The 576,716-nt window shown below is 42.2% G+C and overlaps 2 protein-coding genes and 10 non-coding genes across 14 annotated transcripts; 4 read left to right on the plus strand and 8 right to left on the minus strand.

Annotated features, from left to right (window-relative positions):
* Positions 1-944: 944 nt before the first annotated feature.
* On the minus strand, positions 945-253,870 carry LOC126248053 (protein transport protein Sec16A-like). 3 transcript variants are annotated; one of them, XM_049948688.1, is made up of 29 exons: positions 253,689-253,870; positions 230,173-230,301; positions 204,949-205,367; positions 202,984-204,649; positions 189,924-190,272; positions 159,578-159,743; positions 154,571-154,816; positions 154,300-154,470; positions 148,215-148,331; positions 148,056-148,129; positions 107,042-107,255; positions 102,868-102,942; positions 90,817-90,914; positions 89,936-90,077; positions 89,703-89,841; positions 87,528-87,741; positions 78,784-78,953; positions 69,665-69,782; positions 69,344-69,561; positions 63,909-64,163; positions 49,055-49,165; positions 48,852-48,972; positions 34,591-34,736; positions 10,862-10,882; positions 9,635-9,799; positions 8,573-8,738; positions 6,040-6,165; positions 5,821-5,906; positions 945-3,099 (listed from the first exon to the last, which is right to left on the minus strand). In XM_049948688.1, exons 2-29 carry the CDS (start codon positions 230,290-230,292, stop codon positions 2,968-2,970), a joined length of 6,045 nt encoding a protein of 2,014 aa, XP_049804645.1. In that variant the 5' UTR covers positions 230,293-230,301; positions 253,689-253,870; the 3' UTR covers positions 945-2,967. The 3 variants fall into 3 exon arrangements, with proteins under 3 accessions (XP_049804645.1, XP_049804647.1, XP_049804646.1); XM_049948690.1 differs by lacking the exon at positions 102,868-102,942; XM_049948689.1 differs by lacking the exon at positions 10,862-10,882.
* Positions 15,338-15,410, minus strand: Trnaa-cgc (transfer RNA alanine (anticodon CGC)). The gene has a single exon. It is a non-coding gene; the product is annotated as a tRNA-Ala (tRNA).
* Positions 77,072-77,146, minus strand: Trnaa-cgc (transfer RNA alanine (anticodon CGC)). The gene has a single exon. It is a non-coding gene; the product is annotated as a tRNA-Ala (tRNA).
* Trnaa-cgc (transfer RNA alanine (anticodon CGC)) lies at positions 77,373-77,447 on the minus strand. Its single transcript has one exon. It is a non-coding gene; the product is annotated as a tRNA-Ala (tRNA).
* Positions 101,701-101,775, minus strand: Trnas-uga (transfer RNA serine (anticodon UGA)). The gene has a single exon. It is a non-coding gene; the product is annotated as a tRNA-Ser (tRNA).
* Positions 171,677-171,751, plus strand: Trnas-uga (transfer RNA serine (anticodon UGA)). The gene has a single exon. It is a non-coding gene; the product is annotated as a tRNA-Ser (tRNA).
* An 88,393-nt stretch (positions 253,871-342,263) lies between the features above and the next one.
* On the minus strand, positions 342,264-421,237 carry LOC126249092 (uncharacterized). The gene is made up of 5 exons (XM_049950743.1): positions 421,159-421,237; positions 403,199-403,270; positions 403,031-403,084; positions 397,122-397,639; positions 342,264-342,317 (listed from the first exon to the last, which is right to left on the minus strand). Exons 1-5 carry the CDS (start codon positions 421,235-421,237, stop codon positions 342,264-342,266), a joined length of 777 nt encoding a protein of 258 aa, XP_049806700.1.
* A 115,514-nt stretch (positions 421,238-536,751) lies between these two features.
* Trnat-ugu (transfer RNA threonine (anticodon UGU)) lies at positions 536,752-536,826 on the minus strand. Its single transcript has one exon. It is a non-coding gene; the product is annotated as a tRNA-Thr (tRNA).
* Positions 536,827-537,192: 366 nt separating this feature from the next.
* Positions 537,193-537,267, minus strand: Trnat-ugu (transfer RNA threonine (anticodon UGU)). Its single transcript has one exon. It is a non-coding gene; the product is annotated as a tRNA-Thr (tRNA).
* A 307-nt stretch (positions 537,268-537,574) lies between these two features.
* Trnat-ugu (transfer RNA threonine (anticodon UGU)) lies at positions 537,575-537,649 on the plus strand. Its single transcript has one exon. It is a non-coding gene; the product is annotated as a tRNA-Thr (tRNA).
* A 366-nt stretch (positions 537,650-538,015) lies between these two features.
* On the plus strand, positions 538,016-538,090 carry Trnat-ugu (transfer RNA threonine (anticodon UGU)). Its single transcript has one exon. It is a non-coding gene; the product is annotated as a tRNA-Thr (tRNA).
* A 366-nt stretch (positions 538,091-538,456) lies between these two features.
* Positions 538,457-538,531, plus strand: Trnat-ugu (transfer RNA threonine (anticodon UGU)). Its single transcript has one exon. It is a non-coding gene; the product is annotated as a tRNA-Thr (tRNA).
* The last annotated feature ends 38,185 nt before the right edge of the window (positions 538,532-576,716 follow it).

The following is a 576,716-nucleotide window of genomic DNA, read 5'->3' on the forward strand; positions in this document are numbered from 1 at the left end:
CACTTGCCCGCGAAAGGCAAAGGTCCCGAGTTCGAGTCTTGGTCCGGCACACAGTTTTAATCTGCCAGGAAGTTTCAAAATGAATATGCTGTCACACAGCAAGTATCACTTTTAAAATGTGAACATAAGACTTTCATTTTGAAAAAATAAAAATTGATCTTCGCATGAACTTTCCAGAACTATACAATACATCTAATTATCACAGAATAGAAATAAATCACTACATTTAACTCAAATGTTAGTCTAAACATCCACTACAAGGAAGAAGACACAACTATCACGTAAATTATATTTTGTTCCTCGAATATTCTTTTACCAGTCTCCCATGACAAGACTCTTGAGATTTCACAAAAATGGATTTCTGACTCCTCACAGAATTTGAAGTACAAATAATAATAATAATAATAATAATAATAATAATAATAATAATGATAACAATAATAATAATAATATCTTAGTATGCACCCTGTTTCTCACATACACATAACAGCTTAACCCCCATTATGGAACTGCAGTTCGCCCATCAGCAATAGGTACATATGTATAGGTACATATGTAGCAAGTTACACCCTTTACACCTGCTAAACAAGAACCACTCAGGATCTGATATTGGAAGGCAATAATTTAAAGAAAGACTGTGGTCATCAGCTCCAGTGCACTTAGTTTCAAAGACATGAATGTCCATCACTGAAAAGAAATTGTAAAGAATGGACACAAACAGATGACAGACACAGAAAATGAGAGAATTTTCATAGAAATATTCCTAATAAGTCCATAAAAATCCAAAATCAACCACTATCTGTGCTTTACATTCCATTGGGCCTGCAGCATAGTATATGTCAGTTTAAGACATAATGGAAATGAATTCTCCAAACCCAGCTGTAGTAAGGTAACATATATATATATATATATATATATATATATATATATATATATATATATATATATATATATATATATTTTAATATTCTACATGACAGACCGGATTCGGCCTACTGTCAAGTATGAAGTGACCTGTGAAATTAACATTGGTATGATTATCTATACGTCAGTTGTGATTGTTTTATGTTTACATTTGTATTGGTACTTGCGTCTAGTTAGAAGTGATGACTATATTGCATTTATAGTAATTTTTTTTCTGTCGTTTCTTGGTAAGTATAATACTTTTTGTTGTTATGAAATGTAAAATATATGTTTTTGTCAGATGTTCAGACAATTCAAGTTTACAGTTCTTTACTACGATGTTATATGTTTACAAAGTATATACAACTTATCAGAGATGATGTTACATTGCACTGTCCTTACTTTCCTTTAAATTTTATCTATGGTCTGTGTAAGTTTTGTTAACCATATTACTATTTCATTTTGCATTCTATTAGGTCAATGAAGGTTTTGAGATAGTATTTATGTTTAAAATCTGTGTGTTCATTTAGAATTTTGTGCAGATATTTCCTTGTATGAATACAAATCTTCAGTTCTTTGAGAATGTTCACAGTAAGTCCTTTCAGTATTTTGTGTAACTGTATATACTTTGAAAACACATAGCATCATAGTAAAGAACTGTGAAACTTAAACTGTCAAAATATCTGACAAACATGTATATTTTATGTTTCCTAACAATAAAAGTATTATACTTATCAGGAAATAACCAAATATATATAAAACACACACACACACACACACACACACACACACACACACACACACACACACACTATAGATGTAATATGGGCATCACTTCCAATTAAATGTAAGTACCAATGCAAATGTAAACATAAAACAGCCATGATTTATTTATAGATAATCTTAGCAATGTTATCTTTGCAGGTCAAGTGATAATGGCAATAAGCCGAGAGAGGCCTGTTGTGTAATATATTAAAAATATATTACCTTATTGTAGCTAGTTTTGGAGCATTCATTCTCATTATCTGTGCATTAACACTTTAAACTCAAGAGCAGTTGAGATCCACAGTCATCATGCCACTTGTCTTCTGTTCCATTCACACCCCTGATCCAGTTTGAGACGATCACTGACATCTAAAACTGTGAAACATCCGACATACCATTCGCCCTCTTTTCCTTCTCATATATAGTTTTCCAGCATTTTCCTTATACACTAAAGTCAATTTGTTATCAGCTTTGATATGTTACCGCCATCTCTTCACAACTTTCTAATGTGTTTGGCAACCATCTTATATTGCTATTATCTGTAACACACATAGCTTTTAGTTAAAAACATTTAAATATATCACACTGCAGGTCCAGCAAACCTGAAGGATTTGTAGCTACATCATTTCATCTTCACTTTTTTCCCCCATCAATCCATCAAATTTATTTCAGCTCTCTCTCTCTCTCTCTCTCTCTCTCTCTCTCTCTCTCTCTCCACACACACACACACACACACACACACACACACACACACACACACACACACACACACACAGAGAGAGAGAGAGAGAGAGAGAGAGAGAGAGAGAGAGAGAGAGAGAATATTGTATCCACGACACCATTAATACAGCACCATTCTTTGACTTTTAATTAAAATAGCTAATTCGTGTATATTGTTTTCAAATGAAATTGTCGCAAAAATTTCTTAGTGAAATAATCGTAAAACACGCAAAAATGAATGAACTTATAAACTTCAAGCACATACTCAAAAATATTTCAGAAATATTACATTATAGTGAACTTTAACAGGCAATTGAATACTTCACTTATGGATATTGTACTATACATTTTTTATCACAGAACATCCATTGACATAACAAAACAACATTTATATGGAAAAAAAGATAAAAACCAGTAAAACAGAACACTCATGTACACATGGATAAACAAATCCAAAATCATTTAAAAAGTAGAACAGAGAGAGAGAGAACTTTAAGAAACTAATGAATACCAAAAGGATTTTTTTACAGAAACCATATAGACAACAGATAAATAATCAAGTGGAAGAGGCCAGCACAGTCAATTAGGATATAAGATTCTAGCTGCTGTTGCTGCTGCTGCTGTCGTCGTCGATGTTACTGCCGCAGCTGGGTAGTTTGGGCTGTTGGGATCGTACATTGGCGGAATGCTGTAGTTGTTTCCTGTTGCAGCCTGTAAAAAATTTCACATAAATACAAATAATTACAAAAATCTCTGATTACAAAGTACAAAATAATTACAGACTGTGGAACACCTGTTTAATGGTGTTGGTAAATACAGCACATTTTCTGCTTAGATTGCCATCTTCCTGAAAAAGCCATATTCAGTTTTGTGCCTACAATACATATAGTATAATGAAACTAGGAAAGGAAGAAAGTTTTGCCAAACATTTTGTACAATACAAATATTTTTCAGGGTTTAGCTTACACACAAGATACGTTATACATAACGAGACTGTGAACTTGACAAATTATTTGTGTATCAGCTTCATGTATCACCTTCAAAGTGCCAGAGTCTCTCTTTCTGAAGGGGAGGAAGACAATGCATGTTCAGATGGTTATCAAAGTGTCACTATACCAGTCATATAAGGAGGGTCAGAGTATTAATGAACACTTAGCTATCTAACTTTATTCGACATGGCACCAACTGGACTGTGCTAAAGGTGAAATAAAAAAATGGTAATAATTGTAAGCCATGTTATAAAAAAGTCAGGAAAGGTATTCGCAGCAAATGTTGTAAACGGTGGTTTTGTGAAAATTGTTGCAAAATAAACATAAAATTTGTAACAGTGGACTACTTGTGGTCATGTAATACCTACGTAATGGAAATGCGTGAAAAAAGTATCTAAACATTATCAGAGACAAGGATTCAATAATTCGAGTGTTGCAAAGTGATACTGAAGTGTTACAAATAAAATATGCTGCTTTAGAACACAGATGCAAAATTCTGAGGAACAGCAACAGCCTGGAAGTGGGTGGAAATAAGTTTTTCGAAACACTTTTCTCACATATACACAAAAAATGTAATGCATCTACAAAATAAAATAGAAAAAAATGTGTACGAATAGTAGAGACAGAACAATGTTCTACACAAATTCAAAATTTAACCAATAAATAAATTTTACGTTTAAGAATGTAGAAGACCACACTGTTGTGTTAAGCTCCATGTGTAAAAATACGAAATCTGAATAGAAGAGTTCTCCCACCACAAAACATACATGCCTCATGAACTTAAAGTCAAAATATTTGGAGACAGTCATGCACGCAATGTTTCAAACTTTGTATCAAACTCTCCTACATAAATTGTCAGTGTCTCAGCTGCGTGTTAGGCCTGGAGTGAAGTTTGGATACACGTTCAACAATGTTGAGAAGGAATGTGACAATTCCACTAAAAGAGATTGTGTTGATCTCAGTGGGATCAAACAATGTTTACTGCGACAAGACCAGTGAATTAAAAAAAAAAGTCATTATCTCGCAGCTACTGCAGACTACAAATGTGCTTGTGACAAAACTACCTATGAGATTTGATCTGGTGGACTGGTCTTGTGTGAATAATGAAAATCGATGAACGAATCAAAAACTAAAACACTTCTGCTTGAAATTCAAAACTTAAGCCTTTTTGTCATCAATAATTATGAAAAATTTAGTTTCACAATGCATGGATGACAACTGAATTGATCTCGTAAGAAGAGACTTGCATCAGATATAAATGAAACTGTTGATAAAAATGATGTCACAAAAACAGCTGCAAAAACAAAGAAGTCCTCTCCCTATGTGCTGACAGGTAGGGAAACTAGTGAAAGGGGCCAATTCTATCCAGATTTGGCCTAACACAAATAACCCAGAAGTATTCAATACACAGGTGGAAGTTCCTTTACCTTGTAATCACATCAGTTTTAATGATGCTTTGGTTGGCTGGTTGGTTGGTTTGGCGTATAAAGGGATCAAACCACAGGGTCATCAGTCCCTTTTTCTACAGGCAAACAAGATTAAAGGTAAAACAATTCCAAAAAGGAGATGGGAGAGTAAGAGGGTGTGAAACTAATGGGAAACCACACTGAAAGAGAAAACAAAAGAAGCGAACCAAAATGGGAAAATATAGACTAAAAGGAAAAGCAGAGGAATGTATTAAAATCATATAACAGATGGCCTGGGATCGCTGATCACAAGAATAAAAAAAAGGATGAGCCAGCCACTCTGAACAACACTGAAATCTCCAGCCTAAAAGACAAGACACACACAGGGAGTGACAAAGAGGTAAAATGGAGGGAGGGTGGAGGCCTGGAAGAGAAGGCCAGACGTCCACCCTTAGATCGTATGATAAAAAACCCCCTCACGAATAAAACGTAAAACTACATCAGCCATTGAGGCATTGTCACCCACCACCATAGGTAGTCTGCCGAGGCCCTGCAAGTGGCTCGCATGGATGACCGCCACACATTTGTTGTCTCCTTGACAACACAGAGTTTATTTGGTGTACTCAAGGTGCGCCATTCCGTATCCCAGATCGTGAAAACTTTACAGCGGAAGACCACCTGGAAATCAGTCTCCGGCAGACCAATCTCCAGAGCTGGTTTACTAGTAGCCTGTTTGGCCAGGCTGTCTGCAACTTCATTTCCTGGGATCCCGACGTGTCCTAGGGTCCAAATGAAGATCACTGAACGGCTACTGTTACCGAGGGCATAAAGAATTCCTGGATCGTCATTACCAAAGGATGTCGAGAGAAGCACTGGTCGTGAGCTTGTAGGCTGCTTAGGGAGTCACTAGAGATGACAAAGTTCTTTGATTGTTTCCGACATTGTACATCTTTATTAAAAACATAATTCTGCATTATACTAGCCAGAGCTACAAATACATTAGGTTCAGTATCACTGTCTTAATGTAAAATACTCACTACAGATGATGATTCTTGGGTGAGATCACCCTCTGCATCTACACTTGATGCAGAAGTGAGAAAGTCCGTCGGTGCATTTTCATCAGCTGTAAATAGAAAGTGTGTGGTTTAACAAGTGATAAATTCTCGATATGTATAGATCAGAAAATAAATAAGTAAGTAAGAAAATGACAAAGATAATGCAAATGATTTTGTAAAACAACTGCTAAACCTCCTTACCTGGAGCAGGGATGAAGTAAGTAGTGGATGCTTGTGTTGAGCTGACTGAAGGGAATAAGTCTGATTTTATTGTTTGATTGGGAGTTTTGCTACTGCCTAGAACATCCACATAGTTTGCACGCAGACCTAACAGAAACAAGTCAATCCCTTGAAAATCACTTTACAAGAAAATAATAAATAAACTACACTCCTGGAAATGGAAAAAAGAACACATTGACACCGGTGTGTCAGACCCACCATACTTGCTCCGGACACTGCGAGAGGGCTGTACAAGCAATGATCACACGCACGGCACAGCAGACACACCAGGACCCGTGGTGTTGGCCGTCAAATGGCGCTAGCTGCGCAGCATTTGTGCACCGCCGCCGTCAGTGTCAGCCAGTTTGCCGTGGCATACGGAGCTCCATCGCAGTCTTTAACACTGGTAGCATGCCGCGACAGCGTGGACGTGAACCGTATGTGCAGTTGACGGACTTTGAGCGAGGGCGTATAGTGGGCATGCGGGAGGCCGGGTGGACGTACCGCCGAATTGCTCAACACGTGGGGCATGAGGTCTCCACAGTACATCGATGTTGTCGCCAGTGGTCGGCGGAAGGTGCACGTGCCCGTCGACCTGGGACCGGACCGCAGCGACGCACGGATGCACGCCAAGACCGTAGGATCCTACGCAGTGCCGTAGGGGACCACACCGCCACTTCCCAGTAAATTAGGGACACTGTTGCTCCTGGGGTATCGCCGAGGACCATTCGCAACCGTCTCCATGAAGCTGGGCTACGGTCCTGTACACCGTTAGGCCATCTTCCGCTCACGCCCCAACATCGTGCAGCCCGCCTCCAGTGGTGTCGCGACAGGCGTGAATGGAGGGACGAATGGAGACGTGTCGTCTTCAGCGATGAGAGTCGCTTCTGCCTTGGTGCCAATGATGGTCGTATGCGTGTTTGGCGCCGTGCAGGTGAGCGCCACAATCAGGACTGCATACGACCGAGGCACACAGGGCCAACACCCGGCATCATGGTGTGGGGAGCGATCTCCTACACTGGCCGTACACCACTGGTGATCGTCGAGGGGACACTGAATAGTGCACGGTACATCCAAACCGTCATCGAACCCATCGTTCTACCATTCCTAGACCGGCAAGGGAACTTGCTGTTCCAACAGGACAATGCACGTCCGCATGTATCCCGTGCCACCCAACGTGCTCTAGAAGGTGTAAGTCAACTACCCTGGCCAGCAAGATCTCCGGATCTGTCCCCCATTGAGCATGTTTGGGACTGGATGAAGCGTCGTCTCACGCGGTCTGCACGTCCAGCACGAACGCTGGTCCAACTGAGGCGCCAGGTGGAAATGGCATGGCAAGCCGTTCCACAGGACTACATCCAGCATCTCTACGATCGTCTCCATGGGAGAATAGCAGCCTGCATTGCTGCGAAAGGTGGATATACACTGTACTAGTGCCGACATTGTGCATGCTCTGTTGCCTGTGTCTATGTGCCTGTGGTTCTGTCAGTGTGATCAAGTGATGTATCTGACCCCAGGAATGTGTCAATAAAGTTTCCCCTTCCTGGGACAATGAATTCACGGTGTTCTTATTTCAATTTCCAGGAGTGTATTTATATACATCATATACCACGATAATGTATGAAGATACACAAGTGTAGGTGAAATAACTATCTTCAAAGAGGCAGGCAAACACATTCAGATGAAAACAATAGTAATCCGTATGGACCTAGAAATATAAATGAAGCAACTAAATTGGTTAATGAGAGTAAAGGAGATAAAGAAGTCTTTAGGACAAATAATTTACAATAGAAAAATTTCTTGAAGTGCTTCTGTAAAGTTTGGTAGGTAGGAGACGAGATACTGGCAGAAGTAAAGCTGTGAGGACGGGGCGTGAGTCGTACTTGGGTAGCTCAGTTGGTAGAGCACTTGCCCGCCAAAGGCAAAGGTCCCGAGTTCGAGTCTTGGTCCGGCACACAGTTTTAATCTGCCAGGAAGTTTTGAAAAATTTCTTGTTAGTACAATGATTTTTGAGTTACCAAATTGGAAATTCTTAGGTGAAAATTACTGACACTGCAAGAGGAAGGTATATGTCGATATGACATGGGTATCCAAATGAAGTAGAAGTCAATCAGAAGGTCTCACGAAGAAATAAGTAACAGGAAACAATACATTAATGAAACTTAATGTTTAAAAATAAAACAAGGGAGAAGAAAATAAAAGAAAAAATATAAACAAAACCCCAATTATTGTCTACAGAGGAGAACTGTTCTCTTCATCAAACAACAGGTGTAAGTAGATGAACACTACCTTTGTTACTACCTTTGTTTACCATATTTAGAACAATCTATAATGCTTTTCAGTAAAACACAATGGAAAATTTAACAATAATTATAGGAGAGAATCTGTGTAACTGTTCTTGTGAAAAACAGTAAGCTATGCACCACAGCATTTTTCACATTTTCAAGGATAGTTTGATGCCCATATGGCATTGTAATGAAATGTGGTCAGCAGATGGAAAAAAACAAGTACGTACTTCTCCCTCTGTTCATCTTGTATTTGTTTGGTGGTTCTTGAACATTAGTTAAGGGGGTAGGTGTTCTGTTCATTTCCATCTTTGGAGGAGGAGGAACATCAGAACCAGCATCATCATCATCGGCATCTAAATTAGTCCATCTATTTTTTTCTGGGTTCCAAACAATCTGCAACATCAGGAAAAAATCAGTTATCCAACAAACCACTTAACTAATCATTCATAATAGTTTGTTTCTACAGGATTGTAGCTTTTAGAATGATTTATGATAGTGGTGAAAGTGGTAGTGTTAATAATGGCAGTAGCAAATTTGGTCATTCACACCAGTCATAATTTAATGTAACAAATATCATAGACTGTTTCTGTCAATACTTATATATATTATGGACCATTGGCCAGGGAATTAAAAATTCATGTCCAGCTCATTCAGTTGATTACTTTTCAAAGATTCTTCCCACTTCTAAGTAACATGTGACATTACACATTAAAGAAATATTACTATTTACTCACTGAAAATATACACCAGCAGTATGTCCAAATGATAACAACTCTAACATTTTCTCAAATGCAGTATTTTGGTTTTTGACATCAGTGCACTCAAACTACACAAAAAAGAAATCTTACGAACTAAATCATTCAGTGAAATGATTTTCTTCTGAATTTCCAGTGGAATTCTTTCCATTACAGGGAAGAGTCTGCACTTCCTCAGTGATCAAAATTGGACAATTATGTAAATATGTCAAAAGCGTTTATGTGGAAATACAGCCCATATTAACCAAAAATTTAAAAGGGGAAGGATTGGACAGGATATTGGGGGGGGGGGGGGGGGGGGGAGAGGGAGAGGGAGGAGACAGGGGTTAGGGATGTGGTGGAATGGATAGTGAAGAGGGTCAGGAAGAGGAAAGGAGGGGAGGGGAGGGGAGGGGAGTATGAATCGCGCAGATGTTCTAAGGAACGTCAACAACTCCACAATACTTAACGCAATACCAGCTATTTTGCATGATTCAAAGTAAAATATGTTCCTCAAGAAAATTAATACTTATTTTGCTTTTAAGAATAGCTTACTGATGGATTCTTGTCATCTGGAAGCTTCATTTGATTCTTCGGCCGAAGGCTCAGTTTGTTCCATAAACCTCCAAACCATGAACTGCTTGCTACTGGTTTTGTTGGTTCCTCCTTCAGCTTGGCCTTGGCAGAAGGAGATGATGCAGGACTTCCAGGTTCAGTTTTCTACACATATTGGAATAAATGGCCAAGCCGACAGTTACTCTCAAAATGTTACAACAGTTTACAGTAAATGTATAAAACTGAGAGCAATAATTTATTGCTCATGGAAGTCTTACAAACAATCAATAAGTCCATTTGCTGGTCACAGAATGTAATTATTCACTATTTTAGACAAAAATAGTGTTAACTTAGTACTTTTTAACATTTAATGTGAAATCAAAATTATACCAATGACAAAAAAATATTTGACATAAATTACAACATGTAAAGCATTGACAAAATATCAGAAATTAATGTAAGTGTGAAAGTTACAACACATCATATTATAACAAAATGTCAAGACAATCAACACTCTTTGTTGTTTCTGAAAGGAACATCAGTTTCAAAAGTTTGCTGCGGGCTTGAAATCATAGGAAAGCCCTTTCCTAATGGCATATCAATAGGAAATGTTCCTCCAAATACTATTGGTTTAGTCCCACTGCGACCACATACTTTGCTTTCGTCACTACTGCCGAACAAACTCTGTTTAATATTTAAAAAAAGGTTTCCACTTTTCATTTTGCTCCAGGAGTCCACAGTATCACAGATGATATCTGCCTTTCTCCAAACACCATTGCATTGACAGCCACTTAACACTGCACACTTATCAGAGGACATATATTTGCAATGAGAAATGTGTAAATGATTATCTCCCTGTTCCTGCATAGGTTTCTTTGAAGGAATGACTGATGATGGGTAAAGGCCTGAAGTCAGCCTGCTCATCAGATGCTTATCTTTTGATGATTTTACTCGCATCCTGCAACAATCTTGAAGAAATGAATCACTTGAAAACTTGATGTGCTGATTTGGTTTCCTGCATTCAATTTTTTCCCCATTTGAAATGTCATGATGGAAGAGGGAGCAGCTTTTCAATGAAACGGAACTTTTATCTTTATAGAGTGGATTTTCTACTTCTTGGTCCAAGTCAGATTTTAGTTCAATTAGTCTATCTGTATCAATATTTGAATTAATGACAGTTACATGATGCTGTTGTTTATTACTGTAAGCAGGGCACAGTGTACTTACAGACTCAGATGCCACTGATTGCTAAGTAATCCATATGAGGCACAACAAAAGCAGAGAACACACATTATCAGTACGAAGTAGTATCTCAATATGTCATACAATTATATGTCTTTAATTTAAAGTTAAAAGAGGGATCAATACAAACAACACTGTCAAGAATTTGGGGACTTGCACAAACAAGTGAGCATAAAAGGCATTGTTATTCCTGTATAAAATATGACTATGAAGGTACACACAAGTCTTTTTTTCCGTATTCAACATTATATATCGAAATGTCCAGTTAAGTATATGGAAGTTCCAGAATATATTTATATGGAAGCTCATTTTCTACACAGGACTAATATTTTCATGAAACAGAGCATGTCTGCAAAGAGCTAACTGCGACTAAAAGAACGTTCAAAGCATTATATAATAATTAACGAGGAATTATTTTAGTAGTGTGCAGTTAATTTCCTTCTATATTTTTGTTTTGAATTTTTGAAATGACGAAGATATTTGCATTAGTTTGGTCACTGCAAACCACAGAAAGTCTCCTGAACAATAAAATGAATAAAAATACTTCATGGTTTCACTCTCACTATTACACAGTAGATTGGGGGTGGGGGTTAAACATTATAACATATGTTACTTTGTGACTTAATAATAATGAGAGATAAAAGTTAAATGAAGATGCAGACTTATTTTTGCAGGAAATACCTTAATCTAGCACCCATTACATTAAAGATTTCAGAGGAGACTAGTGGGAGAAAAATTTCACTTCACTTGACATAAGACAAATTTAAGTAATTACTCTTGGCCGATATTAATGAATAATATTTCATACAAACTAATCATTATCTTATTTTATAATTTGTTACAACAACAGCCAGCCCTTCCAAGTTAATAAGGGGATTCTTTGACATCATTAAACAACTAATGAAAGACAGTGCTCTATTACACCCCCTTGATTTTACACAAAAGAGTATTGATTAAGTTCATATGTAGCCCACGCATTATCATTACTTATAAAATATTTCTAATTACACAATCAATACATGACACATCAGACATGAGTGAACATTAAATTCTGACTGTAACACATTAACAGGCAGTACCCACCCAGAAAGAGGCCCCATGTGCTAACAATAAAATTTTAACCCATTCCTTTGGGTATCTGTTTCAATTGCTCGATAAATCTCCAAATGATCTCAAAAAGAGCCCTTGCTCTGATAAAATACCCAAGCTGCTTCACATCTGGAAACAATAAGGATGGTCTCACTCACAATTAGTTTCAAAGCAACAAACATGGAAACCCAGTTGCAACAACTCTTTGAAAAGGGACAGTACAGAAGAGAGGAAGATTGAGAAAGGATTAATATGTTCCTGGTGTAAATATAGTAAAAAGCAATGCGATAGCTTGGGGAAATTATGGGTGGCTGCAAACTGATTACAAATTACTGGAAAATTTGATAAGGTTGTAATGAAACCAACACTAAAATACATAGTCTTACTACTATCTCTGAGGGGTAAGTTTGAAGTTCTGGTACTGAAATTTGATTGCATAACCAATTAACAAAAAAAAAAAGTGTAAATTTTTCTTGTAGAACCAATTATCACTGGTATGATCATGAATACACAACAAATGATAATTTTGTGGTTTAGAGAGCAAGTTTGATTTCAAGCTCCGCTTGTAGTGTCAATCTGAATTCTGTGACAAATGATTTCTGTAAAATAGAAAATGAATGTGCTGGAACATCAAAAGTAACTGAAGAGACAATGTAAAATGTGTGCTGATATTTTCTATCTAGTACAGACAAATCAATGGATACAGCCAGCTAGGAATAGACTGAATTTGATACAAATTAAATGGAAAAAAAACTTAAATTGCAGCATAATTATGCTAGGATGAATTAATGGCTCTGAGGGCTTTTCATGAAAAATAGAAATGAGTGATCCAATGATATTTTTTCTGAGACTTAGTGAAGAATCAAGAAACAATGCAGCAATTACATCAAATTTTACAGCCCATTTTGAGATGTGTGCGTTTCATTTTTCTTTGTCACTAAAACTATCAGCTAAATTTACAGGCCAAGACATGTTGGGAAATTGCATAATGCAACACTTCATGGCTTGATAGAATGTCCATTGTACTGGCCACTTTCTGTTGATGACCTTTGCTTTGATTGCGCACTATGTATGGACTTTCAATATTTGCCAGATATCTCCTGTACATGTGACATCGAGCTTACATGTTACTGTCATTACTGTGCAGTTTTATGGTGTCGATGTAAAAATCCAAATAAATTGTGCTCGTAACTACAGATTTCTACAATGGTGACGTGTCTCTTCAAATGCTCAGTGCATTGATATATTGGAGAATATGGATGTGGGCTGTAGGAAACAGTGACTCCAACAACAGCGACATATAATTACTTCTTGATTGGACATTACTGAAACAACAGCAACAGAAGTTGGCCTTACAACAGCAACATATAATGACAGTGTCTATCAGGGGCTAGATGGCTCTGACAGTTCCACTCTTCCCTTAATTTCTGGACAGCATTGATCACTGGGAAATGTACTTACAATACCTCTGCCATCACTTCAATGCCTTCAAGATAACCAATTCAAATTGGTAGCAGTCATTTTTTCTTTCGTGGTCTTTGCATAGTGTGTTGGGTTTGCTCTGCAAGTTGTCCCCAATGAAACATCCTGATAGTTTCCTTTTGCTTAATTTCGTAATCTGCTGTAAGATCATTATGGGAGTCAATCCTGTCTGGTATTAGGTAGACTGAAATTTTACCGACATTATAAACAAGTCAGAAACCTACAAAGGGTGGGTACTGACTTTCAGGGTCCTAGTTGCTGGTGTGCTTTTTTGTGCTTAGAAGAATCATGTCACTGATCGTATACTGCTTCATTGATTCAGGATTTGCTTCTCCAAAATTTACCCGAAAACAAGTTGGCTCCCAGATTTTAAGGCATGCGGATCTGTTCTTAGACAACGTCCTTAAAACTGCTCACACTTGCAAATTCACACAGGAAATTAAAAGCCAGTGGGAGGTTCAGTTCACTGTGTCCACCGTCACCACCAATGCAACAGTAAACACTTCCCGAAATTGTGTCAGCCACTCCTGTAAACACGTTATGCCGTGCCAGCACAATAGCCTTGAGGCACACAAAAACAGGCTCGCAACACTTCCAGTGTCTCCGTATGTCGTCTCCCTCATAACTCTATCAGAATCTTTTTCGGGTTCACTGTCTCAACATAACTTCAATCCACACAGTCTACCTTCTTCTCCTCAGTGTTTCAACCGATGCTCCCACTCCCTCCGCCCACGTTGATCAGCTACTTATTTTTCTTACAGCATTAGTCGACACATTGGTTGTCTGACACTGGAACCATGGGTATAATGTGGAGTCTGGTTCTCCCACCTCTTCCCTTGCGGAATCTCATCATAGCTCTCTTACTGAAGCAGTGTACTCCATTGAAATGCTGGCTCATCCTGCTATGGGTCAAACTGGTAATCATGTTATGAGTGAATGGTTTGGAAGTCCCTCTTCAGGTGGATACTGGTGCAGCCTCTTCTCTTATGAGTAGTACTACCTATGCTGCATTTGGTTCTCCTCTGCTACAGCCTTATCATCAGAGAGTAACTGCCTATGATAACCATAACATACACATGAAAGGTTAAAAATTCATTTAAAACATTCGCTGCAACTCAGCCCAACATGTGTCCCAATGCAATTCTTTCCACCCAATGGGTGTGAATTTCAGCAAATTCCTGAGACTGAGGAAGTGATTATTACGTCAAATTCTAAGCTGCAGAAGGCTAAAAGGTATTATTTATTTACCACGAGATAAATAATTCAAATATGTTATTGCTTCCATTTGGCCCACTGGCAACCTGATAACACTTTTTTGTGCTACTTTTCAATTGTTCAGGTCACCCTGTGCCCCAATTGCTGTGCTGCATTCTTTTAGTACCAAATGCTACAGAAAACAGATCACTTATTGCTGTACATTAAAATACACACACCATCATTTGTTAGTGTTTGCAAGCAAGAGAAACTGCTTTAAAATACACACACCATCATTTGTTAGTGCGAGCCACGAAGAATAGCTGCTTTAAGGTCTATAGTGAAATATTGTTTACGTTTATGAGATGACTGTTTATCTTCTATAATAATTACAGTTGGCCACCGGTTGTAATGATGTTTCACTGCATGTTTAGCTAGAAAAGGATCCATCTACTTCTGGACTGTCAGTAACAAGGAAATGAAGATGTAGTACACCATTAGATGAACAGGGACTAGACTACTGGTGGTGGTGGTTGTTAGTGTTTAACGTCCCGTCGACAACGAGGTCATTTGAGACGGAGCGCAAGCTCGGGTTAGGGAAGGATTGGGAAGGAAATCGGCCGTGCCCTTTCAAAGGAACCATCCCGGCATTTGCCTGAAACAATTTAGGGAAATCACGGAAAACCTAAATCAGGATGGCCGGAGACGGGATTGAACCATCGTCCTCCCGAATGCGAGTCCAGTGTGCTAACCACTGCACCACCTCGCTCGGTGACTAGACTACTATCTGAACTACTACAAAAATAAAAGTGACCTCAGTGACTATGATGTCTCTCCTGAATCTAATGATGATCCAGCTTAAAATTCCCAAGATTCATGATCCTCTTCGGATTTAAATGTAAGTGATGATGACTCCATCTCTGATGAGGTTCATGATAATGTATGTAACTCTGATAATGGTAATGAAAATGATATCCCAATTCAGGGACCAACTGGACAAAATATAACATGAGTAATTTTTAATCGGGAATCAGAAGTTCATACTTCCATCAGTTTTGACATCCCTTCTGATCTTTACAAAATGCTGGTAACACAAGACATATTTAATAATTTTGTATTGGAAACAAACATATGCAACACAAAAACTGTCCAAAATGCCAGAAAAGAAATTTTCGACTTTCCAATAGGGTTGATGCTTCTGAGGAATAAATAGGCAAGTTTATGGGCATAATGTTAATTATGGGGTTAAACGAGGTCCCAGAAATTTCACTTGATTGGTCAAAGAATCCATTGTATGAAAATAAAGTTATAAAAGCCACCATGCCTTGTGACTGATTTCTGGTGTTACCATCTTGCTGGCATTTTGTCGATAATGATGCCCCTAGATGCGTAAGCGATAGGACTTACAATGTACAGTTGTTAGTTGAACGTCTGTAGAGTAACTTTCAAAATGCCCTAAGCCCTGGAAGAAATGTGGTAACTGATGAATCCAGGGTTCCTTGGAGAGGAAGACTGATTTTTGGGCAGTATATTCCCAAAATGTCTCACAAATATGGTGTAAAACTGTGCTAAATCTGTACAGAGGAGGGCCTCACTTTTGCCTCATGTACCTATCAAGAGAAAGACAATGACTGCAAGGTGTGTGAGCCTCTTTTTGGACATGGTCGCATTCTTTATGCTGACAATTTCTATACAAGCATTTCTCTAGCGCATAGGTTGTTAGTTAACAATATGCTTCTCTGTGGAACGATTTGCCCAAATGCAGCAAAACTTCCCAAGGACATTTTGGAGAAGAATCTTAAAAAGAGGGAAATACGCGGAGCAGAGAACAATAATGGAGTTAAAATTTTTATCGGGTGGATAAAAGGAGAGTTCTAATGATTTCAATGATTCCTGGACATACTGATCTTTTAGAGAACACCAAGAAAAAGAACAGAAAAGGAGATGTTATAATCAAACCAAAGGCTATGCTGGAGTGCAACAAGATAAAAAAAAGGCATTAATCTCAATGACTAGATGTCTTCATATTATTCACCATTGAGAAAGGGGGGGGGGGGTGAAATGGTGGAGAAAAGTTGCAATGGAACTTCTCCTATGGACCTCTATAGCAAATCCTTGGATTCTGCATAATAAAAAGAGCACTTCGATGAGAAGAATGTCAGTTTGAATTTTCTAAGAGTCCAATGCCTAGCACTTATGTGGTTATGCAACCTCTGCCACTCCTCCATCAAGAAAGAAAGCTCATACTTTGGGCAAAATTGAGGGACCAGCAAGAAAATTTCAGTGATGCTGCACATTGTGCTACAAAAGGATTTTCACTCAGGAAGGGAAAACAGCAGCAGACAACAAAACCAAGAAAATTATAACCTTCTGCAATGACTGCCCAGGACAATCTAATTTGTGCATCAGTTATTTCAATGAAAACCACAGCTATCTTTTTAAGATTGCAGTGTTTAAACAGTGCAAATTTTTTGTATTGTTTGTATAAGCTGTTTATGTGTTTTGCAAATAAATTAGGAATGGCCTTCAAAAATGAAGAATGACTTTTTATGACTGCAAATGTTAAAGAGTGCAAAGTTTATGTGAAAACAATATTTTTGTATTGTTTCATGTAATATACATATTTACTAAATAATGCAGTACAGTAAAAATGTCCAACAAAAAAACATTGTTTCGGGATATAGCTGGCCACTACTGCAGCAGTTTATGCAATGATATGTCCCCTTTTGTTATGGACAGCCCAGTTAGCACCTATATGGTGAAGTGACGTCATCCCGAGGTATAACTACACTCGTAGCGTTCAGCACGCCCGTGACCCGAGTTGCATTTCAGCGAAGTCTTCGTCAGGTCACCAGTGAGCTGACAAGCAATACAGGTGAGATGTCAAATCTTCCTTCAAAGGAAACGTGTTAAAACCCAGGTCCTTACCACACTGTTAAGCTGAAACTGGATATACTGGAGGCCCTCAAAGTGATTATTCCTGTGTCATAGAGCTAATGGGGCTTCACCCCTTGTAATTGTGAAAAAGTCGGATGGCTCTCTCCATTTATCTGGTGATTTCGAGATCGTTAACGTCCAGCTCATCATTGATACTGTTCCAAATCCCTGCCTAGAAGACCTGTCTTGCAAGTTACAAAATGGTGCCTGTTATACTAAGGTTGAGTTGTTGGAGGCATACTTACAGTTGCCAGTGCATCTGGAACCTCAAGATCTCACACCTCATGGAAGAGGAGTGTAGTAACAGACTGTGACAGTGACATGGATCTGTCGCAGCTGTTGGAGATTGAGCCCTACCTCCAGAGCTTACCGCCTGTCGTGCTACAGTCTACACGCTGTCTCCGCAAAAGGGTGCTCTGCTAAGAGGGGACAACCCTGGAGCTCACTTCACATCAACCGGTGGGACCCCGTGACCGCCAATTGGCTAGAACTGTGTGCCTGCCGTGCAGAGAACTCATTCTCTTGTGCACTCATTTGATGGATGTACCGGCTGCTATCTACTGTGAACCTTTGATTTGATTTCAGACTATGTATTGACTTTAATACTGGCAGGCTATCTTTTGTCTGTATGAATCAAACTTATATGTACGGTTATTACTGTGTGTTTCCATACTGTGTCATTGTAATAAGCCAAATAAATTGTGCTCATAATTGCAGACTTCTACAAAGAGGAGAAAGGGAAAAGGAATTTATTTTCCAATCAGATGAATCCTCACACTGGAACTCAAATATCCAGACGTGCTTCATTTGAGACCTCCCAGGATGAACTGATTGTGGTTCAGCCACAACAGAAAGTGCTACTGAGAAGCTTATACCAAGTTTGTTTGGGACAGTCCTGCAAGACTGGAACTTCCACTTGGACTGCTGTCCTATAACACATGGTGGTGATAATTCACTCCGAGTGCATTTAAGGGTCATGGAAAAATGTCAAACTTCTCTCTTTGAGATAGCAGAAGACCAGTACTTGTAAGAATTCAGCCTAATGACATTGACGAATAATTTGTAAGCCTCCACATAAAATAAAACCGACACAAATTGTCCAGGCTAAGAAATGAAAACCATGGCTCCTTTTGTTTAAATGTTATGAAATATGTAACAGTACAGCAGTAAAATATATATATTTCACTAACTATTGGGCCTTCAGAGGTGACTTTTCTTGCACTAATAGCTGCAAAAAAAAAAACAAAAAAAAAAAAAAACACTACAACGAAAAAGTAATGCAAGTAAGGATTACAATACTATGAATTCCAAGTGTATGAGGTAAAGGTTGAAATTTTAGGTCAGATACCAGAGGTTGCTTCAAAAAAATTACAACAATACATAACACACAATTAACTATGAAACTTTAAGACAATACAAATTACAGGTAATTAAAGTAGTGTATTGAGAAATAGCAATAGCATGCAACAAATTTCCACTGATTCCCCAACAACCTATTGTGGAACAAACACGCCCCAATGATTGTCAAAGTGTTATACTGTCCCTATCCCAAGTCGTTTTTCAGTCTGGTGGCAGAGGTATGTACAGTTGATTGATAGGAGCCTTGTGACATAGTGACAGGGGCAGTTAGCAGCTCGAGTATGTAGTGAGCCATGTGCCTTTGTGTATGGTAAGTGGACCACTGTGCCTTGACATTGTTCAATGTTGTGGTATTCCATTTGCACCATGACATTAGCATGTGACCACTCAACAGTCAGTATGACTGAAGAACTCTGGCACAGAATTGAAGCAGCATGGAATGATGTAGTTGTATCTGTCATCCAATCTCTCAGTTCATCAACAAATTTAATAATGTATTCTTCCTACATTATAGGCAAATATGCAATTAAAAGATTAACTGTACCAATATAATTTAGTGATGTGTGATTATTTTTATTTTTGTGTCAGGCTAAATTTCTAAGAGCTTACTGAATAAACATTACTGACTGGACATAAATTTTGGCCTTACATCATAAACTGAACTCAGTTCAAAAAACCGCTTTATCATGTAACACTGAACTTGGACCCAATGAACAAGGTACAGTGTCAATCTAAATGAGCATAAAACACATTTGGCAGCACCACTTAAATCAGCTACTGACATGTTATTGTTCTCTGACCACAGATCTTAATTGTAAATCACAGATAAAGGCTATTTGTTATCGAAGATATCATGTTGTATGTGTGAGAGAAAGTAAGTGGAAAAAGGTGTAATCCCCAGCCAAAAAGATTTATTGCTAGAAATCGCATTTGGTCAGTATAAAGACACAACAGAAGGCAAAAAACTAATACAGCCAACAAAGGAAAGGAATGAAAGGCACAGAAAGTAGTAGTTGTTGACTTTAATTTACAGAACATAGAAACAAACTGTGACTACAAAAGTTTGAAAATGTGTTATAGCAATATTAAGAAAAGGACCAAGAAAGCATTTGTCTATCAGATATAATTTTAATATGCCCTTTACAATTATTACATTTCATCTTTATGCAATTATGTGCTGTGTAAACTGGAGCATAACAGTGTCAAAACTTTTCAAGGATGCAAGGCATACAACTGGAGGCAGTAATTTCCATCAAGCCCACTATTAGAGAAAGTAAACAGAAAGGAGTTTCAGCCCCGAAGCCACAATTTATTCCTATTTCCAACCCCTATAATGATTGTACAAATTTTCATCCTGAAGTTATATGCTGTGGTTTGTACACATTTAAAAGGCTTGAATAATTTTTTTGAAACAAATTTGCTGCATTTATATTATTAATTGTTATATTCTTGTCCTTTTCTTGTTCTGATACAGATTTAAACAACACTTAAGGTGGCAGTTCATTCACAACATTAGTGCGTTAAGAGACTACTTTAACTTCATATTGAAATATTGTTCGCTTCATTGATGAGCATGAAAAAGAAAGACTAAGGAGACAATATTTAAGTTGAGCTGGTAAGAATGATAGTGTAAGTTAACTGTGTCAGCAATACAATGCATATTTTGAACTAAAAACAGCCTCTAATTACAAGCAGATGTGCAATACATAAGCCATGATTCTACTATAGAACTTGTAGTGTAAGAATGTCATCCTCTCCTCCATAAAAAGTAATAATAATAACAACAATAATAAAGCTCTCTCAATTAAATGGCAGTTTTACAAAAGAAGATTAGAGTGCCTCAATTGTGAACGTAAAAGTACAGTGCAGTTATTTGATTGTGACCCTGTTAGTTTAATTTTCTGGAATTTCTTCATAGGCTCTTCTAACATCAATTTCAGGCTCCTCAACCAATGCCCTGATAGCTATACTGTATTGTGCATGTCAAATGCTACAGCTATAACAACTGCTGCATGATTTAGTTTTACTCCAAGTCCTAAAACAGCTTGGCATTTTGTGCATCAACAAACACTGCCAGAGGAAAAAGAAATGCCAAGTGGGGAAAGAAAAAGGATGGGAAGGAAAAAGGAAACTGAGGTGCTCGTGACACATAATGGTAAGCCACATTAACCCTAGCACCACTAAGCTTTGATCTGTCATACGGATGTCTGGGGGAGGGGGGCAAAATTGCCCTAACATTCTTTTCACTTTTTAACATCTTTTTGTTTGTTTCTTTTGTTGATTATTTAATGAACTAGGAATGTATTTAACAGGTTGCAACACACTTTTCATAGTCATCAGGAACATTATAACATTTACAAATACAATAAATAAAGTAATGAGTCTGAGAAATATAATAATACTTTTATCATGAAACTAACACTTTCATATACATCAGACTTATATTAAGAAATTATAAAAGAACGTACAATAGCAAACCACAAATAAGAAAACAGAAAATCAAAATCAGAAATTACAACTGAATTTTTCCTTCCTACTCACTTTCAGCTTCAATTTCACAACCTTTGCATATGATTGTTTTTGCAGAATGAGTGGAACACACATACTTGTAACACCTGCAACAACAAACTATAGACACTTTTGTCATCTTGTCTTTTTCCTTTTTAGAGTTTTTACACTTCAAACGGGTGTGACATCTTCCTCTTGAATAAAATTCAACAGATTGAACAGTTGCAGTAATTCTGGGCAGCGCTTTCCCTAGAACACTTTCCATTGCAGAGATGATATGCTTTTGTAAACCCATGATATTCTTTGCTCTCTCCTCCACAGCTGGCATAATGAGCTGTTGACCTAATTCTAACAGATACAGCTTTCTTACATTATGCTTCTTCTTATTCCAGTTTGGGTTGTTTATCGTGAAAACTGTTACAGCATTAAGACAGGCAATATCTATCAAGGTGAAAAAGAGCGATAACGGCCACCTTTCGTCCCTCATTTTACTGAACGATGTCATGACATTTGATCAATGTTGTCTATGCCCCCTTTGGTTTCATTCTAGTACAGACTGATGTTTGCCCCCCCCCCCCCCCCCCCTTTTTTTTTCTCTCTGTCCACTCATCCACTTGTTATTATTGTGTTGTGTGGAAAGAAGTAGGAGATTTTTAGTAAGCTTCAGTTTGGAGATGTATGAAAGCAAAGTAACTGGTGCATTGCCTGTTTTTGGATCTGTGAATAAGAACTTAGAAGAATATAGCTCTGGACCCTGCATCTTCTTTAGCTGTTCTGGTATGTGTTTTCTGTTACTCTTCAATGTTCCCACAAAAGTTAACTTGTCATCACTGTAAAGCTCCTCCGCTAAGTCCATGGATGTATAATAACAATATGTTGTTATATTTTTCCACTTTCTGCCAGCGGATTCACTAGGCATCTAACAACCTGCCTTTGCACTCCGTTCCTCAGCATGTAGTTCATCCTTCCCTGCATAGACCTCCATTTTTAAAATGTACCGGGTGTGTGCATCTGATAACATCCTAATCAATATGCCAAAGGGACATCTTCCTTGAAACAGGGAGAGCATTTCATCGATCATTAGATCCGCACTTGGTATCTAGTATTTCACAAGCATTCTGACAATTTTGTTGAAAACTTCACGAAGGGGGCAAAACTTATCCTGCTATCGTCTTTCAGTTCTTGTTTCTTTCATCATCAAATCTAATCAGGGACAGAAGTTCTCCACATTGAATACGACTCATTGTAGGTATGTAGATATTCTTTCCCAGTACTTCCCCCCATAAGTCCTCAAGAGAGAGTCTAGTGTCATTATTTGTGCCCATGAGTATCAAAATACCTATGAGGGTGTACATTTCTTCTATGGTTGTAAGTTTTAAGTTCTTATTAAGAGCTTCTTGGTTCTTATAGTCCACAATAATCTTCATTATTTCATGAGTTATAAACTTTTTGAAAGATTCTGACACACTAGAGGTCAAGCCTTCACGAGTTGAACTTTCACGAAAATTCGCTATACTTTGTACTGACCTGCATATTCGCCTTGGAGGCGCAGTAATATATTCCCTACCACTTTTTGCTGTAACAATGATGCTGGAAGCAGCTGCATGCTGTTGATCAGAGGATGAACTCCGTGAACTTGACTAATTTTAAATTTCTATGTCACTATCATATGTCACAACTGTATCATCTTCTTCTGGACCACTTTCACCCTGTGAGAAACCTCTGATACTGACGAGACATTTTATTAGAAATGTGAGTAAGGTACAACTGTTCGAACAACAAAGGAGATTAATTTCAAAACAACAATGGCAACACAATACAATGGTACCAACAGTCAGAAACTGCATTTCTTTCTGCCATATTGAGAAACGTTTTAATGAGAAAAGTTGTCTCACTGATGTCCCGGGGGGGGGGGGGGCCAAAAACTGTCCGCATTTAAATTAAATATAATAGGAAGATTTAAATAAGTCACAAAAAATTATAAAACCATGACAGCACATACTCTAGATATTTTTCTAAAACTATTATATAAATTCTTGCTTCTTCACTCCAAAATAAATGAAGATTCTGTAACTTACCAAACGAAAGCATTGGTACATTGAAAGAGACAATAACAAACACAAACACACACACAAATTTCACGCTTTCACAACCCACGGTTGCTTCATCAGGAAAGAGGAAAGGAGAGGTAAAGACGAAAGGATGTGGGTTTTAAGGGAGAGGGTAAGGAGTCATTCCAATCCCGGGAGCGGAAAGACTTACCTTGGGGGTAAAAAGGGACAGGTATACACTCGCGCGCGCGCGCACACACACACACACACACACACACACACACACACACACACACACACACATATATCCATCCGCACATATACAGACACAAGCAGACATATGTAAAAGAGTTTGGGTAGAGATGTCAGTCGAGGCAGAAGTACAGAGGCAAAGATGTTGTTGAATGACAGGTGAGGTATGAGCGGCGGCAACTTGAATTGAAATTAGCGAAGGTTGCGGCCTGGTGGGTAGTGGGAAGAGAGGATATATCGAAGGGCGAGTTCCCATCTGCGGAGTTCTGATAGGTTGGTGTCAGTGGGAAGTATCCAGATAACCCGGACAGTGTAACACTGTGCCAAGATGTGTTGGCCATGCACCAAGGCATGTTCAGCCGCAGGGTGATCCTCATTACCAACAAACACTGTCTGCCTGTGTCCGTTCATGCGAATTGACAGTTTGTTGCTGGTCATTCCCACATAGAAAGCTTCACAGTGTAGGCAGGTCAGTTGGTAAATCACGTGGGTGCTGTCACACGTGGCCCTGCCTTTGATCGTGTACACCTTCCGGGTTACAGGACTGGAGTAGGTGGTGGTGGGAGGGTGCATGGGACAGGTTTTGCACTGGGGGCGGTTACAAGGGTGGGAGCCAGAGGGTAGGGAAGGTGGTTTGGGGATTTCATAGGGATGAACCAAGAGGTTACGAAGGTTAGGTGGACGGCGGAAAGACACTCTTGGTGGAGTGGGGAGGATTTCGTGAAGGATGGATCTCATTTCAGGGCAGGATTTGAGGAAGTCGTATCCCTGCTGGAGAGCCACATTCAGAGTCTGATCCAGTCCCAGAAAGTATCCTGTCACAAGTGGGGCACTTTTGGGGTTCTTCTGTGGGAGGTTCTGGGTTTGAGGGGATGAGGAAGTGGGTCTGGTTATTTGCTTGTGTACCAGGTCGGGAGGGTAGTTGCGGGATGCGAAAGCTGTTTTCAGGTTGTTGGTTTAATTGTTCAGGGATTCAGGACTGGAGCAGATTCGTTTGCCACGAAGACCTAGGCTGTAGGGAAGGGACCGTTTGATATGGAATGGGTGGCAGCTGTCATAATGGAAGTACTGTTGCTTGTTGGTGGGTTTAATGTGGACGGATGTGTGAAGCTGGCCATTGGACAGATGGAGGTCAATGTCGAGGAAAGTGGCATGGGATTTGGAGTAGGACCACGTGAATCATATGGAACCAAAGCGTCTCCAAACCTTCCAGGAATTTCTCACTTCCAGCCTTGCCTCTCAATCCTTCTTGAAAAACATTAATCGTACTCCCAACATCACCACAGCTGAAGCCCAGGCTATGCGTAATCTGAAGGCTGACCGATCCATCGTCATTCTTCCGGTGGACAAGGGTTCTACGACCGTGGTACTTGATCGTCGGGAGTATGTGGCTGAGGGACTGTGTCAGCTTTCAGACAACACTACATACAAAGTTTGCCAAGGTAATCCCATTCCTGATGTCCAGGCGGAGCTTCAAGGAATCCTCAGAACCTAGGCCCCCTACAAAACCTTTCACCTGACTCTATCAACCTCCTGACCCCACCAACACCCCGCACTTCTACCTACTTCCTAAAATTCACAAACCCAATCATCCCGGCCGCCCCATTGTAGCTGGTTACCAAGCCCCCACAGAACGTATCTCTGCCTACGTAGATCAACACCTTCAACCCATTACATGCAGTCTCCCATCCTTCATCAAAGACACCAACCACATTGTCGAATGCCTGGAATCCTTACCCAATCTGTTACCCCCAGAAACCATCCTTGTAACCATTGATGCCACTTCCTTATACACAAATATCCCGCACGTCCAGGGCCTCGCTGCAATGGAGCACTTCCTTTCACACCGATCACCTGCCACCCTACCTAAAACCTCCTTCCTCATTACCTTAGCCAGCTTCATTCTAACTCACAACTTCTTCACTTTCGAACGCCAGACATACCAACAATTAAAGGGAGCAGCCATGGGTACCAGGATGGCCCCCTCGTACGCCAACCTGTTTATGGGTTACTTAGAGGAAGCCTTCTTGGTCAGCCAGGCCTGCCAACCCAAAGTTTGGTACAGATTTATTGATGACATCTTCATGATCTGGACTCACAGTGAAGAAGAACTCCAGATTTTCCTCTTCAACCTCAACTCCTTTGGTTCCATCAGATTCACCTGGTCCTACTCCAGATCTCATGCCACTTTCCTCGACGTTGACCTCCATCTGTCTAATGGCCAGCTTCACACTTCTGTCCACATCAAACCCACCAACAAGCAACAGTAACTCCATTATGACAGCTGCCACCCATTCCATATCAAACGGTCCCTTCCCTACAGCCTAGGTCTTCGTGGCAAACAAATCTGCTCCAGTCCTGAATCCCTGAACAATTAAACCAACAACCTGAAAACAGCTTTCGCATCCCGCAACTACCCTCCCGACCTGGTACACAAGCAAATAACCAGACCCACTTCCTCATCCCCTCAAACCCAGAACCTCCCACAGAAGAACCCCAAAAGTGCCCCACTTGTGACAGGATACTTTCCGGGACTGGATTAGACTCTGAATGTGGCTCTCCAGCAGGGATACGACTTCCTCAAATCCTGCCCTGAAATGAGATCCATCCTTCACGAAATCCTCCCCACTCCACCAAGAGTGTCTTTCCGCCGTCCACCTAACCTTCGTAACCTCTTGGTTCATCCCTATGAAATCCCCAAACCACCTTCCCTACCCTCTGGCTCCCACCCTTGTAACCGCCCCCAGTGCAAAACCTGTCCCATGCACCCTCCCACCACCACCTACTCCAGTCCTGTAACCCGGAAGGTGTACACGATCAAAGGCAGAGTCACGTGTGACAGCACCCACATGATTTACCAACTGACCTGCCTACACTGTGAAGCTTTCTATGTGGGAATGACCAACAACAAACTGTCAATTCGCATGAACGGACACAGGCAGACAGTGTTTGATGGTAATGAGGATCACCCTGCGGCTAAACATGCCTTGGTGCACGGCCAGCACATCTTGGCACAGTGTTACACTGTCCGGGTTATCTGGATACTTCCCAGTGACACCAACCTGTCAGAACTCCAGAGATGGGAACTTGCCCTTCAATATATCCTTTCATCCCGTTACCCACCAGGCCTCAACCTCCGCTAATTTCAAGTTGCCGCCGCTCTTACCTCACCTGTCATTCAATAACATCTTTGCCTCTGTACTTCCGCCTTGACTGACATCTCTACCCAAACTCTTTGCCTTTACATATGTGTGTATGTGTGAGTGTATACCTGTCCCTTTTTCCCCCCAAGGTAAGTCTTTCCGCTCCCGGGATTGGAATGACTCCTTACCCTCTCCCTTAAAACCCACATCCTTTTGTCTTTCCCTCTCCTTTCCTCTTTCCTGATGAAGCAACCGTGGGTTGCGAAAGCTTGAAATTTGTGTGTGTGTGTTTGTGTTTGTTATTGTTTCTATCAACATACCAACGCTTTCGTCTGGTAAGTTACAGAATCTTTGTTATATCACAAATAAAACAAATACTGTGGCAGTTTTCGCCGCCCCCCCCCCCCCTCCCCCATTCCCTAGTGGTGCTAGCGTTAAGTAAATTTTACACGAGACATGAGCGAAGGTTCAAAAATATTCATAAATCAGGTCATAGATATAAGAAGTATGTTTATTGTATTATAAGGTATGAATAACCTTAAGGTAATCTTGTCACATGAAATAGAACATTTTTAATTACTGTAAGTAGTGAAAACAATATCAAGTACAAGGAACATATATAATTTTGTGGCTTGTCATTGTATATCACCGAAGTTTCATAGCCAACATTTGGCTTTACTGGTTTAAATTCATGTTGCTCTCAGCATAATCTAAAATGATGTTGTTGTCGTCATCAGTCCAGAGACTGGCTTGATGCAGCTCTCCATGCTACTCTATCCTGTGCAAGTTTCTTCATCTTCAAGTTCCTACAGTAACCTACATCTTTCTGAATCTACTTAGTGTATTCATTCATTCTAAAATACAGCTATCAATTAATTCAGATTCATCAACCTGCTCTATCGCTTCATACTGAGTTACAGATCAATGATGTCCATGAGGTACCTCAGGTAATAGGGAAGCAGGTCACGGACAACAGACAGTTTCTTATGCTGTACAGAAATAGGCCTATGATATTTCAGTGTTAAGGTCATAATCCACATTGTCAGTGTAGGTTGCCATACTTCTTGCCACTAATTTCACAGGCGACTTTGTGAACAGTATGTGTCAGGAAAACTCAATCAATTTGAATACTATAGCTACTGAAAAGTTAATAGGATGCTTATCCATTACTATATTTCCTTTTTGTTATGTTAGGAGTTAAATCTTCCTCCTTACTAAAGACAAAAATGCAACAGTTACTAATAGCATGAACCTACAAAACTAAACTGAACAGTACAGCAATTTAAAAACTATATAATGGCAAGCCACAATAACCCCTTCAGTAAGCACCTAGTGGTGTACATTATAACTACTGTTTACAGCCAATGGGCTCGAGATAAACATCTTAGAAATTGTCCCACAGTTATCGTTTCATTACATATTATCATTATTTGGAGTTCTACATGTACAGCACTGTCATGACAAGCCACATAATCACATGCTATAATATGGCATGCCACAATCACATATTATTGACGCCTACCTCAGATGATGCGACATCACAATGATTTGGCTGATTATACAATCTACAACACTGTCACTGCATTCTCAAAACAAACGGTTCCCTTATTGGTTGCACAATGGATTTTTTCATCTGAATAAGTCACACTGTTTCCTCTGCAAGACACCATCTTGCTGTGGCTTACCATACTAAAGTACAAAAGTGACGTGCTCTGTCTTGGTGCAATACATAATGACAGAGTGATATTGTTATTTGAGCCTAGAGAACATTTTTGTAAGAGGTGATCAGTCATTATTGGCTGCTGTTAAACTTCATGAACTTAACTTTTACTACAAACAGTTCAAATTTCCCTTTCTTACTTAGTTGTTAAGTGTGTACAAATTGCCTTAAACTAATCAAAATAATTACTGAATACGACTTGGCCCACGAAATTTTGCCTGTCAAATATGACCTTGGTTGACAGGGACATAATCCGACATCAATGTTTATACAACATCACCAATTTTGAAGTTCAGCTTGATCTGAAGCCATCTTCTGTGTTAATGTATGGTCAACTGCTATATACAATCAGTCCTATGCATATTAAGCTAAGCATGACATCCTACAGAACACTACACTGAGCTAATATGACATTAAAGTGTGTGCTGAATGTAACTCATTAGTACCCCTGGTATGAAAGTGACAAAATATGAGGATAGAAATAACATGAAAATGTATTATTCTGCACAAAAAAAAAAAAAAAAAAAAAAAAAAAAAATTATCTCAGTCCACAGTTAAGAAACAAAGAACTTGCTCTGAGAATGACGACATACATAAATAAAATAAACATCCCAGCACCAATACACGCAAGACCTCGGCATTCGTCGCTTGTTGACTGTTTATGGCAATAACAATCCATTTTTCATTCCTCAGTTTTAGGTAACAACCTTTTGATCAAACTCACCTCAACTGATAAATTCCTATTTCATAAACTGTACAAAATGGCACATGTTCAAAGAACTGCAAGTGGTACTCGTATTTGTTAAGGATGATGAAATACTTTAAAACATATACCAACTATTGTATTGCAACAGCAGAAGATTATTTTAAACATCAAGTACTCAAGCTGAAGATACTTGAAGTTTTCTCCTTTATTTGCAGTCAGTGTGTACTATTTAACACCTAAATGTGCACAGAGAAGTGTGTGAATGAATGAAATTCCATTTTTGCACTTAGCTTTTCGTACTCCCCATTTTCCTCAAGTGCAACAGAACTGGAGAAATCTGCATAGAAGTGCTCCATCACCATACTTTATTTCAACCCAAACAGAAATGGTTTTTTGGTATATGATCAGTAAGTTTCCTTTTCTTTGTTCAGGTTAATCAATAACATTTCAAGTTAGCCAAATCACAGCTCTTTCGTTTCCATATGCCCAGTTTATTGAACCACAAGCTGGTTAATGAAAGTGCCAAGAAGGTGTATTAGTACCTTTCAGGATCAGGAATATATGAGGGGGAGGGAGGAGAGGGGGAGGGAGAGAAGGGGGAGGGAGAGGAGGGAGAGGAGGGAGAGGAGGGGGATAAGGGGGGAGGGAGAGGAGGGGGAGAAGGGGGGTGGGAGAGGGAGAAGGGGGAGGGGGAGAAGGGGGGTGGGAGACAGGGTGGTGAGGGGATACATATGTAGCATAGCAATATAAGAAATGATTTTGGGCTGTTGGAAGCATAGATATGGTAGGGGAACTAGCAGGGTTAGGTTAATAAAGTTAGGAATTTGTGAAAAGGTTAGCAAGATAACTGATTATTTTTCAGTTAAATCCAGAGGAATGGCAGAAGTGCAATGAGTTATAAACCAATCATGATGTAAAATTTGTGAACAACAAAACGACACCAAAAATAAACAGGAGAATACTGCAACAAAAATCCTGACAAGGGAATAACCAACAACTGATCATCACTTTTTGTATTTCCTTCCATCCAAAAAAAGGTATCTATTTTTCCTGTTTCCCTCCCAAAATTCTAATAACAAATGTTTCCATTAATATTAAATATGAAACACTTCCTAATGTTCTACAAATCATATTTACTTGGTCATGAACTAGCTTTCAGTTTCTTAGGCCTACGAAGCTGAAAGATGGCTCATGACCAAATAAATATAATTAGCAGAATATTAGGAAGAGTTTCCTATTTAGTACTATTAACACGTTCTGCCAAGCACTGGCAAAAAATTCAGTAAATATTCTATATATAAAAAAAAGAAGTGACTCAATTGTGATTCAACAGCAAGTACAACATTCTTGTTGTGTTATAACTTTTTAATACTAAGTATTTTAATGATAATCAGAAACAACAATACCGCCAATCTCAATCTTTTTTAATTATGTGGAGCACCGTATAAATGTAGCACCTGTATCACAATGCAGTATTTTATTAAATATACGTCCTAGCAAATCTGCTAATTACAATGTGAGGAATCAAATTTAGAAGAAAGTACAAATGCACAAGATGGACTGTTCAGAATTTCACTTAGGTCACTGGCACTTTTTGCTGAGGTTGAATTGTACTAGATTTGTTTTAAGTGAAGCAGCAACAGCTGCTTCTAATATACATATACTGGACAGAAAAACAGTGACACATCTACGTTTTGAATATTCAGCCGGACAAATACACTGCATTATTACTTACATTTATTTCCAACACTTACATGCAGAAAATTGCTTTGATAAATGCAAATGCAACTTCAAATAAAAATGGAGTAATAATTGGCACGACATATAGCATCAATCACACACATCTGTTATAGAATGAGAAATGATGGTAGTGCCCTAAGAATTCTTAAAAATCCCTCAGCAGAAATACTGTAACTATAATAAAGCTATCAACAATGTTTACTTTAACTGAAGGTATGAATAGCCTTTCAGTTTTGCAATTATGCTTCTCAAAGTAACAAGTCAACAACAAAAGAATAAAACAAAAGTCCAGTAGCCTATACTGTGACTGTCAAAATTAATAATGAACAAAGGTACTAATGTAATAAATTCATGTAATTAAATACACACATCAAAAAAGGTTTTGCATCACCTCAGCTCCGAGAGTTCGAGAATCTGTACAGTAAATTGGAATAGAGATCAACATAAACATCATTTCCGCCCTTTTAATGCACATGAAAACCACACATTGCAGGTTGTACCAACATACAGAGAGACCTTGAGAGGTGGTGGTCCAGATTGCTGTACACACCGGTACCTCTAACACCCGGTAGTACGTCCTCTTGCATTGATGCACGCCTGTATTCATCGTGGCATACTATCCACAAGTTCATCAAGGCACTGTTGGTCCAGATTGTCCCACTCCTCAACAGCGATTCAGCATAGATCCGTCAGAGTGATTGGTGGGTCACATCGTCTATAAACAGCCCTTTCCAATCTAACCAAGGCATGTTCGATAGGGTTCATGTCTGGTGAACATGCTGGGCACTCTAGTCAAGCGATGTCGTTATCCTGAAGGCAATCATTCACAACACATGCACGATGGGGGCACAAATTGTCATCCATAAAGACTAATGCCTCACCAATATGCTGCCGATATGGGTGCACTATGAGTCGGAGGATGGCATTCACATCTCGTACAGCAGTTACGGCACCTTCCATGAGCACCAGAGGTGTACGATGGTCCCACATAATGCCACCCCAAAACATCAGGGAACCTCCACCTTGCTGCACTCAGTGGACAGTGTGTCTGAACGGGTTGCCTCCAAACACGTCTCAGACGATTGTCTGGTTGAAAGCATATGCAATACTCATCGGTGAAGAGAACGTGATGCCAATCCTCAGCGGACCACGCGGCATGTTGTTGGGCCCATCTGTACCACACTGCATGGTGTCAAGGTTGCAAAGATGGACCTCACCATGGATGTTGGGAGCGAAGTTGCGCGTCATGCAGCCTATTGCACACAGTTTGAGTCTTAACACGACGTCCAGTGGCTGCACAAAAAGCATTATTCCACATGGTGGTGTTACTGTCTGAGCCATAATCCGTAGGTAGTGGTCATCCACTGCAGCAGTAGCCCTCGGGTGGCCTGAGCGAGGCATGTCATCAACAGTTCCTGTCTCTCTCTACCTCCTCCATGTCTGAACAACATTGCTTTGGTTCACTCCGAGACATCTGGACACTTCCCTTCTTGAGAGCCCTTCCTGGCACAAAGTAACAATGCGGATGCAATCGAACCACGGTATTGACCACCTAGGCATGGTTGAACTATAGACAACACAAGCTGTGTACCTCCTTCCTGGTGGAATGACTGGAAGTGATGGCTATCAGACCCCCTCCATCGAATAGGCACTGCTCATGCATGGTTGTTTACATCTATGGGTGGGTTTAGCGACATCTCTGAACAGTCAAAGGGACTGTGTCTGTGATACAATATTCACAGTCAATGTCTATCTTCAGGAGTTCTGGGAACCGGGTTACAAAACAGAAAAAGCACTGAGCAGTACAATAAGTGAATAACCAAGGCACTGAACTTTGGAAGATCATTGACTTACACAATCGAAAGTCGAGCTATTTGTGTGCCTATGCACTAGTACATTCTTTTTATAAATAGTAAATGCTAGACTATTCTTTTTGTTGTGACTCGCCGATCTTTCAAAGCGCCGCCGTGCAGTTACGCGCGTCCTCTACATGCAGCGCTGTCTGCCAGCCATGCAGCAGCAGCGCCACCTAAGCGGCCAGCCAGCCAGTGGCCGCTAGACTCGGACTCAGTTATGATTTGACTGTTAAAGTGTACACACATCTTACTCTGTTTACTTGATCTGTGACTTTCATGTATTGCGTCTTCCTTGAAATATATTTGTTCAACTTGAAGTTATAACACTTTTGTTATTTTTGCTGTAGTCCTGAGTTTGAAGACAGGTTTGATAAAGCTCTCTAAGCTGGTCTATATCTTAGTTTATGCTCTTCATCTTTGTGTAACTACTGCAACCTACATCCATTTAAACTTACTTACTGTGGCCATGCCTTTAAGTCACTCTCCCCGATTTGATTTATTATCCCTTTATTACTTATCCTATCTATGCAATTAATCTTCAACATAATTTTGTCCTGTAACACTGCATTTCAACCATTCTCAGACAATTGCTTATATTCTGTCCAAAATTTTTCACTGTTATATTGAACTAATTATTATTATTATATTATGATATTTCTTCAACTACTAAATGTCTTCCCCTGGTAGCTGAGTGGTCAGAGCAATGGAATGTCATACCTAATGGCCCGGGTTCGATTCCCGGCTGAGTCAGAGATTTTCTCTGCTCAGGGACTGGGTGTTGTGTTGTCCTTATTATCATCATTTCATTCCCATTGACATGCAAGTCGCCAAAGTGGCGTCAACTCTGAAGACTTGCACCAGGCGAATGGTCTACCAGACGGGAGGCCCTAGCCACACGGCATTTCCAGCTACTAAATGCAATGACCACATACCATGGGCCCCAGTGTTACAGCACTCAACACAATTGCTGTACATATTTTAGTACATTATTATGTGAATTTCAGTATAGAATCTGATGTGCCAAGTTTCCAATGTTCCAAAGATATCAAATTTCAGATATTTGAAAAAAGAAACGCCGTAAATGAATGCAATATTCTTCTCAACAATTTCACACAGTTTTGTGTAGTCTATCAAATTTATGGATGAGAGAGTAACTTCTTAGTGGGTGCACTTAGTTGCCAATACACCCAACATTTCAACCAACTACCAGGAACTCTGAATATAAAAAAAGACACTTAGCTTCACAATTTATAAAAGATTTATATAAGTAAGAAAAATGATATGCTATTACATTTGATGTTAACACCTCCACAGAACTAATCACTAGTTTTCTAATATATGATATTGGAAATGACTGAAGTTAGAAGCAGAAAAAAAGGATACTCACAAAAATACAAATAATCCTATTTTAGCTAATTATGAAGAATGAACAATTGCAGTGTCTCCCCCCTCCCCTCACGCACACATACTTACAACCTTTTAAAGCAGGAATGGGATATTATCAACTTTCTGCTCTCACTCTACTTTACATGAAGGAAACTGACACAGTAAACACAGTGCAACCCACTGGTATCTTTTATGAAACAAAATAATCATAACTATTTCATCACGTTATTGTAATGAAGGATTAAAATTTTAATTCCTCAATATGTTAACAGTAATGTTTCGTATTCTTACCTCTTTATTACTAGTTATGGGCTCCCATTCATTAGAAACTTCCTGTGTGGGAACATGTGATGTCATTACAGTCTGTGCATCTAACTGGGCTGTAGGTTCTGAAGGATGGTTCCAATATTCTGTCTGTTCTGCAGGTTTGGCTGTTTCTACATAAAATAACAAACTGAATATAAGTTCATGATGATCTATAAATGAATAAAACAAAACTGCACATATTAAAGGACAATTGATTCTAAAAACGATAATATAAAATGAATTGAACAACTATAAACCCTAATGGTACACCATTCACGTGTACAGAAAATCACATTACAATTCAATTACCATATTGTTTTTAATATCAAAGACAGGGTCTTTATTGTAGGTACAATGTTTCCAGACTGGGTTCCATAGTTTACTTAACTGTTAGTTTTTGAAGTTCTTATATTATCTCAGAGCTGTTTTAACTGCGAAAAATTTTCAGAAATCCTCTTTCATTACACTAAAAGATATTACAATTCATTCTGTGTCTTCTTCATTACAGCCCAAAAATTTTCTTTTTGTGTTAAAGACCAAGCTAGCTATCTGACTGGTGAAATGAGTGCTTATCTACAAAACTTTATGTAGCCTGTATTGAATGAATTTGCCTGTTGTCATTGGGAAGCTACTCACCAACCATCATCTGTTTCTGTAAGAAATAATACGCAAAGAATTGCAACAAACAAGACAAATGTTTTAACACATGTAAAGGGTCTTTAGGAGGGTATTGTTTGGTAAGCAACTGAAGTATGACTTTTGGATAATAACATCAACAGGGGGACTGTACTGCAGCTCAGTAGGTGCTGAATGTAGTATGTCCAGCCCCCCCCCCCCCCCAATGAACCACGGACCTTGCCGCCGCTGGTGGGGAGGCTTGCATGCCTCAGCGATACAGATAGCCGTACCGTACGTGCAACCACAACGGAAGGGTATCTGTTGAGAGGCCAGACAAACGTGTGGTTCCTGAAGAGGGGCAGCAGCCTTTTCAGTAGTTGCAGGGGCAACAGTCTGGATGATTGACTGATCTGCCCTTGACACACTAACCAAAACAGCCTTGCTGTGCTGGTACTGCGGACGGCTGAAAGCAAGGGGAAACTACAGCCGTAATTTTTCCCGAGGGCATGCAGCTTTACTGTATGATTAAATGATGATGGCGTCCTTTTGGGTAAAATATTCTGGAGGTAAAATAGTCCCCCATTCGGATCTCCGGGCGGGAACTACTCAAGAGGATGTCGTTATCAGAAGAAAGAAAACTGGCGTTCTACGGATCGGAGCATGGAATGTCAGATCCCTGAATCGGGCAGGTAGGTTAGAAAATTTAAAAAGGGAAATGGATTGGTTAAAGTTAGATATAATGGGAATTAGTGAATTTCGGTGGCAGGAGGAACAAGACTTCTGGTCAGGCGACTAGAGGGTTATAAACACAAAATCAAATAGGGGTAATGCAGGAGTAGGTTTAATAATGAATAGGAAAATAGGAATGCGGGTAAGCTACTACAAACGGCATAGTGAACACATTATTGTGGCCAAGATAGATACGAAGAAATTGAAGAAATGTATGATGAAATAAAAGAAATTATTCAGATAGTGAAGGGAGACGAAAATTTAATAGTCATGGGTGACTGGAATTCGTCAGTAGGAAAAGGGAGAGAAGGAAACATAGTAGGTGAATATGGATTGGGGGGAAGAAATGAAAGAGGAAGCTGCCTGGTAGGATTTTGCGCAGAGCACAACTTAATCATAGCTAAAACTTGGTTCAAGAATCATAAAAGAAGGTTGTATACATGGAAGAAGCCTGGAGATACTGACAGGTTTCAGATAGATTATATAATGGTAAGACAGAGATTTAGGAACCAGGTTTTAAATTGTAAGACATTTCCAGGGGCTGATGTGGATTCTGACCACAATCTATTGGTTATGAATGTAGATTAAAACTGAAGAAACTGCAAAAAGGTGGGAATTTAAGGAGATGGGACCTGGATAAACTGAAAGAACCAGAGGTTGTAGAGAGTTTCAGGGAGAGCATAAGGAAACAATTGACAGGAATGGGGGAAAGAAATACAGTAGAAGAAGAATGGGTAGCTTTGAGGGATGAAATAGTGAAGGCAGCAGAGGATCAAGTAGGTAAAAAGATGAGGGCTAGTAGAAATCCTTGGGTAACAGAAGAAATATTGAATTTAATTGATGAAAGGAGAAAACATAAAAATGCAGTAAATGAAGCAGGCAAAAAGGAATACAAACGTCTCAAAAATGAGATCGACAGAAAGTGCTAAATGGCTAAGCAGGGATGGCTAGAGGACAAATGTAAGGATGTAGAGGCTTATCTCGTAAGGGGTCAGATAGATACTGCCTGCAGGAAAATTAAAGAGACTTTTGGAGAAAAGGGAACCACTTGTATGAATATCAAGAGCTCAGATGGAAACCCAGTTCTAAGCAAAGAAGGGAAAGCAGAAAGGTGGAAGGAGTATACAGAGGGTCTATACAAGGGCGAAGTACTTGAGGACAATATTATGGACATGGAAGAGGATGTAGATGAATATGAAATGGGAGATATGATACTGCGTGAAGCATTTGACAGAGCACTGAAAGACCTGAGTCAAAACAAAGCCCCGGGAGTAGACAACATTCCATTAGAACTACTGACAGCCTTGGGAGAGCCAGTCCTGACAAAACTCTACCATCTGGTGAGCAAGATGTATGAGACAGGTGAAATACCCTCAGACTTAAAGAAGAATATAATAATTCCAATCCCAAAGAAAGCAGGTGTTGACAGATGTGAAAATTACCGAACTATCAGTTTAATAAGTCACAGCTGCAAAATACTAACGCGAATTCTTATAGATGAATGGAAAAACTAGTAGAAGCGGACCTCAGGGAAGATCAGTTTGGATTCCGTAGAAATATCGGAACACTTGAGGCAATACTGACCCTACGACTTATCTTAGAAGCTAGATTAAGGAAAGGCAAACCTACGTTTCTAGCATTTGTAGACGTAGAGAAAGTTTTTGACAATGTTGACTGGAATACTCTCTTTCAAATTCTGAAGGTTTCAGGGGTAAAATACAGGGAGCGAAAAGCTATTTACAATTTGTACAGAAACCAGATGGCAGTTATAAGAGTCGAGGGGTATGAAAGGGAAGCAGTGGTTGGGAAGGGAGTGAGACAGGGTTGTAGCCTCTCCCTGATGTTATTCAATCTGGATATTGAGCAAGCAGTGAAGGAGACAAAAGAAAAATTCGGAGTAGGTATTTCTGTCAGACACAACAAAGGACTTGGAAGAGCAGTTGAACGGAATGGATAGTGTCTTGAATGGAGGATATAAGATGAACATCAACAAAAGCAAAACGAGGATAATGGAATGTAGTCGAATTAAGTCAGGTGATGCTGAGGGAATTAGATGAAGAAATGAGACACTTAAAATAGTAAAGGAGTTTTGCTATTTGGGGAGCAAAATAGCTGATGATGGTCGAAGTAGAGAGGTTATAAAATGTAGACTGGCAATAGCAAGGAAAGCATTTCTGAAGAAGAGAAATTTGTTAACATCAAGTATAGATTTAAGTGTCAGGAAGTTGTTTATAAAAGTATTTGTATGGAGTGTAGCCATGTATGGAAGTGAAACATGGACGATAAATATTTTGTACAAGAAGAGAATAGAATCTTTCGAAATGTGGTGCTACAGAAGAATGCTGAAGATTAGATGGGTAGATCACATAACTAATGAGGAAGTGTTGAATAGGATTGGGAAGAAGAGAAGTTTGTGGCACAACTTGGCTAGAAGAAGGGATCGGTTGGTAGGACATGTTCGGAGGCATCAAGCGTTTTTTTTTTTTTTCCCCTTTCTTTCATTTTTTTTCCTTTCTTTTTTTTCTTTTGTGGGGTTTAAGGGCGCTCAACTACTGAGGTCATTAGCGCCCAGTCACTGTTGTTAGAGCACAGGGAATCTAGTAAAACTCAAGGGGAGGGGGGGACACCAGAAAGACCTAACAAAGATGTAGATAAAATAAGTGAAAAGGTTAGATGTCTTCGGACAAGCCAGTCAAAGTTATAAAACGCAGAACACGAGCGGCTGCTCGAGCGTCATCAGCTAAAATATCCGGTAAAGTAGATGGCAGGGACAGGACAACATGAGATTGACTAAAGCGGGGACACGACAATAAAACATGGCGCACTGTTAATGCCTGACCACAAGGGCACTGCGGGGCTGGGTCACGGGAGAGCAGGTGGCGGTGGCTAAACCGGCAATGCCCAATCCGCAACCTGGTCAGAAGGACCTCCTCTCGCCGAGATGGTCGGGAGGAGGTTGTCCAAGCAGTTGGGAGCGGTTTTACTGCCCGGAGCTTGTTTCCTTGGAGGGATGACCAAGCATCCCACCACAACGACACAAGCCTCGTACAAACATTCCCACGAACGTCAGATGATGGGACAAAATGGGAGGCTGGCCGAGGCAGGAGGACTGCAGCCTTGGCTGCAGCATCTGCAGCCTCATTCCCAGGCACTCCTACATGTCCGGGAACCCACAGAAAGCTGACAGGAGAACCATTATCAGCGAAAGAATGTAGGGACTGCTGTATCCGTTGAGCCAAGGGATGGACCGGATAGGGAGCTCCAATGCTCTGAAGAGCACTGAGTGAGTCAGAGCAGAGTACATACGATGAATGGCAGTGGCGGCGGGCATACTGAACGGCCTGATGGAGAGCAAAAAGCTCGGCCGTAAAGCTGGAACATTGGTCGAGGAGCCGGTATTTAAAGGTGGCGGCCCCGACGACAAAGGCACAGCCGACACCATCGTCAGTTTTGGAGCCATCGGTGTAAATAAAGGTGTGACCGGCAAGTCGAGCACGAAGTTGGACAAACCGTGAGCAATACACTGCAGCCGGAGTACCCTCCTTCGGGAGTGAGCTGAGGTCGAGATAAATATGAACCGGAGCCTGGAGCCAAGGTGGTGTCAGGCTCTCACCCTCTCTGAAGGTGGTAGGGAGGGCAAAATCCAATTGTCGAAGCAGGCGACGGAAGCAGACTCCGGGGGGCAGCAGGGCAGACACATACAACCCGTACTGTCGGTCGAGAGAATCGGCGAAGGAGGACTCGTAAGAGGGGTGGTCGGGCATAGACAACAGCCGGCAGTCATACCGACACAGCAGTACGTTGCGCCGGTAGGTCAATGGTAATTCGGCAGCTTCAGCATAAAGACTCTCGACAGGACTAGTGTAGAAGGCTCCGGTCGCGAGACGTAACCCCCGATGGTGGATGGAGTTGAGACGACGTAAGAGGGATGGCCGAGCAGACGAGTAGACGAAGCTCCCATAATCCAGGAGGAGGAAGGGTGGCCCCTGGGGCAGAGGGGGCGGGGGCCACGGGGGAGGAGGATTTGGAAGGGAGGGATTTGGGAGGCGGAGGCAGAGACCCCGGATGGGGGCAGGAGGCGGAGGGGGGACAGGATAGGGGTGAGGATACCGCGGAAGGAGTGGACACAACTGAGGCAAACGAAGTGGTCAACGGCACGGGATGGAGGCGGTCATACTTCTTCCTGGCCTCAGAATAAGAGAGTCGATCCAAAGTTTTGAGTTCTTGTATCTTCTTCTCCTGATATGCGGGGCAGTCTGAGGATCTAGGCGAGTGGATGCCAGGACAATTAACGCACCGAGGTGGTGGGGTGCACGTATGTTCCTCACGAAGAGGACGCCCACAATCGCCACAAAGGGGCTCAGCCTCACACCGTGACGACATGTGCACTAAGCGCAAACACCGAAAACAACGCATAGGAGGCGGGACGTAAGGTCGCACGTCGCACCGGTAGCACATCACCTTTACCTTCTCCGGGAGAACGTCCCGCTCGAAGGCGAGGATAAAGGCCCCAGTGTCGATGCGACGGTCTTTGGGGTCCGCGCTGGACTCGCCGGACGAAATGCACGCCTCGGCGCTCCAGGTTGGCCCTGAGCTCCTCATCAGATTGCAGCAGGAGGTCCCGATGAAAAATAACCCCCTGCGTCCTATTTAGTGCCAGATGCGGGACAATGGACACTGGGATGTCCCCTAGGTGGTCGCACGCCTGGAGCGCCGCCAACTGTGTGGCGGAGGTGGTCTTTATAAGAACGGACCCCGAACGCATCTTACTGAGAGCCTCGATTTCCCCGAAGATGTCCTCAATGTGCTGAACAAAGAACATGGGCTTGGAGGTGGCGAACGTCCCCCCATCGGTTCGAGAACATACCAAATAGCGGGGGAAGTACTTCGCCCCAAGCCGGCGGGCCTGTCCCTCCTCCCAGGGAGTGGCCAAGGGGGAAAGGGCAGGAGAACCAGAACTAGAAACAGTACCTTTCCTTTTTAAAGACTCGGCCGCAGAGCGACCTGATACGTGTTGACGTTTCATCTGCGAAACGTCCGCCCCGATACCACCCACTCCAAGCAGGGGCTCTCCCCACGAGCGCCACCCAGCCTCAGCAAGGGCCACCTGGCAGGATGACCGTTGCCGGGAGTCCTGATGCCCCAAGGAGACGGGCATCTACTCCTTGGCCGACGTGGGGAGGCTGCAGCTCAGGTATCGGCAGTACGATCCCTGTGTGGTCAGGGGGCTACAACCTAGAGGGTACATGACGACCCCACCACAACGGGCTGGCTACCGTGCTGGATTTCTGGTGCCATGGAAAGTCCATCATGATCGTAGGTGCAGATGGGGACGCACTATGGGCGTAACGTGTACAACCCATCAGGCGTTTAGGCCCAATTTGAGGAATAATGGGTATGGTTACAACACCGGTACAATGCTGAGTGCCAAGGTCTTAGTGCACTGAGGACCAGTGGTACACCACGTAAGGCGTCCTTCCCCAAAAGGCTCATACTTCTGTAGAATTTTGAAAAATGGAGGTCAAACCCCAAGGGGGACCATCACATGGAAGGCCGAAACGGTTGAAACTCCTTTTAGTCGCCTCTTACGACTGGCAGGAATACCGCGGGCCTATTCTAACCCCCGAACCCGCAGGGGGGAGGCATCAAGGGATCACCAGTTTAGTATTGGAGGGCAGTGTGGAGGGTAAAAATCGTAGAGGGAGACCAAGAGACGAATACACTAAGGAGATTCAGAAGGATTTAGGTTGCAGTAGGTACTAGGAGATGAAGAAGCTTGCACAGGATAGAGTAGCATGGAGAGCTGCATCAAACCAGTCTCAGGACTGAAGACCACAACAACAACAACAACAACAACAGTATGTCCAGGAACAAACCATTTCCACATTTATTGACAAGCAGATTGAGTTAACACTACCATAGTAATTGAGATGTGCTACAACACTGGCTGCTGCTAATGAGCACACACACACTGGAATATGGCAGATGAGTGTTCATTTGAAATTCCATGTTTCACAACTGAAGTGGAAATAATAATAAAAATGGAAAGTAAGAATAACTACAGTAAGAATGAATTAGACACACACATTCCAGTTCTGGACTGAACTGAAGTATATTCAAAGAAATACGTCACCTAAAATGAAAAACAAATCACTAAGTTGCAGACAGGCACAATTAAAAGACACTTACACAAAGCTTTCGGCCACAGCCCTCATTAGCAAATGAGAAACAAGAAAACACACCATCCATACATGCAAGCAACATCTTATGCACACAACTGCCAAACTCAGGCAGCTCGGGCCGCCTCATGCACACGATGCCAACTCTGGCAGCTCGGACCAGATGCCCAAGTGGCCAGAGTTGGCGAACACAAGTGTGTGAGGTGTGCTTCCTTGTGTGTATGACTGGTGTGTGTTTCTTTGTTTCTCTTTTGCTGATGAAGGCTGTGGCCAAAAGCTTTGTGTAAGTGTCTTAACTGTGCCTGTCTGCAACTTAACATGTCTTCTTTACAGTAGCAATCTATCTTTTCCTACATTATTCATATTTCTACATGGCATTTCCATTGTTTAAATATATCACTCTGACAGTTGTATGTTTTCTGAGAAGCGTGCAAGCAGCAAATATGATTGAGGTGGAATAGTTTGTGCACGAATAGTGTCCCTGAATAACAGTAATTTTATAATGTGAAAAAAAACCGTGTATATGACAGATTACCAAATCATTAAAATTTCCTATGAGCAGTTCATACTACTTTTTACAGGTTTCTCTACTATGTAATAGACACTGTAATAAAATGAATTAATCAAGAATATGATTTCAAGCAGGTTCACTTGCAAACAACTTCATATTGTTTTTCCCTTCATCTTAAGAATTATCAAGTGAGAAGAATGCACAGAAACTGCATTTCTAAGCAAACCAGAGTTACTTAACAGACCATAGTTTCAATTCTGGTTCTCTCTCTCTCTCTCTCTCTCTCTCTCTCTCTCTCTCTCTCTCTCTGTGTGTGTGTGTGTGTGTGTTGTGTGTGTGTGTGTGTGTGTGTGTGTGTGTGTGTGTGTGTGTGTGTGTGTAAACACTAGTACCACCATACAACCAAAGGTGACTGACACCAGAAGTTAACCCTTTGACTGCTGTTGACGAGTTTACTCATCATGCTGCGTGCCGCTCCCTGGGTGCTGATGACGAGTTAAGCCGCACCCGCTTGCTGGCCCCTGAGCGCTGATGACGAGTATAGGCGCGCCGCTACCTGAGTGCTGATGACGAGATAACTCGGACAACGGACTTCCCGTCCCATGTCTCAGTAGCCTTTCACAGTCCTGGCCGCTACCTTGTCTGTTGTGAGCCGAGTATTCGCACTACAGTTCACTGTTCATCGGAATTTACATCAGTGTTCTTAGCGTCCTGTATTTTACAAGGAAAATGGCAAGATGTCGTGGTTGCACTGAGGAAGAAATCGTGAAGATTCTTACGAGGAGCGACGGTGAGTGTGAACTACTTGATTTTGACAAAAGTGATAACTCTTCCACAGAGTCCGAAAGCTCTTTCATAAACCGTCCACATCAGCAGGGGTGTCAAAGCTGTCTCATGTTTCAACAAGAGATGTTAGTTTTTCTGAATCTGAAGAATCAGAAAGTGATAGTGTAACGCCTACGAAGAAAGCACGTCTTAGTGATATATTTGACTGGAAAGAAAATGACTTTCAGCCAGTTAATCACGCATTTGATGATACGCTGTTGGGACGTGTGTCAAATAGGGAATGAGTCAAGTATTCTGTCAGTTTTCATGTTATTCTTTACACAAGAACTGATGAAGTATATAGCTGACGAGACAAATTGGTTTTATTTATTCGTCAAGGAGAATACTCCCGAATCAGTGAATTCTCGAATATCGAAGTGGAAAGATATTGGATATGAAGAAATGTATTGTTTCGTAGCTGTTTGTCTTCTGATGCCTCGTGTGAAAAAACTGAAAATTAGTGAATACTGGACCAGAGATGTTCTTCTAAATACGCCAATTTTTAGTGAACTCATGTCAAGAGACCGCTTTTGGTTACTTATGAGAATGTTACATTTCAGTGACAACTCTGCTAATACTGGAGGAGACAGATTATTGAAAATTAGGAACATTGTCAATAAAGTTCGTACAGCTTTCTGTTGTGCATTTAATCCACATCAGAAACTCTGCATTGATGAAAGTTTGTTATTATTCAAAGGACGCTTATCTTTCAGACAATTCATTTCATCAAAACGGAGTAAATTCGGTATAAAAACATTTGTGTTATGTGACTAACACTGGCTATGTCTTTGATTTCATTGTTTATACAGGGGCATCAACAGATACTGAGTTCCACAATTTGGGGAAAAGTGGTGACATAGTGGCTACACTTATGAAGCCATATTTAGAACGTGGACATACCCTCTACGTTGATAACTGGCACTCAAGCCCAGACTTGTTTGCCTGGCTTCACAGTCATGGGACGAACGCATGTGGTACTATCCATAAGAACAGACACAACATGCCGAAACTTCAGAAGAAACTGGAACGTTCAGATATTCAATTTGTGTGTACTGATACAATGCTTGCTATAAAGTGGTGTGACAAAAGGGAAGTGTGGATGTTGACCACATGTAACACCACAGAAATGGTTGACACAGGAAAGATTGACAGGAATACTGCAGAAAAAATTAAGAAACCACAAAGCATTGTAGATTATAACTTGAATATGGGAGCAGTTGACCGTTCTGATATGCTGCTTAGCTCTGTTGGATGTATACGGAAAACAATGAGGTGGTATAAAAAGTTCTTTTTTCACGTTCTAGATCTGTGTGTTTTAAATGCTCGTGTCCTACACAGATCACTAACAGGTCGTAAAATGACGATAGCAGAGCTTCATCTGTCACTGGTAAGGGAACTTACAAAAACGTATGCGTTAGAGCGCAGAAAAGCTGACAGAGGAAGATGTTCCGATGATAATGCTCTAAGATTTGTGGGACGGCATTTTCTAGACATTATAACAAGTGAGTAATCCAAGAAAAGTTCGCTAACGCTTAGATGCATTGTTTGCTGGAAACAAAAAGTGCGTCGAGAAAGCAGGTACGAATGTAAAACTTGCAAGGTACCATTGTGTGTCGTACCCTGTTTTGAAAAATACCACACAAAACAGAGTTACTAATTGCACCATAGAACGAATACAATAATGCTATTAGAAAAAAAAAATTCAAAAATGAAAAAAAAATTATAAAAAAGGAAAAACAAAATAAAAATGTTTTTAACTTCACCAGTGCAGGTCCAAAGTCCGGATCAAAAAGAAGGATTGGAAACATATTCACAAAGTGTAAAAGTAACGCCTAAATTTACAGTTCATGACTTTGAATTTTCTCTACAAGTGAATTTAATGTGCTAACAAAAAGACAGATTTCACAGCATTCAAATGCTCACAGTAAATTCCGATAATGTTGTGCGATATGAAAGATGATCTGTATGTCGCCTTCTCCTATAAACGACATAATACAATGTTCTGAACAACAAAAATAACGTACAGTAATTTGTAATCTATAATCTATGGCTCATTTTATTCGTTCTTGAGTTAGTACGGTGAGGAATGCATAGATAAATGCAGACATTATAAATGGGTATCCAAGAAAGAACAATAAAATATTGATGTAAAGCTAGCGAATCACGTCGCTTTCGGCATAATCTACAAAAATAGTGCAAGAAAACTACAAACAAGATATCATTCTTGGTGATGGAAAATAGTTTTACCAGACAGTTTGATTCTGTAGTAATTCACCTGCAGGGGAACTACACGGTGAGAGCATTAACGAGTATTCTGTATCAGCCGTGAGAGGACACAATATTTCGCGTGGAGTCGCAGTCAAGGCAGAAATATTCAGCACAGGGCGGGTAGAGCAGCGAGGGGTGCTCCGCCCCAGGCGGCAGCTCGAGGGTCACGCACATTAGTGCAGGTAACCGGTTGACAGTGCAGGCCGCAGTGCCTCAGTGTGCCAAGCGGATCGTGCGGCTCCAGCAGTCGAAGGGTTAAAGACAGTGAAAATTCCTTAACAGTGGGTGACGTGCCTTAACTCCGAGCCTCTTTTTCTTTTTTGACCAGGATGAGAGCAAGAATCCCGGCACAATTTAAGCAAAAACTTCGCTCTCTATTTATAAGGTTACTTGCTAATTTAAAATCAACTGCTTCCTTGATAAAACTGCTCCAATTGCTAGAAGTGCATGTGGAATCTCCGTGTTAATATATTCCACGGAATGACCAGTGCCGAGACAATGTGCTGCAATTTTCAATTTGCTCGGCTGTTGTAAGCAGGGGTGACACTTATATTCAGTACACTGGACCTCCACAGTCCTGATGGTATGACCAATATACAATATGCCACAACTGCTAGGAATAGGACAGACAGCTGTCTTATGCAAACCAAGACCATCCTTAATTGAACTGAAAATAGCCCTAATCTTAGATGGAGGCTGTAAAACATATGCCACATCATATTTCCATAGAACATAACTAGTCTTCTCGGAGATGCTCCCTGCACAAGGCAGAAGGCTGTAGACCTCGGTGCCAACTCAGTATCATCATCACTCACTCGGTGCAAGTTCCATCGATAGTGCAATGCATATCTCATCTGTCCTTCGCTATATCCATTCTGACAGAAGGCGCCATCAAGAAAGGTTAACTGAGCTGACGAACACTCGGGGTTTGAAATGTTGTGGGCCCTGTGAACCACGGTACGAAGTACCCCTTCGTGCTGAGCTAGATGGTGGCAAGTATTACCCTATAGACACAAGTCAGTGTGAGTAGGCTTCCTATAAACCAAATGTCCAAAGATATCGGATTTCGGTTGTGCCACGTTCAATATGCCTGCCATCACTGGCGATGATGTTGCACAAGCGAATAGTGAAATTCTGTACGACCCACTGAAGTGTCGGAGCATCGATGCTGTCAGTGACCTCCTGAATGGCTGTTTTCAGTTCAGCAATGGTTTTGGGGTTACTGCTGCACACCTCGTCTTTCTTATTGCCCCACAAAAAGGAGTCACATGTGCTCAGATTTGAAGAACACGGCAGCCAATCGAGGCCCGTGCCAGTGGCCTCTGGGTACACCAGAGCCAGGATGCGGTCCTCACAGTGCTCCTCTAGGACATCGAGGCTTCTCCTGCTTCGATGGGGTCGAGCTCCGTATTGCACGGACGACGTCTTGTCGAAATCAGAGTCACTTAGGATAATTCAGATGAAATCGTCTTCCAAAACCTTTGTGTAGTGTTCGGCAGTTACCGTGCCGTCGAGGAATGTGGCACCAATTATTCTGTGACTGGACATCGCACACGACACAATTGCCAGTTGAGGGTGAAGAGACTTGTCAATAGTGAAATGTGGATTCGCAGTCCCCCAAATGTAAAAAATTTGCTTATTGATGAACCCATCCAAATGAAAGTGGTTTTTGTCGCCGAACAAAACCGTGCAATGGGCATACTAATTTCATCATCCCCCGCAGCCAGCTGTGCAGTCTGAATGTCCTAACGTGTACAGTTAGGAAGTGATAACAATTTCATTTCATATAGTTCAATAATTAACACCCTGTATCATCAACTGTCCACCTGACCGACAAATCCAGGGAAGGGAAGGCAGCCATCCTTTTCCACCTCCATCATGAAACAAGTATTCAGGTGGATCAAATTCAGGTGTACTAAGAAGTCATTCAAATTCTCATTGCCATGAGGCCAAACAACAAAAGTTCCATCTAATTACCCGAAGAAACATACAGGTTTCAAAGGCACCAACTCCAAGGTACATTCCTTGAAGTTTTCCATAGACAAATAATCTGTCATCATAGCATTGGTCACTAAATAAAAAGTAAGTGAAAGACAACACATGTCAAGATAGGATTGTTAATTCAACAACAAACCTAACCTCAAGTAACCGTAATGAGTCGGCAACTGATATGATGGGAAATGCATTTTCCTATCTCCATATAACATTAGAGTCCTTTTACGTTCCATTAAGGATGGTCTTAGTTTGAGTAAGGCGGGTGTCTACCATATTCCTTGCAGTTGTGCTATGTTGTATATTGGCCTGACTACCAGGACTGTGGAGGTCCAGTGTGCTGAGCATTAGCCCCCCCCCCCCTCCCCCCCCCCCCACACACACACACAGAAAGAGAGAGAGAGAGAGAGAGAGAGAGAGAGAGAGAGAGAGAGAGAGAGAGAGTGTGTGTGTGTGTGTGTGTGTGTGTGTGTGTGTGTGTGTGTGTGTTGTCTTTCCAGAGTTGCTCTGCAAACTGAAATTTTAAATTCACTTGCATACCACTTACTTGTTGCAGTTTTGCCTTGAAAATGACACAGTCGTCACCTCTCGAAATAGTGTCAGTCATGGACAACATTACAGAGCTGCATTCCCACAAGTTACTTGACCAAATGTCAGTTTGCTCATACAAAGATTTACAACAGTGAATTCTGCTCTTGTAACAGATGTGCACCACAAACACTTCAGTCTGACAGTCCAAAATTACATGTCCAAATCATCTCAAGTGACTGACTGGACAGATTCTTATTGATAATCACAAACAGTTTTTGCTGAAATTTGGTTCTAAGACCACCTGTTGAGTGCAGTGAATGTACTTTGCAAAAGAAGCAACATGTAATTTAATATTTTCTATGGTCACTGTCTCAGTTATGGGAAACAGGCAGTTCAGGCTACATTTCAACTGGTTCTTGCTTCTCACACTGTTTAGATGGGCAATAGCTAATTTTAAGGATGTAAGCCAATGCAGATTTTCTATATTCTGGTCTGCATGAATTAGAGTTCTCTTCTGTGTATGCAATAGGCTATTCTGCTTCTTATAGAAATCTAATTTTTAGGTGCTACAGCACTAAGATAAAAAGTTTCACCTTCAACACCAGTCAGTGAATTCTCGTAGGATGTTGTTTCTTGAGCCCAGTTAGGGTTCTGTGGTGCTTGGTAGACAGAATATTGTTCTTGTTGCCATCCATCCCCATAATGTGAAGATTCCTACAGGCAAACAGAGCATATGAACAAAAGAAAATTTTGGGTAAGAAAATAAATAAATAAAGTTGCAATCAATTAAAACTACCTGAATTGGCTGCATCATTTCTTCTGTTGCTTCAGCAGGCAGGTAAGTGGGTGGTAGTTGTTCCACTGAACTCATATTGGAGCCATTGTCTTCCTGATTTACATACATAACCTGTAAGGGCAAGAAACATTTTGATATTTATTCAGTTTTCTCCAAGAACTTCACTACAATGATTCATTACATATTCCGACAACAAGCTCACACTTTCCTGCATACTTCAGTTACTTTCCATCTTTCTTATCAGACCTGGTGGACATCTGTATGTGAGAGATCATAAATGGAGCAAGTATGTATCTAATGGTAAGGACTGCATACACTAGAAATCAAGTCAGTGCTATATTGGCTTCCTTCATTCCTCTTTTAGTTGTACAAGTATGACGAGTCTGAGAATGGTGGTGCTGCAGTCGCTCCCTACTCATCGACCCGTTCTGTCTTACTGAAGCATGCTAGAGTAAGACTAAGAGTGACTTAGTATGGAAGCTAAGTGCACAAATATGCTATTTTAAAGTTGCATTGCCAGGGCAAAATGCACGATTATCAGGATCGGACGGCCTCTGCTGAAGCTGTTTTTTGTGACAATGTGTAGGGTGGAAGATTAAAATTAAGTGATGCAGTGCATACAAGGTAAATGTGCTTCACTAGAGGAAGAGTGATGCCTGGAAAAAGCTCAGTGCTATAGTCCACAATTCAGAAAGAAGAAGAAGAAAAAAAAAAAAAAAAATACAAAGTTCGGGCAATCCAAACAAATTGGTTATACTCTTGTTTATGCCACCTCCACTGGGAGAAAATGTGTGACCCATCAAACAAAAGCTGGGCACAGAGCAACATCATAGCAACCTGTGTTTATGGGCTAATAGTGAGTTGTGTAACTTATCGTTCATTTCTGTAGCTTTGCTGAAGTCTGTTATAAATTTATTTTAGTAATTAACCACCACTTAGAGAATACACTTCATCCTTGTGTCCTGTTTTCTTGTACTGTCTTCATACACACATTCCTGTGTCAAAAGTGTGTGCATATCTGACACACACACACACACACACACACACACACACACACACACACAGAGAGAGAGAGAGAGAGAGAGAGAGAGAGAGAGAGAGAGAGAGAGAGCTAACTGCCCAGTCACTGTATTGGTATCTCATAACTGATGCCCAATGGTTGCCTATGTAGTGGTAATACCGCAACCCTTGGTTGTGCTTGCAAAGGCAAGCACACACTCCTTTTTACACTGGTACTCTCCACTAGTACATGACAACAGACTCATGTGAGGAGCTTCCAATTAAATGGGCTGTGGTGGAGACTCACTGGTTGAGACTCCGAGCTTACAGAAACAGTGAGTTCGCACATGACATAACGGGAATCGCACGCAAACATAAATAGCTTATTTCTGATCTGAATTGTACGTATGATTGTGAGTGTCAGTGATATTAACCATTTTTTAACATGCATGAAATGATTGCTGTCATGTTCAGGACATTATGTAAATTTTGAAGAATTTAATCTAATTTTTACTTCCATATCTTCCTTTACTTGTTGTTGCACTTACAAGGGAACCTCCCCATCGCACCCCCCTCAGATTTAGTTATAAGTTGGCACAGTGGATAGGCCTTGAAAAACTGAAGACAGAACAATTGAGAAAACAGGAAGAAGTTGTGTGGAAGTATGAAAAAAATAAGCAAAATATACAAACTGAGTAGTCCATAGCGATGATAGGCAACTTTAAGGATAGCCTTACCTCAGGAGCGCTGTGGTCCCGTGGTTAGCGTGAGCAGCTGCGGAACGAGAGGTCCTCGGTTCAAGTCTACCCTCGAGTGAAAAATGTAATTTTTTGGGAGTGATTATCACATCCACAAGAAAACCTAAATCGGGCAAGGTAGAAGAATGTTTTTTCCCATTCGCCAAGTGTACAAGTTAGGTGGGTCGACAACATATTCCTGTCATGTGACGCACATGCTGTCACCAGTGTCATATAGAATATATCAGACGTGTTTTCCTGTGGAGGAATCGGTTGACCTATGTATGACCTGGCGATCAAATGTTTTCGGTTCCCATTGGAGAGGCACGTCCTTTCGTCTACTAATCGCACGGTTTTGCGATGCGGTCGCAAAACACAGACACTAAACTTATAACAATGAACAGAGACGTCAATGAACGAACGGACAGATCATAACTTTTCGAAAGTAAAGAAAGTAAAATTTTCACTCGAGGGAAGACTTGAACCAAGCACCTCTCGTTCCGCAGCTGCTCACGCTAACCACGGGACCACGGCGCACCTGAGCTTACGTTGTCCTTGATGTTGCCTATCTTGCCCATGGACTACTCAGTTTGTATATTTTGCTTATTTTTTCCACATAACTTCTTCATGTTTTCTCAGTTGATCTGTGTTCAGTTTTGAAAGGCCTATCCACTGGGCCAACTTATAACTAAATCTGAGGCGGGTGCGATGGGGAGGTTCCCTTGTTAGTACTGCTTTGTATTTGTGTGATACAATGAATGTATACAAAATGTATCTGTCTTGTCTACAATCTATTTTCTAAGCATTAAATCTCTATTATCAGGGTTTTTGGTTGCATATGTGAGATCACATTTTTAAAGATATACAGGGAGCTCATAAACAGTCTGAAAAGCTTGTAAGGCTGCTGCACGGTAGGCTGTACTGAGAAATAACTGCCAAAAAAGAATTCAATATTTTGTACCATTTCAGAATTAATGAATATTGAAGTTAGCCAATCAGTCCACTGTGTGCACAAATTCCAGCAGCCTGCCAGATACAATTAGTGTAAGTTATTCTCATAACATAGATGATAGTGCACAAGACTGCTTAGCCTTTGGCTCAGATTCGATCCCTACCATCGTCCCACGTCCAATTTTTGTATCGCTCTCTTGTTCAGTTTTAGCAAACTGAACGAAGAACACATTAGACAAAACTGTATCTGGTAGGCTACTTGAATGTGAGTGCACAATGGCCTGATTGGCTCACTTCAATCTTAATGAACTTGGAAAAGGCACAACATACTGAATTTTTTTCTTATTGATTACTGCTCAACACAACATACCCTGCAACATCCTTACAAGCTTTTCAGACCATTTGTGACCACGTTGTATAAATGGTACAGTTGTCATCAACATGAAGAATGGTCTGAACAACATGGAAATATGCACTTTTCTTCCTCCAATCTCTGAACTGACTCTCCAGCCAGTTACAGGAGAATCTACAGTTTAAAGTGGACTCCAAACCACGGTAAAACTCAGATTTTTTTCACATTAGCATTCACTGCCAGAGGTAAAAGAAGTGAAAGTGACAGATAAAAATCTTAGGACTGACCCACAGCTGAATTCGAAACCTTTGAACTTGTAGTTTGGAACTTACATATAAGCTGTATTCTAGATATACATTTTTGTTACACAGGCCAACAAGTTGTAAAAGTAGATACAGGAAATAAGAGCAAGTCTGGGGAAATTCATGAATTTCTTGGTGTATTTCACAAGACTGTCAAGCACGTAAGCACACTTCTAACACAACATTCCACGTCAATCAGCATCTGATGACAGCAACAGGCTCACATAATTTGTGTAATGGGCCAATAGGCTAAGCCATAAACAGGTATGGCCTCCTATTCACAATGAATAGCACATGCTAAATCTGTTAGACCTGCAATGACAATCAACATGTGAGAAAAATTCATTCATTTCATCAGCAGTGCATACTGTTGGCAACAAGGAAGATAGTGTGAGCCTGGGAATATTTTACAGAGGTCCCAGAAAATAAAATGCAATGACGTATTTATTTCCAGTACATTATCTTCAAAAACTGAAATACATTGTGCATCACTCTATATTTGAAGAACCATGATATATTTTAAGGCAGTCAGACTCGTAGTTATAATTATTCAAAATGAAACACTGTACTAAATAAATAAAACTTACGCAGTCATTCACTTTAGGAGCACAAAAAGTATTAAGCTCTTAGGGTATTCTATTTTTCTTTCAATATTCTGTGGTTACAATTGTTAAGTGAATGTGTATTTGATACTGACAAGAAGTGCTCTGGGACAAAGGCAATTTGACACTGTCTGTGGACAAATTACTGTGACTGTATCACTACACAGAGAAGGCTGAAAATTTGAAATTTTAACAGAAATTAGGTCACAAATTTTAAAAACTTTTGGAAGTGGCTTCACTGTAATGATTTTATTTGCAATAAGATGGCTTTTAGTACAGGATTCAAAAATGTTCCACAAAGTTCATCATAAGTACCTCATAAGACTGGTGTGTCTTCAGCTGTTTGGAGTGATGTACAGGAAGAATATTCCTTTATTTGTGCATGTATATTCGGAACAACTGTCGTCATGGAAGATAATATAATTTATCTAAAGCAAAGCTTTGCAAGCCTCCATATGGTGTGTGGTGGTGGATACTTTCTGTGTCGCTGTTTCCAACCTAAATCTAGTTTTTTTGCACTCCTACAGAGTTAGCTTCAGTATTTCAATATACCATGTTGCTCGTTACTCCATATGAAATCAAGATTACGAATTACATCCCATTATGCACCCCAAAGCAAGCAATTACTTCAGAACTTTGTGGTTGGAAGTACAGCACATATATAGGCCGCAGATCTATCTTTTTGGTGTAAAGTTAAAAATAAAAGTAAAATCAGCAAACTAAATATATGTGATAGAAATGAAAAATTATATAGGTTTATTATGAACTTAATAAACTATGTTTTTGTGTTGTTTTATTTGGCTTTAATGACCATAAAGAAAAAACTGTTCTGTTCAGGATTTAAAAAAAAAGGGGGGGGGGGGCTTAATAAACAGAAGAAGGAATAAAACGTGTGTTTTGGTTCATCATCCAAACTACGTTTTGTTCTACGTCATTCGTTTTTGTAAGGAAACTGTTGCCCCATATTAACTTTGAGCATTGGTTCTGGCAAATATAGCAGAAATACAGTCATTTAAAGCTACATTCAGACTGCACACAACTGATGCATGCTGACTGTGAGTTTGAGCATACAGTTGAGACCATGACTGCCGGCTAGCTGATATGCAGTTAACTCCATAACTGCTGTTCTAAGGTGTAGTTCTTACATTATCAGCATATGTGCGGACGCCCTACAGTCTTATTCTCGCAACATGATCATCTCTTTTCCCGAAAGAAGGATCCTCTAGTCCTGGATGCTCGGATTTTTGCAACATGTTTTTTGTGGGCCTCACTGCTGGCTCACAATAAGTAGAATAGTCACATCTCTAAAGCTGATTGTATTTAAATTATGTAAATCCTTTTACTGGCGAGATGTTTTACCAACTGTGATGAAACAGTGGTACTGCACACTTAAAATAAATTTGTTTTGGTTATTGGGTGTATGTGCTAAAATACACTCCTGGAAATTGAAATAAGAACACCGTGAATTCATTGTCCCAGGAAGGGGAAACTTTATTGACACATTCCTGGGGTCAGATACATCACATGATCACACTGACAGAACCACAGGCACATAGACACAGGCAACAGAGCATGCACAATGTCGGCACTAGTACAGTGTATATCCACCTTTCGCAGCAATGCAGGCTGCTATTCTCCCATGGAGACGATCGTAGAGATGCTGGATGTAGTCCTGTGGAACGGCTTGCCATGCCATTTCCACCTGGCGCCTCAGTTGGACCAGCGTTCGTGCTGGACGTGCAGACCGCGTGAGACGACGCTTCATCCAGTCCCAAACATGCTCAATGGGGGACAGATCCGGAGATCTTGCTGGCCAGGGTAGTTGACTTACACCTTCTAGAGCACGTTGGGTGGCACGGGATACATGCAGACATGCACTGTCCTGTTGGAACAGCAAGTTCCCTTGCCGGTCTAGGAATGGTAGAACGATGGGTTCGATGACGGTTTGGATGTACCGTGCACTATTCAGTGTCCCCTCGACGATCACCAGTGGTGTACGGCCAGTGTAGGAGATCGCTCCCCACACCATGATGCCGGGTGTTGGCCCTGTGTGCCTCGGTCGTATGCAGTCCTGATTGTGGCGCTCACCTGCATGGCGCCAAACACGCATACGACCATCATTGGCACCAAGGCAGAAGCGACTCTCATCGCTGAAGACGACACGTCTCCATTCGTCCCTCCATTCACACCTGTCGCGACACCACTGGAGGCGGGGGTGAGCGGAAGACGGCCTAACGGTGTGCGGGACCGTAGCCCAGCTTCATGGAGACGGTTGCGAATGGTCCTCGCCGATACCCCAGGAGCAACAGTGTCCCTAATTTGCTGGGAAGTGGCGGTGCGGTCCCCTACGGCACTGCGTAGGATCCTACGGTCTTGGCGTGCATCCGTGCGTCGCTGCGGTCCGGTCCCAGGTCGACGGGCACGTGCACCTTCCGCCGACCACTGGCGACAACATCGATGTACTGTGGAGACCTCACGCCCCACGTGTTGAGCAATTCGGCAGTACGTCCACCCAGCCTCCCGCATGCCCACTATACGCCCTCGCTCAAAGTCCGTCAACTGCACATACGGTTCACGTCCACGCTGTCGCGGCATGCTACCAGTGTTAAAGACTGCGATGGAGCTCCGTATGCCACAGCAAACTGGCTGACACTGACGGCGGCGGTACACAAATGCTGCGCAGCTAGCGCCATTTGACGGCCAACACCGCGGTTCCTGGTGTGTCCGCTGTGCCGTGCGTGTGATCATTGCTTGTACAGCCCTCTCGCAGTGTCCGGAGCAAGTATGGTGGGTCTGACACACCGGTGTCAATGTGTTCTTTTTTCCATTTCCAGGAGTGTATATATTTTTCCCACGTGGAATGTTTCCCTCTATTATATTCATACCATCGGTTGCAAAAGCTAGAATTTTGTGTGTTTGTCTGTGTTTGTTTGTGTATCTATCGACCTGCCAGCGCTTTCGTTTGGTAAGTCACATCATCTTTGTTTTTATATATATATCTGAGCTGAGTACGCTTTGAGCAAACATCCATAGCCATCTAAAAGTTGTTGGAAGAAATATTGTGCAACTTTTTAAACAAATAAAAAAATATTTTTTTCTTAAACAGAAAGTAATAATATTGGTATTACCAACTTACAATTACGAAATTGTGCCTGTGCACAGTATTCATTACACAAAATGTGTTTTGGCAAATAAAGCTAGTTAAAGGATGTTTTGTGATATGGAAGTCTATGTTTAAGTTGGCAATGACAGATTGTGAGCACAAGGTCCGTGTGTAATGTTTTTGACGATAGCGAAATGGCTAGCTTACGCTATAAAGAGAGCTTTCCTGTGTCCTTTTTCCAAAATGGAATTTGTTACCTTCATTTAGCTTTCCATTCGCTCTCCAAAATCCTATCCAACAATGGAGTGACACTCCAGCTTTGGTGAGAGATGATATGCCAGGGTAAAGTGAAGAGTCTGAACTCGTGAAGTAACACACACTGTTTAATGACTGGTTCTTCAATCATTAATGTTCTGGTGTAACCAAAAGCACTGGAACGAAGAGGAAGAACGCAAGACCAGGGAAGGCAGTGCAGCAACGTCAGCCAATAGCTTCCTGACAAGGACAGCATGACGACAGGAGCGACCTCTGCAAGAGGTGAATATAAGCACCGCTACCGCCAGCCTCGTCCGGACTTTAGTGGAGTATTCGCAGAGTATTAGCACAGCCTAGCAGAAAGTGCTATGATAAACATTATTAGTTATCCACAACAGGAACATTGCATATAACTAAGGATTCTGAATTATATTGCCTGTATCCCATCGCTTGCGACAAATTGTAGTACATTCAAGTTAGGCTTTGTCAAATCTGCTTGATTGAAATAAGAGTATTAATTGTTATTTGCTTGAATTGTTGTATAGCATTCCGAGAATGCAGCACCCCTTAGGAACACTATATGAGACAAGTGGGCAAGACCCCAACATTCGGTGACGAGAATCTGCCGAAACCCGTGCCTGACTGCCACGAACTTTTCGTTTATATTGTGCTGGCGCCTTAATTTTTTATTGTCTTTCCTTTAAATGGGATTTTCTTTGCATTAACAGTTTCTTGTCGTTTTTGCTAATCCATGTTTTCAGGTGGGAATTGCAGAAAATTTCTTTGCTTTTGTAATTACTTTGTCTGTTTCGCATTTGTGTCTTCCAAAATGCCCACCCCACCTGTCACGCCCCCTGCTCAGGCGTTGCAGCTGCAAGCATTAGATGCCACACAACTAATGCCGATGTTTCAGTTTCATGTCTTCCAATTGGCCCTGATACAGACATTGACACTTCTGCTGCATCTTGTTGTCACATCGGTGCTCAGGATTCAGAATTGCTTCAATCTTTTCCGCTAAACTACTGACAACTTGCACAGCCCACGGAAGCTGATTCAGATTTCAACATTTTGCTCAACTACATTCACACATCTTGGCCTCACTCATTGAACAGCATAAAGAATGCTGTAGTGCATTGATACTTTGCACATCAGCACAGCCTCACTGTACAGAAAGGTGTTGTTCTTGTTCAGAATGACAGTGGACAGTCATGTGCATAGATCCCTAAAGTTTCACAAATAGAAGTGTCCAGTTACTTTAACAAGGACACTGGTGGATTATTTGTACAAAACAGTTAGGGCATTGACACTGTACTTTGCAGGATATAGACACCCAAATAGAACAGATGACGTCACAGTGTCATGCCTGTGTGGAAAATCAGTCTGCTCCACCACAAAAATTCTCTGCTTGGCCTAAGTCGCAATCACCATGGCAACATGCGCACACAGACTTTAAGGGACCTTTAAGGGACACCCGCGATTGATTGCAGTTGACTCATATGACAAATTTTCTTTTGCTGTGTCCACGTACTCAACAACTTCATGTAGCATAATTCAGATGTTGTCATCGATTTTTTTGCCTCGAAGGTTTACCTGAAATAATAGTGTCAGACAACAGACCTCACTTCACGTCCAATGTATTTGAAACATTCTGCGAATGCAATGGCATACAGCATCTAACTAGTGCACCATTCCACCAACAGTCAAATGGCCAAGCAGAACGTTCTGTCAGATCCTTCAAGCAGCAGATGGCCAAACTTTGCTCTGTACTCACCAGGGATCAAACATTGCAACTGTTTCTTGCCTCATATAGTTCGCACCCGTGAGATGGACCATCGTTAGCGGAATTGCTTCACTGCCGCCGCCATCGGACGCTGTTCCACCCTCCTCAGCATCTGGCGCCACAGGAAGGCTACAGATATCGCTTTGCACCACACGATATTGTTTTTTTACAGAGTTTTTAGCGGCAACAGACGATGGGTGCAAGGTGAGAGTGGCCGTCGACTTGGCACTTGCACGTATCCGATTTCAGGTTCAGACGGCTCGCAGCGCCGACATCAAAATCAACTTCGCCTCTGTCATGTACACAATGTTCTTCCAATCTCTCTTCCCCCAGATTCGTGGGTCCAGAAGGCAGTCACAGCAGCCGCCAGAGGATATCGCCACGACACCACGGTACGACCACACGGAGACGGAGCCTTCACCTCCGCCTCCACTCGTCCTACCGATGGAGCTGGACCCACCCGCACCGCAGGTGGACGTGTACCCTTCTGGTTATTTTCCAGGGGACGTTTCCGCAAGAGCGCAGGCTGGTCGGTGGGATACGGCCAGAAGCTCGGTGTCCCCTGCAGCCACAGCTTCTGGCCCAACGTTGCGCCTACACTACTGCATCTCCCATCACGGTCACACTTCTTTACACGACGACAGCCCATCACTTTGTGGGGGAGGAATGTTCTGGCGTAACCACATGTGACGGAACACAGAGGAAGACCACAAGACCAAAGAACGTGGTGCACCGACATCAGCCAATAGCCCACTGGTAAGGACCGTGCGACAATAGGAGTGACCGCTGGAAGAAATGAATATAAGCACCACTCCTGCCAGCCTCAGCCGGACTTTAGTGGAGTATTCGCAGAGTATTAGGACAGCCTAGCAGAGAGTGCTATGAGAACCGTTATTAGTGCTCCACAAACTGTGTGTCAAACTAGCAGGAACATTGCTTATAGCTAAGGACTCTGAATTATATTGCCTGTCACCCATTGCTTGCGACAACTTGTAGTACATTCAAGTTAAGTATTGTCAAATCTGCTTTACTGAAATAAAACTATTAATGTCATTTGCTTGAATTGTTGTACAGCATTCCGAGAATGCAGCATCCCTTAGGCACCCTTTACGAGACGAGTGGGCAAGACCCCACAATTAAAAGCTTTGCAATACATTTTGGAGTGAGCTTCAATTAGTGAAATACAAGTGCAATTGGTAATTTCAACAATATTATCCATCTTGCTCTGTTACCTGTGCATAAATGTGCTAACTAGAGTTCTCACAGCAGCAGTTAGATTGGTGTCAGTGCAGTTGCTCATTAGAAATTTTGCTATAATTTCTGAAGGTACACTGGTGGCAGGCTTTGCAAATGTAAACAATCTACAAAGGAGACTGCCTACGAAACATTGGATTTAGTTCCGTAGTGTGTGGGACGTGCACCAAATAGCACTGATGGGGGTTATTTAACATATTCAAAGAAGGGACTAGAATGGTCACAGGCTTGTTTTACTCGTGGGAGAGCGTCATGGAAATGCTGAAAATGCTGAACTGGAAGATGATTTAAGATATATGCCAATTATCTTACAAAAACCTACTTCAAAAGTTTTAAGAAAGAGTATTAAGTGAAGACTCTACAGATGCCCTTCAGTCACCTACGTATTATATCAGTACGGACCATGAAGACAAGGTTATGTATAAAAACTGAGCACACACAGGCATTGAAATAGTCATTCTTCCCATGCTCCATACATGATTGTAATGGGAAGAATCCTTAATAAGTGGTAAAATGTTAATTATCTTGTGGCATGCACTTCATAGTATTTTGCAGCATATGTATGTTGCTGTCGAAGGCATGTAGGTTTCAACTGAACTGTATACAAAAATATTCGATTTTGCAGACGTACTAGCCAGTGCCAGAATATTCATGATATAGGAATCAACAGTGCACCTACTCATATTATTATTGTTTTAGTAGTTATGAAACTTATGCTGTTTTGTAAGTTTCTCCCCTTCTTTAGTTGCCCTTGTGTTGTTCTAATAGTTCTCTCACCACTGTTTTTGTAGTAGTCATGTACACATGTCCATAGCTATGTGGTAGCCTGCAAATTCCTGCTTTTTCCAGTGGTTTTCAAGAAAAGTAGATCAATCTTGGCTCTTCCTCTATCTTTTGAATGGGTTTGAATACTATGGTTATATTTCATTTCCTAAGGATCTTTTGTATGCAGTCAGTCATGTATTTAGTGAATACTACGAAAACCTCTGATTTTACAGGGGCTATGCATCACTATAATTTTTATGTGGTCTTTTTATGTAAATGGAGAATAACTATTTTTCGGCAACCTACTGGTGAGATATTCCAGTATTGGGTTGAGCAGTCCAGTTCATAGATGTTTCTTGCTTTACTCGCCAACATTGAATGCTGGTGTATATACCATGCTGTATGTGTAGAATTTCCTTATATTATGTGGGTGAAGTTCTCATTTTTCTTGAAGACTAGCACACCCAGAAAATGCAATCTGCCATCTACCTCTTCATCTATACTGAATTGAATCTTTGGATTAATCTCCTTAAGGTATCGATGAAAATTCCTCTTTGCCATGTCTCCACAACACAAATTTATCAGCCACATAACAGAAATTTTGTTATTTGGCAGTACCTGTTCCTTGACTATTTCAATTAAGAAACTGGCTACCACCAAGCTTCTTAAGGGCTCCCCATAGACATGTCATCCATCTGTTCATAAAACTGGTCACTTGGTTCAAAGGATGTGGTGATGACCGGCAATGGCAAGGAAAGCGTTTCTGAAGAAGAGAAATTTGTTAACATCAAGTATAGATTTAGATGTCAGGAAGCCCTTTTTGAAAGTATTTGTAAGGAGTGTAGCCAGGAATGGAAGTGAAACGTGGACGCGAAATAGTTCAGACAAGAAGAGAATAGAAGCTTTCAAAATGTGGTGCTACAGAAGAATGCTGAAGATCAGATGGGTAGATCAAATAACTAATGAAGAGGTATTGAATAGAATTGAGAGAAGAGAAATTTGCGGCACAACTCGACTAGAAGAAGGGATCACTCGGTAGGACATATTCTGAGGCATCAAGGGATCACCAATTTAGTATTGGAGGGCAGTGTGGAGGGTAAAAATCGTAGAGGGAGACCAAGAGATGAATACACTAAACAGATTCAGAAGGATGTAGGTTGCAGTAGGTACTGGGAGATGAAGAAGCTTGCACAGGATAGAGTAGCATGGAGAGCTGCATCAAACCAGTCTCTGGACTGAAGACCACAACAACAACATGAGACATTATTTAACCAGGTCTCCAGCATTAAAATCTGATTCCATTGTGCCAACACTCCGTTAAGCAAAACCATACTAAACAGTGATTCCGTTGTTCCAACACTCCGTTAAGCAAAACCATACTAAACAGTGATACTACATCTAATCTGAACAATATATCTTCCACCTAGATAACTATGCCATCTAACTTGTTGATAAAGTATGATTAATTATTGAAGTAAAAGTCTGGTAAGCCCATACATGGTGTAAACGTGTTGCCAATAACTTGGCAGTCTGCTAGGTGGGCGAACCAACAGCAATTATTTCAGATGTTAGCTGAATGTATTATTTGTGCATTTTTGGCTATCCAAATAACCTTTGTGGCAACACAACTGAACCGAACAAGCCTGAGTACTCAGTCCAGTTGAGAACCTCTTTATCAACTGCACAACAGTTACAAAAACCTTGTTGATGGGATCCTTACTTATTCCACATATACATGTCTGCTGATCTAACTCGGTATTGTAGTTGGGCACATTCATTCATAATTACTGTTACAGGAGCATTGTTAGCAGGGAGAATGATAATACTACCATCCTCATTCAGATGTTTTATAACATTCCTCCCATTCACAGCTATATTACACATTACTGACTGCCCAGCAGTGTCACTCTGTTCACTTTATAAATGTCTGTCTGTACACTGGCTATAATCTCCCCAATGTGCACAACTCAGAGGCTAAAAGCAAAATTTCTATGCTTGGCAAGCATTGATATCTTGTAGTTACACAGTGAATGTTCGGATAAATTGATAAAAGTGCAGGAAGTGTCTAAATGCTAGGTCACATGATTAGGTTACACATTGTGAAACTATTACTTCTGTTTACTAGACATTGTCAACATATGCTTCCCCACTGCATCATGCAATCACCTGTCAATTTAATCCCAATCATAACTGCATACTTTCTTACTAATATGGAGACACATTAACTTGAATTAGTATAAAATCACTGTATACTGTATGGCATACTCTTGAACAGTGATGTACTGCTAAGTTTATGAATGAGGACAAGAATGTAATTTAGGTGATGTTATATACTGGAGTGCCTTAGAGTTCTTTGGACCTTGTGTCCACCTATCAATCAGCAGTGTTTAATTATACTGAAACAACATTGTGTTATAAATCTAACCATTCCAAATACAGTTATATTATATACCTAAAATCTAGGACAAGTTTACTAACTATAAAAAGTAACCTCAAAGTTAATTTGAGAAGGATTTAATCTGAAATTTATATAGTGTTATGTATTTGGCATCAGTTGCAAATATCTCGTGTTGGATTTGCAGCACACTAATGCCTTAATAGCTGAATATTTTCAAGTCCTAAAATACACATAGTGAGATCCACATTAATGAGTAAGTGTTCTCACTAACCACGATACACAATAAACTGCAAGAAGTAAGTAATATACACCATCCATCCAAAAAGTTCCAAGACTGGTTTTTTTCCTGGCATGTAAGGGACATCGGCACAGTAACTATGGTGGCAGCTTGAATTAACAACTGTAAACAACGGATGTGCATTCGACAGAACAGGCACCACTAAGCAGTGGGATGTGCATCTGTAGTGTGACAATGTTGTTATGTCACACATCACAACGGAGTAACATCTCTAAATCAAGTGTTAAAGACATTCATCAGAATATTTTGAAGTAGTAGTAAGTGTGTGCAAAGTTTGTCCCACACACCTTGACTCCTGAACAAAAACGTCACATTGACACAAGCTATGAATTGATTTAAATACAGAAGTGGATAATTATTTTCTGGGGGAAAAACAAAAAATTATCATTTGTGATGAGGTCTGCTGTTAACAGTATGAACCTACTACTCAACAACTAGGTGCAGAAATTCACATGAAGGGTCAACACTTTGATGAAATAACCAACATTCTTGCCAATGTGATGTGCAAGTTGAATGACAACACCAAGAAAGAATTTTCTTACTGTTCACATGATTGAATGAATATTCTGTGTGTTATACTAAATTAGATGGTGGTGAACTATGTAGAACACTCGAAGCATTAAAATCATGATTTCTCTATTTTTATCTATCTAGCCTAGAAACTTTTTGGACAGACATGGTATATCACAATGATAAATAAAAAAAATGCAGAAGTGAGTTCATTCACCCAACAGTCATTCTTCCCAGATATCATTCGATGATAGAATGGAGAAGGGGGAAAATTATGGTAGAGCAGACGTATCCTCTGCCCACAATGTAAGGTGGCATGTAGGCACAGATAAGAAAAAAAATCCAATGAAATGTGGGACTAATGAAAAGTGAGTATTACAAAAGCAATTTAAATTTACCAAAATGTAATACAGCAAACCGTGGTGTATGGGTGGGCGCATGTGCATGCTCTCTCTCTCTCTCTCTCTCTCTCTCTCTCTCTCTCTCTCTCCACACACACACACACACACACACACACACACACACACAATGCACTAATTGTTACTTACTCCATAGTTCAAGATAAATTTCTCCAACTCTTGCAACCAAGCAGGATCTCTTTCAGTGTTGTCCTCAACTCCACTAGTATAAACAGGGTCACTGTATTTCAAAAGGTTGCCTGCATCATATATTTGTTTTAAGAATGATATAGGATACTGAATGGTTGACTGCATAACTGTGTTTGCCAAAACTTCTATGTAATGTATTGCTTCTGTAACCATGCCTCTCTCAGCTAAACGAAGTGCATATAGTAATTTGTATGCCTGCAACACAAATAATATGGGTATTAGATACTAATGATTAAATCCTTAAACCAAAGCAGTTCATAAAATAATAAGCTATATCATTATGAAATGACCAATGTTATCAATATTTCATTGTAGAAAAATTACTGTATAATGTGCAATAACAAAAAACTGGCAAAGTTAACTAGAGGCTAGTTCAATTAGCAAAGACAAAGAAAGGAAGTGGCCTCCAGCAGCTTAACTGCCCCCTTTCACAATTCCCATGTTCAGTAGACTTTTCTTGTTTGTTGCTTTTAATGCCCACGTTCCTCTTACTTCAAAATAAGCCAAATACTTGAATAATACTTATTTCTTTCAATCACTGATGTGAAATTTTACACTGGTATCCGCCTCCATACCACTTTTTCATGTACTACTTTGTATAGTGAAGATACTATTTGCTCATTTAGGATTTATGGGTACAATGTGTAGGTATCCTTCAGCTAGGTAGCTTAAAAAATGTTATAACGTACAGAAAGAAAAAAAATTATAAAATTATGAGACACAAATGCTTGCCATTGCTCACCTTCAGAATGTAATATTTTTAGTACTGCCAATAAACAGAAGGAATTATCCTACCTTCTCAAACTGTTACTTCCTTCGTCAAGGAGGAGCAACAATGGATGGGTTGGGGGGGGGGGGGGGGGGGGAAAGGGCAGGTCACTCAGACTAGGATGAGGGGGAACACCTGTTGCAAGGACGAGGGGAGATATTTGTTTCACTACTTTCTGTGTATTTTCCTTTCTTCTTACATGGAATGATGCTGAGAAAAAATTGTCTATGTGAACTTTATGAGTCTCAGACAGAGTGAAAACTAAGTAATGCAGAAAAAGAACTGTCCTGCCGACAGACATCAGCTGTGGGACAGATGTGGCCCCAACAGTGAGGAAAATTAGGTTCAGTGCGCCAAGTCACATAAACTGTGAAAGCCAGTGCTAAATTTCACCAAGTAGCTAACCACAGGATCAAGACTGTACATTACAGTTTTGAGGCTAATTATGTATATGAACTTTACGTGACACTGACTGCTGAGCTGTGGGTTTAAATAAACAAATAATTTTCCTCTATTTAACAAAACTGTGCAGGGTAACAATATATTCCATATGGCATTACCGGCTGGGAGATCCCCACGGATTTGGCTCAACCACGCAATTTGATTTTTTTTTTTGGGGGGGGGGGGCAGTTACTGCGAAATTGCTTGTTGACGTTAGCAGAGTATTGTTAAAGACGTAGTTCAGGGCTGACCTCTGGCGGTATTTGATGCAACTACAGGTCAAAACACCAGCCACCTAATTTTCCATGTTAAAACAGTCTGCATTACACTATCTTTTGAGCTTTAACTAACAAACAAACATACACATTTCCTTCTTATAACATGCTAGGTCTCGTGGCTGAGTACTACGTTGCATTATGCGGCATGTAACTTAAACAAACCATCCGACCGCCCACAATGACATGGTACCAGATCATTGGGTGCACTAATACATCATTGTGTCCATACACTTTATTTTCCAAATAGGGTCTTGCACACATTATCCTACCAAACTAGGCTTCGCCAGATGATGTACAATGCTAGTAACTGTTTACATTTTCAATACTGTATGCAGAAGATAAAGCTACTTCAACCTGTCTCTGATAAACACGTCATCTGTATACAATTCGCTTTGAAACAGCATCTCTTAAGAAATTTAGCTTTTTTGCATTTTGAGGCAGAATTCACATCTATTGCAAAATGCAAATTTTTTCAGTCCGTAGTCACTGGCAAACATTACAGTTTTTATGTATTCTCCCTGAACTTTTTGATTCCTTCTCCAATATTTTCTTTGGTTTTCTTTACTGCTTGCTCAGTGTGCAGATTAAATAACATCAGGGACAGGCTACAATACTGCCCTACTCCCTTCTTATTGTTTCCCTTTCTTGCCCTTTAAGGGGGGTAGGATGTCAAACGGGCTGACTTGTAGCAGGAGAGGCACCACAGGACATTTTAATTTCCACTGTCTATACTTTTACAAGTAAATTCATATAACTTTGTCAGCATGACCAGGAAGCATTCAGGATTCACACTCTTAGCATTGGAAGTTCAAAAACATAACAAAATAATTTTTTTTACATGTGAAATTTCATCTTTTTTACTTACTATTGACTGCATTTGTTGCTATAGATACACTTTTCTTCATAAGTAAGAGAGACTGTTCGATGAATTTTGCACAGCATACAAAACATACTTACAGGTGTCTGAAACTCTAGAATCTATTTAATTTATGAAAAAATGAAAGAGCTGTTATGTTTTAAACTTTGTGTTTAGAAAAAAAATCAAATTTTGTAGTTAATTATCTCAATTTTTACCACAGCTTTTAATAGATTTGGAAAATTCTACAGTTTCATACACCTGTAAGTATGGTTTGTATGCTGTGCAAAATTCGTCAAAGAATCTCTGTTGCTTGTGAAGAAAAATTTAACTATAGCAACAAATGCAGCCAATAGTAAGTGAAAAAATGTTGAAATTTCACACGTAAAAAAATTTATTTTGTTATGTTTTTGAACTTCCACTGCTATGAGTGTGAATCCCGAATCCTTCCTGACCATGCTGACAGTTTTATGAATTCATTTGTAAAAGTATAGACAGTAGAAAATAAAATGTCCTGTGGTGCCTCTCCTGCTCCAAGTCGGCCCGTTTGACGTCCTACCCCCCTCTTAACTCCTATCACTGTTGCTTGGTTTCTGTGTAAATTGCATAATCTTTTCACTTTCCTATATTTTACCCTAGCTAAAGAGTTTATTCTAGCATCTTCTAAGATAAATTATACGGCCAGCATCACCTCACATGTTCCTGCACTTTTCCGGAGTCAAAATTTATGTTCTCCGAGGTGGGCTTCACCCACTGTAAATAATTTGTCTCGGTATTTTGCAGTTATGACTAATTCAATTGTCAGTTCAGTAATATTCACACCTGTAACCACCTGCTCTATTTGGAATTGGAATTATTACATTCTTCTCGAAGTCTGATGGTGTTTTGCCTGTTTTCTGCACGTTGCACACCAAGTGGAATAGTTCTGTCACGGCTGACTCTCCCTAGGATATTAGTAGTTCTGATGGAATGCCATCTCTCCCAGATGTCTTGTTTTGACTTACATCTTTTAGTGCTCTGTGAAATTATTTCTGTGGTATCATATCTCCCATCTCATTTTTATCTACTTCCTTTTCTATAAACTTGCCTTCGAGTTCATTTCCTTTGCATAGTTCCTCTACATATTTCTACCACATTTCTATTCTTTGCTTAGTACTGGTTTTCTTCTGAACTGGTGATATTCACACAGCTGCCTCTCTTTTTCTCTCAAGGCCTCTTAAATTTTTCTATAGGGGTATCTATCTTTCTCCTAGTTCTACCTAGCCATCCCTTCTTAGCCATTTTGCACTTTCTCTCTCTCTCTCGCTCTCTCTCTCTCTCTCTCTCTCTCTCTCTCGCTCTCTCTCTCTCTCCACATCTGTATTCTCTTTCGCCTGCTTAATTTGCTGCATATTTATATTTTCTCCTTTCATCAATAAAAGTCAGTATCTCCTGTGATATTCAAGGATTTCTATTGTCTTCGTCCTTTTACCTATTTGATCCTCTGCTGCCTTCATTATTTCATCTCTCAAAGGTGCCCATTCCACTTTTACACTATTCATTCAATCTGTGCCAAGTCAAGTGTCGCTTAATGCTCTCTCTGAAACTCTCAACAACCTCTGGTTCTCTCAACTTATCCAGGTCCCCATCTCCTTAATTTCCTATCATTTTGCATTTTTTTCAGTTTTAGTCTACAGTTTGCAGCCAATAAATTGTAGCCAGAGTCCACATCTGTCCCTGGAAAAACCCTACAATTTAAAATCTGGTTTGAACACACTGTCTTACCACTATATAATCAATCTGAAATCTTACAGTGTCACTATGTTTCTTCCATGTATACAATACAACCTTCTTTCACGATTCTTAAAACACGTATTAGTGATGATTAAATTTCTTCTGTGTAAAATTCTACCTGACAGCTACCTGTTTCATTCTGTTCTTAAAGTTCATAGTCTACTATTTTTCTCTCACTTCCATTTTCTACTATTGAATTCCAGTCACCCATCACAATTAAATTTTTCTTTCCCTTAACTGTCTGAATAATGGCATCTCATCACACATTATTTTAATCTCTTCATCATCTGTGGAGCTACTTGGCATATAAACATGTACTACTGTGATGGATGTTGGTTTCCTGCCTGTCTTGGCTATGATGATGTGTTCATTATGCTGTTCATATTATCCATACTCCTATTTTCTTATTCATTGCTGGCCCTACTCCAGCATTACTCCATTTCATTTTCTATTTATATCCCTGTAATTGCATGATGGGAAGTCCTGTTCCTCCTGCCACCAAACATCACTAATTGCCACTACATCTACCTTCAACCTATCAACTATCCTTTTCAAATTTTCTAACCTACCTGCTCAATTAAGGGATCAAACATTTCACATCCTGACCTGTGGAATGTCACTTGTTTTCCCTGATGATGACAATTTATTAATAAGAGAGATTCCTGACAATGACACACAATGAACAACATTTAACAATGAAACTCCAGGTAGGAATATCAATGTAGGAAAAGACAGACTGCTACTTACCGTAAAGTAGATACATTAAGTTCCAGACAGGTACAATTAAGACACTTTCATAAAGCTTTCAGTCACAGCCTTCATCAGTAAGAGAGAGACACACATCATTCATACACACAAGCAACCACACCTCATGCACACGTGACCGCCACTTCCAGCATCTCTATCCAGGATGCTAGAGTTGGCAGTTGTATGCATGAGGTGTGCTTGCTTGTGTGTATGAATGGTGTGCGTCTCTCTTTTACTGATGAAGGCTGTAGCTGGATGCTTTATGTAAGTGTATTAATTGTCTCTGTCTGCTACTTAACATGTCTTCTTTGCAGTACTGAACAACAATTGCAGAAAATATATCATGATGATGTTAGTACAACATATTTTAAGAAAGGCTATGGATTTGTGGCTATAGTAATAATTAGAGTATGCCTGATACTGACAGAAGTTATTGATATCCATCTTTTACTGAAGGTTTCTCCGATTAATCAATAAAATGAAAGTTTACAAAGATGAGAATAACACGTACCTCGAATTGTGGTAGTTCAAAATTTGTATTTGCTAGTTGGCATGCATATATGTATATTTCTGTCATTTGAATAGCTTCATTAGTGGCAAACTCCATGAATGGTTTTACATGGGAAGAGCCAATCAAAACAAGTTTTGAAGCTTTGTTGGAATAAATACCAAATGGGAGCTGAGCCATGAGATAACAAAAATGTGCTGCATGGAGGCAACCTCTGGCTCCTGGAAACAGTGAGAAAGCATTAGATCAAAAACATTAAACAAATCACAAAACCAAGGAACTTATTAGATATACAAGAATTGTAAATGAAGTTTCAAAGGGTACCTAAAGTGTCTCCAAGAGTAGTAATTGCTTTATGGTCGAGTTCTGGTCGTTGTGTCGAATTTGATAATATCATTGCCAAATGTGGTTTCCAGTCACCCCACTCCTCATCTGCACAGCACTGAATGGCAGATCAAAATAAAAAGTTTAATGCATCTGCATTTTAATATGAAAAATTAAATTATTCTTATAACAGTACACATAAACCTATAACTGTACACAGATTACTCAAAATCCATTGTACTTTTTCATTACTAATAACTGCATGAATTGCATGCCTATGGAAATATTATTGCTTGTGTACTACTTTCAGTTCTTAGGAAACAGGAATTTATTCACATAATGGTATATTTTTTAGTACTCTTATACTTACTTGTGTAACTTATATGCTTTTCATCAATAATGAAATAGGGTATGTGACCATCATTATTACAAAATAGCCTCTTCATTCTAAATCCAGTTATGAGGGGGAAAAGATAATCATTCCTATAAATGCTTCTACTGTTTTGAGTTGTCAGATGAGATAGCCTAGCAACCTGAACTGCACTTATGGAAGGAGACATGTTTTAAAAGTATGTGTCACGATCTGGGCTATTTCCTTTGATGTTACTTTGACAACTTCATTTTCCCAAATGACCGCTAATGAGCAAGTCACTTTTCCCAGAGAGTAGTCATCGTACAGTTCTGCGAGTGCCTCATGGTCTAATGTCTCTATTATTTCACAAACAACTGGAGCACACTGGTATCCGAAATGACACATGTACTGCAACGGCTACCAACTGTAACATGGTGGTTATGGTGACAAATGATGGGCATATCACATATGAGCACTGCTTCTTGTGCCTTGGCCATTTCACCATGTAAGTTATTCTTTCTGAGGGAATGACATCCCCTTATCTTAATGACAGCAGAAAACTTAATATATATATGTCTTAGACACTTGGACACACAGTTACATTTTTTTTCTAGGAACTGAAGTCCCCCCCCCCCCCCCCCATTTCTGAAGCCAGTCATATGGCTCCACAGTGCCTCCATCATCTACTGGTATATTTATTCTTTCCTCTCTCTTTGCATCTTTGACAGGACTCCAATGACATTGGAACTCGACTATACCAACTTAATGGTTCTTTTAAGCAAACAACTTCAGTTTCCCAATCTTCAACATTAGAGATAGCTGGTACTTTCATCTCTTATGTTTTAAACCCTGTTTTATTGCATTTGTTCTATTCTTTCTTGGAACAACCTTCCTTTCAGGTGATATGTGGAGAAAAATTGAATGAACTAACCATTGTAGTAGAAATCATGGCCCCTTTCCCCTTGGAGGAGGGGAGGGAGCATATACGGTCTCACAACATCTGCTACAGGCAAACTACCACATGCAGATTGGCATGTACAGTGGCAAGAACAGATGTTGGTTGATACATTGACAGTTTGTACTTGCAATGATACGAGGGTTGTTTTTTAAGTAAGAGCCGTTTTTATTTTTTAAAAAAAGATACAAATACTTTTGTAAAAAAACTTTTATTTTCTGATTCTACTCACTTTTACCTATTTTTCTACATAGTTGCCTTGTTTACTTAAGCACTTGTCATACCGTACAACTAAGTTTTTAATTCCCTCTTCAAAGAATTCGGCCGCCTGCTCCGACAGCCAAGAGTTCACGGCCGCTTTCACTTCATCGTCGTCATTGAAGCGCTGCCCGCCAAGCTGGTGTTTCAGGTACCGGAAAAGGTGAAAATCGCTAGGAGCAAGGTCGGGGCTGTATGGTGCATGGTCCAAAACTTCCCAGCCAAAATAATCAATCAAATCTCGAGTCTTTTGAGAGGTGTGAGGCTTAGCGTTATCGTGCAGGAGCAAAACTCCTTTTGTCAACATGCTGCGCCTTTTGTTTTGAATTGCTCTGCGGAGCTTCTTTAGAGTTGCACAGTAGGCATCTGAGTTGATTGTCGTTCCTCGTGGCATAAAGTTCACTAGCAAAACACCGCACCGGTCCCAGAACACAGTTGCCATAATCTTGCGCTTTGACAGCGTCTGTTTGGCTTTGACCTTGACGGGTGAGGCTGGGTGTCGCCATTCCATCGATTGTTGCTTGCTTTCGGGAGTGATATGGGATACCCATGTTTCATCTCCAGTGACAATTTGACTCAACATGTCATCCCCTTCTTCCTCGTAATGAGTCAAAAAGTCCAATGAAGTGGCAAATCTCTTCCCTTTGTGGTCCTCTGTGAGGAGTCTGGGTACCCATCGAGAACACAGTTGCTTGAAGTTATGTTTTCAGACACAATTTTGTACAAAACCGATCTTGAAACTTGTGGAAATTCCAAAGAAAGAGTGGAAATTGTGAATCTTCTGTCCTCACGAATCTTTGTTTTGACTGCAGCCACCAAATCATCAGTGATCACAGAGGGCCGGCCTGAGCGTTCTTCGTCATGGACATTTTGACGGCCATTTTTAAACTCTCTAACCCACTGACGCACTTTACCTTCACTCATTGCATTCAAGCCACAAACTTCTGCTAACTGACGATGACTTTCTGCAGCTGATAGGCTTCTCGCGGTCAAAAAACTTATCAATGACCGTATCTCACACGCAGCGGGCGATTCAATAATTGTAAACATTATAAAGTAGCACAGCGATGCATACACGTCAGCTACAAAGCTGCAACTTGCATCAGTGTGAACGGGAAGGATGCCGGCAAGTGGCGCGGTGGCTTGTTGCGGCGTTCGCGCGAACTACGGGACTATACGCGCGAACGGCCCTTACTTAAAAAACAACCCTCGTATTAACACTGTTTCACAATGGGAAACATTAGGTTAGAAATGATACACGCTATATGTATTTGAATTATGCTGTTACCTCATCACATAGCACCTTTTATAACTATTATTTCTTGTAGTTTCTGCTCTTTGACATAGGCTGGACGTAAGTCACCCCAAACTGAATGTTTGCCTAAACAATTACCATATATTAGCAGGGATATGCAGCCTACATCTGAGCCACAAGCTGCTTGGTCACGTGTCCTGCAAGGAACATGATCTTTACACAAAAGTGTACAGTGGACAGAATTTTGCCACTTGAAACATCATAAGTGATTTGGTAAAAACACTTGTGTGTAATTTTTGTGGGTCCATTCTTCTACCCTTGTTATCCATAGGTATCACCAGCACTTTTCTCCAGTCTCTTAGGACTTTGCACTGGGTGAGAGATTCACGATATATGCATGCTAAGTAGGGAGCTAGTGCCCGAGTGTAATCTTTGTAAAACCAAATTGGGGTTCCATCCGGGCCTGGAAAATGACTTTTTTTCAACTCTTTCAGTTGTTTCTCTACGCCAGGACTGCTTATTAGTATATTGACCCACCAAAGTCTGTTTGATGGTCAAACTACAGTATGTCTGTACGATTCTCCTGCATGAACCATTTCTTAAATGCAAAATTTAAAATTTTGACTTTCATTTTTCTATCTGCTACTGCCACACCAGACTGGTCGACAAGTGGCTGGATGGAAGCCTTAGACCCACTTAGCAATTTTACAAAGGACCACAATTTTCTTTGGTTCTTGGCCAGATCTTTTGCTGAGGTGTGACAGTGGTGGCTGATTTATTAACTTCAGTAACCATAGCTGCCATGATGACACCATGTTCACTAATCCCTGTCTTTATACTGATGCCGTCTATAACAAAAGCCTCTTTGAACCTACAAGGTCTAAGACACTTTAAATTGCACAAGGGCTGCTGAACTAGCTGCTCAAGACAATTTTTGGAAAAGATGTTCAAAAGTACATCACAGGACTGTGTCTGTACCCCTACAATGAATCCAGAGACGTCCCAGTCTATACTCGGTAGGTTAAAAGTCGCTTCCAACTAGTACCACATGAACTGGGTATTTATGCATTAATGACTGTAGACTTTTTGTTTGAATGATTCTAGAGCTATCACAGTCGAATCAGATTGCCAGTAAAAATATATAACAGTTAATTTGATTTCACTATGACCTTTTATATGGGACCAGATAACTTCACTGTCATAATTTCAACGACAATAGGAACAATATTTTTGTCAACTGCAATGGACACTTCCCCTCCTATGGGTTCTAATCTGTCTTTCCAATATACATTCCATAACTCGCTAAATATCTTCGAGATTTCTCCTTTTGGTTTCAGTCAGCTCTTGGGCCCAAGGATAGTCTGAGTGCGAGAACTACCCTGGAGGGCAGTAAATTCAGAAACTATGTTACAAATACTTGGCCAATTTACTGATAAAAGTTTGACTGTCAAAGTGTCTTTGCTACGAACATGGGATGATTTCCCTATTTGCAAATTGGCTGGTGAGTGTTCAGACTACCTTAAACTACTGCCTAGCCTAAAAAAAACACGTGCATTCCATAAGTACTCTGCCAACCAAGTAGCTGCTTCCCTTGTGTAGTGCACCCCTGACATATCAAGGGGAGTCCTAAAATTACCCATCAATAACATAGGTCCAGAAATCTGCAGCCAGGACTGTCTCTGAGTCGACAAAGTCTTTGGTTGAGAGCCTCTACTCTACTTGGTGTCAACATGAGCCACAATTTGCAAATGACTACACCTTTCACACTCAACAGTTGTAGGCGAGGCTGCCTCCACACCTCTGATGAGGACCCTCGGCAGATATACCGAGTGCACATTGGTTTTCTTTCCAGCCCTGAACATTACCTTCCTAAGGGGAACCATAATGTGCTGAACATTGGAACTCCCAGTAGCTAGCAAATCGCTAGCAAATATGCCTGCTCAGACCCTGCTGAAGGAATGGCCACCTGTTCACTCACAGGGCAAATAGGCGAGGCCAGACAGCTAGCCTCTACATTGGCCCTAAACCTCGAGCTACCCATAAGTGTTAACAACTGTCACTCACCCTGATGTGACAGCGGATCAACCGCATCAGGTACACTAGGACGTGCCTCAGCAGTAGAGCCGATGGGCTAAAAATATGACAGCTGAGACGTCCCTCATGACATTCCAGATTCTCTGGCATCACTACACATCCTCTGATACCGTAGTCTTCCTCGCCTCAAGTTCTGTTAGCCCCTGCCCCACACCCACATTCATTCATGCCCCTAAATTCATTTACCCAGCACTCACATATTCCTCTGTGTGGTCACCATTTCCTCTGTTCTGCGTCATCTCCTCAATCCACTCCCCCAGGTCACTGTGCGTTGTGTACAACTCCCTCAGCCTGCGAGCAGAATTAGCTCATCACCACATTTCTATCATGTACACCTACTGCCTCTCCCTCCCAGCCATCAGCCACTCCTCCCAATCCTTGCTATCACTCCCCACCCGTTTCTCTCCTCACCCACCACACCTGACACCAACCTTTTTAAGTCAAATTGCAGTTCTAAAATCGTGTAGCCATGCAGGTGTATATGTAGTGTACTATGGCTAATGAATGATTTGTCTGAAAGCTAGCATTGCTTTCTGGCTTGTTTATATGCCTGCTGGCAACTCAACAATAAGCTAAGTTACTCCTTACATTATTTATATCCCATAAAGTATATACTTACCTGCAAACTGAATTTTTCATCATATTAATAGAAATAGTGTTAGTGTTTCAAGAAAAATATAGTTAACTAAGAAATTCAGAGATGTACTTGTGAAGAATATACAAAGCCTTGGAGTCCAAGACTTTTGTAATATTCACTGTTAGAGCTATTTGCCACAAGATGATTTTGAGGTTAAGACTGATTGAAGTCCATACTTCAAATTACTGGAACAGGGCAATAAAGAGGCCACAGATATTAGAATGTTCCTTAACAATTTTAACAGTGAGTTATTTAGTCTGTTTGCATTTACCTTACACATTCATATGTAAATATGGCAACATGCTGACCATTTACAAGTAGTTTTTAAAAAAAAAAAAAAAAAAAAAAAAAAAAAAAAAAAAAAAAAAAAACCACTGATGTGAACTAGTGATCTCCACCCACCTCTTTTTACACATTACAAAAATATACCTTTTTCTACAGTATAGAAGGAGTTGACAAGGACAAGATTTTTCAGTTTGCTTTCAAATTTAGTTTTACCCCCTGTCAGACACTTTATAACATTTAGTAAGTGATTAAAATTTTTGGTAGCACAATTGTGAACCTCTTTTTGTGCTAAAGACGGCCTTAAAGTGGAGTAATGAATGTCATTTTTTCTTCTGGTATTGCAATTATGTACATCACTGTTCGTTTTGAACTGCAGCATAATATTTAAAACAAATTTCATTAAGGAATAAATATACTACGAAGCACTAGTCAAAATGTCTAACTCCTTAAAGAGACATCTACAAGATGATCATGGGCAAGTACCAATATTAATCTTACAGCATGTTTTTGTGCTATGGAGACTTACTTTCTTAAAACTGAGTTATCCAGAACACTATTTCACATGACACTGTTGAATGAAAATACACAAAATACGTCTACTTACTGATTTGTCTCTCCCCTAAGATTTGCAACGGTTTGAAGTATAAATGTGGTTGACCTAAGTTGTTTCAGATGTGCAGAACTGAATACGCTCTGTATCTTTGAAACAGAGTGAAACCAGTCACAGAAAACCATTCAATAATATTATACTTTTAAGAACAATATTTACCATTTCTTCTGCTGCCGTATAAATGTTTAGACTGATTACAATACTAATTTCATCTCTAAAAATAAATAATTCTGCTGCTTGTACATTAGGTAGGTCGTTACATATATGAGAAACAATAGGGGACCTAAGAATGAGACCTGTAGAACCCCATAAGTGATTTCTCCCCAGTCAGAAGAATCTCCCTTGCTTACATTGGTTGAATTTGAACCAAGTACAACTTTCTGCAATTTTTTGGTTAGATATGGCATCACCCACAGGTTGGGTATACCATCAATTTCATAAAACCTCAAGTTTATCCAAGGGAATATTCTAATTTACATTGTCAAATGCCTTAGATAATTCATAGAAAATATCAACCAGCCTTATTTTGTTTGTTAATGCTTGTAAAATTTGGTGAGTGGATGTGTAAATGGTATTCTAAAACTGAGCAATTTTTCTGAAATCAGAACTGTGATTTACTGAGGATATTACTGTTGAAACTTCCTGGCAGATTAAAACTGTGTGCCCGACCGAGACTCGAACTCGGGACCTTTGCCTTTCGCTGGCAAGTGCTCTACCAAATGAGCTACCGAAGCACGACTCACGCCCGGTACTCACAGCTTTACTTCTGCCAGTACCTCGTCTCCTACCTTCCAAACTTTACAGAAGCTCTCCTGCGAACCTTGCAGAACTAGCACTCCTGAAAGAAAGGATATTGCGGAGACATGGCTTAGCCACAGCCTGGAGGATGTTTCCAGAATGAGATTTTCACTCTGCAGCGGAGTGTGCGCTGATATGAAACTTCCTGGCAGATTAAAACTGTGTGCCCGACCGAGACTCGAACTCGGGACCTTTGCCTTGCGCGGGCAAGTGCTCTACCAACTGAGCTACCGAAGCACGACTCACGCCCGGTACTCACAGCTTTACTTCTGCCAGTACCTCGTCTCCTACCTTCCAAACTTTACAGAAGCTCTCCTGCGAACCTTGCAGAACTAGCACTCCTGAAAGAAAGGATATTGCGGAGACATGGCTTAGCCACAGCCTGGAGGATGTTTCCAGAATGAGATTTTCACTCTGCAGCGGAGTGTGCGCTGATATGAAACTTCCTGGCAGATTAAAACTGTGTGCCCGACCGAGACTCGAACTCGGGACCTTTGCCTTGCGCGGGCAAGTGCTCTACCAACTGAGCTACCGAAGCACGACTCACGCCCGGTACTCACAGCTTTACTTCTGCCAGTACCTCGTCTCCTACCTTCCAAACTTTACAGAAGCTCTCCTGCGAACCTTGCAGAACTAGCACTCCTGAAAGAAAGGATATTGCGGAGACATGGCTTAGGCACAGCCTGGAGGATGTTTCCAGAATGAGATTTTCACTCTGCAGCAAAGGTCCCGAGTTCGAGTCTCGGTCGGGCACACAGTTTTAATCTGCCAGGAAGTTTCATATCAGCGCACACTCCGCTGCAGAGTGGCCTGTTGTACTCTCACTCATTTCACTGCATTCCACACAGGTTTAAGTCTGTTACCAGAATTACTGATTTATAGCATAATGTGCATGTTTCTTGACTTTTTAATAACTTTTCTTAATAATTATGAGTACTTTTTGTAGCGTGCAACTCCAGCAGGATCTTTGCTTATTCATGCCAATAGATAAAATTTCCTTTTCCTTTCACAAGATACTTTAATCCCTTTATTGAACAATAGTTTTATACATGGACATACATAAAGCAATGTGCGGAAGCAGGTATTTTATACAAAGAGATTACAGATAAGCAGAAACCATATATTTTACACAGTGGTGAGAACAGTGTCGCTGGAGATTATATTTTGCTGCGGCCCCTGATGTTGTCTGAAGTTGCAAATAGGGGTGCACAACTAAGTTAACACCTATAGACCACTGCCATCTTATTGTGAATCAGTTGGTTTTCTGATGACAGTGGAGAATATTGCCAATCAACGAAGTCTACACCAATTTGATGTGACAATCACCGAGACCATTCTACATGACAATATCAACCACGAAAAACTTTGTGGCTGTATTGACAACAGTAACAGCTGGAACATACAGCACAGTTTACATATCTGTAGGTATCTATGGAGCTAAAAGTAAATACCCAAATTTTGCACATGGATGTACATTCTATGTTTATCTCATAGAAGTTGTACAAAATATGCTCCTGCATGAAATAAAAGGTTAAAAACAAACACATGCAGTGAAGAATATCCAACAAAAATAGCCGCTTAGTCCTTAATGTAATATGAGGACTTATTTTCATAACATAATTAGAAAAAACACCCAACTGTCTGATGGTAAAGGAGACTGCAGAAAAATTTCTATCCGGATAGGACTAAGGAAATAACAAGAAGGGGAAATTTTAACAGGACATTAGAATAGTCTGGTCCTTCCGAGACGCACTTCATCTCATAAGAAACATAATTCAAATACCACCTGGATACAGTTATCTATTCAAACTGTTTGAAATCAATTAGTTTCATAGAAATTATTAATATTTGTATACAAAGTTTATTAATACTTACTGTAACAGCAGCAGGTTGACGACCAGACATAAGCTGATATAATGTCTGTAAAGGATCATTCATCTTCAGACCATTGGCAAATCTCATCATGACCTGAGCATGTGTTCGCTTATCCATTTTTGAGGCAAGGAATAAAGCATGTCCCCAGAGACCATGCTTCATTGCCCATTCTGCAAATAATTAAGGAAAAATTCATTTAAAATTACAGATTATTCAGTGGATGAATTTACAGTGAATTAAGTGTGAATAAATAATGAGAAACAATAATTACAAAAAACATCAATGAACACATTCCTGGGGTTTGTATTTCTACAGTGTTTTTTTATTGCTCACTCTGACTGTGGATATTTTCAGTAAAGCCATTCAAGGCTGTCGGGGTACTGTTGAGTGCTAGCTGACTCCAAAAAATACTGTGGGGCCTACATACTTGTGAAATGATTACAAATTGAACAAGACATTCATTACTGAGGAAACTGGTTTACAAAAAAGCATGGCAAGATTTCACTTCTACTGCTGAAAATCTGCACCCATTAGTGTAGTGAAACATACCTATTTTACCGTCACTGGCCTCACTTTATCTATACATATATAAATTAAAGTCTCCCACAGTTTATGTCTCTGTGTTTGGGCTAATTTTAGCACCTACAGTAAGGATTTTGATATGATTTTCACTAATAGATAGACTGATTTACAAGGAACATTTTTATATATAATTCACAAATATTTCATAAAAATTGGCTGAACTATAACAAATTGAAGTCCCCACCATCATAAAGTTTCCCAGCTGCAGCGCACAGCCAGTGAGCTTCTGCAGACTTCCTGAACGACCTGCGATGTGGGATGCACAATATATTAAGCTGGTGAGAACAGATGTTTTGGTACAGAATTTATGTTTAAGATGTGTGAAGGGAAATACAGGGAACGGTCACACAGAAAAGTCTGCTTGTGCTGGAATGGTGCTGTAGTCAGTCGGCCAGGAAGTGACCATAGCTTGTACTGAACTCCACTGTGGTCGGGTGGACCACTCCGTACTGCTGCTACAGTTGGGTAACTAAAAAGTGGCTATCACTCGCACGGAACTCGCACTGTAGTTGAGCAGACTAGACAGTGTGGTAACTTGTAGCTCTCATCATTGGCATAATTAGATGTGTAACAGAAAATGTTCTTGTCTCCTGAGAACTTTCCTGACGTGTTGCTTAAGTTGTTTAAATTATATGAAACTGACAATATTCAGTTGCTTATTGTTGTTTTCCAAATTTTAAACGCAATTCTGCGCATCTGTCTGTAACCAAAATTACCACTACACCAGATAAGTCATCAGGCTGTAGCTACTTAGTGTTACCAGCATGAAGCTGAGCTATGTCACTTGTTTTCTATAATAAGATGGCAGTCTTCTTTGCCACCATTGTCACTGGGAACACACAGCTGCCATTTACCGACAGGATATTGTACATTTGAGTGCTATACAATGCTGTGATAGTGCTTTATGTCAAATTTTTCAGCAGTGTTAAGACAAATGTCCCCCCCATGAACCATGGACCTTGCCGTTGGTGGGGAGGAATGCGTGCCTCAGCGATACAGATGGTCGTACCGTAGGTGCAACCACAACGGAGGGGTATCTGTTGAGAGGCCAGACAAACATGTGGTTCCTGAAGAGGGGCAGCAGCCTTTTCAGTAGTTGCAGGGGCAACAGTCTGGATGATCGACTGATCTGGCCGTGTAACATTAACCAAAAGGGCCTTGCTGTGCTGGTACTGCGAACGGCTGAGAGCAAGGGGAAACTACAGCCGTAATTTTTCCCGAGGACATGCAGCTTTACTGTATGATTAAATGATGATGGCGTCCTCTTGGGTAAAATATTCCGGAGGTAAAATAGTCCCCCATTCGGTTCTCTGAGCGGGAACTACTCAAGAGGACGTCGTTATCAGGAGAAAGAAAACTGGCGTTCTATGGATCGGAGCGTGGAATGTCAGATCCCTGAATCGGGCAGGTAGGTTAGAAAATTTAAAAAGGGAAATGGATAGGTTAAAGTTAGATATAGTGGGAATTAGTGAAGTTCGGTGGCAGGAGGAGCAAGACTTTTGGTCAGGTGAATACAGGGTTATAAATACAAAATCAAATAGGGGTAATGCAGGAGTAGGTTTAATAATGAATAAAAAAATAGGAGTGCGGGTTAGCTACTACAAACAGCATAGTGAACGCATTATTGTGGCCAAGATAGACACAAAGCCCACGCCTACTACAGTAGTACAAGTTTATATGCCAACTAGCTCTGCAGATGATGATGAAATTGATGAAATGTATGATGAGATAAAAGAAATTATTCAGGTAGTGAAGGGAGACGAAAATTTAATAGTCATGGGTGACTGGAATTCATCAGTAGGAAAAGGGAGAGAAGGAAACATAGTAGGTGAATATGGATTGGGGGGAAGAAATGAAAGACGAAGCCGCCTTGTAGAATTTTGTACAGAGCATAACCTAATAATAGCTAACACTTGGTTCAAGAATCATAAAAGAAGGTTGTATACCTGGAAGAATCCTGGAGATACTAATAGGTATCAGATAGATTATATAATGGTAAGACAGAGATTTAGGAACCAGGTTTTAAATTGTAAGACATTTCCAGGGGCAGATGTGGATTCTGACCACAATCTATTGGTTATGATCTGCAGATTGAAACTGAAGAAACTGCAAAAAGGTGGGAATTTAAGGATATGGGACCTGGATAAACTGAAAGAACGAGAGGTTGTAGAGTGTTTCAGGGAGAGCATAAGGGAACAATTGACAGGAATGGGGGAAAGAAATACAGTAGAAGAAGAATGGGTAGCTCTGAGGGATGAAGTAGTGAAGGCAGCAGAGGATCAAGTAGGTAAAAAGACGAGGGCTAATATAAATCCTTGGGTAACAGAAGAAATATTGAATTTAATTGATGAAAGGACAAAATATAAAAATGCAGTAAATGAAGCAGGCAAAAAGGAATACAAATGTCTCAAAAATGAGATCAACAGGAAGTGCAAAATGGCTAAGCAGGGATGGCTAGAGGACAAATGTAAGGATGTAGAGGCTTGTCTCACTAGGGGTAAGATAGATACTGCCTACAGGAAAATTAAAGAGACCTTTGGAGAGAAGAGAACCACTTGTATGAATATCAAGAGCTCAGATGGCAACCCAGTTCTAAGCAAAGAAGGGTAGGCAGAAAGGTGGAAGGAGTATATAGAGGGTTTATACAAGGGCGAAGTACTTGAGGACAATATTATGGAAATGGAAGAGGATGTAGATGAAGATGAAATGGGAGATAAGATACTGCGTGAAGAGTTTGACAGAGCACTGAAAGACCTGAGTCGAAACAAGGCCCCAGGAGTAGACAACATTCCATTAGAACTACTGATGACCTGAGGAGAGCCAGTCATGACAAAACTCTACCATCTGGTGAGCAAGATGTATGAGACAGGCGAAATACCCACAGACTTAAAGAAGAATATAATAATTCCAATCCCAAAGAAAGCAGGTGTTGACAGATGTGAAAATTACCGAACCATCAGTTTAATAAGTCACAGCTGCAAAATACTAATGTGAATTCTTTACAGACTAATGGAAAAACTGGTAGAAGCGGACCTCGGGGAAGATCAGTTTGGATTCCGTAGAAATGTTGGAACACGTGAGGCAATACTAACCTTACGACTTATCTTAGAAGAAAGATTAAGAAAAGGCAAACCTATGTTTCTAGCATTTGTAGACTTAGAGAAAGCTTTTGACAATGTTAACTGGAATACTCTCTTTCAAATTCTGAAGGTGGCAGGCGTAAAATACAGGGAGCTAAAGGCTATTTACAATTTGTACAGAAACCAGATGGCAGTTGTAAGAGTCGAGGGGCATGAAATGGAAGCAGTGGTTGGGAAAGGAGTGAGACAGGGTTGTAGCCTCTCCCCGATGTTATTCAATCTGTATATTGAGCAAGCAGTAAAGGAAACAAAAGAAAAATTCAGAGTAGGCATTAAAATTCATGGAGAAGAAGTAAAAACTTTGAGGTTCGCCGATGACATTGTAATTCTGTCAGAGACAGCAAAGGACTTGGAAGAGCAGTTGAACGGAATGGACAGTGTCTTGAAAGGAGGATATAAGATGAACATCAACAAAAGCAAAACGAGGATAATGGAATGTAGTCAAAGTAAATCAGGTGATGCTGAGGGAATTAGATTAGGAAATGAGACACTTAAAGTAGTAAAGGAGTTTTGCTATTTAGGGAGTAAAATAACTGATGATGGTCGAAGTAGAGAGGATATAAAATGTAGACTGGCAATGGCAAGGAAATCGTTTCCGAAGAAGAGAAATTTGTTAACATTGAGTATAGATTTAAGTGTCAGGAAGTCGTTTATAAAAGTATTTGTATGGAGTGTAGCCATGTATGGAAGTGAAACACGGACGATAACTAGTGTGGACAAGAAGAGAATAGAAGCTTTCAAAATTTGGTGCTACAGAAGAATGCTGAAGATAAGGTGGGTAGATCACGTAACTAATGAGGAGGTATTGAATAGGATTGGGGAGAAGAGAAGTTTGTGGCACAACTTGACTAGAAGAAGGGATCGGTTGGTAGGACATGTTTTGAGGCATCAAGGGATCACAAATTTAGCATTGGAGGGTAAAAATCGTAGAGGGAGACCAAGAGATGAATACACTAAGCAGATTCAGAAGGATGTAGGTTGCAGTAGGTACTGGGAGATGATGAAGCTTGCACAGGATAGAGTAGCATGGAGAGCTGCATCAAACCAGTCTCAGGGCTGAAGACCACAACAACAACAAGACAAATGTGCAGAAGTCTAAGCAATACTATGTTAAAAATGCCTAACTGAATAGCTGCTACTTAAGAAGGCAAAATCAGTAGGATTATTTCAACATTAGTCTACAGTTAGTAACGTTTCTTGGAGAAGCAACTCACTTCAGTTTTAAAAGTTGCTTCTAGTTTACTGACAGCTTGAACAAATACAACACAGAAGAAAATTAATGCTCATCTCTCATATAAATAATTTTCACTCTTTTTTTTTTTTTTTTTGGCCACTCCTCACTACAAATAAACTACGTTTATGTCTAACTGCGATCACAAATAACTGCAAAAAATGCAATTACTTCTCCAGGCAGTACTGTCATAAAAAACTATTTCAATATTACTGTAAAACTCCATATTAATGAACCCACTTTTAATTAATATTTCTGTTGGTTCCAGTGAAATTGCCAAAAGAAAGATGTTACTTGGATTTGGTTTTAATGATCCTTTTTTAAGGGAAAGATCACTTTTAAGGAATAAGTATTAGTTTCTAAAACTGAAATCTATTCATAATGAGAGTCTTAACATTTTTGAATGAGTTGTGTTAAACTGTTCACAGAGAAAATGTCAATAACTCTCAATCTATTCTTATTGCTCACAGCTGATTCTTGTTAAAATAGACCAGTAAGTATTTCAATGCTTGTATATAGGAGCTACGTTACTTCAGTATGTGTCAAACACTTTATGGAGTGATCTTCTTCTTCTTCTTCTTCTTCTTCTTCGTTTTCTACATCACAGTTTTAGGTAGATAATTTTGAACAAGTGCCAGTTCCCTCACACACAGTTCAGATGATAGGTCATCACAGAAAATATTGCCCTTCAGTTCTAGTGTGCAAACTGATTAGTCTGTACTGACTGTCAAAGTGTTAAATACTGCAATGGAAGTTTACTGTAGTTATCGCTAGCAACATAAAAAAAGCTTTGAGAATTGGCAGAAGCTGACCATTATTCTAATGATGAGGACTATCTGAACATTAAACTCTTCAACAGGTGAAAGAAATATAATTTGAAACAGTCTTTTTTTCTGCAGGATATACTGAAAAATAAGAAGGCATTCTTGAATGCTGGAACTCTGTCTTTTGTATTTAAAAAAGTAAGAACATTCATGTTTCAACCTTCAAAATGGCCTACACACATCCAGTTTAAATGAACCATTATCCCATCATGTCAAAATTCGGACAGTTTTCTGAACTGAAGGTGTGTAGGTTATACTAAGTTTCCCTGCCAGTTCCTTGAAATCTGGCATTCTGTGCAGTTTGTATGCGACAATAAAGTTACAATGGAGAACAGAAAATGTTCAAATGTGTGTGAATTCTTAAGAGACCAAACTGCTGAGGTCATCGATCCCTAGACTCTCACACTACTTAAACTAACTTACGCGAAGAATGACACACACACACGCCCGGGGGAGAACTCAAACCTCTGGCGGGAGGGGCTGTGCAATCAGTGACATGGCGCCTTTAACCGTGCGGCTAGGAGAACAGGAAAAGGAGAGCTTTTTCTCCACACAATTGGCGTAAGAAACACATTCTACAGCCACAATTCCAGGTTAAGATTAGGTACAGTTGCCAGATGTTGTAAAATAAAGAGAGTGGCCACTTATTTGTTTATAACTAAATCACAAAAAGATACATGGCCCTTCCATATATTTATTAGAGTGTATAAAATATAAAGAACACAAAACAACATACTAATCATTTTCAGACATTCTTAACTTTAAACTAATTTTCTAGTGAAGGCTAATGCATCAGGAGCACATTCTGAACCATGCGTGAATTAGTTTGCAGATGCTGGAGAAAGCAGTGTAAATTAGTATTGCTGGTTGTTGCTACAGTTTGGAAGCTCACACATTGCCAGCATTCACAAAATTCAACATTACAGAAGAAACTACGATAAAGTCATATTTTCAAGAAGATAAATTTTAAGATTATATTTATACCATGAAATAGAGTTTATAATTGACTTACACACAAAAACGGAGAATTATTCACTCCAGGTAAAAAAATAAGGAGCAGAAGAAAATTTGGGCAAAAAAACGGAAGGTCCATTAATAACAGAGAGTTTGGTAACATTAAGTTCAGGTTACAGGTGATTGGGGAAATTGTACAATTACAGTGGCAACTGTTCATTTACCATCGCTGAAGTCCAGTCTCTTGAGCAGGTGGACAGCCTGTTTGAAATAAGCAGTAATCACGAGTAGTCGCTCAGACACGACATTACATGTAACAAACTGACTGGTTAAACACAAATTTAATTCGAGAATGTGAGGTAATTGACTCTGAAAGTACTGAACATTGGAAGATGAATATTTTGCCATGTCTGACAATGAATGTGTGCCCAGGAACATTTTCCATGCTGATGGAACTGAGATGATCTATAATTTATTAACATAAAAAAATATTCCTAGTCTGTTCAGTAGGAAAATGTCATGGAGGTTGTATGTTAACAGTGATGGCAGTTAAATGTTTCCAGCATTAACAAGGAAAAATTTTAAACTCTCAGGTGATCTAAAAATATAAAAGCAATACTGTGCACATACAATTTTACTGCAATGCCTGGATGATAGTTGAAATTTGTATGACGTTTCTTAGGAGTGTAGATGCTGAGATGGGTGGCGCAGGAAGGAAGATAATTCTTATTACAGACAGATGTCGTGCACACCCAAAGGTTGCGACATGTCTTTGGAATGTTGACGTGTTTCTACCTGTTAACTGTATATGTTAGCTGCAGCCTCCTGGACATAATTCATCCAGTGGGTGCTAAATACAGACTGGCTGTTGTGCAAAGGTCAGTTTCATTCATGGAAAGAAAGGAAGTAATAAGAGTGGATATTTTGCAGGCTATGCACATGTTTGCTGCTACCTGTAATGTCTTGAAACCTGCTGGCTGCGGCTCAGTGTCAGTTGCCATGTTCTTACATGGTAGGAAAATGTCTTGGAGGTAATTTCCCTGAATAAGGATAATTTCCCTGAATGCTGTCACACATACTTCAGCATGTATGACATTTCAAGACACTGTTGTGATGACAGACAGCCTGACTTTTGTGGTGTTCTAATAAAGAACCAAGCACAGTTGGTAAATGATGGGAGGATGAGGAAGGGGGAGAGGAGGAGAGGATGATGGTGATTCAGCTGCCTTTTGCTGCAGCTGTTAGACAGTGTTTTTCATTGGTAAGTGTAGATGAGTTGGTTTTAGCAAATACCGACCAGCTACAGTGACAATTCCTCTCAGTATGTTATGCTGGCAGGAAATAGCAAACTACACATTTTTATATTTTTTTATTCATGAAATAAATTATATATTTAAGGCTTTTTTTCCTTTTCATGTAACTGTATTTGTCTATTGCATTAGCTTAATAATATAAACAATTTATTCTTCATTACAGATGCTGCCTTTAAATCTAGATACCAACTGGTGATTTTAATGTAAACTTAAAATGCATGCCTATTAAATTAATAAATCGTGTGTAGCACAAAATAATGTATATTTTTTGTAATTTACTACGACCAAGTCATGTGCATTTGTGACTAAATAATTCTACCGATTTAGGCTAAAAACTTCCAAATTCTGATTATGGATAACTTCATTAACATACTAAGATTAAACCCCTAAACAAGGGAAATACCATTTAAGGAAAAACTATTTAAGCTCCCCAGAGATTTGTTTAAAGGAACAGGTTTACTATAGTATTAGTAATTTACTCAGCCAAAAATCATTTTACAAGTTTAATTTACTTATTAAATACATCTACAAGGTGTTTCATTATACTAACTAGACTATCAGAATTTTTTAACAGGAAGTACTACCCTAACGAGACAATCAAGCTCACTAGAGATACCAAAGATTAATAATCATCTGATACTAAATGTCACAGAGATCTGCAAACAAATTGATTCTTGATAAGATACCAAGATGTATTTACCCAGTGCTTCCTTTGTGTTGCCATATAACAAATATTCTCGAAATTGGTTTGTCACATCTTCTTCACATTTCTTATTCGTTTGCTCATCTGTACGGACCTCACATACATTCTGCTGAGGAACAACAGGATTCCCAGCAAGTGAACTTGTTGAAGATGATGATGAAGAAGAAGAGCACGAAACAAGCAGCTCTGCTATATCCGCTCCAACTACTGTCTGAAACATCATGTGAATTGTTATACATACATTATGAGTTTTAAGTTATGCTCCCATTTATTTAAGAAACCACCAAGTAATCTGTTTAATGCCTTTATTTGAATCATTAGTCATTGAAGCCAATATACAGGGTGATTCAAAAAGAAAGAACAGATTTCAATTGTTTATTGCTGACAAACTATGAAAGATAGAAACACTTTGCGCATGTCACTGGATAGAGGAAGGCTCAAAGTTGTATGTCTGCACAGACACTTTACCATACACTCAATAGGAGGACTCGCTCAAGAAACATCGAAATGGTAGCTCATTTTATTACATACACAACTGCACAGGTCCCTGTCTATTTAACTGATAGCTTCAACAATTCAATCTTTCAGCTCTTGAAGAGTAGCTGCCATAGGTTCAACATAGACTCTGTCTTATGTAACCCCACAAAAAAAAAAAAAAAAAAAAAAAATCACAAGGTATGAGGTCTGGTGACCTCAGAGACCAAAAGCAATGCACAAGATCTTGATGTCCATCTCTTCCAACCCAATGTTGTGGTATGGTGTTGTTAAGGTAATACTGCACCTCAAGAAGAAAGTGAGATGGGACGGTGTCATGCATAAAAATGAAATCATTGGAATCTTCATGAAGTTGAGGAAACAACAAATTTTGCAGCATGTCCAGCTATGAGATTCCTATCTTAGTTTTCTCCATATAAAAGAAAGGTCCTTAAATTTTGTGTTCGCAAATAGCACAAAACACACCCAGTTTCAGTGTCTCTCATGTTTGACAACTCCAGAATTTTATGCCACCAAATTCTTACGTTATGGTGGTTTACTTTACCCCTTGGATGAAATGTCGATACATCTGAAAAGACAAGTAATTTGGAAAAAGTGTCCTCTGCCATATCCTGGAAAATTTAAATGCAAAATTTGTACTTGTGTTACAGTTTCTGAGATGCAATTGCTGCAGTATCTGCTACTTGTAAGGCTTCATATGCAGGCATCATTTCAGAACATACCACACTGTTGTTTGAGGAAGTTGAAGTTCCTTACCTGCCTGTCTTGTGAACAGGTTGTGTGTGACTGCATCTCAGTTATGCTCAACATTTTCATCAGATGTGCATGGCCAATGAGTGCTCTTATCTTTGCATATGCAACAAACTTCCACAAATTTTGTATGCAAGTCATAAATCTGCTGGTGCAGACGTGGATTCTTGCTGAATCGGCAGCAGAATGCAAGCTGCACTTAAACAATGGACTGACTACATGAGAATTCCAACATACAACTTATTTCTTTTGGGGTGTAGTCACTGTGTCAAAACTTACAATCTTCCTCTATCCAGTGACATGCGCAATGTGTTTCTCTTTTGTAGTTTGTAATAAAAACTTGAAATCTGTTCTTTGTTTTTGAATCACCAAGTACAGCTAAGTAGAAGTAACCTCTTCACCCCTTAAAGACTTATTTCTCATACATCAGTTAATACATTGGCTACAAAACACACACTTCTCAATTTTTGGGGAAAAAAATCCTGCTTTGTCTGAATATGCTACCTAAGTTCTAGCAGGCAACATAATCTTGATTTTTCTATTAATCATGTTTTTTATGACTTTGTAAAACACCATTTTGAAACTGCCCTTTAACATCAATGACATATGCACATCTCTGCAAGACATTATCACAGTGAAAAGTGAACTGCACCAGATAAGGTTTATGTATGTTAGTTCTCATTGTCTCTAAAAATAAAATACCACCAAACCTTAAGTTCTTTTGTTCATGTAAGATTTATATTAAAAAGACAGTATCATTGTGTCATTTGTGCACAGCACATACAGAATAAATTAGCCACCATTTACAGTAAACATCGATATAGTTTAAGATTAAAATACAAGCACTTCACCTCATAAAATCTAAATGGTACTGATTCATGAAAGCAAACAAACACTGATAGAAGCATTGCTGACTTATAAACTCACCCCATTTTGCCTTAACAAGAGTATCAGAAGTCGCCACAGTAATATAACTGAGCCTCGATCATACAAGTTGGGATCACGTTCTGCCTTTTTGATCTTACGTGAGCAGAATGAAATTAATGAATTTTTATGTGTAACATCCCTGAAAACAATAAATATCTTTGTAGGTCATGCATTCACTACATATTTAACCAATAAAATTTCAAACGCAAAATAGAAATAACATATTCATATACCTAATAAGTGGGCCAGGATAATCTTCTAAATCGCTGTCAGGGATCATATGAGAAATATCACATATCTCTATGACAGCAGGCTGCCCTTCTAGGGGGCACTGAGGCAGAATTTTCAACATTCGACCTCTTGTGGTCCACACTCCTGAAATGAATTGATGATCTACATATTTATGGAGTACTAAGGAAAAGAAAATTTCTGAACATTGAGAGTTGTGTGTATAGTGTACTGATGTAATGTAAACCACGTGAAACAGTAAGATTTTTTAAGCATTTTGCTGTGTGAGCACATACAAAACAGTAATATTTTTTAAGCATTACACTGTGTGAGCACATACAATGTGATTATAATGATGCCTTCACAACACATCAGTATACAGTCTCCAAAATGACATGTAGCATTTGAAAAATGAAATTTAAATTGTAAAAAAAGAACATTAGGGTTTACTGTCCCAATGGCAAAAAGATTTTTACAGATGGAACTTATGCTCAAGTTTGACCTCCTTTGTGGGGGAGGGAGGGGGGGGGGAGGGAGGGAGGGAGGGAGGGTGGTGGAGGAGGATACTGGAGGTGGAAGGAAGAGATGGAGGAGAGGAGGATACTGGAGGTGGAAGGAAGAGATGGAGGAGAGGAGGAGATGGAGGTACGAAATTGGACATGGCCTTTTCAAAGAAGCCATTCTGACATTTGGATTTTCAATTTCTATTTAGGGAAGCAATACAATATCTATTTTTCAATGGGTACATGTAAATTTGGAACCCAATGGCACCAAATGCATGTATGGAGGCTTAAAAAAGCGACACTTTCTTCAAAAAATACTTTCACAATCTACAAAATTAAAAATAAATACACATTCTACAACTTTAAATTTCTTTCTTCTCTACCTTTGACATGAGCGGCCATAAATTTCACAGGTGTTAGACGCTGGGGAGTGGTACTTGCTGTTCCTTCCAGTACTGAAGGTTCAGATTGCTCACGTGGCCTGCAAGATTTAAAAAAAATAAAAAAAAAAAAAAATGTTATCAATTTAATTTTCACACTATCAAAAGTCAGTGGCAAAGGTTTGGATTAGGAATCTGAAAACTGCAACTCTGCTTATATTGCAATATGAAATCAAACTGAATACCTTTGTGAATGGAGTGTACTCTATTAATGGAGGAGTACAAATCTTATTTTTAAATAGTCAAGTGTGTAATGCTTTCTATGTTACTATTCCTGTTACTATTCTTGTCCTTGATAATAATTTTGAGATATTAAATAATTTTATGAATTTAATAGTCCACCTATTTCACAGTTGTATGTACAAACAGTTTGCACTGGTATTGCAAAAGTATATTTCTAGAACTTTTTAACATCTGCTTGAAGAGTAAACGTAAAAACTATACTGAAAGGTCACTTTTTTAAACTTAAACAAACCTGACGTTACCAGTAACATTAACATCACAAAATCTAACTTGAAACTGTTAACAGAAAACAGAAAATAAATGTCTAACCAGCTGTGAAAAATAAAGAGGCTTTACCGTCACCACCACAGAGTCTATAAATCAAATATTCCTGTTAAAGTTTAGCACAAAGAAACTCAATATAATGCACTTTCCTCTCATGATGCTATCTGGTTATTCTGAATAAGCTAAATTATTTTATTTGATTATTACAGTCTAGCAAAATCACAGAATGCAGAGCTTGATCCACAGTAATATGAATATTGTTGAAGCAAATCAAAATTACTTTCTGGATCACCAGTAGCAAACATACAGAACATTTCCACAGTATAAAAGAAAGGAGAAGAGAAACATATCAAAATCAATTTTGTTGTTATAGTTTCTCAGCATATCCATTTATAACAATATAAAATCTATATAACTAATGAGTATATCTAGAGTGACATTAAATTTAGATAACCAAAAATGTGATACACTACTTTTACACACTTTTACACACACGAATAAATGTACTCAGATCATGCCAAGGCTTTTAATTACCATTTTTCTAACAGTACACAAGAAAACATACTGTTCTGGTGTAACCACAAGCACCAGAACAAAGATGAAGAATGTAAGAGAAGAGAAGGCAGTGAAACAACATCAGCCAAGGACGCACTTATTAAGACCGCACCATGATAGGAGCGGCCTCTACAAGAGGAGAATATAAGCACCGCTCTTGCCACCCTCAGCCGCTCGGTATTCGGACAGTATCCGCACAGTTGTATACCGGCACTCGCAGAACAGTTATTAGTGATAGATATCCACTGCTTGTTCCAACATTGTCTATAGCGATGAACACTAGTTTCCATGTCGCCCACTGCCTGTTAAACTTGATGTAAATACAAATACAAGTTAAGTATTGTCATTCTTCTTATTTGTAATAAAAACTATTAATGTGATTTTGCTTTAATTGTCGTATAGCACTCTGAGAATGCAGCATCCTTTAGGCACCCTATATGAGACGAGTAGGCAGGACCCCACATTTGGCAAAGAGTATCCGCCGAACCCAGTGCCTGGTGGCCACAGAATTGTCATTTCTGTTTTTTTGTGCTAGCGCCTTAATTCTCTCTTTGCAGGGGTGCTCACTGCTTTAATAGTTTCTTGTCGTTTTTGCTAATTTGTGTTTTCAGATGGGAGTTGCAGAAATTGTCTTTGCTTGTGTCTTAATGTTACTTGCTTGCCTTTGCTTTTTTTTTCCTGCATTTGAATCTTCCAACATGCCCACCCCACCTATCCCATCCCCTGCTCAGGTGCCACAGCTGCACACGTTAGATGCCACACAGCTAATGCATAATGCAAATGTTTCAGTTCCAGACTTAACAAATCTCCACATTACTCAACACAGTGCAGCAACGGCTGGCCAACACTGCGTGCCTGATGGAAGAAGCACCGCCTACTACAGCTGCTACACCACCTTTTCGACAGTTTTGTGAACGAGAAGAAGAATGGCTGGAGTGGTTGTCACAATTTGAAGCCCACGTCATCACCCATAATGTACCAGGTACTGTAAAACTTCCCTGTGTACTATCAACAGTAAGAAGTGCAGTGTTTGGACTCCTACAAAAACTGTTCCCTAACGCCACTCCGAGTGAACTTGCTTACGACGATGTGGTAGCGTCCCTAACTAACCGACAAGTGAGTGTGGTAGCAGCTAGGTATCAATTCTTTATTGGAAAAAAAAAAAAAAAAAAAACTGTCATAACAAACTTATCACGAATCGATAACAGATTTGCAAGGTATGACAAGGAAATGCAAATTCAAATGTGCTTGTGGTGCTTTATATTCAGATGTTATGCTGCTTGATGCAATCGTGTACAATGTACATGATGTCAAACTCAGAGAAAAAATTTGGAAACAGTCCGATCCATCATTTCATCAGGTAGTGCAAATACTAGGTCAGTAAGATTCTGGTGCCTTGTCGGCTCATACATTTGAGCAGCCAGCTATTTGCCAGGTCGAGTCCCTTGCTGGCGCTCACCCCATTCCGCACTGGCAGCATGTGCTTGCCATGTGGAGTAAACAACGTTCCACACCAAGTAAACAATGTTCCACGCCGCATAAACAGTTCGCAACTCAGACGGCTACATAGGCAAATAGAATTAAGTCTTGCCCTCAATGTTATTCGCGGCACAAATGCCAAGACTGCCCCTCCCGACAAGCTCAGTATTATGCCTATGGTATGAAAGGACACATGCAATCCGTATGTTTGCAATGGAACAAACATAAGAATCTGGCCCATTCGCAAAAATCTAGTCACAAGGACCATGTCATAAATGCAGTATATTCAATGTCTGCAATGGGTTTTAGCAAAAACAGCATGCGTGCAGTTTCTACAGTGATACACCAGTCAAACAAACTTTTTGTTCATTTACTCATTTGTGGCAAATGTGTGAAATTTCAGTTAGACACAGGTACCTCTGTCACATTGCTAGATCGTCACACATATGAACTGTGAGGCTCCTCATGCCTGTCTAAAATTAGCACGCAACTGACGGCTTGTAATGGACATGACATTCCCAGTCTCAGAACATGCACTTTGCCCGGCATGTATCACTTGCATATGCGAACAGTGACTTTTACAGCACTACAATCACGTGAGTTTGTGAACATATTTGGTCTTCATTCTTTTGACTTGTTTGGGTTTAACATTCAGGACAATGTGTTGTCAGTGTCTGCATTTGATGCAAAAGACAGTGTAGCTAGTGTGCTAAAATAATTCCCAGAACTTTTTTCTGGAAGTTTAGGCATGGCTAATAATTTTGTTGCACGTATTATTCTGAAAGACGATGCTCAGCCAAAATTTTGCCAGGCTAGAGCTTTTCCCATTGTATTATGGGACAAAGTCACTGCTGAACTTAAAGAATTGCAAGATGGCAGAATTATTGCACCCACATCAGTTAGTCAATGGACAAGTCCACTGGTTTTGCTTCCCACACCTTCAGGTGGTATTCACTTCCGTGTTGACATCAAGTCTAATGTCAACCCACAAACTGTGATTGAAACTTATCCATTGCCACGCCCAGAGGATCTTATGGACAAATTAGGCACTGGATGCTACTTTTCAAAAAATTGATTTGTGTGACACGTATCTTCAAATACCGCTCGATGAAGAATCTCAAAAAGTGTGTGTGGTCAATACTCGTTTGGGTTTGTTTAAATATTGGTGTTTGCCTTTTGGCAGTGCTTCCGCACTCCCTACACAACAACGGTCCATCACTTGGGGGGGGGGAATGTTAAATGGTGCGCTGATTAGGGCGATGCCATGACAGGAGCGGCCTCTACAAGAGGAGAATATAAGCACCGCTCTTGCCAGTCTCGGCTGATTGGTATTCGCTCAGTATTTGGACAGTATTGGCACAGTTTTAGACCAGCACTGGCAGAACGGTTAGTGATCAATATCCATTGCTTGTTGAATATTGTCCTTAGCAAAGAACATTACTGTTTCCATGTCGTCCACTGCTTGTGACACTTGTTGTAAATACATGTTAAGTACTGTCATTCTTCTTATTTGTAATAAAAACTATTAATGTGATTGTGCTTGTATTGCTGTATACCATTCTAAGAATGCAGCATCCTTTAGGCACCCTATACTAGATGAGTAGGCCCCCCACACATACGATGAGGCACAATGGCACATTATGTTTTTGAAGTTTTATTGTAAATCCTCAACACTTTAACTATTAGTCAAACAATCAGACCATTATCAAAACAGCCCTCTAAAGACATTTCTCCACCCAGACATAACCTAGTTGTTTTTATCACACAAATACGATAATGAACTTTTTCTGTATTGTGTTATAGTTCTTGTTGCTGGAAGATACAAAGGGAACCAGCCACATTTTCCACTATGAGGTTCTGTGTGCAAATTCCACACCTTGCTTGTTTTAATGTCCATACATGCACTGCAGCCACAAGGCTGATCTTTTCCTATAAGTTTAGTTGTAATTCTTAATCAGAACTGAGCAGTTTCAGAGAGCATAAGAAGAAGATTGCAACTATTTTGCAGCACAGTCTTTCTTGAGTGTTTAACTCTGTGAGAAGACTGGAGGAACTTCTTTGAGTCATTAAAGATGTTCTGCACTGAGACCAATATTATCCTTCGACCAGTGAAAAAGTAACTGCAGGAAATTACAGACGATGATTATCACGTATCATGACACTATAACGATGATTCCTTTGCGCTGTATTGAGCAGTACAGAGCAAGTTAAAGTCAGTAAATTTCAGTTTTTTACTGGTATCAGCAGATAATACATCATACACTGCAACACAATAAATGCTCCAAGAATTTAAATTGCTATGCTATTTGCATCATTATAGCCAAAACCCCAATTTTTCTTATATAGGAAGATCTAGAATGGTGTCCACTTGGCCTTGTGAGACCAAATGAGGAACTGCTTGAATAAAGAAGCAGCTGCATAACAGGATTCATCTACTGGCAATAATGGCTGGAGGGATCAGTGACAAGCTGATCACATGCCCCACAATCATACACTGTTCCCCATACTGCCTTCTGGGTCATTCCATGTCAATTCAACCAATTTGAGAAAATGTTCCAGCTGATAGTCTCAGATTTGGCTTAAATTTAGCACACCAATGTTACCAAGTGTGGAACACTCATGTACAAATTTTAAGTTCCAGAATTATGGCTTTGTGGAAGAAGGTGGCATGACCCGGAAATTGCAACCTGCATCTGGCAATCTATCTTCAGACCCAACTTCAGGTCTTAACAACTTTGGAACTATTCCACACAGTCCAGTGAAATTTTTACAACCCAGTAACATCCATTTAGAGAACAAACTCCATAAATCAGAACACCAACTACATATTTCTGAGGGAAAATAAAAAAATTCCAAAATGTGATAAAAAAATGTAATACGTTAAAAGGTACATATTGTAGGTGCCATCTATGCCAAATATAATTCACTCAAAAAGGGTATAAATTTTTTTGTGCTACACTTAATGTGGCCTAAACACACACAGAACTCATCATGCCCATATCAGTCACAAAAACTGAGTTACATGCACACAAAAATACAAAAATTTGAAATATTACCTGAAAAACATGGATTTTCAAAGTGTGGTAGCACAAAAGGGACAAATCATATCCAAGCCAAACTTCAAACACTGCATAAGTACACCATAATATAATATGTGGCAAAATTTCAACTTGTTATTGCAAGGCATTTGTGTACAATAAAAGTTGACAGAGATGTATTTGGTTACGTTTCTTTTAACAGGATTTAGCAAGTAATAGTGATGATGCAGACAGTTTGTTTCAGATAAAGCTGCAGCAATTGTTGGGAACCATAAGGCGACAGAAAGTTAAACAATTGTAGTTTTCAGGGACAGAATGAGTCATTGTTAGGCAGGAACAACAAAGGAAACAGGCAACAATTACAGGTTACTCATGCTCTTAAGATTCTAGTTCAGAGTGGTCAGTACTGTTGTGGAAAGTCAGCATGGAGGCAGAAGAGTGTACTAGTGGTGCTTTTGTTCAAACAAGTTGCAGTATTGGTAAAGCACAAGCATCTGAATGCCATAAAACAACACATGTAACAAAATGTGGCATTCACTTTGTACTGTATGATCTGGATGAATCGGACCAAGATTTGTTGCTATGGAGATTCGGGATACACCCTGTGGGCACAAGAAGTACAGTTCGAGGAAACTTTAGTGTTTGTTATCACCATATGAAAGTGTTTCTGGATAAGTATTCTTTCCTACAAAGAAGTTGTTTTGATCCATTTCGGATTTATAAGAAGACAGTGAAGTGTAGCCTCAGAGAAATTGATATAAAATCAGTATTGAAAGTGAATCAGTGCATGGGACTTAACATGAAACCAGGACAAAAATTATGTTCCAGGTGTGTTACAATGCTAAAACATGAAGAATATTCTGATAATTTACATGACAGTGACGAAGAGTATCAGCCGCCTACAACCACAGTGTATGAGCAATTAAATACTTCAGTGACTGCTCTTGGTTTGTCTCCCATGAAGACACACAAAGATGGGAAAAGAGACAGGCCCAGCTATGGCAGAAGAAAACTACAAGAAGCTCAAATGGAATTAAAACATGAATGGTGGAAGAGGAAGAACTATCTGCTCCAAAGGAACAGAAATCATGCCAGAAGTGCTCTGATTTGGACAAAATTGTGCATGATTTGAAAGAAAAATGTGCCGTATCCACACACCAGAAAAAAGTAGCTCTTCTTACCCTTGCACCTTCCAGCTGATCTATTGACTACACTGCAAAGGAAGTCAATGTTTCTACATATATGGTAAAGCAAGCAACCCAAGGAGTGCTTCCACAACTGCAGCAGGCTCAAGGTAAGCAACTGAGTTCAGAAATAAAGGTGCTAGTGTCGGAGTTTTATGAAAATAATGACTACAGCCAAATAATGCCTGGAAAAAAAAAAAAGACTATGTAACGGTGAAAATGGGAAATGTAAATGTACAGATGCAAAAAAGACTGTTGCTATGCAACATATTAGAACTATATGTAGAATTCAAGGAAAAGTATCCCAATTCCAAAGTAGGTTTATCATCTTTTTTCAATCTTCAGCCAAAATGGATTGTGCCTGTAAGTGCAAGGGGCACATACAATGTTTGTGTATGTGAGACCCATCAAAATGCTAAGCTGATGTTTGCTGCTATAAAGGATTCTGGTCTGGATTACAAAGGTGCAATGAAGCTGCTAGTGTGTGACATCAGTTCCTACCAGTGCACGATACACAGGTGTGAAAAGTGTCCTGGTAAGGCAAATCTTGCAGAACACATGAATAACAAACTGTATGGTGAGCTCCTTATGGCTGACGATGAACTTGTTCCTTATAAACAATGGACACACATGGATCGCACAAGTCTTGAAACAAAGCAAAGTACAGTGGAAGATTTTCTTGAAATGTGTTGTCAAAAAATGGACAAACTGACAACACACAGCTTCACAGCAACAGCACAATCGGCTTATCTCCAGTTTTGTAAGGATAATTTGAAACAAGATGAAATTATAGTAATACTAGACTTTTCTGAAAATTATGCATTTATAGTTCCAGATGCCATCCAAGGATATCATTGGGACAACAGTCAAGCAACTCTCCAGCCATTTGCGATTTACTATAGAGGTGAATCAGGTGATGTGTCCGTCATGAACCTGTGCGTTTTTAGTGACTGTTTAATTCATGATGCCATTGCAGTTCATGCCCACGTTCGCACTGTCATGGCATATGTGAAAAACAAGCTGCCTCACATACATTTTGCAAAATACTTCAGTGATGGGGCATCTAGTCAGTACAAAAACTGTAAAAATCTCAAAAATTTATGCATGCATTACCATGATTTTCAGATTCATGCAGAATGGAATTTTTTCGCAACAAGTCATGGTAAAAATGTATGTGATGGTATTGGTGCTACCATTAAGCGCATGGCATCAGGAGCTAGTCTGCAGCACCCTACGGAAGGTCACATTCTAACACCTCTTCAATTATTTACCTGGGTACAGAAAAATGTGTCTGGCATACAATCATTATAGTTTTCAAAAGATGATGTGAAATCAGTTGAAGAGTTGCTAAAAAGCAGACTAAAACATGTTAAAACTGTTGCAGGCACAAGGAGCCATCATCGCTTCTCTCCAGCAGACTCTGACAATGTGCAGATGAGCAGACTGTCCGGTTATAACTATAGGTTCATGCACAACATGTGTCTTCACAGTGTCTCTGACTCAGGATTCAGAAGCAAAAACAGCAACATACAACCAGGTTGCTATGTTATTGCTGTTTGTGATGACAAATGGTACTTAGGATGTGTTGCAGAGTGCTGTGAAGCAGAAGGTGATGTATTTCTGAACTTCATGGCACCAGCAGGACCAGCAAGATCATTTCATTGGCCATGTTTGGCAGACAGGTGTTGGATTCCTTTTGAAGATATTCTTATGACAGTTCCAATTCCTACCACAGTGTCAGGAAGACAGTACAATTTGCCACTCAATGTACAGAGCACAGTAGCTAAAGTGTGGGAGAACTTCTGTTCGAAGCACAATCGACTGATTTTTAGCAGTTAACGTGCAGTAAACATTAATGATAGGTTGTGTTAATATGTCTATATGTTGTTGCTTAGTGATTAAACAGTTGTGGGAGAGGATAAGAAGAGGCAGAACAGTTTAGGATGTGTTTTTACAAAATTGTGTTGTGGAACAATGGCCACATCACCACCAAATACATCTGTCAACTTCAATTGTACACAAATGTCTTGCAATAGCATGCTGAAATTTTGAGATATATATCATTATGGTCTACAGTGTGTGAAATTTGGCTTGGATACCACTTGACCCTTTTGTGCTACCACACTTCGAAAATCCATGTTTTTCAGGTAATATTTCAAATTTTTGTATTTTTGTGTGCATGTAACTCAGTTTTTGTGACTGATATGGGCATGATGAGTTCTGTGTGTGTTTAGGCCACATTAAGCTTAGCACAAAAAAATTTATACCCTTTTTGAGTGAATTATATTTGGCATAGATGGCACCTACAATATGTACCTTTTAACGTATTACATTTTTTTGATCACATTTTGGAATTTTTTTATTTTCCCTCAGAAATATGTAGTTGGTGTTCTGATTCATGGAGTTTGTTCTCTAAATGGATGTTACTGGGTTGTAAAAATTTCACTGGACTGTGTGGAATAGTTCCAAAGTTATTAAGACCTGAAGTTGGGTCTGAAGATAGATAGCCAGATGTGGGTTGCAATTTCCGGATCACGCCACCTTCTTTCACAAGTCATAATTCTGGAAGTAATTGGCAGGGGAACTAATACTTTTTTACACGAGTTTTCCACACATGGTAGAATTAGTGTACTGAATTTCAGTCAAATATGAGACTATGAGCTGGAGCCCCTGGTTGAACTGACATGGAATGACCCTTCTAGGCAGCAGTCGGCCAGTCAGAATGGGCCTCAGATGTAATCCATGAGTGGTGCTTATGTTTGCATTTACTGCTTCCGCTCACTGATATGCTATTGCAACCAAGTTGGAAAACAGGGAATGGTTTGACCAAAGATCAACAGACACTTGCTTTTTATGTGGAGTGCTGAAATGTGAAGTATGGAATAGTGCATACCTCAGCTGACAAAGGCACTTCAATTCTTTCTAGATTCAAATTTGATTGATTGTTGTTCTGTGATAACATTCTAGTAGCTGTCATAATATTTTAGTGACTATCTATGTCCCATAAACTTTGAAGTTTTCGACTACTGCTCCTGATGTCCTAATCCTACCCCATGTAACAGATATTTTCATAAATGGAGACTTAGCTGGAATAACGACAATTCTCATGTAAGATGAGCTCTTGTAACATAAAATAAACACACAGTATAGCAAAACTTGCCCGATGCCAACTGTATTTTTCTTTAGTACTCTCGTACAGAAATTACAGCATTAAAATGACAATTAAGTGATTACATGAAGGTCAATAACATAATACTTTCTCCAGTCAGCAATCTCTGCATCGACAACTGTTACTGCAGATGGTGTGTACTAAGAATGAATGTAGGTATGCTTCTGCCTAAGCCTAAATTTCTATAATTTTCCTGCCAAAGTAATTCAGTGTTTAGTGTGTAATTTTTTAACTATTATTTGACATTCACTCTCAAAATTGTGAGGGTCAGCCTTACTGTGATGACACACAATCCTCCTTGCAATGCTTCCCTAGGATTTTGTCAATTTTGTTTATTGCCATGTTATGATGATGAAACACACACACATTTCCATTAAAAAAGAAAAAAAGACATACATTAACAGTGAATTGGCAAAGAATATCAGCTATGACAGCTTTTGATGAAAAATCAATCTCTCTCTCTCTCTCTCTCTCTCTCTCTCTCTCTCTCTCTCTCTCTCTCTCTCCCTCCCCCCCCCCCCCCTTTCACTCTGAACTGACTGACTGACTTCATTCTGTTGTAGCATGACCTGTACAGGATTGTTCATAATGTCACACCATGTTCGCGGAAGGAGAAATCACATTGCACCAAAACATGTAAAGGTGGGTGACCTACAGGATATAAACAAGAGCAATTCAGCATGAAAGTGAATAAAAAAATTTCACCCATTTCATCTTTTAATAAGTTTTCTTTTCTTATTTGATTCTTATTAACAGCTTGGGTATTTGAAATATATTTGCACAGCTTCACAAATATGAGGACAATTGCCATTTACATAGACACTTTGCAAGATGAGAGTTTCACTCTGCAGCAGAGTGTGCGCTGATATGAAACTTCCTGGCAGATTAAAACTGTGTGCCGGACCGAGACTCGAACTCGGGACCTTTGCCTTTCACGGGCAAGTGCTCTACCAACTGAGCTACCCCAGCACGACTCATGCCCTGTCCTCACAGCTGGCGGAAGTAAAGCTGTGAGGACGGGGCGTGAGTTGTGCTTGGGTAGCTCAGTTGGTAGAGCACTTACCCGTGAAAGGCAAAGGTCCCGAGTTCGAGTCTCGGTCCGGCACACAGTTTTAATCTGCCAGGAAGTTTCACTCTGCAAGATATCCAAGACAAATTCTGTGTCTGTGATTCAACAGTAGTTTTTCTTTCAAAATCACAATGAGAAATACTTTTAATAGTTAATTCCAAAGACACCATCACCACAAACAAAAGTCAATGGTGTTAATATTTGTGATATTCAATTCTAATCTCTATGTGTGAGTTATAGGGGGTAATCTTAAGACATAATTCAATTTCTTCTGCAATAATGCACCTGTCACATGTTATGATAGTGACTTTTCATCATATATACAATTAACTGTAACACCAAAACAACTTATCCCTTGTTACAATGGAAATATTAATACATATCTGGAAAAATAGTTTAGTTAATAAGATTGTACATAAATCATTATGTACTTCAAAATGAGTTATGAAGTTTACTACTTCCGTAAGCATATTTCCCAACACTTCTGTCAACAGTACACCAAATGAGCAAGCTGTATCTTAATTACAACCAATAATGGAAAAATTATGAGGAGGTGTTCCACAATTCTGGGAAATACTTATTACAACTCACATTACAAATAAACCACCAACAGGAGACTAAAGCACAATGTGTCTTTCACAGTCACAAAAGAAGGAAAATGCCTATGCCACCACTCTTAGCCTTAAAGATAGAATTCATTGATTAGAAGCTACAGAAATAATCAAGCAGTAGTGAATGTTATAGTCATTAGTTGTCCTTTTAGCCTTAAACTGAATAACAATCTGTTTCCTTAAAACTGTACTCACAGTTTACGTAATGGTTCCAAATATCCAAAGAATATCTAAACACGTGAAATGTACCAGCTAGTGAAATACAGGTTTGCAACAAATGAATACGACAAATTACACCAACAAGACATCTATTAACATCTCAACATAGGAAATACATCAGCTACAGAAGATCAAAAACTGATGAGTTCAAAATTCACCTCACCTCCTAGCACCATAGTCAGAGAGAATAGATGATGACCGGTAGTAATCATGATGATGATACTGTCCTGTTCTGTATCTGCAAGAGCATGGTCTACATCAATTAATGCAATGTAAATGCAAAGAAATATATCAGCAACAGTATTATCTTATGTTAAAGACAATAAAATGAGCATGTCATCATCTGCTGCTGAAGAAATAACTATAAGTGCAATGGACAACTGGTACCCATGTGTGTATTCTTATAATGACTGGACTACAACACTGACTTGCAAAGGCTTTTCATTATAGAAAGAGTACATCCATTAATCAAATCTGTGATACCATGATGCACTGTGTAACAAGTACTTCACAATATTTTGTACCCATAAAATCAATACTAAATCATCTAACAATTTTAATTTACTCAAAATGTGCAGGATCCTCGGGTCTTGAGACCCTGGTCATAGAACTTTTCAAATAAAAATCACTTGTAATTTCTTTTTACACAAATAAACAAATAGTAGAAATACAAAATATTATAACATTAATTCAAATACAGCTTCCATAATATATTACACTAATTACCAGAAGGTGGTAACTGTGAGCTTAAGAATGAAACATAGTCAGCACTCTCCTGAAACAGTTTAATCAAGTCACAGAAAACAAATCACAATGACCAAGTTAGATAACAAATCGGTATCCTCGGTCATTTACCGATAGGTGGCGACAATGGTAAGTAGCGGTCGAAAGAAACAGATCGCAGACATCAGGCAGTTAGCTTGGACCTCAGTCAACATAACCTCATTCAAACATTAGTCAATTTGTATCTGCATCATAAAGTTGTTCCTGATTGAAAATCTCAGTTTAAAAGCCTAATTATCATCATTTGTGGGAGGTGTTACTGTTTTGTTTCAATATGAAGAAGACAGCGGCTGTGTCTCAACAAATGCTCTCAAGTACGTATGGTAAGGACGCTATTAGTGAAAGAGCGTGTTGCAAATGGTTTCAATGCTTCAAGAACGGTGATTTTAACGTCGTAGACCGGCACTGTGGTGGAAGAGAGAATGTTTTCGAAGATGCAGAATTGGAGACATTGCTGAGTGAAGACTTGTGTCATACTCAAGAAGAATTGGCACGATTAGCGTGAGTGACACATGCCATTCAAAACGTCTCAAGGCTACGGTCATGATTCAGGAAGAAGGAACTTGGGTCTTGTGTGAGCTGAAACCAAGAGACGTTGAACAGCGTTTGTGTGTTTGTGAACAGTTGATTCAGAGGCAAAAACGGAAGGGTTTTTTGCATCACATTGTGACGGGGGATGAAAAATGGGTTCATTATGATAACACTATACGCAAAAAATCATGGGGATATCCCGTCCATGCTTCCACATCGGCGGTCAAACCAAATATTCACAGCTCCAAAATCATGCTCTGCATTTGGTGGGGCCAGCTCTGCATTGTGTACTATGAGGTGTTAAAACTGAGTGAAACAATCACAGGTACCGATTATCGAATGCAATTCATGTGTTTGAGCAGAGCATTAAAAGACAAACGGCCGCAATACAGCGAGAGGCACGATAAAGTGATTTTGCAGCATGGCAACGCTTGACCCCACGTTGCAAAATAGGTCAAAACATACTTCGAAAAGTTAAAATGGGAAGTCCTATCCCACCCACTAGATTCTCCAGACATTGCTCCCTCTGACTATCACGTGTTTAAATCAGTGGCACATGGCCTGGCTGACCAACACTTCCGATCTCATGAAGAAGTCACAAATTGGATCAATTCGTAGATCACTTCAAAAGATGAACAATTTTTTTGACGCGGGATTCATACACTGCCCGAAAGATGGGAAAAAGTAGTGGCAAGCGATGGAAAATATTTTGAATGATACATATGTAACCAATTTGTTTCATTATAGCCTCAAATATAGGGGAAAAAATGGCATAAACGAAGTTGTACACCTTATACATTTACTTACTGCATTGCAACAAAATGAACAAATATATTGTCACTCATGTGAACTGTCACACTTAAGTAAAATTTTATATTTGAGGTATTTATTCACACATATACAACAGTAACTTTTATGCATGTTAAACTACTTGCACTGCTTCTCTCTCTCTCTCTCTCTCTCTCTCTCTCTCTCTCTCTCTCTCACACACACACACACACACAAATTTATTTCTTGGCAATATTAGGACATACACCCTATGAAACAATCACTGAGTGTCGTAAAATAGAAATTAGGATGCCACACATGCTGCTATTTTATAACAAAAATATATGTTAACAATTGCACTAAAATACCCTAAATAATTTCAGAATTGCTTAATGCATACCACAATAAAACTTCTAGTATACATGTGTAACTTCAGACACAAGCTAACAGCTTAAAAACAAATAACAGTGATTTAGGATTTTTGGAATAAAATATAGGAAATTTGTGTTTCCACCTAATAAATTTCTTTGTGGAGATTATGTACAAGGCGTGTTCAAAAAATAACACGGATTTTCAAGCTTCACATGTTATGTTAGTCCAATTCACATGATTTCACTTGTTATTGTGTGGAAAACATAAATGAAAAGCATCTGCACAATCTCAGGAATATCGAATACTTGGCCTATTGCCAGCTGTCCAAAAGGTTACTTGTATTTTGGTAGAATTGGCAATTACTTATTTCATACAAAAATGGATCAGAGAATTTGTATAAAATTTTTCTATGGAGAAAATGGAACAAAGTTTTACAGCTGTTAAATATTGCATTTGGCGAGTCTGCTATGAGTAACATAAGAGTTAAAGAGTATATAAGCTTTTTGAATAAGGCTTTGGAGACATTTAAAATGATGAACAACCTGGACATTCCAGCACAATGACAATCAGAGAAGTCACTTATCATATTGGCATACCAACTGGCGCACACCATAAATTTTTTTTCCCCAATGCTTCGGGTGTAAAATGTGCGACAGAAAAATTTGTTGAATTTTGAACAAAAACAGTGACAAATGCAGATTGCTCAGCAGTCACTAGATGAAGTCAGCAATGATGCACAGCTACTGAAATGTGTAATAAAACAAGATGGAACATGCTTTTTTGGATATGAAAATGAAATTAAAACTCAGTGAATCCCAGTGGATGCATCTCCGAAACCAAAAGAGCTCGGCAATTGGACTCAAGAGTGAAAGTTATGTTCACTGGGATCTTCAATTTTAATGGCACATTGCAACATGACTTCCTGCCATAAGGTTGAAAAATCAATAAGTCCTGCTAACAAGTTCAATGCTGTTTGTGAGAAGAAATCCACAGGAGTAGGGCAGAGGAGGGATACCATCCAGATCTGTGCCTAAACAATTCAGAGGTTTTGCACCATCATAATATGCCTGTTTGAACTTTGTTGCTTGTTCTGAATTTCTGGTCAAAAATAATACTTTAATGATGACCCAGAAGCCATATTCACCACACATGGCCCCACGTGTCTTCCTTCCGTTTCCAAGAATAATGAAAACCTTAAAGGGCTGTTATTTTACAAGCATGGAAAGATTAAAATCACATTGCTGAGAGAGCTAAAAGCTATTCCACAAATAAGTGTTCCATAAGTGTTTTGAGAATTAGAAGAAGTGCTGGCATAAAAGTCTAATAACTAATGAGGACGAATTTGAAGGGGATAACATTGATGTAGATGAATAAATAAAATTATTTTTTAAAACAGAAAAATCCCCATTATTCTTTGAACACACAGTATGAAATACAACATTGTACACTTTCACATATCAAGCACGTGATGGTATCTTCACTTATTCTTAGTTTTTAGAACTGAAACCCAGACTCTTGCTTTTTGTGGGTGATGTTCTAACTGACCAAGCTATCCAGGCCTGGTTTTTCAGCTGGTCAGAGCACTGCCTACAAAAGCCAAGTTTCTGAGTTCGTGTCCTGGTCAACCGCACAGTTTTAGTACTTAACAGATTTTTTTCCACTAAATTGTGTAAAACTTTATTTTATTACTACTGATGTACATCTTGATTTGATTTTTTTTTTTTTTTTTTGGGGGGGGGGAGGGGGGGGAGGGGGTGCAGCGGGAGAGTGACCAATTTAATGTTAAGATACATCACAAAATGCTCTTGATTACATTCTACAAAGAATATAAACCATATCTATTTTAGACAACACAAAGCTGCTGGTAGAATATACATATATACCTGTCATCATTTTCAGAGCTGCGACCAGAATGAACACTGCCTCTGTCTTCAGAGTATACACCTTGTTGATACTGATGCTGATCCCCATAATACTTTGCATACCAATCAGCATATGCAGCTGGGTTTGTTCTCCTGAGGTTTTCATAATATTTATAACTATAGTATGCCTCATAATGATAACGATCCAAAGCAGGTCGTCCATAATAACCATAACCTAGAAATGTAATAAGCACATGTTACTATCTTAATTACAGAGAGCAGGGAGATGATTGGGAATGGATGCACAGCCAGCATACTAGAGCTAGTCAGTGGATCATGTTAACTGGTCAGTAAGTCCGAGTTTTCAACTAGTGTGCCACCATCTATTAGCTCCAGTACTACCATATGAGATGACAAACAAATCTGAGACTGGCTGGAGCAAATGGAGGGTGTGACCATTGCACTGAAATAGTGTGTTACTGAAAGTGTGCTTCAAATGAGTATTTTCAGCAGTGTCGTAGGAGGCTATGAGAAAATGGAGGAGGTGCTCATTTGATTAAAAAAGACCCTGTGTGGTGTGGTATACTACGTCAGCTATTGCCTATGATTTGTTAATATGGAAAATTTCAAGCTGAACTGTGATATTGAGCCTAGGTAACACTGCAGGCCCTTCTTTAACTGGCTAGGTAAAGTCAATTTTAAGGGTAGAAGAAGGAAATGGCATCCTGCCTTCAACACGACCAAGTCACAACAAGTTCAATATTAAAAATATTTTTTCTTTTAAAATAACTGGCCACAATCACTAATTGCTTTCTTGTCACATACAAAAAGATGTATTTCATTGTCCTCCGGTTTTTCCTCCTTTCAGTGACAAAATTTACAATGTTTCTATTACTTTAAATTGAAATGCAATCTTCAAATCTTTCCTCACCATACTAACAACTTTGTCCTCATAAAACTTATTCCATTGAATGACAGACTGATTAGAGTGGCAATCAGTTTTCACAATTATACTGCATTTACCCAAGTGTAAGATGACCTTGAACATAAGACAACCCCCCTTTAAAAAGAGGCTCTTTGAGACAAATTTGTTTTTTACATATTCTGTCTAACCAAAATACCAAACTTTTATTGACTTAAGTGACTTGCCTAAAATGTTAACATTACACCTATTCTAAATTTATGCCACTTATTGATTGTCTATATTTTGATAATACGAGGAGGAATAAAAGAAACAAAAAGGAATTTTTTACAATAATTTTTATCTTCATTGCCTTTTTTCTGTAGTTAGCCAGTCGTCTGTGGTATCACTATTTTTAATCATCATCATCATCATCATCATATCATCGTCATCCTAATAAAACAGCTGTGAGACTTAACATCTCTGTTTTCACAAATATACGGCTATTTCTTCCAAATATGTTGGGATTTTTGAGTCTGTGGTTACTATGGGACTTGAGAACATAACTGTTTTTTCTGAACACTTGGTGGATTTAACTTCTATACCGATGTGAGATGTTACAATATCTCTTGTTTCCAAACACATTGTCTGCCCACTGCTCTCACATTGGCTAGGATCAACAGCTGACACATCCCAATCATTCCCGTCATATCTCATGGTGTGCATCGACAACAGTGCTGCATGAAACACGTAAGCACACCATTGGTCTCAACTTAGACCTTTTGCACCTCCCGCAGACATGTACACTATGCGATCTCAAGTATCCAGGCACCTGGCTGATTGGTTGGTTTAAGGGGTTAAGGAGAGGGGGGGTGGAGGGGGGGGGGGGACCAAACTGCGAGGTCATCAGTCCCTTGTTCCCAGTAGAACAATTACCCAAGGGAAAGAAGAAGTATGGCACAATAACAAGAGGAAGAACGACAGAAGGACAATCAACACTACTATGGACAAAAACAGGAGAAGAAAACCACAGAGAGAGACACAAGAAACAGGGAGAAGAAGTTAAAAACAAGAAAGCAAATTACCAAGGCTGGCTGACCATGAGAATAAAAAAGGAGAAGCCAGCCACTCTGAAACATATGAAAACTTCCATCCTAAAAGTCCTAGGGTACAGGACACAGAGGGACAAAGGACATGTGCTAAAACTCATATCAAATGATAAAACCCACTCTCACGTATAAAACTTAAAACTAAAGCTGCTGTTAAGGCATTGTCACCCAACACCGAAGGTAGGGTGCTGAGAAAGTTATAAGTCCACTGCAGAGCAGCTAAAAGTGGGCAGTCTGGCAAGAGGTGGATGACTGTTATTTGGGGGCCACAGCGACAATGAGGTGGGTCCTCGTGACGGAGGAGGTAACTGTGTGCGAGCCACGCATGGCCAATGCTGAGCCGACAAAGGACAACAGATTCCCCGCGAGAAGCCCGCAGGGAAGACTTCCACACATTTGCAGTCTTCTTAATGACACACAGTTTGGTGTGCATAATGTTATGCCACTCCGTCTCCCAAAGTCGAAAAACCTTGCGGCGTAACACAGAATGCAGGTCAGTTTCAGAGATGCCCATCTCCAGGAGTGGTTTCTGCATTGCCTGTTTGGCCAGCCTGTCAGCAAGTTCATTGCCTGGGAGAATGGACCAAACTACGAGGTCATCGGTCCCTTGTTCCTAATAAAACAATGCCAGAAGTGTGAGAATAAAACAGACATAACACAAAACAGAAAGAAAGGAAAAGCCACAAGAACGAAGGGAAGGCAACGGAGATTAAAAGGAACAAAAGAGGACACGAAAACAACAGAGAGATGCTAGAAACAGAAGAGAGTAAGACATGAAAGCAGATTACAGTGGCTGGCCAACCACGAGAATAAAAACGGAAAGCCAGCCAGTGTGCAACACATTAAAACAACCACCCTAAAAGCAATAGGGTGGAGGACACACAGGGACAAAGGACGTGCTAAAACCTACATAGAAGTATAAAACCCACTCTCGCAGATAAAACATAAAACTAAAGCTGCTGTGGAGGCATTGTCGCCCAACACCCAAGGCAGGGTGCTGGAAAAGTTAAAAGTCTGCCGCAGAGCGGCTAAAAGTGGGCAGTTCAGCAAGAGGTGGACGACTGTCACTTGGGAGCCACAGCGACATTGAGGTGGGTCCTCACAACGGATTAGGTTACCATGCGTTAGCCACGTATGGCCAATGCGGAGCCGCCAGAGGACAACTGATTCCCTGTGAGAGGCCTGCATGGAAGACTTACACACACTCATAGTCTCCGTAATGGCATGCAGTTTGTTGTGCATGCTGTTCTGCCATTCCGTCTCCCTAAGCCGGAAAACCCTGCGATGTAAGACAGAATGCAGGTCAGCTTCGGAGATGCCTATCTCCAGAAGCGGTTTCCGCGTCACCTGTTTGGCCAGCCTGTCAGCAAGATCGTTGCCGGGGATTCCGACATGTCCTGGGGTCCACACAAACACCACAGAACATTGGGACTGTTCCAGGGTATAGTTGGACTCCTCAACGGACGCTACCAGAGGGTGGCGAGGGTAGCACTGGGGATAGCTTGTAGGCTACTCAATGAGTCAGTACACAGGAGAAATGACTCGTCAGGGCATGAGCGGATGTAATCAAGAGCACGAGATATGGCCGCCACCTCTGCAGTGAAGACACTGCAGCCAACTGGCAAGCAGTGCTGCTCAATATGTTCTCCATAGAAATATGTGAAGCCTACATGACCATCAGCCATTGAGCCATTGGTGTTAACCACTTCAGAGCCCCGGAACACGTCAAGAATTGAGAGGAAGTGACAGCGGAGGGTGGTGGGGTTAATGAAGTCCTTAGGACCATGCAAAAGGTCCAGACGAAGCTGCAGTGGGGGGACACCAGCCTCCACCAGTATGCTGGTCACCGGACTCGTTCTAAAAGCACCTGTCGCGAACTGAACCCCACAGTGGTGCACAGGGTCGAGTTAACGCAATACTGAAGGCGCTGTCGAGCCATAAACCACACTCCCATAGTCAGTTCGGGATTGGACAAGGGCTCTGTAGAACTGCAGCAGCGTACAGCGACCTGCACCCCAATCGGTGTTGCTCAGGCAATGGAGGGCATTGAGGTGCTGCCAGCACTTATGCTTAAGCTGATGAAGATGAGGGACCCAAGTCAATCGAGAGTCGAAAAGCAGTCCTAGGAATTGATATGTCTCCACTACAGTGAGTGGATCATCATTACGGTAAAGTGCGGGTTCCGGATGAACAGTACGATGCCAACAGAAGTGCATGACACACTTGACTTTCCAGCTGAAAACTGGAAGCCGTGGGCTAGATCCCATGATTGCGCCTTGTGGATGGCTCCCAGGAGGCGCCGCTGAGCAACAACAGTACTGGAGCAGCAGTACGAAATGCAGAAGTCGTCTGCACACAGAAAAGGTGAGACGGAGGGCCCGACAGCTGCTGCTAGACCATTAATGGCCACTAAAAATAGAGACACACTCAATACAGAGCCCTGCAGGATTCCTTTCTCCTGGGTATGGATGGAACTATGGGAGTCACCAACTTGGACATGGAAAGTACGGAGCAATAGGAGGTTTTGAATAAAAACCGGGAGTGGTCCCTAAACACCCCACTCATACAATGTGGCACGGATACGATGTCGCCAGGTTGTGTCACATGCTTTACGTAAGTCAAAAAAGACAGCAATCAGGTTTTGCCGTCTGGACACAAGATTATCAGTGGTAGAGCGACCCTGGCGGAAGCCACCCTGACATGGAGCCAGCAAGCCACATGACTCCAGGATCCAACCCAACCGCCGACATACCATATGTTCCAGCAGCTTACAAAGAACATTGGTGAGGCTGATGGGCCGACAGCTTTCCACATCAAGTGGGTTTTTATGGGGTTTGAGCATGGGAATGATGGTGCTCTCCCGCCACTGCGATAGAAAGAAGCCATCGCACCAGAGCAGGGTGAAGATGACACGAAGATGTCGCTTGTAGTCAGAGGAGAGATGTTTAATCATGTGTCTGTGGATGCGATCAGGCCCAGGAGCTGTGTCGGGGCAATGTGCAAGGGCACTGAGGAACTCCCACTCTGTAAATGGGGTGTTATACGGTTCACTGCAGCATGTAGTGAATGAGAGGACGTTCCCCTATAGCCGCCGTTTGAGTGTATGAAAGGCTGGGGGGTAATTCTCAGACGCAGAGGCTCGAGCAAAGTGCTCAGCAAAGTGCTCCACAATCGCATTTGCATCGGTACATAACTCGCCATTTATGATAACACTGGGGACAGCTGTTGGGGCCTGGTACCTGAAACGTTGTTTGATCTTTGCCCAGACTTGGGAAGGTGACGTGTGGCACCCACTGTTGGAGACTTATCTCTCCCAACATTCCTTCTTCCGTTGTTTGATAAGGTAGGGAACATCAGCACGGAGCCGTTTAAAGGCTATGAGGTTCTCCAGGGAAGGGTGCCGCTTATGCCACTGTAGAGCTTGCCAACACTCCTTAATTGCTTCAGCGACTTCTGGTGACCACCGAGGGACTGCCTTATGCCTCAGGCACCCTAAACAGCGAGGGATTGCGTTTTCTGCCACAGAAACAATTGTGCTAGTCACCTGCTCAACCACCACATCGATGTTACCATGTGGTGAAGATTCAGCGGTGACAGCAGAGGTGAAAGTTCCCCAGTCCGCCTTGTTCAAAGCCCATCTGGGCAGGTATCCGTGTGCCTGATGCTGGGGCAGTGGCATGAAGATGGGGAAGTGGTCACTACCACACAGGTCTTCATGTGCTCTCCAGTGGATAGATGGGAGAAGTCCTGGGCTGCAAATTGATAAATCAATGGCCAAGTAGCTACCATGAGCCTCACTTAAATGTGTGTATTTAATAGGCATTTAATATGTATTTATTAATGTATTAATAGGTATTTAATAGGCAGAGGTCGAATTGCGACAGTAAAGTTTCGACATCTCTGCCTCGGCCAGTAAGCATGGTACCACCCCACAAGGGGTTATGGGCATTAAAATCTCCCAGAAGAAGGAAAGGTTTAGGGAGTTGATCAATCACTGCAGCTAATACATTCAGGGGTACTGCACTATCTGGATGAAGATATACATTGCAGACAGTTATTCCCTGCGTCGCCCTTATTCTGAAAGCCACAGCTCCAAGAGGGGTTTGAAGGGGCACATGTTCACTACAGACCAAGTTTAGGACATAAATGCAAACTCGACCTGATACTCGATTATAATCGCTACGGTTCCTGTAATATCCCTTATAGCCACGGAGGGCAGGGGTCCGCAATGCTGGGAACCAGGTTCCTTGGAGGGCAATGCAGATAGCAGGTGTAAAGGTTAACAGTTGTCGTAGTTCAGCCAGGAGGTGGAAAAAAACGCTGCACGCCTCAGAGTCAACTGCTGCCACCGATTTATTGCCTGAGCAGTCTATACCCTCTGTGTCTGAGGGTCTGGTGAGATCTAGGTCCTCAGCGGATGCCAAAATCTCCACCCCATCCTCAGCCGCAGAGCTTGTAGGTAGCGGCGGTGTGGGTGACACCGCAATTTCCTTGGTCTTACGGGTTTTCTTTTTGGATTTGGATTTCTCTCGCTGCTCCTTGGGTTTCCCCAGCTGTGAGGACTTCACTGACTCAGTCTCTGGGACTGAGGATGAGCATGAAGCCCTATGACCAGCTGCTTTTCGGCTCTTCAGCCACTGATGGGTGTCGTCTTTCCCACTAGAAGAAACCTGGGAAGGGAGTAACCCAAGGGACCGGGACCCCTTCCTAGCAAAGAGAAACTGAAGAAGACTTACGCTTCTCTGGCTTAGAAGGGGAGACGGACGTCCACGATGGTTTGGGGGGGGGGGGGGGGGGAAGGTGGTGTTGCTCCCAAAGTAGGTGGTGCAGGAGCAAAAGGGAGGGAAATGCCCCCCCATCATCAAAGGGGCAGGTGTAGTCTTCTGGCTCTGAGAGGGGACCTGGGTTGGCGGAGCTGATGGTGGCAGAACAGTTGTAGTGGCGGCGTAAGACGATGTCATACGCACAGGATGCAGGGGTTCAAATTTTCTCTTAGTCTCAGTGTAAGTCATTCTGTCCAGGGTCTTGTACTCCACGATTTTCCTTTCTTTCTGGAGAATCCTGCAGTCACTTGAGCAAGGCAAATGGTGCTCTCCGCATTTGACACAGATGGGAGGCGGGGCACATGGAGTATTGGGATGTGATGGGTGTCCGCAATCTCGGCATGTGATGCTGAAAGTACACTGGGAAGACATATGGCCGAAGTTCCAGCACTTAAAGCACCGCATCGGGGAAGGAATATAGGGCTTTACATCACACCAGTAGACCATCACCTTGACCTTCTCGGGCAATGTATCACCCTCAAAGGCGAAAATGGCAACCCGATTGTCCTTCAGACCCCGGTGGACACGCCGGGTGAAATGTACACCTCGCCGCTCTAAATTGGTGTGCAGCTCATCGTCGGACTGCAAAAGAAGGTCTCTGTGAAATATGATACCCTGGAGCATATTTAAGCTCTTATGGGGCGTGATGGTTACAGAAACATCCCCCAGTTTGTCACAAGCGAGTAACTCCTGTGACAGGGAGGATGCTGGTTTGATCAAGGCTGACCCAGATCTCATTTTGGACAAGCCCTTCACCTCCCCGAACTTGTCCTCTACATGCTCAACAAAAAACTAAGGCTTCATCGTCATGAAATATTTCCCATCAGCTCTCGAACATACAAGGTAACGGGGCGAATAAGATCCGCTGCCATCCCTAGCCTGATGTTCCTCCCATGGTGTGGCCAGGGAGGGGAATGATTTGGGATCGTACTTCTGTGTGTTGAATTGAGCTCCTGATCGCTTAGAGACTGCTGATGTTTCACCACCAGCAAGAGATGATGGACTACGCTTCATCGCGTGTCATCCACCCTGATGGCACCCACTCCAACCAGGGGGCCTCCCCACATGCGCCACCCAGCCGCAGCAAAGACCACCTGGCAGGATAGCCATTGCCGGGAGTCCCGATGCCCCAGGGGGATGGGCACCTACCCCTTGGCATACATGTGGAGTTAACAGAGCAGGCATCAGCAGAGCGATCCCTGTGGGGCCAAGGGTACGTGGCAGCCCCACCACAACGGACTGGCTACCGTGCTGGATATCAATTGCAAAGAAGTCCATGATCATCGTCGATGCAGAAATCGACACTGCATAGTACATGGTGGAAAACGCACCCAGGAAGGTGTCCTCGCCCAAGAAATGGAGAATGGACAGGAATGCAATGTGACGACGAGAAATTGGGCTAAAGATCTCAATGCACGATGGACACGATGCACCTTGTAAGGCGCCCTTCCCCAATTGGCTCACTCTTCGGGAAAATTTTGAAGAATGGAGGTCGAACCCTACAGGGGACCATCACATAAAGGCCGGGACATGTGAAACTCCTTTTAGTGGACTCGTACAACATGCAGGAATACCTCGGGCCTATTCTAACCCCCAGACCCGCAGGGGGGAGTCAGAACAGAGAAGAAACAGAACAGGAACAGATGTACTGAAGTGCACGAGATATGGCCACAAGCTCTGAAGTGAAAACACTGCAGCCAGCAGGCAAGGAATGCTGTCCAATCTGGTCTCTGTGGACACAGGCAAAGCCATCATTACCATGCCATCAAGCTGTTGGAGTAAACAATTTCTGAGCCCTGGAACATGTCAAGAATAGAGAGGAAGAGATAGCGGAGAGCAGTGGGGTTAACGGAGTGCTTAGGGCCATGCAAAAGTTCCAGACAAAGCTTTGGCCAAGGTGTACACCACGGAGATGTATGTGAATGAACTTCAAGTAGAGGTTGGTAAAGGGAAGGAATCCAGTTCGGAGAGAAGGGATTGCACGAAAACTGCAATCATGAGTCCTGACCTGGGTCACCGATGAGGGAGATGAACTGCCGTGGGTGGGAAAAGGAGATGGTAATTCGGATGCTCAGGAGAACTACGAATGTGTACAACATAACTGGTGAGCAGTTGTGCATGCCGGATCTGCGATGGAAGGACTAAGGCCACCACAAGGACACTGGTCACCAGACTCATTCTAAAAGCTCCCATCGCTAGGCAAACGCCACAGTGGTGCACTGGGTTGAAAAACCGCAACACTGAGGGTGCCGCCAAACCATAAACCAGACTCCCATAGTCAAGGCGGGATTGAACAAGGGCACTGTAGAGCTGCAGCAGCGTAGAGAGATCTGCACCCCTGCACCCCAGTTGGTGTTGCTCAGGCAGCGGAGGGCATTGAGGTGCTGCCAGCACGTCCGCATAAACTGGTGAAAGTGAGGTCGCTAAGTCAATCAGGCGTTGAAAACCAGTCCTAAGAATCGATATGTCTCCACTACAGTGAGTGGATCATCATTAAGATAAAGTTCAGGTTCCGGATGAACACTACATCGCCGAAATAAGTACACGACACACGACTTCGTGGCTGAAAACTGGAAGCCGTGGGCTAGAGCCCATGACTGCGCCTTGTGAATGGCTACCTGCAGCAACACCTGTACTGGAGGAGCAATACGAAATGCAGAAGTCATCCGCATACAGAGAAGGGGAGACTGATGGCCCTATAGCTGCTGCTAGGCCATTAATGGCTACTAAAAATAGAGATACACTTAATATGGAGCCCTGCGGAATGCCATTCTCCTGAATATGGGAGAACTATGGGAGGCACCAATTTGGACATGGAAAGTATGGAGCGACAGGAAGTTTCGGATCAAAATCGGGAGCAGGCCCCGGACACCCCACCCATACAATGTGGCAAGGATATGATGTCGCCAGGTCATGTCATTTACTTTACGTAAGTCGAAAAAGATGGCAATCAAGTGTTGGCGTCTGGAAAAGGCTGTTTGGATGGCAGACTTGAGGGACACTAGATTGTCAGTGGTAGAGACAACGTGGCGGAAGCCACCCTGACATGGAGCCAGCAAGCCACATGACTCCAGGACCCAACCCAACCGCCGACATACCATATGTTCCAGCAGCTTACAAAGAACATTGGTGAGGCTGATGGGCCGATAGCTTTCCACATCAAGTGGGTTTTTACTGGGTTTGAGCATGGGAATGATGGTGCTCTCCTGCCACTGCGATAGAAAGAAGCCATTGCACCAGAGCAGGTTGAAGATGACATGAATATGTCGCTTGTAGTCAGATGAGAGATGTTTAATTATCTGGCTGTGGATGCAATCAGGCCCAGGAGCTGTGTCGGGGCAATGTGCAAGGATGCTGAGGAGTTCCCACTCTGTAAATGGGGCATTATAGGGTTCACTGTGGCGTGTAGTGAACGAGAGAGCATTCTGTTCCATCCGCATTTTTGAGGGTGCGAAAGGCTGGGGGGGGGGGGGGGGGCAGTTCTCCAACACAGAGGCTCTAGCATAGTGATCAACAAAGTGCTTGGCAATCGCATCTGTGTTGGTAGAGAGCATGCCATTGATGTTAATGCTAGGGACACCTGTTGGGGTCTAGTACCCAAAAAGACGTCGGATCTTCGTCGACACTTCAGAAGGTGACGTATGGCACCCAATGGTCGACACGTACCTCTCCGACACTCCTGTTTCCGTCTTTTATAAGCAGGCAAACGCGGCACTGAGCTGCTTAAAGGCTATTAGGTGCTCTCAGGAAGGGTGCCATTTATGTCCGACCACCAAGGTATTGTCTTTTGCCGGGGACACCATAGGGAACAGGTGATTGTGTTTTCCACTGCAGAAGCGATTGTTGTAGTGACCTGCTCAATCATAACACCGATGGCACCATTTGGGGGAGATTCAACAGTGACAGCAGAGGTGAAGGCTACCCAGTCTGCCTTGTTTAAAGAAAATTTGGGTGGGCATCCACAGGCATGACGCCAGAAGTCCTGGGCTGCAAACTGATAAATCAATGACTTAGTAACTACCATGAGCCACACTGAAATGTGTGACAGCCCCAGTATTTAAGAGGCAGAGGTCGAGTTGGGACAGTAAATTTTCAACATCTCTGCCACAGTCACTAAGCATGCTGTTACGCCACAAGGGGTTATGGCCTTTAAAATCTCCCAAAAGTAGGAAAGGTTTAGGAAGTTGATCAGTCAGTGCAGCCACTATGTTCAGGAGTACCGCACCATCTGGAGGGAGATTATGTTGCAGACAGTTATTTCCTGCATCGTCCATACCCTGACAGCCACAGCTTCAAGAGGAGTTTGAAGGGGCACAGGTTCACTACATACCGAGTTCAGGACATAAACGCAAACTCCACCTGACACACTATTATATTCGCTATGGTTCTTGTAATATCCCCTGTGGCCGCGAAGGGCAGGGGTCCGCATTGCCAGGAACCAGTTTTCCTGGAGGGCAATGCTGAAAACAGATGTACAGCTTAACAGTTCCCATAACTCAGCCACATGGTGGAGAAAACCACCGCAATTCCACTGGAGGATGACGGGATCGTAAGACTGGGAAGGCATGAAACACTCAATGAGGCAGTCTACGCCTCCGGGTCACCTGCTGCCAAACTTATTTCCTGAACAGGCTATATCCATTGTATCTGAGGGTCTGGTGAGATCTAGGTCCTCAGCGGATGCCAGATTCTTCATCTCTTCCTCAGACACATAGCTTGTAGGCAGCGGTGGTGTGGGTGCCACCACATTTCCCTTGGCCTTCAGGTCATCTTTCTGGATTTCTCTCGCTGATCCTTGGGTTTCTCTGGCTGGGAGGGCTTCACTGATTCAGTCTCCGGGACTGAGGATGACCATGAAGCCCTACGACCAGCTGCTTTTGGGCAATTCAGCCACTAGCGGGTGTCATCTTTCACACTAGCAGAAAGCTGGGAAGGGAGTGACCCAAGGGACTCCTTCCTAGCGAGAGGAGCTGAAGAAGACTTACACTTCTCCAGCTGAGAAGATGGTTGGGGGTACAGTGTTCCCAAGGTAGGTGGTGCAAGAGCAACGTGAAGGGAAGTGTCCCCACCATGAAGGGGGCAGGTGTAGTCTTACGGCTCTGTGAGCTGACTGGAATTCGCGGAACTAATGGGGCTACAACTTTTCTCATAGGGGCAGCATAAGAGGACGTCATAGTCATAGGATGCAGGCGCTCAAATTTCCTCTTGGCCTCAGTGTAGGTCAGTTGCTCCAGGGTCTTGTATTCCATGATTTTCCTTTGTTGCTGTAAAATCCTGCAGTCTGGTGAGCAAGGGAAATGATGCTTTCCACAGTTGACACAGATGGGAGGTGGGAAACATGAAGTATTGGGATGGGATTGACGTCCACAATCTCGACATGTGATGCTGGAAGTATAGTGGGAAGACATATGGCCGAACTTCCAGCACTTAAATCAGCCCATCGCGGGAGGGACATATGGCTTGACATCATGGCAGTAGACCATCACCTTGACCTTCTCGGGTAATGTGTCACCCTCGAAGGCAAAGATGAAGGCATCGGTGGCAACCTGATTATCCCTCGAACCCCGACGGACGCGCCCGATGAAATGAATGCTTAGTCGCTGTAAGTTCACACGCAGCTCATAGTCAGACTGCAAAAGAAGGTCACTGTGGAATATAATACCCCGTACCATATTTAAGCTGTTATGAGGTGTGATGGTACTGCCCAAACTTGTCCTCTAAATTCTCTACAAAAAACTGAGGCTTTATCCAGACAAAGGAGTCCCCATCAACTCTCATACATACAAGGTACCGGGGCGAATAAGGTTCGCTGCCATCCTTAGCATGGCGTTCCTCCCATGGTGTGCCCAGAGAGGGAAATGATTTAGTATCATACTTCCTTGCATTGTACTGAGACTTGGAATGCTTAGAGACTGCTGGTGTTTGATCACCAGCAATTGATGACGTGGTACACTTCCTCGCGCGTCATACGCCTTGATGTCACCCACTCCGACTGGGAGCCCTCCCCACAGGTGCCACCCAGCCATAGCAAAGGCCACCTGGCAGGATGGCCATTGCCGGGAGTCCGGATGCCCCAGGGTGACGGGCATCTACTTCTTGGCATACGTGGGGAGTTCACGGCGCAGGCATCAGAAGAGCGATCCCTGTGTTGTCAGGAGGCTACAGCCAACAGGGTACATGGGGACCCACCACAATGAACTGTCTACCGTGCTGGGTATGAGGTGCAAAGAATTCCATGGTCATTGTTGGTGCATGAAACGACACTGCATAATGGGTGGAGGAATATGCACTTCAAAGATGGAGGATAAGCGGGACTGCAATGCCACGACGAGATAGCGGGCTAAAGATCTCAATGCATGATGGACACGATGCACCACGTAAGGCACCCTTTCCCAATTGGCTCGCTCTTCAGTAAAATTTTGAGAAAAATGGAGGTCAAACCCTACAGGGGACCACCATATAAAGGCCGAATGGTGTGAGACTCCTTTTAGTCGCATCTTATGACAGGCAGGAATACCTCGGGCCTATTCTAACCTCTGGGCCTGCAGGGGGACACCTGGCTGAAAATGACTTACAAGCTCATGGTGCCCTCCACTGGTAATGCTGGAATTCAATATGGTGTTGACCAACCCTTCGCCTTGATGACGGTTTCCACTCTCACACGCATACGTTCTATCATGTGCTGGAAAGTTTCTTGGGGAATGGCAGCCCATTCTTCACCCACTGCTGCACTGAGGAGAGGTATCGATGTCGTTTGGTGAGGCCTGGCATGAAGTCTGTGTTCCAAAACATACAAAAGGTGTTCTATAGGATTCAGGTCTGGAATCTGTGCAGGACAGTCCATTACAGGGATGTTATTGTCATATAACCACTCCGCCACAGGCCCTGCATTATGAACAGGTGCTTGATCGTATTGAAAGATGCAATCGCCATCCCCAAATTGCTCGTCAACAGTGGGAAGCAAGAAGGTGCTTAAAGCATCAATGTAGGTCTGTGCTGTGATAGTGCCACGCAAAACAACAAGGGGTGCAAGCCCCCTCCATGAAAAACATGACCACACCATAACACCACCACCTCCGAATTTTACTGTTGGCACTACACACACTGGCAGATAATGTTCTTCACCAGGCGTACCCACACCCTGCCATCGAATCGTCACCTTGTGTACCATGATACGTCATTCCACACAACGTTTTTCCATTGGTCAAGCATCCAATGTTTACGCTCCTTACACCAAGTGAGGCGGCATTTGGCATTTACCAGTGTGATGTGTGGCGTACGAGTAGCCGCTCGAACATGACATCCAAGTTTTCTTAACTCCTGCCTAACTGTCATAGTACTTGCAGTGGATCCTGATGCTGTTTGGAATCCTGTGTGATAGTCTGGATAAATGTCTGCTTATTACACATTACGACCCTCTTCAACTGTCGGCAGTCTCTGTCAGTCAACAGATGAAGTTGGCCTGTACGCTTTTGTACTGTAGGTGTCCCTTCACGTTTCTGCTTCACTAGGGCATCAAAAACAGTGGACAGAGGGATGTTAAGGAGCATGGAAATCTCGTGTACAGACGTATGACACACATGACACCCAATCACTTGACCATGTTCGAAGTCCGTGAGTTCCGCGGAGTGCCCCAGTCTCCTCTCTCGTGATGTCTAATGACAACTTAAGTCACTGATATGGAGTACCTGACAGGAAGTGGCAGCACAATGCACCTAATATGAAAAACACATGTTTTTGGGGAAGTCCAGATACTGTTGATCACATAGAGTATGCTACTGTTGAATATTCATCCAATTCTGAAGTCAGTTTGATTCAGAGTGCTGATAGACACACAAAAATTGCAGTTGAAAAATGGCAGATGTTCATAAAAAGCCAACGTATGCAGTATACATTCCCATGGTACTGCTCAACATTTCCCTCTCCACACTCGTCTTAGGCCTCAGCCAAGCAACAAAAAATGAGCAACAAAAAGATGGCATAAGCACTGCTACAGAAGTGCTGAAACAATAATGTACCTGTTGGTCTGGGTTGTGGCTTAAGGTACGAGTGCACATGCAATGTGCAAGACTTGCCCCCATCTGGTCTACACAGCAGTTTCTCCCTGTCATCGTCGGATATCCGTTGTATTGCAGAATGGCACCAACCTAGTCTGGAAGTACGAGGGTCACTGAAAATGTCACGGCTACTATTTTTTGTCTTGAAAATGGCAATGAATTAAAAAATTCCGAAATATGCAAATGGAAGATTAGTTCATATGTAAACATTACTTATAAGGATATGGATGAACACACACACACACACTGCCATAAAGATATAGTATGAGAAAAAAAGACGAAGCATATTTTGTCATTTAAAATGTGCTTTACTGTCAACTGCATCTGTACACGATACTACAGGGCAGGAATGCGGACCTGTGACATCTTAAGAGTCCCTCGAAATAGTCTTCCAATGAATACATCACACACTGCCAATGCTGTGGAAGATAATGAATACCTGCGGCCTCAAAACTAGCAAATTGTAGGATCTCACACATGACTGCTGTGGCAATGTCTTCACATGTTCCAAAGTGTTTTTCACACAGCGGCTCTTTCAATTTTGGTATGAGGTCATAATCACAAGGTGATAAGTCATAAATATGAGTATTTCCCATCCCCATTGCAAGAGCAAATTCCTCACACACTCTGCCATATGGGCTTTCATGTTTTCCTGAAAAATTAATGCACTGTGTAGACGTCCAAGACATTTCTCCCGATTAGCTTCTTTTAGATGTTGTTACAGGAAAGTTCCAAAGTAGTACAAAGCATTAACAGTTTGCCCATGTGGGACAAAAATAGCACAAAATCACTCCTCTAATGTCATTGGCTATGATAAACATTAACTGTTTGGTGAACCTGGATGATGCCACTCCACAAACTGGCGTTTCAGTTCTCCAGTTCTGGCTCATAGGGCCTGGCCAAAATTCATCTATGTTGACGATTCTTGCAAGCATATTGTCTCCCTCCTCATAATGCGCTTGATGCACACGTCAAGTTTTGTAGCATGTCCACTTTTCCATTTCACTCAGTGCATGAGGCACCCATTTTGCAGCAACTTAACATGTGTATAGCTCGTCACGTAAAATTCTGTTGTCTTCTCAATAACAGTATGTTGCTGTAATTCCTGTGGCATCCATCTTCTGTCATTCTCCAAGCACAGAGTGATCTGGGCGCGAGAACAGTCCATATGTACATGGACAGGCTGCCCAGATTGGTGCATGTTGGCCACTGCAACTCTCCCTGCCTGGATGTATCTACCCACTAAGCAACCATTCGATACAGTAGAGCAGCATTTTCTACAGCTTTCACAAGCTCCTTGTGGCATTGTTGCACATTCCTTCCCTGGTGAACTGCAATCCCCATGTAAGAGTGCTGTACAAGTTGGGTACATCCATCCTGGATGTATGCTCAACTCACACTGTTGTCTTTCTTCGTGCTTTGTTCTCCTGGAAAGGACTGCCATCTAGTGTCACATCACATTAATGTGGATTCTTGGGGAGACCCCTGATGGCATGAAGTGCACATAGTTAGTAACATAGTATTGTGTGCTGTTGCAATTGACAGTAAAACACATTTGCAATGACAAACTTTTTTCATCTTTTGCCTTGTGATGTATATCTTTATGATGGTGTGTATGTTCATCCACCTGCCTACATTTAATGTTTATATATGAACTAACCTTCCATTCACATATTTCAAAAGTTTTTGATTCATTACTGTTTTTGAGACAAAAAATAGTGCCATGACTTCTGCAGTGATTCTTATATTTTGTGAAGTGATCTAACAGTGAAGTACAATGCTTCATTTGCTTTAGAAAATTAAAGTTCTGTCTGCCATTTCTATGAAATAATAGAAGAGGAAGGAAATCACGGCAACAGTAATACATTAAAACTTAACATCAACTCATTCATAGTATACAATAAGAATAGAAAGTAGCTGATATGTTGCTCGTATCTACATAATATACCTTTATTTGCTTGTAGCGCTTGAAAATGTATAAGTTAACATGAAAAATGAGGTTCTCCAAATCAGTTTTCACACTTTAGTAATAATTATCCATAATGACCAAATAGTGGTATGATCCCCAATTACAACATGAGTTTAGAGCAGAGTTTCATAAAATTAGAATCAGTAGGAGAATATGTGAGATTTTTTGTAATATTCAACCACTTTCACTCTTTGAGCAAAGCAGTGAATGGTGAATGGACGAAGTTTTCTTTTATTTGGCTATTTAATATTTTGATTCTATTTACTTTGAAACTGAGAGAGTCAACATTTTTCAATCTTTGTCTGATTGCTACATTTATTACAGGAAACCATAAGAATGAAAACCAAAAATTGGTTATTTCAGAAACCAGTTATTTTGAGCAGTTTTAACACTCAGGTTAAACTGGCTCGTCCATCTATAGTCTTTATGCAAGCAGTTATTCAGCTTGGCACTGATTGGTGGCATTGTTGGATGTCCTCCTGAGTGATATCATGGCAAATTCTGCCCAACTGGTACATCAGATCATCAAAATCCTGAGTCTGGTTGGAGGGCTCAGCCCATAATTCTCCAAGCATTCTCAGTTGGGGAGAGAACCCAGTGACCTTTCTGGCCAAGGCAGTATTTGGAAAGCACGAAGATAAGGAGTAGAAACTCTTGTTGCGTGCGGGTTGGCAATATCTTGCTAAAATGTAGGCCCAAGATGGCTTCCCACAAAGAGCAACAACTGTCAGATGAATACACGTAGGTGGTCCAGGTCATCTTACAAAAATTGAAATTGATTCTTTGACTCAGTATTATGGACTAGCAATAAGGAGAAATGTGGGAGATTTGGAGAGCATGAGATGAGCTGTTTGTTCAACATGGTTTCACAGAGTGTCAACAGTTGAAACCCCACAGCATGGTTTGTGTCCAAAAGGGGAAGATTCGTGGTGTAAGCACTGGTTGAGCAATTCTACAGGCATACAATATACCCACAAGCATTCTTGATACTAGGCAATTAGATCTATATAAAGGGATCTGGCAAATAAAAATCTACTTAGGAAATGTATGCATGGTCTCTCTCAGAAGGCAAATGAAAGCTCCAACTGCTGTATATGGGAGAGAATACCCGAAACTGTATTTGTTGGGCTGACAGTGCTGAAGATCGGTGTAATGGATGCAATAATGACATTAAATGATGGTGCAATTTCAAGGATCAATATTATGAAGAAATTGAACATCCAGACAGGAAGGAATATGGCTTCAGCTCTAACTGCTATTAAAAAGCGACAGGTAACTGAAGCAGAAGCAGCTGCTGAAGCTGCTACCAAGGAGTCAAGGATAAATAAAAGAATGAAGAGAGAGTATGGAGGATAAGGAAACAGGATGACAACTGGAGTATGCAGCTGGAATGTTCTAAATGAGCTTAGTGATAAGTTATTAAATCTGTAAATCTTCTTTTTCAATTTACTGAAAACTTGAATTTTCATCATTCAGGTACACTTTTCTCCTACATGACTGAAGTTAAACTCACAAAAATTGGTACAGATATTTAGAATGTCCTCCTCTATCTCCCTCGCCTACTATTTCCTGAAAAATCTATGACATGATGACGATGATGATGATGGTGTCGGTGATATTTGAGCTACATTTTAAAATATTTTTGCTATAGTAGAATAAATTACTTGTCATTTTCACACATCAGCATCAGGGAAGGAAATTGGTGGCACAGAACACTTATGTGAATGTTGTCTGTACTCTGACTCTTTTTCCAAGCTGTGCAGTCAGTGGTTCCAAAGAAAATGGTACTGCAGTGAAATAATGTTCCATTTTTATACTATCATAAATATTGTTGTCAATACCAAAATATAATACATATCTCAATGATTTTTTGGGAAATGCTTTGACTAATGACCCTAATTGTGTGTAAGAATTTTAACTAGAGGTTTTCCTCACACTGAAAGAATGGCTACAATGTAATTGCAAACGTTTTAGATGATGTAGTATTCATTAACCAAATGTCTGATGCACTGGAAACTAAACCATAACTTAGTATGAAAACAGTTATTATTTTTAAGTTAAATGTGAAAATCACCAATTTGTACTGCAATTTAAGAAAGCATTCAAAATGAATAACACTTTTTATTCAAATATTGTTTTATTTGTTATTTTACCCATGCCAGATATTGTGAACTCTGCGGCCATTAATGATTGTAGATGAGTAATCCAACCTGCCACAAATACTTGTAAAAAATGCTTCATTTCAGTGCCCTAAACAGGCTTCAGGCATTTGTGCCCATCTTCAGATGGCTAATTAATGTAATTGGAAATTTCAGCCTCTGAAGATGCTGGAAACTGGTTATGGCACTGAAGTAAAGCATTTTAAAAGTATTTGTGATTAGTTACCTTATTCACCAACAATTGTTTTATTTGACAAGTGACACAATATGAACATGATAAGGCAAGTAAAAAAACTATATTTTGTACAGTGGAAAAGGTATGAATAAGACTAACTCCTTTCTTCCAACATAATGTACCCGCAGGTGTTATCACTCCTCCTGGTTGATGCACCAATAACTGACCAAATTAATGAAAAACAGCTCCTTATAATATCAAGTCCTTGTACAGCTACACAAAAACTTCTTTCAGATGAATCCTCTACACATTACCAGTACAACTGTCACTACCTCCACTATAATTAATTTTAGCTTGTTTCTGCATAAGAGAATTACAAATCTCCCTTACATCCACCTGGGCTACAAAAGTTGAGCCATCATCATGAGAAACAATCCTGAAATGTGCCACATGCTAAAACAACTGTAATGACTATCCATTTTTCTTTATGAAAATCGGTTTCAACTGTACAAGATACTGTATCAATGCCAGAACATGCAATACAGCTTGATGCTGTCTGCAGACAACAGCACAGTGTGCACACTGAAAAAAGTTCATTTTCATTATTACCTTTTTCTCAAGGAATGAAATTCAGCCCTGCACAACAGCTATATAGTTATTTTGCTTTCGCAGTCTGAATTGTGCCCATGTCCACACATGCAGGTGACTAGTGCAGTTACTGCATCAAGATAAATGTAGTGTTAACACCCCTAATAAATGAGGTGGTCTTCACATGTGGAGTAATATGAACGATCTTCCTGCCTCTCCTCCAACCTTGGCATTAAAACTACCAAATAATCTTCCAAACATTTCTGTAGTCAACCAGAAACTGCTCTTAGAGCACGAAGTTTTGCACATTCTGATATTTATTACTGGCAGTAATTTTTCATTTCCATCAACATTATCACACAACAGTACAGCCAATTTTTCTTTGCTCATTCTCTCTCTCACACATATTTCCTCTTTGACAAGAAAGATTTCTGACGGAACTAACCTGTAAAAGACACAAAGCGTTTCAAACTGAAACTTGGTGGCTAGCGGAATATATATATTCTTGTATCAGCTGTAGCAAAGTATTGTTCTTCAAATATTCCACCACCTTGTCCTCTCCGCTTGAATTGGACAGTTTTTGAACTGATCTACCCAGACATTCAATGCTCTCAGTCTTCAATCCCGATTAGCAGTGTGGTACCTTGGGTATTCACTCAGAGTGTGTGTCTGTCTGATGATGTTTCCTTCCCTATTTCATACAACCATTTTAGGATAATGGAAATATTTCAATGACAATGCACAAATATGTTTAGTTTTCTGTGCAGAAGCTTCAGTATACAGAAAATCCTTTTAATAGGCCACATAGAGAAGATGATGGGAAATTGTATTTCTTTGCAATGACGGGTGGTTTAACTTTACAACTGTCTTCAACATTGTGAATAACATTCGTCTTCTGTTCAATAGCATGTTTTCTTCATTTACTCAAAAGAAAATTTCTCAAGTACACCATTTCACATTTTGATGAAGGTTTTGTATCTTATGTGTAATGTATTTTAGGAAATATTTCCCATTTTCAAAAGTATTTTTTGTTAGATTGGTTTGTGGGGGTTGAAGGGACCAGACTACAAAGGCCATCGGTCCCTTTTCCCATGATCATGAAACACCCACAAGAAATATAAAACAAGCAATGGAGATGACAAAGAACTACACAGAACAAGAAAGACACAGACAAAGACCAGACAAAAGGAAGTGAAAGCACACAGAATGGTACAGTGGCTGGCTGACCATGGAGACAAAAAAGGAAGAGCCAACCACCAAGAGACACACTAACAACCCCAATCTAAACCCGCTGGCCAAAGGCCAGACACAACACACAAAAGAAACCAACCCTCAGATTGAGCAATAAAAGCCCCCTGCTCGAATAAAACAAAACTAAGCCTGCCATGGCAGTGTTATCTGTTAAAAGTACTGGGAGCATATCACGAAGTGCAAACGTCTGCCTGAGCGCAGTTAAAAACGGACAGTCCAACAAAATGTGGACCACTGTCAATGCTGAACCACAGCGACAGAGAGGTGGGTCCTTGCAGCACAATAAATAACTGTGTGTCATCCAGGTGTGGCCAATGCACAGCTGGCAGAGTACAACAGAGTCCTTGTGAGAGGCCCGCAAGGAGGAACGCCACACACTGGTAGTCTCCTTGACAACCCGAAGTTTGTTGCAGGGGGCGCCATTCATCACCCCAGGTACCGAGGACCTTCTGCCGCAAAACTGACTGGAGATCACACTCCGAAAGGCCAATCTCCAAGGCCAGTGCACCAACAGCCTGTTTGGCCAGCGTGTCAACACGTTCATTACCCGGGATGCCGACATGACCCAGAGTCCACAAAAAGACCACAGGTCGGCCGCAACGGGCAAGAGCATGGAGGGACTCCTGGATAGCTATCACCAGACGAGAGCACGTAAAACACTGGTCGATAGCTTGTAAACCACTCAGGGAGTCACTACAGATACTGAAGGACTCACCTGAACAGCAGGGGATATATTCTGGGGCGCGAGAGATGGCAACAAGCTCTGCAGTGAAAACACTGCAGCCAGCCAGCAATAAGCATTGTTCAAAACGATCCCCAACAGTAACAGCACAATCAACTCGACCAGGAACCATCGAACTGTTGGTATAGGCCATGTCAGAGCCGTGAAACGCGGCAAGAATGGAAAGAAAGCAGCAGTGGAGTGCTTCAGGAGGGACTGAGTCCTTCTGGCCCTGTGTCAAATCCAGCTGAAGGCACGGGTGGGGCACACACCACGGGGGTATACGTACATGGCCAAGAAAAGGAGGTGGGAGAGGGAAAAACTCAAGCCCAGAGAGAAGAGCCCAGACGCGAACTGTGATCATACACCATGACCGGGGCCACCATTCTGGAAGATGGACAACCGAGTTGGGGAACAGGAGATGGTAATTTGGATGCCCGGGCAAGCTACAAACATGTGCAGCAGAAGCAGCCAGTAGACATAGGCACCGGATCCGCAATTGGGGGGGGGGGGGGGGGGAGACACCAACCTTCACAAGTATATTGTTTCCAGGGATTTTGGGGAAAGCTCCAGTTGCGAATCGGATTCCACAGTGAAGTATGGGGTCACGCAACCACAATGCGCAAAGCAATGCCAAACCGTAAGCCAGGCTCCCATAATCAAGACAGGACTGAATCAACGTCTGATACAGTCATAGAAGGGTAGACCATTGGCACCCCAGCTGGTGTGACTCAAGCAACGAAGAATGTTAAGATGGCGCCAGCAAGTTTGTTTAAGCTGCCAAATATGAGGGAGCCAAGTCAACCAGGCATCAAAAAGCAAGCCCAATAACAGATGCATCTCCACCATGTCAAGAGGTTTGCCATCAAGATAAAGCTGTGGCTCAGGGTGAACAGCGTGACACTAGCAGAAATGCATGATGCAAGTCTTGGCGGCCGAGAACTGGAAGCCGTGCACAACAGCCAAAGACTGCGCCCTGCGGGTAGCACCCTGTAGCTCCTGTTCAGCAACAGCAATGCCAGTGGAGCTATAGTACAGAAAAAAGCCATCAGCATACAAAGAAGCCGATACAGACGTTCCCACAGCGAGCCCATTGACAACAACTAAAAAGGGGCAGACACTCAAGACAGAGCCTTGTGGGACCCCATTCTCCTGGACTCGGGAGGAACTATGGGAGGAACCAACTTGCACGTGGAAGGAACAAAGCAACAGAAAATTTTGAATAAAAATCGGGAGCCGGCCCCTAAGGCTCCACCCATGAAGCATGGTGAGGATGTGATGTCACTATGTCATATTGTATGCCTTCCGCATGTCAAAAAAGATGGCAACCAGATGCTGATGGCGGGCAAATGCCATGTGGATGGCAGACTCCAAGCAGACCAGATTATCAGTGGCAAAGCAGCCCTTACGTTACCCACTCTGGGACAGAGCCAGAAGGCCCCGAGACTGAAGTAGCCAACTCACCATCTAGCTCACCATGTGTCTGAGCAAATTGCACTGCACGTTGGTGAGGCTAATGGGTGGTAGCTGTCCACCTCCAGTGGGTTCTTGCCAGGTTTCAACACAGGGATGACGATGCCTTCCCATCATTGTGATGGGAACTTACCTCCAACCCAGATACAGTTGAAAAGGTCGAGGTGGTGTCACTGGCAGTCCACCGAGAGGTGTTTGAGCATCTGATAGTGGATGCAATCCGGCCTGGGAGCCATATCAGGGCAAGCGGCTAGGGCACTTTGGAATTCCCACTCACTGAATGGAGCATTGTACAATTTGGGGTGGCACGTATAGAATGAAAGTCTCCGACGTTCGAACCACTCTTTTAGGGAGCGGAAGCCAGTGGTTAATTTGTAGAAGCGTAACTCTGAGTGTAACGCTCTGCCAAGAGTTCTGCAATCGTGTCTGATTCAGTACAAACTGCTCCATTCAGGGAAAGCCCAGGTACGCTGACGGGTGTCTGATACCCATAGAGTTGCCTAATCTTGCTCCAAACCTGCGATGGAGAGGAACAGATGCCAATGGTGGAGACATACCGTTCCCAGCACTCCTGCTTCTGTCGGCGAATAAGGCGTCAGGCTTGGTCACAGAGCCGCTTAAAGGTAATGAGGTGTTTCAGGGACGGGTGCTGCTGATGACATTGGAGGGCCCGCCTGCTATTTCTAATCGCCTCAGCGATCTCCGGTGACCACCAAGGCACGGACCTCTGCCGAGGGGACCCGGAAGAATAGAGAATTGCAGATTCTGCTGCAGAAACAATGCCAGTGGTGATCATACGAACCACTACATCAATGGCATCATGAGAAAGAGGCTCAATAGTGGCAATGGAGGTGAACGAGTCCCAGTCAGCCTTATTTAAAACCCACCTGGGGAGGCGCCCAGAAGAGTGACACTGTGGCAGTGAAAGAAAGATCGGAAAGTAGTCTCTACAGGACAAGTAGTCATGTACACTCCATTGGACAGACAGTAGAAGGCTAGGGCTGCAGACTGAAAGGTCGATGGCTGAGTACATGCCATGCGCCACACTGAAATGTGTGTGGGCACCATTATTTAAGAGGTAAAAGTCGAGCTGTACCAACACTTGCACAGCAACAGTGCCTCGGCCTGTTGCCACCAATCCACCACACAACGGTTTATGGGCATTAAAGTCGCCCAGTAACAGAAAAGGGGGCAGCAGTTGGGCTATCAGCGCAGCCAATACATGCTGTGGGACATCACCATTCGGTGGAAGATAGATACTGCAGACAGTAACAGCCTGAGGCATCCGCACCCGAACAGCGACAGCCTCTAAAGGTGTTTAAAGAGGTACACACTCGCTGTAAAGTGAGTTAAGGACATAGATGCAGACTCCAACTGATATCCTCGCATAAGCTGCCCGATTCTTATAATAACCCCAGTAGCCACGGAGGGCGAGCGTTTGCATCGCCGGAAACCAAGTTTCCTGGAGAGCAATACAGAAGAAAGAGTGAAGGCTGATAACTTGGCGGAGCTCAGCAAGGCAATGGAAAAAACCGCTGCAATTCCACTGGAGAATGACATTGTCCACAGCCGAAAAAGGTGTGAAGGGACCGAGGAGGCAGATTACGCCTCTGGGTCACCTGCTGCAACCGATTGAGTACCTGTGGGAGCGACATCCATCGTGGTTGAGGGTCCAGTGAGATCTAGGTCCTCAGTGGACGCCAGAATCTCCACCTCATCCTCAGACGCAGAGCTTGTAGGTAGTGGTGGTGTGGGTGCCACCGCAGTTTCCTTGTTCTTACAGGTCTTCGGTTTTGATTTTTCGCACTGTTCCTTCTTCAGCCACTGGCGGGTGTCTGCTTTGCCACTGGTAGGAACCTGGGAAGGGAGTGACCCAAGGGACCCCTTCCTAACGAGAGAAGCTGAGGCAACTTACGCTTCTCCTGCTTAGAAGTGGGGACTAATGTCCCCGATGGTTGTGGGGGTGCTGCTCCCAAGGTAGGTGAAGCAGGAGCAACAGGGAGGGAAGTGCTCTCCACCATCAAGGGGGCAGTGTGGTCTTACGACTCTGAAAGCTGACTGGAATTGGTGCAATGGATGAGGCTGTAACACTAGTGATAGCAGCGGCATAAGATGTTGTCATTCGCATGGGATGGAGCCTTTCAAATTTCCTTTTAGCCTCAGTGTAGGTCAGTCAGCCCATGGTCTTGTATTCCATTATTTCCCTTTCCTTCTGTAGAATCCTACAGTCTGACAAGCAAGGGGAATGGTGCTCTCCACAGTTGACACAGATGGGAGGCGGGGTACATGGAGTATTGGGATGAGATGGAAGACCACAATCTCGACATATGAGGCTGGAAGCACAGCGGGAAGACATACGGTCGAACTTCCAACACTTAAAGCACCGCATTGACATCACAGCGGTAGACCATCACCTTCACCTTCTCAAGTAATGTGTCACCCTCGAAGGCGAAGATGAAGGCACCGGTGGCAACCTGGTTATCCCTCGGACCCTGGTCGACGCGCCAGACGAAATCGACACCTCATCGCTCTAAGTTGGCGCGTAGCTCAACATCAGATTGTAAAAGAAGATCCCTTGTGGAAGATAACACCCTGGACCATATTTAAGCTTTTATAGGGCGTGATAGTAACAGGAACATCCCCCAGCTAGTCACAAGTGAGTAATGCCCCTGACTGGACAGAGGATGCTTTTTTTATCAAGACTGACCCAGACCGCATTTTAGACAAGCCCTCCACTTTTTCGTTGTTTCTGCAAGAGTGTTTTGACTCATTTTGTGTACCATGGGGGATCAGCTCCGTCGTTTGTTAATTTATTTGGTACAAATCTCTCAATTGCTGCCAATACTATTTCTTTGAATTCAAATGTTCATCTTGTGTCCTCCTTTCGGGACGCTGTCCGTTCTGTTCGCCTGCTCTCCCGGGTCCTTTGCTGTCTCTGGCAGAGTTCCAGTGTCGTCGGCGGGCCTCAGGGATTTTTTATTTCTTCTCCATGCGTTTTGATTCCTGCTCTGAGTTTTTCTTTTGTTTCCTTTGCTGCTTTCTCGGTATACAGATCGAATAACATCGGGGATAGGCTACACCCTGTCTCACTCCCTTGCCGGCCGCTGCTTCCCTTTCGTGCCTCTCGACTCTGTGTGGCTGCCATCTGGTTTCGGTACAGGTTGTGAGCGGCCTTTCGCTTCCTGTGTTTTGCCTCAGCCACCTTCAGAGTTTGGAAGGGTGTGTTCCGGTCGGCATTGTCGGGGGCTTTCTCTGGGTCTGCGGGTGCTGGAGGCGTGGGTTTGGTTTTCTTTAGCCTCCCTTCGGAGATAAGTCGTGGTGTCACGCGTGTTGCTCAAGTTTTTCAAAACTGATTGTTTGGTAATTTTCAAACCTGTCAGCACCTGCTTTCATTGTAATTGAAATTATTATGCTTCATAAATAACGTGTCATAATAACGAACATTTTTAACAACACAGTGTATAACGAATTTTCATATATGGACAGACTATGCACCATAGAAGAAACGAAAGCACGCTTTAATCACTAAAAGAAACTAAAGTACTCTTTAATCATTAAAACAACCAGAACCAGTGCAATGCACGTTTGTAGGAGGACGTATTGTACAACGTCATGTCGACCTTCATCCGCCAGAAGGGTGTTTACGCCACGGCTGGGACAGGGCGGCGTGGCACCCGACTGCAGGTAGGCACGGGGGGGGGGGGGGGGGGGGGCGGTGTACGTCGACTCTCAGGGAACAGGCAGTCAGACAGGCAGGCTGTTACCCAGTGAGCGTGAATTACTAGGCGCGACTTTTACAGATTTTAGTACGGGCACGAGTTTCGCTGGACGCAGTTTTCATTCGTGCTACTCAGCTCCCTTTTATTTGCTCCATCTTCCCGTGAACTCGGAAACTTTTCTGGTTTCATTGTTGGCAGCACGTCTTCTGAGGTCGGTCAGTCATTGGTGGGGCACATTTTCCTGGCCGTGAATCCGCAGAGGAGCAGCTAGAAAGTAGTCAGCTCTCTGTTCTTTGAGCTCTGGTGCTCTAACTCACGAAAAACAATTGGTGCTAGTGTGGAACAGGTCAATAGTAATTGTAAAACTTTTCTTTCCTAGAAGCCGAACGCAGTGTGCAGACGTATATGGAACGTTAAAAAGTTAACGTTTGTTTTATTAGTGTCACAGCAAACTTCACCTCAGATAGTTTTATCTTTGAGACAACAGTTGTATTCGACATCTTTTTCTTTTCTTTGGTTGTGACTGTGGCGTCATTTTATTGGTTGCGTGTTATTGTCAGTATTCCGATGACTCAGCGAAGGTTTGTAATGCGGTTAAAAAAGTTCTGTCTTTCGTGGCCACAATACAAGAGAAATATGGGGTGCAAACTTTCGATTTCGTTTGTGATATCTAGTCAGTGAAATCATGGGTCACCGAACTCGCGTAATGGTCTTTGTAACATGAATTTAAAAAAAACAGTAGCGCTGACTGGCCTACAGTGGATCATACTGTTAACCTTCAGCTGTCACGTCGGATGACCTTCGCTGATTAGTGTGGGACCTGCATAGCGCCTTGGTACAGCTAGCAGGGAGGTGGGCCAGTCGTGTTCTGGGCCGCTATACGATGTACGCATATGGACGCGTCTCAGTGCCGTCGACGGTGATTTGCAGCCTCTGCTGTATCTAGTAGATAGTGTCGGAAGTTGCATGCGACTTTTCGCTGATGATGCTGTAGTATACAGAGAAGTTGCAGCAGTAGAAAATTGCAGCGAAATGCAGGAAGATCTGCAGTGGATAGACACTTGGTGCTGGGAGCGGCAACTGACCCTTAACATAGACAAATGTAATGTATTGCGAATACATAGAAAGAAGGATCCTTTATTGTATGATTATATGATAGCGGAACGAATACTGGTAGCAGTTACTTCTATAAAATATCTGGGAGTATGAGTACGGAATGATTTGAAGTGGAATTATCATATAAAATTAATTGTTGGTAAGGCTGGTGCCAGGTTGAGATTCATTGGGAGAGTCCTTAGAAAATGTAGTCCATCAACAAAGGAGGTGGCTTACAAAACACTTGTTCGACCTATACCTGAGTATTGCTCATCAGTGTGGGATCTGTACCAGGTCGGGTTGACAGAGGAGATAGAGAAGATCCAAAGAAGAGCGGCACATTTCGTCACAGGGTTATTTGGTTGGTTGGTTGGTTGGTTTGAGGATTAAAGGGACCAAACTACAAAGGTCATCGGTCCCTTGTTTCACAAACACACAGAGCACAGGGAAACCATCCATAAGCATTCGAAGCAGAAGATAAAAATCCCAGGGGAAGAAAATCCCCAAGGTCAATAATAAAGAACCATGGAAAACGGAGCACAGCAACAAAAACAACATAGAGAAGAAAGGCAGAAGGAATTAAAACTGCACAGCAGAGGACTGTGGCTGGCTGATCACGAAAAGAATAGGATGAGCCAGCCACTCTGCAACACGTTAAAACCACCAGCCTAAAAGATTAGGGTGGAGTCAAATTAAAACACAAAACGAAGTAAAAGATACAGTACACAAGAGGGTGACGCAATAAAATTAGAGGGACCTATAAAAGCCACTTGCTCGAATAAAACTTAAAACACGATCTGCCATAGAGACATCATCACCCAAAAGAGATGTTAAATCACCCAGGAGGTTAAAAGATCGCCTGATGGCGGTTAAAAGAGGACAGTCCAATAATATATGGGCCACCGTCATATTTGCACCACAGCGACAATGAGGGGGGTCCTCTCGACGCAGCAGATGACCATGCGTCAGCCAAGAGTGGCCAATGCGGAGCCTACACAGAACAACAGAATCCCTGCGAGAGGCCCGCATTGAGGAACCCCACACAGTCGTTGTCTCCTTGACATGCCGCAACTTGTTGGGGGCAGACAGAGTGCGCCATTCGTCTGCCCACATCCCAAGGACCCGACGGCATAACACCGAGCGGAGATCAGTTGCCGGGAGGCCGATCTCCAACGGCAGTTTGCGGGTGGCTTCTTTAGCTAACTTGTCGGCGTGTTCGTTTCCCGCTATCCCAACGTGTCCCGGGGTCCATATGAACACCACTGAACGTCCACGCTGTTCAAGACCATGAACGGACTCCTGGATGGCAACAACAATGGGATGGCGTGGGTAGCACTGGTCAAGAGCCTGGAGACTACTGAGTGAGTCACTGCAAATGACAAAAGACTCGCCAGTGCTGGTACGAATATGCTCAAGGGCACGAAAAATGGCTGTTAGCTCTGCGGTGTAAACACTGCAGCCTTCCGGCAAGGAGCGCTGGTCTACATAGTCCGCATGAGCATAAGCGTACCCCACACGGCCATCAACCATCGAGCCATCGGTATAGAGAACCTCCGAGTCATGGAATGCGCCAAGGAGAGCAAGGAATTGGCGGCGCAAGACTGCAGGAGGAACTGAATCTTTTGGCCATCGGGAAAGTTCCAGCCGAAGCTGCGGCCGACGAAGACACCAAGGTGGTGTATGTGGGCGGACCTGAAAAGCAGATGGAAGAGGCAAAGACTCGAGTTCACTAAGGAGTGACCGAACACGGATCCCAATTGCGTGGCCTGATCGCGGCCGCCGGCGTGGAATATGGACTGCCGCATCGGCGAAAAGGAGACGGTAGTTAGGGTGACGGGGAGAACAACGGACGTGGGCAGCATAGTTGGCTAAGAGTTGTAGACGTCGAATGTGGAGCGGAGGAACCCCAGCCTCAGCAAGTAGGCTATTGACAGGACTGGTGCGGAATGCCCCTGTCGCCTGTCGAACCCCACAGTGGTGAATGGGGTCCAGCAGTTGCAACGCTGAGGGCGACGCTGAGCCATACGCCACACTCCCATAATCAAGCCGGGACAGCACAAGGGCTTTGTAGAGCTGCAGCAGCGTGTTACGATCTGCACCCCAAGCGGTGTTGCTGAGGCAGCGGAGGGCATTCAGATGCTGCCAGCACTGACGCTTGAGCTGACGAATATGTGGAAGCCAAGTAAGCCGGGCATCGAACAGCAATCCCAGAAAACGGTAAGTGTCAACAACCCTGAGCATGGCATCCTGAAGATAGAGCTGAGGGTGGGGATGGACAGTTCGACACAAAAGTGCATAACACAAGTCTTCGCAGGGGAAAACTGAAACCCATGGGCTAGGGCCCACGCCTGCGCCTTGCGTATGGCTCCCTGCAACCGACGTTCTGCAACACCAATGGTGGAGGAGCTGAAAAAGATGCAGAAATCGTCAGCATATAACGTGGGGGAGACAGACGACCCTACTGCTGCTGCAAGGCCATTAATGGCCACAAGGAAAAGGGGCACGCTCAATACAGAGCCCTGTGGAACTCCGTTCTCCTGGATATGAAGCGAACTATGGGATGTGCCAATTAAAACGCGGAATGTCCGAACAGATAAAAAATTCTGAATAAAAATGGGGAGAGAGCCCCGGAGACCCCACCCGTGCAATGTGGCGAGAATATGGTGCCGCCACGTCGTGTCATATGCTCGGGAGAGATCGAAAAAGACGGAGACGAGGTGTTGGCGCCTGGAAAAAGCAGTGCGGATTGCAGACTCAAGAAAGACCAAAGTATCGGCGGCAGAACGGCCCTGACGGAAGCCGCTCTGGCATGGAGCCAGAAGACCCCGAGACTCGAGCAGCCAACACAGCCGACGACTCACCATACGTTCCAATAGCTTGCACAGAGTATTTGTCAAGCTGATGGGCCGATAGCTATCTACATGAAGCGGGTCCTTACCAGGCTTCAGCACCGGAATGACGGTACTCTCCCGCCACTGCGACGGAAAGACACCATCGCCCCACATGCGGTTGAAGAGGGCAAGAACACACTGCTGACAGTCCGGGGAAAGGTGTTTGAGCATCTGATTGTGGATGCCATCCGGCCCAGAGGCTGTATCAGGGCACTGTGCCAGGGCGCTCTGGAGTTCCCACAAACTAAATGGGGCGTTATACGCCTCAGGGTGGCGAGAAGCGAAAGAAAGCCGTTTGCCTTCCTCTCGGCGTTTGAGCGCGCGAAACGCGGGCGGGTAATTCCCCGACGCAGAGGCCCGAACATAGTGCTGAGCGAAATGCTCGGCGATTGCATCGGCATCGGTGGATACCGCCCCGTTGATGGTAAGCCCTGCGACACCTGTAGAGTGCTGCAATCCAAAGAGGCGCCGAATCTTCATCCACACCTGGGAGGGTGAAGTACGGGAACCAATGGTGGAAACGTACCTCTCCCAGCACTCCTGTTTCCGCCTCTTGATGAGCCGCCGTGCCAGTGCACGGAGACGTTTGAAGACAATGAGGTTCTCCAAAGACGGGTGCCGCTTATGTCGCTGAAGAGCCCGTCGACGTTCTTTAATGGCGTCAGCGACCTCTGGAGACCACCAAGGCACTGACTGTCGCCGGGGGCACCCTAACGAACGAGGAATGGTACGTTCCGCAGCGGAAACAATCGCTGCAGTCAGTGTCTCAACCGCCACATCGATGGTACCATGGGGGAGAGATTCAACAGTGGCAGCAGAGGAGAACGTGTCCCAGTTTGCCTTGCTAAATGCCCATCTAGGCGAGCGTGCAAGGGAGCGACACTGTGGTAGTGAAAGGAAGATCGGAAAATGGTCACTACCACACAAGTCGTCATGGACTCTCCAGTGGACCGATGGTACAAGCCCTGGGCTGCACAACGACAGATCGATGGCCGAGAACGTGCCATGCGCCACACTGAAATGTGTGGCAGCGCCAGTGTTTAAGAGGCAGAGGTCGAGTTGGGAGATGAGATTCTCGACCTCTCTGCCTCGGCCAGTAACCTTCGTTCCACCCCACAGGGGATGGTGAGCGTTAAAATCCCCCAAGAGAAGAAAAGGCGTGGGGAGTTGGGCGACAAGTGCAGCCAAGTCGGTCAGGGAGACTGTACCACCTGGAGGGAGATAGACACTGCAGACGGTTATGTCCTGGGTAGTCCTTACACGTACAGCCACAGCTTCCAATGATGTTTGAAGGGGCACAGGAGCACTATATACAGAGGTAAGGACATACACGCAGGCACCACCTGACACACAATTGTAGGTGCTACGGTTGCAGTAATAACCCCTGTATCCACGAAGGACAGGGGTCCGCATTGCCGGGAACCAGGTTTCCTGGAGGGCAATGCAGAAAGCAGGTGTTAGGCTTAGAAGCTGTCGTAGCTCAGGGAGATGGCTAAAATAACCGCCACAATTCCACTGGAGAATCGTACAAAGCGTGTCCTGGAAGGGCATGAAGGTACAGAAAAAGCAAATTACTTCACAGAGTCACATGCTGCCACCGACTGAGTGACTGACGCCGCAACTGCCATCGTTTCTGAGACGGCGAGATTGAGGTCATCTGGGGACGCAAAGAGCTCGACCTCATCCTCAGAGGCTGAGCTGACAGGAAGCGTTGGCGCGGGAACCACTGGGTCCTTAGGCTTCTTAGAGAGCTTCCTCTTCTCTCTCTTGTCTTTGGGAGGAGGGTTGGCATGCTGGGAGGGCTTCCCTGACGCAGTATCAGGAACAGAGGAAGAGCGTGAAGCCCTTCGACCAGCAGCTGGTGGCTTCTTCAGCCACTGGCTAGTGTCTTGAGAGACACTGGGGAAGTCCTTGGAAGGGACTCCCCCAAGGGATCCCTTCCGAACGAGTGAGGCCGGAGGAGGCTGTTGCCTCCCCGGCTGAGCAGCCGGAGGAGGCGGTTGCCTCTCCAGCTGAGGAGCCGGAAGAGGCTCTTTCCTCCCCGGCTGAGCAGCCAGAGGAGGCTGGTGCCTCTCCGGCTGAGAGGTGGGGATGGATATCCCCAGTTGTCCGGGGCCCACTGCCCCCAAACCAGGTGTTTTGGGAGCAGTGCAAGAGAGTGTGGCCCCTACCAGCGGTGGGGCAGGCGTAACTGTACTGTTCTGTGGGCCAACTGAGAAGGGAGTCTTTGCAGGAACTGGTGGCGGCAGAGTTGCAGCAGCATAACTCCTCAACATAGATGTGGGGTTGAGCCGGTCTAGCTTCTTCCTGGCCTCTTGATAAGTTAAACGGTCCAGGGTCTTAATTTCTTGTATCTTCCGCTCTCTTTGGTAGACTGCACAGTCTGGCGAGCAGGGAGAATGATGCTCCCCACAGTTAACGCAGGTGGGAGGCGGAGCACATGGAGCATTAGGATGTGAAGGTCGTCCACAATCACGGCACGTGGGGCTGGCAGTGCATCTGGAGGACAGATGTCCGAACTTCCAGCACTGGAAGCATCGCATAGGGGGTGGGACATAGGGCTTGACATCGCACCGGTAGATCATGACCTTGACCTTCTCAGGCAAGCAGTCACCCTCAAAGGCCAGGATGAAGGCACCGGTAGCGACCCTATTATCCTTGGGCCCCCTAAAGACACGACGGACAAAGTGCACACCTCGTCGTGCCAGGTTCTCCCGTAGCTCGTCATCAGACTGTAGCAGAAGATCTTTATGAAAAATAATCCCCTGGACCAAATTTAAGGACTTATGGGGAGTGACATGAACGGGGATGTCACCGAGCTTCTCACAGGCGAGTAACGCTCGTGACTGTGCAGATGAAACTGCTTGTATCAAAATAGCCCCGCTCCTCATTTTGGAAACAGATGCCACTTCCCCAAACTTATCTTCAAGATGGTGAACAAAGAAGAGAGGCTTAGTCCCCAAAAACGAATCCCCATCGGTTCTGCTGCACACAAGGTATCGCGGTGAATACGGCTCCTGTCTGTCCGCAGCCCTACGTTCCTCCCATGGCGTGGCTAGGGAAGGGAACGATTTGGGGTTGTATGTCACAGCATTAAATTCAGTCTTACCGCGCTTAGAGACGTTGGCGGTCGTGCGACCACCGGATTGAGACTTCACCCGCTTCATTGCGGGGCATCCGCCCCGATGCCACCCACTCCGACCAGGGGCTCTCCCCACGGGCGCCACCCAGCCACAGCAAAGGCCACCTGGCAGGATGGCCGTTGCTGGGAGTCCTGATGCCCCAGAGAGACGAGCATCGACTCCTTGGCTTACGTGGGGAGGTGTCAGCTCAGGCATCGGCAGTACGATCCCTGTGTTGTCAGGGGGCTACAACCTAGAGGGTACATGACGACCCCACCACAACGGGCTGGCTACCGTGCTGGATTTTAGGTGCCATGGGTAGTCCATAGTGATCGTGGGTGCAGATGGTGACGCACTAAGGGCGTGACGGACACAATCCATCAGGTCTGTATGCCCAAAATGACGGATGGAGGGCGCAGTGACGACGCCAACACGATCAAGAGTGCCAAGGCCTTAGGGCACAGAGGACTGATGGTGCACCACGTAAGGTGTCCTTCCCCAAAAGGCTCGTACTTCTGTGGAATTTGGAAAAATGGAGGTCAAACCCTAATGGGGACCATCACATAAAGGTCGAAACGTTTGAGACTCCTTTTAGTCGCCTCTTACGACAGGCAGGAATACCGCGGGCCTATTCTAACCCCCGAACCCGCAGGGGGAACACGGGGTTATTTGGTAACCGTGATAGCGTTACAGAGATGTTTAGCAAACTCAAGTGGCAGACTGCAAGAGAGGCGCTCTGCATCGCGGTGTAGCTTGCTGTCTAGGTTTCGAAAGGGTGCGTTTCTGGATGAGGTATCGAATATATTGCTTCCCCATACTTATACCTCCCGAGGAGATCACGAATGTAAAATTAGAGGGATTCGAGCACGCACGGACGCTTTCCGGCAGTCGTTCTTTCCACGAACCATACCTGACTGGAACAGGAAAGGGAGGTAATGACAGTGGCACGTAAAGTGCCCTCCACCACACACCGTTGGGTGGCTTGCGGAGTATAAATGTAGATGTAGAAATTTGTCCTCTAAATGCTCTACAAAGGACTGAGGCTTCATGGACAAAAAGCATTCCCCATCAGCTCTCATACATACTAGGTACCAGGGCGAAGTAGCTTCGCTGTCATTCTTAGCCTTTTGTTCCTCCCATGGTGTGGCCATGGAGGAAAACGATTTGGGATCATACGTGTTTGCATTAAATTGAGCCCTGGAACACTTAGAGACTGCTGGCGGCTGGTCACCAGCAAGAGATGTGCCACACTTCATTGCATGTCATCCGCCCTGATGCAACCCACTCCGACCAAGGGCCCTCTCCATAGGTGCCACCCAGCCACAGCAAGGGCCACCTGACAGGATGGCCATTGCCGGGAGTCCCGATGCCCCAGGGAGATAGGTATCTACTCCTTGGCATATGTGGGGAGCTAACGGCACAGGCATCAGCAGAGCGATCCCTGTGTTGTCAGGGGGCTACAACCAACAGGGTACATGGCGTCCCCACCACAACAGACTGGCTACTGTGCTGGATATCAGGTGCAAAGAAGTTGATGGTCCTTGTTGGTGCAGAAAGCGACACAGCATAGTGGATGGCGGAAACTGCACCCAGGAATGTATCCTTGCCAAAGAGATGGAGAGTGAGCGGGACTGCAATGCCATGATGAGAAAGTAGGCTAAAGGTCTCAATGTGCAATGGACACGATACACCATGTAAGGCGCCCTTCCCCAATTGGCTCACTCTTTGGAAAAAATTTGGAAGTATAGAGGTCAAACCGTACAGGGGACCATCACATAAAGGCAGAGACATGTGAGACTCCTTTTAGTTGCCTCTTATGATAGGCAGGAATACCGCAGGCTTATTCTAACCGCTGGACCCGCAGGGGCGATTTTTTGTTATATTATGGCAAGTTAACTACATGCTTACTGTGTAAGCTGATGCATCATTATGGAAACTTGATAGTAATGTAAACACGTGAAAATTTATACTTCATCTCCAACAGATACTCGGAAATGTGAATCAAATTTTACTTTACACCAAGAAGAGAAAAAACAATAAATTTTAGCTTTTTGCATTACAATGTGGCAGTTCATCCACAGCATGAGTTACATGCAAATTGTCATAATTTAATGAGACACACACTTGATATGTGTTACACACACAAGATATAGTGAACAAAAATGATGAATAGCAGGAGCAAACAGAACTATTGCTTATACTCCAGATTTCTGCAACCATTATATAACGGAAAATGGGGCTGAGCAAAAGATACTAAAGGTCAAATGAATCCGAGATTTTCCAATACACCATTGAGCTCAACACGGTATTGAGTGCTACTCGAACAATCAAGTGACATTTGACTCGTGCAGCAAAAGTGCAAGTGATACACAAGAAACTGCAACATACCTATGTCTGCCTAAAATTTGATTTCCTCCTTATCAATTTGAACAAATTTGCAACAGGAGTTCTCCTGTAGTGTATACTGATATATAAACATTTATAGTTATTTTTAAGTAAAGTTAAAAGTCAAAAGTGAAAATATTGTCCTTAAAAATTAATACTTGACTCTAAACCAATCAGATGAAGAAATAATACTTCATTTGGCTATTGTAGTCTATAATGGGATACCAAGTGAGTTACAAATGAACATTTTGATCTCTGTTTATAAATTAGAATAATGAGTAACAAGTTTACCAACTTTTAACCATATTGGAAACAAGATGGTAAACATCCAGGTGAAACAAGGGAGAAATTTAATTAGGAACTAAATGTCTAAAAACAAAATAAATAATATTGAACAAACTATAGTTATGATTGAGAGAATAAATTACAACTGCATTACCCATTGTGGAGGTTGTACTAACAGACATTGCTAGATCATAGAACGAGCAAAAGTTTGGAAATTAGACTGAATCATGATTGTGATCATTTATGATTAATTGCTGTTCATATATATATGAGCTGCACCCAACACGGTCTGGAGTCAGTGTTTAAATAATAATGGTAATAATAATAATAATAATAATAATAACAATGTCCTATAGGAGCAGTACACAAGGAGCTGAAGATTATCTCTACATTCTTCACTTTAAACTCTGTAAGTAGGCTTTTGCGGCCTCTGCCATTATCTTTATGACGTCAAATATTTACATTTGTAAATCATTTATCTCCTTGAGCTTGGGCATGAAATACAGGTATTTCAGTGTTACCCACAAATGTAAACATGTTGGACATGTCAAAGACCTACTCTTCTCCTTCAGATCCCTACAGTGGAAACATTTCCTTGCCACCAATCCCTCCAGCCAAAGTGAACCTAATCCCAATGGAGAACCTTGCCTCTCCCAGTTCATATCACCATCCAACAGTGACCCTCTCCCCTTATCACCTCCTAGTCTGCTTCCAAGAATTCCTTACCTCCAACTTGGCCTCACCATCCTTCCCTATGTCCCTTCCTAAAGACATTAACTTTTTGGCGGAAGAAAAGACAGCCATACACAACCTGAAAACAGAACCAGACCTAATCATCTTCCCTGTAGACAAAGGCTCCACCACTGTTGTGAATAGTCGCAGTGACTACCTGACAAAATGCCAACACCAACTGATTCCTCCACCAACAAACTCTGCCTGACTGATCCCATCCCAGAAGTCCAACATAACCTCCCATCACCAATGAAATCCTAGAACCTCTCACATGAGTTCATCTCCCTCCTCACCCAAACATCATCCCACACACCTTCTACATGCTCCCCAAAATTCACAAACCAAATAATCCTGGATGCCCCACTGCAGCTGGCTACTGCACTCCCACTGAAAGAATTTCCACTCTTGCTGATCAACACCTCCAACCAAATGCCCAAAACCCAGCCTTCCACATCAAAGATACTAACCACTTCCCTTACCATCTTTCCACCATCTCCGCCCATTTACCTCGTGGATCCCTGTTCATCACTGTTGATGCCACATCAACATCTCATGCGCATGGCTTCACTGCTATCAAACACTATCTTTTCAAATGTCCCATCAGACTCCTAACTCAGTACCTCACAAACCTTACCAACTATATCCTGGCACACAATTACTTTCTTTAAAGGGAAGGTATACAAACAAATCAGTGTCACAGCCATGGACACCCACATGGCACACCCCTACAGGTATGCCAACTTATTTATGGGCCATCTAGAGGAAACCTTCCTAGCCTCACAAAACTCCCAACCCCTAGTCTGGGTCAGTGTCACTGATGATATCTTCATGATCCGGGCCAAGGGCCAAGACACCCTGTCCAAATTCCTTCACAACTGCAACACTTTTTCTCTCCCCTGCTTCACCTGGTCCTCCTTTGTCTAATGTGCCACCTTCCTGAACATTGATCCCACCTCTCTGATGGCTCTGTCCACACTGAACCCACTAACCACCAACAGTACCTGCATTTCGACAGCTGCCATCCCTTCCACACCAAAAAATGCCTCCCATACAGTCTAGCCAGTCACGGATGACACATCTGCAGTGATGAGAACTCCCTTTCCAGTACATCTACGTCCTCGCAAAGGCATTTGCAGACATGCAATGCCCCCAAACCTACTCCATAAACAGATTTCCTGTGACACACACACACACACACACACACACACACACACACACACACAAAATCCTCCTCCCACCACCACCACGAATCACCTACAGAGGAGCATCCCCCCTGTCACCAAATATCACCCTGTACTGGAACACCTGAACCATATCCTTCACCAGGGCTTTGATAATCTCTCATCCTGCCCTGAAATGAGGGACATCCTACCAAAGATCCTTCCCACCCATCCTAAAGAGGTGTTCCATTGCCCATCCACCTTGCACAGTTTCCTAGTCCACTCCTATGCCACTCCCACTCCCAGCCTCTTGCCACAGGGATGTCACAGGCTTATCCTACTGCATCAAGGCTGAGCCACCTGTGTAAGCAGCCATGTCTTATACCAACACTTCTGCAAACACTGCACAGCCATTTATATTCTTATGACTTCCAACCAGCTGTCCACCAGGATGAATGGCCACCACTAAACTGTTCTCAGGAACAGTTGTGGCACAAGATGCTCAATTTCAATGACTGCTTCACATCCCAAGCCATCTGGATCCTTCCCTCCAACACCAGCTTCTCTGAACTAAGCAGACGGGAGTTATCCTTACAATAAATCCTAGCCTCAATCTCAGGTAACCCACTGTCCTTTAACCTCCACCCGAAAGCTTCGTCTTCCTCCGTTCTGTCAGCCCCTCCCAATTCATATCACTTTCAGCATCTTCCACTTCCCACCAGCTGCTACAACTGTGCCAGCCCATACGCCTACACCCTTCCACCTGATGACCACCTTCCAAGCTGCTGGCCACTCACACCCTGTCCTTCTCCCTGCCTCCCGTTTCCTGCACCCTTTCCCCCTCCCCACCCCATCTGCAACTACCCCACCACAACCATTCCATCATCCAAAAAACCAAAAAATAGCATTGTGTGTGTGTGTGTATGTGTGTGTGTGTGTGTGTGTGTGTGTGTGTGTGTGTGTGAAGTGGAAATGACAATTATATACACTGTTTGTTCATAAAAAAAAAGGTGTCAAAATTGTTGCCCAGATTTCAATGCAATGTGTGACACAGTCATGGATCAGACATCACAGATGTCTTGAAATCTAACTGTGCAAGTAACACGCATTTTTCTTATTGTTTCAATTAGCGTCATACTTCATACTTATACAGAATTTTGGAGAGCCAAACGAGGCACCGTTTGTGGGTACGCACAAAGTCAAATCAACTGGAGAAAGTAATGGAATTCAGGGCACATGCAAATATAACTACTGTTCTTATACATGAACCATTAGGCAATTTATAATGACGTCATTGGATGTTGAGACAAAAAAGAAAAACTTGTGAAATGGTATTCACTGAAATGTATCCACCACAATTGCAGAGAGGTAAGTGGAAACATCGGAAGAGTATTAGTGCATTAAACAGACGAAGGAAGTTATCCTTTGTACACAATGCCTGCAAGGAACAGAAAATATATGTATCTGAGCTTTTCTCATGTAGTAGTCTGAATAAGAGAACTGCGCTGTGTTATGTGTATTTTGTAGAACCAACTACAGAATTAAAAATAACATGTTGAAGTAATTAATGTTTGGGTGTTCCATTTAATCAAAGTCAACAGTTCCTCTGAGGATTAGCCATTTTGAAGACAAATGACATTCAAAATTGAGATTGTGCTATCAACACAATTCAGTATTGTGCAATAACCTCCAGCTCTTGTTACACAGAGATGGCTACCTAAAAGGAAAAAGGAAAGCACAAAGTTTAGGATTCCATGCCCTATCAACGTCAAGGATGCTAGAGATGAAACACAAGCTCAGATTAGAAAAGGATGCAAAATGAATGGGGGAAAGGGTTATGGAGGGGGGGAGGAAGAGGGGGAGGAAGAGGAGGAGGAGGAACTGGGGTCTCATGTAAGAAACTGTCCTAGCATAGGAAACCACGGGAAACTTAAATACGAATGGTCAGAGAATCCTATTCATCCAGGGTATGGGTTCAGTGTTGTAACCATTAACTCATATTGTGACGTAAGAAGCTGAAGGGCAAAGAAAAATGTACAGGCAGTAATTCCTACCTACCATTTGTCAACATGGAGATGTGAAAATTTATCATTTTAAGATTGCAGATAAGGCAGAAAAAAATGCGCCAATCAAAGTCTATTGACCTAATGGTTGCAATACCTATAATATTTGTTTCAATGATTACTAAATCCTTACTATCTCATTGATTACACACAGTATAAATATTATTTTGTTTAACAAAAGGGATAGAATACATTCTTTTCAGTATTTGGAAGTGTCAAGGGGTGGAAGACTTTGTAACTGAAATATTATCACAAGGAGTTTTAAAAAACATCACACATGAGTAAAATATGGTAATATTACATTCAAAAATTGACAGTTTAGTAAAACAGTTATTGTTTGTAAATAAAGAAGTATACCATATCCGTGGTAGTCTGGTCTTCGATAATCATCATAGTCAGGTCTAGAACCGGACCTACTCGTTGGACGTGACCTGGACAGATTAAGATAGAGATAATTTCACAAAACAAAGAAAACTCTCTTTCAGAAAACAAACAAATACTACACATTTGACTTACCGATGGTTCTCCCTTTTGTATGGATCATCATCATAGTACCTTCCATAATATTCATCTCTTCCAAAATCTGTTCTGTCTCTATCATGTCGTCTCCTCTCACGCTCCCTCCCTGATGATCTGAAGGAAAAAATATATAGTAGCAATATCTACAATTTATGAATAAATCTGTGAAAAAATACGTTCAGTTCAAAAACTTAGAAGTACAAAATTTTCCACTGCCAATGCTTATAATTCTTCAATTATTGTATGTAAGCATATTGCTATTGAGACTGTTTCAGCAGTCACTTTTTGCTTTTATTTACAAAATTATCACCATTAGTGGGTCTGTAAACACACTATCCACAATACATTACATTTGGTTGCCGACAGATTAAAAATAATTTTGCTTATGAAGAAGTTACTTGCGGTTTTTAATCCGTAAGTATCAAGATGTAAGAATGTATTATGTATGGTGTATTTACATAACCACCACTGATGTGATGCTTTGTAAATAAAAGCAAACCACATCTGGTGTAACAGTCAATTGTCTCTTAAATTACAATATGCTTATGACGCGGGGGAGGGTGGATGGAGGGTGGTGGTAAGGGGGTGGGGACTTATGTTTCAGCTACTCAGGAAGAGGGTCATCAAACCAAATTTATAAATTTTGTTATTATATTTTTTAAATTTATTCCATAATCAAGAAGTTAAAAAAATATCAACAGCAACTAAGCAACAGGGCCTTTCATTAGGATACAAAAAATGAAAATCACAAATAAGGTTCAAAGCAACAAGTTTTTGGATCCCTTTTCAATGCCCAATTTTTCAACATTTCTGTTCTGCCTCTTTTTAAAAGAGACATTGGTTTGTTTCTTCTCCCTGCGCTTTAATTCCCTTTAAAAATTTATCTGTGGTTTCCTTTACTGCTCACTCAATGTACAGATTGAATAACTTAGGGATAGGCTGTTAAAACTATGTCCAATTCCCTTTGCAACTACAACTCCCCTTTAATGTCTTTTGACTCATTACCACAGTTTGGGTTCTGTACAAGTTTTAGGTAACCTTTCAGTCCTTGTATTTTATCCATACTACCTTCAAAGACTGTATTCCCAGTCAAATTGTCAAAAGCTCTGTCTTCCTATATATCTTCCTTAATTCCAATTCTTTGAACTTTGAAATTAGGCTTTCGTAGAATTTTTTGTGTGTACCTTTAAGTATCTGCCAGTTTAGGAGTTCCAGGATTTTAACGGCATTCCCACGTGGGTCAAACAAACATGTGTAACATTTATGCTCTACTTCCTTGTATAGATTCAATACCACTGTTAATTCTATTTAGTGTAGGTCCCACACATTTCAGCAATATTCTAGACTGCGTCACACAACAGTTTTGTAAGCAATTTCTTTTATAGGCTGATAGTGTCTCAGTATCCTACCAGTGGACCATAGTCTGCCTCTGCTTTACCTACTACTGAGCTCATGAGATAAATCCACTACATAACCACACTGCTAGGAGATAAATATTCAATTTTTGACATATAATACAATGGACTTCAGATGTGATGTATAGGGTGCCGAGCAAAGAGAAATGCAATTTCAGCTAAGTTCATGGTAGTGAAAAGCACATGTGAAACACTGAAAGAGACACCAATGTGTATTACAAATTGCTCCAGGTAGTGATCCACCATAGGCATTTTTGAAATTTTCTAGGCGATAGTTACTTTTACTAACAGTAGCGTTATAATGCAGCAAAACGTTATAATGACAAAGTAATTAGACACAAAAAAATGAAATGGGGATGATTAGAGTACAACAATCATTTATCAAAGTCAATCCAGAGTGAGACAGTTTGAGTAATGTAGTAAACGTAAGTCCACATGATGTCTGTTTCCTCACATCACAATCGCAGGCGCATGGGAATAAAAGGGCATGGACAAAAATTTATGGGAAGAATGCATGTATCATGAACTTTCTTGTGTCCACACATTGCCTCATTGTGCGAGCAATCTGCTATGGATCCCCTACTTTGCTTGGGAGTGTGTGCTGTGTTTATTTTGATGAAAAGATGGCAGGAAAAAAAAAAATAATAATGCAAATGCAACTGTACGTAAACAACTATTGGAGGTATGAGAAATACAAAGTGGTGACAATGTTTTGGGTGCAAGTTTTAGGAGAACTTCACAGAAAGATTTTAGATTTTATGCTTGGGAAACTGTGGTAAGGCTGGCAATAACACTTTGTTAGCTCGTAACCGGTGACTTACATACCAGTGTGAACGATTTATTTTGCATTTAAAAACAAAGCATTTTGGGCATTATTCCCAAAACTGAAAACTACTTATGGGAGGTTTGAAGTCATTATTTGAAAGTTAATTAACTTCTAATGCGTCATTCGCATTTTATTTTTAAAAAACTATTGTTTACACAATTTTAATAAGGAAAGATAGATTAATATGTAGATTAACATCCTCAGACTCGACAAACATGAGATTTTACCACTAGAATGCAGGTTGTGTTTTCCAATTCTGTATTTCTGCATCATCGGTGTCCTTTATTACTGTTTATAGTAGTTTCTTGAGGAGCTGTACATACGCCAGCATTTCTTTTGTTAAGATGTCAGGTTCCTCAGTTCATCTAGACATGGATACTCTACAAATCACACTTAAATGCCTGCCAGAGGGTTCATCAAAACACCTTCAGAATAATTCTCTCCCATTCCAACCTCGAACAGCGCATGGAAAAAATAAACACCTACATCTTTATATGCGAGTTCCAATTTTCCTTATTTTATTTTGATGACCATTTCTCCTTATGTATGGTGGCATCAACAAAATGTTTTCACATTTGGAGGAGAAAGTTAGTGATTGAAATTTCGTGAGAAGATTCCGCCACAACAAAAAACGCCTTTGTTTTAATGAAGTCCACCCCAAATCTTGTATCATGTCAGATACGTTCTCTCCGCCATTTCTTGATAATACAAAACGTGCTGTAATGTACTCCATTAATCCTGTCTGGTAAGGGTCCCACACCACGTAGCAGTACTCCAAAAGGAGATGGACAAATGTAGTGTAGGCAGTCTCTTTAGTAGATACGTTGCATCTTCTAAGTGTTCTGCCAATAAATGCAGTCTTTGGTTCGCCTTCCCCACAACATTTCCTATCTGTTCTTTCCAATTTAAGTTGTCCATAATTGTAATTCGTAGGTATTTACTTGAGTTTTTGGCCTTTAGATTTGACTGATTTATGGTGTAGCCGAAGTTTAGCGGATTCCTTTTAGCACTCGTGTATATGGCCTCACACTTTTCAGTATTTAGGCTCAACTGCCAATTTTTACACCATAAAGAATCTTTTCTAAGTTGTTTTGCAATATGTTTTGATCTTCTGATGATTTAACTAGATGATAAATGACAGCATCATCTGCAAATAACCTAAAATGGCTGCTCAGATTATCTTCTAAATTGTTTATATCGATAAGGAATAGCAGAGGGCCTATAACACCATGGGTAATAAAAGAAATCAGTTCTGTTTTACTCAATGACTTTCCATCTACTGCTACGACCTGTGACCTCTCTGACAGGAAATCACAAATCCAGTCATATAACTGAGATACTACCAGCCGCTGTAACATACAGTGTCAAAAGACTTCTGAAATCTAAAAATACGGAATCAATCTGAAATTCCTTGTCAATAGCACTCAATACTTTGTGTGAGTAAAGAGCTTGTCGTGTTTCCCAAGAACAATGTTTTCTAAATCCGTTTTGAATGTGTGTCACTAGACCGTTCTGTTCGAAGTAATACATTATGTTCAAAAATTCTGCTGCATATCAATGTTAATGATATGGACGTAATTTAGTCGATTCCTCCTACTGCCTCTCTTGAATATTGGTGTGACCTGTGCAATTTTCCAGTCTTTGTGTACAGATCTTTCGTCGAGCAAGTGGTTGTACGAGAGTGTTAAGAACAGAACAACTGCATCGGCATACTCTGAAAGGAACCTAACTGGTATACAGTCTGGACCAGAAGACTTGCCTTTATTAAGTGATTTAAGTTGCTTCACTACTCCGAGGATATCTACTTCTAAGTTAAGTTGCTGTGCTATTAAGTCACCACAGAATCAATATTCATCCACAGCTTTCATATACACTCTTCATAAATTTGTGGCTTATTCTTCTCCGTTTTCCTATTTCGAAATTTACTGTATCTTATTCATTTCAGTAACACGAATGGAGACCCTTTATCTGATACCTGATGCTAGGGGGATCACATTTCAGTTTTTTTTTATTCGAGTAATCTTTAGAAGTGGCATTCTATATGACTTTTCTTTGGCTGTAATCATCTATAAATTTAAGCATGCTTCCTTTGGTGTCAGAGATTATCGCACATAACCTGGTTCATAGCATAAATTCAACACTACACAACGAAACACACATGGGCCCCAGCTGCCTATTGTCTGCTAAAATGCACACCTAAGATGGGAAGTAATGTGCTTAACACATGACCTCCACTTGCAGGAAATTACACATGCACATGCATAAGTGTGCTGTTGGAAATTTATGAGTACATGCAAAGCTGAACACAAAAAAAGCATCATGTGAACACACTTTAATAAAGTAGAGGGAAACTATATCCCAGAACTGTGTTAGAAGAAATAAATACACCTGAAAGAGCAGCCTGTAACAAAGAACAGCTCTTCCAGATGAATTCAGAGAGGCTCAGGAAAATGCCAACAGACAGAGAGTGCATATCTAGACACATACCTCATGTCCTCTTAAGTGGTTAACTCTGAAACATCTAATGCCATCTTCAATGTGCTATTTTCTGTATTCCGATGATAAACTGGATACGTTTTGTTTTACGAACACTTACAAATAGCTGCAGCAAAATACAGTATCTACTCATTTATTGAGAAACCTGAAACCTTTTTAGATATCTCATAGATATGCCGTACATACACCTATATTTTTATATCATGTTACTGTATGCAAGAATTGGGACTGTACTAATGTTGCTCCAGTAATTACAAACTTTTCAATACTTGCTTCTCTATGCTGATGCTGAGGCTCTTGAACTGAAGTAAAATGCTTTCATTAAACTTAATTATACAATTTGCTTTCTTGCAAAATTAAATATTTTTGTCTTCCTCGATCACAATGCATGTTCTCCGACTGCGAATTATTACAGCATTTTTCTTAATTCATTGCAAAACTGTTCACTATGGTCCTACAATAACACCATCCATCAACATATAAATGTTACTTTCCAGTGAACAATTACCAGTCCAGCAATGAAATTTTCCATCGCCATCATGCCTTTCATATCAAATCGTATGTGGGGAACAGATATTAAAAAACCTATGTCCACAGCTTTCAGACATTGTTTTTTAAACATTGAAGGGTGACGTGTCAATACAGAAACAAACAAAATCAAAACCCCTAGGCATGCCCGAAGAAACATTATCTTTGTATTTTTGTGTTCACCATCAAGAGTGAGCCATTTTCAGTCCCCTTAGTAACACTTTATCTCACATTCTGGACATTACTTTACCACCACAATAACCTATCCATGCCAGTGCTGTGTTAAGAAGTGCAACCAACAAGTACTGCACATTGCTGCTTGGTCGAAAGTTTCCTCACAAAGTTCTGTCATTCAACACACAACTCATTTACATAAAATAGGCAATAACTATAGGTTCACTCACAAGATGAAGTAACTAAGGCTTTTAAAAAGTTGCTGGTTTTACATTACTGAAATTTACTAGTCCCTTTAAAATTCACATTTAGTCTTCAGTCTCAGTCATCCCCTCTTAGTTATTTTCTTGCATTTTGCATTATCACCTTCCCAGATCCAGGTACCATCCTAACCAGAAGCAAAACCCACCAAAACTGTCAACTTTATTGGTATTAATACATAATAAAATACTATTCCATTTCCCAAACTGTAACTAAAAATTAGAGGACCACATTTAAGTATGACAATATTCCATGGATATCTCCCACATAAAATAAAAAATACAAATAGTTACACACACACACACACACACACACACACACACACACACACACACAGATTACTAGCTGGGTTCATCACTATGACAGCAGGAATGGTCAATACCTGTGATCTACATGTTCCCTATGTCGCTTTTCCTGTCCTTCCCTTTCATCTCTCTCTCTGTCCCCACGTCTTCTATACCTCTCATACCCTTCTCGTGGTACAGGTCTTTCACGTCTATCACGGTCACTTAAACAATCTTCTGTGTCTGCATCATCTTCTGATCTTTCATAGCTGAAACAATGATTAAAATATTTTTATTCACTCATTTAACCTACACAAGTCATTAAAAACAACATAATTTTAAACTCGGTAAAAGTTACATGCATAGTACCTTCCTCTACGACGTCCTCCACGCTCATCCTCCCGTGATCGACGACGATAATGCCCTCTGTCTTCGGATTCGTGAGGTCTATCATGTTCATATGATCGCCTCGGTTCCCTTTCATCACGATAACGCCCGGGTGACTGGCTGTGAGAGTCGTAATATTCGTGCCTGCGGAGTTCTCTATCTTGCACATCTTGATCATCTGCCACACGTCGTTCACGCTCTTTGGTGCTGGCCTCTCTCCGTATGTTACTGGAACAGTCACAGTAAAACAAAATATACTATGGCGACGATGTTATTCTCAAATATACAATAATGTAACACTTTGCCAGGTTTAAAGACAATATAACTCAGAACTTTAGATAAATACAAAAGATACAGAAGAAGAAAATGCGAACAATGAACTGTGACAGTTAAGAATATACACAAAATACCAATACAGTACATATGTGTGAATAATGGATTATCTATGGATTCAATGTGTTGTTATGTTTCTGACTCTAAACTCATTGTTTGAATTACCCTACTACACGAGTACCAACTTATTACAGGTTATGGAAAATTAATAACCTATTTTAGTCACTATGTCACTACTTGAGAAAATTTTCACACTCAGGTACACCGACACAATACTTTTGAAAATAAATAACAAAGCTTCCAGGAAGAAGTTGTAATTTTAACTAACTGGAGTGTTCTGGACCAAACCAGTTCACCTATCAAATTTCTCCACAGCCTCAGCATTCATCTGTAAAACAAACTGCTGACTGGATACCACTACAGTGAAACACTAATTTTGATCACTGCTCTTGTCCAATGACTCCTAAGATAGTGTTAATAGCACAAAACTTTTTGTTTTGTGACCTTTCCATGAAAATGGCTTATGACTTATGCACGACAGTATCATTATTGACCAAGTAATATACTAATACTCTGGCACATTACTTTCACAGATGATGCATCTGAAAGAAGGGGGATGGTCAGAATTCAACATTCAACTGTTATCAGAATGACGTCAGACGAGTACAGGGCTATAAGTACAAAATTAAATTGGTGTAATACAGTAGACTAATAATGAATACAAAAATATGAAGATGGGTAAACTTCTATGATCAGCATAGTGAACACATTATCATAGCCAAGATATACACAAAACTAACACCCACGACGACAGTACAAGTTTATATGCCAAACGGCTCTGCAGACAGAGAGACTGAAAGAATGTATGATGAGATAAAAGAATTTATTCAGACAGTTACGTGAGGCAAAAATTTAATTGTTATAGAAGACTGGAAGTCAGGAGTGGGAAAAGAAAGAAAAGGAAAAATAATAAGATAACATGGAATGGGGGAAAGGAATGAAAGAGCAAGCCACCTGGTAGAATTCTGCACAGAGCATAACTTAATCAATACAAATATTTTGTTTAAAAATCATAAAAGAAGGTTGTATACTTGGAAGAGCCCTGGAGAGACAGGAATATTTCAAATAGATTACATAATGGAAAGAGTGAGATTTCAAAATCAGATTTTAAACTGCAAAATATTTTAAGGGGCAGAAGTGGGCCACAATTTATTGGTTATGAACTGCCGATTAAAAATGTAGAAATTGCGGAAAGGTAGTAAAAATTTAAAGATGGGATGTGGGCAAGTTGAAAGAACCAAAATTTGTTAAGAGTTTCAAAGGGAGTATTAGGCAACGACTGACAAACAGGACAAAGGGACACAATAGAAGAGCAATGTGTAACTTCACAAGATGAAATAGTGAAGGCAGCAGGCGTGAAGACAAAGTCCAGTAAAATTCATTGAATAATGCAAGACATACTGAATTCAAATGAATAAGGTGAAATTATAAATATGAAGCAAATGAAGCAGGAAAAAGGGAATACAGACAACTAAAAAATGGGACTTGTAGGAAGTGCAAAATGGTGAACCAGGAATAGCTAGACAAGAAATTCAATGATGCAGAAGCATGCATAACTAGTGGAGAGATACATACTGACTATAGGAAATTGGAGAAAAGAGAAGCAGCAGTGTGATTATCAAGAGCTTCGATGACATATCAGTGCTGACCACAGAAAGTAAAGCTAAAAGGTGGAGTAATAACGTGGATGGGTTATACAAGGGAAATGAAATTGAGGGCAATATTACAGAAAGGAGAAAAGGAGATGAAATGGGAGATACGATGCCGTGAGAAGAAACTGACAGAGCACTGAAAGAGCTATGTCAAAACAAGGCCCCTGGAGCAGATGACAATTCTTCAGAGTTATTGGCATCCTTAGGAGAGTCAACTAAGAAAAAACTATACCATCTGATGCACACTATATACGAGACAGGTGAAATACCCTCAAACTTCAAGAAGCCATTTCAAAGAAGGCAGGTGTTGACAGGTATGAACATCATCAAACTATCAGTTAAATAAGTCTTGGTTTGTAAAATACAGACATAAAGTACTTACAAGAGTACTGACTGTAGATGCCGATCTCAGCTTCCGAAGAAATGTAGGAAACATGTGAGGCAATACTGAACCTATGACTACTCTTTGAAGATAGGCCAAAGAAAGGCAAACTGACATTTATAGCACTGGTAGACTTAGAGAAAGTTTTTGGTAATGTTGATTGGAATACATACTATGAAATTCTGAAGGTAACAAGCATAAAATATAGGAAGCAAAAGATTACTTACAACTTGTGCAGAAACCAGACTGCACTTATAAGAGGTGAAGGGCACAAAACAGATGGAGTGGAAGAGAAGGGAATGAGACAGGGTTATAGCCTATTCCCAATGTTGTCCAGTCTGCATGTTGAGCAAACAGTAAAGAAACCATGGAGATATTAGGAAAGGAAACTGAAGTTCAGGAAGAAGTGTGAAAGTTTGAAGTTTGCTGATGACATTGTAATTCTATCAGAGACAGTAAAGGACTTAGAAGAGCAGCAGCTGAATGGAATGGATAGCGTCTTGAAAGGGTTGCGCAAATGTCACATTAATAGGTGTTTGACAGAAACTGTTTTTTGTACTGGTTTATTTTAATGGACTAGTTTTAGGCACTGCCCATCATTGGCAGTATCTACATTACAAAAGACACATATTTCTTATAATACATTACTTAAAGTGTATATACTCTTAGTAGTGTTTTATGCGTACATGATTTTTCATATCATTATAATGTGACTTGCCTTATACTTAATGTTTTCTAGGATGTGCCAATGACAATTTTTTGTAATAATCATGTAATAATATGATTAAATGATTTTTATATGTACATCTATGCAATCTACATAAGTTGTTTTTTAATGAAAATATAATCGGCTGCTATTTGCAATTTCTGTACAAGCAAAGATTATTTATTGTTACATATCATACAATGTATATAATGTTCTATTTTGTATAATCTCTGTTAGTGAAACAAAGAGATATGTTGTCATTAAAGAATATTAGTGAAATTTTTTATGATTTTTTTTCTTTTTTATAGATCAGTCAGACTGTCCAAAATAATGTCAGGCCTTTTTTATACAAGGGAAAATTTTTATTTCTTTCAATATATTTAGTAAGCTGCCTTATTCAGCAATATGTAGGATTGATAGGCCTCGTGTCATACCACTGGCTGTGCTGTTTTGATCTTGTAAGTGCATACTAGCTAAAGATAGGATTGTGCCGGTCACATTCAGATGTTCACTAAATCTTGTTTTGAAATTTCGTCCAGTTTGTCCTGTGTAAATTTTTGCAGTCATTGCGTATTAACTTTTAAGCTCCTGACCACACACATTTGCATAACTATTCTATGTTATGAAAACATTTTCATCACAATGTGTTGTGTGTTCAGAAGCCTGTTTGTAGGTTTGTTTTCTGCAGTGGAAGTCTTATTTTGTCTGAAAATTTTCCCCGCTATGGAATGACAGTGAATTGTGCATTTTGCTACAATTTGTCCTTGTTAATGTAATGTTGTCTTTCATTTTATTTTCATCTGTGTGTAGTTGTCTGATACAAATATTGTTGACTGTAGTGGGATTATAACCATTATTTTTTGTTATTCTTCTTACTGCCTTTAATTCAGATGTTATGTTTTCTTTAGTCATTGCATACTTTATTATTATCTCTATAAATGTTGAAAAATATGCTTCTGTGTGTGCTTTTGAACGACAAGAGATATTGTGTAATATATAGTCTGTGGCTGTCTGTTTTTGGTAGATGCTGAATTTCTGCATTAGCTTGTTTTTGTGACTTCAAGATTTAGAAAATTTACCTTATTATCCTGTTCATCTCTGACTGTAAATGTTACATTTTTATGCAGACTGTTCCATTGTGAGTGGAAATTGTCTACTTTGTTCCCTGCACATTTAAACAAAATTAATGTATCATCTATATATCTACAATAGTACAGAATTTTGTTAGGCAATTTTGGATGTTTTTTTTAAAAAGTTTCTCAATATGCCAAATTAGAGTAAATACTTTCTTTTGTATTTATTCTTTGTTAGAATATAATTTCACATTGATGCGAAGGCTGTAGGAGATAGAATACTAGATCAACTGAATTAAAGCCATGAAGTTCAGTGTGGACTTCATTGTGGTCAAATTTGTGGAACAATACTGATATTCACACAAAAGTTATTTATGGGAACCACAGACAAAAAAATCAGTATGCCGAAACAGGGTTATACATTCTGCCCCACCCAAATAAACAAGATGAAGCACGACATTTGATGGTAGCAAACTATGACAGGAAAATCACTGGTTTGTCGGTGTGGAAGTCTGAGATAATCAATGACAAGTTGTTGGTATTGCAACTGCTATATCGCCTCTAACAATGAGGTAAATGTCTCTATACTAAGTAAGTGCTAAAGTCCTTCCTGTACCCTTTAAAACCGTTTATATGAGCCTAGATACAACAACATATATGCACACAAATACAATAGTAAAATACAGTAATACATTACATTAACCTTTCTTTGTGTGTAGTCTTATGTTCTAAAGCAGTACTGACTGCTACTAAATAAAGAGGCTTCGCAAATTTATGACGAACCTCGATTCCCTTGAAGCTGAATCTGTTGTTTGCAGTGAATATGAATCAACATTATCAGAACCAATTGTTTCACTCCTCTCTGACGGTGGTTGAGTCAAACCACCAGAAGCAACAGCTGGCTCTGCAACTGAAGTGCTGGTCTCACTTGCCACTCTACTTCCAGATGCTGAAAGATGAACCACCAAAAAACTTTACACCTATGTAATTATATTATGAAGTACGTACACACACACACACACACACACACACACACACACACACACACACACACACACACAAGAGAGAGAGAGAGAGAGAGAGAGAGAGAGAGAGAGAGAGAGAGAGTGAGTTATGTGCATTCAACTTCTGAGGTTGTTATCACCATAACACAAGTTTTATAGCAGTTACAATACTTTCAAGTCCACAAATTATATCAGTCTCATCTATTAAGTACAAAATAATAATAATAATAATAATAATAATAACAAAACAGACTGTAATGTACAATGTATTTTCATAATAATAATAATAATAATAATAGTGGAACTGGAAGAGGTGGTGGGTACATAAAGGAGTCCACTATTGGAAATATAAGATCTGTTGTATTGTCAGGAATGAGAAAGAATATTAGTTATAACATTACTTGCACTGGTGTCTTAACAATATTGTCAGAATTCTGCAACCTGTAACATACATTTGCTTTCTTTTACTCTTTCTGCTGACCTCTACTGTAATATCTAATATTAAAGACTCTCTTCTATTATTTGATTCCTCATGAATAAGCCTTTACAAATTTAGCTAACTTTCTTAATTTCTCTGACTCCATAGAAAAATAGCGAAATCACGAACAAAGCAAAGTTCAGCACAGTTGTTTGTATAGCTTATGGACAACACACACAGTCAGTTTATCATACTGACAGTTTCAACGTATTGCTATGTTGTAAATAACTGCTAAGCCTTTGAATATATTGATAATTAAAATGAAAATTGAAATATATTAGAGAAAATTAATTAGCAATTAAAAGAAGACATGTCTCTTTCTGCAAGGTCATGTTTTTGTGAATTGGATGGATGAAGAATAATGCATAAAACTTTATCCAAATTAACACTGTCATCTTTATTCAGTGTTTTAGACATATCAGAAAGATATGCTTGTGCTTCTGTGTGACATCAGCTCTGGCACCCAGAACTGGTAGATGTGAATTGGATAATACTCCTCTCACAAGATAGAAGTTTCACCACACCTTCAGAGATTGTCCCTTATAACTGAAAATAAGTGCAGAGGGTAATATCAAGAATTCAAACACTGAGATTGATACGAACACATCAAATAGCAAAGATGAATAAAAGGAATGTGTCTGACGGTCCTGTAAGCAGTAAAAAGCAGTGAGACTTACAACAGCTGAAGTTCTCTGTGGCTGACATTCATCACAACACTTCTGTGTGAAACTGAACAGCAGCTCTTCATGTCTGTGTACAGTAATGCTTTTTTTCTTTACTTGTTTGTGTATTTACAAGACCTAGGCTTCCACGTTATTACATTATGCAATCTACTTGCAATTCACCATAAATGCCACTGTTTACCAATTCAAACTGCATACACAACCAGTGAACAACATGTCAGTAGTGTATCAGATCCCACAATTGGCAGTAACCGGCAGCACTACTCACACCAGTTGCAAAACATAATTTGCACAGAATGTTCCATTACTTTGCTGCACGTTTCTTCATAGAGCAGTAACTAGGTTTAGTTTGTGCTCAGTGAGGATTTTTAACATCTCCTATTTGTTTGTTTGTATTTAGCACATTTAACCTGGTTATCCTTATTCTGCAGAACAGCTGTAGTAAGCACATTACCATCTTGTTCTTTTTTCGTTTATTCACGCGTTTATGGCCGTTACCATCACCTCTCAGATCTTAGTACTGCCCACTCATGCCAGCTTTAGTCATAGTTAACGTGTTTTAGTGTTCTTCAGCAGGAAGGGTAACACAGTCTTTCAATTCTTTAAACTCTTAGGTTAGACAGCTTTAGATCTTTTAATTTTTTATATGCTTAATGAGGTCTACCTGCAGTCAGAGATGCTTATAGGTTGTATTATTGATCTGTGGATTGACAGAGGTTAGCTGTTGTATGAAAACAGCTAAAAGTTGTGTCATGTACGTATGAAACGCTTTGGGATGCTGCCCTGGGCTGCAGCTATGAAGGTGAAATTTTAGTGACAGATATGATGCATCTGGCTTCTCTGGTAGCTCTGATGGCACTGCACCTTAAGATATGTTTTAAAAGATCTTTTTTAGCCATTCTCACATAATAAAGAATTGTGTACAGTGAACTGGTCACAGATATCTGAGTGGAAGGAGTGGAAGAAAAAGGCAGGTCCTAGCAATATGGTTGTTCCTGTACACCTTAACAAGAGATACGACATGTTGCCCATTGGAGAAAGTTTATCTCAACCAACGCGGGTCACATCATCTGTTGGGATTGGGTTCAGACTTGTTCAGAGGGAGGGACTGTTTATTGTTGAATGTTCAAGTGTTGGCACCCTAGTATGTGCTCAGTATGTTTGGCAGGGTGTCTCACCCAGGATATGGATGAAGCTCTGCAGGCAGTTACTCAATGAATTGGGTAAAGCCAGGTGCAAGATATGGCTCATGCCAGCACCAATTAAAATATAGGCCACTCTCAATTCCTTTTGGCTGCTAACGGATGTGGTGAAGGCTGCTAGCCTTGCCTGTCGAATGGAAGCAGAGCTCAGAATTTGTAGGATCATCTTCAGCACCAAGTGACGTCCTCTAATTTGAATTGTGTGGGAGGCTCAAACCAGAAGCTCCATCAATTTTGTTGTTATATTTTCGATTTCTTGATCTCAACTACCGGTGGACAGTTTCATGTTTATCCAGAATATTCCAATGGTTGTGGTATATTTATTGCCATAATAAAACACCATAATTTTTAATTAGGTAAATACACAGTCATACTGTGAGATAATCCAGATGAACATAAGTGTCAAAGATTAGCAAACATACACTATGTGATCAAAAGTATCCGGACACCTGGCTGAAAATGACATACAAGTTCAGGGTGTCCTCCATCGGTAATGCTGGAATTCAATATGGTGTTGACCCACCCTTAGCCCTGATCACAGCTTCCACTCTTGCAGCCTCACGTTCAGTCAGGTGCTGGAAGGTTTCTTGGGGAATGGCAGCCCATTCTTCATGGAGTGCTGCACTGAGGGGAGGTATCGATGTCGGTCGGTGAGGCCTGGCATGAAGTCAGAGTTCCAAAATATCCCAAAGGTGTTCTATACGATTCATGTCTAGATTCTGTGCAGGCCAGTCCATCACAGGGATGTTATTGTCGTGTAACAACTCCACCACAGGCCCTGCATTATGAAAAGGTGTTTGGTCATGATGAAAGATATAATCACTGTCCCTGAATTGTTCTTCAATAGTGGGAAGCAAGCCCCCTCCATGAAAAACACGACACCACCATAAAATCACCACCTCCGAATTTTACTGTTGGCACTACACATGCTGGCAGATTACGTTCACCAGGCATTCGCTATGCCCACACCCTGCCATCGGATCACCACATTGTGTACCGTGATTCGTCATTCCACACAACGTTTTTCCATTGTTCAACTGTCCAATGTTTCTACTCCTTATACCAAGCGAGGCAGCGTCTGGCATGTAGCGGTGTGATGTGTAGCTTATGAGCAGCTGCTCAACCATGAAATACAAGTTCTCTCACTTCCCACCTAACTGTCATAGTGCTTGCAATGGATACTGATGCAGTCTGAAATTCTTGTGTGATAAGTCTGGATAGATGTCTGTCTATTACACATTACGACCCTCTTCAACTGTCGGTAGTCTCTATCAGTCAACAGACGAGGTCAGCCTGTACGATTTTGTGCCGTACGTGTCCTTTCACATTTCCATTTCACTATCACATTGGAAACAGTGGAACTAGAGATGTTTAGGAGTATGGAAATCTCACGTACAGACGTGTGACACCCAATCACCTGACCATGTTCGAAGTCCGTGAGTTCTGAGATGCGCCCCATTCTGCTCTCTCAGGATGTCTAATGACTACTGAGGACGCTGATATGGAGTACCTGGCAGTAGGTGGCAGCGCAGTGCACCTAATATGAAACTCTCATGTTTCTGGGGGGGTTGTTGTTGTTGTTGTTGTTGTTGTTGTTGTTTTTTGGGGGAAGAGACCCAACAGCGAGGTCATCAGTCTCATCGGATTAGGGAAGGATGTGGAAGGAAGTCGGCTGTGCGCTTTGTAGGGAACCATCCCGGCATTTGCCTGGAACGATTTAGAGAGATCACAGAAAACCTAAATCAGGATGGGTGGACGCGGGATTGAACCGTTGTCCTCCCAAATGCGAGTCCAGTGTGCTAACCACTGCGCCACCTCGCTCAGTTTTTGGGGGTGTCCGGATACTTTTGATCACATAGTGTAGTAAGTGGAGGTTTCCACTAGCCACATACTTTAAGTATCAGTGTTTGAAAACTCCATAGAAAGTAAGACATTAGTGCATATGATGGAAATGAACATTGTACAGTTATAATGGGATATTTCAATTTGTAAGTTACATGAGTAGTACGGGAACAGAGTTTTGTCACAGTGTTGTAATCATCTCCCACGAACGTGATCTCGAGCAAATGGTGAGACATTGCACATGTGAGAGAAACATATCAGAACTGTCAACAACAAACAGGTCCACACTGTCATTCAATGAAATAGGATGTGGGAATCTTAGACTTTAAGGCTATAACCACATCACTGATGATGAATGAAAGGGCTAAAAAGTAGTAAGATATTACTATTTAATAATTGTGGCAAGAAAATAAACACCTACTTCTTGAAACTTGAAAAACAAATATTCACCTGAAAGGATGATAGTGTGAAAGTGGAAGATAGTCAAGTATAGACAGTGCACATCGTGACTCAATAGAAACATTGCTGAGTTGTGGTGAACACAGTGTAGCATACTGATTAGCATGGCTGACTGTGTGCTGCAGATCACCAGCTCAAACCTGCCCATCAGCAGTTCTTTGATATTTAGTATGTACCATTTCTGGAAGGTTCTCAAAATTTCTTATGTTTGTAATATATGTATATTCTAGAACATTTGGTGTTTGTATAAATAGCAGCATTCTCTGCCCAGTTCAGTTCTGGCTGTACTTTGGTGTTCATAATAAACGAGCTTCCAGTGCTAAGTGTTGTATTTCACTGATGACCCATTCCAATTTGGACTCTATTGTGGTTTCAATGCAAGACTGTTGGTGGAGATGTCACATACTTCAAAATATCTACTGTGGCTCCAAATAGGCAATGTAAACACCATTGTCTACAGAGACAGGAAAGAGAATACAAGCAATACCTCATTACTGAGGTATGTATATTCAGAACACCAGTGCATTCCACAACAGCAACAAGTCAGCTGCCCATCAAGCACCTATCACTGTTTTCATCCACATCTACACGATTACTCTGCAATTCACATTTAAGTGCTCGGCAGAGGATTCATCGAACTACAATCATACTATCTCTCTACCATTCCACTCCTGAACAGCATGCGGGAAAAACGAACACCTAAACCTTTCTGTTCGAGCTCTGATTTCTCTTATTTTATTTTGATGATCATTCCTACCTATGTAGGTTGCACTCAACAAAATATTTTCGCATTCGGAAGAGAAAGTTGGTGACTGAAATTTCGTAAATAGATCTCGCCGCGACGAAAAACGTCTTTGCTTTAATGACTTCCACCCCAACTCGCGTATCATATCTGTCACACTCTCTCCCCTATTACGTGATAATACAAAATGAGCTGCCCTTTTTAGCACCCTTTCGATGTCCTCCGTCAATCCCACCTGGTAAGGATCCCACACCACGCAGCAATATTCTAACAGAGAACGAACGAGTGTAGTGTAAGCTGTCTCTTTAGTGGACTTGTTGCATCTTCTAAGTGTCCTGCCAATGAAACGCAACCTTTGGCTTGCCTTCCCCACAATATTATCTATGTGGTCTTTCCAACGGAAGTTGTTTGTAATTTTAACATCCAGGTACTTAGTTGAATTGACAGCCTTGAGAATTGTACTATTTATCGAGTAATCGAATTCCAACAGATTTCTTTTGGAACTCATGTGGATCACCTCACACTTTTCGTTATTTAGCGTCAACTGCCACCTGCCACACCATACACCAATCTTTTCTACTTCGCTTTGCAACTGATACTGGTTTTCGGATGACCTTACTAGACGGTAAATTACAGCATCATCTGTGAACAACCTAAGAGAACTGCTCAGATTGTCACCCAGGTCATTTATATAGATCAGTAACAGCAGAGGTCCCAGGACACTTCCCTGGGGAACACCTGATATCACTTCAGTTTTACTCGATGATTTGCCGTGTATTACTATGAACTGCGACCTTCCTGACAGGAAATCATGAATCCAGTCGCACAACTGAGACGATACCCCATAGGCCCGCAGCTTGATCAGAAGTCGCTCGTGAGAAACGGTGTCAAAAGCTTTCCGGAAATCTAGAAATACGGAATCAACTTGAGATCCCCTGTCGATAGGGGCCATTACTTCGTGCGAATAAAGAGCTAGCTGCGTTGCACAAGAATGATGTTTTCTGAAACCATGCTGATTACGTATCGATAGATCGTTCCCTTCGAGGTGATTCATAATGTTTGAATACAGTATATGCTCCAAAACCCTACTGCAAACCAACATCAATGATATAGGTCTGTAGTTCGATGGATTACTCCTACTACCCTTCTTAAACACTGGTGCGACCTGCACAATTTTTCAATCTGTAGGTACAGATCTATTGGTGAGCGAGCAGTTGTATATGATTGCTAAGTAGGGAGCTATTGTATCAGCGTAATCTGAAAGGAACCTAATCGGTACACAATCTGGACCTGAAGGCTTGCCCGTACCATGCGATTTGCGTTGCTTCACAACCCCTAAGGTATCTACTTCTAAGAAACTCATGCTAGCAGCTGTTCGTGTTTCAAATTCTGGAATATTCCATTCGTCTTCCCTGGTGAAGGAATTTCGGAAAACTGCGGTCAATAACTCCGATTTAGCGGCACAGTTGTCGGTAACAGTACCATCGGCATTGTGCAGCGAAGGTATTGACTGCATCTTGCCGCTTGTGTACTTTACATACGACCAGAATTTCTTCAGATTTTCTACCAAATTTCGAGACAATGTTTCATTGTGGAGCCTATTAAAGGCATCTCGCATTGAAGTCTGTGCCAAATTTCGCGCATCTGTAAATTTTAGCCAATCTTCGGGATTTCGCATTCTTCTGAACTTCGCATGCTTTTTCTGTTGCCTCTGCAACAGTGTTTGGACCTGTTTTGTGTACCATGGGGGATCAGTTCCCTCTCTTACCAATTTATGAGGTATGAATCTCTCAATTGCTGTTGCTACTATATCTCTGAATTAGAGCCACATCTCGTCTACATTTGCATTGTCAGTTCGGAAGGAATGGAGATTGTCTCTTAGGAAAGCTTCTAGTGACACTTTATCCGCTTTTTTAAATAAAATTATTTTGCGTTTGTTTCTGGTGGATTTGGAAGAAACAGTATTGAGCCTAGCTACAATGACCTTGTGATCACTAATCCCTGTATCAGTCATGATGCTCTCTATTAGCTCTGGATTGTTTGTGGCTAAGAGGTCAAGAGTGTTTTCGCAACCATTTACAATTTGCGTGTGTTCGTGGACTAACTGCTCGAAATAATTTTCGGAGAAAGTATTTAGGAAAATCTCAGAAGATGTTTTCTGCCTACCACCGGTTTTGAACAAGTATTTTTGCCAACATATTGAGGGAAAGTTGAAGTCCCCACCAACTATAATCATATGAGTGAGGTATTTATTTGTTACAAGACTCAAATTTTCTCTGAACTGTTCAGCAACTATATCATCGGAGTCTGGGGGTCAGTAGAAGGAGCCAATTATTATTAACTTAGTTCAGCTGTTAAGTATAACCTCCATCCATACCAATTCGCACGGAGTATCTACTTCGACTTCACTACAAGATAAACCACTACTGACAGACACAAACACTCTACCACCAATTCTGCCTAATCTAATTTTCCTGAACACTGTCTGAGACTTCGTAAAAATTTCTGCAGAACTTATTTCAGGCTTTAGCCAGCTTTCTGTACCTATAACGATTTCAGCTTCTGTGCTTTCTATTAGCGCTTGAAGCTCAGGGACTTTCCCAGCACAACTACAACAATTTACAACTACAATTCCGACTGTTCCTTGATCAAAGCACATCCTGTATTTTCCATGCACCCTTTGAGATTGCAGCCCACCCCGTACTTTCCCGAGGCCTTCTAACCTAAAAAACCGCCCAGTCCACGCCACAGAGCCTCCGCTACCCGTGTAGCCGCCAGCTGAGTATGGTGAACTCCTGACCTATTCAGCGGAACCCGAAACCCCACCACCCTATGGCCCAAGTCAAGGAATCTGCAGCCAACACGGTTGCAAAACCGTCTGAGCCTCTGATTCAGACCCTCCACCCGGCTCTGCACCAAAGGTCCGCAGTCGGTTCTGTCAACGATGCTGCAGATGGTGAGCTCTGCCTTCATCTCGTAAGCAAGACTGGCAGCCTTCACCAAATCAGATAGCCGTGGGAATCCAGAGAGAATTTCCTCAGATCCAAAGCGACACGCGGCATTAGTGCCGACATGTGCCACCACCTGCAGCTGGTTGCACCCTGTGCTCTTCATGGCATCCGGAAGGACCCTTTCCACATCAGGAATGACTCCACCCGGAATGCACACTGGATTTCTTCCCCTCCTTAGCCGCCATATCCCTAAGGGGACCCATTACGCGCCTAACATTGGTACTACCAATAAGCCCACCCTCTGCGATTGCCCGGACCTTGAAGGCTGAGAATCATCCTCTGAAACAGGGCAGGTAGCTGTATCTGGCTCAGCCAGAGACAGTACCTGAAACCTGTTTGTCAGACGCGCCGGGGAGGCTTTCTGATCAGCCTCCGGGGACGTCTTTCGCTGCCTGCCACGCCTTGGAATGACCTCCCAATTAACCACAGGTGAGGGCTCAGCCCCACTGCAGGCAGCAACCGGGGCAACCACAGCGGCAGACCGATCTGGGGCAGACGGGACGAGGTTGACATCCCCGTGATACCCAAGTCCAGCTCCCCACAGTGGTGTCCATTGGCAACAGCCTCCAGCTGTGCAACCGAAGTCAGCACCGCCTGCAGCTGTGAGCGAAGGGATGTCAACTCAGACCTCATCCGAACACAGCAATCACAGTCCCTGTCCATTCTAAAGAAGTGGGTCAGGACACAATGAAACGGCTGAAACAATTTGATTGAGTTGTCTAATACAACAGGTGGGATGATGTTATGTGTTTGGCACATATATACTTTTACTCTGATAACACAGTGCAGCTGTTTCAAGAACAATTAAGAGAAGCTAGACAGCTTGTATAAATTCTTGTCCAAACTGGAATAAACATTTGGCGACAATCAGCAGCAAGTCCACATAGCAGAAGAACAATAAGAATGGGGTCCAATGTTATAGGAAATGATGCAGGCTTACATAGAAAATTTGTTGGCCCTTTGACACATTGTGAATCTGAATATGACAAATGCTGACAAAATGTAACACTTGATGAAAGAAGTCACAGCACGTATGAAGCAAGCTCTTCTGTTAAAGAATGTCACAACAACTGAGAAGTTCATGAAGTAGTGCCAGTGCATCGAGGAAATGAAACAGACCAAGAGCGGGATGAAAGAGAGATGACAGACTCCCAAATGTGTTCCCTTTGGCAATTGTGAAAGATGGTAAGAGAAGAGATACAGCAGTTTATGCATGTCAGTTATGTCAGACCATGTATAGAAGAGATAGCAGCCATGAATGTTGACCCCAGACATCAGGGGCTGAATGGGAAAGTTGAAGGAGAGGTCTGCCTACCTTTAGTGTCATTCTCTGTATAACACCTTGCAGAAGAACAGACATTTTTAAGTTAGAGATCAGTATGGCAGTATGTTTTAAATGTGGATACGCTGGATATGTTGTCCAGTATTGAAGTGAAACGTGGTGAGTGTTCAGTGACTACTGGCTGCAAGATGTCAACCATCACAACAGTCCTAGTCATGACAGTCCTGTCTACGATTATAGACGACCTGTCAGATGAGGTCCATCACTGTAGTTTGGAGGAGGTTGCTCCTCAATCAGCCATAGCCATTCCTCGTCACAGTACAGATTGTGTCAGCCATTTTCCTAGCTGTCAAATTCAAGAAAACTGAGCGAGGTGACTATCTGTGGAGGTGAGGTCACCACAGATGGAAATCCTATATGGGTGAAAGTTAGCAAGATGTCAGGAAATCTCATCAGCACCATCAATGGCCAGCCTGTCCAGGTATTAGTAGACTGTCCAGATATTAGTAGATTCTGGGGATACTTTTTCTGTAATGACGAGTTCTCATCGCCGCCAGCTAAAGCAGTCTATGTTACATGATATTAAGTTCCACGACACTGAAAGTCACGAATGGGAAATATGTTCAGCATTCAGGAACATGTATTGTGAGAATAACTATCAATGGCAGAATACGGCCCTTCAGATTTGTTATTTTAATGAAATGTACTAATAATAATATTCTCAGATGGGACTTCTTGTAGGCATCACAAGCAGTCACAGATTGTGGAAGATCAGAATTTCAGACTGGCAAAGTTATTTCAACAAGCACATGAAGATTGCTCTGGGCAGTTATTTGGCATTGAAGATATTATCCTGCTGACATCAACGAGACGAGTTTCTGTCATCAACCTGGATGGTCAGTTAAACTGTGAACCCTTTGTGAATTCCAAAAAGCTATTCAGGCTCACAAATGAAATCTACATGCCAGAGATAATCATAAGTATTGCAAGTGGTCAAGGAGAACTTTGGATCACTAACTGTCATGAGCAGCCACAACTCATCCATAAAGGTATCTGTATAGGAACACCAGAATCAGTCCAGGATAACCAGCTTAGTGCCCTCAACAAAAAATATGCTCTGCTACCACTACTAACCACTACTATCAAACTGCCAATACCATGTGGCCCGACTGAGGGACAACATTGGCGAGTGTTGGCTGTTCTGTGCCAACTTTCGGATGATTTCAAGTTTAGACTGGGCAAAAGCAGCCCAAAACGCCTATCTTAAAAGACTGTATCAACACTGGGTATCAACTCTCAATAGCGTCATCGTAGCTGAATTGCTGGGACCACAATTAACGCTGGCAGGTACTGTGAGACTCTGAAAAAACTCAAATGGGCAATTCAGAACCGGAGAAGAGGAATGTTGAGCAAGGGCGTACACATTCTCCATGACAACGCTCGCCCACACATCGCTCGGCAAACCGTTGCTCTCCTGCAACAGTTTCAGGGGAACATAATCACCCACCCACCCTATAGTCCTGACTTGGCGCCCAGTGACTATCACCTGTTCCCTTGGTTAAAAGAACATTTGGCTACAAAGCGATTCAGCTACGACAAAGTAGTGAAAGAAGAGGTTAATAACTTTCTGAACAGCATGGCGGCGAGCTGGTATGACATGGGCATACAAAAACTGCCACAGCGTCTACAAAAATGCATCGACAGAAATGGTGATTATGTCGAAAAATAGCTAAATGTTCAAGCTGTAAACTGATGTAAACCATTGTAGAAATAAACAGGTCTATGTATGAGATTTTCACTCTGCAGCGGAGTGTGCGCTGATATGAAACTTCCTGGCAGATTAAAACTGTGTGCCCGACCGAGACTCGAACTCGGGACCTTTGCCTTTCGCGGGCAAGTGCTCTACCAACTGAGCTACCGAAGCACGACTCACGTCCGGTACTCACAGCTTTACTTCTTTTAATCTGCCAGGAAGTTTCATATCAGCGCACACTCCGCTGCAGAGTGAAAATCTCATTCTGGAAACATCCCCCAGGCTGTGGCTAAGCCATGTCTCCGCAATATCCTTTCTTTCAGGAGTGCTAGTTCTGCAAGGTTCGCAGGAGAGCTTCTGTAAAGTTTGGAAGGTAGGAGACGAGGTACTGGCAGAAGTAAAGCTGTGAGTACCGGACGTGAGTCGTGCTTCGGTAGCTCAGTTGGTAGAGCACTTGCCCGTGAAAGGCAAAGGTCCCGAGTTCGAGTCTCGGTCGGGCACACAGTTTTAATCTGCCAGGAAGTTTCAGGTCTATGTACTTATAAAAATATAGGAGACCTTATTTTTGTGATTACTCTTGTATAATGTTAAAAATGTGTTGCATGACACAACAGCAATGGTAACCAAGTTCTACCCACCATGAACAATATACTTTGTCAGTGTAAAGTTAATCTCGAGTTCACGTATCAACTCTCTCAAACACAATTAACTTGGCACTATCAGAATTTTTAAAAATATCATAACCAAACTCTCAACATCCACAACACCTTTATACATGAGGTTTTCACAGCACAGCTGCAGCAACCTTAGGCATGCGCCAGACATACATTCACTAAAGGTGATCTCAGTACAGTTCCCACTTTAAATTTTCACACAGCAGAAACCCATTTATCGAGGAAAGTCCAACAGACCTGACTGGCAAACATCCGTCCAATATGTGGAAGATATGGTCCCTCCTTTTAGCAAAACTTTATCGTAGGTCACTCAAACAAAAAGTATTCTGCATCGTTGGAAAGAGGCATACATCTTTACGGTCTGTAGACTCGTAGGGTGGATGTGCAATGCTACGGATCTAGCTCACTGATGTCAACTTCTTGTAAAATCAATATACAAATCTGCCCCTTCCATTTTACATATACATAAAAAATGTGTGCTTACAAAATATATGAGTATGTATGGAGCTGCAATGAGGACTTCCTTGAAAATGGAACCGAATATGTCATTCTTCGGGGTGAAACTTTTCAGAATCTAAAGTAGTGCTCTGTGTATCTAAAGGTGGTGTGACAGAATTGGTCCTGATCATAATCTTTGTAATTAGATTGGCAAGTAATGTTTGTAGCTGCTGAGGCTATTTTCAGTTGACACTGTCATACAAGTAGGTCACGTCATTAGAAGGGTGTTAGAAAATGCAAGAAAACTTGCAGGTGATCAATACTTGATGAAAAGACTGGCAACTTAACATAAATGTAAGTCAATGTAACATAATATAACCAAACAGATGTAAGACTCATGTCATTTGGCTATTTGACCAGTCTGTGAAGATAGTTACAACTGTCTAGTACCAATGATTAACCTATCAGAATGACTGAAGGCGGAATAGCCTAGCAGTGTGGAAGGCAAATAACAGACACAGATTTATTAGGAGAGATCTACAGAGGGGGTCACTTGTAACACCTTTCTTTGGACCTGGAGTACTTTTCATTAGCTGAGGACCATTGCAAAGAATGAGTAACAGAAGCGGTAGAGAAGATTCATACAACAGCTGTACGATTCATCGATAGTATGCTTAGACAGCACATGAGTATCACATAAATATTAAATGAGCTTCGGTGAACAACATTACGAGTAACATGCTGTGCATCTCACAAAGTCTTACTGGAGTTTCTGAGAGACATATACCAAAATGAGTAAAGCAAAACATTATTTCATCCGACATAAATACTGAATAATGATAATGAGGATAAAATGAAACAAATTTACACTTACATAATATATCTTAATTGTGTACCAAATGGAACAGGAAAGTGGTGGTGGTGGTGGTGGTGGTGGGGTATGACTCTGGTACTACTTATGTATCCTCTGCCACAAATTGTAATGTGGCTTGTGGAGTACAAATGCAAATGTCAAAAGAAATAGGAACTGGAGAATCTGTAATACTGATTATAGTGAATCACCAGTACAAAGTTAAAGTAATATGTCTGAAGACTTTCTACCACAAAGCCAAAATGACGAGGAAGTCTTCTAATTGACTATGGGCTCAGCCCTCAGCCTAAAATAATATGTTGAAAAACAAAATTAATTATCTGCTAGTATGTACAATGATAGAAAATCCAGGCTCAAATATAAATATATATGAGGATACAACACTTCTCACCAAACAGGTGTACTGACCAACACACAACTGTACAGGTAGGTAGGTAGGTTGGTTGGTTGGCTGGCTGGCTGGTTGCTTGGAGGTTAAAGGTTCAAGTTTAAAGATCATCAGTGTCTTAGTCACAAAACAAGTCTTTAAAGAGTACTTTCACCAGCTAGTAGTAAAGGACACCTGGCTGTACTGTTGTGACATGTAGTAGTGGTAGAATCAATGTATTTGGGGGAATAACAGTGCCTCAGCTTAAAGTGGTACAAGACATATGTTGAATTTAGGACCAGTTTGACTTTTACTGCAGGAAACAAATATAGGTCCCTCAGGGATGAGAATCAACCCAACCCCTGCTTAACCCACCCACCAACTCAATACAGTGGTGGAACAGTGACGCACTGAATTAACAGGGCTTGATATCACCAAGAAATTTGTGTGTGTGTGTGTGTGTGTGTGTGTGTGTGTGTGTGTAATATCTCCCAGTAGTGGTAGTGTGGACACTTTTTTCAATAAATTAACAGAAGTTCTAGATAAAGTCTCAAGTACAAAGGTCAACATAATTCTGTGTGGGGACATTACCATCAACATTAATACCATAAATGAATCCAGCAGCACCCTCATTCAGTAATTGACCATGTGGCCACAAACATGGACAGGGAAAAATGTGATGTACCTGTAAAAGATCTCTGACTATATTACTATAAAAGTAACTTATTAGTGGATTTTTATTAATCTCAGTCTTTCTTCCCGTGTTATTGACTCGAGTGGTCTGTTATTTGTGAGTGTGCTTATGTCGTTCATCAAGCCTCATGCCTCAGTAGTACGTTTACATTCTGCGGCGTGCACTGCATCTGTAGCGGTTATAAAGCTAAATACTGACAAACTTATTTGTGCACTGTTATGCAGTTATTAATTTTAAGAGTTTTCAGCAGTGTTTTGTGCGGTTTGTGGCGAAATAACGATTTAATAAAGTTTTGGAAACATTCACTCACTGTGTTTTTTTAGAGTTTTCTGCGCATTGAAGTCGTTTAGTAAATTTCATGCTTTTGTTTTCAGCTGATGTTTCTTACTGTTTCTAGTGAAATATTTCAGTAACATTTTCGTTGAGTGTCCTAATTTCGTTGAGTGTCCTAATTTCGTTGAGTGTCCTAATTTCGTTGAGTGTCCTAATTTCGTTGAGTGTCCTAATTTCGTTGAGTGTCCTAATTTCGTTGAGTGTCCTAATTTCGTTGAGTGTTCCAGTGGCCATTTGAATTTTTGGTTTTAGCTAACAATTTTGTAAATTTTTGTTGGTATTGGTATTAGCTGTGGAGTAGTAGTATTAATACAAGTAGTTGCTTTCTCAGCGGACAGAGAATTCGAGACCGCTATTGTTAGTTCTATAAATAGTTCTACTGGTGTAACTGAACTTTGGTAATGTAGACGTATAGTTTTTTTCAATAACTATAAAATTTTACCACAAGTGAGAAGTGTGGTCTCTGTCATAGGTTTGTGAGTAGTGGGTTACGGTGTGGGATTTCTTCAAAGTATTTTCATTGGGGGAATGCAGTGGGGAAGCCAGTGGGCATTCTAGCAAGATCCTCTCCTGGGAATGCAGAATCTGTAGTAGAAATAAGTTGATAGAGGAGCACGAGCATAAGATCTGTGCCCTTCAGGTGCAGTTACAACGCGCAAAGGAGGAACTAGATAGGTTGAGGAGGGTGAAGGGTCGTGGGGAATGGGAACTGGCAGTTAGCAAGAAGGCAGCTAGGAAGAGGAGGTATTCAGACAGTTATCTTTGCGTATATGCAATAGATTTGACCAACTGTCAGAGTTGAGTGGAGAGGAGCCTTGTGTAGCTGTAGATGTAGGGAACATGCAGCAGTCCTCAGCAGTTAGGAGGCCTAGGTCAGCTGCAAAGTCTTACAGAAGGAAGAAGGTTCTGCTGCTAGGTAGTTTGCACGGTAGAGGTGTGGACCAGCAGTTGCAGGAAGTGTTGGGGAGTGAGTACCAGGTCACCGGTTTTGTGAGGCCTAGTGCAGGGTTGGCTCAAGTAACTGACAGCATAGGGGAGTTACGTAGAAATTTTATGGAGGAGGATCAGGTAGTGATAGTGGGTGGAGCAGGGAACAGTCTTGATAGGGATGGGGAATATGATGTAGGTGGTGACCTGGTAAAGACAGCTACTCAAACTGGTGGCACTAATGTGCATTTTGTGCAACTGTTTCAGCGTCATGATTGGCCTCACCTTAGTGCGGCTGTTAGGTGCGTTAACATGGGGCTGGGGAGGGTGCTGATGGCTGAGGCCATGGGTCACATCTCAGTGGTGCCAGTTGAGTCTATCAGTAGATCGGGATTCACTAGGCATGGCCTGCACCTCAATACTTATGGGAATGGGAGGCTGGCAAAGCTTTTATGTGACAGTGTAGTGGATGGTGGTGGTGAGTTCACTTGTTGAAAAATTCCTGTAGTAGTTGGTGTTAGAGCTGCACTGTTTTTAGATTGAAGTCAGCTGATGGATATACCTGATTAAATGAAGTCCCGGTAACTAAGGGATCACCTTAAGAGGATGTAATGTTTCCAAGTAGAGAAGGAATTAGCATATTTCATCAAAATATAAGAAGTATTAGAGATAAAGTTAGTGAACTGCTTACAGATGTTGACTCTGAAATTATTGATATATCAGAGCACCACTTAAATAATTTACCAGGATACAGATTAGCTGGCCATTTTTTCAAGGCATTCCTTGTGGGGTGGGGGAGTGGCCATGTATGTAAAAAACAGTATTCCATTTCAGTCCATAGACGTATCACAGCACTGCACTCAACAGATATCTGAATGTAGTGCAGGGGCAGTTGAATTTAGTGAAACTAAACTTGTTGTTGTTGTTGCTGCTGCTGCTGCTGCTGTTGCCACACAGGATTAGCCGAGCGGTCTAAGGCGCTGCAGTCATGGACCGTGCGGCTGGTCCCGGCAGAGGTTCGAGTCCTCCTTCGGGCATGTGTGTGTGTGTGTGTGTGTGTGTGTGTGTGTGTGTGTGTGTGTGTGTGTGTGTGTGTGTGTGTGTGTGTTTGTCCTTAGGATAATTTAGGTTAAGTAGAGTGTAAGCTTAGGGACTGATGGCCTTAACAGTTAAGTCCCATAAGATTTCACACACATTTGAACATTTGTTGTTGTTGTTGTTTATAGGTCCCCTAACTCTGACTAAAGAGCATTTCTGCTCAAGCTAGAGAGGGTTCTTGATTCACTTTGTGGGAAGTACCAGAAATTAATTATGTGTGGTGACTTCAACATAAACTTTGTATATGATGGTGCAAGAGAAAGGATGTTGGTAGATCTCATAAATTCGTATGATCTGATGCAGACTGTGTTCTTTCCAACTTGGGTACAGGGGAATAGTGGCAGAGCCATTGATAAAAAAAAAAAAATTTAATTCTTCATTACTAGATGGGCATTCTGTTAGTAAAAGGTTGAATGGCCTTTCAGACCATGATACACAAATTTTAACACTAAAAGGCTTTAGTACTCAAACAAATGTCATATTTAATTACAAACTATGTAGGAAGGCTAATCCAACAACAATAGAGAGTTTTTTAAACCTTGTCAAGGAACAAGAGTGGCAGGATTCTTATAGTGCTGATAACATAGATGGTAAATATAATGCTTTCCTTAACACATTTCTCATGCTCTTTGAGAGTTGCTTTCCGTCAGAACATTCTAAATGGGGTACTAGCAGTAATAGGCAGCCTGGGTGGCTGATTAGTGGGATAAGGATATCTTGTAGAACAAAGTGGGAATTATACCAAAATGTTAGTAGTAATCACAATCAAGCTACAGTAGTCCATTACAAACAGTACTGTAAGGTGCTTAAAAATGTTATTAGGAAGGCAAAGAGTATGTGGTATGCAAATAGAATAGCTAAGTCACAGGATAAAATTAAAACCATATGGTCAGCTGTGAAGGAAGTGTCTAGTCAGCAGCACGAGATCGATGATATAAAGTCAGTTCGCAGTAAAAATATTTCTGTTACTGATAAATCAAATATGTGTACAATATATAACATCATTTTCTGAGCATTGCTGGTGAATTAAATAAAATTTTAGTTTCTATAGGGAATCATATAACTTTCTTGGCAAATGCCTTTACGAGACTGATGTCTGAAATACTCCTATGTGATACAGACAAGAGGGAGATTGAGTCAATAATTAAATCACTGAAGACTAAGGACTCTCATGGTCATGATGGAGTGCCTAGCAGAATATTAAAGCACTGTGCTGCACATGTTAGTCTTGTATTTAGCCAATTTGTAATTTTTCTTTTAGGAATGGTCAGTTTCATGAACGATTAAAGTTCTCAGTAGTAAAGCCGCTTTACGAAAGGCATAGCGAGTAGAAGAGAAAGTGTGCTGTCTCCGCTAGTTCACAGGTTCTGCAGCGAGATGTCAGTTGCTCCGCTTGTGACCCACGGAAATACATGTCATTATGCCAAACGCTGCATATGTCACCTAGTTTGGATAGTTTCTGGGCAGTCTTTGAAGTTTCTGAAGACTTCCGAATTTGTTTAATGCCAGTGAAAAACCGGCATTTCATATAATGAAGAATCAATTAGGGACCGATGCCCATCACATGATCTTCGCAGCATCCAACGTTAGATATTTCAACACTTATGTGGTCCAAACTATTGAGGCAATCATAACAAAATGTCACCTCAAACTGTCCTCGTGGAGTTTCACCGCGACTATATTTTCCACCTGCATAAGAACATTGAAGATGCTTTTCGATAGATATGTGACCAACGTCTTTTCTGTAGAAGAGCCTTAATCTGTAATAGATGTAAGTAAAGAGAATGGGATGTCGGATGAATTTCCACTTAAGAGGCACAAACACTTATGGCATTTTACGGCTTTTCTTGCTTGATGCACCACGTAACCTGCCAGATGATAAACTACACATTCCTTTCCTGTGGTGCTTTCAAGACTCTATGGAATATGTTGTGGATTGGGATAAGCCTATATGAAGTTATCTGGAACACACAGTTTTTTTTTTTAATTATGTCTTCCATATCCAGAACTCTGTCTCTGTTCTTTTGCTGCAAATGTCTGGCTAACATCCGCATTTGGCATACATATGATGTCCAAAAATTCACATTTATGTTCGCAGTTTCTGGCAGAAGATAGGGCTAGTTTTAAAGGAATGTAAACACACTGTAACGTGTGCAAGCTCAAGAAGTCTGATGGGTGATCATTGCAACTCAAGAGACCTTACGATATCGAAATGATGTTCAAGTGGGTCCTGATTAAATTTTGCAGTCAAGACATAGCTGAAACCTTTTTCCCCACAAATATTCAGATATCTCCAATGTGCTTTCAATGGTTACTCTTAGAGACTGGAGAGTTCTTTCGGAAGCAAAGCTGTTATTTTTATCAGCAGGAATGCTTTTCCATTTCATTAATGTTTTGTGAGCCTCTGAGTTTTTGTACAATGTATCCTTAGGAAACGAAGAATTAAATGTGTCCACTATGTTGTTCATACATCTAGTGAATGATTCCATTGATTCACTGCCTTCGAATCCTATAGCTTTGATTTCCCTGAAGAATTTTATGCCGTTGCTACTGAGTTACTGAATAACTGCAAGGCTAATCTTACATTCATTCATTGAAATGACATCGCTTTCAAGTGGGTGGAAATTAACTTGAGGCAAACTTTTAATCTGGCAAATCTTGATAGATTCTGCAATAAAAATTATAGTTGACGATCTCATCATTAAAAAGTACTTCAGTTTTATCACAGAAATTATTTCTTACACACTTTATTGCGTGAACAGTGTCTGAAAATTCCCAAACTCTTCTGGTTTCGTCAACAGGATTTGATATAGAGCAAGCTACTTTATTTTTTTGCCTCTAATTCCAAGACATTGCTAGACCTTTTTATTCAGTTGACTGCCATCACAAGTGAATGCAATAGTTCTTGTTCCGGCTTGTTCCAGCTGGATAATCACTTAAATTAATACCTGCAAGATGACGTCGCCTGGAGTTGCAGTGCGACTTGCATACACAGCAACAGGTTGGATCCAGTTATGCAACAGAGGAGCAAACATGAATACAAGAGCATGATTGGCACGTTTATTCTTAGTCATCCAGAGTATACACTACTAAATTGACGAAACCATCAACTTTCAGGGAATTGTTATTAAATTGCAGTCCTTCTTGGAACTTAATTTCATCAAAAATAAGCACACCTAAGCGTTTGTTTTCATCTTGTTCTTCCCGAAAATAATTCTTAATGGCCACCACAGAGTGTTATTGATTACATATGAGCATTTGAGACCCTTTACTAAATTTCGAAGATGTGTTTCAGAAGGAAGTGGCAACAAACCATTCTTCAAACAATGTCTGTATCCTTTGGGCGACTTAATTTTTAAGAGCACGCTGTCCAGAAGAAACTCATCATCATACTGCATTCCCTTAGTGCTTTTTAATTGGCATTTCTTTATCATAGTGTCTACTATCATTTTCTGTTTCTTACTCAGTTGGGAATGATCTAGGAGATTTCATTGAGCTGTCTTACGCGTTTCGTCTAAGAGCTGCTTTTGCAGTAGATTGATTTCTACATTTGCTGTTCTTAGTTTATTACGTAACCGCACAACTTCCAGCTTCTTACACTTTAATGTTCTCTTTAGTGAAATGAGCACTTCATCCAGTACCTTCTGTATATTTTCCTCAACAGATGAAACCCTGGCAAACATCATTTTCTTTACATCAGCTACTCTTTTGTGAGTGTTTTACTGGAGGTGATTTTCTTTTGTATAATATTTTTGATAGATATTTTGGTACATTTTGAAATAAATGAGGAGCTGCCCCTGATTTTAGAAACCACCTTTGTCTTGGAATTTTAACTTGTTTACCCTCGATGCTGAACACATCAGCTTTTATAATAAGTTTCTCACAGAAATGTGAATCACACACGAAACAATTGTGAGTTAGAATTCTGTCTTTCCGAGGAATTGCTCTGACCCATTTTGCAAATTCTACTTCGTCTTTCGGAGGCCTAAAGAAATGTTTACCTTTACTTTCTCGGTACCCAGATCTGCACGCTGGAACGAAACAAGTCGGCATTTTTTATCCTTCTTCAAATATGAGTAACTATATCCCTAAACACCACTTGTTCACCTGAGACTTCTACTCTGCAACGTTCACTCACAACACCATAAATTCACTCGCAAAATAAGCACAGACAATAGTGAAACACACCTTCGGATAAAGCAAAACTGCACGAACTTGAGTCTCAAGCGACAGTGCTGCTCGTAGTTCGCAGGCACACCACCCATCCTATGCTGCCTGTGTTAACGGGCGGGGAGTCAGCACACTTTCTCTTCTACTCGCTATGTAAAAAGAGAGAAAGGGATAATATAGATAATTTTAGACATATTTCTATGCCATCAGTGTTTGCTAAAGTTATGGAAGAGGCTGTGTATGTAAGGATAATTGATCATTTTATATCACACAATTTTCTATCAAATTGTACAGTTAAGCTTTCAAAGTCATTTAACAACAGAAGATGCTACATTCCCTTTTCTCTGTGAGGTATTGGATGGGTTAAACACAAGGTTTCGAATGCTATGAATATTTTTTGATTTAACTAAAGCGTTTGATTGTGTTTATCACACAATATTGGTCCACAAGTTGGACCATTATGGAATATGGGGAGTAGCTAACAATTGGTTCACCTTTTACTTTAACAACAGACAGCAAAAGGTCATTATTCACAGTGTTGAGAATGGCTGTGATGTGGGGTCTGACTGTGGTATGGTCAAATGGGTGGGGGGTGGGGGGGGGGGTACCCCAGGGATCAGTGTTGGTGACACCCCTGTTCCTTATCTATATAAATGATATGCCCTCTAGTATTATGGGTAACTCTAAAATATTTCTGTTTGCTGATGACACTAGCTTGGTATTAAAGAATATTGTGCAACATTGGCTCTGTTTCAAATAGCGCAGTTCATGACCTAATTTCATAACTTTTAGAAAATAAACTAATGCTAAATCACAGTAAGACTCAGTTTTTACAGTTTCTAACACACAATTCAACAAAACCTGACATTTTAATTTCACAGAATGGGCATATGATTAGTGAAACTGAACAGTTCAAATTTCTAGGTGTTCAGATAGATAGTAAACTGTCGTAGAAAGCCCACATTTAGGATCTGTCATTTCTTGTTAACCATATTAGCTTATTCCCAAGAATAAGCAGCTTTCACTGTCAATACGTGGCAGAAATCAAACCTACATTTGGATCGCACTTCCTTAACTTTTGTGCAGAAAGGTGTGCAGTATACTGCTGCATTTATTTTGAAGAAGCTACCACTTGAATTCAAAAATCTTGGCAGTATTCCATGTGCTTTCAAATCAAAACTGAAGAGTTTCCTCATGGGTCACTACTCCTATTCTGTCGAGGAGTTCCTTGAAAAATTAAGCTGATTCTGGTTGTATTGTTGATTGTGTTTACTTAAATTTATGGACTGACATTTTTTTGGGTTCATAAACATTTTATTTTTATCTGTTATTACTTTTATGTCATAATTTCATATGCTGACCTTGGAGATTTGCTCCCCAATTTGGTCCTATGGAACTTGACATGTAAATAAATAATTTTAAAAAAATCTCTGTCAAATAACAGTAAAAATGGGCATTGAATCATTCCCTAAACTACATGCCTACAAGCAACATCTATCAGAAACCAAAAGAAAAGATAATTCAAAAGAACTAGCAAAAGAAAACCAGGATGAATGTATAAGGAAATGAATGTGAATAGAAATTCCCTAAATTCTCCACATTATTTAAATTGAACTTTGAAAAGGCATTTCCAGAAGTAGGTATGTCTATATCAACATATCACAAGAATAGATGGATAACAGCAGGTATTAAGTAGTCCTCCCAAACACTTAAATATCTCAGTTCCATGAAAAAGATTCGCAATACTTCAGAATTCTTAAATTTCTATCATAGGTACAAAAAGATCTATAGGAAGGTGCTGATTGCTGCAAAAAAGTCATTTAATGACGAAATAATATATAATGCAGAGAATAAAAGCAAAGCAGTCTGGGATGTTACAAAAAAGGAAACAGGGAGAGGCAAACGAATGCAGAATAATATACTGCTGAGGGAGGGGGATAAGGTAATAAATGATCCACAACACTTAGGAAACTATGTAAATGAACATTTTTCAAGTATTGCAGAGAAGTTACAGCAAAAGTTTCCCAAAACAAATGTAACACCTGTAAATAATGTTGCACTAAATACAATGATATTACCTCCAATCACAGAGAATGAAGTTAATAAAACTGTTCAAAAACTAAAAAATAAAACGTCAGTAGGTGTAGATGAAGTACCAATGTGTGTACTGAAGCAATGCATAGAAATTATATAAGGCCCCTTAACAAATATAATAAATGAATCCTTCACATCAGGGACATTTCCAGAGCAGTTAAAACAGGCAAGAGTTGTACCTTTCCCTAGGAAAGATAATAAAGAAGAGACAGAATGTTACCGGCCCATTTCCCTGCTGTCATCATTCTCAAAAATAATAGAAGCAATTATGAAAGAAAGATTAATGTATTATCTGAATAAATACAATCTTTTAAGCAAATCACAGTTTGGTTTCCAATGTGGCAAAAATAAGGAGTCAGCCATATCAGAATTCGCAAAAGTTGTATTTGATGCTCTTGACAAAGATGAGTGTGTCACAGACATATTTTTGGATCTTTCTAAGGCGTTTGACACAGTCACACAAGATTCTATTTAATAAACTAGAAACATTAGGAATAAGAGGCGTAACTAATGACTGGTTTTGATCATACCTAGCAGATAGGGTACAAAGAGAAGAGATAACACATACACCAAATATAGATCTAAGCATTTAGTAAAACACTTACCAGAACCAAAATATATTAATATACGGTTTCCGCAAGGTAGCATATTAGGACCAATACCATTCCTGATATACATCAATGGCTTTCGTAGGTGTTACTCATAGTGAAAAAATTCTCTTTACTGATGACAGCAATATTATAGTCACTGAGAAAACAAGAGAACTCCTCGCAGAGCAAGCAAATGAAACTCTTAAGGAAGTTTATGATTGGTTAATAAGCAACAGAGTGACATTGAACATAAAGAAAAATGCCATGACTTTCAGTTTGAAGTGGGAATATGACGATGTTAAATTAAATGTAGATGGCACCTCTATAGACTGTGTAACAAATGCAAAATTTCTAGGAGTGAATATTGAGTCTCAGTTGAAGTGGTGTGATCACACAAAGATACTTGCCAACAGAATGTCATCAGCATGCTATGCCCTTACAATCCTATCATAAGTGTGTAACATGCAGTGTCTTTTAGTTACACTCTATTCATATGTACACTCAATTCTTAGCTATGGCATTCTTTTTTGGAGAACAAATGCACAAAATATGAACACAATTTTCAAACTCCAGAAAAGAGCCATAAGAATAATAACCAAAAACAGTAGTCGAGCTCATTGTAAAGATTTGTTCAAGAAACTGGGGACTTTAACTGCTCTGTGTGAATACATTTACCAGTCAGTTGTACACATTAAAAATAACAGAAACAAGAGCTAGACTCAACTTACATTTACCAAGGAAAAATAAATATAAAACTCAAAACAGCATTTTCTACCAAGGAATAAAACTGTACAATAAATTAGCAAAAGAGATTAAGGAAATTGCAAAAATACATTTATTTAAAAAGGCGGCTAAAAAGTACTTGTTATGCAACACATTTTGTACATTGAAGGATTACTCTGATAAAGCAGAGTAGGGATTTCGTTAAAAATGTAATATACAAATAAATGATGATAACGATTATAAAACATCCTACATTCCACATAACACCTTTGCACTGTGTTTTTTCCCTTCTTTTTTCCTTTTCTACAAAAACATACCCCTAAGCTATGCATAGCACAATACTAACACCTCCTCCTCTTTCTGAGCTCAACAAATGGGAAGTTGCAGTACAGAAAATTGCCCAGAGATCACCAGTGTGTGTGTGTGTGTGTGTGTGTGTGTGTGTGTGTGTGTGTGTGTGTGTGTAGTGAGTGAAGTGTTATAAAACAATGTGTGTACAGTGTGTGTAAAAACTGATAGCGAGATATGAGTGAACAGTGTGGAATTACATTATTTAATAAGTTATTTGTAAAAAACGTATTGTATACCAGGAGTAAATCTAATGATCGTCTCTAACTAGAAATCATAAATGTATGTATACACAAATTAGCTTACATTTAAATTCGTCTAAACTTGTAAATACTTTGACATGTCCTATATCCTAATAAAAAGAGATCTACGGATGAATAAAGCTGCTGCTGCTGCTGCTGCTGCTATGCACATGAAACACAGTCAATTTACATGAACTGTAGTTATGACTGAAAAGATGATTTTGAACAGAGAGAGACGTGTAATAAACAACGACAGTGTGCTGTGGTTGCAAGTTTTTATACTTTTCACCTACGGTGTCCATTTCATTTTCATTAAAAAGAAAAACAAGACATTGGATTGGTTAAGGAAAAAAACAGGATAGAGGTTGTGTTACCAAAATGTAGTGAACATAGAAGGCTACTTTTGTATCACACAGTCTGATGATCCCAAACAACTTTTTACAATTATTCTGCTGTCACCGTACTTTTCACTTTTGGGTATTTTATCAAGAACGCCATTTTTGTTTGACATTTCATGACAAAAGTGAGGACACGATACCTCATTAAAGAGTATTTTGACAATGAGAAAGGTTTTCACTTTTTCGAACTTTCTTGTTGCCTGAATACAAAGACCCCCCCCCCCGTGAACCATAGACCTTGCCGTTGGTGGGGAGGTTTGCGTGCCTCAGCGATACAGATAGCCGTACCATAGGTGCCGGGTATCTGTTGAGAGGCCAGACACACGTGTGGTTCCTGAAGAGGGGCAGCAGCCTTTTCAGTAGTTGCAGGGGCAACAGTCTGGCCTTGTAATACTAACCAAAACGGCCTTGCTGTGCTGGTACTGCGAACGGCTGAAAGCAAGGGGAAACTACGGCCGTAATTTTTCCCGAGGGCATGCAGCTTTACTGTATGGTTAAATGATGATGGCGTCCTCTAGGGTAAAATATTCCGGAGGTAAAATAGTCCCCCATTCGGATCTCCGGGCGGGGACTTCTCAGGAGGACATCGTTATGAGGAGAAAGAAAACTGGAGTTCTACGGATCGGAGCGTGGAATGTCAGATCCCTGAATCGGGCAGGTAGGTTAGAAAATTTAAAAAGGGAAATGGATAGGTTAAAGTAAGATATAGGGGGAATTAGCGAAGTTCGGTGGCAGGAGGAACAAGACTTATTGTCAGGTGATTACAGGGTTATAAATACAAAATCAAATAGGGGTAATGCAGGAGTAGGTTTAATAAGGAATAAAAAAAAAAAATAGGAGTGCGGGTAAGCTACTACAAACAGCATAGTGAACGCCTTATTGTGGCCAAGACAGACACGAAGCCCATGCCTACTACAGTAGTACAAGTTTATATGCCAACTAGCTCTGCAGATGACTAAGAAATTGAAGAAATGTATGATGCGATAAAAGAAATTATTCAGATAGTGAAGGGAGACGAAAATTTAATAGTCATGGGTGATTGGAATTCGGTAGTAGGAAAAGGAAGTGAAGAAAACGTAGTAGGTGAATATGGATTGGGGGTAAGAAATGAAAGAGGAAGCCGTCTGGTAGAATTTTGTCCCGAGCATAAGTTAATCATAGCTAACACTTGGTTCAAGAATCATAAAAGAAGGTTGTACACATGGAAGAAACCTGGAGATACTGACAGGTTTCAGATAATGGTAAGACAGAGATTTAGGAACCAGGTTTTAAATTGTAAGACATTTCCAGGGGCTGATGTGGACTCTGACCACAATCTATTGGTTATGAACTGTAGATTAAAACTAAAGAAACTGCAAAAAGGTGGGAATTTAAGGATATGGGACCTGGATAAACTGAGAGAACCCGAGGTTGTAGAGAGCTTCAGGGAGAGCATTAGGGAACGGTTGACAGGAATGGGGGAAAGAAATACAGTAGAAGAAGAATGGGTAGTTTTGAGGGATGAAGTAGTGAAGGCAGCAGAGGATCAAGTACGTAAAAAGACGAGGGCTAGTAGAAATCCTTGGGTGACAGAAAAAATATTGAATTTAATTGATGAAAGGAGAAAATATAAAAATGCAGTAAATGAAGCAGGCAAAAAGGAATACAAACGTCTCAAAAATGAGATCGACAGGAAATGCAAAATAGCTAAGCAGGGATGGCTAGAGGACAAATGTAAGGACGTAGAGGCTTATCTCACTAGGGGTAAGATAGATACTGCCTACAGAAAAATTAAAGAGACCTTTGGAGAAAAGAGAACCACTTGTATGAATATCAAGAGCTCAGATGGAAACTCAGTTTTAAGCAAAGAAGGGAAAGCAGAAAGGTGGAAGGAGTATACAGAGGGTCTATACAATGGCAATGTACTTTAGGGCAATATTATGGAAATGGAAGAGGATGTAGATGAAGATGAAATGGGAGATATCATACTGCGTGAAGAGTTTGACAGAGCACTGAAAGATCTAAGTCGAAACAAGGCCCCGGGAGTAGACAACATTCCATTAGAACTACTGACAGTCTTGGGAGAGCCAGTCCTGACAAAACTCTACCATCTGGTGAGCAAGATGTATGAGACAGGCAAAATACCCTCAGACTTCAAGAAGAATATAATAATTCCAATCCCGAAGAAAGCAGGTGTTGATGACATTGTAATTCTGTCAGAGACAGCAAAGGACTTGGAAGAGCAGTTGAACGGAATGGACAGTGTCTTGAAAGGCGGATATAAGAGGAACATCGACAAAAGCAAAACGAGGATCATGGAATGTAGTCTAATTAAATCGGGTGCTGCTGAGGGTATTAGATTAGGGAATGAGATGCTTAAAGTAGTAAAGGAGTTTTGCTATTTGGGAAGCAAAATAACTGATGATGGTTGAAGTAGAGAGGATATAAAATGTAGACCGGCAATGGGAAGGAAAGCGTTTCTGAAGAATAGAAATTTGTTAACATCGAGTATAGATTTAAGTGTCAGGAAGTCATTTCTGAAAGTATTTGTATGGAGTGTAACCATGTATGGAAGTGAAACATGGACGATAAATAGTTTGGACAAGAAGAGAATAGAAGCTTTTGAAATGTGGGGCTACAGAAGAATGCTTAAGATTAGATGGGTAGATCACACAACTAATGAGGAGGTATTGAATAGAATTGGGGAGAAGAGGAGTTTGTGGCACAACTTGACTAGAAGAAGGGATCGGTTGGTAGGACATGTTCTGAGGCATCAAGGGATCACCAATTTCGTATTGGAGGGCAGCGTGGAGGGTAAAAATAATAGAGGTAGACCAAGAGATGAATACACTAAGCAAATTCAGAAGGATGTAGCCTGCAGTACGTACTGGGAAATGAAGCAGCTTGCACAGGATAGAGTAGCATGGAGAGCTGCATCACACCAGTCTCAGGATTGAAGACCACAACAACAACAACGAGCACAAAGAGTTCACTAAGGAAAACAAATGAAATTGAACAGTTTCTCCACTATAGGCTATAAAAGGAAACTCACTTTTTATATTTCAGTAAAAATTTCACTTTTGTTTTGACATGATTAAACAGTGATTGCATGGATTTAATACTGCCACATGTCCCGTACAACTTCTCCACTCTGCTTACCACAATGGAAATCTAAATCCTCACCACCTGAACCAGTCGAAAACAAAACTTAACATGTAGACATTAACAGTGCAGAACATTAACAGTAAATAAATAAAGATTGTAGACAAGGTTGTGCAACTGGTGGTTCCTAGCTTATATACTTCCACGGTCAATTGATAGCATAAAATACTTTGTCAAGGGGAAACACAAAAAAGTAGGACATTTGAGCATTCCGAGAAAGACTTTCAGGACAGCACGACTTTTTGGAAAAAAACCGGACTTCCCCAAGAAAAGCCACTTCAGTCCACTGACTCAAATTATTCGATTATTTAGCAGTTATCTGGAATTTACACCTTTTCCCCTATGTTTTAGTTACATGGTACTGTTACAGCTCTATTTTCTTTGTGAAGAGTCAAAGATTTTTCATTTCCACAGCAACAGCCTGAGCATTGAGAGAAACATGCCAACTGCTTAACAAACAGAAAAGCGAAAAGGTCAGCCATGTGGTATTGTTTTCCCAGTGATGATGTACAGATGCTAATATAAAATTCAGCCATAATCAACTCTCAATAGATGCCTTACATTTACAAAACTATCCAGAAAAAAACTCTGAATCCTACCTCTCATTAGTAAAGCAGGTTACTGATGGTACTCAATTCAATGTAAGAATAAGATCAGCAATACTACAGCAAGACTTTCATACCCCACTTAGCAAACACAAATAAACACTGTGTGGCAAGTAGTTTTACCTATAACCTGTCAAGACAGGTGGTGGTGGTGGTGGTGGTGGTGGTGGTGGTGGTGGTTGTTGTTGTTGTTTTAGGGCTTTCAACAGCATGGTTATCAGCACCCTTCCTGAATATACATAGTTTGTTAAGCAGCAGAGAGCAATATTTGCACAAGAAAAGTCTTAAATTTACAAGGATTACATGCCATAAGCTACAAGAGAACTTGTGTGAACTGGTTTGGATAACAAACAGTAAAAAGATGAAAGAATACTGCAGTAGAAGGAAAGAGCAAATGTGAAAGAACTGAAATTGTCACGTTGTGCCTAGCTGGTTAAAACAGATTGTGGTGGGGATTGTGGCACTTGCAAAGTAAATACTGCTTTGTTAAATGAAAATTTGCTGGATGAAAGACACAAATTTTTCTCCAGATACATATGGCTGGCTGACAACTAATATATAAAAAAGAAAAGAGAGGGATGAGAGGGAATCAGCCACTCAGATATTGAAGTCACGATGAGAGTTAGAGAGCTATGGAACTAAGATTGTGGTTATTTCTGAAACAATGCGGTGATCAGATAAATAAGTTTTCTTTCTACAACTCAGCTTTTTAAAAAAAATCAATTTTACACTAAGATTTAGTAGGTTTAGGAGCACAGAAATATCATGTACACAAAGAAGTATTCATGAAATATTACTAAAATATAAATTTTCAGTTTTTTTTCTTTTTTTTTCTTTTAAATGTTATGTTAGTTATTTCTTGTACTGGGAAACACAATTACTGAAATACAGCTAACAATACTCCTCCATCATTACATCTAATGGGTTATATTCCCTCATGTAAATCAGGGTTTTACTCACACTGTACGGGCAACTGTAAGTTGTCATCACGAGCAACACCAGTGACAACTCTAGCCTCCGTGGCCGAGGTACTTTGCACTGAAGTGTCTGGGCTACTGCACTCCCCCGGCACCATGCGGCGGAGACCGGGAGGTGGAGCACCACCCTCTCCTGGGATCATTCTGTGCAGACCAGGTGGAGGTGTAGGAGTTTCTTCTGATAACTGTCCAGTTTCCAAGTACTGATCACGATCTGGCCCAGGTGCTCTCGATCCAGAGACTGGAGCCACCTCTTGATTCTCAGGACTGTAGTAAGTCCCGTGTGGTTGTTGTCCGTGACCCCAAGTCGAGGGGGCACGTGCTGCAGCATCCTGTCAGAAATATTTATCTTAGCATTGCTAATAACAAATGTTCAGACATGAAACTGCAGAAAAGGGACTGGTGATACTTTTAAGTATAACTAACACTCAACTGAAAGATAAGCGTGTATTTTATCTAGAAACAGAACAGCTATTACATTAAACACTTCTGAACATCGTTATGTATTGCACCTAAAGAAGTTTGAGTAATGACAGACTGAAATATCCTATTTTATATTCTTCACTGATGTACAGTTTAGGCTGTGTAGCGATTTTCAAGTGTGTGCTACAACCCATCAAATGAGCATATTTGGGTTATAGTCAAAACTTACACTAGTCAACATTACCAAAATCCAGTGGAATGGCGAGAGTTTAAAATAATCAGTGTGACACCAAGTGTCTCTTGAACAGCTGTGGTGTAATGTACCATCTGCACATACGAGAGCCTTAAGAGAGATACTAAACAATTACCTGAAAAGGTATCAAGAGGTGAAATTGAATCTTATTTGGCAAAACACGATCCAGCCACAGGAAGATACCATGCATCACATCCAGCAGAAGTGAGGTGGCATCAAGACACACTTAGGATAGGGAGATCATCTATGGTTCTTTGGAATGAGTAGCTCCTGTCTGAAAGGAGCAGCAATAAGAAATATCTAAAATTGCAGATGTTACTTGAAACACTTTACAAGATTGAGTTAAACATGCTATGTTACATAAAGTGTAGACAAGAAACAATGCATTGCTTGCAAAAAGATCACTTACCAAAAATTCAAAGCAGCATGTAAGTTTTAAGGGGAAACAAAGAGTCCCGTGATAGTGCAACAAGCAAGCTGATACCGAGACAAAGACAACCATCACAATATATTTCATATCACAGTAACTAAACACAAGGAAGTGATTACTATAGAACAAGAACATATGTGGTATGTAACGACAGGTGGTGCATCGGAGAACCGACAGCATGTGACATGGAGAACAAGAGCATAAGACTATGTTTTGGTAAAATGAACATACTGTGGGCTGATACCTAGATTCCAATGATAGTTTCCTTTCAGAATTAGATTTAATTTGAAACTTTTGTAACATAATAAGCTGTTGTTGCCAGAATGTCTCCGAACAGTAATGTCACAGTGGCTTTCTTTAGATCGGTGTAAAATAAGAATTACTACCTACCCAGCCCTCATCAACCAAAGGCATTGGTATGAAGGTGTAGTTATGCTTTTATAGCATGACATCTCTCTTAGGGCCTGGAGTTCATATCCTCTAATGTGGGACAATGACAACATTTATGCGAATAAAATCATGGCTCACAATGTCACAATTCACACAAGGATGCAAAACAAATTATCCTCCAACACAATTATGTCCTGCCATGACGAGCATGTCAAAGAGGTCAATATGCTGAGGAAAGCATCAGAATAACAGAATGATCAGTGAGGTTCTCAGCATTAAATCAACTGAACACATATGGAATTCTTTAGGCCAATGCCTACTTGGCTTGTCAATCTACACGAACCTTACAGAAACTGCTCTTGAACAGCAATGAATATAGGTGTCAACTGGAATAGTTTCTTCAACTACCAGGAATGTGTCGCACCTAACAATGACCACATTTCTTATTAGAAGGTGATTAAAATATTTTGTTACATTTATGCTGTTATCTCTTTGCTATCAGGTTCAATCTGACCCCAGTATCTTCATCAATACAATGTGTATCTAAAATGATAACTTAGTTGTAAGATAATTATGTCCACCAAAATGGATAATTTCTCTTTGTATACCCTGATTTCAACTAGTTAATTTAAGGCATGTATTACGTTACTGGACAGTTAAGAGCTCTAATGATTAAAATTCATTTGGATAATTTGTGTACAACTAAACATGGTTAGTCTGAAATTTTCAAATAATTCAGTAAATCTCTCAGGGGAAAAAAGGGGGTGTGCTTATTTCACAAGTAATGTCACATGACAGATGCTGCCACTACCTACAGGATCTTTCCTTGTGCAGTTACAAGAACATAGCTGTTCAGTACAGCATCTTTGCACACAGGTCCCCCGTTTCCTCAAGTTCCTCCTAACACCTCAATGCTGATAAATGCACAGAAATAATGAATGATATTTAGCATATCATTCTATATTTCTTTTCACTCTCCTTAATTACTAGTCCAGATAAATTGTGATTTTTGCCTGGAAAGTTTTGGAGATGGTGTCAAAATTTTTTAATTTGTGTTTTTTAGGGTGCCAATTACAATTTCAAATTTTGTCAATTCAGATTTTCAAAATAAGTATTTAAAAAATTTCAAAAATTTTAGTTTTTCTGAGTTTTTGCTCCCAACTTTAGAACGATGCATCTGTCAAGCACAATCATTCTATACAAAATTATGAGAGATTAAATTCTCTACAATTTGGATCTTAATGTATTTTTGGCCAATTGATCATTCTGCAGCAAGTGCTCATGGAAATAACAGCAGTCAGTGATCTGTCACTTAGATCTGAAAATTCTAATTTTTATCATCACTTACATTATTTATGCAATGAAAGATACTTTGTCTTACCAAACCACTTCTTTCACTGGTTTGAGTTCCAATGCACTATTACAAAAATAAATAAATGAAATTTTATGAAAGGTAATGAAGTGGTGGAAGTTGTACAGAAGTTAGATGCAAATAACATTATTTGTTACTGTTGTGAATTGGCAGGAGCCAATTCACAGGGTTTGGAGGAAGCTGAAAGGCGCGCGTTAAAGCTCACGCAGGCTGGCGTGAGGTCTGGAACAGGTAAAGTAAGTATACTATCAAGAAAAGTACGTAGCTACTGGAATACTTAACTTTAATCCATAATTGGTGAACATCGGTCTGACTGTACATGCATCCCAAGATAAATAACAAATGATAATGGCACCTTGCTAGGTCGTAGCAAATGACGTAGCTGAAGGCTATGCTAACTATCGTCTCTGCAAATGAGAGCGTAATTTGTCAGTGAACCATCGCTAGCAAAGTCGGCTGTACAACTGGGGCGAGTGCTAGGAAGTCTCTCTAGACCTGACGTGTGGCGACGCTCGGTCTGCAATCACTGACAGTGGCGACACGCGGGTCCGACGTATACTAACGGACCGCGGCCGATTTAAAGGCTACCACCTAGCAAGTGTTGTGTCTGGCGGTGACACCACAGTTACATATAAAAGACGGATGATGTAACAGAAGATTAATATTTAAATCAAAGTTGTTCATGTTTTTTATTCTTGAGGCAGCCTAGAAAATCTAGTCCTCTCCTCACCTGCAAAAGGCATAACTGTTGGCAAACATTTCTTTCAGGTCACCTCCTTTCAGTTTAAAACCTATTTATTCTACGAAAGGTTTAAAAGATGGTATCTACAGAGTCTTATGAAATTTGGAATTTCAGTATTTACTTGTGAATTTTCATATACAACAGCTGATCATATATTACTGCACATTTTCTAATGTAATTCTTCAGTCTCTTCCACTGCCTATAACAAAGCTGTGAAGAAGGTTTTATAGTAAATAGGAGAAGTGTTTATAAATGGCTGGCAACCTAAAAATGTTATTTCATAAAAGATATCTTGAGAAGCTTTCTCCAAAAACCCTTTTAACCTCAGAGCCTGTTACACCTTTGATTTTACTATAAACCCACAAGAAAAAGGAATAAGAAGTACTGAACACTAATAAATATTAAGATGATCTTTTATCTTAATTGCAGGTAATCTGATATCATCATTGTGATCAAAATGTTGTAGCTGAAAAGCTTGATAAGTTTCCACACATTGTGCTGATGGTATTTCTTTTACTTGACAAATATTCTGATTTGGAACCAATACACAACTTGGGGTGATACCCATCACATGAAATGTGTTGTACCCATCAATTAACTGAGTATTAAAATACGTATTGTCATAAATAAATTCAAAGAAATATTGCCCATGAACTTTAAAGGATAGATTCTTGATGGCTGATACTCAAAGCATAAAGCTTCACTGGAAGTTGTACGAAATTTCAACGTGAGAAGTATCTTCTGGGGGTCTTTTTCTCCTCCTCCCCCTCTTCTAATAAGTAATGAGAAACCTATCTGCAATGGCCAAAGAAATGAGTTTGGTCTTACATGACTCATTAATCTAGTGTGCAATAGTGGTTGACATTTCTTTCTTTGCCAATGTGCCCAAAATTTTTCTAAGGCAAAAGTATCAATCAAAGTGCAGGGAGTATCAGGAACAAGCTCCTGGTGTCCTTTCAGAAAATAGTCTAGTGATTGGTATAGTGCATTAGTGAAATCATGGAACTATGTCAGTTACAATTTCAGTTGCCCTCTGAATGGTTTAAAGACATCCTTCTAACTCTAAAGAAGATTTCTCCTGGTACCAAGACTTGCTGCATTCTCTTTACATATGTAGTAATCAAATTCTCATTGAGACATTGTTTCTGACATTTTTTGAGAACTGTTCCTGACATTTTTCACCTAGAAGACTAAGACTTAGAAAGCAGTGCTTTTCATATCATTATTTCAATGCGTGATTGTTCTAAGATTACATTATCAGGATCAAAATGTTAAAGAATTTAGTCCTGCTTAGTTAGTGATGAATAACGTTACTCGAAAATTGTCTTCCCAGATTGTAAGCAAAACATCAGTAAAAAATAGATTTTTTTTTTCTTTCTCATTTTTTAAATTATATCTGGGGAAAAATCAAGGAGGCAAATTTGAAATTCGTAGTTAGTCTCCCAAAAACCATAAAGGAGCAAAATTTTTACAATCTCATCAAAACTTTCCAACCAGACCCCTTTCTGATCACTGAATGACTTGTTTCTTATCCGCACAGTTTCTAGCTATACAGCTATACTCTACAAGCAATGTAGAGGAACAAGTAGATTCCATATTCCTAGAATTCTAGAAAGCAATTTCACATGGTGTCTCACAACAGACTACTAATGAAGGTCTGAGTATACAGAACTGGGTCCCAGATATAATTGTGGCTTAAAGGCTTTTCACATACTAGAACTCAGTATATTGTCCTTGACAGAGAGTGTTCATCACTGACATGAGAATCATCAACAGTGTTCCAGGGAAGTGTGATAGGACTTTTCTGTTCTCCATATACATAAATGATCTCAATATAATAGAGGGAAACATTCCACGTGGGAAAAAAATATATCTAAAAACAAAGATGATGTGACTTACCGAACGAAAGCGCTGGCAGGTCGATAGACACACAAACAAACACAAACACACACACAAAATTCAAGCTTTCGCAACAAACTGTTGCCTCATCAGGAAAGAGGGGAAGGAGAGGGAAAGACGAAAGGATGTGGGTTTTAAGGGAGAGGGTAAGGAGTCACTCCAATCCCGGGAGCGGAAAGACTTACCTTAGGGGGAAAAAAGGACAGGTATACACTCGCACACACACACATATCCATCCACACACATACAGACACAAGCAGACATACAGACATATCTATGTCTGCTTGTGTCTGTATATGTGTGGATGGATATGTGTGTGTGTGCGAGTGTATACCTGTCCTTTTTTCCCCCTAAGGTAAGTCTTTCCGCTCCCGGGATTGGAATGACTCCTTACCCTCTCCCTTAAAACCCACATCCTTACGTCTTTCCCTCTCCTTCCCTCTTTCCTGATGAGGCAACAGTTTGTTGCGAAAGCTTGAATTTTGTGTGTGTGTTTGTGTTTGTTTGTGTGTCTACCGACCTGCCAGCGCTTTCGTTCGGTAAGTCACATCATCTTTGTTTTTAGATACATAAATGATCTGACAGATAGGTTGAGCAGCAATCTGCAGCTGTTTGCTGACGATGCTGCAGTATACAGGAAAGTGTCATGGTCGAGTGACTGTATGGGGATGCAAGACAGACTCGGACACAGTTTCTAGTCGGCGTCACGAATGGCAGCTCGACCTAAATGTAGAAAAGGTACATTAATGCAGATGAGTAGGAAAAATAATCCTGTGATTTTTAAATACAGCATTAGTGGTGCTGCTCATCACGGCCACATCGATTAAATATCTAAGTGTAACACTGCAAAGTGATACAAAATGGAATGAGCGTCTATGGACAGTACAGAAGTCTAGCTCGTCAGTAAAGGAAACTGTGTACGGAACATTACTGCAACCTATTTTTAAGTACCGCTCAAGTGTTCGGGATCCTCACTAGCTTAAATTAAAGGAAGACATCGAAATTATTCAGGGGTGTGCTGGTAGATTTGTTACCAGTAGGTTAGGTTCGATCAACACGAGAGTATTACAGTGATGCTTTGTGATCTCAAATGGGAATCACCAGAGGAAAGAAAATGTTCTTTTCACAAAACACTACTGAGAAAATTTAGAGATCATCATTTGAAGTTGACTGCAAAACAATTCTGCTGCTGCCAAAATACATTTCACACAAGGAACACAAAGATGAGAGAAATTACGGCTCATACAGAAGCATATAGGCATTTTTCCCATGTTCAAAGTGGAACAGGAAAGGAAATGACTAGCAGTGGTACAGTGTACCCTCCACAATACACCACACACAGTCACTTGTATAGTACGTATGTAGATGTACATCACAGTGTGCGGTTGAGGGTACTTCTAGTAGCCCCTTTCCTGTTCCGTGCACAAATGGTGCACGGGAAGAACAATTGGCGTCAAGCATTTGTACGAACTTAAATATCTTCAATTTTTTCTCTCTTGTTCATTAAACGATACGTATATGGGAGGAAGGAATAAGTCGCCCGACTCTTTTTGGAACATCTACTATCTGTAGCTGACTAGAATCTTCACAACATTTTTGCGCCTATTAAACTAACCTGTGACCCACATCATCCCTCTGTGTCTCTTCGCTTAATCCACAGACAAATTGATCTGAGACTAATGAGCAAGACTACAGAATCAGTTGACCAAGTGTTTGGAAAGCTACTTATTATGATGGTGAATTACATTTTCTTAGGATTCTCAGCCTAGCACCTGATTTTCTTATAACTAATTTCACACGGATGGATACTCCTGAATTTTTTACAGATGTCAGTATTTCTTGGGATTTATGTCAACAGTGAAATATAGCTGTAATTTGTCTTTCTGCCTATTTATGTGCAAAACTTTACATTTATTTACACTGAGGGTCAACCGCCAATCCTTGCAACAAACAAGTGTCGATCCTCAATGGATCTTCCTAAATTTTGGTACAATTTTCTAGCATTTAACTTATCTACTTTTTTATCTCACACTTTAACTCTGTTGAAATTGATTTCTCACACTTTAACTTTGTTGAAATTGATGTGCTGAATCCTATTTGCTACAAAATCCTGAATCCTGGCACAAAACTGGTTTGAAATTCAATAAACTTGAATTTTGTTCAGTAAGCAACAGTGCAAAACTGTACTGAATGCCTTCTGGAAACAAAGGAACACAGCATCAACTTGGGCACCATTATCTACGGTCCACTGGACCGATGGATAAACAGACACAGCAGAGTTTAACAAGATTTTTGTTTGCAGAATCCTTGATAATTCCTACATAGGAGATTTTCATTCTCAGAAAAGGTCCTAACTCACAAGCAAAACATATGTTCCACAGTTTTCCATAGACTGAAATCAGCAACATAGTCCTATAATGAATACATGTCTCTGACAACACGTATTGAAAAGGTTTCAGTGTGCGCCTTTTCCCAGCGGCTGAAAACCCTCTGATGCTCCAGCATCTTGAGATACACAGCTGCTAAAAGGGGAGCAAATTCTTTCACATAACCGGGTACAAAATTGTATAGGAATATCGTTAGGTCCAGTTGCTTTTCTTCTGATAAGTGATTTTAACCGAGTTTCTAATATGCATTCACTTAACTTCACATCTGCAATTTTGAAATTGCGGTGATAATTGATTGGATTGCCCCCCATGAACCATGGACCTTGCCGTCGGTGGTGAGGCTTGCGTGCCTCAGCGATACAGATGGCCGTACCGTAGGGGCAACCTCAACGGAGGGGTATCTGTTGAGAGGCCAGACAAACATGTGGTTCCTGAAGAGGGGCAGCAGCCTTTTCAGTAGTTGTAGGGGCAACAGTCTGGATGATTGACTGATCTGGCCTTGTAACATTAACCAAAACGGCCTTGCTGTGCTGGTACTGCGAACGGCTGAAAGCAAGGGGAAACTACAGCCGTAATTTTTCCCGAGGACATGCAGCTTTACTGTATGATTAAATGATGATGGCGTCCTCATGGGTAAAATATTCCGGAGGTAAAATAGTCCCCCATTCGGATCTCCGGGTGGGGACTACTCAGGAGGACGTCGTTATCAGGAGAAAGAAAACTGGCGTTCTACGGATCGGAGCGTGGAATGTCAGATCCCTTAATCGGGCAGGTAGGTTAGAAAATTTAAAATGGGAAATGGATAGGTTAAAGTTAGATATAGTGGGAATTAGTGAAGTTCGGTGGCAGGAGGAACAAGACTTATTGTCAGGTGATTACAGGGTTATAAATACAAAATCAAATAGGGGTAATGCAGGAGTAGGTTTAGTAATGAATAAAAACAATAGGAGTGCTGGTTAGCTACTACAAACAGCATAGTGAACGCATTATTGTGGCCAAGATAGACACAAAGCCCATGCCTACTACAGTAGTACAAGTTTACATGCCAACTAGCTCTGCAGATGATGAAGAAATAGATGAAATGTATGACGAGATAAAAGAAATTATTCAGGGAGTGAAGGGAGACGAAAATTTAATAGTCATGGGTGACTGGAATTCATCAGTAGGAAAAGGGAGAGAAGGAAACATAGTAGGTGAATATGGATTGGGGGGAAGAAATGAAAGACGAAGCCGCCTTGTAGAATTTTGCACAGAGCATAACTTAGTCATAGCTAACACTTGGTTCAAGAATCATAAAAGAAGGTTGTATACATGGAAACCGAGCGAGGTGGCGCAGTGGTTAGCACACAGGACTCGCATTCGGGAGGACGACGGTTCAATCCCGTCTCCGGCCATCCTGATTTAGGTTTTCCGTGATTTCCCTAAATCGCTTCAGGCAAATGCCGGGATGGTTCCTTTGAAAGGGCACGGCCGATGTCCTTCCCCATCCTTCCCTCACCCGAGGTTGCGCTCCGTCTCTAATGACCTCGTTGTCGAAGGGACGTTAAACACTAATCTCCTCCTCCTCCTCTTATACATGGAAGAATCCTGGAGATACTAAAAGGTATCAGATAGATTATATAATGGTAAGACAGAGATTTAGGAACCAGGTTTTAAATTGTAAGACATTTCCAGGGGCAGATGTGGATTCTGACCACAATCTATTGGTTATGAACTGCCGATTGAAACTGAAGAAACTGCAAAAAGGTGGGAATTTAAGGAGATGGGAACTTGATAAACTGAAAGAACCAGACGTTGTAGATAGTTTCAGGGAGAGCATAAGGGAACAATTGACAGGAATGGGGGAAAGAAATACAGTAGAAGAAGAATGGGTAGCTCTGAGGGATGAAGTAGTGAAGGCAGCAGACGATCAAGTAGGTAAAAAGACGAGGGCTAATAGAAATCCTTGGGTAACAGAAGAAATATTGAATTTAATTGATGAAAGGAGAAAATATAAAAATGCAGTAAATGAAGCAGGCAAAAAGGAATACAAACGTCTCAAAAATGAGATCGACACAAAGTACAAAATGGCTAAGCAGGGATGGCTAGAGGACAAATGTAAGGATGTAGAGGCTTGTCTCACTAGGGGTAAGATAGATACTGCCTACAGGAAAATTATAGAGACCTTTGGAGAGAAGAGAACCACTTGTATGAATATCAAGAGCTCAGATGGCAACCCAGTTCTAAGTAAAGAAGGGAAAGCAGAAAGGTGGAAGGAGTGTATAGAGGGTTTATACATGGGCGATGTACTTGAGGACAATATTATGGAAATGGAAGAGGATGTAGATGAAGATGAAATGGGAGATAAGATACTGCGTGAAGAGTTTGACAGAGCACTGAAAGACCTGAGTCGAAACAAGGCCCCGGGAGTAGACAACATTCCAGTAGAACAACTGATGGCCTTGGGAGAGCCGGTTCTGACAAAACTCTACCATTTGGTGAGCAAGATGTATGAGACAGGCGAAATACCCTCAGACTTCAAGAAGAATATAATAATTCCAATCCCAAAGAAAGCAGGTGTTGACAGATGTGAAAATTACCGAACTATCAGTTTAATAGGTCACAGCTGCAAAATACTAACGCAAATTCTTTACAGACGAATGAAAAAACTGGTAGAAGCGGACCTCGGGGAAAATCAGTTTGGATTCCGTAGAAATGTTGGAACACGTGAGGCAATACTAACCTTACGACTTATCTTAGAAGAAAGATTAAGAAAAGACAAACCTACATTTCTAGCATTTGTAGACTTAGAGAAAGCTTTTGACAATGTTAACTGGAATACTCTCTTTCAAATTCTGAAGGTGGCAGGGGTTAAAATACAGGGAGCGAAAGGCTATTTACAATTCGTACAGAAACAAGATGGCAGTTATAAGAGTCGAGGGACATGAAAGGGAAGCAGTGGTTGGGAAGGGAGTGAGACAGGGTTGTAGCCTCTCTCCGATGTTATTCAATCTGGATATTGAGCAAGCAGTAAAGGAATTGTAATTCTGTCAGAGACAGCAAAGGATTTGGAAGAGCAGTTGAACGGAATGGACAGTGTCTTGAAAGGAGGATATAAGATGAACATCAACAAAAGCAAAACGTGGATCATGGAATGTAGTCAAATTAAATCGGGTGATTCTGAGGGAATTAGATTAGGAAATGAGACACTTAAAGTAGTAAAGGAGTTTTGCTATTTAGGGAGTAAAATAACTGATGATGGTTGAAGTAGAGAGGATATAAAATGTAGACTGGCAATGGCAAGGAAATCGTTTCTGAAGAAGAGAAATTTGTTAACATCGAGTATAGATTTAAGTGTCAGGAAGTCGTTTCTGAAAGTATTTGTATGGAGTGTAGCCATGTATGGAAGTGAAACATGGACGATAAATATTTTGGACAAGAAGAGAATAGAAGCTTTCGAAAAGTAGTGCTACAGAAGAATGCTGAAGATAAGGTGGGTAGATCACGTTACTAATGAGGAGGTATTGAATAGGATTGGGGAGAAGAGAAGATTGTGGCGTAACTTGACTAGAAGAAGGGATCGGTTAGTAGGACACGTTTTGAGGCATCAAGGGATCACAAATTTAGCATTGGAGGGCAGCGTGGAGGGTAAAAATAGTAGAGGGAGACAAAGAGATGAATACACTAAGCAGATTCAGAAGGATGTAGGTTGCAGTAGGTACTGGGAGATGAAGAAGCTTGCACAGGATAGAGTAGCATGGAGAGCTGCATCAAACCAGTCTCAGGACTGAAGACCACAACAACAACAACAACAACAACAACAACAACAACAATTGATTGGAGGAACCCCATACAAATATTCTGCAGTAAAACTGTTTCAGGAAATGGAATTCATTATATTGGTTCTCCCCGTGTCTTCTTCCACTTTGGTGCCAGAATCATCACCGATCAACTAAATTGATGGTTTTGTTCTGTATACTGACTTAATGCACCTGCTCGTTGCCACACTAACAAGCAGGTGCATTAAGTCAGTGTACAGAACAAAACCATGAATGGATTCTGCAGTGTGCTAGCTTGTAACACAGTAAATTGAGTCAGACCCACATTGGATCTGCATGGAATTTCACCAATCATGGCTTGTAAAACGGACAGCCTCAGTGTGGTTTTTATGAGGTTTCCCACACTTCTTTAGGCAAATACTCAGAAAATACAATAAACAAGAAGTTAAAATACAATCAAACACAGACCACAGTTTACGGAATTCACAGATAAGTGGCAGGAATTCACAGACAAATGGCACACACACAACTTTTCTCCATAAAGCAACCAATGACTGTGGTAACAGGACGGGCATCGGGTTACATTAAATTAAATATGCATGCATGCATGAAGGAACACTGCATCAAATTTTACAGACACTGCACTAACGTATTTCATGCCAAAACCAAGGCAGTCTGACAAGAAAACTAAATAAATCTCTCCCCATGTGGGAATCACATAACTGTGTGAGCACTATGGGAAGCAGACATGGGGACATATGGAAGTTTGGATCTGTCCATGAAATGTGCTCTGACAGCCAAAGCAGTTAAGGTGACCACTTCCAGAAAGCATGCACAAAACACGGGTTCGGGTCCCAGTCCACCAAAAATTTTCATTTGTTTTTAGTAAATTGTACTGCTGCATTGATTTCACAAAATTTTATTCCATTTTTACCACGGGTACATCTCTCCCTCAATAAAGGATTATGATATATTTACTTCATTTGGATTTCAGTCTTCAAATGTCAACTATATTTGAATAGTGACTTAGAGAACAGCTGGCCAGTTATTCAGTCTTCAAATGTCAACTATATTTGAATAGTGATTTAGAGAACAGCTGGCCAGTTATCAATCAGTAATTACGCCATGTTCACATATTTCTGTATCCTCATAAGCAGATAAGCATGCACGGGAAAGGCAAATGCTATAAACACACACACACACACACACACACACACACACACACACACACACACAGAGAGAGAGAGAGAGAGAGAGAGAGAGAGAGAGAGAGTGTACATTCAGAAAGGAGGATAAGAATGGGAATGTATGTACAATCCTGTGAGAGTAAGACATAGAAACTGCAACTGATGAGGAAAAAGATCAATTACATCAAAACTGGATACACACCTGTCCAACTGGTACAGTGTGAAGTCTTGGCATGGGAGACACCGATTTCCGTTCTAGGACAGACTGTTGCATTTCCACAAAATCTGGACGTTCTTTGTTATCAGGCACTGTCTCAAGATTGACAGTGTCCTCTGTGTCATCTACAGTTCTTCTAGTCCTGACAGCAAGACTTTTTGGATCAGTCTTACCATTTGCTTCTGAAGAACCTGCAGGTAATGTATAGCCTCTGTTTGTGGCAGCATCAACTGTCGGTTTTGACTGATATGCATTATGATGTTTGCGGTTCAGTGCTTTATTTGCAGAATAGGGATTAGTCTTCGAACCTACATTTTGTGAGACAGTTGTAACTGTCCCTTCAACATTTCCATATACTGTCCGTGATTGGAAGTCTGTTTCAGGAGGTACTATTTCCACATTCTCAACATCCCCATTGCTTTGAGTGCAGTTCACATCAGATATATCTAAAACATTTGTACCAATACTTGCAGGTGCATGACATTCTGTCTCAATCCTATTTTCATTTGCCTCCAAGTTAACAGTAGCCAAATCTGAATCAATCTGAACAATGTCCTCTTGCTTGTTATCTACTGAATTAGTATCTGAAAAACTCTTACTTCTTTCTGGCTCTAGCACAGACACAATCTTGGTTTCATCTTGAGCCAATAAAGAAGCAACATGTTCCTTTGCTTCTGCAATACTGTTTGAATTATCCTTAGAGCTTTCTCCTGTGTCTGTAATATCAGCAGGAACACTGGAATCCCTGGGCTGTATAAGACCTTCTACTCTCTGGTCGTGAACACACTCATCTGCTACTTGTACATTTGCAGAGCTGCTACCATCACACTGCTGCACATCATTTGCACACACTGTATGTTTCACACTATCTGCCATTGCTGCAACATTTTCTAAATCATTTGCCTGTGGCATAGCTTCTTTATGGTCTTGCATTTGTGTACTCCTTACTGCAATTGAATCATTACATTCACCATTTCTAATATCATTACTAATGACGTCACTCGGTTGGTCTTTTCCTCCCACATCTGTAGTCCAGCTAGATTGGCCAGAAACACTTTCTTTGTAATGGTTGTCTACAGATGACATACTATCCGGTAATTCGCTCTGCCAAATATCTGTCACTTTATCTGTACCTAACACACCTTGATGTACACTAGTAATTTGATCAGTTCTTGCATAATCTGATTTTTCTGTAACATGTGTCACATTATGATCTGTGTTGTTAACATTTGTGTCTACAAATGTATTTTTTACATCTGTATCACTTAATGAAGGTGTAACACTAGAGAAATTCGTGGCAGTACTATTATCACCACTTGTGACACTAGCAGTGCTAGGTGTTTGCTCTGCATGATAAGTACTTGCATTGTTCTTCAGATTTTCACTTCTGTTATTCACTTGAGCCAATGACTGGGACGTATCACTGAATGAACTTGTTAGTGGTAAAGCAGATGCATTTGAGGCATTACTGTCAACTTGTGTCAAACTACTCTGATACATTGATGCTCCTTCAACAGACCAATTCCAAGTATGATCTGGATTACTGTTATTGTTTCCAGGACTGCTGCTATTGCCCCTATTATTGTTCTGTGGTTCTGTATAATTAGAGGAGTCATCCCAGCCCCAGTTCCAAGGATCTTGATTGGCATCTCTGGAAAACAATATATCATACATCAAAATGCAAAATGTCAAGACAGTACACAGAGTTACATACGCATAACAACTGTTATCATATTAAGTCATTTACTATTTTGTAAATTCATAATGGAAAATATTAGCAAATTGAAAACACATTTTAAGATTTTCTTCTTCCAGAAAACATTCTACTATCTGTGTAAGTAACACAATACACTCTCAAACAATCATTTTCTCCAAATCCACACAAATGAGAAACTGTGTTTTGAGGTGTAGACCCTGACAGTAGCACCCACATTCATGAATAATACTCACTGTGAATATCCTGCATACTGGTGATACTGTTGTTGCTGATGCTGAAAACTGTGAGACTGTTGATGGTGTTGCTGATGTTCAGGATGTTGTTGGTGTTGGTGGTGGTCGTGTTGGTGGTGGTGGTGGTGCTGCTGCTGCTGCTGCTGCTGTTGGTGTTGGTGTTGGTGTTGTTGCTGCTGCTGCTGCTGCTGATGATGATGATGGTGTTGCTGTTGATGATGCTGTTGCTGCTGGTGGTGGTATGCCACTGGCTGTTGGAACTGTTGGTGGTTAATCTGTGCTCTATCCCAGTCCCAAGATGGGGGACCAGATACTTCTGAGTGGTGAGGTTGCTGACTTGTTTTTATGTTATATGGTGCTCCATATGAATTGTAGAAATTCTGTGACGGGGCCTGATACTCAGTTCTGTTCTCCCACACCTGTACAAAACACATGCACTTTATATTATTAAGAGTAGATAATTTTTGTGTGTGTACTTCTTTACTTACTTTTTTTTATTTTTGAAAGTAGACTGGCAGTCTGATAATACATATTTTATACTGTTATAACAGTGTTACGCTTGGGGTCTTCTTGCAATTCTTACTTAATATTATGAAAATATTAACTGGTACATTGAAGACTTTATTTATGCGTTCCACTGTTTTGACATTTCAAAATAAGAAACTACACATTCACAAATTACCACAACTTCATCAGATTGTACATTGTCGTCTCTGATTTTGCCAGCTTTCAACATATCTATATCTAACGTGCTCCAATTGGTGATGCAAAATGTAACACCTCTGTCTGATACAGAGGTGACCACAGAACACTTGCCATCTTGTCAGTTCTGCGACACAATATTGGGGCTTCAACTGTGATTTATTTTGCTATAGTGCACAAAAGCTATTTTTGTACTAATTTTCTACTCAGGTGTTTTGATTGTTTACTTTATTTGCTATAAGTCTTTTAGGGCCTCATCTGAAGGCACTTCAGCACAGTTGTTGAAATACTACACAGCTTCAAGATACATTTTATTTTGGTAACTACACAGAAGTGCCTGGAGATGAATCTGTAAAACGTTTAAATCAACTGCAAATAAGGTAACAATGGAAATGAGTGTATGGCATCATTGGCCGGGAGGCCCCTACTCAGGAAAGTTCAGCCGCCAAGTGCAAGTCTTATTTCATTTGATGCCACACTGGGCGACTTGCGTACCGGTGATGAGGATGAAATGATGATGAGGACTACACAACACCCAGTCATGAGCCTAGAAAATCTACATCTACATCTACATCCATACTCCGAAAGCCACCTGACGGTGTGTGGCGGAGGGTACCCTGAGTACCTCTATCGGTTCTCCCGCCTATTCCAGTCTCGTATTGTTCGTGGAAAGGAGGATTGTCTGTATGCTTCTGTGTGGGCTCTAATCTCTCTGATTTTATCCTCATGGTCTCTTCGCGAGATATATGTAGGAGGGAGCAATATACTGCTGGACTCTTCGGCGAAGGTATGTTCTCGAAACTTTAACAAAAGCCCGTACCGAGCTACTGAGTGTGTCTCCTGCAGAGTCTTCCACTGGAGTTTATCTACCATCTCCGTAATGCTTTCGCGATTACTAAATGATCCTGTAACGAAGCGCGCTGCTCTCCATTGGATCTTCTCTATCTCTTCTATCAACCCTATCTGGTACGGATCCCACACTGTTGAGCAGTATTCAAGCAGTGGACGAACAAGTGTACTGTAACCTACTTCCTTTGTTTTCGGATTGCATTTCCTTAGGATTCTTCCAATGAATCTCAGTCTGGCATCTGCTTTACTGACGATCAACTTTATATGATCATTCCATTTTAAATCACTCCTAATGCGTACTCCCAGATAATTATGGAATTAACTGCTTCCAGTTGCTGACCTGCAATTTTGTAGCTAAATGATAAGGGAACTATGTTTCTATGTATTCGCAGCACATTACACTTGTCTACATTGAGATTCAATTGCCATTCTCTGCACCATGTGTCAATTCGCTGCAGATCCTCCTGCATTTCAGTACAATTTTCCATTGTTACAACCTCTCGATACACCACAGCATCATCTGCAAAAAGCCTCAGTGAACTTCCAATGTCATCCATAAGGTCATTTATGTATATTGTGAATAGCAACGGTCCTATTACACTCCCCTGCGGCACACCTGAAATCACTCTTACTTCGGAAGACTTCTCTCCATTGAGAATGACATGCTGCGTTCTGTTATCTAGGAACTCTTCAATCCAATCACACAATTGGTCTGATAGTCCATATGCTCTTACTTTGTTCATTAAACGACTGTGGGGAACTGTATCGAACGCCTTGCGGAAGTCAAGAAACACGGCATCTACCCGTGAACCCGTGTCTATGGCTCTCTGAGTCTCGTGCACGAATAGCGCAAGCTGGGTTTCAGACGACCATCTTTTTCGAAATCTCCAACCTGGCTGGGAATCGAACCGGGGCCCACTGGCATGGGAGGCGAGCACGTTACCATCCAGCTAGCAGGCGGATACGTAAACAATAAACACAGCCGAGTGGAAAATCAGCATGAAATTTGTCTTTATGCTCCACAGCAAAACACTGCGCACAGGTAAATGGTATGTGAGCTTCACAGAACTTGACATGCAAATAAAAATTTAACAACAGACTGTGATAACTTCATAGCCTGCTTTGACGTTGGATGGAAGCACCACTCTATCAAAGGTGAGTGAAAGAGTGTGTTTGGGCACTAAGGTTGAATCTAACTTTTTCATCACCCGATGGATGGCAATGACACCCTGATCAGAGAGGTACATTTGGATTTTGGCCTCGGTCAGACCATCAAGCAGCCTAGTGTAAATAACACCATGGGAAGAATTCAGAGTTCTATGGGCCTTGACACAAACAGGATAGCCATGGAGAAGCGAAGCGGCAATCAGTTGTTGTGCTTCAGAATCAAAAGAAGTCTCCAAAAGCAAAGTGCCATTCCATAAACGAGAGCAGGATTTGACAGGGCCAGCAATTGCACCAGCACCTTTCTGAACAATAAACAGATTTATCGTTGTTCAGTCTTTCACATCTTCAGCAAGTGAAACCACGAGGAACCATGGGGCAGCTGGAAGGGTCTTTGAATTGTTAGCATCATTCTGTTTATGTTTTGTAGACATTGATAGTGAAGGTGATAGGCTCACTGTGAGAAAAAACCCCCATGATTGCCAGCATCTCTGATGGCGCACTCCTTCCAACTGGGGACCCCCTTTACAAGGGGATTCACCCGCCTTAGGTGATTGTTCACACCTCCCGAACACCTGACAGAGGTACCAATCAGCAATTTGGGAAGGTAGCAGCTCGTGTAATCACCTCTCCCTGGGACTGGCCTGTACTAAGGGGGACGTATGAACCCTACCTGTTGAACCGGGGCTGGGAATTAGGCATTACCCAGTCACATGTTACGCATCAGACGTGCGGGCTGGCCTACAGGAGCGCACAGGGAGGAAAAAGAAAAAGAGGAACCTCAAAGGCTGAAGCAGAGGAAGGAGAGGAGAAGCTAAACAATGAAAGGAAAAGGGAACAAAAAATAGTGGTGAGACTGTTCTTATGTCAGTGATGAACATTCCCAGTAACACCCAAGACATGTTCCCCAAGGGAGGGGAAAAAGAATAGCAAGAGGATAGACGCGCAGAACAGAAGGGAAAAGTAGCTGTGAAGCCTGGGGGGTGGGGGGGAGTTGCTGAAAGAGGGCATTAGGTCAGTGGGTGTAGGTGGGCTGTGATGAGGTAGATAGAGATTTAGAGATGAAAATCATGACTACAGAATACAAGTGGACCTAGACAGCAACTGCTTCCAATGTGGAATGAAGGGGAAATCCACATACTGACATCTGTATGGTCCAATGAGCAAATGCCACAGGAAGCCCTCAAAGTGCTGACGCGGTCTGGCATAATTCACAGAATCCATGAAGGATTTGCGAGTGGACATCAGTAAAATGAGATTCCTGGAGAAAGGTACAAGCTGCTGAGTAAAGGAAATAAGGGACTGCAACTCCATTAACTTATGGTAGTACCCATTACAGTTCCATTGAATAAGCAATAAGCACAGAACGGGGATCCAAATGGGAGGTGAATGAGTTGGAGCCAATCATGCTGCTGAGTCACCATCCATCACCAACAAGGACTGGATCACATCCATAAGTAGGATGTCAGACTCAGGTTGTGAGGTGGAAGACGGCACCTCCAGGGGCACCGGAGGGGCCTTTTCCTGAGACTTGTGTGTCTTCTTCTTCTTCTTCTTCTTCTTCTTCTTCTCTTTCATAGGTCCAGGAGAGCAGGGCAAGGAGAGACAGCAGGCTTTTGCAAAATCTGGACCTGAGACAGAGTGGGCGGCCTTGAGGAGCACGGACTGTAGGTCCTTTGCCCAAGCAAGTTGTTGCAGGCCTTCAACCTGGGAGACACCGGGGAGATGAGTCCTGGGTCCTGGGTCCTGGGAGGGAACTGCATCACTGGCAGGCACCAAAAGAGGAGGAGGAGGAGGAGGAGGAGGGGGGGGGTGGACACTTCTCTGGTCGGATAGGGGGAGTGACACCTAGAGGGGAGGCTGTGGGAACTGCAGGGGAGGGGGAGAGGAGAAGGGGTTGGGACTGGCTAAGGAAGAGGGAGGAGGGAGGAGGGGAAAGGACTTATAGAGGCAAAGTTACATGTCATCGACACAGGGTGAAGATGATCATATTTCTGATGAGTTTCACTATAGGATAAATGACCAAGGGACTTACACTCCTGTATCTCCTTTTCCTTCTTATAAACCAGGCAATCTGGTGAGCATGGAAAGAGATGATTGTGACAATTAACACACATGGGAAGAAAAACACAGATACTCCCCTCATGAAGCGGGTGTTCTCATTCACCACAGAGAGGATTCTCCACACAATGGCAGTGGGAAGACAAACATCGCAAAAACCTCATGGGTGCTGGAACATACGGCTTCACATCATACCGATAACACATAATCTTGACCTTCTCCAGGAGGGTATCTCCTTCAAATGACAGATTAAAGGTGCTGGTATCTATCCAACCATCCTTACGACCTTTCTGAACACACCAAACTAAATGAACACCCCATTGTTCCTGATTGGCCTGGAGTTGCTCATCAGTTTGGAGGATGAGGTCTCTATGAAATGGCTCCCTGAACCATATTCAAAGGCTGATGAGGGGTAATGGACCCCAAGATGTCACCAAGATTGTCACAAGCATGAAGGGCTGCAGATTGGGCAGCATAAGAAGTTTTGAGTAATAGCAAACCTGACTACATATTACCAAGAGACTTCACTTCACCACATACACGGTAGCAGAGAAAGTTGTTTCTCAACAAATCGGCGAGCCTGGCTCTCCTCCCCGCATGTAGCCAGGGAAGGGAACAGGGACATAAGGGACTAACCCATAGATAATACCAGAATACCCCATAGAGCATCCCAGAGTGACCCAGAGAGCATCACAGAGTGCCCCAGAGAGCATCACAGAGTGCCCCAGTGAACTAAAACACCAAGAAGAATCGCTTCTCGGCTTTTGGCAAGATCAATGTGTGGTAGTAGATGTAAGACTAAAACACCTCACGAAAGAGCCATGAGCTCCCTGGAGTCATAATATAATTTCCATCTTCACTTGTCGTTTAAGGTTATATGAAAGTACTTTCAAGCCTTATGTTACTGTTCATAATGACCTGTCTCACAATAAGTATTCTGTAGGTGCTTTATTTTGCTGAAATTGTCACAGCAATAAAGACAGAAGTATCTACAGTCAATCATCTTACAATTTTTAGTGACAACTGTGCACGACAGTTCAAAAATAAATATGTTCTGTCAAACATCTGCCATATGACATGGGAATATGGTGTAGAAATGGAGTGGTATTTCTTTGCCAGCTGTCGTGGCAAAGGAGCTCGGGATGGGACTGGTGGCAATGTACAGTGCAGTGTTTTTGGATGGCTGTGAATTCTAGAAGAATTATTGTTTCATCAGCAGATGCTTTCCACACTTACATTAAGAAGCATGTGGAAAGTACCAAAAGTATATATGCCGACAAAGTGAAAATTCTTCCAAAAGAGTTGGCATTTGAGGAAAGATGGGACCATATGTGCTTCATGCCACATACACAGGGCTGGAATCACTTCAGCTTGTACAGCTGGAAGCATTTCTTCATATCTAAAAGTATCTCAGTCAGAAGAAAAGAAAGATGGTATTTCTGCTCTGGAAGTTGAACAACTAAGTGAAAGTACAAGGCTTCACTACAACCAAGTCTATTCTGATTGTGAAGAAGAGTCAGGCAAAGTAAAGTGGGAAAGAAGAGAATGAAGGATTGTTTGTTTTAGTTCACATTGCTGCTTAAAGTAGCAAAGATAATTTTAAGAATTTAAGTAATATAAATACATTGGTGTATGCCAAAGTGCTGTGAATGAAGAAAGTGATGTGAAATTAATGTTTCTGCTATCTTGTGAATGTGATAAAACATTATTTAATCCAAAAGAAAATGATGTTTCCTACATAAAATTAAGTAATATAATGGCTAAATTACCTATGCCAAATATTAAAATGATAGGAGGAAGAGATTCTATGAGTTTTGCAAAAATATTGATGTCTCAGAAAAAGAGGTTTAATACAACTTTATTGCTCTCAGAACTTTGAAAAATGTAATTTTGTTTCTTCTAGAACACCTACTCAATAACGTTAATGTTGAAAAAATCCTCAGTTACAGTTCAGAATGTAAATGAGTCTAGAATTCATAAGGATGATGTAGTATGTAACACCCAATACATTAAATATTAAAATTACTTGCACTGCAATAAAGACTAAATCCGTTTGTTCTTTACTCGTACCTCAGAATTTTATAATCAAGACTGAAGTTCAAATCTCACAGGATTTTTAACTTCTTTGCCCTGATGTTGTTGAAGTCCACTTTAAGTAAGACCCATTAGACGACTTTCTCCACGGAAAATATGAAGCCAGTTCTACTTACTCATGTAATGTCTATTACTCGTCTTATTTTAAATGTGAACATTTTGGGCTTTTCATGCTTATAAATTTAACACCCACTACAATTGAATGCCTGTTTGATGATTTTTTTCCTGATTTTTTGCCAAGGATACGATATACCAAACCACTCCTACAAACCACAGTGCCTGCTTTTCTGGGTATTTGAAAGCTTTCAACCATTTCTGCAATAATGGCCTTATACATAAAGTGAACAATACTGCAATCACCCCCAGAGTAATACATCTCATACCTCACGGACAGGGCAGAAAACCAACACTGCATGGTATCACCTACAGACAGCACAAAAGCCTCTCACATGGAGAAAGCATAAAACCCGTCCAGCCATCCTTTCATCAAAGTGCAGAAAGGGCAGGGTTTGAAAGGGGGAGACGACAAGGATGTGGGCCAGCATCGGCAAAGCACATGGGAAGGGGGAAAGGGGGAGGGGGTTATTGCACAGAAGGAAAGGCTAAAATCATGACAAATATGATGTCGGCATAAGACAATGGACTCCTTTCAGGACAAATGGTAGGAGAATGGCCACAAAGGAGTGGGTTCATTGCTGGTATGCAGTTTGTTGGAGGAAGGTGTAGCTCCCCTGCTCCAGTTGGGATGAATCGCCAGTCTCATCTGTGCTCCCAAATCAGTGCCCAGTATCCCCATTACCAATGTTGGCCATGTGGCTGCTTTGTTGATTAAACAGTCAACTAGTTCATTGACTGGGATACCCAAATGACTCAAGATCTAGAGGAAAATGACTGAAGGCGCAATACAGCTGAGGTCACATAGAAGGTCATGGATAGCGGATACTGTCTGCTGGTAAATGTAACATAGGTCAATAGCCTGCAGACTGCTCATATAATCACAGAATTCCACAAAATGGTTGTTAGTTTTCTTCTTGATCAAATGGAGACCTCTAGCAAAAGCCACCAGTTCCACTGCAAAGCCAATACAGGACTCTGGTATAGTATTATTCCCGGCCTTTAGAACATATGAAAGCACATCAGTATTACTGATTTCAGGACCTTAGCTTTGCTGATGGATTTGATGGAAGCTAAGTCAGGAAACAATAGTGACAACTGAGATTTTAGGCACTTAAAATAGTCTAACATGGCTTGGGGAATGTGTACACACCTAAGAGGATAGTGAGGGGAGGAGAAAGGGGGGAGGGGGAGGGGGGTGGAGGCACATGGAATTACAACAAAGGTACAATGGGTCTAAAACAAAATCCACAGCGGCAAATTGGGTCTACGGTAGTTTGAAGGTAATATGGGTGCTGAGCAAAGTGCTATCATTTGGGCACTAGGCAGACAGCTGGGCAGGATGCACACATACTCAACACGAACACACTTACAAATGATTTCCAGCCATGAAAACTAAGAAATTGATAGATGACAGCAATGAGTTGACACTTTAACAGTAGCCTGGCACTGCAGGCGAATGATTACAGCAAAGTGCACCAGTACCGAACAAGACGGTCATAACATTCCTCCCCCTCTCACTATATTTTCAGTGCACATTTAGCAGTCACAAATTTAATCTAGGTCACTGACAATTATTTAGCTGGGGGTGGAGAAGATACATGCAGGTGAGCAAGGGAAGGTTAAAAGCTGTCACTGACTGCTCACTACCTATCTCATAAGCCTGTTTCGATCTTTTGGTATACCACATTTAATCCAATCTAAGCCGCACTCGAATCTAAGCCGCACCTGAAAAATGAGACTCGAAATCAAGGAAAAAAAATTTCCCCGAATCTAAGCCGCACCTGAAATTTGAGACTCGAAATTCAAGGGAGAGAAAAAGTTTTAGGCCGCACCTCCAAATCGAAACAACGTTGGTCCATTGTAATACGAGACACAATTTAGGTCGAATGAATGACAATACAGCTGCAGTAGTTTGGTTAGAGTCGTAAGCTTAGCAGTTAAGCTTTGCCAGGTAGCCTTTGCTATGCGTCAGGCACTCTGTCCGTATTTATACGGGTACCCTTCCTTTTTCACGTGCTTCGTCTGGTTCTAATCAATTGCTTATTTTTCTTAGATCTGATAAGTGCTGTTCTCTTTGTTATAGGTGTTACATCACTAAGCTGAAAATGCATTATTGTACTGTGTCACGCATTGTTTGTCGCATTCTGATAATGTCTGTTTACGACCTGTCGTCGTTCGTGGCATGGCCTGCTTTTGTGCGCGCTACCATGGCTTACGATTTAAAAAAAAAAAAAAAAAAAAAAAAAAAAAAAAAAAAAAAAAAAAAAAAAAAAAAAAAGAGAGAGAGAGAGAGAGAGAGAGAGAGAGAGAGGAATTGCCTCATTAGCGAAACAATGGCAAGAGTCTGCTATTTGTTGTTACTTACACTGCTGCTTTCTTTGATAATGATCAACAAGAACCAAATAATAGACTGTGTATGATAGAAGATGTTCTGAATGAGAGTTTAGCTAAAATTTTTCGCTGTTTGAAAATCTTTGCAGACGCCTCTTTTGTACATTACATTCTGCACAGAAATTAGAGTCATCTTAGATTTAAAAATCTAGTCAATTGCTGTGCTTCATTTCTGACTGTATCACTATTAGGCATAAGAATAATACAAATATAAAAATGACACAATATGTATATTCTTCCGCATTTGCTGTTATCTCACACTAGTTTCGTAGTTTATTACGCAGACAGGATTTAAATGAGATAGCAGCAAACACGAAAGAATACATGGCAAAATGTTTGTATTCGTATTATTCGTATGGTGAAGAGAATACTGCATGTGATTCACAATTCATGAAAGTTCCTATTAGCAACCATCTCTTCTCACAGGTAGGAAAAAATTCAGAACGTAAAGTTGGACATATTGACAAATATCCCAAACAGTCTTGCCAGTAGGATTTTCATAGTACATTGAAATGCTGCTACATTCGAAGATGAACAATACGGAATTTGTATTTACTTCGTTGGATAATGTATGAAAATGCAGTGGTCGAAACTTGGGGCAGACTGACTCAGAGGTTTTGGCACCAGTATTTATTTTTGTGCCTGCAAAGCATGCCTGTGTAGCGCTACATATGTTCGACGGCAGAAGTTAGTTGTGGCAGTACCTACCAACATTTTTCAGAACTTCCGCTTACTTTGCACTCGATTCTAAGCCGCAGGTGGTTTTTTGGATTACAAAAACCGGAAATAAAGTGCGGCTTAGATTCGAGTAAATACGGTAGTTGGCAACATCTTACACCAGAATATAATAGATAGTATAATCTCCTAGGCTATTGTTAATAATTAATAAGTACTTGCTATTTAAGTCCTTGTTCATCAGACAACAATTTCAACCTACCAGTACTTCCATTCGCCCTCACACTCATCGCTGCCTACAAACATTCTGGTTATCACCACTGCTGAATGTTTCATGAAATTTACTAATACTGGATCTCAAATCAAATACCATTTTGGACAAGTACCATTCATCATCAGGCATGTGTAGCTACTAATATGAAACACTTGAGCTGCTAACTTCAGACACTTCCGCTTCTTGCCTTCTTTGAAACGTTGAGCCCATATACCTGCCACCCCTCCGCCCTGCATTCCTAGCCAGAAAACTGCCTGCCTCCCTTTGAGCCACTAGCCATTCACCCCCATTCCCTCTCCCTCCCTCTTACCTCCCTCTCCCTCTACCCACCCCATCTGACACTAACCCACCACAATCAGAGAGAGTATGCATTTTTTACTCTTACTCGTCAAAGGATAACTCTGAAAGTTAGCAAGTTTTCTTTATTTCGTGTGCCCTTGTCGACAACTAAACACTTCTGTTTTCTGAGAGTGGTCTTCTTGAATCCAAAAGTATTTACAGATGTGTAACAAAGTAATAAAAGATCCACTGAATTGTTGTAATACAACTGAAATAAATCTGGGTCACAGTAAAATGATAAACTCCATCTTGATCAATACAATGACTTCAAAATAATTTATTTAGAAATAAAGCCATTTCCTTATCGTATGCTTTGCGACAGCTCATTTAATGAGGATTTAGTCTGAAGATATAAAGTGGTCAAAATAAATGTCGCATATTTCTTTACTGTCAATACCCTTTGATTCTTTTAAAAAAACACAATCCTTACAGAAGATTCCACAACGAACACTACAGTTTCTTCTCGCTGTCTTCTTGCATAAAACACTGTTTATGAACCAACTGGCCCTCATAACTGGAGTCACTTCTGAATGTTGTTAGGTATACTCCTTACCAAATTGTTCAGTTAAGCCTGCAGGATATTGTCCCCCTCCTCCACAGCAGCCTCTGTGAGGCCCTGTAAAGTCTCCGGTGGGACAGGGCAATTGCAAAAAGCTTATTTTGGCATGGTTCATGCACTCTAGATGCAGTTCAAATTTGGACAATATGGAGGCAGTTTCATGCAACTAATTCTATGCTCCACTAGGAAGGTGTTCACAATATTGTGATGATTGTCATCCCTCAGCATGAAACCCACTCCAATACATTCATGAATCTAGCCACAATGTGTGTAAGGATGTCATCCCAATACTTTACACCTCTCATCCTCCCATTTATTGGCACAAGGGCTGTCCTGCAGCCATATACGATTCCACCCCAAAAGATGTCTGAACTGTCTTTTGTTTCTCGATTTGTTTTAGAGCACAAAAACAAATGAGGTCATAAGTGCCCATGTCATAACCTTAGACTATCAAGCAGTTTTGTTTTGTTTTAGGGTGCAAAAACAACTAAGGTTATATGGACACTTCAGAACAGTAGAACATGAAGACGAAAAAGGAGTTAAAAGTGACTACACATTAAGATCAATTGATGGTAGGAGAGACAGCTGAAATCAAGGGCTTTCTCTTGGAGAAAGGGCCACAAAATATGCTGCAGTGACAGTGAAGGTCTCAAACCAAAGATTAAATGTCCTTCGTCATACTACTACGACATATAAAACTTAAAATGTTGTTGACAGCCCATGCACCGTTTGCTAAAATGGCCAATAACACAGATGGCAAACATACATTAGAACATGTTGTTGTTGTGGTCTTCAGTCCTGAGACTGGTTTGATGCAGCTCTCCATGCTACTCTATCCTGTGCAAGCTTCTTCATCTCCCAGTACCTACTGCAACCTACATCCTTCTGAATCTGCTTAGTATATTGATTTCTTGGTCTCCCTCTACTATTTTTACCCTCCACGCTGCCCTCCAATGCTAAATTTGTGATCCCTTGATGCCTCAAAACATGTCCTACCAACCGATCCCTTCTTCTAGTCAAGTTGTGCCACAATCTTCTCTTCTCCCCAATCCTATTCAATACCTCCTCATTAGTTACGTGATCTACCCACCTTATCTTCAGCATTCTTCTGTAGCACCACATTTCGAAAGCTTCTATTCTCTTCTTGTCCAAACTGGTTATCATCCATGTTTCACTTCCATACATGGCTACACTCCATACAAATACTTTCAGAAACGACTTCCTGACACTTAAATCTATACTCGATGTTAACAAATTTCTCTTCTTCAGAAACGATTTCCTTGCCATCGCCAGTCTACATTTTATATCCTCTCTACTTCGACCATCATCAGTTATTTTGCTCCCTAAATAGCAAAACTCCTTTACTACTTTAAGTGTCTCATTTACTAATCTAATCCCCTCAGCATCATCCGATTTAATTTGACTACATTCCATTATCCTCGTTTTGCTTTTGTTGATGTTCATCTTATATCCTCCTTTCAAGACACTGTCCATTCCGTTCAACTGCTCTTCCAAGTCCTTTGCTGTCTCTGAAAGAATTACAATGTCATCGGCGAACCTCAAAGTTTTTACTTCTTCTCCATGAATTTTAATACCTACTCCGAATTTTTCTTTTGTTTCCTTTACTGCTTGCTCAATATCCAGATTGAATAACATCGGGGAGAGGCTACAACCCTGTCTCACTCCCTTCCCAACCACTGCTTCCCTTTCATACCCCCCGACTCTTATAACTGCCATCTGGTTTCTGTACAAATTGTAAATAGCCTTTCGCTCCCTGTATTTTACCCCTGCCACCTTCAGAATTTGAAAGAGAGTATTCCAGTTAACGTTGTCAAAAGCTTTCTCTAAGTCTACAAATGCTAGAAACGTAGGTTTGCCTTTTCTTAATCTTTCTTCTAAGATAAGTCGTAAGGTTAGTATTGCCTCACGTGTTCCAACATTTCTACGGAATCCAAACTGATCTTCCCCGAGGTCCACTTCTACCAGTTTTTCCATTCGTCTGTAAAGAATTTGCGTTAGTATTTTGCAGCTGTGACTTATTAAACTGATAGTTCGGTAATTTTCACATCTGTCAACACCTGCTTTCTTTGGGATTGGAATTATTATATTCTTCCTGAAGTCTGTGGGTATTTCGCCTGTCTCATACATCTTGCTCACCAGATGGTAGAGTTTTGTCATGACTGGCTCCCCCAAGGCCATCAGTAGTTCTAATGGAATGTTGTCTACTCCTGGGGTCTTGTTTCAACTCAGGTCTTTCAGTGCTCTGGCAAACTCTTCACGCAGTGTCGTATCTCCCATTTTATCTTCATGTACATCCTCTTCCATTTCCATAATATTGTCCTCAAGTACATCGCCCTTGTATAAACCCTCTATATACTCCTTCCACCTTTCTGCCTTCCCTTCTTTGCTTAGAACTGGGTTGCCATCTGAGCTCTTGATATTCATACAAGTGGTTCTCTTCTCTCCAAAGGTCTCTTTAATTTTCCTGTAGGCAGTATCTATCTTACCCTTAGTGAGACAAGCCTCTACATCCTTACGTTTGTCCTCTAGCCATCCCTGCTTAGCCATTTTGCACTTCCTGTTGATCTCATTTCTGAGACGTTTGTATTCCTTTTTGCCTGCTTATTTACTGCATTTTTATATTTTCTCCTTTCATCAATTAAATTCAATATTTCTTCTGTTACCCAAGGATTTCTATTAGCCCTCGTCTTTTTACCTACTTGATCGTCTGCTGCCTTCACTACTTCATCCCTCAGAGCTACCCATTCTTCTTCTACTGTATTTCTTTCCCCCATTCCTGTCAATTGTTCCCTTATGCTCTCCCTGAAACTCTCTACAACCTCTGGTTCTTTCAGTTTATCCAGGTCCCATCTCCTTAAATTCCCACCTTTTTGCAGTTTCTTCAGTTTCAATCGGCAGTTCATAACCAATAGATTGTGGTCAGAATCCACATCTGCCCCTGGAAATGTCTTACAATTTAAAACCTGGTTCCTAAATCTCTGTCTTACCATTATACACTCCTGGAAATGGAAAAAAGAACACATTGACACCGGTGTGTCAGACCCACCATACTTGCTCCGGACACTGCGAGAGGGCTGTACAAGCAATGATCACACGCACGGCACAGCGGACACACCAGGAACCGCGGTGTTGGCCGTCGAATGGCGCTAGCTGCGCAGCATTTGTGCACCGCCGCCGTCAGTGTCAGCCAGTTTGCCGTGGCATACGGAGCTCCATCGCAGTCTTTAACACTGGTAGCATGCCGCGACAGCGTGGACGTGAACCGTATGTGCAGTTGACGGACTTTGAGCGAGGGCGTATAGTGGGCATGCGGGAGGCCGGGTGGACGTACCGCCGAACTGCTCAACACGTGGGGCGTGAGGTCTCCACAGTACATCGATGTTGTCGCCAGTGGTCGGCGGAAGGTGCACGTGCCCGTCGACCTGGGACCGGACCGCAGCGACGCACGGATGCACGCCACGACCGTAGGATCCTACGCAGTGCCGTAGGGGACCGCACCGCCACTTCCCAGCAAATTAGGGACACTGTTGCTCCTGGGGTATCGGCGAGGACCATTCGCAACCGTCTCCATGAAGCTGGGCTACGGTCCCGCACACCGTTAGGCCGTCGCCCGCTCACGCCCCAACATCGTGCAGCCCGCCTCCAGTGGTGTCGCGACAGGCGTGAATGGAGGGACGAATGGAGACGTGTCGTCTTCAGCGATGAGAGTCGCTTCTGCCTTGGTGCCAATGATGGTCGTATGTGTGTTTGGCGCCGTGCAGGTGAGCGCCACAATCAGGACTGCATACGACCGAGGCACACAGGGCCGACACCCGGCATCATGGTGTGGGGAGCGATCTCCTACACTGGCCGTACACCACTGGTGATCGTCGAGGGGACACTGAATAGTGCACGGTACATCCAAACCGTCATCGAACCCATCGTTCTACCATTCCTAGACCGGCAAGGGAACTTGCTGTTCCAACAGGACAATGCACGTCCGCATGTATCCCGTGCCACCCAACGTGCTCTAGAAGGTGTAAGTCAACTACCCTGGCCAGCACGATCTCCGGATCTGTCCCCCATTGAGCATGTTTGGGGCTGGATGAAGCGTCGTCTCACGCGGTCTGCACGTCCAGCACGAACGCTGGTCCAACTGAGGCGCCAGGTGGAAATGGCATGGCAAGCCGTTCCACAGGACTACATCCAGCATCTCTACGATCGTCTCCATGGGAGAATAGCAGCCTGCATTGCTGAGAAAGGTGGATATACACTGTACTAGTGCCGACATTGTGCATGCTCTGTTGCCTGTGTCTATGTGCCTGTGGTTCTGTCAGTGTGATCATGTGATGTATCTGACCCCAGGAATGTGTCAATAAAGTTTCCCCTTCCTGGGACAATGAATTCACGGTGTTCTTATTTCAATTTCCAGGAGTGTATAATCTATCTGATACCTTTTAGTATCTCCAGGATTCTTCCAGGTATACAACCTTCTTTTATGATTCTTGAACCAAGTGTTAGCTATGATTAAGTTATGCTCTGTGCAAAATTCTACAAGGCGGCTTCCTCTTTCATTTCTTCCCCCCAATCCATATTCACCTACTATGTTTCCTTCTCTCCCTTTTCCTACTGACGAATTCCAGTCACCCATGACTATTAAATTTTCGTCTCCCTTCACTACCTGAATGATTTCTTTTATCTCGTCATACATTTCATCTATTTCTTCATCATCTGCAGAGCTAGTTGGCATATAAACTTGTACTACTGTAGTAGGCGTGGGCTTTGTGTCTATCTTGGCCACAATAATGCGTTCACTATGCTGTTTGTAGTAGCTAACCCGCACTCCTATTTTTTTTATTCATTATTAAACCTACTCCTGCATTACCCCTATTTGATTTTGTATTTATAACCCTGTAATCACCTGACCAAAAGTCTTGTTCCTCCTGCCACCGAACTTCACTAACTCCCACTATATCTAACTTTAACCTATCCATTTCCCTTTTTAAATTTTCTAACCTACCTGCCCGATTAAGGGATCTGACATTCCATGCTCCGATCCGTAGAATGCCAGTTTTCTTTCTCCTGATGACGACGAACGTAAGTGGTTAAAAAAAAAAGGGCATTCAGTCAGGCAGTGGCAAACCGTCAAAAGCTGATGATAATAAGCACAAAGTGGTGATGGATCACAACTTAACACATGGCGATAGCTAAAATGACAATGTCCAATTGAAATCTGGCTAAAATGATCTCCTCACGGCAAGAGGGCCAAGAGGTGGTCAGCCAAGCCACTGGGAGAGGTTTAATTCACCGGAGCTTGTTTCCATGAAGAAAAGAAAATGGTGATGCCAAAGTAACACCACCTATTGACAATCAGCAACATGGAGACCATCTGATGGAATGGAAGAGCTAGCGGACCGTGGTAGGACTGCAACCTCGGCAGCAGCGTCGGCAGCAGCGTCGGCAGCCTCATTTCCCGAGAGGCCGACGTGACCAGGAACCCATGTAAATATCGCAGTGACTCCCACAAGCAAAAAGCCTGTGTCACTGGATGTACTGAGTGACCTGATACACAGCAAAGAGTTCTGCTGTAAATACTGAGCAGTGTTCTGAAAGCTGATACTGAAAATGGTCAATGCCAATGACAAAGGCATACCCAACACCACAGTCAGTTTAGAGCCATCAGTGTACATGAATATGCTATCACTAGAAGTCGCATGTGAAGGCCGAGAAACTTACTGCAGAAAATTGAATTCAAAGTAGTTTCCTTAGGAAGAGAACAAAGTCAAAGATGAACATAGGCCACTGCATGAAGCTAAGGTGGTGAAGGATTCACATCCATCGGGGGTGTGGCAAGCAGTGTGAAGTTAAGTTGCCGGAGTAAGAGCCGAAAGCGGACTCTGGGAGGTAACAGAGGAGAGAGAAGAGGGACATGTGCCATACTGGTGGTCAAGCGAGTCATCAAAACAGGAGGCATAGGACGGGTGGCCAGGCACAGCAGACAAATGGCACGTGTATCTGCTGAGGAGAACGTCACGCTGGTATGACACTGGTAGTTCAGCAGCTTCTGCTTAGAGACTCTCAACAAGGCTAGTATAAAAAGCTCCAGCGGCCAAACATATTCCACGATGGTGGATTTTATTAAGATGGGCAGACATGCAGACGAATGAACACCCATTGTCTAGTTTTGAATGGACAAAGGATCAGTACAAAATGAGAGAGGTCATCCAATCCGCTCCCCAGGAAGTACCACGTAGGACACTGAGGGACTGGGTGCAGCAGGCTGCCAGGCAAGACATGTGGTAAAACAAAGAATGTTTCCTATCAAGCACGAACCCCAGGAATTTTGTAGTCTCAGCGAATGGAAGAACAACAGGCCCAAGATGTAAAGATGGTGGAAGAAACCCACAGTGCCACCAGAAATTCATACAAATGGCTTTGTCAGAGGAAAAGTGAAAGCCATTGTCGATGCTCCATATGCTCCATGAATAGACACAATCGAGACATTGCTGAAGACTCTACTCAAGGAGACAAGTCTGTGGAAAATTGCAATAGACTGCAAAGTCGTCGTCGACCAAAAGGGAACTAGAAATGCCTGGTGAGAGACAGGTCGTAATAGGTTTAATGGCTATAACAAAGAGGATGATGCTCAGGATGGAGTCTTGAGGCATCCCATTCTCCAGGATAAAGGTGTCCGACTAGACTGAACCAACAAGTGCCTTAACAACTCTGTCTTTCAAAAATTCCTGGAGGAAATGGGGCAGGTGGCCTCGGAAGTTCCATGTGTGCAGAGAATGAAGGATACCAGTCCTCCAGCAGAACAGCACAAGGACAGACATGCAGCATGGAAAGCTGCAAAGGCTGGAGCCTTGTTTCGTGCCCATGCGACACTGGCACCTCTCTGAATCCAGTTTAGAGGACTATTACTGGGAGTTCTTTTGGCACTTGATCCCTGCTCATGGAGCCTATTTCATACCATTTGTGTTGACAAATGCACTCAGATATCAGTCCTGCACACATGTTCTTCAACTGATCCTACCACTAGAAATTTGTTCCAGATTCTAGAGAAATCACTGACATTCACTGCAACTTCCACCTGTCTCATTCCCTGCTCCATTAGAGTGACTATATGGAGCCTCTGATCACATGTCATTGTTGTCCAAACCATCCTTAAGCAACACAAGCCTCATAATGAGGCACAACACAGGTACTGCTACATTTACAGGTGATATGTTTGTCACAGATCCCAAATAGTGCCCTCTCCTCATGGCAAAATCCTGGACTGTTTTTGCTAGAATTACTTTACAAAGAAATCAATGTGTTGATATCTTAACTTATTTCTGGATCACAACATTCAATATAAAAGTTTCAGCAATATGCAACATTTATTTTGACCATCATCAGTAAGTTCCATTCCGGTCACACTTCGGTTAAATTGGGAAACTTTCTACCTTGACAGCAATGAGAATGAACTTTCTACCTTGACAGCAATGAGAATGTTCACTCCACATAATCATCTCTGGCAAAGGAATGGGAATGGTGCATACTGTGCTATGTCTCTGCAAGCCGCAAGGCCAGCTTATTTTGCACGTGGGAACACCTTCCCTTGGAATGCCAATACAGCAAAGCTGTTCTGTTCTCAGCAATGTCTGCCATGATGCCAGTGCCTCTTCTGGATTTGTTATGGAACTATAGCAGCTTTGGGAACTCTGGGGCAATTTGCTAACACTGAAAGGATGTGTATTGGCAGCTGCCAAGTGTTACTTTGTGATTAAAAGTTGTAGTGGATGATTTCCGAGCCACAGTTATAACAGGACATTCATCTGGGAGGAGCAGATGAGGTGGTGGGATAGAAGGAAACCAAGTGACCAATGGGAGCATATCTCTATCAAAAAAGGGAAGAGGCCAAGAATGTGTCCTGGGGCACGGGAGCAGGAAAGCAGCTGACACAGTCAGGATTAAGCTAGGGTTGGGGCTCAGAGTGAAGGGGAAGTGAGAACTGTGGTGAGAGGCATGAGGTGTGAGAATCAGTTTGAAGAGGTTGGCAGTTTGACCTGGACCAGCAAAAAGTGGATAGACACAATGGTCACTGTGAAAGGTGAAGTGCCAAAGGAAACTTCCTATAGTTTGTTTACAGGTGGTAGCAAATAATTTATTACGTAGAAGATTGGAGGACACATAACTAGCTAACAACAATGACCTGGAATGGTGTTACTGAAGCTAAATTAAACCTTATGTGTCAATATGTAAAAATATAGAAATGTTAATTAAAGGAGATGAACAGGGTGTATACGCGGACAAGGAAAAAAAATTCCCAGATTTTTCCTGGATTTCCGGGTTAAAAATATACTTTCTTCTAGGTGAAAATACACTTTTTCCGTGTTAAGTGACAGTATACTTAGCCTCAGAACTGTAAAACATATCAATCCTTTGAATAGTTATTGTTTTATACATCAGCGTAGAATTTCTCAGCACTTTAGAAAATGAAACTCAGGGGGGAAAAACACGTTTTGGAAAGATCTTTGATGTGTAGCAACATGTATGCTGTGTATTTTTGTATTACAAAAGTATAAATTCGAATTCTACCAAACACCGCATGTTACTTTCCAAAGCATTGAAATCGAAATTGTGATGCGCTTTAGTAAGCAAGTCATAGCTCATGTCACGTGACCTCGCAAGCCGATGACAGCGGATATTTAGAGCATAGGACACATGATATAGTCAGCCAATAGCAACACCACTGTTAAGTAGTGCAAACACAAACAGGGAAAGTTAATGGTTTAAATTAATATATATAGTGTTGCTACAAGAAAAGTAAAGCTTTCACATATAATATTAATCTCAAAGATTAATAAGCTGCAAGAGAATCTAAGCTTTCACATATAATGTTGATCTTTCTTGCGTGTGTTACACTTTTAAGATATATCACACAAATGTGCCAGTAAAATTTTTAATAACGATATAAATTTCTGATCTCCTACGCTCGAAATTCATCTAAATGGCTCATCATCAAAGAGTTGACTTTTCAATAAGAAATGCTCTGTAATTTAAGAAATTCATTGTACATTCTCGCACACAGTTCAACTTTCATACAAGGAAATTTACTTTGAAAGCAACGCTTTTCAAACCACCATTCACAATAATTTCTCGTTACCTGTTAGGAATAGGTTCATTTCAGCAGTCGGCAGAGAGCGTCAGATAACATGTGTCACCACACTTGCACAGCTACGATGACACAGGAAGCCCGTATGTTCGTATGTGTAAAACATTAAAAGATTTTACATTATGTCATAAAAGAAACATGAGATCAGATGATACTCCAAGAGCATTGGAATTTCGTGAACCATACTAAAATGCATAATTCGGCATAAAGTGCACATTTGTACATGTAGATTCCTGATGAAGTAGGCCTCGACCTGATATTAAGCTTTTCAGTGTGGTTTTTGGAATGTAAATTTTCTTGGAGTACCAGTACTGTATTATCTCATGTATGGTTCTTTATTATGGTATAAAGCTACAAGTGTTAGAAGATGAAAACATGTACCTGAAATGCAACGCACAGTTTAAACTAGCCAATAGTGTGGAAACAGCAAAATCACTAAATGTAAACACAGATCACGTCGAGACTACCCATCTCTCCACTATAACTCAGACTGCTCTGCACATCAGCCACACATCTACAATATTTCCAAACCGGGGCAATACTAGGTAGTGGCATCTAATCTCGCAACAATTGTAACACACAAATAAATGAGACTGTCTTGGCACAAATGGTCATTTTTTTTTAACATGACATAATATAATTCACGAAATACCAATATCAGATGCCTATTAGGCCTACTACAAGCAGAAAGCTTTATGTTAGGAAACAGTTTCACATTTCATTCGTATGCTCCAGTTTCTCAAGCACGAGATCGAATAATAGTAGTACAAAATTTTTATATAAATTTGGAATCGCCATATTCTTCCATAATTTGTGCGAGGTTCCCATTGCTTCTCCTTCCTCGTTCTAACAAACAATCTCGTCATCACTAATTCTGTAACTATTCCTGTCATTGTCAAAACTTATTCTCTGGTTAAGTTCACTAACCCTGCCGGAATCGCTGGTTTAGTTATGCCACGATTATTCTCCGGTTAGGCGGTATTACATGTTCGTACACTGCGTTTTCCACGCTGCTCCCAGAATAGAAACTTCTGCGGCTGCTAGCCAGGGACTGTACAACTGGCCCTTACTAGTGTAGCGATCTGACCAAAATTTTTCTGTCAAAATTTCATTTTCTTGGATGCACCAAGAAGATAATATGTAATCTTTCTTACTTGTTATTCCTATTAGTCGTTTATTTCCACTCTGGTAGTCTAAATCTATGGATTTCACTAGTAATTATAACAATGCTGATTATTTGCAAACCTGGTCGACTACATAGACAAACAATCATCAGCATTTATCCATTCGGCTTTATTCCACTCAGCTCGTATAGCCCCATCCCCTTTTGTCTGTAGAAAAGTTTATTTCTAGATGCTACGAGGATTCCCCTGGCAGAGACATGACATACACTACGCACGCATACAAAAATCAACTTATGATTAATTCAGAAATCAACTTAGAATGTGTTCAAAAACCAACAGGGCTGTGTTTAAAATCATATGAATAATTGAAAGACCAACGTGGTCTGGATGGTAGGTGCTTTTTGAAACAAGGTTTTTTCGCCTCAAGAACAGGAATTAGGCAACCCCCCCCCCCAAAAAAAATTGCCGCCCGAGTCAGATGCCCTGATACCCCCGCCCCCCTTGATCCCAGCCTGTTGCGCATGCATGAATCTGGCAGCTTGGGCACACCAGTAAAATTTTCCGGGTAGCATCTGTCTGCTAGCTGTTACTGCTTACACCGCCTACAGACACATTTCTGTAGCCAGAAGTGGCAGAATGTACTAGCCATACGTAACTCAACTGCACATGTGCATGAGACCAATAGTAACTGCTCTAACGAATCTAATGTAAACAGTTGTGACGTCACGCTCATCAGAGGCCATTTGTTGTTATGAAGGATTGGCATAGTCTTCCTAAAGCCTTTGACACATTTTGGAGTTGGCAGACACTTATATGAGCACTGTGTATTATTGTTGTATAAGGCGCATTTTATTTGGAATTTAAGTTTTATTTTCGTTTCTTTCTCTCATTCACGTTTTATTGCTGCAGTATTATTCCGCAGTAGCGGGATATAGTAATATCCTTTGTTAGAGTATCGGTTCTTACCAGTCAAAATTTTAAAAATTTAACTGAAAACTAAAACAATGAAAAGTTCCTGGCATTCTAAAAAATTCACGGATTTTTCCTGGTTTTCTCCCAGATGAAAAAATTCCTAGGTTTTTCCCGGATCTCCCGATTGTCCCAGGTCATACACACCCTGATGAATAAAACTGTTTCACTTTTCGTTTATATCACCATGTCCTTTTAACAATTAGTCTTTTCACCTTTAAGTGCTTTTAGTCACTGTGTCATCATTTCTTTCCCAGTGTCCGCTTTAATCTTTGTGTGTGACAATTTTAGTTTGTTTACAGTTGTCAGTCTGTCAGCACATTCAATTATCTTTATGAATGGAAGGTAGGTCTTCACAGCTATCAGAGGGGTCTTCAATTCTAATTTAAAATAAATTACTTGTCTCAGGGGGTGAAACTTTTATAGTGAGTCTGGCGACCCAATCGACGGAAGCTGTAGGGGCTGGTGGGGCGCTGAAAGAAGCAGCTTAGCATAACTAACTGTATTTATGTAGCTCATGAAGAGGTGATACATCACAGCTTGTACTTTATGTTAAAAGAAAGTAGTTTTAACCATCACTCAGATGAAAACTACTAGAGTTATTGTTTGCCTTTACACAAATAACTCAAAATTATTTACGCCCCACACAAAGGCAGTTCTTTACCAACTATTAATTTGCAATGCAACCATCAACTTACAGTAACGAAAACAATGAAATAATTAGTTTAGTAATCATCTCTCTCTCTCTCTCTCTGTGTGTGTGTGTGTGTTGTGGTGTGTTGTGTTGTGTTGTGTGTGTGTGTGTGTTAAACCTAATTTGCATGAGGTATGGCAATACTTGTTTCACAAATCTGTTTTTGAAAGGACTGTATGACATTTTGCAATGTTTATTTTCAACATTTGTTCCTAAAGAATAGTAAGTTTACTTTGAAGAATAAAGGCCATGTCTGCTGATCCTGCATGAGTGACAATAAGGTGACATCCTTTATCCACAAAAAGTTTTCACATCACCAAGCGTGTCCCTCATATTCTATCACACTGATGACATATGGTTCAGGTTTACACATATTTTGACAATGTAACAAATGCAGGTTGTTTCACATCTTAGATCTCTTGTATTATTCTACGCAGCCACTATATCACTCCTTTCCATACATAATTTCCTCCCATCTACTATTTTAAGATACCTGAAGCCCATGTCCATTAATATTTGTAATATTGAACATAATTCATATGTGAAGCTGTATTCTGTAGCAATGTATTTGGTTATATAATACATGTGGAATATTGAGTAATGGAAAACATATTTAGCAAACTCATCTAGGTTGCCTATGACTTTCTCATGATTGCATCACTTCTGTGATGATTAGTGGATAAGCATCCACTGGGTTGAAAAGATATGTTCTCTTTACTGAACATCCACTGCATGACTTTCACATCAGTCCTACATCATAAGCATCAGCTGCTCCTATCTGGCAATTTGAAGAAATTATACACTTGGAACGCTACAACTTTTTAGTGTAAAACTTGGTATTTTTCTTTCCCATCAAATACAACAAATACTACAAGGACAAATATAGCAGTCACCAAGCATGCATAAAAGTGAAAGTAACAACTGCATGTTCATAGCAAGTTCAGTTATGTATGAAAGAGGGAGAAACAGCAGAATGATGCTACTGGCTGCAGTGTCACATGATATAGTCTCTTGCTAGTGTGCATCTTCCCACCACCCACCTCCTTAGCTGCAGGGGACTAACAGTTGAAAAGCCAGTGGTGTTATCAAACCACATACCCAGCATCCGTAGTCTAGTTGCAACGACAGTGTACCATAAAAGCATACGAGGGTGGTACAATCTGTGCCTCGAGAAGTATGGTTAAGAGAGCAGAGACTACTAAGCTTTCACACACGTATGTTGTGTAACTAGTCAGTTTCTTGTTGAAGAGGAGGTCCAAACATCTGTACTGTGCGACTACCTTGAGGCAGTGGTTCTCCAAGAAGAGGTCCAGGTCTGGATGGACAATGGTGTGGCAAAGAAAATGCCTAACCAATGTTTTAGTAGCAGAAAACAGCTTCAATAGCAGCGAGCATCATGACAGTGACCATCTGTCACCTTACTGAAAAGCTTTCCTGAGAGCACAAACTTGCCTAGTTTTCAATTGATCATTATTTACAACTTACTTTTTAATGTAGGACAATTATCTGAGAAATCTATCTTCCAGGCTTGGCACATGACATCAATTCTGCAACTGTTTGGGGCAACACAGTTGTCAACTTCATGGAATAAAATGACAAAGCAAAATGAGATACAAGAGGGATAGCTAAGACATTTACAACTCTCTGCTGAGTCAGACAGGATAAGCTGCAATCTTATATTTACTGCAAAAGTTAAGTGAAAGTAAATCAAATTGTTTTGCTAGCAAAAATTGGAGGTCCACTAAATCATACGTAACAGTAGTCTTAAAGAACACTGACAAAATAATAGTATTCAAAAGCTTTCACAGAATCAGAACCCTTGCACCATTTGAGTTCGAACTTTATAGCAACATATTAAACAATCTACTGATATTCGTGAATGGACAAACACCGACCGTAAACTGTCAGCAGAAACTTAGTTACCATATACGTGTTGATCTTAAAAAATTGCTCAGAAATTAATTGCATGTCACTTGCATTAGTTCACTTTGCTGAAAGAATGAATGCTTAGTTAATTATAATTTCCCCACAATAAACTTTAGCCTAACTCACCACTGGTGGAGAGTTCGTTGTCGACGGGAAGTATGTCTGGAATGATCTATTGCTGCCTGGTTGGGACTGTGCACTGCTCTTTGGAAACCAGGACCCATTGCTTTCTGGATGTTTTGACATTGGTGTTTTCTGAAAGATGTTAACAATCTTGTTTACTTACTTCCAAGAAAGTTTTATAAACAGTGACACATATTAGAAAATGGGTATCATTATCTGAAAAATAGCACTCAGGTGTGAAACATTTCTTCCACAATGTCACAACAGCTGTTCATCATAAAATACTAAGATAGATAAAGGTTTCAGCCATTCAACAACAAAAAAAACTGTGACAAGTGTTGAGACTGTTGCACACTTTTAATATATCAAGACATTTTACAAGTGTAAAAAAGAACTTCAATATTTGCATGAGAACTACTGGAATGACACCTTTCTCTTACAGCATGTCTTCAGATTGGTTTGATGCGTTCTCTCTTTCTTTCATATCCTATCCTGTGCCCTGTGACGACATTCCCTCTCTACCTAGCCACAAAAACTAAAATAATAGTAAGGTGTGTGCAATTTTTTGTTTCAACCTTTTGTTCCTCATCCCCTTACACCTCCATTTTCACTTACGACATTCCTTTACAACTTAAATAATTCCGAACTGTTGAAAATATAATTCACCATCCGGTCTCAAGCTCTAGGGACTTTTTTCCTAGGTATTTATGATCTCATCTAAAGTACCTAAAAATTCACATCCGTCGCATCTCACCAACAAATAATGCTACTACACCTTATTGAATGGATCATCGCAATGTGTAAGTCATGATACCTCAATAAATATTGCTCTGTGGGACAGTGAAGTACTAAATATAGAGGGAGGGAAAGGTGGTGGGTGGTGGTGGTGGTGGTGGTGGTGGTGGTGGTGGTGGCGGCGGCGGCAAGATTCATTTCAAATTGTTCTACAAATGTTACAAAATTGTGCAAATTTTTTCTAAGTACATTATTAGAAAACTGTCTTTCACAGCTAGCAAGACAGTCCACTCAAAATGATAGTACCTTACTTTGTGACAAGCACCTTACTTTGTGACAACTAAATGGCCCCCAAATGGTTCACGAAATCATTCAAATATGGTGAACAAATCATTCAAATAGCTGAACTGTGGAAAGATGCATTCCTAATAAACAAATGTTTCTAAATACAGAAAAAAAGAAATCATTCTATGCAAACAAGTGTCTATTAAACTACCTATTTTGTGAGTGAACTATACTTCATTAGGTTTCTTTTCATGATTATTAGCCTAGAGTATCATCTCCCACAACTGTTTGCATGTTACCATTCCACTGTAGGTCATTTCATGTGCATACACCAAGACATTTCAAGGGCATTTGGTTTCCATTAATTGCTGCCCAATCGTGTCCTCTGACAATAATGGGTCTTTCCACTTATTTACGCACAATGCATTACATTTATTTATGTTGACAGTTAAATGCCAATCCCTGTAGAGAGAGTGGTTTAGCATTGTGTCTTCTCTACATTCAACAGTATCACCAACAAACAGCCTCATGGAGCTTTTTACTTTATCCAAGAGATAATTTACATTAAATATATGGTTAATATTAATGACCATACATTACTATCTTTGACTACTCTCAAAGTTACTTCTGTACCTGATAATTTCATGCCAGTAAAAATAATGTGCCAAGTTATGTCTACTGGAAAGTCCTCAATCCAATGCCAATGCTGGTATTATATTTGGTAAGCTCACATTTTGTTCACTTGAAGACTGTGTGGAACTGCATCAAATGTTTTAAGTCAAAGCATATAAACCTGGGCACTGTTCAATTCTGTCCTCCAGACGTCGTGAACAAACCGAGTTAGACAATGTTTAGAAGACCACTGTTTACAGAATCGATGTTGATCCTACAGAGTACAGTTCTGTTCTCAAAAAGTGTCACAACACCTAAGGATAAAAATTCTCCATGGTTCTACAATAGATTTACATCAGTGATATAGCACTGTGGTTTGTGCATCCACGCAACAATAATTGAAGACAGGAATGATCCATGCCTTTTCTAATCACTTGGAATGTACAATGCTCCAGTGACCTCCTATAATGTGGTGCTAGAAGAGGAGCTAGTTCTTTTCCATAATCTACATAAAACTGTACCGGTATCCAGCTGCCTTTCCTCTATTAAACAACTACAGTTGATTTCCTATTCTGTGTCATTTGTCTCAATACCTGTCATTTTGGAGACTGTGAAATGATTGAATGACAGAACCACCTTAAGAATTCAGGTAATTAAACAATTTCGGCCTTTTCTATGACATTTTTGTTTTTAGAACCCGAAGGATCACTGACAAGCTGTACAGATCATTCTGATTTGTTTATTGACTATGTAAAATCAAATCATCTTATGATTTTTCATCAGATCATCCAGCAAAATTTTATTTTCAAAATAAAATAATGTTTCTGCCATTGCTCACCTGATGCTCATTACAGTTTTGTTCAGCCTTTGCTTTTCAACAAGAAATCTACTTCATTTAAATGCTGAGCATGTCTTTCAAGACTGATTTTTAGCCATAAATAACAATAGTACCCTTGTTTATTTACTCATTTCTGGCACAGCTCATCATCAGAATAGAACAATAGATAAAAGAACATAATACAGAGCATTGTGTCAAATGATTTATATCTTAATATTGGTGTTCAATTGTTGAGCTTAAGCTACTTTATCCCTAAACTTAAAAATTACAAGGAGAGTATTCCAGTCAACATTGTACAGAGCTTCTGGTAAATCTAGAAATGTTGTAAATGTAGGTTTATCTATCTTCAGCCTACCTTCTACCTTCTAACATAAGCTGTAGAGTTAGTGTTATTAGTTGTATCAGTATATCCTGCATATGTGGTGGCATAAATAATTCTGAAGTAATGTAATCTACTCAGAGTGCCTTGGTTTGTAATAGCTCTCAGTGCTCTGTCAAATTCTTCTCACAGTATTGCATCACACATACAACCTTCATCCACTTTTTCTTCTCATTTCATAATACTGTCATCAATTTTCTTTCATTTATACAGCCCTTCTACATTCCTTCCATGTTTCTGCTTCTCTCTTTGCTTTGCACAGTCTTGTAATCAGAGCTATTGATATCAACACAGTTGCATCTCTCTACTATAAAGATATTTGTCATGTTCTTATAAATGGCATCTACCTTTAATATAAAGTGACAGCTTCTACAGCTATGCATTTCTCCCCTATGCATTCCTGCTTTGCCACTTTGCAGTTACGGTCAGTCTGTTTTTCTGGGTATCTATATTCCATTATACCTGTTCCATGTGCCATATTTCTGCATTTCCTTGTTTCATCTATAAATTTTAATATTCCATATGCCATTCAAAGGTTACTGCTGGGCATTGTATTTCTGCCTGGTTTTCCCCCCACTGCCTTCACTACTTCATCTCTCAAGGTTACTTGTTTCTCTTTTATGGTATTCTTTTGACCCATTTCAATTAGTCATTGCCTAATGCTCCCTTTGAAACTCTCAACAATCTTGAAATGTTTCACCTTAACCAGGACCAGTCTGATTAATTTCCTACACTACTCTGCCTTTCAAAAATATTTTGCAGTTGGAAACCTGGATTCTTAACCACTGTTTCACAATCAATTAATTTATCTGAAACCTTCATAAAGTACCATGCATGTATTCAACCTTCTACAATGACTCATAAACCTAGTGTTTGCAATTATTAAGCAGTGCTCTGTGCAAAATTATATCTTTTCACTCCTTTCTCCAATCCATGTTCTCCTATTATTTAATTCCTTCACCCAATTCTGTCTCCATACCTTGTGAAAACTCCAACATTTAACAATTAGTTACTATTTTGGGATTGTCTCATTTCATATTTGGTATCCCATTTATTGTAGTCATAGCTTTAGCATTTCTTGTTTCACTTAATCTAAAAATGCCTCAAAGGAATTAACATACATACTCTTACTACATAAGCAGCTGCTTTTGGTGTATAGTGCACTTCTGATCTAACTTAGGTGACTGTACATGTCTCTACTGTATAGTGCAGATCATGTCATCTACATGGCATAACTCTGGTTTAGAGTTTCCATTTGGCTCTTGACCTGAGGGCCATGATTTGCCCTTCAAATGTTGCTGCAAGTCACTGTTGCAGTGAGGTCTCACAAGTGAGGCTAGTGGTTTTTACCACTTTCACTGGTCTCCAGAAACAATTGTGGATGGTATCAGAAACCAGGTCATGGACGACGTTGGTTTGGACGTTAGTGACAATCTGCAGCTAGCTGCAACCTATGCTCTCAGCTGCTTCCAGGGACTGCCTCCTCCATATGGTGGACAATACCTGCCATGATATGCAGTGCATGCTCATTTGATTCATTTCCCTCCCATGACACTATTTCTGTAAGAAGGACCATCACATGTCTATCAATGGAACTGCACACAACTATAACTCCTTGTTTACCCTGTGGTTGCGGAGACCTCAACAGGGGAAAGACTGCTTCTATTGCAGAAGTGGCAAGACCCACTGCCTTTGTCTTATCATCGATAGATGCAACGCACCAAAAGCTATTCATTACAAATATGGGGCTACTCTTCAGCCATTAACTGCATATGATACTTCCTGTGAAACAGTTCTAGATCTGGGCACAACCCACCAGCCACCATCATCAAGTAATGGCTTGGTGCCAGACTGGGATTCTATGTGAATCACTTCAGCAACACGTTTGACAGCCACAGTCCCTAGCTGTAACTTCTGGTGAGCCTTCATTTTTCAAATACAAATAGAAGTAGAGGATTAAGTCCAAAAGTAGGTAGTGTTTATGTTTTTTTTTCTTTTTTTTTTTAAAGTACAACACACAATCTTCATGTTGCAGTTGCTGAGAGTATATCCCTCAACTTGTGGGAAAGACTTGGGATCTAGAGCAATAATAGGTGTTAGTAAATTATTGTTGTTTCAAACTGAATGATGCAACATTCAGATACATCACTAACTCAAATACATATAGCTCTATTACATACAAAAACAAGTACAGAAATTAAAATGCACTGAACACAAACAAAAACTATTTGCTGCTTAGTTTCAAATAGAAGCATGTAAAATAAACTAAACTATATTCAATGTACACATTTTAGGCTCTGGCTACTGGAAGTATCAATCCTAATTAGTTTTGATGCATTGGGGTATAAAGCATTACTGTCGTAGTAAAATACATGTTGATATTTTAATTCAATTTTGCCTTTTTTCACAAAACTTCTGATAACTTTGTGTCACAGCCTGACATAAACTGGGCAGGCCTAAAACCATATAGTATGTAGATACTCTGAAAGCCACTTGATCGATAGCCGAAAACACAGAAGTCAGCAGATATTATGACAGTAAGTAATGAGAGATTGAATCAGTAGCAGTGAACATATCCAGGATTGTCAAATGACATACACAATCAAAAAGAGTTGCAAATCAAAGTCTTGGATCTAGAACAGCAAAGTGACACTTATATTCATGAATGAGTATAAAGAAGGCTTCAGTAATGATATAAGAACTGGCTGAGCTGGGTATTTATTTCCTGTACTGGGCCGTTACCATGCGAATGTTGAACTGTATGACACGTAAATAATATCACTGGCTCCACATCACCTGAGTGGAGGGATACTAGACCTATTATAACCTACCTGACATTATTTAATGCTTCTTCCAACTCAACTAACATATCTTCAAATGTAAGGTTTTCACTGCATTTCCTCTAAACACAAAGCTGTATGAGGCAGTTAGGTTTAGTTACTAAAACTTTGTAACACCTATTTTTGACCTATTTTGTATCTGTATCAATATTTCTATGTCAGATTGTAGTATTGCTTATGTATAATGTTGTCATTATCAGGAGAAAGAAAACTGGCGTTCTACGGATCGGAGCGTGGAATGTCAGATCCCTTAATCGGGCAGGTAGGTTAGAAAATTTAAAAAGGGAAATGGATAGGTTAAAGTTAGATATAGTGGGAATTAGTGAAGTTCGGTGGCAGGAAGAACAAGACTTCTGGTCAGGTGACTACAGGGTTATAAACACAAAATCAAATAGGGGTAATGCAGGAGTAGGTTTAATAATGAATAAAAAAATAGGAGTGCGAGTTAGCTACTACAAACAGCATAGTGAACGCATTATTGTGGCCAAGATAGACACAAAGCCCATGCCTACTACAGTAGTACAAGTTTACATGCCAACTAGCTCTGCAGATGATGAAGAAATTGATGAAATGTATGACGAGATAAAAGAAATTATTCAGGTAGTGAAGGGAGACGAAAATTTAATAGTCATGGGTGACTGGAATTCGTCAGTAGGAAAAGGGAGAGAAGGAAACATAGTAGGTGAATACGGATTGGGGGGAAGAAATGAAAGAGGAAGCCGCCTTGTAGAATTTTGCACAGAGCATAACTTAATCATAGCTAACACTTGGTTCAAGAATCATAAAAGAAGGTTGTATACCTGGAAGAATCCTGGAGATACTAATAGGTATCAGATAGATTATATAATGGTAAGACAGAGATTTAGGAACCAGGTTTTAAATTGTAAGACATTTCCAGGGGCAGATGTGGATTCTGACCACAATCTATTGGTTATGAACTGCCGATTGAAACTGAAGAAACTGCAAAAAGGTGGGAATTTAAGGAGATGGGACCTTGATAAACTGAAAGAACCAGAGGTTGTAGAGAGTTTCAGGGAGAGCATAAGGGAACAATTGACAGGAATGGGGGAAAGAAATACAGTAGAAGAAGAATGGGTAGCTCTGAGGGATGAAGTAGTGAAGGCAGCAGACGATCAAGTAGGTAAAAAGACGAGGGCTAATAGAAATCCTTTGGTAACAGAAGAAATATTGAATTTAATTGATGAAAGGAGAAAATATAAAAATGCAGTAAATGAAGCAGGCAAAAAGGAATACAAACGTCTCAAAAATGAGATCGACACAAAGTGCAAAATGGCTAAGCAGGGATGGCTAGAGGACAAATGTAAGGATGTAGAGGCTTGTCTCACTAAGGGTAAGATAGATACTGCCTACAGGAAAATTAAAGAGACCTTTGGAGAGAAGAGAACCACTTGTATGAATATCAAGAGCTCAGATGGCAACCCAGTTCTAAGCAAAGAAGGGAAGGCAGAAAGGTGGAAGGAGTATATAGAGGGTTTATACAAGGGCGATGTACTTGAGGACAATATTATGGAAATGGAAGAGGATGTACATGAAGATGAAATGGGAGATAAGATACTGCGTGAAGAGTTTGACAGAGCACTGAAAGACCTGAGTCGAAACAAGGCCCCGGGAGTAGACAACATTCCATTACAACTACTGACAGCCTTGGGAGAGCCAGTCCTGACAAAACTCTACCATCTGGTGAGCAAGATGTATGAGACAGGCGAAATACCCTCAGTTTTTAAGAAGAATATAATAATCCCAATCCCAAAGAAAGCAGGTGCTGACAGATGTGAAAATTACCGAACTATCAGTTTAATAAGTCACGGCTGCAAAATACTAACACGAATTCTTTACAGACGAATGGAAAAACTAGTACAAGCCGACCTCGGGGAAGATCAGTTTGGATTCCGTAGAAATGTTAGAACACGTGAGGCAATACTGACCCTACAACTTATCTTAGAAGCTAGATTAAGGAAAGGCAAACCTACATTTCTAGCATTTGTAGACTTAGAGAAAGCTTTTGACAACGTTAACTGGAATACTCTCTTTCAAATTCTAAAGGTAGCAGTGGTAAAATACAGGGAGTGAAAAGCTATTTACAATTTGTACAGAAACCAGATGGCAGTTATAACAGTCGAGGGAGATGAAAGGGAAGCAGTGGTTGGGAAGGGAGTGAGACAGGGTTGTAGCCTCTCCCCGATGTTATTCAATCTGTATATTGAGCAAGCAGTGAAGGAAACAAAAGAAAAATTCGGAGTAGGTATTAAAATTCATGGAGAAGAAGTAAAAACTTTGAGGTTCACCGATGACATTGTAATTCTGTCAGAGACAGCAAAGGATTTGGAAAAGCAGTTGAACGGAATGGACAGTGTCTTGAAAGGAGGGTATAAGATGAACGTCAACAAAAGCAAAACAAGGATAATGGAATGTAGCCGAATTAAGTCGGGTGATGCTGAAGGAATTAGATTAGGAAATGAGACACTTAAAGTAGTAAAGGGGTTTTGCTATTTGGGGAGCAAAATAACTGATGATGGTTGAAGTAGAGAGGATATAAAATGTAGACTGGCAATGGCAAGGAAAGCATTTCTGAAGAAGAGAAATTTGTTAACATCAAGTATAGATTTAAGTGTCAGGAAATCGTTTCTGAAAGTATTTGTATGGAGTGTAGCCATGTACGGAAGTGAAACATGGACGATAAATAGTTTGGACAAGAAGAGAATAGAAGCATTTGAAATGTGGTGCTACAGAAGAATGCTGAAGATTAGATGGGTAGATCACACAACTAATGTGGAGGTATTGAATAGAATTGGGGAGAAGTGGAGTTTGTGGCACAACTTGACTAGAAGAAGGGATTGGTTGGTAGGACATGTTCTGAGGCGTCAAGGGATCACCAATTTAGTATTGGAGGGCAGCGTGGAGGGTAAAAATCATAGAGGGAGACCAAGAGATGAATACACTAAGCAGATTCAGAAGGATGTAGGTGGCAGTCGGTACTGGGAGATGATGAAGCTTGCATAGGATAGAGTAGCATGGAGGGCTGCATCAAACCAGTCTCAGGACTGAAGACCACCACCACCACAACAACAACAACAATAATGTTGTATGTGTCACGGAAATTCTTTGACTATGTATACATGTTTCAGTTACGTGAAACTTTTGAATGATGATGTTTAAATTATGTTTGAGGATTTAAATAACTAATGGAATGATTGTTATGTACTGTGCTGTAAATGACTAGGTCCATAGTTTGGAAACATAGGGTTGAATGTAAAAGATGTGGGGAAGCCCTGCAGCTAAGGAAGTAGCCTGGCAGAGTGGAAAAGGTGTGGTTGGGGCGCATGTGGCAACCCATCCTTGTGCTGGGTAAGGAGTCTGGGCTGAGCAGTGCTGTGGTTAACACATTGCAAGCAATAGCAGATCATTGTGGCTCAAATTCCTGGAGTTCTGAGGCAAGAAGAGCTTAAGGGCAGTATTTGTGGGCCTCAGATGCTGCATTTGGTGATAACCTTATCATGTCATGGTTCTTGGCCCTATAAAAATATAATTCCGACACCAAGAATATATGTAATGGGGCAAGGCCAACAGTACTGCCATGACTGCATTGTCACCAGGTTAACAGCCACTGCAAATTACGTCACCAGTACCACCAGCTTTCCACTAAATTGTTTATATTTGGCACTCTGTAAATGGATCACGTATTTGTGAAATTTGGTTGATTTTAATAATAATGGTGGTGTTGCTAAAAACTCTTACACCTGTGATTATCCCTAATTACAAAACCTGGACAGGAATCCTATCCTAGTAAATTTAATTCTGAGTGTCCTAATTTATTACGAGAAAGTGGTTGAACTTGAATTTAATGTTGTGTTGTCATTTGCACAGCCAATTATAATTTTGAGTAGGTCAAAAGACTGCTTACGAAAGCACATTTGTTACTTAAAGAGTTATAGTTTGTTGTGCTTTCCTTAACTGATAATTAATGATAAGAATACATACGATTTCTCATACATACTGGTGTAGTTTTGTTAATGAGTGTGCTTCTTCTAACCATGAAAGTTTAATGGCCATCATGTACTAGGCTAGTTAGTTAATGAAGCAATGCAGTTAGTTAGATTTGCATTCTGTTTATTTGCTTCAAACCAAGTTTAAGAAAGAACTGCTTACTATGTCATTTATTCTAATGCATGCTGGTTAATGCAAAGAGACCCTCTACTAAGCGTTGAAGTTATAGATTATGATCATTAGCAGACCCCCTGGTTTAAATTCAGAATCATTTCAAGATTTTCCCTGTCCAGTAATGCTGCTAGTTTCATGTGCGCTGGTAATTGGTTTTATACACTGTTGCACCTAGTTCATTTAAGGTACGTGTTGTTGAGAGGCATATGTTACTGTTCACTATTTCATTGCCTATTTGTTTGTTAGTAATGCATTTATCTGGTAGGTTAGGTTACTGTATTATAGTATGAACAGATATAAGGAAAGAGTTTAATGTGTGTGTCAAGGAAGGTTAGGCTAGCCTTAACACTGCCTTCTCCTTTATCATTTTGCTTGACACAAGAACGCCTAATTAGGCTGGTGACTGGTTTTATCATGTAATGTTACAACTCACTTATGTGCTGGGAGAATGACTGTTCCAGACCCATCATTTACTACTGTTTATACTCTAGTGGAGTGTTTCGAAAACGGTTCCCAGTTTGATTATTCTGTTTCCATTAGGTTATGTCTAAATCTACATCTACATCCATACTCCGCAAGCCACCTGACGGTGTGTGGCGGAGGGTACCCTGAGTACCTCTATCGGTTCTCCCTTCTATTCCAGTCTCGTATTGTTCGTGGAAAGAAGGATTGTCTGTATGCTTCTGTGTGGGCTCTAATCTCTCTGATTTTATCCTCATGGTCTCTTCGCGAGATATATGTAGGAGGGAGCAATATACTGCTGGACTCTTCGGTGAAGGTATGTTCTCGAAACTTTAACAAAAGCCCATACCGAGCTACTGAGCGTCTCTCCTGCAGAGTCTTCCACTGGAGTTTATCTATCATCTCCGTAACGCTTTCGCGATTACTAAATGATCCTGTAACAAAGTGCGCTGCTCTCCGTTGGATCTTCTCTATCTCTTCTATCAACCCTATCTGGTACGGATCCCACACCGCTGAGCAGTATTCAAGCAGTGGACGAACAAGTGTACTGTAACCTACTTCCTTTGTTTTCGGATTGCATTTCCTTAGGATTCTTCCAATGAATCTCAGTCTGGCATCTGCTTTACTGACGATCAACTTTATATGATCATTCCATTTTAAATCACTCCTAATGTGTACTCTCAGATAATTTATGGAATTAACTGCTTCCAGTTGCTGACCTGTGATTTTGTAGCTAAATGATAAGGGATCTATCTTTCTATGTATTAGCAGCACATTACACTTGTCTACATTGAGATTCAATTGCCATTCCCTGCACCATGCGTCAATTCGCTGCAGATCCTCCTGCATTTCAATACAATTTTCCATTGTTACAACCTCTCGATACACCACAGCATCATCTGCAAAAAGCCTCAGTGAACTTCCGATGTCATCCACCAGGTCATTTATGTATATTGTGAACAGCAACGGTCCCATGACACTCCCCTGCGGCACACCTGAAATCACTCTTACTTCGGAAGACTTCTCTCCATTGAGAATGACATGCTGCGTTTTGTTATCTAGGAACTCCTCAATCCAATCACACAATTGGTCTGATAGTCCATATGCTCTTACTTTGTTCATTAAACGACTGTGGGGAACTGTATCGAACGCCTTGCGGAAGTCAAGAAACACGGCATCTACCTGTGAACCCGTGTCTATGGCCCTCTGAGTCTTGTGGACGAATAGCGCGAGCTGGGTTTCACACGACCGTCTTTTTCGAAACCCATGCTGATTCCTACAGAGTAGATTTCTAGTCTCCAGGAAAGTCATTATACTCGAACATAATACGTGTTCCAAAATTCTACAACTGATCGACGTTAGAGATATAGGTCTATAGTTCTGCACATCTGTTCGACGTCCCTTCTTGAAAATGGGAATGACCGGTGCCCTTTTCCAATCTTTTGGAATGCTATGCTCTTCTAGAGACCTACGGTACACCGCTGCAAGAAGGGGGGCAAGTTCCTTCGCGTACTCTGTGTAAAATAGAACTGGTATCCCATCAGGTCCAGCAGCCTTTCCTCTTTTGAGCGATTTTAATTGTTTCTCTATCCCTCTGTCGTCTATTTCGATATCTACCATTTTGTCATCTGTGCGACAATCTAGAGAAGGAACTACAGTGCAGTCTTTCTCTGTGAAACAGTTTTGGAAAAAGACATTTAGTATTTCGGCCTTTAGTCTGTCATCCTCTGTTTCAGTACCATTTTGGTCACAGAGTGTCTGGACATTTTGTTTTGATCCACCTACCGCTTTGACATAAGACCAGAATTTCTTAGGATTTTCTGCCAAGTCAGTACATAGAACTTTACTTTCGAATTCATTGAACGCCTCTCGCATGGCCCTCCTCACACTACATTTCGCTTCGCGTAATTTTTGTTTGTCTGCAAGGCTTTGGCTATGTTTATGTTTGCTGTGAAGTTCCCTTTGCTTCCGCAGCAGTTTTCTAACTCGGTTGTTGTACCACGGTGGCACATTTCCATCTCTTACGATCTTGCTTGGCACATACTCATCTAACGCATATTGTACGATGGTTTTGAACTTTGTCCACTGATCCTCAACACTATGTGTACTTGAGACACGGTTACAACTTTCAAAAATTCCTCGCAGAGGTATAACGTTAGCATCATTGCCCTTTAACGTGGTCGGTGATACCATTACAACTTCACATGGCAAGATGTGGCCCAGAAGTAGCTAGGCTTGCTCCATGGCCTGAAGCCACTGAGTTCCCTAAGACCACTACTCCTAGTATTATTTCACATGAACAAGAATGCTGACATCCTAGTAACTTTTGTGTGGCAGTAGGGCCTCCCAACTAACCAACAAATTGTACACTACCACGCAGGGCCCAAGGAGTTTGTGAGAAATGCGACCACTGCTAAACCTCAGCAAGGCTATTCTCACAGTAGTCTATGTTCTTCTGAAACTCTGAGTCTAAGATCAATACAACCGGTTTGCATACTAACCATGTGCCAGAAAAGCCCTAAAAGTCAATATTGTCAGTTTAACAGTCAGTCTTTTTGTGATTTTTAATAAATCGAATCGCAGATGTTGACTTGCAAAACTGTCTGCAGTGCAGATTACTGAGCAGCTCCTCCATATTTGTTCCTCACAAAGTGACCAAATAACATGGTTGGTGACCTTGCAGGTACTAATAGCTGCACAGAGTCAACATCTGGACATTGCAATCCACAACAACTTTCCCCTTTAAATATCACAAAGATACGATTAAGCACGCCCCCTCTACAGTCCATAACAACTGCATTTTCCAACTAGGAAAATAAAATACACATATATCAAGATAATGTGCAACGGTTACTACTTCAAATATTTCACTTTTCAAATAAACCCAATGTAAGATAAATAGTATCCTCAGTAGGACTACAAAGAAAAATGATAAGACTGCTCAAATTCAGCAGCTACACAAATGACTTATGAAAGAAAGGCAGAGCTATCACAAAAAAAGGGGGAGGGCGAACACTTCCCAAATGATAGCTATGAGCGGGTAGATATCTATGGACAGCTGCATTTTGCACATGGAGAAATCTGAAAGAATAACATCTGAAATAGGAATCTTATTTCTATTCACTTCTCTTCATTCTGAGCACTGCTCGATTCAAGAACAAGGTGGGTCCCGAAAGTAAGTAATACTACGTTCTATCACCGCCACTGCAGCATTGGTATAACAGTTCTGCACATTCACACCCATCTCTCTGGTTAACTGTCTTTCCACTGAAGCCATTGCAGCTGGATTGTGTTGTGTTTCCACTTATTGGTGATAATTGAAAATGTTTAAGACAATCCCCGAGTCCACTGACAGTGAAATGCTTTCTGTAATATTGTTTCTGAATGCAAAGAACATTAAGCTAGCTAAAATCCATTGTCAACTTGTAGAGATTTGTGGTGAAAATGTAATGACTGATGGAATGGTGAGAAAGTGGGTGAGACAATTCAATGATAGATGAACCAATGTTCACAATGAAGCACAGATTGAATGGTCTCCTTTTCTCAATGATGGTTTGGTTGAGAAAGTGAATGAGAAAATTCGTGAAAACAGATGCTTCATAATAAGAATTCTTTATGATGAGTTTCCACAAATTTCAAAATCAGTTTTGCACAAGATTGTCATGTATCGCTTAAATTTTCCCAAAATGCAATATTTACACATATATTTCTGGCATTACTGTGACTATGTTCAAACAACAAAAGACAAGTAGGGATGATATTCAGAAGGTCATTTACCCACTGCTGGATCTTTTCTGTAATTTTAACTGAACTACTTATGTCACATTCATTGGCTTCTCTAAATCTCAAACAAATCAGCACCTAGCTCTCCAGCTACTCTACAGATCAATTTGTCACTACAAACTACACTATGAATTCACTATTGAACAGAAGTATCTGGACACCCCTGTGACATCATGAGAGGTGGATCTGCCTGTATCAAATGAATGGAGAGTTGCTTGTTGTCACTAGAGAAACAGTAACAGCAGAATGGGTATGTCAGGTTAGCTCAGCGACTTGGAACATCTACTTGTCAATGGATGTCACCTGAGTAATAAGCCTCCTAAAGCTACCCAAGTCAACTGTTGGTGATGTGACTTAAGTAGACGAATGAAGGAACAACTATAACTACACCAAACCCAGGCAGATCTCACATGTTGATGGGCAGGGAGCATCATCGAGCACTGTGAAGGGTGGTAGTTAAAAAATAGTGTTAAATCAGTGAAACGAATCACTTATGAGTTCCAAAATGCTACCAGCAACCATGGGAAGAGAGGCACACCACAGTGACTTATCCACAATCTCACAACTATTAAATAGAAAGACACTTTGAACATAAAAGTAAAGTGGCCTGATTGGAGGCAACAACCACTTCTCATGGATTTAAGAGTTTCTACCATACTGTGCACAAAGTTCCTTGTGTGCATAAAACAACTCCTCAAACAATGTTATGTTATCAAAATTAAAAATTCATTCTGAAAAGAGATATACATTCTGCTTGTATTATCTTACACTACTTCAGGTGGCATTTTCGCAATAATCAAATACTTTGGCTCAATATGTTCAGTTAACTGCCCAGCATCCCAATCAGGTTGCCAGGTTTGTTAATTAATAGGTATTATTTTGATTCCATGAGAATATCAGGCAATAAAGGGCAATTCAGAGTTCATAATTCCTGAGCAAGCTCAGTAATACCACAAATGGCCCAGAGAACAAATGTTGACAATTTTTTTTGTCTCAACATCAATACAGGACCTAGTTTATCTTTAAGTTTTTCATGTCTTTCATTATTGGAGAGAGTATTTCCTGCACATTCAACACTTAACTATGAAAAGAGACAAGAGTTCTCATATGACAGTTTGTCATATAGGACACAGCATAAATATAGATATACATTCAGGAACACTGATTTCGATGGTTCTATTTAACTATCTATCAAAACAATCTACCAGTGCAATATTACTTGTGAAGTAATGCCACTGACATCCCTACTGTTGCTGAAGACGACACACTCGGAATATAATATTGTCCCTGATGAAAAATTATAATACCAGGTGGTTACAATTAAACTGACGATGTTCTGAGTGCTGCAGTGCGAGCTGTTTACATCATGGGATGCTGCAATGTTATAGATACATTCATTAATCAGTCCACTCGTGGAGTATGCTCAAGAAATTAATAGTTACACTTTCTGTCACCGGGTGAAACTACAGTGCTGTAAGCAGTCAGACTGTGAAATGATCCCTGTTTTGACATCAGTATGCTGTCTGTCACTCGCGACATGTGTCGATTCCTTTTGTGGAGTGATTGTTGGTGTCAAGGGTTAAGAAGGTTGAAGTTTTCCATACAAAATGCAACAGATATTGAGATGGAAGACTGTGCATGCTGGTAACATGTTTTATCAGAATGTCAGCAATAGCAGGACTTCATTGCAGGAATGTTGCCAACAGAAACAGCTGTGAAAATGGGCTAAAGAATAGGATCAAAAAATCTGAAGAAACATGTGAATTAGGTGATGCAGCAGGGAGAAAGAGGCAGCCCATTCCCATGACAGTTGGTGATGAAGTAGCTGTATCTACAGCCAACTGTGCAGCACCTGCCTCAAACTCTGAAGCCAGTGCTTGAGTTGTGTCACAGGAATTCTCTCTCCTCTGGTCACCAGTTTAAAAGATTTTGCAGCACATTTTACATTGTTATCACTAGCAGATTTAGAAAGTGCACCAAATGAAGCCCCAACAAGATAGGCTACAAGCACGGAAATGGATGACATGTGGCCTGGGAATGTACTTTGGACGGATGAAGAACATTTTACTCTGCACAGTGACACAAGTGCACAAAATTGTCGCATATGGGGTTCTACTACACCACTAGTTGTGCAGGAACACCTTTTGTATTCAGCTAGGGGGTGTAGTTTCACACGCTCCTTTCTTTCTAGATCTGCCTCTCTTCAGGATATGACAGACCTGATGGGTGTACAGTGACATCTGTGCATTACAAGTACCTCTTGTGCAGCATGTGATTTCAGCTTTGAAGAACAAAACTGTCAGCACCACTATTATCACACAAGATGGGGTGATACCACATGTCAGGTGAAAGATTTGCTTCCAGAAACCTTCAGTAATGATTGCATCATCTCTAGGCAATTTCAAGATGTGTGGCCTTCCAGATCACCTGACCTAAATCCAACTTACCTCCGGTTGCGAGGATATCCGAAAGATCACGTCTGTCAGGGATGTATCTGGGCTTTTCCTGATCTGAAGAATAGCATATAACGACATATCACGTCAATTACATCAGATATGCTATGGATAACTGTAGACCACGCTGTGTTACAGATGCAGCACGTTGCTGAGTCAGAGGAGCATGCTGAACACATGTTGTAACTTGGGGCAAGTCCTAGTCCTAATTAATGTCAGAACCACATTTATGGTGTGTTTCATTGTTCCTCCCTTTCTCCTGCACCCACACCACATTCTGACTGCTTATGGCACCATAGTTTCACCTGGTGGCAGAAAGTTAAACTTCTCCCCCCCCCCCCCCCCCCCAACATACTACACAAGTGCACCGATTAATGAACATACCAACAATGTTTCAGCATCCTGCTATTTATACAGCCCACACTGCAGCACTCTCAACTCTCAACACTAACAGATTAATTATAACCACCCAGTATATAAATTGATTGGTGAATCAAGTAACACTTGAATGAGAGAGAGATGTCTGTAATAGACTTTCTCATGACCCACAGGTAACAACTGACAATAAACTGTACGCAACAGGGACAGATGGATAATAACACATCGAAGATATGTTTTTCTGTGGTCTTCTGTTGCCAGAAATATTTAAGGATAAAATATTTCCCTCTACAACTGTTAAAATAGTGAAAAAAGTAGATGGAATTGATCATATATTTTGTGTTATCTGTCTTTAGCCAATTACTTCTGTCTACTACAGCCACACCCAATCACATTTTTCAGAGGTGTTTCAAGAATGAACCTTTATAATGTGATGAACAAAAACTTTGAGAAAGGTGATGCTGAAGAATGTAATTGATGAGCTGCTGCAAAAGGGAAAAGTAAATACATTAGTCTTCACAGCAACATATTTTGAAACAAAGGACCAAGAAAGAAACCCTACCCCCCTGCCCCCCCCCCAAATGACTTTTCTACATATTATTTTTGACAAAATCTTAAAATGCTCTATCTCTAGAATGGTTTAAGATATTTTGTTACTTTTTATTTTATTTCAACAATGCATGTTATTGTGCTGTGTCTGTTCAATTTTAATAAAAAATTCAGTAACAGTTCTTTATTCCAGAAATTTCAATCCAATTTTTTAAATATTTTTTTACTGTTGATCAGTACCATACAGCCCTACCATTCTTTCAAAACAAGAGCTTTCATTTTTCAGTTTAACTTATTTTATAAACAATGTCCACATTCCAACTTCCATGTCTATTACTTTATTGCCGTTGTTTTATAATTTTATCATCTTAAAAGCACCCACCTCAAAAACGCTTGATAATTTCACAGCAGCTCTATATTCATGAGTAATGTATATTTTGAAAAGGAGAAAACATGACACTGGTTCTTGAATTACCCAAAACATTTTTTCTTTTAAATCAACTCTTTGACTACTGTGATAGAAGATAACATTGGTAAATTAAACAAAGCTGAAATAACTCAAATTATGACATGATTCTGATCTATCTTCAGATAAAACCTTACAAATCATCGAATGTCTTTGGGGCATTGTGTATGTGTCCAGATAATTTCAGAATGTAGCAGTACCTTCTATCACAATCTGAAGCCATTCAAATAATTCTGGTGTTTGGCGGGCAAAACCAAAGATAGCAGAACCACCCATCAGCTTTGACCCTGCGAGGTCATCAAGACAGTGGACAGCCTAGTTCAAGCTTATACAATATGGCGACCATGACATCAATCATTACCCATGTAAATAGACACAAGTAACTCAAAAACTATTTAACTGCAGAAATAACATGAAACTTTTGGGGTAACTATGGGCATTAGGAGGTTGTGGGAGGGACAGTACAAACTAAATATACCATAACCTGATAATGAAGACATACCAAAACAAATAGTAATGCAAGAAATCAAGCAAATGAAACATTCAGTAACTTAAAAAAGCTGGTATAGGAAATTTTACTCTATTTAAAACACACACATAGCTCCCAAAAAAACCAATACTTGGCCTCTATAGCACCACAGAAATCAACAACACCACAAAACCACAGACAATTCACAAAATCCTGTATATAACCATTCATTTGACCAGCATAGCTAAAATTAAGTCCGCAACACTAAAAACTAAAACTCACTCCCATAACTAATATTGGAAACCTGACCTCAGCAATGTAGAAAAACAAACTCTGCAATACCTACCTATACTAGAAAAACATAATTACTAAAAAAACAGAAAACTGCATTAAGACCAGTTTTGATATACAAGAAACACACACACCACATATAGTACAATAAAAAATAAAATGATAAAGCATATTTACCAACCAAAGTCGGCCGGCACACAAACATAGCACTCAAACGATAGCAAAAATAATGCTTTATATAAACACGACCTCTTGAATGGCCAGACAAAGACTTCTCAAACTAGGATCTTCTCCAGATGGACCACTGACAATGCCACATATACTGGTGCCTAGTCCCAGATGCAGCAACTTTGGTCAGTCTCATACCTTCTCCACAAAATCACTAGAATCTTTTCTTCCAACACTGTTCAAATTATTCAGCACAACTTTTTGGATTCTGTTCGTTATGTATGATTCAAACCAATTGTTTGTAATGCCACTAATTCCATACAATGTGAGTTTTTCTATGATGGTAACACTCTACACAGTCAAACACCTTGGTAAAAAAATATCAAGTGGTGGTATTTTATTATTTAAGGCCTGTAATATTTGGCGAGTCAATGTACACATAGCATTCTCATTCAAGCAATTCTTTTGAAATCTACATGTGAGCATTTTCTCTGTTCAAAATGCACTGACATATTATCAACAATGATCGTGGGCGGACAAGAAACGACGCAGATTTTGTGTTTGATGAGGAAGAATTACATCCCCAAATCAGTCAGCTATGGGGTTGGTGTACCTCTTGTTAAGAAACTATGGTCAGTTATGGAGTCATGAAGTGTATTCATTAAGAAATTAAATACAGAGATTTTACTGAAGCTGTAGGCAACTACACCAAATCTGACAAAAAATCAGTGGAAAATCCAGAAAATTAACCAAAAGAAGCTTGAGCAACTAGTCACGAATTTTTATCAAACATCAATTCAGATGTTGCATTATGTCCATCCTACAATGAAAATATTCAAACAGTTATCCTGGTGCCCCTTTAAAAACAAAAATACTTTGCATCACATTCTATCTCCATCTAACTACATGGTGGACAGTGCAAGAAATATGAGAACTGCAAGAGGAGTTCTTAGAAAAGTAAAGCCTTATTATGGTCATCTTTTGTGCAAAGCATACAATTAAATCACACAGTTCCTCAGGTTTTCTTGGCACGACTGATTAATGGAGAGCTTCCAGGTATTCGGCTGAGTAGTTGTTTCCATTTTATGTAGACAGTACACAACAGCAAAACTTGCAGCACTTAAGGAAGATGGTTGAGCCAGCTGTGGAAATATAGTGCATAAAATGGAAACAACTTGGTAGAGCACCTGGAACCACACCACAAATTGCACATGTAAATTTTATCTGGAACATAAATGAAACTATTCTCACCAGAGTGCCAACAAAAAAGATGATCACTACAACAGTTACAAGAGAAAATGTGGTGAAAGTGAAAAGGTATGTGACCCACACATGTGGAAGAACATTCAATATTCTACACTGGGAGATCAAAATTTTAAGCACTATGATTCCATACTCACCTCAAGGTGTGTCTTTATTTGTGTATAGTGCAAAGTTTGAACTTGTGAGTGGTAACTTTGAAGAACTAAGTTGAGCCTCGGTTGGCCATGTAAGGTTGTTAACTCTACGTGACAGAGCAAGAAACCTGTTTGCTTCAGGAAAGTGGCAACTGCCCTGTAAATGGGATACTTGCCTTACAGCAGTGTGGTGTAAAAAATATAATGGAGGGCTGTTCTGAAGTTACATAAGCAATTAATTACGAAAACTTTTTCTACAGAGACCTATATCACTGAACTTTGAAAACAGACTGTGAAAGCAGTTGGCCTAATACATCAGTATCTGAAGAAATTGTAACAATGTATTGCAGAAGCGAAGGGACTTGTTAACTCTAAAACAACTGTGTTTAGTGCTTCACTACAATTCTATGAGAACTGGTTCATGATTCTGTTGTAGGAAGTATGACGTTACGACTGGATTAATGACAAAGTTTCGGTTTTCAAGAATGAAATATTTTCAAAACATGACAAAAAGAGATGCAGTTATAAGTGACAATAGAGAACACAGCTCATCACAAGTATTGTCTCATTATTTCTAATGGTGACACTACTCACTTCAAAAATCATTACCAACTGCATGAATCCACAGAACTGCTTGCAGTAACCAAGTAGATATAAAGTATCTTTGGTACTGGGAAGGTGTAAGTGTCATCCCAACTATCTTTCCAGCCCAAAAGGAATTCTAAAGACACACATCTGGATTAAAATTAATAGATGAATGTGTCTTGCACAGACTTTAAGTAGCAAGAAAGAAGAAACTTCACTCATCCAAACAAGATTTCAGAAACAGTACACAAATATTCAGATTCAGAACAAAAAGAAATATTTATAGTCTGTGTGTATGACTGTCATTGGTGGATTGTAGAGGTTATAGACATCATCTGTGAATTGAACGGAATCCTTGCCAATTTCATGCTACCGCAAAGACTAGCTGCCAGATTTGGATTACCAGCTGCAAGGCAGCAACACATCTGCCACTTCTCACTTCCAGTACTACGTTGACTATACAAAAATTCTATTATTTGGAAACGGTATATTTTAGAATTAGTGCATATATTTCGCAAGATTTCTATATGTTTGATTTTTTAAAAAAATTCTACTGAAATAGACGGTGGAAAATATCTTTGACACACATTTCCAAACCAAGGATGTCATTTTAGTCACAGAATTGTTATTTTTAAAATAAAAAAGCAATAAAATATCATCAACTGTTCCAGAGATAAAACTTCTTAACATTTTACACATGTGACTAATGTTGTTTGTTGTCATTTTACCAACCTGTTACACCTCAGAATTAATTTTTTTGGCCAGAACAAAAAATGTGGGTTATTACTTTTCCTCAATTTGAACATATGTTAAATTCAATATTATCTGAGACTATGAAGGTAAGATTTTTTTATTTGCCTACTTGGACTGACATGGCCTGTGCCAAGTACAAACTCATATATATACATTTCCCAAGAGAGAAGTCTTACTGCTAGGTTATTCACACGAGAATCATACCACAACATAATTATCAAGCAATCAATGTCATTGCCTGTCTTGCATTAAGGACAAACAAATGATAATTACACAATTCAGAAATCATATAATCAAATACTTGTTAAAACTGATAATGCCATACACCTCATTCATGTGTGGGATGAATTCGAGGACAGTGAAGAATGGGTGTGGTGCATGTATATGTATCACGTTTCACCATGAAAAGTTATAATTTACACATATCTGAAGCAACCACCATTTATAATATTTGTTGCCTTAGATAATAATAGAACCACAGCATGTCACACCATCCATGAAGCCAGCAATGTCCCACATGGCCATTCCAGTTGCTATCAGTGAGAAATTTGACTGACCTCATAACAGCAAATAATTTTCCATTTTTTTAATTTACAAGTCCATAGGTCTCGCCACATCACAAACAACCGAATCTGCATAATTGCTTGTGATGACATAATACAACTATTGACTATATCTGACATATCCGGACACCCTTCTTCTCATAGTACACATCCAACTGTATGAAGTCACATCACATTCATTTTACTTGTGTTTAGTAGTAGTTAAAATTAAAAATAAACAGAATTGGTTGATTGGAGACCAAAAAACTGGCTGTAGCAAGGTAGTAAATTCCATTCTGTTCAATGTGAGGAACAAAAGGATGGGAAATTTATAATAAAAGGAAAGTTACATAGTTTAGCATGGCAGTGAAAGCAGGAGCTATAAGCTATGCAGTAACTGCAACATGAATGACTGTTGATGGCCAAATATCTGCAGATAATTAACAGTAGTAGGATCGAAAAAAAGCTATTTAGATGAAGGAAAAAAAAATGAATGAGAAAATTATACTCCAGTCACATCAACTGTGTAATTATACAACACCAGTTCACATAAAATATAATAACTCTAAAAGACCAAAGATGTAGAACAGGCGATTATTTACAGAACGACAAACCACATATAAAGTTATGAAATATGATGCACGAAACTGTTTCGTCTTTGTACGTACTTGATCCAAACTGAACAGAAGCATATGTGTTTTGATTAGAGATCTAACATAAACACCGAAATCTCTGTAAAACCACGAGATGAGCTACCTGATAAATGGTTATTTGTTACGATACTGATAGTAAAATGTATATTTTATTTAAGAATCACAAAAGTACGGTACTCTTGAGCAAAGAACATACAGTTGTTTGACAACAGCTATCATTCATTGGGCATTTGTTATGGTCCTTAACCATCAACCATAATACCATTCAACACCACAACAATGAGGTTCAATCAAGCGGTTGCTGACGCAACTGTCAAAACCATAGCTTCCTGTTCTTCAGCTCACTTCACTAACACTTGTTATATTCTCAACACACAACAAAGGCCCAGCTTAAGATTCGGTACCCAACGATGGCTGTCTCCTGTAGGAAAGAGGAAATTCTCTTATGAGTTTACAGTCACCGTGTGTAAACTTCCGTGAATACAGAAAGCTTCCTTTCTCAATATCGAGTGTACGTGGGCTACATTTTTGCTGACACGAAACACACAAAAGTTAGAAAAAAACAGAAATATAGTGGTACCGACAGAAATCTGTTTCCATCCTAACTTAAAACGTAAATGGTGTTCGCTTATAAACACGGAATCGACACATTAACAGACTTGACATACATCAAAACAAAACAAGCCTGAGAAAAGGACTCACAGATGTTCACTCTTCGTGGAAGTATCTTCTTTCCAATGATGTAAATTAGTGCCAGACGTGGTTACATAAACAACAATCGTGTCAATTTAGAGCTCTTTAGCTTTCGTTTAATAAACATTACAGTTCCAACGCACAGTTGAGGCCCACACACAAACTCTGTCTGACAATCTTTCACGTCATCTGGTACCTGGCCAAAGATATACATTACCACCTTCCCTTGATGGAAAGATGCGTACAGTACATCACCATAGAGTATAACCTATGTACAACACCTGAGACATATCACATCGTAGATATTGTGCCATTCTTGTCGATAATGCTGCTTGCAAGAAATTATAAAATGAGTTTCTGCTACGAACTTGTAAAAATACTGCAGTTATATGTACCCGTAGTAAACCGCTCAGGAAAGAGATTGACAAATGGAGGATTTTTCGTTCACATTCTCATTTTGTTATCAAAGATTTCCACTTGCATAGTTTCAGAAAATATTTAATAATCGTGATATATGTTATTGCATTATTTCTTTGTCCATTCAATACTCCTCTTCAAATCGATTCACACTGGGCGTCTGGAATAGAACGTCAAAGCATGCCTTTCAGATGGCACCATTCACACAACGTAACGGTGGGGAACGTGAAATTAAGGTTTCACAAGCTGCGACATCGTCGCGAAAAAACACAGTGACCCGTATATGTAATAAGTTTCCTTTAATTTACGTCCATGGTCACAATCTTTTCTGTTTAACATATTACCAGTTTCGGTCTTTAATGACCATCATCAGATCTGTCTAATAAAATCAAAGTCCTAATGCACTGCAGCCATAGTGGCATAGTCAACTGTTAAATGCGGAATCAGCAGTGCATTAGGACTTTGATTTTATGAGACAGATCTGATGATGGTCATTAAAGACCGAAACCGGTAATCTGTTAAACAGAAAAGATTGTGACCATGGACGTAAATTAAAGGAAACTTATTAGTGAAATTAAGGATTCTCGGGAAGATAGTTGTAACGTTGATGACTGTAGAGAGAGGATGGCGTTGTCTGGTAACATCGGCAGTTAATCTAATCTAGCCGTGCTCACACGAGTTGAAAGTGTGAATTTTACGTTTTTGCGTCTTCTTCATTTTTGTTTTATTGTTTCCTTTGTTTTCGTGACATTTTCCGAAAATTCGATGAGGACCTGGATATTTTTTTCCTGTGAGTGTCCTTCCACAAAAGAGACCAGATATATGAAATCGAAAAATGACTTCGGCTTTACACTACCTACACAAGGAAACAACCGAACTGTACATAAATAAACCACAAATTGATGAAACAATTTTCATTCAAAAACTTTTTGTAATATAGAAAAAGTTGGCTCTAATGTGGAGAAAAGTACAGTAGTTTTCGTCCTTATTTGTTACTTTTAAAGAAAACCAAACACAATGGTCAACATAACAATGGTGTGTGGCGAAAGGTACTTCTGGTATGACAAACTGGTCCCCCCCCCCCCCAACTCCCACCATGTTCCATAACGAATGACACTTGGGAAAGATGATTATTGTCGGTAGACTTCTGTATTGGCCCTAATTTCTCGAATTTTTTGTCGTGATTATTACGCGAGATGTATCTGGAAGGAGGTAACATGTTGCCCGATCCTTGCCGGAAAGTGCTTGCTCGAAATTTCCATAATAAACCTCTGCGTGATGCACAACGCCTCTCTTGCAACGTCTGCCAATGGGGTTTGTTAAGCATCTCAGAAGAGCTCTCGGGCCGATACAACGATCCCGTAACGATACACGACTCTCTTCGTTGGTTCTTCTCTGTCTCTTCTGGCAGTACTACCTGATAAGGATCCCATATTGATGAATAACACTCAAGAATCTGTCGAACAAGCGTCTTATAAGCCACTTCCTTCGTGAATGACTTATACTTCCTTAAGATTCTTCCTATGAATCTTAGTCTGGCATATCCTTTTCCCACTGTCTGTTTTATGTGGTCATTCCACTTAAGGTCGCTCTGAATAGTTACTCCTAGATAGTTTGTGGGTGGATACTGTTTCTAGCAGTTTCTCATCAACAGTGTAGTTGCACGGTAGCGGATTTCTTTTCCTACATATGCAAAATATTTTACATTTATTTACGATAAAGGTCCACTGCCGGAGCCTGCACCATTCATCGGTCCTCTGTGGGTCATTCCGCAAATCAAAACTATCGTCTGGGATTGCTACTATGTTACAGATAACTACATCATCTGTGAACAGTCTTAAAGGTCATCTCACGCTTTCTCCTAGATCGTTTATATACATCGTAAACAGTAACGGTCCTACCACACTTCCTTGGGTTACTCCGAAAATTACCTTTACATCTGTCGTTTTTGTTCTGTTAACAGCGACTTATTGAGTTCTCTCTGCGATGAAGTCGTAAACCCAGTCGCAAATCTGGTCTAATACTCGATTGGCTTGTATTTTTTCACTAAACGGCAGTACGGGATGGTGTCAGATGCCTTCCAAAGTCAAGGAACAGGGCATCGACCTGAACTCCGTTGTCTACAACGCTATGGATTTCATAGAGGAACAGAGCGAGCTGAGTTTCGCAAGCTCTCTGTCTGCGGAATCCACGTTGATTTTTGTAGAGGGGATCTTCCTTCTCCAAAAATTCTTGAGCATAAAAGATATTCCACAATTCTACAACAGACTGACGTTACCAATATAGATTTTCAATTGGGTGCATGTGGCCTACGGTCCTTCTTGAAAACGGGAATGACATTGCGCCTTTTCCAGTCGCTAGGAACCACTCGTTGCTACAGCTGCTGCTGGAAGGGGAGCAAGTTCTTTCACATAATCTGTGTAGAGTATTACAAGTATCTCATGTGGTCCTGATGCCTTTCCACTGCTAAGCGATTGTAGTTAGTTTTCTATTCTACGATCGGTTATCTCAACATCTGCCATTTCGATATGATTGAAAGGAGGGACTGTGTGACGATCTGCCGGCCGGGGTGGCCGAGCGGTTCTAGGTGCTACAGTCTGGAACCGCGCGACCGCTACGTCGCAGGTTCGAATCCTGCCTCGGGCATGTATGTGTGTGATGTCCTTCGGTTAGTTAGGTTTAAGTAGTTCTAAGTTCTAGGGGACTGATGACCTCAGAAGTTAAGTCCCATAGCGCTCAGGGCCATTTGAACCATTTTTTTTTTTTTTTTTTTGTGACAGTCTTCCGCAGTGAAACAATTTCGGAAGACCGAATCCAGTATTTCGGCCTTCTCTCTGTTATCTTCTGTTTCGGTGCCAGTATGGTCTTTGAGTGAATGAACAGGTGATTTCGTACCACTAACTAATTTTACATAAGACCAAAACCTCTTAGGGTTTTTACTCAAATCAGCTGACGAACTATTGCTTTCAAAGTCATTGAACTTTTCTCTCATTGATCACCTTACGCTCATTTCCACATCGTTCAGCTTTTGTTGATCAGCTAGGTGTTGACTTCTCTCGAACATGAGATGAAATTCTCTATGTTTACGGAGCAGTTTTCTAACGAGGCTATTATACCATGATGGGTCTTTCCCATCCCTTACGACCTTGCTAGGAACATATTTACCTATGATGCTTTTGAGTTTTTTCCCATTTTTGCTCCACATCTTCGTCCTTATCACTGAATATTTGATGCTGCCTACTCAGTCAGCAATTTGTATCCTGTCACTCTTGCTAAGCAAAAATACCTCCCTACCTTTCTTGACATACCTTTTAAAACCCATAGTTATATTTCCTATTGTAGTGGACTGTTAAGGTAGCCAGTCCACAGTGACGGGTAGCCGAAAGGCACACGTACACACACGCCGACTGGGGTGAAGTCTGAAACAGGATACGGGATGATAGCTATAAAGAAAAGAACGGAGCTTCTCGTACACTTAACTTTAATTTCTTGTTGTACATTGCTCTTGATAATACAAGGGAGACTCTCTCCAGATATGGTTAATGGCGCCTTGCTAGGTCGTAGCCACAGACTTAGCTGAAGGCTATTCTGTCTCTCGGCAAATGAGAGAAAGGCTTCGTACGTGTAGTCGCTAGCAATGTCGTCCGTACAACTGGGGCGAGTGCTAGTCAGTCTCTCGAGACCTGCCATGTGGTGGCGCTCGATCTGCGATCCCGACAATGGCGACACGCGGGTCCGACATGTACTAATGGACCGCGGCCGATTTAAGCTACCACCTTGCAAGTGTGGTGTCTGGCGGTGACACCACATTCCTCCCCCGCAAATCGGCGAACGGTCGTGTGATAAGGCTTCCGCCCGCCGTGGGGAGGACCCCATGTTGACGTATGGGATGAGGTGGGGAGCTTAACAACAGGCGAGGCTGTGCCACCCGCACCCGGCCATTCGGTCCGAGGGGAGCTAGGAAACGCCTGGAAACCTAGTCCAGGGTGCACGTCAACATGCGGTGTATGCGCCCGTAATGAGACAGGAGGGGCCGAAGGGTCGACCTCCATTGCGTCGGGGGATCCGACGCGCGATGACGACATCTGGGCCGGAGCGGGCAAGAGTTCCATGGCGGAGGACAGCTGGTCACGGGAAGCGATCGGCGGCGCGTGACCCAGGGAGGCGCTGGGCGGCTGCAGCGAAGCGTCCACTGCGGGCGGCGCCGGCGGGAGAACAGGCGGCGGCGGCGGCGGCATGTCGCCATGAGGCAATAGGGAAGGCAGCGTCGGTAACACCTGGGGATGAGGCGAGCCAGTAGATGGGTCCCCAGGGCGCTGACCGGACGGCACCGTCGCTGAAAGCAGACGGGGAGCGGCAGAACCCGGGCGACGACAGAGGTGCAGCTGATTGAGATGCCGACGCACCTCACTAGAGGCCCCCAAAACCAAATACATCGCGCGGCCGAGGCAGCGAAGAATGCGCCCTGCGAGCCAACGCCGTGAACCTCGATAGGTGTGATAAAAGACAACGTCGCCAGGAGCAAAAGCAGGAGTCTGCCGCTGCACAGGAACCTGATGCGGTGGATGCAGCAAAGACATCAAGGTTCGATGAGGACGACCGTGGAGCAACTCAGCCGGCGAGCGACCATCGTGGGGCTGAGAGCGATACAAAGACAAAAAGAGCAATAACGCGTCCTCCCGAGAATGCGACTCTTTCAATTTCAACATCTGTGACTTGAAAGTCCGGACCAATCGTTCAGCGGCACCATTTGACTGAGGCGAAAACGGCGCGGATGTCAGATGTCGAATACCATTGGCCTTGCAGAATGACTGAAATTCTGCGGACATGAATTGTGGGCCATTGTCGGAAACAATAGTCCGTGGAAGACCTTCAATGCAAAAAATAGCAGACAATGCTTGGATGGTGGCAGATGATGTCGTGGAAGACATCCGGACAACGAAAGGAAAATTACTGAATGAATCTACCACAACCAACCATCGAGCATTCCAGAACGGACCAGCAAAATCGACGTGCAAGCGTTGCCAAGGGGAAGTGGCATTCGGCCATGCAAAGAATTTCCGCGGCGGTGCGGATTGTTGTTCGGCACACGCCATGCAAGAAGAGCACATATTCGTAATCGCAGCATCGATTCCGAACCAAGTACAGTGCTGACGAGCAAGTTGTTTCGTGCGCACTATACCCCAATGTCCTTGGTGAAGAAGCCGTAAGACAGAGGACTGTAACGAACGTGGGACCACGACTCTGGACTGATCATTATCAGAACGCAACAACAAAACACCACGTCATACAAAAAGTCTGTCCTTGTGAGCAAAAAATCGGCGAACCAATGGATCCTCGATCCGAGACTTCGACAAGGGCCATTGCGTAGCAACAAAACGCAAAACAGTAGCAAGGACAGGGTCAGCAGCTGTGGCTGTAGCTACACGACGAAAATCAATCGGAAACGATTCGACCACGTCATCGGTTTCCAAATCAATGAACATGCAAGCAAGTTCGGAAGAATCGAATGCTTTATCCTCAGCAACAGGCAAATGGGACAACGCATCAGCGTTGCCGTGCTTAGCAGTGGACCGATACAAGATATCGTAGCGGTACTGCAAGAGAAAAATAGACCAGCGAATGAATTTCTGTGCTGTACGTGGAGGTACAGGTTTGTGCGGATGAAAAAGCGATGTCAAAGGTTTGTGGTCTGTGATGATGGTAAAGTGACGACCATACAAGAAATCGTGAAACTTCGTAACACCAAACACGAGAGCCAAAGCTTCTTTCTCTATTTGTGAATAATTCCGTTGCGCTGACGAGAGCAATTTGGACGCAAAGGCAATAGGGCGATCATGCGAACCATCTTTGTGCGCAAGCACAGCACCGATCCCGAAATCCGACGCATCTACCATCAACAAAAGCGGTTTCTGGGGATCGAATGGCGTAAGGCAAGGATTTGAAAGCAACGCCGATTTCAACTGGCGAAAGGCGCGTTCGCATTCCGCCGTCCAGACGAACGGAACACCTTTACGGCGTAAGCGATGAAGCGGGGCTGAAATGGAAGAGGCATTGCGCAGAAAGCGATGATAATAATTTATTTTACCCAGGACACTCTGTAGCTGCTTCACATTCTGTGGCAAAGGCAAGTCCTGTATGGCACGGAGGTGCTCTGGACTCGGATGTATGCCTTGGGCATTGATTACATGTCCCAAATATGGTAAGTCACGAGCAAAAAACACACATTTGTCCTTCCTCAAGCGAAGACCATTTTGCCGCAATACCTGAAATAATGTTCGTAGGTTGGCTAAATGTTCGGCTTCTGTCTTGCCAGAGATCACAATATCGTCCAGATAGTTTGCTGCAGTAGGGACCGACGCACAAACAGTTTGTAAATATTGCTGAAACAATGCAGGGGCGGATGCACACCCGAACGGCAGTCTTTTGAATCGGTACAAACCAAGATGCGTGTTAACCACCAATACTCGCTGGGATTCTTCGTCCACCGGTATTTGCAAGTACGCATCTGCTAGGTCCAACTTTGAAAAATACGTTCCCGGGCACAGTTTGTCTTGGTTCAAATGGCTCTGAGCACTATGGGACTCAACTGCTGTCGTCATAAGTCCCCTAGAACTTAGAACTACTTAAACCTAACTAACCTAAGGACAGCACACAACACCCAGCCATCACGAGGCAGAGAAAATCCCTCACCCCGCCGGGAATCGAACTCGGGAACCCGGGCGTGGGAAGCGAGAACGCTACCGCACGACCACGAGATGCGGGCCACAGTTTGTCTGATTCCAAATCGTTTAATGTTCTGGCGACCTCACCACGCAATGCGTGGGGAACATTGCGCGCTCTGAAAAATTTCGGTTGCGCGTTTACTTTTAGTTCCAAATGTGCTGCATAGTTCTTAGCGCAACCAAGGCCCGGTGCAAAAATGTCTGCAAATTCTTCACATAGACTAGAAACACTGGCTGAAGGCACAGTCTGATTCACTGATAGGACCTGATTGACTATAGACAAGTTAAACAACTGAAATAAATCTAAACCAAACAAGTTCACTGCAGAAGAAGAACGAAGAAGGTAAAATGACACAAGTTTTGTGTGTCCCTTGTATGTGGCAAGAAGGCTGCACTGTCCTAACACAGGGATATTCTGTCCTGAATAACTCGTGAGCTGAACATTTGCGGCACGCAACGGAGGTGCGCCCAGTTGTTTGTACGTGGCGTGATTGAGCAATGAAACTGCAGCTCCGGTATCGAGTTGGAACGGTATCACTTGTCCGGCAAAGTCCAAATCTACAAAAAGTTTAGTGTCCTGCTGACGACAAGAGCGACTGTTTTGTGCAACTTGAACAGACACTGGAACAGAATCACGCGCGACGTTACGAGATTTCCGGCGACGTCGACGCACACGGTGTGTGGGACGAACACAGTGACTGTTTGAGATAGTGGCCCTGGACGGGGTGGAATTAACTACATGAATCTCCATGGGCGAAGGTTCACGAGCCTGCTTGTCCTTGGTTCTATTCCGGCGCGAAGCAAAGGGCCTGGAATGGTTGTGATTGTCTGATCTGAGCTTTTTCTGGCAAACACTTTGAACATGTCCTTTCTTATGACAGTAAAAGCAAATAGCTTGGCGTGACGGGCAATTGTCATGCGAATGTCTAGTTGCACACCGCGGGCATGATTTCACTGCATTTGCTTGCTTTCGCGGGACACGTGGCAGTGCGGACGTGCGCGAGGGCAGGTTAGCGTTCCGTGCAGTGGGTCCGGGGGGCCGGTTAATGTGACACACGGCTGGCGAAGTTGCAAATGATTCCTGAGCAAAGTCAAGTGTGTCTTGCCTATCCAATATGTCTATCACTTGTTGAAGGGAGGGATTAACTAGTTTCAAAATCTGTTCCTGTATGCGAACATCAGAAACGTTCTGTGCTATTGCATCACGCACCATAGTATCTGAATAAGGGAGTCCACAGTCACATTCAAATGCACAATCCCTAGTAAGTCCTTGCAAAGTTGCAACCCACTCCCTATTAGTCTGACCGGCTGTACGTTTTGTACGAAAGAACGCATACCTTTTTGCAACGACATTTACTGTTTCCTTGAAATAGGCATCTAAAGCAGACAAAATTTCTTCGTATGACAGAGTTGCTACATCGCGTCGGGGAAACAATTTCACTATCACACGGTAGGTGGACACACCTACACACGAAAGCAAAAACGGCTGCCGCTCATTACCTTGAATTCTGTAGGCGGCGAGATGAAATCCAAATTGTCACGACCATTCTGTCCAGCTTTCGTCGTCGGGACGAAAAGCACGGAACGGCGGTGCAACTGCGGGTTGTGGCTGCGGTAGCGATGAAGCGGCGGCGGCCGCATCGTTGTGCAGCGCACGTTGACCCTGGACGAGCTGTCCAAGGGCATCCAATAACGCCTGCGTCTGCTGATTCTGCAAGCGATAAAATTCGGACAGTACATCTGGAGATTGTGGCGAAGCCGTGACACAAGCAAATTAGTGCAAATTAGAAAGAACACGTTTACACTCGTCGCCAATGTAGTGGACTGTTAAGGCAGCCAGTCCACAGTGACAGGTAGCCGAAAGGCACACGTACACACACGCCGACTGGCGTGAAGTCTGAAACAGGATACGTGATGAAAGCTATAAAGAAAAGAACGGAGCTTCTCGTATACTTAACTTTAATTTCTTGTTGTACATTGCTCTTGATAATACAAGGGAGACTCTCTCCAGATATGGTTAATGGCGCCTTGCTAGGTCGTAGCCATAGACTTAGCTGAAGGCTATTCTAACTGTCTCTCGGCAAATGAGAGAAAGGCTTCGTACGTGTAGTCACTAGCAATGTCGTCCGTACAACTGGGGCGAGTGCTAGTCAGTCTCTCGAGACCTGCCGTGTGGTGGCGCTCGATCTGCGATCCCGACAATGGCGACACGCGGGTCCGACATGTACTAATGGACCGCGGCCGATTTAAGCTACCACCTAGCAAGTGTGGTGTCTGGCTGTGACACCACACCTATCACAGCCTTATGATCACTGATGCCTTCCTCCACGTTAACTGATTCGATAAGTTCAGTTCTCTTTGTTGATAGGAAGTCTAACATGTAACCTTGACGAGTTGATTCTCGAGCTATCTGCTCCATGTAATTTCCACACAAGACATTCAGAACAATGTTACACAAACTCCTGTCTCTGGCATTAGTTTTGACGGAATGACTCGCTCATTGTATTCCTGGCAAGTTGAAGTCACCTCCCCCATTACAACAGCATGACCAGGACAATAATTAACAACATTCTGTAAGTTTTCACTGAAGCACTTTACTACTACAGTTCCTGATCCATTCGGTCTATAAAACCATGGAATTACCATTTCTGACCAACTTTTCATGCTTAACTTCACCCAGATTACTTCTCACTTGGGATCCATGATAACCTGACTAAATATTATCGAGTTCGTTACTACAACATAGTAAAGTTGCTGTTATAGTCATACCACAGCCTAAGTCGTATTCCACTAATATTTGATGCCACGTTTATAAAATACAACATCAAATAGTTTAAAATCGAACAAAATAGTTGTGTGAGCAGATGGCTGGCTGTCGTGTCAGAAAAATAATTATCAAATAAGTTTGTTTGACTGTTTTTATTACATTCTCTCTCATTTGTAGGCAACTTCGGGGAAGAATATGATGAGACAGTAATTGTTTTGTATCATGTCTATTTTCATGGTACTCTGCCATTTATTTAAGCATAAGCAAACGGTAGAAAACTTTGAGGTTATGCCTGTAGTTCTGGTTTGAAAGATACAGATCTCACTGCCTATCTCACACCTGTGAAGAATTCGTTGATCGTACCTGTACGACTTAGACGCTGATGGAAATTGCATACCAACTAAAGAGTGTTTGTTTCAATTGATCATTATGACAAAGAGAACATACAATAAGTGGAAGCAGGAGAATACGGACGCAGCTTTACTGAAATATCGGAATGGTAAATTTGGATTTAATGAAGCGTATAGATGATGTAATACACCCAAAGCCTATACTGCGTCGTCATTTGAAGGCTTAAATAAAACATAAAAATTTAGAAGACCTAATGATATGGCAGCAGAGATGCAAAATGAATGAACACAGCAAATAATTAATTTAGAATCTAGTTTCTTCAGAGTAGCTGTTACTGAATTAAGAAAACTTGCCTACCAACTATCTGCGAAATATCATCTACATCATCGATTCAATAAAGAAAAAGTAGCCAGTAAAAAAACATAATTAAAGGTTTATGAAAGATCATCCCACTTTGTCCTTGCGAGTTCCCGAAGTAATATCGATGGCACGATGGAAAAGGTTTAATAAAGAGCTTTTTTGATAAAAATGAGGAAATATTAGATAAATATAAGTTTTCTGCTGACCAAGTACGACGTGGATAAAATGGCATTACCCACCATTCACAAACGGTCTAAAGTAATTGCTCAAAAAAGCAAACAAAAAACGGTTCAAATGGCTCTGAGCACTATGGGACTTAACTGCTGCGGTCATCAGTCCCCTAGAACTTAGAAGTACTTTAACCTAAGGACATCACACACATCCATGCCCGAGGCAGGATTCGAACCTGCGACCGTAGCGGTCGCGCGGCTCCAGACTGTAGCGCCTAGAACCGCAAGGCCACTACGGCCGGCAAAAAGCAAACACCATGCAGGCGCAATGACAAACGGAGAAAGTGTTATTACAACGACATGTGTATGTTCAATGAATGCAGCAGGCGAATTCATACTTACGATGTTAATATTTAAGCGCAGCACAATGGACGAAGTCTTATAAAGGTCAGCTCTACCAAACACAGCTTTTGGATGATCAAGAAATGAATGGATAACATACTAACCGTTTGTCTGATGGCTAAAAGATTTCATAAAACGTAAAAAAGGAGAAGAAAGGGACCAGAAGCAAACTTTGGTTTTACTGGATTGACACTACAAACACATCAAGAATTTAGACGCAATTCAGATGGCTCGTGTTGTAGTAAAATCATGCTATCATTTCCTGCTCACACGACACATCATCTACAGCCATTGGACAGATCATTATTAAAAACTATAGAAACAGCTACAATGAAGCTGCGTCTTCATGGCTACGCTCAAATCCTGGCAGTGTCATAAAACAAGCTAACATTCCAGAACTCATGAGTAATGCATACCCTAGACCAGTTTGTATGGATGTAGCTGGCTTGTGGCCACGTGAAAGAAAAATCGTCAAAGAAGAGGACTTTGTAGCTACTACTGTGCATATTGTTGATAAATCAGACCAAGAACCGAACGATGGAACTGAATCGACGACACGAACATCTGGATGGCTGCCTAATGTTACAACACCACTCAGTGACCAATCTGGGCCTTCTACAGTGTCTACAGTTACCTAAATTAACACTCAACAAATAAAATCTAATTTGAACAGTTTATCTCCTATCTAGTTAGCAAGAAAAATACAAGAACTAAACCAACAATGGAATTAACATCAAGTCCTCACAGAAAGGAAGTACAAGCCAAGGAAAAGGCAAGTAAAAGAAGAAACCTGTACACAAACCAATAAAAAAGAGACAGGCAAATGAAAACTTCAAAAAGAATAAAAAGTAAAGGACAGAATGAACTAATTATGTCATATCGGTAAGAAAGATAGAGGAGAAGGCATAATTCAGTGTATGAAATGTAAAGGAGGGGTACATGACCTATGCTCTGGAATGGAAAGTAAAATTAAGAAACATTTCTATCGTATCTCTGTTCAACCCAACGGATTTTCGACACGACAATTTAAGCAGTTTAATTTTTTAAGTTTATGTAGTTCATTATATGTAACTATACAATTAACATTATACACTGAAAGCCAAAGAAACGGTCACACCTGCCTCATATTGTGTAGGGCCCCTGCAAGCACGCAGAAGTGCCGCAACACATGGCATGGACTCGACTAATGTCTGAAGTAGTACTGGAGGACATTGACACCATGAATCCTGCAGGGATGTCCATAAATCCGTAAGAGTGCGAGGAGGTGGAGATCTTTCCTGAACAGCACGTTGCAAGGCATCCAAGATATGCTCAATAAAGTTCATATCTGAGGAGTTTGGTGGCCAGCGGAAGTGTTTAAACTCAGAAGAGTGTTCCTGGAGCCACTCTGTAGCAATTCTAGACGTTTGGGGTGTCGCATTGTCCTGCTAGAATTTCCCAAGTCCGTCGGAATTCACAATGAACAGGAATGTATGCAGGTGATCAGATAGGATGCTTACATGCGTGTCACCTGTCAGACTCATATCTAGACGTATCAGGGGTCCCATATCCTGTCAACTGCAAACGCCCTACACTATTACAGAGCCTCCACCAGCTTGAACACCCCCCTACTGACATGCAGAGTCCATGGATTCATGAGATTGTCTCGAAACCCGTACACGTCCATCCCCTCGATACAATTTGAAACGAGACTCGTCCGACCAGACAACATGCTTCCAGTCATCAACAGTCCAATGTCGGGGTTGATGGGTCCACTCGTGAAAAGGTCATATGGGAAAATCCTTAATTCATCGCTACCTCAGAGATGCTGTGTCCTAGCGCTCGTGTGCTAACTATAACACTACGTTCAAAGTCACTTAAATCTTGATAATCTGCCGTTGTAGCAGCAGTTACCGATCTAAAAACTGCGCCAGACACTTGTTGTCTTATATTGGCGTTGCTGACCACAGTGCCGTATTCTGCTATTCTGCCTGTTCATATATCTCTGTATTTCAATGCGCATGCCTATACCAGTTTCTTTGAAGTATGTATATATTTTCTTGGGCTGGTAAATTCTGATGTTTTGAAATGTTAGGGTGTCACTTTTTTGTAGCCTTTCACTTCTTGATAGGGTGCAAGTTTACAATACAACCTTTGTTAAGAAATTCAGTATGAAGTTTGATTTGGTGTGAATAAACTCTATCCATACTTCCTTGATTCCAGTTCTATATTCCGACCTTTTGTATCACAGATGGTATTTCTTAACTTCAGTTTCACTGTTTGGTTCTGGACTAAGGGAAATCAAGTTCCGCTGCAGTTACGTTTAATGTGAACATATCTCTATTTAAGGTGTCATTACCTTTCATTCTGTTCTGTTAACGTCCAGTGTGAATAAAGCCTTCACACTAGATGCCACAGGAATTGGTGATCTCAGTAGTGGGACAAAGATCGTATGGGAGCATTTTGTAAGTGCAGGTTGCCTACATCAGGTGCAGGTATGCACGCAGGGGCAAACCTATTGTTCTCCTTTGACTGACAGGTACTTAACCTATTGTTCTCCTTTGATCGACAGGTACTTAACCTATTGTTCTCCTTTGATTGACAGGTACTTAACCAATTGTTCTGCTAAAAGGATCCTTCCTTTTGATTGACATGCACTTAACCTATTGTTCCTCTGCCCCCTACCCCTCACCCAAACACCCCTCCCCCTTCCCCCCTTGCTGCTATAGGTACACTTTCAGGTCTGAGTTATTGGAATAGGCCCCTCTCAATCTTATCAATTTGATGAGTACTTACAAGGGAACCTCCCCATCGCACCCCCCTCAGATTTAGTTATAAGTTGTCACAGTGGATAGGCCATGAAAAACTGAACACAGATCAATCGAGAAAACAGGAAGAAGTTGTATGGAACTATGAAAAAATAAGTAAAATATATAAACTAAGTAGTCCATGCACAAGATAGGCAACATCAAGGAGAACGTAAGCATAGGAGCGCCGTGGTCCCGTGGTTAGCGTGAGCAGCAGCGGAATGAGAGGTCCTTGGTTCAAGTCTTCCCTCTAGTGATTAGTTTACGTTCTTTATTTTCGTAAAGTTATGATCTGTCCGTTCATTCATTCACGTCTCTGTTCACTGTAATAAGTTTAGTGTCTGTGTTTTGCGACCACACCACAAAACCGTGCGATTAGTAGACAAAAGGACGTGCCTCTTCAATGGGAACCGAAAACATTTGATCGCAAGGTCATAGGTCAACCGATCCCTCCACAGGAAAAAACATATTCTATACGACACTGGTGACGGCATGTGTGTCACATGACAGGAATATGTTGTCGACCCACCTAACTTGTACACTTAGCGAATGGGTTAAAAGATTCTTCTACCTTGCCCGATTTAGGTTTTCTTGTGGATGTGATAATCACTCCCAAAAAAGTGATGAAAACATAAGAGTTTGTGACATAAAATGAAAATAAAAAATTAAATTTTTCACTCGAGGGAAGACTAGAACTCAGGACCCCTCATTCCGCATCTGCTCACGCTAACCACGGGACCACGGCGCTACTGAGCTCATCTTATCTTTGATTTTGCTTATGTTGTGCATGGACTATTCAGTTTGTATATTTTGCTTATTTTGTCATTGTTCCACACAACTTCTTCCTGTTTTCTCGATTGATCTGTGTTCAGTTTTTCAAGACCTATCCACTGTGCCAACTTATAATTAAATCTGAGGGGGGTGCGATGGGGAGGTTCCCTTGTTAGTTAAATTGATCAATTAATTAACCTCTCCACCTCTGGTAAATCCCCTCCCCCTCTCCTCCCATGCTCCACAAAATGGCAGGGAGTTCAAATTCCATCAGGACAATGCAACACACCTCTACTAACCTAAGAAAATTGCGTGAAAATAGGTCACTTGGGCTACCTCCACTAACCTAAGTTATCCGATTGACACCTCTTCCTAGGAACTGGCGGGAAGTTTGACCTCAGATAATGCCAGGAAAGAAATGGCAGTTGGGCTACCTTCACTAACCTACGTCATCCGACCACCGCCTCATCCTAGGAAATGGCGGGAAGAGGACTCGACCTGGACATAAGTCTTTAATAGCATGCACTATTTATTTAAACAATTCGAGGTAGTACCACAATTAAGTGTAGTCGCCATTGGGTCCAGAGTCCAACTGACCTAGTACACAGTAGTGCCACCAGAGGGCGCTGTCATCTGTTCCGTGATGTAATCCAAGTTGGTGGCGGGAAATGGCAGGAAACAGTGTGGTCGCCATGGGGTCCGGAGTCCAACTGACCTAGTACACAGTACCGCCACCAGAGGGTGCTGTCGTCCATTCCGTGATGTAACACAAAATGGCTGTCTGGAGGGGAAAATGACTCAGGCTGTGCTGGGCTGCTGGAGAAAGGAAGGAGTGCACTTGATTTATTTTGGAACAGTTTATTTAGGGATGGATTTTAAATAGTATATTTATCACACTGATATAAAACACACGTTCTGACATGCTTGGAGTCACGTCACACAACCTACAGACCTGTAAACTACTCGCAAATTACCGAAATAACGCTCGGCAGACACGCCAACAACTCCTAAATTACCGAAATAATTTCAGTACACAGCACAGAAACATGCAAACTCCTCCTAAATAATGCAGTACACTGATGTGCAGACACGAAATCAATTCGTAAACTGTCGAAATAACGCATAGTACATCCTACAGACCTGCTTACAAAATAATGCAAGAGACATGCCAACAACGTGTGCAGGCACTGCCCGCTGCCCCCTGTCCACTGGACCACACAGAAGGCTACCACACACGCCACCACAAGTCTGGATGCACCGGCAGCCCCCTCGAAGTGACGCGGCTGTCATCTGCCAGTCCGCGCATAGATGCCCATTTGCGTCCCTGAGTCATGAGGTGGCAGCATCCCTTTCATACTTGACATCTGAGAAATTACTCTCGAAATACATGATCACCTAGACACCGTTGCTGACATGGCTGGACCGGAACGAAGACCTATTTGCAGAGCACAGATGCTACAAGGGCGTCTGCACGTTGATGCAGCCACGAGCCGCCGCCGGACACAAGCCAGCACGAGCCATTGTTCTCACGCCATTGCTGCCTACAGCGAGCAGGTGGAAGTTGGGTCTATTTTCGGGTATACAATTAGAGTTCTTCGAGTGTTATACTGAAGTCACAGAACTCCAAGGCATGCTCACACTGGTCCCATATGCGAGACGCCTCTGGGCAGCACGTGTGTTTATCGTTGCTGACACGATACCTGTGGATTATGACGTCACAGAATAGCACAGGGTGCATTGTTCGAGCTGTGGCTGGCTGATGCATCGTGTGAAATGTTCATCCTGCTATCAATATGCATCTCAGAAACGTTAAATGTTCACACTGCTAAAAGCCTGTGCACGCACGTGAAAACACTGTTAATCATAAAACCATTCTTGTAGTTGGGAAAGAGAGCACACACAGACAGGGAAAATCAGAACAATTATGCAAACAGAATTCGAATCACTGTCTTACAGAAGAGAAAACAATGGCCGGAATTTTCGGTACCCTACAGCTACAGGTCTGGAGATGTCCCAGTGCCATAGTGGTGGATGACTGACGGCATCCTCGCCAGAAATGGATGGTCTGCTTCAACTTGTCTTTGAACACTTGCTTTCTCAGAACTTTCTGTACATACCTTGCATTTATCTTGTCCGAATCAGTCTGTAGATGTTCCTACGTCCCAGCACAAAGGATGTCTTGTGAATTAATAGAGCATTATGATTGTATTTTGTACAGAACACCATATTGCACCGGCAATTAAACCCAGCAAAGTGGCCTAGACATCGTCAAATACAGAAAGACCCTTACTTAATTACACTGCTCTCCCACTGAGGACAGGAGCTTCAATATTAGAGTGCGAAAGAGATCTCCAACCCAGCAACATATCACCGTGTACGATGTCGATGTAGTAAACATACAATTCGTATCCTGCACCGTACAAAATCAGCCATTTTACATCATTTGTACATGTACTGCGAAGACAGACAGCAACATATACACTCCTCACAGCACTATATATTTCCTAGCGAGATCGGCAGTCATCCACCCCCGATGCGTCACCAGAGCACCCTCAGCGGACCAAAGTCACTCTCAGAAATGTTCTACAAATGTCTCTGAGCACTATGGGACTTAACATCTGAGGTCGTCAGTCCCCTAGAACTTAGAACTACATAAACCTAACTAACCTAAGGACATGATACACATCCATGCCCTAGGCAGAATTCGAACCTGCGACCGTAGCGGTCGCGTGGTTCCAGACTGAAGCCCCTAGAACTGCTCGCCCACACTGGCCGGCAACTGTTCTACAAATTTGGGCTCGTTACCGCTTGGAACAAACGCGTTACTTTTTCTGCTCCAGACCTGCTTGCTTGCTTGCTTTTCTACGCCCATTTCCAGACCCTGGTATTACAAGAACACATGTATTTTTGCATGGTTTGCCATAATATTATACCGTTTTCGTGGTACTTCTGGATATCAAGCCACAGCAGTATCCTACCAATTGCTTGTGCCACCTAATTCTGAAGATATAGACTGGAAATTATTGCTCTACAAACCCGAAACTTTAGCTAGGTGGGGCGTGCTGTAAACCACTGACTAACTAGAAACTTGTCACGCCTGTGAAGACATATGCAGAAACTCGAAAAAAAATAGAGAAAACTGATATTTCCACTGACGAATACCGATGTCGATGATGTAGCAGATTCCCAATCATCCCTATAATTTACTAGGTCAACTAAGGTGTTTCTGATGTCTAGAGAACCGGCAAACGTGTCTTCTACATGCTAGATGAACACACCACAATCGATCTTCTCTCAACTAAATAAAAGCGAGGAATGTGCAGAAGCAGTCAACTGAACAATTTACATGGGAGGGAATAATGGTCCAGAATAAACACACCTCCATATTCAATCTTCTCAAATTTCCACGCGATCACGAAAGCTATCCAACACATGCTAAGTATTAGTTTGCTATTCGGTCGTCCAGATGACAACACGGTTAAGTCATCTACATTCCAACACTCCAACAGGCCTCTCCATTCAGACAGCTCCCACTGTTAACAGGAGACGTGAATAATCCCGGGATAGGTCACTGCACGTCAAGCACGCACAGGTAGAATCGTCATCCTAAGAAATCGGTCACATATATATTTTATCCCTGTACTTACAACTAAATGTTACGATCGCGGTCTCAGTTGAACGAAATTCGACAATGAGCGAAGTATCGGAAATACACCCTGTTGATGGCTGTGGCTCTGGAAATAGGAATATCAGTACCATTCTTATGACTTGACATGCTCTTCCCTTTGCTGTCACAGTACTCCACGTCAAATCCATACCTCCCTTACGAATGGACATAGCGATTTACTTTGCACATGTCGGAATACAAACACATACTTTATAAGACTGATGCCCAAGGCGAACCTATCACGCACCCCCTACTACTAAGTATAATACTTCGTCAATAACTGATCACTGGTGACACGAAATAATACCGACCGAAAATCAATTATGTGTCGACATGTCTAATAAGTTTTTCTTGCGAGTGCTACCACCGTGTCTTAAAAAGAGAGATTTAATCGTCTTACAAACCACCAGATGTTAAAAAACCCTATCCCAACAACTACTGTATGTTACTGTCACAAGCGGTCTTGGTTCTACATGTGCACACAAGTATCCATGTTAAAAGCTATACCGGCTTTATAAATCCACGTATGGCATTACCCATGAATCACGTGGTTTTTCCAGACAAATACTGAGACGGTGATCGTAGGGCTGCATATTATCAGACCAACAGTCCAGTTGCACATAGCCCATGATGCAACGTCGTCATAAAATCGCTGAATTTGGAAAGTGATTCGGCTAAGGAATGTGGTATGAAACCATTATTTGCAACCCCCTCACGCCGCCCCACTAGATATTTCTCCAGTATTTGCAACATATTCTGTGTCGATACCAAGTCAGAGGTTCGGTGATATATCCACTGAGTTATAGGCGATGACTGATTGAGAAGGATCACAAACAGTAGTAGATGGTGTGCTGATTGAGGTCATAAGAAATGTAAACTAGCTTTTCAAATCTCTATTGTTACGCTATCTGCTAGAAATGTGTTGTAACTGCGAACAGGATGGTCGCGGGGTAGCAATGACGGAAGGCGCGGCGGGACCCGCGGAGAGGTCCGCGAACAACATCACAACGGAAGAGGACGGACACGACCAACGAAGGACAGAACGAATACACCAAGACCGAACAACAAAGTCACAAGGAAACAAAGACGTCCACTAGAACACGAACCAGGAAGTAAGCAGTCTAGCGCAAAGCGAGGTGTAAACCGACGTAAGCGAGATCAGACTGACTGGCTGAGCTATTTTTTTTCCTTTATTGTATTTCGATTCAGACTTTTTAAAACGTAAGAAGAAGTTAAGAAACAATAAAAGCAGGCAATAAAACGGGGACTTAAATTGTAAAACGGTGGAAAATTGTGGAAAGTTAAAACATAAAACAAAGGGTTGGCAAAGCAAATAAAATACACAGGATGCAGACAGGTAACATAGTAGACACACAACTAAAACATGGCGACAGTCTGGTTTCTGTTCGCAAGAGACATAAAATCACACCCAGCGACAGCATGATGGCCGTTCGCAACACTTCGGAAAAGACACACAACACTGAACACTCACTGTAAACACTGCACTAAAATGTCGGCACAAAGAGGACACATCATAGCCTAGGGCCGATGGGGGTGGGGGGGGGGGGGGTGGACCTGGACAGATGAGGGGGAAAACAAGGGGGGAGGAGAGGAAAAACGAATGGGGGGAGGGAACCAAAGGAGGGGGAGGACTCATAAAGGGGGGGAAGGGGCAGGGCAGACGCGAGAGGGAATGTGAAAAGGCAGAGGAGGGAAATGCAAAAGGACTCGAGGGAGAGAAGTGTGGCAGAGAGAGGGTAGGTGGGGAAAAAAGAGGATGGAAGGGGTGGAGAGAGAGCCCAAGAAAAGGATGGAGGAAAGGAGGGGGGGTGAGGATCAGAGTTGATAGGAGGGATAAATGGAGGGAGAGAGGGCATCATCCGGAAGGGGGAGTTGATGGAAGCCACCTTGGGAAAGGAGGTGAAGGGTGTAGAGATGGAGGGTTGGGGGCTGGCTGAGCTTTTTTTTTCTTTATTGTTACACTCCTGGAAATTGAAATAAGAACACCGTGAATTCATTGTCCCAGGAAGGGGAAACTTTATTGACACATTCCTGGGGTCAGATACATCACATGATCACACTGACAGAACCACAGGCACATAGACACAGGCATCAGAGCATGCACAATGTCGGCACTAGTACAGTGTATATCCACCTTTCGCAGCAATGCAGGCTGCTATTCTCCCATGGAGACGATCGTAGAGATGCTGGATGTAGTCCTGTGGAACGGCTTGCCATGCCATTTCCACCTGGCGCCTCAGTTGGACCAGCGTTCGTGCTGGACGTGCAGACCGCGTGAGACGACGCTTCATCCAGTCCCAAACATGCTCAATGGGGGACAGATCCGGAGATCTTGCTGGCCAGGGTAGTTGACTTACACCTTCTAGAGCACGTTGGGTGGCACGGGATACATGCGGACGTGCATTGTCCTGTTGGAACAGCAAGTTCCCTTGCCGGTCTAGGAATGGTAGAACGATGGGTTCGATGACGGTTTGGATGTACCGTGCACTATTCAGTGTCCCCTCGACGATCACCAGTGGTGTACGGCCAGTGTAGGAGATCGCTCCCCACACCATGATGCCGGGTGTTGGCCCTGTGTGCCTCGATCGTATGCAGTCTTGATTGTGGCGCTCACCTGCACGGCGCCAAACACGCAAACGACCATCATTGGCACCAAGGCAGAAGCGACTCTCATCGCTGAAGACGACACGTCTCCATTCGTCCCTCCATTCACGCCTGTCGCGACACCACTGGAGGCGGGCTGCACGATGTTGGGGCGTGAGCGGAAGACGGCCTAACGGTGTGCGGGACCGTAGCCCAGCTTCATGGAGACGGTTGCGAATGGTCCTCGCCGATACCCCAGGAGCAACAGTGTCCCTAATTTGCTGGGAAGTGGCGGTGCGGTCCCCTACGGCACTGCGTAGGATCCTACGGTCTTGGCGTGCATCCGTGCGTCGCTGTGGTCCGGTCCCAGGTCGACGGGCACGTGCACCTTCCGCCGACCACTGGCGACAACATCGATGTACTGTGGAGACCTCACGCCCCACGTGTTGAGCAATTCGGCGGTACGTCCACCCGGCCTCCCGCATGCCCACTATACGCCCTCGCTCAAAGTCCGTCAACTGCACATATGGTTCACGTCCATGCTGTCGCAGCATGCTACCAGTGTTAAAGACTGCGATGGAGCTCCGTATGCCACGGCAAACTGGCTGGCACTGACGGCGGCGGTGCACAAATGCTGCGCAGCTAGCGCCATTCGACGGCCAACACCGCGGTTCCTGGTGTGTCCGCTGTGCCGTGCGTGTGATCATTGCTTGTACAGCCCTCTCGCAGTGTCCAGAGCAAGTATGGTGGGTCTGACACACCGGTGTCAATGTGTTCTTTTTTCCATTCCCAGGAGTGTATTTTTAAACCCATCCAAACAGGCAACATGCTGTCAGCAGCATGTTACACTGCTCCTCAGCCAGAGAATAGACAAAGAAACAACAGAAAGAATACACATAAGTTACATAACGGTGTGTAATAAAACAGTAGAGACGTAAAGACAAACACGGAGCCATTCACACTCGACGACAATCCACACTACAAACTGTTGACACGACGCACAAAAACTGAAGATGTCGATGGCACAGGTGAACGATGGAGTGCGACGGTGAACACTGAACACTAAACACGACGGCACACATGAGACAATGATGGCGATGATCTCCAGCGCGCGATTGTGCACATAGCGTGTGCAAGTCCGGGGACCTGCCAAGAGGGGAAGAATGGTGAGGGGGGGATAGGGGAGAACAAAGATGCCAATGGCTGAGGAGATGGGAGGAGGAGTAGAGGGACAGGGGAGGGGAAGCACAGGGGAGGAGTGGGGAGAAATGGAGGAGGGAGGGAAGGGGGAGAGAAGGGAGGGAGCGTGCCCAAAGGAGCAAACACAGGAAGAGGGAGGGAGGATCAAAGTTGGTAGGAGGGGTAGATGGAGGGTAGGAGGGCATCACCAGGGAGGGGGAACTGACAGAAGCCACCTTGGGAGAGGGTAAGGAGGGAGGAGAGATGGAGACCGGGTGGGACGTGGGAATTCAGGCGCGGCAGCAGGCGGGGGTGGGAGAGGATGGGGGAGACGAGCGGGTGAGGAGGATCGAGTTTTCGGGAGGTGTACAGGATCCGTATCCGTTCAAGGAAAAGGAGGAGGTGGGGGAGCGGAATGAGGTCGTACAGGATCAGCATGGGGGAGGGGAGACGGATGCGATAGGCGAGGCGGAGAGCATGGCGTTCAAGGATCTGAAGGGATTTGTAAAAGGTAGGGGGGGGGGGCGGAGATCCAGGCAGGATGGGCGTAACAGAGGATAGGGCGGATGAGGGATTTATAGGTGTGGAGTATGGTGGAGGGGTCCAGACCCCACGTACGGCCGGAAAGGAGCTTGAGGAGACGGAGTTGGGGGCATGCCTTGGCTCAGATTGTCCGGAGATGGGGGGTCCAGCAGAGTCGACGATCGAGGGTGACGCCAAGGTACTTAAGGGTGGGGGTGAGGGCGGTAGGACGGCCATAGATGGTGAGATAGAAATCAAGGAGGCGGAAGGAAGGGGTGGTTTTGCCTACAATGATCGCCTGGGTTTTGGAGGGATTGACCTTGAGCAACCACTGGTTGCACCAAGCGGTGAACCGGTCAAGATGGGATTGGAGAAGGTGTTGGGAACGCTGCAGGGTGGGGGCGAGGGCAAGGAAGGCGGTGTCATCAGCAAACTGGAGAAGGTGGATGGGGGGTGACGGCGGCGGCATGTCCGCTGTACACAAAAGGTACAGAAGGAGGGAGAGGACGGAGCCTTGGGGCACACCGGCGGAGGGAAAAAAGTGTAGGAATCCGTGTTATGGATGGTGCCATAGGAAGGACGGTGGGAGAGAAAGGAGCTGATCAGATGGACGTAGTTAATGGGAAGGGCGAAGGTTTGGAGCTTGAAGAGGAGACCGGAATGCCATACGCGGTCATAGGCACGTTCGAGGTGCAGGGAGAGGAAGATTGCAGAGCGACGGGAATTTAGCTGTTCGGAAAGGAGATGAGTGAGAAGGTCATCGGAAGAGCAGGATGGTCGAAAGCCACACTGGGTAACGGGAAGGAGGTGGTGCTGGCGGAGATGCTGGCGGATGCGTCGGGTGAGGATGGATTCCAGGACCTTGCTGAAGACCGAGGTAAGGCTGATGGGACGGTAGGAGGAGATGGTGGACGGCGGTTTACCGGGTTTAAGGAACATCATGATACAGGAGGTTTTCCACAGGTCGGGGTAGTAGCCGGTGGACAGGACTACATTGTAGAGCCTGGCCAGGGTGGAGAGGAAAGAGACAGGAGCTTCGCGAAGGTGGCGGTAGGTGACACGATCGTGACCAGGAGCGGTGTTGCGTTTTGTGCAGAGTGTAGCAATGAGATTGTTGTGTCTAGACAAGACAGCCTAGACACAATGAGAGGAAGCCGAAAGGCACGCGCTTAAACTCATGCAGGCTGGCGTGAGGTCTGAAACAGGATACGTAATGAAGGCTATAAAGAAAAGTACGTAGCTTCTGGAATACTTAACTTTAATCCACATTTGTAGAACATCGCTCTTGATGATACATTAATAGAATCTCAATATCAATTGAATACGGCGCCTTGCTAGGTCGTAGCAATTGTAGCTGAAGGCTATGCTAACTATTGTCTCGGCAAATGAGAGCGTATTTGTCAGTGAACCATTGCTATGAACGTCGGCTGTACAACTGGGGCGAGTGCCAGGACGTCTCTCAGACCTGCCGTGTGGTGGCGCTCGGTCTGCAATTACTGACAGTGGCGACACGCGGGTCCGACATATACTAATGGACCGCGGCCGATTTAAAAGACTACCACCTAGCAAGTGTGGTGTCTGGCGGTGACACCACAGCGATCCTGTGTGGTGATAGGGGCACTGAGTTCCGTGTGTGCAATGTTGTCCAAGTACTGGAAACCAGGTGCGAGGGGAGGGACAGAGGTGTCAGTTTGATCGCGGACTTCCGGGAAGAGGTAGTAATCGAACTGGGGATCGTCAGGGAAGGAGAAGACATCGGAAAGGTAGGAGGCAAAGTGATTGGCCTTACTAAGGGTGTCAGGGAAGGGGTGATCATCATGGAGAAGATGATAGTAGGGGGAGGGTTTAGTTCCGGTAAGGCGACGGAAGGCTGACCAGTACTTGGACGAGTTTATAGGTAGGGTAGCATTTAAACGGGTGCATGTCTGTCGCCAGTCCTGGCGTTTCTTAGCCGCGAGCAAGTTTTGGATGTGTCGCTGGAGTTGCTGTTGGTGTCGTAGTGTGTCCGGGTCACGCGTGTGGAGGAAGGCATGGTAGAGATGGTGGGATTCATGGAGGAGGAGGATGGCCTGTCGGGGTAAGGTAGGATGGTGGGTGTGGATGGCGACAGTAGGGACGTGGGCCTCCATGGCCTCAGACAAGTTCTGCTGGAGAAAGGAGGCAGCATGGGTAACATCGTCAGGGTGGTAGTAGGTGAAGGGGTGGCCTTCGACCCGGCTGGAGAGGGTATCCCGGTAGGCATTCCAGTCGGCACGGGAATAGTAATGGATGTACTTCAGGGAGGGTCATTACGAGGGTCGGGGTGGGGGCGACGACCGTCTGAAACGGTGAGGAGGACAGGGAGATGGTCGCTACCAATGGGGTCCAGGACATCCACCGCTATGCGGCCAAGGAGGTTGGGGGAGGAGAGGATGACATCGAGAGTGGAGTTGGATTTGGGGCAGGTGCTGGGGAATGGGGACGAGGTCGCTTTGGAGGGTGGAGAGGAACCGATGCCACTGCCGTTACTGGGTGGCGGAACGACTATGGATTTTGAGGTCGGCAGTGATCACGTAGGAGGAGAAGGTACGATCAATGTGGGAGAGGAAGTCGAAAGGAATAGGGGCGTTAGGGCGGACATAGATGGTGGCGCAGGTGACGGTAAGGCCAGGGAAGAAGAGACTAAGGATCAGGTGTTTGGTGGGGTCGGGATGGAGAGGTTGGAGCCGAACCGGGATCTGGCAGTGGTGACCAATGGCAACTCCCCCACGCACAATAGGGAGGGGATTATCGGAGCGGTGGAGAAGGTAGAGCGAAGTGTGGATGGTGTGGTGGGGTTGGAGGAAGGTTTCATTGAGGAGGAAGGCATCCACGCCGTGGGTTGCAAGGGTGTGCATGAAGAGGTTCTTGTTGGTGGGAAGGGAACAGATGTTGTTGAACAGGATACAGTGCTGTCGTGCCATGACAGGGATTTAGACGAGGGTGTCGAGAAGGGAGAAGGTGAAATGGGTCTGGTCGTGCGAGTAGGTGGCATACATTTTTAGGTGTAAGACGGAACGGGCGGCGAGGGATACCTGTTGGGGGGGGGGGGTGTGAGGGCGCTGGAAAGGGTGGACATTTTGCAGGACAATGGTGAGGAACCTGATGATGTCCTCAGCGGTGGGGGGGGGGGCGATGAAGGGAATTGCCAAGAGGGGTGGGGGCGTCCAGAGGACGGACAGGGACAGTGAGTTCAGGAGTCGTCGGAGGGGGTCGGGCTTTATACTTTTGGGAGTAGGTGGGATGGGGGAGATTGCAGGTATTACAGGAGGGAGGGGATTGAAGGTTAGAGCACTGCCGGAGGAAGTGCGCTTGCCTACAATGCGGGCAGGTGGGGGCTTCGCGGCACTCAGCTGTTGAGTGCGCGTTGTAGCGCAGACACCTCTGGCAGTGAAGGGATTGAGGAGGGGAACGTGAGGGGTCGACCATATAACGATGGTTGAAGAGGAGGGCACCCTCCTTCAGGAGATGGTCAATGGAGGGGGCATCCTCGGAGAAAACCCGCATAAGGCGGGTGGGGCTGGCCGAGTTAAAAATGCGGCGGACCACCCGCACCTCCAGCGAGGGATGCGCCTCGAACCGCTATTGGCCGCTGGGACCATGTGTTTCACAGTGGCGCCCCCACACTAAAAGCGGGCCAGGAGGCGTGCGCCGCCACTGCTTACGGTGCAGAGACCTGTATGGGTCTTCGATGTCCATGACGTCTGGTGCAGATTCAAATTCCGCGGCGCGCGGTACCAGAAAATGATGTCTATGATTTGTAATCAAGTCTTTCCATTCAACCACATATCTGCATTGGATCCTATGGAGAAGTCCTGTAATGATTACAGCCACAAGTGAATCATATTTCTGGCACTCTCAAATCTCAAAAAGAGTCACCTTACAGCCACAAGTGAACCATATTTCTGGCATTCTCATATCTCGAAACGAGTTACCTTTCTCGAACCTGTTTGCTACAGTAAAATTCCAAGTCTGTTTTAGTCAGTGCCTACACATCTTACTACTGCTGCCATTTCCGCAGCTTTGTGCATGTGAGCGTTCTAATTTATGTTGTAACTGGGTAGAAGTCAGAGAAAGCCATATCTGCCACTTTCTGCAACCCATGTAGAAACATAGAGACCTAAGTTAGTGCGTCAGGACTGTGTTTTGACCATTTGTTGGAAATGGGCGCATTGTGGTGCGTCCCCAAACTACATACAGATATTACAGTACGAAGCAGATCCATGCCCCTGAGGTCCCATTCACGTCTATCAGCCCAACGTGTTATCATCGTTGTTCTGTACCATCCAACAGAGAAAAATACGAAACATTAAAGCTCCACTAACTTCATCTGTTATAGAACTCGATAAGATTTTTACTGCATTTCTCTCCTCCCATATATAGAACACATACCATCTGCATCGAGCACATGTGACAATCCTATTAAATATACAGGTATTGATCAGCTGCAGAGACCAGTTTAAAGTTTCATCACCTGTACTGTAGGAGGATGACCGTATCCCACAGACTATACTGTATGTTGCAAGAGACGCTCCCTGTGACCCTGTGTCGTTGTTTGAAACATTGTTTGTTTTCCTCTGCTCTAACATGCTTGGCACACTGCCACACATTTTTTTTTCCGCCACGACTTCGAGGTCTGTGTCAGATTCTAAACTGACATTAACATGTTCTGATGTACAGCCTCTCGCGGAAACCTAGACCTCGCATAGTGACGCGATTGACGTCATTCAAGATGGCTGCTGTGAGGTCAGCTGATGACGCGAGTACCCTTACCCAAGATGGCGGGAAAGTGCCATACACCCACCAGCCAACCCCCTCTGGCGGGAAGTTTGAATTTTGGAGGGAAGATAGGTCAACTGGGCTACCTCTACATTTAAACTTATCTGTCACAGTAACGGAATATCTGATGACTCTGCGTTCTGTTTTGACTGATTCCTCATATTACACTCATGTACGCGAACACTGTTTCGGTGCTAGCCATCCCCAGAGAGTGTCACCCATCCACAAAAGTCTTACTCCAACTCAAACAAACGTTGTCAGTCAATGATTATGTAGTAACCAACAGAGTGTCAGTGGACGGATGGGATGGAAAACACACCGCCGATGTACTGACATAGTAAGTTTTAGAGTTGACAGTGTGAACAGTTTTAGCAATTTTACAGTAATTTCAACACTGACCAATGATATGACAGCATATTTCCCAATTTCAGTATCATAGCTAAACCACCCTTTCTCCACTTTGCGAGTATCACTGCGAATGTAGATAGATGACTGTGCAGTACGTCCATTAATTGTTATTTGTCGAACAGTATACCAGACATCGCTCTATACAGGATGGTCCATTGATCGTATATATCTCACGAAATAAGCGTCAAATGAAAAAACTACAAAGAACGAAAGTTGCCTTGCTTGATGGGGAAACCAGATGGCGCTATGGATGGCCCGCTAGATGGCGATGCCATAGGTCAAAGGAAATCAACTGCGTTTTTTAAATAGGAACTCCCATTTTTATTACACTACTGGTCATTAAAATTGCTACACCAAGAAGAAGTGCAGATGATAAATGGGTATTCATTGGACAAATACACTCCTGGAAATTGAAATAAGAACACCGTGAATTCATTGTCCCAGGAAGGGGAAACTTTATTGACACATTCCTGGGGTCAGATACATCACATGATCACACTGACAGAACCACAGGCACATAGACACAGGCAACAGAGCATGCACAATGTCGGCACTAGTACAGTGTATATCCACCTTTCGCAGCAATGCAGGCTGCTATTCTCCCATGGAGACGATCGTAGAGATGCTGGATGTAGTCCTGTGGAACGGCTTGCCATGCCATTTCCACCTGGCGCCTCAGTTGGACCAGCGTTCGTGCTGGACGTGCAGACCGCGTGAGACGACGCTTCATCCAGTCCCAAACATGCTCAATGGGGGACGGATCCGGAGATCTTGCTGGCCAGGGTAGTTGACTTACACCTTCTAGAGCACGCTGGGTGGCACGGGATACATGCGGACGTGCATTGTCCTGTTAGAACAGCAAGTTCCCTTGCCGGTCTAGGAATGGTAGAACGATGGGTTCGATGACGGTTTGGATGTACCGTGCACTATTCAGTGTCCCCTCGACGATCACCAGTGGTGTACGGCCAGTGTAGGAGATCGCTCCCCACACCATGATGCCGGGTGTTGGCCCTGTGTGCCTCGGTCGTATGCAGTCTTGATTGTGGCGCTCACCTGCACGGCGCCAAACACGCATACGACCATCATTGGCACCAAGGCAGAAGCGACTCTCATCGCTGAAGACGACACGTCTCCATTCGTCCCTCCATTCACGCCTGTCGCGACACCACTGGAGGCGGGCTGCATGATGTTGGGGCGTGAGCGGAAGACGGCCTAACGGTGTGCGGGACCGTAGCCCAGCTTCATGGAGACGGTTGCGAATGGTCCTCGCCGATACCCCAGGAGCAACAGTGTCCCTAATTTGCTGGGAAGTGGCGGTGCGGTCCCCTACGGCACTGCATAGGATCCTACGGTCTTGGCGTGCATCCGTGCGTCGCTGCGGTCCGGTCCCAGGTCGACGGGCACGTGCACCTTCCGCCGACCACTGGCGACAACATCGATGTACTGTGGAGACCTCACGCCCCACGTGTTGAGCAATTCGGCGGTACGTCCACCCGGCCTCCCGCATGCCCACTATACGCCCTCGCTCAAAGTCCGTCAACTGCACATACGGTTCACGTCCACGCTGTCGCGGCATGCTACCAGTGTTAAAGACTGCGATGGAGCTCCGTATGCCACGGCAAACTGGCTGACACTGACGGCGGCGGTGCACAAATGCTGCGCAGCTAGCGCCATTCGACGGCCAACACCGCGGTTCCTGGTGTGTCCGCTGTGCCGTGCGTGTGATCATTGCTTGTACAGCCCTCTCGCAGTGTCCAGAGCAAGTATGGTGGGTCTGACACACCGGTGTCAATGTGTTCTTTTTTCCATTTCCAGGAGTGTATATTATACTAAAACTGACATGTGATTACATTTCCACGCAATTTGGGTGCATAGATCCTGAGAAATCAGTAGCCAGAAAACCACCTCAGGCCGTAATAACGGCCTTGATACGCCTGGGCATTGAGTCAAACAGAGCTTGGATGGCGTGTACAGGTACAGCTGCCCATGCAACTTCAACACGATACCACAGTTCATCAAGAGTGGTGACTGGCGTATTGTGACGAGCCAGTTGCTTGGCCACCATTGACCAGACGTTTCCAATTGGTGAGAGATCTGGAGAATGTACAGGCCAGGGCAGCAGTCGAACATTTTCTGTATCCAGAAAGGCCCGTACAAGACCTGCAACATGCAGTCGTGCATTATCCTGCTGAAATGTAGGGTTTCGTAGGGATCGAATGAAGGGTAGAGCCATGGGTAGTAACACAACTGCAATGTAACGTCCACTGTTCAAAGTGCCGTCAGTGCGAACAAGAGGTGACCGAGACGTGTAACCAATGGCACCCGATACCATCACGCCGGGTGATACGCCAGTATGGCGATGACGAATACACGCTTCCAATGTGCGTTCACTGCGATGTCGCCAAACACGAATGCGACCACCATGATGCTGTAAACAGAACCTGGATTCATCCGAAAAAATGACGGTTTGCCATTCGTGCACCCAGGTTCGTCATTGAGTACACCATCGCAGGCGCTCCTGTCTGTGATGCAGAATCATGGGTAAGTGCAGCCATAGTCTCCGAGCTGATAGTCCATGCTTCTGCAAACGTCGTCTAACTGTTCGTGCAGATGGTTGTTGTCTTGCAAACGTCCCCATCTGTTGACTCAGGGATCGAGACGTGGCTGCACGATCCGTTACAGCCATGCGGATAAGATGCCTGTCATCTCGACTGCTAGTGATACGAGGCCGTTGGGATCCAGCACGACGTTCCGTATTACCCTCCTGAACCCACCGATTCCATATTCTGCTAACAGTCGAAATCGGTTGGAAACTTTCCTCATGTCAGCAGGTTGTAGGTGTCGCCACCGGCGCCAACCTTGTGTAAATGCTCTGAAAAGCTAATCATTTGCATATCACAGCATCTTGTTCCTGTCGCTTACATTTCGCGTCTGTAGCACGTCATCTTCGTGGTGGCCAGTAGTGTACATATTCGTGTAGTACGTAAGGAAATATGAATGTTTTACTTAGACCACTTTTTTCGCTTTGTGATAGATGGTGCTGTAATATTCACAAACATATGGCTCACAATTTTAGACGAACAGTTGGTAACGGGTAGATTTTTTATATTAAAATACAGAACATAGGCGCTTTTGAACATTTTATTTCGGTTGTTCCAATGTGATACATGTACCTTCGTGAACTTTTCATTTCTGAGGATGCATGGTACTACAGCGTGATTACCTGTAAATACCACATTAATTCAATAAATACTCAAAATGATTTTCCGTCAACCTCAATGCATTTGGCAATACGTGTAATGACATTCCTCTCAACAGCGAGTAGTTCGCCTTCTGTAATGATCGCACATGCATTGACAATGCGCTTACGCATGTTGTCAGGCGTTCTGGGTGGATCTCGATAGCAAATATCCTTCAAATTTCCCCACAGATAGAAATCCGGGGACGTCAGCTCCGGCGAACGTGCGGGCAATGGTATGGTGCTCTGACAACCAATCCACCTGTCATGAAATATGCGATTCAATACCGCTTCAACCGCACGCGAGCTATGTGCCGGACATCCATCATGTTGGAAGTACATCGCCATTCTGTCATGCAGTGAAACATCTTGTAGTAACATCGGTAGAACATTACATAGGAAATCAGCATACATTTCACACTTTAGATTGCTATCGATAAAATGGGGGCCAATTATCCTCCCTCCCATGCCGCACCATACATTAACCCGCCAAGGTCGCTGATGTTCCACTTGTCGCAGCCATCGTGGATTTTCCATTGCCCAATAGTGCATATTATGCCGGTTTACGCTACCACTGTTGGCGAATGACGCTTCGTCGCTGAATAGAACGCGTGCAAAAAATCTGTCATCGTCCCGTAATTTCTCTTGTGCCCTGTGGCAGAACTGTACACGACGTTCAAAGTCGTCGCCATGCAATTCCTGGTGCATAGAAATATGATACGGGTGCAATTGATGTTGATGTAGCATTCTCAATATCGGCGTTTTTGAGATTCCCGATTCTCGCGCAATCCGTCTGCTACAGATGTGCGGATTAGCCGCGACAGCAGCTAAAACACCTACTTGGGCATCATCTTTTGTTACAGGTCGTGGTTGACGTTTCACATGTGGCTGAACATTTCCTGTTTCCTTAAATAACGTAACTATCCGGCGAACGGTCTTGACACTTGGATGATGTCATCCAGGATACCGAGCAGCATACATAGCACACGCCCGTTGGGCATTTTGATCAATCACAATAACCATACATCAACACGATATCGACCTTTTCCGCAATTGGTAAACAGTCCATTTTAACACGGGTAATGTATCACGAAGCAAATATCGTCCGCACTGGCAGAATCTTACGTGGTACCACGTACGTATACGTTTGTGACTATTACAGCGCCATCTATCACAAAGCGAAAAAAGTGGTCCAACTAAAACATTCATATTTCTTTACGCACTTGACGAATATGTAATAAATGGGGGTTCCTATTAAAAAAAAAAACGCAGTTGATATCCGTTTGACCTATGGCAACGCCATCAAGCGGGCTAACCATAGCGACATCTGGTTTCCTCCTTCAGGCTAGACGAGTTTCATTCTTTGTAGTTTTTTCGTTTGATGATTATTTCGTGAGATATTTGGCCCAGTCACTATCAATGGACCACCCTGTATATTTCTAGCACCTCGAGCATAGTGCATCATCTACGATCTATCTCTATGCGGATGGGAGTCACAGAGCATTCTTGCAGTCTTAGGGTAAAATTAGAGACTAAAATGCCTCCCTGAACTGTCTTTGACCAGTCTGCCCTGCAGAAGCATTAACTGATTTAATCTGCAGCTTACTGGAACTAGACCGCTACATTCCGCGTCAGCCGGCCGCGGTGGTCTCGCGGTTCTAGGCGCGCAGTCCGGAACCGTGGGACTGCTACGGTCGCAGGTTCGAATCCTGCCTCGGGCATGGATGTGTGTGATGTCCTTAGGTTAGTTAGGTTTAAGTAGTTCTAAGTTCTAGGGGACTGATAACCACAGCAGTTGAGTCCCATAGTGCTCAGAGCCATTTGAACCATTTGAACATTCCGCGTCTCGTGAATGAATGGAGCTAGCCGAGTCCTTGCCCAGTCAAGTACACAATATTTCTCCACATGCTCCCATATCGAGGTGGTTAGTACCCCTTATCGGTGTATAGTAACAGATTTGAAAGTGTTGTGATGTAATAGCAGATGGTTAAGAAGAACAAGAAACGGGTGATTTTTATGCATGATGGAGCTCCAGAGGGATGGAGTTCGAAGCATTTTACGTAAATCAACTACGCTATCAACTCTAAAGTATGGTTCTAGAGTCTAGGATCAGTACCTGGAAGATATTGGTAAGAAAGAACATAAACAACTGCACTCCTAAGGCTACAACGTTCCGCACTTAAAACAGGCTATAGTGTTAGATCGCTTGAGTTTCCGACCCATCAGTCGCGTGGAATGCAGCGCTGTTAATATTCCAATGTAAGAAATGTATTTTCAGCGCATGACATACATACTTCTTGCAGGTTTCTCTACAATAAACTATGGTATCGAACTGTAAAACGAGAAAACTACTTGCTTAAAACAGTGGCTCTGTACGATACATACACAATATAGCTTTAGAGAGACGTATAGCGTCCACTGTCCACATCTGATCATGGTTCTGAAATTATACTATGCCCACATCAGTCCTGTATATAACGATCGTTAGTAATGGAGAATACTTCTTACAAGGAAACAGATTAATGCATAGCTGCGCTGTCCAACATGCGAAATTACAAGTCATGCATCCACTAACTCCGTAAACAGCACATCTGTCAAACAGATGTATACACAGGGGATTGCAGTGTCTCACAAAAACCTATCGCTAACTTAGTTATGAAACTGAAGTATCGATTTTACACTTAACATGTGACAGGGGAATGGAGTACATTGCATAAATTTTGGTTCGTTTAGAGGAATGTGTCACATTTCATCACCCGTGAGATGGAATTCCTCTGATGACTGAGAGGTTTACTGTTAACGAACGCAAGTAGACACTGCTCTAAGACCCACACAGAATAAGCGGTTATATATGAGTCGAACGCAGGCTATGTCACACATCTGATGCATCCTGACGGAACATCAGGGAAAAATGGTCAAATTACCTCCAGCAACTTCTCCCTCTCTCTGTCTCTCTCTCTCTTTAGAATGCATCATCAGTCTACCATTAAATCACACCTCGTTACAACTCCGTCTCAGCCGACGAATCCATCCATTCTATGTCATGCTTTAACGCAGATGCAAGTAAGTTTAGAGGCAGATGGTTTTCTGTCTTCCTGAAAAGCGTCAAATACAGTAGTCAACTCGCGTGTATCACTGTTACCTCAATAGAGATGCCATAGAATGCTGCCTCGGCGGAAAAAGTGACTGTTTCGCTGCTTCCCTTCGCTTCCATGTCGATGTTTTCTCGGATACCTCTTGCTTTCACATGCTAGTTCCCATGTACAAATTGTTCTGCACCAAGCAGAAGACACGCAAGTACTTCCTCAATTCCCCCGCATTTCAGTGTATATTCCATCAATACATACGTATTTTTCGCAATTCTATCGTTTTTTCTTATGTCATTTCTAGCCATGTGATCATGACATAACCTCTCGTTCCGTGTTCTAAAATTGCTTGTAAATGCAGTACAGTTGGCAACACCTAGCGCAAATGCGCTGATCAGGAGGTATAGTATAGCACAATAGTTGATTGTATCCAGTTGCCTCCACATGTAGAGAGTGTCTGCTATGTTTTCTGTGTGTCTGTATATGTGCATGTGTCGTGGGTGGCTCCCAGGACCCACTGTACAGCCGAGTTAGTGTTCGAGCTGCCGCTGGACACAAACCAGAGCGAGCCATCGCGCTCATGCTGCTGCTGCCTACAGCGAGCAAGTGAAACTTGGGTCTATTTTAGGGTATACAGTTAGACTTCTTCGAGTGTTATACTGATGTCACAGAACTCTGAGGCGCACTCACGCTGTTTTCATACACGAGACGCCTCTGGGAGCACATGTGTTTACTGTTGCTGATTCGATACCTGTGCAAACTGAGATCACAGAATAGCACCGGGCACATTGTTCCTAGCGATCCTAAACGGACATATGAGCTGCGTCTAGACGTGCACGCATATCCAGAGTGGCTGACACATCGAGCGAGCCCAACTGCCCTTTCTGTCCTGCCATTTTCTTAGGATAGTAGAGATAGCCCGATTGACCTATCTGCCCTCAAAAATTCAAACTTCCCGCCAATTCCTAGGAAGATGTGTCGATCGGATGGCTTAGCTTAATGGAGGTGGCCCAAGTGACCTATTTTCATGCCATTTTCTTAGGTTAGTAGAAGTGTGTTGCATTGTCCTGATGGAATTTGAACGTCCTGTCATCAGCAATCAGTGGAAATCCCATCGGTTTTTTTATTATTCTTGCAGATCCACATTTCAGCTATAAATTGCCATTTTCAGTGCTAAAATACAAGGAAATTACAGAATCAGAATTAATTTATATACAAAAATATGTAAAACTGAATACTGTAGCATCCTGACCCAACAAAAATAAACGCAAAATACATCTTAAAAAAATAAAAATTCGCTTGACACATTCTTAAGACTATGTAAGCGTAGACCAAACGTTACCCTGAGGTCGTCGCCCGATGGCACGACCCAGCGGGTACGTCTGATTTATCGAATGTCGAAAGCCATGAAAGTGAACCTATACCACGAGGTCAAATTATCGGTGCCACTTCGTCGATGCATCGTAGAGTATACTCATAAATACACTTGGGGTATGTAGAACTACTATACTGGAACCGTGGCATCATACAATATTCGTGAGAGAACTGTGTTTGCTTATCACAAAATTGAGCGAAAATCAAAACTAACAGACAGAGACTGGTGTGCGGTATAGAGGATTCTTACCTCTTTAAGAAGACCATTGCTGCAGAGTAACAGGTGAGCTTAAAATATATCTAGAAAACACAGTTTCAGCAAAAAGGGTTCCACACAGCAATTTGCACGAAAAAAACGTTTATATTAAAGCTATTTTTATTAAACCGGCTTTTAAGCCAGGTGGAAAGATCCAGACTAGCAGCAATAAGTTTAAAACTCTTAACGACAGCTGTTTCTGCTTTATTGCACTCTGAAGTAACATTTTGATTTGGTGTCCTTTTTCTAGCTATAGTAAACTGTCGTTGTCTGATTGGTACTGATTACGTCAAATTTAGTTATTATAAACGTGTGGAATACGTTTTGACATTTATCTGATCGTTTGTTTACTATGAAGTACGATTTGACATTTATTTGACATTTCGTTTGTAAACATATAACATCATACTAAACTCAAGAGGCATTATTAAAGTTTTACAGTTCACTCTCAAATGCCCGTTAGACACCCAAAATTTCACATGATATCTTCAACATCTTGATCGATTTCTTTCTTCCTCCTTGTCCAATCCGACGGTATATTCTATCTCTAATGATCTCGACATAGGCTGGACGCGAAACTGTAACATCAAGCAATACATTAAAGAACACTCTGACTCTTTTGTAGTGGTATTTCTTCGACGTTTACAACGTAAAGTCGCAGTTTTGTTACCTAGTGCAGCTTGTATTGTGCAACTTGAAATTGTGGCAAATGTTAAAACAACGCATCTATGAAAGCATTACACAAACAAATCTATTCCAAGAACCTAGCACCAAAACCCTTAAAAGTGAATAACAGGATTATGTTGATTAACTTTGAGTAGTTGTGCCGTTCTACATAGGAATTATGGCCTGGTATTCCTGTAAAAGCTGGTGCTCTGGCACTCAAGAGTCCATACTTAACTACTAAAAGATAACAATGTATGACTACTTACCATAACTCCTAACAATAATGCTATAGTGAGACTACTGTAGAATTACGAAGTCCCACGTTAAAATACGTAGTCCACTAGGTTTTAAAAGACGCCCACAGTTTGTTGACAATCCAAAATGTATAAATATTGTTTGTTAATTCATTAGTGGGGGCGATCTTTTGTGCTATAACAGGTACTTTCTGCAGCCACGAGCTTCCCGTTCAAGAAATACTGAGCTTAACAACCTTTAACTTGCCCTGAGTGCAAGTCTAATGTCCTAACTCCTATCCCAAGGAAAATAGCGCAACGTAAATCTAACTACCGTACATCAGATATACCGATCATCGATTAAATTTCACTTCATGTTGCCTAATAATTCTCTCTTACAGGATACGTGAGGTCAGCGACCGCAGGAGGAAGGATGCTTAATGGGGCAAAGCTTAATGAACTAAATTGAAACTGAGAGAACATTTATTTACAATCTGGAGCGTACTTCTGAATTGCATTAAAAGTAGAACACGTATAAAATCCTAAGTCTATGATTCTGTAAGAACAAATTGTATAAATCATTATTGTTCAGCAAGGATTGCCTGGGTCAGGGGTCGCTACATGGACGCACATACAGTGTGTTAACTGTAAGACGGCAGAGTTGTGAGGGGAGTGCGTGAAGGAGGAAGCAAGCATTGGCTGGCGAGGGGCGTGGAGCCGTTGGGGGGGGGGGGGGGGGGACAAGGCACGCCTACCAGTTGCAGTGCTGGCACTACAAATTGCGCGTCATGCTTACACGAAAGCAGACGAAAGGCTTGGAAGTAAAACACGCTTTAAATGTTGTTCGTAAACGAAACTGAAATCGTTATGTACATTAAAATCCATATACATAAAAATGAATGTACGTATGTTTGTCTATTATGCGCTCACAAACCATTCGTCCGATTGTAATGAAACTTTGTTGAGTTGTTCTCCGAACGCCCGAAAAGAGTAATGGATGTTTCAACAGTTAGGTCACTGTAACATGCGTAGCGTAATTGATAAGGTGAAGGCATGTTATGCAGCAGACCTGGGTACGATTCCCGCTGCACAGATTTTTTTTATTTCATCCTCCGCAATGTTAAACTAATAATTATAAAATTTAAATATACTTAAAAAGGTCATATAGTATAACGTAACTGTCAATCTCTATGTATAAAAATGAACGTATGTATGTCTGCCCTCTGTGTGTTCCCAAACCATTCATCCGATTGCGATGAAATTTTGGTGACTTGTTCTCCGTGCGCCCACGAAGGTTCCTAGCCGAAAAAAAAGAAATAAGACACATTCCTGAGGAGATATAACGTCATAAACAATGAGATGCCACCGCGGGAAAATACTCAGATTTATGCATCCACTATTTGAGAATCGCTACGTAATACTCGTTTCCTTCTAACCGTAGGCCTACCGGTAGGGGTTGTTGGCGACTCCCGAGATGGGCCAGCAACTGCCTCTTCACTCATTTTGATAATGTCTAGCACAACTGCACAACAAAAACACGCAGAACAGTACAACGCAAAACAATAACGAAGCAGACGACAATGGCTACTTTGTACAACACAGTCAGCTACGTAATGTTGGCAGCAGTCGAAAGTGCGTGCTTACCGAAGCCTCCCGACGTTTACCGACTTCTACCGATTCAGGACTAGGGAGAGGTATGCCATCTAAAAGTTTACACACTGTATGCTCACACGCAATGTCTGAAAACATTCACGGAGTTACCAAAGATAGTATTCACCATTTCGTCGCCAGTTTGAATTGTCGAAACTGGTTTGAATGTCGCAACAGAAAGAAAACACGAAAAGTAATCAGAATCATGATGCTTGAAGTGAACTGTGACCAGCTAAAGAGCAAGTTCTTCCCCATAGAAGTGTGTTACTGTTACAAGAATGATATGCATCACATATCCCAAATAAAATATAAGATCACAAATAAGGAAGTACCCAAAATATGTATAAAAATATGTCATATTGCAAAGTGGAGAAACGTGTTTGTGTTACACGAGAAGTAAGTGTCACAAAAAGGTGCTGCTCAACAAGGAAAAAATACGAGACCACTAACAACTTAGTACGTAAAAACACGGTCTTCGTCTGGACAAAATGTGACATAAAAATGTCTTTTTTCCTGAAAAGAAGCAAAATACACTGAAGAGCCAAACAAACTGGTATAGGCATGTGTATTCAAATTCAGAGTATGTAAAGAGGCAGAATACGGCTCTGTGGTTGGTAACGCCTATTAAGACAACAAGTGTCTGGCGCAGTTGATGAAGTGGGGATTTTCCCATATGACCTTTTCACGAGTGTACCATGAAAATCAGGAATGTGGTAAAACATCAAATCTCCAACATCGCTGCGGCCGGAAGAAATCCTGCAAGAACAGGACCAACGACGACTGAAGAGAATCGTTCAACGTTATAGAAGTGGAACCCTTCCGCAAATTGCTGCAGATTTCAATGCTGAGCAATCAACAAGTGTCAGCATGCGAACAATTCAACGAAACATCATCGATATGGGCTTTTGGAACCAAAGGCCCACTCGTGTACCCTTGATGACTGCATGACACAAAACTTTATGCCTTGCCTGGGCCTGTCATCACCGACATTGGTCTGTCGTTGACTGGAAACATGTTACCTTTTCCGACGAGTCTCATTTCAAATTGTATCAAGTGGATGGATGTGAGTAGTGGAACAAGGGCTGTGTCAGTGCATTTTGTTAGTGCAGGTTGCCTACATCAGGGGCAGGTATGCACTCAGGGGCAAACCTATAGTTCTCCTTTGATTGACAGGTACTTAACCTATTGTTCTCCTTTGATTGACAGGTACTTCACCTACTGTTCTGCTAAAAGAATCCTTGCTTTTGATTGACAGGCGCTTAACCTATTGTTGCCCAGCCCCCTCCCCTTCCCCGCTGCTCCTCAGGAAACCACCACTCTCGCTGCTACAGGTACACTTTCAGGTCTGAGTTATTGGAATAGCCCCTCCCACTCTTATCATTTTGATTGGCTACTTAATTAAATTGATCAATTAATTAACCTCTCCCCCTCTGGTAAATTCCCTTCCCTCCCACCCTCCCTCCCGGAAATTGGCAGGAAAAAGACTCAGTTCATAGATCATTTGGAGGGAATTCGGTTGCTGTGTGTGGAATATTGTTTCAACACTTTAGAGAATGTGTAGAATGTTATTTAATTATTTATGGCAGTGTATGGAATATAGATTATTTATTTAGTTGAGGAATTTGTCTGGAAATTCATTGCTGTGTGTGGAATATTGTTAAACAATTTCGGCGATTCAAGGCAGTCTATGGAATATATGGAAATTGGTGGCTCTTTGGTGGAGAGGAAGGCTCTCATGAACGGAAATTCAAGGGTATATTATTTATCTATAAAAAAATTCAGTTTGTGGGGGTTGGATTTCTCTTGCTCATCATTCTCTGCTGTTTGGAAACATGTAGGTCTTGTAAGAAGCAATTACATGCGGCAAATATGATGCATAACCTAATGTTCGGCACTGTACTCTGGGTGTCTTAACCTAATGTTCAGCCCTTTCTCTTCACTTAACCTATTGTTCTGTTAAGTGGTTTTACATGTCACCACCATTTCGTTAAACTATTGTACCGCCTATGATACCAAATTAAGTACTTAGTTATGTCCTCCCACCATTTTCTGGTGCACTTTTCGAATTTCACATGCTTTTGAACGCCATTTCTGACACATTCTTCTTTGTCACCCACCCCCTTAAACTACTGTACTGCATTTTACACAAAAATCATACAAATTAACCTAGTGTTCTGCACTTAACCTGCTGTTCTGCTCCATGTCACCCACTCACACAAATCCTCCCCTTAACTACTGTACAGCTAACACTACATTGATATAAAAAATTTATGCAAAATAATTAAATTGCTATTCTTCACATGTATAGGGTAATCTTTTTTAATTCGCAGCATCCTATTGGTAGGTGAAGTCGATGGAATATAGTTTAACCAAAGATTGCTAATAAAAAACACATCTGGACGCCCGCCGCCGACACCGCCGACTCCACACATGTCCCCACGAAGTGACGGTGCGACCGTCAGCTGCCGAGCCACACACAGGTGTCTGTTCGCGTCCCGCAAGCACGAGGCGTTGGCATCCCTTTAATACTTGACACCTGAGAAATTCCTGTCGAAATACGTATTCACCTATGCACCGTTGCTGGGGCAATGACGCAGAGCTGCAAGTCCGGCGCTGTAGAAAGCTGTTCCAATGCTTCCCAGAATAGGTCAGGGTGCATTGTTCCTAGCGATCCTAATGGGACACGTGAGATGGGTCAGCTGCACGCACGTGTTTTCCTGCCCAACGAGGCTGACACATCACCATGAGATGTGTGCATAGCGTGGCTGAAATTTTCGGTGTCCTACAGCTACTGGTCTCGAGATGTCCTGATACCACAATTTCGGATGAGGGAGAGCATCGCGCCAGAGATGGATGGATGGTCTGCTTCAACTTGTGTTTGAACACAAACAAAGAATACATCACCTTACACTCAGAACTTTCCGTAAGTAAACCCCACAAAAGTTGTCTACGGATCATCAAATACATACAAGACTCACAAGAATATTGGGAACCAGCAACATATTTACCAGTGTAACTACAACTAAGTATTACGATTGCTGCTGCAGTCTGGCACCGATCGATATACAGATAATGTCTCCTCTTGACAGCTGAGGTTCTGAGACGAATCTCAGTATCTACAGCACACATAATTTTCCACATAAAAATCTCTCTCATACCCTCGCAGTTACCGATTCGCTGAATCTATACGTCCCTCACGATAGGACACACACCCATTTTCTCTGGTCATGCCACAACTTAAGCCACAGTAACATTACACTGTAATATATACATATTTTACACAAACAGTACAGTTATCTTTTATATCTGCACAGAGCCCGAAGAAATTATGGTATGCCTACACTCACACTGGCTATATGTCTCGATTCTCCTCAGTCCTAGGAAATTATCTGACAAAGTCTTCGAATCAGCGCTTCTGGAAGGTGCTGTATCCTGCCAAGATTCTATCAAACAAGTCAGATAGAAGAACAAGGAAAACGCGAGGGGACGCTTAGGGGTGGCGATGAGGGGGCGTATTGTTACAGTGAACTGCCCGTCCTGTTTGTACTCTATAGCACGTTCCGTTCAACACTTGCATTGCTATATTGTGCAGCTCTTTATGAAATGAATCTATCATCACTTAAGTTCGGATATACTCATCAGTGTGTTGAAATCACAATTCACCGTGTCAAATCTATCCTTCCATTACGACGAGACATACGTAATTTTTTTGTTTTTACGTGAGTAGTAGTTTGATTACTTCCCACAAATGTATGTCAGAACATTAGTCATGGTACCTATACGTTCAAGCAGCAGCATAACATTTCTGACTATCAATTATAGGTGTATAAAAAAATTATAATACATCCACACTTGCACCAGCTGGATGTCGTTTTCGCACTGCAAAAAAGCCTCCCGCCATTACGTATTTGTCGATGAATAAAGGATGCACTTACAATTTTAAAAAGCCCTAGAGTCTTTTCGGTTTATCGATTTCACCACTTCCACGAAACCTTTTGGTATTTTCGATATTTGTAAATCCAGCCAACACACAGTGACGCCTTATATATATATATATATACCACCAAGCCGGGGTTTGTGTAAGTGCATTTCATACATAGCTCCCACCACTTAGGTCACACAATTTTACCCTGACTAAGAAATCATTCTGAGCCATTATGTCACTAGAAGCTTATCCCGCCTGCAAAGACCTTTACGTGAAAACTCGAAAAGAATAGCGGGAACTGATATTTCCACTCGCGAATACCGATGTCTATGATATAACAGATTCTAAACCATAATTTACAAAGTCAACTAAGGTGTTTCTCATGTCTAGAGAACCGGCAAACCTGTCCTCCATCCGTCTTTTACCTGCTAGATGCACTCGACACACACCACACTCGATCTTCTCTCAACTAAATAAAGACAGGAAATGTGAAGAAGCAGTCATTCGGACAATTTACGTGGGAGGGAATAATGGTCCAGCGCAAACACATGTCCATGTTGAATCTTCTCAAATTTCCACGCGATCGCGAAAGCTGCCCAACACATACTAAGTATGATTGTGCTATTCGGCCGTCTGGAGAACGACATGAATAAGGAAAGTACATTCCTGCGTCCCAACAGGCCTCTCCACTCGGACGGCTGCTGCAGTTGGCAGGAAGCGTGAATCATTCCCGCCACTGGCCATGGCCGCAGCCACGCATACACAGAATCGTCCCGCGAAATCAGCCACATATATATTTGACAGCTATACTTACAATTAAATGTGAAACATCCCCTACGAAAAATTATACATGACTGTCCTTAACCTGATACACAATATTTTTTTTAGCGCAACGCAATCTGACTTTCAAAATTCCCTACAAAAGAATGGCCCTGACTAACATTAAACTATACCTTTCACAACTCACTCACCTCACAAAAATCTTCGCTACTCAAGCTACTGCAATACAGCGAGCGCCACTACTGCCAGCTAAATAAAAGATTCAAACTACTGAAGGCACTAACTACTGATAGGGATAGTTAGCAAATGAAAGATATTAATAGAGAACAAACAATGTATTTACCTTGATATCATCATATATATAGCAGTTCATGACAAATTACAAAACTCCGCCATCTCTCTCCCCACATCCACCACTGCTGGCGGCTCACCTCCAACTGCGCAACGCTACGCGCTGTTCGCAGCCAGCTGCCTAACACTACCATGGCGAGTATTACAACAAAACAAAGCAGCCACAGACTGCACACGGCACAGCCAGTGATTTTCATACTGAGGTGGCGTTACCAATAAAAAAACCTAAACAGCCTACTTACATAGCCCCCATGCTACCCACAAAAAATTTTACAAAATTTTTTTGGGCACTGGCCAATACATATTTGTTAAAATTTTTCATAATCGTAATTACAATAACAAAAAAATCAAATGCACGCACTTATTGATACAATGTTGGTCAAAAGCTAAAATTTTCTCACAGTCCATAAAGACAGTCCTGATCATTCATCACATTGCAGCGTTTTTCTCAAAGTCTGAGCAGGAAAAGAAAATGCACACAGAAGTAGTGGATTTCCATGCAGTCTTGAAGAAGTAGTGTTGTCCTTCCAACGGAAAGACAGTGCTGACTCTTGACATGCTGACAGGTAATGGGCCACAACAGAGCAAACCCACAGCGGAGTCAATCGAAGTTTTGAAGAATATCGTTTGGTAGGTCATCACAGAGCAGACCCACTGCAGTCCTGGTAGAGATTACGGTATTGGTGGGCCACCAGAGGTGCAGACCCACTGCAGTCCTTGTAGAAATAATGGTACTGATGGATCATCAAAGATGTAGACCCACTGTAGTCCTTGTAGAGATTATGGTACTGGTGAGTCAGCAACGACGTAGACCCACTGTAGTCCTCGTAGAGACGGCCAGCAGCCATCCGTTGTGACTGTGCGGGTGCACAATCACAATTGAAGAGTCTTGCGGATAATATAGCAAGTCCATAACCACCACTTGTGCACTCACAAAGTTTTTGGAATTGTCCTTAGAACCAGCAATGCTGTTATCCAGTCCCTTGCTGAATTATTAACACACATACAAACACTAACAGTCCCTATACTATGACCAACAGAAACGTGTGCAGTGAAATGTAACTTACAAGTTACTTAGTTTGATAAACTGGTGTCAATTACAATTTTATAACATGAGAATACAATTACAAAGGTACAAAATACATCATTAAAAACATAATAATACAGATAACATTTGTAGTACAGGCTTTACAAAAGAATCAAAATAACATATACAACAGTGTTACAGGAATTATGACATAAGTAGATACATAAAAGATCAGAATAAATTTTGAAACATCCACTTCACACATGAGCATTAAAACAAAATAGAATAAATAAAGTCTAAGCATATTTACAAGTTAAATAACATATTATTAATGCCAATTATATTTGAGGATAACAGTATTCCTCATCATAGTGAATGTAGCTTAGTATTAGAAGAAGAAAAATTCTATGAAACTACACAGAGACAGGAAGAAAACAAATACACAAGGGTACACAAACACATAGTGGGATAACACAATGGAAAGGACAGGGTTCGTTTTCAGTGTAACTTTTGGTACTGCAGTCCAACCCAAGACTTCATTCCATAGATCTTTCATCTTATTTCCACATTTGTTTCCACCAAAAAAATCCTATTCAAGCATGCTTTCTGTATATATATGTTCACATATTTCTTACCTCATTATTTATTTTCCATTATCTTACTTCATCATTTATTTCCAAGAAAATCCTACCTAAACCTGTTGTCCCTAAACCCTACTTTTTTTGGTTCATATCCTCTTTCAAAATACTGTTTTGGCCAAACCATTTTCTTATAGATTTTCAATGTATTTCTTCCAATTCATCACAACTTGTTCTCTTATATAGTCTACCCCCCTCTTAAGCTAACTTAAATCTACTGAGCTCAGATACTAAACTAAGGAACGAGGCAATGCAGCAGCACAAATCAAGTAACACAAACATCAATGACAAAAATTTCAAGCTGGCGAAGCAAGCTACAGTAAATCTAAATTACGAAGCAATTCACATTACAACTAATATGAGGCAATGCGCAGCAAACAAGAAAAATAAATCTGGCTTAGCAGAGTAACACAAATTCAAATTCAACAACACTATGCCTGGCAAACAGCAGCAGAAAATGAAATACCTAAACATGACATAGCTCAAGCAGAAAAAATAGTACACTAAAGATAACAATGCAGACAAGGGAAATGTCTATTCACATCTTAATGTCTATGTAATTAAAGTGGTGCACCACAAGAAGTTATTCTACCAAAAAAAATTACCCAGTAGTTGAAAAGAAAATTCCGTATGCAATTCCTGTGAAGGGAAATATCTTTTTATGCTCCTTCGTTTTTTTGAATAGATCATAAAATTATTTACTGGATCTGTAGGCATAAAATATTTATATTAGTACATCTATTAAATTTTATTTTAGCCAATGCTGCAGTGCAGCTAGAAACTAGATATTAAACAAAATGAGTTAATAAATACATAAAGCAAGCCATATGGCATTTCTCTCAACTAGCACGACAATAGCCGTGAAATGTTTCTCATCGTTTCATTAGGCATTTTAGTAAATATCATAAATTAAGAACTTTACAGTGTAATCATGTTTTCAAGTTTGCACGTGTCGTATTTACGAGAATGTCAATAGTGAGGATAATGGCCTCCCTTTTTTTTTCTACCTGTGCCGCTGGAAGGCACACGCTAATGGCTTTTCTTCTCGGGCGGCTGTCGCCCATCTGGGTGCCCACGACGCATTACGTGCAGGTGGTCACTTAACTTTCTTACCGAAATATTTACAACACCAGTTTCCGCTACAGTGACAGTCTCATATAAAAATTTCATAGGTCAAGAATTTGCGTTACAAATCTGTAGAAACCAAATCGTATGAATATAACAGTGTCCAAAAAAAATATTCGTCAGCATTGTGATACAGTCACACATTTACACACATTTCATAACCTTGAAGTACGATTCTTGGTTTCCAACAACCTTTTCCACAAAGCAGAGTCCCTAATTCATTACTCCTTACCTTATTACACATATACATATTCGTCGACACTTCTTCAATATTTCCTCATAACAGACATGTAGCATAATCAAATTCCTCATATAGCATCAAATTGTTCATCATAAACAGACCTCAACAGCATAATACACATCGTCGTCGTAAAAATAACATCATAATACCTCAGTCAACTCTCAAAATCGTCGCAGCTTCCTCCAATAATTTCAAAACCTAAAACAATTCTCTGCTCATGTCAAAAGTGTCATCCGCCTCAAACGCACTTCAAAAATCATGATCCCATACCAAATACATCATTCAAAGTTCTCATAGTATCACAATGGTTCCAAAAAAATATGAACAGTTCACAAAGTACTGACAAAATGCAATTTCATAAGTGTGAAGTTATCCAACTGTGTAATTGCGTAAACATGTGTCACTGATGTAGTAAAAAAAAAGTTTATCTCTCAGTTAAATGATCAGATAGCTGTGTAATTTTGTGTTAGAGAAATATGGTACCGATGTGTAAAGTTGTATAAGCAAATACCATATTAGCTAGGGCTCCTTGTGGTTGCCACACACATGGTACACAAAGTAAGCGTGTACCCCCCTGAGGATTAATGTAATTATACCCTCAGGTGTTACAGATTACAGCAATGGAATGAAATGTATCATGGAAAACTTTCTTTGTAATTCAAAAATCTTGAAAAATAAATGGCATAAGTACAAAATTAATCTCTCAAATGCGTGTCCTGTAGCGCTAAATGTGCGTCTTGCTGTAAGATAATTCTGTGGGAGTGTCGTAGTTATCGTCCTCCGAAAGCTAAGTTCTGCAGAAGTCAATGTACTTACCTCATGATACACAAAAATGAAATGCTTTGCGAATAGATATCTTAGTTATTACGCTTATTGCCGTCATGAAGAAAGTACTGTGCTGTAACATATTGTTGTGCTACGGAAAAGGCTGTCTCATTGTAGCTATACCACAAAAGTTACTACTAAAACATGTTTTTCTTTCCAGAAGAATTCAGAAAACTGTGCAGATATAAAGCAGATACACCGCAAAAGCAACATTGTAAATTGTCACTCATTAGTAGCGTCGTGATAAAAATCGTGTAGCTGTCACATAAACTAACCTCTGTGTCATCTGGTATCTCTCAGAAAGCACTTTAAATTCAGAATGTATTTTCAAATAAACCAAAATGTTGCATTAAAATCTCATTAGCAGTACTGGTAAATGTTCTAAGTATGTGAGCCTTATAGTCGTTACGTAATCGTGCAACAAACAAGCAAGAATGCACACACACAATAACACTGTGTCGTCTGTTCACTATAACAATACATTCATAATTACTTGTCTAAGTTCCCTTGGTTCTTGACTGGATATTTAACTTCAAACATTGTTGCATGTCAACAGATTCTAAGTCTGACAAAGCATACTGGTAATGTAAAGTGAAACATTTTATAGCCAAGACTAAGTTAAAAAAACAGATTATCTTTAAATAAACGGTTTTACATGTGAAGTGTGGTGCTATCCTTTACTCTTCATAGTACTCAGTGTTTCAGCTTTAACGCAATTATCATGCAGTATACGTCAGTAAAGAATACTGGAGTTTTTCTCAAGGTTAGCGCGTATGTTATTTTTCTCGGAGCCAGCGGGCGCACGCGGCTGCCTGCTGTGCGAGTCATTGTCTTTCTCTTTGTTGGCGCGCGTCGTTATTGGGATTTGGAGACCTAACTTCTACAAATGCGCCTTGCCGAGAGGGCCCAGCTCTGTTTGAATCCCGCCAGTTCTGATGCAATTCAGGTCTGTCGTTACGATCACATCGTCTGACGTCATGTCGGTAGTTCCTGTAGTTTCTTTCTTGTCGGTTAAGTGGTGGAGAATTTCTCCCTGAATCGTAACTGCGCGCTGGACCGTTGCGTCTAAAGTTATTCTGTCTCCCGTAATAATTGTTTTGGTTCCCATATTGTCTGTTTCTATGGTTATCTCTGTCATATTCATAATTACGGAAGTGCGATCTTTCTCTGTAACTATTACTCTGCCAGTGGTTGTCATACGGGTGGTGTCTGTTTTGGTCACGATTTACGTTGTGAGAATAGCCTTGTCGCGCCCAGTTATTATTTCTTTCATCGCGGAATTGCGACGGATATGACCTGTAATTGTTGTGCTCCTGTTCCCGCGTTCCCCGATTGTCAGTGTCAATTTCCAGTTCTTGTAACAGTCCCTGAAAAGCCTCAATGTCTTCTTTGCAACGTCCTGCTAAAATAATATGTCGTAAATGTTCAGGTAATTTGATTAAGCAAATGCGGATGAGTTCTGAGGGGCTGTATGGGTTTGACAGATACTGATTCTTGTGCAACATGTCTTCAAAATATTTCACAAGACTGGAGAATTCAGATTGTTCGAAATGTTTCATCATTATGATGCCATGTTTTACTCGGTCTTGTGTGGCTTGAGACCAATATGCTGAGAGGAAGGCATGGTAAAATTCTCCTTCACTGTGGCAATCGTGAATGACCGATCGCATTCTTACAGCTGGTTCATTCTCTAAGTAGCCACACATAAATTCTAATCTGTGTTCTAACGACCAGTTGGGAGGAAAACAATGAGAGAATTGATGGAGCCATGCTTGTGGATGAATGTCGTTGCCAGAATTCTTAAATGTTTTGAATTTACGTGTAGTAATGAACAGCTTATAGTCAAAATCATCATGTCGGCAAGTCGCATGTCGGTCATTGTTACGTCGTTTCGGCGGTTCCATCTCAAAATTCGGTGTACCTTGCCAATTTCTTTCATAATTTCCGAAGTGCCCTGTGTTGTTATTTTGTGTCTGTTCCGTATTTCTATGTCCCTCTTCCCGTATTGGAGCGCGAGTGGCCTCTGAAATACGTAATTGTTGTATTACCTGAGTCAGCTGATCTTGTACATCCCGGATTTCTCTTTGGTGTTGCGTATTAATTTGATTCTGATTTTGTTTGAATTTCCTAATTTGTTCGCACTCCTCTGTGTCATTAAAGACTACCGGTTTTGTGTCATTCAGATTATCATCTACCTTTGTAGATAAGTTAGTGAACTGATCTGAAAGTTCGGCTACTTTATCCGATAGTGTACTTATTTCCTCAGTGTGTTTTTCTGAACCAAGTTTCAGAGTATCTACTGTGTCCTTTAAGTTTTCCTGAGTTTTTGCAAGTTGCGTAACCGAATCGGTAGATGCAACTGAGTCAAATTTAGCTTGCAAGGTCTCATGATTTTCATGAACAGTAGTTTGCAGTTCTTTTATGGCTGCTTCGTGATTCTGTAGTGCATTTTCATGACGCGAAAAAATAGGTTGGAAATGCTCACAAATTTGTGTTTTTACGTCATTACAGACTTTTTGACATTTCGATTCAATGTGATGTAACTCAGAAGTTAAATCCTCACGTGTTTGTTCAAGAGTTTGCTCCAATAAGTCTAACTTTTGAAGATTTTGTTCCATTGCGTCTAACTGTTGCTGTGTTTGTCTCTGGTTTTGTTCCACTGTGTCTAACTTTTGAAGCTTTTGCTGTGTTTGTCTCTGATTTTGTTCCATTGTGTCTAACTGTTGCTGTGTTTGTCTCTGATTTTGTTCCATTGTGTCTAATTTTTCAAGCTTTTGCTGTGTTTGTCTCTGATTTTGTTCCATTTGTTGCATTAATTGCAATAATAATGTATTAGTGTCCGGAATCTGTTTCTCTATGCTTTTTGGCAGTGCATTTTCACCGGCAACATTCACATTTTGACAAGCAGAAAATGTGTCTTGACTCATTTGAGAAAACGGTGAAGACCCAAAACCTAAGTCTACAGTATTTGCAATATTGTGTTCTGTCATTCCCGATTCCTGAGGCGAGCTGTTGCCGACCGATCGATCGATAATGCTTCCCTCTTCACTAATTGTTTCCCTGTCCACGCCATTGTTTGCCGCACGCTCCATTTCCCGATGCACAATTACCAAATTACTAATTTGAACATCAGTTAATTCATTACTCGGTGGCGCTAACACACTGCTTTCATTTTCACTGTCATTTCTCAGTTTACTTTGGAGCCTAGTATTACGTTTTTCACACGCCATTGTTGTCACAGTATTTCACACGACAACACAGAAAAACACAATTTGAAGAGCAAAAATAGGGGAACACAATAACATAGCACTGAAAATAATATCTAGTTAATTGCAGCTGCGAAATACTTGGTGCAAATCTACATGCATACCACAACTGTTTTACTGTACAACAATGAAAGACTGCAACTACAAAGGAAATTTTCTCTACAATTACGCGCTAGCAATAAACAAAAGCTACACTAATTACACAAACTACAAGAAAAAAATCAGAAGATCCAGTGAGGTATCCTAGGCTAAGGGTCGACATATGAAACATCCCCTATGAAAAATTATACATGACTGTCCTTAACCTGATACACAATATTTTTTTTAGCGCAACGCAATCTGACTTTCAAAATTCCCTACAAAAGAATGGCCCTGACTAACATTAAACTATACCTTTCAAAACTCACTCACCTCACAAAAATCTTCGCTACTCAAGCTACTGCAATACAGCGAGCGCCACTACTGCCAGCTAAATAAAAGATTCAAACTACTGAAGGCACTAACTACTGATAGGGATAGTTAGCAAATGAAAGATATTAATAGAGAACAAACAATGTATTTACCTTGATATCATCATATATATAGCAGTTCATGACAAATTACAAAACTCCGCCATCTCTCTCCCCACATCCACCACTGCTGGCGGCTCACCTCCAACTGCGCAACGCTACGCGCTGTTCGCAGCCAGCTGCCTAACACTACCATGGCGAGTATTACAACAATGCAAAGCAGCCACAGACTGCACACGGCACAGCCAGTGATTTTCATACTGAGGTGGCGTTACCAATAAAAAAACCTAAACAGCCTACTTACAAATGCTACGATTGGGTCTCAGTTGAAAGACATTCGACAATTAGCAAATTATCGGAAATACACCCTGCTGACGGCTGTGACTCTGGAAATAAAAATATCTGTACCATTCTTATGACTTGACATACTCTTCCCTTTGCTATCACAGTATTCCACGTCAAATCCACACCTTTCTTACGACTGGACGTAGTCATTTCCTTTGCACATATCGGAACACAAACACATACTTTATAAGACTGATGCTCAAGGCGAACCTATCGTGCATCCCCTGCTAATATGTATAATACTTCGCCAATAACTGATTGCTGGCGATACGAAATAATATTGACCGAAAATCAGCGATGGGTGGACATGTCTCATAAGTTTTTCCTGCGAGTGGTACCACTGTGTCTTAGAAAGAGAGGCGTAACCATCTTACAAACCGCCAGGTGTTAAAAAACCCGATCGCAGCGACTTCTGTATGTTACTGTAACGAGCGATCTTGGCTCTACTGGTGCATACAAGTGTACACGTTAAAAGCTATACTGGATTTATAAATCGAGGTATGGCATTACCTCCAAATGAAATGCTTTTTCCAGACAAAAACCGCGACACAGAATATAGACGGTGATCGCCAGAGTGTATATTATCAGACCAACAGTGCGGTTACACGTCTCTGATGGTGCAACCTCGTAGCAAAATTACCGAATTTAGAAAGTGATTCAACTATGGAACGTGGTATGAAACCAATATTTGCAACTCCCTCACGCCACCACTAGATATTTCTCTAGTATTTGTAAAGCATTCTGTCTCGATGCCACGTCAGAGGTTCAATGATATATTGACTGGCTTATAGGCGATGGTTGATTGAGAAGGATCACAAAAAATAGATGGTGTGCTGATTGAGGTCGTAAGAAATGTACACTAGCTTTCCAGATCTCTAGTGCTACGCTTTCCAGTAGAAACACAATCACATACCTGCGTTGGATCCTATGGAGAAGTCCTTTAATGAATACAGCCACTACTGAATCATATTCCTGGCACTCTCGTATCCTAAAACGAGTCACCTTTTTCGAACCTATCAGCTACAGTAAAATTCTAGATTTGCAACTGCAACTGCAACTGCCGCCATTTCCGCAGATTCACGTATGTGATCGTAAGCAGGAACTGAGCAGAAGGCAGAGAGAACTGTATCTACCACCTTCTGCAACCTGTGTACAAACAGAGTGACCTCAGTTAGTGCGACAGGACCGTGTTTTGACCATTCAATGGAAATGGAAACATGTTGTCGTATCTCTGCCAACAGTGTAAGATGTGTAAGGTCAGAGGCAAACAAAGCCTTCTCCTGCAACACAAGGTAGTATAAAAAACAGTACAGGATCTGGGGGGAGGACGAGGCTTTTGCTAATGCATTGTGGTGCGCCCCCAAACTACATACAAGTACTGCTGTCCGAAGCAGATCCACGTCCCTCAGGGCCCATTCACGTCTATCACCCCAACATGCTATCTTCGTTATTCTGTTCCATCCATCAGTGAAAAATTACGAACTATAAAAGCTCCACTAACTTCGTCTGATAGAGAACTCGATAAGATATTTACCACATCTCTCCCCTCCCATATATCGAAAACAAATACCGTCTCCGTGCTGGCATCGAGGACATCTGACGATCCTATTAAATATACAGCAATTGATCCATTGCACAGACCAGTGTAAAGTTGCATCACCTATATTGTAGGAGGATGACCAAACCGAGTATTGGTTTTATAATGGTTTTATATTTCTTGTTGTTCAGGCTTTTTGCGATCTTATGTACATCAGTCAAATGCAGTATTTCATGATACATTTCCCTATCATTAACTGGATAATTTATAGGTTCTTTGGTAGGTCTTAGGAAAAGAAGATTCATTAAGACAAGTGTTCTCTCAAACCATCTATCACCAATCTGTATTGTGTCATCAGTTACATTTATAGGATGCATGTCTAACTTGTACTGTCTCCCCCTGCTAATGCTGAATGTTCTATCTATCTGACCAGGGGCGTGACGGATAATGAATTCGTCAATGGCAACACTATCGTTATCGTGTGGTTTTGTTTTTGCTGAGAGCTGCCTGAGAGATTCAGCAACAGACTTAAAGGTCTTAGTCTCGGGCTGAGAGCTAGACATGCGCGCGAATTAGTCTATGGTGCTGGGTGTACTGATGTACTAACCTCTCTTGAAAGGTTATACACACAGAAACTCTTGAAAGTTTCGCCGTTACCTACCATCAGTCAGTTTTCTTATTTTATCAATAACGAGAAACCCATACTGTGAATGATTCCAGCAATCAGCACACATCTTTGCAAAATCATTGAGCGACATGTCAGTTGCTACATGTGCCTGGTAAATGTGTTTTAAATTCATATTGTCTTCTTTTAAGGCTACAATTAGGTTTGCATTATTCCTGAACAACTGTTTCGGGATTCTAGAATATGTTTGGCTTAGATAAAATACAGCAGCATCCATATGACGACCGAAACAGAAATATTTTCGAATTTGGTCTCGGTTTGCACAGCAACATCGTCAAATATGAGGACAGTGCTTGGCTTTGCTTTTTCAGGTGGGGGGATATCACTGCTTTCACTGAATTTCGCGTATGTAACACCATCTACACCACGCAATATCTCCTGTAATAGGTGATACTTGGGCTTAAACAGTGTTTTTGAGAATACACAAACATGTTCAAATCGGACTCCACTACATGCGTTAGCAGAGTCATGAGGACATTAGTCTTGCCACAATTGGATGGACCTACAATAATTGCTCGAATGTTATCAGGAAGGAGTATTCTGTTCTTCTTCTTCTTCAGGTCTCGTTTTGCATCTTCACAGGACCAGTCACCGATAATAAAGTCTTTGTGATGAAGAAGTTTCACCCACCCTGCCATGATACTGACAAGTAGTTGGCATATACAGAAAGGTACAGTAATAGTGTGTGTAGCCACTATAGCTCCATCACTTAACCTACTATATTGGATACACAGAGAAATCAGCTATATATATTTTACCAGTGAAGAGTAACTTGATCATTCATTTTGTCAATGACTGGTGAGGAGATGTATGGGGTAACTGTTTGCTGCTGCTGCTGCATCATTATAGGAGTACCACTGAAAATAACGATACTAATAGGCGTAATACTTGTACATACATTATTTATTTAGATATCATACATCGGATGCAGTATTTCTAAAAAAATTCTTTATCTCCTTCTTTGCACCTGTACAGTATTTCCCTAACAAAGCTTTATGATATGCAATAAATTCCGCGCTTATCTCCCTCAAGCCGGTGGATGCCTCACAGTACTCAGGTTTTTCACACGCGCATTTAATCTGTTTCACTTTTGGTTCAGCGTTTTTGATGGAGCTACTGCCTATGACAACTCAATTTTTTTAAATAAACACTGCATGCAAAATAAAGACTTACGTCCATCCTATCCAGTACAGGCTGAGGCCTTTTCCGCCTAATTCCAAGGAAGATGTGATGGCTAGATGACTTAGGTTAATGGAGGTAGCCCGAGTCACCTTTTTTCCGCCAAAATTTGAACTTCCAGTCAATTTATGGGGGAGGAGGAGGGAGGGGAGGGATTTAGGTTAGCGGAGGTACCTCAATTGACCTATTTTCCCGCACAAAATTTGAACTTTCCCCATGAGGTCATTGCGACTTTGACACTTCTATCGCTGTCATCTTGCATCCACCATCTTGAATAAATCTGGTAACAGTGAAACGTGAGACTGCAGCCCCGTCTACTATTACGACTCATTTGGTGACCTGCAAGCGCCAGTAGAATTACAACGATACTTCACTCACAGGAGACGTGTGTTCACCATTTTCGGCGCTATCAGGACTTTAATACACACCTCTGCGGACGTCCATGCATCATGTTTCTCTTGACGTTTACAAAGAAGAAGAAGCAGACTATATAAGGAGGAGCTTTAAACATTCCTTCATCAGTTGAGGTTCAGATGCAATGTCGTACACTTTGACGTTAAAAGAACGATAATCTGTAATGCATGCAAATTACTTCCCGCCAATTGATTTGAGCATAGGTGAATGGAATATTGCATTGACTGGACTGCAGACATACAACAGCATCCCAAATATCACTGAGACTAACAGCAAACTGTGCCTGGATATTAATGGTGAAAATGTCATTGTGGAAACATAACCGGATGCGTACGATATCGACGATTTAAACGAAGTCTTTAAACAGTCTGGAAAAGGTATTGAACTACGGGCAAACATCAACACACTTAAAACTGAAATAAGGACTGTAAACGCAATGATTGACTTTAACCAGAAAGGCTCAATAGGGCGCCTACTGGGTCTCACAAAAGGGCGGGTTTTGAAGAAGGATCGTAGTAAATTTTACAGGTCAGATCAGACTGTGGACATACTGCCCATCAGCACAATCCGAGTCGAGTGTCAGATTGCAACGAACTCCTTTCTCAATGACAGTGTCATCCATGCTATTTACGGATTCTTCCCCTCAGTTGCAACGGGGATAAGATTGCTGAGACTCCTGCCAATGCAATATACCTTCCAGTGACAGCTCTGACATTGGACTATTTGGAGCTGCGTATTGTGGACCAGAATAATCAACTTGTTGACTTTCGTGGTGAGAAAATCATTGTACGATTACATCTAAGGCGGGATGGGTGAACGGTATTAAACCAGTGTACACAATCCACAGCACACATATGCGAACAACGGGTTTTCTTAAATCAGATGACTTGAAACCTCGAAATGACGTCCTCACTCAATATAACCAGTCCAGGAGAGTCTGATGAGAGAATTATATGTCAGCAATACTTCTTGCATAAACCTTACGCCTCAACCATATTTAACAAGAACGCTGAAATTAGTATTTTCATCCAGCACCAAGACGCACTGATGCTTCCATGCAGGAGTTTCATACATATAGAGGGGTCATTCAAGAAAACCGACGGCAGTGATACATTGGGATCCAAGCTTACACGTAACACTTTAGCATTCCTGTTCCAAGAGATACGTTATGAACTCAATGGGTCTGAGATCTACTGTACACGCAATGTCGGCGTAACATCAACCCTTAAAACATACGTCTCTGTATCACCCACGGATTTGCATAGTTTACAAAATGCGGGATGGTTCATAGACGATCCAGAGGATAGAACAGTTGCAGAGCACAAGTGATTTACTGCAGGCATACCCCTAAAAAAGCTTATGTGCTACTTTGGGGACATGAGGCAGATTATTACGAATGCCAAACAGGAACTCATTCTGGTACAGAGTACGACGGATAATAACTCATACATTCAAGGATCTCAAGAGGAGTATATGATCACAATTAGCAAGATAATATGGAAAATGTCTCACATCAGTGTATCAGACGAGCAGCGTTTGAAGCTTTTAAAAGTCCCGAATTCCAGTACATTTCTGTCAATGACATTTCGCTCATGGGAGGTTTTCGAGTACCCAGTGTTACTGACTGCGAGTAGACAAACATGGGCAATTAAAACATCTTCGCAGCTAGAGACACCTAGATTCATCATACTTGCGTTTTAGACTGATAGAAGAGGGAATATAGCAAATGATTCCACTGTGTTCAACAGCTGCAAGTTAACTAATGTCAAAGTTTACGTGAATTCAGAATTCTACACATATGGCAATTTACACCTGCAGTGGGATGAAAATGTATACAGTCTATTATATGACATGTATGCAAGGTTTCGTGCTTCTTACTATGAAAGTGCTGAAGAAGAAGGAGGAGGCTGTCTGCTCAGTCCACGTAAGTTCAAGGAGCTGTCACCGATCATCGTAATAGACTGCTCGAAACAGAACGAGATAGTTAAGTCTCGTCCTATAGATTAGCGAATTGAATTTTAATCTTCGACAAATTTCCTAGAACACACTGCCGAATATGCTCTGGTTCTATATGACCGTGTGATGAACTACTGCCTGCTCACAGGTGTTGTGCAACGAGCTGTATAAATGAACAGGTGCTGCACCATACCTAGTGCATTCCATAATGGCATCTCAAGGCGTGAACGTCATTGCAGACGCTCAGGGTTTCTATGACGGTGAGCATAGACAGTTCATATTTAAAGATGTTGCACTCGTAGTGTACACGAAGATGCAGGAATAACAGAGACATTCTCAGCAAACATTGCATCACTGAGGTCTATCCAATATGTGAAGTGTGCTAAGACACGGAAGAGTGCAAAGTGTTTAACACATTTCTACCGTGAAATTCACTTGGAATGATCGGGGCATACCCTATAAAGATATGGTGACGTCGCTTCAATTATTGGACCACACGGATACCATCATCTATGTGAAGGGGAAGGAGAAGATCTCATGGATGCGTCGAATATGTAAGTTTTCAGCTATTCAAGACCTGCAATGCTACAAGTGTCCTCTCCATCAACTCAAGAAGAAGAAGATGTGTGAAAATAGTATTGCTGTGTCTGCTTATGAAAATGCAAAATTAATTTTAAGTTGGATGAGAAATAAATGAATTTTTACCCTACAACCACTGGGTTCTTTTTTTTTTTCTTTTTTCGTCCCTTTCTCGCTTTGACAGTGTACAGTTTTCACCACATGCTATGTCTGTGGTTTTCTTCAAGCACAGGAGATATAATTTTAAACATGTCTGCTATATATCTTTGGAAGCAGACACGGTCATGTGCCTCCTGCTCCAATAACCCAATTTGGGCTGCATGACAGGTGAAATTCAATGCAACCATTCTATATATTTTGTTATCTTCCAGTTAAACTTCACCTCCTTAATAGCACTCGTTTTCAGCAAAACTTATGTCATTTTTGACCTGCACAGCGTTTATATACATTTACATACATAATGCAACATGGGATATGTCTTTTTTATAAATAACAACAACAAAGACGTATGGTGACGAATTTTTTTCTTCCTTTATTCAGTTCACACAAATACTATATAGTTCTCGAAGCACATTATAATTCTTGAGGTACAATGCAGTTTTTGAGGTACAAAATAGTATACTTGAGGTACAAATGGACTCTGCTATTCAAATGCAGGGATACTTTTAACTTACTCACTACAACAGTAACATTGGTCTAAATTTTTTTTATAAATGTAAGCTAGAAAGTGATGCGGAGACCCTTTCTTTACAACAAATAAATTCCGCAGTCCGGGTAGCATAGCTTTTACAACAATTCTTATGGACTGTGCACGCTTAGAATCTAATTTCAGCAACTCCAATAGCAAAAGTTTTTTACAATGACAATTCTGATGGACTATGAGCTATACATATATGTATACACTTAACAACTATTCTGACTTGGATGGCTAACCTCAGGTGAAAAACTATAAAGCTATTCTATTTAGAATACGCGCCTGGTGCGTAGATATATATATTTACGGGCTACACATATGACGCATATGAACAAATAAATAAATACACTAATATATATTTTTGTTTATGCTTTTTAAAAACATTTTTTTCTTTCACACACGTAGTGTGCATATGCACTACTGGCCATTAAAATTGCTACACCAAGAAGAAATGCAGATGATAAACGGGTATTCATTGGACAAATATATTATACTATAACTGACGTGTGATTACATTTTCACGCAATTTGGGTGCATAGATCCTGAGAAATCAGTAACCAGAATAATCACCTCTGGCCTTGATACGCCTGGGCATTTAGTCAAACAGAGCTTGGATGGCTGCCCATGCAGCTTCAACACGATACCACAGTTCATCAAGAGTGGTGACTGGCGTATTGTGACGAGCCAGTTGCTCGGTCACCATTGACCAGGCTTTTTCAGTTGGTGAGAGATCGGGAGAATGTGCTGGCCAGGGCAGCAGTCGAACGTTTTCTGTATCCAGAAAGGCCCGTACAGGGCCTGCAACATGCGGTCGTGCACTATCCTGCTGAAATGTAGGGTTTTGCAGGGATCGAATGAATGGTAGAGCCACGGGTCGTAACACATCTGAAATTGTTCAAAGTGCCGTCAATGTGAACAAGAGGTGACTGAGACGTGTAACCAATGGCACCCCATACCATCACGCCGGGTGATACGCCAGTATGGCGATGACGAATACACGCTTCCAATGTGCGTTCACCGCGATGTCGCCAAACACGGATGCGACCATCATGATGCTGTAAACAGAACCTGGATTCATCCGAATAAATGACGTTTTGTCATTCGTGCACCCAGGTTAGTCGTTGAGTACACCATCGCAGGCGCTCCTGTCTGTGATGCAGCGTCATGGGTAACAGCAGCAATAGTCTCCGAGCTGATAGTCGATGCTGCTGCAAACATCGTCGAACTGTTCGTGCAGATGGTTGTTGTCTTGCAAACGTCCCCATCTGTTGACTTAGGGATCGAGACGTGGCTGCACGGTCCGTTACAGCCATGCGGATAAGATGCCTGTCATCTGGACTGCTAGTGATACGAGGCCGTTGGGATCCAGCACAGCGTTCCGTATTACCCTCTTGAACCCACCGATTCCATATTCTGCAGACAGTCATTGGATCTCGACCAACGCGAGCAGCAATGTCGCGATACGATAAATCGCAATCGCGATAGGCTACAATCCGACCTTTATCAAAGTCGGAAACATGATGGTACACATTTCTCCTCCTTACACGAGGCATCACACCAACGTTTCACGTCGGTCAACTGCTGTTTTGTGTATGAGAAATCGGTTGTTAACCTTCCTCATGTTAGCATGTTGTAGGTGTCGCCACCGGCGCCAACCTTGTGTGAATGCTCTGAAAAGCTAATCATTTGCATATCACAGCATCTCCTTCCTGTCGGTTAAATTTCGCGTCTGTAGCATATCATTTTCGGGGTGTAACAATTTTAATGGCCAGTAGTGTATATACATTTCTTTTCTTTTTCTTTTTTTATCCTTTTTTTCGACACAAGTTCTATGTGTATGTATATACACGCGTACCTAGTACACACAAATATTTACACAACACACACACACACACACACACACACACACACACACACACACAAAATCCCATGATTTTTTCACCTAATCCCTTGCATTCGTCTGTGGGCACCCACCGAAACTCACCAATTGGCTGTGATTCCCGCATGGAGTGCCCGTATAAGGTGTTTAGATACAGGCACATTGTGTAACTGGAATCAAGGGATGCGTTGAACTTGTCACCCACCCGCAGTGTATTTGCCTTCGCGTGCCTATGGACACATTGGCAAAGTCCTCCACGGATCCCTCACTCAAAGAAAAGAAGCAAGTCAGCATTGGTCAATAATTCAATGCTGAGAATTTTCTTGAGCATTGTTTCCCAAGACAACCAACGTGGCGTATAATAAAAGGCAGGATCCGGAGAATATGTGGACATGCATAGACTCCGGATTTTCTCGGAAACGCCCGCAAGCAAGCGCATGTCTGTGTCCATGTAAAGCCGTGGATACTCTTCTAAAGTGGGGATGTTGAGTACCCGTCAGATATTCATGACGGCATGCTCATACTTTGCATCCATTATGGCATCGCCTGTAAGGTTGCTGGAGAATGCTGTTATATCATGTAGCCTGGTTGCGTTGAGTTTCGTCATACTATCCACATACTCATATGGGGAAACCCCCTTCCTAGTCACAAGCTGAAACATTTCCTCGTCGGTAAATGCAGCTCGAGTGATATGCATATCCTCCTGAGGTAGAGTTACAATTAGTTTCTGGAGTGGCGCCTGCATAAAACGTAGCATATCAAGGAAGCGAACGGTAATTCTTGGCGTCATTCGTTTGGAGAATGAAATGTATTTCTTGACGCTCTCAGGTAGGACACTGGTCTGACCTTTCTCCAAGCCGAAATCAGCCAAGTGCTCAACTAGAAAGTGAGCGTCATACCCGCTTAAATTATGGAAGAAAACGGATATGTGCCTTGGTAGATGGTACTTCAAATTGTACGCATTTTGAGCTTTGTCACAGAACTTCCCCGTAAGATGACAGTGTTCCCTAACAGGAGTTTCCGCTTTCCTGTCTAACGGGAGCCCAGAAATATGACAATCAACTGTGTTATTATAAAAGTCTTAATTCTCCTTCAATTTGGTCATAGGAACGTTGTCGCTGTAAAGCTTAGCAACCTATCATGAAACTTTTTCGAGCTCAGTGAGCAGCCAAACTGCAGGATTATCCCAGACATAAGATTTGTAACGGTTAATACTGGAACCATAGGATGGTGCAATTTGTTACACTGTCACATATGGTACACGTGGTATGTGAGACTTTAGGGTCAGCTTCACTGTGGGTCACAGGAGTCCGTAGGCGTTCAAAGTCGCCATACACTACTAACGGGCATCGCTCCTGGTCGTGAGCATTCTTAAACATTATGAGTTTGTTTTCTCAGTAGGTATAATGACACATACCGGGTCTTGGGAAGCACAGTCTACCAGACACTCCACCAATAGCTAGTCTGAGGAGAAATAATTGAGGCACCTTAAGGAAATATGCTTTTTAGCATGTTTACATGCAGCTCAGGCTCACCAGAAAATTTTGAGAAATGGAGGGACCTGACCACAATATGCTTGTCTTGCTCATCTAGGGTTGCCAGGCTGTACGTTTTTCCCGTATTATTACGTTTTTTTACTGTTAATTTCGTCTTACGTTTTTTATTTCCCCGTACAGCACTTTCTTCCGTTTTTTTTAATATTTGGCGCTAAACTATCGCAGAACCCAACACAATTCTTCCCCTTAATATACGTATAATAAAAATTCACATTAATTTGGCTATATTTGTTATTATTACCGTTCAGATATAGATTTTAGGCTGGTCTACGTTTAAATTGGTACTTCTGACGATCACTCGATCGCATAATCGATAATGTTGTCGATATACTTATTTCCGATTCTGATGTGTACAACTACAGATGTTTGTAAACTAATAAACTTCGTTACAGTGATAATTTCTTGAATCCATACAGTGGAAAGTCTAGTTTTCTTAATTTACTTTTGTTCAAGAATTGTAATGAGTTCACCAGCGAAGAAGAAACGCGGCAAGCAACAGCAGTAGAATCAAGTGTACTTAAAGAAATGGGGAGATACTTTCGCTTGGGTTAGGCATGGTTTAACTTCAGATAAACATGTTTTTTGTACGTTGTGCAGGAAGGAATTCAGCGTTTCTCGTGGTGGACAGTTTGATCTCAAGCAACACGCTCAGTACAAAGGACATCAGTTAAAGGAGAAAGCAAGTAGTCAAACCACGAAAGTTTCCAAATATTTTGTGAACTCTAAGAAATCTGAAGCCAACGTTGTCATAGCTTGTGAGTTATGACTTTTGTATCACACAGTCAAACACAACCTAAGTTATTCAAGTTTGGGTTGTAGCAATAAATTGACGTCATGTATATTCACAGATTCAGAAACCACTGTAAAACTTTCCTGTGGCAAGACGAAGGTAGAAATGTTGGTGAAAAACGTATTAGTTTTTCTCAGTAGCAACAGACGTTTCGAATAGAGGCAACAGAAAGATGTTCCCAATTTGTATAAGATACTTTGACCCTTTAGTAGGTGTACAGAACAAACTGTTGACATTTATTGAACAGCCTGATGAAACTTCAAATGCAGTGGCAAAGTTAATTGTTGATAATCTGGAGAACCATTCACTAAATATTAATAAATTAACTGCATATAGTGCTGACAATGCTAATGTAAATTTTGGCAGGAAACAATCTGTTTGTCAATTACTGCTTTCCATAAATTCCAACTTGCAGAAAGCCAGTTGTTCAAACCACATGGTTCATAATGCGATGAAGCATGCTATGGAAGAGCTGGAAATGGATATAGAGAATCTTGTTTTGAAGATCTATAATCATTTCTCAGTATCAGCTAAAAGGCGTGAGGAACTGAAACCATTTTTTTAATTTATGGATTTTGAGTGGTCTAAGATATTAAGGCATGTGCCCACAACATGGCTATCCTTACCTCCTGCCATTAACAGATTGATTGAGTGCTGGACAGCTATAAAGAGCTATTTCAGGAGCATTGATGCCTGTCCAAAGCAACTTGCATCAGTATTTTTAGCTGAAGACCCAGTGAAAGGAATTATTCCTGAAATTTACTTGAATTTTGTGTCAAATATAGAAGGTCAAATGCAAACAGTATCCAAAGACCTGGAGAAAAGGGAGCTAAGAATCATTGAATCACAAAACAAAAAATGGCTCTGAGCACTATGGGACTCAACTGCTGAGGTCATAAGTCCCCTAGAACTTAGAACTACTTAAACCTAACTAACCTAAGGACAACACACACAGCCATGCCCGAGGCAGGATTCGAACCTGCAACCGTAGCGGTCGCGCGGTTCTAGACTGTAGCGCCAGAACCGCTCGGCCACCAGAGGCCGGCAATCACAAAACAGATGTATAAGAAGATTACACAAAGAAAGAAGGATAAATTCTATGGGAGTGAAACCAAGAAATTAATGGGAGAGATTTCATCAACATCTCTTAATAAGATTTCATGTGAATTTGATTCTTTCTATGACATATTGTTGAAATAGCTTGAAAACCATTATGACTTCTCAGCTAGTAGTAAGTATGCAAGGTTGGAACCTCTTTCTTTGAATGGGGAATTACAATATTGTGATTTTGAACTTGCAGTGGAAACACTTAATATACAAGATAGGATCAACCTGGATCAGCTATATGAAGAATTTTGTGAAGTGAAAGATAACTTTACTAACTGTATCACTAAGGATGGTGATGTTGTGTCTAAGTGGGTAAAATTCTTCACACTAGTGCCTCAACAAAAAGCGACAAATATCTCTCGGCTCATGTGTTTTATACTAAGCATACCAGGTTAAAATGCTTCCCTAGCGGCGCCCTTACAGGCGATGCGTGCCTCATCGGGCGTCGCTTTTGGGAGGAAGAAGGTCTAGTCACCACCGGTATGTGTGCCACACTGTGTTGCAGCTGTGGGGACGCCACCGCTGTAGAAGAAGAGATAAGAAAAATAGTTTAGTACATCGCTTACCGCAGCTGGTGCAGTGAAAGAAAGAATTCTGACGATCACAAGGTTATAAGCAGAGTGAGTAATTACTTTTTTTGCTCTGGCTCCAAGGCATTAACACTTCATCAGGCGTCTCCATGACACCTTCAAAGAAGTTATCGTCAGCATCATCTAATAGGGCCAGATGACAGCGCCTTTCCTCCTGCTCTAGTTCAGTGGCCCTTTGTTTGACCCATTCAGGCATGTTATCGTCCCTATCAGAATCGGCATCTGGCAATTGTTCTCTCTCTCCTACAACAACAACAACAACAACAAACAAGATATATAAACCGAAAAAACATGTATGAAAGAAGAAAATTTTGAACCGCTACTATACAAGAAGAAATTACAATGAAAATTACATTCACATGGCAATCCTGGCTGTGAACCCACCACAGGAGTCTGCCCCCTCCCGTCTCTCCTCACACTCCGAGATAAAATCCTGGAGTTGTTCTACAAGGAGACGGAATTAATAAGGCGAATTTAGCATACACACGAAAATTTACTCTTAAAATACAAATTATTTACTCACTTGGTAATCCTGTCTCCAGAACTCAACACCTCTTGCCGCTACACTCTGAATCGTTGCTGCTGCTACCTCTCTTCATATTGGGGAGAAAAAAACACATACACACAGAGATTATGGTTGTGGGTTTATATATAGACAGAGGTGACCAATGAGAGAACTTCATTTGAATTTACAACCAATTAGAAGCTTTTCCTGGATGGTCTTGATGCGACCATCCTCTTTCTTTCCAAATAACAAGAATGCTTTTATGAATAACAGTGTTTTCGCCAGTGTGCACATACATGATGAAGGTTTTCAGTGGTGAGAAGTTTACTGTTTCTGAGACATATGTTGAAAGCAGGACATTACGATTTCCGCGAAGGGTAACGTGATGCCTCGTTAGGACCATCAGGAAGAAAGCAGTCAGTGTTGTTGGGGGCTATTTTCATGAACATGTCCTGTTATGACAAGAATGTCCATGCATAGAAGCTGAGAGATCACGAAAGCTCCTACAACAAAAGCGAGAGTTAACTATTTCTGTGACACTTTATGGATTCCGAGAAGGGACTGGTATGTAACGGATGGGCTGTCCCATTAGGATCACTACGAACAATGCATCCTATGCTATTCTGGGAAGCGTTGCAAAAAATTTCTATAGCGCATCCAGAGTGAGACTTGGCTGTTATGTACAAAAACATGAGACGTCAGTATACCACTGACAATATTTTAGCTGCACTTGTCCGAGTGAGTCACTACGCAAACATCTCAAGGTGATGCATCAGCCACACTGGGCAGGTAAACATGTATGCACAGTCCGATGTGTCTCGCACATGGGAGGGGGTGTCTTGTTAGGATCACTAGGGAGAATGCACCACGTATTATTCTGGGAAGCATTGCAACAGATTTCTATAGCGCATTCAAAGGGTGACTTGGCTGTCATTTACGTAGACAAGTGACATCAACATAATATTGAGAACCTCTTAGCTGTGCCTGCAAGAGTGAGCGAGCACGGGGTCCCGGGGTCGATTCCCGGTGGGGTCAGGGATTTTCTCTGCCTCGTGATGACTGGGTGTTGTGTGATGTCCTTAGGTTAGTCAGGTTTAAGTAGTTCTAAGTTCTAGGGGACTGATGACCATAGATGTTAAGTCCCGTAGTGCTCAGAGCCATTTGAACCATTTTTTGCAAGAGTGAGCAGATATGCAAACATCTCTCGCTTCGCGCTGGACTGCAGGTACAATGCCTAGGCATCAGCAATGGTACACATGTGTTTTGAAGGAACATCTTAGATATCAAATATGAAAGAGATTCCAGTGCCTCGCTTTTGCGGGGCCCGAATGGACACCTGTGCATGGTCCGGCAGCTGCCAGCCATGTCGTTTCTTTGCAGGGCAGGCCACACCTGTGTGTGCACTCATTGGACCCCTGTATGAAGCAGTTTGCTGATATGTTGCGGTCGAGTTTCTTGAAGATAGTTCGTAAACAGTTCTATGTACAATGAGTGTTTGTGCACTGCATTATTTTCGGATGTTTAAACGTTGTGAGCGTGTTGGTAGAGTTTTATTTATCCATTATTTTCACAATTTTATGCGTAATGAACATGTCTGTACATCAGTGTACAGCATGATTTCGGTAATTTATGAGTTATTTGCGTGCCTTTACATCAGTGTACTGCATTATTTCGGTGATTTACGAGTAGTTTGCAAGTTTGTAGGCTGCGCAATGCATTGTTTCAACAGTCTACAATTAGAAAGCGTGTTTGCAGAGCACTATACATGCATTATTTTGACAATTTACGAGTTTTCTGTGTGTCTGTACATCAATGTACTGCGTTATTTCGATAATTTACGACTAGTTTGCAGGTCTGCAGGCTATTTAGTGTGACCCCAAGCATATCAGGGCGAGTGTTTTGTATCAGTGTAATAAATAAACTATGTGAAATCCGTCCCTAAATAAACTGTACCAAAATAAATAAAGTACACTCCATCATCTCTCCGACAGCTAGGCACAGACTGAGTCCTTTTCCCGCCATTTTTCCCCAGACTGCCATGGGATGACAGCGCCCTCTGCAGGCAGTACTATGTACTAGGTCAGTTGGACTCCAGACTTCATGGTGAACACACTGGATGGAGCTACTGCCTATGGCAACTCAAATTATTTAAATAAACACTGCATGCAAAATAAAGACTTGTGTCCATTCTATCCAGCAGAGGCTGAGCACTTTTCCCGCCAATTCCAAGGAAGAGGTGGTGGTCAGATGACTTAGATTAGTGGAGGTAGCCGAAGTGACCTATTTTCCCACCACTAGGTTAGTCAAGGTAGCCCAATTGATCTATTTTCCCGCCAAAATTTGAACTTGCTACCATGACATCATTGCGATGTTGCGACTTCTATCATCGCCATGTTGGATCCGACATCGTGAATAAATTTGGCAACAATGCAACATGGGGCAATACCCCTGTTGTCCCTCTACTTGCGGCTCAACTCTTCTGTGGCTCACTAACTTCTGCTCAGAATCAGTTGTCTCACCTCCGAACACAGAGACAGGAGGGGGTGACAGACCAATCAACAAGACGAACTCTTTTGTGGTAGCATGCATCTCTTCTAGTCAGAAGAAGAGAGAGCAAGGACTGTTTACTCGCCCTGAAAAATATTCCACAAGTTAAATGTCTGAAATTTGAACAAAAGCATCCCTTGCACGTGGTTCTAAGAAGACCAATCACATGAGTAACCATTACGAAAACCCGTGCATATAATGTCCAGACACATTGCCTGAGTGGCACTGCAAGCCAGTTTTGAAAGTTTAACTCAACTGCTGTTTTCAGGCCTCTGCCCCAAAGCTAGACAAATGAAGTCCATCTGAATTCACCATGTTCATTTGATGTAAAAATCACCCATGTTTAGGACAGGTGGTTACTAGCACATGGTGTTCTGTACATCAAATGTAATACAAATGAGAATATAACACTCAGTTTCGGATTCCTGTATGATCTTACTCCCTGATATGGAAAAATACGAAAAAATACTGGCCGACAAAAGACGCTCTTCCAAACTTGATGAAACCTCAAAATTATAAAACTACCAAATTAATTATATGAAAGTGGACTGATATACACATTTCATTTTTAAGATATAAAGTTGTTTGCTTTCGCTGAATGTGAGATAAACACTGTCACACATCGATGGCTCCATATCCACAGATTGGAACCTTAATAGCATCCTACACTACATTATCATCAGATTCATTAGGAGCCATCCATTTCTCCAGTAATGTTCTGGAAGAACATGGCACCAGACTCAATACCCCATCCCCTTAGTTATACTCAAAAAACCTTCACTGATTTTCCAGACATTCTTATCATTGGAAAGGTCCTGTCATGCTCTTGAGCTGGTCGTATCTGCTAGTGGTGTTTCTCCATCTACTGGAGTCCTTAGAATTTGCTGGTCCGCAATTCATAATAATTGTTTGGACTGCTTCTGACCGCTCTTACTAACTGGTGACTTCTTGTTTTTTTTTTTAATACTCAGCTAGTTTAAATTTGGATATTACATGGTCCAGCCACATTAATGTAGCGACTGTCTATGTTTCACATCAACCTGCAATAACCACTCAAGGACAGCAGATAGCAGCGTTGGGAGTGGAGGGCGTACAAAGCACGTGAGAAGATGCGGAAAACAGTGCAGTCGTTGTTGTAATGTGGAAACGGAGCAATTTATCTGATGTCCAGAAAGGCATGTGATTAGCTTTTGGGCCAAGGGTGAAAGCATTTCCAAAACGACAAAGATTGTAAACTGTCTGCATACTGCTGTCATTAAAGCATACCATGCATGGCAAAATCGCGCTATCCAAAACGGGCACCGAGACAATGATGGTGCATCACGGGCCATAACTGACAGTGGTGAACGACGGCTGTGGAGACGTGCATCCTCCGCAGCAGGCGACTACTTCAAGCACCCACACTGACTGCTGTTCATCAGCGACGAAAGCTGGAATTTGCATGCCAGTACAGCAATTGGACGTCCGCTGAGCGGCAACAGGTGGCTTTGTCAGATGAGTCACGTTTTATGCCCCATTGGACAGATGACTGTTGCAGTGTACGTCACCCAAAATCTGAAAGCAAAGGGTTCAAGGGCGGAGGAGGGAGCTTTATGGGCTGAGAAAAGATTTCGTGGCATTCCCTGTGTGATCTCATCATTCTGGAAAGCACAATAGATCATCACAAGTATGCATCTATCCCTAGGACCATTTCTACCGCTATATACATTTTCTTTTTCCTTGGCACTGTTGCATCTACCAGGAGGATAATGCCATGTATCACACAGCTTGCAGTGTATGTGCACGGTTGGAAGAGTACCAAGATAAGCTTACTGTACTCCTCTGGCTCCACAGATTCAAACTCAATCGAGAATCTATGGGACCACCTTGATTGGACTGTTCGCGCCATGAATCCTCACTCGAGAAACCTAGTGCAGCTGGCTGTGGAACTGCTGTCAACACGATTCCACATCCCCGTCAGTATCTTCCAGAACCACGGTCACTCTCTTCCTGCCTCGAAGTGGTTATTCAGACTTGACAGGTGGGCACATTAATGTGACTGGACAGCGTCTACCACTTTTCCTCATAAAGGACTGTGTCATACATACTATTTGATGTTATGTCCACTCACTCCCTACATTCAATTTATTTCTCTCATTCAAACAAAATATGCTTAGGCGTGTCTATCAATCCTCAATTGCATGTCTCGCCCTAATCTTATTAATTCAACATATATACACAAGACATGGAGAATGTCCTGTCAAAAAAGTCTTTCTTCGAAAAACAAAACTATGTGGAGCTGTGCTTCTAGCATCCCAGTCACGTTGCCATTAAGTGAACATCAGTTCCTTTAGTTACATTGCTTAGCAAAAAACGTGGAGCACGCAGAAGGTATGATGTCATTGTAACTTTGAACACATACACACCATCAGCAGGTAAGTAAATGACAAAGTTTAAAATTGTCTGTGACAATTAGAACTGCAACCAAAATGGAGTACTGTTAGTGTTTGGTATTGTCACCAAGCATGGTAAGGTATCTAAGGGGCATGAACAGCGTCAGATGTTGTATGATCACTTTGAAGGACACAGAGATGTTGTGTACTCCTGTGAGACAGCGTTAACAACACCTGATAGAGTGTGAAAGGGGCGTCATTGTGGGTCTCCATTTGGCTGACTGGTCAAATCGTGCAATATTCAAATTTGTGTGGATGCGACAGTAGCCGATGTTGGGCTGCATGTGAAAATGTGTGGGCAAGAATACCCGTCATGAAGGTTCCAGTCGAGCATGTCTGAGCATTACGAGGGAGAATCACCATATTGTGCACTAAGCACAACATAGCCCCTTCACATCTGTGCCTGCCACCCAAGAACCGTTAATGGTCTCCCTGTAACATCCTTAGTCATCCCACACCATTAGTCAGAGACTAGCAGCAGCTGAACTCTGTAATTACCATCCCATGTGCTGGTTGCCAAAGCACAAATGGTTGTATGTGGTGTGATGTCATGACTGGGTATCGTGGGCAGCTGATGAATGGCACCACATTGTGTTGAGCGATGAATCGAGATTCTACACTACCCTGGATAACCAACGCCAATGACTATGGTGATGACCTGGGGACAGATTCCAATTTTTCCAATGTTTTGGAGAGTCACGGCAGTGTTACTCCTGGGATCAGTGTGTAGGAAGGCATCGCGTATGACTTCAGGTCACAGCTAGTAGTGACTGAGGGAACTCTGAGAGCACAATGATACATCACATATCCTACATCCTCGTGGGTTTCTGTTCACTTGACAGTATTGTAGTGGCATTTTTCCACTGTGCAGTGCTCGTCCATACATGGTACGTGTCCCTTTGAACTGTCTATGTGACATTGAGGACCAGTTACATCAGTTGTAGACCAGTTGTCTTGGAGTGAATACAACAGCTTTATGACGTCCTTAACCATTAAATCAGTGCATGCATCGACGCCAGAGGGATTGCGTCATATTGGTAAACAGGCTCACACTGCAAAATTCTTTATAAATTTGACTCGCTTTTGTAATCACTGCAGTAACATCATATACCCTCTCAATCGGTAAAGTTTCATTTTGTTTACTGCTCCCCTGTGTTTCTTGTCTGTGATTTTGTGGCCAGCGCCAGTGCCAGTATTCCACTGTTAGGAGAGAGTTGTGTATATTATACCAGCTCCTAATTTCTACCACTACTATGAAACACGTATATCTTGTACAAACAGACATATAGATCAGCGTTAACTATGTGCTTCTTGGAGCCGTATTGTCCGCTACGATTTTTTTTTTAATTTTTTTTTTTTTTTTTTGAGGAACAGGTCGACTGATGGAAATAATTAAATAGCCATACTTTTCAGACGGTCACCAATGATTATTCGTTGTGATATATCAAAGAACAACTAGTCAGCGATATTTGTCGATACTCCATTTCATATTTCTGCGATTCTGAGTGGATAGTATATATCACCCAAAGACAAGTTTGCACTTACAACACATTAGATTACATGTCGACAACAATCGAAAAATTTTTTATTTCTGAGGTATGTTTGTTCATCGAATACGTATTGAATGATTTATAAAATCAGATGGGGTGACTGTGAAAAGTTCTATGAGAAGCACAAAGGTAGATGTTTCTCCTCAGATTCAGAGAGCATACCACAAACATGAGCGAGAACTGTAAATTTTCATTTAGTGCACATCTACGAAACTATAATCATAAAACAGCATCGAGGAATTCTTATAGGTACTACGCAGGGCACAGAATAGCAGATTAATGTACGTTCTAGAGGAAGCTGAAATTTACAGCGCCTTCAAAGAACAACTTCAATATGTACTCAGTCAACAAACAGACCTTATAAACAAAAATTTTCTCGACTGTTTTAGACAAGTGGTTCAAATGGCTATGAGCACTATGGGACTTAACTTCTGAGGTCATCAGTCCCCTAGAACTTAGAACTACTTAAACTTAACTAACCTAAGGATATCACACACATCTATGCCAGGGGCAGGATTCGAAGCTGCGACCGTAGCGGTCGCGCGGTTCCAGACTGTAGCGCCTAGAACCGCTCGGCCACTCCGGCCGGCTGTTTTAGACATTTAATCTAATGTATTGTAGGCACACAATTGTAGTTGTGTGATACAATTCTCTCAAAATCGCAGCGCATAAAGTGGAATATTGACTAATATCGCCGCTTCTTGTTCTTTGATGTGCAGTTGTGCATATTACGTTGTTATCTCTGCCTATATGTTAAAATCTTGTAAGTACGGTATACGAATGTTAAAAACTAAAAAGTTGGTTTTATCTACAGTTAATCCCACAGCAAATTGTTCTCATTACATTGCATTATGTTTCGTAGGTGCATTAAAAAAATGACTTACCGGCGAAATTGCAATCTCAAAATAAAATTCTAACTGCTGAAAGCTAGATGAAATCATTCAAAAGATTTAGCATAAGGCATTAATTAAATAATTATTTTGCATTATAGTATGGCCACAGAAAGGTGTTATGGAAGGTAGACCACAGATTAATAATATTTAGTGGTAACAGTATTGTAGATGAAGATCATGTCTCGCACACCATTTGCCATATTTTTCTGTTTAGTCTCCCTTCGAAATCTATTTTTGGCAGTTGATACTGTGCTACTAACTTTGATATGCTTAGCTGTAGAAGTGTTCAGTGAAAAACTTTAAAAAACCTATTTAGTTTTATACCTTTATTAATTTGAACTACACAAAATACAAATATAGTAAAACTGATAAATATTTTTAATGGGAGGGATGATACTAATGTTCTATTAGTAAATATTCAATGTTTGGCATCAGTTCAGTTAGCTTTAACCTTAAATCTGTTCAGTCAGTGATTTACAGTATCCTTTCGTTTTTGTAAGAAGACTGACAACCACACTGAAAGCCCTTTTCAAGAGGTATGAACATGGGAAAGCTATCAAAAACTTTCTTGATATAGTCCACATCACAGGCTAAGTAACAGGTATGTCTCTCTGAAGCCAGACTTGCTGATATCATTTTCTAAACTATACCTTAAATTCTTAATTAGCACTCATTCCAGCCAGTTCTTCTTGTAATATGATATCCATTTCTTCAATATCAACATAGGGACTGATAATCTACTGTGGTAGTTCCATAGTCAAAACATCCTCAAACCTACTTTAAAAGTCGATGTGAAGGACATTTAAATGCTGAACGTAAGTTGAAATGTCATCATCATGGCAGTTTGTGACAAATTGGGAAACCAGGAAAAGTCAGGTCGACAGTATTTTGCTTCATTGGTTTAATTATTGCAAGAAAAGCTGAAATGATGGGCATTGTTTTTATCTAACTTAGACTGTCCCTTCGTAACTGCAAGTTAACTTCATTAAATTTAGTAAACGATTGTTGAATTAGCAATGTCTGGTTTTCACTTGATTACACATATTGTTTTGAACGGCTTATAAACCCACGATAGGGTCAAACATGACAGGTGTTCCATCTGCTGCCACTGATATTATGTATTCCACGAAATAATTTTTCAAAAACTTCCTGGCAGATTAAAACTGTGTGCCGGACCGAGATTCGAACTCGGGACCTTTGCCTTTTGCGGGCAAGTGCTCTGCCAACTGAGCTACCCAAGCACGACTCACGCCCCGTCCTCACAGCTTTACTTCTACCAGTATCTCGTCTCCTACCTTCCAAACTTTACAGAAGCTCTCCTGCGAACCAGGAGAGCTTCTGTAAAGCTTGGAGATAGCAGATCATGTTTTACAAAAAGTCTGCACATTTTTAATTCCAATTCTGACATCTTAGCGGTATAAGTCTGATTTTTGGTTAAAAACGTTGACATGTGTCCACATTTTGATATCAAAGCCATCTGTTTAGAGTGTTGTGCACTTTTTTTGTGTCTCAGCAGTTTGGACATTGCACACACAAGCTTACAATCAAAGATTTTTCAGTAAGCTTTTGCCTCATTGATGTCAGATCTCTTCAGTCATTACGTAAAATCAGGACGCTTCGCCAAGAAGTTCAAATTTTTTTTTGCTTAGTTTTCTTTATTTAATGTTGATCTTGAAGATCCGAAGTCTTGAGGCAAAGAAGGTGCTTCGTCATTATTTTCATTATTTACTTCCATCTTTAATTATAATGACACTCAAACGTCGCTGTGTCGCTATTGTTGCGTGATGCAGATGAAAATAAACGAACTCTACAATAGTCAAATTAGAAATTGGCCGACTGAGCCAAAAACCTGATTGTTACATGTCTCAACCAGTCGCAATTCTTCAAGTCCACTTTTTTGTCTCATGGTAACCAGCGTCAGCGATTCAACAGCTCTGACATAACTGATTGCATGTTATTACAACAGCCTTATTGTAATTTCATATTCATTCCTACAAATAAGTTCCGCATTTATAGATGAGAGTCTTCATAATCTGCAGTCGCGAATCCATTTTACTAGAGTGTGTTACTTTCTCCATGTCAGCTAGTAGGTACGAGGTGCGCATGGCCATAACTTGTGTGCCTGAAAGTTAACACGAAAACATTCCCTTCTGACGTCCCGACACCAAGCAGCGACAGTTCAGCTTTTTCTCTGTACTTCACGCGCTCCACTGTGATGATCAACTTTAAGTGTGATTGCTGTAATTATAATACAACTAAATACCCTTTAATCAATGAGTGGGGAGTGCTACAAATAATAAGGTTATTATCCTAAGACCTATTTTATCCCAAATTTTCCTAAATCCCTGTCAAAATAGAATAGACCCAAACCACATATAATGTAAGACGTTTCGCCCTAAAAAAGAGAGAAATCCATTAAAGTGAATGTAGTGTTGGCAGAAGTGCCAACACCGTGTTACTATTGGAGGCCGAAATGCACGCGTTTTAGCTCACGCAGGCTGGCGTGAGGAGAGAAGAACTATACTGACGTGAGGTCTGGAACATGACAAGGAATTAGAATTCAGAAAGCGGACGTAGCTAGTTTGGTACTTAACTTCAATCCATTAATGATGAACGTCACTCTTGACGGTACATGATTCACAATATCAATATCAATAGTAACTGAACATGGCGCCTTGCTAGATCGTAGCAAATGACGTAGCTGAAGGCTATGCTAAACTGTCGTCTCTGCAAATGAGAGCGTCTGTAGTCAGTGAACCATCGCTAGCAAAGTCGGCTGTACAACTGGGCGAGTGCTAGGGAGTCTCTCTGGATTAGACCTGCCGTGTGGCGGCGCTCGGTCTGCAATCACTGATAGTGGCGACACGCGGGTCCGACGTATACTAACGGACTGCGGCTGATTTAAAGGCTACCACCTAGCAAGTGTGGTGTCTGGCGGTGACACCACAGTGAAAACACTGGAAGGAGGGCTCCCTAGCTCTAGATCGGGAGAAGTCGGTAGAAATCGATCAACTTTGGCCCGCAAATATCTTGTATCTGGCCACTGCCAACCTCAGCAATGTAACACAGAATGTTGCGTATGTACCCACTTCAAAGTGGTTCTTGTGCAGTATTGTGCTGTGTCGCAGATTAATACATCTTTTGATGACTGGCGAAGCGGTTCCTGGCTCATAATAGGCAGCGCAAGATACTCTTTCCACTTCTCGGAGAAGCAAGAGTAATACTTTAGTGAGTGGAGCTAGAAAAATAATCAATTATGGAGCTGAATGTTGGGAGCAGAAGAGCGAAAATAGAGCTGCTAAACCCTCTATTAGCTGGTGAGACGAACAGTTGCATATGTACACAGGAGCAACCGTCAGCTCTGTGACAAGAATTCTGGATTTTGCGTACTACCTGCACAAATGAGATGCACTCTCATGGACCCGAATTTACATCTAATGCAGCCTCAATTTTTGTTGTCTCTGACATGGACCCCCTGCAGGTTGGAATCGACCCCTGGGGGTCCATATAGACCATTTTGGGAATCACTGGATTAAATGAATATGCACGCATATTAAAAGTGCCAAATCCAACAATTAAGAGGCATGCTGAAAATAAAACCGAAAATGGAAGCGGAGATTAACAATTTTTGCCAAACGAAGCTGAAACAGATTGGAAGATCATATTCTTATATTTGAAGAGAGGATGTTCGGTTTTGCATGTCGACATCAGAAAACCTGCTTTCCACATTGCAGAACGAAAAAGATTGTGCCACGGTTTCAATGCAGAATAAGCCATTGTAGGCGAAAAGGGGACTAAAGCTGTCCATCCAAAAAATACCATCGCATCCTATAGAAGTGAAAGCTCCAAGCAACACTTCAAGGCCTAACCAAAGAGCCAGTGAGCTGACGAGTATCCTGCACAAAAAAGTTAACCGAAGCGAAGGAGAAGAAATTTGGAACATCAGCTTCACCTGTGAAAAGTAAGTGTTGCGGAGACACTGCAGGTAAGCGGGAGAAATGCGAGTAGTGCGGGGAAGGTCGATTTGATAAAATTGTTAGATGCATGAAACGTGAAAAGTGAATTCACGGAAACTGTGCAAGGTTGGGGAGAGGAGTAATAAAGTTATGTTGTAGTGACTGCTAATAGTTACATAAGAACTAAAATATGGGACATTTCCTTGAGATTAGGCTATACATTTCTTCAAGCTCATGGAAAAAAATGAAATGATCTTGTGGCATTGCTGGCTGGGAGGCCCCATCCAGGGAAGTTCGGCCACTGGCTGCAAGTCTTATTTCAGGTGATGCCACAATGGTCCACTTGTGCGTCCGTGATGATGAGATGATGATGGGGACAACACAACACCCAGTTCACGAGCGGAGAAAATCTCCAACCAGCGGACCCACTGCATGGTAGGCAAAAACATTACCACTCAGCTAAGCAGGCAGACCAAGCTGATGGAGATACGGGGTGAGTCAAAAAGAAATTTACAACTTTAGAATGATATAGAAATTTATTGAGATAACTTACAGAATCGGTAAGTGTATCATTTTGTAGCTAAAAAATGTTTCGAATTGCTCTAAGCACTATGGGACTTAACATCTGAGGTCAACAGTCACCTTGACTTAGAACTACTTAAACCTAACTAATGTAAGGACATCACACACATCCATGCCTGAGGCAGGATTCGAACCTGCGACCGTAGCAGCAGCGCGGTTCCGAACTGAAGCGCCTAGAACCGCTCAGCCACAGCGGCCGGCCATTTCGAAGCAAACAATCACAAGTGTGATTCACGTAGTGCATCAGTACTCCATTCCGCCACCAGGAGCGCATGCGTAGTACATAGTTAAAATAGCTACTTTCATTGGTGCAGACGTGCTCACTGTTATTTATTTATTTATTTATTTATTGTTCCGTGGGACCAAATTAAGGAGAAATCTCCATGGTCATGGAACGAGTCAATACATGAAATTATAACACGATATTAGAAACAGATAAAATGAAATATAGAAAAAAACACATATTCAGGTGACAAGTCATAAGTTTAAATGAAGACAATCAATAATGTAACACTGGAATTTGCTTAATTTTTTAGCTCTTCCAGGAGCTCCTCGACAGAATAGAAGGAGTGAGCCATGAGGAAACTCTTCAGTTTAGACTTAAAAGAGTTTGGGCTACTGCTAAGATTTTTGAGTTCTTGTGGTAGCTTATTGAAAATGGATGCAGCAGAATACTGCACTCCTTTCTGCACAAGAGTCAAGGAACTGCATTCTACATGCAGATTTGATTTCTGCCTAGTATTAACTGAGTGAAAGCTGCTAACTCTTGGGAATAGGCTAATATTGCTAACAACAAACGACATTAAAGAAAATATATACTGTGAGGGCAATGTCAGAATTCCCAGATTTTTGAATAGGGGTCGACAAGAGGTTCTCGAACTTACACCACATATAGCTCGAACAGCCCGTTTTTGAGCCAAAAATACCCTTTTTGAATCAGAAGAATTACCCCAAAAAATAATACCATACGACATAAGCGTATGAAAATATGCGAAGTAGAGTACTTTTCGTGTTGAAGTGTCACTTATTTCAGATACTGTTCTAATGGTAAATAAAGCAGCATTTAGCTTCTGAACAAGATCCTGGACATGGGCTTTCCACAACAGCTTACTATCTATCCGAACGCCTAGGAATTTGAACTGTTCAGTCTCGCTTATAATATGCCCATTCTGTCTGATCGAAACATCGGTTCTTGTTGAATTGTGAGTTAGAAACTGTAAAAACTGAGTCTTACTGTGATTTAGCATCAAATTATTTTCCACAAGCCACGAACCTATTTCATGAACTAAATTATTTGTTACTGTTTCAATATTACACACAAGATCCTTCACTATCAAGCTGGTGTCATCAGCAAACAGAAATATTTTTGAATCACCTGTAATACTAGAAGGCATATCATTTATATAAATAAGAAACAGCAGTGGCCCCAGCACCGACCCTTGGGGAACGCCCCACTTAACAGTGCCCCATTGGGACTGAACATCACTACCACTCTCAATATTGCGGAGAATTACCCTCTGCTTTCTGTTCTTAAAGTAAGAGGCGAACCAATTGTAAGCTACTCCCCTTACTCCATACTGGTCCAACTTCTGCAGTAATATTTTGTGGTCAACAAAGTCAAAAGCCTTCGTTAAATCAAAGAAAACACCTAGCGTTCGCAACCTTTTATTTAATCCGTCGAAAACCTCACAGAGAAAAGAGAATATAGCATTTTCAGTTGTTAAGCCATTTCTAAAACCAAACTGAACATTTGACAGCAAATTATGTGAATTTAAATGCTCCAGTAACCTTGTATATACAACCTTCTCGATAACTTTAGCAAACACCGATGGCATAGAAATAGGTCTAAAATTGTCAACATTATCAATGTCTCCCTTTTTATAAAGTGGCTTCACTACCGAGTATTTTAATCGATCAGGAAACCGACCACTCCTAAATGAAAAGTTACAGATATGGCTAAGTACTGGGCTAACATACATAGAACAATACTTCAGTATTCTGCTAGATACCCCGTCATATCCATGAGAGTTCTTGGTCTTTAGTGATTTAATTATTAACTCAATCTCCCTCTTGTCAGTATCATGGAGGAGCATTTCAGGTAACAGTCTCGGAACACTTTTTTCTAAGAGCGCTATATGATTCCCTGTTGGAATTAGGTTTCTATTTAGTTCACCTGCTATATTCAGAAAGTGATTATTAAATACTGTACATATATGCGACTTATCAGTAACACGGACATTCCCACTACGCACTGATTCTATATCCTAGACCTGTCTCTGCAGACCAGCAACTTCCTTTACGACTGACCATATGGTTTTAATTTTATCCTGAGACTTAGCTATTCTATCTGCATACCACATAATTTTTGCCTTCCTAATAACATTTTTAAGCACCTTACAATACTGTTTGTAATGGGCTGCTGCATTTAGATTTTGACTGTTTCTAACGTTTTGATATAATTGCCACTTTGTTCTACAAGATATTCTTATCCCTCTAGTCAGCCACCCAGGCTGCCTGTTTGTGCTAGTACCCTGTTTTGAACGTTCTAACGGAAAGCAACTTTCAAAGAGCATGAGAAAAGTCTTTAGAAAAGCATTATATTTATCGTTTACTGTCTCAGCGCTATAAACATCTTGCCACTCTTGTTCCTTTATAAGGTTTACAAAGGTCTCTACAGCAACCGGATCAGCTTTCCTGAACAGCTGATGACTATATTTAACACGTGTTGCAGCATAAAAATCTTTTAAAGTTAAAATTTGCGCATCATGATCTGAAAGGCCATTCACCTTTTTTCTAACAGAATGCCCTTCTAGTAATGAGGAATGAACAAAAATGTTGTCTATGGTTGTTCTACTGTTCCCTTGCACTCTCGTTGGAAAGAATACGGTTTGCATAAGATTATATGAATTAAAGAGGTCTACCAGCATCCTCTTCCTTGCACAATCACTTATACAATTAATATTGAAGTCACCACATATAACTAACTTTTTGTATTTCCTATAAAGTGAACCAAGAACCTCCTCTAGCTTTAGCAAAAATGCTGTGAAATCGGAGTCTGGGGATCTATAAATAACAACAGTTACAAGTTTAACTCCGTTAAATTTAACCACACCTGCACAACATTCAAACATCTTTTCAGTGCAGTACTTTGAAACATCAATTGACTCAAATGCGATGTCGTTTTTCACATACATGGCTACTCCCCCACACCGCAAAGAGCTTCTCGAAAAGCAGCCAGCCAACCTGTATCCTGGTAAAGGAAGCCTCTGAATTATCTCCTTATTTAAGAAGTGTTCAGATATACCAATAATTTCAGAGTCAACATCTATAAGCAGTTCACTAACTTTATCCCTAATACCTTGTATATTTTGATGAAATATACTAATTCCCTCATTACTCGGATACCTAAGCTTTGTCAAAAGTGATTCCCTTGTTAGAGAGACTTCCCTTAAGCAGGAATACCTATCAGCTGACTTCAATCTAAAAAAGGTGCAGCTCTAACACCCACTACTGCAGGAATTTTCCCATGAGTGATCCCACCAACCCCACCTATGCTGTCACCTATAAGCTTTGCCAACCTCCCCTTCCCATACCTGTTGAGGTGCAGGCCGTGTCTAGTGAAACCCGTCCTGCTGATAGACTCCACCGACACCACTGAAATGTGACCCATGCCTTCTGTCATCAGCGCACCCCCAAGTCTCATGTTATTACGCCTGACGGCTGTATTAAGATGAGGCCGATCGTGACGCTGAAACAGTTCCACGAAATGCACATTCGTGTTGCCAGTCTGAGTGGCTATCTTTTCCAGGTCACCATCTATGTTATACTCCCCATCCCTACCAATACTATTACCAGCCCCACCCACAATCACTACCTGATCCTCTTTAGTAAAATCCCTACATAACCCCCCTATGTTAACAGTCACCTGAGCCAACCCTGCATTAGGCTTCACAATACTGGTGACCTGGTACTCACTTCCCAGCACTTCCTGCAACTGCTGGCCTACACCTCTGCCATGAGAACTACCTAACAGCAGAACCTTCTTCTTCCTCTTCGACTTTGAAACTGTTCTAGGCACAGTAACTACTGAGGTCTGCTGCATACTTCCTACATCTACAGCTACTAGAGATTCCTCTCCACTAGACTCTGACAGTTGGTCATATCTATTGTAAACACCAATAGTAAAACTATCTGAAAATCTTCTTCTCCTTGCAGATCTCTTGCCAACAGCCAGCTCCCATTCCCCAAACCCCTTCTCCCTCCTCATCCTATCTAGCTCCTCCTGTGCGTTTTTCAACTGCACCTGAAGGGCACAGATCTTACGCTCCTGCTCCTCTATCAATTTACTCTTGCTACATAACCTGCAGTTCCAGGAGAGGATCTCACCAGAATGCCCACTGGCTTCCCCACTGCATTCCCCCCAGTGAAAATACTTCGAACAAGTGTCACACCGCAATCCACTACTCACGAACCTACGGCAAAGCCCACACTTCTCACTCATGGTAAAATTTTACTTTTTCTAAGTTCCGCTACTACAATAAGAAGATGCTAAAAACCTGACTACAATAATCACAATCTTACTCCACAAGGTAAGTAACTACTATTCTTAACAGTATTAATAAACAACAAATGTGAATATAACAAAAGACTAATACAGAAAGAGAATCAAACGTCTAATCACAGAGTAACGAGCTGTAAACAGTTCCCAAAAGGTTCTTCTGAAATTATTTCACCAGAAAACACCAAGAACACCGGTTGAAGACTACTAAAGTTCCTAAATAAATCACTATGCACAAACAATTAATTAGTACTTAGCTTTCGATGCGCCGCTACAGCTGCAACTGGTCAGCGCGGAATGTAAACACAGGCAAGAGGTTAAGTTGCTCGATACGAAACACTCACAAATATCACGTCACAACAGAAGAAAGGCAGAGCTGAATGAAGAAACCACTAATACGTCACTTATATAGTAAATATTATCACAAAAACCGTTAAAATAAGTATCTGGAACCTAAAAATATATGAAAACTTAGAGAGCGATCTCACACGCAGTCACTCGCTTATGTGTGTGTCACTCGCTGTGTGTTTTGGTTTCATGAAACGAACTTTGCAACAACTGCTTTGAGCAAATTTCCCACTGAATACGCTAAGGAACCTCCAAGCAGGCTTACAATTTACTCTTGCCACAAGAACCTTGTTTTCAGATGAGTTGTTCACTGCGACATGATAACTTACCACGTCGCCCTCATGTTGATGATTATGTCGAATAGATTAGGGAGAATTTTACCCGCTATCCACAAAAATCAACCAGATTTGCATCTCGCAAGACTGCCGTTCCACAATAAACTGTTTGGCGAGTACTGCATAGACATTTACACTTGAAAACCGACAGATTCACAATGGCACAGCACATTAGTCATGCAGATAAAGTTGATCGTGGGGAATTTTGTGCAGAAATGTTGCATCAGATAGGCGATGACAGGACATTTCTGAACACAACAATCTTCAGTGACGAGTCACCATTTCATATCAGTGGCGTGGTGAACACCCACAGCTGCAGAATATGGGGCAGAGAAAATCCACATGCAACCCTGGAACACGTTCGTGACAGCCCCCAAGTTAATGTGTTTTGTGCCCTTAGCAAACTGGAAGTGTAGAGCCGTTTCTTCCTCATGGAGAAAACTGTCACTGGAACTGTGCAGCCGGCCGTGGTGGCCGAGCGGTTCTAGGCGCTACAGTCTGGAACCGCGCGACCGCTACGGTCGCAGGTTCGAATCCTGCCTCGGGCATGGATGTTTGTGATGTCCTTAGGTTAGTTAGGTTTAAGTAGTTCTAAGTTCTAGGGGACTGATGACCTTAGAAGCTAAGTCCCATAGTGCTCAGAGCTATTTGAACCATTTTTGAACTGTGCATCCGGATATGATTAAAACTTTTTAATTCCACAGATCGATGAAGGTGACTGAGATAGGAGGGTTTACTACCAGCAAGATGGTGCACCACCTCATTTACTCATAGAAGTTAGGAGGTTTCCTCAGTAGTCGCTTCCCACGCCGGTGGATTGACCGTAAAGGGCCACTATATGGTCACCTCGCTACAATTTGTTGACATCACTGGATTGTTTTGGCTAGAGTTTCATTAAAGACCATGTGTGTGTTCCTCCCCTACCAAATAATTTAGCCGACCTGAAAAATCGAACCTACCCTGCCATTACATAAGTTACGTCCGATTTGCTGCAACGAGTGTGGGAACAAACCGGTGGGATTTTTGCCACATCACAAATGGCAGTTGCATTGAACCAAAATGACACTTGACACTTTTACGTGAAACTTGAGGTTCTTTGCTACAAAATGACATATACTGATTCTGTAAGTTATCTCAATAAAATTTTAATATTCCAAGTTGTACGTCCTTTTTGGCTCATCCTGTAGTTTGTAATGGTGTTACCGTTTATGCACCCACTGGTACAAATGAGAAAGCCAGATTCCCAATGTGTACTATTTGCAGATGTTTAGAAAATTAAGTATAGTATGTTTATTTTCCTCAGAATTTCCAATCTTTACGTCAGAAACCAAGAACAACATCCTGCAGTTGAGGATGCCCAGCGAACCCACGTGTGACTCGACATGTATTGTACCAAAAGCGCCCATCATTTTGAGCAGTCCTTCTTTGGATGTAACGCAGTTTGACTACGATACAATAATTTCGTGTCTCATACACAAGCTGAGCTGTTTAAATGGCCATTGTGATGTATTTTACCGCATAGCCGGTCAGCCCAAAAAATTTCGGGACTGGATTAATAAAAAATAGATAAAAGTTAAGACAGCGGTTTTAATGCTCCAAGTGTTCTATATAATTTCCCTCCACTTGAGTACAACGCAAAGAAAGTTCATACAACCATGTGAAATTGTCAGAAAAGTCTTTCTTTGGGATGTCGTTCAATTGGAGTGTCACATTTGCTTGAATGTCAGTTATGTAGTCGAAGCATTGACCCTTCATGTGAATTTCAGCACTGTGTCGTTTTGTGGCAGGTTCGTATTGATAACACCAAGTTTTGTCACCCATTTTGATGTTTTCCAGAAAGCAATTGGAAGGTTGGGGGCAAAAACATGGTACCCCACACTTTCTTAAGAATTGAGATATGATGACTCCAAGACTGCTCATGTGGTAAGTCTCCAGGACGTGACATTGTTCTAGCAAAAATCCAACAGATGGCAGAGTACTACCCGTTTTGCTAAGCCACAATTGCATCATCTAAAGTTCATACGTTGGTATCCCACAGACACAATGGCATACTAGAGTGGGAGTTGTTCCTCTAAAAGGTAAAGGAAAACGAGAATGCAATTGAACTTAGAAGATATTGCTGACAGGAATATGTTGTTTGAAGATCTTGGAAGTGAATATAATCCATCCAATAATGAAGAAAGCGATGAATATCATAATATCAGTAATGTAAGTATTTTGTTCAGCATACTTTTAGGTTATGTTGGTTAACATGTTTTGATTTTGGAAAGCTAATCACGTGTTTTGTGTGAATATACAAAAAGTGAAATTTAAAACATTACTAGACTATCTTTTACCCATTATCAACTGTTGAACTACTTTCTGTAACCGTCTGCATGTATTTATTTCACTTACTATGTTTTGCACTTGTGTAATGAACCCTTGCAGAGAGTTACAGTTTAGAAGCTAATATTCTAATCGCAGTGTTATTGTTGATATTTTTAGTTTCCTGGAAAATAGAGGAGAACCTAGACGATTCTTGAAAGTATGCAAACTATGACAGAACCACCTGACCTGTAGGAACGAAACGCAGAGGGTGGAAATAAAAATGTTCCTGTAAAAAAAGTAAAATTAACCAAAGGGAGGAAAAGAAATAGTAAAGGAACTCAGACCTTGAGCGCACAACAGTTAACAAAGGAATAATCTTGCAAAAACAGGAAATAGGTTATGACTGTGAGTGCTAGAAACAGAAGATCCCACAAGAACTTAGGGAAAAATATTTTCAGAGTATTCAGGTATGAAAAACTATAATCTCCAGAATTCGTATTTGCATGGGCGAACAAAGACATCCCAATAAAATGTAGATTCATGATGGAAGTAGAAGATCTAATAATGTGGTGTATACGGTTTTGAAAGATTATCTGAAAGTAGCAGTTTGTAAAGTAGCATTTCTAGACTTACATGGACTTCAAAAACCGAGGGATAAAGTTTGAGATTATTTCCAGGTCAGAGCACCCCTCCTTTGGATCAGAGAGGCCTTCATGGTACTAGAAATAATGCTTTTAGTGACGATCAGCGAAAGTATGTAATTGATCACAGACACAAAATTCTAAAATACAGAAGTCATTACACCCAGAAAGATAACCCAGAAAGGGTTTATATTGCACACAAATACTCAATTATAAATGTTTATAGTGATTATGTCAATAATTTCTGCAAAGAAATTGCACTAAAACCAGTGTTTTTCGACAAGTACAGAAAAATCTTCAGAACAATGAATATGTATTTAAAGCATCCAAAAAGTGACACATGTAAAACATGTAACACATTTTCCTTGAAAATTAAAGATTGCAAATTAAAAAATGATACCAAGGAACTCCACCATAGAAGATTACAAGCTGGATTTACAAAAATAAAACAAATATAGATTTAGCCAAAACTGAAAATGATACTTATAGATTTACATGCAATGTTCAACAAGCACTGCCTCTTCCTAAACTGAGTATTAGGAAATTGTGAAGCTACAATTTTAGTGTACACGACTGCATGTCTGGGTTAGGTTACTTCTATGTGTGGGATGAAGCAACTTCTGGCTGTGGATTGGGTGAGATCATTAGCTACTTAATGAATCATATCGAGAACTTTAATGTGAGAGGAAAGAAACTTGTTTTTAAGTGATAACTGTGACAACCAAAACAAAAATTGGTCTATGGTAGCTTTCTTATCATATCTCATTGCTTGTGGTCGCTTCGAACATGAAGAACATCGTTTCCCTGTTTCAGGTCATACAATGTTTTATTCAGAGCAAGATTTTGGTAATATAGAATTCTTTGTAAGGAGCCATGTGCATGTTATGTATGTTCCACAACAACGAGTAGAAATTATAGAAAAATCTTCTCAAAGAGAGAAGTTCATAGTAACAAAAATGATTCAGAAGGATTTTTTAAGTCTGGAGAACCTCAGGAAAAATTTAGAATAAAGACTGATGAAAAGGAACCTATCCAATTCAAAGACGCAGTCACCTTCTCCTGTTCAATGGATGACCCTATGAAATTAAAAATTAAGTACTAATATAATGGCCTAGACAAAACGGTAAACCTTTGTCCAAGGGGTCAAGTTGGATTACCAGCAAAGGCAGTCTTTCCCTTAAAGTGTAATGGGCCAAGAAGAGTAGATCCATTAAAGGTGAAAGACATGTTATCTCTGAAAGATTACATCCCAAACATCATAGAAAAATATTACAGTAAAGTGAAGATAGATCACAGAAAGAGAGTTTGATGAAGGGAACTGTTCAAATGGCTCTGAGCACTATGGGACTTAACATCTGTGGTCATCAGTCCCCTAGAACTTAGAATTACTTAAACCTAACTAACCTAAGGACATCACACACATCCATGCCCTCCCGCGGTTCCGGACTGAGCGCCTAGAACAAGGGAACTGTTCTGCAATGACTACTGAAGATACATAAATAAATCCCTATGGACTTCAGCAACAATATTCACCATATTTGTCCTACCTCTCAGTGTAAAAAGTGTCAGGATGTGTTATGGAACGACAATTCATGAAACATTATATAGACTGACTATGTTTATTATTGGAACTTAAGGTTCATATTGTGTATCAATAAGTTCTTAGAAGAGACAGATACATACACTCTTAAATATTCAATATATCTTTCATACCAGTCTTAAGATACTGTAATAAGTATATTGTTTGTGTTATGGTATAATGTTTTCAATGGATGTTACTTAATACTTATTCCTTAAGAGCTATGTGATGTTATACATACAGTCATTCTCCTATTATTAAGATTATTTTCGTATTTTTTCTGTTTCTTATTAGATAAATTTGTTTTCAGTTTATGTTTACTGAACAATGAACAAATGCTTCTATATTATTAGAAATAACTTTCGTGTTAAGAAGATTATTTCCATAAGTCAATTTGAATAAGACATTTAATGTTTTACACAGTGTGATAGAGCACAATTTTCCCAGGAATAAATAAAAATATTGGAATAACATACTTATTAATATTAAAAAAGCCTGATAACCAATATTTCAGACTAATTTTCCCACAAATATGTGGAAAGCCACATAAAAGTTTACAAAATACTGAACGAGATTATTCTAATTTGATAAATTACTTCTCTACTTGAAATTATTATCTCTCTGAATATTCCAGCTTACTATATATGATTCACATTTCAGGACAAGAAAAGTTCAATTATCTTGGAACTTGATTTGTGTGGGTTACCATGTTTTTGCCCACAGCACTTCAGTTATCCCCATTTTGCATTTCAGTCAAGTTGCAGCAGATGTCCACACACCATTGTTTTTGTTCAGGAGTCAAGGTATGTGGGACAAATTTTGCATACGCTTTTCTCTTCTTCGAAACATTTTGGAGAACGTCTTGGACGTTTGATTTGCAGTTTGTGACTCAGCAACGTTAACACACTACATTCACACATCCACTACTTAACACTGCCTGTTCCCAAATGATTGAGCAAATACATGTCTGTTGTTTACAATTGTTAGTTCTGAAACGTCCCCTTTTGAACAATTTTACCTGACTGTCCTTAACCTGACACACAATATTTTGTTAACGCAACGCAATCTGACTTTCAAAATTCTCTACAAGAGAATGGCCCTGACTAACATTAACCTGTACTTTTCAGAAATCACTTACCTCACAAAAATCTTGGTTACTCCCACTACTGCAATACAGCAAGCGCCACTACTGCCAGCTAAATAAAAGATTCAAACTATGGAAGGCACTAACTACTGATAGGGATAGTTAGCAAATGAAAGATATTAATAGAGAACAAACAATGTATTTACCTTGATATCATGACAAATTACAAAACTCCGCCATCTCTCTCCCCACATCCACCACTGCTGGCGGCTCACCTCCAACTGCCCAGCGCTACGCGCTGTTCACAGCCAGCTGCCTAACACTACAATGGCAAGTATTACAACAATGCAAAGCAGCCACAGACTGCACACGGCACAGCCGGTGATTTTCATACTGAGGTGGCGTTACCAATAAAAAAACCTAAACAGCCTACTTACAGTTCAAGCCACCACCATTGGGGCTTAAGGGTGGGTCTCAACTCAAAAAACGCAAAATCACCAAGATCACTTCCAGTGTCATGTTAGAGCTGATGCAGTTGTGCTTGTTATCTCCAAAGTCACTGGTATCAGTTTAGAGATGAGGCACTTGCATGAGTTACAGTTACGATCATCCCCATACCCCTTCCCTCCCCCTACCACCCCTCCTCTTCAAAGTCTGTACATCATAGTTAAAGGGTCACAATGTAGTGTCATCAGCAGGAACCAGCCACTGCCTCTAACCAGAATAAAAAGCAGAAAACAGATTTGAAAGTAAGTATTTGTCGATCAATGACCCTAATCATTTAACAAAAAGTACGTCACACACCTCGCTCTCCTCTCTTCAAATCATAGTCTAGTATTACTACTTCTGTATAACCTCATCTGGTCTCCGGTCAAAAGTATCCAATATACACTCCTGGAAATTGAAATAAGAACACCGTGAATTCATTGTCCCAGGAAGGGGAAACTTTATTGACACATTCCTGGGGTCAGATACATCACATGATCACACTGACAGAACCACAGGCACATAGACACAGGCAACAGAGCATGCACAATGTCGGCACTAGTACAGTGTATATCCACCTTTCGCAGCAATGCAGGCTGCTATTCTCCCATGGAGACGATCGTAGAGATGCTGGATGTAGTCCTGTGGAACGGCTTGCCATGCCATTTCCACCTGGCGCCTCAGTTGGACCAGCGTTCGTGCTGGACGTGCAGACCGCGTGAGACGACGCTTCATCCAGTCCCAAACATGCTCAATGGGGGACAGATCCGGAGATCTTGCTGGCCAGGGTAGTTGACTTACACCTTCTAGAGCACGTTGGGTGGCACGGGATACATGCGGACGTGCATTGTCCTGTTGGAACAGCAAGTTCCCTTGCCGGTCTAGGAATGGTAGAACGATGGGTTCGATGACGGTTTGGATGTACCGTGCACTATTCAGTGTCCCCTCGACGATCACCAGTGGTGTACGGCCAGTGTAGGAGATCGCTCCCCACACCATGATGCCGGGTGTTGGCCCTGTGTGCCTCGATCGTATGCAGTCTTGATTGTGGCGCTCACCTGCACGGCGCCAAACACGCGTACGACCATCATTGGCACCAAGGCAGAAGCGACTCTCATCGCTGAAGACGACACGTCTCCATTCGTCCCTCCATTCACGCCTGTCGCGACACCACTGGAGGCGGGCTGCACGATGTTGGGGCGTGAGCGGGACCGTAGCCCAGCTTCATGGAGACGGTTGCGAATGGTCCTCGCCGATACCCCAGGAGCAACAGTGTCCCTAATTTGCTGGGAAGTGGCGGTGCGGTCCCCTACGGCACTGCGTAGGATCCTATGGTCTTGGCGAGCATCCGTGCGTCGCTGCGGTCCGGTCCCAGGTCGACGGGCACGTGCACCTTCCGCCGACCACTGGCGACAACATCGATGTACTGTGGAGACCTCACGCCCCACGTGTTGAGCAATTCGGCGGTACGTCCACCCGGCCTCCCGCATGCCCACTATACGCCCTCGCTCAAAGTCCGTCAACTGCACATACGGTTCACGTCCACGCTGTCGCGGCATGCTACCAGTGTTAAAGACTGCGATGGAGCTCCGTATGCCACGGCAAACTGGCTGACACTGACGGCGGCGGTGCACAAATGCTGCGCAGCTAGCGCCATTCGACGGCCAACACCGCGGTTCCTGGTGTGTCCGCTGTGCCGTGCGTGTGATCATTGCTTGTACAGCCCTCTCGCAGTGTCCGGAGCAAGTATGGTGGGTCTGACACACCGGTATCAATGTGTTCTTTTTTCCATTTCCAGGAGTGTATTTATCACAAAATACATCAAAGTATCTGAAATGCGAAAAAATGACTAACTTTGATTGTGTTACTGGCCTCCAAAAGTCGTCTGTGGACTGGCTCAATAGTTGTACTGGTAAATTTCATTCACTGTGGAATATTGGAACAACTATACACTTTTTTAAATAATTCAAACCAAACATATGCTGATAAAACACAACTAACAAATTATTAATACATAGATGTCAAATATGAGTTTTACTTTAAGTACTATTCTGCAATCCCTGAAAAGTGGGAAATAAAATCAACAGTTGTTTTATGTCCCAGTGAATCAATGTGATCAAACAGATGGCTGCACTGTTGGGAATGCACACTGTTTGATCTTTCTACCATGAGTTTCTTACTGCTGTGAACAGATGTCTGCCACTGGTAAAAAAAATAAAAATAATTGTTTGTTCTATGCACAACACTTGGTTTCAGACACAACAGAGCCTTAAATTAGTTATTTTCCAAATCTATGATGCTTCTCAAATGTCACAATATTCTTTTCAAGTACAAAATGTCTGCAAAAATATGACTGGCCACACAAGAAAGTGCGATTTTATGCGATTATCATAATGTTATTTCCACAGACACACACAGTTGTCAAATTAGGCCTAAAGCCCTAAAGTAAGTTTTTCAGTGCTATTTCCATGCCTAATTACAGTTGACAATTTTCACCATTTATGATGCTTGTCAAGTGCCACAACATTATAAAATGTTTGAAAAAATTTGCCTGCAATGTAAAGGTAGTGCGATGTTTATGTCAAGTATCATAATGTTAATTTCGACATACATACATAGTTATCAAATTAGTGCCTAAAACTCTGGAGTTAGTACTAAGATTTTATTTAGATGCCTAATAAGGGTTGACATTTTAGAGATTATGTCTAGGGAATCGATGTAGCAAAAGTAGCCTGGCCTGGCTTATAATGGCAGAAATGTTATGCAAAGCAGGCAAACAAGCGAGGAGATTGACAATCTGAATGTAATTAATTAGGCCTACTCTTGATTTAAGTCTTGGTAAATCCTCAAATTAAATATTTCCATATTTAAATTGTCTCTAAGGACCTTTTTAGCAGGGATACAGCTAAAGCATCATGTTGTACGCTAGAAAAATATAATCCACTCACAATTATTTCTATTACTACAAATGAGACAGGCCTGCTGGAGGTTATGTACAATAACAATTTTCGATAAAGTCTACAATCTGAACTATGATGCCAAGGCTCTTTTAGAGCTTCATAGACTGCATTTCCTAAAATCAACTATTAAATAACAAAATCATCGAATAAAAATATGCGACACACACAATATAAAAGACAAGCAAACACAATATTATGAGGAAAGAAGGTGTTTCTTTTAAGAAGGCAGAAGGTTCTTTTTATTACAGTGTGTTCCTTAAACTGCACACCGACTTGTGACCAAAGACGGTAACAGACAGGGATGTGACATCTCCAAAGACAATGACAGGGTCAATTTCTCGAAATATATAAAGTTGTTTATCGTTTATTATGTTATATGCACGGTACCACACTTGGAAGCACTATGGAGCTTTAACCTCAGTATTTTCGCTCCTGAAATGACAGTATAACTTATTAAAATACACACAACATGCAAGCTTTTCTTAATATGCGAAACCTCTATGGAAATTCCAAAAAAAAAAGAGGTTGTATTATATGTAAGACGTCGCACTCTTTGGAAGCACAATGAGGCATCAAATTAAATATTTCCACACAAAAAATTGTCCGTATTACTTTAATAAATTAAAGGCCAGAGACAACAGAAGTTCGACTGCATTACATTCATCTAACTACATACAACATGTTTGCACATAGACACCTAGCCTTATTACCATCCCATCTGGTGATTTAATGTGAGTTAAGAATTTGTAAAGACTTATGATTTATGTAACTTAGTAAGTAAGGTAGCTGATTCAGGGATTTATATACACATGAAGTACAATAATCCCATCAGCATTATCCCACCGACTGTCTGAACTATACTGACTACACATTTATGTAAGGAGAAAAAACCTATATGTTTTAAAAAATTGGTTCATTCGAGTTATTAGATGTTTTGCATTTCAAATTCTTCAAAGGGGCGGATAATGTTATTCTATCCCCTCCTCGCGCTGTGTTGTGTATAATTTCAAAACGGTGCCAATATTACCATACTTAATGTTTCAAAATGGCCATCTTCAAGTTTCGTATCATAATTAACACAATTAGCAGCGAAGTACTTGACATTTTTCTGTAAGCACTCCAGCTCCAATTTCTTTTGAGTATGAGACTGTGCAGCAAATAAACTATTGTTGTCAGCAACACGTCTGCAGAATTCTTCGCTGTTGTTTTGCACTGACTTCGCCAATCCTTCTGTGTCTATCACCTTGGTAAGGTTTGCCTGGAGGAAATACTCAAGTAATTTCCTTCAAGCGGGGGCAGGAGTCACGCAGTGCACTTGACATGATGCTTTTTCCAGGCCTGATCTAGGACCAGCTGCATTCCGCACTGTACCGTCAACTCAGGCACACAGTATTTGTCTGTGACCACCACCAACACTGTGGAAGACAATCCTTCTACAAAAACAATATCTTCGGCTCGCCATCTGCAATGGCCATGTGTCTACATCATATTGTGTTAAAAACAATGACATAATTTCTCCACTTCACACCACTGTTTGCATTTTACCCAAATACCCGCATTTACATTCAAAGATATATAAGTAAATACGATTTCGTGACGTATTCCGCAAAATATAGGAAATTTTGGTCCTCTAGATGAATTGCGAGTGTGAAAGCGTAATATCCTCCAATCATGTAACGCGGTTTTTAATATTAGTGTCATTATGTCACTCATAACCAGAAGTGACGTCATGGTCCCGTTATAATACATACATTGCAGTTTGTAAGGCTCAAGATATAATTGATATCATGTGTCTGCAACCTCTGCTCACACTGTGATACTCCCTTGCAGTCATTAGTATTCTCAGCAAGTATATAACTGTAATGTTGGAAAAACGGCGATAAATATTCCCATAATTTATGAGGTAAGGCACACTGACATTATAATGTGCGGTTAAATACTATAAGTTAATGATATCGTGGCATTTTATGCAAAGTGGCAATAACAAATACGTGCCCAAGTCCACACTAAACGAATAATGCACAACCGCAAATATGAACCAAGCACACATTATCCGTACATTATCAGTGTGTGTGATGTCGCTATAAGACTGCCCCAGGTATGCTGGTAAATGAACGATGGAGAAAAAATCCAGTCACTACAAATCACTAAATTTATACTGTAAAAACAATTCCAGCATATGATGGGAGCAGGACACACAAGCACATTAAAACAAATTTAAAAAGGGGAGATGGAAGTCTACACGTAAGTATCAGTACTCAACTTATCAAAAAATGGTTCAAATGGCTCTGAGCACTATGGGACAACTTCTTAGGTCATCAGTCCCCTAGAACTTAGAATTACTTAAACCTAACCAACCTAAGGACATCACACACATCAATGCCCGAGGCAGGATTCTAACCTGCGACCGTAGCGGTCGCGCGGTTCCAGACTGTAGCGCCTAGAACCGCTCCGCCACTTCCGCCGACACTCAACTTATCTGGTAGCCAGCTGGGAAGACACTGCCGGAGTCGCTTGTTACCCATGAATTAGGCAGATGCTGGCCACTGCAGCTGTCTCTGTTACACAGTGCCTGACCGAAGAGAACCATGGTATCAGCAGTCAACAGGGCCCAATGTGCAAACACTATGCTATCAAGGTCTGCTTGCCGCAACTTGCGACTGCGCCACGTATAAAAGAGAGTCCAACACACACACACACACACACACACACACACACACACACACACACAGAGGTTACAGGTGCCGCCCGATAGGAAGTGACTGAGACGACTAACGGTAGCATGTTTCTTCTTTCTAGAGCAGCCAGTAGAGGACACAGTAGGCATTTGGTCTAAAAAATTTTATATTACACGTCTCTCTAAATATTGAGAATATTTACGGCAATGTCGAGTTATGAACACTCCCTGACCATGCCCCCAGCTGTGTGTTAAGAGACTTACTGTATGTAGCTGCAAGGAGATGGAAACTGGATCTTATCTTTAGCTCGCCAGTGGACCTCTGCGTTGGTGAGTGGAAGGTTGAATGACCTCTCACACCCACCAGAATCAATACCTTCAAGCGTACATAGGGGTTAGTTAGCTTTGACAGTTAGCATTATGTTAACAGAAGTTTTTTTTCTGGGTATTGGGAAGGGGAAGTGCGCCGTAATAAATTGGTCGGTGAAAGTTGATGCTTCACTGTGGAGTCAACGACATTAAAGGACTGGATTGTGTCATGATCATTGTTTCTGACTGAAGACAGTATTTGTAGATCTGCAAATATTTAAAAACAATGTAAATAGTTTTGGGCTGAAACAAGCAGCTGCTATTCTCGTAGATGGAAAGCAAGTCCTCACTGATGTTTCTCTCACAATAGCACAGGATGCAGCATTCAGCAGCCTTCTAGAGAAAATGCGGAAGACAACCTCTTGGTTGTCACGATATCGCTGCCATTAGAAGTGGGGGATGGATAAAGTGTAGTCACTTACTATGAGAAACACACAGTGCTAGCTGTGTAGCTGTGCAGATTACATTATAGTAACAGGTAATAAGAAAATAAATTGGTTATCATCTCTGCTAGGTGTGGAACCTGTCAAAATAGTTAACATGCAGTCTCATGATTGCCGATAACTCAAAACACTGAATAAATGTGTCAATACTCCTCAAGATCAATTATGACAATGACCAATGTAAGCGTAATGAAGATGTGGTTTTTGAAGAATAAAAGCTGTTCATAAAGTATCATTTTTTTCCTTTAACACCTGGAAACTCTGACTTCAAGTTACAAAATTGAATATAAACACCATAAGGTAATATGTTACAGTTTTGTTTTTTGGTTTATCTCTAACTGAGAATGCTATTTGTGATCTAGTAGTTGATACATACTGTAGGACTCTATTTATGCAGTACAATTTTAGGATTCAGCAGCAGACACCTAATGTCCGTTATGGCACATACATCATCTGTTCAAATGCATCTACTGGTGCACATTAATACGGGATATGTGATCCGTAGTTGTAATGTGGGTTACATTGTTGCACAGTATTTTTCAGTAGCACTCAATTATATTGAGTAACACGGTGAGTGCTTTAAACAATCACTTGATGATGCACTTCAACATTGTCACCCATACATATTGACTGTTAGGTTGAATTCTGTAAACTATCACTTGGTGATGCACTTCAACATTTCAACTACATTCCAGCCATTCGGCGTAAGGTATTATGCAATGATCACTCATACATATGATTAACATGTTGTAACGCTATAAAATAATCATGAGACCACTCTAGCAGTTCAGTACGTGTTAAAAGACAATACATGTGAAACACAGTTCAAATGAGGTAATTGTTAGTAAGCCTGAGACCCTTTCCAGATTGGATTAATAGAAGTGGGATATAACATCGTTGAACCTAATTTAAACATATGTTCTCTAAAAATTTACCCATCAGAGTTTCAGAGAACTTTTTTCTCGTTCTTTGTTACGCCTTACTCGTTACTGGGTCTTAATATAGTATTCTAACACCAGCTGGCTACAAATCCGGAAACTGATAGGATAGGCCGTAAAAATTGCCACCGCCACTTGGCTGTGCATGTGAGTAACCTGATCGGAAGTCGATGAGACACCAGTATTTAATAAGTATGTAATATTACGGCAACAGATCATACGTTTTTTATGTGGGACCTGATCGGCATAGAGAGATGACACTAGGTACCTGACAGAAACACATTAAACGTGTAAAATAAAATAGGACATACAGAAGAGCAAAAAGGAATTTAATTTTCCAGATGGGATGTGTACATCAGTGCACATATTAAATGATTGGAATTTTTCTATACTCAGTGAGCTGTATGGGTATCGGGTACAGGCAGCTGTCTATTGTTATTAATTCTAGCATCATATTGAAGAGATGTCTAAAGTTACGTCTCGTATCCCTGATGAACAGTATAGGTAGGCAATGTGTGCTGACTACTTACCTTAGTAACAAAAACTTTTAACAGGTCTAGGAGGAGCTGAAATAAACAAACATACAGCTTTAAATGGCAATACTTGGAAGACCCAAAAATATTCATTACGAAACATGAGTTAGCTTCTAAATATTATTCTTGCAGTTATTAGATATTTGGCATTTATAATGTTACAAAATGGTGGCGTCAAATACTGAAATCGGTTGGACAGGTCGTAAAATGTGTGAACTGGTAACACAGCTCATAATAAATTTGTAGGATAGGCCATAAAATTGACAAATGGCAGGGTAGGCCGTACAATTGTCAGTAAATTGGTAGGATAACCCGTAAAATAGGCACACTGGTAGGATACAACGTAAAAAGGAGCATATTAGGAGGGTGGACCAATTGTCTTATGTAAAATTAGTGTCTAGGGAGGATTTGTCATTTGTGCTCTACGAAAGGATTGTTGCGTGCGTTTCATGTCCACCATATGACGTGTTCACCACAGCATAGCTCAATGATGCTATTTTTTGTGCCGGTTTCTCACGGGGGTCTCTACACTGTACGCCGTGAGCTACCGTGGGTGGCACCCCCTAGGACACTATCCTAGACTTAATGTAGGTGGATCCACCCCTAACGGAATCCTGGACGTAATGCTGGTGGATCCACTTCTGAACCTTATTCCGAACCTACCCCGGACAGTGGAGGGTACACTCTTCAGGAATGTTGATATATTTCTCAAGTTTTCTGAATGCTCGATAATCATGATTTTGCATGTTAATTATTTCGACAGGATCCACATCCAGTAGAGATGATAACCATTTAATTTTCTCATCACTTGTTATAAAGTAATCTGCACAGATAAACAGCTCCCACTGCGTATTTCTCGCAATAACAACAATAGTGTGGCACATACTTGTTTATTGGTTAACAGTTTCGTATAAAAGCTGTGATACAGAGTCCAGAAATGAAAGTCTGAAATATATTTAGGCGTTTTGGAGATGTTCTAACTTTTGCTAAAGACAGATCTGGCGCGTATGACCAGATATGCTTTTTCGACAAGGACTTGTATTTCATACCATCTGATGTCTTTTGACATATAGACAATATTTTATACTTGAAAATGGCCTAGCGTCGAGATCGGGATCGTGTGACGATAAAATAAAAACTATTACAATCAATTGGCGGCAGCAACATTAAAAAAATGTCCTGTTTTAATTTGTTTTAAAGTGCTTGTCTGTCTTGTTCCCATCTTATGCTGGGATTTTTTCCACACTATAAATTTAGTAATATGTTATGACTGGATTTTTTCTTCATCGTTTATTTACCAGTATACTAGGCGCAGTCTTATAACGACATCACACAAGACTGATAGTGTAGGGATAATGTGTACTTGGTACATATTTGTTGCAGCGTATTATTCGTTTAATGTGGAATTGGCATGTATTTGTTATTGCCATTTTGCAGAATATGCGACGATATCATTAACTTGTAGTATTTAACCGACGCTATAATCTCAATGTCCCTTGCCTCAAAAATTATTGTAATATTTACCGCCATTTTTCCATCATTATAGCTGTATACCTGCTGAGAATACTAAAGACTGCCAGGAAGTATTGCATAGGTTGCAGACAGATGACAGCAATTATATCTTGAGCCTTACAAACCGTAATGTATGTATTATCACGTGATCATGACGTCACTTCTGGTTATGGGTGTTAAAATTTGAATACATAATGACACTCCTAATAAAAATCTCGTTATGTGATTGGAGGATATTACACTGTCACACTCACAATTCACTAGAGGACTAATTGTTTCCTATATTTTGTGGAATATGTCACGAAATCATATTGAAATAAGAGTGTTTGGGTGAAAATCGATCTAAAAATGTAATTAGTTACACGAGGTGGATAGATTATGCCATAGATTTAAACACATTATGACGTGGTCACATCGTCATTCCAGACGGCGAGCCGAAGGTGCTGTTTATGTACCAGGACTGTGATCCACAGCTGTTGGTGGTCGCAGACAAATACTGTGTGCCTGAGTTGACGATACAGTGTGGAATGCAGCTGGTCCCATATCAGCCATGGAAAAAACATCGTGTTAAGTGCATTGCGCCTCTTCTGCCTACGCTTGAAGGAAACTACTTGGGTGTTTCCTCCAGGAAACGTTACCAATGTGTTTGACACAGAAGGACCGGCAGAGGTAGTGCAAAACAACCCAGAAGAACCTGCGGACGTATTTCTCGTAGCAGAAGTTTATTTGCTGCACAGTCTCGTACAAAAAAGCAATGGCTGGTGGAGTGCTTACGGAAAAACGTCCAAACCCTTGCTGCTAATAGTGTTAATTACAAGGGCTGATCAACAAAGACTGAGACATTTTTTCCTGTAACTTCTGTGATAGTTTCCTGTCAGTAACATGGACATTTGCTAAGAGCTAGTTTTTATGTATAATGTCCATAGCCGGCAGCATTCTCGTTTCGGCGGGTTAGTAGTAATGTTCTATTCTGTGGACGCTCTTTGCATTTCGCATACAACCACACAGCCACTGGAACTCATGAAAAAGCTGCAGTAAGCGTACGGTGAAGATTTACTACCTCATGCAACAGTGAACAGTGTTTAGGTGGTTCAAGAACTTGAAAGAAGGCTGCCTTGTCTGCGTTAAGCAAAGTGGGCCTGGTGTGACTAAAGTCACTATCAAGACAGATGCTGATTGTCTGAGAGGATCGGCGGATAACACTAGGTAACCTTAGTGAAGCGTCGAGAGTACCACATGGCAGTATCTTTATGGTTAAGCATGATCACCTCCATACGACCCGTGTTGGTGTTCCGTCTGTTGACTCCCGAACAAAAGGCTATGCTAATGGAGACCAGGCGTGGGCTACTGCATCTCTTTGCTGATGGAGGACATGCGTTTCTGGAATCGATTATCACTGGTGATGAGCCTTGGCTGCATTATTATGATCCTGAAGGAAAATGAACCAACACGGTGTCGAAATCGCCAGGGTTTCCAACATCAAAAATGGTGAAAGTCTTTCCACCTGCAGGGAAAGTGATGGTTTTTTCATTTTTTTACAGTCACGGAATGATTTACCAACATGCAGTTCCGCCTCACACTACTGTTACAGCAGCATACTACACGTCAGTACAGGCTAAACTCAGGATGTACATTGCAAGGAAACGACCAGAACGTTCTCGGACTGGTGGGAGACTTCATCATGACAATGGGAGGCCTCAAGCTGCAGATGAAGTCATGCAGTTTGTGGCTCAGTTCAACATTACCTGTGTACTGCATCCACCTTGTAGCCCCAATCTTGCACCCTGTGATGTTTTTATTTCCATCATTAAGGGCAAAGCTTAGGGGCATTCGATTTGTCAACTTGTAGGAGTGTCCAAGAAAAGTAAGGCGAGTGTCAAGACCTGACAAATAATGGCCTGTACCATGTGTTCGAGGACTGGCAGAAACGCTATAAAAAGTGCATTCAAGTAGGAGGGGAGTACTTTGAAAATGGTTCTGTACACGTTAAAATGGATTAATAAGTATGTGTGAAAAAAATCAGTCTCAATCTTTATTGATCAGCCCTCATAAGATACGAAACTTGAAGGTCACCACTTTGAAGGATTAATTATGGTAATGTTGGTTATCATTTTTAAATAGGATACACCCAGTAACACAAAATTTGTGGTAGAAAGATAGAACAATGTACGTTTACAACAGTGCAACCATCTGTTGCTGACACTGCGAAACTCGTGGTATAAGGAACGAACAACTGACTTTTTCAACAGTGCAGCCATCTCTTGGTGATAGTGAGGAACTGGGACATAAAATAGCAGTTGGTTTTATTTTATGGTTTAAGGGGTTTGTAGAATAATATGTAAAGTAAATCTCATGTTTGACAACTATGTATTACTAATTTGTTAATTATATTTTATAAGTAAACACTAGTTTTTTATTTATAGAGAATATGGCATATATTCGTTTCAACATTCCATAGTGAATGGTATACAGGGTGAAAAGTATTTAAACCGACGAACTCCGGGAGGTTGTAGGGGACATCAAAACAAATATTTTTCCCTAACGTCAGTATTTCCTATGAGGAGTATTTAAACCGGCAGAGGAAGATTTCTTTGGTGACAAATTACTTAAACCTACAAAAAAGTCCAGAGGGGACATATCTGGGGATCGAGCAGGCCATGGTACAGGACCATCTCCGCCAATCCACGTTTCTGGGAATCGTCGGTCCAGGAATCGACGCACACGACGACTGAAACGTACCGGCGCCCGGTCATGTTGGAACCACATGCGTTATCTTGTAAGGAGCGGGACGTTTTCCAGCAACTCTGGCAATGCTCTGGCGAGAAAATTGTAATAGTGCCTGCCATTTAATGGCCTAGATAGCAGATACAGCCCACTTAAACAGTCCCCACACATTAACGAAGAACCGCACTTGATGAGCGCTAGCAACTGTGGCATGTGGGTTATGCGAATTGTGCATGTTGAATACTCCATCACGACCGAACGTTGCTTCATCGGTAAACAACACAGAGGGTGGAAATGTAGGATGCATTTCAGTGTCCCAGGTACCACTGCGAAAACTGTGCTCTGGGTGGATAATCAACTGGTTCCAGGTTGTGGACACGCTGTAAGTGAAATGGATGTAACAATTGCTCTCGAAGGACTGTTCTTACATTCGTCTGATTCGTCCCCATGTTATGTGCAATTGCACGAGTGTTGATTGAAGGATCCCGCTCCACATGCTGCAAGACAGCTTCCTCTAATTGCGGCGTTCTTACCGTGCGACGGCGTCCCTGTCCAGGTAATCTGCTAAGTGACCCGATCTCGCGCAGACGTTGGTACACAGCAGCAAAGGTCGTATGATGCGAGATACGGCGATTAGGATATTGTTGTTGATAAACCCGCTGTGCAGCTCGCCCGTTGTGGTGCACTACGTAGTACGCACCAAGCATGTCAGTGTACTCACTCCATGTGTATCGCTCCATTAGTAAACAGAGACAATGCACTACTACACTGGTGGACAGCAGTTGCCTACAATTGAAGAGCGTAATACGCCCTCTAACAACTGAAGATCGTAATACGGCCTCTAACAACTGAAGAGCGTAATACGGCCTCCACCGGCTTAAATACTCCTCATAGGAAAAAATGACATTAGGGAAAAATGTTTGTTTTGATGTCCCCTACAACCTCCCAGAGTTTGTCGGTTTAAACACTTTCCACCCTGTATAGCTTCGAAAAAAATTTACTAGTGTGACTTATGAGCCAGTCCATAAACGATAGGCTGTACTTGAAGATGACTCGTGCAAGTGCCTCATCTGTGACTTTTCAGATAACAAGCACAACTACTTCAGCTGTGACGTGTTACCGGAAATAACCTTGCTCAACTTGCATATTTTGAGCCCAAATCTGCCTTGTTCCCCTTCTGCCACCGTAGTTGATACGCTGACACCTCTTACATGGCAAAAATAAAATCTGAGTCTGAATTTTTTGCGCGGACTGTGTTTATTCGTAACAGGTATGTATGGTTAAATAGCGTGACAGTTTCCTGCATAATTTTTGTAAATCTCTAATCTCCGTGATACCTGCTAAAAAAATTCCGTTTTTGTCAAGAATGACACCCAAATATATGCACTTCTCACTTCTTCGAATGGAGGCACCATCTAGGTTTAATGTGAACTCTCTCACAGTTTGCCTTTAAGTAGAATATATTTTATTTTATTTATAGCTACTGTAAGCTTATGCTGTCAACACTCTGTATGAGCGAAGATAACTCCTAGGAATGAAGGCCCTCAAACCGCATCGTTAGCTTAGCTAAATCTCTGCCATCTGTTTAATATTAATCGATGAAATGGACGGCTGCATTCCAATGGCCAAATGCCAAATGCAACAGTGAAATAATAAGTGAAATAATAATTCTTGCAATCGACGCAGCTTCGATTTATTTGTTTCAAGATTGATGACGTGTGTCATACGTCGACAGCGACGTATATCTTTGCACCCAAATTATCATATTCTCCAGTCTATGTCGACAGATCTATTACCTTCTGATCACATCGTATGTAAAGTGTTTGTGTTTCTGATTTCGATTTTATTCACTTTTTATCTTACGACGTGCACGTAGTAAACCCCGAATATAAATTTCGTGACTTTTTTGTAGGATAAATAAGCTTATATGACACATTAAGAAGGAAAGATCGGATTCGAGAGGATGTGAAGGGCCACACCCACGTTAAACTTCTCTCAGGTGACGAAAAGACGAGGTCTCGTATTCGGCAGGACTGGGCCTCAAATGCAGGCCCGGTCATCCAGGTTTATATTTCCCGTGGGTTTCCTAATTCGTTTACGGAGAACCACGAGAAAATTCCTTTGAAAAGGACACGGAGCATCCACATTCCTGCCTTCCTCACCGTTGTCGTACTCCCTATACGACGACGGTGAGTCACTTTGGGGGAGAGGAATGTCACTGCGTGAAGTCAAGCGCCGGCACGGCAGTCGGGAACGAAAGAGGAGAGAGGGCTGTGAGAAGACGTCAGCCAATCGCACACTGTCTGACCCCTCTCCAGGACGACAACGCGACAGCGGCGGCCTCGATGTGAAGAGAACATAAGCGCCGCACTCGACAGACCGCGGCCCGCCGCCGTCACCCCCCGTCCACCTTCTCCAGTTTGCCGATGACACCGTCTTCCTTGCCCTTGCCCCCACCCTGCAGCGCTCCCAATACCTTCTCCAATCCCATCTTGACCGGTTCAGCGCTTGGTGCAACCAGTGGTTGCTCAAGGTCAATCCCTCCAAAACCCAGGCGATCATTGTAGGCAAAACCACCCCTTCCTTCCGCCTCCTTGATTTCTATCTCACCATCTATGGCCGTCCTATCGCCCTCACCCCCACCCTTAAGTAGCTTGGCGTCACCCTCGATCGTCGACTCTCCTGGACCCCCCCATCTCTGGACAATCCAAGCCGAGGCACGCTCCTGACTCCATCTCCTCAAGCTCTTTTCCGGCCGTACGTGGGGTCTGGACCCCTCCACCATCCTCCACACCTATAAATCCCTCATCTGCCCTATCCTTTGTTACGCCCATCCTGCCTGGATCTCCGCCCCCCTACCTTTTATAAATCCCTTCAAATCCTTGAACGCCATGCTCTCCGCCTCGCCTATCGCATCCGTCTCCCATCCCCCACGCTAATCCTGTACGATCTCATTCCGTTCCCCCACCTCCTCCTTTTCCTTGAAAGGATACGGATCCTGTACACCTCCCGCAAACTCGACCCTCCTCACCCGCTCGTCTCGCCCATCCTCTCCCGCCCCCGCCCGCTGCCGCGCCTGTATTCCCACGTCCCACCCGGTCACCATCTCTCCACCCTCCTTACCCTCTCCCAAGGTGGCTTCCGCCAGCTCCCTCTCCCTGAGGATGCCCTCCTCCCCTCCATCTACCCCTCCTACCAACTTTGATCCTCTCTCCCTCTTCCTGTGTTTGCTCCTTTGGGCACCCTCCCACCCTTCTCTCCCTCTTCTCTCCCTCTTCCCTTCCTCCTCCATTTCTCCCCACTCCTCCCCCGGGCTTCCCCTCCCCTGTCTCTCTCCTCCTCCCCCCATCTCCTCAGCCATTGGCATCTTTGTTCTCCCCTCTCCCCCACCTCACCCTTCTTCCCCTCTCGGCAGGTCCCCGGACTCGCACACGCTAAGTGGCCATTTGCGCGCCGGAGATCGTCGCCATCAGTGTCTCGTGTGTGCCGTCGTGTTTAGTGTTCAGTGTTCACCGTCGCACTCCATCGTTCACCTGTGCCATCGCCATCTTCAGTGTTAGTGCGTCGTGACAACAGTTTGTAGTGTGGATTGTCGTCGAGTGTGAACGGCTCCGTGTTTGTCTTTATGTGTCTACTGTTTTATTACCCACCGTTATGTCACATCTGTGTATTCTTTCTGTTTTTTATTTATCTACTCTATGGCTGAAGGGCGGCGTAACATGCTGCTGACAGCCTGCCTGTTTGTACGGGTTTGAAAATAACAATAAAGAAGAAAAAAAAAAACAGACCGCGGCCCAGTTCTACAGCAGCTTGAAGACTAGCAACTAGATAGAAGCGTCAAAGCTCATTACTTTCCTCGTACGTTTTACGTAGCTCAATCTAGGAATTGTTATACTGAAGAACATTGATTACTTTGTCTATTGTCCTTTGCTTGCGACACATATTTTTAACACAAAGTTAAGTATTGTATTTTTCTCCTTTTGTAATAAAACTCATTAATACGATTTGTTTGAATGTTGTCTAGCGATCCGAGAAAGCAGGTTTCCCAGACACCGCGCATTTGACGACTAGGCACGATTCAACAGACACAGTCACTGATTTCTCTGAAGGATAATCCGCAATCACTATAGGCAACTCGTCTTCCTGGGACGAACTCCAGGACGTGCTCGAAGGACGCTAGATGTCTTCTACGAGGCAAACTGGAGCTGCTCAAGTAAAACAACAGCACGAAAGAACAATCCTATGACGTCCACCTGGGCGTCTGTTCCCCCTTTATATAGTTGTTGCATGTGGCGCTACTGGCGCTCGCGATGTACGTCTGCGCTGAAAAGCTAATCACGTGCATCTCTCGTCGGCGCAAACGCATGCAGCAAATTTCAACTGATTTGGGTATTTCCTTCAGGGTGTTGCATTTTGGGTAGCCAGCAATCTAGAACAGTGTGCGAGAAAAGATAAGGCACGCGTTGTAGTCTCAGTGCCAGATCCCTAGTTACTGTCGCAAATACCTTGGGTGTAAGTCCTCCCTCCATAACTGGCTACTTATAAGTGCCCGATTACTAATTTTCCAACCAGCGAAACTATAGAAAGTAATAATCAATAAGAAATCAATAAAGAAGGAGAGATTATACTGAAATATCAGATTATTTTCCACGTACTGTATCATGTTAACTGTATCACGTAAGCGTTCTCGGAATTGTTAATTTTGTGCTAAAAAAAGAGAGAAGGTCAGAAAGAGAGAGAGAGAGAGAGTGGGGAGGGGAGGGAGAGGGGGAGGAGGGCCGTTGGATTTGTGCAGAGCGGGCGGGCCAGGCGAGGCGAAAACCAGTGTTGTTCCGTTATTCGCATATCCGGAGTCCGGACGAAAGACATGGAGCAAGTACATGACGGGATGTCCCGGTTTTGCCTTGGGCAGAGAGTGCAATCGTTACAAGATCCTTAAAGAGTTGAACACTGAACCGTGATTAATTTCTCTGTTGATCTCTTAATTAATGGGCAGCTAATATCTGCTCGATGTAGCTCACAGCTTGTTTAAAACCAGACTTCCCCTCGGAGACATTTTCACTCTCAGGAATGGCAGACATTGCGTAAATGTCTCGTTCCGAAGATAGCCCGTAACCAGTTTTGCCTCGGTAGATTGTACGCCGTCTGTGACCTTCACAGGCACGTGTACCGTCTCTGCAGCCGTGCTTTCTCTTGCCTGCGACAGCACGGTGCGTACACCACATACGAGACCTTCAGAAAGGAAGGAGAGAGAAAAATAAAACTAATATCTTTGACAGTCGTCACCTCTCATATGAAAATCAGTACCCTCTTATGGTTTTTAAAGGTGAAGCCTCTTGCAAGTTGAAGACCCCTGCAATAATTTAGTGTGAATAATGGTCAAGCAGGTAATCAAAAGATTTCGTTCCTGGAGGTCGTCTCCCTTCCGCTAGGAGGCATTTCCCTATGCTCAAACACGACAGGACCCACTCTTCCTTCACCGGAATCTATATGTGTGGAGTGTGTTTCGCCGCACTGTGAACGAGTAACACTGCTTACAAAGCCAGGGTCGGAGCTTTTGCCGTGATTGTCATGGAAAGAGGAACCGTTTCTGAACGTAGTACTGGTAACAGCCAAGCCGTTACAGAGGTCCTTGTAACATACGTGCTCGCTTACCATTAATAGTGAGGAGGCGTCGAAAGTGCAAGTCGCAAATGCGCACCCGCCAGTTTTTGATCACTCCTCTGAGGCACTGTGCCTCACTGAGCACGTGGCCGACGAGGACGCGACGTTATGAACTTAGGTAACAATCGAGAGCTACATATCTTTATACATTCATTTTGCCTCTACATACACCAAATCGAAACTCTTTTGTGTTGCAATTACGCTATAAGATATTCAAATTCCTTATAAACGAAACATCCTCTGTTCTCCAGTGTTTGGTTTGGACAAAGGATGGGAATGACCTATACTCTTCTCAACATGGAAATGCGCTTCTTCAAAGTGAACTCTGCTACCTTTCTCTCCAAGACATCTGACTTTTCGCGGGATTTAAGTAAGACTAACTCTGTCGTGTCAAACTGGATGTTGTTTGGCAGCTTCCTCCCCGACGTCAGTCACCCAGCCGGTGAAGCTACCCGAGTTCCCGCCACACCGCCCAGCGCCTTTCTCTTTCACTTGCCCCGTCTCTAGCGGCTATGGTTCGCCACAGCAGCCGCACTTCGTCACATATATTCTCAGTTGGGAATACATCATCTGTATAACGGAATGGCGACAATGGAATTTTGTGCCGGACCGGGACTCCGACTCGGATCTCCCGCTCATCGCGAGCGGTCGCCTTACCATTTGGCTATCCGAGAACTCTTCACTGCCAGACCCAAACTTCTACATGTCGTCACCCATGTGCCCACAACCTGCATTCGTACATCCGTTATGAATATTCCTGTACAGGGGAGACATTTTAATTGAATACGATATTACAGTGCCTGTGTTATTCTCAAAAAAATGGCTCTGAGCACTATGGGACTCAACTGCTGTGGTCATAAGTCCCCTAGAACTTAGAACTACTTAAACCTAACTAACCTAAGGACAGCACACAACACCCAGCCATCACGAGGCAGAGAAAATCCCTGACCCCTGTTATTCTCAATTACGATGCAAAGTTCCTTTGGACATGCATGCTTGTCCAAAGGAGCAGGCACTGCGGTGACTACAGTCGTTATGAAATACATCAAATGTTTTCACCATTGCGAATATGGACAACAATCAACCGTAGAATGGAATGACGACAGTGTAAATTTGTGCCCGACCAGGACTCGAACCCGTATTTGGTTCAAAAAATGGCTCTGAGCAATATGGGACTTAACATCTGAGGTCATCAGTCCCCTAGAACATAGAACTACTTAAACCTAACTAATCAAAGGACATCACACACATCCATGTCCGAGGCAGGATTCGAACCTGTCAGACATGGTGCATGCAGGGCGTCAAGATACGGCGCATCAGACAGTTGCGAGAGAAAAACTCCCTTAGTGTTCCATTTGGTAAGTGAGTAGAGGATACACTACCGCCGTTTAGGCGGTAGCGCTCTCCGTATCGGGCAAACGTAACTCAGGCACATTGTCGCTCTGCCGGTTTCTCTATTTGTTACCTATTCTCGGCCATTTCCTGTCTTAAACTATGCTGGACCTGCGCTAAATTTTGTCGTATCTGCTGAGCAACACCGTTTTGTAGAGATTCGGCAGCACATTGACTGACGTTACTTACAATCTCTTCCACCCTTCGCAATCGCGACGCAATACATTCCAGTTCTTTTCAGAGACGAGCACCGAGTGCAGAAACTCGCCTGCCCACCATCTACAACTATATGACTACTCTACAACTCACATTTAAGAGCTGGAAAATTTTCGGGATTGTATGGTTGTTGTCTATGCAACTTTTCCGTTCTGTCGTTTCGTCCAGAGCTGCTCTGGACATCTTCAGAGGTGCTGATGTTTCCGCTGAATCTTGCCGAGTGACGGGCCGTACGTCCGAGACGGATAGAAATACTGTGAAAAAGGGACATGTTCGAAGTTTCTTCCTCTTTTCTGTATAATACGTCCCACCGTTTTCAGTGTTAGGGATTGCATCCCAGAACCTACTTAATCTCTAGCATTAACTGTATGTTTGAATTCAATCAAATTCTTGATTGCCAGTCTTGTTAGACCTGGCTTTTCAAATTTACAGGCGAAACCTGTTCCTAAGTCATCCCATACAAATGGGCACAAACATCTGTGGTTAGTTCTTCTCATATGAGCGTTGTATCACATCACGTGCAACAAAAATGGATTTAGTTATGTTGTTGTTGTTGTGTTCTTCAGTTCTGAGACTGGTTTGATGCAGCTCTCCATGCTACTCTATCCTGTGCAAGCTTCTTCATCTCCCAGTACCTACTGCAACCTACATCCTTCTGAATCTGCTTAGTGTATTCATCTCTTGGTCTCCATCTACGATTTTTACCCTCCACGCTGCCCTCCAATGCTAAATTTGTGATCCCTTGATGCCTCAAAACATGTCCTACCAACCGATCCCTTCTTCTAGTCAAGTTGTGCCACAAACTCCTCTTCTCCCCAATCCTATTCAATACCTCCTCATTAGTTACGTGATCTACCCACCTTATCTTCAGTATTCTTCTGTAGCACCACATTTCGAAAGCTTCTATTCTCTTCTTGTCCGTACTAGTTATCGTCCATGTTTCACTTCCATACATGGCTACACTCCATACAAATACTTTCAGAAACGACTTCCTGACACTTAAATCTATACTCGATGTTAACAAATTTCTCTTCTTCAGAAACGATTTCCTTGCCATTGCCAGTCTACATTTTATATCCTCTCTACTTCGACCATCATCAGTTATTTTACTCCCTAAATAGCAAAACTCCTTTACTACTTTAAGTGTCTCATTTACTAATCTAATTCCCTCAGCATCACCCGATTTAATTTGACTACATTCCATTATCCTCGTTTTGCTTTTGTTGATGTTCATCTTATATCCTCCTTTCAAGACACTGTCCATTACGTTCAACTGCTCTTCCAAGTCCTTTGCTGTCTCTGACAGAATTACAATGTCATCGGCGAACCTCAAAGTTTTTACTTCTTCTCCATGAATTTTAATACCTACTCCGAATTTTTCTTTTGTTTCCTTTACTGCTTGCTCAATATACAGATTGAATAACATCGGGGAGAGACTACAACCCTGTCTCACTCCTTTCCCAACCACTGCTTCCCTTTCATGCCCCTCGACTCTTATAACTGCCATCTGGTTTCTGTACAAATTGTAAATAGCCTTTCGCTCCATGTATTTTACCCCTGCCACCTTTAGAATGTGAAAGAGAGTATTCCAGTCAACATTGTCAAAAGCTTTCTGTAAGTCTACAAATGCTAGAAACGTAGGCTTGCCTTTTCTTAATCTTTCTTCTAAGAAGTCGTAAGGTTAGTATTGCCTCACGTGTTCCCACATTTCTACGGAATCCAAACTGATCTTCCCCGAGGTCCACTTCTACCAGTTTTTCCATTCGTCTGTAAAGAATTCGCGTTAGTATTTTGCAGCTGTGACTTATTAAACTGATAGTTCGGTAATTTTCACATCTGTCAACACCTGCTTTCTTTGGGATTGGAATTATTATATTCTTCTTGAAGTCTGTGGGTATTTCACCTGTCTCATACATCTTGCTCACCAGATGGTAGAGTTTTGTCAGGACTGGCTCTCCCAAGGGCGTCAGTAGTTCTAATGGAATGTTGTCTACTCCCGGGGCCTTGTTTCGACTCAGGTCTTTCAGTGCTCTGTCAATCTCTTCACGCAGTATCGTATCTCCCATTTCATCTTCATCTACATCCTCTTCCATTTCCATAATATTGTCCTCAAGTACATCGCCCTTGTATAAACCCTCTATATACTCCTTCCACCTTTCTGCCTTCCCTTCTTTGCTTAGAACCGGGTTGCCATCTGAGCTCTTGATATTCATACAAGTGGTTCTCTTCTCTCCAAAGGTCTCTTTAATTTTCCTGTAGGCAGTATCTATCTTACCCCTAGTGAGACAAGCCTCTACATCCTTACATTTGTCCTCTAGCCGTCCCTGCTTAGGCATTTTGCACTTCCTGTCGATCTCATTTTTGAGACGTTTGTATTCCTTTTTGCCTGCTTCATTTACTGCATTTTTATATTTTCTCCTTTCATCAATTAAATTCAATATTTCTTCTGTTACCCAAGGATTTCTATTAGCCCTCGTCGTTTTACCTACTTGATCGTCTGCTGCTTTCACTACTTCATCCCTCAGAGCTACCCATTCTTCTTCTACTGTATTTATTTCCCCCATTCCTGTCAATTGTTCCCTTATGCTCTCCCTCAAACTCTCTACAACCTCTCGTTCTTTCAGTTTATCCAGGTCCCATCTCCTTAAATTCCCACTTTTTTGCAGTTTCTTCAGTTTCAATCTACAGTTTATAACCAAGAGATTGTGGTCAGAATCCATATCTGCCCCTGGAAATGTCTTACAATTTAAAACCTGGTTCCTAAATCTCTGTGTTACCATTATATAATCTATCTGATACCTTTTAGTATCTCCAGGATTCTTCCAGGTATACAACCTTCTTTTATGATTCTTGAACCAAGTGTTAGCTATGATTAAGTTATGCTCTGCGCAAAATTCTACAAGGCGGCTTCCTCTTTCATTTCTTCCCCCCAATCCATATTCACCTACTATGTTTCCTTCTCTCCCTTTTCCTACTGACGAATTCCAGTCACCCATGACTATTAAATTTTCGTCTCCCTTCACTACCTGAATAATTTCTTTTATCTCGTCATACATTTCATCAATTTCTTCATCATCTGCAGAGCTAGTTGGCATATAAACTTATACTACTGTAGTAGGCATGGGCTTTGTGTCTATCTTGGCCACAATAATGCGTTCACTATGCTGTTTGTAGTAGCTAACCCGCACTCCTATTTTTTTGTTCATTATTAAACCTACTCCTGCATTACCTCTATTTGATTTTGTATTTATAACCCTGTAGTCACCTGACCAGAAGTCTTGTTCCTCCTGCCACCGAACTTCACTAATTCCCACTATATCTAACTTTAACCTATCCATTTCCCTTTTTAAATTTTCTAACCTACCTGCCCGATTAAGGGATCTGACATTCCACGCTCCGATCCGTAGAACGCCAGTTTTCTTTCTCCTGATAACGACGTCCTCCTGTGTAGTCCCCACCCGGAGATCCGAATGGGGGACTATTTTACCTCCGGAATATTTTACCCAAGAGGACGCCATCATCATTTAATCATACAGTAAAGCTGCATGTCCTCAGGAAAAATTACGGCTGTAGTTTCCCCTTGCTTTCAGCCGTTCGCAGTACCAGCACAGCAAGGCCGTTTTGGTTAATGTTACAAGGCCAGATCAGTCAATCATCCAGACTGTTGCCCCTGCAACTACTGAAAAGGCTGCTGCCCCTCTTCAGGAACCACGTGTTTGTCTGGCCTCTCAACAGATACCCCTCCGTTGTGGTTGCATCTACGGTACGGCCATCTGTATCGCTGAGGCACGCAAGCCTCCCCACCAACGGCAAGATCCATGGTTCAAGGGGGGGGGGGGGGATTTAGTTATAATATCACAAAATTATATAGAGATTGTAGTTCTCGGCTGAGAATATAATGTGTCTATGCTGTGTGGTTCAGTTTTCAGAGTTCCTTTTACTTTGACCAGGTAGGATTTGCGTATTGCATCAGACTCATAGTTTTACACACGTCCAGAAAGTATTTGAAATTTGGTTCAAATGGTTCAAATGGCTCTGAGCACTATGGGGCTTAACATCTATGGTCATCAGTCCCCTAGAACTTACAACTATTTAAACCTAACTAATCTAAGGACATCACACAACACCCAGTCATATTTGAAATTTGTTTCAACTTTCATCAATAAAACTTGTATATCTCTCATCAATAAAACTTGTATATCTGCACGCTGTTCCTTTCATAAATGTGATTCTTGTAATCCTTCCGGTAACTGCGACATTTCAGCTGCTACTATGCTCTATTCTCCTTTAGCATAAATTATATGAAAACTGAGATCCTGTAGCGATAATGCACCATGTGCTAACAGTACTTCCTGCGATTTACAACTGAGTAGGAAACTCATTGTTTTATGGTCGCTGTATACAGGGTGTTCCCATAAGAGCATGCAGAAATTTAACAGGACATAGAGATAGGGAACCCGGGGTTGGAGAAGCCAGCTTAAGGAGATACTAGGAATAAAATCACATTACTGTGCACTTTTTTATTTGAATTAGTTGCAGCTAACTGCAAATACCATCACTGACACAATTAGCATACCATTTGTACTGTATATTACAAAGTGTGCTGAAACTGACGGCCATCAACCCAAATGCAAGCATGACATCGGCAAATAAGTGACTGATATATCCCCAGAGGAAGTAGTCAAGGGGATTCAGGTCATGTGACCTTGTAGGCCGTGGAACGGAACCTCTCCTTCCAATTCACGACCAGGAAATACGGCACTGAGATGGCTGAGGACATCCACACTGAAGTGAGATGGTGCACTGTCATGTTGTATCCACGTCCTCTCATGAACAGCTAAGGGTACATTCTCCAACAACTCAGGCAGAACTCTTTGGACGAACTTCTAATACAGGTGGCCATTCTAACGGCCAGGTAGAAGATGTGGCCCACTGAGATTGTCGCTTCCAATACCGGCACAGATATTTCAGCAAAGTGCTTGGCCGGCCGAAGTGGCCATGCGGTTAAAGGCGCTGCAGTCTGGAACCGCAAGACCGCTACGGTCGCAGGTTCGAATCCTGCCTCGGGCATGGATGTTTGTGATGTCCTTAGGTTAGTTAGGTTTAACTAGTTCTAAGTTCTAGGGGACTAATGACCTCAGCAGTTGAGTCCCATAGTGCTCAGAGCCATTTGAACCATTTTTGAGCAAAGTGCTTGCTACAGCGTGAGGGTTTTCCTCATCCCACACACAGCTGTTCCTGCAGTTCGAAATACCATCACGATCAAATGAGGCCTCGTAAACAAACAGCGTGATCTGGAGGAAATCTGGTCGAACAATCAATTGGTGGAGCAACCACTGACACAATACGACCCTTGGTGCAAGGTCAGTCACAAGCATTGTATGGTCTCGTTGTGGGTGATATGGGTGTAATTGTTCTACGTGGAGTACTCGCCACACGCTAGTATATGCAGTGCCCATTTCACATGAGTAGGGGGCAAGGCGTTTCTGGCGCATTTTGTTAGTGCGGGTTGCCTACATCAGGGGCAGGTATGCTCTCAGGGACAAACCTGTTAAGTGCTTTTCCATATCAGCGTATTGGTCTCCTTCGATTGACAGGTACTTAACCTATTGATCTGCTAAGTGATTTTCCGTGTCGCTGCACTCAAACTATTGTCCCCCCACCCTCTCCTCCTCCCGCAACCCCCTCCGCCCTCTCTTCTACAGATACACTTTCAGGTCTGAGTTATTGGAATAGCCCCCCTCTCACTCTCGTCAATTTGATTGACTACATAATTAAATTGATCAATTAGTTAACTTCTCTGAAAGTGCCACACCCCCCTGCCTCACCCTCCCTGAGGGGAAGTTCAAATTCCATCATGACAATGCAACTTCTACTAACCTAAGAAAATGGCGGGAAGATAGGTCACATTGACTACTTAATTAAATTGATCAATTAATTAACCTCTCTCGTGGGAAAGCGACACACTATCCTCCCCCAGCAAAATGGCGGAAAGTTCAAATTCCAAGAGGATAATGCACCACACCATGGTTATCTCTACTAAGCAAAGATAGGTCACTTGGGCTAACTCCACTAACCTAAGTCACCCGACCGCCACTTCCTCCTATGAACTGGGGCCAAGTTTTAATTTTGGCAGTAAACAAAGGTCGCTTGGTGTCTCGCTACCAACCCAAGAAAACTGTGGGAAGATAGCTCACTTGTACTAACCTACCGCCACCTCCTCCTATGAACTGGCGCCAAGTTTGAATTCCAATAGGATAATGCATTACACTGCTGTTATCTCTACTAAGCTAAGAAAATCGCGGGAAAATAGCTCACTTGGCCTACCTCCACTAACCAAAGTCACCTGACCGCCACCTCTTCCTACAAACTGGCACCAAGTTTGAATTTTGGCCGTGAACAAAAGTCGATTCACATATCTCTACTAAGCTAAGAAAATGGCGTGAAAGAAAACACACTTGTTCTAACCTCAGTCGCCAAACTGCCACCTCCTCATAAGGATTCGTGGGAAAAGGACTTGGACATAAGTGTTTATTTAAACAATTCCATGCAGGTATGTTCACCACAAGGTCAGGACTCCAACTGACTTAATATACATCACCACCACCAGAGGCCGCTCTCATCTGTGACGTAATCCAAGATGGTGACACCCAGTGTATTCACCAAGAGCTCTAGACTCCAACTGACTTAGTACACATCGCCACTGCCAGAGGGCGCTGTCGTGACGTCAGGTGATGACACAGTTACCGTTATTCATGATAGCGGCATACAATGTGTCCACCATGAGGCCTAGTACATACTGACATCACCACAGTGTGCTACTGTGGACTTGCAATAAATTATCATCACGAATGCCATACCCACCTGGACTTGGAAGGATATAGGTAAGGTTTCCACCACGGTCCTCAACCGACCGCCACGTCTCCTTACCAACTCATTTTGGCAGGCTAACATGTACTAACGTGCACTAAAGTGCACTAACGTGTACTAACGTGTATAGCGCATGATGTCATCCAAGATGGTGGGGTAAAATGGCGGGAAAACCACTCTGCCCATGCTAAACATAAGTCTTTATTATTTTGCAAGCAGTGTCTCCACCACAAGATCTAGACTTCAACTGACCTAGTACACATTACTGCCACCAGAGGGTACTGTCATCCCTCCTATGACCTAGTCCCAGATGGTGGTCTGTAGGGGGAAAATGGCGCGAAAATGACTCAGGCTGCGCTGACCTGCTAGGGAGAGTAAGGAAGGAGTGCACTCTATTTAGTTTGGAACATTTTATTTAGCAATTGAGTATATTTATCACACTAACACAAAACACTAGCCCTGATGTGCTTGGGGTCACAATACACAGTCTGCAGACACGTAAACAACTCATAATTTTCCGAAATAGTTTCAGTACAGACCTGCAAACTGCTCCTAAATAATGCAGCACAGTGATGTGTAGACACGCTCAGTACTCGTAAACTGTGCAAATAGCTCATGGCACAGCCTACGCACAGGCCCCCTCTTGCGTCCTGCAGGAATGAGATGGCGACATCTCATTCATACCTGGCACCTGAGAAATTCCTATCTAAATACTGTATGTATTCACCTAGACACAGCGGGTTCTAGGCGCTTCAGGTCGCAGGTTCGACTCCTGCCTCTGGCACGGATGTGAGTGATGTCCTTAGGTTAGTTAGGTTTAAGTAGTTCTAAGTTCTAGGGGACTGATGACCTCAGATGTCAAGTCCCATAGTGCTCAGAGCCATTTAGACACTGCGGCCGACGTGAACGCACGGGAGGGCAAACGCTCCTGGGGGCGCGGACAGCCGTGAGCCGCCTCTGAACACACGTGAAAGTTGCCTGCCTCTATTTACGTCACGCTTATACTGACGTCACATAATTCCAAGACGCACTCACACGAGACACCTCTGAGCAGAAGATGTCTTTACCGCCGATGACAGAATAGCACAAGCTGCTTTCTCCTTAGCGATTCTAATGGACCATGCGTGTCGTTTGACTGACACTTCGCCACACGTAGCTACTTACCATTGCAAGCGCATCTAGCAATGTTCTCAATGTTACACTGAAGCCACATTGCTATCTAAAATAATAACCAAGTCGAACTCTAGTAAATTGCATAGTCCCCCAGAAATACTTAACGTGTGCTTCTGTACGAGTTTTCGTGTTGTCTCAGCTTGTATGCACGGAAATTCTTGCCCTAACAGAACCTCCTTACGAAAATAACGCAGAATAACGTCGAATGCAGTCTTCCTCGCTGACCTAACGTGATACCCATCTTGCTCTCAACATATACAAACGTCCTCAACGCTATGTAGAGGCTCCTATATCCCAACACAAAGGATGTGAATGAATCGAGCATTATGATTCGCTCTTATCGAATTTACCCGCCGAATTACTGACACCGCCGATATCGAAGCACTGTCCGCCTTTTTTCCTTCTGCAGACGAGACTTTCAGCGGTTATTTTGCACAGATCGCCACATTGCACTGACAATAAAATGATACAAACTACCATACATATCGTCAAATATGGAAAGACTCGTACCATAGGACACACGGTCATCCTCTCTGGTCATGCCATAACATAAACCATACTAAATTTACAATGCAATACATACACATTTTACAAAACGTAAGCCACAGTAACTTTACAATACAATATATACGCATTTTACAGAAACAGTGCAGTTATCTTTTATATCTGTACAGCACACGAAAAAATTATGCTATGCCTACACTCACACAGGCTATATGTCACAATGCTTCCCAGTCCTAGGGAAGCACCATGTACCTTTTCTTTCTTTCTACAGACGTGACATTCAGCACCATAAAAAATCATCTCTTTTACATCAGAGCACCCTCAGCGGACCAAAGACGCTCTCAGAACTGTCCTACAAATTCGAGATCGTTTCCCCTCGGCACAAACGCGTTACTCTTACTGCTCTGAACCTGCTCGCTTTTCTAAAGACATCTCCAGACTCGGGGATTACACGAACATACTTATTTTAGCTTGGTTCACCACGATATTAGACCATTTCCGCGGTACTTCTCGATATCAAGCACTAGGAGGCCTCCTACCGATCGCTAGCGCAACATTATTCCCAAGATATAGACAGAAAATTATTTCTCTAGAAACTCCAAAGTTTAGCGAGGTGCATCGTGCTGTAAGCCACTGAGTAACTAGAAACAAATAGAGGAAACTCATATTTCCACTCTCGAATACCTAAATTGGTGATGTAACATATTCCATATCATCCCTATAATTTACAACCCAACTAAGGTCTTTCCCATGTCTAGCTTTCTTTCTACAGACGTAACATTCAGCGCCATACAAAATCATCCCTTTTACATCAGAGCACGCTCAGAACTCTTCTGCAAATTCCAGATCGTTTCCCCTCGGCACAAACAAGATACTGTTTCTGCTCCGAACCTGCTCGCTTTTCTACAGACATCTCCAGACACGAGGATTACAAGAACACACGTATTTTCGCACCGTTCGCCATAATATTAGACCATTTTCGCGGTACTTCTCGACATCAAACAATAGGCAGCATCCTATCGATAGCTAGCGCAGCGTAATTCCCAACATATAGACTGGAAATTATTTCTCTACAAACCCGAAACTTTAGCTACATGGAACGTGCTCTAGACCACTGAATAACTAGAAACAAACAGATGAAAAATGATATTTCCATCCGCGAATACCGATCTCGATGATGTAACATACTCCAAATCATCCCTATGATTTACAGGCCAACTAATGTCTTTCCCATGTCTAGAGAACAGGCAAATGTATCTTCCTCATGTCAGATGCACACACCACAATCCATCTTCTCTCAACTAAATAAAGGCGCGAAATGTGCAGAAGCAGTCAACAGAACACTTTACATGGGAGGGATTAACAGTCCATCGCAAACGCACCTCCATACATAATCTTCTCAAATTTCCACTTGATCACGAAAGCCGCCTATCTTACGATCGCGGTTTCAATTGAACGTCGTTCGACAATGTGCGAAGTATCGGAAATACACCGTGCTGTCCGCAGTGGCTCTGGATATATAAATATCACTACCTTTCTTGTGACTCAATATTCTCTTCCTGTTGCTATCACAGTACTCCAAAGCAAATCCATACCCTCCTTATGACTGGACATAGTCATTTCCTTTACACAAACACATAATTTATAAACCTGATGCTCCAATGCGATCATATCACGCATTGATTACTACTACGAAGTATAATACTTCGCCAATAGATGATTGCATGCGATACGAAATAATACTGACCGAAAATTAACGATCCGTGTGCCTGTCTCTTGGGTTTTTCTTGCGAGTCCTACCACCCTGTCCTAGAAAGAGAGACATATTCGGTGAAATGTTACAAAAAAAACCAATCACAGCAACTACCGTATGTTACTGTCACAAGCGGTCTTGGTTCTACAGGTGCACACAAGTATCCATGTTAAAAGCTATATCCGCTTTACAAATCGTGGTACGACATTACCTCTGAATGAGGTGTTTTTTTTCCAGACAACTACCGTGACGGTGATCGTAGGAATGCATATTACCAGCCCACGATGCAATCTCGTGATAAAATTACCCAATTTTGAAAGTGATTCTGCTAAGGAACGTAGTATGTAAGCGGTATTTGCCAGTCCCTCAGACCGATGATTCTATAGTACTTGTAGCTCATTCTGTCTCGATAGCATATCAGAGGTTCTGCCACATATGCACCGAGCTATAGACGATGACTGATTGAGAAGGAACACAAACAGTAGTAGCAGATGATGTGCCGATTGGGGTCGTAAGAAGAAAAATGTCCACTAGCTTCTCAGATCTCTAGTGTTACGCTTTCTGCTAGAAATGATGTCAATAATTTGGAATCAGGTCTCTCCATTCAACCACATACCTGCGTTGGATCACACCCACAAGTAAATCATATTTCTGGCACTCTCATATCTCGAAACGAGTCACCTTTCCCGAACCTAGCTGCTACAGTAAAATTACAACGTGGTTTTAGTCATCCCCTGCGCATCTTGCAACTGCTCCTATTTCTACTGCTTGCCGCATGTGTTGGTTCCAATTTAAGTCAGAACTGAGCATAAGTCGGAGAAAGACATACCCACCACCTTCTACAACCAGTGTAGAAACAGAACGACCTGAGTTAGTGCAACAGGACAGTGTCTTGACCATTCGGTGGAAATGTGCGCCATGTTGTACGTCCGCAAACTACATACAAGTACTACAGATCCACATCCATTCAAATCAATCAGCCCAACATGCTATCATCGTTATTCTATACCCCCCCCCCTCTCCAGCAGAGAAAAATTACGAACTATAAATAGGTGATCCAATTTAGAAGTCACATAGGCACCGATGCTGGTGCAATGACGCAAAGCTGCAGTGTGGTCCAGCGCGGAGAAACAGATTTCGCAATGCCTCCCCAGAATAGCAAATTGTGCAGCCCTCCAAGCGTTCCTAACGGTATACCTCGTCCCTCACCGAATTTACACCTCAAACTGCCGCTGATACTGCTGTCTGTGCGGCACGATACTATTAAATATACAGCCACCGCACAGGCCACTTTAAAGTTTGATCACCTATACTATAGGCGAATGATCGTATCCCACAGACTATACTAAGTCGCACGAGATGCTCCCCCTGGTCCTGGTTCAAACACTGTTTTCTAACACGCTTTTCTACAATACCAAACATTTCGTTCTTCTGCCACGACTTCGAGGCAAGTGTCACGTTCTAAACTGACACGAAGAAGTTCTGATCCACGACCTTTTGCAGGAAACTACACGTTGCATGGTGTAAATCATATTCTTATGGTGCTCAGCATAACACGCCACACATCCGTTGATTTTGAGTAAAAGACAATTACAACATAAGCAAAGTGGATGGGTTTCGCTGCTTTGGCGTAGGTCTCCAATCTACAGTGCTAATGTGATTCATGAGCTCTACATTTAGACTGGTCTCTCGCTCTGACGGAATAGCTGATGACTGTGCGTTCCCCTTCGACTGATTCCTCATATAGCACTCATGTACGCGGTCAGTGCTTCGGTGCTATCCTCCACAGACGTTGCTGTCCATCCACCATCATTATGTGGTAACCAGTGTACGGATGGGATGGAACAGACAACATCCATGTACTGTAATAATAAGCATCACAGTTTATAGTATGAACAATTTTACAGTAACTTCAACACCGGCCAGTGATGTGACAGCATGTGCCCCCAGTTTCAGTATCATAGCTAAACCACCCCTTCTCCACCTTGTGAGTATCAGTTCGAACATGGACAGATGACTGTGCAGTACATCCATTCAGTGTTAATTCTCGAACACATAAATCATCAAAGTATAGAAGACAGCGCTCCACATATTTCTATCACCTCGAGCATAGTGTTTAATTTATGATCTGTCTCTCAGTGTATGGGAGTCACAGAGCATTCTCATTGTCTTAGGGTAAAATTAGAGAGTGAAAGATCCTCCTTAAATTGTCATTCACCAACCCGCAATGCAACACCGTTAGTGAATTAATCTACAACCGACCAGAAGATGAGCGGTACACTCCATCTCCCGTGAATGAATGGAGCTTTCCGAGTCCTCACCCTTCTCGAGATGCGTCCATGTCGAGGATCTTAGCACTCCTTATCGATGAAGAGTAACAGATTTCAAAGTGCCGTAATATAATAGCAGACAGTTAAGATGAACGAGAAAGGAATGATTTTTATAGGCGATGGAGCTCCAGACGGATGGAGTTCGACGTGTTTTTAAGTAAATCAACCAAGCTATCAACTCTAAAGTACTGTTCTACATTCTAGGATCGGTACATAGAAGGTAACAGTAAGAGAGAACATAAACACACGCACTCCTGTGTATATGCACACCTCGCGGACAGCTCCCAGGATCCAGCCCCCTCCGCTGGTGGACTAAACTTCGAACATAGAATACGTGTCCGGGCGTAACGCGAGGTTGGCGCACCCGCAGTCGAAAGGGAACGCAGAGTCATCAGCTATTCAGTCAGTGTGAGAGACGAGTGTAAATGTAGAGCTCGTGAATCACATTCGCACTGTAATTTGGAGACCTACGTCAAAGTGGCAAAACTTTGCGTCATTACACCAGCATCGGTGCCTATGTGGCTTCTAAATTGGATGAGCTTTTATAGTTCGTAATTTTACTCTGTTAGAAGGGGGGGGGGGGTTATAGAATAACGATGATAGCATGTTGGGCTGATTGATTTGAATGGATGCGGATCTGTAGTACTTATATGTAGTTTGGGGACGTACAACATTGCGCGCATTTCCTCCGAATGGTCAAAACACTGTCCTGTTGCACTAACTCAGGTCGTTCTGTTTCTACACTGGTTGTAGAAGGTGGTGGGTATGTCTTTCTCCGACGTCTGCTCAGTTCCGACTTAAATTGAAACGATCACATTCGGAAAGCTGGAGAAATGGGGGCAGTTCTGGTTCAAATGGTTCAAATGGCTCTGAGCACTATGGGACTTAACTTCTGAGGTCATCAGTCCCCTAGAACTTAGAACTACTTAAACCTAACTAATCTAAGGACATCACACACATGCATGCCCGAGGCAGGATTCGAACCTGCGACCGTAGCGGTCGCACGGTTCCAGATTGTAGCGCCTAGAACCGCTCGGCCACCACGGCCCGCAGCAGTTCTGGAAAAGGGACTAAATTTCGCACCAACACCGACTACTATACCCATCGCAGACTTCATCAGTGCTATAGAACAAGTAATTTCCACCCTTCCCAGCGAAGAAGCAGAAGAGATAGGTCGGGAAACGTGCCGTGCGATTACCAAAGCCGCTCTACCGAGGCCGATCATCACGAAAGCATAGAAAGCTGCCATTAGAGAACTACGGAATCATCCTGAAATAGTTATTTTATCCGCGGATAAAGGAAATGCAACTTGTACTGCTTCCATTATCAAAGTACAATCACAAAATGTACGACCTACTCGAGGATCCAGCATACAGAAAACTCAAGGGAGACCCGACCAACAGGGTGAAAAAGAAGACTATTGAGCTTCTATGCCAGTGCGTGCCGGAGGAAATCAAGAAGCTCCAACCTCGAGCTGCTGCACCGCCAAGGCTCTATGGATTACCAAAGGTGCAAAAAAAGGATGTTCCTTTGCGCCCTATCGTCAGCAACATAGGCGCTCCAACGTACCAGCTAGCCAAATATTTAACGGTGGAAGTAAGCCCTCACGTCGGGAAATGTCGGCATCACATCAGGAATTCTGTACATTTCATTCAACGGTTGCAGGAGCTGCGCCTCCGTAACCAGGACCTCATGGTGAGTTTCGATGTGGTCTCACTTTTCACCAGAGTGCCGCTTGATGACTCTCTTAAGTTGATTAGGGAGAAATTCAACCCGACAATGACTAATCTCTTCGAATTTGTCCTCACATCAACATTTTTTCTCTTCGTTGGAAACTATTACGAACAAACGGATGGTGTTGCCATGGGGTGTCCCTTGTCACCGGTGGTAGCAAAATTATTTATGGAGGACAACGAAGAGAAAGCATTGGAAACTGCAGCAGTGAAGCCTATGTGCTCTTACAGATATGTTGATGGCACATTTGCGATATGGCCACATGGAAGAGAGAAACTTCAAGAGTTTCTCCAACATCTGAATTCTCTGCATCCTAACATCAAATTCACCATGGAGGTGGAAGAGAATGGTGAACTCCCGTTTCTGGACGTCCTAGTGAAACGCAAAGCGGATGGCACCTTGGGACACAGTGTATACAGGAAAGAAACCCACACTGATCTGTATCTCCACGCTACCAGCAGCCATCATCTTTGACAGCGTGAGGGTGTACTGCGAACACTGGTACACAGCGCCCGAATGAGGAAAGCCTACAAGGAGAACTTAACCACCTTAAGGACATTTTCAAGAAGAACGGATATAACGAGAGTCAAATTCGACGTGTTTTCAGGCAGAATGCACAAGCCCAGCAGAGAGAGAACGAAGAGGACGAGAAGACAATGGCGTACCTGCCTTACGCCGGCAAAGTATCCAACAAAATCGGCAGAATTCTGGCTCGGCGTAACATAAAATATGTCTTCTGCCCACCTCCGAAAACGCGTGCCCTGACAGGTACAGTAAAAGACGACCTGGGGCTCCGCAAACCGGATATTTACCGTATTCCGTTGTAAATGCGGTAAGGCATACATCGGGCAAACTGTACGGACAATCTAAGAAAGATGCCAGGAACACAGAAGGCACACTGAACTGAAGCAGCCTACAAAATCAGCGGTTGAGGAATATTACACGGATACTGGAGATATTATGGAGTACGCGAATACGGAAGTTTTGCGGCAGGCCTCGTCTTTTTGGGACTGTGTTCTGAAGGAGGCGATTGAAATACGTGAAGCTGATGGGCTGATCAACAGAGACGCCGGGTTCAACCTCAGCAAAGCCTGGGACCCAGAACTCAGCCAACTAAAAGCACAGCGCCGACCCAAAGCGACTTCCGCGTCGGACGAAGGCCACAGGACGTCTGATGGTCCACAGTTCGCATCCAGCAGCCAGCAGCCCGCCCCTCCACGCAGCGCCGCGTGCGGCAGAGCGCGGGGGAAGGGGTGGGGAGCGATCAGAGTATAAAGGGGAGGAGATTCAGCGAAGACGCTCAGTCTGCAGATATCACCTGAAGATGACGGCAAGGAACGCTGTCGAAATATCGTGGTTTGAAAACGACTGCACCCCCCTGGAGACCCATTTCTCTGCATACACAAAGTATAAACAGCACATGCAAATGGAAAGAAGACATCACAAAACACACTACATTACGTTCGATCCAAGGTATTTTGCACCTGATACCAACAATCTCCAGTTTCAAGCACGTACTGCTGCTGTGAATCTAATATTGGAGTACATATAACTGCACAACCAAAAGTTGAAATAATCTGACTATGAAATGTTATCTTTAAAGGCGTAAACTCGAACCTACAATCCTCACTACAACTGTGAAAAGAACAAGTTTCTACTTGTCGACAAAATATTTATAGTGAGAATTATTACGACAGAAGCATTCAGATTACAAGCGTATCACTGAGATGATACGTGGCATTTTGCTCAGGTTTTTTGTTGCTGGCGATTGGAGATGTTCTGTTTGAAGCTGGTGCACTACTTCAGCGATATACAAGGTACTTCGCCTCATTTCTTTAACGTAAATACTTGTATACATTTCAGTGATAAATATATGACCAGCAGCCTGCTGTGCTCAAATGTTGTACGAGTACATACTATTCATTAAGTTATCAAATCAGAACTGATAATTTTGCGTTTCAGATAATCATGATTCAAATGGAAATGACAGCATGAATAAGATTTAAAAGCTACTGACGCTGTAAAAGTTATCTTTCTAGTTTACATGTTTTCTCAGGACGTATTTCGAACACGTTACCTCTCAGCAGGGGCCTTGCATACTATTAGTGGTTTACAATGAGGAAAACCGGTTCGGACAGCAGTGGGTTTAGGTTTCACTAAACCAGCAACTCTCTGGGATTCAGACAGGACTGGAGTGAAGTGATACTGGTAAATAGTAATATTAGCACTTGCTAATCTCATTACGACTGTTAACATTAAAGGAGTAAAAATTTCTTAAATGTCAATCACAATTATCTGCAGGAGAAAAATACACTACTGGCCATTAAAATTGCTGCACCAAGAAGAAATGCAGATGATAAACGGGTAAAAAATGGCTCTGAGCACAATGGGACTCAACATCTGAGGTCATTAGTCCCCTTGACTTAGAACTACTTAAACCGAAGGACATCACACACATCCATGTCCGAAGCAGGATTCGAACCTGCGACCGTAGCAGCAGCGCGGTGCCGGAATGGAGCGCCTAGAACCGCTCGGCCACCGTGGCCGGCGATAAACGGGTATTCATTGGACAAATATATTGTACTAGAACTGACATGTGATTACATTTTCACGCAATTTGGGTGCATAGGTATTGAGAAATCATTACGCAGAATAATCACCTCTGGCCGAAATAACGGCCTTGATACGCCTGGGCATTGAGTCAAATAGAGCTTGGATGGCGTGTACAGGTACAGCTGCCCATGCAGCTTCAACACGGTACCACAGTTCATCAAGAGTAGTGACTGGCGTATTGTGACGAGCCAGTTGCCCGCCCACCATTGACCAGACGTTTTCAATTGGTGAGAGATCTGGAGAATGTGCTGGCCAGGGCAGCAGTCGAACATTTTCTGTATCCAGAAAGGCCCGTAGAGGACCTGCAACATGCGGTCGTGCATTATCCTGCTGAAATGAAGGGTTTCTCAGGGATCGAATGAAGGGTAGAGCCAGGAGTCGCAACACATCTGAAATGTAACGTCCACTGTTGAAAGTGCCGTCAATGTGAACAAGAGGAGACCGAGGCGTGTAACCAATGGCACCCCATACCATCACGCCGAGTGATACGCCAGTATGGCGATGCTGAATACACGCTTCCTATGTGCGTTCACCGCGATGTCGCCAAACACGGATGTGACCATCATGATGCTGTAAACAGAACCTGGATTCATCCGAAAAAATGACGTTTTGCCATTCGTGCGCCCAGGTTCGTCGTTGAGTACACCATTGCAGGCGCTCCTGTCTGTGATGCAGCATCAAGGGTAACCACAGCCATGGTCTCCGACCTGATAGCCCATGCTGCTGCAAATGTCATCAAACTGTTTGTGCAGATGGTTGTTGTCTTGAAAAACATCCCCATCTGTTGACTCAGGGATCGAGACGTGGCTGCACGATCTGTTACAGCCATGCGGATAAGATGCCTGTCATCTAGACTGCTAGTGATACGAGGCCGTTGGGATCCAGCACGGCGTTCCGTATTACCCTCCTGAACCCACCGATTCCATATTCTGCTAACAGTCATTGGATCTCGACCAACGCGAGATAAACTGCAATCGCGATAGGCTACAATCCGATCTTTATCAAAGTCGGAAACGTGATGGTACGCATTTCTCTTCCTTACACGAGGCATCACAATAACGTTTCACCAGGCAATGCCGCTCAACTGCTGTTTGTGTATGAGAAATCGGTTGGAAACTTTCATCATGTCAGCACATTGTAGGTGTCGCCACCGGCGGCAACCAAGTGTGAATGCTCTGAAAAGCTAATGATTTGTATATCATAGCATCTTCTTCCTGTCGGTTAAATTTCGTGTCTGTAGCACGTCATCTTCGTGGTGTAGCAATTTTAATGGCCAGTAGTGTATATATTCATCTGTAGAACAAAAAAACTTTAACCGTACTATTGATAATTTAACACACAATGTGGACAACACGTTTGAGTAATACATATTACACTTTCTCATGTGCCACATACTACTAAGTAAACTGGTCGAGAGTAATTTAGCTCTCCTCTTGATTATCAGTCATTGTTTCGCATTTAATTTTCACGCATAACAACGTTCCACACATATTGTACGCATTAGTCCCGTTTGAAATTGTTTACTGCGTCCGCCCCCGGTAGCTGAGTGGTCAGCGTGACAGAATGTCAATCCTAAGGGCACGGGTTCGATTCCCGGCTGGGTCGGAGATTTTCTCCCCTCAGGGACTGGGTGTTGTGTTGTCCTAATCATCATCATTTCATCCCCATCGACGCGCAGGTCGCCGAAGTGGCGTCAACTCGAAAGACCTGCATCAGGCGAAAGTTCTACCCGACGGGAGGCCCTAGCCACACGACATTTCATTTCATTGTTTACTGTAGTACGGAAACAGCTATAAAACACCGTGACATTAAAAAATCGGATACATTATTTTCATTACATTTGCCCGTATGTGATGTTTTCCTTTTCTTGTTTCAATTCTTTGTTTCCTATAATGATACACTTAACATTAGTAAACGAATGAGAGAACACACTTCAAGAATCTGACATTAACAACAAATCGAAACGAGAATCTGTTTTGCTGGCTTACTTCATTCATATTAATTTGTATATTTAGAACAGCTGTTCGCAAATAAGAGTATCGATACATTAAAAATTTAATCTCACATTATGAATCAATTTTCATCACAAATTTATTCAAAAAGTACTGCATGTCATTGCTACGTATTATCCTCGTCGGTGAACCAGAAATCTTACAAGTTACCTTAATGCATAGAAATTGTACTTTTTGCACTCGATCAGGCTTCTCTTGTAGACTGCCAGTTGGTTATGTTTTGATCGGCCAGATTCTTCTTATCGCGCCTCTCCCTCCAGAATGATACCTGTAAAGTTTTCCTCCCTTCTGGGATTGAGAAGTACAGCCGAAAGCGCACCACTGTGGAATTATTCAACTCGAAACTTACGAAAATACACAGTACTTCCTATGTTACACAAGGTAGGTCAAGGCCCAATGTGACGGAAAAAAATCACATGACTGGATTCAACCCAGTCACGAACTGTAGACGATGGCATCTAAATCTACATCTACATGGATACTCTGAAAATCACATTTAAGTGCCTGGCAGAGGGTTCATCGAACCACCTTCACAATTCTCTATTATTCCAATGTCGTATAGCGTGCGGAAAGAATGAACCCCTATATATTTCCGTACGAGCTCTGATTTCCCTTATTTTATCGTGGTGATCGTTCCTCTCTATGTAGGTCGATGTCAACAAAATATTTTCGCATTCGGAGGAGAAAGTTGGTGACTGGAATTTCGTGAGAAGTTTCCGTCGCAACGAAAAACGCCTTTCTTTTAATGATGTCCAGCCCAAATCCTGTATCATTTCTGTGACACTCTCTCCCATATTTCGCGATAATACAAAACGTGCTGCCTTTCTCTGAACTTTTGATGTATTCCGTCATTCTCATCTGGTAAGAATCCCACACCGCGCAGCAGTATTCTAAAAGAGGATGGACAAGCGTAGTGCAGGCACTCTCCTTAGCAGGCAAGCGGCGGGGAAAATTTTTGGGTATTGTCCTTACACTGAGCTTTAAGGAAGCATTGTCCAGTACCAAGGTGCCCGTCTCAGACTCGGCCCACGAGAAACACGGGCCTCACAACGAACTTGTGCCGTCACACTAATCGGCTTGTCCGCTGCACTTCGCGCGAATGCTCGACTACGTGTAGGGCCTGCAGGAAATCAAGCGGGGAAAATTTTGGCGTATTGTCCCTACACTGAGCTTTAAGGAAGCATTGTCCAGTACCAAGGTGCCAGTCTCAGACTCAGCCCACGAGAAACACGGGTCTCACAACAAACTTGTGACGTCACACTAATCGGCTTGTCTGCTACACTTCGCGAATGCTCGACTACGTGTAGGGCCTACGGGAAATCAATATGAAATTCAAACGGTACGCACTAGAGATCCTAGCTATGTAGTGTGCTATCGAGAGCTTGCACGCATTTAAACACGCAGTCAAGAATGATTAAACTCGTCTGAAACAGTTAGTTGCTCCCCGCGGATATGGCTTCTGGCGCTCGGAAGACGTGCAGTTTCATCCGCCACGGCCAGTCTTTCTCGTGAGCCTCGCTCTGACTAACATCACGTCGAGGGTTGAAGCGGTGGGATGGCTACATCAGTCCTACCCGCTGCTAAGCCCGACGTCTGCACTGAAGTGATATCAGGTGTTCCCAGGGAAGCGTCCTGGGACCTCTGCTGTTCCTGATCTATATAAATGACCTGGGTGACAATCTGAGCAGTTCTCTTAGGTTGTTCGCAGATGATGCTGTAATTTACCGTCTAGTAAGGTCATCCGAAGACCAGTATCAGTTGCAAAGCGATTTAGAAAAGATTGCTATATGGTGTGGCAGGTGGCAGTTGACGCTAAATAACGAAAAGTGTGAGGTGATCCGCATGAGTTCCAAAAGAAATCCGTTGGAATTCGATTACTCGATAAATAGTACAATTCTCAAGGCTGTCAATTCAACTAAGTACTTGGGTGTTAAAATCACGAACAACTTCAGTTGGAAAGACCACATAGATAATATTGTGGGGAAGGCGAGCCAAAGGTTGCGTTTCATTGGCAGGACACTTAGAAGATGCAACAAGTCCACTAAAGAGACAGCTTACACTACACTCGTTCGTCCTCTGTTAGAATATTGTTGCGCGGTGTGGGATCCTTACCAGGTAGGATTGACGGAGGACATCGAAAGGGTGCAAAAAAGGGCAGCTCGTTTTGTATTATCACGTAATAGGGGAGAGAGTGTGGCAGATGATACGCGAGTTGGGATGGAAGTCATTAAAGCAAAGACGTTTTTCGTCGCGGCGAGATCTATTTACGAAATTTCAGTCACCAACTTTCTCTTCCGAATGCGAAAATTTTTTCTTGAGCCCAACCTACATAGGTAGGAATGATCATCAAAATAAAATAAGAAAAATCAGAGTTCGAACAGAAAGGTTTAGGTGTTCGTTTTTCCCGCGTGCTGTTCAGGAGTGGAATGGTAGAGAGATAGTATGATTGTGGTTCGATGAACCCTCTGCCAAGCACTTAAATATGAACTGCAGAGTAGTCATGTAGATGTAGATGTAGATGTCCCACAGGAACTTCGTGTTGTTTTTACAAAAAACTATTGGGCACAGTACTGGATTATGCATTTGTCGTCTGGCGTTAATCCAAGTAGGTGGGGTCACGGGTGTCATGACGCCCACTCAGAATTTTAGTGAAAACTTTTATATTTTTACGTATACAAATTTCAAAATTTCTCAGCTGACTTTCGGAGAATAAAGTAACATAAAAACTAAGGGTCAGAAACCTACATGTGCATCTATGCTTCGCACGCTTCCATACGGTGTGTAGCGGAAGGGACTTCTGGTATCAATATCTTTTTCCCTCGTTCCCTGTTCTCTTCACGAATGGTGCATGAAAAGAATGATTCACGGTAAACAGGCCCTCTGACAAACTACCCTAATAATTATACAGACAAATGAAAAAATACTGATACATTTTTCAATAACTACTGTCTAAAAATATAAAGAGGAAACACTCAGTTACAGTACCGTTCACTGTACAAAAAGGTACTGTATTCTACTGATCCATGGGAATCACTTAACGGAAAAAAATATTCACAAACGTAAATTAGGATCTGTTCCTACCGCCAGAAATATAGCCAGTTCTTTTGCTACACTGAATTCTTCTTTCGAAAATCCCGAAACGCCTTGATGTTGTTGAAAGAGCAATAGCAAATCTGGCAATGATGAAAACTTGCATGGAGACTGAACTTTCGTTACCAGCTCGTTGCCTGGCTTGGCTGCCTGATCCAGAATGTAGGTGGCGTCATTCCAAGAGTTTCAGTGCCTTCAGTGGCGATACACAACTAGTAAACTCGCCACGCGGATGTTAGTGTTAATGTTCCGAAATTAGCGGTTGAAGACACTGAGGAATGCAGGATAGTATTGGGACAAACTATGTTCTACCCCCAAACTACCGTTACCCAAGATGGTGGCGATGACGCCATCTAAGATGGCGGCGATGACGTCATCCAAGATGGCAGCCATGACGTCATCCAAGATGGCGGTGTTTGGCGGGCAGTTTGAATGTTGGTGGAAGATAGGTCAATTGGGCTACCTCCACTAACCTAACACCCCCTCCCCACCACTCTCCTCAATCAGAAAAATGGCGGGAAGTTCAAATCCCAACATGATAATGCATCACCCACAGCTACCTCTATTAACATAAGAAAATCGCAGGAAGATAGGTCACTTGGGCTACCCCCACTAACCTAAGTCACCTGACTGCCAACCCCTCCTAGGGATTCGTGGAAAAAGGACTCGACTAGTGCTGGATATAAGTCTTTATTATTTTGCATGCACCAGTCTTTAGTTAGACAATTTAATGCAGTACAACCATCCAGAGTGTTCACTATGAGGTCCAGACTCCAACTGACCTATAACACACAACCATCAGCGGAGGGCACTGTCGTCCAAGATGACGTACATGACGTCAGCTGATGATGCTAGTACCGTTATCCAAGATGGCAGGAAACAGTGTGTTCACCACAAGGCCCAAGTGGTCTAGTACATAGTACCACAACCATAGTGCACTGTCGTCAGTTCCATGACATAATCAAAGATGGCAGTCTAGGGTGGGGGAAAATGGCAGGACCCAATAGGATCCCTTAATCCTGTCACGTGTTAGATTTCAACCAGTAGGATGGCAGTATCTGATTACGTCTTTGGAGAGGGTACAGGGGAGACTCAGCAGCTCTGGGACCTCAGTCAGTCAGCAGCAGCAGCAGAAGAAGAACCATGAAGCATCAACAGCAGTCACACTGCAGCACAATCAAGCAGAACAGGATTAAATGGAAAAGTAAGCATACCACATCACATCTTTCTCTCCAGTTAGCCTTGTTATTATTATTATTATTATCATTATTCATTGTTTTCGCGTCGTGGTCCATGTCTAATGTTTCCTTGTCTTTGTTCGAAAGGGTCGAGCGCCAACATGCCAAGCTCTGCTGCCACGTCCGGACCTATAGCAACCTCGACTGCCATCTTGTCGAGAGCTGCAGCAACAGCCTTCAGCGCGTCTGAACCAGTAGCGGCCACATGGGATCCGGTAGCCCATATAGCCCACTTACTGGAGCAGTACTAGTAGTTGCTGTTGTCCGTCCCACTCATCGATTTGTGTGATGATGGCACCCGATCTGCTGCCGACATATCGAATGCTGCTGCTGGCGGTGATAAACACCAAGATGGAAGTCAGTACTGGTCCCAACATATGACCTATCCCAGCAGAACATCCCTGTGATAGTGGAACCACAGAGTACAGTAGTGGATAAGGAGGCATCGAGTGTACCTATGCTTTCCGTCTCCACATACAGTTTAACTCCCAGTGGATCGAAGCGTGTGAACATTGCTATAGAAGCGCATCATGTCTGGGGCTTGCATGAGAGAATAGAGATTGAAAATGTATCCAAGTGTGTTAAAGTGCCAATTTCCGAGTTCGACTGGGACGAAATATGTCATGGAGAGCGATACATCAATCAGCATATGACTACAGAGTATTATCCAACTCGTTCTCCCCAAGATATTCGCCTTACCAGTGTGACACTTTCTATTACAACAGTGTACGATGACTGTGCATTATGTGTGAAATCGGGTGACAACTGTGATTATCTAAGACATACCTCAGTTATGAAGTTATACGATCTGGACAGTGCCATAAGTCTTGCATTGGACAGGCTGAATTGTTGGTTGCCTAGCATAGACTCTGCATACACTGATGTTGTAAACTCCCTACGTGTGCACAGTGTACATTCTGACGATCTTAAGCAGCACCTATTTCCGCACATGAACGCTGAACCTAAAGAGAAACAGATTAAATGCGTGTGTAAAAAACCTGAGTACTGCGAGGCATCTATTGGCTTGATGGAGATACCCACTGAATTTGTTGCATGTCAAAAAGCTTTATTTGGTAAATACTGTACAGGTGCGAAGAAGAATAAGATAATGATATTCCTGAAATACTACACCCCATGTATGATATTTAAATAAAAAATTATGTATATATAATCTCAAACAGTGTTTGTATTTTATTTCATACCTCTCTCATCATAATCAAAGTATTATAATTATTAATTTTTTTCAATGCTATTCGAGTTATTGAGATGATAATTGATCAAGTTACTCTTCATGGGTAAAATACATAGCTGTTTTCTCTGTGTAATCAATATAGCTCAGTTGGTTAAGTGATGGAACTATAGTGGCTACACATAATATTATTATCCTTTCCAATGTACTTTTCTATATATGTCAACTACCTGTGGGAACCTGGCGTAGTTAGTATCATGACATGGTGGGTAAAACACTCATCACAAGGACTTTGTCGTCGGTGACTGGTCCTGTGAAGATGCAAAAGAAGATCTGAAGACGAACAAGAAGAATGGAATTCTCCTTCCAGATAATATACGAGCAATTATTGTAGGTCCATCCAATTGTGGGAAGACTAATGTCCTCGTGGCTCTGCTAACACATGTAGATGGAGTCCGATTTGAACATGTTTGTGTATTTTCAAATGCCGGCCGAAGTGGCCGTGCGGTTAAAGGCGCTGCAGTCTGGAACCGCAAGACCGCTACGGTCGCAGGTTCGAATCCTGCCTCGGGCATGGATGTTTGTGATGTCCTTAGGTTAGTTAGGTTTAACTAGTTCTAAGTTCTAGGGGACTAATGACCTCAGCAGTTGAGTCCCATAGTGCTCAGAGCCATTTGAACCATGTATTTTCAAAAACGCTGTTTCAACCCAAGTATCAGCTATTGCAAGAGATATTGCGCGGTGTAGAATGTGTTACATACACGACATTCAGTGAAAGCGCTGATATACCTCCACCTGAAAAAGCAGAGCCAAACACAGTCTTCATATTTGACGATGTTGCTGTGGAAAACCAAGACCAATCATATGGGTGCTGCTGTATTTTATCTAAGCCAAATATATTCCAGCATCCCCAAACAGCTGATTAGGCATAACGCAAACCTCATTATAGCCTTCAAACAAGACAACCTGAATTTAAAATACATTTACCAGGCACATGTTGGAACGAACAGGTCGTTCAGTTATTTTGTAAAGATATGTGCAGATTGCTGGAATCATTCACAATATTGGTTTCTCGTTATTGATAAAACAAGAAAACTGAGTGATGGTAGGTACAGGCGAAACTTTCAAGAGTTTTTGCATATATAGCACGGTAAGAGAGGTTAGTACATCAGTCTACGCTACACCATGGACAAATTCGCTCGTATGTCTAGCTCTCAACCCGAGAGAATGGGTGTACACAGACAGAACATTTGCCTGTACATGGATGCGAAAATTCAGACTTTTGTGCATAAAGTTGGAGGTATGCGCAGGGGACTAGAGACATACTACCAGACTCTTTTGAGAATGGTGAATGCGTTAAATGAGTTAGTTAATGTAGTCGGTAACAAAGTAGCCGACTTAACTGAAAAGGTCGAGGCTATTGAAGGGAAAATAGATGTAGAGTTTCTTGTTGTTGAGAAGGGTGCGCAGTACATAGTAAGAGGAAGAATAAAAGACCGGATATATAAAGCCCCATGTTGCAGAGATGTCTGATCAGCATACACCGAGATGTCGACGAAGCAGAAAGTGATTCAAGCGCGGAAAGCAGTTCGTAAGAAATTACGGTTGCTGAGTTTACGGGATATGGATCGATAACAAACACTAAGAGAGACCTTTAAGCCGGTTACTGAATATCTCCGGCAGCTCTCAGCAAAAACAAAAACAGCCGATAACGAAGATGTTGCCATTGACGAATTCATTGTTCGTCACACCCCCGGTCAGATAGAACATTTGGCGTTAGCAGGGCAAGACCGTACATGTTGGGTATGCATCCTATAACTGTAACTGATGACACAATACAGATTGGTGACAGACAGTTTGAGGGAACACCCGGCTTAATGAATCTTATTTTCCTAAGACCTACCAAAAAACTTATAAATTATTCAGTTAATGATAGGGAAACATATCCTGAAATACTGCACATGACTGGTGTACACAAGATCACGAAAAGCCTGAGAAACAAGAAATGTAAAACCAATACATGAAGGCGAAAACAACAGCAGCAGCAGCAGCAGGTGATGGTATTGACGTTGAGCATAAAGCAGTGAACAATCGAATCCCTCAGCATATATATTATGACGACCCCAAGGAGCTAATAGATCGACTACGGTTGCTCATGGCATCAGCTACTGCAGGTAATACAGCTCATTCGAATGAGGTTGTTTTAATAATCTCTGAGCTTAGAGAGAGAAGTATCATCGAATAAGTATGGAGACACTAGTTCGAGAACTGCACAAACCAGCGTGCAAAACATACCCTCGTAGGCATATTAAGATTAAAGCTTTGGATGACTTGTGGCAAGCTGATCTTGTAGATATGAGGGAACATTCACATTAGAATAATGGATTCAAGTACATTTTAATGGTTATTGATACATACACCAAATTTGCCTGGGCATTACCTGTCAAAACAAAAAGCGTTCGCTACAGACAGGGAAGAACCGATGCCCAGACAACCTCCAAACCGATCACGGTGGGGAGTTCTACAATAGGTATTTCAAGACCGTGTTGCAGCGGTACGGAATACATCACTACTCAACATTCACTCATCTGAAGGCAAGTATCGTGGAGCAGCTGAACAGAGCAATAAAAGATCGAATGTGGATAGGTTTTAACCTTCGCGGTTCATACAAATGGACAGATATCCTCCCAGAAATAATTGCTCAGTATAATCGAAGCAAACATAGCACAATAAAAATGAGACCAATCCATGGTCGTGATAATGGACTGATGGATACGGTGTACTATCGCATTAAGATGCTGGATCCACGCAAGTGATTTGGTACGTATCTCAAAATACAAGAGGCATTTGAGAAATCATACCTACCGAACTGGTCAACTGAGATATTTACAGTTTCAAAGGTGCTACGAACGAATCCTAAAACTTATATATTGAAGGATAGTAAAGGTGAAGAAATTGCAGGCTGCTTCTACACCGAGGAGTTGCAGAAAAGCTCAGAACCGTACGTTTTTCTCGCGGAGAGAGTCATAAGACGTCGGAGAAATAAAGCACTAGTCAAATGGCTTGGTTTTCCTGCTACACAAAACAGCTGGATTGATGCCGACGATTTGCTATATAATGGGTGTGTATAGTCCACAATCACCACAGTAGCGTAACATGCGTGCTATGAGACGCGTTAGAGGAGGTGGTGGTAATCTAGACAAACTGCCAGTGGAATTACACATCCCTGGGTATAACTACTGTGGACCTGGGACAAAGCTTCAGAAACGCTTGGTGCGAGGTGAAAAGGGAGTTAATGTGCTCGACGAAGCGTGTATGGAACACATCATTGCATACGCTGCAAATAAACATCTATCAAGTCGTCACATTGCAGATAGGATTTTAGCTAATAAGGCTAAGGCGATAGGGAGAAGAAAGGATATTGGTATAGGTCAACGCATTGCAGCATTTGCAGTTGATAAACTATGCGTGGAAAAATTAAGTTGAGCTTAGGAGTGATGAATTTCAAGTGAGTTATGAATGCTGCACGTTGTGCGCTATACAAGAAAGACAAGGGCGCTAAGCAGAGCTCTTTCAAGAACTGTATCCTGACAGCGATGTATGCAGCTAAAAACGCACTGAAGCAGAAAGGTGCGGGAAGAAGAAGAAGAAGAAGAAGAAGAAGAAGAAGAAGATCGGTTAAAGCACCTCGAGTTCTACCAATACCCAAGACATCTGTCGGTTTTATTCCATTTCTCATCCCGGCCCTCACGCGCTCTTGGCAGTAGGTTCCTTCGCTGGTGGTGCTGCAGCTATTGCTCGAACGGTCAAGAACGCGCAAAACTCCCAAGCACAGTTAGAAGAGGCAAGAAGACATAACCGCATGATGGAAGCTGCAGCCATCGGAAAAGGACTATACATGAAACCGTACAGGGAAGGGCTTGGTCTATTCATAAATAAAAAAAATAAGCCCATTGGCGATCCTACCAGATCGACCACTCACAAATACAGATCCTCTTAAGTTTGTTAGAGGCAAATTCAAGATACCAAGATTCCGTGGCGTGTTTATGTGCGATACATTACCGAAGACTATGTGGAAAACTGGCGACTGCGGTATTGTGAATTTAGATGTTGCTGGAGGCCCCGGCACCCACTGGGTGTCATATGTTATGAAAGATGCGGGTACTATCTACTATTTCGACTCACTTGGTGAACTGTAGCCACCAGAAGAACTACAACAATACTTCACTCTACAATTATCGACGCTATCAGGACTTTAATGCACACCTCTGTGGACATCTATGCATCATGTTTCTCTTGACGTTCACAAAGAAGAAGAAGAAGAAGCACGCTATATAAGGAGGAGGTTTAAACATTCATTCATCAGTTGAGGTTCTGATGCAATTTCGTACACTTTTACGTTAAAAGAACGATCATCTGTATTGCGTGCAAATTACTTCCCGGTAATTGATTTGAGCGTTGGTGAATTAAGTATTGCGTTGATTGGACTGGAGACGTACAACAGCATCCCAAATATCACTGAGACTAACAATAAACTGCATCTGGATATTAATGGTGAAAAAGATATTGTGGAAGTAGAACCGGGTGCATATGATATCGACGATTTAAACGAAGTCTTAAAACAGTCTTGAAAAAGTATTCAACTATGTGCAAACATCAATACACTTAAATCTGAAATAAGGACTGTAAATGCAACGATTGACTTTAACCAGAAAGGTTCAATAGGGCACCTGTTGGGTTTCACAAAAGGACAGGTTTTAAAGAAGGATCCAAGTAAATTTTACAAGTCATATCAAACAGCGGACATACTCCCCATCAGCACAATCCGTGTCGAGTGTAACATTGCAACGAACTCCTATCTCAACGCCGGCCGGAGTGGCCGTGCGGTTCTAGGCGCGACAGTCTGGAGCCGAGCGACCGCTACGGTCGCAGGTTCGAATCCTGCCTCGGGCATGGATGTGTGTGATATCCTTAGGTTAGTTAGGTTTAAGTAGTTCTAAGTTCTAGGGGACTGATGACCACAGATGTTAAGTCCCATAGTGCTCAGAGCTATTTGAACCATTTGAACCAAAACCACGTTCGTGATGAACACTAACCTGTTGATGCTACGTACTGATGTGCTTGATGCTAGTACTGTAGAGCAATGAGTCGCATGTCAACACAAGCACCGAAGTCAACATTACCTTCCTTCAATTGGGCCAACTGGCGGTGAACCGAGGAAGTACAGTACATACTGACGAAACTAAAATGAGCTCTAACATGGAAATTAAGCGTTTCCGGACACATGTCCACATAACATCTTTTCTTTATTTGTGTGTGAGGACTGTTTCCTGAAAGTTTGGCCGTACCTTTTTGTAACACCCTGTATATACCGTGTATGTTATGGTCGGAGGCAGTTCGCTCCGCGCTCTTGTATGTGCAAGTCCTGAATAAACCTACGTTAAGTGAAGTTAGTGTTCGTCATTCATCTACTTACACCTTCCTCACGTGACATTATTCTGGTGGAGGCGCTGGGTATTCGAACTTGTGACAGCGCACATTATCGATGACACAGTGGCTCCCGTCAGTCCACGACAGAGCCGCCGTTTACGTGGCGAGAAACCCGAGTTCGAGCCATATTCAACAGATCGCAATCTATCGGAGACAGAAGAAGAAGAGGACGTCACGAAGACAGCAACTGTGTGCCACCACATGACATCCTTCTGGTTTCTCTGGTGACATTGGCCTAGACCCAAACAAGTGGCTGAAGGTATATGAGCGTATAGGTAAATTTAACAAATGGGATGACACCGTGTGTTTGGCTAACGTATTTTTCTACTTGGAGGGTACTGTCAAGCAATGGTATGTGAACAACGAGGAGAAGTTCACAAGCTGGGAAGTATTCCAGGCGGAACTGCGCAAGTATTTCGGCGACACACAACGGCAGAAGTGCAAAGCTGAAGATAAATTAAAGTGCAGGGTACAGCGTCCAGGAGAAACGACAGCATCCTACATTCAAGACATCTTGGAGCTGTGTAAAATAGTGGATCCTCGAATGAAGGAGGAAGATAAGGTTGCACATCTCATGAAGGGTGTTGGTGAGGACATGTATCAAGCCCTACTCCTGAAGGAGGTTTCGACGGCAGACGACTTCATGCCAGTATATCGAGACAATGCATCAAAAAAGAATTACACGGAAGAAGTTTGAACGGCTTCTGCACGTCGTATCGATGTCTGTGATGGAGGAAGAAACTGATTTCACAAGTGTTCTTCGACAGATAGTGAGAGAGGAAGTTCAGAAGGCACTTGGATTGCACGGCGAGGAAAAAAACGAGACGCTTCAAGAGGTCATAAGGGAGGAAGTGGAACAGACATTGAACCCAATTTTTCGTCCTTCATTTCCCTTTAAATCGGTAAAAAAGTCGAGACACAGACGAGGTTACGATCCTACAATGCCGTATGAGGAAGCTGTTTGGGCACCAAGGAAGACTGATATCTGGAGGACCCAGGATAACCAACCAGTATGTTTCCACTGCGGACGACCGGGACATGTGGAGTGCTATTGTCGAGAAAGGCGTCGGATGTTTGATGACGCCCGCGCCAGAAGACGGCAGACCGATCGTAGCCGACGCCAACCGCGGGACGACGAAAATGAACAAGAAGATGTGGGTGCAGGACGCCATAGGTCACCATCGCCGCAAACTAGCAGCTGGAGAGGCCGCTCCCCAAAACGCCGAGCAAGGTCTCCACCGCCGTTTAGAAGCTCCAGCCGATCACCTAGCCGCCGCAACCTGGAAAACTAAAGGGTGCGACCTTCCTTGGAGGCGAGGCCGCCGAAGGGAAAAATCCTCCGCCGTCGATCACTACAAAAATGGTAAGAAACTACGTCGATATCCTCATGGATGACCGACCAGCCCAAGCTCTTGTGGGCTATGGAGAATCATATTCAGTCATTTCGGAGAAGTATCGTTGCCAGTTGCAGAAAACCGTATTCGTCGACAACAAAACATCTCTGCTGAAGGTGGCTAATGGGAAATATGTAAAACCTACAGGAAGATGTGTCATTCGTGTTGGTATAAGTGGCCATACACAGCCCTTAGAATTCATCGTCTTACAAGAGTGTAGTCATGACGTCATTCCCGGATGGGACTTTTTGAAAGCTTCTCAAGCAATTATAGACTGTGGGCGCTCGAAGATTATGCTAGACGAGATGAGATACTGTGGACAGGAAGATGTGCATCCGCGTGTGTGGAGACTGTGTGTGTTGGATGAAGTGATCATTCCTGCAGTCAGCGCTAGAAAGGTAGTTGTCATGTGTCATGCCATGCATCAACCCACGGGTCTTGTCGTGGAATGTAAGAGAAGCATACCACTGAAGAATAACTTGGTCATCCCAGCCTCTGTCGTCTCGTTTCAGAACGGATTCGGTGAATTGTGGATAGTTAACTGTCACCGAGAACCGCAGATCCATCCAAGACGCATGTGCATAGCAAACGCTGAGCCGTTAATTGCAGAACAGCTGATCGTCATAGAAACCTCCAATGCCAAGGCTGTGCATGAAATTAGCTCTACCACTACGAGACAAGATCTTCTAACTCGACTATCACACTAAGGAACAACAGAAGTTGCCATTCTTCAAGAGTTCTCTGAATGCTTCAATCCACATGTGAAGGGCAAATTAGACAAATCGACGGTGAAGCACCAGATTAGCACTGGAGACCATAAACCAATAAACCAGAGAGCATACCGTGTGTCAGCAATGGAACGTCGAGTAATTCACGACGAGGTAGAGAAAATGATGAAGAATGACATCATTCAGCCTTCACAGAGACCATGGTCGTCACTAGTGGTTCTCGTCAGGAAGAAGGATGGCAGTTGGCGCTTTTCTGTTGATTACAGGAAGCTTAACAAGATAACTAAAAAGGACGTTTACTTTCTTCCACGAATTGACGATACACTAGATTGTCTGAAGGGGGCTAAGTTTTTCTCAACCATGGACATGTACTCGGGATACTAGCAAATCGAAGTAGATGAGGCTGATCGAGAGAAAACTGCATTCATCATCGCTGAGGGCCTGTATGAGTTGAAGGTAATGCCGTTTGGTTTGTGTAATGCACCAGCAACTTTTGAACGGATGATGGATGATCTTCTAAGGTACCTGAAGTGGACGATGTGTCTTTGTTATTTAGATGACATTATAGTGTTCTCAGAGACATTTGATGAACATATAAAAAGACTGAGGGCCGTTCCTAAGCGTCTCCAACAAGGAAGACTGAAACTTAATCCAAGAAAGTGTCTCTTTAGAGCAAAAGAAATCAAAATACTTGGGCACCTTGTGTCAAACGAAGGCGTGAGGCCAGACCCCGAAAAGGTAAGAGCTTTAACGGAATTTCATATTCCTAAACGTATTAGAGATGTGAGAAGCTTCCTCGGATTGTGTTCTTATTACCGTCGTTTTATCAAAGAGTTTTGTATCAAAGCCAGGCCACTCCAAGAGTTGTTAAAAGCCGATGTTAAATTTACCTGGGGTGGTGCTCAACAAGATTATTTCGATGTGCTGCGAAAAGCTGTGACGACTGACCCTGTACTTGGTCTGTATGATGAGAGAGCGCCTACAGAACTACACACAGATGCCAGTGGGTACAGGATCAGTGCTGCTCTGATGCAGATTTCGGATGGAAACGAGAAGGTTATAGCCTATGCTTCTAGGGCACTTACAAAAGCCGAGAGAAACTACTCAACTACAGAAAGAGAATATCTTGCTGTGATCCAGGCCATGTGCATATTTCGACAGTATCTCTATAGAAGGCGATTCACAATTGTTAGAGACCATCATTGATTTTGTTGATTGACAGGGCTTAAGGATCCAACACGACGACTCACCATGTGGGCACTATGTCTTCAAGAGTATGATATTACCATAATGTACAAAAGTGGAAGAAAACACCAAGATGCTGACTGTCTCTCAAGAAACCCTGTGGAAGACCATCAAGACTTTGATGAAGATAGTGACTGTCTCGCTGCACTCCAGGATCTCTCTGTTGAACAGAAGATGGACGCCAAGATATCTCAAATCACGCTTGCCTTAAATCGGTCAGAGGATGTGAAAGGACAATTTAAGGTAGTTATTGATTACTTTGAAGAAAAACTTTGATCTGTTTGGAAAGAGGTGGCTACCAGTGATTCCTAAACACATGCGCTTATATGTTCTACAGAAATTCCATGACACACTTGATTCCTGATATTTAGGATTTATTAAGACATACGATAGGATCTGCAAGAGATTTTTCTGGCCAGGTTTATTTAGGAGTGTGCGTCACGATGTGTTGCACTGTCTAGAGTGCCAGAGGAGAAAGGCAGTTTCTCAGAAACCACCTGGCCCACTCATACCAATTCCACCAGCCGAAACGCCTTTTCAGAGTGTTGGGATTGACTTCCTTGGACGATTTCCAACGTCTGCTAGTGGCAATGGATGGATTATTGTTTGCACTGAGTCCCTCACCTCTACTTTCGCTTCAAGTAAATAGTATGAGTATGGGAGGATTTTCACCGCATCCTCACAAATGTCTCTTTTATCGTCATGAGGAGACAATCCGACTTTAGATTGCAGCACAGCGTACACTTCGTGGCCTCACGATCGAATACTAGTTTGTCAAACGATGTGCGGAGAAACGCATTGAACGCTGCGAGCATACAGGCACTGCAAATTGTCTTCAGCCGTGAAAGCGCAAGATGCCACACATCTAACACCCTTTGCCCGCCTCTGGATGTCCCCGTCTATTGAACGATATGCATACTTTATGGACCTCAATCCCACAAACTCTACAATCGATAAACCATTCGCCTCGTCTTTGGTGAGACCGATAACCTTCTTGTTCTTAGGTACAATACTGTAAGGATTATCGACGTCATAAGAAGACGTGGCGAATTCTTTACCATGGCACCTAACTACTTCATATGGATCACAGTTCTTGATCCAGTAGACAAAGCTGTCTGTATCCATATAAAGTTACTTTGGTTCTATGAAATGAGGTCTCGCAAACTCGTAGTGGAAGTGGTACATATAGAATTTGGAGATATCCAGTATGCACATCCCCAAATAAATAGGCTTCATAAACTCTACTGCAGTCTTCGACATCTATTACTCGCGATCGCCCTCTTTTCGAAATTAATTGAATATACGATGACTAACTGACAACCTCAGCTGCCGACAGGTGTTGTTGTTATTCCTCGATATGGACAGCTGAAAATGTGTGCCCCGACCGGGACTCGAATCCGGGATCTCCTGCTTACATGGCAGACGCTCTATCCATCCAATGGATGTGCTCCGAGAAATAACGCCATTACCACCCCATATATAGTGCAGAGTTGTAGCCTCTGCATCCATCACCTGGATGTTTAGGTGAGTGATTCAACTCGCAACATGGTACTGTGCTGCATTTAATGGCGTTAAATCTCGGATCGTCTAGGACTTTGAGGAGCTCGATCTCCAAGACAAGGAGGCATGCTTCTAAAACCCGCAGGGTCGCGATACCTCCCTCCCAGATTCCCAATCCTTGTGAATGAGATGCGCCCCTCAAATGCCCTAGCAACTGCTGATTATTCTAGAGGGGTCGTTATACCGTTATTCTGATGTCCTTCACTATCAATAGGATGGGGGAGAGCACTACCACTAGACATAGAATAATCAATATTACTATTTTTTGTGACGGCCTTCGTAGCGACAACACTTCGCTGTAGAAACGGCCTACGAAGTCACCGCCACACGTTTAATAGCGGGCCGACCGGTCCGCTGGAACAGTGAACAGAAAGATGAAATCCCAAACACTCGGATTAAATGAAAGTCGGTACTTATCTTTATTAACGACGATACAGAACACAGTGGTGAACATGGTCTACAGAAATCTGTCTAGTTCGAGTCGGAGCGGCTAGGTCAGCGTCGGCTGACGACAAACAACAACTCTGCTGCGATGAACACACAACTGACTAGCAGGTACACAATTCGGTGGCGAGTATACAACTGAGCGGCGAATCCAGAACTGTCCTAGCGCTCGCGACTCCAGCGCTTAAGAAACCCAGAAGCCAGCGGTGGCGCGCGCAGACTTGCGGCGCTGGCGCTGCTTATGCGGACGGCGTCCGGACTTTGATGCTGCCAACCTTTTTGGCAGCGGGCTCGGTTGGCATTACTGGCTAGGATATAACACTCCTCCCCCCCAAATCGCCGCACCGTCGTTGAATAATGACGTGGCGAGCGTCGACGGCGGGGGAGGGGTCTGGCCGCAGACGTAGCAGAAGAGACCGGGGCGGAGACTGTTGTCGGTGGCAGTCCCCGGTCCGCACCCCAGCATTGGCTGCGCGGGGCCTCGGGAAACACCGACTGAAAACCGAGCTCAGGGTGCACGCCTGTGACCACGGGCGCAGCTTCTGGTACTGGACGCGACGGGGCGTCGGGACCCACGAAGAGAGGCAGCGTCTCCTGACGCTGCGTCGACGGCTGCTGAGTGGGCGCCGGACAAGGCGCTGCGGTGTCAGACTCCTTGGGGGTGCCCAAGGAAAGCGGCTGCAGTACAGGCTGCACAGCCACCGCTTGGGAAGGCGGCCCGGCTGAGGGGTCGACGTCCATCAGCTCCGAAGGCGGTGGCGACTGAAGAGGGACCGCAGGCGCCGGAGCGACCACCCGGGGCGCTCCCGTATGAAGCTGCGCGGGAGGCATCAACGGGACGGGCTGTCGGCGTGGTATCGGCGACAGCTGCTGCTGCTGCCTTGGGGGCGGCAGCGAAGTCGGAAGGCGCGGCTGGAACCCGCCGCGGACCAAATCTGTGGACAAAGAACGAGCGGCAGAATCCGGGTGGCCAGCGCGGCGCAACTGGTTCTGATGCCTCCTGTGCACCCCAGTAGCACCTTGAACAGTATAAAAACCGCGACCCTGGACACTTATCACGGTACCACGTTCCCAACGACGGCGACCGTGATAAACTCTGAAAAAAACGGCGTCGTTGCGCTGAAAACGCGTGCGATGCTCAGAAACGGCGGGTCGATCCGGGGGGTGCAACAACCGTAGTAGAGTGCGATGACGACGGCCGTGGAGAAGCTCCGCAGGCGAAGGGCCGTCGCGTGGCGTGGTCCGGTACGACGACAGGAACGTGATGAGGGCCTGCTGACGAGAGTGCGTAGCACGAAGGCGGTCCATATGATCCTTGAATGTGCGTACAAAACGTTCCGCTGCACCATTCGATTGAGGGTGGAACGGCGGAGTAAGAACATGGCGAATGCCATTGGCAGAACAAAAACTTTCAAATTCAGCAGAGGTAAATTGTGGACCATTGTCAGACACTAAAACTTCTGGAAGACCCTCAATACAAAAAATTGAAGTCAACGCCTGTATAGTTTGTGCAGACGTTGTAGACTGCATGGGCACAACAAACGGAAAATTACTAAATGCATCTATCACGATGAGCCAACGAGAATTCCAATATGGACCAGCGAAATCAATATGTACTCGCTGCCAGGGACCGGCAGGGCGTGCCCACTCAAAATAGCTTTGAGGCGGAGCAGCTTGGTGTTCGGCACACGTCGAACAATCTGTAGACATCTGCGTAATCTGCTTATCAATACCGATCCATGTACAATGACGGCGGGCAAGCTGCGTGGTGCGGACCACTCCCCAATGAACTTGATGCAACAAGTCGAGGACCTTGGATTGGAGCACTTGGGGAACCACTACACGAAGCTGGTCATTCTCGGTGCGTAACAGCAAAACTCCGTGCGAAACAGACAACAGATGACGTTGCGGATAATAGCGACGAACCACAGGATCCGATATGTCCTTTGCCTTGGACGGCCAACCACGTTGAACAAAACGTAATAGTAAACTCAGATGAGGATCCGTAGCTGTCTCACGTGCCACCTGACGATAATCAATCGGAAAATCCCGGAGGGATTGATGCTCATCGGCGTCAATCTGATGGCAAGAGTCGCCAAAGGAATCGAAGACATCATCCGCAGCAATCGGCAATCTAGAAAGCGCGTCAGCGTTTGCATGCTGAGCTGTAGGGCGATACAGTATCTCATACTGGTATTGTGATAACAAAAGAGCCCAACGTTGTAGTCTCTGAGCTGTCCGCTGAGGAACTGGTTTAGACGGATGAAACAGTGACGTCAGGGGCTTGTGATCTGTTACTAAATAGAATGGTCTACCATAGAGGTAGTGATGGAATTTTTTGACACCGAACACAATAGCCAACGCTTCCTTGTCCAATTGGCTATAATTACTCTGAGCTTTGTTTAGCAATTTAGATGCGAACGCAATAGGACGTTCGGTGTTACCGACTCGGTGAGACAACACAGCACCGAGGCCGAAAGAAGAAGCATCACAAGCTAACACCAGAGGCTTGTTAGGGTCGTAATGGACCAGACAACGATCATTCAATAAAGCCTCTTTCAGCTGCTGAAAGGCTGATTGGCAATCAGCTGACCACACAAACGGAACATTCTTACGGCGGAGACGATGCAACGGTGCAGCAATCTGTGATGCATTAGGTATAAACCTAATATAATATGTCAATTTGCCAAGAACTGCTTGCAATTCATGTAGATTGCGAGGGGCGGGCAAATCACGAATAGCTGCTAAATGTGACTGGGAGGGATGAATGCCCTGAGCATTAATAACATGTCCCAGATACTCCATCTCCGTAAGGAAAAATGAACATTTATCGATGTTGCAACGTAGGCCTGCCTGAGACAACACTGTAAACAAACACTCCAAATTACGGAAATGTTCAGCAGGCGTCCGACCGGACACAACAATATCGTCTAAATAGTTGCAACACGATGGCACATTAGCCAAAAGTTGGGACAAAAAACGCTGAAAAACAGCTGGAGCTGACGCACAACCAAAAGGCAAACGCAGAAAACGGAACAACCCCAACGACGTGTTTATGACAAAATACTGTTGTGATTGCTCGTCGAGGGGCAATTGCAAATATGCTTCACGGAGATCAATTTTGGAAAAGAAACGAGCTTCCCCTAACTTATCCATCAGCTCGTCCGGTCTAGGTAAAGGAAAAGAATCAATGACAGTCTGAGGATTAACTGTCGACTTAAAATCAGCACACAAACGTAACTTGCCAGACGGTTTCTTTATAATAACTAAGGGAGAAGCCCACTGGCTCGCTGAAACGGGTTGAATAACACCGTTGTTGTGCCAACGACGAAGTTCATCTTCTACAGGTGCCCGGAGGGCGTGAGGCACTGGACGAGCACGAAAAAATCGAGGCTGAGCATTATCTTTTAACGTAATATGGGCGGCAAAGTTCGCAGCACAACCGAGTTCGTCTTTAAATATGTCACTGTATCGTTTACACAAGTCGGTTATGCTGTCTTGAGGAACAACAACAGAATTAAGTTGCAACACATTGTCTTGGATAGACAGGCCGAACAAGTCAAAACAGTCTAATCCGAAAATGTTTACACTGTCTGTAGCGCGGAGCACTGTGAATGAAACTGTTTTTGTGTTGCCCCGGAATGTGGCTGGCACGCTACATACACCTAACACAGGAATGTGTTCTCCACTATAAGTAGCCAAAGAATGTTTTGCCGCTGAAAGTTTAGGGCGGCCGATAGCCGCATACGTAGCACTATTTATGAGAGTCACAGACGCACCAGTGTCTAATTGAAAATTGAAGGTCTTATCCTGGATGCGTAGCTTCACAAATAGTTTATTACACTGTCTCTGGATCGGTGCAGCGGAGGCGGAAGACACAAAATCAGCGCGTTTAGCGCGTGTTCGCTGCTTACGACAACTCGTGGGTTGGGCGGGTGGAACAACAACTCCCGCTTCACTTGCAGTCTGTACATTACTTGTTACAGCGTTTGAATTACGCTTGGGCCGCATAGCAGAGGGCTGGGCGGGTGGCTTATTGCGAACAAGTTTATTACCCACACGAACCGTGGAAGAGTCTTTAAACGCGACCTTCTGGGCGGGCTGGCTTTGAAGAACATGAATATCCATGGGCTGGGCAGCACTAGAATTGTTCTTGCGTTTACGCAAACAAACAGTCTGGATGTGTCCTTTCTTTTGACAAAAGTGACAAACCGCGTTTCGTAACGGGCAACGTTCACGAGGATGAGCAAGAACACACTTAGGGCAAGACTTAAGTCTATCATTTTGCACACGCGGCTGACGAATGTGTTTAACATGACGCGGCCGGCTAGTGTTTACAGTCTGACTCTGCCGGTGGGGCCGCGGGCGTGACATAACTTGCTTAGCACAGGCAATTTGAGAAATACATGGCTGATCTAACTCACACTCAGCATAGTCAAAAGTATCTTGGGCTTCAATAATGTTCATCACAGTCTCTAATGACGGGTCAGGCAACTTTAAGATAGCAGCACGAATACGAGAATCTGCAATGTTTTGAGAAATATCGTCTCGTAACATGACATCACTGTAGGAAGCTCCACACACACAATTAAATCGGCACTGACGGGTGAGGCCCCGTAAATCTGTTAACCACTGTTTATTAGATTGATGTGGCAGTTTCTTTAATCTGAAGAACTTGAATCTGGCCGCTGCCACATGAACTCGCGACTCGAAATACTCAGCAAGCTTGGTAACAACAACGTCATAGTCTAAAGCTTCTGGCTTGGATTCCGGGAACAACTTACAAAGTAATCTATAGACTTCCACGCCTGCAGTGGAAATTAAATAAAGCTGCCGCTCATTACCTGTGATTTTGTAGACTGACATGTGCGCCTGCAACTGCGCGAAATATTCTTGCCATTCTTCTCGTGATGCCTCAAAAGCACGAAAAGGCGGTGCTGCCTGTGCTTGTTCCTTGTGTGGTGGTGGATTAGCCGCTTGTTTGGCGATTGCTTCCACCAGACTTTGTATTTGCTGACTCTGTAACAAGATCAACTGTTGTAATTCGGCAGACATAGTGAACACAAATTAAACCAGCCCCCAAAATTTTATCTCAAGAAACAAGTTGAACCAGCCCTGCACACGAGTTCAGAAGTCCTCGTCGCCAGTTTTGTGACGGCCTTCGTAGCGACAACACTTCGCTGTAGAAACGGCCTACGAAGTCACCGCCACACGTTTAATAGCGGGCCGACCAGTCCGCTGGAACAGTGAACAGAAAGATGAAATCCCAAACACTCGGATTAAATGAAAGTCGGTACTTATCTTTATTAACGACGATACAGAACACAGTGGTGAACATGGTCTACAGAAATCTGTCTAGTTCGAGTCGGAGCGGCTAGGTCAGCGTCGGCTGACGACAAACAACAACTCTGCTGCGATGAACACACAACTGACTAGCAGGTACACAATTCGGTGGCGAGTATACAACTGAGCGGCGAATCCAGAACTGTCCTAGCGCTCGCGACTCCAGCGCTTAAGAAACCCAGAAGCCAGCGGTGGCGCGCGCAGACTTTCGGCGATTTCCTGTCTCGCTGGCGCTGCTTATGCGGACGGCGTCCGGACTTTGATGCTGCCAACCTTTTTGGCAGCGGGCTCGGTTGGCATTACTGGCTAGGATATAACACTATTACTACTACTACAACTAGGAGTCCATCCCGTCGATGACGGGGCTCGTGAGGATGCGTCAGCTGTAGGGAAAGCACACATACACCCTTCGCTGATGGTGGGGGCGAGTCTGAGGCGGCGGAGGTGGTGATGGTCGGTGGGAACAACCGGGCTGTGGCAATGGTTCCCAGGGTTTGATATACGCATTACCGACCGGTGAGGTGGGAGACAGATGCTCTTCTTCTTGTTCTTCTACTGGCTCAGTTGCCCAAGGTCGCCAGAGGGCTTGCTTCAGTGGGGGGTGGGGGGTGGGAGGGGGGGAAGTGCTGTTGCCGCCTCTCGCGCAGCAGCGATCGGCGCTATGCGCTATACACGATGCTGTGTGTCTCTGTGGTGTGCGGCCAATTCCCACCCCCACAACCACCGCTCTAGATACACGATGTACTTCGTGTGACACGCCTGTAATATAAATAAGAAAAAATAAGTTTAATGATCTAGGTGTAAAACAATAAATAATAAGACTAAATAATGGTAATTATTTGCTGTAATGATCAGGTCTCTCAGCCATTCAGGTGTATCCTCCGCCTCATCTAAAAGGGTCATACGCTTGCGCCTTCCGGATTCTTCTTCTTCTTCCGCAGCGGCCGCTATCTCGTGAGCCTAATCAGGGATTTCACCCCCACCTTGCTCTGCTTGCATGACACCCTCGGCGACTCCCTCCCTATGCATAGAATCATCTAGAAAGAAAAGAAAAGAATATGTCTCAGACAGCTCAATCTAGGCACTTAGAAAACCAATATATATTACACGAAATTATTTTATCTAAGAACTACGTGAACAAATGTACTTACATTCGCACTGTGCTCCAGCCCTCTCGACCTCTAGCTGATGGGCTAGCTCAGCCAACATGCGAGGGATGAATTCTAGAAAGACAGAAAAGATTGAGTATAATATCCAGCATGGAAAAAAAATCTGTAAAACACACACACACAATCTGTTAAAGGGCGCAGCAGTTTGTGGACTGGAGCCAAAACAGATATTTGACAAACACAGAAAACATATAACACAGATACACAATCCGTTAAATGGCGCAGCAGTCTGTGGACTGCGGTCCAAAACAGATTGACAAACACAGCAAACACATAACACAGACACAGAATGTGTTAAAGGATGCAGCAGTCTGTGTTGAGCGCGGTCCAAAACATATATAACACAGAACATTGAACACAAAGACATTGAACACACACAATCCGTTAAAGGCTGCAGTAGTCTGTGTTGACTGCGATCCAAAACAGATATAACACAGAACATAGAAAATACACACAATCCGTTAATGGACGCAGCCGTCTGTGTAGACAGTTGTCAAAAACAGATATATCACAAACAAACATTGAACATGTTGTGGATTGGCAAGACAGCCAACCCACTATGAGAGGAAGCCGAAAGGCACGCGTTTTAGCTCACACAGGCTGGCGTGAGGTCTGGAACAGGTCAAGGAAATGAGACTAACAAAAAAAGGATGTAGCTGCTGGAATACTTAACTTTAATTCATAATTGGTGAACATCGCTCTTGACGGTACATGTTTTACAGCATCAATAGTAACTGGTAATGGCACCTTGCTAGGTCGTAGCAAATGACGTAGCTGAAGGCTATGCTAACTATCGTCTCAGCAAATGAGAGCGTATTTTGTCAGTGAACCATCGCTAGCAAAGTCGGCTGTACAACTGGGGCGAGTGCTAGGAAGTCTACCACCTAGCAAGTGTGGTGTCTGGCGGTGACACCACATTCCTCCCCCGCAAATCGGCGTAGGGTTGTGTTATAAGGCTTCCGCCCTCCGTGGGGAGGACCCCATTTTGACGTATGCGACGAGGTGGGGAGCCTAACAACAGGCGAGGCTGTGCCACCCGCACCCTGCCATTCGGTCCGAGGGGAGCTAGGAAACGCCTGAAAGCCTGCTCCAGGGTGCACGCCAACATGCGGTGTATGTGCCCGCAGAGAGACAGGAGGGGCCGAAGGGTCGACCTCCATTATAACGTTGTCGCTTTAATTTGATCTGCAAGCTGTGCTGCTTTTTGAGACCATAAAAGTGGGTTAAAAGCTGTGAGCTGTCTGGGGGAGTTAACCGTGCATTACTGCGCAACTGTTTCACCAGGTATCTATTCTAGGTTTACCAATTTCCCAAACAGACTAACATTAATTATAATCTTTTAATAGTCATACAACAACCGGTAATATATATATATATATATAAAAAGAGAATTTAAATAAAAAGAAAGAAATCAGTTTATATTTGGAAATTTATTTTAAGATTGATCATTGAAATTTCAACATATTAAACTCGATTCATAACTAAGCTGGTGCCTTATTTAGGATTGTGAAAATGTGAGATTATAATCTTATGGAACACATCAAATATGGAGCCAAGATTGGGAGACTGCATACAACACTGCATTCATAAAATAACACACGAAGAACGTTGAAACATATGCAAGAGGAAATTAACCACAACCAACCGATTCAATTTTCACCCAAAGAAATTACGTTCGTAGCACAATCCTGTCCGTCATGGAATTACCACACACTAGTATACTAAATTCATACTAACTCTCTGTTAAATCTTCCCAAAAAGAATATCTGAGGGCTACTTTGATGATTACACCACATGCTTCACGTGGTCAACTTGGTTTACACAAAGCGTATAACTCCACAATAATTTTGATAATTAAAATAAATTAGATCGAAAAGCAATTTACAAAAGAAAAACCTCGAACTGGTTACTAACGTCTTACTATTAACCTGATGGGTCAAACAGTTATATAAGCACGTGGTACTGGTCTCGCAAAGTACACCCCACTTGGGTTGAACATTAAGAAAAGTTGCTATATTGAAAAATATTGTCAAGACGAGACGTTATAATCACACAATCATTCGCATTTTAGATTGATTTTAGTTAGAGTTACTGATCAACACGTGGTTCCACTTTACTCACAAAGTAGTGACAAAGCAACTACTGGAAAATAATCTGAACTTCACACGAGAATTACACTGCGCTGCAATTTAAGATAACATTAGATATTTTAGAGCTAAACCTGAAATAAAGGTGATTAAATTTTCAGTTAGGCTGAACTTAAGAAATCCATTGTCCTACGGACTTAGCAGACACGCGCTTAGCCGGAGATCTTACCACTTCAGACACTCGCCACGGACAGACTGCCTGGTCCCTTCCTGAGGGGTGGCTCACAAATACAAACGGAAGTGGCCAGAGGGGCAGCTTCCTATACCAAAATGACAACGGATGGACAGGACCATACTAAGGATAGAAATCTCTTTGCTTTTAGAAAGCGTAGCTACCTGTTCCGACTTTGGTCCTACTGTTCTCTAGCAGACAGGCTTGTCTGCTACCGTTAAGCATGCAACTAGAAATACATTTGCTCATTCATCCTCTCACACAGAAGGGAAGGGGGATGACAGTATCTTATCATATACAGTATATAAAAGAAAGCGGATGTAGGTTCCGTATGAGACTGTGTGACATGAATTACATATAAACTGTGTTTTAAAGTGTAGTAGTGTGACAGATCGTTCTTGTTTGTGTGTAAAAGTAACACGTTCCACTACTCAGTCTCCTCCCAGATAGTCAGAAACGCCACAGTAAATTTAGAAGATGAATTTATGCCGTAAATGACAACAGGTTTAAGAAATCAAACATGAAAGGAATCCTACAGAGACCTTTCACCATCAGGCGGGGACACCCAACGGGCGAAGACGACAGATGGTCCGCATCGGGCAAGAGGTCCTGTCGGAGGACAACTGGTCACGGGAAGCGATCGGCGGCGCGTGACCCAGGGAGGCGCCCGGCGGTTGCAGCGACGCGTCCACTGCGGGCGTCGCCGGCGGGAGAACAGGTGGCGGCGGCGGCGGCGGCGGCGGCGGTGCGTCGCCATGGGGTAAAATGGAAGGCAGCGTCGGTAACACCTGGGGCTGAGGCGAGCCAGTAGATGGGTCCCGAGGGCGCTGACCAGACGGCACCGTCGCTGAAAGCAGACGGGGAGCGGCAGATCCTGTGCGACGACAGAGGCGCAGCTGATTGTTATGCCGACGCACCTCACCAGAGACCCCCAAAACCAGATACATAGCGCGGCCGAGGCAGCGAAGAATGCGCCCTGCGAGCCAACGCCGTGAACCTCGGTAGTGGCGGTAGTAGACAACGTCGCCTGGGGCAAAAGCAGGTGTCTGCCGGTGCACAGGAACCTGATGCGGCGAATGTTGCAAAGACATCAAGGTTCGATGAGGGCGACCGTGGAGCAACTGTAACGTTCCCTGGCATTTTCACAATTTATTTGTAACATATACGCCGATCTGGGCAAGTTATATATATATATATATATATATCTTAATATTACTGAATGTGGTATGAAATATGTTTGTTATTTTTATTATATTTTTTTGTAACATTTCTCTGTATTTAGGATAGGAAATTTCTATATTTATTATGTGAATGTAAAAGTGTCAGTATTTGCGGTATCAGCGATATTTGCTAGAAATCGATTTACAAAGAAATGTTAATAATCGTAATAGTCGTGCCGTTGTTTATTTTTGGCATGTGGAGACTCTCTGTCGTTGTATGGACAGAGCAGCTAGTTGTGTGGACAGAGCCGCTAGAGTGAGGAAGGGTCAGTTGTGGACAGAGCAGTGTGTGTGGACAGAGCCGCTAGAGTGAGGAAGGGTCAGTTGTGGACAGAGCAGCTGAAGTGAGGAAGAAGTGAGGAAGTGTTAATCCTTGATCGCTCTAGCAGACGCGATGTGCAGCTACGCGCGCGCCCATTAGACGCGCCTGATTCATTAACCCGCATTGTGGGCACTAAAGGTTGTGTATGCATCGTGGTTATCCAGCAGAGTTAAGATGTACTTCTTTTGTATCTGTCGGGACTTTGCCGCCTTTAATCAAAGCGTACGAATTAATGTGAGTTGACTTGTTGTTTGGGCTAAATATATTAGTATTCATTAAAAGTGTGAATTATTTATGTAAATGAGCATGCCCACGTCATCTATAAATCACATGCGTAATGTAGTAGGTTTGATCAGTGATAAATGTCGGCTTGGCAATAATTAAGACATTTTCTGTTAATTAAAATATTCTTGTGTTCTATGGCTAGTGCCGGGATAAAAGTCAGTAAAAATATTTCACAAAAAGAAAAACCCACTGCATTCTGGAAAGTGTATGCCAAGGCCGAATGATTTAAGAGACTCAGTTCTTATCCAGATAGTACTATCCAATTAATATGAGTGCACGTAATAATTTCCTTTAAATGTACGTAATCCTTAAGAAAGTAAAATTTGTTTTTTTATTACCACACGTAATGAAGAGAGTGGTTCTACAACAAAGTTCGCACTAAAGCAAATTAACTTTTAAGCAAGAAATAAAATTATTATTTCCTTTTTTTATTTCTACGAAATTTCAAATCATTCATTCCAGGAATTTCGTTAAAATGGCACCCAGCGTGAGGCTCGATTCAATTCTAAGAGAATATCATTAAAATGGCGCCCAGCGTGGGGCTCGATTCAATTTTAAGAGAATATCATTAAAATGGCGCCCAGCGTGGGGCTCGAATATGCAGTGGCCACGAAATACCCTTGAGATACCTAGGGAATTAATATAGTCGAACTTTGTTGCAGGACATTTAATAATTTTGTCATGTACTGTATGTATTGCTTAACCAATATTGTGTGGTAATACCTGTGTATGATTTTTTGCATGAAAACACTATGTATCCGGAGCTGAAGCAGAGAGCTCATTATTTTGAAAAATTAATAACCTTCCATAATATCAGGGGGCAGCAGCACCCAAGATAGATCACCAAAAGGTAAAGCTACAGTGTAGTTGTCCTGTAGGTAGTAAAGTAGCCTCCGTGCAGTGTCCTCGGATCATTAGTGGTGTGCTTGTTGTTAGTACTTTGTTTTAAAATAACAGGACATTTAAGTAGTTAGTCATTGTAGTATATAGTACGTATGTATTGGGTAATGTCCATTTCTTGTGTGCTTATGTGAGTGAAACCTGAAGTGTTAGGATACTTAGTTCAGATTTTATTTCTTTTGTTTACTATGGTTAGATTGCGTAGTCAGAAAGATATCAACATGGATAATGAGCAACAGTTAGTTAATAGTGATACCGAGTTAGAAAATGGGACACAAAGTAATGTTAGTGACGTAGCTCAGGAAGTACAATGTGAGAATCTGGGGGCAGAAGGGCAAGAAATGTTGCCACTGCCACCCAGTGATTCAGTTGATAGCGTAAATAGTGAGCCATCCGCAAGCACTGGGCACGGACCAGAGAGTGGTGTGATGTCAGAAGTGCAATCATTAAAAGATATGTTTGAGCGCATGATCACTTTCCAAGCTGAATTTGTACAAATGCAAGCAGAGCGTGATAAAGAACGTGATGCCGAACAAGCAAAGCGTGACCAGAGATTGGTAGCTGAATTTGCATGTAAACAAGCAGAGCGTGATAAAGAACGTGATGCCAAACAAGCAGAGCGTGACCGACGCATGCATGAGAGGGACTTGCAGTTGATGCAAGCTTTAGAAGTTATGCAAAGTGACATTGTTAACTTGAAACAAAAATATGAAACCATGCCCAAAACGGTGCAAGCATTAAGCGAAGGACTAAATAGTATTCAAATGGCTAATGCCAATATCGTAGAGGAAGTCAGTGTCCTGACTAATAGGGTCGAACAACTAGAACTTAACACAACCCACGTAATTGAGAACAAAGTGATCGAACATGTGCACAAAGTAGAACGTAACTTCATAAAGGAATTAGATGAGAAAGTGCACGCCGCAATTGAGGCCAGAGAGATGGATTCTACTGCGGATGTGCAAGATCTTAAAAAGATAGTGCAAAAGGACATTCCGCTGTGGCAGCGGAGTGTGGACCGCCGTCTTGCCGAAATGGAGCCAAGTTTGCGGCAAGACGATGCGCTGGCGTATGTCACGCCAGCCAAGTCCAACAATGATAGGCATATAAATACAGCAGTACACAATTGTGACTGCAAGACAGGACAGGCAACCGATGTAAGCGGAACAAATAAATGTCATTCCAAAGTAGTGATTGAAGAAAGTCTGATTAGGAACCGACAGTTTCAGATCTTTACAACGGAGAAGAAATCTGTTCACCCTGTAGTGTTTATCAAGGGATTTAGAAACATTTTGCCTAGCGTTTGGAGTCATACCCAGAAAATACAGTTTGTTATGTCTTACATACAGGGAGATGCTGCGTTATGGGCAACCGAAGCAGCTGACAGTTGCGATACATATGAGCAATTCGAAAAGGCATTCTTGGCCAAATATTGGTCAACATGTATTCAGGAGAGATTACGGAAGGAAGTATATAATCCAGAGCCGTATTCTCCACGATTAGGCAATTTGCGAAAATATTTTGAGAAGTACATTAATAAGACCCGTTACTGGGACGAACAGATTTCATCTCGGGATTTGATCAGACTTTTGAAATCACACTTGCCGATAGATGTAAAGGAAAAGCTTATACACGTGCCCGAAAATGATATGGAACATTTCTTGTCTATTCTGGACGCAATTGACCTGATTCAGGAGGACATTAAGGCGGCCTCTGAACAGATTAGAAGTAACGGAAATAGTTATAGAAATGGTAGAAATAACACGCCTCTAACCAGTAATAGAAACGGCGGAGGTAATAATAGGAGACAAGGGTATACACAAAACGGAAATAGAGATAGAGACCGGAACGGAAATAGACCACCGGGGAATAATGATAGGAAAAGGAGGTTCGATGACCGGTATGAAACAGGCCCACCAAGCAGTCATAGATGGAAAAATGCCAGGGGGCCGTACAACACTAATACTTATAATGATGCAAACCGAACTTGGCCACAGAACCAGAGGCCCAGTCCGGACCGGCAAAACAGTGATAGATATGACAATAACCGACCGCCACCACAAAATGCGCCAATTGCGCAGCCGTGGCGGCCGACGCAACACAACGTGCACATAGTGGAGGTCAATGACACAGAGCAGCCACGCCCATCCACTAGCAATAATTCAACAAACTAGATGCGGCCGAGATACGCTCTCCATCGTCGGCTACGGTTTGGAGTGAGAGCAGCCCGACACAAAACAAAACACCGAAAACAATCTGTATCCTTAGGTATAATGACGGGGTACAGATGGGAGATGAATTAATAACCGAACCATCCACGTGCATAAAGGAACACAAGGACAATGTACAAGTGATAATAGAAGTTAAAATTAACAATATTGATGTGCAAGTGGTCATAGATACAGGTGCTACTGTTAGTGTTATGAGTATGGACTTATTCAAGGTACTGGGGAAGGAAAGGCGTATGCTGACTTTTCCCGTGAATAATTGTAGAGTCACTGGAGCCATAAGTGCACAGCGACAAATAATTAAGCTCCAAGTGCGGGTAGAGATGTATATAGGGGAAGAAGCCATAACGAGCTCATTCCTGGTAGTAAAGGGTTTAAAGGTAGCCTGCATTTTGGGGGTAGATTTTTTGAGAGAGAGGGACGCAATAATAGACCTTTCTCGGGGAAAATTAAGTTTGATGAATGCTGGTAGGAGAATAGAATTTTCCATGCTTAGATCTGAAGAGGTACCTGTACCTAATTGTAACGCCATAAATATAAAATGTAGGAATCAATCGATACTACAATTAGACAATTATTGTCCAGGGCAGAATCTCTATTATCCTGACGTACAAGGTGATCAATCAAAGGCGAATATGGATATATTAGTGAACAAAGTATCACAGTCCGAAAATTTAAATTCAATTCAACAGAAGGAAATAGTACAGTTATTATCTAATTATGCAGATGTATTTTCTGAACGACCAGGAGTTGTTAAGGGATATCAATACAAGATCGAGGTAAAGCCTCACAAAACTTACTGTCGAGCCTCATACTCCATTCCTTGGTCCAAGAAGGAAATAGTAGCTAAGGAAATAAGAAAACTGATCGAGTGGGGAATAATAGAACCGTCTTTGTCCCCTTATAGTAGTCCATTGGTGGCGGTAGCAAAAGCTGACGGACAGGTACGGTTAGTACTGGATGCAAGAGACATAAATGAAATCATTGTACCTGTCAGGACTCATCCGGAAAACCTTGATGAGCAACTTCGAAAATTCCATGGAGTGCAATATTTGACATCTATTGATATGAGAAGTTCTTTCTGGCAAATTCTACTTACACCCGAGTCGAGACAATATACTGCATTTATATTTGGGGGAAGAAGCTACCAATTTAGGGTACTACCTTTCGGCCTAAATGTAAGTGCAGGAGTTTTCATAACAGCCCTTGACGCGGTTTTGGGTCCGGAGTTGCTGCAAAGGGTGACAGTATATGTAGACGATCTAGTGATTGCCACTGCCACCTGGGAGGAGCACGTAGAACTACTGAGTAAAGTCTTAGAAAGGTTTAAGCAAGCAGGGGTAACAGCGAATCTTGATAAATCCAAGTTTGGACGTAATCAGATTCAATTCCTAGGTCACATAATAACACCACAAGGCATCAAACCTGACAACAAAAAACTTGATGCAATTCGTGGGTTTCCTAGTCCTAGAACTAAGAAACAGCTCAAGGCATTTATACGTCTAGCATCCTTTTTTAGACGATTTGTCCCGAACCAATTAATGAATAACGAGTCGTTATTGAGCCTGTTGCGTAAAAATGCGCACTGGGTGTGGACAGACGAATGTCAACGCGCATTTGACGCTATCAAAAACGCCTTGGTGAATGCAAACATATTGCGACACCCAGACATGACAAAAGATTTTTGTATAGCGACAGATTCGTGTTCATACGGTCTGGGTGCTTGTTTATTTCAGTGGGAAAGGAGCAACGACCCCACAACAGTAAAAATAATCGAGTTTGCCAGCCGCACACTAAGCAGCTGCGAGAGAGCATATTCTGCTACCGAATTAGAGGCTCTTGCAGTGGTCTGGGCGGTAAAGAAATTTAACTACTATATCTATGGTAAGGAAGTCAAAGTATTCAGTGACCACCAGGCTCTGAGCTATTTAATGACTTGCAAATTATACCATACCCGCTTGCTAAGGTGGAGGTTAGCATTACAGGAATATAAAATTAAAATCATGTACCTAAAGGGACAAGATAATGTTGTGGCAGACGCTTTGTCGAGGCTTCCACTAGGGCAATCCTCAATGTCAAATATTTTAGAACAATCGGAGGAATATCGAATACTCTTGGTACAAGATAAAGTACATAGGAGGGACTTTTTACACATGTGTAAGAATATGTCTATATTGCAGGAAACTGATCCGATCTGGGGAGATATAATTAGCAAAATTAAAGAAGGAACCAATCTTAAAAGTGTTCAGAATTTCAAAATAGTAGATAATATTCTGTATTATAAAACAAGTGTGTCAAATGACCACGGAGTCGTGTGTATACCACAACAGGCTATCCCAGCTGTAGTGTGGCACACGCATTTAGCATGGGGTCACGCTGGGATAGGCAAAACAATAAGGATTTTATCCAAATTCTGTTATTTTAAAGGGATAAGCCAGCAGACTCGCACCATTATCAGGACTTGTCCTCTGTGCCAAAAGGCTAAGTTTCAAAATAAGTCCACAAGGTTTGAACTGCATCCTATTGTGCCTCATCGACCACTTCAATTAGTATCTATAGACATAGCAGGACCCTACCCACGAGCCAGGGGTGGATTGAAGTACATTTTAGCGGTGTATGACCTCTTTTCAAAATATTTAAAAATATACTGCCTTAAATCAGCCACTGCTCGTGGAATAGTGAAATGGTTAGGCAAAGAATATTTTATACAAGTAGGTAAGCCTGAAGCGATAATATCGGATAATGCTTCATATTTTACAGGCCATACCTGGAAAAACTATTTATATGAACAAGATATAAAGCGTATACTAATTTCCCGCTTTCACCCACAAGCAAGTTTAGTAGAGAGAGTATTTGGAGAGTTAAATAAATTTTGCAGGTTATACATTGCATATAAGCACACAAGGTGGCCAGATATGATACATAAGTTTGTCGAAATTCACAACGCAACCCCGCATGCTTCTACGGGGTATCCACCAAATGAGATATTAATGAATAATAATCGAGCTCTGAACGAGTGGCTGGCACCCTTGCCTAAGGTCCCAGTCATTCCTGAGCCTAAGGAAGAGAAGATAAGAAAAGCGGGATGCAACCTTACCAGGTGCGCCCAGAAAAGAACGGAAAAATATAATCGACATGTAACGAATAACCAAACATTTAATGTTGGGGACTTGGTGCTCTTACGCAATCATCCTAAGTCCTCGGCATCTTTGAAACAGAATAGCAAGTGGCAATTGGTGTATAATGGACCTTTTAGAGTAGTAAGTGTGCCACATGAGTGTAGCTATCTCTTAGCAGATCCCCACTCAGGGAGAGTACGGGGACTGTATCCGCGTAAGGATGTAAAAGCATTCCTACAGTAAAAGACTAATAGTCCTATGCGGACACCGTTCCTTTGTAAACAATGAACATTAATAAGGTGTACTAGTGTAGGAGTGTATAGTTATAAGAATATGATTGACTTTTTTCATGTGTGTGGATATTTGTGTAATGTACTCTTTTAATTTGTGTTTAATTTGAGATATTTCTTGGCACAATCCTTTATATTATGTGTATCTATGTGTAGCTGTCAGATTGACAGATCTGAACCCGGAACAATATTAGTAATATAAGGCCCTGAGAACTTTATTATCTCACTAGTGTTATCACAAAATAATGCACCCAGTAGTGACCCGAGAGCACCACGGGAGGCAACCTTGTTGTAAATTTATGTAGCGTAAAGAAACTCACAAAGAAGCTTCAATTGAAGCATGTGCAGATTCAATCAATAAGAAAGAGCTAGCCAGATACGGTCCAAGTAAATTTTCGCCTACAGAGACTTCACTGTGGTTACGTACGACGTTGATTGTATGTACGTAAATCTTACACTCTGGTAAAAGGTTACGAATGTGCTGTTGCAAACAAGTTCAGCAGCGGACATTGTAAATAGAAATAAATAAACTTTAACAAAAGTGTAGTATTGTGCGGCAGAAACAGACAGTGACAGTCACTGATAAAGAACTAGCACAACACGAACAGTAAACCGATAACGGACGGTGGATAAACCTAGTGTCAAATTTTAACTTTTTGTATGTAAAGGGACGCTAGGAAAGAGCGTGTGACTAATGACAAGTCATGACGGTGGAAAATATTGTGTGCCCATAAAAGTGTACTGTGACAATGAAACCTTGTGCGAACCAGACTAGTGAAGGCCTACTGAGTAATAACTACCACTAATTGTGTGCGTTCTTTCCCACAGCAGGAAATACGGATAGTATACTGTTTGTGAACTTGTTGCATGTTTCCTGGAGCACCGCAAGAAGACGTCGCACGGGCGAGCTGGTATCCAACGCGTTCGGCTATAGCAGCTATGCAGCGGCCACAGCAGCCCGTAGCAGACCAGACAGCCACGCCCGTACGCGCCGTAGCTGTCAACGATGGGGCGGTGACCTACACGAAGTCAGCGCGCCGCGCCGAGCGCCGCACCCCACCGCTCATCAAATACATTATTGGCTTTTGAAATGTTTACATAAACTGAATAACATATTAATGACTTCATTTTGATAAACATTGAACATGTACTATGTACGTCCGTAATTGATATATCCTAGGACAAGTGACCTTGTAGTGTATCACAAGAAAAATAGTGATATTGTGTAATTGTGTAAACCAGTTTGTGACAAACTGCAAAAATACTTCAAATGAAAAACTGTTAATATGGACTATAAACCAACTGGGATGGCTGGGCTCCGGCACAGTTTTGCCCAGGTTTCCTGATTGCCTACGCCCAAATGGGGGAGCCATGTACTTATATAATCCTGGGGCTAATTACAAGAGCCATTCCATAAAACATACAGAGGTGTAAAGAACGTTACTGGCACCATTGTGTCAAAGTGTAAAACCTCTTTGCCAAATGCTGCCAGGGGGCAATGTAACGTTCCCTGGCATTTTCACAATTTATTTGTAACATATACGCCGATCTGGGCAAGTTATATATATATATATATATATCTTAATATTACTGAATGTGGTATGAAATATGTTTGTTATTTTTATTATATTTTTTTGTAACATTTCTCTGTATTTAGGATAGGAAATTTCTATATTTATTATGTGAATGTAAAAGTGTCAGTATTTGCGGTATCAGCGATATTTGCTAGAAATCGATTTACAAAGAAATGTTAATAATCGTAATAGTCGTGCCGTTGTTTATCTTTGGCATGTGGAGACTCTCTGTCGTTGTATGGACAGAGCAGCTAGTTGTGTGGACAGAGCCGCTAGAGTGAGGAAGGGTCAGTTGTGGACAGAGCAGTGTGTGTGGACAGAGCCGCTAGAGTGAGGAAGGGTCAGTTGTGGACAGAGCAGCTGAAGTGAGGAAGAAGTGAGGAAGTGTTAATCCTTGATCGCTCTAGCAGACGCGATGTGCAGCTACGCGCGCGCCCATTAGACGCGCCTGATTCATTAACCCGCATTGTGGGCACTAAAGGTTGTGTATGCATCGTGGTTATCCAGCAGAGTTAAGATGTACTTCTTTTGTATCTGTCGGGACTTTGCCGCCTTTAATCAAAGCGTACGAATTAATGTGAGTTGACTTGTTGTTTGGGCTAAATATATTAGTATTCATTAAAAGTGTGAATTATTTATGTAAATGAGCATGCCCACGTCATCTATAAATCACATGCGTAATGTAGTAGGTTTGATCAGTGATAAATGTCGGCTTGGCAATAATTAAGACATTTTCTGTTAATTAAAATATTCTTGTGTTCTATGGCTAGTGCCGGGATAAAAGTCAGTAAAAATATTTCACAAAAAGAAAAACCCACTGCATTCTGGAAAGTGTATGCCAAGGCCGAATGATTTAAGAGACTCAGTTCTTATCCAGATAGTACTATCCAATTAATATGAGTGCACGTAATAATTTCCTTTAAATGTACGTAATCCTTAAGAAAGTAAAATTTGTTTTTTTATTACCACACGTAATGAAGAGAGTGGTTCTACAACTAAGTTCGCACTAAAGCAAATTAACTTTTAAGCAAGAAATAAAATTATTATTTCCTTTTTTTATTTCTACGAAATTTCAAATCATTCATTCCAGGAATTTCGTTAAAATGGCACCCAGCGTGAGGCTCGATTCAATTCTAAGAGAATATCATTAAACAACTCAGCCGGCGAGCGACCATCTCGGGGCTGAGAGCGATACGAGGACAAAAAGAGCAATAACGCGTCCTCCCGAGAATGCGACTCTTTTAACTTCAACATCTGTGACTTGAAAGTCCGGACCAATCGTTCAGTGGCACCGTTTGACTGAGGCGAAAACGGCGCGGATGTCAGATGTTGAATTCCATTGGCCTTGCAGAATGACTGAAATTCTGCGGACATTAATCGTGGCCCATTGTCGGAAACAATAGTCTGTGGAAGACCTTCAATGCAAAAGATAGCGGATAACGCTTGGATGGAGGCAGATGACGTCGTGGAAGACATCCGGACAACAAAAGGAAAATTACTGAATGAATCTACCACAACCAACCATCGAGCATTCCAGAATGGACCAGCAAAATCGATGTGTAAGCGTTGCCAAGGGAAAGTGGCTTTTGGCCATGCAAAGAATTTCCGCGGTGGTGCTGATTGTTGTTCGGCACACACCATGCAAGAAGAGCACATATTCGTAATCGCGGCATCGATTCTGAACCAAGTACAGTGCTGACGAGCAAGTTGTTTCGTTCTCACTATACCCCAATGTCCTTGGTGGAGAAGCCGTAAGACAGAGGACTGTAACGAACGTGGGACCACGACCCTGGGCTGATCATTATCAGAATGCAACAGCAAAACACCACGTTGTACAAAAAGTCTCTCCTTGTGAGCAAAAAATCGGGAACCAACGGATCCCCGATCCGTGACTTTGACAAGGGCCATTGCGTAGCAACAAAACGCAGAACAGTAGGCAGGACAGGGTCGGCAGCTGTGGCTGTAGCTACACGACGAAAATCAATCGGAAACGAGTCGACCACGTCATCGGTTTCCGAATCAATGAACATGTAAGCAAGTTTGGAGGAATCGAATGCTCTATCCTCAGCAACAGGCAAACGGGACAACGCATCGGCGTTTCCGTGCTTAGCAGTGGACCAATACAAGATATCGTAGCGGTACTGCGAGAGGAAAATAGACCAGCGAATGAATTTCTGCGCTGTACGTGGAGGGACAGGCTTGGTCGGATGAAAAAGCGATGTCAAAGGTTTGTGGTCTGTGATGGTGGTAAAGTGACGACCATACAAGAAATCATGAAACTTAGTAACACCAAATACGAGAGCCAATGCTTCTTTTCGATCTGTGAATAATTTCTTTGTGCAGACGAGAGCAATTTGGACGCAAAGGCAATAGGGCGATCTTGCGAACCATCTTTGTGCGCAAGCACAGCACCGATCCCGAAATCCGATGCATCCACCATCAACAAAAGGGGTTTCTGGGGATCGAATGGCGTAAGGCAAGTATTGGAAAGCAACGCCGATTTCAACTGGCGAAAGGCGCGTTCTCATTCCGTCGTCCAGACGAACGGAACACCTTTACGGCGTAAGCGATGAAGCGGAGCTGAAATGGAAGAGGCGTGGCGCACATAGCGATGATAATAATTGATTTTTCCCAGCACACTCTGTACCTGCTTCAAATTCTGCGGCGAAGGCAAGTCTTGTATGGCGCGGAGGTGCTCGGGACTAGGATGTATGCCTTGGGCATTGAGTACATGTCCCAGGTATGGCAAGTCACGAGCAAAAAACACACATTTGTCCTTCTGCAAGCGAAGACCATTTTGTCGCAAGACCTGAAATAATGTTCTGAGATTGGCTAAATGTTCTTCTTCCATCGTTCCGGAGATCACAATATCGTCCAGATAGTTTGCTGCAGTAGGGACCGACGCACAAACAGTTTGCAGATATTGCTGAAACAATGCAGGGGCGGATGCACACCCGAATGGCAGTCGTTTGAATCGATACAAACCACACCACCAAAACGCGCTGGGAGTCTTCGTCCACTGGTATTTGCAAGTACGCATCTGCTAGGTCCAACTTCGAAAAATATTTACCCGGGCACAGTTTGTCAAAAAGATCTTCTGGGCAGGGTAAAGGAAAAGTTGCAGTCACTAGTTGTGGATTCACTGTTGCCTTGAAGTCCACGCAAAGTCTCAATTTTCCGGAAGGTTTTTGCAAAATTACTAAGGGTGATGCCCAGAGAGAAGCCTGCACACGTTCAAATACACCTTGTGATTCCAAATCGTGTAATGTTTTTGCGACCTCATCACGCAATGCGTGGGGAACATTGCGCGCTCTGAAAAATTTCGGTTGCGCGTTTACGTTCAGTTCCAAATGTGCTTTTTTAGTTCTTAGCGCAACCAAAGCCCGGTGCAAAAAAGTCTGCAAACTCTTCACATAGACGAGAAACACTGTCTGAAGGCACAGTCTGGTTCACTGATAGGACCTGATTTACTATAGACAAGTTAAACAACTGAAATAAATCGAAACCAAACGAGTTCACTGCAGAAGAAGAACGAAGGACGTACAATGACACAAGTTTTGTTTGTCCCTTGTATATTGCAAGAAGGCTGCACTGTCCTAACACAGGGATCGCTTGTCCTGAATAACAACTTAACATTTGCGGCATGCAACGGAGGTGTGCCCAGCTGTTTGTACATGTCATGATTGATCAGTGAAACTGGAGCTCCGGTATCGAGCTGGAATGGTATCACTTTGCCGTTAATGTCCAAATCTACAAAAAGTTTATTGTCCTGCTGACAAGAGCGACTGTCTCGTGCAACGTGAACTGACACTGGTACAAAATCACTTGTGACTTGACGTGATTTCCGGCGACGTCGACGCACACTGCTTGTGGGACGAACACAGTCACTGTTAGAGAGAGTGGCACTGGGCGGAGTGGAATGAACTACATGAATTTCCATGGGCGAAGTGTCGCAAGCCTGAGTATCCTTGGTTCGATTCCGATTCCGGCGCGAAGCAAAGGGCCTAGAACGGTTGTGAGTGTCCGATCTGAGCTTTTTCTGGCAAACACTCTGAACATGTCCTTTTTTATTACAGAAAAAGCAAATAGCTTGGCGTGACGGGCAATTCTCACACGAATGTCTAGTAGCACACCGCGGGCATGATTTTAGCACTGCATTTGCTTGCCTGCGCGGCACACGTGGCTGAGAGCCTGGTGGCAGCTGCGCCGATGGGCGCGAGGGCTGTTTACTGTTCCGTGCAGCGCGCCCGGCGGGCCAGTTAATGTGACACACTGCTGGTGAAGTTTCAAATGATTTCTGAGCAAAGTCAAGTGTGTCCTGCTGATCCAATATGTCCATCACTTGTTCAAGGGAGGGATTGACTAGTTTCAAAATCTGTTCCTATATATGAACATCAGAAACGTTCTGTGCAATTGCATCACGCACCATAGTATCTGAATAAGGGAGTCCACATTGACACTAAAAACACAATCCCTAGTAAGGCCTTGCAAGGTTGCAACCCACTCTCTATTAGTTTGACCTGCCGTACGTTTTGTACGAAAGAAGGTATACCGTTTTGCAACTACATTGACTGATTCTTTGAAATATGCATCTAATGCAGACAAAATTTCGTCGTAGGACAGAGTTGCTACGTTGCGTCGGGGAAATAATTTCACTATCACACAGTACGTTTGGACGCCTACGGAGGAAAGGAGAAAAGTCTGCTGCTCATTACCTTGAATTCTGTAGGCGGCGAGATGGAATCCAAATTGGCATGACCACTCCGTCCAGCTTTCCAGTGCAGCATCAAAAGGACGAAAAGTTGGTGCAACTCCGTGTTGTGGCTGCGTGAGCGGTGGAGCGGCGGCTGCCGCATCGTTTTGCATTACATGTTGACCCTGGATGAGCTGTCCAAGGGCATCCAGCAAGGCCTGCGTCTGCTTGTTCTGTAAGCGATAAAATTCGGACAGTACATCTGGAGATTGTGGCGAAGCCATTACACAAGTAAATCAGGGCAGTATAGTTACGAACGCGAATTGGCCTCGTCGCCAAATGTTGTGGATTGGCAAGACAGCCAACCCACTATGAGAGGAAGCCGAAAGGCACGCGTTTTAGCTCACACAGGCTGGCGTGAGGTCTGGAACAGGTCAAGGAAATGAGACTAACAGAAAAAGGATGTAGCTGCTGGAATACTTAACTTTAATTCATAATTGGTGAACATAACTCTTGACGGTACATGTTTTACAGCATCAATAGTAACTGGTAATGGCACCTTGCTAGGTCGTAGCAAATGACATAGCTGAAGGCTATGCTAACTATCGTCTCGGGAAATGAGAGCGATTTTGTCAGTGAACCATCGCTAGCAAAGTCGGCTGTACAACTGGGGCGAGTGCTAGGAAGTCTCTCTAGACCTGCCGTGTGGCGGCGCTCGGTCTGCAATCAGTGATAGTGGCGACACGCGGGTCCGACGTATACTAACGGACCGCGGCCGATTTAAAGGCTACCACCTAGCAAGTGTGGTGTCTGGCGGTGACACCACAGAACACACACATAAATCCGTTAAAGGGCGCATCAGTCTGTGGACTGTGGCCAAAACAGGTATTTGATGAACACAGGAAACACGTAACACACACAATCCGTTAAAGGGCGCAGCAGTCTGTGGACTGTGGCTCAAACAGATATTTGAACACCGAAGAAGTACTTACCAAGTAATTGACCTTCATCTCCATGGAGGCGCTTGCCGCTGCTGCTGCTGTCGCTGCTGGTGATGCTGGTACGTTTCATGATGATGGTGAAAGTACAAACGACTGACCTCTGAGAAACTCGTAGAAGTACAGAAGCAGACTGAGGGCGAGTTCGGTTGTGGCTTGGCTTATATAGCTTCTATGACGTCGAATTACGTCATTGACGCAGTAGCCAATACGAGCACAGCATTCTAGGGGTGGGGGGAGGGGGTGCTACATCATGAATGAATGATGACTGCGCTCCTAGTGGGAAAACCTCGAACTTCTCATTTGATCATTGAATCTTGAAGTGATACATTCAGTTATCGAATATCATTAAAATTGGATTGGAATTAAGTACTTAGGTAATTCATATGTTAGATGTGCAATGTGTCACATGTGTTCCGTTAGAATTGCTAGCATATTTCTAAAAGACGATCTATGACATCAGTATGCTCATGCGGCCTAGAGGCCATGACATCAGCATTCGCTATACACGTGGCGCATGCCCCGTTAGAACAGCATGAGATAGAAAGCATTGCAGCATCTCTCTTCAGCGCTTGACTGCAGGTAGGGAGGGGGTGACAGGACTTTCACATACTGCTAACAACGATCTTGGATTACGTAATGGGAGCGTGCTCTAGTGACAGTACTGTGTACTAGGTCGCTTGGGCCTCTTGGCGAACACACTGTTTCCTGCCATCTTGGATAATGGTATTCGCATCTTACGTCATGTCTGTCATCTTGGACGACAGCGCCCTCCACTGTTGGTTGTGTGTTATAGGTCAATTGGAGTCCGGACCTCGTGGTGAACACACTGGATGGCTGTTCTGCATTAAATTGTCTAAATAAAGACTGGTGTATGCAAAATAACAAAGACTTATGTCCAGCTTTGGTCGAGTCCTTTTCCCATGAATCCTTAGGAAGCGGTGGCGGTCAGGTGACTTAGTTTAGTCGGGGTAGCCCATGTGACCTATTTTCCCGCGATTTTCTTAGGTTAGTAGAGGTAACCGTGGTGTGATGCATTATCCTGTTGGAATTTGAACTTCCTGACATTTTTCTGGGGGGGGGGGGGGAGGTGGGTATTAGGTTAATGGAGGTAGCCCAATTGACCAATCTTCCCGCCAAAGTTCGAACTGCCCGCCAAAAGCCGCCTCTTTGATGACTTCATGGCCGCCATCTTGGATGACGTCGTCGCCGCCATCTTGGATGACGTCATTGCTGCCATCTTGGATGACGCTACTTTGGGGTAGAACATAGGTGTCCCAGTACTCACGATTTGTTGTGCTATGAGCACTTGCTACATCTGCGCACCAGTATGTATCACAAAAGAGAACAAGATGGATGCCCTCAGCTAACAGCAACATGCTTGACCGGGAAAGGACCACTCTAGCTGCCTTCTGTTGGCGCAGTCTGTGAGTGAGTGAGGAATTAGTAACATTTAAACGAGCAATGGTCACTTCTCTTGCGGATTTTATATTAATTAATCAATGACTAACAGCTTAGAATCGAAACTGGGCACAGCGACTCCTTTGCCTGGTGGTGATACTGACAGTTTCTCTTGCTTAATCCAACAAGATTAAATAGGTAAAATTCGGTCATAAAGTCTTATTACATCTAAACTAGTTAACACACTGAAATTTGAAGTAGATTCCTAAATTCCTTTCAATTTTCTCAGTCAGAAGGAACTATTGTCGATGTTTTAATTCCAATATTTTTACAAGAAGGCTCTCGTTACTTGAAGTGCTACAACAGCCTTGAAACTTTCTGGCAGGTTAAAACTATGCGTCGTCCCGAGACTCGAACTCGGGACCTTTCCCTGCCAAGTGCTCTACCGTCTGAGCTACCCAAGCACGAGTCACGACCCATCCTCACAGCTTTAGTTCCTCCAGTACCTCATATCCTACCTTCCAAAGTTCATAGAAGCTCTCCTGCAGAACTTGCAAGACTAGCATTTCTGTAAGAAAAGATATTGTGGAGACATGGTTTGGAAAGTAGGAGACGAGGTACTATCTGCCAGAAGTTTCATTTCAGCATACTCTGTGCTGGAGAGTGAAACCTGCATTCTGCAAAACATCTCCCAGGCTGTGGCTCACTCATGTCTCCGTAATATCCTTTCTTCTAGGAGTTCTAGTCTTGTAAGTTTCGCAGGAAAGTTTCTGTGGAGTTTGAAAGGTAGCAGATTAGATACTAGCGGAAATAGAACTGTGAGGATTGGTCGTGAGTCGTGCTTGCGTAGATCGGTCGGTTTCCTGTTTTTCCGCAGCGTGTGACGTGCTTATTGTGTGAATCATGAAGATGAATTTCCGAAACATTTGGTATTCTCACCCGAGAAAATATGCCCAAGGATTGAGGTCATGCCGAACATGTGCTAATGGCCTTGGTCTCATACGGAAGTACGCGGCCGGCCGCTGTGACCGAGCGGTTCTAGGCACTTCAGTCCGGAACAGCGTTGTTGCTACGGTCGCAGATTCGAATTCTGCCTCGGGCATGGACGTGTGTGATGTCCTTAGGTTAGTTAGGTTTAAGTAGTTCTAAGTCTATGGGACTGATGACCTCAGATGTTAAGTCCCATAGTGCTTAGAGCCATTTGAATCATTTTTTGGAAGTACGGGCTTAATTTATACATTCAGTGCTTCAGCTGATATTGCCTTCAAAAGCGCGAGTAGGTGAATTGCTGGTGTGGCCGCTACCATCGAGACTTTTGAGATGGTTCAGAGTATTGAATGAAAAACATTTTCATGAATACTTTTGTATCAAAAGATCATTTTCATCCTGTTTCTCTAGCCTGAAAATGAACCAACATTTTTCTTATTAAAAATTTACTAAACCTGTAAAAAAAAAGGTTGGTAGAGGAGACAGAGCTCTTGCTGGCGAAAAGTAAAGGTCGTGAGTTCGAGTTTCGATACGGCACACAATTTCAAGCTGCCAGGAAATTTCATATCAGTGCATGCTCCGGTGCCGAGCGAAAATTTCATTCTGTATAACAACGCTGCTCAGCTCATACTAGCCTAAGGCATGTCGTATAAAGATTGTGAATTTCCCCAATTTTTGCTTCATATCTTCACCTTCAGGACTGTATATTTTATGTTGACGCCTCAGATACTTCACTATTTGTTTCGTATGACACTTTTTAAGTAAAAATATTTTTCTACCTTTCTTAAAATTCTTTGTACAATCTGTAGTCAATGACCCTATAGTAATCTTATGATCACTAACGCCCTGTGCATTGTTTGATACGAAACGCTCGTTTATAGTAGTTTCTAGGAGGTCTAAGGCATTACACTCACGAATCCGTTCTCTATCAGCATGAACTAATATTCAAATAGCCCGCCCGGCTAGCTGCGCGGTCTCACGCGCTGCTTGCGGAGAGGGAAGGCGTGCCGGTCCCTGGCACGAATCCGCCCGGCGGATTAGTGTCCAGGTCTGTTGTACCGGCAGCCTGTGTATGGTTTTTAAGGAGGTTTTCAATCTGCCTCGGCGAATGCGGGCTGGTTTCCCTTATTCCGTCTCAGACTACGTCGGCGATTGCTGCGTGAACACTATCTCCACGTACGTGTACATCATAATTACTTTACCACGCAAACATTTGGGGTTACACTCGTCTAGTATGAGACGTTCCCGGGAAGGGTCCACTGGGGGCCAAACCGCACAGTAACCCTGGGTTCGGAGTGGGGCGGCGGTGGGGTGGGTGAACTTCTGTGGCCTGTTGTGGGGTTGTGAACCACTGAGGGCTACTACGAAGTCTCTCCGTCTTCTCTAGGTCCCCAGTTTAAATACACTATACAATATTCGAATAAGACATTCAATCAACGCAATCTCACGTAAGTCTCTATCTCTGTCACTAGTTTCTGTCTCACGAATCTTCCATTCTATACTAGGCAACTTGAAATTTCCTCCTATTACAGCGGCATGATCAGGAGACTTTTTCATCAAGATTGCTATGGAGTGCTCTGCCAACAGTCCCTTCGATATACACCGCCTGACAAAGAAAGTGAATCACCCAGAAGACAAGGTCGGATTTCAATGTAACAGAGTACGCGTAAACACCATCGGCGGGTACATAAGTTATTATAGTTGCAATTCTGTGTGATAGGAAAAACGACCACCAGAGTACATTAGTTCTGTGTTGTTACCACACCTGGTAACGCGCGAATAGTGTAATATGTTGAGTCATCGCTGTGAAGGACATGGAGATACCGCGTACTGGTGTGAGACAGCGTTAACAGCACCTGACTGTGATTGAAAGGGGACTCAGTGTGAGTCTCCATTTGGCCGGCTGGTTGAATCGTGCAATATCTAGATTTGTGGGGCTTTGGGATGTGGCAGCGGCCCAGTGTTGGATTGCACGGGAACGTGATGGCAGGCAGTGTCGTAGTCAAGGTTCTGCTCTACTGTATCTCATCATCACAGGCGAGGATCGGCTTAATGAGCTCCAAGAACATCGTGACCCCTTCATACCCGCACCTGCCATCCGAGAACGAGCAATGAACTCCCCGTAACTTTCTTCGTGTCCTGGCCATTGGTCAAAGACTAGCAGCTGCCAGACTTGGGAATTACTGTCCCATTTGTAGGCTGCCGTTAACGCCGCAAAACAAACGACTGCGTATGGAGCGGTGCTGCGACTGGGAAGTACTGATGGATTGCTTATGAATGGCGTCGCATTTTCTTTATCGATAAATTGCGTTTATGCACTACCCCGGATGACCATCGTAGGCGAAAACGCGGGGCCCTGGGGAGAGATCCCATTCTTTCAAAGTTTTGGAGAGGCAGTGCGGTGTTACCCCTGGGGTCATGACGTGGGAAGCCATGGGGTATGACTTCAGGTCACGGCTGGTAGTGATTGAAGGAGACCTGACGTCACAGCGGTGCGTCCAGGATATCCCGCCTCCTCATGTATTGCCTCTCATCCGACAGTATCGCGGTGTCATCTTTCAACATGACAGTGCACGACACGGCATGTGTCTGTGTGAACTGTCTACAAGTTCCAGAATGAGATTTTCACTCCGCAGCGGAGGTGCAGGTGAAGATAGGAGACGAGGTACTGGCAGAAGTAAAATCTGTGAGAACGGGGGCGTGAGTCGTGCTTGGGTAGCTGAAATGGTAGAGCACTTGCCCGCGTAAGGCAAAGGTCCCGAGTTGGAGTCTCGGTCCAGCACACAGTTTTAATCTGCCAGGAAGTGTGTGAAGTACTCTGGTGGCCAGCAACGACCCCAGCTCCATCCCCAACAGAAGATGTGTGGAACCAGCTGAGACGTTCAGGATATCAAGGGCTGCTTACAAACGTTGTGGCCCAGCTTGCCTCAGGAGAGGATACAGACTTGCCAACCGAATCAGTGTGTGCATCGAAGCCAGAGAGGGTGCAACATCTAACTGACAAGTGGGCTCATGCTGAAAAATTCATTTTGAATTTGACTCTATATTGCAGTCAGTGAAATAACATCACATACCCTCTCAATCTGTAAAGATTCGTGCTGTTTGCTTCTGCCTTCCGGGTGCTTCGCTTTTTTTGTCAGGCAGTCTGACAGAAGAATTTCGTTGTTATTTACTTCTGTTTTCAACTAGCTTTCTATTTCTAATACTATGTTGGCATTATTACTTTTAATAACAGATACTAATTCTGGGCTCTTACTTTGGATACCATTCAATTTACTGACCTCATACTAACATTTTCTATATCCGATCTGCAAGGGGGAAAGTTCTCCTCTGAGAATGAAGTTGCTGAAATCTCTTCGTTTTCAGGAGGTAACTCGTCATTGTCCCAAAGCTGGCGTACCTCAAACCTAAAAAAAATATCCGTTTACACGCGTACTCTGCTACCCTCTTTCAGCTTTATGTGTGTAGAGTGCGCCTGACTTGATGAGAGGGATCCCACAGTTCTCCACCCGATGGAGCAAGTCGGGATATTACCGCGTGAGAAGTATGCAGAATCGTCTGAGCCTCTGGTTTAGTCCTTCTATTCGTCTCCAAACCAAAGGACCGCGATCGTTTCTGCATGTGAGGCTACAAATAGAGAACTGTGATTCTGCCCTGCGGGTGAGTCTAGCTGTTTTCACCAATACAACAAAGTGTCTAAGGGAACCGAAGATGGCCGCAGAAACCAGGCAGCAACCGCCATTACTGCTCAAATGATTTACTACACCGACGTGGGAAAAAAACAAAACGCAACATCAAAAATAAAGTAGACTAATGCAATTTCGGGAATGCATTTGTTTAGGTAACATATTTAAATGATTAACATTGCAACATGAAAGGTTAATGTAAGCGCGAGATAAGCCACTGCAAATGTGAAATGCTGCTACATTAATAACCGGTGTAAGGTCCAGAATGTTGAATGCAAGCATGCATTACGTCGTACAGGTGCCGGATGTCAGTTTGTGGGGTGGAGTTCCATGCCTGTTGCATTTGGTCCGTCAATATAGGGACGGTTAATGATGTTTGTGGATGACGCTGGAGTTGTCGTCCGATGATGTCCCACAGGTGCTCCATTGGAGGCAGATCTGGTGATCTAGCAGACCGAGGCAACATGTAGACATTCTGTAGAGCATTTTCGGTTACAACAACGATATGTGGGCGAGCGTCATCCTGTTGGTAAACACTCCCTGGAATGCTGTTCACGAATGGCGGCACAACAGGTCGAATTACCAGATCGACGTACACATCCCAGATCATAACTCCAGGTGTAGAAGGTCCAGTGCGTCTAGCATGCAGACAGGTTGGCTGCAGGCCCTCAACTGGCCTCCTTCTAACCAACACACGGCTATCACTGGCACCGAAGCAGAACCACCTTTCATCAGAAGACACAACAGACTTACACCCTGCACTCCGACGAGATCTCGCTTGACACAACTGAAGTCGCAAATGGCCGTGGCTCGGGGTCTATGGAATGCACGCTATAGGGCGTCTGGATCGGAGCTGTCCTTAAAGTAACCGATTTGTAGCAGTTTGTTGTGTCTCGGTGCTGCCAACTGCTGCTCAAATTGCTGCTGCAGAATCAATATGATGTGACACGAGCACGATGGTTTTCTCTCTTGTGCCCGTTCGGAACCCGGTTTTCTTTTGACCGTACATTCTCGTGACCATCGCTGACAGCTACTTTCCTGCCAAGTCTTTCTGCAATTTCGCAGAAGGAACATCCAGCTTCTCGTAGTCCTTTTACACGACCTCATTGAAACTCAGTGCGGTGATAATAATGGCATCTTTGTTGCCTTAAAGGCATTTTTGGCTAACATCAACTCACCACGTCTCCAAGGTAACTAACTCTCACGACCGTTATAGAGTGTATTTAAAACAAATCTGATTCGCATTTTCATAGTGGCGCTAATAGCGACACTCCTATGCAACTTGCGTGAAATCTGAACAGACACCATCCTTCAGATGTAGAAACACGCCTACAAACTATCGTTTATGCCGTACAACTCCTTCTCGGTGTTGGGATTTTTTTCCCGCCAGCGGAGCCTCCCTCGCATCTCGGCAATCATTCCAAGTGCACACAGAGCAGAAGCCTGAAGCCTGTCAACCGTGGCCAACACAGCTTCTAGCTCCTCCCGGACAGAGCCCAATTCAACAAGCGTCCGCGCACCACAAGCGCATCCCGTCTCCACTTAGAATTGCTAAACAAAGAAAGTAAAATTAGATACGATGCCTTTTAGATTAGTCAAGGCGATTCTACTAAACAAAATGACCAAATGAAACTCCCGAGCTCCTGTACGAACAGTAGATCAGTGAACAGAAACGCAGCCGGCCGCGGTGGTCTCGCGGTTCTAGGCGCGCAGTCCGGAACCGTGGGACTGCTACGGTCGCAGGTTCGAATCCTGCCTCGGGCATGGATGTGTGTGATGTCCTTAGGTTAGTTAGGTTTAAGTAGTTCTAAGTTCTAGGGGACTGATAACCACAGCAGTTGAGTCCCATAGTGCTCAGAGCCATTCGAACAGAAACGCACAGCACACAGGTAGATAAGATAATGAGACTGCCGACTGGTTGTTCTGCAACGTTCAAACTGTCCAACTGTGGCGCTGCACGCAGCCAAAATCTACATTGTTAAAACTGCGATACACGCAAAATACACTATCGAAAAAAATTAGTTTCACCCTTTTGGAGATTACCAATTCACTCGAGATTCATTGTTGCAACAGTGCATATGAAGTACAATAAACGATAACATTTGCAGATCAATAGCACAAGCTGTACTGAGGCACCAGGCCTCCACAGGTGTCAATTCAAGCGCAAACACTGGCATCCTGTCGATAGTAAAGATGACAAATACTGTCCTGGGGGACATTATGCTACGCCTGCTCGATCTGTACACGTAGTATTGTAAGAGTTGTCGGCTGAGGAGCGCACGAGTAGCTTCTCGCTCCATCGTATCCAACAAGTGCTCGATAGGAGCTAATCACACCGCAGACTATAAGGCCCGGCACGGAGCCAACGTGTCTCGGACGAATTCACTCAACGAGACAAGTGTCACCAAGTCACTCGTGTGCAGCCAGCATCTGCTTTCACTGCTCAAGATCACGGCGCACCATTCCATCTTCCTTGTGAAACTGCGACTGCACCAGACGGGCCCGTAGTCCCACTGCAACTGGGCTCACGAGCCCTCTTATCTGTGCTGCACAGCTGCCCTCATAGTACGATGATACTGGTGAGTGGGTGTGCCGTGTGGCAGTCCACAACATTGTCTACAGGTGTGAGAATGTTCACGTGACCACTCATATCATCATAGTCGCTCATCTGACTCGGCACTTTCAGCTCGTGTGGCAGTTCTCCGAAAGGACCATTCCGCCATTCGGAAGGCCACATTTTGAGCGCTTTCAAACTCGCTTAGTTGACTGTAGGAAACACACGTGGCACGGTTGCCTGCTTGCGTCACACGCAGAGCCTTCTGACGGTGAGCATTCTCTATTAAAGGGTAGACAAAGACAGCACTCTGGTAGCTATGCCACTATGCTAGGCTGGCCGGAGTGGCCGTGCTGTTCTAGGCGCTACAGTCTGGAACCGAGCGACCGCTACGGTAGCAGGTTCGAATCCAGCCTCGGGCATCGATGTGTGTGATGTCCTTAGGTTAGTTAGGTTTAATTAGTTCTAAGTTCTAGGTGACTGATGACCTCAGAAGTTAAGTCGCATAGTGCTCAGAGCCATTTGAACATTTGAACCACTATGCTATCTGTTGTTGGACGACGTTGAAACCATTATGAATACATCTACTGTCCCCCAGGTGGTATATGTCGCTATCGGATCAAAATCGACGTCGTCTTTCCAGATGTACTATTTTTTCCAGTAGTGTACAAACAAGAAAAACAAAAACTAACTATGGTGCCTTTTTAAACGTCGCTGTAGGTGACACTACTGATCAGTGTCACAAAATAAAACTGTTTAACCTGGCTCACAATTTACTGAGCGTTATACACTTTTCAACTAATAGCTGCTATCTAAGAAACAGATAATTACGACAGTGTACGTGTGCCCCTAGACAACACAGTAGATTTCCTGCGTATACTCGTCAGCTCGGCCGTGGTACGGTAATGTGGTAAATTGTGGAGCAGAGATCACGCAGTATTTACGACATTCGTCTCCGAATCCTGTTGGTAAAGTCGTAGTTTCCAGTAATCTGTTCCCGCCAGTTTACGGTGACACTTCTACTATAACCTCAGCCCGGATTTCAGCTGTTATTCGCCTATTCGTCAGAGACAGTAGAACAATCCCACGACATTCTCATTGTTGTTCTGAGTCCATCTGGTCACCACTCGTTCTGCATTTATAACACTACAGCCATTAATCTGTGCGATCTGTCGGTATGACGCTCCCACGTCCCTCGTGCCAACGTTCCAACCTTCCTCCAAGTCGGGGAGATGTCGATAAGTTGCACGTGCACGTCATCTGGGCATGCTGGGCTGCGATCTTCACAGGAAAATTTCTAGTAACGTAAGACACGCAAACAGCTATCACGTACTCACATCTTTCTTCATCAGTGGGAACGGCTCTTTCTGTAGTGAATATAAGCTCGCATAAGGATGAGATCTAGTAAGTCACGGTCGCAAAATGCTGACAAGAACTAGTCACAAAAGTATGGAAAAACTGATAGAGACCGACATCGACGAAGATCAGTTTATGTAACACGAGACCACACTGACCGTGCACTGATAAGAAAGGCAAATGTACGTTTACACTGAGGTGACAAAAGTAATGCGATAGCGATATGCACATGTACAGACGACGGTAGTGCCGCGTACACGAGGTATAACAGGACAGGGCACTGCTGGAGCTGTCACTTTTACTCAGGTGATTTTCTCAATAGGTTTCCGACGTTATTATGGCCGCTCGATGGGAATTAACAGACCTTAAATAGGAATGGTAGCTGGAGCTAGACGCATTGGACATTCCATTTCGGAAATCGTTAGGGAATTCATTATTCCGAGATCCATAGTGTCAAGAGTGTGCCCGAGAATACCAAATTTCAGGCATTATCTCTCAACACAGACAACGCTTGTGGCCGACGCTAACAGAAAAGCAACGCTGCGTGAAATAGGCACAGAAATCAATGTGGGACGTACGACGAACGTACCCGTTAGAACAGTGCGGTGAACTTTGGCGTTCATGGGCTGTGGCAGCAGGCGGCCGAAGCGAGTGCCTTTGCTAACAGCACGACGTCGCCTGCATAGCCTCTCCTAGGCTCGCGACCCTATCAGGTGAACCCTTGACGACTGGGAAACCGTAGCCTGCTCACACGATTCACGGCTTCAGTTTGTAAGAGCTGATGGCTCCATAGTGGTGTGGGCTGTGTTTACTTGGGATATGCTGGGTCCTCTGGTCCAGCCGAACCGATCATTGACCAGAAATGGTTATTTTTGCCTACATGGAGACCATTAACAGCCATTCGTGTACTTCATGTACGGATGACAATGCGCGATGTCACCGGGCCACAGTTGTTCGCGTGACTGGTTTGAAGAACATTCTAGACAATTCTAGCGAACAATTAGGCACCCAGATCACCCGACATGAATCCCACCGAAAATTTCTGGGACATAATCGAGAAATCAGTTCGTGCAGTAAATGATGCACACGCAACGCTTTCGCAATTATGAGCGACTGTAGAGGCAGAACGGCTCAATATTTCTACAGAGGACTTCCAACGGCTTGTCGACTCCGTGCCACGTCAGCTGCAGCATTACGCCGGGCAAGTGGAAGTCCAACTATATTAGGAGGTATCCCATGGCTTTAGTCACTCAGCGTATAGCATCTATTCTGTACATTTAGGGAAAGCGTTTGGCTCTGGTGAATGGAGCACACTCTTTGAAATTCTCATGGTGACAGGAATAAAATATAGGAAGCGAAAAGTTATCTACAACTTGTACAGAAACCAGACGGCAGTGGTAAGAATCGGGGGACGTCAAAGGGAGGCAGTGATTGAGAAGGGAGTGACACAGGGCTGCAGCCTATCCCGCGTGTTATTCAATCTGTGCTTTGAGCAAGCATAAAGGAAACCGAGGAAAAACTTGGAACGGGATCAACGTTCAGGGAGAAGAAATAAAAACTTTAAGGTTTGCCGATGACATTGCAATTCTATCAGACACAGCAAAGGACTCGGAAGTTTAACGGAATGGGTAATGTCTTCAAAAGAGTTTATAAAGTGAACGTCAACAAAAGTAATACTAGAATAATGCAATGTTGCACAATTTAATTAGATGATGCTCAGTGAGTTAGATACGGAAATGATACATTAAAAGTAGTGCATGAGATTCCTTCTTTGGACAACAAAATGACTATGATGGCCAAAATAACGAGGATACAAAATGCAGACGCAATAGCAAGAAACGCATTTCCGCAAAAGGGAAATTTGTTAACATCTCATATAATCATAAGTGTTAGGAAGTCTTTTGGAAGGTATTTCTCTGGAGTGTAGCCTTCCACAGAAGTGAGACATGTTCAACAAACGGTTAAAACATGAAGAAAATAGAGATTTGTCTGAAAAGTGGTGTTATAGAAGAAAGCTAAAGATCGGTTGGATAGACTGAATAACGAATGACGAGGTACTGAATCTAACTGGGGAAAAATGATGGCACAACCTTATTAAAAGAAGGGATGAGTTAACAGAACACATCCTGAGGCATCAAGAATTTATTAGTAATGAAGGTTGTGTAGGGCATACAAACGGTAGGTAGAGGCCAAGGTCAAATACAGGTTAAGAAAATTTAAAAGGGTGTAGACGGAAGTAGTTATGTAGAGATGAAGAGGGTCTGACGGAATAGACTAGCGTGGAGAGCTGCCTGAAACCATTCTTCTGACTGCACGTAACCGCCAAACGACAACAAGGATTAAAGTTTAATCAACATATCCTGCAGGCATACAGTATTGGAGTACCCGTTTGTTAGCGTTCGGTCAATGTATTCATGGTGTAACACTATCCATTTCCGTCAGTGAATTAATCCCAACTGGTAAGTGACGAGCACTACTCAAAAATCATCCGAACGAGTGTTTTTTATGCCACTTCTTGCATGGGTGAGCTACATTTTCGTAACATCCCTCCAATGAAACTTGGTGTGGTATTTGCTTCTCGTACAATTACCTTTATTGGCTCATTCAATTTTAGAGCTCTCCGGACGGTTACTCGGAGGCAGCGGTCTAATCGCACCGCAGTACAACTCTTCGCCTATTTATGTGCAATATATTTCATTCTTTTACTTCCATGCTGAAGTGCCAAATTCTGTATCAATCGTCGTTCCTCTGCAGATCTTCATGCATTTCGCTACATTCTTCTGGCGTTACAACCTTCCTGTAGACAACATAACCGTCTATGAACAGATCACGGAGCAACTACGTTATCGTTTTGCAGGGTGTTCGGAAATGTTCGTAACAAACTGCTAGGACTTTTAGAGGGGAATGGGTGCAAAATCTTCTGTATAGGAACCCATGTCCAGAAACGCGCCGTTTCCGTGCTAGGTAGGTATGAAGTAGCGCGGTGGGGGTGGATAGGCTGATGTCATTTGACGCCTTTCCTACCTCTATGGCCCGATTCGAGCCTAATTCACGGGTCTGCGTTAGAGCAACACAGTTGAGTACACTTTGGAGAATACGCCGACGTGATCCTTATGAATGACGAAGCTGACGATAATGGAAGAGATATTCGTCGCCTTTATCACGCTCGCTCTCCACAACGGCCGATTCCATTGCATACCCTTTTCTCCATAATTACGCAACGGCTTCGAGAAAGTCTGCCTCACCGTCAGCAGGCAACTGCGGCGCTCCGAGGAGACGCTGCACACCCAAACTGGAAGAGGCCGTACTGCATCAAATTGAAGAACACCCGTCAACGAGTACACGAGCAATTCCTTTGGGTATTAATTAGTGGAACTGTAAAAGAAGTGATGTACTGGGTCACGACTAATGAATTACTTGTAAAAGTAGTCGCGTTAACAACATGTTTTCAAAAGGTTGTAGTACGGAAACGGTACGTTTCCGGACGTGGGTTCCACTCACTCGCCTCTACAATCCTAGAAGTTTTTAACGGGAATTTCCGAAAATCCTTCTCTCTGTTATCATTCGTTTCGGTGCCAGTATATACGAGCGACTGTGTAGATAATTTCGACCCGCTTACTGACATTTCGTAAGATCAAAACTTCTCAGAATTTATAGTCAGAGCAGTTGACAATAGTTTACTTTCAAGTTCATTGGATGCTTCTCGCCTAAGCTTATGCTTAAGCCCATTTTGGCTTCGTTCTGCTTTTATTCGTCAAGTAGGTTTTGACTTCGCTTAAATCTGTAATGGAGTTCTCTTTGACTCCGTAGCAACTGCCTAATACGGCTATTGAACCACGACGGACCTTTCCCATCCCTCAAAACCTCAATTGGCACATACTGGTCTAGGGCAGGGGTGGGCAATTGTTTGTGCTCGGGGGCCACGTTGTGGAAGTGAAGGTTAGCGGAGCACCGAACCTTTTAAAATGACTGCATCCATTAGTTAACTGTGCATGTCAGAAAAGGAATAAATTGTCCCATAAAAATCAATAAATGTTAATAAAATAAAATAGTCGCCGTTTTATTTAGTTTATTTATCTTGCTAATTTCATATCATCTAGAGCTGCAAGCACATTTCATTTTAGAATTATTTTAATGAGAAAAATGTATCTTATCTCGCTTTTCTCCTTTTTTTATCAGTAGGGAGAGTGCTTCTTAAGATTCTCATCACAGCCTGAAAGTTAACATCTGTCAGAAAGCCTCTATATTTATTTTTGTTGATCTTCAATCAAGGATAACTTTGCTAACAAATGAAGACGTGAATATAAAGAATTTTTCCCAGCAAATTTCTTCATAAATGAAATTTTCCCAACAGACAGAGAATTGTAAAAGTCAGCTAATGTCACAACTTTAAAGAAAATTTTCCACAATGTGATCTGACTACATGTCAATAAGTTCAAACATAAGATCCTCAGGTGGTGTGTCAATATCGGCACTAACAGAATAAGAGAGCAAATTGAATTGAGGCTCAGTTTTCTTAAGGTCCTCTAGTCTTTTTTGTGACCTCGTCCTTCAAACTCTATAGATGATCCCTAATCTTTTCAGAAACACGTTCAGGCACTTTACGTTTTCTTGACAAAGGCAAATGATCGAAACTGCCTTCACCCATCTGTCTAGCAAATAGACGTATGTTTGCTTTGAATGATTTTACATGCTTCCAAATTACATGTGCAAACTAATATTTTGCTTGAAGTTTCATATTCAGTTCACTCGTTTACTCTAATATATCAGCTGCAAACATCATCTCATGTCTTCACTCTTCTCATCCTATTTTTGTAACAAAAACATGAGATACCTTATTAGTGTCCAGAAATCAGAGGATTACATTCTGCCTCCATATCGTGAAGAAGAGGTTTCACTGTCGATGGAGGCGTGCCCTTCCTCTGACCAACAATACGATCTACCAAATGCTGTTAGTCCAGTGTAGCTTTACATCGGCTCTCCTCATGCAAAATCTAATGAAAAGACAAGATATCAGTATATTTGTCTTGTGCTTGTAACCTTTTTTCAAAAGCTTAACGATAATTACATTTGTCCCACTGCAAGCTCTGGCCTTATTTGTTGTAAATGGTTGTCATTTTGTTTCAGGACAAGCCACATATATCCACACAATTCACAGGAGTCTCAAGTAAGTCCTGGAGGAGGAGGAGATTAGTGTTTAACGTCCCGTCGACAACGAGGTCATTAGAGACGGAGCGCAAGCTCGGGTGAGGGAAGGATGGGGAAGGAAATCGGCCGTGCCCTTTCAAAGGCACCATCCCGGCATTTGCCTGAAGCGATTTAGGGAAATCACGGAAAACCTAAATCAGGATGGCCGGAGACGGGATTGAACCGTCGTCCTCCCGAATGCGAGTACAGTGTGCTAACCACTGCGCCACCTCGCTCGGTGAGTAAGTCCTGACCGTGGTTTCTATCTTTAATTTATTCTAGGCCATACAGTTCCTCTGTGATGACGAAATTTTCATTTATTACGAAGGTAAATATGAGTAGCAGTACATATCTGTTTGTGCACTCCTCCATTGGTAAAGAAAATGGAACATAATCTTTGAGCGCAGTCTTCTGCTGTTCCGTGAGTTCATCACTGAGTCAATGCGCTGCACTATAATTTTTCTTGACAATGAAACGTTTTCAAATTTGCTTCTAACATCAGGACACAGTATGTTTGCGCACTCTTCGATACTCTACTTAGCAAACTTGGCATCCGAAAAAGGCTTTTTGCATTTAAGAAGGCTATAGGCAACTATGTAATTTGTTTCTGTAGAGTTATTTTCAAGTGCTGATTGCTTTGTAAATAATGATTATAGCTTCTTCACCCTTTTGACACACTCCGCAGCTTTTATTTTCCGTTCTTTCTGGGAATGTCAGCAGCCAAATGTGCATTTTCGTTTTGTAATGTCGTTTCAGATTATATTTCTTAAATACGGCTATCGTTTCACGACACGAGGAACACACTGCATTATTCCCTATATTAATGATGAAATGCGTCTAATCTTAATTAAACACAGGACAATCTTCGTGTATTTTACAATTTTTTGGAGGGTTAATGGTTTCGCTAAGGTTGGAAATTCATGTATTTACTGTTGCACAGACAAGATGGGAATAAATCAGATCAACCGGAAAAACACTGCGCATTGTATTGACGTGACCGTCCTAGTGGAAATCTTCGGTCGCGGGCGAGAAGGAAATTTCGGTTCAACGTGGATTCTTCTGAGTGCCTTCGCGTGCCACACAGAAACCCTTAGGGGGCCCATCCTTGGTCTAAGGCGTAGTGAACGATTCTTTTGAATTTTATCCATTTGCGCTCATCTCCGTCCTCGGAACTGAATATTTGAATTTGCCTACTTAGGTACTCTACAGTTCGTATCCTGTCATACTTGCTAAGTGCTACATGCCAATCTTGTACAAGACAGTATAACAGGGTATAATTTTCGAAGTCCCAGAGCGAAGGTTCATTCGCTACATTATGGTAATGTTGACACGAGGCGGCCGCAATGAAAACATTTCGCCACCGAGACTGTGTCAGGGCAGAACACAACATCGGCGTTTCTGGGCAGGCAGCGGACTTCAGTAGAATGTAGTGGGTTAGAGCAGCCAAACAGGATCACGTCACCTTCGTTATGTGAGAAAAGAAAAGCTGAGGCGAATGCAACAAACGGTACCAAGGGCTTTTACAAACCAGTTCTGTACTATAACAAACTCGTTAAGCAAGCACTGCATAAGAAAAACCGCTGACACCTTCGTAATAGCGAGACCCATGCGGTCATGACGAATGACGTCGGGTAAACATTATCCACTGCTTCGCTTCATAAATACCCCAGCAGTTTTGTTCATAAGGCAGTCGGTCAGAAGGATCGATGGGGTACATGACGCTCCCACTCGATTCCCAGATGGCAACGAAATGACATCTGGCACGAGTCTGTTGTAGATTTCCCGCACGCAACGGACAACAGCTGCTACTGGGAGATATGGCTACCGCGCCATAATCACCAGTTGCAGAGTTCAATACCGCGGTTTGTCTCTGTCGCAGGTCTTTCCTTCCGACACAAGCGTTCCTGTCATCCCGGCGGACTGAACAGGGCCCACGTGTACGGCAGGCCATTATCGTCGGGTAGACGGCAACCGTCATCGCGGTACGACGGATAGTGGGAGGGGACAGAACAGTAGACGCGCCGCAGTCACTCAGTGCGGCAGCGTCCTGTGCAGCTGGCTGGAACCAAGTGTGCGGGCTATAGGCCGTTTACTACGCGATTCCTAATTGTGACTCTTCTTTCACTGCGCCTACCGGCGGCCACAGGTCACTACCATCCTTCTGAGGAAAACTGGCAAGGAGCAAACTGGGAGGGTGCCTCTCGACAACGGAACCAACTCTGCTTATGCCCTCCCAATAGTCGCTTCTCGCATAAGCAAAAATATTTTCCTACGCTTTTTAACAATCCTTATAATAAATGTCGCCATTGATGCTATCGCAGCCTTATGATCATTGATGCTCTCCTCTGTGTTAAATGATTCGAGAAGTTCCTGTCTGTTTGTTCCTAGGAGGTTTAAGACGTTGCCATCACGAGTCACTTCTCTATCTACTCGAAGTTAAGACATTAAGAACCGTCTCACATTGCACAGAAACATGCTGTAAGAATAATATGTGGTTCTTACCCACGATCATCTTGTACACATTTATTTAAGGAGTTGGGAATCCTGACTACTATTTCACAACATATTTATTCCCTCGTGAAGTTTGTTGCAAATAATCAGCTACAGTTCGAAAGGAGCAATGATGTACATAATTACAATAACACATGGAAAATGATATTCATTATTCCACTTTAAGATTGTCTTTAGCAAAAAAAGTGGTGCATAATGCTGCAACAAAATTTTTTGACGAACCCAGTGATATAAAATATCTGAGAGACAGCAAAGTAATATTTGAAAAAAAACTGAGAAAATTTCTCCTTGACAACGCCTTCTATTCCGCAAAGAATTTCAATTACTGCAATGTGTAAAAGATGACGAGCAGGAATTAGTGTTCCAGCGTCAAGTGAAGCGCCGGCGCGCCGGTCGAGAGAGGGCTGTGAAGAAGACGTCAGCCAACTGCACGCCGACCGATCCGTCTCCAGGAGGACAACTCGAGGGCAGCGCCCTCTACACGAAGAGGACGCGAGCGTCGCGCCGCCAGTTGAAGACTAGCAGTTCTACAGCAGCGAGTTCAACAACAGCATCCAGACTACTATGTACCATTGTCTATACTGAAGGGAATTCTTATTTTGTCTGACGCCTTTTGCTTGCGACACATCTGTTTAACAGAAAGTTAAGTTGTAATGTTGTTATGTGTAATGTTGTCGCATTAATTTATTCTGAAAGCGGTGCTGATATTCGAGACAATAAAAGCGGGTTAAAAGTTGTGAGCTATCTGCGGAAGTTAACCTTGTATTACTGAGCAACTGTTTCACCAGGTATCCAGTCTAGCTTACCAAATTCCCAACCAGACTAACATTAATTATAATCTTTTAGTACTCATCTTACGATAACCGGTGATATATATATGAAAAGACAATTTAAATAAAAAGAAATAAATTAGTTTATATTTGCACATTTATTTTAACATTGATCATTGTGCAGTTAAAATTTCAGCATATTAAACTTGATTCATAACTAAACTGGTGCCTTATTTAGGATTGTGAAAATGTGAGTTTGTAATCTTACGGAACACGTCAAATACGGAGCCAAGATTGGGAGACTGCACACAACACTGCAATCGTAAAATAACACACAAAGAACGTTGAAACATATGCAAGACGAAATTAACCACAACCAACCGATTCAATTTTCACCCAAAGAAGTTACGTTCGTAGCGCAATCCTGTCTGTCACGTAATTACCACACACTAGTATACTAAATTCGTACTAACTCTGTGTGAAATCTTCCCGAAAAGAATAGCTGAGGGCTACTTTGATGAGAGACACCACATGCTTCACGTGGTCAACTTGGTTTACACAAAGAGTGTAACTCCACAATAATTTTGATAATTAAAATAAATTAGATCGAAAAGCAATTTACAAAGAAAAACCTCGAACTGGTTACTATCGTCTTACTATTAACCTGATGAGTCAAACAATTGGATAAGCACGTGGTACTGGTCTCACAAAGTACACCCCACGTGGGTTGAACATAAAGAAAAGTTGCTATATTGTAAAATATTGTCAAGACGAGACATTATAACCTCACGCACATTCGCATTTAAGATTGATGATCTTAGAGTTACTGATCAACACGTGGTTCCACTTTACTCACAAAGTAGTGATAAAGCAACTACCGGAAGATATTCTGAACTTCACACTCGAATTACACTGCGTTGCAATTTAAGATAACATTAGATATTTTAGAGCTAAACCTGAAATAAAGGTGATTAAATTTTCAGTTAGGCCGAACTTAAGAAATCCATTGTCCTACGGACTTAGCAGACACGTGCTTAGCCGGAGATCTTACCACTTCAGACGCTCGCCGCGGACAGACTGACCTGGGCTCCTACCAAGCGTGCTTAACAGATACAAACGGAAGTGACCAGAGAGGCAGCTTCCTATACCAACATGACAAGGGACGGACAGGACCGTACTAAGAATAGAAACCTCTCTGCTTTTAGAAAGCGTAGCTACCTGTTCCGACTTTGGTCCTACTGTTCTCTAGCAGACAGGCTTGTCTGCTACCGTTAAGCATGCAACTAGAAATACATTTGCTCATTCATCCTCTCACACAGAAGGGAAGGGGGATGACAGTATCTTATCATATACAGTCTATAAAAGAAAGCGGATGTAGGTTCCGTATGAGACTGTGTGACATGAATTACATATAAACTGTGTTTTAAAGTGTAGTAGTGTGACAGATCGTTCTTGATTATGTGTAAAAGTAACACGTTCCACTGCTCAGTGTCCTCCCAGATAGTCAGAAACACCACAGTAAATTTAGAACAGGAATTTATGCCGTAAATGACAACAGATTTAAGAAATTAACATGAAAGGAATCCAACAGAGACCTTTCAAAGTATTGTAATCATTTTCTTTCGTAATAAACTTCATTAATATGATTTGCTCGAATTGTTGTCTAGCGATCCGAGAAAGCCGGTTTTCTAGGCACCCCATATTCGACGAGTAGACAGGATACAACATTTACCAACCTACATCTGTGAATCTTTTTTCTTTTCGCAATATATAAAAAATTATAAAAAAACTGATAAATGCCCAGAATGTAGCCGTATGTACAAATTAATTAGCGATACGGAAGTAAAGTTACTCGTCCCACAACACTACTATGTATTGTGCAAAATGATCCGTGGAACATGTAACTAACTAACTCTCCTATCCCACTGCAGAGAAATTAAAGTCTTCCCCTATTACTACTGCACTATGAGAGAACTTGTTCGTGATAGTCTGCAACTTCTCTCTGCCACTACAGCTCCTGATGCAGGTGGGCTGCATAACCGTGTTAAGCCCACCATTGATGCAACAAATACGCCGCCGCTATTCGAATCTAAACTCCAATTTAGGACGTTATTGTTATTCACTTCTGTTGCAACTTATTGATGTTACATTAATATTTTCTCTTTCTCGTTCGTACATAGCGGAACTGGAACTTATTGACATCCTCTACTCGTTCCAGACGACGATGTTGTCGGTACTCGTGACCACTCATGATATCGGAACGCTATACACTGACTGGAAAAAAAAAATCGCAACAATCTTGAGTAATGAAATTTCGGGAATACATATGTCTAGGTAACATACTAGCGTTATGCTGTTGGAAAACACTCCCTGGAATACCGTTCTTGAATGGCAGCACAACAGGTCGAATCACCAAACTGACGTACAGTTTTGTAGACTCGGTGCGCAGGATAACCGCGACGGTGCTCCCATTGCCGTACGAAATCGCATAACTTCTGGCGTAGGCCTGACGTGTTTAGCACGCAGAGAGGATGGCTGCAGGTCCTCAATTGATCTCCTTCTAACCGACACACGGTCGTCACTGGCAACCAGGCAGAACCGGCATTCGTCAAAAAACTGAATGGACTTCCACCCTACCACATAACTCGCAAATGGTAGGGGTCTGGGTCTGTGGAATGCACGCTACAGTAAACCTGGCTCGGAGCTGTCCTTGCAGTAGCCGATTTGTGACAGTTTGTTGTGTCACTGTGGTGCCAACTGCTGCTCGAATTGCTGCTGCAGACGCAGTCGATGGGCCACATTCCTTCCGAACCCTTCTGCAGTATCGCAGAAGAAACGTACAACTTCGAGTAACCCTATTACACGACCTCGTTCAAACTCATTGAGGTGTTGATAATGGCGTCTCTGTTACCTACCATCAACTCACCAAGTCCGACCTCAAAGGTGACTAACGCTCACGACCTTACAGCACGTATTTTTAACGCAAACCTAATGGCATTCTCATAGTGGCACTGTTAGCATCACTCTTATGCGACTGACTCGAAATTAGAATTGACATCGTGTGTCAGATGTAGAAACACCCCTACCAACTTTCTTTTATGTTACACAACTTCTTCTTTGTGTTGCGATTTTTTCCGTTAGTGTGTATTAATTTGGAATTATTTTATATACCAGGTGATCAAAAAGTCAGTATAAATTTGAAAACTGAATAAATCACGGAATAATGTAGATAGAGAGGTACAAATTGACACACATGCTTGGAATGACATGGGGTTTTATTAGAACAAAAAAAAATATACAAAAGTTCAGAAAATGTCCAACAGATGAGTATTGGAACAAAGCCGTTGCCTTTCCATTGCCGGTACCATTCTAAAGTACCGTTATCCACGATGGCGGCCATGGCGTCAGAGACACATCCCCCTGCCTACATATACGTGCTAGGCATGAAATGGCTCAATGGCTCTGAGCACTATGGGACTCAACTGCTGAGGTCATTAGTCCCCTAGAACTTAGAACTAGTTAAACCTAACTAACCTAAGGACATCACAAACATCCATGCCCGAGGCAGGATTCGAACCTGCGACCGTAGCGGTCTTGCGGTTCCAGACTGCAGCGCCTTTAACCACACGGCCACTTCGGCCGGCCCGGCATGAAATGTTTTCGTGACACCGCCACCATTCCAAAGCACCGTTATTCAACAACAACACCCAGTGTATCCACCACGTGGTGTGTGTCAAGTTCCCATTGCCGTGGCACGGTGCGAGAGAGAGAGAGATAGCGTCATCTCTCTGTCACACCCCCGCGCCTACATACACGCGCTAGGCAGGACCTATATAAATCAGTGCACGGTCCACCTCACTCTCACACTGCTCGTATACTTCGTTCGTCCAGTACTTGTCGCGTCTTCGTAATTAAACGTGCAAAAATGAAGCGTTCACGATCCGCCAGTGGCAACAGCAGCGGCAAACGTGCTTATGTGGACGAAGCTCCCTCGTGGTTCTCGTCTGCTGTCCCACTCGTCGTCTGCTGGCCAGTCACCGCCACAAAGTGTAACTGCACTCACTAAGGATACGATATTTTATACATGATTACTTATTGCCTAAGCCACTTCCTCTTACGTCATCACGTACAATACATTACAATTATTTTACAGAAATACATTTCTCAAACAAAATTTTCAAAACAAAATTATAAAAACAATCATGATGGTCTTTTCCTGTGGATAAAATAAACGTTTATTAATTTCGTCATCCCATCACCACATGGTCTCTAACTACTAATTTCTCTATTTCTACTTTCTACAGTTGACGTCAACATGCTACTACTACATGCCGTGACCTTTTATAGTAAACTCCTTTCCCTGGCGTCGCTCAGTTGCTGCTATTATCTGTGAACAATTAAAAACATTTGTTGCACATTATTGTAGGTAACTGTAACTCCGAATTTCTCCGATACCCCTTTGATGTTGTGCTTGTTTGGCTGGTTATGGCATTGGTCTTCCGCTCCTAGCCTGCTTCTGTCTGTAACGGTAGGCTCAATTCAACGTCATGCTTATCTGTTGAACAAAACAAGAGTTAGTTTTGCACGTCACAGCAAGTAAAAATCAGTGATAGTGGTGAAGGTTCATGGCTGGACTTGAGAGCATCTATCTTTTGTGGTGACCTTCATTATCTTCCTTTAAACTGACTTGCCTGTCGTTTTAGCGTCTCTGCTTAACTCAAATAGTTAAGCCCAGACTCGACTAGCGTCGCTAATACGTCTCTACAACACTCCTACGGCCCAAATCATCAATAAGGTCTGTCGATCACGCTATTGCGTGCGACCAGCCACCTGATTTACCTCTTTCTATGACCGCTCAAAACTCGCCTTTTCACACAACATCCTCACCGCTCCCATTACGAATATCCATGTTTGGTGCGTCCCTATCGCCTAATTTCGATTGACTGGCCACCGGATAATTGTTTTGATCACCGTACTCACACTAGCAACACAATTGAGATAACAGGTGCGTCTCGAACACTACTGCGTCGGACAGACCACCTCATAATTATCACCCGAAACACCTACAATCGCCATACGCTAATAACGCAACGGGTGGGTCCTGAACACTACCGCGTCGGACATCACACCCTGCACTCGTCTCAAGAAACGCAACACATTCCGTGGGACGCAATGTCCACCTACCACATCACAACACGCTCAACACACCCCAAATCCATCCACCACAGATCCAGATTTTGTCCTGAAAGTTCTCCTGTCCAATAGCCTTGCCAAAAAGTTTTGTATAGGACGTTATCTACATAAGATAACCCCTTATATAATTAATCTAATACTTCTAAATATTGTTTGTGTCATAGCTGAAGCAAATTTTCTATACTAAGCGATCCAGTGGTCCCCACACAACAAAATTTAACATCAAACACATAATATACACACAATCCATACCAAAATAAGACAAGCACATGAAAAATAGCAAAATAAATACACACAACATAAAACAAATAATCACAAAACACAAATAAAACACTGCCTATACTAATACAAATAAACATCGCCAACAAATCACAAAAATCTAATCTAATTATACACTACTTTGTTCCTGGCCGCGTTCTTCCGCTGCCGAGTGTGCCGCCCTAGTCATTCTTGTCTGTTTTGCGCAGTTTGCGTACGGCCAGGGTTCGCCGGACGCATTTCGATTATTTGTGCAGGTTCTGGCTGTGGTCTTCACTCGCCCTCCAGTTCTGCACTGGCTGATTCCTTCCATTATGATTGGCTGGGTTCCAGTTATTATTACCCTGGTTCCACCTACGTTCCTGTGGCGGAAAATTTTGTCGTCTATTATCGCGCCACTATCGGTGTTTCCCCTATTGTTACCGTTACCGGCATAGTTATTCCTCATCTGGTCTCTGTTTCTCTCTATATTCGCGTCTTGGCCTTCCTCATGCGGTTCCCTTTGCTTCTTCTTCTCACGCACCTGCTGCTCGTTATAGGCAAACACCAGTTCCCTAAGAATGCCCTTAAAAGCTTCTACGTCAGTTCCGCATCTGCCAGCTAGCGTCTGCTGATATGTAAGTTGCAACTTCATATAGCATACGCGTTTAATCTCCCCAGGGCTGCACGGTTCGTCCAGATACTGATTCTTTTTCAGCATGTTCTCAAGAAATTTCACAACACTTCGGAAACCTGAGCTCTCGAAGTCGCGTGTCATAAGGATTTCCTGTTTAATTCTGTTTTGGGTCTCCTTTGACCAATATCTGTTCATAAATGCGTCTCGGAACTCTTGGTATGTTCTGCAACCTTTAGCAACACTATGCATACTTTCCGCTGATGCACCTTCCAAGTCCGCACACACAAAGTCAAGTTTGTACATTAACGGACACTGTGGTGGTAACGTTAGATCAAAACGTCCAATGAACGTTTTTGGATGTAACGTATTATTATCATCCGTATAGTGCTGGAACTTGTGTACCGACAGAAAGTGTTTATAATCAAACTGCTTTGTTTCATCTTTCTGTAGTGGCGTTTCGATGTTTTCATAAACTAGCTCTGTGTGCGCCTCGTGGATATCCTGTGGCTCTTGCAAGTGCGAGGTGGATCGCCTAAGCGGGTAGCAATTGCTTGCGACAGTTGTTCTGCTAGTGAACTCCGCCTCCGGCAAATCACTTATTACCCGCGGTACCTCCGTACGTGTGACTCGTGGTTCATAGCTGCCCTGACGTTCTAACGGTCTGGTTTCCAGCATGCGTGCTTCATTATCACGTCGGTTCACAACTCCTGTGACAGATACTGTGTCCCGTTGCCGTACTTCCGAGGTTACCTCTTCCGTGGGTACCGTCTGAATATCGGCTCCAGTTTGTCCTGTATTTGTAGAAGTTCTGTCGACTGACAGTGCCTCTACCCTGCTCTCGATTTGTCGTTTAAATTCGGCAAATTCAGCCATCAGTGGTACCTCTCCGGCTTCCACCTTCCTGCTCAACACGGTTTCTTCAATCTTTTTCACTCGCGTCTGCAGCTTATTTATAAGAGTTTTGCCGACCTTGGTCGTGTTCTCTTTGACCTCCTTCGTTTCTCTCGCTATTCTCTTGACTCTCCGCGCAATTAATTTCGCCTCATTGGCGGTTCTTTTCGCTTCGGCTATCTCTCGCTCTAACTTCTCGCGCAACGCTTTTACTTCATCCTTCACACCGCATGTTTCACGCTTTATGATGGCAAGCTGCGCCCGGGTTTCCTTTCTACACTCCTGTATGCTGCTCTGTGTTTCTTCGCTGATTCTTTCCAGACTAGTTTGCCTCTCCTTTCTACACGTTTCAATTCTTTCCTGCATCACTTTCGTACTAGCGTCTATCTTCTGCATCATATGCTCCAAGTATCCAGCGATACCTGAACCGTCTACCGCCAAGTCTCCCCTTTCCGCATGATAACTACTGCCATGACTTGCAGGTGATCCCCTGCTCATTCTTTCGTCTCCTGTCGAGTAAGGTCCAAACCCTGCTCGGTACGACAGTGTCGGACTATTCCGTTCCGATCCTCCTGTACGTAACCCATTCATGCTTCTCGTGGGCAACGTTTGCCCCCGCGGTGACACACTGCCGAACTCGCGCGTGAGTATCACCAGTTCAATGGGCCTGATTGCACCTCTTGGACTCGCCAACGGCCCACCAATCCCTGCATCATGCTCCATGTTGTCCGGTGACGCCATACGCTCTGTTCGTTCCCGAAAATAGCTGTTTTCTCTTTCGAATTCCGCTGCCACTAATTCGTGTAAGCTGTCGCTGCTCCCTCTCATGACTGCCATTCTGTCAACCCCTGTTGCGCCCTGAACTGTCTCCATTAAGGGGCTCCGGAACGCCCTATACTTGCAATGTTAAAATAACGCTTATAAATTACATCTTTCCTCACAAAGTATTTGAGGTAGGAAGTTGAACTTTTTACAGATTATTTATTGGAATATGGGCTACAACTTAACACAGGGATTTTAGAAAATTTTGGTTCAGTTATTAAAGATGATTTTTTTTCAATTGTAATGAAAATTCACAACACTTTTTTGCAATTTTTTATTTATATATTCAAAAATATACAGTTTTTTGGAAAAAGGCTGTGTTAAATTATGCAGAAGGTGCTGTGTAACATTTACTGAAAGTTTGAAACAAATATGTTTGGAAGATCCTTAGAAAACATGTAATTAGTATGAGAAAATAAAAGTTTTGGGAATCGAGCGACAAAGATTGGATTAACTTTTTAGTGCATTCCAGGTCCATAGGATGGATTATCTTCATCCTCTGCAAACTCCTCCTCCAGCTTCCTCTTGTTCCTCCTCCTGTTTACTCTTGCTTGTACTTCTAGACTCTTTACAGCCCTGTCCGCAGCCCGAAGGCGTTCCTTGTCTAAAGCAAGCATCGCTCGTACCATGTTAGAACCTATCTTCATTCCTATATTTCTAAATACCTTGCACCTTACAATGTTGCCATCATTGATAGTCGCAACAGCATCATACACACCAAAGTGAAGTGTTTCTATCCAACAAATACAGTCTTGGGGATTCTCGACCATATAACACTATTTACACTTTCATTGGGGTTTTGAGTTTTTCCATGAATACACTTTTTCAACAGTTCAGGTGCTGCTAAGTCTCTGAAAATAGGTTTTATCACCTCCATTATTGCATGAGGCAGACTATGCTTATGAGTGTACACTTCACCAGTTAGCAATCCTTTGTTATATTTACACCAACTGTCTTCTTCTTTGGGACACAAGCTATGTTGGGGATTTTCATCGTCTTTATTGTTTACAGTAATAACACATACCTTTGGCTTTCCAACATTTCTCCTTTTCTTAAAAGCCTTCAGAGGATTTCTACTAACTTTACTTTTACTCATTATTATACTTCAACAAAACAGAGACTCAAGAAACAGAATTAATTACGAATATTTTCGAGATAACGACAGAGTAAATAAACATGAAACAATCGACAATAACACCAGCGATATATATTGAACCATCACAGGTTAGCCACAACACATACTTTATCTCACATCACTAAAATGTACCTGATGAACACGGACGTTAATAATAACACCATTTGACAGCAGTTTAACAGCGCCACAGTGGGTCACGCCCATGTAGAACACATTTCAAAAAAAATTGAAAAATATTTGTGGTCTTCGGAATTGAATAAATTATATATCTATTAAAAGGTAATAGTCTGCAGATTCAGAAAACGCAAAAAAGTAAAAATTGAACTTTTCATGATTTTGAGCCTTTCCGGAGCCCCTTAAGCGCGCCTTAGCCCTCGTAATCATCTATGTTTCCTTACCCACTAACGTTCTACACTAACAAAACTTTACACACAAAATACACATTATAATCATTAACTCCCAATATCTCTACAATATTCACAAACAGGTTACCCAACAAATCCCACAAATCTTCCCAATCTCTGCGGATCCTATTCCTAACCAATTACTCTCATTATTTCCCAAATCCAAAATATTTATTCAATCTGTGACAAAACAGAGAACACGAAACAACACAGTTGTAACGTCCTCTTAGAAAAATTAATGAATTAATGTGCTGATAAACCTCTTACATTATTTGCTTTTCAAACAACTGAGCAAACTGAAGGTACTTAGACATTCACTAAAGTGAGACACAATATTTTTAGCGCAACGCAATCTGACTTTCAGTAATCCCTACAAAAGAATGGCCCTCACTAACATTAACCTATACCTTTCACAAACCACTTACCTCACAAAAATCTTCGTTACTCGAGCTACTGCAATACAACAAGCGCCACTACTGCCAGCTAAATAATTCAAACTACTGAAGGCACTAACTACTGATAGGCATAGTTAGCAAATGAAAGATTTTGATAGAGAACAAACAATGTATTTACCTTAGTAGTGTTCAAAAGTCATAATATGTATAGCAGTTCATGACATCCAGTCTTACAAATTTACTAACTCTGATGGACACACGTCCAGATCATCCGCTCTCAAAACTCCGCCATTTCTCTCCCCACATCCACCACTGCTGGCAGCTCACCTCCAACTGCGCAACGCTACGCGCTGTTAACAACCAGCTGCCCAACACTACAATAGCAAACAACAATGCAAACCAGCCACAGCCTGCACACAGCACAGCCAGTGATTTTCATACAGAGCGCTACGTGGCGTTACCAATAAAAAACCTAAACAGCCTACTTACACAGTAATCCCAACAACAACAAATTAACGACGCGCCAGCAATACATAGAAACAATGAAACAAATACACAGCATAAATACACAAACACAAATATAAAGAATTTACCGCGCACAAATGACTGCCTCCGTGATTACTGATCAGAAGATTACAGCTGTCTACACATCCTAGGCAGGGTCAGCCACGTGGAAGGGGTTTCTTTCAATAAAATGCTGATTAGGGACCCTAGGCAGGTCAGCCAAATGTCGGGGTTTTTAACAAGAATGCTTTTACTTGTTCACTTTGCTTACTGGATCGGGTCACTGGCTCTGGCTGAAGGCCTGTTATCAGACCCAACCTGTTAATTAAAACTGCCCCTTTACTAATTTTAATTAATATTTAATAATTAAATAGTGTTCAGGGAACTGATCACTACTAAACAAACAAGGATTTGTAGGGATTACTGAAAGTCAGATTGCGTTGCGCTAAAAATATTGTGTCTCACTTTAGTGAATGTCTAAGTACGTTCAGTTTTGCTCAGTTGTTTGAAACGCAAATAATGTAAGAGGTTTATCAGCACAGTAATTCATTAATTTTTCCAAGGGGACGTTATAACTGTGTTGTTTCGTGTTCTCTGTTTCATCACAGATTGAATAAATATTTTGGATTTGGGAAATAATGAGAGTAATTGGTTAGGAATAGGATCCGCAGAGATTGGGAAGATTTGTGGGATTTGTTGGGTAACCTGTTTGTGAATATTGTAGAGATATTGGGAGTTAATGATTATAATGTGTATTTTGTGTGTAAAGTTTTGTTAGTGTAGAACGTTAGTGGGTAAGGAAACATAGATGATTACGAGGGCTAAGGCGCGCTTAAGGGGCTCCGGAAAGGCTCAAAATCATGAAAAGTTCAATTTTTACTTTTTTGCGTTTTCTGAATCTGCAGACTATTACCTTTTAATAGATATATAATTTATTCAATTCCGAAGACCACAAATATTTTTCAATTTTTTTTGAAATGTGTTCTACATGGGCGTGACCCACTGTGGCGCTGTTAAACTGCTGTCAAATGGTGTTATTATTAACGTCCGTGTTCATCAGGTACATTTTAGTGATGTGAGATAAAGTATGTGTTGTGGCTAACCTGTGATGGTTCAATATATATCGCTGGTGTTATTGTCGATTGTTTCATGTTTATTTACTCTGTCGTTATCTCGAAAATATTCGTAATTAATTCTGTTTCTTGAGTCTCTGTTTTGTTGAAGTATAATAATGAGTAAAAGTAAAGTTAGTAGAAATCCTCTGAAGGCTTTTAAGAAAAGGAGAAATGTTGGAAAGCCAAAGGTATGTGTTATTACTGTAAACAATAAAGACGATGAAAATCCCCAACATAGCTTGTGTCCCAAAGAAGAAGACAGTTGGTGTAAATATAACAGAGGATTGCTAACTGGTGAAGTGTACACTCATAAGCATAGTCTGCCTCATGCAATAATGGAGGTGATAAAACCTATTTTCAGAGACTTAGCAGCACCTGAACTGTTGAAAAAGTGTATTCATGGAAAAACTCAAAACCCCAATGAAAGTGTAAATAGTGTTATATGGTCGAGAATCCCCAAGACTGTATTTGTTGGATAGAAACACTTCACTTTGGTGTGTATGATGCTGTTGCGACTATCAATGATGGCAACATTGTAAGGTGCAAGGTATTTAGAAATATAGGAATGAAGATAGGTTCTAACATGGTACGAGCGATGCTTGCTTTAGACAAGGAACGCCTTCGGGCTGCAGACAGGGCTGTAAAGAGTCTAGAAGTACAAGCAAGAGTAAACAGGAGGAGGAACAAGAGGAAGCTGGAGGAGGAGTTTGCAGAGGATGAAGATAATCCATCCTATGGACCTGGAATGCACTAAAAAGTTAATCCAATCTTTGTCGCTCGATTCCCAAAACTTTTATTTTCTCATACTAATTACATGTTTTCTAAGGATCTTCCAAACATATTTGTTTCAAACTTTCAGTAAATGTTACACAGCACCTTCTGCATAATTTAACACAGCCTTTTTCCAAAAAACTGTATATTTTTGAATATATAAATAAAAAATTGCAAAAAAGTGTTGTGAATTTTCATTACAATTGAAAAAAAATCATGTTTAATAACTGAACTAAAATTTTCTAAAATCCCTGTGTTAAGTTGTAGCCCATATTCCAATAAATAATCTGTAAAAAGTTCAACTTCCTACCTCAAATACTTTGTGAGGAAAGATGTAATTTATAAGCGTTATTTTAACATTGCAAGTATAGGGCGTTCCGGAGCCCCTTAATGGAGACAGTTCAGGGCGCAACAGGGGTTGACAGAATGGCAGTCATGAGAGGGAGCAGCGACAGCTTACACGAATTAGTGGCAGCGGAATTCGAAAGAGAAAACAGCTATTTTCGGGAACGAACAGAGCGTATGGCGTCACCGGACAACATGGAGCATGATGCAGGGATTGGTGGGCCGTTGGCGAGTCCAAGAGGTGCAATCAGGCCCATTGAACTGGTGATACTCACGCGCGAGTTCGGCAGTGTGTCACCGCGGGGGCAAACGTTGCCCACGAGAAGCATGAATGGGTTACGTACAGGAGGATCGGAACGGAATAGTCCGACACTGTCGTACCGAGCAGGGTTTGGACCTTACTCGACAGGAGACGAAAGAATGAGCAGGGGATCACCTGCAAGTCATGGCAGTAGTTATCATGCGGAAAGGGGAGACTTGGCGGTAGACGGTTCAGGTATCGCTGGATACTTGGAGCATATGATGCAGAAGATAGACGCTAGTACGAAAGTGATGCAGGAAAGAATTGAAACGTGTAGAAAGGAGAGGCAAACTAGTCTGGAAAGAATCAGCGAAGAAACACAGAGCAGCATACAGGAGTGTAGAAAGGAAACCCGGGCGCAGCTTGCCATCATAAAGCGTGAAACATGCGGTGTGAAGGATGAAGTAAAAGCGTTGCGCGAGAAGTTAGAGCGAGAGATAGCCGAAGCGAAAAGAACCGCCAATGAGGCGAAATTAATTGCGCGGAGAGTCAAGAGAATAGCGAGAGAAACGAAGGAGGTCAAAGAGAACACGACCAAGGTCGGCAAAACTCTTATAAATAAGCTGCAGACGCGAGTGAAAAAGATTGAAGAAACCGTGTTGAGCAGGAAGGTGGAAGCCGGAGAGGTACCACTGATGGCTGAATTTGCCGAATTTAAACGACAAATCGAGAGCAGGGTAGAGGCACTGTCAGTCGACAGAACTTCTACAAATACAGGACAAACTGGAGCCGATATTCAGACGGTACCCACGGAAGAGGTAACCTCGGAAGTACGGCAACGGGACACAGTATCTGTCACAGGAGTTGTGAACCGACGTGATAATGAAGCACGCATGCTGGAAACCAGACCGTTAGAACGTCAGGGCAGCTATGAACCACGAGTCACACGTACGGAGGTACCGCGGGTAATAAGTGATTTGCCGGAGGCGGAGTTCACTAGCAGAACAACTGTCGCAAGCAATTGCTACCCGCTTAGGCGATCCACCTCGCACTTGCAAGAGCCACAGGATATCCACGAGGCGCACACAGAGCTAGTTTATGAAAACATCGAAACGCCACTACAGAAAGATGAAACAAAGCAGTTTGATTATAAACACTTTCTGTCGGTACACAAGTTCCAGCACTATACGGATGATAATAATACGTTACATCCAAAAACGTTCATTGGACGTTTTGATCTAACGTTACCACCACAGTGTCCGTTAATGTACAAACTTGACTTTGTGTGTGCGGACTTGGAAGGTGCATCAGCGGAAAGTATGCATAGTGTTGCTAAAGGTTGCAGAACATACCAAGAGTTCCGAGACGCATTTATGAACAGATATTGGTCAAAGGAGACCCAAAACAGAATTAAACAGGAAATCCTTATGACACGCGACTTCGAGAGCTCAGGTTTCCGAAGTGTTGTGAAATTTCTTGAGAACATGCTGAAAAAGAATCAGTATCTGGACGAACCGTGCAGCCCTGGGGAGATTAAACGCGTATGCTATATGAAGTTGCAACTTACATATCAGCAGACGCTAGCTGGCAGATGCGGAACTGACGTAGAAGCTTTTAAGGGCATTCTTAGGGAACTGGTGTTTGCCTATAACGAGCAGCAGGTGCGTGAGAAGAAGAAGCAAAGGGAACCGCATGAGGAAGGCCAAGACGCGAATATAGAGAGAAACAGAGACCAGATGAGGAATAACTATGCCGGTAACTGTAACAATAGGGGAAACACCGATAGTGGCGCGATAATAGACGACAAAATTTTCCGCCACAGGAACGTAGGTGGAACCAGGGTAATAATAACTGGAACCCAGCCAATCATAATGGAAGGAATCAGCCAGTGCAGAACTGGAGGGCGAGTGAAGACCACAGCCAGAACCTGCACAAATAATCGAAATGCGTCCGGCGAACCCTGGCCGTACGCAAACTGCGCAAAACAGACAAGAATGACTAGGGCGGCACACTCGGCAGCGGAAGAACGCGGCCAGGAACAAAGTAGTGTATAATTAGATTAGATTTTTGTGATTTGTTGGCGATGTTTATTTGTATTAGTATAGGCAGTGTTTTATTTGTGTTTTGTGATTATTTGTTTTATGTTGTGTGTATTTATTTTGCTATTTTTCATGTGCTTGTCTTATTTTGGTATGGATTGTGTGTATATTATGTGTTTGATGTTAAATTTTGTTGTGTGGGGACCACTGGATCGCTTAGTATAGAAAATTTGCTTCAGCTATGACACAAACAATATTTAGAAGTATTAGATTAATTATATAAGGGGTTATCTTATGTAGATAACGTCCTATACAAAACTTTTTGGCAAGGCTATTGGACAGGAGAACTTTCAGGACAAAATCTGGATCTGTGGTGGATGGATTTGGGGTGTGTTGAGCGTGTTGTGATGTGGTAGGTGGACATTGCGTCCCACGGAATGTGTTGCGTTTCTTGAGACGAGTGCAGGGTGTGATGTCCGACGCGGTAGTGTTCAGGACCCACCCGTTGCGTTATTAGCGTATGGCGATTGTAGGTGTTTCGGGTGATAATTATGAGGTGGTCTGTCCGACGCAGTAGTGTTCGAGACGCACCTGTTATCTCAATTGTGTTGCTAGTGTGAGTACGGTGATCAAAACAATTATCCGGTGGCCAGTCAATCGAAATTAGGCGATAGGGACGCACCAAACATGGATATTCGTAATGGGAGCGGTGAGGATGTTGTGTGAAAAGGCGAGTTTTGAGCGGTCATAGAAAGAGGTAAATCAGGTGGCTGGTCGCACGCAATAGCGTGATCGACAGACCTTATTGATGATTTGGGCCGTAGGAGTGTTGTAGAGACGTATTAGCGACGCTAGTCGAGTCTGGGCTTAACTATTTGAGTTAAGCAGAGACGCTAAAACAACAGGCAAGTCAGTTTAAAGGAAGATAATGAAGGTCACCACAAAAGATAGATGCTCTCAAGTCCAGCCATGAACCTTCACCACTATCACTGATTTTTACTTGCTGTGACGTGCAAAACTAACTCTTGTTTTGTTCAACAGATAAGCATGACGTTGAATTGAGCCTACCGTTACAGACAGAAGCAGGCTAGGAGCGGAAGACCAATGCCATAACCAGCCAAACAAGCACAACATCAAAGGGGTATCGGAGAAATTCGGAGTTACAGTTACCTACAATAATGTGCAACAAATGTTTTTAATTGTTCACAGATAATAGCAGCAACTGAGCGACGCCAGGGAAAGGAGTTTACTATAAAAGGTCACGGCATGTAGTAGTAGCATGTTGACGTCAACTGTAGAAAGTAGAAATAGAGAAATTAGTAGTTAGAGACCATGTGGTGATGGGATGACGAAATTAATAAACGTTTATTTTATCCACAGGAAAAGACCATCATGATTGTTTTTATAATTTTGTTTTGAAAATTTTGTTTGAGAAATGTATTTCTGTAAAATAATTGTAATGTATTGTACGTGATGACGTAAGAGGAAGTGGCTTAGGCAATAAGTAATCATGTATAAAATATCGTATCCTTAGTGAGTGCAGTTACACTTTGTGGCGGTGACTGGCCAGCAGACGACGAGTGGGACAGCAGACGAGAACCACGAGGGAGCTTCGTCCACATAAGCACGTTTGCCGCTGCTGTTGCCACTGGCGGATCGTGAACGCTTCATTTTTGCACGTTTAATTACGAAGACGCGACAAGTACTGGACGAACGAAGTATACGAGCAGTGTGAGAGTGAGGTGGACCGTGCACTGATTTATATAGGTCCTGCCTAGCGCGTGTATGTAGGCGCGGGGGTGTGACAGAGAGATGACGATATCTCTCTCTCTCTCGCACCGTGCCACGGCAATGGGAACTTGACACACACCACGTGGTGGATACACTGGGTGTTGTTGTTGAATAACGGTGCTTTGGAATGGTGGCGGTGTTATGAAAACATTTCATGCCTATCGCGTATATGTAGGTGGGGGGATGTGTCTCTGACGCCATGGCCGCCATCATGGATAATGGTACTATGGAATGGTACCGGCAATGGAATGGCACTGGCCTTGTTCCAATACTCAGGTGGTGCTTCATCTGATCAGAATAGCAATAATTAGCATAACAAAGTAAGATAAAGCAAAGATGATGTTCTTTACAGGAAATGCTCAATATTTCCACCATCATTCCTCAACAATAGCTGTAGTCGTGGAATAATGTTGTGAACAGCACTGTGTAGCCTGTCCAGAGTTACAGCGAGGCATTGGCGTCGGATGTTGTATTTCAGCATCCCTAGAGATGTCGGTCGATCACGATACACTTGCGACTTCAGGTAACCCCAAAGCCAATAATCGCACGACCTGAGGTCTGGGGACCTGGGAGGCCAAGCATGACGAAAGTGGCGGCTGAGCACACGATCATCACCAAACGACGCGCGCCAGAGATCTTTCTCGCGTCTAGCAATATGGGGTGGAGCGCCATCTTGCATAAACATCGTACGTTCCAGCAGGTGTTTATCAGCCAGGCTGGGGATGATGCGCTGCTGTAACATATCGGCGTACCTCTCACCCGTCACGGTAGCAGTTACAAAACCTGAATCACGCATTTCCTCGAAGAAAAAAGGCCCGATAACGGTAGATGAGGTAAATACAACCCATACCGTGACTTTCTCGTCGTGCAATGGAGTTTCCACGACAGTTCTAGGATTTTCGGTAGCCCAAATTCTGCAGTTGTGGGCGTTGACAGACCTTCGGAACGTGAAATGAGCTTCGTTAGTCCACAACACGTTACTCAACCAATCGTCATCTTCCGCCATATTTTGAAACGCCCACACCTCTTCACTAAATCGACAGGTAACAGTTCATTATGCCGATGGATTTTGTACGGATAGCATCGGAGGGTACGCCTAAGTGCCAACCAAACAGTAGTGTATGGAATGCCTGTGCGACTGCACGAGCACTGACTTCCCCGTGCATAGACGAACCCGCTACAGTCTCCATTTCTTCCTGAACTGTCTCAGCAGCATTACGCCTTGTGCTTGGTCGGCCACTACGGGGTCTATCGGCTAAACAATCCGTGGCTTCGAACTTCGAAATCATTCTCACCACAGCTGCATTTGTCAACGGACCTTTACCCGTTCGAATCCCCTTCCTATGGCGATAGGATCGTAATGCTGAACTAGCACATTCCCCATTCTGATAATACAGATTCACTAAAAGCGCCTTTTCAGGTAACGTCAACATGCTGTGACTGCTGGCGCATCTGATTCTCTCTCTTTTTTTTTTTTTCTTTATTGTTATTTTAAACCCGTACAACAGGCAGGCTGTCAGCAGCATTCTACGCTGCTCTTCAGCCATAGGATACACAATGAAAAGAAACACTGAGAAGACACATAAGTTACAGAACGGTGGGCAATAAAACAGTAGACACATAAAGACAAACACGGAGCCGTTCACACTCGACGATAATCCACACTGCAAACTGTTGACACAACGCACAAACACTGAAGAAGACGATGGCACTGGTGAACGATGAAGTGTGACGGTGAACACTGAACACTAAACATGACGGCACACACGAAACACTGATGGCGGTGATCTCCGGCGCGCGAATGTCCACTTAGCGTGTGCGAGTCCGGGGACCTGCCAAGAGCGGAACAGGGGTGAGGTGGGGGAGAGGGGAGAACAAGGATGCCAATGGCTGAGGAGACGGGGGCAGGAGGAGAGGGACAGGGGAGGGGAAGCCCGGGGGAGGAGGGGGGAGAAAGGGAGGAGGGAGGGAAAAGGGAGAGAAGGGAGGGAGGTTGCCCAGAGGAGCAAGCACAGGACGAGGGTGGGAGGATCAAAGTTGGTAGGAGGGGTAGATGGAGGGGAGGAGGGCATCATCAGGGAGAGGGAGCTGGCGGAAGCCACCTTGGGAGAGGGTAAGGAGGGTGGAGAGATGGAGACTGGGTGGGACGTGGGAATACAGGCGCGGTAGCGGGCGGGGGTGGGAGAGGATCGGGGAGACGAGCGGGTGAGGAGGATCGAGTTTACGGGAGGTGTACAGGATCCGTATCCTTTCAAGGAAAAGGAGGAGGTGGGGAAGGGGATGAGATCGTACAGGATCCGCGTGGGGGAGGGGAGACGGATGCAATAGGCAAGGTGAAGAGCATGACGTTCAAGGATTTGGAGGGATTTATAAAAGGTAGGGGGGGCAGAGATCCAAGCCAGATGGGCATATCAAAGGATAGGGCGGATGAGGGATTTATAGGTGTGGAGGATGGTGGAGGGGACCAGACCCCACATACGGCCGGAGAGGAGCTTGAGGAGACTGAGTCAGGAGCGTGCCTTGGCTTGGATTGTCCGGAGGTGGGGAGCCCAGGAGAGGCGACGGTCACGGGTGACGCCAAGGTATTTAAGGGTGGGAGTGAGGGCGATAGCACTGCCATAGATGGTGAGATAGAAATCAAGGAGGCGGAAGGAAGGGGTGGTTTTGCCTACAATGATCGCCTGGGTTTTGGGATTCTCTCTCTCATTACAGCTCCTTTTATACACGATTGTCATGCGCAGTCACTGACGTTTTGCTGTCCAGTGCCATCTGTCGGACATTTTGTGAACTTTGTTTTTTTTTTTTTGGTTCTAATAAAACTCCATGTCATTCCAAGCATGTGTGTCAATTTTTACCTCTCTATCTACATTATTCCGTGGTTTATTAAGTTTTCGAATTTATACTGACTTTTTGATCACCCGGTATATATATTAATAATTTGTAAATTTCGAATAAATTTAATAATGGAGCTAAACTTCGACTTCAAGAGGGAAGCAATAGTGACCTGACAATTCCGTTGGCAAGTATTTAGATTGTTGTTGTTGTGGCCTTCACTCCCAAGACTGATTTGATGCGTCTCTCCATGCTAGTTTATTTTGTGTAGGCCTTTTCATCTCTGCACAACACCTATTTGGACTTGCTTCCTGTTCAAGCCTTTGTCTCCCTCTACAAGTTTTACCTCACAACTTCCTTCTATTCCAGACTGACTATGCCCCGATGCATCAGGAAGTGTCCTATCAACCGATCCCTTTTTAGTCAAATTGAGCCATAATTTTTTTCTTCGGGGATAACAATAACTTTTATTGCATGATTACGTAAGTATATTAGATAGTGCTAAAACGGCTAGCAGAACTATAAAATGCATACAGGCATTTAACAGTAAGTTGTGATTTAATGCTCGGAAATTCCAATTACAAAATTCTAGGTCTTGTAGAGGGGAGTGATTACATAGTATTTTGAATAGGTACCCACGTCCGGAAAAGTACCGTTTCCGTTCTACGACGGTTTCAATTCAGATGTTTAACTCATCCAATTCTGCTTTAGGAACTGAATTAGGAGTGACACAGTTCAGTTATTAGGTACAGTTCGAAACGAAACAAAACGAAAAATCCATTTATCACGTAAGCACCCTTAAACATTCCGTGTTTACATTGGTCCAAAACAAAACAGAGCCCAGCATAGTGTATGCACAGAACAGTACTGATGTATTGCAACAACGGCTCGATGTGGCGGCCACCAATGTTATTACAGACGAAGCATGTTTTGGTAGACGCTCTCCGTCCCAGCTGATGTCTCTTCAATTTCTAGTGGTGTGGCCAGAGCTGGTGCCAGCAGATCTCCCTCTGTCTCTACAAGAGTCTCGTAAATTAAACTTTGCATACGACCCCACAAGAAGCAGTCCATAGGAGTTAAATCCGATGGTCGCGGCGGCCACGCGGTTGGACAACCTCGGAATATCTATCTTTCACTTTATCCTCTTCGATCCGCACCTGAGAAGTGAGGTGGCGCACCTTATGCTGAAATCATATTTCCTGACGGACATTCGGTGGCACAGTTCTAAGAACAGATCCAGTCCGTTTTGTGGGAAGATCATGTCTACTCTATTGCATGCTAGGACAAGTTACTCTGATACTTTTTTCTTTCCCTCAGCAGACGTGAACACGTTACACATCTAAACTGAAGCCGTTGTAGAATGGAAAAGGGTGTTCCGGACATGTGTTAAAATTCAAAATATTATATTTACTCACTCCCCTCAAAAAGCCCTAGAGGTTTTCAGCGGGAATTTCCGAACTCCCTGTATATATACATTTCGATTTTGGAATATGTAATATATCTGGAACTAAGGTTCGTGATGTAGTCAAACGCATGAAGTTACACAGGTGAAAACTGTTCAAGTTAAACATTGGTGGAACTTTGTCAATTTCGTCACAAAAAAAGAAACGTTTGCACACTTGTGTTGAAACAAACATCGAAATAACTCTAGCGGCTTGTCTGTGCGGTCGAGGATATTGGTCTTTGGGCAACATTTTATAAAAGCTTTGTAAATTCCAGGAATGGACAAACAGCTCGTTGAGCTGAGTGCTCCACTGTACGTGTATCAGTTAAAGTTTGATGTAATGAGCTACGTACGAGGTACTGTGAGGACGGGTCGTGAGTCGTGCTCTGGAAGCTCAAATTGTAGAGCACTTGCTCGCGAAAGACGAAGGTCCCGAGGTCTCAGTCCGGCACACAGTTTTAATCTGCCAGGAAGTTTCGAAAGAGACAGTGTTCTGACAAATAACCCATCTTCAGTCGGACAATGTCTGGGAATTTCTTTGAGAACTCACGATGAAATATTTCAATTACTGAAGCGTAGTCACTCGTGCCTGGTTCACAAACGACTACCTCGAGTTACGGGAAATGTTCCATGTCATAAACTTGAAACTGATTTTTCCGTGGGACTAATTTTTGTTTGATAACATCAGTCTTGCCCGCCATATCTGTTATCAAATGATTCTCCCTTTGTATTAAGGCACTTAATGAATTCAAATAACTGGTCACGTCGACCTTAAAAGATTTTGCCATCGCTCTACTTACCCTTAACTCAGTTTTTTCCCAACGACAGCCTTCAGCTGAGCCACCATTCTTTGTCGTTCGTCAGAAAATAAGTGTAGCATATCGTCTTTGAGGCTGGTGTTCTAATGACGTTCCAGTTTCTACAGCTCGTAATAGTGCGATAGCCTTTAAACGGTACAAGAAGTAAGGCATTTCCCAGTCGGTATTGAACGATGTGTCTTCCCCAATTTTCTGTTTTGGATAAGTGCGTAGACACCATAGTATTCCTAACAATACTGCAGAACGTAAATGTAATTGAACGCAAGAAGTATAGTCAGCAAAGTGCTTGGCGTCTGACAAGGCGGTTGCGTACCTTTAGCGGTGTTCGGCTGCAGTCTTCATTCTCCTCTCTCTTTTGGGTGTGGGAATAACATTGCTCACTTTGGTATAAAGATCAACTACATTAGCAATAGTGTCATGTGTTGTAGAAGAAATCTTTATATATTTTATGAATATTTAGCTAATAGAACACAGTTCGTTATACTAGACAGTGAATGTTTGCACAAATCTACATGAAGAATACAGAGAGACTGCATTTAGTGTTGTGGTAGCATACGTGGCTCATGTATTTGTTACGTTACGTTTTTGATGATTCTGATTTGCCTTGTAATGTGGTACTGTCATGTCCCCCTCCGCCCCGCCCCCCTGCCTCCGTAGTGTACACACCAAGTGCGCATATATAGGCTCCATCATCTCCCTCAGGATATGCTACCATCTTGATCATGGCTAACATGTGTATATCGAGGACACATGCAAAATCTCTGGTCCTGGGTGAATGTCATAGAAGGCATGTGTGCAAAAAATTTCATTAAAAAATAATGAAATGTTGATTTTCCATACATTTCTCCTCCACATACACAATGTAAGGATTTTTTTTCACTTGTAATATCTCTTTATATTCGATGAATTATTCAGATAAAATTCTACCCTTGAATGACGTTTACTAATTTTCTATCTTCATACTCGCAGAATCCATGCGAAAAGTAGTTCATACAATAGCTATGCCATGAGCGCATAAGTATTCTTTGTAGTACTCTCTCTGGTGGTTGTTAGAAATAAAAAAAAAGAAAAGGGAGCTTCCGAGATTGTCTTCGTGCCAATTAGTCTGAGCTTGGTTTGGATGAACTGTAATCTGATTATTGAGATTTATCACAGAAGATAATTGATACGAACTTTACGATTAAAAGGAAATATATATAGATTGCTCCTTCACATAAAAGGTGTGTATTTGAAATTTGAGAATTAATGATATTTATCGATATATTGCGTAGTTGTTAATCAGAAGGGAACTTCCGAAAGACTGGATACGAACCTGCATTTAATAATCCAAGAGCTCCATTACTTCTTCGGAAGGTTAAACTTCATCAAAGCCAAATATCCGCTTGATATGAGGTTTCCCGACTGATTATACAACGCTCCCAAAATTACGAGGCATTTTATTTGTACAGATCAGCAGACAGCCGCAAAGCACGAGCCTGCAGAGAAGAAGAATCATCGCCTGATTTCATTCTAACAAGTAAAATTTCAGAATCATTTTGAGTGACTGAGCTATGACTGTGTTTCCTATCATGAATGATTGATTGCTCGAACGAATTGAGAGCTACATAATTACGTAGATAGGAGGAAAAATTACACACTGCATGGGACTGGGGCACAACACCTAGCAGCCTTCTAAATTGAGGAGCGACACCGTAATCACGTGACAAAATGTGTGGCTCTCTGGAGTCTGGAAGAAGCTTTGACGGATGAAATGGATCAGTATCCTGTGTTACCAATACATGAGAAAGTCAAATTGGTATTGCCTTTGTTAGGCTAAGATCCTGTCAGGGAGTGAGATTTTGTAAGAAACAGTACTTGTAAAGCTGTATATAAGATAGCTAAAATCAAAGCACTCACCTACGATGCGGTAACTAACATTGTAATGCACACCACCTCCGCCACAATCCGTACATCTGAGTGCAAGTAAGGGTTTGCTTTGACAGCTAGCATTGTGATGATGGTTTTTCTTGGTTTGGAGGAAAAATTGCTCGTGCAAATACTTCGTAGATACTAGAGTTTGGTGTGAAATCCGTATCACGGTTCGGCCCTAAAGAAACCATCCCATACCTGGCTGAGTAACAATTAATAAAAAAAGTGTTCTTATACAAATCTTTACTAAATTCACATATGCATTCACTTTTGGTAATGTATGGAGCAACTAAATTCTGCTATGGCGATTTGTTACAATTTTGCGGTAACATAGTGGTGCCATTTTGTTATAACACTACGATGTATGGGGGTAATCTGTTAGATTTCTGGTAATAGTAGTGATGTATGAGGTAGTCTGATACAATTTTACTGTAGCGTGTCGATGTATGGGTCAAACTTCGAAGTTTAGGATGTCCAGGAAATTCACGTTCTGACAGTGCAGACACAACAATATAACATGGCCTGAATGTAGCGAAATCTATTTCTAGAACCCACTCAGTTCAAATCAACACGGGACACATATACTACATCTACATCTACATCTACATTTATACTCCGCAAGCCACCCAACGGTGTGTGGCGGAGGGCACTTTATGTGCCACTGTCATTACCTCCCTTTCCTGTTCCAGTCGCGTATGGTTCGCGGGAAGAACGACTGTCTGAAAGCCTCCGTGCTCGCTCTAATCTCTCTAATTTTACATTCGTGATCTCCTCGGGAGGTATAAGTAGGGGGAAGCAATATATTCGATACCTCATCCAGAAACGCACCCTCTCGAAACCTGGCGAGCAAGCTACACCGCGATGCAGAGCGCCTCTCTTGCAGAGTCTGCCACTTGAGTTTATTAAACATCTCCGTAACGCTATCACGGTTACCAAATAACCCTGTGATGAAACGCGCCGCTCTTCTTTGGATCTTCTCTATCTCCTCCGTCAACCCAATCTCGTACGGATCCCACACTGATGAGCAATACTCAAGTATAGGTCGAACGAGTGTTTTGTAAGCCACCTCCTTTGTTGATGGACTACATTTTCTAAGGACTCTCCCAATGAATCTCAACCTGGTACCCGCCTTACCAACAATTAATTTTATATGATCATTCCACTTCAAATCGTTCCGCACGCATACTCCCAGATATTTTACAGAAGTAACTGCTACCAGTGTTTGTTCCGCTATCATATAATCATCAGGAATATACTCCCAGGAATACGACAATTCTGATTGTAACACACCCTACTTCCTCCACAATACATGGTTTAAGTGAATACATGGGCTGGTTTTGACAGTTATCATTGTGTTGATGAAAGTTTTTCTCGGTAAACATTTGGAACAACAAGTGCCCCTGCAAACTCCCTGTAGGTACTCAGGTTGTGTTGGCAATCCGAATCACTGTTGGACAGTTTGGAGTCTGTTATCGATTTCCATATAGTTGACAGGTAAGAGTGCAACTTTATCAAAAAAATGATCTTAAATGCAGTTATTCCACACATTCTAAACCACGCTAACTGTGGGTAGAATTCAGTGACTTTTGTGCAGAAATCAGCGAATCTGCGTCAAAATCAGTGCATTCAAATGTAGGAGAATGATGCAATTTATTCTACAATCGTTACTAATAAAACTGTTCAAGTTCTCCTGTAATAACCACAAAACCAAACCATACGTCAGTTGGACTCTCCCTCTTCCCAAGAAGCTGATGGATGTTAAGCAGGACATGTTCATACCTTTATTACCACAGATAAAGTTGCACCCCGAGTTACGCAGTCAGAAACTGAATACGGATGCTGCGAGAATAAGGCTGCTCAAAAATTGATGAATGTGTGGGTGAATCATAGAGTTTGTCTTTGGGAGAGATGCTGCCCCCTACAAGTGCCACTCCATTCCACACTTAACTGCTTAAACCAGGTACTGTCCGAGTTCCACGCCACATAATCCGGACATAGCATCCGGTGGTCAGTCACATCACGTTTTGCGTTATCCAGCTGTTGCATCATAGGTATGGGTGGCACTGCTGGAAAAAGAAACCTAAGACAGAACCCAACCAGAGCTGAATGCAAATCTGAGGGCGAAGAGTCAAGTGGGAATCACTGCTGACAACATCAAGCTCTGTGAGTGAATGGATTAATTTGTTTCCAAATGAGACGCACACCAGACACCGTCGACACCTGCAACAGTGTGGAGATATTTTGAGTGGAGTTCAGCTACAAACATAAATGGGGATAAGAAATCAACCGAAATGCAGTTATTCTTCAAGAAGCCACCAGAGACAAAGCGTCTCTTGTACAAAAACACACATAAAATATACGTAAACGACTTACGAAATTTATCAGTGAAATCTAGGTTCACTCTATGTATGCGATCTTAATTATTTTTGTTTTCCTATAACAACTGCTTATCGTCTTGTACCCTCTCTTAAAGTGTATATTTCACTCTTCCGGTTTCTGCCATTACATGAAGCAAGGCAGAATTTTTTCCTTCTATCACACTTTACATGTGAGATCTCACTATTATCCTGTTCAGCCTCTTTTCCATATTAATCTCCTCATTATGCAATGTGTTGTATACATTTATGAGATAACAACATCGAAATTCTGTTTTCTTTTTTATCCAGTAAGCTTTATTCTCGAACCCTGTATAATGCTCTCCTTATTTTATGTTTCTAGCGACTTATCCACCAGTCCGTTGCAGCCACACTTGTCAGAAATGCTTACACATTGATTCCATGTTTCTGTTATCATTTTTCTAGTTCCTCATCGTCTAGATACGCTGTATTTAGTCTCAAAATCTCTCTTCCTCTGAATTCTTGTGGCTCAACAAGTTAAGTACTGTCACATATGACGCACGGTCAGAAAAACCGACTGGCCAGATTTCACAATTTAGTGCTTTATTCACTAAACATTTGGTCACATATATTTTATGTAATCTTCTTACTGAATTACTGCTGACATATGTATATCTGGGGTGCTCTGAGTGCTTGTGAGGTCAGTTGATTTAGTCCATTTACTGGAGTGTTTAATTCAAAACAATAATTATGATATAGTTTTTCTTCATTCCCAGAATCGACACTATGGGCATTTGCATACCAGTGCAGCGTAGTATTTGTATGATTTTGTCGCTAAAAAAGGATCGTCTAGGCATGCAGACCTGGCCAAACAGCACTCCGAAAGCGCGAGCGCTTGTGCCGTGCTCCGTCTGGCAGGTGGTGCAGCACTGCCTCGCATCAGTCCGTGTCTGGCAGTGGACACGACAGGGCCTAGCGTACACTAGCAGTCTAGTTCGTTGCAACATCAACACTATCGTGCAGTGTGTTTGGAAGGAAGTAAGGTTAGGGTTGGAAGTCCCATCTACTAGAAGTCCACTAGAGGCAAAGTAGAAGGTTAGATTGGAGAATAATAGAAACCATCCAGCCATTTGGCTTAAGCGATTTAGGAAAACCATAGCAAACCTAAAGCTGGATGACCAGGCGGGGATTTGAACCGCCATCATCCCGAATTCGAGTCAAGAGTATTAGCAACGCGATAGCTCACTCGAAAGTTTATTTGGACTCCAATGAGCGAGTATATATATCACCACTGCTTGAAGTACGTAAAGAGGATGACAGGATCCAGAGTCGACTGGTTGCAGAGATGACTTTTCAGATGACCAGTTGGTCCAGACTATCTCTTCATGACTGTCGTTATCGCAATGTTCTGCTGGTTGTATATTCGAAGATGAAGGTATCCGACAGGGCATATGAGAAGTGACAGGGAAATGAATTGCGTCCATAAGCTGTTACCAACGGTCTTTCCAGAGCTCCACATAGCAGTTCCTCGGGTATAAGAGTTACTACTGAACCTAGGTGAAAAGTTTTTGTCCTTCACGGCAAAAATTTAAGAAATCAAAATTATGATAGATGTTTCAACAGGATACAATATCATCCACCGTACATTAAAAAATCTACGTCACAGGCATGATGGTCACCTAAATTAAGTGCTGCTGTAAGCAATTAGGTAGTATTACAAGATTCCGGAAGGTGTAAAGAAGAAGAATTGAAATTTGGCGGCAACTCGCAGGAACAAATTAGAGCCGTCCTCCATGTACACTGCGGTAGCCCCATAAAACGTATGTAAGTGGAACATGATGATATGTGTGTTGTGGAAACAATGGTTATTATTCAGAATGAGATTTTCACTCTGCAGCGGAGTGTGCGCTGATATGAAACTTCCTGGCAGATTAAAACTGTGTGTCGGACCGAGACTCGAACTCGGGAGCTTTGCCGTTCGCGGGCAAATGCTCTACCAGCTGAGCTACCCAAGCACGACTCACGCGTCGTCCTCACAGCTTTACTTATGGCAATATTTCGTCTCCTACCTTCCAAACTTTACAGAAGCTCTCCTGCGAACCCGCAGAACTAGCACTCCTGAAAGAAAGGATATTGCGGAGACATGGTTTAGCCGCAGCCTGGGGGATGTTTCCAGAATGAGATTTTCACTGTGCAGCGGAGTGTGCGCTGATATGAAACTTCCTGGTAGATTAAAACTGTGTGCCCGACCGAGACTCGAACTCGGCACCTTTGCCTTTCGCGGGAGTGCTAGTTCTGCAGGGTTCGCAGGAGAGCTTCTGTAAAGTTTGGAAGGTAGGAGACGAGATACTGGCAGAAGTCAAGCTGTGAGGACGGGGCGTGAGTCGTGCTTGGGTAGCTCAGTTGGTAGAGCATTTGCCCGCGAAAGATAAAGGTCCCGAGTTCGAGTCTCGGTCCGGCACACAGTTTTAATCTGCCAGGAAGTTTCAATGATTATTATTTCTGTTGAAAAAACTACTAAAAACGTGTGTTTCTCCGCCTGTATTTCTTCAAGCCCGGATTAGATTAGAGGGCGGTGATAACCTCGCCGCTGCTTCTGTTAACCGCAACATTCACGAGCAAAGAAATCAAGAATAATCCTTGACAATAGCGCATACACATCTTGACTCAGCATTACTTCGTGATTTCAACTTTCCAACTGTTTAGAAGAGATACGTGTTCACGCAAAGTCATTCCCGGCGTTATCAGAAAATTATCTTGAGCAAGTAGTTAAGACGACCCACTCGAGATGTCAGCACTTTTATTACTCTGCCACCCGACAGGCCCGACGTTATCACTCAGTTGCCGTAGGCGGATAAGTGTCCTAGCATAGACAGGCCCTCCCACAGTGGGAGGGGGGCAGGTGGGACAAAATCCTCGGGGCCCAAGCCCCATGGGAGGACCAAGGTTCTCAACAGTTCGGATACCCCCAGCGTGCTATGTTGGCAAAAATCAGATTTCTTTTGTGAAATAATGTTTGTATCATGTTATAAATAAAATAGCATCACCACAGGACTAGCATAATCAGCCTAGCTCTTCCTTGCCACTTCAGTTTTAAGAGTCATACACGCCAATTGCATGGAATTCTATTTCCTTTCTAATCTTGGATGCACAACACTTTCTTCAGACATCACTAAAACCACCTTATGATGGACTCGGAAATGTGCTTTTCTTAAATACTGTTGGAAATCCTACCGGAACGTTTCCCCTATAAATGTACACGGCAACAGCTGTGAAACATCGTCATAATTTGGTACGTTTGCCAACAACATTCAAAGATAAAACACTTCTGATTCCATCACAGGGCGATTTTATGCGAAAAACGAGTATACAGAAAATGTTTTGCATTAAAGAGTAAACACAACAAAAACATTTCCATTCATATACAGCTGTCCTGGAAGAAACGTGAAAGTGAAGAACTCAAATGACATGAAAGATGTACATTGGCCATGCTGATGCATGGAAGTAAAGAGTTAATCTTCTCCTTTCATTCGTCCGTACAATACCACGGCTTTCATTGATACACTCGTGAGACTTTTTTTTTTTTTACGTCACCAGTATTCTGACTGCTTTGATGTGGCCCGCCACGAATTTCTCTCCTGTGGAAACCTTTTCATCTCAGAGTAACAGTTGCAGCCTACGCCCTCAATTATTTGCTGGAAGTATTCATATCTGTATTCCGCTACAATTTTTATCCTCTACAGCTCCCTCTAGTATTATGGAAGTTATTCCCTAATGTCTTAAAACATGTCCTATCATCTTTTCCCTTTTTCTTGTCAGTGTTTTCCTTATATTCCTTTCCTCACCAATTCTATGGAGAACCTCCTCATTCCTTACCTTATCAGTCCACCCAATTTTCAACATTCTTCTGTAGTACCACATCTCAAATGCTTCGATTCTTCTAAGTTCCGATTGTCCCATTGTCTATGTTTCACTACGATACAATGCTGTGCTCCAAAAGTACTTTCTCAGAAATGTCTTCCTCAATGAAGGCCTATGTTTGATACTAGTAGATTTCTCTCGGCCAGTGTTAGTCTGCTTTCTATGTCCATCGTGGGTTATTTTGCTACCTTTTGCTTCCTAAACTTCGTCTACTCCGTGATCCCCAATTCTGATATTAAGTTTCTCGCTGTTCTTATCTCTGCCACTTCTCACTGCTTTCGTATTTCTTCGATTTACTCTCAGTCCATATTCAGTACTCATTAGACTGTACATTCGATTCAGCAAATGCTCCAATTCTTCTTCACTTTCACTGAGGATAGCAACGTCATCAGTGAATCTTATCACTGATATACTTTCACCCTGAATTTTAATCCCACTCTTGAACCATTCTCATATTTCCGTCGTTTCTTCTTCGATGTATAGATTGAACAATAGGAGCGAAAGAGTACATCCCTCTCTTACACCCTTTTCAGTTCGAGCACTTTGTTCTTGGTCTTCCACTCTATTATTCCCACTTGGTTCTTGCACATATTATTTGTTATCGGTTTTTACTCGTAGCTTGCCCCTATTTTTCTCAGAATTTCGAACATCTCGCACCGTTTTACATTGTCGAACGCTTTTTCGAGGTCGACAAATCCTATGAATGTGTGTTGATTTCTGTTCAGCCTTGTTTCCATTATCAGCCGCAAGGTCAGAAGTGCCTCTCTGGTGCCTTTACCTTTCTTAAAGCCCAACTAATCGCTATCTAACCGATCCTCAACTTTTTTCCCATCCTTATGTATATTATTCTTGTCAGCAACTTGGGTGCATGAGCTGTTAAATTGATTGTGTAATAATTCTCACACTTGTCGGCTCTTGCTATCTTCGCAATTGTGTGGATTATGTTTTTCGGAAAGTGTGATGGTATATCGGCAGTCTCATACATTCTGCTCTCCAAAGCGAATAGTCCTTTTGTCGCCACATCCTCCAATGATTTGAGAATTCCGATGGAATGTTATCTATGTGTTCTGTCTTATTTGATCATAAGTCGTCCAAAGCTCTTTTAAATTCTGATTCTAATACTGGATCCCCTATCTTATTCCTGTCGACTCCTGTTGATTGTTCTACCACGTCATCAGACAAGCCCTTCCCCTAATAGAGCCTTCAATGTACTTTTTTCACCTACCCGCTCTCTCCTCTGCCTTTAACAGTGGACTGCCCATTGCACTCTTAAGGGGAGATTTACTATCTTTTAGTTCAAAAAAATCGATTTTTTTAAATTGCATTTTTGGTGTGTCTAGAATCCACCCCCGAAACGGGTTTTCCGAATACGGAACAAAAAATGCACCTGCCTGAAATCAACCTTCTTCACGCACCAGTTTTTTCTTTCGGAGGACGAGTTATTGTTGGGGAAAAAAAATCAAATGAAAGTTTGAACGAGTTTGTTTGGAAGTTAGCCCCCAAGCATTTGCATTCTGATGCGAAGACTGTGGAGATAGCGACTTTCCTGGCAGTGAGCAGCTTCAACGAAGGGTATTCAGCAATTCTGAAGACCATGACAACGATGGACGTCACCCTGGGATTCTATTCGACGCAGTTCGCCAAGCATTCGGACGACCACCGGATTCGAGCGGCCGAAAACCGCTTCTGACCGGCCGTACGAGCGGCTCTGGAGCAGCGCAGGATGGCCCAGATCGAGCAGAACGCCCTCTATGAGGAAGAGGAAGGACTAGTTTATGGACCCGGAATAGCAGATTGAACGTAAGTTGCATAATATTGCATTTATATGTAGTCAAAATTTCAAACGCGTTTTTCTCGAAATGACTTTTTTTTTATCGCGCGGTATGGTAATTTCAAATCTACTGAACCGATTGGCATGATTCTTTGTTTCCGACGAAGCTAACTAAATTGTGTAGGAGTTGTACCACTTTTATTCAAATTCATCAACCATAAATATTTTTACTTGGCCGACGAAGGCGAAACATAGATGAAAAAAACCCTAATTTTTTATGGCCGCCATTTTGTTTCATAAGGCGCAAATAACTTAAGCGAGGTACAACTCCTAAAGAATCTTATATACTTCGGTAACGTCAACTCAATTTTGATTTCGGACGAGCCGGTTGACCTGTGACATACCGCGCGTGGAGATCTACATCGAAATTTTGTTTCGCTCCGACGGCATTTCCGCCTTTGCTCTTCGACATTTCCGGTCGAAAAACTTCCAGTTTGCAGACAAAATATCAATAAACATTTTGACCAAATTTGACATTGATATCTATAACACATCCCGAGAAAAAATTCTCAAAGAACATAGAAGATAGTACACCTCCCCTTAATGTTACGGCACTTGCTTTTAATTTCACCGAAGGTTGTTTTGACTTTTTTATATCCTGAGTAACTCCTTCCAACAATCGTTCCTTTTTCTATTTCTTCACGTTTTTCATGCAGCCATTTCACTTTAGCTTCCCTGCATTTCCTATTTATTTCATTCCTAAGTGACTTGTATTTCTGTATTCCCGAATTTCTCTGACCATTTTTGGGCGTAAATCAACTGAAGTATTTCTTCTATTATACATGGTGTCTTCGCAATTACCTTCCTTGTACCTATGATCACCGTTTTTGGGGATGTCCATTCCTCTTCAGCTGAACTGCCTACTGAGCTAGTCATCATGGCAGTAAGTATAGCCTCAGAGAACTTCAAGCGTATCTCTACATTTCTTATTTCCGTAGCCCATTGCTTTGCGCAATGATTTTTCCTGAGTAGTCCCTTAAACTTCAGTCTACTTTTCATCATTACTAAATTGTGACCAGAGTCTATATCTGCTTCTGGGTATGCCTTATAATCAAGTATTTGATTTTGAAATCTCTGTGTGATCATGATGTAGTCTAACTGGAATCTTCCAGCCTTTCCCAAGTATACCTCCTCCTCTTGTGACCCTAGATCAAAGTATTCGCTGTTGCTAAGTAATATTTTATGCAGAACTCAATCAGTCTCTCACCCCTCTCATTCCTATGGCCAAGCCCATATTCTCCCGTAACCGTTTCTTCTACTCCCTCACCTACAACCCCATTCGAATCCCCCACATGACTGTCAGATTTTCCTCCCCCTTTACGTACTGCATTAATCGTTCAATATTCTCATATACTTTTTTTATCTCTTCTTCGTCTGCTTGCGAAGTTGGCACGTATACCTGAACTATTGTTGTCGGTGATTGTTTGCTGTCGATTCTGTTGAGAGCAACCATATCACTGAAATGTTCACAGTAACTCAGTCTCTGCCCTACCTTCCTATTCATAATGAATCCTACTCCCGTTGTACGATTTTCTGCTGCTGTTGGTATTACCCTATACTCATCTTACCAGAAATCCTTGTCTTCTTTCCATTTCACTTCTCTGACGCCCACTATATCTAAATTGAACCTTATCATTTCCATTTTCAGATTTTCTAGTTTCCCTACCACGTTCAAACTTCTGACACGCCACACTCCGACTCGTAGACTGAATAGCCAACTTTCGTTGGCTGTTCAGTCTTTTCCTCGTGGTCATCTCACCCTTGATAGCAAGGATGTATCAGGTTCTCCATTAGCGTCTCAGAATGTGACAGCACTGTTCATCTGTGCACAGATTTTGCTCTACAGCCGCACCACTTCAGAAGTAGAGGCCACAGCCTCAAACACCGTATTTTGCTGTTACGGACTTCAGTCTGATGCAACTCTCCACACTAAGCCTCTGCACATCTACTGCAGACTACATCAATTTGAACGTGCTAACTATATTAATCGCTTGCTGTCCCTCTGCAATAGTTACCTGTAACACTTCCCACTATTGCTAAACTGGCAATTCCTTTATACCTCAGCATGCATCCTCTCAATTGAGCCCATATTTTACTTTAATTCTGTTATAAATTTCTTCTTCCCCCCTCCCCTAATTCGATTCAGTATTTCCTTATTTCGTTAGTGTTGTTCTGTAACACAAATGACAATAATTTTGTTTAAATTTTGTTTTATGTTTACCTGCAACTGAATATAAAATAGCGGCATAGGGGAGGGGGAGAGACAATTTGTCACAATTTCATTTCATGTTTACCTGCGACTGAATATAAAAAAGAGATGTATGGGGAACAATTTGTTACAATTTTGTGTAACAATGGCGATGTATGGGACAATTTGTTACAATTTTGGTTTATCACGAAGAGTAATTTGTTACATCTTTGCTGTAACTTAGGGTAATTTGTCACAATTTTGCTGCAGCATGAGGCTGTGTGTTACAGTTTTGCTGTATGATGGGACAATTTTTTATAATTTTGCTGTTGCAAAGGGACAAAATTTCGCTGTAACGTATGGCAGTTTGATACAGTTTCCCAGCAACAATGGCAACATGTGGTGCAAATTTTTGTGATACTTATCTATAAAAAAAATATAAAATGGTGATGTATTGGCAACTCGTTACATTTTGTTACAATTTTTTATGGCCTAACAACCTGCACAGTATAGTGTACAGTTTCTTATTACGTATTTTCCTTGTGAAGGCAACATGAAAAATTACAAAAATAAGACAAATTGAGGCACGATGTCAAAAAGAAAAAGAAATATATAATGAAATAGCAAAGGAAGTAATAGTCAAGTGTTCACAGAGCAATAAATTTCATGATGCTACAGCGATTCTCTCGAAAAGCGAAAACTAATTCTGCTGGTAACAATACTACTATGTTTACACTTAATTCTACAGAAATTTAGCCAAGAAAAATCAATTTACGTAAAACAACTGAGTGAATGTTTGAATGTGAATTAATTTTCAAACTTGTTGCTATCATCCACAACAAATATAGTGACTCAGTATGTAAAAGAACGTGAAATGTGATATTTATATAGTTCCCTACCATCACTTAATGGAGATATTAGTGAGTTGTTATATTACTCCCAATTTCAGACCCCAATCCAGAAGTTTGATGTAGGATACAAAAAAATTTTGCAGATTTAGTTAGAAGAGAAAATGACCACAGTGTGTTTGAAAATGCTATTCATTAAGCATGAACTTCAACTTCCCAATAGACATACTTCTCAACTGCTACAGACATCGATTCAAAACGGACTGATATTCAGAAAAGAGTGAAAGCAGACAGACCAAGATGAAGAAGATAAACACATTAAAACTAAAGAAAGCAAGATATTTATGGAGGCAAAGGGCGGAGAAGGAGGTGGAAAGATTGGAGCAGAAGAGGTAGAAGATGAATATGAAGAGAAAGATGACGATGATGTTGATGCTGATGATGATTATGTTGAAGAAGAGTTATGGAAGAAAATTATAGTAGATACAGGAGTAAAACTAGCATCATCTTTTTATTAGTAAACCAATAGACATGATGCCTGATACTGTATACGGAACCAGATTTGATCCAACATCAACTGTGTGGATGACTGGTGATTCACTGGTAGATATTGATGGGAATGATTTAATAATTCACAATGTAAAATACCCAGGCACGAGAGGATTATATGATCTACTGTTTAAAATTAAGTCTAATAAAAAGAGTTACGCAACATGAGAACTTCAAAATTACGCTAAAACTCTCAGGGTTACCAACGCTCATTAACAAAACTATCTCTTCTACAGATCAGTAAATTCCAACAGAAGTGATAAATGTACGAATAAAGTTAAGCTTGCAAAAGATAGAAGTGGTGGTTCATTATTGGGAGATGATGACATATCTGTTAGCATGGGAATGAAAAAGAACTTGACATTCATGTTTGGCAGGTGCTATCCAGCAAACCACGAACATATACCGACTATGCCCAATGGAATTACCCAAATGAATTGGTAGAACAATTAGTTCTCTTGCTAGCTTTGAAAGTGGCTGGTGTTAACTAACACGATAGTGAATTAATATCTATTGAAGGAGAACTGTGGGAAGCAGCAGTTATTGCTTGGAGCTTATGACGGGTGCAGAAACTGAAATGATAGACTCAACTACAGGATGGGAAGTTGCATATGAAAACATTCTGGCAGTTGAAAGAGATCCACAAAAGGCGTAGATCGCAAATTCGAAACATTTAGCAACAGATCACAAAATTATTATGTGTCAAACAGCACACTTTGGGTCTTGGGCACGGATGGCGAGAGATCGTATTCGATTCCAAAGGAGAACTGAACATACAGGCAGAATTATGTTGATACAGAAGGCGGGGCCTTAGCAGATGCACGTGTGTTAATATTGTATATTGTTTGACCACAAAACGCTCTTCAGTGTCTGTTCCATTTGATTAAGGCAGATACAGCTGTTAAAATTTGGTTAGCTGCTCGAAATGTTTCACATATTTACTAAAATTCTAACAATCTACTGTTTCCAACAGGTGATACGTTATAATTGTTGAAAATGAATAAGAGTGTGTACTAAATGCATGTCTCTCCACCGTGTGACAGCGTAATATGACACAATTAAATTGGAATTCTGTGTTTGTGTGAAAATATACAACAATTTTTTTTTTTGTTTTTGGCAAGAAAGGACGCACACAGTCAGCCTCGGCTAGGTGGAGACGAGGTGGGTATGGCACGGGTGAAACACCGAGGCCTGACCACGACGCCTCCCCCCAGCCTGTCACTGTGCTGGTTCTACACATCATACTGGCCTCTTTTTATTTTTTTATCTTTATTTATTTTTTGTGTTGAAACCTAACAATTTGGTACACAAAAGGGAAAGAAACAAAGTCGAACTTAATCTTACGTGGTTTTTGCCACCGAAAAAAGAAAAAAATTCTTTTCCAGTCATGGCCTATAACAATTTTAGTTTATTTTTATTAATTAAACAAAAAAAACGAAAACAAACAGGGTCACAAAAATGAAATAAACCCTCTAACAATACATCTGAAAAGAGACCATGACAAAAATACTAAGAGGAGGCGTTAACAACTTTTTTCTGTTTCTTTCTTTCTTTCTTTCTTTCTTTTTTTTTTTTTTTTTGGTGAAGTTTATCAAAAGCAAGGTGACAAGAATGAAACATGCGAGCAGACAAGGGACTCTACACTTCATCCAACTCCTTCACAATTGAATACTAGGTACACTGTATTAGCAAAAAGCTCCCTATAGCGTGGTATCCTTTGCTATGTCCAACCGACCGTAACCATATACTGGTAAAAGGCACAAGGGTCTGGGTGAAGCCCTCTCCCCATCACGTAATGAACATAATGTCCGACAAGCCACATAAGCATATTGTTCTTCGTTCAAAAATGGTTCAAATGGCTCTGAGCACTATGGGACTCAACTGCTGAGGTCATTAGTCCCCTAGAACTTAGAACTAGTTAAACCTAACTAACCTAAGGACATCACAAACATCCATGCCCGAGGCAGGATTCGAACCTGCGACCGTAGCGGTCTTGCGGTTCCAGACTGCAGCGCCTTTAACCGCACGGCCACTTCGGCCGGCTCTTCGTTCTGGGAAGGAAGGCTGAATCGGGACGCAGGAGTATCTCACTGGAGATGCTGCTCCCGTCGTCTTGGCAAGAAAGACCAGTTGTCGGCGGAGCCAACTCCAGTGTCTGTATCTGCAGGCGATCAACCGATCACATTATGTATTTGTTTCATGGCAACGACTGCATCGTCTGTCTCACTTAGGCCAATGCAAAAAAGTCGAACATTGGTGGAGATAAGGTTATGAACGACTTGAACGTCACTTCCATTGGAAATATAGGTAGGCTGACATTGGACAAACCAACCTTCCAGTCTGCCTCTGGCGATTAGGACTCCACAGAGGAAGCGACAGAACAGCATTTTGACAGAGAAATTCGACTAGGAAAGAATATCAACCCCAAATAACTGACACCAATAAAAAATTCACTAATATGCTTTAAATTATTATTTATCCTATCAACAGCTATTGGAGGGGTTAAGCTCGCAGGTTGCAGACAGGTGAAAAGGCGAGCTGTAAGTTATTGGGGGACGTGAAGACATGTTAAAAAGTGCTTCGAAGACATAAAGCAGAAGCCTTGGCCCAAACATCAAGTCTCCCATCAGCCGGGGTCTCATAGCGCACCTGGAAAATAGACTTTCGCCAAATAAACTTGCCGATAATCGTAGCTTTCGCGACGTCATCCCAAGGAGGGGAGAAATTTGGGCAACACACCTTATGAAGTAACGAGACGGAATGACGCTCGAGTTCAAGAATTGCTTCTCGAATCCTATTACTGGCGGACTTCCAAATTAACGCAGCCATCTTCATCGGACAACGATCAATTATAACGCCCAACGATCGATGGTGGACAAACGTCACAGCACATCGAATCGACCGCGTCAAGTACCCACTGCCTGAGTAACCGACACTTCCGGTCGTTACTCTGTGCTCCCGTTAGACGAAAAAATGCTTCCAAAACGTCCTTGAGCACCGGTGTATCGTCATGAGTACGAAGAAGTGCCACAACGTCATCGGCATATGCACGAACGCTGCAGAGAGATTAAGATCCGTCGTGCAGCATCATTAGGATCAACAGCTGTCAACACTCGCAACAGAAAGTCATGACTACTTCGGTGAAACGCATGATTAAAATCAATAGAAAATAAAGCTCCCGACGCAGGAACAGTGGAAGCAATCGACGTGAGATCACGACAGTCAGCAACGGGAGCCAGGAGAGTACGACCCAGGAGACAACTTTGATAACGCGCGACAATGGCAGCAAGCAAAACCGATAAGCGGCCATTGGTCGCTCGCGCTACGATTCTGTAATCGAAACTGAGTACCGTTATCGGTCGGACCTGATCCACAGACAGACGCCCCGTCTGTTTGGGAACTAAAACGATTTTCTCGATCTTAAATGAGGAAGGTATGTGTACCCCTTACACTACTTCATTCGCCACAGATATTATAGTATCTCCTATCGGAGGCCACAACCGAACATAAAATTCGTTGGGAAGCCCATCCAAACCCGGCGATTTGCGGGAAAGAGAGCGAACTACACTGTCAGATACCTCATCACGGTGAAAAGCTGCCAAAGCTCGTCATAGAGAGCTGGCGCAACAACACTATCAAGGAGGGCAATAAACTCTGTAGACGGTATACCATCTGATTCCAGTTTAGTGTAAAGATCGGAAAAATATCTGGATACTACATGCATTATATTAGGTCGGGATGACCACTCACGACCGTCTATAGAACGAATGGTAGTGAGACACTTCCTTTGAAATCGCGTTCGAAGCGTTATTAGATGATACAGAGACGTCAACTCATCCTGGAGAATCGAACGTGGCTGGGACCGCAAACGAAGACGTTCTAATTGTAGTTTTTTGAGTTGCAGGAGTTTCGTCCTCACAGGGTGAACTCCCATAATTCTTAAAGGGACACCTTGAGTACTATCGTAAAGATCACGAAAGACAGCACAATAAAATTCCCGAAGCCTCCACATTTCAGCGGCTTTACCAGTGCTAAAACGCATGAGTGCAGTGCGTAGCCGAGGTCTGGCAATGGCAGACCAACATTCCAGAACTGAGGGATAATGCAATAGGGAACGGACTGCCCGTCCCCACACGGCAGCAATTATATCATCCAGAGAGGGGTCCGCCAGATGTAAAAATGTAGCTTCCAAATAGGGCGAGAAAGATGTACCCGCTGCGGAATATGGTTAAGACTCATTGAAACAGCATAGTGGTCAGTGTAGCTCGCAGGGATTACATAAATTGATAGGAGTTTTCTACACATGGAATCAGACAAGTAAAAACGGTCGAGTCGACTACTAGAAGTAGCTATAAGACACGTAAAACACACTGTTGTGGGACATCTGCAGATTCAAGCATCCTGTAGACTCAATGATGCCACCATATTATTAAGTTAACGACAATAGTTATAGTTGGGAATCAGATCCACAGCACGTAAGGTGCAGTTGAAATCCTCCCACACCAAATGTTACAAGGATTTTGACGAAGTAAATAAATGACTTCTTTCTTATAAAACCGCGAGCGGTCATACTTACGACCAGATCCAGATGGAGCATAAAGAAAAATTAAGGAGATATTATAAAAACGATACTCTACACCCTGACCGTCGTCCAGTGTTCCAAAGTCTGTCGACGGAATACCATCCCTATAAAGCACGGCCATGCCCGTAGAACTTCCTGGCACCACATTAAAAAGCAAGAAATACCCAGGGAGACAAAACACATCAAATAACACTTCTTGCAAACGCACTTCAGCTTGGGAATCATAAATAAACTGTCGTAACGCGGCAATATGTAATGAAGAGCTTATCCTGTTAACATTTAGGGTAAGAAACGTACACGCCTGCATTAGTTAACATGTGAAAGGCACGAAAGTAGAACTAGAAAATACGTAAGCATCACGTCCCGCTCGCCACGGCGTCGCTACAGGGCGGAGACGAAGGTACACGAATTGAATGCTCTTCACAGGAAGGTGTAGATTGTATGCTTTGTTTTTTTCGTGGCAACGCCGCACGCTCGTGACAACGTTACACCTTGATGCGGGATTGTAGGTGGCTTATCAAGGTCCGCTGCGGGGACGGAGGCGTGCCCAACCCGTTAAATCATCGGAACCCACGTTCCTACTGGTGGAGGAGAGGACGCAGACGTAACGTCAACAAAAACAGCCTCATCATCTCTGGCGAAACAAGAACCATAATTGTCGTCAGTATTCAGATCATCACCACTGGAAGAAGAACCTTCCATCATCACCTTCTCGGAGAGGCGAGACTGGGGAGCGATGACTTCAAAATCTTCACCATCCTCAATCAGTGATACTGGTGTCGGTGCCTTAAAATCAACAGGGGCCGCGTGTGAACGTGCCGATAACGGCGGAAAGTCGGGCGGCGTGGGGGGAAAAGTCCTCCCAATGTCCTCTAAGCTGGAAACAATAACGCGGCGAGGACAACTGGATCTGACATGGCCACTTTCATTACAAAGGAAGCAGGCACCTTCTTGCCCTGCAAACGTAACGTGAATCCAGTAACCACAAACATTCAGGTGTGAAGGAATATTCTTGTAACACACGTTTCTACGGCTCGGATACTACTGTAACATTGCAAGCGATGTTGAACAGACCAGCGATCCTTAAGAAATGAATAGCCCACTTCGGGTGGACGGTTGTAGACTCTAACTGGGATATACTCGATCGCCGCATTTACAGGAAGGACTGGACTGACGAAAACATCGCGGTATGTAAACATCACCTGAGAACCAACCGGAGAGGGAGGCTGGTCTGCTTGCAAAGGATCGTGAAACTTCACAAAAAAAATGCATAGAAATCAGAATCAAAATAAGCAGTATCTACCTGATTAGATGTAACTCGGATCGTATCAACCGACCATTCGTGAATTTCGAGAGAGCCCGGTTGCACATGAAGCATACTTTTTTCAAAACTGAAACGAATAGTACCCCGAAGAGGTATATTCTCGGGAGACTCGACAGACAACACGACGCAGATAACGCCGCCACCACAGAAAAAACAACAAAGAACTCCGCTAGCCATGGATGATGCGACACTGGCCGATACACACAAAGGGCTGAGTACACAAAAGTTGGACACACGCTATCCGTGCACGACTCACGGCCAGACCCAAACTTCCGTATGTCGTCGTTCCTCCGTCACACGTACGTTCCTGTACAGGAGAGGACATTTTTAATTCAATATCGCTGCCGGTATCGGGGATAAATAAGATATTGATGGTGAAGTCTATGACGGAGTAAGCTGTCGCCAGCACACCGGGTGGCAAAGAGGTTGCGAGAAGACGGATAGAGGCCAAACAGAGACTCGCTAGCAATGCGCCGCCAACGCTCTCTCGTCCTCAAGTATTTAGATCGCCGCCGCGGACTGTTCTCTGTCAGTCAGTCATCCAGTGAGTCAACGAGTCGAGTCATCAGTCTCAGCCCAATGGGAGTCGCAGTCTCAGCTCAGTCTCTAGTTCAGATTCAGTCAGCACCTAGCGACCAATGTAGTGTACATAGCGAACTTTTACTTCACCATCAGTGAGGCTAACTTGAGCTATTACAAATAACTTTTACGACAATGCATGGACTGTCTTAAGTTACGTTTAAGGTGATAAAAAATCCTATTAATACATGCGTGCAGTTGGTTATAGACAGAGGATACCGGCCACCAAACAACATCATCTCCTTGATTCCCACGGTACGTGCCTACTGTGACAACGAGACATCACAAAAACTGGCGACGAATATAGTTCAGTGCAGATTTTACTTGTTTCTCTTGTGTTTTAGCTTGCAGGGGTGCACATTTCTCATTGCTAATTTCTTGTTGGGTTCTTGCATGTATTCCAGGAGGGAGCGCAGAACTAATCAAATTTCTCTTTCCATAGTCTTTGCTTGCTTTTTCTTATAATTTATTTGGGTAAACCATGGCTACTTCGCCCCCTCTACCCCCTGCCCCCGCGCCTCAGCCACAGAGGGCCAATGTGATGGATCTAACACGAAATTTTCAGTTTCAGAACCAACAAATTGCTTCCCTACTAACGTCTGCACAAGCGGAATCGGCCGTACAACAGACAAACCGACAAGCCCAACAAGTGCCGCCGACAAGCAGACCATCGTTCCGGCAATTTAACTACACCGAAAAGGTATGGCTCGAATACCTGACACAGTGCCAAGCACATTGTGAAGTTCATAGAGCTCAATTGTACTGTAAAACTACAACACTTTTTTTTCGATTGCGGGGTCCCCAGTGTACAGGTAGTGCAAAAACTATTCCCATCTGCGTCTCCCGACAAACTCAGTTATGGCGAAGTAAACGCTGCATTAACCAAGTACTATGACTTGCAAGTTCAAGTTGCTGCAGCCAAATATCAGTTCTTTCGCTTTCAGAAAAAGCCGGAACAGACTTACCAGCAGTGGTACACAGAATTAACGGGAATTACTAGGATGTGTAACTTTAAGTATAGTTGTGGCAACTTATACAGTGCCGGCCGCTGTGGCCGAGCGGTTCTAGGCGCTTCAGTACGGGACCGCGCTGCTGCTACGGTCGCAGGTTCGAATCCCGCCTCGGGCACGGATGTGTGTGATGTTCTTAGGTTAGTTAGGTTTAAGTAGTTCTAAGTCTAGGGGACTGATGACGTTAAGTCCCCTAGTGCTTAGAGCCATTTGAACCATTTGAACCAACTTATACAGTGATTTAATGATTAGGGATGCAATAACATTCAATGTCCCCGATAGTAGAATATGGGAATAGATCTTAAAGTACTATGATCCATCACTTCGCCAAATATTCCAAACCTTAGAGCAGTACGATTCGGGTACCATAGTGGCCTATAGGTTTGACCAGGCCCCAATTTGTCGGGTCGAGTTGCCACTTGCCGGCGACCGCCCCAAATAGATACAACATCGAGCGCGTACACAGCCGCGCGGACAGCCACGTAGACAGGTAAACAGACCTGTGAACTGTATGAAGTCTTGCCCTAGATGTTTTGCTCGCCACGAAAGACAGGACTGCCCATTACGTAACGCAACGTGTTACACTTGTGGAAAAAAGGCCATGTTCAAGCAATTTGTCTGCAACGGCACAAAAACCCCAATTTTGCCCGCTCGCACAAAAAACAGGCAGTGAACGCTGTGTTTTCAAAATCTGCAACAGGTTCTGACAAAAGTAAGATTCACGTTCTGCCTCATTCTCGCCCTAGTGCTGTGCAACGACGTTCTAACAAACTATTTGCTGACCGTCGTGTGAACTTTCAATTAGACACATGTGCCTCAGTAACTTCGCTTAATCGTGCCACGTACCAACAGTAACGCACGCCACGGCTTTCTAAATGTAGCAAATTACCTCACTGCTTAAAATGGACAGGAAATACCAATGCTTGGAGAGTGTAGTTTGCCTGCCACTTAAAAATCTCACGCCAGGACAGTGAATTTTACTGCATAGAAATCAAGAGACTATAAGAACATATTCGGTTTAGATGCTTTTGATTTCTTTGGACTTCGCATCAGAGACAACGTACTTCCAGTGTCTGCTTTTGAGCCAAAATACAATGTAGTTAGCTTGCTTGTAGAATTTCCTGAACTATTTTCAGAAGGATTACGAAAAGCTAATAACTTTGTAGTGCACGTTACAGGGAAAGACAATGCACAGCCTAAGTTTTTCTGGGCCCTCCCCGTTCCAATTGCATTAAGAGAATAAGTAGCCAGTGAATTAAAAGAATTGCAAGATAATGGTGTAATTGTTCCAATTCGAGCTATTCAATGGGCAAGTCCACTCGTTTTGTTGGCTATGCCTTCTGGTCGCAATCGCATTTGTGTTGATTTCAAGTGTACAGTCAACCCGCAGACAGTAACTGACACTTATCCGTTACCACTGCCTGAGGAACTGATGGACAGGCTTGGTGCAGGACGTTACGTTTCTAAGATAGACTTGCGTGATGCCTACTTGCAAATTCCATTGGATGAAGAAGCACAGAAAGTCTTTGTTGTAATACACACTTAGGACTGTTCAAGTATTTGCGTTTGCCCTCGGACAGTGCTTCCACACCCGCCATTTTTCGACGTTACTTGGAACAGCTGGCTGCAAAACGGCCATTTTGTTCAAACTGAAAGGGTACAGTACTGCCCGACATAGAAAAGATGTACAACAACATACTTAGTTCTTCTTGTCAGAACAGTGTTTTTTGTAGAATAACACCACTTTATTTTATACACCGAAGCCGGATACCTATGTAGGAAAGAAGGGCAATTTGTACGTTTAATTATTCAGATGTACACTTCCTTAAAATAGATCCCTGTATACAGTTTGGTTAATGTCTGTGAATTGAATGAATGGCTGGTCGTCTGCTGACCACAGATAGTGAAGGTAGATTCTATAATCATCTTCGAGACGGTTCTCTGGTCACCTTTAGCCGAACCAAAGAGAGGAAGTATACCAGAGCACCAGAGGGCCTGGAATGTGGCTGACCAATACGGTGGCAAGGTCCTCGCCCACTTTTGCGGATGAACAGCCATGTTTCAGCACTCTGTCGCTGGTTCCTGAGCTGTGAAGACGTTCTCTATGCGTGCTCCAGAAAAACAAATTTAAATGAAAATGGTACCCGTGTGAAATATTTAAGAGTAGATGAACTAAGAATTTCTCTTTTCAGAAACTTTTGGTGGGAGGCTCATGTAAATTGTTCGAAAATAGATAGGCAGGTAAAAAATTCGTGGGGAACATAGGATTCTTCGGATGTGACAAAGATACCACGTGTTGTAATTATAAAACGAAATACTAGCGTGTGGTAGTATTAAGATGAAATACTTGCGTGGGTAAAGCTAAGTTGAAAATAATTAAGATTTCCGTGTGCAGAACTTGAATTAGAGGCAAGCACTTCCACGTGGTGAGTGCAGTGTGAGTCGCAACCTGATTATGAGACAGTAAAAAACAATTAGAAGTGCTTGTCCTAGCATTCAGTTGAGGATCCGTGTGTGAGATAAATAAGATACCAAAACTTCCATTATGAGATACATTCGTGTGAAACCAGCATGATATTCAGATACTCTAAGAGTGAATTAAGGTGAGTCAACCATCTACCTGGCAACACCATGTGGGTTGCATTGCACAAGGAGATATGCATAAATCCTCCAGAGTTTGTGGTAGGAAAATTATTACGTGGGTCAGTGACGTGTGAATCTGGGATGACTATTGTTTGACGTGGGAAAGCAGAACGAGTAGATAACCAATCATTTTGTTTTTCAGATGTGTTTTATACTGCCAGTGTGATTTATTTCGTGTATTTAATCTGTGTGATTTGCATGAGACAGTAGCGAATTAGTTTCAAATACGGTGAGACAAGGATGGTTTTTCCTAGTACTGCACGAAAGTCAGTAAATTCGTTATGTTGCTAATGAATGAGGTTAAGAGAGTGTGGGACAGAATGAAGCGGCGCAAGATTCCTTACCAATCCAGAAAGTGCTCTGTAGCAATAGACAGAAACATTACAAGACCATAGAATAGTAAAATGCTTATGTTATGTCATGCCCATTGGGTGGAGAATCCCTTGCTTAATTATTGTGTTTAAGTGTAATGCAAGAAATTTTGCAACATTAGCGTGAAAGAATTTATTTTACACTACTGGCCATTAAAATTGCTACACCACGAAGATGCCGAGCTACAGACGCGAAATTTAACCGACAGGGAGAATATGCTGTGATATGTAAATGATTAGCTTTTCAGAACATTCACACAAGGTTGCCGCCGGTGGCGACACCTACAACGTGTTGACATGAGGAAAGTTTCCAACCGATTTCTCATACACAAACAGCAATTGACCGGCGTTGCCTGGTGAAACGTTGTTGTGATGCCTCGTATAAGGGGGAGAAATGCGTACCATCACGTTTCCGACTTTGATAAAGGTCTGATTGTAGCCTATCGCGATTGCAGTTTATCTCGCGTTGGTCGGGATCCAATGACTGTTAGCAGAATATGGACCCGGTGGGTTCAGGAGGGTAATACGGAACGCCGTGCTGGATCCCAACGGCCTCGTAACACTAGCAGTCTAGATGACAGGCATCTTATCCGCATGGCTGTAACGGATCGTGCAGCCACGTCTCGATTCCTGAGTTAACAGATGGGGACGTATGCAAGACAACAAACGTCTGCACGAACAGTTCGACGACGTTTGCAGCAGCATGGACTATCAGCTCGGAGACCATGGCTGCGGTTACCCTTGTCGCTGCATCAATGACAGGAGCGCCTGCGATGATGTACTCAACGACGAACCTGGCTGCACGAATGGTAAAACGTCATATTTTCGGATGAATCCAGGTTCTGTTTACAGCATCATGATGGCCTCATCTTTGTTGGGCGACATCGCGGTGAACGCACATTGGAAGCGTGTATTCGTCTTCGCCATACTGGCGGTATCACCCAGCGTGATGGTATGGGATGCCATTGGTTGCACGTCTCGGGCACCTCTTGTTCGCATTGACAGCACTTTGAACAGTGGACGTTACATTTCATATGTGTTACGACCCGTGGCTCTACCCTTCATTCGATCCCTGCGAAACCCTGCATTTCAGCAGGATAATGTACGACCGCATGTTGCAGGTCCTGTACGGGCCTTCCTGGATACAGAAAATGTTCGACTGCTGCCCTGGCCAGCACATTCTACAGATCTCTCACCAATTGAAAAGTCTGGTCAATGGTGGCCGAGCAACTGGCTCGTCACAGTACGCCAGTCACTACTCTTGATGAAGTGTGGTATCGTGTTGAAGCTGCATGGGCAGCTGTACCTGTACACGTCATCCAAGCTCTGTTTGACTCAATGCCCAGGCGGATCAAGGCCGTTATTACTTCCATAGGTGGTTGTTCTCGGTAGTGATTTCTCAGTATCTATGCACCCAAATTGCGTGAAAATGTAATCACATGTTAGTTCTAGTGTAAGATATTTGTCCAATAAATACCCGTTTATCATCTGCATTTCTTCTTGGTGTAGCAATTTTAATAGCCAGTAGTGTAATAAAAGAGGAAATATGTGAGACAAAAATAGTGGTCTTGATTATTGAGTTGTGGGTAGCCATTTTGTTGAGGTATTTTATCATAACCTCCATTTTCTTGCTGGGATGTCCAAGCTTTGGATAAAAATATATACCACAGGAAGGAAATGTGGCCTTGCCATGGTGGAGTGAGTCCATCAGAAATGTGCTATAGCTATTAGTCAGATGCGTTATCCATTCCGTTGCATTAAGAAGTAAGGATGAGAATAAATGATAGCTTGGCTGATAGGCACTAGGGCTCATATTTCAAGCATAATAGCAGTGGGTATGATAAATCATGAAAATATTTCTGATGTCCGAATAATAATTGCACTCGCTTGGCAGGCTACTCAGCTAGTAGGCCTGACTACTAATGGGGTAGGAACCTCCCAAAACTACCTTGACGACAGGGTCGTCTCAGGTCGTACACCAGAGGAACACTTTGCTGTCGTCTCGAAAATTGTGACTTTTTTCAAACTGAACTACAGTACTTAGGTCATGTGATAAACAGTCAGGGTTTGCACCCCCTCCAGTCTCATTTGCTTGCAATCCATGACCTGCCTGTTCCTCGCAATGTGTTTGAACTGCAGCCAGTACTAGGCAGGATGACGTACGACATTCGGTACCGAATGCCGCTCAGATCGCGGCTCCATTGTATCGCTTGCGTCGAAAAAAATTACCTTTTGTGTGGACTAAAGACTGTCAAGACGCATTTCAGAAACTCAAAAATTCTATGCTCAGTGACAGATGTTTAGTGCATTTTCACCCTGTCAAGCGAATAGTTTTGCAAGTCGACGTTTCTTCCTACGGAATCGGCGCCGTCTTTCGCACAGAATTTGTGCACAGGACAAACCTGTTGCTTTTGCCTCAAAGTTGCTCACTCAAACTCAGTGTAATTATTCTTAAATTGAAAAAGAAGCTCACGCTATTGTGTATAGTGTGACCAAATTCCATCACTGTATGGACGCAAGTTCTGTTTAGTGACAGATCACAAGCCTTTGCAGTCCTTGTTTCATCCATCAAAGCTGGTTCCTATACGCACTGCTCAAAAATTCCAACTATGGGCTTTGTTGCTTTCACAGTATCAGTATGAAACTGTGTACAGACCTACAGCAAAGCATGGCCATGTAAACGCCCTATCTCGCCTTCCGATTGGGCCAGTCCGCAGCTCGTGGTCGTGCGGTAGCGTTCTCGCTTCCCACGCCCGGGTTCCCGGGTTCGATTCCCGGCGGGGTCAGAGATTTTCTCTGCCTCGTGATGACTGGGTGTTGTGTGATGTTAGGTTTAAGTAGTTCTAAGTTCTAGGGGACTGCTGACCGTAGATGTTAAGTCCCATAGTGCTCAGAGCCATTGAACGATTTTTTTGATTGGGCCAGACTGAATTTGATGCATCTGCCGCATCTTGTTGCCAAATCGATGCGCAGGACTCTGACTTTCTGGAATATTTTCCGTTGCACTACAGAAAAATTGCACAGGCGACGGAAGAAAACCCAGTTCTCAATATTTTGTTGCATAATATTCGCACGTCTTGGCTCGCTCATTGAACAGAATCCAGAACTCAGTTGTGTGCCCATATTTTACACATCGGCATAGCCTTTCAGTCCAACATGGTGTGAGAGTCTAGTTCAAAGTGACAGTGGACAATCGCGTGTGCTTATTCCCAAAGTGTAGCAAAAAGATGTGTTGCGATTGCTCCACCAAAGACATTGGGGTATTTTTTGCACTAATCAGTTAGCGTGACGGCACTGTACTTGGCTGGGCATTGACGCCTATATTGAACAGATGACGTCACAGTGTCGCGCATGCGCGAAAAAACAATCAGCTCCGCTACAGACATCCTCAGTCTGGCCTAAAAGGCAATCGCCAGGGCAACGAGTGCACATCGACTTTGCAGGACATTGTGCTCTGAGCACCTAGATGGTAAGCGCGGGTTTGGGTTGTGCTGGATGGTGGCAGCTGTAAACAGAATGACCTAATGTGCCGTCTGTCTTCTTCTTTATCATGATGTCGGCGAATGGAAGACATCCGTTTTCTTCCACCTGCATGTGGAATTTAATATTTTCATGTATGCCGTTGAGATGGACAGAACCGTACAGGACACGAACCTAACACTACACCTAAAGATCACAGCAGGAAACTCATTGAAACGTTGTCGCAGAACGACGCCTTGACTCGGCTGACAGCCCGAGAAGACTTCATCATCAAGATTCGCCAAGGAAGTCTAAATTCGCACATAAATAAGATATTGCAGTGCATGTGCTGAACGATGCAATTTTCCTTCGGACATACTAAAAGGAACCTGAAGCGTCCGTTCCACGATCCCTCCGAGACTTGCGTTGGTTGGTTGTGTTGGGGAAGGAGACCAGACAGCGAGGTCATCGGTCTCATCGGATTAGGGAAGGACAGGGAAGGAAGTCGGCCGTGCCCTTTGAAAGGAACCATCCCGGCATTTGCCTGGAGCGATTTAGGGAAATCACGGAAAACCTAAATCAGGATGGCCGGACGCGGGATTGAACCGTCGTCTTCCCGAATGCGAGTCCAGTGTCTAACCACTGCGCCACCTCGCTCGGTAGACTTGCGTTGCCCACACATCGTTGTTGTAATTTATTATGTCACGCAGGCTGTAAATTCTGGATCATAGAATCCACTGATGAATGTAGGTTGACTCTTACATAGAAGATAACAGCAACCAGCCATTTTTTACAATGCTAATTATTTATTTAAACTGCTCTATTGGTAGAACTGTATCTGGTGTGGTTGTGTTTTGGCCTAAGTGCTTGCACACGGTGTAAGAGGTACAGATAACATAACTGCTCATGCAAAACTGACCATGCAAGAGTGTGATCTGCGACCAGCAGCTCCAGTTCTTGGTTCAGTTGTTTGAGATTCAGCTTCTACTCGTCGACACCCCCACTTCTCTTTATCGAGAGTGCAAAATGTGCGAGTTCTACTTCGCTCCTGGTGTGTGTTGCAAATGATTTCATGTATACGAATCACCAGACCAATTGGCTAGATGCTCTTTCAGCTGGACGTCGTTAGTCTCACATGACACATGGTTGTCGATTGACGCCGTTGGCTAAGCCATTGGCAGAATACTGTGCATGCTGTTTCCCACGTGGAATAATAGGACTCTGTTTCACTGTTTACGCTGTTCACAGTCAGGGATTACTAATTTTTTTTCTGTTATCAACTCACAGTAACAACGTTCAGTACCGAATTACTGATACAGAAGAGAGTTGTGTGAGTTGAGTCTGACAACAACATCACAAACAGATGACTAAATACAGAGACAAACACGATCAGTAAGAAATGGACAGCCGGCCAGTGTGGCCGAGCGGTTCTAGGCCCTTCAGTCTGGAACCGCGCGACCGCTACGGTCGCAGATTCGAATCCTGCCTTGGGCATGGATGTGTGTGATGTCCTTAGGTTAGTTAGGTTTAAGTAGTTCTAAGTTCTAGGCGACTGATGACCTCAGATGTTAAGTCCCATAGTGCTCAGAGCCATTTGAACCAAGAAATGGACAATGAATGTCACCAGGATGTAGCCTACACCAATGAGCACTGCCATTTCTATAGACAAGTAAAATGCTCAGTTCTCAACAGGTTCTTGTTTCCGGACATATGTTTATTGGACTTTCGGACATATGTTTATTGGACTTTCTGGAGAGTACTATCTCTTGTAAGAACGTGAGACTCTTCTATTAAACAGCCTGCGCATATTATTAGAAAAGCAGTTATTCTGGTAGAAGCCATACTCTTGCTCTTACACCATGCAGATCCAGCTTTTAACTGCTACTTCATACTAAACATTTACATAACTTTACTAGGTCACAGACCATCATCAGCTGCCTATGTTACAGAAAAGGCAAGAAACTGTTTAATATTAACATTAGTGTTAAGGATAATATGCATCCCAGGGTCAAAATATTCTGATAAATCACAGGAATAGATCACAAGGTATTCTTTGTTTTCCAATACCTAGGGATTTACAGTTTCCTGCCTAACATCTACTTGCAACGTTCATAATTCTTTTATCTGAATATAAAACTCAATTCTGTATGCTAGACAGAGACACGTAGTCTGTGTGGAAAGTATTTTTGATTCTAGTATCGTGGTTGTAGATTTCACAAATCATCCTAGATTCACTCTCATTATTAACAACAAATTCCATTAGGCAGTAAATATATTGAGATGTTAGTGAAAGAATTCGAGGATCCCCGAATAAGCTTGTGCGAAATATTCCGTTATCAGCTTTATGTAATATTTTTACTGCCCGCTTCTCTTTAAAGAATATTTATTTATACTTTACTTAAGCCATAGATAAATGTTGACTGAAGTATTGGGGCAAGGGGGACACGAGGACACTCTGCATTGTTGCCAGATGTATCCAAGATGGCTGCCATGACGTCATCCAAGATGGCGGATTTTGGCGGGAGGTTTGGATTATGGCGGGAAAGTGCCACACCCCCCTCTCCCAGAAAAATGGCGGGAAGTTCAAATTACAGCAGGATAATGCATCACACCATGGTTATCTCTACTAAGCAAAGAAAATTGCTGGAAAACAGGCCACTTGGGCTACCTCCACTAACCTAAGTCACCCGACCGCCACTTCCTCCTATGAACTGGTGCCAAGTTTGAATTTTGGTGGTAAACAAAACTCACTTGAGGTTTCGCTGCTAATCTAAGAAAATGGCGCTAAAGAAAGGACACTTGTACTAACCTCAGTCACCAGACCGCCACATTCTCCTAAGGATTCGTAGGAAAAGGACTTGGAGATAAGTCTTTATTTAAACAATTTCATGCACATTTGTTCACCACGAAGTCCAGAGCCCAATTGACTTAGTACACATCGCCACCATCAGAGAACGCTCTCATCTGTGACGTAATCCAATATGGCGGCATCCACTGTGCTTACCACAAGCTCTGGACTCCAACTGACTTGGTACATATTGCCACAGCCAGAGGGCGTTACCGTGATGTCAGGTAATGACGCAAGTAGAGTTATCCATGATGGTGGCAAACATTTTGTTCGCCATGTGGTCTAGTACATATTGCCACCACCAGAGGGCGCTACCATGATGTCATCTGATGTCGAAATTATCGTTATCCAAGATGGTGGCAAACAGTGTATTCACCAATTGGTCTGGACCTAGTACCCAGCACTGGCACTTGACGGCACTGTCGTGACGTCAGCTGATGACGTTCTGGGGTTTGGGAAATGGCGGGAACCAATAGGAACCCTTAATCCAGTCATGTGTTCGACTTCAGCCAGTAGGTTGGAAATATCCGACTACGTCATTGTAGGCGATATATGTGAGGCTCAGCAGCTTCGGGGCCTCAGACTTGTTCAGTGAGTCAGCAGAAGAACAATGAAGTGTCAACAGCAGTCACCCTCCAGCACAGTCATGCAGAACTAGATTAAACGCAAAAGTAAGTATCCCATATCACATTATTCTCTCTGGTTAGCCTTAATACTATAATTATTCAAACTTTTCATGTCTTGGTCCATATCTAATGCTTCCTCGTCTTTGTTCAACAGGGTCAAGTGCCAACATGCCTAGCTTTGCTGACACGTCTGGACCTGTACCAACCTCGTCTGCCATCTCGTCGAGACCTACAGCAAAAGCCTCCAGTGCCTCTGAACCAGTAGTGGCCACGTGGGATCCGGTAGCACACATAGCCCACTTGTTGTATCAGTATAAGGAGTTGCTGCTGTCCGTCCCACTCATCGCTTTATGTGATGATGACACGCGATCTGCTCCCAGCACATCGAATGCTGTCGCTGGCGGTGTTAAACAACAAGATGGAGGTCAGTACTGGTCGCCCACATATGACATCCCAGCAAAACATACCTGGGATAGCGCACCCACAGAGTGCGGATACTGTGGATAAGAAGAAGGCGTTGACTGCACCTATGCTTTTCACCTCCACATACAATTTAACTCCCAGTGGATCAAAACATGTGAACATTGCTGTAGAAGCACATCATGTCTGGGGGTTACATGCTAGAATGGAGATTGAAAATGTATCCAAATGTGTTAAAGTGCCAATTTCCGATTTGGACTGGGATGAAATATGTCATGCAGAGCGATACATCAATCAGCAGATGACTACAGAATATTATCCAACTCGTTCTCCCCCAGACATTCGCCTTACTGGTGTGACACTTTCTATTACAACAGTGTATGATGACTGTACATTATGTGTGAAATCGGTTGACAACGGTGTTTATAAAAGACATCCCTCAGTTATGAAGTTATATGGTCTGGACTCTGCCATACGTCTTGCACTAGACACATTTAATTGTTGGTTGCCTAACATAGACTCTACATACAATGATGTTGTAAACTCCCTACGTATGCATAGTATACATGTTGACGATCTTAAGCAACACCTTTGTTTGCACATGAGCCCTAAACCTAAAGACAAACATATCAAACGTGTGTGTGAAAAACCTGAGTACTGTGAGTCATCGCCCGCATCTCGTGGTCGTGCGGTAGCGTTCTCGCTTCCCACGCCCGGGTTCCCGGGTTCGATTCCCGGCGGGGTCAGGGATTTTCTCTGCCTCCTGATGGCTGGGTGTTGGTGTGATGTCCTTAGGTTAGTTAGGTTTAAGTAGTTCTAAGTTCTAGGGGACTGATGACCATAGATGTTAAGTCCCATAGTGCTCAGAGCCATTTGTGAGTCATCTATTGGCTTGAGTGAAATATGTGCTGAATTTATTGCTTGCCAAAATGCTTTATTTGGTAAATACTGTGCAGGTGTGAAGAAGAAGAAAATATATACAGATTCTAATGATAGTCCTGAAATACTACACCCCATGTATGATTTTTAAATAAATAATTTATGTGTAATCTCAAACCTGTTTCTGTTTTATTTCATGCCTCTCTCTCATTATAATGAAAATATTACAATTATTTTTTTCCTTCAATGCTATACGAGTTACTGAAATGATCATGTTACTCTTCATGGGTAAAATATGTAGCTGTTTTCTCTGTGTACTCGATATAGCTCAGTTGGTTAAGTGATGGAAGTATAGTGGCTACACATACTATTGTTATCCTTTCAAGTGTATTTTTCTATATGTAGGTCAACTACCTGTCTGTAACTGGCGCATTTAGTATCATGGCGGGCTGGGTGAAGCACCCTCGCCACAAGGACTTTGTTGTCGGTGACTGGTCCTGTGAAGATGAAAGTGAAGACCTGAAGAAGAAGAACAAGAAGAACGGAATTCTCATTCCTGGTAATATACGTGCAATTATTGTAGGCCCGTCCAACTGCGGGAAGAACAATGTCCTCATGACTCTGCTAACACATGTAGATGGGGTCCGATTTGAACATGTCGGTGTATCTTCAAAAACGCTGTTTCAACCAAAGTATCAGCAATTGCAAGAGATATTGCGCAGTGCAGATGGTTTACATACACAACATTCAGTGAAAGCGGTGATATCCCTCAACCTGAAAAAGCAAAGCCAAACACAGTCTTCATATTTGACGATGTTGCCGTGGAAACCAAGACCAAATTCGAGAATATTTCTGTTTCGGTCGTCATATGGGTGCTGCTGTATTTTATCTAAGCCAAACATATTCCAGAATCCCCAAACAGCTGGTTAGGGATAATGCAAATTTCATAATAGCCTTCAAACAAGACAACCTGGATTTAAAATACATTTACCAGGCACATGTTGGAACGGACATGTCGTTCAATGACTTTGTAAAGGTATGTGCAGATTGCTGGAATCATTCACAGTATGGATTTCTCGTTATTGATAAAACAAGAAAACTGAGTGATGGTAGGTACAGGCGAGACATTCAAGAGTTTTTGCATATATAGCACGGTAAGAGAGGTTAGTACATCAGTCTACGCTACACCATGGACAAATTCGCTCGTATGTCTAGCTCTCAACCCCAGAGGATGGGTGTACATAGAGAGAACATTGGCCTGTACGTGGATGCGAAAATTAAGGCTAAGGCGCATAAAGTTGCAGGTATGCGCAGGGAACTAGAGACGTATTACCAGACTCTTCTGATAATGGTGAATGCGTTAAATGAGCTAGTTAATCAACTCAGTAAGAAAGTAACTGACTTAACTGAAAAGGCCGAGGCTATTGAAGGGAAAATACATGTAGAGTTCCTTGTTGTTGGTCCGCAGCTCGTGGTCGTGTAGTAGCGTTCTCGCTTCCCGCGCCCGGGTTCCCGGGTTCGATTCCCGGCGGGGTCAGGGATTTTCTCTGCCTCGTGATGACTGGTTGTTGTGTGATGTCCTTAGGTTAGTTAGGTTTAAGTAGTTCTAAGTTCTAGGGGACTGATGACCATAGATGTTAAGTCCCATAGTGCTCAGAGACATTTGAACCATTTGAGAAGAGTGCGCAGCACATAGTAAGAGGAAGAAGAAAAGACCAGATATATAAAGCCTCCCGTTGCAGAGATGTCTGATTAGTATACACTGAGATGTCGACGAAGCAGAAAGTGATTCAAATGGTTGGTTCAAATGGCTCTGAGCACTATGGGACTTAATATCTGCGGTCATCAGTTCCCCAGAATTTAGAACTACTTAAACCTAACTAACCTAAGGACATCACACACATCCATGCCCGAGGCAGGATTCGAACCTGCGACCGTTGCAGCAGCGCGGTTCCAGACTGAAGCGCCTAGGACCGCTCGGCCACACCGGCCGGCAGAAAGTGATTCAAGCGCGGAAAGCAGTTGGTCAGAAATGACGGTTGCTGAGGTTACGGGATGTGGATCGATAACAAACACTAAGAGACACCCTTACAGTCAGATAGATAGCAGGGGAAGACCGTACCCGTTAGGCATGCAGCCTATAAATGTAACTGATGACACAATACAGATTGGTGATTGACGGTTTGAGAGAACACCTGTATTAATGAATCTTACTTTCCTAAGACCTACCAAAAAATCTATAAATTATTCAGTTAATGATAGGGAAACATACCGTGAAATAATGCACATGACTGGTGTACGCAAGATCACGAAAAGCCTGAGCAACAATAAATATAAAACCATTATAAAACCAAGGCTTGATGGCGAAAACAACAACAGCAGCAGCAGCAGCAGGTGATGGTATTGACATTGAGCATAAAGCAGTGAACAATCTAATCCCTCAGTATATGTTGAAAGGTGGCTACACTGAGCCACAGCGCCAGAGATCGCTAGAGAGCATTGTTCCGCCGCCTCCACTGGCAGTGATTATTGAGAACTCGTAGTAGTCAGTGCTTGTCCAGGACTCGTAGTAGTCAGTTCGTGTTCAGATGTGCTAGTAAGGAGTGCTTGCTGAGATGTGATACTGAAAAGTTCTTGTTGAGATGTGGTAATAGCGAGTCGGTGTGGAGATATATTGTAATGATTAGAGTGATTTTGGTCAATATATGAAGGTAACGAAACTTGATTTATTTTTCATTATTTCCATGTTTTAAATAATGCGTCATTACAGGTTCAGTCAACAAAGCATCTGGCTTGTGTTCTTGTATTAGAGTGTAATTCCGGTTTTCTTGAGTAATTATGGTATTTTTATTTTCTTTAATTAATTCAGTATAAATGATATTTAAAATTTCTTGTGTTATTGAAGAAGAACCGTGCCAGATGCGTACGTTGAGTCATACTTCCACACACAGAACAGTTATACTTGTGCTTTGGTTTCGTAGGTTTTATAGTTGCTGGGGACTTAATTAATTAATTAATTGTGTTAATGAAAATTTCCATTTCATTCTTTGTTGTTGTTCTATGCAGTCAGATAGCGTAATAATACGAGTCAGGGCCAATCGTTTACGAGACATTGCGTAATCGGACAAACAGCTACTAAAAAAAAAAATTAAAATTATTTGCATTCAACTTTTATTAAGCCCCCATGCACGTGGCGACCGCTGCTTCGGATCGTCCCTTGGAAATCTTCTGATTGTAAAAATAGTAGACAGTAGTATTGTTGTAATTTGTAGTTTAGTAATTGTAGTCTATATTGCATGAGTAGATTGGTAATTGTCATTCTTCTATTGTTCGTTAATCGTGTTTGAGGGAAGCATTTCGTGTGAATGATATTGTTGATGATAAAGTGTCATTGTGTGTAATTTTCATATAGTGACGAGTTTTGTATATTTTGTAAATGATTACGCGATCGATGAAAAAGGCAAAAATGATGGATAGTGAGAATGACGAAATTGTTAACATGGCGAACTCGCCAACAGAGGAAAACAGTATGATGGACAATGAAGTGGAAAACAATGTAATAAATCGAGAAAATAGTCCGGAAACATTTCAAAATTTTTCTCAATCAGAAAATTCACAGAATCCGAGATTAACGACAGAAGATTCTGGAGTAGTATCGAACACAGATAGCTTTACAGCTATGACGAAGGAAACTGGTTTTGCGGGAAATGTTAGGGGCGAAAAGAATTTCGAACCGGCTATTATGGAGCAGTTGATGAGTGCAATATTAAATTTGGGATCACAGTTACGATCTGAATTAAAAACAGATAGGGAAACAATGGGATCTCGGTTAGACTCACAAATGGAAACAATGGGATCACGGTTAAGCTCACTGGGATCACAGTTGGGATCACAAATAGGAACAATTAAAACAGAGATGGAAACAATGGAAACACGGTTTGACTCACTGGGATCACAGTTAGGATCTGAATTAAAAACTGAGATAGGAACAATGGAAACACGGTTAGACTCACGAATAGGGACATGTTTCAAAAATATGAAAGATGAATTAAAGAAAGAAATCAGAGAAGAAGTACAACCGATTTTGAATTCTCACAATAATAGATTAATTGCAGTAGAGATTAGACAAAGGGAACAGGATCGAGAACAGGAAGAAAGAGATCGCGTGATAGGACAAAAATTTTTAGAGTTAAATTTACAAAGTGCACACGATAAGGAAGAAATATTTGAGAGAATCGAGGAATCCGTACCAAATGACAGAATAAATAACTTAACGCAACAGTGTGAACAGTTAATTACTAAATGTGACAATACTGAAACCCGAGTCGCGACACTTACGGAAGACGTAAATAAACAGAGAGAAAAAATAGGTGACTTATCGGAAAGAGTTGAGGAAATTTCAGATAAATTGACAAATCTTAGTTTACATGGGGACAGAGATTCGGATGATACAGCTCCATTACCATTTTCAGAAACCGAAGAGTACCAGAACATAAATAAACATGTTGAAAATCAGGGAAAATTTAATGAACGCGTTAAAAGGGAATTTGAGGCATTAAAAAGGCAAGTCAAACAAATTGAAGGCGAAATCGTAGGAAAAGACGGCAAAAGAAATTTAGAATCACAGATACCAGAGGGGTTTGAAGAAAATAATTTGTTTCATTTACGGGATGCAACAAGAGAGCGCCAGGCGCGCGAACTTGACAATAATCGACATTGGGACTGGGACAGACGCGGTAGGTCTTCGTCGCCACGAGGCGAAAACTTTGACTATAAACACTTTTTGACTGTTCGGAAATTTAAGATCTTCCGCAATTCTAAGAATGACATACATCCATGTGCATGGTTAGATCAATTTATGTACGCACTCCCACCAAATTGGCCACTAAGTCACAAACTGGAGTTTATGTGTGGATATTTAGAAAACGAACCGGCGACGCGGATGCGCGCACTCATTAGAGATTGTAATAATCTGAATGATTTTTATCATGCATTTCTATCGGCATATTGGTCCGAAAACACGCAAGACAGAGTCAAACACAGTCTTATTATGCAGCGTAATTTCAAACAGTCTGAGTTCCGCACGCCAGCGGAATATTTTGAAGACATGATTCGAAAGAATCAGTTCCTGTCCAACCCTTATAGCCCGACTGAATTAATTCGCATTTGTTTAACTAAGCTGCCACAATCCATAAGACAAATTGCTTTAGCTGGAAGATGTAAAGACGACATTGAGACTTTTAAGACTTTGTTACAAGAACTTGAGTATGACAACGACGACGGGACTTTTTGTAACTTTTTCAGTAACGGTAATTACGATAGATTTTCAGAGAAAAGGGATAGTGATCGGAACGTGCGTTATGTGGGTAATTTTGAGAATGACAGACGTAACAGACAGGACAATAGATACCAGCCTTATGACAATAACAGACGTTCCAACAGAAATTACACAGACAATTATAATAACGGTAATTCTTACCGGAATGATCAATCATACGGAAACAGTAATCGGTATCATCAAGACAGAAATTATTCATACAATAATAGAAACTCTTACTACAGAAATAACCAGGGTAGTAGGTCTAACAATAATTTCAGAAGTGACAGTCGAAATTATACAAGAAGTAGTTATGCAGACAGACAGGAAAACAGAAATTTTAATAACAGACACAACCAAGAATTTGCATCCAACAGACAGGAAGGACCTAATTGGCATCCTCCGCGTGACAGAAATTCAGAGAGACAAGTAGAAATAGTAGAAATTGATCCGCGAAATGACGGGAATAATCAAAGACGTGACGCAAACAATCGACCATGACTTGCAGCTTCGGCTTCTGGCAGCAATATAGACGGTTCAGAAAGTAATGACACTACGACTTTACACTACGTACGCCTGGAAGACATGAGAGACATTTTGCTAGATGAAAAGGAAAATAATGTAGACGCATTTTTACATCCTGTCATTGAAGTATGTGTGGGTAAGAATAAGTTCACTGCAGTTTTAGATTCTGGGAGCCCATTGAACGTCATTAGTGAATCAGTTTTTCGTATATGTGAAAGAACTATTGCCTGTCCTGTGTTACCTATTTCTAAAACTACAATTCGAGGAGCGATTTCTGGAAAAGGTGTGGAAGTTAAACAACAAAAAAAATGGCTCTGAGCACTATGCGACTTAACTTCTGAGGTCATCAGTCGCCTAGAACTTAGAACTAATTAAACCTAACTAACCTAAGGACATCACACACATCCATGCCCGAGGCAGGATTCGAACCTGCGACCGTAGCAGTCACGCGGTTCCAGACTGAAGCGCCTTTAACCGCACGGCCACACCGGCCGGCGAAGTTAAACAACAGACCAACCTAAATTTCATTTGTCAAGGATACGAATTGTCTGCTAATTTTATTATTGTTCCATTACTCAGTACACAGATTATATTAGGTATGGAGTTTCTTAACACACATAAGGCAATTTTGAACTTTAAAGAAGGAAGTGTGAATTTGACTGTTGCCGGAATGCCGAAATGTTTGAAATTTTTCGAGTGTTTAGCAAGATCTGAATCAGATACAAAATGTTTAAGGTTTCTTACTTCTGATGCTTTCGTTGAGCATTATGACGACAGTGTGTATATTCATGACAATGACAATAGATACAGAGACGCGATGGAGGATATAATTAGTAGCGAAGAATTAATTAATGAAAAGGTTAAGAAAGCTGAAGTGCCGGATGACGTTGCAAAAGAAGAGCTGCACCATATTTTGACTTCACATGCTACAGTCTTTAGTCATCACACAGGAACTATACAAGGCTTACAATATTTATTTAAAGTAAAAGAACACACACCATTTCGCGGGAAAACGTACGCTATTCCTTTGGCTTACAGAGACAAGGTTAAGAATGAACTTCAATACATGTTAGATCAGGGCATTATTGAGCCAGCAGTCAGCCCTTATACCAGCCCATTACACGTTGTTCTTAAAAAGGATGGGTCAATTCGTTTGGTTCTGGATTCCAGACAGATAAATAATATTATTATTCCTGAAACTGACCGTCCACAAAATTTAGATGAACTTCTTCAACATTTCCATGGAATTAAAGTTTTATCCACGATTGATATGCGCGCAAGTTTTTGGCAAATAGAACTCCACCCTGATTGTAGAAAATATACTGCTTTTTTAGCCTTTGGTAACTGTTACCAGTTTCGGAAATTACCGTTTGGACTTACTGTATCTTCAGCAGCATTCATTCGTAGTTTAAATGAAATTTTACCTGTTTATCTTCGTGACAATATTACTTCTTATGTTGACGACATTCTTATTGCTAAACGTTCTTGGAGTGAGCACAACAAAATTTTGGATTCATTATTACGTATTTTTGCACGAGTTGGCATGACAGTGAACTTGGAAAAATCAGAATTTGGTCGTTCTCAGGTGAAATTTCTCGGTCACATTATTTCTACAGAAGGTATTCTCCCTGATCCAGAGAAACTAGACGCTATTCGTAATTATGCTGTTCCAACCACAAAACGTGATGTTCGTAGTTTCCTTGGTGTCTGTAATTTTCTTAGACGCTTTGTTAGATTGGACAATTTGGCCACACCTCGTTTATGTGAATTATCTGGAAAAAATTCTAATTGGTGTTGGGATGAGGAAGCTCAATCAGAATTTGAACAACTTCGTGATGCTTTAGTTGCTGCTCCACTTCTTTCACATCCGGATTTATCTAAAGATTTTTGTTTGGCGACGGACTCATCATACAAAGGCCTAGGTGCACATTTATTCCAAGAGATAGAAGATGACGGCGTTGTAGTACAGAAAACTGTTGCCTTTGGAAGCCGTGTTCTCTCTAAATCAGAGAAGAATTATTCGATTACGGAACTTGAAGCTTTGGCTGTTGTATGGGCTTTCACAAAATTTCGCACATTTTTGTTTGGCAGACATACTAAGGTTTACACCGATCATCGAGCTCTGGAATTTCTTATGTCAACAAAATTAACTCATGGCAGATTGTCACGATGGGCGTTGTACCTACAGGAATTTGATTTTAGTATTGTTTACATACGGGGATCTTCAAATATTGTTGCTGATGCTTTATCACGTGCACCTATGGGTTTGAAACAAAGTGCTGAAGAGGACTGCAAAGAAAACATTTATTGTTTGATGTACATTCAAGGTGTGGCGTTTGAGAACTTTATTTCGTCTTCGCTCCAGGACATCGCTAAGGAGCAAAATAAGGATCCAATCTGGAAGGACATTAAGGAGAAGTGGAGGAGAAAGGAAAGCGTAGCGATTAGACAGCATTATTTAGTTCGCAATGACATTCTTTTTAAACGGAAATCGGTCGACAACTCTGTTTGGTTAGTTTGTATTCCTGATGAGTGGGTCAATAAATTGATTTGGTACACACATTTCAGTTATGCGCACTTTGGTCCCAGAAAATGCTTTCATAAATTACGAGAAAATTGCTACTTCAGTAATATGGAAAAACGTATTCGATCTGTTCTTGCCAAATGCAAATTATGTCAAAAGGCTAAGCCGCCAACAGTTTCGCACAGAGCACCGTTGTTTCCTATCATTCCAGCGAAATTAAAGGAGATGGCTGCAGTCGATTTGTTCGGCCCAGTGGTTCGTTCTACTAATGGTTTTGCGTACATTTTCGTAGCAGTGGAACTGACATCAAAATATGTGTGTTTTACACCGTTACGCAAAGCAACAGCTCGTTCAGTATCTAACGCTTTCATCAAACATTTTCTTAAAGAAGTTGGTCATGTTGATAAGGTTATATCAGATAATGGATCACAGTTTCGCTCTAAAATTTGGCTTCGTACTCTACGGCGTCGGAAGATTAAACCAATTTTCATTTCACTTTTTCACCCTCAATCTAATGCTTCAGAGAGATGGATGAAGGAAATCAATAAATTGTGCCGTCTTTATTGTCATCAGAATCACAGAACTTGGGATCAGTATCTTCATATTTTTCAAAACATTCTGAATGAACTTCCTAATGACTCAACTTCTTTACCGCCTCTATTGATATTAAAAAATAAAGTACCAACAAATCGCATTTCTGAAATCGTTCCTTTTCCGCCTTCACGGAAACTGCGGCATTCTGAAGTTGTCAACCTGGCTCTACGAAATATTGCGTCTGCGGCTGCTAGAAGAGAGAAATCAGCGAAACGTCCTGGTCGTTTAAAAATCTTGTCAGTTGGCCAGAAGGTGTTAATTAAGTCCCACCGTTTGTCTCATAAAGGAAAAGGCTTGTGTCGCAAATTTTTTCTGCTTTATAACGGTCCATATAGAGTTCGCAAAATTATTCATGATAACACTGTTGAAGTAGAAACTCTTAAATCACGACGCTCTAAAGGAATACATCATATATCAAACGTAAAAATTTTTGTGGAATGACCTACTTGTGAGAAACCAACAGCTACGTAAACATGCGGAGAATGCAAGAGTACCGCGCTGTGTTTTGGCGGCGGCACATACTCAAAGCAACAGTCAAGTCGGCGCGCCGCACAAGGCAGTCGTTGACCGCAAACAATTACTTCCTACGTCACGCGCCTACAGCTGATCGAGCGCTCAGTGCGAATGCACTGACAGACGTAAATAAATACACAGTTTAATTTCTCCGAATAAATTCTGTATAAAGCTATAAGGACTTCAAAAATTATGTTATTAACGTTCAGTATTTTTCAGGATACGGTTGTATAAAGTATTTAAGACCTTCAGGTAAATTCTGTGCGTGTCCGACGTTAAGACGACTTGCTTTGGAGAAAATTTTCAGGAAGAAGGTCATTTCGAAGAAGAAAGTAATAAACAAAAAAAGGTAACGGTTAATTGAGTTTATTTTTCAGGTAACATAATTCCACTTAGGTACGTACTTCAGACGTAATTTGCTGCTTGCGATTACGTGATTCATACTTTGTGCAAATTTCATGTTCTATGAATTTACTAGTGAAGCGACGTGCTTACGCATATTAACTGATTTTGACAATGATTAATTAATGAACAGGGTTGTTATTTGTATATATTATGCATCGCTTGGCTGCTATGCTTTTTCACTGATGTCATATTTTTCTATTATGTGCCTGCTGTGCTTATTTATTTAAATTATAATTGTCACCTGATTAATTGTGCTGATGTGGTTAGATATGTAAGTTATACTTTGTGATTTATCTGCTTGCGCCTTCATGTTTACTTATTAAGATTACATATAAACATTTATTTGCTTATGCTGATATGATGCTAATGACCTGTTTATTATGATAGATAACATATTTGCTGCCTTGCTTATGGATTGCATATTTACACATTTCTGTTTTGTTGTCATAACTACCCTTCAATTTAGTATATAGAAATGCTGATATACTGTGTACAAACATAGAGACTAGGTCACACTATGGCATTAATTGTAGATTGTTCGCTTGGCAGAGCCTTGTTATAGGGATTGTGCTGCATCCACTTGTTGACATTCTGTTTTCTACTGGTATATTTACTCGCTATTGCATGTTTTGCTTACGCTCAGTGCCTTCTATATTTAAGATAAGAAAATGAACTGCTATAATTCGACGAACGACATTAGTAAAAGAAAGTCATAGAAGTCACATGAGCTGAGGTTTTATGGAAGCTGTATAAATTTATGCTAATAGGAAGGAAGCTAACGACATGACAGACCAAAACTAGGTTTAGACCATTGACAGTATTACACTGCATTTTCGTGAGCAATTGAAATAGGAAGTGACAATTGACACAAAAAATACTCCACATGTTTGCTTCTGCTATGATTCTTGAAGTGGTGTACACACTGTGAAATGTTATGATCATTCACACTCCGTAATCGTACTTAATTACTGAGAGTTATTCGAACTAAGATCTGTTAGAGGTCATGTATGCATTTCTTTTATTTAATGATGGACAAGGAACCAAAATGTATCTTATAATTTATAATGAGTAGAAAATTTGGGTCAGATGGATTACACAGAGGTTGTGTGTGGACACTGTGTCTTCGGATTGTATGGGATGATGAATTGAAGTTGCACTAGGATTTTGTCTGTACTTGTTCGAGGAGACTGACTAGAGGAAAGAGTTGTTATGTAAGTGAAATGATATTGGTGCTGAGGTTTATATGTATCGACGTATTATTGAGGTATTGAGATTAGGTGAAGTAGATGATTATTGGAGTTTTCGTGGACAAAAGGTAAGATAAATGATATTGATGATCGACGTATTGAAAAGGTATTAGTGAAGTATTGAGATTAAGTTGATGATTATTGGAGTTTTGGTGGATAAGAGGTAAAGTAAATGAGGAGCATATTTTTTTTTGTTGGTCCATATGGAACAAGGAGGATAAAGATGGCAGACTAGAACACTCAAGTAGAAGGAAGATTGTCTACACACACACTTTGTCAAATCACTAAGCAGTATACACTTTTTTTTGAAGAGAGGAAGTATTTGCATATCTTGGCTCACTGACAGTTGTTCAGCAACAGTACAATTTGATCTGGCTTGGCAAACATTGGTCTAGACATGATGACTATGACGTTGACTAACTATTATTGACTGTTATACATTGCTGCCACTACTACTTGATACACATAATGAACATAAAATTTCGACAGAATTGCATTTACACAGTTAACACTATTCAATTACACAGTAATGAAAGATGAGTGAGTGTGTATTGTGTGTTTTCCTTTTATAATCCCAGAGAAGTGATCCCAACCTATCTCCTAAATATTATTTCACTTGTTTGTTGTGGCTTGCACTGACACCCATAAATATTATAGGTTAACTGTTATTGTGTACTGTAATAGTTAATGTGACAATTACCTGATATCATTTGTGTGTTTATTATGATTTGTATGTTTAGTGTAAGAGCATTGATAATAATTTGTTAAAGAAATTGTATGTGCATTCAAACTATTGTTCATGACTGAACTGTCTCAGTAGTTATGGTGAATAGTATGGACTGTTACTTGCACTTTTTCTACATGATTGGTGCCACAAGGACATGTTTAATTTCTGCTGATGAACTGTGTGATCAGTGATTGTAAAAAAATTATGGACTGTTACTTGTACCTTTTCTACATGATTGGTGCCACTAGGACATGTTTAATTTCTGCTTATAAACTCTGATGAACAGTGTGATCAGTGCTAGTGAATTTTATGGAACTGCTTCTGCTGAGAAATGTGACTTGTTGCTGTGTGCACCTGATCAACATTGCTGGTGCCACTAATGGACTGCTTCTATTGAAATGGTGTTACTTGTTGCTGTCTGCACCTGCTCAACATTGCTGGGTGCCACTGATGGATTGCTTCCACTGAAATGAAGTCACCTGTTGCTGTGTGCACCTGATCAACATTGCTGGTGCCACAAATGGACTGCTTCTACTGAAATGGTGTTACTTGTTGCTGTCTGCAGCTGCTCAACATTGCTGGGTGCCACTGATGGATTGCTTCCACTGAAATGAAGTCACCTGTTGCTGTGTGCACCTGATCAACATTGCTGGTGCCACTAATGGACTGCTTCTACTGAAATGGTGTTACTTGTTGGTGTCTGCACCTGCTCAACATTGCGGGTGCCACTGATGGACTGCTTCTATTGAAAAAATGTTACTTATTGGTATTTGCACCTGTTGACCATTGCTGGGTGCTACTGCTGGAACTGTCAACTGCTTATTCTTGGGCTATGGAAAGCGTTTATGTGAATATTTTTATAAACTGATTTTTTGTGTATTACTGTTTGTGAAAAGTTATGAGACTCTTACCTGCACATATTCGTCATTGCTGACGCTATTGATTGAACTGTTTAGCCACATAATACTTGTGTAAACTGTTATGTAAAGTCACATGTATGAAAGAATTTGTATTGCTTACTGTATTCTATATAATAGGTTATTGAAAGGTCAGTGCAAAGCCAAAATTTTATCTAGTTATATGATATTTACGTATTAATATTATCTTTTATTTTTGTCTGTATTTTTTTGACGAATTTGGTGGTATTTTCACCACCAATGCTGGCAAAAATACCATCAAATTCTAGCCCGTGGAGGAAGGGCATATGAAAGGTGGCTACACTGAGCCACAGCGCCAGAGATCGCTAGAGAGCATTGTTCCGCCGCCTCCACTGGCAGTGATTATTGAGAACTCGTAGTAGTCAGTGCTTGTCCAGGACTCGTAGTAGTCAGTTCGTGTTCAGATGTGCTAGTAAGGAGTGCTTGCTGAGATGTGATACTGAAAAGTTCTTGTTGAGATGTGGTAATAGCGAGTCGGTGTGGAGATATATTGTAATGATTAGAGTGATTTTGGTCAATATATGAAGGTAACGAAACTTGATTTATTTTTCATTATTTCCATGTTTTAAATAATGCGTCATTACAGGTTCAGTCAACAAAGCATCTGGCTTGTGTTCTTGTATTAGAGTGTAATTCTGGTTTTCTTGAGTAATTATGGTATTTTTATTTTCTTTAATTAATTCAGTATAAATGATATTTAAAATTTCTTGTGTTATTGAAGAAGAACCGTGCCAGATGCGTACGTTGAGTCATACTTCCACACACAGAACAGTTATACTTGTGCTTTGGTTTCGTAGGTTTTATAGTTGCTGGGGACTTAATTAATTAATTAATTGTGTTAATGAAAATTTCCATTTCATTCTTTGTTGTTGTTCTATGCAGTCAGATAGCGTAATAATACGAGTCAGGGCCAATCGTTTACGAGACATTGCGTAATCGGACAAACAGCTACTAAAAAAAAAAAATTAAAATTATTTGCATTCAACTTTTATTAAGCCCCCATGCAATGTATCATGACGACCCTAACGAACTAATAGATCGACTACAGTTGCTCATTGCATCAGCTGCTGCAGGTCATACAGCTCATTCGAATGAGGTTGTTTCCATAATCTCGGAGCTTAGAGAGAGACGTATCGTCGATTAAGTATGGAGACAGTAGTTCGAGAACTGCACAAACCAGCATGCAAAACATATCCCCGTAGGCATTTTATGATTAAAGGATTGGATGACTTGTGGCAAGCTGATCTTGTAGATATGAGGCAATATTCACATGAGGATAATGGATTCAAATACATTTTAATGGTTGTTGATACATACCACAAATTTGCCTGGGCATTACCTGTCAAAACAAAAACGGGTCGAAATGTCGCCGATGTTTTTGAGCGTTTGCTAGAGACAGGAACGAATCGATACCCAGACAACCTCCTAACCGATCACGGTTGGGAGTTCTACAATACGTATGCAGTGGTATGGAATTCATCGCTACTAGACATTCACTCCCTGAAGACGATTATCGTGGAGCCCCTGAACAGAACAATAAAAGATAGAATGTGGATTCGTTTTAACCTTTGCGGCTCATACAAATGGACAGTTATCCTCCCAGAAGTAACTGCTCAGTATAATAGAACGAAACATAGCACAATAAAAATGAGTCCAATCGATGTTCGTTATGGACTCATGGATACGGTGTACTATCGCATTAAGATGCTGAATCCACGCAAGTGATTTGGTACGTATCTCAAAATACAAGACGCATTTGAGAAATCATACCTACCGAACTGGTCAACTGAGATATTTACAGTTTCAAAGGTGCTACGAACGAATCCTAAAACTGAAAAGGTGTTTGAATGTTGTGCAGGTGTGGTTAAATTTAGTGGAGCTAAACTTCTTACTGTTGTTATTTATAGATCCCCAGACTCCGATTTCACAACATTTTTGCTAAAGCTAGAGGAGGTTCTTGGTTCACTTTATAGGAAATACAAAAAGTTAGTTATATGTGGTGACTTCAATATTAATTGTATAAGTGATTGTGCAAGGAAAAGGATGCTGGTAGACCTCCTTAATTCATATAATCTTATGCAAACCGTATTCTTTCCAACGAGAATGCAAGGGAACAGTAGAACAACCATAGACAATATTTTTGTTCATTCGTCATTATTAGAAGGGCATTCTGTTAGCAAAAAGGTGAACGGCCTTTCAGATCATGATGCACAAATTTTAAGTCTAAAAGATTTTTGTGCTGCAACACATGTTAAATATAGTTACCAACTTTTTAGGAAAGCTGATCCAGTTGCTGTACAGACTTTTGTAAACCTTATCAAGGAACAAGAGTGGCAAGATGTTTATAGTGTTGATACAGTAGACGATAAATATAATGCTTTCCTCAAGACTTTTCTCGTGCTCTTTGAAAGTTGCTTTCCGTTAGAACGTTCAAAACAGGGTACTAGCACAAACAGGCAGCCTGGGTGGCTGACTAATGGGATAAGAATATCGTGTAGAACAAAGTGGCAATTATGTAAGGTGCTTAAAAAAGTTATTAGGAAGGCAAAAAGTATGTGGTATGCAGATAGAATAGCTAAGTCTCAGGATAAAATTAAAACCATATGGTCAGTCGTAAAGGAAGTGGCTGGTCTGCAGAGACAGGTCGAGAATATAGAATCAGTGCGTAGTGGGGATGTCCGTGTTACTGATAAGTCGCATATATGTACAGTACTTAATAATCACTTTCTGAATATAGCAGGTGAACTAAATAGAAACCTAGTCCCAACAGGGAATCATATAGCGCTCTTAGAAAAAAGTGTTCCGAGACTGTTACCTGAAATGCTCCTCCATGATACTGACAAGAGGGAGATTGAGTTAATAATTAAATCACTAAAGACCAAGAACTCTCATGGATATGACGGGGTATCTAGCAGAATACTGAAGTATTGTTCCACGTATGTTAGCTCAGTACTTAGCCATATCTGTAACTTTTCCTTTAGGAGTGGTCGGTTTCCTGACCGATTAAAGTACTCGGTAGTGAAGCCACTTTATAAAAAGGGAGACAGGGATAATGTTGACAATTATAGACCTATTTCTATGCCATCGGTGTTTGCTAAAGTTATCGAGAGGGTTGTATATACAAGGTTACTGCAGCATTTAAATTCACATAATTTGCTGTCAAATGTACAGTTTGGTTTTAGAAATGGCTTAACAACTGAAAATGCTATATTCTCTTTTCTCTGTGAGGTTTTGGACGGATTAAATAAAAGGTTGCGAACGTTAGGTGTTTTCTTTGATTTAACGAAGGCTTTTGACTGTGTTGACCACAAAATATTACTGCAGAAGTTGGAACATTATGGAGTAAGGGGAGTAGCTTACAATTGGTTCGCCTCCTACTTTAAGAACAGAAAGCAGAAGGTAATCCTCCGCAATATTGAGAGTGGTAATGATGTTCAGTCCCAATGGGGCACTGTTAAATGGGGCGTTCCCCAGGGGTCGGTGCTGGGGCCACTGCTGTTTCTTGTTTATATAAATGATATGCCTTCTAGTATTACAGGTGATTCAAAAATATTTCTGTTTGCTGATGACACCACCTTGGTAGTGAAGGATCTTGTGTGTAATATTGAAACATTATCAAATAATGTAGTTCATGATATAAGTTCGTGGCTTGTGGAAAATAATTTGATGCTAAATCACAGTAAGACTCAGTTTTTACAGTTTCTAACTCACAATTCAACAAGAACTGACATTTTAATCGGACAGAATGGGCATGTTATAAACGAGACGGAACAGTTCAAGTTCCTAGGCGTACGGATAGATAGTAAGCTGTTGTGGAAAGCCCATGTTCAGGATCTTGTTCAGAAACTAAATGCCGCTTTATTTACCATTAGAACAGTATCTGAAATAAGTGACATTTCAACACGAAAATTAGTATACTTCGCATATTTTCATACGCTTATGTCATATGGTATTATTTTTTGGGGTAATTCTTCTGATTCAAAAAGGGTATTTTTGGCTCAAAAACGGGCTGTTCGAGCTATGTATGGTGTAAGTTCGAAAACCTCTTGTCGACCCCTATTCAATAGTCTGGGAATTTTGACATTGCCCTCACAGTATGTATTTTGTTTAATGTCGTTTGTTGTTAGCAATATTAGCTTATTCCCAAGAGTTAGCAGCTTTCACTCAGTTAATACTAGGCAGAAATCAAATCTGCATGTGGAATGCACTTCCTTGAATCTTGTGCAGAAAGGAGTGCAGTATTCTGCTGCATCCATTTTCAATAAGCTACCACAAGAACTCAAAAATCTTAGCAGTAGCCCAAACACTTTTAAGTCTAAACTGAAGAGTTTCCTCATGGCTCACTCCTTCTATTCTGTCGAGGAGCTCCTGGAAGAGCTAAAAAATTAAGCAAATTCCAGTGTTACATTCTTGATTTTCTTTATTTAAACTAACGACTTGTCGCCTGAATATGTTTCTTATATTTCATTTTATCTGTTTCTACAATCGTGTTATAATTTCATGTATTGACTCGTTCCATGACCATGGAGACTTCTCCTAAATGTGGTCCCACGGAATAATAAATAAATAAATAAATAAAGCACCTCGAGTTCTACGAATACCCAAGACATCCAGCGGTTTTGTTCCATTTCTCATCCCGGCCCTTTCCGCGCTCTCGGCGGTAGGTTCCCTCGCTGGTGGTGCTGCAGCTATTGCTCGAACGGTCAAGAACGCGCAAAACTCCCAAGCATAGTTAGAAGAGGCGAGAAGACATAACCGCATGATGGAAGCCGCAGCCATTGGAAAAGGACTATACTTGAAACCGTACAGGAAAGGGCTTGGTCTATTCATAAATTAAAAAAAAAGCCCATTAGCGGTTTTTCCAGATCGACCACTCACAAATACAGGTCTTCTTAAGTTTGTTAGAGATAAATTCAAGATACCAAGATTCCGTGGTGTGTTAATGCGGGATACATTACCGAAGACTATGTGGAAAACTGGCGACTGCGGTATTGTGAATTTAGATGTTGCTGGAGGCCCAGGCATCCACTGGGTGTCATATGTTATGAAAGATGCGGGTACTATCTACTATTTCGACTCACTTGGTGAACTGCAGCCACCAGAAGAATTACAGCAATACTTCACTCACAGAAGACATGTGCTCTACAATTATCGACGCTATCGACATCTATGTATCATGTTTCTCTTGACGTTTACAAATCAGAAGCACGCCATATAAGGAAGAGGTTTAAACATTCATTCATCAGTTGAGGTTCAGATGCAATGTCGTACACTTTGACGTTAAAAGAACGATCATCTGTATAGCGTGCAAATTACTTTCCGGTAATTGATTTGAGCGTTGGTGAATGGAGTATTGCATTGATTGGACTGGAGACGTACACCAGCATCCCAAATATCACTGAGACTAACAATAAACTGCATCTGGATATTAATGGTGAAAAAGATATTGTGGAAGTAGAACTGGGTGCATACGATATCGACGATTTAAACGAAGTCTTAAAACAGTTTGTGAAAAGTATTCAACTATGTGCAAACATCAATACACTTAAATCTGAAATAAGGACTGTAAATGCAACGATTGACTTTAACCAGAAAGGTTCAATTGAGAACATGCTGGGTTTCACAAAAAGGCAGATTTTGAAGAAGGATCCAAGTAAATTTTACAAGTCATGTCAGACAGTGGACATACACCCCGTCAGCACAATCCGTGTCGAGTGTAACATTGCAACGAACTCCTATCCCAACGACAGTCTGAGTCACACTATTTACGGATTCTTCCCCTCAGTTGCAACGGAGTATAAGATTGTTGAGACTCCTGCCATTGCAATATACCTTCCAGTGACAGCTCAGACATTGGAGTATTTGGAGCTGCGTATTGTGGACCAGAATAATCAACTTGTTGACTTTCGTGGTGAGGAAATCATTGTACGATTACATCTAAGACAGGATGGGTATACGGTATAAATGAAGTGCACGCAATCCACAGCGTGCCACTTTGCTATTGAACGGCAAAGTGATAACACCTGCGAACTACAACTTCCTTAAATCAGTTGGCCTGAAGCCGTGCAATGACGTCATCACTCAATATAACCAGTCCAGTAGAGTATGATGAGAGAATTATACGTTAGGAATACTTCTCTCAGAAACCTTATGCTTCAAGCGCGTTTAACAAGAACGATGAAATCGGGATTGTCATCCAGCACCATGACGCACTCACGCTTCCATGCAGGAGTTTCATATATCTAGAGGGGTCATTGAAGAAAACTGACAGCAGCGATACAGTGGGATCCAAGCTGACACGTAACGCTTTAGCATTCCTGTTAAAAGAGATACGCTATGAAGTCAATGGATCTGAGACTGAACGTACACGCACTGTCAGCATAACATCAACACTTCAAACATATGTCTCGGCATCACCAGCATATTTGCATGGTTTATAAAATGCAGGATGGTTCATAGACGATCCAGAGGATAGAACAGTTGAAGAGTACGAGCGATTTAATGCATTCATACCTCTAAAAATGCTTATGGGATACTTTGAGAAAATAAGAGAGATAATTATGAACGCTAAACAAGAACTCAATCTAGTGCGGAGTGTGACGGACAATAACTCATACATTCAAGGAGCTCAAGAGGAGAATATGATCACAATCAGCAAGGTAATATGGAAAATGCCTCACATTAGTGTATCCGACAAGGAGCGTTTGAAGCTTTTAAGAGTCCTGAATTTAGGTACATTTCTGTCACTGACATTTCGCTCATGGGAGATTTTCGAGTACCCAGCGTTACCGACGTCGAGCAAACAAACATGCGCTATTAAAACATCCAGCCATCTAAAGACACCCAGATTCATAATACTTGCGTTTCAGACTGACAGAAGAGGTAATATAGCAAATGATTCAACCAAGTTCGATGTTTTTGTTGTGGTCTTCAGTCCAGAGACTGGTTTGATGCAGCTCTCCATGCACTGTGTCCGATAACTGCAAGTTAACTAATGCCAAAGTCTACCTCAATTCAGAATTCTATCCATATGACAATCTACATCTGCAGTGGAATCAAAATGTATACAGTCTAGCGTATGACATGTATGCAAGGTTTCGCCCTTCTTACTATGAAATTGCTGAAGGAGAGAGAGGGGGGTATATACCCAGTTTGTATAAGTTCAAAGATCTTTCACCGATCATCGTAATAGACTGCTCGAAACGGTCTGGACCTGTAGATGTGCGAACTGAATTTGAATCATCGACAAATTTCCCAGAACACACTGCTGCGTATGCTTTAGTTCTACATGAGTGCAAAGATCAACTACTGTCCACTCACAGGTGTTGTGCAGCGAGCTGTATAAATGAATAGGTGCTGCTGTGTACCTAGAGCATTTCACGATAACATGTCACGGAGTCAACATCATCGTGGACGCTAAAGGTTTCTATGACGGTGAGCGTAGACAGTTTGTATTTTAAGATTTCGCGTTTGTTGCGTACCCAGAGGATTCTGGAATAATAGAGACACTCGCTGCAAACATTGCATCACCAAGACCTTTCAAGCAATTGAGGTGCGCTAAGACAAGGAAGAGTGCAAAGTGGTTAACACATTTCTACCATGGAATTCACTGGTATGATCCTGGCATACCCTATAAAGATATGGTGACCGCGCTTAAATTATTCAATCACATGGACACCATTGTCTACGTGAAGGGAAGGGACAAGATCTCATGGATGCGCCGAATATTTAAATTGGCTTCTATTAAAGTCCTGGAGTTCTACGGCTGTCCATCTATCCATCGATTCACATGTATCAAAAAAGTGCTGTTGTATCTGCTTATGAGAATGTAAACTTTTAAGTTGGATGAGAAATAAATAATTTTTTTGTTCCCTAACAATCCTTGTATACTTTTTTTTTTTTTCTTTTTGACACCTACGTCCATAGCAAGGACTTCTGTCAGTGACAATATACCTGACTCGATATATAAATGCATTCCACTGGAGCTGTCTGACCCACTTTGCACGCTTTCACCTGGGGGAGTAGTGCTACCTAAGCTATTATTAGGTGCGCTTTCACATTACTTGCCTCTCGCCTGCAAGGAAGTCTCTAAAAACATGTGCTCAAAGCGATACGTCATGTAGCCACACTTGCAATGCGGATGTAACCGCCCATTGTACAGAAATACATTTATGATAAATTCACAACTCTCATTGAAATAGTGTTTAAAGCAACAGACCTTATAGACCTGTGTGGTGCAATGCGGATGTAACCGCCCATTGTACGGAAATACATTAACGATTTTAATGAAAAGAATGATGATTGAGGTTTGAAATAATAACATTCTACATTTTTACAATGAAATAAGTGAATTTATTATTAAACTCATATTTAACACTGTTTGCGAAATATAAGTTTACAGATACGTGATTCAGATTTACATTATATCAGTTTACAACTCATGCAAAGGTACTACTACAAGCTAATTACGCTATCTTACAGGTTAAATATTCTCACTAGTGAAGTTCCACCCAAAACAGAAAAGACTTTTAGGTAAATGTGAACGTATTTCTTTGAAGTGGGTGGCTCTAAACATTTTCCACTACCACAAACACGTGAACATATGTATATAAACAATTTAACTGGATGGAACTCACATGCTTAAAACTAGTTCTGACTGGATGGCTAGCGGCAGCTGAAACTTACAAACTAAAATCTTATCTATAACCACTCACACACACACACATATGAAGTGCAAAAACTTGTTCTTTTTTCCTTTTCTCAGCATATTAATTACTAATAAGAATTAAATATATTTAAATAGGGACTTTTTTCCCTTGACAGTTTTTTCAGTTTTTAATTTTTTTTTTCGTTTTTATGATTTCTCCATGGCAAATTATTTTGTACTAATGACTATATATATATATATATATATATATATATATATATATATATATATATATATTTATTTATTTCCTACACACAGGCTCCCACACTCATTCGCACACTCAGACATACACGGAAGCACGCAGACTGATACACACCACACAACACACTCATCCACTATGATAAAAGAGGCATACTATTCGATGCATAAACCCCTCATCATCCCATTCACATTCTCATTCTCTCTCTATCTATCAACCAGAGATCCCCACCCCAACTTTCGCTTCAAGTAAATAGTGTATTGGAGGTTTTCCACCCCACCCTCACAAATGACTCTTTTATCGTCATGAGGAGACAATCCGTCGTTAGATTGCAGCACAGTGACCTCGTCACCGAATGCTAGTTTGCCAAACGTTGTGTGGAGGAGCGCCTTGAATGCTGCCACCATACAGGCACTGCAAATAGTCTTCAACCATAAGAGCTTGAGATAACGCACATCTAACACCCTTCGCCCGCCTCTGGGTGCCATGGTCTATTGTACGATATGCATACATTTTGGACCTTCCCACAAACTCTACAATCGGTAAACCATTCTCCTCATCTTTCATGAGACCGATAACCTTCTTGTTCTTGGGAACAATATCGTAAGGGTTATCGGCCTCATAAGAAGACGTGTCGAATTCTTTACTGTTGCACCTAATAACTGCATATACATCACAGTTCTTGATCCAGCAGATAAAGCTGTCTGTATCCATATAAAGCAACTTTGGTTCTACGAAATGAGGTTTCGCATACTCGTAGTGGAAGCGGTACATGTAGAATTTGGAGATATCCAGTATGCACATCCCCTAATAAAAAGGCTTCATGAACTTTACTGCAGTCTTCGACATCCCCAAAGCAACAAAGTTTTCACCGAAGATGGTGGCACACTTAAAATTTGGCCTGACGATACACTTTCTCACGCTATAACGCCCTTCCCATGATGTTCTAATCAAAATATCGCGTTCATTTCTTACATTCTGCGTAGTTTTTCCGAAAATGGAATTGTTCATTAATTCATAAATATCTTTTTCAAAATCATTACTCGAGATCGCCCTCTTTTCGGTATTTAGTCCAATATACTCCTGCAACCAGGCAGATTGCTTGAAGGAGATAGCCTGGATGATTCTAACAAGCTTCATCCCTAATCTGAGGCACCGCTGGAGCTTATGATAACGAATAATATACCTCTGCTTATCTCGAACAGTAGCCAACAGTTTTGGGATGGTGCTTCCTCGTGGAATTTGTTGCTCTGGACATAACGGCAAATCGCTTGTCTCTCTATGCAAATTATTAGGATATGTGATATCTGCCTTGAGCACATACCCGACATCAGAATCGGCCGCAAGACCCATTATTTTTCCACCTAATCCCTTCAATTCGTTTTCGGGCACCCATCGAAACCCACCAACCGGCAGTGGCTGCATCATGGCGTGCCCGTATAAATTGTTCACATCTAGGTACATAATGTAACTCGATCGAGGGATGCGTTAAACCCAACACCCATTCGCGGGTTATTTGTCTTGGCTTGCCTGTGAATGCGTTTACAAAGTCACCCACAGATCCATCGCTCAAAAAATAGAAACATTGCAGCATCAGTCAAAAGTTCGATGCTGTTCCCCGTTTTACATGGCCATACATACACTCTGGAACTTTTCGAAAACATCTTCAAGCAAACGCAAATCTGTGTCCATGTATGGTCTTGCATATTCTCCCAAATTGGGGATGTTGAATTCCCACCAGACATTCACGGCATGCTCATAATCTGCTGTCGTTATGGCATCGCCTGTGAGAGTACTGGTAAATGCAGATATGTCGGGAAGCCTGGATACATTGAGTTTTGCCATACTATCAACATACTCGTGTGAGAAACTCCTTTCCTCATTGCAAGGTGGAACTTTTCCTCATCGGGAAATGCAGATCGAGTGATATCCATATCATTCCGAGGTAAAGTCTCAACTAGTTTCTGGAGAGAAGACTGCGTACAGTGTAAAGAGTCAAGAAAGTAGAGCGTAATTTTAGGCGTCATTCGTTTTGAGAAAGAACTGTACTTCTCAACACTTTCAGGGAGGACACTAACTTGATCTTTCTTCATGCCGAAATTATTCAAGTGCTCAAGGAGAAAATGAGCGTGATACCCACTCAAATTATAAAAAAAGACAGGTATTTGCCGTGTTAACATACTTCAAATTGAATGCGCTGTGAGCTGAACCGTGGAACTTACCCGTAAAATGACAGTGGTCCGTATGAGGAGTTTCCGCTTTTCTATCTATGGCTAGCCCACTAATATGACAATTAACCGCCTTTTCATACAATTCATCATCTTGCTTTGATTTGGTCATGGGAATGTTGGTGCTGTAGAGCTTATCAACTTCCCATGAAAGTTCTTTAACCTCAATAACGAGCCAAACTGCAGGATTGTCCCCTACATAAAAGACTAGTAGCGCTTAATTTTAGAATCATATCCACATACACTTCCCCCATGAACCATGGACCTTGCCGTTGGTGGGGAGGCTTGCGTGCCTCAGCGATACAGATGGCCGTACCGTAGGTGCAACCACAACGTAGGGGTATCTGTTGAGAGGCCAGACAAACATGTGGTTCCTGAAGAGGGGCAGCAGCCTTTTCAGTAGTTGCAGGGGCAACAGTCTGGATGATTGACTGATCTGGCCTTGTAACATTAACCAAAACGGCCTTGCTGTGCTGGTACTGCGAACGGCTGAAAGCAAGGGGAAACTACAGCCGTAATTTTTCCCGAGGACATGCAGCTTTACTGTATGATTAAATGATGATGGCGTCCTCTTGGGTAAAATATTCCGGAGGTAAAATAGTCCCCCATTCGGATCTCCGGGAGGGGAATACTCAAGAGGACGGCATTCTACGGATCGGAGCGTGGAATGTCAGATCCCTTAATCGGGCAGGTAGGTTAGAAAATTTAAAAAGGGAAATGGATAGGTTAAAGTTAGATATAGTGGGAATTAGTGAAGTTCGGTGGCAGGAGGAACAAGATTTTTGGTCAGGTGATTACAGGGTTATAAATACAAAATCAAATAGGGGTAATGCAAGAGTAGGTTTAATAATGAATAAAAAAATAGGAGTGCGGGTTAGCTACTACAAACAGTATAGTGAACGCATTATTGTGGCCAAGATAGACACAAAGCCCATGCCTACTACAGTAGTACAAGTTTATATGCCAACTAGCTCTGCAGATGATGAAGAAATTGATGAAATGTATGACGAGATAAAAGAAATTATTCAGGTAGTGAAGGGAGACGAAAATTTAATAGTCATGGGTGACTGGAATTCGTCAGTAGGAAAAGGGAGAGAAGGAAACATAGTAGGTGAATATGGATTGGGGGGAAGAAATGAAAGAGGAAGCCGCCTTGTAGAATTTTGCACAGAGCATAACTTAATCATAGCTAACACTTGGTTCAAGAATCATAAAAGAAGGTTGTATACCTGGAAGAATCCTGGAGATACTAATAGGTATCAGATAGATTATATAATGGTAAGACAGAGATTTAGGAACCAGGTTTTAAATTGTAAGACATTTCCAGGGGCAGATGTGGATTATGACCACAATCTATTGGTTATGAACTGCAGATTGAAACTGAAGAAACTGCAAAAAGGTGGGAATTTAAGGAGATGGGACCTGGATAAACTGAAAGAACCAGAGGTTGTAGAGAGTTTCAGGGAGAGCATAAGGGAACAATTGACAGGAATGGGGGAAAGAAATACAGTAGAAGAAGAATGGGTAGCTCTGAGGGATGAAGTAGTGAAGACAGCAGACGATCAAGTAGGTAAAAAGACGAGGGCTGATAGAAATCCTTGGGTAACAGAAGAAATATTGAATTTAATTGATGAAAGGAGAAAATATAAAAATGCAGTAAATGAAGCAGGCAAAAGGGAATACAAACGTCTCAAAAATGAGATCGACAGAAAGTGCAAAATGGCTAAGCAGCGATGGCTAGAGGACAAATATAAGGATGTAGAGGCTTGTCTCACTAGGGGTAAGATAGATACTGCCTACAGGAAAATTAAAGAGACCTTTGGAGAGAAGAGTACCACTTGTATGAATATCAAGAGCTCAGATGGCAACCCAGTTCTAAGCAAAGAAGGGAAGGCAGAAAGGTGGAAGGAGTATATAGAGGGTTTATACAAGAACGATGTACTTGAGGACAGTATTATGGAAATGGAAGAGGATGTAGATGAAGATGAAATGGGAGATAAGATACTGCGTGAAGAGTTTGACAGAGCACTTAAAGACCTGAGTCGAAACAAGGCCCCGGGAGTAGACAACATTCCATTAGAACTACTGATGGCCTTGGGAGAACCAGTCATGACAAAACTCTACCATCTGGTGAGCAAGATGTATGAGACAGGCGAAATACCCACAGACTTCAAGAAGAATATAATAATTCCAATACCAAAGAAAGCAGGTGTTGACAGATGTGAAAATTACCGAACTATCAGTTTAATAAGCCACAGCTGCAAAATACTAACACGAATTCTTTACAGACGAATGGAAAAACTGGTAGAAGCGGACCTCGGGGAAGATCAGTTTGGATTCCGTAGAAATGTTGGAACACGTGAGGCAATACTAACCTTACGACTTATCTTAGAAGAAAGATTAAGAAAAGGCAAACCTACGTTTCTAGCATTTGTAGACTTGGAGAAAGCTTTTGACAACGTTAACTGGAATACTCTCTTTCAAATTCTGAAGGTGGCAGGGGTAAAATACAGGGAGCGAAAGTCTATTTACAATTTGTACAGAAACCAGATGGCAGTTATAAGAGTCGAGGGGCATGAAAGGGAAGCAGTGGTTGGGAAGTGAGTGAGACAGGGTTGTAGCCTCTCCCCGATGTTATTCAATCTGTATATTGAGCAAGCAGTAAAGGAAAGAAAAGAAAAATTCGGAGTAGGTATTAAAATTCATGGAGAAGAAGTAAAAACTTTGAGGTTCGCCGATGACATTGTAATTCTGTCAGAGACAGCAAAGGACTTGGAAGAGCAGTTGAACGGAATGGACAGTGTCTTGAAAGGAGGATATAAGATGAACATCAACAAAAGCAAAACGAGGATAATGGAATGTAGTCAAATTAAATCGGGTGATGCTGAGGGAATTAGATTAGTAAATGAGACACTTAAAGTAGTAAAGGAGTTTTGCTATTTAGGGAGTAAAATAACTGATGATGGTTGAAGTAGAGAGGATATAAAATGTAGACTGCCAATGGCAAGGAAATCGTTTCTGAAGAAGAGAAATTTGTTAACATCAAATATAGATTTAAGTGTCAGGAAGTCGTTTCTGAAAGTATTTGTATGGAGTGTAGCCATGTATGGAAGTGAAACATGGACGATAACCAGTTTGGACAAGAAGAGAATAGAAGCTTTCGAAATGTGGTGCTACAGAAGAATGCTGAAGATAAGGTGGGTAGATCACGTAACTAATGAGGAGGTGTTGAATAGGATTGGGGAGAAGAGGAGTTTGTGGCACAACTTGACTAGAAGAAGGGATCGGTTGGTAGGACATGTTTTGAGGCATCAAGGGATCACAAATTTAGCATTGGAGGGCAGCGTGGAGGGTAAAAATCGTAGAGGGAGACCAAGAGATCAATACACTAAGCAGATTCAGAAGGATGTAGGTTGCAGTAGGTACTGGGAGATGAAGAAGCTTGCACAGGATAGAGTAGCATGGAGAGCTGCATCAAACCAGTCTCAGGACTGAAGACCACAACAACAACAACAACAACATCCACATACAACTTGGAATGCTGCTGCATAAGGTATGTGTTTTTGTGTGAAGTTTGTATGTGAGGCTAAGGGTCATTCAAAGTCGTCATACACTACAAAGGACATCGCTGCTGGTGGTGAGCATTTTGAAATTTAATGAAGTTATTTTCCTCTGTGGGCATAATCACACGTACTGGGTCCTTGGAAGCATAATCTAATAGATGTATGGCTAATAACTCTTCTGATGAAAAATAATACAGACACCTTAAACAAATATGCTTTTTACATCGCTTGTTACTTAACTGGAAACAAAGGAGGCAGGACATGTCTTTGAGCCAGACATAGTGATAATTATTACCTTCAGAAAGGAGCAGCATGTCTACATGCAGCTCTCGCCCACGTGCAAATTTTGAGAAATGGAGGGGGCCGACTACGGTGTACTTGTCTTGCTCATCTGACTTGTCGTTATTATTCTTCTCCAGGCCATAAACGTGAACCGATATCGGTATTCTGTGCCTCAAACTTAGCCATGTCCTGGATCTTTACAGGAAACTCTATACCATCAAAGTTATCATATGTCTTCATATCATTGACTTTGTAACTACTCTGACGATGCGGTGTTGTCTTGTAATTTCTCTCACAAGCCAGGACTGACCATGCAAAACAAGCTTGATCGTTTGTATTTTGGACATTAATCCATACTTGCTTGTTCTTAATATCCTCAGGGAGTTTAATATAACTCGATCCTCCATTTACTGGATCATAGACATGTATACAAATGTCGAGGTGTGGTATAAAGCTGAGCGCTTTAGCGGAACCGCATACTTCCATCTCGGAAAATCGGGCCATAATAGCACTCAAGGTGGATTCATGATTCCACTCAGCAATGGATGTGCTACAAGAAACATCGCCATTATCACCACATATATAGTGCAGAGTTGTAGTCTCTGCAACACCTGGATGTTTAGGGGGGTGATTCAACTTGTAGCATAGTACTGCACTGCACTTAATGGCATTAAATCTCGGATCGTGTAGGACTTTGAGGAGCTCAATCTCCAAGACAAGGAGCCACGCCTCTAAAAACCCCTCAGGGTTGTGGTACCTCCCTCCCGGATTCTCAATCCTCACGAAAGAGATGCGCCCCTCAAAAGCCCTAGTAACTGCTGAGTATTTTAGGGGGGTCATTTTGACATTATTCTGATGTCCTTCACTATCAATAGGATGGGGGAGAGCACTACCACTAGACACAGAATAATCAATATTACTATTACTACTACTACAACTAGGCTCGTGAGGATGCGTCAGCTGTATGGAGGGGTATACGCACAGGTACATGCAGCGGGGGTGAGCTGTCTGAGGAGGCGGCGGAGGCGGCAGAGGCGGTGACGGTTGGCTGGAGCAACCGGGCCACTGCGATGACCCCCGGGGTGTGATATCCCCATTACTGACTGGTGGGGTGGGACACAGATGCACCTGGTGTTCTTCTTCTTCCATCGACTGAGGTGACCGTGGGCACCAGAGGGCTTGCGGTGGCGCAGGGGGAGGTGCCGCTGCTGCTGCTGCCTCTCGCGCAGCTCTGATTGGGGCTACACACGGCGCAGCATGCCTCTGTGGTGGTCTGCTCTCGATTCCCGCCCCCGCAACCACCGCTCTAGGTATACAGCGCACGCCGTGTGATATACCTGTAACATAAATAAGAAAAAAGTAAGTTTGATGATCTAGATTTAAAAGAGCAATACATAAAAAGACTAAATAATGGTATTTATTTGCTGTAACGATAAAGTTCAAAAATATTAACATTCTCCACTCTGGCTCCATGGCTTGAGAAACTCATCGGCACATCCACCGAGGTCTCCCACCCACTCAGGAATATTCACCTCCTCTTCTAACAGGGCCATAACATCGTACCTTTCAGACTCTTGTCGTTGATCTGCAGCGGCTGCCATCTCGTGGACCAAGTCATGGATTTCACCCGCACCTTGTATGACATCCTAGGCATCCCCCTCCCTATGCATGGAATCATAGAGAAAGAAAAGAAAAGAATACATCTAAGAAAGCTCAGTCTAGACACTTGGAAAAACCAATATGTATTACAAGAAATAATTTTATCTAAGAACTACTTTTTTTTTTCAAATGCGCTTACATTCGCTCTGTGCTTCAGCCCTCTCAATCTCTAGCTATTGGTCTAGCTCGGCTAATATCTGTAGGATGAATTCTAGAAAGATGGAGAAGACTGAGTATAGTATCCAGTAGGGAAGAAAAATCTCTGTAGCACGCACGCACACACACACACACACACACACACACACACACACACACACACACATGTTGTTGTGGTCTTCAGTCCTGAGACTGGTTTGATGCAGCTCTCCATGCTACTCTATCCTAAAGCATCTCCCAGTACTTACTGCACTCTACATCCTTCCGAATCTCCTTAGTCTATTCATGTCTTGGTCTCCCTCTATGATTTTTACCCTCCACGCTGCCCTCCAATGCTAAGTTTGTGATCCCTTGATGCCTCGGGACATGTCCTACCAACCGATGCCTTCTTCTAGTCAAGTTGTGCCACAAACTCCTCTTCTCCTCAGTTCTATTCAATACCTCCTTATTAGTTATGTGATCTACCCATCTAATCTTCAGTATTCTTCTGTAGCACCACATTTCGAAAGCTTCTATTCTCTTCTTGTCCAAACTAGTTAACGTCCATGTTTCACTTCCATACATGGCTACACTCCATACAAATACTTTCAGAAACTACTTCCTGATACTTAAATCTATACTCGATGTTAACAAATTTCTCTTCTTCATAAACGCTTTCCTTACCATTGCTAGTCTACATTTTATATCCTCTCTACTTCGACCATCATCAATTATTTTGCTCCCCAAATAGCAAAACTCCTTTACTACTTTAAGTGTCTCATTTACTAATCTAATTCCTTCAGCATCACTCGATTTAATTCGATTACATTCCATTATCCTCGTTTTGCTTTTGTTGATGTTCATCTTATATCCTCCTTTCAAGACATTGTCCATTCCGTTCAACTACTTTTCCAAGTCGTTTGCTGTCTCTGACAGAATTACAATGTCATCGCCGAACCTCAAAGTTTTTGTTTCTTCTCCATGGATTTTAATACCTACTCCGAATTTTTCTTTTGTTTTCTTTACTGCTTGCTCAATATACAGATTGAATAACATCGGGGAGAGGCTACAACCCTGTCTCACTCACTTCCCAACCACTGCTTCCCTTTCATACCCCTCGAATCTTATAACTGCCATCTGGTTTCTGTACAAATTGTAAATAGCCTTTCGCTCCCTGTACTTTACCCCCGCCACCTTTAGAATCTGAAAGAGAGTATTCCAGTCAACATTGTCAAAAGCTTTCTCTAAGTCTACAAATGTTAGAAATGTAGGTTTGCGTTTCCTTAATCTTTCTTCTAAGATAAGTCGTAGAGTCAGTATTGCCTCACGTGTTCCAATATTTCTACGGAATCAAAACTGATCTTCCCCAAGGTCGGCTTCTACCAATTTTTCAATTCGTCTGTAAGGAATTCGCGTTAGTATTTTGCAGCTGTGACTTATTAAATTGATAGTTCGGTAATTTTCACATCTGTCAACACCTGCTTTCTTTGGTATTGGAATTATTATATTCTTCTTGAAGTCTGAGGGCATTTCGCCTGTCTCATACATCTTGCTCGCCAGATGGTAGAGTTTTGTCAGGACTGGCTCTCCCAAGGCCGTCAGTAGTTCTAATGGAATGTTGTCCATTCCCGGGGCCTTGTTTCGACTCAGGTCTTTCAGTGCTCTGTCAAAGTCTTCACGCAGTATCATACCTCCCATTTCATCTTCATCTACATCCTCTTCCATTTCGATAATATTGTCCTCAAGAACATCGCCCTTGTATAGACCCTCTATATACTCCTTCCACCTTTCTGCTTTCCCTTCTTTGCTTAGAACTGGGTTTCCATCTGAGCTCTTGATATTCATACAAGTGGTTCTCTTTTCTCCAAAGGTCTCTTTAATTTTCCTGTAGGCAGTATCTATCTTACTCCTGGTGAGACAAGCCTCTACATCCTTACATTTGTCCTCTAGCCATCGCTGCTTAACCATTTTGCACTTCCTGTCGATCTCATTTTTGAGACGTTTGTATTCCTTTTTGCCTGTTTCATTTACTGCATTTTTATATTTTCTCCTTTCATCAATTAAATTCAATATTTCTTCTGTTATCCAAGGATTTCTGCTAACCCTCGTCTTTTTACCTACTTGTTCCTCTGCTGCCTTCACTACTTCATCCCTCAAAGCTACCCATTCTTCTTCTACTGTATTTCTTTCCCCCATTCGTGACAATTGTTCCCTTATGCTCTCCGTGAAACTCTGTAAAACCTCTCGTTTATTCAGATTATCCAGGTCCCATCTCCTTAAGGGTAGCAGTTTCTTCAGTTTTAATCTACAGTTCATAACCAATAGATTGTGGTCAGAGTCTACATCTGCCCCTGGAAATGTCTTACAATTTAATACCTGGTTCCTAAATCTCTGTCTTACCATTATATAATCTATCTGATATCTTCTAGTATCTCCAGGAGTCTTCCATGTGTACAACCTTTTTTTATGATTCTTGAACCAAGTGTTAGCTACGATTAAGTGATGCTCTGCGCAAAATTCTACCAGACGGCTTCCTCTTTCATTTCTTACCCCAATCCATATTCACCTACTATGTTTCCTTCTCTACCTTTTACTGCTCTCGGATTCCAGTCACCCATGACTATTAAATTTTCGTCTCCTTTCATTGCCTGAATAATTTCTTTTATCTCATCATACATTTCATCAATTTCTTCATAATCTGCAGAGCTAGATGGCATATAAACTTGTACTACTGTAGTAGGCGTGGGCTTCGAGTCTATCTTGGCCACAATAATGCGTTCACTATGCAGTTTGTAGTAGCTTACCCGCACTCCTATTTTTTTATTCATTATTAAACCTACTCCTGCACTACCCCCATTTGATTTTGTATTTATAACCCTGTATTCACCTGACCAAAAGTCTTGTTCCTCCTGCCACCGAACTTCACTAATTACCACTATATCTAACTTTAACCTATCCATTTCCATTTATAAATTTTCTAACCTACCTGCCCGATTAAGGGATCTGACATTCCACGCTCCGATCCGTAGAACGCCAGTTTTCTTTCTCCTGACACCGAACACAGAGACATTGAACACACATAGACATAGAATCCGTTAAAGGACGCAGCAATCTGTATAGAGTGCTGTCCAAAACAGATATAACATAGAGACACTGAACACAGAGACATTGAACACACACACACACAATCTGTTAAAGTACGCGTCATTCCGTATATAGTGCGGTCCAAAACAGATATAACACGCATACAATCAGTTAAAGGACACAGCAGCCAGTGGACAGATATTTGAACACTGAAAATGTTCTTGCTAGGTAATTGATTTTCACGTACTCGGCACCGCTTGCTGCTGCCACTGTCGCTGCTGCTGGTGGAGCCTGATCGCTTCATGATGAAATCGAAAGTACCGTAATGTTGAGTACACTGAATCAAGTACAGAAGCAGAGTGAGGGCGAGTTGGGTTGTGGGTTGGTTTATGTAGGTTCTATGACGTCGAATCACGTCACTAATGCAGTAGCCAATAGGACTGCAACATTCTAGGGGTGGGGGGTGCTACATCACGAATGAATGATCACTGCGCTCCTAGTGGGAAACCTCAAACTTCTCATTTGATCATTGAATATCCAACTGGTACATTTAGTTATAAAATATGATTAAAATTGAATTGGAATTAAAGACTTGGGTAATTCATACGTTAGATGCCCGATATGTGTGCCACATGTGTTCAGTTACATTCGCTAGCATATTTCCAGAAGACTATCTGTGGCGCCAGTATGAACGTGCGGGCTAGGGGCTGTGACGTCATCAGTCGCAAGCTCGCGAGCTATACACGCGCCGCACACGCCGTTATAAACGTGTGAGAGAGAAAGCATTGCAGCATATCTCCCTCTCAATACTTGACTACAGGGGTGACGTCCTGCGAGCGACGATCTTGGATTATGTAATGGGACCGTGCAGTGGCTGTCCCCTAGAACAAGTGGTGATCAAAACGTATGCAGCCATCTTGGATAACTGTACTTGTGTCATCACCTCATGTCACGGTGGTGGCGATATGTACTAAGTCAGTTGGGCTCTGGACCTCGTGGCAAACACATGTGCATCAAATTGTTTAAATAAAGACTTATCTCCAAGTCCTTTTCCCACTAATCCTTAGGAGGAGGTGGCGGTCGGGTAACTGAAGTTAGTACAAGTGTCCTTTCTTTAGCGCCATTTTCTAAGGTTAGCTGCGAAACCTCAAGTGAGTCTTGTTTACCGCCAAAATTCAAACTTGGCGCCAGAACATAGGAGGAGGTAGCGGTCAGGTGACTTAGGTTAGTGGGGGTAGCCCAAGTTGCCTATCTTCCCACGATTTTCTTTGCTTAGTAGAGATAACCGTGGTGTGATGCATCATCCTTCTGGAATTTGAACTTCCCGCTATTTTTCTGGGGGAGGGGTGTGTGTCACTTTCCTGCCAAAATTCAAACTTCCCGCCAAAATCCGCTTCTCGGATGATGTCATGGCAGCCATCTTGCATGACGTCACGTGCTGTTGCCAAGTCTACACGCCGCCATCTTGGATGACATCATCGCCCCATCTTGGATACATCTGGCAACATGTGTCCTCATGTCCCCCTTGCCCAAATACTGACTGAAAGTATTCAAAATCCCAAGAAGTCCATTATGTACATCAACAAAGTGAGAGAGATTTCTAAGTGCAAAGCAGACAGAACTGAGCTTTTCGGTTAACTTATCCACGTACTGGTGCGAACTCACATAGTTATCCATTTTGATGCTAGAAATTTCACAGATGGAGATTCATCTGGTGTGTACCAATAAATTTATCACTGCTTCTGGTGCATGTAAGTCATTTTTATTTATCTGCAATTATTCGATTTGAGTATCTGAGCTTTCGAAATGTGGCGCTACAGAAGAATGCTGAAGATTAGATGGGTGGATCGCGTAACTAATAAGGAGGTACTGAATAGAATTGGGGAGAAGAGGAATTTGTGGCACAACTTGACTAGAAGAAGGGATAGGTTTTTAGTACATGTTCAGAGGTATCAAGGGATCACCAATCCAGTATTGGAGGACAGCGTGGAGGGTAAAAATCGTAGAAGGAGACCAAGAGATGAATGCACTCTGCAGATTCAGAAGGATGTAAGTTGCAGTAGTTACTTGGAGATGATGAAGCTTGCATAGGACAGAGTAGCATGGAGAGCTGCATCAAACCAGGTTCTGGACTGAAGACCACAACACCAACAATATTGTGTGGTTAAGCTGTTTGCTGTCTACCAACTGGAAGCCTGTTACATGATTCTGATTACTGTGTCTCATATGGATGTGTTTGGGTTCTTTATCAGTACAGCTGTGTCATCAGCAAACATCATAGATTTGAAAAGTTCTTCGATGTCCCTTGTAAACCATTTACATAAGATAAGAAATGGGCACTAGATTTAGTTTTAGAAATGATATTATAACACCATAAGCTGCTGCCCGATTTATTCTTACATGTGCGATTGGCTTCGGTCAAACACCATTATCCAACACGTGTTGTACAAACGCCACGGATAAAGGAAAATTTCAATTGAAAAGTGTGTTTCAAAACTGGAGTAAAAGTACAAGCAGTACTCACAGTTTGGACTGTCATTGTTAACCCAAATTGTATCCACTGCTTGTATTTTACTGCAATTTTCTATTTGTATTTTACTACAATTTTGTAGAGTGCTTTTCACCTGAATTTTTCCTGTACACAAGAATGTCTCCTACCGTAAGGGATATTGTTCCATTTTCTACAAGTATTGCACAGTTAGTGAGTGTACTGGACATGTGTGCACGGAAGAAAACCTACGCATATTTCTCACTTGAAGGTGCGCTCAGGGTGCGGTCTCTCATTATGAATGGTGAGCAGCCACGGGCAATAGACGCCTTGGGTTGCGGCATGCTCCGTGCTGTTGTTGGCAGAGCTGATGCCTTCCCTTGTGCAGGGCAGAGATGCCTTGCCACTACCGTTGTCCCCAGAGGCTAATTGAGCTTGTATGCAAAGCAAAGGACAGGATGCAATGTCACTGCCTGATCAATGTGGGAAATTCAGTTGCTTCCGCTCCAAACTTTTGTTGTATGCAATCAAATGTGTCACTCCTGCCACTGTGCTTGGCGCAAAGAGGCTGACAAATACAAAGAGACATTGTTCTCGAGAAGTACCAACCTCACATTTGTTAATGTGCATTTAGCACACCAAGAGTGGGAAATTTCTCCTGCATTCCCCTGTTTGTTCGTAAAATAAGGGATATTCTCGTTTGTCACAGTGTCAACAACACTGAGTCGTCCCCTGCATGAAGAGTATTTTTGAAAGAGAGCAGTTGAGGACGCTGAACGAAGATTTTGGCGATTCGTCTCCGAGACGGTATCTGGTACTGATCGGCGCACGCTATATTATTCTTGGCGAAATGTTATTGTTGCAATTGCTGTAGTGTGATCCATATTCTGAGCAGGTCACCACTTACTAACTCTGACAAACATTGTTTAATGATTCATAATTAGTGGCTTCTTTTGCCTCATTAACTCTGAATTCGTAAGCAACCCAGACGAAATTTTCTTATTGTGTTTTCTTTGTAAAGTCTTGCACGTAATTTGGTACCTCCCCACACTGTTAGCGTCGTTTTGTGATTTCATCTGAACTTTTAGAAAACTTTTCTGTGTTAATTTTATGTGAACTACGTCAATCGTTATTAGCAAATAAGTATCTGTTACTCTCAATCTTGAGTTAGATTTCAAAATCCCTTACTATCCTATAATGTCCCGTGGTTAGGTGACGCACAAATAATAAATATGTAGGAGCCCCCCAGATGCGGCCTCCTACACGAGTGTGGGATAGACGAACGGAGGTGCAATGGAGAAATCCTGTGAAGCGTTGGGGCGCTAATGGGACTTCATTCAATTAACAATCATTTATTGGCAAGAGTTTTAGATTCACTCTGTCTTCTTCCCAGTGCTGCCTGCAGCTGACGTGGTGAGCCCGCATTGGACGAAGGCGCACGTAGCGAGGAATTTGCAGGTGCAGCCTCTGGCGTTGTCGAGTGTCGGCGCTGCGTTCCCACTGTAGGAGGTCCAGTGGCCGGGGTGGTTGCGGCCATCTCTTGTTGTCTCAGTACTCGCGTTGACTGAAGCTGGACTTGGGCTCGGCCCCAGAAATCTGAATGTCCCTGCTGTCAGCTGTCGAGATGACGTGTTGGCGGAAGACGCAACAGCGACATCGAGCACAGTCCCAGCATACAGGCAGTGAGGCAATTTTTGTTCTTCCCAGGAGAGGCGGTAGAGGCGCCCTGCTCCCAAACTGAACAGTAGCATTCACAGAGGACAGGGACAGCCGTCATCTTCATTCTCCATTGTGACTGGCAGGAGTGCGACCCGCAGAGTCGAAATTCCCTCCACAGCCAGACGGCTGTGGACTCGTATCAGTCGCGGCAGCTCTAGACACTTCATTGTATTCACTAGGGCATCCTGCAACTATTAGAGCTGACCTTCCATCAATATCCGTGATTCAGATGGAATGGCCTAACTCTGAGAGTGAATGGAAGGAAGGTGACGGTGTCGCAGCAGATGATGACGGGATTCCCGCATACGGGTGACCGAATGTGCTCCCGTTTTCTGAGCCTTTAGCGTTCTTCGCCGGCCTAGTGTTTAACTTCAGGACTTGAGAGTGTTACTTTATGCAGCCTGGCCATCCTAGCTGGTTCTGACAAAATTTTATTCCAACAATTAATTATACTGTCCAACATTCTTCCAGCCTTTATAAAATTTGTCTCCAATTTTTGCGCTTTGCTAACAACGAGGGTCGTTCAGTAAGTAATGCCTCACATTTTGTTAAAAAGCCATTAATATACATAGACAAATGTCCTTGCTGGTGCTTCACATTTGTTTTTTCTGTGCGCTGGTGAAGTTTCGAAACGTTCTGGTAGATGGCAGAGCCCTAGTACAGCGTCAAAATGGCGTCTTCATACGACTCACGTTACAAGCAGCGTGCTGTTATTGGATTCTTGTGTGCAGAAAAAGAAACGTAAAGAAAGTTACAGCCTCAGGAAATGCAGAAACAGAGCTCCACGATCAGCGATGTTCGGGACGTCCAGTCACAGCCACTGCTCCAGACATGCTGAATCGTGCGGATGCCATTACTCGTGCCCACCAGCGCATCACAACTAGATAGTTGACTCTACAGCTGTCGGTCAGCATCGGAAGTGCGTCTGTAACGATCGAGACTCTCGGATATTCAAAGAGGTACTCACGATGGGTTCCACGAATGCTCACAGCGGACCACAAGATTCAAAGAATGGCCATTTCATTTGAATTGTTAGAGCGTTTTGAGACCGATGTAGAGGCCTTTCTGTCACGGATCGTTACGGGGGACGAAAGCTGGGTGCACCACTTTGCGCCGGAAACATAAAGGCAGTCTGTGGAGTGGCATCATCCTCAGTCACCACAAACGAAGAAATTCGAGACAACCTCCTCTGCTGGAAAACTCATCGTGACAGTCTTTTGGGTTTGTCATGGCGTCATTCGCGTGGATGTGACTCCAAGAGGGTCAACCATCAATTCAGAGGCATACGTGAAGGCTCTGAATAAACTCAAGAACCGTTTCTGACGTGTTCGATCGGACAAGAATCCAGCAGAAATCTTTCTCCAACACGCTAATGCACGCCCATACACATGTCTGAGAACCTGGGAACACATCACCAAATTGGGTTGGACACTATTGCCTTATCCACCCTACAGTCTAGACCTGACACCCTCGGACTTCCATCTCTTTGGCCCACTTAAAGATTCTCTACAGGGACCACACTTCGAAGAAGACGAGTATATCAGTCACGCAGTGAGAACATGGCTACGCCTACAGGACAAGAGGTTTTACCAGCAGGAAATACATGCTCTTCCACAACGTTGGCGTAAGGCCATAGAACGTGATGGAGACTACGTAGAAAAATAGGACATGGACAGATCATGTTAATGTATATTGTCACCAAATTCTGACTCTTAACAATAAATATATTCTGAGAAAAAAATGTGGGGCATTACTTATTGAACGACCTTCGTAGAATACATGTTTCTTAATTCATTCTTCATGGAATATTTTTTGTTTTAAATTGAAATTATCTCATAAGTCTGAATCGCCTTAAACTATCACACTGATTCCTATCCAGTTCTCTACTTTTACTGCTTAGTGCTTAGACATATATTTTGACTTTAATTACTCCATAAGATTTCCTGTTATTCTGCAAAACCAGCCAACAGGTAATTGATGCACAGGTACTTCTGAGTGTTGTGCCATTCTTCACTTGTAACAAACGTAATTTACACAAATTACGACGAAAGTCGCCACAGTACTAGCAGCTGAAATGATTACGTTCATAACCTGGTTCCGCTGTTTCTCGCGGTACAGCTGGATGTGTTGCAACATCTATTCTGTGGAAATCCGCCTCTTCTCTGACACTGTTAGTTGGTCTAATGAGTGAAGGATATCCAGGTTTAGGGTATCATTTAGAAATATTGGGTTTTGGACTGGCAGTATCATGAAGGGCTTCTCTGGCCAAAGCAGGAATGGACGTGTTAACTCACAAGGGGAAGGCCTCAGACAGGGCCAACCGATTTGGCTCAAATTTGGCAGGTCGCTTGTGTATAACCTAAAACGAAGGAATCTAACATATTTTGGGTCAACAGCCCCGAGTTTTTGAAAAAAACACCCCTAACGTTTATGACGAGCAATCGACTCAAAATTGGCGGGATCGATAGAGAATGTAAATAGAGCATTTTTTATCATCAGGTATGGGGTCCGATAACGCATACTTTTCCAGAAATCGAAGTAAGCAACTTCTACAACTGCCACTTCTGTACCCACATGGTAAACGCTTTTCGCCAACAGCACCGATAGCGCAACGGCCAAGGTAACTGGCTGGGAATCGGAGACCCTGGGTTCGAATCGCGAAGAAACCTAGCGCATGTTCTTTTCGTTTGTATTTTTTCATATCTCAATTGATAGGGATAGGAGGGTTAATAAGGTAAGTGAATCAATGAGGAATGATAATAATAAGGTAGGCAAATAAATTTCTCAAACCGATTGGGATAGTAAACAACTAAAATGTTACTTCAGGTCATTTTACAATGGCTTTTCCTGTCACTGTTACGTGTCCACATTTCTTCGAACAACTAGATGGATGGTACTTGTCATATAAACATTCGTAACCAATATACTCACGGCACCAAGAACATCTAATGAATGCAATCTTTCGACGGCTACACTGTTCCTTCCGAAGAGTCGGCGGAAAACATACCTCGTTTACATTTAAAAATATGTCTTTTTCGGGAATTAATTTTGATGCATACCACGCATACGATATCATTGCCTGAAAAATCGGTGCTGAAAGTTGGTTATGAATTATGCTGTGAATTGTTATTGCATCCGTGCGGTTGTGCAATTCCCGCTGGGTTTACAGAAGCACACTGCAATTCTGAAGCCTGGAAATAAAGTTTTTTAACCTGGCGATAGAAATAAACATTACAAGGCTGGACACAGGTGTGCAGTTGGGCGGTATTACTTTTACTGTGCACGTCGGCTCACCCTCGCCATCTATAAACATTGTCTCATATATTGTAGTATTAATTTGTCCACTCCAGGAATCAAAACTTGTTATCAGAAACATATGGTTTTAAAACATTCTCAAGAAATGTTCTGTAAATCGTATTCGTCAGTTTCCCGGATATGGAGCAGGTAATGTAAACATTTTTCAACGAGTCGGTTAAACGATTGACCTCTTCTATAATCCGAGGACCAAATGTAACATTAGTGTAGTGGACTGTTAAGGCAGCCAGTCCACAGTGAAGTAGCCGAAAGGGCACGCGTCAACTCACGCCGTCTGGCGTTAAGTCTGGAACAGGATTCGTAATGAATCTGATAAAGAAAAGAACGTAGCTACTAGAACACTGAACTGTTATATTGTCCTTTGGTATACAGCATTCTGGATGATACAAGTGAGACTCTATCTTGAGGTACATGCAACGTTACAAATGGTTAATGGCGCCTTGCTAGGTCGTAGCCATTAACTTAGCTGAAGGCTATTCTGTCTCTCGGCAAATGAGAGAAAGGCTTCGTCAGTGTAGTCGCTACCAACGTCGTCGTACAACTGGGGCGAGAGCTGGTACGTATCTCTAGACCTGCCATGTGGTGGCGCTCGGTCTGCGATCACACAGTGGCGACACGCGGGTCCGACCTGTACTAATGGACCGCGGCCGATCTAAAGCTACCACCTAGCAAGTGTGTTGTCTAGCGGTGACACCACAATTAGTTTCTTGTAAACACAGGAAAACCTTAGGCAACACTTTTCCAGAGGCTGCGATGGCATACTGCGCCGTGTACGAATGTGTTAGTTTTTTACTACCAACTGCGACTAGGGTTCGTTTTTCTCCCTTATGCGATAACGTGCGTCGAATGTTCACCCGATACTCGCATTCTGTTTAATCGGTGTTGATCACGTAATCACGATTAAAACCGGTCATAAGTGACGCCGTTTGCGTGTTGAAAAGAGCCGCCACTTTCTGTATATCTTCTATATTTTGTACCTCCTTATGAGAGACGTATTTAGTGACGTGCCGTTGACGAATTATATACTCCGATTTGAAATTTCTTGCCCAAGATAATGATGTAGCAAACGTAAACTCCTTGTTGGCCGTATTTTGAAACGCTGCACCTGCAGCCCACTCCTGGTATGTTCTCGTTGTTACATTCTCGTTACGACAACGAGATTCGACAAATCGGTCGTATGTCCACTTATTTATCGCCTGGTATTTGTCGTATCTTGTTCCTCCTTTAACGATATCACTTTCCCACAGTTTCAAGTCTTTCTTCCTTTTCAGGGCTGTTGTTGCTCCATACTTTTGCACTGTTTGTAAGTTCCAATTTGGATGATTCCTGGATAGCGCTACCGCCTTCACTTTTACTTCAAGGGGTATAGCGACGTAGTTCAATTGTTTAGTAACCGGTTCGTAATACTCATCGGGAACAGGTGAAGCACATATTCCCAGTGACGTGGAGATTTTCAAAGTGTTTTGACCATTTTGCGATTCACTAGTCGGGATATCGTCCACTGAATCACCTTCTGCTTCGTCTTCATGGTACAGTACTTCAGTATCAATAAAAGTCATTTCGTTCGTCAGCTCCAAAAATCGCTCGACGATAGCCGCTCCTATCAATCTGGAACGCCGAGAAACAGAACTGCCTGCTTCCGGTAGTGCACTGATAATGCATCTGTCTTGCAACAATTTTACGAACCAAAACACAGCGTCGGTAACTTCCCGCTTACCAACGTCTGTGACAGGCACCCAACTATATATTATTACAGCGCTAGTCGAAGCGTGTACAGCCTCCATTATTCAGATTATCCACCTGAAAGATATGATATAACAAACAGTAACAAGTTACTACAGCTTAAAAAGACGAGCTATTTACTACAAACTACATACAGTACTCGTCATATGTTACGGAAGAACACTGTATTCATTCACAAAACGTATTTCATTCGGCGCACTAACGATGGAAAAATCACTACATGTGTCCGCGAGGTTCGCGGCAGCCTAATGACGGAAAACAGCTCTTTCCGATTGACTTCTATAGGGCTCGTACTGGACGCCTTCACTCTTCCAGATTCACAACTATGATATGAAGAAGAGGCAACCGGGACAACTTAACTCTCCCCGCGTGCATTCTGCCCTGTGCCTCGCTGTAAACAAGCGTCGCGCGGTTCGCTGTCTGTGATCCCTCGTGAGGAATTCGCAGCACTCTTACTCGGAGTTGTTTTCATATGACAAGGTTCAAAAAATGGTTCAAATGGCTCTGAGCACTATGGGACTCAACTGCTAGGTCATTAGTCCCCTAGAACTTAGAACTAGTTAAACCTAACTAACCTAAGGACATCACAAACATCCATGCCCGAGGCAGGATTCGAACCTGCGACCGGAGCGGTCTTGCGGTTCCAGACTGCAGCGCCTTTAACCGCACGGCCACTTCGGCCGGCCTCATATGACAAGGCTTAAAGTTTAATACTTTACTAACTCACGGCGCTTGGGAAATTAGTTTGCCTACCTTATTATTATCATTCCTTACTGATTTACTTACCTTATTAACCTTTCTATCCCTATCAGTTAAGATATGGAAAAATACAAACGAAAAGAATAACATCTGCTAGGTTTCTGCGAGATTCGAACACGGGTTTTCCGATTCCCAGCCAGTTACCTTGGCCGTTGCGGTATCAGCGCTGTCAGGGAAAAGAGTTTACCATGTGGGTACAGAAGAGACAGTTGCAAAAGTTTCATTCCTCAATTTCTGGAAAAGTTTGCGTCTGCAGACCCCATACCTGCTGATGAAAAATGCTCTATTTACAATTATCTATCGATCCCTCCAATTTTGAGTCGATTGCTCGTCATAACCTTTAGGGGTGATTTTCTCAAAATTTCGGGGATGTTGACCCAAAATATATATGACGGTAGTATCTGTTCCCGAAAGAACAGTTACCGTGGATGACCATGCAGCTTTGCTAGAAATGAAATGATAATTAAATGAACACCCTAGCTGCAGGCAGGCGTTGATACACTTCATTGGGGACATGTTGAAAATGTGTGCCCCGACCGGGACTCGAACCCGGGATCTCCTGCTTACATGGCAGACGCTCTATCCATCTGAGCCACCGCGGGCACAGAGGATAGTGCGTCTGCAGGGACTTATCCCTTGCACGCTCCCCGTGAGATCCACATTCCCAACATGTCCACAACACTATATTCGTAGTGCGCCTAATAGATGTTTGCCCATCATACTCATTACTCGTGGCAGATTAATCTACCAAGTCCCGCACGAGTTCGGGCATAGCGTGTGCGTTCGCACAAGAAGGTCAAAGGCCGGGAACCCATATTTTTAACTATATATGACGGTAGTATCTGTTCCCGAAAGAACAGTTACCGTGGATGACCATGCAGCTTTGCTAGAAATGAAATGATAATTAAATGAACACCCTAGCTGCAGGCAGGCGTTGATACACTTCATTGGGGACATGTTGAAAATGTGTGCCCCGACCGGGACTCGAACCCGGGATCTCCTGCTTACATGGCAGACGCTCTATCCATCTGAGCCACCGCGGGCACAGAGGATAGTGCGTCTGCAGGGACTTATCCCTTGCACGCTCCCCGTGAGATCCACATTCCCAACATGTCCACAACACTATATTCGTAGTGCGCCTAATAGATGTTTGCCCATCATACTCATTACTCGTGGCAGATTAATCTACCAAGTCCCGCACGAGTTCGGGCATAGCGTGTGCGTTCGCACAAGAAGGTCAAAGGCCGGGAACCCATATTTTTAACTATATATGACGGTAGTATCTGTTCCCGAAAGAACAGTTACCGTGGATGACCATGCAGCTTTGCTAGAAATGAAATGATAATTAAATGCCCGCGGTGGCTCAGATGGATAGAGCGTCTGCCATGTAAGCAGGAGATCCCGGGTTCGAGTCCCGGTCGGGGCACACATTTTCAACATGTCCCCAATGAAGTGTATCAACGCCTGCCTGCAGCTAGGGTGTTCATTTAATTATCATTTCATTTCTAGCAAAGCTGCATGGTCATCCACGGTAACTGTTCTTTCGGGAACAGATACTACCGTCATATATAGTTAAAAATATGGGTTCCCGGCCTTTGACCTTCTTGTGCGAACGCACACGCTATGCCCGAACTCGTGCGGGACTTGGTAGATTAATCTGCCACGAGTAATGAGTATGATGGGCAAACATCTATTAGGCGCACTACGAATATAGTGTTGTGGACATGTTGGGAATGTGGATCTCACGGGGAGCGTGCAAGGGATAAGTCCCTGCAGACGCACTATCCTCTGTGCCCGCGGTGGCTCAGATGGATAGAGCGTCTGCCATGTAAGCAGGAGATCCCGGGTTCGAGTCCCGGTCGGGGCACACATTTTCAACATGTCCCCAATGAAGTGTATCAACGCCTGCCTGCAGCTAGGGTGTTCATTTAATTATCATTTCATTTCTAGCAAAGCTGCATGGTCATCCACGGTAACTGTTCTTTCGGGAACAGATACTACCGTCATATATAGTTAAAAATATGGGTTCCCGGCCTTTGACCTTCTTGTGCGAACGCACACGCTATGCCCGAACTCGTGCGGGACTTGGTAGATTAATCTGCCACGAGTAATGAGTATGATGGGCAAACATCTATTAGGCGCACTACGAATATAGTGTTGTGGACATGTTGGGAATGTGGATCTCACGGGGAGCGTGCAAGGGATAAGTCCCTGCAGACGCACTATCCTCTGTGCCCGCGGTGGCTCAGATGGATAGAGCGTCTGCCATGTAAGCAGGAGATCCCGGGTTCGAGTCCCGGTCGGGGCACACATTTTCAACATGTCCCCAATGAAGTGTATCAACGCCTGCCTGCAGCTAGGGTGTTCATTTAATTGACCCAAAATACCTTAGAGTCCTTCGTTTTAGGTTGTACACATGCGACCTGCCAAATTTGAGCTGAATCGGTTGGCCGTGTCTGAGGCCTTCCCCTTGTCAGTCATTGTCGTACCCGTAATTGTGGCTCTTATGTGAAATGTTCTCCTGGCAATGCCGCAAAGTGTTTCATTTATTAGGATTACACTGACTTTTAGCGCCATCTTAGGCATATCCTGTGGATTTCCTTTTTTGTAAAAATTCAGGGTTATAATGTCTGGACTATACAGGGTGGTCCATTGATCGTGACCGGGCCAAATATCTGACGAAATAAGCGTCAAACGAAAAAACTGCAAAGAACGATACTTGTCTAGATTGAAGGGGGAAACCAGATGGCGCTATGGTTGGCCCGCTAGATGGCGCTGCCATAGGTCAAACGGATATGAACTGTGTTTTTTTAAATAGGAACCCCCATTTTTATTACATATTCATATAGTACGTAAAGAAATATGAATCTTTTAGTTGGACCACTTTTTTCGCTTTATGATAGATGGTGCTGTAATAGTCACAAACGTATAAGTGCCTGGTATCACGTAACATTCCGCCAGTGCGGACGGTATTTGCTTCGTAATACATTACCCGTGTTAAAATGGACCGTTTACCAACTGCGGAAAAGGTCGATATCGTGTTGATGTATGGCTATTGTGATCAAAATGCCCAACGGGCGTGTGCTATGTATGCTGCTCGGTATCCTGGACGACATCTTTCACGTGTCCGGACCGTTCGCCGGATAGTTACGTTATTTAAGGAAACAGGAAGTGTTCAGCCACATGTGAAGGACCAGAAGCATATCCACATATTCATCGTTTGTGTATGCCATATGTCTGCCACACTGGTTTAGAGGTTTACAATGAGAAAATTTGATATGAGTAAGCATTTACATTGGAGTCTGTCATGGGCGCGTTACTCCTCTTGCCACTAGTATCTATCTGGTGGATAGCACATACAGTAAAACACGCCATCAGTCCTACACGCTACGGACATTACCTCTCTGACAGATATTCTTCTGCATGATTCACCCCGACACTGCTAATTGTGAAATGTTCGGTTTCGAATTACACTGTATCCCTAACAGTAACAGACGTCATGTTTCGATAATCCCATCAATAGAATAATAATAATAATAATAATAATAATAATAATGCACTGAGATAAGTACTAAACGGCATGCGGTTACCAGACTCAATGCTGAAAGGCATAATTAGTGAGATAGTGAGACCATGGTGATAATTCACGCAAATGGTAACCGAGTTTTGACATTATTCGCAAAGCACGTTACTAGTCTTACTGGTGACGAAAGGCCCTAACGAAATGTAATGGACCTGAACGAGGCAAGAATAATAGTTGGTAATAATCTATGGGACCATTGGAGGACGGTTCAAAGAAAACAGGTTTCATATCAAGAAGATGAAGTGGTGCGAATAACCAATCTTTCATTTCTACGATTGTAGTATGTAAGTGCAAATGTTTTCTAGAGGACCTGCTGTTGACGATTAAGATGCCAGATATCGCACCACCTGGAATACATTTACCAAATTAAATACATATGCCTCAGCCTAGGATCGAACCATCGACCTCCTGCATGTTAACCCAAAACTCTATCTACTGCAACAACTGTACAGCGCTATGAGATCCTGATGACAGAGGTAGTTACAATACATGTGGTTACAGTGTTACCAGATCGCCACTCTTTAACGTCATTTTTCTGCTGGATGTACTCACCGGACGAAATTTTGTGAGAAACATTTTTTTATCGCTGGGATGTGAGGAGTAGCGCTGCAAATCCCGAGGGCGCGAATTTCGCTTCACCCTGTATAGTGCAATAATTTCCCCATATGTTGCTTCTGTTCCATTCTCGACATTCAAGTGCCTTTATATTCGCTCGTCTGACATTCTGCCAAATTTCTCTTAATCACTTAACGAATTTCCTTACCGATTCCCCATCAGCAACCAATTTAAGTTTCAGAACCTCAAAAGGAGATGACATTTTTCTATAGTATGGTGAAATACCTGTACCAGTCTGTATTTTATTAGTATACTGAGATGACATATTGAAAATATGTATCCCAATTATCAGGCTGGCTGTTCACATAATGACTTAACAATTTAGAAATCATATGATGAACTCTTTCAGTATGACCATTTTCTTGTGGATGGATAGGACTATTTCCCAGATATGAAGCAGGCTATACAACTGCTTCAAGAGGTCTCATATAAAGTTTGTACCCTGATCTCTAACTATAGTATCAGGAACGCCAAATATTAGTATCCAACGATTAGCCATAACGTTTGCCATTGTGTTTTCTCACTGATCCAGAATTGCTGTCATCGCTACGAACTGGGAGAAGTGGTCTGTTATAGTTAGAACATACTTATTTCCAGCTGTTGTCCTATTAAATGGTCCAGAAATATCCAAACCAAGCATTTCAGAATATTTTGTCGCTATTGGCAACCTTTGTAATTGCATACTCATATAATTTGAATCTGCTCTTTGTACACATGGCGCGCAGTCTTTTATGTACTGTTCAACATCTTGCTTTTTAGTTCTCCACAAAAACTATTCGTCTATGTGTCTATCTGGCAATCTACATCACCCATTATCCACCAACAGGTGATTATGTGCCTGTTGCAATACTTCATTTTCGAGTGATGTAGGGACCACAATGTGTGGTCTGCACTTCATACTTCTGCACAGCAAGTTGTCATGTGTCAGAAACTGTGGGGGCGACCTAAAAGTCAGACTATCTATCTCTCTGCCTAACTTTTTCATAGTGCTTGCAGAACTCCAATTTTCCTGCTTAGCGTGTCTGCATTAGTGTGTATCTTTCCAGGATTATGCAGCACTTAATAATTAAACTAGATTATCTTCAACACCCATCTTCTTAGTGTACTGGAAGGCTCTTTCAGTCCCAATAGCCACTTAAGGGAAGGAAGATCAGTAACGACCTTAAATGTTTGTCTATACAAATAATAGTGAAAGTACGTAAATAACAGTTAGTATACCTTTTTCTGTAATTGGATAGTTGCGTTCTGCTTTGTTCAGTTTTCCTGATGTATAAGCCACAGTGTTTTCCTTGTTACCCACAATTTGGGTCAAAACATAACCAGTTGCCATACTGCTTGCGTCACAGGATAGGATGAGGTCTTGTTTGAAGTTAGGAAATACCAACACAAAACTAGATGCCAAAGCATGTTTCAGTTTCTTGAAGGCAGCTAGACACTTCCCTGACCACTCATACTTCGCTCTTTTTCTTAATAGACAATTCAGTGGCTGAGAAATTTGCCCCAAATCCCTTACCAACTTCCTATAATAATTACAGAGGCCTAAAATCATTGTAACTCTTTTGCAGTCTGTGGCAGTACAAAATGACGAACCGCTTATGTTAGCTGTAGATCAGTTCTTGCTCCTTCCTGGCTGTTTACTTGCGCCAGATAGTTTACTTCTGTGTGAGTGGAACGTCACTTACCTGCACTGAGTGTTAGATGCAGTCATTTAAAGACTTCCTTCAACCATTTAAGTTGTTCTTACATATCCTTTGAAAATACAATTATGTCATCAACATACGCCATGCAATTTTTTAGATTTCAATCTGCTCCATCCAAGAGTGTTTGAAATATAGCCAGTGTATTTCTCAATCCAAAACAGCATCCTCCAATACTGGTAATGTCCTCATGGTGTGGAAAAAGCTGTCTTTGGCCTATCTTCTGGAACTACTTCAAGCTGCTGGTAGTAGGGGGACAAGGTTCGTGCCAGCGCACGTTGCATTGTTGCCAAATTTACTCAACATGGTGGCGATGACGTCATCCAAGATGGCGGCGTGTAGACTTGGCAACATCGCATGACGTCATCCAAGATGGCGGATTTTGGCGGGAGAATAGTCCAATTGTGCTATGTCCACTAACCTAACCTCAAGAAAAAATGGCGGGAATTTTGAATTTTGATGGGAAAATAGTCCAATTGTGCTACATCCACTAACCTAAGCCTCCAGAAGAAAAAAATGGCCTGAAGTTTGAGTTCCAACAGGATAATGCATGCAAAGACTGTACTTGTCTTTTTATTATTATTGATTATCATTCATTAACATTCATTATTATTTATTAACATTCATTATCATTAATTGTCATTCATTATCATTCATTATCATCTATTATAATTAATTATCATTAATTATTATTATTATTATTTATTATTATTATAGGCCTACATCCACTAGAAAATTGCCCCAAATTCAAATTCCAACACGATAATATCTCGAAAACTGTACTTCTATCTATTATTATCATTTATTATTTATTCAATATGTCCGATTTTCTCGGCGAGAAAGCCATTTTCCTTACACCCATAACAAAAATCTATCACAAGTTCAAATCCCAACACCATAATTGATCACACGTACGAACTTTCATCCTCACTTATCTTTTAGCCGGCCGAAGTGGCTGTGCAGTTAAAGGCGCTGCAGTCTGGAACCGCAAGACCGCAGCGGTCGCAGGTTCGAATCCTGCCTCGGGCATGGATGTTTGTGATGTCCTTAGGTTAGTTAGGTTTAACTAGTTCTAAGTTCTAGGGGACTAATGACCTCAGCAGTTGAGTCCCATAGTGCTCAGAGCCATTTGAACCATTTTGAACTTATCTTTTTTCACTGGTAGCCTATCATAATCGCGTCAAATAATAAACTGCTCTTATAGTAACGTACGTCACGTCCTTTGATTTTGCAGGGGGTAAGGGACTGAAGACTTTATTTCAAGCAGTACGGTCATCACTTGTTCTCCAACACAGTCAGCACACACACCTTTGATATCGCAGTGCAGTCACCACGACGTCCGCGCTCCAACTGAATTAGTTCAAATCCTCGCCACCCTCTGGCCAGCGCGCGGAGACACTGCTTACGCCTGTCACGTGAGTCGGCCGGCCACTAGCACGGGGGGCGAGCCCAGCGATCGCTCCCACGTCGTAAACATGTTTTAGCTGGACACGCTGGAACTGGTACAAGAACAACAGGAAGGCAGTCAATCTTTTCTCGTTGAGTTCGTATTATAGTGTATGTCTGCTGAGGTAGCAGTGATACACGCGGGTTGAATACTGTATTTGATGCTTTCCAGGAGGACAGAGAATCATTCACGTCTAAACTTACTCACATCTGTGTTAAATGATAACATAGGGTGTACGGGATGATCGATTGAGACAGAGCTGCAACTAGGTACGATTGAAACGTTGACTCATTTATTCTAGAGAAGGACAAGTTGCTGAAGGTAGATTTTTTTCCAGTATTCTATTTGGATGCTTTAGTCACGTGATATAGGCAGTCGTATGCGGCTACATGCTCGGTATGTGGTTTAAAGTACTGTCTACATGCGATCGTTAAGGCTAGGCGCAAATTGAGAAGCGTATAGCACGTGTGACGTAACACGACACTACAGCGCGACACGCACGTGCCGCACGGGTCGCGCGGGTCCAGCGCATATTGCGACGCGTACAACATACTTCGCACGCGCCGACTGGCGACGCTCTGCGCTGACTGAACCGAAGCGCGCGCAACCTCTTATCTTTCTCAAACGATTTTACAGAAACTATTCTCTGAAAATAAATGATTTTTGCCTTACTTGTAGCGTTATATGTCAGCTTCGTGCCCATCACCTCGCTAATGACCATTCTTATTGTGATGTACACATTTTGGTAAGACACTACGCAAAACTCAAAAAGTTTGCATCGAAAATTAGGGGTCGCTATGATTTTGCGTTTGGTGCGTATTACACCATATGTTGCTACGTATGAAATTTAGCTAACATGTTGAATTTTTGTTTAGACTTTGGAGGAGATCTCTATCTGCCTCCGATCTCGAGAAAATGGATCCCATGTAGCGCGCTCACTTCCGATCTCACGCCCGCGAGAATGAAATACTCGCAACATCTCTCGTATCTCCTAAACCGCTCGAGACATCGAAACGAAAGTTTGGCGAATGACAGCATACAAGGAGGAGAGTGTTTTGCCAATTATTAAACACACGGAACTTTCTTATCTATGGCGATATATCACTATACTTATACTTCTTTTTTTATTTACTTCACTCCAATGACTGTAATTTTTTAAGAGTTATCGACAGCTATCGACAGCTTCCTAGTATGAAAATAAACATGAAATTTCTTCTTTTATGTTAGTGCAAACCGATACTATGAGGTTTTTCGTAAGCCATTGAGCTCTGTAATTGCCAATTACTTGTTTAATGAGGCCCTACGTTTCGGAATTGTGTCTCAATAGCTGCTGTGAGATGAGTTTGGCAAATTACATTGTGACAAAGGAAGTACAATTAAACCAGTCACCAAGAGAAATGTGGCCTTCACTCATAAATAGTGATGCTTCTTCGAATGAGAAAAGGTTAACAACTCACACAAAAACAGATTGGCAATTCTGTTGGAATTTTGGTCGAATCCCCGTAATCCATCGCATTTTTAACACTGAGTGACGGCAATGGAAACTTACCAAAGGATTTTATTCCTTCTCTTGATCTGAGCAGTATTAAAATAATGACGAGCGTTCCTTCAGGCGGAATGATAGGCACATGCCAGATACTGTTTACTCACCTAGCGTTCGCCAAACTGACAATGCGTGATCGCGAATAAAATAGTTGTTATTGAGAAAAATAAACAATTGATCTGTCGCACAACACAATGGTCAGTGTATTGTCAGCAGCGAAGGATAATGCGCGCGACAGGAATGCACAAGTTAGCCATGTGTGCCTTGTGAGATGGAGTTCGAAAAGCATTGTCATGAAAGTAGATCTGCCTTTGTCAGCAGCACATTTCAACAAATTAAATATATCTAATCATAACACTCTTTTAGGATATTCCTACTTTCGTAATAATAACGAACATTTTCTTCATTTGTGTAGCCAGTTGTTGTATAATTAGTTTATTAATGCTGATAGTGTCCATGCAACAATTGAAATGCTTTTTCTCATCACGGCGAACCAATTAAAATATTGTTATTTGTGACTGCTTTTCGACTGTTTCTAGCTTGCAGTGGAAATATGTTGTTCACATGCATGTAGTACAGTGTGTCGTATTACATTATTACATACATATCAGAGTAATCACAGTGAAACTTCAATACTTCAGATCTTGGACGCTTTTTACCACAAGAACAAAGGGATCACACCTGTGGAGATTATCCCATTCTAAATTTTTGTAACAGATCGTACAGATACGTTAGCTTACTAGGCAGCGAGAATATAACCATGCTTTACTTTCCTGCCTTGATTCTTAATCACATGATTTTACAATATTCCTTGCTTCCTTATTCACTACCCTCTGTCCCTTCTTGCGATCTGAAAACATCACGGAGGCATATGGTGCAATTCCAGCGGCCAATGGCTCATCAGTTACTGAAGTATACATTTTTCTTGACAGAAGAAAAACAAAACAAAATTATGCAGATATAAATAACAGAAAAGTATAACGTGCTAACGAAGAAAGCTGGAGCGTTTAAATGGCGAAAAACGAAACACTACACAAAGGCAATAAAATTCAGTACACAGTAAGACAAAATTTATCGTATTGGCAATACTACCACTACTGATATGCGCCGTTCCGATGTGAGCATATGGCCGGGCTACTTTTCCGCTCCCCTCCTCAAATTTCCCACGATGCTAGCGAGGCAAGCGCGACGCGCGGCGCGAGAAACTGTGCCTCAACCACAACGCCGCGCGACCTGGCGCAGGCGCGTGTCGCGTCCCAGTCGCGTCGCGTCACAATTTGCGCGGTCCCATTTGAATCTGTGATGTTACAAAAACGCGCGCTGCGCTGCGTCGCGCCACGCGCGCTATACGCGTCTCAATTTGCGCCTAGCCTAACGGTGAACCAGTCGGTCATCAGAGGACTTCCATCTCATGTGTGATGAAAGTTGACACAATCCTCTAAACGCACTTTGATTTACGCGATCCCCACCCTGTCGCTTGCTTGGTGTAAAATCGAGACTTCAGCGTCATAACTAAGTTAGCTGTGGGTATTTGTGAGGGGCTGTAATCATTGTGTACACACTTACCTGACAGACGGGTGTGTACAGAGTCGGTGACGGGATGACTTGTAATTTTCACATGTTGGACGCTGCTGTTATACGTATCTGTTTGCTTGTAGGACGTACCGGCTGCTAATAACTATCATTTTTTATATAGACCTGATGGAGTAATAGTATTATTTCTGACTCGTGATCTGGTGTGATCATTGGGCACTAGACGTGTCCGCAGGGCTATATTGGGCTCGTATCGTAGAAAGGAATAGTTTTACGATTGGGGTAGAGATAGCTCAGCGTAGGGTGACCGGGGAGAAGGATGTATGTCTGACAGGACGGAAAAGTAAGCGATCTAAGGTTATTGCCCGTTTTTAAGTGGTGAACGTTCTAGTCTTAGGAGTGTGTGTGTTTATGTTCTCTCTCTCTCTCTCTCTCTCTCTCTCTCTCTCTCTCCTACCGGAACCTTCGATGCACCGATCATGGACTCTAGAACAATACCTTACACATGATAGATTGGATGATTCGCTAAAAAATCTATCGAACTACGTTGTGTATAAATATCGCTCCATTCTTATTCTTCTTCTTAACTGTATGTTATTAAATTAAGGCACTTTGAGATCTGTTAGTATAGATCGATATGGTGTGCTAACCTCCAAGACTTGGTTACATTTCGAGAAATCTGGTGCACTTGGATGGGTTAGGACTAGGAAAGCTCTATTCAGTCAAGAGAAGTGGAGTGTAGCTGTATTCGTCTGCTCGGTTGAGGAATAATTGGGTAGCGATGTTGCGGGGTAGGTAGGTCAATGCCGAGGTGAGGATGGTCTTTTAACGTAAGAGGACTAGATAGCTCTGTGACCGCCATACGCAGAGAGATTGATCGAGTACTATGCGCGAGGTCTTAGAAATATGTATAGCGTTGTCTGGTATAATTTTATCGTCTTTATGTGTTCGAGAATTAAGTGTGAATGGAAGTGCTGAGCAGTCATCTATGAATGGTCGCAATGATACTTGCAAAGTAGAGGATGTATGGTTTAGCTATGATACTGAAATTAAGAAAACATGATGTCACATGATTGGCCAGTGTTGGACTTACTGTAAAATTTTTGGCGATATCAGCTGTGGTGGATAATATTATAGTAGACCGGTGGTGTCTTATCCATCGCATCTATGCATTGGGTACGACATAAAGATTGACTGACAATGCTTGGTTGAGTTGGGGGACAAATTTTGGTTGATGGATCGCAACTTCCAGGGTTGCTAGACCGAAAACGGTGATGTGCAAAAATGTCCAATCACTTGAAATGGAATGCAGAGTTATAAACTATTCGGTCACTGCGACCAATGAGTTTAAATGTAGAGGTGGTCAATCACTTTCGAGGGAAGTCGCTACAACGCCAGCAGGCTCTTCTATTTTCCTTGTGTTGTGGCTGTCCTTTATTTAAAATCATTCAATGTTATGCTATCGACTGTAAGAATATGATTTACAAGGTGCAAGGTATAGTTTCCTGTGAGAGGCCGTGCATCAGTCCGTGTTAATGTCTGTTTAGAATCAGACAATAACTTCGAAGTCGCGGCAGAAAGACGAAATGCTCGGCAGTGTGCAAAAGCGTGTTAGAAAACACTATTTGAACAAGGGCCAGAAGCAGCTTCTCATTAGCTGGAGGTGGATCGCATTGGTGCCTTCGTGACTTTTTCACTGTTTGATGGTAAAGGATAAAGATGATAGGGTGTTGACGATATGTTGTACTTGTACCCAGTTTGAGGCGTACAACATTGCGCGCATTTCCAGCAAATGGTCAAAACAAGGTCCTGTTGTAGTAACTGAGATCGTTCTGTTTATAGACAGGTTGCAGAAGGTAATAGATATGTCTTTCTCCGACTTAAATTGCAGAGATCAGATGGGTGAAGATAAATGCATACTCATCTATGCTTAGAAAGGGAGAATGCTTTTTATTATTAAGTGAGTTCTGGCAGGAGTGAATATGGTTTTATATATGCGAGTGGAAATTGTGAGCGAAGAGTGAATGACATCGGGTTCGCTGGCTGGGGGAGACACTGTTTACATGTCCTGTTGGAGATGCAAGGGGGAGATAGAGATCTGCGCTATTCAGGAATCCATTTGTGCACTGTATGTCGTTAGAAAATAGCTGGAGAGCAGGTATAGGGAGAGCCCACTTCAGCATTCTGTTCCTGGGGCTGATTGGACGGCTGTTTAGATGGACAGCTATGTGGCTTTGACATGCCGCCGGCGGCGCTCGGACACTCGCTTTGTAAGACGCTATGGGATTAGTTTGAGCATTTAGTACTTGTTTCTGTGGTTATTGGATTAAGAACTGTAATATTGAAGGTCATGTCCTCAGCGGGACCGCTGTGTAATTGAGTAAGTGTGTTTACGTATTTGAAGATATGTTTCGCGAATGGTGATGTTAAGTTGATGGTGCAGTTTAGCTACCACTGTAAAAAAAATAGCTGTCTGCAGCTGAAAGAAAGAAAGAAAGAAAGAAAGGGATGACCTTGCCCCCAGACCTGATGGATGAGTTATTGATAGTTGAATGATGCTATGTGTTCGGATATAGGCGTCTCTAAACGGCAGGGCGAGATTTTTTTTATGTGGAAATTTATGCAATCTATAGATAGTGATATTCGACCGCTAGTGACAACAGTTAAGAGCGGAAAAATAGGTACAAATCGAGCGCTGGCAGAATGTTGCGGCAATGATAATAATATTTAATTGAAGATGGCGGTGGTAAATATGGACCAGGCTTTGAATATTGTCGTATGTGCTTGATGCTCTGTATAAAAGTTTGACTCTTTAATTGCGTTTGGTATTTCTGGGTGTGTGTAAAACTAATTTTACTGTTAAAGGTGCGAGAAAGATGAGTTTATTGGTGTTTAGATAGAGGCTACGTTTGTAATTCGAAAAGAGGAGATGAGAATGGTAAATTGATTGATGGGCATGGTTTGTGGGGTGATATATGAGTGTCAAGATAGGGTTGAGGACGTTTGCATTTGTTGATGGTGGGACGGGTGTGAGGTTAGGTGCGGTGGGAGGTGTAAATTAGATCTTATTTTTAAAAAAATGTTGTAAAGTAAGAATAATATTGAGAAGGTTTTTAGATGGCTGGTCACGCGACGAGGCGAGAGCAGGGATGTGTAGTTATATTTAGTTAAAGGGCCGTGTAATGTCTTGTGAGGAGCAATTTGCAGTGTGCTATAGTGTTATAGGAGGTAAAGACATGTGCTGCTATGATGTGTCTAGCGTATGGAGGCTGCGCTTTGGAATTATGCTACGTTGATATAAAGTTGACTTTCACCCGCGTTCGGTGGTCGCAGCTCGGGATTGTGACGGATCGCGGTCCTGGACGGACGTATGTGTGTGCTTTGACCACTGACGAGCGCGTTGACCGCGCCAACTCACGCTTGCGGAAGCCGAGCAGGGGCTGTGAGAGGTCTGAAATCAGACGGATGGGTGACTTCACGATCCTGTGGTCAGGGTGCGGAGTGGGGGGTACCTGTGCACGTCTGCTGAGTTATTTTGCGAGCGGATCTGCAGGCTCTGCTATGCGTTATGAGGATAGTTTACGAGTACTGAGCGTATCTACACATCTGTGCGATGTATTATTTAGTAGCAGTTTGCTATAGTGTGTACTGAAATTATGATTTGGTGCATGTCTGTGGGCTGTGCAACATGGCCCAGGGCACATCTGGGATTGGTGTTTTGTGATAGCGTGATAGATACACTGTATGGTTAAATAAGTTGTTCGAAAAAAATAAATAGAGTGTTCTCAATGATTACACGCACCTGCACCGCAGATCAGAGTGCTTGGTTTTCCGTCACCATCTCGGTTGCATGCGAGTAGTAAATGTTTTCCCGGCCGCGTTAATCGAGTGTGTCAACGAGCTATGAGCTATTCTGAAAATAGACGTGAAGGCAGGTCCAGACGTGAGACGCCGGCGGTATACATGAGAAGAACAATGCAGCTTTCACGAGCGCTCGGAAGCTGAACTTGGCTGGAGACTCTGGAATCCCCTTCCCCGCCGACCACACGCGCGCGCAGCCTGCCTTGGAGCGTAATTTAAGGCGCATAGGCGATATCAATTTCTCCGGTGACAGGTGCGAATGCGACTGTGCTGAGGTCATGTTTGGGGAAGGCCGAGCAGAGCCTTTTTTTTCGGTTTGGCAGCTGGTGGTGTTTGGGCGCGTCTGTTGCACTATTTTGCGAGCATGTCTGTGCACTGTGCGGTGCTTTATTTGGAGAGTTTAAGAGTACAGAGCTCGTCTGCTGATATTGTGTACTGCATTATTTAAGAGCTGTTTGCTATTGTGGCCTGTGTCAGATGACCACAGAGGGATCAGTGCGGGTGTTTTGTGACAAATATACTCCACGACTAAATAAAAGGGCTGCAGTTAATTAGAGTGCAGCCCTTCCTTACTTCCCCGAGCAGCACAGCGCAGTCTGAGCTCTTTTTGGGCAATAACGGCAATCTGGTCAGAATGTGAGTGAGCAGACAAATAACTGGACAAATTTATCTGTGGAGGAGTTACACGTCTGGATTGGAATGAATATCTTGATGGGTGTGGTTGTGTTGCCAAGTGTAGTGCACTACTGGAGTTCAGAAACTGCCTTATGTGAGCGTTACATATCGAAACCTATGAGAAGTAAAAGTTTCAAAAAGATATGTCACAAATAAATAAATTACACTCGTTCCTCCTTCCATCAGCCTATGCACTGAAATTATTTCCGAAAATTGTTGTTTGACTATTTGGAGGTAAATGTTTTGCATTATTAACGAAAAGGTCGCATGTCTGTAGGCTGTGCTATGAGTTATTTTTAACTGTTTACAATTAGCAAGCGTGTGTCTAGAACATTATAAATGAGTTATGTAGGAGTGTTTTGCAGGTCTGTATGATGTGGGACATGTCGGTGTGATACATATACTCCATTCCTAAATAAATTAAATTCGTTCCTCCATCCATGGACCTAGTGCAGGTTGAGTCCATTTACCAGAAACATGTAGGAAGAAGTTGAGTGCTGATGGCTTAGTTTGAAACAATTTTCTTAGGTTGGAGGCGGAAGTGCAAGTGAGCTTTGTTTATTGGCAGATTTCAAACTTGGCGCTGGTTCCTAGGAGGAGGAGGTGGCGGTCTGGTCCTCGAAAAGTAGTTGAAATTAGGGAGTTGAAAACGTTTGCATACATATATGACATTGTAAATTCTATTATTTAATATAGCGGGGTGGTAAGAGTGAATTAGCGAGCATTGTCACGACGAGAAAACGCGCTGTTATACAGTCATGGTGGATTGCACTGTCCGTCAAACTCTGGCGCCAGACGTATCCTTTGTCCGGCACGCAGTCGACAGGTTCCATCGTGTCCGGCGTTAAGTGCTCGCGGTCGCGGAAAGATGTTTACGTAGTCGGGCTCTGAGGCTGACCGTTTGTGGTGGGACCCTGAGGCGCCGCTCGCCACCTACCTGGTGCGCTGGCCGTGGGGGTGAGTGGGCACCACTGGTCGCTTGATGTCAGCTGGCCAGGGAGCTGCCAATGGAGCGAGCTCAGCCAGCTGCGCGTACATCAGCTGTGCTCTGGAGTTTTGCTGTGTGAGCATGGAGAAGTCAGTTGGAACACACCTGCATTACCGTAATATCTGAAATAAAGAGTAATTTTCCAGGTATTTACAGAAGGCAATGTCTGTCGCGTGTATGGACGGTGTGTGACGTAACCAGGGCGGCGACGCAGCGATTGTACAGTTATTACGAACGTACGAGAGCGAGTCAATTAGCGGGCATTCTAGTACGATCCAAACGTGCTGTTATATAGTCATGGCGGATTCCACTGTCGAGCAAACTTTGCCTCCAAAAGTGTAGCACTGCGTTCTCGCTTGCACAGGGACACGTGGTGGACGGTGAGCGGTCGGTATCTGCAGGTGCGGACTTGCCCAGGGAACGGTCGACCATTGTGTGATTCAACTCAGAGGGAAGAAATTTTGGCGGGAAACGTGCGGAGCCGACGAATACACGTGGTGAGCGGACAAGGGGCCGCTGTGACATCAAACTTGGCAAGTTCCAGTGTGTCCAGCATTAACATTTTTACGACGTGGTAGTGATCGCTGGGCTCGCACTCCACGCCAGTGGCCGGCCGCCTCACGTGATAGGCGCAGGCAGTGTCTCCGCGCTGGCCAGGGGGTGGCGAGCATTTGAACTAATTCAGTTGGAGCTCGGACGTCGTGGTGACTGCACTGCGATATCAAAGATGTGTGTGCTGACTGTGTTGGAGAACAAGTGATGACCGTACTGCTTGAAATAAAGTCTTCAGTCCCTTCCCCCCTGCAAAATCAAAGGACGTGACTTATGTTACTATAAGAGCAGTTTATTATTTGACGCGATTATGATAGGCTACTAGTGAAAAAAGATAAGTGAGGGAGAAAGTTCGTACGTGTGATCAATTATGGTGTTGGGATTTGAACTTGTGATAGATTTTTGTTATGGATGTAAGGAAAATGGCTTTCTCGCCGAGAAAATCGGATATCTTGAATAAATAATAAACGATAATAATAGATAGAAGTACAGTTTTCGAGATATTATCGTGTTGGAATTTGAATTTGGGGCAATTTTCGAATGGATGTAGGCCTATAATAATAAATAATAATAACAATAATAATAAATGATAATGAATGATAATAAATGATAATGAATGATAATAAATGACAATTAATGATAATGAATGGTAATAAATAATAATGAATAATAATAATCAAAAGTAAGGTTTTGCAACCATTATCGTGTTGGAATTTGAATTTGTTGGGAATTTTCTAGTAAGGCAGGTCAATTATAATAAATAATAATAAATGATAATAAATAATAATAAAGGATAATAAATAATAATAAATAATAATGAATGTTAATGAATGATAATCAATAATAATAAAGAGACAAGTACAGTCTTTGCATGAATTATCCTGTTGGAATTCAATCTTCCCGCCATTTTTTCTTCTGGAGGCTTAGGTTAGTGGACGTAGCACAACTGAACTATTCTCCCGCCAAAATCCTCCATCTTGGATGACGTCATGCGATATTGCCAAGTCTACATGCCGCCATCTTGGAAGACGTCATCGCCGCCATCTTGAATAAATTTGGCAACAATGCAACGTGCGCTGGCACGAACCTTGTCCCCCTACTGCTGGTAGCTACTCCTTAAATCCGTGGTCATGAAATATTTACATTGACCCAGATAATTGATTACCTTTGCAATGTTCAGGATAGGATACACATCAGTGATGGTCTTTCATTCAATAATCACGACAGAACCTGTATTTCTTGGCACCATCTGATGACTTTTTGGGAACAGTGACAATGTTCACATTCCAGGGGCTATCACTCTCCTCATTGATTCTATCAGCAAACTGCAGGTCAATGAATTCCTCCATGAGGGGTTGTAACTGCACTGGGACTCTGCATGGTTTCTTATATGCTCGAGCGTTGCTTCCTGTTGATATACTATGCTGTGTGATAAGTGTCGCTGATAATGGACACACTGGATTGAACAAATTCATGAATTTATGCAGTGAAGCTTCCATGTCTTTCCTGTCCTTGAAGGTGTTTGAATGTGTAGTGCAGAATTGCTAACTGTATGCTTGTGGTCATCACTCAGTCTATAAACATTGTCCTCTTTCAAGACACTCAGAATGGCAGTCATTAGGCCCTTTGGCAGACTATTCTCATCTATGAGAAAATTGTCCAAACCCGTAAGAACCATAAATTCTTCATCTATATCTCTAATGTGTACTGTGCTCCTGAACACCATAAAGTATGACTAACTCTTTGCTACAAGCCAATGGTTCTAGCATGCACAACAATTCTCCCACTAAGTCAGTACCTATACTAGCCCAGATCAGTTATCCTGCACCTTATGGTATGTTACCCTGTGACTTAACATTTAGTGTAGGTGTACGCAATTTAGTTGGTAACATCTTCTTGATAGGCGCATCTTGCAACATTGTTCTACCAAGTTCGAGGATACATCGCAAAAGATTATTTATAGGACGATGTTTATTCATAAAATCAAGTCTCAGAATTGCACAGTACTCCTCACTAATGTGTGGCAACAGTTGCGTAGGCTCGTTAAAGCTTTCGGCCCCAATGCTAAAAGTGAGTAGTGTTGTCCCCAATGATTTCATCTCATTGTTACCCACTTCAGGTAACCTATACCGTGTCTGTTCCTACCTGAGAGGTCCGGATTAACTGGCATATATACACTCATGTCTACCAACAATTTATGTTTTTCATTATTTCTAGCAACAGCAACAATCTGTCTCTACACATGGTCTTGCAGTGTACCATTTTATTGGGAATGATCTTTGACGGTTAAGGCACTTTCATTCTCATTTAACAAGCACTGCTTTCTATTGAGCCTATTCTGTTTCTTACCCTTGCAGTCATGTGCCTTACGCCCAGCCTCATCACATTCAAAGCACTGTGGTTGGTGACATTACCTCTTCACATGGCCCCCTCATCCACATTTCTAGCATCTAACATCAGAAGAGAAGAAACCACAGTAATTCTGTTTCTGAGTCGGAATATCTATCTCGTCCAGGTATGTGGCAATTCAAATAGATGAGGACAAATCACTAGGATTTTCTATCCACACCTGTCTCGACATGCCCGCTAAAATACCCCTTAGGAATACATCTAAGGCTTCATTCTCTGCTTCCTACAAGAGAGCGCTTTCAGCCTCTGTATTGTGTGTCAATTCGTAAGTCTGCGAGTTTAGCTTACGAATTCTGTCAGAGAATACCTCTATTGACTCATTCCCCTGAAAAACCTGGCTATAAATCCTCGGATACTTTCCCAGAAAAGACATAATGTCACTAGCTGCCACAGAATTAATTAATGGGACAGGTATGTTTACTACGGTCTTAGTATCCCCTCCCTCTGATTCTGTCAACCCAGTCACAGTACATAACGCCTATAGCTCTTTCTACATTTCTTCACTAGCCCGACTTCATTCTGTTTATCCTTGTGTAATGTAGCTACCTGATGTTTCGCAACTTCAAAGGTTTCACTCAAAGCTACCACACACCTTTCTAGTCGTTGTATTAACCACCATTTCGACTTACAATATCGAACAGGTGGGTACCTAGTACACCGACATACTATCGATAAGCAAAAGCAACTATATTAATCTTTCCAACTTACCAGGCCCAGCTGAATTCAGTGCACTGCCACGCTTCATGGCCAAACCTTCTACAAGATTCACACGTTACTAGCACTGCCTTAGTGCACGTTAATAATGCCACGATGAATTACAACACGGGCACCTATTCAGCTACAGTTACACTAGAACTATGAAACGTCTGCAGATTCTTGTAGCCTACACAATAGTAGTAGAGCTATCTTCGTACAAGGGCAATTTGTTAGTGCAGGTCGCCTACTCAGAGGCAGGTATCCACTAATCGGCAGAAATATTGTCCTCCTTTGATTGACAGGTATTTAATCTGTTGTTCATCTAAGCGGTTTTCCATGTCGCTGCACTTAACCTATTGTCCCCCTCCCCCCTAGCTGCTACAAAAAATGGGTTCAAATGGCTCTGAGCACTATGGGAGTCAACTGCTGACGTCATCAGTCCCCTAGAACTTAGAACTACTTAAACCTAACTAACCTAAGGACATCACACATATCCATGCCCGAGGCAGGATTCGAACCTGCGACCGTAGCGGTCGCGCGGTCCCAGACTGAAGAGCCTAGAACCGCTTGACTACACCGGCCAGCTAGCTGCTACAGATACACTTTCAGGTCAGAGTTTTTGGAATAGCCCCCCCTCTCTCTCTTACCAATTTGATTGACTACTAATTAAATTGATCAATTAATTAACCTCTCTGGTGGGAAAGTGCTACTCCCCAAATACCACACCCCCTTCCAGGTCGGAAATTCAAATTTCCTCATGTTTTTTGCGAGTGCCACGCCCACCTGGACATGGACTGAAATAGTGCAAGTCTCCACCATGACCCTCAACCGATAGCCACGTCCTTTTACCAAACCATGTTGGTGGGCTAACGTGTACTAACAACCACTAATGTGTAGTAACATGCATAGCCCCCTAGCAAGATGTTTGAATTTTGGTGGCAAAAAGGGCAGTTTGGCTACCTCCACTAACCTAAGTCATCTGACCGCCACCTCTTCCTAGGAACTGGCGGGAAAAGGACTCAGTTGATCGATCATTTGGAGAGAATTCGATTGTTCTGTGTGGAATATTGTTTAAAAATCTATTTGTGGAGGTTGGATTTCTCTTGCTCATCATTCTTGGCTGTTTGGAAGCATATAGGTCTTGTAAGAAGTAGTTACATGGGGCAAACATGTTGCATAACCTAATGTTAGCACTGTTCTCTGGGTGTCTTAACCTAACGTTTGGGCCTTTTTCAGAACTTAACCAATTGTACTGTTAATCAGTTTTCCATATCACCACACTTAAAATATTTACCACCCTTGATACCAAATTAAGGAATTAGTTATGTCCTCCCACCATTTTCCGGTACACTTTTCGATTTTCAGATGCTTTTCAACGTCATTTCTGGCGCTTTCTTCGTTGTCACCGACGTAGTGTTCTGCACATGACCTGCTCTTCTACTCCAAGCCACCCACTCACGCACTCCGTCCCATTAACTACTGTACCGCTAACACCACATTCATATAAAAAATTATGCAAATTAATTAAATCGATATTATTGACATGGATGGAGTAGTTTCTCTTAATTCGCAGCATCCTATTCGTCGGTGAAATCGATGGAATACAGTTTAAACAAAAGATTGCTAATAAAAAAACACATCCCGCCACTCGACACCCGACGCCGCCGCCGCCCTCGCCGCAGCCGTCGCCGCCGCCGCGAGCCACCCCAGACACAAGCCAGCGCGAGCCAGCGCTGTGACACAGCTGCAGGTGAAAGCTGGGTCTATTTTTAGGTATACAGTTAGAATTCTTCTGGTGTTACACAGACGTCACAGAACTCCAAGGCGCGCTGACGCAGGTCCCATACGCGATGACGCATAGCTGTGGTATGCTGCAGCACCGAGGGAGATGTTCCAATGCTTCCCAGAGTAGCAAATGGCACATTGGTCCTAGTGCGACATGAGACACGTGTTTAACGCTACTTAACTGCCCAGCATGACTGACACAACGCCGTGAAGTGCACACACGTAGCTACAAACCTTTCCATCTCATCTGACAAGAATCTCAATCTTATACTGATGTCATGTGACTAAGGAAAAAACCGAGTTGACCTCGCGGAAATTGTATAGTGTCTGAGAAATAGTTAACACTAGCTTTCTTGATGTCTCAGCTTGTATGCACGAAACTTCATCCCATAACACAACCTGTTTACGAAAATAACACTGAATAATGTCGAATGCAGTGTTCTTCACAGACGTAACATGGTACCCAGTCAATCAGGTGTTACCCTTCCTGCTTTCAACACACACAAACGTTTACTCCACTATGTAGAGGCTACTATATCCCAGCACAAAGGATGTGAATGAATCGAGCATTATGACTGGCTCTTACCGAATTTACCCGCTGAATTACTGGTGCCCCTGGTATCGAAGCACCGTCTGCTTTTTTTCCTTCTGCATACGAGACTTTCAGCGGTTTTTTACATAGATCGCCATATTGCGATGGCAAGTAAATCTTACAAACTACCATACAAATCGTCAAATACGGAAAGACTCTTACTCATTTACGCTACTCCCCCACCGAGGACAGGAGATCGAATATTAGAACGTGAAACCGACCTGCGACCCATCAATGCATCACTGCGTACACTACATAACCTCAAATATGGAAAGACTGGTACTCATTTACACTGCTCTCCCATCGAGGACAGGAGCCTTTACCACTGAGGACAGAAGCTTGAATATTAGAACGTGAAACCGACCTGTGACCCATAAATACATCACTGCGTACTCTACATAACATCAAATCGGAAAGACTCATTCTCATTTACATTGCTCTCCCACCGAGACAGTAGCCTGAATATTATTGCGCGGAACTTACAAGATAATGGAGCGAAATTTTGATTTGTTATTACAAATTTAAGGTTTTCATATGACTCACCCTCGTATGTTCTCTCTTACCGATACCTTCCAGGTACCGATCCTAGACTCTAGAACAATACTTTAGAGTTGATGGCTTGGCTGATTTACATAAAAATACGTCGAACTCTAGCCATCTAGATCTCCATCACGCATAAAAATCAGTTGTTTATTGTTGTTCTTAACCATCTGCTATTACATAACGACACTGTGAAATCTGTTACTATACATCAATAAGGAGTGCTAAGCTCCTCAACAAGGACACACCTCGAGACATCTCAATTCGTTCAAGAAAATGGTTCAAATGACTCTGAGCACTATGGGAATCAACTGCTGACATTATCAGTACTCTAGATCTTAGAACTACTTAAACCTAACTAACCTAGGGACATCACAAACATCCATGCCCGAGGCAGGAGTCGAACCTGCGACTGTAGCGGTCACGCGGTTCCAGACCTTAGCACCTAGAACCGCTCGACCTTCTTCATTCAGGAGCCGTGGAGTGTAGTTATCTTTTTCTGGACGGTTGCAGATTAATTCGGTAACGGTGCTGCATGGCTGGTTGGTCAATGACAGTGTGATGAGGGTCTTTCACTCTCTAATTTTACCCTAAGACAGCGAGAATGCTATGTGACTCCCATACGCATAGAGATAGACAGTAAATTAATCACTATGCTCGAGGTGCTAGAAATATGTGGAGCGCTGTCTGGTATACTTTGACGATTTATGTGTTCGAGAATTAATACTGAATGGACTTACTGCACAGTCATCTATCCACGTTCGCAATGATACTCGCAGAGTGGAGGAGGTTTGGTTTAGCTATGATACTGAAATTGGGGCGACATGCTGTCACATCACTGGCCGGTGTTGAAGTTAATGAAAATTGCTAAAATTGTTCGCGCTATCAACTGTGATGCTTACTATTACGGTACATCGGCGGTGTCTTTTCCATCCCTTCCGTGCACTGGCGCACTGTTGGTTACCCCAGAATGATTGACTGACAGCGCTTGTCTCAGTTGGTGAATGAGTTATGTGGATGGATGACACCTTCTGAGAGCTGTTGCAGCGAAACAGTGCTCACGTCATGACTGCAATATGAGGAATCAGTTGAATCGGAATGTAGAGTTCTCAGCTATTCAGTCAGTGTGAGGGACAAGTCTAAATGTAGAGCTCATGAATGACCTTCGGAATGTAGTTTGGGGACTATGCACAAGGCGAACAAACTCTTCCGGTTTCCTTATGTTGTAAGTGTCTTTTATTTACAATCAGTCGCTGTGTGGTGTGTTATGGTATCTGCCATAAGACACATGAGTCAGTAGTAGCATCAGTTTGAGGTGTAAATTCGGGTTGGAGAGGGACTGTGTATACTGTTGGGAATGGCGGGATGGCTGCGCACTGCGCTATTCTGGGGATTATTGCGAAATTTCTTTCTCCGTACTGGAGCCCCACCGCAGCTTTGTATCATCGCGCCAGCATCAATGCCTAGGTGACTTCTATATGGGATGAAGTTAGCTGAGCTATTATAATTCGTAAGTTTTCTCTGTTGGGGGGTAGAGAATAACGATGATAGCTTGTTGGGCTGACTGATTTGAATGGGCTCGGATCTGCTTTGGGCTGTAATATCTGTATATAGTTTGGAGACGTACCACATTGCGTGCATTTCCACCGAATGGTCAAAACACGGTTCTGTTGCCGTAACTCAGGTCGTTCTGTTTATACACGGGTTGCAGAAGGTGGTGTATTTGTCTTTCTCCGACTTATGCTCAGTTCCGACTTAAATTGGAACCAACACATGTGGAAAGCTGTAGAAAGGGGAGCAGTTGCAAGATGCGCAGAGGGTGACTAAAACCACGTTGGAATTTTACTGTAGCAGCTAGGTTTGGGAAAGGTGACTCGTTTCAAAATATGAGAGTGCCAGAAATATGACTGAGTAGTGGTTGTAATAATTGAAGGAATTGTCAATAGGATCCAATGCAGGTATGTGCTTGAATGGAAAGATCCCATTCCAAATCATGGACATCATTTCTATCATATAGCGTAAGTCTAGAGACCTGAGAAGCTAGTGTACATTTTCTTACGACCTCAATGGGCACATCACCTACTACTACTGTTTGTGCTCCTCCTCAATCAGTCATCGACTATAACTCAGTGGGTAATTTGCGGAACCTCTGATATGGTCTTGGACAGAATGCGCTACAAATACTATCGAATTATCGGTTTGAGGGAGTGGCAAATACGGCTTACATACTATGTTCCTTAGCCGAATCACTTTCAAAATGTGGTAATTTTATCACGGGGTTGCATTGTGGGCTGATAATACACATTCCTATGATCACCGTCATGGTATTTGTCCGAAAAAAAACCCACCTCATTCAGAGGTAATGTTGTACCTCGATTCGTAATGCAAGTATAGCTTTAGACGTGGATACTTGTGTGCACTTGTAGATCCAAGATTGCTTGTGATAGTGACATGCCGTAGTTGTTGCGATCGGTTGTTTTTTAACATCTGGCGGATTGTGTCTCCCTTTATAAGACACAGTGGTAGCACTCGCAGGAAGAAATCTAAGAGACATGCACACTCATGGTTGATTTTCGGTCAGTATTATTTCGTATCGTAGGCAATCAGTTATTGACGAAGTATTATACTTAGTAGTAGGGGATGTGTGATATGTTCATATTTAAGCATCAGGATTATAAAGAATGTGTTTGTGTAAAGGAAATGACTATGTCCAGTCGTAAGGAAGGTACATGTATTTCCATTTCCAGAGCCACAGCCTTCATTAGGGTGTAACTCTGATACTTCCCTCACTGTCGAAGGTCATTCAATTGAGACCACGATCGTAACATTTAATTGTAAGTATAATGATAAAACATATATGTGATCGATTTTCTAGAATGATTCCGTTCATGCATGGCCTGTGGTGGGAATGATTCACGTTTCCCGTTAACAGCAGCATCCGTCCGAATGCAAAGGCCTGTTGAGGTGTAGAAATGTATCTGAGTTAACTTTGCAATTCTCTAGACGACCGAATAGCGAACTAATACTTAGTATGTGTTGGATAGCTTTCATGATCAAGTGGAAATTTGAGAAAGAATATATATGTGCCTTTGCATTGGACTGTTATTCCCTCCCATGTAAATTGCTCAATTGACTGCTTCTGCACATTTGGCGCCTTTATTTAGTCGAGAGAGAAGATCGATTGTGTGGTGTGCATCTAGCAGGTGAAAGAGACGTTTGCTTGTTCTCTAGACATAAGAAACACTTTAGTTGGCTTGTAAATTATAGGGATGATTTGGAATTTGTTACATCAGCGAGATCTGTATTCGCAAGTGGAAATATCATTTTTCATCTGTTTGTTTCTAGTTACTCTGTGGTTTACAGCACGCTCCAACTTGCTAAAGTTTGGGGTTTGTAGAGAAGTAATGTCCAGTCTATATGTTGGGAATTATGTTGCGCTAGCGATCGGTAGGATGCTGTCTAGTGCTTGATAGCGAGAAGTACCGCGAAAATGGTCTAATATCGTGGCGAACCATGCGAAAATACATGTGTCCTTGTAATCCCGAGTCTGGAGATGTATGTAGTAAAGCGAGCAAGCAAGGAAGCAGGTTCAGACAAGAAACAGTAACGTGTTTGTGCCGATGGGAAACGAGCCCAAATTTCTAGAAGAGCTCTGAGAGCGACTTCGGTCTGCTGCGGGTGCACTGGTCGCTCGTCGGGAGTGGTGTGATCATTGGCTGCAGGAAAGTGTCCAGTGCTGTGAGGAGTATATACAGTACTGTCCGTCTTCGCGGTATATGTACGAATGATGTAAAAGGGATGATTTTGTTTGGCACAGGTTACGAATTGTACGTTTACTACATCGACACGGTATGCGGCGATATATTGCTGGGTTGGAGATTGATTCTGCGCACTAATATTAAGGCTCCTGTCTCGGTGGGAGAGCAGTGTAACTGAGTAGGAGTCTTCCCGTATTTGACGTTATGTATGGTATGCAGTGATGTATTGATGGGTCATAGGTCAGTTTCACGTTCTAATATTCGAGCTCCTGTCCTCGGTGGGGGAGCAGTGTAAATGAGTAAAGAGTCTTTCCGTATTTGACGATTTGTATGGTTGTTTGTAAGATTTACTTGCCAGCGCAATATGGCGAACTGTGTAAAATAACCGCTGAAAGTCTCGTCTGCAGAAGGAAGAAAGGTGGACGGTGCTTCGATCTCGGGGCCACCAGTAATTCGGCGGGTGAATTCGATAATAGCCAATCATAATGCTCGATTCATTCACATCCTTTGTGCTGGGATATAGGCGCCTCTACATAGCGTTTGTGTGTGTTGAAAGCAGGAAGGGTGACACACAATGGTTTGGGTACCACGTTAGGTCCATGAGGAAGACTGCATTCAACGTTATTGTGCGTTATTTTCGTAAACAGGTTCTGTTAGGGGAAGAAGATTTCGTTTATACAAGCTGAGCGTTAACTACTTCTCAGACACTATACAATTTCCGCGAGGTCGACTCGGTTCTTATATTTTCCGTAGTCACGTGACATCAGTATAAGATTGAGAACCTCGTTAGATGCACTTGCGAAGGTTTATAGCTACGTGCGTGCACTTCATGGCGTTGCGTCTGTCGTGCTGGGCAGTTAAGCAGCGTTAAACACGTGTCTCATGTCGCACTAGGACCAATGTGCTGTGTCCTACTCTGGGAAGCATTGGAACATCTCTCTCGGTGCTGCAGCATACCACAGCTATGCGTCATCGCGTATGGGACCTGCGTCAGCGCGCCTTGGAGTTCTGTGACGTCTGTGTAACACTAGAAGAATTCTAACTGAATACGTAAAAATAGACCTAGCTTTCACCTGCAGCTGTGTCACAGCGATGGCTCGCGCTGGCTTGTGTCTGGGGTGGCTCGCGGCGGCGGCGGCGGCTGCGGCGAGGGCGGCGTCGGCGTCGGGCGTCGAGTGGCGGGATGTGTTTTTTTATTAGCAATCTTTTGTTTAAACTGTATTCCATCGATTTCACCGACGAAAAGGATGCTGCAAATTAAGAGAAACTACTCCATCCATGTCAATAATATCGATTTAATTAATTTGCATATTTTTTTATATGAATGTGGTGTTAGCGGTACAGTAGTTAATGGGAGGGAGTGCGTGAGTGGGTGACTTGGGGTAGAAGAGCAGGTCATGTGCAGAACACTACGTTAATGTGCATAATTTTTATGTAAAACGCAGTACCAAAGTTTATGGGGGTGGGTGACAAGGAAGAATGCGCCAGAAATGACGTTGAAAAGTATGTGAAAATCGAAAAGTGTGCTGGAAAATGGTGGGAGGACATAACTAATTCCTTCAAAAAATGGTTCAAATGGCTCTGAGCACTATGGGACTTAACATCTTAGGTCATCAGTCCCCTAGAACTTAGAACTAGTTAAACCTAACTAACCTAAGGACATCACACACATCCATGCCCGAGGCAGGATTCGAACCTGCGACCGTAGCAGTCGCGCGGTTCGGGACTGCGCTCCTAGAACCGCGAGACCACCGCGGCCGGCTAATTAATTCCTTAATTTGGTATCAATGGTGGTAAATATTTTAAGTGTGGTGACATGGGAAACCAATTAACAGAACAATCGGTTAAGTGCCGACAAAGGCCCAAACATTAGGTTAAGACACCCAGAGTACATTGCTAACATTAAGTTATGCAACATGTTTGCCCCATGTAAGTGCTTCTTACAAGACCTACACGCTTCCAAACAGCCGAGAATGATGAGCAAGAGAAATGCAACACCACAAACAGATTTTTTAATAACTAAACACTAAACCACTTCCATGTATTCCATGCATTGTCTAAATTGTTTAAACAATATTCCACACAGAGCAATCGAATTCCCTCCTAATGATCGATCAACTGAGGATTTTCCCCGCCAATTCCTAGGAAGAGCTGGCGGTCAGGTGACTTAGGTTAGTGGTGGTAGCCAAAATCCCCTTTTCTTCCTACCAGGGGGATGTGGCACTTGCATCAATCACTGTGCACATTGGTACACGTTAGTGCACGTTAGAACACGTTAGTGCACCTTGCCCGCCAAAATGGGTTGGTAAGGGGACGTGGCGGTCGGTTGAGGATCGTGGTGGAGACTTTAACTATTTCAGTCCAAGTCCAGGTGGGCGTGGCACTCGTGAAAAATCTGAGGAAATTTGAATTTCTCGCCTGGTAGGGGGCGTGGCATGGGGGGGGGGTGTGGCACTTTCCCACCTGAGACGTTAATTAATTGATCGATTTAATTAGTAGTCAATCAAATTCATAAGAGTGAGAGGGGGGCCTATTCCAATAACTCAGACCTGAAAGTGTACCTGTAGCTTCGATGGGGAAGGGGGTTTGGCGGAGGGGTTGAGGGAGGTGGAGAGGGTGGGGGGCAATAGGTTAAGTGCCTGTCAATCAAAAGGAAATGGGGATGACGCGGAAAAGCACTTAACAGAGCAATAGGTTGACTCAGACCTGAAAGTGTACCTGTTGCAGTGAGGGTGGAGAGGGTTGGGGTAAGGGGTAGAGGGTGGGGGCGACAATAGGTTCAGTGCAGCGACATGGAAAACCACTTTGCAGAACAATAGTTTAAGTACCTGTGAATCAAAGGAGAACAATAGGTCTGCCCTGAGGGCATACCTGCCCCTTGATGTAGGTAATCTGCACCAACAAATGCACTCGTACCAAGGTAGCTCTACAACTTACAATGTCAATTTCAAGTTCATATGCAGATCTTTCCAACCCAACACAGCCCAAAATAATATAAAAGGAAAAGCAGGCCAACAAAAGTTGTTCACATACCGCTCTACATAATGACAAATGATGGCTGCTGACGTGCCGGTACGGCTCTTCGACGACAGGGACAGAAGATGTCAGAAGGTCTGGCGACCGACGTGTAGGACTGCTGACTAGTCTGGTACTAATACAGCATGCCAGAACCTCTTATGCACATCAGATTTTTTGGAGCTCGCCAGATGCAGTGTCTTGCATGAGTGTAGGATAGACAAGTGAAGGTGCAGTGATGAAGTCCAGTGAAGCGCCAGGACACTCATGAGACATCAGTCAGTTAAGTTGGCAGGAGTTTGACATTTACTCTTTTACCTGGCGCTACCTAGTAGCAGACGGCGCAGAGCAGAACACCTGCGCCTGGCGAGGAATTTGCAGCCAGACTCAGTCACTGTCAGAGGTCAGTGCACGTGTGCCCCTTGTGGGTAGGTACGGCAGCCGACACATCGCTGCAGCCTGGCGTGGCAGTGGGCTTCTGTCAGAGCTTCAGCGCTCTCTCTGAGTGAAAATGCATTTAAGTTCAGCCCCTGAAATCTGCATGCCCATGTTGTCAGCTGTCAAGATGATGTGTAGGTGGAAGACCCAACAGTGACAAGAAGGACAGCCTGAGAAGCAGTCCTGGCGTGGCAGTGGCAATGCTGCCGAGGATTGACAGCATTGGCACCCTGCTCCCAAACTTGACAGCTCACAGATAGGCAGATACGTTCTTCATTCGCAGAAAATCGGCCTGTCCGTTATCTTCAGTCACTCGTGGCTGTGACTGGCAGAGTCGAAGTTCCCTCCACAGCTGGATGGCTGTGGACTTGGATCAGTGGATCCTAAGGTAGAGATGGCTGTAGACTCTTCATCGTATTCACTGAGGCATCGTGCAACTAGTAGAGCTGGCCTTCCGATAGTATCCGTGTTGCAGATGGAATGGCATAACTCTGACAGTGAGTCGAAGGAAAGTGGAGATTGTATAGCAGTCGATGACATTAATACCCAATATGGGTAACCAAATGTGCTCCGGTTTTCTGAGACGGTCAGCGCTCTTGGCTCGTCTAATGTTTAACTTCAGGACTTAAGAGCGTTTTTTTACGCAAAGTTTGCCACCTGAAAGGCGTTCTTGTGTCATCCCTAGATGGAACTAGCTTTATTACAGAAGAGCATTTTGTCTGGTTTGCACTGTTGTCTAAGTGCTGAATTAAGGGTTCCTGGCGTCCTCTCTCGCTCACCATGACAGAATAACCTCCCTGTCTCTAATTACTTCAGTTCTTCCAAGTGTTGACATTGGTGGCATATTGTTGTGTACCCAGCAGACACATTCCACCTAACGTCGTCCCAGAGCATTCTGACAAAAATTTATTCCTACAGTTATTACTATTCAGCTCTGCAACAAATATCACCCATTGTATTCTTAAGCTGTTGATCGCACTGTGAAATTGTTTCTCTTTTTGTGCACAGGAGTCAAACTCAACCATCAGTTATTTAAAAATTCAGAGACTGGAACGAACATTGCTCTGGGTCGTCTTCTATGAATATAGATACGCTTATTGACAAGACAGACTGGTTTAGTTTTCCTCACGGCCTGTAGCTTATAACTGCGTTGCCACAAGTTACTACAGCTAACGAACTTTATGACAGAAATCACTACTTGTACGTCGATCCTTATCCAAGATCTTACTTTTAGTTTCTTTTGATAGCTTGCAGTTAGGTCAGCACAGTGACATACATCTTGGGAGGCAAAAAGTCGTACCGACTGTTATCTTTTGTCCAACTTTATATTTGCTTGAGCATTAATCAAACGGTACAGCATATAATAGCATGGCACTTGCGAAGAGTGTGATATTTGTAATTTGTGTCTTTTTGTGTGTGCTTATATTTTGGAGGATTTAATTCGGGTAAATTTATGCTGTGTGTGAAGACTTTTTGTGTTTGGACTGTCGATAGTTCTCTGTGCGGTAGCTCTGCGATTACACTGTTAAAACATGTAATGGCTAATGGAGAATGACCTATAAAGGCAAGGAATATTGTTAGCCAAAGAGATTCAATGGAATCGGAGGAAATCTTGTCAGAATTTCCTGAGGGCGAGGCGTCAGAAGCAGTTGTGTTGCCTGAAACCCAAGAAACTACACCAAAACCCGAACACCGCAAAACTAATATAGTTTGTGCAACAAGGCGACCATGACGCAGAGCAGCTTGAATGTCGTAAGCATGGGGAACGTTCCATTGTAGCTCAAACAGATGCTAGAAAATGCTGAAGCACGTAGGAAACAAGCAGAAATTACAGGACAAAACCGCAGGAGAGTGATGTGAAAGCCTATTCAGATAGGAAATTTTCTATTAAAATTCTGTGGAGGCTGAAGAGTGTATTGCTGTCTGGTAAAATTTTCGCTATTACATGCCCGCTCATGTTTCTGCTCATCAACTCCAACGTCTTTCGAAATATCCGGGAGTTCGCCAGGCTGTCCTTAAACTGCCCAATCCACATTTTAATATGCAGGTCTCGAACAGTAGTAGTCGAACATTAGTGGGACAAAGTTAACCCATCCATCTCTAGTAAATTCCATAACATTCCCCTCCCCCTCCCCTACCCCTCACCCGTGGAAATTGGCGGCGCTGTGCTGGAGAGGAAGGAAATTCAAATCCATAGCAAAGGTTATTTATAGAAAATTTATTTTGCAGGCTTTGGGTCTCTCTTGCTTATCATCCTCTGCTGTTTGGGAAGATGCAGGTCCCATAAAATACACGTAAAAGAAGTAATTAAATCGAATGCTTTTTTTATTCCGATTGCACAAGCAATAGTGTCAGGAAACAGTCATTAGACGTAATTACACAGTTAAAAATCTTTCGATCGCGAAGCACCCACCGTCCACCGTCCTCTGTCCGCTGACCCACACAGAGTGCCAGCTGACACTACTGCACACAGCGTCCCGCAAAGCGACGTCCGTCAGCGGGCGCGCCACGCGCCGGTGTCAAACAGGTGTCCGCTGACAGACCAGATGTCGTCCTTATACCCAAACAAAAGCGACAGCTGGTGGCAACCCTTTGATATTTGATACCCGAGAAATTCATGTGGAAACACCTGCTCTCTCTCTCTCTCTGTCATCCTGTAGCGCGCCAGTGATCGTCGGATTGAACAGCAAACATGGTAGCGTTTACCTGGTAAACATCCAGCTATGGGCGTTTTCGGAAATATTCCCTCACTCTGTCAGATCGATTGACTAATTAATTAAACCGAATACCATTGTGTGGGACAATTTTTCCTTGCTTGCTGTTGGTGGATACAAGGATTGGAATATTTGGCAAGATTCGATCCTGCAACGACCTGGTATCCAAACTGTTGTGTCTATTTCATACAGCATAGACACAATGAGGTAGCTAGGTGCACGCTAAACTAACGCAGACGGGCTTGAAGTACTGGAACAGGAGACTTATTAATGCACTAAAGAAAAGTAAGTAGTTTTATAATACTTAACTTTATTCTCTTGTTGGAATACATCTCTCTTGAATATTAGGAAGCTATAAGCACTGATACAAATGGCGCCTTGCTAGGTAGTAGCTATGAACTAAACTGAAGGCTATTCTATCTGTCTCTCGGCAAATGAGAGGAAAGCTTCGTACGTCTGGTCGCAAGCTATGTCGTCCGTACAACTGGGGCGAGGTCTAGTCCGTGTCTTGTGACCTGCCATGTGGTGGCGCTAGGTTTGCGATCACACAGTGGCGACACGCGGGTCCGACATGTACTACAGGACCGCGGCCGATTTAAGTTACCACCTAGCAAGTGTGGTGTCTAGCGGTGACACCACACAAACCCTAGTGGTCTTTTGTTTCCTTCTTTCCTCCTATCGGTGGCTACCGGTACAGTTCGGTCATTTGGTAGGAAGTCCATCACGTTGGAAGTAGCTGAAAATTTCAAATTTCAGCTTAGTTGCATGCTATGTCGCTAAACAGTTTGCGGAAGGAGCTGGACAGATGCGTGCTCATAAAACAACTATCTGAAACAATAAATTGATCAATCAGAAATCGGATGTTGTAATTGAGATCTTACAGCACTACAGAATTCCTAAATTGGTCCTCTCCTCTACATTCTGAAGGAGGAGGAAGGGTCTTCCACATGATAGGGTAGCGACAACAACAAATACCACTGCAAGACACAGTCCACTGGGATGTATTGAGAAGCACGAAACATGACACACTTAAGCCGCCATTCAATCCGTAGTAATAGTATTTGTCGTGGCTAGGTGTCAGAGATCGGTATTAGTCGGGAATTTGAAGTCGCGATTGGGTTTTTAAAGCACTATAGAACTCCTAAATTGGTTCTCTCTGCGACATTCGGAAGGAGGGAGGAAAGGGCCTACTGCATGATAGAGAGAGACAATACCACTGGAAGGCACAGTCCACTGCGATGTATTGAGACACACTAAACACTAGACATTTAAACCGCGATCTAGCCCATAGCAGTAGTTACCGTGGGTAGATGTCAAAGATTGCTGAAACACTAGAACGTCCCTCGGACTCACCTCGCAGATATCCACACCCAGTGGGCCAAATGCCTCATACGCCGCCAGCGCCGACGTTCAGAGGTCGTTGAAAATTACCGCCGTGATCACAGCCGCAGTCGAGGACGCGCGTGTATGACACAGTGGACCACCCCCGGCCATGGAGGGCATTTGGGGATGACTGGAATAGTAGCAGCTCGGATGCTATGAATACGTCCAGTGCAAACACCCACGATTTTGAATCTTCTCTCACACAACACACACACGTCCGCTTCTGTTGCTCTCACGCAGCACACTGGTCAGTTCCCCAGTTCTTGCTGCCGTGGGCAAGATCAGGCAGGTTGGCACATTCTTTGTAAATGTCACAGGCTGAGCTAAGCTGTCACCGAAGCCTCACGATCGGCCTTGCAACCAGCTGCAGTGCACAGCGAAACATGCTGCTGCAGCTTCGATGTATACACTAGTTACAAGAAATTCCACCCTGACATAGGTCTACCAGTTTAAAAAAATCTGCGGCTCTTAGGATGCATTCACGTCTGTCACTCAAACACTCTCTCTATAATCACTATTTTGTACCATCAAACAGAGAAAAACTACGAACTATAAAAGCTCGGCTATTTCATCCAGCAGAGAACTCGGTAAGATCTTACCATGTCCCTGTGTTCTGATTCATATATGTCGAAAACAAATACCGTCTGTGTGCTGGAATCGAACATATGCGGTGATCCTATAAAATTTACAGGTATTGATCCCCTGGAGCAAGTGGTCAGTGATCAAAGTCGCATGTAGAGACCTGTGTAAAGTTTCGTCACCTGTACTGCAGGAGGACCATCCCCCCACAGACTATCAGTCAAATGAGTGGGTCCCTGTTTTGTTGACAGATACATAGTTTTTTCTGCTGTAACACGTCCAAACAGTGCATTACTACTGTTACGTACACAGCCATACATTTTGTTTTTTCCACAACGACTTCGAGGTCTGTGTTAGATTCTAAAATGACATTAACATGTTTCTTCCCTTGGCTCTGAAACGTCCCCTTAGAAAAATTTATGAATGATTGTGCTGGTAAACCCCTTACGTTATTTGATTTTCAAATAGCTGAGCAGAACTGAACGTACTCAGACATTTCGCTCTTTACCTATTCTGATCAACACTAATCTGACACACAATATTTTTAGCGCAACGTAATTTGACTTTCAATAATCCCTACAAGAGAATGGCCCTGACTAACATTAACCTATACGTTTCACAAATCACTTACCTCACAAAAATCTTCGTTACTCGAACTACTGCAATACAGCGAGCGCCGCTACTGCCAGCTAAATAAAAGATTCAAACTACTGGAGGCACTAACTACTGATACGCATAGTCAGCAAATGAAAGATTTTGATAGAGAACAAACAATGTATTTACCTTAATAGTGTTCAAAACATGATATCCAATATTACAAATTTACTCTTTCTGATGGACCCACGTCCAGATCGTCCGCCATCTCTCTCCCCACATCCACCACTGCTGGCGGCTCACCTCCAACTGCGCAACGCTACGCGCTGTTAACAGCCAACTGCCGAACACTACAATAGCAAATTCTAACAATGCCACCCAGCCACAGACTGCACACAGCACAGCCAGTGATTTTCATACAGAGCGCTACGTGGCGTTACCAATATAAGAACCTAAACAGCCTACTTACGGCCGGCCGAAGTGGCCGTGCGGTTAAAGGCGCTGCAGTCTGGAACCGCAGGACCGCTACGGTCGCAGGTTCGAATCCTGCCTCGGGCATGGATGTTTGTGGTGTCCTTAGGTTAGTTAGGTTTAACTAGTTCTAAGTTCTAGGGGACTAATGTCCTCAGCAGTTGAGTCCCATAGTGCTCAGAGCCATTTGAACCATTTGAACAGCCTACTTACAGCTCTCACAGAAGACTCTACATCGTCCAGAGCAAATCATGTTGCTACTGCTCCGACAACACACACACTGGATGATTGAAACAAAAGACAACATAAGGAAACTGAAAGAGTTTTGCGGCATTGTGGAGCGTTTCCAAACAGCTATCCGAAGGTGTTTGATTACCTCTCCATTGAAACTCATCTTTGACAGTGACGGGGTAGCAGATGGCTGAGTGTGCCACTTCGATCGATGTCTCATATTGTCGTCTTGTAGACAATCACTGTTTCGTCGCTGGCCATCCCGGGGAGGTGTTGCCCCTCCACCGAGACTCTTTCTCCACCTCAGACAAGTGACGTCAGTCAGTTATTATGTGGTATTTAACAAAGTGCCCGTGGGCAAATGGGGGTGGAAAAGACACCGCCGATGTACTGTAATAAGCACCATTCTTGATAGTGCGATGTATTTTAGCAATTTTACCAGTTCTTCAAGAGTGACCAACAACACAGCAGCATCCTTCCCAGTTTCTATATTACTGCTAAACAGCCCCTCCACTACTTTTAACTCTCGAACATATACACCAAAGTATACTAGACAGCGATCTACATGTTTCTAGGACTTCGATCATAGGGCATAATTTACGATTACAATTGCACATCTTTCCATATGCTGATGGGTGTCACAGAGCATTCTCGCATTCTTAGGATAAAGATCTCCTTGCATTGTCTTTGACCAACGCTCCCTGCAACACTGTAGCCGATTTAATTTGCAGTAGACCACTATATTCCACGTCTTGTGAAGGAACAGAGCGAACCGAGTCGACTAATTGCTATTCAGCGAACACTGTTCCACACCAATCTTATTCACGGCACCTATCCAAGTGCACAAGATCCCTCCAGATGCGCATATGTCGAGGAACAGACCACCCCTTACAGGTGTATAGTAGATAGAGAGTGTTGTGGTGATATAACAGATGGTTATGAACAAGAAACATATAGGTTATGCATGATGAGCCCCAGACAGATGTAGTTTGAAGAATTTTACGTAAATCAACTTTGATATCAATCAGAAGTTTTGTTCTAGTGTCCGAGGTCAGTACTGAGAAGGTATTGGTAAGAGAGATATGATTACGGATCGTAAACACATGCTTTCCTAAAGCTACACGGTTCTACATTTAAAACACACTATAACGCTAGAACAGTGTGGCTTCTGACCTATTGGTCATGCTTAATGTAACGCTATTAATATTCATATGTAAGAAATATATCCCCAGCGCATGAAATACTTTCTGCATGCAAGTTTCTCTACGATAAACTATGGTGTAAAACTGTAAAGCGACAAAACTACTACCTTGCACACCAAAGAAAACATCGATTCTTTGTAACAAAAAAACTGCATAGGTTTCCAGAGGTGTATGACACCTGCAGTGTACGAATTTCATGTCAATTACGGTTCAAAAATTATGATATGTTAACAACAGCACCATTAAATGATCGTCGACGGTCGAAAATGCGCTTGTTTCCTATCTCTTTCGAATCTTTCGTGTCTGATTTGGCCTGTTTCCTATCTGAAATGGCTTACCTACTGCGCTTTTACCCTGTCATTTGAAGAACAAAGTAGGGCGCGTCTAAGCATCATAAAAGATCCGCCACTGGCAGCAACACGCTTTCGTAGTTACTCAACATCTTTCGACGAGATCCTAAAACGGAATCACCAAATCACTCTTACATTAGTGGTGAACTGATTGAGCTCTTCATAAACACTATACCAATAGAACATAAGACATCCCTGCTCTGTGTTGAAAACAGTGATCTTCACGCATATAAGTTAATTCTAACAAATGTCGATGAGTACATAAGGAACGATGGATTGGAGCGAGTGTTGTAACGGAAAGGTATCAGTGTGGGACCTCGTGGGAGAATGAGCACGTTAGGTAACGGTGGGGTCCCACATGCCATTGGATATTCAAGGGCCATTGAGTAGCATGTCGTAAATTACGACTGTGCATCCATTCCTATTCCTCCGATTACAGGATCATCTGTGGCGATACAAAGCAAATGCTTCGGACAAAACTTTTCCCGTAGAATCGTAATCTGCAATAAAAAAATGGAAGTTCCCACTGATGATTTCAAAGTTGTCCCTCGCCACCCACGCACGAAGTGGGCTGGGGGGGTCGTGTGTGGTATCATTGGATGTCCCCTTCCGAAACAAACTAATTAGAACTATTACTTTTTTGATCCAATGTGTAGTTTTCGAGATATTTAAATGTCTTCAGTTAAAGTGAACACCCTGAATATGTGCCTTTTTGTCGAAAAACACCACTCGCCGATAGTTTTGTGTTGAACGTGAGTGTCTGTGTGCAGACCTTTGCCTTTTTCACAACTGCATGGCGTGCTTATTCCATACTGCATGAGTGTAATGCCTGTTTTGTAAATGTTTTAGATAATGAAGTGCAGCTATAATAATCAATGAGAACCACTGACGAATCTGGACAAAATGTATTTTTGTTCTCTTTCAGGAATGTGAAGGAAGCAACGTGTAAGGTAACATAAAGCGATGTAGCGTTCCTCTAAAACTGTATTTTTTTGCAGTTCCTCACTTTACTCACTGTTGATGTATTGTCCACATATTGTGTGAAACAAGTTTTTTTGTTGTGAGATGGGAAATTTTTCTTTGGATAAATTGTTAGTTTCTGCCACTTTCATTGGAGTTTTAAAGGGTGTAGCGGTTTGTTTTGTGGCTTGAGAGGCGATTTTAAGTGTGGGGCATGGGGAAGATGTTATGTTCTGCATGGTCATAGAACGCACTGCAGACGATGTTACGAGATTTGAGCCTACTACAGGCTGCATATTATGCCCTGGGGTACTAGCCGAATTGTTTGGACGTTTTATTAATGGAGAGATTTTGCCTAGAGAGCTCTGGGCGATATGGACCACTATTTGTATCGGGTGTTTTGTTTTCCTGTATATCATGTCTGTACGATCTCTAGCCCATGTTGCTAGAACGTCTTGTCTGATTTAAATTACGCCAATTTTTCAGAACTTGCCATGTGTAGCACACATCTAATTATCATTTTCATATGGGAAGACAAACGGGCAAGTAGTGGACGATTGTTAAACGTAAAATTAAGGTGGCCACGAGATTTGCTTAAGACTGGCTAAAGAGATTCTCTTAAATTTTGCTGTGAAAACCATCTTTTGAATTGCATTGATTTGTGATGAACTAAATTAACGGTAAAAAAAAAAACATCACGCTAAAGTCCTTTTATTACATTCACAGTTGCACATTGACATCATTCTAAATTGTCACGCATGGGGAAGATTTCATGTCAGTATTATGCCATTGTGATGTGTACAGTGGCAAAACTTGCAGATTGAGTATTATGAGTGTTACGGTAGCAGATGGGTTGTGGGCAGACGAGAGGAGAGATTCGCACACAAGGTAAGCACAGGGTTTCGCTCCTCTTGGGATGGCGCAGCTCAGCGACCATCCCACATGCTAATCCAGAAAGGGACTGCTGGCACGCATCTGTTGTTAGCACCGTATCAGTCAGAAGATTACAACCACCGGGCGTTGGCGAACTTTAAGCCAAAGAAGTGACATTCCATTCAAAGGAACACAGCTAGGCGCCATCTAATGCTGTAATTGAGTTATGCCTCAGAAGAAAAATTTGTTACGATTAACCTGCATATTAGACCCATATACAAACAATCCATTCTTGTGGAGAACAATTTCATGTCCAACCATAATTAATCTATTTTTGAAAACTTGGGAACGACAAGAACAGCCAATAATTATTCTCACTCATTTATTTTTGCAATGTAAACATGTAGACGCCATCATCTCGTGATGTAACATATGCTCACAGTTATTAATCACTAGGTCCACTAGGTCGTTTTTAGTAGATAACAATAATATCTGGTCCATTAAGGTGCCACGAGGTTTCATTTTGAAATTACTGCATTTATCTTGTGTCATTTTTCACTCAGATGGATATATGACATAGCTTGTAAACTGCAAAAATAATTTAACAGGCCTGTTCTAGTGTAAGGAACACAAGACGCGATGTTGGAGTACATTGGTTTATAGAATCTGATGTAAATTGACTAAAGACAAATTTCCCTTACATCATTTTATGCAAACAAGCAACATTATTAGAGTAATCCAGACTCCCTGATGCGGGAAAACATTATTTTATGATATCTGATTATTTTTTTTAAAAGAAAAGTAGTTCTGCTTTCAATTTCACTTGCATTTTGAGCAAAATATTTAACTGGGATGTTGTGAATCATATATCGTATGTCTGACATTGAGAGTGATGGGCACTGGTCCACTAAATATACATGTTCCACACAGATTTTACATTATGTAATACAAAACATTTTGATTAGTGTAGTCGATTAAGGCTATGCTCCTAGTTTCAGGCCGGTGCTGTGAACCTGGGCTAAAACACAACTATGTGAATATTATATTTATGACATATGAAATGAAGTTTCCTGATATTGTATTTTAATTTTGGTAGCACATTTTATATACGAACAAGCTTTAGGTCCCATAATTCTTCTCACATAATAATGTTATTATAAGTCAAAGAGGCAATATGACACGTTGCCATTTTCTGTGTTGTGATGGAAGACTGTTAGCAGCCATTTTCCTGATTCTAAATGGCTCTGAGCACTATGGGACTCAACTGCTGAGGTCATTAGTCCCCTAGAACTTAGAACTAGTTAAACCTAACTAACCTAAGGACATCACAAACATCCATGCCCGAGGCAGGATTCGAACCTGCGACCGTAGCGGTCTTGCGGTTCCAGACTGCAGCGCCTTTAACCGCA

Source organism: Schistocerca nitens, chromosome 3, assembly GCF_023898315.1.
Source record: "Schistocerca nitens isolate TAMUIC-IGC-003100 chromosome 3, iqSchNite1.1, whole genome shotgun sequence".
In the NCBI taxonomy this organism is placed as follows: Eukaryota; Metazoa; Arthropoda; class Insecta; order Orthoptera; family Acrididae; genus Schistocerca; species Schistocerca nitens.

What these genes read in the sequence shown, in the direction of transcription:
- LOC126248053 (XM_049948688.1), bottom strand. Translation starts at nt 230,292, where the DNA reads ATGTCAAAACATCCAGAAAGCAATGGGTCCTGGTTTCCAAAGAGCAGT. An exon ending in GGAGGACGTCGTAGAGGAAG is followed by an intron (nt 154,471 to 154,570) that starts GTACTATGCATG and finishes TCATTGTTTCAG; the next exon opens with CTATGAAAGATCAGAAGATG. An exon ending in AATTTATCTTGAACTATGGA is followed by an intron (nt 49,166 to 63,908) that starts GTAAGTAACAAT and finishes TTGCCCTTACAG; the next exon opens with GTTATGTATGTAAATCAGGA.
- LOC126249092 (XM_049950743.1), bottom strand. Translation starts at nt 421,237, where the DNA reads ATGAAACGTACCAGCATCACCAGCAGCGACAGCAGCAGCAGCGGCAAG. An exon ending in AGATGAAGGTCAATTACTTG is followed by an intron (nt 403,271 to 421,158) that starts GTAAGTACTTCT and finishes CTGTCTTTCTAG; the next exon opens with AATTCATCCCTCGCATGTTG. An exon ending in CGACAACAGTCTCCGCCCCG is followed by an intron (nt 342,318 to 397,121) that starts GTCTCTTCTGCT and finishes TTCAATTTCCAG; the next exon opens with GAGTGTATATTGGATACTTT.